The sequence below is a fragment of the Neodiprion fabricii genome, chromosome 4, assembly GCF_021155785.1.
Source record: "Neodiprion fabricii isolate iyNeoFabr1 chromosome 4, iyNeoFabr1.1, whole genome shotgun sequence".
NCBI lineage: Eukaryota > Metazoa > Arthropoda > Insecta > Hymenoptera > Diprionidae > Neodiprion > Neodiprion fabricii.
The window spans coordinates 27611537-28031723 of NC_060242.1; the positions used below are offsets into that span (position 1 = coordinate 27611537).

General features: G+C 40.5%; 24 protein-coding genes and 2 long non-coding RNA genes across 69 annotated transcripts; 14 read left to right on the forward strand and 12 right to left on the reverse strand.

The window, feature by feature from the left end:
* The first annotated feature begins 2756 nt into the window (after positions 1-2756).
* On the forward strand, positions 2757-6786 carry LOC124180837 (dnaJ homolog subfamily C member 21-like). 2 transcript variants are annotated; one of them, XM_046566685.1, is made up of 2 exons: positions 2757-3077; positions 3845-6786. In XM_046566685.1, exon 2 carries the CDS (start codon positions 4069-4071, stop codon positions 6112-6114), a length of 2046 nt encoding a protein of 681 aa, XP_046422641.1. In that variant the 5' UTR covers positions 2757-3077; positions 3845-4068; the 3' UTR covers positions 6115-6786. The 2 variants fall into 2 exon arrangements, with proteins under 2 accessions (XP_046422641.1, XP_046422642.1); XM_046566686.1 differs by lacking the exon at positions 2757-3077 and adding an exon at positions 3098-3345.
* On the forward strand, positions 6663-8881 carry LOC124180851 (methyltransferase-like 26). The gene is made up of 3 exons (XM_046566728.1): positions 6663-6734; positions 7103-7185; positions 7301-8881. Exons 2-3 carry the CDS (start codon positions 7127-7129, stop codon positions 7932-7934), a joined length of 693 nt encoding a protein of 230 aa, XP_046422684.1. The 5' UTR covers positions 6663-6734; positions 7103-7126; the 3' UTR covers positions 7935-8881.
* Positions 8882-8906: 25 nt separating this feature from the next.
* On the forward strand, positions 8907-11975 carry LOC124180841. Of its 3 annotated transcripts, none has more exons than XM_046566695.1 (9): positions 8907-8997; positions 9083-9217; positions 9327-9570; positions 9824-9959; positions 10028-10113; positions 10207-10422; positions 10601-10751; positions 11434-11519; positions 11617-11975. In XM_046566695.1, the coding sequence occupies exons 2-9, from the start codon at positions 9128-9130 to the stop codon at positions 11832-11834; spliced, it is 1227 nt and encodes a 408-aa protein (XP_046422651.1). In that variant the 5' UTR covers positions 8907-8997; positions 9083-9127; the 3' UTR covers positions 11835-11975. The 3 variants fall into 3 exon arrangements, 2 of the variants coding, with proteins under 2 accessions (XP_046422651.1, XP_046422652.1); XR_006870317.1 differs by adding an exon at positions 10828-10960 and having other exon boundaries at positions 8952-9217; positions 11617-11756; XM_046566696.1 differs by lacking the exon at positions 11434-11519 and having other exon boundaries at positions 8952-9217; positions 11617-11808.
* Positions 11976-12103: 128 nt separating this feature from the next.
* LOC124180838 (angiotensin-converting enzyme-like) lies at positions 12104-16807 on the reverse strand. 3 transcript variants are annotated; one of them, XM_046566690.1, is made up of 13 exons: positions 16622-16807; positions 15496-15633; positions 15251-15409; positions 14959-15058; positions 14676-14819; positions 14283-14586; positions 13924-14076; positions 13663-13787; positions 13297-13472; positions 12965-13125; positions 12771-12893; positions 12386-12570; positions 12104-12309 (listed from the first exon to the last, which is right to left on the reverse strand). In XM_046566690.1, exons 2-13 carry the CDS (start codon positions 15565-15567, stop codon positions 12191-12193), a joined length of 1821 nt encoding a protein of 606 aa, XP_046422646.1. In that variant the 5' UTR covers positions 15568-15633; positions 16622-16807; the 3' UTR covers positions 12104-12190. The 3 variants fall into 3 exon arrangements, with proteins under 3 accessions (XP_046422646.1, XP_046422644.1, XP_046422645.1); XM_046566688.1 differs by lacking the exon at positions 16622-16807 and adding an exon at positions 16219-16505; XM_046566689.1 differs by lacking the exon at positions 16622-16807 and adding an exon at positions 16219-16503 and having other exon boundaries at positions 12104-12288.
* A 989-nt stretch (positions 16808-17796) lies between these two features.
* LOC124180834 (dnaJ homolog subfamily C member 10-like) lies at positions 17797-24333 on the forward strand. 2 transcript variants are annotated; one of them, XM_046566682.1, is made up of 12 exons: positions 17801-17948; positions 18588-18741; positions 18919-19135; positions 19314-19525; positions 19763-19987; positions 20660-20872; positions 21047-21173; positions 21288-21506; positions 21797-22072; positions 22293-22569; positions 22654-22852; positions 23037-24333. In XM_046566682.1, coding segments are annotated over exons 1-12 (2352 nt in total). In that variant the 5' UTR covers positions 17801-17946; the 3' UTR covers positions 23268-24333. The 2 variants fall into 2 exon arrangements, with proteins under 2 accessions (XP_046422639.1, XP_046422638.1); XM_046566683.1 differs by lacking the exon at positions 23037-24333 and having other exon boundaries at positions 17797-17948; positions 22293-22531; positions 22713-22757.
* Positions 23874-34394, reverse strand: LOC124180836 (protein masquerade). Its single transcript, XM_046566684.1, has 11 exons — positions 34071-34394; positions 29055-29362; positions 28908-28944; positions 28402-28808; positions 27874-28071; positions 27564-27684; positions 27113-27301; positions 26715-26970; positions 26291-26568; positions 25942-26096; positions 23874-25859 (listed from the first exon to the last, which is right to left on the reverse strand). Exons 1-11 carry the CDS (start codon positions 34183-34185, stop codon positions 25692-25694), a joined length of 2232 nt encoding a protein of 743 aa, XP_046422640.1. The 5' UTR covers positions 34186-34394; the 3' UTR covers positions 23874-25691.
* A 6-nt stretch (positions 34395-34400) lies between these two features.
* On the forward strand, positions 34401-36517 carry LOC124180857. Its single transcript, XR_006870319.1, has 4 exons — positions 34401-34719; positions 35442-35513; positions 36034-36138; positions 36316-36517. It is a non-coding gene; the product is annotated as an uncharacterized LOC124180857 (long non-coding RNA).
* Positions 36518-39619: 3102 nt separating this feature from the next.
* Positions 39620-42072, reverse strand: LOC124180856. Its single transcript, XR_006870318.1, has 3 exons — positions 41940-42072; positions 41322-41542; positions 39620-39986 (listed from the first exon to the last, which is right to left on the reverse strand). It is a non-coding gene; the product is annotated as an uncharacterized LOC124180856 (long non-coding RNA).
* LOC124180848 (annexin B9-like) lies at positions 41467-46402 on the forward strand. Of its 5 annotated transcripts, none has more exons than XM_046566719.1 (8): positions 41467-41605; positions 43661-43705; positions 44000-44381; positions 44495-44574; positions 44678-44924; positions 45050-45231; positions 45508-45604; positions 46147-46402. In XM_046566719.1, the coding sequence occupies exons 2-7, from the start codon at positions 43679-43681 to the stop codon at positions 45556-45558; spliced, it is 969 nt and encodes a 322-aa protein (XP_046422675.1). In that variant the 5' UTR covers positions 41467-41605; positions 43661-43678; the 3' UTR covers positions 45559-45604; positions 46147-46402. The 5 variants fall into 5 exon arrangements, with proteins under 5 accessions (XP_046422675.1, XP_046422674.1, XP_046422673.1 ...); XM_046566718.1 differs by lacking the exon at positions 46147-46402 and adding an exon at positions 45896-46070; XM_046566717.1 differs by lacking the exon at positions 45508-45604.
* Positions 46269-48846, reverse strand: LOC124180853. 3 transcript variants are annotated; one of them, XM_046566734.1, is made up of 4 exons: positions 48456-48839; positions 48231-48323; positions 47700-47792; positions 46269-46669 (listed from the first exon to the last, which is right to left on the reverse strand). In XM_046566734.1, the coding sequence occupies exons 1-4, from the start codon at positions 48565-48567 to the stop codon at positions 46395-46397; spliced, it is 573 nt and encodes a 190-aa protein (XP_046422690.1). In that variant the 5' UTR covers positions 48568-48839; the 3' UTR covers positions 46269-46394. The 3 variants fall into 3 exon arrangements, with proteins under 3 accessions (XP_046422690.1, XP_046422689.1, XP_046422692.1); XM_046566733.1 differs by having other exon boundaries at positions 48450-48836; XM_046566736.1 differs by lacking the exon at positions 47700-47792 and having other exon boundaries at positions 48450-48846.
* Positions 48847-65243: 16397 nt separating this feature from the next.
* On the forward strand, positions 65244-69828 carry LOC124181690 (BRCA1-associated RING domain protein 1-like). 7 transcript variants are annotated; one of them, XR_006870543.1, is made up of 11 exons: positions 65244-65353; positions 65577-65621; positions 65946-66099; positions 66249-66437; positions 66654-66804; positions 66881-66961; positions 67045-67241; positions 67738-67962; positions 68051-68164; positions 68337-68464; positions 68567-68614. XR_006870543.1 is itself a non-coding variant. In XM_046568477.1 (11 exons), exons 1-11 carry the CDS (start codon positions 65281-65283, stop codon positions 68951-68953), a joined length of 1740 nt encoding a protein of 579 aa, XP_046424433.1. In that variant the 5' UTR covers positions 65244-65280; the 3' UTR covers positions 68954-69828. The 7 variants fall into 7 exon arrangements, 6 of the variants coding, with proteins under 6 accessions (XP_046424433.1, XP_046424434.1, XP_046424438.1 ...); XM_046568477.1 differs by having other exon boundaries at positions 68051-68160; positions 68567-69828; XM_046568478.1 differs by having other exon boundaries at positions 68051-68160; positions 68364-68464; positions 68567-69828.
* Positions 69829-69949: 121 nt separating this feature from the next.
* Positions 69950-75964, reverse strand: LOC124181688 (kinesin-like protein Klp61F). Its single transcript, XM_046568471.1, has 16 exons — positions 75774-75964; positions 75208-75355; positions 74705-74854; positions 74476-74636; positions 74053-74202; positions 73629-73865; positions 73139-73514; positions 72784-73055; positions 72531-72670; positions 72263-72381; positions 71644-71988; positions 71319-71546; positions 71059-71238; positions 70681-70903; positions 70388-70506; positions 69950-70186 (listed from the first exon to the last, which is right to left on the reverse strand). The coding sequence occupies exons 1-16, from the start codon at positions 75836-75838 to the stop codon at positions 70061-70063; spliced, it is 3039 nt and encodes a 1012-aa protein (XP_046424427.1). The 5' UTR covers positions 75839-75964; the 3' UTR covers positions 69950-70060.
* Positions 75965-76055: 91 nt separating this feature from the next.
* LOC124181691 (mannose-1-phosphate guanyltransferase beta) lies at positions 76056-81377 on the forward strand. Of its 4 annotated transcripts, none has more exons than XR_006870544.1 (8): positions 76212-76529; positions 77360-77561; positions 77730-78123; positions 78305-78466; positions 78588-78819; positions 78910-79090; positions 79758-79965; positions 80208-81377. XR_006870544.1 is itself a non-coding variant. In XM_046568484.1 (6 exons), exons 2-6 carry the CDS (start codon positions 77409-77411, stop codon positions 79076-79078), a joined length of 1110 nt encoding a protein of 369 aa, XP_046424440.1. In that variant the 5' UTR covers positions 76056-76202; positions 77360-77408; the 3' UTR covers positions 79079-79221. The 4 variants fall into 4 exon arrangements, 2 of the variants coding, with proteins under 2 accessions (XP_046424440.1, XP_046424439.1); XR_006870545.1 differs by having other exon boundaries at positions 79758-79936; XM_046568484.1 differs by lacking the exons at positions 76212-76529; positions 79758-79965; positions 80208-81377 and adding an exon at positions 76056-76202 and having other exon boundaries at positions 78910-79221.
* Positions 78888-83425, reverse strand: LOC124181689 (separin). 5 transcript variants are annotated; one of them, XM_046568473.1, is made up of 10 exons: positions 83063-83229; positions 82757-82971; positions 82355-82577; positions 81940-82229; positions 81725-81861; positions 81435-81651; positions 81027-81337; positions 80668-80835; positions 80193-80338; positions 78888-79930 (listed from the first exon to the last, which is right to left on the reverse strand). In XM_046568473.1, exons 1-10 carry the CDS (start codon positions 83064-83066, stop codon positions 79749-79751), a joined length of 1893 nt encoding a protein of 630 aa, XP_046424429.1. In that variant the 5' UTR covers positions 83067-83229; the 3' UTR covers positions 78888-79748. The 5 variants fall into 5 exon arrangements, with proteins under 5 accessions (XP_046424429.1, XP_046424431.1, XP_046424430.1 ...); XM_046568475.1 differs by lacking the exons at positions 82757-82971; positions 83063-83229 and adding an exon at positions 83384-83425; XM_046568474.1 differs by having other exon boundaries at positions 82922-83227.
* LOC124181692 (uncharacterized protein CG4449-like) lies at positions 83394-86777 on the forward strand. Its single transcript, XM_046568485.1, has 6 exons — positions 83394-83602; positions 84113-84218; positions 84491-84638; positions 84701-84856; positions 85040-85187; positions 85386-86777. The coding sequence occupies exons 1-6, from the start codon at positions 83548-83550 to the stop codon at positions 85676-85678; spliced, it is 906 nt and encodes a 301-aa protein (XP_046424441.1). The 5' UTR covers positions 83394-83547; the 3' UTR covers positions 85679-86777.
* LOC124181687 (endoribonuclease Dcr-1) lies at positions 86134-97532 on the reverse strand. Of its 3 annotated transcripts, none has more exons than XM_046568469.1 (23): positions 97066-97531; positions 96763-96878; positions 96521-96680; positions 95887-96179; positions 95431-95793; positions 95113-95273; positions 94830-95038; positions 94476-94659; positions 94280-94395; positions 93835-93986; positions 93544-93685; positions 93224-93454; positions 92931-93110; positions 92567-92780; positions 92098-92279; positions 91770-91948; positions 91415-91668; positions 90125-91224; positions 89328-89900; positions 88884-89115; positions 88438-88658; positions 88187-88352; positions 86134-87895 (listed from the first exon to the last, which is right to left on the reverse strand). In XM_046568469.1, exons 1-23 carry the CDS (start codon positions 97123-97125, stop codon positions 87648-87650), a joined length of 5736 nt encoding a protein of 1911 aa, XP_046424425.1. In that variant the 5' UTR covers positions 97126-97531; the 3' UTR covers positions 86134-87647. The 3 variants fall into 3 exon arrangements, with proteins under 3 accessions (XP_046424425.1, XP_046424424.1, XP_046424426.1); XM_046568468.1 differs by having other exon boundaries at positions 94217-94395; XM_046568470.1 differs by lacking the exons at positions 86134-87895; positions 88187-88352 and having other exon boundaries at positions 88518-88658; positions 88873-89115; positions 94217-94395; positions 97066-97532.
* A 1609-nt stretch (positions 97533-99141) lies between these two features.
* LOC124180571 (coiled-coil domain-containing protein 130 homolog) lies at positions 99142-101321 on the reverse strand. The gene is made up of 5 exons (XM_046566262.1): positions 100984-101321; positions 100502-100817; positions 100133-100393; positions 99857-100025; positions 99142-99722 (listed from the first exon to the last, which is right to left on the reverse strand). The coding sequence occupies exons 2-5, from the start codon at positions 100811-100813 to the stop codon at positions 99460-99462; spliced, it is 1005 nt and encodes a 334-aa protein (XP_046422218.1). The 5' UTR covers positions 100814-100817; positions 100984-101321; the 3' UTR covers positions 99142-99459.
* Positions 101322-104254: 2933 nt separating this feature from the next.
* LOC124180566 (trithorax group protein osa) lies at positions 104255-134382 on the reverse strand. Of its 6 annotated transcripts, none has more exons than XM_046566249.1 (21): positions 133489-134382; positions 131930-132052; positions 130414-130620; positions 128817-128876; positions 119117-119246; positions 118915-119010; positions 117621-117937; positions 116430-116835; positions 116010-116135; positions 115675-115859; positions 115509-115550; positions 113431-113628; positions 110161-110380; positions 109911-109946; positions 109293-109469; positions 108628-108802; positions 108288-108483; positions 108015-108180; positions 107490-107779; positions 107073-107312; positions 104255-106868 (listed from the first exon to the last, which is right to left on the reverse strand). In XM_046566249.1, the coding sequence occupies exons 1-21, from the start codon at positions 134248-134250 to the stop codon at positions 104919-104921; spliced, it is 6102 nt and encodes a 2033-aa protein (XP_046422205.1). In that variant the 5' UTR covers positions 134251-134382; the 3' UTR covers positions 104255-104918. The 6 variants fall into 6 exon arrangements, with proteins under 6 accessions (XP_046422205.1, XP_046422201.1, XP_046422200.1 ...); XM_046566245.1 differs by having other exon boundaries at positions 108288-108543; positions 113440-113628; positions 133489-134380; XM_046566244.1 differs by having other exon boundaries at positions 108288-108543; positions 133489-134379.
* A 1425-nt stretch (positions 134383-135807) lies between these two features.
* On the forward strand, positions 135808-140198 carry LOC124180570 (NF-kappa-B-repressing factor). The gene is made up of 7 exons (XM_046566261.1): positions 135808-135983; positions 136234-136367; positions 136615-136924; positions 137102-137228; positions 137329-137507; positions 137579-137752; positions 137839-140198. The coding sequence occupies exons 1-7, from the start codon at positions 135808-135810 to the stop codon at positions 138011-138013; spliced, it is 1275 nt and encodes a 424-aa protein (XP_046422217.1). The 3' UTR covers positions 138014-140198.
* LOC124180569 (UDP-N-acetylhexosamine pyrophosphorylase) lies at positions 138380-142991 on the reverse strand. The gene has a single exon (XM_046566260.1). The coding sequence runs from the start codon at positions 142619-142621 to the stop codon at positions 141203-141205; it is 1419 nt and encodes a 472-aa protein (XP_046422216.1). The 5' UTR covers positions 142622-142991; the 3' UTR covers positions 138380-141202.
* A 487-nt stretch (positions 142992-143478) lies between these two features.
* On the reverse strand, positions 143479-147840 carry LOC124180568 (GATOR complex protein NPRL3). Of its 6 annotated transcripts, none has more exons than XM_046566255.1 (9): positions 147351-147472; positions 146782-146912; positions 145872-146143; positions 145606-145701; positions 145301-145519; positions 144947-145121; positions 144580-144738; positions 144132-144308; positions 143479-144049 (listed from the first exon to the last, which is right to left on the reverse strand). In XM_046566255.1, coding segments are annotated over exons 1-9 (1605 nt in total). In that variant the 5' UTR covers positions 147352-147472; the 3' UTR covers positions 143479-143674. The 6 variants fall into 6 exon arrangements, with proteins under 6 accessions (XP_046422211.1, XP_046422210.1, XP_046422212.1 ...); XM_046566254.1 differs by lacking the exon at positions 147351-147472 and adding an exon at positions 147230-147350; XM_046566256.1 differs by lacking the exon at positions 147351-147472 and adding an exon at positions 146999-147222.
* Positions 147363-170258, forward strand: LOC124180564 (vacuolar protein sorting-associated protein 13A-like). Of its 6 annotated transcripts, none has more exons than XM_046566238.1 (62): positions 147363-147480; positions 148876-149051; positions 149162-149269; positions 149336-149462; positions 149536-149698; positions 150056-150267; positions 150404-150578; positions 150661-150934; positions 151179-151392; positions 151696-151917; positions 152065-152177; positions 152271-152479; positions 152593-152759; positions 153075-153192; positions 153281-153592; positions 153835-153967; positions 154091-154318; positions 154376-154515; positions 154625-154725; positions 155096-155295; positions 155380-155559; positions 155712-155901; positions 156187-156353; positions 156463-156673; positions 156799-156983; positions 157160-157329; positions 157460-157718; positions 158037-158139; positions 158263-158471; positions 158548-158676; positions 158835-158970; positions 159046-159228; positions 159630-159745; positions 159829-160009; positions 160245-160335; positions 160405-160505; positions 160608-160852; positions 160984-161114; positions 161188-161324; positions 162969-163123; positions 163248-163450; positions 163607-163727; positions 163882-164094; positions 164367-164579; positions 164668-165018; positions 165100-165225; positions 165304-165573; positions 165682-165855; positions 166073-166255; positions 166491-166670; positions 166750-166884; positions 167016-167167; positions 167268-167439; positions 167540-167733; positions 167863-168049; positions 168291-168428; positions 168493-168610; positions 168728-168851; positions 168960-169026; positions 169095-169240; positions 169440-169566; positions 169827-170258. In XM_046566238.1, the coding sequence occupies exons 2-62, from the start codon at positions 148911-148913 to the stop codon at positions 169968-169970; spliced, it is 10374 nt and encodes a 3457-aa protein (XP_046422194.1). In that variant the 5' UTR covers positions 147363-147480; positions 148876-148910; the 3' UTR covers positions 169971-170258. The 6 variants fall into 6 exon arrangements, with proteins under 6 accessions (XP_046422194.1, XP_046422198.1, XP_046422195.1 ...); XM_046566239.1 differs by lacking the exon at positions 147363-147480 and adding an exon at positions 147622-147719; XM_046566240.1 differs by lacking the exons at positions 147363-147480; positions 148876-149051; positions 149162-149269; positions 149536-149698 and having other exon boundaries at positions 149340-149462.
* A 1977-nt stretch (positions 170259-172235) lies between these two features.
* On the forward strand, positions 172236-174482 carry LOC124180572 (ATP synthase subunit s, mitochondrial). The gene is made up of 5 exons (XM_046566264.1): positions 172236-172579; positions 172848-172936; positions 173203-173411; positions 173599-173761; positions 174003-174482. The coding sequence occupies exons 1-5, from the start codon at positions 172565-172567 to the stop codon at positions 174109-174111; spliced, it is 585 nt and encodes a 194-aa protein (XP_046422220.1). The 5' UTR covers positions 172236-172564; the 3' UTR covers positions 174112-174482.
* Positions 174483-175151: 669 nt separating this feature from the next.
* Positions 175152-180023, forward strand: LOC124180567 (kanadaptin). 2 transcript variants are annotated; one of them, XM_046566251.1, is made up of 7 exons: positions 175152-175413; positions 175778-176867; positions 177133-177434; positions 177747-177889; positions 178155-178315; positions 178701-179054; positions 179240-180023. In XM_046566251.1, exons 2-7 carry the CDS (start codon positions 175899-175901, stop codon positions 179726-179728), a joined length of 2418 nt encoding a protein of 805 aa, XP_046422207.1. In that variant the 5' UTR covers positions 175152-175413; positions 175778-175898; the 3' UTR covers positions 179729-180023. The 2 variants fall into 2 exon arrangements, with proteins under 2 accessions (XP_046422207.1, XP_046422208.1); XM_046566252.1 differs by having other exon boundaries at positions 175881-176867.
* Positions 180024-180946: 923 nt separating this feature from the next.
* LOC124179708 (selenoprotein S-like) lies at positions 180947-183134 on the forward strand. The gene is made up of 5 exons (XM_046564383.1): positions 180947-181190; positions 181600-181743; positions 181914-182020; positions 182215-182344; positions 182557-183134. Exons 1-5 carry the CDS (start codon positions 181160-181162, stop codon positions 182637-182639), a joined length of 495 nt encoding a protein of 164 aa, XP_046420339.1. The 5' UTR covers positions 180947-181159; the 3' UTR covers positions 182640-183134.
* A 1042-nt stretch (positions 183135-184176) lies between these two features.
* On the reverse strand, positions 184177-397982 carry LOC124179707 (roundabout homolog 2-like). Its single transcript, XM_046564382.1, has 11 exons — positions 396905-397982; positions 297527-297835; positions 194051-194204; positions 191262-191392; positions 190901-191167; positions 190539-190819; positions 189948-190460; positions 189583-189813; positions 189149-189487; positions 187352-189047; positions 184177-187246 (listed from the first exon to the last, which is right to left on the reverse strand). The coding sequence occupies exons 1-11, from the start codon at positions 396963-396965 to the stop codon at positions 187068-187070; spliced, it is 4161 nt and encodes a 1386-aa protein (XP_046420338.1). The 5' UTR covers positions 396966-397982; the 3' UTR covers positions 184177-187067.
* Between the last annotated feature and the right edge of the window lie 22205 nt (positions 397983-420187).

Here is a 420187-nt window from a genome sequence, read left to right on the forward strand (position 1 = left end):
TTTTCACCGATACATAGATTTAGCGATGTGGTGCAGAATCGTTATGAACACAAAGTGTGGTAAAATTTATTCAGCTGTAGATTTTTATAATGGTTTTACAGTCTTTTATTGCGATCGTTTTAGTGCCAGAGTTTTCTTTCTCGAGTCGCTCATAGATCATCTTCGGTTTGTATTTCACTATAGAATTATACAGTTCTGTCGTATTTCAGTAGTTGTGCTTATTCTTCTCCGATTTGTTTCCATTTCTTCAAAGATTTCTGCATCGTCTTCCGATAGGTAAATGACAACGTCTTACAGCGACTTGTGTTGGCGATCTTGGTTTTGTTTTTCATGGTATTCTTCAGATTCTCCATGTTAGTGATCATCTCATACCTTATAGGAAAAAACCCGTGCGCGAACATCCAAAATCAATCACCGTTCGCGTATAAGATAAAAACAATAACCCTTCATTCATAATTAAACCAACCATCCTTCATCCATAATTAACACAGTCATCTTTTATCGATAATAAATAGTCAGTGGGTTATATGAACTGAAAAATTCTAACAAATTGCCAATATACGCGAGTACAAATTGAATGAGAAAAACAATTTTCCCCAATTAACGTGTGACAAAAGTCATTCGCAATTTTTTGAAGAACGTAAGATCGATCTTGCTACTATTCTCCGTGGAATAGGCCTACTGGGGATACCACGTAAAAAAAAACACGCCGGGTGCTCTACCGCTTGCGGTGGTGTGGAAACGAGCATAAGTCAAGTTATATCCACTCACAGGCAATGAAAATCATGTTTCGATAATGTGTAACGCATGTGGAATCGTAATACCTTCGAATTTTTCTAGTTTATTCCGAGTGCATTTCACGTAAATACATTTTTCTTTTTGATAAATTTCGTTTCTTAATTAAAGTCAATAAAATTCACGTAGATTTAGCAATTTAGAGTTTGGCAATTCCAACATCTTTCTCCCCCGCTTGACCTTTTGCAGTCGACACAAGTTGTTACAATAAAACACGATATTTACATACCAAATGAGCCCATCTGCCGTGATAAACGATAAAGAACAAAAAAACAAAGCTTGTTCAAAACCGGCTACTAAAAATGACAAAAAGAATGATGCCCAAATTTTGTACGTTCGAGGTAAGGGTGATCCGTCTAAAATACCCATTGTATAAGATGGAATACAGTAAGAAATTAACTCCCATCTTCGATTTTGAATCTATATTATAGAAAATTATTTTAAAATTTTTATAACAAATTTGTATACCCGCCTCATTTCTAGACTACTTAACTGACTCTACTGTTAAATACTTTTTTCAAAAAATCATTAGATTTAGATACATAAAAAGAAAGGCAACTAATATGATAACTTGCATTTTACAATATTATTAATTGATTTTAGACGCAATTAAAAATCATCGAAGCAATATTTCGTCACATTATCCATATAAATTTATTACTTTCTATAGAAAGGAAGAAATCCGTTAATAACGCAAATCACAAATCGGTTGGAATAAAAAAAAACGGACAATCAGCCCACCACGGGAACCCGATGCCGTTTCAATAAATCAGCAACGACGCATATTTCTTGGATGAGTACTAAGCAATTACATGAATTTCCAACAAGTTCCTTGTAATTTTAACATATATAATGTAACTCATTAACGTTCTACCAATGCCTCCCCTTCATTTCGTGAAATTATTCTTCTACCTAAGCGTGCAAAATTTGTAAATTCTTTTTGCGGAAATCTGTAGAAATACTTCGATAGATCAGAATCTTATCTCAGAAAAGATAAATGGATTGTTGAAAGCAGAACGATCCTGAAGCTTCCGAAAGGTCTTACAACCTTTCATCTGTATTTAGTTTTTGATATCTTATATATAGTATTATTACATAGTTGTATTCTCTGGGTAGTATTATTATTATTAGGGGTTACCGGAAAAGTGCTGAAATTCCGGATAAAATAGTATCGACTTTGTCGGGAATCCATATTCTCAAACCCGAAATTCCTAATAATCAACACGGGCACTGCCATAAGTGTATAATAAAGTGAACAGATATGAGTAATTATAATCTGGTACCACGTGATAATAAATTTCTGAACAATTTTGTGTTTGGGGGTCAGTGGACAGAGTTGCAATCTAACCAATTAATATGAGTAGAAGTTGGAAAAAGGAACCCTTATCATCTTTAAATTTTTTTTTAAAAATTACTTTTGTGGTAATGATCTTATTATCTTTAGTTGACGGTACGAGTTAAGTATTAAACATAAGTACAGAAATTACATAAGGTACATATATGAACAACTATAACCTATATCTCCATTATTTGATTAACTTCTTTGACTATGTCTACCCATCCTTTGCATCAAGCAAAGGTTTCTAACTCTGTTAACAGTAAACCAGGTGCATGTTTATTGTGCATCTATTGAGATAACATTATTTTTGTCGATCTGATGGAGTTAGGTTAATATTGCTGAATTTGACTCCAATGAATTTGTATAGTTGAAAAGTATACTGTGTCCTTGCGGGTTATATGAAAATTTCAGTCTGTTCCCGTTCGTCATTCCATAGGCATAATGTACGACTCTGCATTATCTGGGTACACGCGGTGAACGATGATAATATCAGTTGTTGTTGCCTCTTCGTACCGACCGCTTCCGGATTGAGTTGCCCCTGACGGGGAGGACACAGAGGACGCTGTTTGACGATGAATTTGTCCGCCACTTTCGAATACTAAAAGCCCCATAAAGATAGCGTTCTAGGTGGTTCTAGGATAGCGTCTGTATGCGTCTTCAGTCACGCTACATAGCTCTTCACCGATTGTAAAGGGAAATCGCGTTAACCGCTTGAATAATTATTATTAGAAATTTGCAATTTTTCTGCAAGCCTACAAATAAAAAGTAATTGGTGTAGTAACGGTGTGAAAATATAATCAAATGGATTCGACGTTGACCATGGCCTGAGTGACGGAAAAATCTTGGCAACTTGGACCATTTGTGATCTCGGCATACGCAGTTCCATAAAGCACACGAGGTTGACTTCGGCGTCAAATTTCGCACGTTACATGCGTATGTCACAGTAAGTTAGGACTTTTGGCTTACAAGCTCTAAGCAATCTCTATTAATAGACGTAACTATGCACTCTACTATTAGTGCAGCACTTTATGATATTTACTTGTGGACTTGCACCGTCTTAAATTTTAAGTATACATAACCTAAGAAACTATATGTCTAAACTGTACGACAAAACTTCTCTTTTTTTTACGCATAATAACCTGTATGTTTGGATATGTTCAGAAAGCTTCTGACAATAATCTCTCGTGAAACGAAACATCAAATCTGAAACGGTATTTGCCAACTTATCGTACAGACCATCTACTTTGAAAAATTATTTTGTGGGTTAATTGAATGAAAAATTAGTTATTAAACTTGAAGCCATGAATTACGAATAGATCGTTATTTTTCAACATGTGAAGCTATTTTTTTTGTCCAATTCGTCCAATATTTCTTCCTGCACAACTAATGTTGCATATTCGATTTTCTGGATTCTCAGGTTTATCTGGTAGCATTTTCAGTTTGCTCTGTTCCGTTCTGTTCTGCTTTGTTTTGCAGCACCAGAACAATGATATGTATATAGGACTCATGCAAAATTACTGTTCTGGTGCAGCAGAACAGAGTAGAATACAACGGAACAATGAAAGCTGAAAATGCTATTAATTTTGGAATCGACTAAATGTTGGATAATCATTAATAATTTTTGGTTCAAATTTAATTCTTTTAACTCTTGTCATGATACATGGAGAGCCATCAACTGACTACCTGATTGTGATGCATTTTACTTTTCAGGGAATTTCTAGGCCATTCCTACACCGAGGGTTTCGCTTAGTAGTCATGCCACGTTCGAAATATATACTGAATATTGAATAATTAACTTTATCTGAAAGTAAATCTTTGATATCTCAACCTTGGTGCGTTTGCTTATTGCTTTCAATAATCTCATCAAAAGAGATTTCAGTTGTTAGTAAAATATCCAATATATCTTCACATTCTTATATGAATATTCAGAAAGTATGAAGTGCCACTACGAAGTACTCGGCGTTTCGAGAGATGTGTCAGATGATGATTTAAAAAGAGCATATAGAAAACTAGCACTGAAATGGCATCCTGATAAGAATTTGGATAATACTGAAGATGCTAAAGAACAATTTCAAATCGTCCAACAAGCATGGGAGGTCTTGAGTGATCCGCAAGAACGAGCTTGGTATGACAATCACCGAGAAGCCATTTTGAAAGGAGGGATAGGAGAAAATTACAAAGATGATTCAATCGATTTGTTCCAATACTTCACTACCAGCTGTTATAAGGGCTATGGCGATGACAAAAAAGAATTTTACACGGTTTATAGAGAAGTTTTTGAACAACTGATTGCTGAAGAATCAGAGTTTTGTAAAGAAGAAGAGTTGGACGATAAAGTACCTGGTTTTGGGAATTCCACCAGCTCATATGAGGATGTTCACAAATTTTATGCATATTGGCAAAGCTATTCGACTAAGAGGTCATTTGCTTGGCTAGATCCATATGACATTCGTGATACTCCAAACAGACGAGTTTTAAGATTGGTAGAAAAAGAGAACAAGAAAATTAGAGATAAAGCTAAAAAAGAACGCAACGAACAAGTCAGGAACCTTGTGGCATTTGTTCGCAAGCGTGATAAACGAGTTCAAGCACATGCAAAAATCCTGGCAGAAAGAGCTAAAGAAAATACCAAAAAAACACAAGAACGGAAAATGCAGCAACTTATCCAGAGACAACAAGAACTGAAAAGTTATACTGAGTCAGAATGGTCAAAGTTTTCTAATATCGAAAAAGATTTAAAGGTTATCGAAGCAAATCTCGCTGCTGAGTTTGGAGAGGAATTAACTTCAAATACAGATTCTGAAGATGCTGATGATATGGATAATAACACCCTGTATTGCGTTGCTTGCAACAAAATATACAAGACACAAAAGGCATTTACCAATCATGAAAATTCCAAAAGGCACAAAGATAATGTTTCAACCATGAAAGCCTCATTCTTGGCTGCTGAAAATAAGGACTTTGAAAGCAGTAGTGGAGAGTACAATTCAGACTCGGAATCGGATTCTAAATTTGGTATCAAAACAAATATTTCTTTACTGAGTCGAAACCGGAAAGATGTTATCTTGGCAACAAGCCCAGAAATACGAGATTTGTTGACGAACCCTAGTGAGAATATTGATGTGAATGCGAAAGGCAACCAGCGAAATACATCGGATGAAGAAATGATTTCGGGTAATGAATCAAGTTCTGCAAGTAAAAAAAATACAAATAAGCTTTTGAAAGAAGAAGGTGTTAAACTAGCCACAGGCCCGGAAATGGACGGTTTTTTTGATACGGCAACTAGAGTATCTAAAATACAAGATGACGCGGATATACTGACTTCTGAAGGTGAATTGATATCAGATCAAGAGAGCGAGCTTGATAACCAAATGTTACATATGACAGAAAAATCTCGCAAAAGTAAGAAGAAAAAAGGTAAAAATGTTCAAAAAGTTATTCTTGAAAAAACAACCGATGATGAGCAAGAATTAGATGCTCATTTTGGGTTGTCCAAGAAACAGCGAAAGAAACAAAACCAAAAGAAAGCAACTTTTGAAAAAGTCTCTACTTGTGTGAAAGTTGGTGCCAACATCGTTGACGATGAAAAATCAGATGGCAGCAAAAATCACACTGTCCCAGAAACCACTAAGAATTTTACTAACGGAAACCAAGTAGATTTTGACAATTCTGACTTGAACTTTGAAGGAGATGCCAAATCATCGACTCAAAGTACAAAAAAATCTAAAGGTAAGAAAGCAAAGGAAGCAAAAAAAACTCAGAAGTCAAGCTTGGATGGGAGCAGGCCCAAGGACAAGAAGGAAAAAAATAGAGGCGGGTCATGCAGAGGAGGAATTCAAGATTTAGATCACTGTTGTGTTCTATGTGGAGCAGAATTTCCATCCAAGAATAAATTATATGACCATTTGAAGAAGAGTGGTCATTCTGTGTATATCAATCCTGTGAAGAGTAGAAAATCGTTGAGTAAAGACAGCGATTGAAACTGGAGGAAAATTAGTAATATAATTCGTTGTATGTGATATTAATATCTCGGTTAATAAAATTTTCAAATATTCTCAGTATAATTTATTTTCAATATGCAATGAGCATCGATAAATCGAAAATCAAGACAGTCAAGCATCGTAATGTTTCTTTCTTTATTATGCGTGGTTATTTTTGACATTAATGAAATTATATTATTATTTATTCACTAACTAATGCGAAGTTATCAAGATTGTCATAGTTTAGATATAAAATAGAGTAAATGATTATCACAGGGAGATATTGACAAACCAGGCATTCTCAGAATCTTAAATTGAATGGCTTTTTAAATATTCAATGTACCATTATCAGAAACTTCTGTTAATAAAAATAGACATTATAGATATGTAAATAGAGAATCTTTACAAGCTAATAAATCAAGCTGCTGACAGCTTGAAGACTTATTGATGGAGAGTGACGAGTGAGGATGTGATGAGTGATGGCTAACAAATCAGATTAATACGTGTATAATGGTTTAACAAATGAACGTTTTAAAGAATTACTTACTATTGTGAAATATGACTGGCATGAAAGTTCATAAGTTGAACCTCAAAAAGTTTACTTTTCTTATATTGGTAGAGTGAGTTGAAAATTGCATAAGTCTATATCAATAAAGATGATGTGAATTAAAATGGGGCATTATGTTATTCATGTAATTAATTGTATAGATTTTAACATGCCTATCATAAGAATGGCACAAGATTTGATTGTTCTCTAAAAAATCTCCATATTGTCACCCAGGCGGAGTTTTCTTATTGTTAGAAAGGTAAATCACAGAAATATTTTGATGAACGATTCATTACAGTTCATACTTCATAAAGGATAGCCTAGGGTTATGAATTGTGTTTTGTAATCTATTAAAAGTCAATCAAATAATTCACCTTTTTTTCTATGTTTAATTTAACAAATTCTTTATCCATATTGACGTACGAAAATATGACGTTTCAGATTCGTATATTATAGCACTGCTGAATGAAACTTGTCAGGCAAATACGAAATATGAATATTATCCAATCTGCTGCTATGCATAGGTAAGGAAGTACCTCAACGATTGTTTTTAATACTCATAAAATGTGTTTACGCAATTCACGTGATTAACAAAAAGAGCATGAAAATATACTCATATATTGACATTTATTGATACAGATCTAGCTCGGTAGCTGCTAGGAAAATTTTCTACCCAGCAGCTGAACGTAACAAGGAACCGATTCTTTCTGTCTTGAAAGAGTACATCCGCTCCGGCCCCAATCAAAATTTCCTGGAGATCGGTTCTGGTAGTGGGCAACATGTGGCTCACTTTGCTCTATATTTACCTCAAGTCACATTTTACCCCTCTGAAGTTGATATTGGCATGTTGGGTAGCATAGTTGCCTATACTAAAGAGATTTCTAATGTTCAGAGTCCAATTCTAATTGATGTAACCACAAATTCGGACTACTGGGGGGCTCAAACTTTTCGAGAAAACAGCTTTGATTATATTTATAATTCTAACATGATTCACATTGCTCCGCATGCGTGTACTGTTGGTCTTTTCGAAAATGCTGGTAAACTTTTGAAGCAGAATGGAATTTTATTTACTTATGGACCGTATAAGATTGATGGAACTATATCACCAGAAAGTAATGTCAGATTCGATGAATCATTGAAAGCAGAAAATCCGCAGTGGGGCTTGAAGGATATTAGAGATCTGGAGAAGTTAGCGAATGAAAATGGGCTCGATTTGATTGAAATTTTCGACATGCCAGCCAACAATAAAACGATTATTTGGAAAAAGGAATGATGTGATTTATATACGCAATAATTACTATGCTCAATTACTCAAGATAGAAATAATTGAAAGCTCACGTAATTGAACTTTCAATTTGAGCATCAGAATGACAGTGACTAGTCATCTTATCAATTTAATTGTGTCATCTACGGTTATAGCTTCCGTTTTTAATACTATCTTACAACTTTGCGATACTTTTCTCGATTGAATTGATCCAACTATCAGAAATTGTAATTAATTTTGGTACCTCAATTTTATTCTATTTTACGAATCGCACAGTAGATTATATTATAATTTCAATGTTAAGAATTATGGCTGGACTCGTTTTTATTGAAAAATTATTAATATCATTAAATTAAAAATTATGATGACAATAGTTTATTTGCAATTCCTGGGAAGTTGATTCTGATTGATTTACACTGGGTGGCGACTTACCAAGAAAACTAGTAACAGTCAGGGAATCACATTATTCCACTGGAAAATATGTATTTCAACGTTGGTATTTCTCTAAATTATTTAAAATCTCGCATTGTACTTCGTAAATTCAGCATAACTTGCTTTTGGAACTAATATTGTTGAATTTACATGCCCCCCTCCTATTTACATGTACAGTTTAATGCGCCATTGGTTGCAAGCTATTCACTATTTTGCAAATCAGGTTGAAACGGTCGGGAAATATTGAAATTTTAGACCGGAAAAGCCGGACAAGTCCACCACTCTGTTAAAGCTAGCGTTAAATTTTCTGTTTAATTTGATCAAAGACTATGTGCTACAGGTTTGTGCAATGGAAAATTCATCTGAGCCATGAAATTGTTTTGTGTAGTTTTTTGTATGCGTGTATGAAACTGTTTCATTATGTTTACAAAAATATCCCAATCATCAGATCTTGTAAATACCGTTTTCAATCTCTAATTTTTCATAACTGATATTCGCAACAATAAAAAAATATTGATAAACTCTTTTGTCTTTTTTAATCTGACAATACATCCTACCATCTGCCTCAAATAACTACTTAAGTCTACATACATACATCGTTGCAGTCATCGTACATACTACGTCATTATCAGCTGTACAGGTACGATTGTGGAATTGATATCAGTTATTGGTCTTATCTAATTTTTTTATCATCCAAGTTTTTTACTACGCAATTGTACACATAGACAATTCTGAAGTGGAGAAACACGTTTGGCAGCAAGCTGGCAAGCATGAAGTATGAAGTTTTCTTTCTTATTTTGGTGCTTGCACATGAAGCTTCCGCAGCCCTAGAAATTCGTTGCACAACAGCGTATTGTACGGTAGGTAAATATACACTATTCTTTACAACAAATAATATCACGGTTACTTCATTCAAAATACTATCTCCCTTGATTTAACTCTAAATTGTTTTCAATTCATTTTGAAAAGGAGTATATCACCGACACTGGATGTTCTGATTTAACTACTGGCTGCCAGGTCCTGAATTCCACAAATTATGGGACTTTTATGCTATATCCCGATGTTTGTAACTGCTGTGATTATTGTCTCACAAATCTGTATGAAGGTGACGAATGCGTTTCAGGCGCACCGGGTCAACTGCCACCCAGTGAAATTTGTGGACCAGAATTGGCATGCACTACAAAAGACGATGATCAAGCAACATGCCAGACAAGTACTGTTGATTTATGAAAATTTGTTCAGCTTTTGTAGAAATACATTTCAAACGTCATTACATATTCTTCCTATTATAATCTGTTGTGGTGAATAAATTCTTCGATGCAATAGATTCAATATGAAACTAGTGTACTATGGTGTGGGTTATACTTGTCATTATCAATATGACTTTCCTTCAATACTTCGTATCAATACAGTTTCATATTTCTTGAATCAAACTTGGTTAATGTGTTAGTGGATAACTTTTCTAGTGACTACTGATTGTGCGCTGGAGCGAGTAGCGTATGATGAGAAAAGGGACAACGGAACATTGGGAAGTAGTGAACTACGACCAGAATGTGATAACGATGGCCTTTATTCAGCAGCACATTGCATTCCAGGGTCAATGTAAATATATTTATTAATAAAGTGAGATTTATAAGATGACTACTATAAAATAAACCTATATTCTGCAGATGTTATTGCAAGGCTCCCACTGGCGAAAGAATATTCGGCGAAATACCTTACTTAAATCCATGGAACCAACGAGAAATGTCTTGCGGTAATTAGAAACGATTTGTATGTTTCATTTACATTTAACAGCTTTCCATACCGATCGAAATGTTCACGAGATTGTTTAACTGCTGATTTTCAGGATGCTCCTTAAATGCCTGGAGAGCACAAAATACTCTTGATCCTACATACCACATACCTGTTGCCCGTTGCCTAAGCAATGGTCGATTTGACCCAGTACAATGCATGAATGGTACCAATGCTACTTGTTTATGCATTGACAGTGTTACTGGAGCACCAATAACTGATATTAGCACGGTCAATGTTACCAATTTGGCAGAGGACACTCTCTCTTGCTGTAGGTATAATTGAGCTATCACACATAACATGAATATTTTCTATACCTTAGCGCTTATTACTCGATTATTGATGGACAAGAAACTTGTCAAACTCTTCAATAGAATTTTTATTATCTTGATAAAGATGTTACTTTCAAACAATTTGATAACAGATGATTGAACATATCCATTTTTCAGTTGACTCAACGATACATACGAATGGAACATATAATACAACTTGTGAAGAGGCATACGATACGTTGGTTGCTAATGGAGTCACTGATATTGAACTCTTGCCATCTTGTCAAATTGATGGAAAATACGAGCGAATTCAATACTCCGATTCTAAGTAAGTGTAACTGATTTAAATTTCTGCCTGCTTGTTATTAAAAAGTGTTACTATTTGAGATTAACCGGCCTAACAGCATAGCGCATAGCGTGCAAAACTGTGGATTGGGAGGGTCAGAGTTAAAATTCCCAGCCTGTCGAGGAGGACCTGAATGGCAACTTGTAAAAATTGTAAAACAGGTCACGCCGTTCAGGTACCGAATCAGCGAGGTGAGGTTTGAACTTAGACTGGCTGCATCCGGGGAAGTTTTTCTGCAGTTTTGTCCCTTGTGTGAATGCGGATGTTTCTATCGAACATCTTAAGTGGGCTGCAGCCAAATAATGATTTTTACTCATCCATTCCCTCCTTTGCCATGTACAAGTCAAAAAAGGCTTCTGAAGATATACCCTATCGGGCATGGCGGGTGTTGGCAGTGATTATTATTATTATTATTATTAAATACAAATGTGAAGATGGGCTCATGTGATCTGAGAATGGATTCGTAATATGACTTGATTGAAAGAAGAAATAGTTTATATGGTTAGCCTTTCATCAAATCTCTATAGTTTCATTAGTATAGATAAACTGAGAATAATATTTCATGGTGTTACCATGCACATTTTTCGTAGTACAATTCACATGGACATAAAATCAATAATGAATAGAAACCTGCACTGATAGCACTCGCAAACTTCAATTACAGAAAAATTTGTGCTGACCCCAATGGCGTACAAATAGATAGTTTCGAAGCTCTAACAAATGCAACTGAAGCTACAATAATGGATTGCAGTAAGTTGTCTTTTTCTGTAATATCATATGGATAACTGAATAGTTATATTAGATACAATTGAAACAATTTGAGCAAAAAAATCTCTTCAATTTATAGATTGTGCCAGAACACGATGGATTTTAAGCAAAGCTTCAGTGACTGAGCTCCCTACCTGTTGTGACTTTGGAAATTTCGAAGCATGGCAATGTCGTAGGAATGAGTGTTTCTGTGTTGATGAAAATGGGAATCAAATCGGACATGAAGTTGCTATCAATGACTTGAAGGAACTCACTTGTTACATTACCAATGGCGGAGATGCGTGTCTTGTATCATGAGCAGGCTCGTAAATATTTACGTGTATATAGAATTATTTATGTTATGTCATATGTTTTATTTGAATTTGTTAAATAACAATCGAGTTCGTGTATATTGGTTACAATCACTGTAGTTTATTAATAAATATATTGTATTTAAGATACTTACGATATTATGAACTAATAATAAACGAAATTTTCTATATCAAATTGAGATCTCAATACCGTATTGGAATAATGAATTTGTAATTTTCGGAATTTTTCTCTTTTTGATTCATCATTCAATCTCTCAAGTATGTAGAATTGAAATCATTAATTTCATCATAAAATAAATAATCGACGCCTCTGTATATACATTGGTGAAATAAGTCTTGCATTTATGTTATCCAATATAAAGTGTTCAATATTAATAACAAAGCTATGGATGTTGGCTTTAAACAAGTCGACTTGCTTTTGTACCAGTGTGCGAAAAGTGCTGAAACAGAAAGTAACATTTCTGCGATTACATGAATTTCGTGCCTGGTTAGAATGTACAGTCGAGTTTCTAGTAATGTTGTATCGATTGTACTGACCTGTGTCTTCCTGGCTGGTTATCCAACCTATTACTGGCTCCATTTGATTCTGTCGTCTTAGCCATTGAGCAAGTGGCTCAAAGTATCTTAGCATTGCTCCTGCGTCGAGCCGATCGGTTCGACCACGTGTCATCTCTCTGATTGTATCTTTCCAATTTCTTGATGAGCCCACTGACAAAACATCCCTAAAAAATTATAGATTTTTAAGTGTTATGTCGAAATAATTTTCTCATGAAACGAATACCATGAATAGTTTAAAATACTTACAAGTATCAAAGTGATCACATATGAGAAAGGCATATAATTTCTGTTTCATCTACCCATATCCATGTGCAGTCAATTGCTTCGCAGCATGTAATACTTTAATAAGAATTTTGTCACTTACGAAAGTAGGCGACCAGCTTCACGGGAACGATAGAAATCACAAGTGTGTAGCGCTCCTACGTGACCAGCAACGTCGCAGAGTGATTCAAATAGTTGAAACTGCAACACTATACCCACAAAGTATCTGAAGAAAAACAAAGTGCATATAAAATTTGTGACATAAAAAAATGGTCACCTTTGATATCAGTTACTAACTTTACATAAGGGATGTCAGCAGGAACGTGGTACTTTGATGCCGGATCAAAATGACTTTCTGACCTTGTTACTGGTGGCACTATACCTTGATATTGTAATCTTAGCTCCCACCATCTTGTCGTCATATCGGCATCACCGTCGCTAAATACTCTCCACCTCCACTAAGATATGGAAATTCATTTAGGAAAATCAATCTTTGCAGTGGGTACACTCAGTGCATTGTTTCAAATCTTGCAAAATCCTGATTTACAATGAGACTAATGTTGAGAGAAAAAAGTACTTCTATATATTAGAATACGGGAAAGATTTTCGTAATACATAAATTCATTTACCTGGTCAACGATGTATGCAAATGGCATGTAAGTTATTTTTTCCAAAGCGATCATTATCAGAAAATTAATGTTGGATTCATAATCATCTGTAGAGTTGTTATAGAGTCCAATTCGATGTAAATGCTGTGGCGTCATTATGGAAAGGCCTATGGCATCGCTTACAGCCTCATGAAATCCTGGAGCAATATCATTTAATTGTGACAGATATGAAAAAGGATTTTTGAATTGCAAAACGCACAAAAGAACAACAAAGACGGAACAAAGATTTACATGTCTAAGATGAGGTAAAGAGGGCCAATCATATTAATATAATTAATAGTTTATTAGTACTTGTCTTAAGATGATCAATTTTAAGTGACTGTTTACCTGGTAGTGCCTCGTTACGAAATAGTAATGGTTGATCTCTGTATTGCAGATAATATTGTAAATGTGCCATTTCATGGTGGGTTGAGAATAAATCTTCCATATTCACTCTAGTACACTGTTTTATTCTGTAATTCAGAAAAACGATTTTTCGATATTGGTAACTAAAACACGTGCAGTCTGATTGAATACTCTGTATAATCCATGTACTCAGAATTAAGGATTCTGGTCAAGAAATTTAATTTATTCTAAAAGTTTGTTTACCTAAAATCAATTCGATTACAGAAGTCCCAAGCACTTGCTGTACATTTTACTTCTCTGTTTGTTGGTTTCTCAAACATTGACATTCGCCAGAATTCAGGTGGCATTGGTATCATTCCCATGGATGTGAAAAATTCCTCGGCAATTTGAAACATTCTGAAAGCAAAATGTTCAAATCGAATGAAAAGGCAGTTCGTGCTGATATTTTCATGCAATATTCGATATTTCGAAGTCTGTACGTATATATTACTGTTGAAAACTGTAATGCAAATAAGTCTGGACCCCTATTGTGAACTTCTATAATAATTCTTTAATCTATGTGTGTTCTAGCAATACAACTGGATACACATGACTGCTTTTACCTTAGCGGTGAAATGCCTTGAAGCATCATATCCAAAGTGACATCTAGTTTCTTAGCTGCCGGAAAAGGCTGAACTATATCATAAATTCCCTGCCAGTTTTGAGCCCACATATTGCCTAAAATGTGAGCAGGTAATGGACCATCTTTTCTTATCACATCTCCGTATCTGTCAATTAATTTATGCCTGGTATAAGTGAACAAGTGCTTGTATAATGGTGTAACTGCAGAGATCACTTCGGCGATATTTTGCTGAAAAGAATCATCTTCGTAGTCTTCTCGCATCTGATCTCCCGCGTCAGCGAAACCTGTGTGCAAATGTATTGTACTAAATTTATTGATTCATATTTGTTATTTAGGTTTCAATTGAAATTAATGAGTGGTTGTACGTGTTTACCATTCAGTCTTGCAGCTTGATTGGCAAGTCTCACATATCGCATATACTTATTTTTTAATGGCGGTCCAACAGCCTCGTGCCAGGCTCTCCAATAATATGATAGTTCTTTGTAGTCTTTTGACTGAGCCATTATTTTATTAATATCTAGATACAAATATATTCATTGTAAAAGAGAAGGATTGTTTTTTAAAATAATCACGATATTGAATCCTTCAGTGCAGTCATCTGGAGTTTTATTTCAGTGAACAAATTAACATTCTTTTCTAGTTACTTATTAACATACCCGGATCCAAAACTAGATTACACTGGTGATCGTTTTCTTTGTATGGGCAGAGTCTAGTTCTGGTGTAGAGTTCTTTCATCTCAGCTATCAAATGGTAAATCTGGAATATACGGTTTGAGGTTTTTTCATTTTTGTTCTAAGAACTGTGTACATGCTCCAAATAATTAAAAAACCCAAATTTCATTAATGAAGTAAATGCAGATGTGTTGAAATATGTTTTTTTTTACATTTCTCAACGAATTGCAGACTATACTTCTTATTTTCATACATGCACTATGTTAAATTAAAATACCTCGTTAAATTTGTCATCAGTTAAGGAATTACGTCCTCGAGTTGCAAGCATTTTAAGTTGTCGTCTTGCTAAAGGATCTGGTATTCGACTCCAAGCAAAACTAACAGCTTTTCTCCAAGATGCTCTGTCAAATTTTGCCTTCAGCGTTTGTTCGTCCAGCTGATTAAGAAGATATAAGTGTCATACATATTGATCAATTCCGTAAATTCAAATAGGCCAACATTGAACTATCATTATCTGCTTACCATTTTGCGTCGGTAATTGTCGGTTATGTTTGTAACAAATTGCCATTGTGCCATAGTCACTCTGTTGCACATTGCTGTTGCTTCACGATCATATTCTCTGAGGAACTGTAAAGCCTCACCCAAATTCACATTTAACCCCTATGGAAATGAAAAGTACATTGGGCTCCATAACGCACAAACAGTAATATTAGTATTAGACTTACCTTCTACGGTTATTCAAGAAATTTTATCAAGTAATTCACGGGTATTAGGTAATAGATGCTATGTAGTCAGAATTTTTTTTTAATAATCCCCATTAAAAAAAAAGGATTTCCACTCACCGAAATAAGGATAGATAACGTTTTATAAAAATTGCCTAGTAGCCTGCATATTATAAACAAAAGGATTGTGAATAAAAGAAATTAGAAATGTAAATTCAGCTGCACCCAACCCGCCATAAAACTATGAACAGTTACTGTGACTATATACTGATCTACGAAGCATGTCGAAGGATGCTACCTATCAAACTGTATCATCTGTACTGTTTAATACACTGTTATTCTCAGTGTAAGTACGCAAAATCCTACGAAATTAAAATCGAAAGTAAAATATCTGTGGTAATAGATGAAAATACTATCTTTTTGAATCCATATATTTGAAATGTATCTGTCAAACAAAGAATATGGAATTTGAGACAGAGTTAATACTTTTGGTATATGCACATGAAAATTTACTTTTACTTACCTCTATATATCGTTCGTCACTTTCCTCAAGAGCAAATAGGAAAATTAAGAAAGTTCCAAATATTTGAAAATTTTTAAACTTATTCAACAGTATCATCCTATTATATTTCCTTGCCTTCGTCTAGTGTGTTAAATTTATCTACTTGTACGATATGTTTGATAGAAAATTTAAATGAATATGATATACTGAAACAGTACCAAATATCTGTTACTGAAAAAAATGGGACTCTTTCTAATGTGTCATTACAATTTCATGTAATTAGTGTAAATTAGTAAATCCAATCACTGATGCTCATGACAAATTATGAGGGAAAAAAAAAAATAGAAATAGAATTTTTATGTGTTGTAGAATGCAGGGAATAGTATAATGGCATAAAAATATTTTCTGTTCCACATCAACTGACGACTATTGCTTATCCTTTCATTCTTCTATTTAAACTTTATAAATGTAACTACAACAACATTTTCAAATACTGTGTTTAGTACTCGAAGAACTTATTCGATTCTCTACCAAATCCTTGCAAAGACTGAGACCTTTTAGATGTAATTTGATGGGTCTGACACTGTGCCTGTGTATGTGTAGTCAAAGGAGGAAGGGATAGGCACCGTCAGAGCGTAAAGCGTGACTGTCCAACACGCTATGGCACACGCCAAAACCTTCCGTATTACATCTATTATATATATACTGTTATATGTGACAGTAATTTTTTGAACATATTTTAACTACGAGTCACAATAACAAGTTGGTATGGCTTTGATTTATTTTAAATAGACGCCATAATTTCAACAAAGATGTTGGATCATCTCATGAACCAGCAGCATTACGTGTTTTTGTATTCCTGATATCAATAACTAATCTCATCAATGAATGATGACATAGTTGATGTTATATATATAATAATTAGGGGAACCGAGTGAAAATCGAAGGTGATTAATGATCGTTAAAGTCGATTTATGTTCATAGGATAGACATATTGGGCTTCGTTCTTAAACAATTTAAGTTCAGTATAGAGTGATGTTTCTATAACATAAATATCCAATCACTGAATAACTGTATTTGCGAAAAATCCAAGCGGTTTTCCAATTAGTACATTAGTAAAATTCAAGAATTTTCCAAATTCAGTATGTGAGAGGTATGGATACATTTATTTAATTAATTGTCAGGACCTTCATGTATGTATTCAAAAGTCAACACATATTTTGAAGATGTAAGACAGACATACATTTGAGGTCTACAAAGATAGTTATACAGAGTAACATTTATTCTAATATTCTTGCAACATTAAAATCTTAGTGACATATTAAAAATTAAGCGAAATATAACATTGACATAAAGTATTATTAATGGTTACAAAGAATCAGCATTGGTAAGACAAATATTTGATATTTGGCGCTCTTTCATTTATTGATGAACAGTTTGTTTGTTTACTTTTATAATTATATTAAGAATCATTAGTACTTTGACAGTTGAAGTAGAATTCTTGGTTATTGTCATATAATATTTGACAAATGTGAAAAACACGTGTTCGCCGAAGCGTGCCATGCGCTGTAGATTCGGCGGTCTGCCGGATAGATTCGGATAGTTAACCTAAACAAGTGTCAAATTGTAGGCAGCTAGCTGGCGGCTTGATGTCGTGGGCGGCGAATATGCTAGAAGGAGAGAGCTGATAAGATCGCAAGAAAAACTTGTGTGACTGCACGTAGTTGATGTTCAAAAATCATAGTTAATATGTAAGTACGTTTCTTAAATATACGTGTCCAAAAAAGGTTAGAATAACAGCATTTGTAACCCTAAATAATTGACAAACATACTATGTTAGGCTGAATCTACACGTCACGCGTTTAGTCCTCATTGTCTTATTGCTTCCTTTATGATTAGTCTTGTAATAATTGTTCACTCAGGAATTACATTAAAATTTTTTAGCAGTAACATCTTCATATTGTACATCAATAAACTGTGTATTACTTTGGAAAGATTTCAGTCTAATTGCCCTTACCAAAATCACTTCCATTCTTAAAACAAAGAATAGAGTGCGTGAGTTCAGTTACATAGATCAAGACGAAACATTCCTTAGATTCATTTTTTGTTCCGCTCTGATCGCAGCTGACTTCTGACAAAGTAAAGTGTGAGACAAAGTCACTTACAGACAGTCATGGTTCGCTGTATTTGATGCAAACAGAAATAAGAACAATCTTCTTTAACATTACTGAAAGTCATTCATTATTCATAACCTTGAGGAAAATAGCCTAGTAAAATACAATTTGAAGTATGTTGAACTGTGAATGACAAGTGCCCATTGGCGGGAGTTACATTTTGCTGTGTCATAACTTCATTGAGTTCTAATATTTTTCCTGTATACCCAATTTCAGGTATTGCAATATATTTGTATTGCTGATTGTAATTTCATTATCTAGTGGAGAAGATTATTATGAGTTGCTTGGAATCAAAAGAGATGCCAATGACAAAGAAATTAGAAAAGCTTTCAAAAAGCTTGCTGTCACCTTACATCCAGACAAGAATACGGTACATCAATGAATCAATAATTAAAGTTTGATTGATAAGCACATAAGCTGATTAATATAAAATTTGATATTATAGAACAAGTTGAAAAAGTTGCGGAATATGCACGGTGATAATGAAAACCTAATGCTCAACTATCTTGATAAATCATGAGGGATCTTCTCATTTTACATTTTGCAGAATGATCCCGAGGCGCATAATAAATTCGTAAAACTCACTACTGCTTATGAAATCTTGAAAGATTCTGAAACCAGAAAGAAATATGACATTTACGGTGAGGAGGGCCTTAGCAATGGATATAAAGCAAAGCAATATCAGTCTTGGAGTTACTATCAGAATCAGTTTGGCATATATGATGATGATCCTCAAGTAGAAACTCTGAATAGGCATGATTATAGTAAGTGGTAATGGTTGTAATATATGTAAATTTTAACGTGAAAACTTATTACAATTTTACAAGTTTTCACTTTGAAAGAGCTGTAAATAAAATATATCTGGCTATGTGCCAGCTAACAATAACAGTTCAACACTTGTGTTAATGTTTTAATTGATTAAAATATATTATTTTTTGACAGATGAGAAAGTTTTAAAGTCTGAGAGTATTTGGTTTATAAATTTCTATTCTCCGATGTGCAGTCATTGCCACCATTTAGCTCCTGTGTGGAGACAAGTGGCTAAAGAACTAGAAGGAGTTGTACGTATTGGTGCTGTAAATTGTGAAGATGACTGGCATCTTTGTCGTCAAATAAATATCAGGTCGTATCCCACGCTGCTTTATTATTCTAGAGTGAGTAAATATACTTATTAATTCATTACTATGCAGCATAATCATTCTTGAGAAGAGAAACTTTCATGCATGCTTGAATTATACTGATAATATACAATGAAAAAATGTTTCACAAGTCAAATTGTCCTAGTGCATTTTAAAAATTTCATAAAATTGCTCACATGCGACGTCTTTTACTTGAATGTTTTAACAAGATTTATTCAATAGCATTCGAAATGTACGTCTCATTTTTTCTAGCATTCCACGCATGGTGTGTTGTATACAGCGGAAAATACTCGTGAACACATAATCAGCTATGTTTTAAGTAGATTAGATGTTAGAGCATTGCCAATTAGTACATCACTGGGCAAACGAATTATTCAAGGTCTCGAGGCGACCGAAGGTGCAAGTTTATTATTTATTTGTGGTATAAACCGCGATTGTTTTACCACTGAAGATCATCTCAAAATAGCTGCAATTTTGGTGAGTATTCTGATTGTCATACTTATGTAAAAAAAATTTACCATACTAGATGAATTCTGATTATCAGATCCTGGTTATCAAATTACATGTTGTTATTCTACTTCTTGTGAGTCACTTCACGCCAAACCATACACTTAGAATATCGCCATTCTTAATTTGCCTGAATTATTTTTTATGTGTGCCATGAAACAAAAAAAGAGATATGTGGTTGATGTACACAATTTTGTATCCATATTTTCGATTATCGAATACAGCTTCAAAGTTCAAATTTGGAAGACACGGTCTTCTTCATTTTGAAAATTGGTGGATTAATGTGCAATTATTACATGAATACAATCACTTTTTCTCAGAATTTAAAAATTGGTAGTTGATTGCTTAAAATATGGTATAAAAATTCGACTAATGAGATTCATAATCAAATAATTACATAAAAATAAATCATATTCAATCAATTTGAAGGGTTATTTATGCCCTTTCTGAAGTCTCCTTCTTTGATCAATTATCTTTATCACTTTTGAACATACAGCCACTACAAGGAGGGCATGTATGTAGTTTTCCGTTTGTAGAATACATTAGAAATATTCCAGGTACATCAAAATTTTCGATCGATATGTTACATGTGAAGTGTTCGGTTTGATGTGGAAATATTCATGTGTATAAGTTCTTTTCCAGAACAACATGGTTACTGTACGAGTCCTCAGATGTTCGGATGATGAATGTGACGACACGATTCCACATGACATAGGTGTTGCGTTTCAACATAACAACAAGAACATGCCTTCAGACCCAGTATTTTTTGAGGATATAGATGATGTACAGATTCTCGCAAGGAAGGTTTTGGAGCAATTACCGGAGCCACAAGACCTGAGCGAGGAAGATTTTTTGGTATGTTTTTCTTACTCGAACTCTATATTTAAGGAAATGCATATTATAATTAAAAATAATCCTGAAATATTGCAAAGGCATGCGTCCTTGAAAAAACTCAATTGTAAGTTTTATCTATCTTGTCAAATATTTGAATCAACTGGTTACAAATATTATTGTTATTACTTTATTCAGGGTATAAGAACACGTCTTCGATCAGACTTGAATGCTGGTTGGCTGATATGTTTCTACATAGGGCATGCTACCCAGTTAGATGTACAGTTGAAGAAATTACCTGGTATTATACAGAGTATAAACTTGGGTGGGTATCTATTTGGAAAAAATGCATTTCATATCATTTTCCTACAAATTAAAATTGAATCAATAATTTACCATATTTATTACAAGTCATTTGTAATTTGGTAAAACATTTCAGGAAAAGTTAACTGTGGAAAATATTCAAACCTATGCAAACGGTTGAATGTAAATCACTACCCTGTGTGGGGAGTTCTTAAACCTGGTGGAGCATTTGAGTTGCACCATGGAAAAGATTCCGTTCACGATATTGCCAGTTTTGCTACTGAAAGTATTAGGGCTACAAATGTACATATGCTGTCAGTTGACGAAATATTGTCAATTATGAACAACAAAAAAGGTAATAATATTATAAGATTTTAAATTTATGTTGGGATTACGCCTATGTGTTTTAGCAACAGTGAAAACAACAATAAGAACGACAATAATAACAATAATAGTAATAATACTTTTTTTAGTTCCCTTTGATTATTTATTCAGTGATTTCTGAAAGTTCACAATATTCCAAGTTACATTCTTTACCACAGAGTACGATATGGGGTAAAAGAAAGGTTGATACACTTCCTCATAACCCACAATGTAGTAAATTTTGTTTATACATTTAATTTATCCCACTTCATTATTTTATAGATAGTGAGGCGTGGCTTGTTGACTGGTTTGCGCCATGGTGTCCCCCTTGCATAAGATTTCTGCCCGAACTCCGCAAAGCATCTTTACATTTTGAGCCATCTGTTGTCCACTTTGGGACAGTGGATTGCACTGTACATTCTACTATTTGTAGACAGTTTAACATACGCTCATATCCGACAGCAATGTTGGTAAACAACAGTAATACAAATTTATTTTCGGGGGATAAAATTGCTGCTAGTCTTGTCGAGTTTATTACTGAGATGCAGAACCCTACAGGTAATGGATGTGCAAAATTTTTTTATCTAACTTTCGCAAGCCGTTCAAATAGTGCGATTATCGATATTAATTAAATTTTCAATAGTCAATCAAAGTTTTTGCATATACTAATCGCCAAATATGGAGTTATGTAGCTATTTGATACTTTTATTGAAAACATTTTATTGAGATCATTTTGATTGAATGAATTAATATACTTACATCTTTTTTTCTCTCACAGTCATAAAGTTAACAACAGATGACTTTCATCTCAAACTTGGTAAGAAAACGGTTGATGAAATTTGGCTCGTTGATTATTTTGCACCTTGGTGTGGTCCATGTCAACAACTAGCTCCACAATGGACGTTAGTTGCCAAGACTTTGCAAGTCTTGCCACGTGTGCATGTTGCTTCGGTCAACTGTGAACTAGAACCTTCACTCTGTTCAAGTCAAGGAATACGTAGTTACCCAACGATTAGACTGTATCCTACAGGCAGTAAGGGATTGAATCGTGTTGCGTAAGTAATCCAGATAGAAATAACAATTTGAAATTGAATACATCGAAATTGGAAAGTATTGAGTAAGAATATGATTATATACAGATTATACAATGGAGCAAGGGACTCTTTGTCCATATTGAGTTGGGTAACAGAATTTCTGCCTGTAAATGTTAAAAACTTGAATCTTGATAATTTCGATGACATGATTTTACCACGCAAGGAAGCTTGGCTGGTTGACTTTTTTGCTCCTTGGTGTCATCACTGCATCAAGCTACAGCCTCATTATAACATTGCAGCGCAGGTAATTTGTACTATTATTATAAATTAGTGATGTAATCAGCAATGTAGAAAGATGATACGTGCTTATATTGAGGACAAAGTGTCATTGTTTCAAACAATTTCTTGATCATAAAAAAGACAAACACACTTTATTTAATTTCTATTAGTTGTTCAAAGAGGTACAAAATTTCGTTCACATGTTTCAGATACTGGAAGGCAAAGTTCGATTTGCAAAAGTTAACTGTGAGAATTACAGATTATTGTGTAGAAAAGCGTCAGTACGAGCATATCCGACAGTCATGCTGTACTTTCCTGGTCAAAAATACAGTAACGAATATGATGGGAGTCAAATAAATACTGCATCAGCTAGTAAAATTGTAAGGGATGTTGAAACATTATTATCAACAGCTTCAAGATCAAAACGTGATGAGCTATGATAGGTATTAATTTTCGTATGTGTTGAAGTCCCGAATTTACCTGAGAATCTCTACTTAAAAAAGCTACCTTTGAGGGGTTTTTCGCAATGTTCGCATGCGCTAGGAAATTATAAAGACAATATATTTATGTAGCTTGGTCACAAAATTTTATATATTTTGTATTAAATAAATTAGAAAAAATCTAGGCATAGAAAAATACTGCACCCGTTACTGTGAACTCTTGTCGTTAGTTCATTACCATTTATTTTCTAATGGGCTTTTTTTTTTACTGTATATTATGAAAGACCGCATCTAGGATCAATTGCAAATGTTGCCCAATTGTTAATATTTAAAAAATTATGGAAGTTATGTCCATTTTAGAATACCGAATAATGATGCTACAATGAAACGCAAGTGCCTGTAACTTGTTTATTTTTGAGCCTTTGGTAATTTTAAAGAAAATCACAATGAAGGTTACATGTTATCCATGAACTTCGATAATAAACAGAAGAATTTTAGTTTTGCCAATGATCGTATTTGATTAGACTGTCATTGACTGGAAAATATTAAAAACTGTTACTGAGTAGAATTTACGGTACCGTAATTAGCGTTTTTTGTTCAAATAGGGTAATGCTGCAGTCTCTAGGGTCGAACCAAGAATTTTTCTTTTTCTTTTCAATAGACAGCATTTACTAGTACCGTGGAAATTATTATAAAGTGAAATATTTTTTTCTCCAATTAAAATCATGTCCACACTGTCCACGTGTAAAGGTAGTTTTTTGATGTTGCCAAATATTGTTAGAATTATCGCCACTTTATTGTATGCTTTGAAAGATACTTAATCTAAAAATTATGAAATTAACCTAGGGTGTCATAAAGGAATTATAATCATTTCAACACAACAGTATATACAGAAATATATATTTATACAGAATTACTCATACAACGCTGTTATAAAGTTCATAATAAACATATTCACCCAGAGTACATACATTACTTATGTATTTATGTTCCTGTGTGAAGTTTACATAAACAGTGTTCATTAAAATAAATGACAGCTTTCTATTATTGTATTTAGAGTGTGCTGGAAAAATTTTAATTCGAACTGAACATTTCTTCACTACATGTTTTTCTCCAATAAAACGCGGTTAGACTTTTACTTTTAAGCATTTTACCATCTTCTTCAAAATTCATTTCAGGTGATGAGATGAAGTTGAGTAAAAAATGTTAATATTCACATAACAGTGAGTAACTTATTTCAATTGCTATTATATTGCATTCATCATACTCACTTGTGGTAAAAATGAAGTATGATCACGTTGTACAAGTATTTAGTAAATTTCAAATATTAGGTAAAAATTTAATTCTTCAGTTGACATCGTAATGTAAATAAGAATTGCAAATAACACTAAAAAAAAAAATTTTTTAAATAACTTAAGTGTACCAATGATATGAGCAATATTATGAATGATGCATTAATTTACAAAGCGAGTCAATAAGTATCTACTATTTGATAGCTCGATCAATATTTTGCAAAGTGAAAAAATTTTCTTATCAGAGTAATGACTTGTCTATAAAAATGTAGGTATATGTATTTAAACAGAGTATGTTTCTAATCTTTGTCCCCCTTATCCAATTTCAAATTAGAAGACAAAGTGATACACTCAGTACCAAAGGTAAATTGTCTACTAAACATTCAATTAACATCCCGTATTCTATAAATTGCCCATTATTATTCTCTGAAGTTACATTTTTCAATTTGTATCATCTTCACTACTGTACATACACACGTGATAACTTGTTATTGATTCAGTTATTTGAGATTTAACAGGAGGTTTCCGTAACATTTTCGGTAAAGAAAGAAATTTGTTTTCTATTGTATCCTCAAAGAATAGATATAGATGCGGTTTATAACAATACTTTTTCTATCAACTGATGTATCACATATATTGCCAGTGTAAGGATACACGATGTATGTAATTCAAATGAAATGCTAAAGAATTCTGATCATCGCGTCTACCACTTGAACGGTTCACTTGAAACATAGTCATATTTATTATGTCTAATTTATAGTAAACATAGAGAGATAACGATTAACATAAAATGGTTCATAACTGTCAAGTTGTTTTAACTGTTCAGATTATGAACCATTCGAAGTGATAGTAATGAAAATTCGATTATTTTGGCGATGGAAAAATGATCAAATACTTAATAAAAGTAATGAAAAAATTACTAAGCCATTTATTCTGCTAACCAATTTGCAAAGAAAGCATCGGAGGTATCTATTGACACATATCTTATAGCAAATGAAAAGAGGTTGTTGATTGTATGAAGGACTTCGATACATGTAAGTATATTGCCCAAGTATTTTCAGTCACAATAATAACTGGGTTAGCGGTAATTGTGCAAACAAATAAATAAGTCATTAAACACAGGCTTAAAACACTATAGATTATTTACGGATATAATCTGGTTTATCCATCCAATGAACGCTGAAACCTTAACGTAAACTCCAGGTACGTCTACTCTGCCACAACCGAAACCCCATGAGACCAATCCTGCCAGCTCATAGAATCCGTCATCTTGACAGACCAACGGTCCTCCACCATCACCCTGTGAATGTTGAAGAAATAACGATAATACCATGTGGATATATGATCACATCTTATTTAATACTGGATGCTGTGTTACTCACTTGACAAGCATCATTGCCCTGTTCGCCTCCAGCACAGAAACTACTCGCTGGTAATATGAATATTTTTTCGGTTACAGCATTTACTTTCCTAATGCATTCAGGATCGCTTACTATTGGTATTTCTGCTTCTCGTACTCTTAATGGAATAGGTCCAGCTGCAATGCGGTTTGTGTCAGTTTTATGACATATGTTGATGATTTTTTTTAATAATGAGGTTCACATTTTTCTTTTTGCCGAATAATATTAGTATGATATTTTACTGTGACTTTAAATTCAAGTACATCTAACATTTGTAACATTGGTAATATGTAACGTGAAATATTAAAAAAGCTTTTACGCAACGACTTACCTTCTCCCATGTAACCGTAACCAGTAACTGTACATCTTTTTCCAGCTGTGTGGCTGACACCTCTAGCTGGCAAACAGACTAAACATACACCTTCCCTCAATTCCGCCTGCCCATGTAACTTCAAGAGGGCTATATCATTGTCGAGGGTCTGGCTATTATGATTGTGATGAATGTAAGTTGTTGCAACACGCAAGGTTTGGGCACCAGGACTACCATATTTGCGTGTAAGATCATGATCACCGACCCTGACGTATATTGCATCACCGGAGCGAACAATGCTGAAATTTTTTGAAGCATTCAAATACACTTCATCCCCTCATATTATTAAAAAAAAAAAAAAGAAACAGAAGGATGTCATATAGAAAACTGAACAACTTTCTCTTATGCAGGATATAATGGCACCAATTTGTAGTATGACACTAACTTGGTTACACAATGAGCTGCAGTAAGAACCCACTGCGTCCCGATCAAGGCACCACCACAAAGGTATTGGTTCAATGAATTGATAAGTGCCACCTGCCAGCACCATTCATTAGCATCTGCGTCTTCTCCACCTACGACGCGAGCTTCCCTAATATCGTTTCTTGCTTGTAGTGGACCTCGCGAAGTTCCTTTGACACCACAGACGTATTTGCTATAGACAGGTGCACGCGTCGTGGTTACTAGTGTTGTTGTCTCATCTGCAACATGTATCATCAGATTATTTGAATTTCATTTGACACATATGTTACAGATATAATAGGTTGTTTCTACTCCTTATATACTGGTGAAATTTTGAAGTAGCTTTTCTAACACGAGTCTGCTTAAAGTTTATTTACTTACAACTTGGAGTTGGAATCATTGTTGTATATGGTCTTGGAGTTGAGTTTGGCATAAAAACGGTGTCGTTTCTATTCGTAGCTGATTGTTGGTTGGAACTGTCGCCCTGAAGTTCTCTGATAATTGATTTTGGGGCGCAGCATTGATGCCCCGATTTCTTGCACTTGAAGAGATCCGTCATTTCAGCGTTCCCTATGCACAAACACTTCTTGACATATTTTGCTACTTATAAACGGTTTCATCTGAAAATTAATTTTTTCAATATGCAATACTTATACATGAAAAATATGCTGCAAAAAGACGCATAGCAGTGTATTTTAGCCACTTCATTTGGTTTTTGACATAAATTGGAAACTTCTTTATATTTAGAAATTTCTGGTTTTCGTGAATTAAAATTTTAATGAGTTAAGGGAAATAATGAAAAAGCAATACAAAAAACACAGAGTATACTTACTGAAGCACGTAAAAGATAGGTAGGAGACTATACATGAACCAGGGCATTCTGGACGAGGATCAGGTGGTGCAGGAGCTACAGTTGTTGTTGGCCTTGGCGTTGTGGGTCTGGGTCTGGGACGCTATAAAGACCAGATGGTCAGACGCAGTCAACGATTAAAAATTACAATCATTGAATATTACTGTTGTACATAAAATTATACTCTATTCCATAATATTAATGTTATAATTCAAACTGTCACAGATGACTTTAAAAGAATCAATTGTATTACTCGTCGAACAAACACCATACAAATAAGCAGTGTGCTAACCGGAGGTGGACTTCTCGTATCGTCACAACATATGGTGCTTGCTGAACAAGTTGATGTCTTAGGTATGAGAACGTATGGCCGTTCGCAAAAGGCTGCCATAATGTTTAGTATACAAAAGCCTGGACAACGAGGTAGCTTTAATGGTGGTGGTGGTGATGGTCTTGTCGATGGACGTAAAGTTGTCGTTGTACTCGGTTCCTAAGGATTAAAAGAAAAAAGCAATTGCATTTAAATATTCAGGCCTCTGAATACTTAAAATATGGTGCGAATACTCTATGTGGTAAATATTTGACTGGAAATGGTTAGCAATTTATAATGATTTCCAAAAATATTCACATATTGGGGTTTTACTATAAAAGTAGTCAAAATGTCACTCAAGATATGTCGGGAATTCTGTTAATTTTTGTTTTAATACATTGTTTTCTTGCAATATCGTTCAAAAGTCCATGTGAAGAAATTAAATAGGTATTGAGAGTTATCATAGAAATTGTAATATGTAAACAGAGAAAACATTTCATGTAGAACTACCATCTTTTGTGGGGTGTCAGTTATACAGCAACTACCATCATTGGGACACTCTGCTTCGCTGTCAATATTGTCACAGAAAAGAGCAAATAGGCCACTGACACATTCTCCTGTGCATTGATTTGCAGGTTTTGATTTGGGAGTCGTTGTAATGCTTGTAGTTGGAGCAGGAGTTGAGCTGGATGTGGTTGAGGAGACAGTTGTAAGTTGAGTAGTCTTTACTGGTGTAGCCATAGTTTTGTGTGTTGTATTGCGATTGATGACGATCAATTCTGGTGGAGGAGTATCACCATATATATCACGAGAGACACAACATCGCAATCCTTCCTCGCACAGATCATTGACAGCTAATACTGCCTCACAATAATCAGCCATTCGATCTGGCACACATACACCGGCACATTTTTTGTCTGAAAGGAAAGCACATTTTGAAGAACGCTGCCACACACAGTTCTATCAGTTTTTATCTCAGATACTTTAGTGATGCAACCAACAATCTTTTCGCTTACCGTCTGACAACTTATCCTGTGTTTCCTTTTGCTTTGCCTAAAAAAATTCATTAAAAATATCATTCAATTGAAGGAAGGCTATATAAAATTATGTATGCCAACTGTATTGTCCATATGATTGAGATTAAATCTGTGCATCGCATTTACCGTAGTCGTTTTTACTGTGGTAGTGTACAATGGTGTGGTTGTCGTCGTAGTCGTCGATGGGGTTGTCGATGGAATTATAGTTGTGCTAGGCTTAGCCTCGGTATTTTTCGTTGTGTTTTCACTACCCTTAACATTTGATGAATCAGCAGATATGGTATTGTTAGCTGCTTCCACGCAGCATCGCATACTCGCAGATGGACACTGAATATCTTCCAGTACCTCGTAGCATATCAAAGTTGCAAATGCGTGAACACATACTCCAGGACAGTCTGCACTGTTTGCAGTACTAGTTATCGAATCCAATAGTCCTATAAATAAGGATTATGATTAAGTAGAATCCTATGAGTAGCAACAGCTCTGCGCATTTTTCATTTTCATTATTTTTCAACTACCGAAAATTCCCACTAGCGAAATTTCCATGAAAAATTCAAATTTTTCAATTTACATGAACATTAATAATACGCTGGAAAACGCAAACATATTTTCGTCTTAAGATTAAATCACCAGATTAAATAAATATTATAATTATTCGAGAAACGGAAACGAATATCTCGGTTAATTAGTATTTGAATCAACAGAGATTGCAGACCACTTAATTCCTGATATGTGGATTTTTACTTAACTCAACTTTGTTTTAAATCATGGTTAGGTGCCATTCTATTCATAGTGAAGTCAAGTCTTATTAACGACCTTCCTACTGAAAATGATCATGCCTTAAATCATAAAAGATTTTGAAAGAATTCAGTAAATAAATCCATAATTTATTACCTGATTTGTCTTGTAAATTCGACAAAATATATAAGAAATCACAAAGTAAATTACAAAAGCACGAATCATCAGACATACTAGATCAAAAATCATCTAGTCAACTATACATATAGTCACTAATTTCGATAAAATATATAAGCAATTACATAACTATAGTTATATGATTTTTGATTCAGTACATCTGCTAATTCGTGGTTTTGTAATTTATTATGCGATTTCTTATATATTTTTAATTAGCATTATATAGTCAATTATTGTATTGTGATTAAATTCCACAAAATATATAAGAAATCACATAATTATGGTTACACAGATGTGTAACTGTAGTTATGGTGTCAGGTGAAACATGGGAAACGATTTCGAAATAATTTGTATCCAATTTTTTACTTTAGATTTCTCAAAACTAAAATTATACATGTTACAGAGTCAACGTGATTCGAGATAAAATTAGTTCTTCGAGTTTCATTCATCTGCATACTGCTACTAATAATTCAAGGACCAGACTGGATAAGACGCTTTCATATTTGGGTTATTTACAAAAATATATTCGCATCCCAAATCTTGCGTAATGAGATTTGTTACACATTTAAAATAAGTATTAGAGTCAATTTACTGGCAGCGTACCATACTGCACTGTAAGATTTTCTTGCAAGAATCACGCTCGAGTTTGTAGAAAGTTATTTGAACATGTTCAACTTAGTTTCAATTTAAAAGTAGGTGATATGACGAACCATCGCTAATAAGACGATGAATCACTTTTCATATAGCTGTGAATTTACCCTAGGCTGAAACGACAATACTGTATATAATAAATATTCATTCGTAGAAAATTAAGATATGTCAGTATTTAGGTTTTCGCCTTTTCAGAAGAGGACATATTGACTTTTGAAACAATTTGATCTATTACACAACATAGGGCGTTAATTCTGATCTCTTGTATGGTAAAAAAAATATCATGTAAGGCCGCAAATGCTCGATAATATCTCATTGTGCTGATAGCACAATTTTACATTTCAAAATGGAAATCAATATTTACTATTTTTTTTTTTTACACCACGAGTTGAATATCAGTGATAATATTATTATGTGTCGTTAAGAATCGAGTATGGTATGGGGCAGCCGTTTGATACCGGCGGTTGATAATTAGCCGGAAGAATGAATGTGCACTTGAGGATCTGTGCGTGAAAGGCTGGAAAAAAACCTGGCAACAACTCGCAAGTAGGTACACAAAGTTGCAAACCCAGACAGGAACTCGTGTTCCCGTTAAAAAGAATACCAAATCAGTGAGTGCCTCCCCCCTTCCCTGATCCCACCTCCCACAGCAGGCTCGCGTCCTAGATGCCCCCCCCAAACCCGGTCTTCCTGGAGGTGCGGAACGGAAAGCTGCCACCGACTCGGATGACCCATCGAAATCCGAAGTCTTTGAGGCTTACAATCAGATAAGAACCAACGCAACGCTCGGAGAAGAGGCGGCGTGACATTTTCACATATATATTCTAGTGAAGTATATTATTATTATATACAGGATGTACACCGTATATACGACATGTTTAAAAGTTTACAACCATGCGTTATATACGTATACCTGTATAAGAGCAGAAAAAGAAATTTGAATGACGTTTTTGAATCGAATATCGTAACGGTATAAATCACTGCCAACCATCAAACGGATTCATCCGACGCTTATATTCTTTCGACATCCCTTCTGTGAAAATATTCGCATAGAATTATGCGTTGTCCCGTACGTATACCCATACTCAACGTTGTAATCCTGACGTCGGCACATCGGCAGGCATAACGGCCCAAACAAATATAACGGGAGTTAATAAGCAGCGCGCGAAGCAGAATCGCGTCCCCCTCCTTCATTCTTTCGCCTCATGTTTTCTTTTTTTCCTTCTCGCTGTATTTATTCATTCTTTGTATTTTTTTCTCTGCAACTTCTCCGTATCCCGGACTCGCGTGCACACTGCACGTGCATACGTGCTTCTAATAAGTCAATAGCTAGTTGATAATTCTAATTTATCGACAATTCTTTTCCCACAAGAGCACACGTGAATGCCCATTCAAACATCCCGCGTACCAGTTAACTTCTTTCAAATCCTTAAACTTCACCTTACTTACTGACCAATATACGCCAGTAAATCATTCTTACTAAATGGCAAAAAGACTATCACTAGCAGCCACCAGCATTTCATATTTACGCACGATGTTGCGGCCTACTATATGATCATCGCGCAACCCGGTAGATCGTATATTAATTAAAGCTCCACGTCAAGTAGTATGCATGTGAGGACATGCAAAGTAATTTTGCGTAACGGCACAACATCCTTCACAAATTGGAGCATCAATGACGAGTTTAATTTACCGCCATTATGCGTGTTCGACTGACTGTAAATGGTCCTCACAAATTCCTTAGCCTCTCATTAATATTTCGATACTTAATGCTATGCGTGTTAAGGTAGTCCTATACTCAAGACATTTATAGAGGTGGCAATAATTCTAATACAATAATAAAACTCACTGACTTATCAACTATGTAATAGAATCAAATTTTTAAACAAGGTATAACGACTAGTTTATGCTCACTCTGAAAATTAATAGTTCTCATCGCGAATACTAAGTTTATTATTTTTTTCATTATTAACTCACTATCTGCCTACCAACGTTGTATCATGATGGCAATAATTTAAGAACAATCAATTGAAACTAATACTTTTCTACTCAATGTGTACATACTTTGCGGCAAGTTTAATTATATACATCGGTACTCGAACTATTCGTTCGTGCCAACTGTAATATTGTCAAAATTTTTAGATGATTCATTTGGTAAGCAACGATCAGTATATCATTAACCCCGGCCCACACTTTATCCGTTTTAGAAGATCCTCGAATGATTGAAGAAAAAAATTAATCTGACTAACGACGTATGATTTACATGTGATGTAATACTTGCCTACAAATATACCGTAATTCTAAATTACCATTAAATTGATTTTTTTTTTCAAATGGAATCATAAAACGAACGGTGCTGTCTGTCAATTGTAGGCCACGCAGTTTAGTGTGCTTAGGTTAACCGAAGAAGTGCATTTCATGCATCATGGTATTATGGGAACGAGGGCAAACTGTCACCGTAAATTATTCAAGAAATAGACTTTCACGAATTACTCTTAAATAGAGTTAAATGAAGGTTTGAAAAATGCTGGTATAAAAGAATGATAAAATTGAATTGGATTCGATTTATAGTTAGAGAATATAAGCAAAAAATAGATGTAGATTTTTAGGCCAAAGAAATAATTTAACATTCTAATCCTCCCCCTTAGTATTGATTATTTTCAGCAAGAATATTTTATTGACTTATTAATAAATATTTTCTTTAAGTCCAAGGGATCGATCCATGACATTGAAATAATTCGAAAATACAATTTACTTGGAAGATGGAACTAACTAACGCTCACGGAGTACAATTGAACATTGATGTACATTTTTGACTCAGTAAGTTTCATTTACGCTATCATTTTATTAGGTTACTGTTACAGCATTACGCGCGCCGAGGTCGAGGAAGCGAAACAACTAGCAGTGACTTCCTTTGCTTTTTGTAGCCACTCGTCTGTCCTGATTGCGGAAAGTAGTAAAAAGAAAACGTGCTTCAATTGCAGACACAGTAGTGATATCCAGATCAGACTGCAAATTTGTCCCATGTGCGGAACAGATTAGTCCCACTTATAGGCTGATTATGCTCCGCTGTTACGGTTGAAAAAAAAACACAACATACAAGTTCATTAATTTGCCATTCACTGGATAAACCAGATAAAGCAGCGCCTTGAATTTGTTCGCATAATCACATGCTACGCACGATTAGATCGTTTTTAAGCTTCCTGGCAAGAATCTATGATGAAATTGTACAGTTATAGCAGCTGAACTTTGTAGATTTTCGATCATTCAACCAGATTTATTCACCAGGGTGGATAAGAAACTGTGAATCGAATGCCAATTGTCTAATTATTACAATAGGCATCACACCTTCATACGTATTAATACAGGGCTGAAGACATATCTAAAAAGAGTGATTATTTTTGGCACGAAAGTGATACGAGAGTATATAACGACAGTGGTATAATCATACCGTATGCGGTAGAAAATAAAGAAGACGCAAAGAAGTTTGCTAGCCGTACATGAACAGGAAAAATTGAAGAAATAATTCCTTGAATCTAGGAATGGTTAGACGGACAAATGTCTCTTTTTTTTTACCAGAAAAGAAACTCCCAGCGAGGGAATCGTCGTCCTGGGCGTTGGTAGACGCAAGGGCGAATAAGAAGTAAACGACGACGAGACGGCCCCCGCCAAATGTACCCCGTAGGTGCATCTCGCCTTGCGCTCACCAAGACAAGATTGACAGACACTTGACACTGGGTATTCACTTGTTGCACGTGGTTATATCCCTGCGCTTGGTTGTACTCAGTTTACTCGGTCAACCGGTGCTTACTGATAGATTCTCTAACCGAACGGTACGGGGCCTCATCGCCTAACTGACCGCGTCGCAACACTATACTACCGAGTGCTGGGCCAGGTTGAGGGGACCCGTGTTTCTTGACATACACCGACGACCTGGAGAAGCGCTCCCTCGTACATACGAACGTACCTGTATTACGGCTGCATTCTCTGGTTCCCGCCCAACTCAACCCCACCCTTTTCCATCCTACATAGGATACAGTACAAGTACAGCATGTGTGTAACCTGCATCCTTCGCCATCCTTGACCACGTCTTTTTCCGTCCTACCGCATTCCTATTCAACCATCGTGCCGCGGAGGAAGAAGAAGACGAAGAAGGTGAAGAGGAAGAAAAGTCGTAAAGGTGGCGGTGGTGGATCAGCGTCCACTGCACACACACCATACACAGGTATATACATTTATACGTATACACCACTACATTTGTTTACGTGTATATACTGTACGAGTAACGGTACTTTGCCGTACACGCGTGCTCGTCGGGCTATCTGTCAATAGGCGCTGATGACCTATCTCTGCCTCGAGTATCTTGGACACGATTCTCCACCACGGACTATATGATACGCCATACAACGGAAGCAATAAGAGAAACCGAGGAATCAATAATCGCGAGTGTTAATTCGTCCACACTTTTTCCTCCCCCTTGCTATGTATGCTTTAAACTTCTTTCTTTATAGCTCGTAAACAAGTTTGGTATATAAAACTTAATACAAACTATAAATCGTGACGTGTTAGACGGATTAATTCGATCATTCATATTTTTTTGGTACCTAGTTAGTTATTATATGAGTATAACGTAGATAAAAGCAATGAAATAATTTATACCTCAAAGGAAAGATTTGCGCGCATATGTGTACGCAATATAAGCATCGTGTTTCCTCTTCGACCCGAATGCATACCGATGCTGCACAGACCGATCTTACGCAACATCCTACTCGAAGCAAATCTGTGAAAAGAAATATTTTCGCAGACCGAATTTCATATGTGTGGACTATTTTCGAAAACAAATGTTGATATAAATATAACCTCCAAGTTATCTTCAGCATTATTTCAGATTTACTGAAATGTTTTCTACTTACTGCTCGTTTATACTCATTTTTCGCATATTTACAGAAACACGGAAGCGACGTGAAACCACGCAGATCTCAAGGTTGATAATGGTTGCAAACTGCTACAAATAATCTGGTAATTAGTCGAACGACCAATCAACCAATCTGTAGAATAATGATCAAAATTTCACGTAACAGCAGCACTGAAACAGGCTACTACTCTAGCCTTTTGAATATAGATGGTTCTTAGGTATGAGGAGTTTATACAGACATGCACGATGCACATGTTTATTATAATCTAAATAATGACAGTAAAATATGGGAGATGTACAAGATACGTCACTTGCACCAAATATAGAGAGACAGAATAGCATAATGCGGATTGTCGGCATTGGGATTCTTAGTTTCAACGCTTCTACGACGATCCAATGTTGAAAAGATTGGTTCCGATTGAAATCATTTTTAATTTCGGAATTCTTATTGAAGTTGATGATTAGCTACATAAAAGATTTTTTCCTTTGCTAATCGACTCCTATGATATTTATCAACCGTATTTGAGGGCCACGATGATTGACATAAACGGCATATGTAACTTCAAATTGATATTTACCAGCTGGTCGTGCAGTTTGACAAAATTTTGCTAATTTATGTTTCAGCATATGCATACCATGAGATTCACGTATTTTCTCCAGCGAAAGTAATTTGGCATAGTCTTGGGCCGCGGACGGTATAATCATTTATAAACTGACGGCCACAAAACGGTGAGATTTTATCGTATTTACTCAGCTGTTGATCTAACGATGTTGTATAGGTCTGTTTCGAATTCTTTGGAATCCAATAAGGGATTTTCCAATCAAATTGGATACACATGAATTTTAAATCGTAATATATCGGAGAAAGTAAAAATAACCCTTTTACTTTATTTCGTAATTTTTCAGAGGGCGTCAAAAAAGGTAAAATCAATTTATGCCAACGCTATATCAGAGCAATTCTTCTTACGCAAAAACGGAAAATTTCTTCGTAGTTTCGTCGTATCTCCTCAGCTGTTGGTCCTACGATCTTCAAAAGGCTTTGGTTAATTCCTTGGGGGCCCGATAGTCTGGTTTTAATCGATTTAAAGGATTATTTCCATTGAATTTGGACGTCCTAGCAAACATGATTATGAAGTTTCACTGGCGACTTAGATTTTACCAATTCACAATTATGAAACATTAAATCTGTTACACAATGATTTTCCTGAAGCTTGATATAATTAATACGAGTTTGTGAAGCCTCAACTTCCGTCTCCAGCGATAAAGGCCGGCCACAAACAGTCGTTTGAAATGAAATATATTACGAGAACACGCCGATCTATACCAAAGCGACCATTTTTGCTTCTTCATTCCCGCATCGATTGATCCACTTTCGACACATCCCTCCTCCACATACATAGTTGAATAAAGGAAGCAACCAAGAAAAGGGAGAGCCCTTCCTAGTGTTTACGTGACATACATTTGGCCACCGACGTCAATACAATCTGGGCTAGCCGAAGGTTTTGGCGCCAGCATGACGCCACCAAATGCTTTACTACTGAGGGGTGCGTCTCGGCTCGATAAATTGGTATATTTCTTACGATGGTATACGATCCGACCTTGGACTTTTCGATATCATTTCCACCAGCTCGTCGTTTCTTGGTTGCATTTTGCTGTATAGAAATGACAGATTTCAATTGGGATTTTAATTTTTGGTTAACGTTTATCTAACCATTGATACTCTCACTCATGCAGCAGATAGAAATTTGTTGACATCACGATTGTAATTATATCGGAAAGATCGAATATTATCATGTTATTACTCGTGAATTTTTATGACATTTTAAGAATACTAAATCCGGCTAATGATAAGTGATTATTTTGTTGATGTTCGGAATTGATATTCATATGAGATAAGTTATTATAAACAGTTTCTTCAACATAGGTTTATAGAATTTCGCGACTGGTTATTGTTGTAATCTGAGATTACAATATCAAAATCTAAATTCTTCCTGAAAATGCAATTGTGTAAGCAATACATCATTTACGCATGTATACACATGAAGAAAAATTCCGTTCCACAGGTTATAACTTTAAATCTTGAATCCCCAGAAATATATTTTGAACCAAAAACATGTTTAAACGATAAGATCTGCACACAGTGCAAGTGAGCGTCGTTAGACAATATTAATGATGTACCGGAAGATCATAATTCTCGCAACAATGAAAGGAATGCCTCTGTATAAAATGCATAACAAAAGAAGAAACAATTTTTCATAGTTTATTCAGTGCCCTATTGTTTTTGCGCATTAGAAAATTTTGTCTATGTCAACAATGTATCATTATAACGTACATAGTATTAAAGTTCGAAACCAAGTTTTGGATGTTCGGATGTTCAGAAAGTGACGTCACCAAAAAATTTTTCTCTTTTGATCTATACATATAGACGAAAATCAGTTGGCCGAATTCCTCAGTCCGGAAACAACCGCGCAGTAGAGCGGACGTATGAAAATCGCGCTCCGCAGATTTCGAGTTCCAGGTTCTCTACCTTCTGGATCCTGCGTTCCAGGTCCTTGACTTGGTGAAACTCGACTTCCAGGACTGGCGCTCCGTAGTTACTGCACTCGAGGTCCGCTACCTGGTGAAACTCGATTTCCCGGACTAGCGGACTAACATTTATTAGCCATTGAACAATCCTCAAGCAGCGAGGGCGTAAGGTATCTGGTGAATCTCGTATCATTTGGTAAAACACTGACAACGAGTAAGCGAGCGCAGCGAGCATACGAGCACAAAAACCAGCTACATTAGGCATCCGACCCCGAGCGAGCTTTAGCAAGCGAGGGTTTCAAAGCTAGTTCTACAATTAAAAATCAAGAATGTATGTACAGTGAATGAAATGACTGATGAATACGCAAAAGTTAATATCTGTATATTGTATACCGTCATACGTGTCGCGTCTTCCGAAGACTTCTCTTACCACCAACTCTAATTTATGACAATTTAATTTTCTCCAAAAGAGGCTCGGGGCCAAATGTTTTTAGTACCAAATTGTATCACTTATTATTCGTACAATATCGGACCCAGTTACTATATCGTTATATAGGTAATGAAAATCCGTTACAATTACAAATTTAGCTTGCACTTGATATACCAACGTGCATACAGTTGATTATACAATACACGTACATTTTACGTTCTAGTATCTGTATAGGAAATATGCTTCGCGTTTTTAAAAAAAATCTGCATTACAGTTGGACTGGGATATACGACGATATATATCCTTGAAGAGGTGGATTCCGACATATTCAAGGATACGCGTGTCCTTTACTACGCAGGTTAAGTAGACAACATCAGCGGTCTTGAATAAGTCAGAATCTATCTTTCTAGGTGTACGAGACTGACCCAGTACCTCGCTTCTACTTTGGAGTTGATCGCGATGCAAAAGCCTGTTATGCTTTTTAGCTTACAACTCGATATTATAGTACATTTGCGATCAGTTGTCGTGCTTACGATTTTTATAATTTACCCTTACAAAAATTCCGCACATTAGACGAAAAATCACTTTGAATCAGGGTTAACTGTGAATTTTGTACAACGTTAAACAGCATTTTTTTTCTAATATTTCGCTTACATAACGTGCAGAAATCTACAACGTATAAGGTGATCATGCTTGCGTTTATCAGTACACATGGTAAGTTACTGTATTGATATTCTATTCAATGAGAGTGATCTTACATCAGCACGTTACAATCTGCAGTGTTACCAAAGGTCAACTGAATGGGAAAAACACTATCGCCGTCAAAGGAGTGACGAAATTTCTGAAATGTTCGATTAAATCTCATTTACTACTCAGAATTTAAAATACTTCTTAGACACAGTCATAAGGTATAAAAAATTGAGAAACCTTATATTGTGTTCATGATGCATAACGTGTAGAAACCGAATGATTCAACGATGAATCACTCGTTGTTCTTGCGGATTGCAAGACGAATCGTAGTCTTGTAACGGTAAGACTGTACGACCTCGCTAACGCAAGTAAGACCCATTCAACGTACATCGAGTACCTAATTCATCTTCTCTTCCTTTACTATACGTTTTCAGCAAGCAGGGTACCAAAGTATAGTCCATTTACCGACGCGCGACGAATTGTAAGCATAAGTGTTCGCGGAAGGACCAAAAAGGAAGGTAACAGACCCCAAGGTTTCGACTGTATTTCTCCTCTCTGCTCATCTATTGTACAATGGTTGTAACTTGTAATTATTTCCTTTTACAATTTTGTATGAATAGGCATAATTTACTGGGACATTGTGATTGAAGAGGTGTTTTTTCCAAACAATTCGTAAATATTTAACATGTAGTTGGTATAATTACTTGAAGTATGTAGAATATACAACGAAATTAAAAACTGTACTCAACAGCGTAGGAGGGAAAAGTAGTTGACGGTTCCAGTTCGAACGTTGATATTTGAACATCTTTTAAGGCATCCCCAGGTTCGCGAAGGTCAAAGTTGAGCTGCACGAAGTGTACAAGGTGTAACGGTATGCGCAATATACCAATGTACATGCCTCAGTTGACCTCAGTACCGTTTGGTTCAACATCTGCAAAAGAAAGGAAAAACAACATCCAGGCATCGATCAACTTTGTTATACATGCACATATATATATATATATATATATATATTTAATATATGTATATCTTAGTTCGATACGCTTGTATACTTATGGATAAGAAATTATTCAACAAATATTAGCTGCTACGACATTCTGACATCAGTGTCTAACTCACTGTAGCAACGCCCCCGGACATTAGTATTATTCATTCATGATTCTTTCGACAAATTTTGATACACTTGTGCGCTTCCGGATCAATGCGATAATGGGTAGGTGTTTACATGGAAAGCAGACGTTAAATGAAAACTAACATGCGAATGAGGAAAATATAGTACAACAAGAATATCTGTATAGGCTCTGTAACACGAACATCAACTTTCAACAGGACCTTTTGTGAAAATGAACATGATCATTCAGAAATGTAAATTCTTCAACATATGAGTTTAAGTTTTTTGAAAGTTATACAGGCCGTAGGAACTTGCACATCACCCAGAACCACTATCTGTAATGAGGTGTGTAGTGTGTGTGAGTTGGAAAATATGGTACCATACCCGTAGTATCGATTCTGATTAAAATAATGAATCAGAAGCTTCTGTACTATAACAAACCAACTGCCAATTACAACTATGCCTATGATATATTATTGCGCAAATTCAAGCCTACAGTACGATAGGACAATAGTAAATGTACATAAAGTATAATACAATGCGTGAATTGTATCGAACCGCCTATTTTATTCCTATCGAAACAATTGTATGCCGCGTATTATATTATTCGGCGATAGTATTTTTACAAACTACAATTGCTTCACAGCTTCATTAGCACACTCGAGTATTATTACACATGAACGATCAATATATATTCGTATCAGAGAATTTATATAGTTTTTCGTCGGTGAAATTGTCCGTTTTAAACAATTTTATTGGGGAAAAAAACAATTTTCAAACGAAATCTTCGGAAGGACATAAAAATTTGGTATTTGAGTGTACCTTCATATATTTTGTCTCAAAATAACATGCGATAAGATAATCGGAACTCGCAGGAAACGATTATGCAGTATGAGATGAATCATACTATAATTACATCCGTGATACGTCGGTTGAAGCGTCACGATGCAAACACGAATGCGGAAGTAAAATAAATGCTCATTACCCAAAGCTATTAATACGCGGTTCACGTAGCCAGCTCTGATTAGAACCGTAGTAAATTCTTTCAAAACCTATGCAAGTACAATGCATTTACACGCACTCGCATGGGTAAAATTCAAAGCTACCTCTCGCCTAGTGAAATGAGTCAAACATTTGAAATCAGTGAACTTATACCTCCACAGGATGACGGAAGAACGAATCGCCTTGGATCTAGAGGCGATGATGACGTCTTGGATCGTAATTTTTTCCCTTCCCCAGCGTTCGCCGTCAATGTCGTCGCCGACGCCGACGCCGCCCTCCACCATCCACGTAACTCGTTCTCCACATAGCCAAGCCTAGCCAGGAAAGCCGGCAACAGCCACTCCCAAGCATTTCGTGTCTGTCATTCGAGCGGTCTTGATCGGGATCAAAGCGAAGGGGAATTCATCAGTGTTTATAAGATTTTCGACAGCTTCTTGGTAAGTGAAATTACTCTTTGTTTCAATACTTATTGTTAATATCTCTGCCCTTCATATGTGCACATGCAGCGACGCGGAAGACGTTTATTTTCAATGTACTTTCTAACAATGAGTGCTATAACAATGTTCTACCGCGTAGATCTCGCAGTGACTACTATACCGTACATACAATATTAACGCTCACCAATCTTTAGTTCCTTGGAGAATTTAATACGTATGTACAGTCGGGCGCATTACAAGTATAACTTTCATAGACGAGTAAAACTATTTAGGAATCTGTGAAGATCGGGATCGTTGAGATCTTTCGAATGCCGGGTAAAAATATAAAACTTACTGCGTAACAGCGACCACATAATTGTTTAATTATGCATCATCAGAGAAACCACACCGTTAAACCCAACTGATAACATTTACCCCGCGTTGAGTTAAAAATAAACTAGAAAATGACGTTATGCTGTGTAAATACACATTACCATTATATTCGATAGTACTGAAGTTAATCACCTGATGTGTCAGCCACTGTATCAACGCTATATGTATGTACATACACCGCGGTAATATGTAGTACAGACTACACATTTAGCTTTCTGTATCTCACGAATGACAGTGAATTAGGCTTGCAGCTTTACTAACAACTACTTTCAATGCGCGTTTGTTAAGAATTGCTCTACCGGCATCAATATTAAAGGCTTCTTTCGACTTTGACGGTAAAATATAATGGGATTAATATTCTATTCATATCTATAGTTATAAGCATCTATGGTATTTATAGCTTATACCTTTGTCTCGTAGAACTATTATATTCAAGTGAGGGGCAAGCTTCTATCCGAAGACCTTGAAGGTTCTGACGAGGTGAACAATTTAGGGATCGCAGACGTTATTATTGACGACCGATACGCTTGATCGGATTCAACTTCTCTCTACTTGATTTATTGTCTTGATTTATTTGTCTTGAGTTTTTATTCCCACTTTTAAAAAACTCTAATTGTCATCGCAAGTTACTATACAGTGTATACCTATTTGAACATCGTAGTTTTGAGAATACTACAAATAAAAAAGGAAGCGTTTTGTTTCGTGAGAAAACGGACCCGGATCGGTGTATTATTCCATTTCAAGGGTTTCATATTCAACGATATGTAATCATTGAAAAACAGGCCAGGTAGTTTATTTTTGATTAGGAAAGGTTTCGTTAACAGAACTTTCGTGCAGGCAAATTTCACCAGCTTATTTTTATTGAATCACCAGTGTGACAGAGCTATTCTCCGATCTATGTTTAAAATGTGCTGACTCCTATTTATGTATAATAGGTACATATTATGCGACTTCGTGATAATGGATTTTTAATGATACATAGAACGCGACTTTTGATTAGGAGATTAATTAACTGAGCACATATCTGTTTCGTTCAAATATTTTTATAACGCGGAACTGTCGTGTGTATGCATGTCAAAAATTTCAACACCACCCTGGTGGTATTAGGTATAACTTTACTGCAGAAGTGGATATACTGCATTGCAATCGATTCGTAAGATTTTCTTTAAAAATACGTGTGATGTGAAAAATGAGAAAAAAGCCTATAATGGAAACAGGAGACTGTAGCGATGTCTCGTAGATGTTCACGAACACTAGATAAATAATTGATGTTGCTAAAACTCGGTTAATACGAGCACGACATTGTTGAACGGAAAACAAATGAGGAAAAAGGACCAATTATTGTATAAAAATAAGGCTGAAGTTAGTAACGTTAACGTAACGAAACATCAGGGAAAAAATCATTATTGTGCAATTTTAAAATGATTTTGAAGGAGTTGGCTTTTCAAAATATACGATTTTTTGTTTATCGTCGTTTACTAAATTTCGGACATTGATAAAGGTGCGAAATAACGATTTTTCCTAAAAATGCCTCGTTACAATAACGTTACTAACTTCATTCTCATGTATAAAAAGCATACTCGTTTTGGGTCCTGATTACTTATATTTTCGGTGTTATATTACAATGACAATGTGTTTTAACCATGTTTCAAATATTAATGAAAATGCCTCATCTTGTTACAGATCAAATAAACCGCAACAATGGCACCCCAATATTACCATGTACAGGTATGTATAACGATTATTTCAAGCGTGTCGCATTAATAATTTAAAAAATATTTTTAATATGTTATCATACAAGAAATTCAATTCAATTTTAATATCATGGGCCAACCATCAAGTTACCCCGACGATCACATGTAAATGACCAATTTATAAGGAGATCCTTCATCATCATTTTGATAACTCATCTTTCAACCACAGATCGTTCTCAAGACTTTTTTGATATCCAACGATGCGCAAGTTTCACGCGATCATCGATATTAAAGTTTAGTTCTATAATGCCCAATTACAATTTTATAGTGCACCCCAACCGTGTACCCCGCCGATCCGTTTGATGCGGAGGCAGATGCGACCCTCTTGAGAACCGCGATGAAAGGATTCGGAACAGACGAGCAGGCCATAATTGATGTTCTGGGTCGCCGTGGAATAGTCCAGCGTTTAGAAATTGCCGAAAAATTCAAGACGATGTACGGAAAAGATTTGATATCCGAATTGAAGTCCGAGCTTGGAGGACATTTCGAAAAGGCCATCGTAGCCCTGATGACTCCTCTTCCAGAGTTGTACGCCCGTGAAATACACGATGCTATTTCTGGAATCGGTACGGACGAAGGTGCTCTCGTCGAGGTCCTGGCATCTCTCAGCAACTACGGCATCAAAACTATTTCTGCCGTTTACAAGGATCGTAAGTCGATGAATACTTTTTTATTCACTCAGAATTAGATATTTATCACACTGCGATACAAGCTCCTTCATTTATAACTAGTATAAAATACCAGTTACATTTTTTGATCCTAGTGTACGGCAACGAACTTGAAGATGACCTGAAGGGTGATACGTCAGGCCACTTTAAGAGGCTTCTGGTCTCCCTTAGTACAGTGAGTACCAATATGATCAATCTCGAAAATTGAACCATCTTTGCAGTCTTTTTTTTTTGAAATTTCATTGCGAACACCACCAGACTGTACATCGATGTTTCAGGCTAACAGAGACGAGTCACCCGACGTTGACGTTGATGCAGCGACCGCTGATGCAGAGAGGCTCCTCGAGGCCGGGGAGGGTCAATGGGGAACCGATGAAAGTACATTTAATGCTATCTTGATAAGCAGAAGCTATCCTCAGCTTCGTAAGATATTCCAAGAGTACGAGCGACTCTCAGGATCCGACTTGGAAGACACCATCAAGAAAGAATTTTCTGGCTCGATCGAGGATGGCTACCTTGCCGTTGGTAATGCACCGGTCCCTCATTTTCCTACTATTTAATTTTTTCCTTGATGAAGACGTAGTTATAATGGCAGTCCGCAATCACAGATCGTATAAAAATCTTTGTAAATCACTTTGCTTTATTTTTAGTCAAGTGCGCCCGAGACAAGACTGGTTATTTCGCCGAAAGATTACACAAAGCAATGGCTGGTATGGGAACAGACGACACTACCCTGATCCGTATTATCGTCTTGCGCTCTGAAATTGATCTGGGTGACATTAAGGAAGCGTATGAGCAGATATACGGCCAATCACTGGCAGGAGACATTGATGTGAGTGAAATTATTGTTGTCATGTCATACAGATCTACTCGTTTCGAGTGAAAAGCAGCTCTGACAAGTTCATCACATCCCAGAATGGGGAAATACTAATAATTGGTGTATACTGTAAATACAAAAGCAAACGCATTAGAACACTGATTAAACAGGCTAACTGCTTAAATCTTCAAACTTCATCCATTTTATCGTTTTAACAATTAAATCTTATGCCTCTGCATGTGCGCGAAAATCATTATGTTTTAACCGCAATTTATTGTCTACACATTTCAGGGTGACTGTTCGGGAGACTACAAGAGACTGTTGCTTACTCTGATCGGCTAAGAATATACTAATTTCTTGTTGCACTTTATGTTGTTTAATATACGAAGTAATAAACGCCTCTCATAATATATTACACGTACACAATAGAATTCGTGTCAAATTTTTATTGTAATAAATCGGTGGTAGTGTTGAGTTCTTAATATTTCCTGTACATATCTACGGAACGGTTATAGGATAGACAATAGCAGCTTGCATTACAGTTCGATTATGTTTTACTCATTATTGCTAACGCTTTACACAAATTGTGAAGCGTATGAATTTAGCCAACTTATTTGCCAGTAATTCGGTAAAAATTGTAAGCTCAATCATGATTTATTTCTTGTTATTCAATTTACAGAGTGACTGCAGCGATGATTTAAAAAAGCTTCTACTCGCCCTTCTCAATTAATATTAAGTGAATCAAATTTATTTGAAATTTGAATTATTGTTCAGAAAAAATTCCACTACATTTTACTATTATTATTAAACTTCATGTAATCTTCATAAGTAACAATAAACAAGTTCACCTTAAACACTTTCTTTCTTTATGCACGAAAAATACACTAACACCCGTAAATCTGTTGCTAACTATGATGTGAATTTTTTCAGAGCGATTGCGGGGGGGAGTGGAAGAAACTTCTGATTGCTATGATAAACTAAAGAGAAAATTAGTTCAATACAACTTTTCGACATACATTCTATGCTTTTCCAAAGAGAAAACGCAACTTGCATTTAAATTTAATAAATGTATTTTTTATTCGTTACAAAAATAGAAATACTTATTGTTAGTTAAATAACGTTACATTACCTTATACATGTATCTTTGAATGGAAGATTAATATATATGATCGCATTACTCATATCATATTGACTTGTGGTGCTTTGATTTTAGACCAAATTGTCCTCAAAGCATTTGATGTCATGTTTACATTGTTTGTAGCATTGTTTTTTCCAATGTTGAAGCAACCGAGGTCGTAATGGGCCAGTTTCAATTTGTAAAGCTCAACGTCTAACTTGAGGCAACCGTGGAGATGGTGCTTATTAGCATCCAAGTCATAGAACCGTATACAAATTTCAGCTTCCAACTCTTTCACATAATCTTGCCCAATGCAGATAGGTGGAGGGTTCCGAACTAAACATAAGGTAATCAGACATATAACTTTTCAGTACATTTGGATAACCTGTAGTGAAGTTTTTGGCGTGAGTACAACTTGAAAAAATCGATTACATAATTTGGGATAATCGAAGTTTCATAAAAGTTCAAATCATAATACAGAAAGGAAGCAATCAACGTAAAAACTTGGCTAGTTAGAAAACTAATTTATTGAAGGCGAAACAGTTAATCTGCATTAAAATATAACAGCCATAATGTATCAACTAAATAACGACAATTCGTAGTGAGCTGTTTCTGTAATTTTGCAGAAAGAATTAAAACAATAAATTAGAGGCTATACCCAACGTAATTTTGCATAAAATTGTAAACTTTAGATTCCCTCTAACCAAGGCACAAAGAGTTTCTCAATCACAATGATTTACAGGCATAATATGATCTCTCATGACTTTGTCAAGTCCAATCAAGTTGTTTCGATTCTGCAGTTTTTTTTTTTTTAACTTTTTAAATGCATGTAAGTATTTATCAATCAGAGTATTGATGATGGATTTACAAGTGTTATTTTTAAATACAGTTTATATTTTTAAGCCGGGTATATGTAATACAATTACAGGAATGGTAAATTGCAGCAAAGCATGTATTCCACTATAGCGTGGTTCGATGCACATGCTAAGTTGTTCATACAAATTGTTAAAAACATGAGCACTTCAAAGTATACCAAATGTATGAAGTACAATTACAATTAATTTTGACATCGGGGACTGATCGGCCATTCTTAATTAGCTTTGGCCTTTAAACTATACATCAATGGGTTGTGATTAATTGCAATCTGGAACCATAGGTGCTCAAGTTGAAACATATTTTCCAATCATCTTCATGCATATATTTTATAAGTATATTTGTGAAGAAAATTATAAAAAATATTCAGTTAACAGTCTGGTTGCATTACCTTTGGCATTTGTGTTTTAAAAGAACAAAATAACCACCCACAACATGTCAATATAGAGTCAATTTGTTTAATTCTATTGTGATTTGAAAATTGAAAATTTACCTGACACTGTTGTGTTCATAACTGCGTAAGAGTCGAATGTGATGGTTAGTGAAAGTCCGATATCTTCAGGAAGGTAAGTTACATTCGCACAGACTGAAAGTACAAGATAAATCATACATGAAACTACAATACTGTCAGAAGAATGATCATTGTTTTTAATGATAGTATTTTGTCAAGAGGGAATGGTTGATGCGTTTTAAAAACGTAATATTTTTAAAAACACTGTGATTAACTGTATCAACGGATTCTTTGTAAGGTTATCAGTAAAATTCGTGATATGTTTATTGTGAAGGTTAGTAAACGTAGGGTAGATGTTACAATTACTGACACATTACTGAAACTTGAATGGAAAAATTTACAAATGTCAACATCGAGTGATGCATGTGTGAGTGGAATCTACCTGTAGTACGTCGAAGGATGCAGGTAGCTACACGTATATAAAAATCCGACTAAAGCGACTAGATCAGTTAAAAATTTGCAAATACATCATGCGGAATACTACAGATGATCTAGCAATGATATTTTTACTACCTGTGTCGTCTAAATGAACTCGATGTACTTTAATATGTTGGCAACATCCACAGCCGTAATGTTCACATTTGCAACTGTGCGGGCCATTGCCACCTGCAATCAGAGATATTATCATGTGTACAAATGTTCATTACGATATAGTAATAAACAATAGCAATAAGAATTGAAAAAACGTTAAAAACAACAATTCATTGTCTTTGGTCGGTCAGAGCAGATTACCTGTACCATCAACGCTTTCCGATAGGAAACCAACCAGTGCAATTGCAATTCCTACAGCAATGAAAAACACCGAATAATGTGCTTTTTTACCAAGCCCGGGTACTTTACACACACACATTTTACAATATCTTCTTACCAGATCATTAACTTAAAAATTTGAACCACGTTGGAAACTGAAAATGCCAAAAATAGAATTTATCGTCCGCGTCACGCGTAATATTCAACAAGCACTCAACAATTAATGCCTGCGTGATTTGCAGTTGCACTCCGTAGCCCGTATATCTCAGTCCCGTATTCGTACTGTCTTATCGCAGTTGCCGCGTTTAGATCTAGGGACTCTACCGCGCTCTATATTCGTATGATTCGTCACGATTGAGAATTTAAAAACAATCAACAATCTTCAGTAAACCCAACAGTGTTGCCACATTTCGAAAGTAACGAGGGGACGTTGAAAATTTGAATTTGGCGCGATCGAAAAAGAATTGGACAATTTTCAATGGCTTAACAATGTACGGATCACGGTGCGGATGTTGGTAACTAGGCCGTGTTCGTAAATTGATTGACAGTACTGAAAATTCCCTAGGACAGAGTCAGAGCTATCCACGAACTTGGAAGCGCAAAAGAGATGAAAGATTGCTGACACTACCGTCAGTCAATTTTCGAAAACGGCCTAAGTTTCTCTACTTCGAGAAACGTGAGAAACCCAGAATTTTCGAGTGATTTGTTATCCATAATAGCCTTACGTGAAAAAAGCCAGAATGTCAACAATAATGGGGTCACTTTTCTGAATGCGTTGACTGAAAAATATGAAGACAGTTGTCCTAATGAGCTTTGGTGAGACAACCGAAAATCGTCGTGCGCTTGCGCCCCCTGAGATGTTCCAACGGTATAGTTGAGAGCTTATTGCAGAACATCAGAGAGTTACCGATTTCTACATGATGCTGGGCTACATTCACCTTCCGAGTAACAGAGTCTTCGCAATGGTAAGCCCAAGCCAGTACTTGGCCGTCTGTACTTATCGAATTGTCGGCGATACAAGAAATTAATAACGAGAATAAATTTCTTCCAAAATTCGGAGCAAAACAGTCATTTAATTAAAGCATAGGTACCCGAGAGAAGAAGGTATACATATTTATATCAGATGTAATAATGATGCAGAGACCAAACAGTACACATGTATATGCTGTCCTAGTATGATATTAATATATATGATCCATTTACGATTAATACATGATGCATACTATAAATTACATAATTTTCCAAGAGACAAACTAGATTATCTACAATAATCGGCTATAATGCGAAAACAGAAGAATTATTCATTTCGAAATGGAATTCTATTTGACACACGCTAGATGTATTCCATAACATTAATATTCATAATTATTCCAACAACTTTTCATTTGCTCTCTCGATCTTGAATTTTCGTAGGCATAGAACCGAAATGCTATTTTAGCTAGTCGCAAGTGAACACTCTACGTTGAGTAGAGAAGCAAAGTTGTTTTTCCAGAAGTGTTCGTATGGAAAAAAATTCAGAGTAACTGTAATACATCACGAATCCGCTAATTTTGATCGAAATGAAATGGATGCTCCGTATATGAGACAGTATTTAACACAGTGTCCTGATTTGAAGACCTAAACAGGTGATTACCGGTGATTTTTATATATTTTTTCTGATAGGGAGAGATAGAACGAAGCTTCTTAAAACTTCGAGTGTATTTTAACACACATTTGAAAGGTGGGACCAAAAATTTGTATCATCCAACTGTTGCAGAACGGCAGCGTTATTAGCTGACCCGTTAACGGAAGGATATATCTTTAGTCAATGGCTGACCATCGAAGGGCCTAGACGCTTGAGTCTAAAATCAGGCAGGAAAGATAAAGTGCGTATTTCGTGTCTGAAATGTAAAAACTAAAATCATTATACATCATATCATACAGCATAGATCATACATCGTACATAGTATTAAAATTCGAAACGAAAGTTTGAATGTTCGGATGTTCAGAAAGTGACGTCACCCAACATTTTTTTTCTCCTAACGCCATCGATCTATATAAACAGAAATCAGCTAACCGAATTCCTCAGTCTGGAAACAACCGCGCAGTAGAGCGGACGTATGAAAATCACGCTCCGGAAATTTCGAGTACGGGGTTCTGGATCCTGCGCTCCGGGCCCGCTTCCTGGTGCAACTCGAGTTCCAGGACAAGCGCTCTGTAGTTTCTACGCTACAGGTCGGCACCTGGTGAAACTCGACTTCAGGAAGAAGCACTACGTAGTTTCTGAGCTCCAGGTCCGCTACCTGATGAAATTCGACTTCCAGGACAAGCGCTCCGCAGTTTCTGCGGTCAAGGTTCACTACCTGGAGAAACTCGACTTCCGGGACAAGCGCTCCATCGTTCCTGCACTCCAGGTCCGCTACCTAGCGAAACTCGACTTCAAGGAGAGGACGAGGAGGACGAGGATTTGTGCTCAATGAGTTAAACATTTTTATATTATTCAATGGCAATTGTAATTATATTTCATCTAAAATTTTTCAAACTTGTCCTGTTTACAATAAATTGTTTCAATTCATTTTTCGCGCAAGCACAAATTGAGTAGCTATAAATGCGCTGATAAAATTTGTTATATTATTAATTAATTAATTGATTATACCAATCCTTACACAATATTTTTGATGTGTTCTTATGCTGAAAATATTATTAACTATTCAAGGTATAACTTGAAGGTAGTCGCATGGTGAGGTGATGGGGTGATGGCGTAGTGGGGTGATGGGGTGATTTACATTTTTGGCGACATTTTTGCGATTTTAAAAAAAGCTGGAATAAATTCATTCTGGCATTATTCCGACGTAATTTTGCGAGACAAATCATTTAAGCGCAGTCCCGATACGCTGCGAGCAGCAGATCAGAAATTACAGCCAAAAAACCAGAACGTGTGTTTTCGACACTTTTCAGCAGGTGCTTTTTCCTTCGTAACTTCTTTCCTGTTGATTCCACGCTCTTTTCGCTGCGTTCTCTGAGTTCCTGGGGATCCAATTAGTCAAGAAGGAGTCATACAAGTCGAATCTGAGACCACAAATTTTTGGCTCTAAAAATGAAGAAAAAAGTAAGGCTAACCCCTTTCCATTTTTGGCGAAAATTTTCGCGATTCTGAAAAGTGCTGGAATGAATTCTTTCTGGCACTAATCAGACGTAATTTTGCGAGACAAATCGATTAAGCGCAGTCCCGATACGCTGCGAGCAGCGAATCAAAAGTTACAGCCAAAAAACAAAACCTGTGATTGATATGAATCCTTACGTGATGTTTTTGATGTGTTCTTATACTGAAAATATTTATTGCTATTCCAGGTACAACCCGAGGTGGTTATCGGTGGCTATTCGAGGTGGTTGGCGATTGTTGGAGGTGGTCGGAGGTGGACGAGGAGGAGGACGAACTGAACTGAGTCTCAAAGCCCAGTTGACATAAAAGCAGCTATTCGATAGAAATTATAGTTTATAGTTTACACAGCCCATTGCATGATATTTCATTACAAATACATATGTTTCAATGTATTTAGGAATAATTTATCAAATATACAGAGGTCATGTGCAAATTATAATAAATGAATTCGACCGCAGTTTGATGTATTTATTAGAGCTTTAACAATGAATTTAAGCTTTGTTACTTCTTTTATTTTATTATGGATAATGAAAAACATTTCCGACTAATCGTGCTGTGGAAGCATGGGGATTGAACCAAAGGTAGCAAAAGATTAGAAACAATGTATGTAGAGTACGGGTATTTTTCTAATAATGCAAATAGAATAGAATACCACGCCTTGCGAATTAGCTTTCCAGTCAGAGATGAATGATGAATTTTAAGGACTGCATTATCGTTGTTGAATACTCTACGCCTCATGGGAAACGAAAATCTGTAACGATAAAATTGATGCACCGGATCATCGTCGACTTTGACTTTTGATATGTCCTACCATTTTCGAACACCTCCTACCTCCCCCTGCCGCCTCCGTCCATCAATGGCCACTTTCGACCACCCCCTATCACCTTCTGCCAGCGCCGACCACCTCCTAACATTTCCGAACACCTCCAACGATCCTATTTAGCTATATTACCAGATTAGCTCTGATATGAAAAGAGAAGAATTATTCATTTCGAAATGGGATTCTATTCGACGCGCGCTCGATGTATTCCATAACATTAGTATTCATAATTATTCCAACAACTTTTCATTTGCTCTCTCGATCTTGAATTTTCATAGGCATAGAATCGAAACGTTGTTTTAGCTGGTCGCAAGTGAAGTATCTGCGTTGGGTAGAGGAGCAGAATTGTTTTTCGAAAAGTATTCGGATGGAAAAAAATTCAGAGTAACTGTAATACATCACGGATGCGCTAATTTTGAACGAGATGAAATGGATGCTTCGTATATGAGACGGTATTTAACGCTGCGTAGTGGTTTAAAGACCTAGAAAGGTAATAGAGAGAGAAAGAACGACACTTCTTAACACTTCGAGTGTATTTTAACACACATTTGAAAGATACGAGCGAAATTTTTCATCATCCAACTGTCGCAGAACGGCAGCGTTATTAGCCGACCCGTTCACTGAAGAATATATCTTGAGTCAACGGCTGACCATCGAAGGGCCTGGCCGCTTGAGTCTGGAATCGGCAGGAGAGATAAAGTGCGTATTTCTTGTATGAAATGTGAAAGCTGAAATCATTATACATCATATCATATCATCATACCTCATACATCATACCTCATACATCGTACATCATACATCGTACATCATACATCATCATACATAGTATCAAAGTTCGAAACCATAGTTTGGATGTCGGACGTTCAGAAAGTGACGTCACCAATTCAAAATCAGCTAGCCGAATTTCTCAGTCTGGAAACAACCGCGCAGTAGAGCGGACGCATGAGAGTCGCGCTCCGCAAATTTCGAGTACCGGGTTCTCAACCTCCCGGATCCCGCGCTTCGGGTCCGCTACGTATTTCGAGTACCGGGTTCTCAACGTCCCGGATCCCGCGCTTCGGGTCCGCTACGCGGTGAAACTCGACTTCCAGGATAAGCGCTCCGTGGTTCCTGGTTCATGTTTACAATAAATTATTTCAATTCGTTTTTCACGCAACCCCAAATTCGGTAGCTGTCAGTCCGCTAATAAAATTTCTCGACTTCCAGGATAAGCGCTCGTGGTTCCTGGTTCATGTTTACAATAAATTATTTCAATTCGTTTTTCGCGCAACCCCAAATTCGGTAGCTGTCAGTCCGCTAATAAAATTTCTCGACTTCCAGGATAAGCGCTCGTGGTTCCTGGTTCATGTTTACAATAAATTATTTCAATTCGTTTTTCGCGCAACCCCAAATTCGGTAGCTGTCAGTCCGCTAATAAAATTTCTCGACTTCCAGGACAAGCGCTCCGTGGTTCCTGGTTCATGTTTACAATAAATTATTTCAATTCGTTTTTCGCGCAACCCCAAATTCGGTAGCTGTCAGTCCGCTAATAAAATATCTCGACTTCCAGGATAAGCGCTCGTGGTTCCTGGTTCATGTTTACAATAAATTATTTCAATTCGTTTTTCGCGCAACCCCAAATTCGGTAGCTGTCAGTCCGCTAATAAAATTTCTCGACTTCCAGGACAAGCGCTCCGTGGTTCCTGGTTCATGTTTACAATAAATTATTTCAATTCGTTTTTCGCGCAACCCCAAATTCGGTAGCTGTCAGTCCGCTAATAAAATTTCTCGACTTCCAGGACAAGCGCTCCGTGGTTCCTGGTTCATGTTTACAATAAATTATTTCAATTCGTTTTTCGCGCAACCCCAAATTCGGTAGCTGTCAGTCCGCTAATAAAATATCTCGACTTCCAGGATAAGCGCTCGTGGTTCCTGGTTCATGTTTACAATAAATTATTTCAATTCGTTTTTCGCGCAACCCCAAATTCGGTAGCTGTCAGTCCGCTAATAAAATTTCTCGACTTCCAGGACAAGCGCTCCGTGGTTCCTGGTTCATGTTTACAATAAATTATTTCAATTCGTTTTTCGCGCAACCCCAAATTCGGTAGCTGTCAGTCCGCTAATAAAATTTCTCGACTTCCAGGACAAGCGCTCCGTGGTTCCTGGTTCATGTTTACAATAAATTATTTCAATTCGTTTTTCGCGCAACCCCAAATTCGGTAGCTGTCAGTCCGCTAATAAAATATCTCGACTTCCAGGATAAGCGCTCGTGGTTCCTGGTTCATGTTTACAATAAATTATTTCAATTCGTTTTTCGCGCAACCCCAAATTCGGTAGCTGTCAGTCCGCTAATAAAATATCTCGACTTCCAGGACAAGCGCTCCGTGGTTCCTGGTTCATGTTTACAATAAATTATTTCAATTCGTTTTTCGCGCAACCCCAAATTCGGTAGCTGTCAGTCCGCTAATAAAATTTCTCGACTTCCAGGACAAGCGCTCCGTGGTTCCTGGTTCATGTTTACAATAAATTATTTCAATTCGTTTTTCGCGCAACCCCAAATTCGGTAGCTGTCAGTCCGCTAATAAAATATCTCGACTTCCAGGATAAGCGCTCCGTGGTTCCTGGTTCATGTTTACAATAAATTATTTCAATTCGTTTTTCGCGCAACCCCAAATTCGGTAGCTGTCAGTCCGCTAATAAAATATCTCGACTTCCAGGATAAGCGCTCCGTGGTTCCTGGTTCATGTTTACAATAAATTATTTCAATTCGTTTTTCGCGCAACCCCAAATTCGGTAGCTGTCAGTCCGCTAATAAAATTTCCCGACTTCCAGGACAAGCGCTCCGTGGTTCCTGGTTCATGTTTACAATAAATTATTTCAATTCGTTTTTCGCGCAACCCCAAATTCGGTAGCTGTCAGTCCGCTAATAAAATTTCTCGACTTCCAGGATAAGGTTGCTGGGTGAGTAAAACACTTTTATAATATTTGATGGCAATTGTAATTATATTTCATCTGAAATATTACAAACTTGTCACGTTTACAATAAATTATTTCAATTCATTTTTCGTGCAAGCACATATTCAGTAGCTATAAATAATCTTATACAATTTGTTACATTATTAATTAATTAAATAATATTCCTATAATATTTAATGGCAATTGTAATTATATTTCATCTGAAATATTACAAACTTGTCACGTTTACAATAAATTATTTCAATTCATTTTTCGTGCAAGCACATATTCAGTAGCTATGAATAATCTTGTACAATTTATTATATTATTAATTAATTGATCAATTACATTAATCCTTACACAATATTTTTGATGTGTTCTTATACTGAAAATATTTATTACTATTCAAGGTATAACCTGAGGTGGTTGAAGGTGGTCGGAGGTGGACGAGGAGGAGGACGAGGAGGACGAGGATTTGTGCTGGGTGAGTAAAACACTTTTATAATATTTGATGGCAACTGTAATTATATTTCATCTGAAATATTACAAACTTGTCACGTTTACAATAAGTTATTTCAATTCATTTTTCGTGCAAGCACATATTCAGTAGCTATGAATAATCTTGTACAATTTATTATATTATTAATTAATTGATTAATTACATTAATCCTTACACAATATTTTTGATGTATTCCTATACTAAAAATATTCATTACTATTCCAGGTATTACCCGAGGTGGTCGGAAGTGGACGAGGAGGAGGACAAGCTGGACGAGGAGGAGGACCAGGTGGACGAGGAGGAGGACGAGGTGGACGAGGAGGAGGCCGGGTGGGTCGCGGGAGAGGACCTCTCCTCTCCTCAGAGGAGGGGAGCGGGAGGGGCAGGGAAGGGGGAGAGGCGGGTGGGGGGGAAGGGACGGGAAGGGAAGGGGAGGGAAGGGAAGGGAAGGGCGGGCGGCGGGGCGGGGATGGGAGGGAGGGAGGGAGGGAGGGAGGGCGGGTGGGTGGGTGGGAGGGAGGGAGGGAGGGCGGGAGGGAGAGAGTGGAGGACGGATGTCGATGCAAGCCCGTGAAAGTTAATAGAGCAAAACACCCCCCCGCCCACCCCTTCCCTTTCCCTCCCTCCCTCCCTCCCGCCCACCCTCGCTCCCTCCCTCCCGCCCGCCCTCCCTCCCTCCCTCCCTCCACCGCCCTCCCCCGCCCCGTCGCCCGCCCCTTCCCTTCCCTTCCCCCTCCCCGCCCACCGCTCCCCCTTCCCTGCCCCTCCCCCTCCCCTCCTCTGAGGAGAGGAGAGGTCCTCTCCCACGACCCACCCGGCCTCCTCCTCGTCCACCTCGTCCTCCTCCACGTCCACCTGGTCCTCCTCCTCGTCCAGCTCGTCCTCCTCCTTGTCCACCTCCGACCACCTCGGGTAATACCTGGAATAGTAATGAATATTTTCAGTATAGGAACACATCAAAAATATTGTGTAAGGATTAATGTAATTGATCAATTAATTAATAATATAATAAATTGTACAAGATTATTCATAGCTACTGAATATGTGCTTGCACGAAAAATGAATTGAAATAATTTATTGTAAACGTGACAAGTTTGTAATATTTCAGATGAAATATAATTACAATTGCCATTAAATATTATAGGAATATTATTTAATTAATTAATAATGTAACAAATTGTATAAGATTATTTATAGCTACTGAATATGTGCTTGCACGAAAAATGAATTGAAATAATTTATTGTAAACGTGACAAGTTTGTAATATTTCAGATGAAATATAATTACAATTGCCATCAAATATTATAAAAGTGTTTTACTCACCCAGCAACCTTATCCTGGAAGTCGAGAAATTTTATTAGCGGACTGACAGCTATCGAATTTGGGGTTGCGCGAAAAACGAATTGAAATAATTTATTGTAAACATGAACCAGGAACCACGAGCGCTTATCCTGGAAGTCGAGATATTTTATTAGCGGACTGACAGCTACCGAATTTGGGGTTGCGCGAAAAACGAATTGAAATAATTTATTGTAAACATGAACCAGGAACCACGGAGCGCTTGTCCTGGAAGTCGAGAAATTTTATTAGCGGACTGACAGCTACCGAATTTGGGGTTGCGCGAAAAACGAATTGAAATAATTTATTGTAAACATGAACCAGGAACCACGGAGCGCTTGTCCTGGAAGTCGAGAAATTTTATTAGCGGACTGACAGCTACCGAATTTGGGGTTGCGCGAAAAACGAATTGAAATAATTTATTGTAAACATGAACCAGGAACCACGAGCGCTTATCCTGGAAGTCGAGATATTTTATTAGCGGACTGACAGCTACCGAATTTGGGGTTGCGCGAAAAACGAATTGAAATAATTTATTGTAAACATGAACCAGGAACCACGGAGCGCTTGTCCTGGAAGTCGAGAAATTTTATTAGCGGACTGACAGCTACCGAATTTGGGGTTGCGCGAAAAACGAATTGAAATAATTTATTGTAAACATGAACCAGGAACCACGGAGCGCTTGTCCTGGAAGTCGAGAAATTTTATTAGCGGACTGACAGCTACCGAATTTGGGGTTGCGCGAAAAACGAATTGAAATAATTTATTGTAAACATGAACCAGGAACCACGAGCGCTTATCCTGGAAGTCGAGATATTTTATTAGCGGACTGACAGCTACCGAATTTGGGGTTGCGCGAAAAACGAATTGAAATAATTTATTGTAAACATGAACCAGGAACCACGGAGCGCTTGTCCTGGAAGTCGAGAAATTTTATTAGCGGACTGACAGCTACCGAATTTGGGGTTGCGCGAAAAACGAATTGAAATAATTTATTGTAAACATGAACCAGGAACCACGAGCGCTTATCCTGGAAGTCGAGAAATTTTATTAGCGGACTGACAGCTACCGAATTTGGGGTTGCGCGAAAAACGAATTGAAATAATTTATTGTAAACATGAACCAGGAACCACGAGCGCTTATCCTGGAAGTCGAGAAATTTTATTAGCGGACTGACAGCTACCGAATTTGGGGTTGCGTGAAAAACGAATTGAAATAATTTATTGTAAACATGAACCAGGAACCACGGAGCGCTTATCCTGGAAGTCGAGTTTCACCGCGTAGCGGACCCGAAGCGCGGGATCCGGGACGTTGAGAACCCGGTACTCGAAATACGTAGCGGACCCGAAGCGCGGGATCCGGGAGGTTGAGAACCCGGTACTCGAAATTTGCGGAGCGCGACTCTCATGCGTCCGCTCTACTGCGCGGTTGTTTCCAGACTGAGAAATTCGGCTAGCTGATTTTGAATTGGTGACGTCACTTTCTGAACGTCCGACATCCAAACTATGGTTTCGAACTTTGATACTATGTATGATGATGTATGATGTACGATGTATGATGTACGATGTATGAGGTATGATGTATGAGGTATGATGATATGATATGATGTATAATGATTTCAGCTTTCACATTTCATACAAGAAATACGCACTTTATCTCTCCTGCCGATTCCAGACTCAAGCGGCCAGGCCCTTCGATGGTCAGCCGTTGACTCAAGATATATTCTTCAGTGAACGGGTCGGCTAATAACGCTGCCGTTCTGCGACAGTTGGATGATGAAAAATTTCGCTCGTATCTTTCAAATGTGTGTTAAAATACACTCGAAGTGTTAAGAAGTGTCGTTCTTTCTCTCTCTATTACCTTTCTAGGTCTTTAAACCACTACGCAGCGTTAAATACCGTCTCATATACGAAGCATCCATTTCATCTCGTTCAAAATTAGCGCATCCGTGATGTATTACAGTTACTCTGAATTTTTTTCCATCCGAATACTTTTCGAAAAACAATTCTGCTCCTCTACCCAACGCAGATACTTCACTTGCGACCAGCTAAAACAACGTTTCGATTCTATGCCTATGAAAATTCAAGATCGAGAGAGCAAATGAAAAGTTGTTGGAATAATTATGAATACTAATGTTATGGAATACATCGAGCGCGCGTCGAATAGAATCCCATTTCGAAATGAATAATTCTTCTCTTTTCATATCAGAGCTAATCTGGTAATATAGCTAAATAGGATCGTTGGAGGTGTTCGGAAATGTTAGGAGGTGGTCGGCGCTGGCAGAAGGTGATAGGGGGTGGTCGAAAGTGGCCATTGATGGACGGAGGCGGCAGGGGGAGGTAGGAGGTGTTCGAAAATGGTAGGACATATCAAAAGTCAAAGTCGACGATGATCCGGTGCATCAATTTTATCGTTACAGATTTTCGTTTCCCATGAGGCGTAGAGTATTCAACAACGATAATGCAGTCCTTAAAATTCATCATTCATCTCTGACTGGAAAGCTAATTCGCAAGGCGTGGTATTCTATTCTATTTGCATTATTAGAAAAATACCCGTACTCTACATACATTGTTTCTAATCTTTTGCTACCTTTGGTTCAATCCCCATGCTTCCACAGCACGATTAGTCGGAAATGTTTTTCATTATCCATAATAAAATAAAAGAAGTAACAAAGCTTAAATTCATTGTTAAAGCTCTAATAAATACATCAAACTGCGGTCGAATTCATTTATTATAATTTGCACATGACCTCTGTATATTTGATAAATTATTCCTAAATACATTGAAACATATGTATTTGTAATGAAATATCATGCAATGGGCTGTGTAAACTATAAACTATAATTTCTATCGAATAGCTGCTTTTATGTCAACTGGGCTTTGAGACTCAGTTCAGTTCGTCCTCCTCCTCGTCCACCTCCGACCACCTCCAACAATCGCCAACCACCTCGAATAGCCACCGATAACCACCTCGGGTTGTACCTGGAATAGCAATAAATATTTTCAGTATAAGAACACATCAAAAACATCACGTAAGGATTCATATCAATCACAGGTTTTGTTTTTTGGCTGTAACTTTTGATTCGCTGCTCGCAGCGTATCGGGACTGCGCTTAATCGATTTGTCTCGCAAAATTACGTCTGATTAGTGCCAGAAAGAATTCATTCCAGCACTTTTCAGAATCGCGAAAATTTTCGCCAAAAATGGAAAGGGGTTAGCCTTACTTTTTTCTTCATTTTTAGAGCCAAAAATTTGTGGTCTCAGATTCGACTTGTATGACTCCTTCTTGACTAATTGGATCCCCAGGAACTCAGAGAACGCAGCGAAAAGAGCGTGGAATCAACAGGAAAGAAGTTACGAAGGAAAAAGCACCTGCTGAAAAGTGTCGAAAACACACGTTCTGGTTTTTTGGCTGTAATTTCTGATCTGCTGCTCGCAGCGTATCGGGACTGCGCTTAAATGATTTGTCTCGCAAAATTACGTCGGAATAATGCCAGAATGAATTTATTCCAGCTTTTTTTAAAATCGCAAAAATGTCGCCAAAAATGTAAATCACCCCATCACCCCACTACGCCATCACCCCATCACCTCACCATGCGACTACCTTCAAGTTATACCTTGAATAGTTAATAATATTTTCAGCATAAGAACACATCAAAAATATTGTGTAAGGATTGGTATAATCAATTAATTAATTAATAATATAACAAATTTTATCAGCGCATTTATAGCTACTCAATTTGTGCTTGCGCGAAAAATGAATTGAAACAATTTATTGTAAACAGGACAAGTTTGAAAAATTTTAGATGAAATATAATTACAATTGCCATTAAATATTATAGGAATATTATTTAATTAATTAATAATGTAACAAATTGTATAAGATTATTTATAGCTACTGAATATGTGCTTGCACGAAAAATGAATTGAAATAATTTATTGTAAACGTGACAAGTTTGTAATATTTCAGATGAAATATAATTACAATTGCCATCAAATATTATAAAAGTGTTTTACTCACCCAGCAACCTTATCCTGGAAGTCGAGAAATTTTATTAGCGGACTGACAGCTACCGAATTTGGGGTTGCGCGAAAAACGAATTGAAATAATTTATTGTAAACATGAACCAGGAACCACGGAGCGCTTGTCCTGGAAGTCGGGAAATTTTATTAGCGGACTGACAGCTACCGAATTTGGGGTTGCGCGAAAAACGAATTGAAATAATTTATTGTAAACATGAACCAGGAACCACGGAGCGCTTATCCTGGAAGTCGAGATATTTTATTAGCGGACTGACAGCTACCGAATTTGGGGTTGCGCGAAAAACGAATTGAAATAATTTATTGTAAACATGAACCAGGAACCACGGAGCGCTTATCCTGGAAGTCGAGATATTTTATTAGCGGACTGACAGCTACCGAATTTGGGGTTGCGCGAAAAACGAATTGAAATAATTTATTGTAAACATGAACCAGGAACCACGGAGCGCTTGTCCTGGAAGTCGAGAAATTTTATTAGCGGACTGACAGCTACCGAATTTGGGGTTGCGCGAAAAACGAATTGAAATAATTTATTGTAAACATGAACCAGGAACCACGGAGCGCTTGTCCTGGAAGTCGAGATATTTTATTAGCGGACTGACAGCTACCGAATTTGGGGTTGCGCGAAAAACGAATTGAAATAATTTATTGTAAACATGAACCAGGAACCACGGAGCGCTTATCCTGGAAGTCGAGATATTTTATTAGCGGACTGACAGCTACCGAATTTGGAGTTGCGCGAAAAACGAATTGAAATAATTTATTGTAAACATGAACCAGGAACCACGGAGCGCTTGTCCTGGAAGTCGAGAAATTTTATTAGCGGACTGACAGCTACCGAATTTGGGGTTGCGCGAAAAACGAATTGAAATAATTTATTGTAAACATGAACCAGGAACCACGGAGCGCTTGTCCTGGAAGTCGAGATATTTTATTAGCGGACTGACAGCTACCGAATTTGGGGTTGCGCGAAAAACGAATTGAAATAATTTATTGTAAACATGAACCAGGAACCACGGAGCGCTTGTCCTGGAAGTCGAGAAATTTTATTAGCGGACTGACAGCTACCGAATTTGGGGTTGCGCGAAAAACGAATTGAAATAATTTATTGTAAACATGAACCAGGAACCACGGAGCGCTTGTCCTGGAAGTCGAGAAATTTTATTAGCGGACTGACAGCTACCGAATTTGGGGTTGCGCGAAAAACGAATTGAAATAATTTATTGTAAACATGAACCAGGAACCACGAGCGCTTGTCCTGGAAGTCGAGATATTTTATTAGCGGACTGACAGCTACCGAATTTGGGGTTGCGCGAAAAACGAATTGAAATAATTTATTGTAAACATGAACCAGGAACCACGCAGCGCTTGTCCTGGAAGTCGAGAAATTTTATTAGCGGACTGACAGCTACCGAATTTGGGGTTGCGCGAAAAACGAATTGAAATAATTTATTGTAAACATGAACCAGGAACCACGAGCGCTTGTCCTGGAAGTCGAGATATTTTATTAGCGGACTGACAGCTACCGAATTTGGGGTTGCACGAAAAACGAATTGAAATAATTTATTGTAAACATGAACCAGGAACCACGGAGCGCTTGTCCTGGAAGTCGAGAAATTTTATTAGCGGACTGACAGCTACCGAATTTGGGGTTGCGCGAAAAACGAATTGAAATAATTTATTGTAAACATGAACCAGGAACCACGAGCGCTTATCCTGGAAGTCGAGAAATTTTATTAGCGGACTGACAGCGACCGAATTTGGGGTTGCGCGAAAAACGAATTGAAATAATTTATTGTAAACATGAACCAGGAACCACGAGCGCTTATCCTGGAAGTCGAGAAATTTTATTAGCGGACTGACAGCTACCGAATTTGGGGTTGCGTGAAAAACGAATTGAAATAATTTATTATAAACATGAACCAGGAACCACGGAGCGCTTATCCTGGAAGTCGAGTTTCACCGCGTAGCGGACCCGAAGCGCGGGATCCGGGACGTTGAGAACCCGGTACTCGAAATACGTAGCGGACCCGAAGCGCGGGATCCGGGAGGTTGAGAACCCGGTACTCGAAATTTGCGGAGCGCGACTCTCATGCGTCCGCTCTACTGCGCGGTTGTTTCCAGACTGAGAAATTCGGCTAGCTGATTTTGAATTGGTGACGTCACTTTCTGAACGTCCGACATCCAAACTATGGTTTCGAACTTTGATACTATGTATGATGATGTATGATGTACGATGTATGATGTACGATGTATGAGGTATGATGTATGAGGTATGATGATATGATATGATGTATAATGATTTCAGCTTTCACATTTCATACAAGAAATACGCACTTTATCTCTCCTGCCGATTCCAGACTCAAGCGGCCAGGCCCTTCGATGGTCAGCCGTTGACTCAAGATATATTCTTCAGTGAACGGGTCGGCTAATAACGCTGCCGTTCTGCGACAGTTGGATGATGAAAAATTTCGCTCGTATCTTTCAAATGTGTGTTAAAATACACTCGAAGTGTTAAGAAGCGTCGTTCTTTCTCTCTCTATTACCTTTCTAGGTCTTTAAACCACTACGCAGCGTTAAATACCGTCTCATATACGAAGCATCCATTTCATCTCGTTCAAAATTAGCGCATCCGTGATGTATTACAGTTACTCTGAATTTTTTTCCATCCGAATACTTTTCGAAAAACAATTCTGCTCCTCTACCCAACGCAGATACTTCACTTGCGACCAGCTAAAACAACGTTTCGATTCTATGCCTATGAAAATTCAAGATCGAGAGAGCAAATGAAAAGTTGTTGGAATAATTATGAATACTAATGTTATGGAATACATCGAGCGCGCGTCGAATAGAATCCCATTTCGAAATGAATAATTCTTCTCTTTTCATATCAGAGCTAATCTGGTAATATAGCTAAATAGGATCGTTGGAGGTGTTCGGAAATGTTAGGAGGTGGTCGGCGCTGGCAGAAGGTGATAGGGGGTGGTCGAAAGTGGCCATTGATGGACGGAGGCGGCAGGGGGAGGTAGGAGGTGTTCGAAAATGGTAGGACATATCAAAAGTTAAAGTCGACGATGATCCGGTGCATCAATTTTATCGTATATTTGATAAATTATTCCTAAATACATTGAAACATATGTATTTGTAATGAAATATCATGCAATGGGCTGTGTAAACTATAAACTATAATTTCTATCGAATAGCTGCTTTTATGTCAACAGGGCTTTGAGACTCAGTTCAGTTCGTCCTCCTCCTCGTCCACCTCCGACCACCTCCAACAATCGCTAACCACCTCGAACAACCACCGATAACCACCTCGGGTTGTACCTGAAATAGCAATAAATATTTTCAGTATCAGAACATATCAAAAATATGACGTGAGGATTAATATTTAAAAAGTGCTGGAACAAATTTTTTCTGGCACTACCCCTCTGTATTTTTGGCGAAAATTTTCGCGATTTTGAAAAGTGCTGAAATAAATTCTTTCACGCACTATTCCGACGCAATTTTGCGAGAGAAATCGATTGGACGCAGTCCCAATACGCTGCGATCAACGCATCAAAAGTTACAGCCAAAAAACGAGAACCAGTGTTTTTGACACTTTTCAGCAGGTGCTTTTTCCTTCGTATTTTCTCTCCTGTTGATCCTACGCTCTTTTCGCTGCGTTTTCCGATTTCCTGGGGGTTCAATTATTCAGGAAATGGTCATTTGGATCGAATCTGAGACCAAAAATATTCGGCCCCAAAAATGAAGAAAAAGTTCCGGCTTGCTCGAAGCAGACAGTGTTTACAGCCGAGCATAGTACCCGAACGTGACACCTGGCAGCGCTAATGGAGGGGTCCAGCAAAATGGCTGCCGATTCAAATTTGCCGAGGAAATTTATAGGATAAAAAATTATTTTCTGGCGTTAATATTACTCGTAAAAAAAAACCGTCTTGGGGAATTTATTATTTTTCATTCTACTTTCGAATAAAATTAAAATTAAGAAACGCGCCAGTTCCCTGTTCCATGTAGACCACCGTGAGAGCACCCGGGAAATATGGAGTTTCACGTTGGACTGCAAGAAATTATCGCTTACTACGTTTACGCACCCCTGCTGCACACGTTCATGTGTATAACTTGTACAATTCAATAATATGTGCATTAATGTGTATAAAATTGTGTGCCATCTACTCAACGCACAGATTATTGAATTCTACAAGTTATACACATTAGTTACATCAAAAACATTACAAAAACACTATACCAACATACACTAATGTACACAAATTCATACATTATTCTTTATGCGTCATTTCGTTCGTTCGCGCCAAACCAACCAAACCCCTCGACCAGTCTGTACGAGCGTCCTTTATCATTCGTGGCGTATTCTTGTTAACGGCAGGTGTTAATTAAGTATTGTTAAGGTACAAAAGTTGATAAACATCAAAGATTTATCTTCTTTTTTAAGTTGGAACCCTAAGCGTTCTAAGAGTAAGAAATGAGCATTTCACACTAAAAAATTAAGTAAACTAACAAAAAAAAGCGACGTGTCCATGCCAGAGTAATTGTTCATATATATTTTTCATTAATGTTTCGCAAACTATTCTTAACCTCAACGTATTTCGTCGCATACGCATTATTCATTCTAATATAGTTACAATTGAAGTAAATTACTCTGAATCTAAATTAATTGATTGCAAATACTGGAATTCACATATTTAGGATTTTTAACGAAAGGGGACTCATTATTTACCCATGTTCTTTGGCGTAAGAACGCCACAAGTTACACAATGGATTTGATGAACAACGTTGATCGATGGGGTAACACACAAGCAGCGCTCAAGGACTTCATGATTAATTTCAGCTGCGACAAGTGGTAAGTCATAAATTGTCTTATATAATTTTACAACCTCTCATTTCTTATCAGAAACAAATGTATGTTTATTTAATTCACATTATTTTTATGCAGGGGACATAGTTTGGTTTCATATCCCAGTATATCTCACACAATGATTTTTTTTACAGCAACTACACAGCACGTGACCCAATTCGTTACCAGAAATGTGACCACCTATTTTGCACAACATGTATTGGGTCTAAATCCCAATGCCCAGTATGTAATACTCCAGCCGAAAGAAATGAAGTTTACCCTGACAAAATAACACAAAAGTTGATTGGTTATGGCAACACGATTTCTCAAATAGTTCATAAGTCGTAAGCATAACTAGTCAACTATTATTTCATAAGACATCTCTCGCAGAATAAAATTTAAAGATTATTCCTATTATTATATTATTATTACTTATTATATATTATAACTATTATTATATATATATATATATCATTATATTATTCCACCTTTCAAAATTTTCAAAATGAGTATTAATACGAATTAGATTCATCTGGCAACTAATTTTGTACTAATTTCAGTTATCCATCAATGAAAAACGATGACACAGCTCCGAGTAGTAATTTGTCAGTAAAAGAACATAATGTTTCAACCAAGTCACAGAGTATTCCCAAAAATATAAATAAACCAAATATGAACGGGGAAACACCACTGCACAAAGCATGTTTAAAGGTATGTAATAAATTTTTTCAAATTGATCTGGAAAGATACATATGTTTGATATTTACCTGATGTCATTATTACACAGAGAAACATTGAAAAGGTTCGTTCTCTACTAGAGGCAGGAGCAAACCCCAATACACAAGATCATGCTAAGTGGACTCCTTTGGTAAGCTATATGATGACCCAATTAATTAAAACGCTTTCCCGTCACTGTCACTACGTTTTGTATGAATTTGAATACTTCTACAGTTCGAGGCAACTAGTTATGGATATTACGAAATCTGTAAGCTTCTTCTTGAGGCAGGGGCAAATCCAGATACACCAGTTGAACAGAATCGAACAGCTTTACATGAGGCAGTTAAATACAACAATATTGAAATGATAAAGCTTCTGCAGCAATACAAAGCTGATGTCAATGCATGTGACAGTTCTGGTAAAACACCGCTGTGAGTAATCTTATGTAGGAATTTTTTACCATTAACTCAATACTTGCACAAAACTATACTTATTCATTACATTCAAATTTCATATAACAAACAAATTGAGTAATGGGTATATTTTACGTAGCGCAAGTATGGTCTACAAAAAAAAAAAATCCGAAAAAGAGCATGAGAGTATACTTGTCAATCATACTTATGTTACGTGAAGTATTATGTGCACTATGGAGGCAAAGTCTTTCTTGGCCATCTATGTTTTCAATTATCATCTTTAGCTGGCACACTTACTCGCCTCTAACTTACATTGCAAACTTACACTCGGGATAAAATGACCTACTTTGCCTTCCTGAAGCACAATTTACCATTATATTTTGTGGTACTTTAATATCACAACAGCTTTAAAAAATTTAAGGCTTTGCTTTAGCTTCCAGAATATGCGTGTATACTTGAAGCTATGAATCTGCAACATGAATTCTAATGAAATAAATACATCATTCTTCAACAGTGATTATGCATCTGAAGAGGTCCACAAAATTTTAACATCTTATAAACCTGCGGACAACAGTCTGGAAAAAAGTTTGTCAAATATTTCAAACATAACAGCATTGTACAACAACACTTTGACTAGCAATGGAACTCATGTACTTGGATTAAACTTGAGTAGCGAGAGCCAGCTCCTGCTTTCTGAACTAGCTAGTAAATACAAAATTAAAACAGTCAAAACGTTTACGTACGTGTTTCAAAAAATGTTCTTTTCATAGAAAACTATGTTGCTATTGCTATTATTATAAGTGTCTATTGAATTATTGTATTTTCAGAGCTGCTGTAACTCACGTTGTTGTGGAAACTAATATTCAGTGTGATACCCCTGTGAATTATGTAGTTTTACTTGCTATTCTTCATGGTGACTGGATCCTCGCCAGTGAATGTAGGTAACTTGTCTACTTAAATGATAAAAAAAATTAAATGTACATATTATGTAAAACATGTTTGGTATAACTATTCAAATGTTTTGGCTATCCATTTGAAAAGAAAATACGTAAATGTGAATTTTATTTTACTATTTCTTTAAGAATATTTCTAATTTTTTATACACGTTTCTAGTGCTCAGGCATTGCGCAAATTTTACAGACCTTAGCACAATAGAACTGGAATTTTTTGAAGTACAGGGTACAACAAATGCTCGAGGTAGTGGCGCTCCTACTCGAGCCAGAGAGAATATGCAGAAAAAGGTAATACCTACAAGGTTTATTGTTTTTTCCTGTTCCAATATATACATGAAGGATATTACCACGAGACGTTTGGTTTACTTTTGTTGTTTCTGTGTATTTTAGAACCCAGGGCTTTTCAATGGCTGCAATTTTTTCTTTGCAATAAACAACCAGTCTACATATACATTTGGTGATCTACAGTTTACTAAGTTGACACTTTCAAAATTAATTACTGAGGGGGAAGGAAAAGTATTAAATAGGAAACCTGATCCTGAATCAATACAAACGTACGAGGAAATTCCGTTCCATGTAGGACGGAATGTTTCTCATCCCTTACACAGGTGTTCTCATTATATAATATATGTGCCTGGCATGGATGAGCCACAGATAAAATATAATATGTCGCACATAAGATCTCTACCTTTGATTTGGCTCATTGAATCTATCGAACAATTCAAATTACTAGATCCTGCCGAAATAGGCATAATTCCCTCTGCTGATAAGGAGTGATAATTGCTTGAGACTGAGTCTCATTTTCAATTTTACCGGCCCGATCATATCAATCGTAAATACAACGATTATTTGGTTTGCTATCAGCTAATTATACATATGCCATTTTAACCAATGGACCATATTATTACTTCATGAATTTTAAATTTACCAGCATTGGAAATACACTCAGCACCAATATTACTGAGTTTTTACCTTAATTTTTATATTGTCTCATAAATGTTTAATAGAATCTCGATTATTCGAATCATTTTGGACTGGGTCGACTTCGTCTTACGTAATCTATGGTTCAGATATTAGAGGTTTCACTGTATTGTGTTAAATCTTGTGTTGTTATTTTATAAAAGTAACTGTTATGTATTATACATTTTTTATTGATTCATCACATTTAGAATGTTTGAAACCAAATAGCATTGAATTCCGATTATTCCAATATTCTCACCGATAAAAATATGCAATAGGAGAAAATTGCAATTATATTATATTGTGGTATTTATGATACCAAATTTTCACATATTTGCATGAAACTCTTTTTCTTTCTTACAAATTGGTAAAGTTGAAAAGATTTAGATTTTAGATTTTACGTTTAACATGTATCATTTTTTCTCATTTATTACATTTCGATTTTACCAAGCTTAATGTGATACGTAATTCATACAACCTAAGTTCATCTTGTTAAGTGGCATCGTACCAATAAGACACATGGAATGAATAGAGCTTGAAGTTTATATTGATACAGAATTAGAGAAGATGTTATAGATATAAAAATTGATTTTTCACTTATGTGGTATATTTGTAAATTTAATTTCTGACGAGGCCCCCCCCCCCCTCGAAGGGCCAGAACTTCAAATAAAGTGACAATTTCTTATCTACGACACCGAAAAAATTCTATCATAAAAATTGATTGCTGGTCATATCTTCCGTAACTACTTCTAACCTACGCAAATTATTTATAAAATTAGCTTTTCTATGTCTTTGTAGTAAAATATTTTAATAATAAATTTATAAAATTCGTAGCGATTGACAGCAGCTTCTTGCCAGATACTGTGCCATTTTTAGCAAGTACAATAAAATAGTCAACGCAAAATTTAAAATAATTAATTCCATTCAGTTGTGTGGTCCGAGAATACGCCGATCAGTTAGCTGAGGTGGCCTCAACTTCGGTATCATCTGTTTTGGTTGAATAATTTCGGATTTTATATATTCCCCTTCGTCGTTTTCTTTGTTGTCATGCTGTGGAAAAGTAATGTCTTTGAACTATTCCCAAATACTGCACCCTTAGATAAGATTTACCAATTTTTTCATAAAATACAAATTTACTAAGATCGATGGTGACTAGTAATTAGGTTGTCAATACAAATTAAGCATATTTACATTTTACCAAAAAAAATAGTTTGTGAAGCAATTGCATTAAAATAACATTGCAGCACCGACCTCGTTATCTGTAAGCGCCTCGTTCATTGCATCTCGAAACCGTTGAATTATACGCTCATGAGGTGATGTTGCAGCGAGCTCTCTTGGATACTGATGCTCCGTTTTCACTGGTGTACATCCTGAGTAATAAATAAGTAACAAATCAGTTCTATTATGTGTAATTAGCGAAAGCACAAATCTAATACTTTTAAACGATAAAGTAATGAACGAATAGACAAGCTGCATATCAGTACAATCTGTGAAAACTAGCCTAGTCAAGAAAGGCTATTATTAATGCATCAATCATACAATACCTGTGGGAAAATCTCTCCGGAGGTCTTCGGTGATGAATTTCTCAACCTGATGTTGTGTTGTGCGTAATTTAGCAGAGACATCAGCTGCCCACTGACTGGCACCTATGCCCTGTTCCTCTAATTTATGTTGCAACTCATGATTGAATTGCCACACTTGGCTTCGTTGGTTCTCCATGAATTCTTCGTGGTTCACACTGGCATCCATAACTATTTGTTGAAATTCCTATAAAATAGGAATTTACAGTTCGAATTTGACCATATGAAGAAATAAACTTACAGCAGTATACATAATCTTTTCAATTTTGTAATTTTGTCTGCATAAAAAAGACAATTTTTTTAAATCGTAAAGAATAGAATTTCAAACTCATGGTTGCTTACTTGGGCACTTGAAAGTATTTTTTTCTGCTCCTGCAGAATTGCTTCTTGTAATTTAGATATACTCTGTTCAGATACATCACGTTGCTTAATCCAAACTTTGCTAGTGTTTTGAAGCTGAGTTCGTAGTTCATCTACTAACTTATACCAACGAGCAGTAACAGAATCTGCTACCGGTACAATCTAAAAACATATAATACAAAGTTTACCAGATTTTATTGTAATATAAAGTACATGGCATCATCCAGCGAAGAAAGAGCTACCTCATTAACGCTGGCTTGTACTTCATTCTTGACAATTTCAATTCCTTCTTTGACTTTATCCTCGTAGCGTTTTTCACTTTTTACGATGTTTTGACATGATTCGATCGCATCAGTATTGATATTGTCATGGGTTTCGCCAATCTGCACTAAAATGTTAGCAACGTCTGTGTGATTTGCTTCATTTGATGAATACATAGTCGTGAATTGTTGATATAAATTCTCGAATTGCTGAAAACATGGTATATCATAATTGAATATATCATTATATGAAAATAACGAAACAAGCAGTAACACGTTGGAATATAATTGTAAACAGTCAACAAACCTCCTTGAATTTCTTTTTATTCACGAGTATTTCACTCTCTTTTGCTTGTACAGTCTGGATGTGTTCCTTAACTTTTGTAACGTTGTCCGAAAGCCGCTGTCTGCTTACTGTCAAACTTTGACAGATTTCATTCTTTGCACTCTCAGCGTACGTAAACATTTCTTCCAATTTTTCTGTTACACTTGCAGATAAGGTTTGCAATTCTTTTTGCATGGTAGTTTGTAGTAGCTCCTTAAGTTTTGGTGCCAACTTCAAAGATATTTCATTGAGAAGTTTACTCTCATGTTCAGATACAGTTGTAACGTTTTGCAGGTGTTCACTTATCCAGGATTCGTACTTGTTGACCTAAATAAAATCAGATTCTATGTAAATATTCGAAACCAGTAACAAAGATTTCAACTTCCTAGAAGAACAGGTTGTTTAATAATTACTAAAGTGACCTAATTAAGATTACACTACGAGTTGTGAGTATATATTGTACTTAATCCTTTATACCTGATCAAAAATTTAAAACTACTTATGTAAAATTACAAAAAATACATGATTCTTATTTGAAATGTAGATTGTCTTCATTTTAATCCGAACGTAACTATTTATATTACATGAGTAAAATACTCACTGAACAATCTGCATGTTCAATCAAAGTTGATTTCAACGCACATTGCTTGGCAACAAGATCTTTAGAGATATGTTGAATTGTGGTGTGTATACCTCTGTTCTGTACTGCCAGTTGTGATCCTATGGGTATTTGAGAATAAAGAAAGAGCTCAACACATAAAAGTCTCAAGTTAATTGCTGCCTTATTTCACACTAGAACGCATTTTGACTTTGACAAAGGTTTTTCAAATAAATGTATGAAGTATTACTTTCTTAAATTATAAACTCACCTATGTCATTTTTTGTGTTCATACAAAATTGTACCAGATTCTGGGCGTATTCCATGCAGTCCTTCTCGATTTCTTCCACTTCATTCATCATGTCCCTCTGAAATTGCTGTCCAAGTTTCTCATTCTCTTGCTCCACTTGACTGTAATGCAAGAATAAAATACAGTCTTTCATCTTCCTACTATGTAGAACATAGTTCACCCAACTTACTACACTAGGTGAACACAATGAATTATGGAAATTTTCCTAACTTACGTTTTACGAGTAATTTTATCGTGAAGCTTATGGGTGTCACTAGTGGCAATGTCAGCAACTCCTAGTAGCTGATGTGCTTGAGATAACAAAACTTTTTCTGTCGCAACGTGTTTTTGAACCAAGTATTTATGTTCATCACGTTCTTGTTTAGTCTGTATTAATCGGCTTTCAGTTACTTTCAAAATACCTTGTGTATTCGCAAGTACGTTTTGCGTTTTACACAATTCATTTGTACGAACTTCATAATTAATGTGCAACTCGTTGAAAATTTCCTAGTATATAGAATTTACATTAACGGCATATTTTAATAAGTATTTATATGTACATACAATATAGCATAAACTTTTTAACTTACGTCTTTCTTATTCATCTGCTCTTCCAGAGCCTTAATATGATTAATTTTATCAGTGATATCTTTCTCCATACATTCTATCTGAGCTTGCATATCATTGTAATTTTCTTGAGCTAAATAAACCCCATTTCGTTCCCTAGTAGCGAGAAGATCACGTCGCAATCTCTCGATTTCCTCCGTGTATTCTTTGAGGAGCGCTTTCTTTGATAATTTCTGATTGAGTTCTGGTCTGTTAGTAATGTTCTTGGCACGATGTGCATAGTCCAAGGTAGAAAGTGTCTCTTCCAGATTAATACTTGCTGGCGATACAGTAGCAATTATTGAAGTTTTGGTACGACCTCCGAGAGATTCTTGAAGTAATCTTGTCAATTTTGACTCTCTGTTCAGTGAGGAATTTATAGTATAGTTTGTTAGAAGAAAAATGATATGTTACTTGGAAAAATTTTTACCATAAATTATTTTAAATGAATGGAAATAAATGTAACAATCATACCGATAAGGAATATGTGGTGCCCGTTCAACAAGCGAAGTAATAACTCTGCCAAGGGTCAGTAAGGACTGATTAATATTTCCAGCTTCCCTTGCTCTGCGGTCCACAGCGCCAGACCTTCCTACATTCTCACTTCCAGCCAAGTCAACCAAATTCAATTTCCCAGTTTTCAATAACTCTTCCCCATCAACTGTATTTTCTTTTATGTGTACAGTAATTGAAAATACAGTGTGAGACCGACTGCAATCAGCAAATGAAACTTTAATAGTACCGACTAGATAAAATCTACCTACTACAATGGTGATTAGTACCAAAGATCTGCGGTTCAATCCAAGTTTATAGGCTTTAGAAATTCCAATGTTTTTAAGAAACCTATTTTACAGTACATGCAACGAATGCAATGTTTGGGATCCTTTAATTTACTGACCTGGATTGCGCATTCATAAGAGTTGCAGCTGTCTGTCGTTTTTCTGAACCTTTTTCGAGTATCTTGAATACTTCGCTCTTATTGTGAACCGTCACTTCTTCTAGTCCATGAATTATAACTGCTCCCTTTTTAGAAGCATCCTCATACAATCTAATAATATGTACACATGTTTGAAAATAATTAATAAATATCACAACAGTAACTCAATAAGGCATAGCCTTAAAATTACGTTATTTTTACATGAGATGAAATAAAGTCGTACAAGTAAATTTATTTTCGAATCTTCTATATGACTAGAATGTTTTCTGGAAGTGCTTCGATCTAACCTAATACAATGTTTTCTAATCAAAGTTTGAAATTTGGTTTTCTTTCACAATCAGATACTCATGACATATTTTACTTTTTAGGATGCGTGAAACGAACCTTATTTTAGATGCTTCATCACTAGGAGAAAGAAGGTCAAATAATTCCTCATTATACAATTCAAGGAAACTGACTCGTACTGTATATTCTTGAGCCTCCAACAGACGGAGTTCATCAAATAAGTGACTCAAAGAGCGAGGAATTATTCCTGCACTTGTGTCCTGTAAAAAAAAATTCAAGTACCGTTAAACTCAGACATTCAAATTAGAAATAACCTTTCTCTGCTTACACTAGTCCAATGGAGAGACGGATCATTGCTGACACCTTCCATGGTAAAAGTTTTACCCGTTCCAGTTTGTCCATATGCAAAAACTGTACAGTTGTAGCCAGCAAGAACTTCATCCAATAGAGGACTAACCACTGCTTGATAGACATCGACCTGTGATAATTGGGAAAATAAATTAATTACCTGATAAAAATTCAAATTTTTCATTTATCATGCAAATAGAATGTAGGCCAATAATGTTTTCACTGATCTTTCTAATATCTGAACAACTTTTCAAGAAAAGTTGACATTCTAATATTACTTTCTGTAGTAGAACCCTATATCCTAATCTAAAAAAGTTTCACACATGGATTTCAATATGATTCAAAATGAAATTGTTAATTATTTTTTAGCAAAAAGTTCGAAATAATTGAAAATGCAACAAACACTATTAGAACTATAGGGATATTTGTTTACCGATTTTAGAAATGATTCTGTACAATTGTAATTTAAGAAGAAAATCTTACTTGTTTGGATAAAGGTCCGAAGACCTTATCGAATGTGAATTTCTTAGAGAGCTTGTCCTGTGGTTTCTCACGCACGATAACTTCTTTGCTAGAAGGTACCTCTACCACTGTTAAAGATTTACCCAATTTTTCCACGTCATTTGCTGGCCTATAAATCAGAAATTTCTGTTGTATTAAAAATACCTCTTTGAAATGTTGTCACACTTTACCTCTAAGCGTCAAAACATTCAGTTCTTCAATGAATTTATAGTATTCTGTGCTCAATATTTCAAAAAGTTACGAACTTGGAACAATAAAAACTGAAATCTAGGATTAGTGCAACAGTGTACACAGTAGTAGCACTGATGCTTGACAGAAGTTTTGACAGGACCAAACTATCTAACAAATTACGACATACTTTGTCAAGTAGAAACTTTAAATGAAATTGATCGAAATACGAGACATACGTGTAATTTAGGAAAAATAAATGGTAAAGGCTTGCTTTAGCTTCTGTTTTGTTGAGACGCTAGGTGACAACAAACTTAATTCATGCTTGGGTTATATTTGTATTTTATTTCAGCGAATACCTGACACGAACGAAGACTTGTATGTGTTGGTTTTTATCCTTTTTGCTTATGCGCGTTTCATTCATTTTCAGTTGCACGTTTTTTTAGTACACACAGGAGTTTTCACAAGCAGTTTGGCGTGCAGCAATTACTGAAAGGTGCTGGAACGGCTCAAATATCCGTTGGCTAATCGGTGAGCAAGCTAGAGTTTGAATTCACTGTTTGCAATAACTGCCGCCAGAGGTACGGCGTCATAATATTCATCCACTAAACAAATATATTAAGATGAGTCGTTGACGTGCGTCGATTGACTTGTTAGACAGAGATTCCAGTTTTTTAACCGTGTGGTTTACACCACGGTTTGCACAGTGTCATCTGTCAACGATGATAATAATAAAAATATACAGTATAATGCCACGCCAGCGCGCGATTCCGGACTCATCTCTTTAGGTTGGAATAAACAATATTATTTATCTGCCCTATAGGAATAATGATCATATTACAATCGTGCTCGTTTATATCTGCAAAGAAAGCAATACATTCTATAAAACGAATTGAAAACATTGAGTACCCAACTGTGAAAATAAATACATCGAGCCAACGCATAAGTATTGTGACAAGTCACACGTTTGTTGTGCCACAGTGGCAATTCACAAAAATGTACCCGATTTTTGTTTGCCGAGTCATACGTGGCAATTCTTATCTGGCATTTAAATAGAGAAGATTACATTGAATCCCCTCTGAGTGTTAATTATTACATATTCGATCTCTGATAAGGTAGGTACAAATGTATCAGAATCCATCGTTTGTTTGTAACGTGCTACTTTTGATAGGAAAATTACCTGAAACGGGGTATTCAAATTACATAATTAATTAAACGAATTCACTGTCTAAAATATCGCCGCAACGTGACGCGTTAACTTGCCACAATACAACATGTACTTATTACCAGATTTTATAGCTTCTGTTGCTAAAAAATTACACTTTCAACAAATAATCCAGATGCCGTTCAAACATTTATACGTTGTACCAAATCTGTCAAAAGAAATTTTATTATAAATTACTTGCGGTCAAGTACTTGCAATATATGTACTTTTTGGGTGCTTCGAAGTACCATCTGTTTGTACCATTTGTCAAAATTTTACAGAGCATTGTGATTAACTCTATTGTATAGTAAAAGTGTTTCACAATAAAATGTACTTTCGATTAGCCTATCCTCAAACAATGCTCAATAACTGGAAATTGGAAAGAATATATTGAATTTTTTAAATCTATTGTAAGAACTTATATCAAAAACTCCTAATTAGAGAGTATTATTGCCTTTTGGCCAAGTATAAAAATATTCAGTTAAAAATACTGACAATCTTCTATTTTTGATCTGATATTAATATTTGTCATTATGATTATTCGAGCACTGACAGTAATTGTTTATTTAAAATTTTTGATACTATTTCCTTACAGCAAATAAAACAAAGCGTAGAGCACACTTATAAAAAATTCATCAGCTAAATATTTTTTTTTTGTAAAAACTTGAATATCGACTTTGTTAGAAGTGAATAAATGAATAATATTACCGTTAATTGCGATATCATATGTTTCATTTGCAGCAAGCTTGATCGTATATCGTATCCAGAAATTGGACACAGTTACTAAGTTATGCCTGAGAAGAAGAAAAAACTTGACACTATGCGAGCTTTAATTTTGGTCGGTGGTTATGGAACCAGATTACGTCCACTTACGCTAAGTCGGCCCAAACCTCTGGTTGAATTTGCTAACAAACCAATGCTCTTACATCAAATAGAAGCATTGGTAAGTGTCGCTGACTAAATAAAAATTTTTGGTGATATATTTATAGAAATTTGAACTCATAATGCCTTTCATATAAATGTTGGCTTGTCAAAAACCTTATTCACAACCAAAAGTTAATATTACTTTTAAGGCACAGTAAATTAACATTTGATGTATTCTTGAATTTAGGTTGAGGCAGGAGTAACAGAAGTAGTGCTTGCTGTCTCATACAGAGCTGAGCAAATGGAGAAAGAGCTCGGCGAAGAAGCAAAGAAGCTTGGGGTTAATTTGATATTTTCACATGAATCAGAGCCTTTAGGGACTGCCGGTCCTCTTGCGTTGGCTAGAGATGTATTGAGTTCCAGCAACGATCCATTCTTTGTCCTTAACTCTGACATAATATGTGATTTTCCATTCAAAGAGTTGGTTAATTTTCACAGAAATCATGGCAGGGAGGGTACAATTGTTGTTACTAAAGTTGAGGAACCATCTAAGTACGGCGTTGTTGTTTATGGAGAGGGTGGTAGAATTAACAGTTTCATCGAGAAACCCCAGGAATTCGTTTCCAACAAAATTAATGCTGGTAAAGTAGAGATGGTGTGCATTTTTTTAAACTCAGTGTTGCATCTTACTTGAAAAGATATATGTTAGTAAGCTTACCATATATTTGTCAATTGTCATGATTAATAACACTTCAAAATACAGAAGAGGATAACTGAACAAAAAACATTCATATTATCTATTTACGAGAAATATCTTTTCAGGAATGTACATCCTGAATCCAAGTGTGCTGAATCGGATAAAATTGCAGCCTACTAGCATAGAGAAAGAAGTGTTCCCTGGCATGGCTCAAGATGGGGAATTATATGCCATGGAACTTCAGGGTTTTTGGATGGACGTTGGACAGCCCAAAGATTTTCTCACTGGTAAGCATTTCACCTAAAATCTGGTAAGACCATTATAGTCTTCAGTATCTCTGCCAGGTATCACTAGTTTTCTTACCAGAAATATGCAATAGTTTTCTGTGAATAGTTGCATATATTTCAGGTATGTGTATGTACTTGGCATCTCTGAGACAAAAATCGCCGGGAAAGTTGTATTCAGGACCAGGAACAGTAGGTAACGTACTCGTTGACCCTACAGCGAAAATTGGGGAAGGCTGCAGGATTGGTCCAAATGTCACCGTAGGACCAGGAGTGATCCTTGAAGACGGCTGTTGCGTCAAAAAATGTACCTTGCTGAAAGGGGCAACAGTCAAGGAGCATGCTTGGCTTGAAGGGTAAGATCACTAGTAACCTAATAAATAATTGTTTTTTGGGGATGTTTTAAATAAAAACAATTAAATTGAAAATATTTGTTTGTTAAACAGATGCATTGTCGGATGGAGAAGTGTGGTTGGACGATGGGTTCGAATGGAGGGTACAACTGTGTTGGGTGAAGATGTGATAGTTAAAGATGAATTGTACATCAACGGTGGACAGGTCTTACCTCACAAAAGTATAGCCACTTCAGTGCCCGAACCTCAGATTATCATGTGATCTATCTTAAATGTGAAAATTATTTTGTAAATATTATATAGCACTAAAATTATTAACCCAAAATATTCGTATAGTATTTTGACGTATTTGTACCCTTATGCTTTCTACTTTTTGGAAAAGTAAAATATAAAGATTAATTCAAATTTTCTTGGCCTATAAATTACCTTCTTTAATATGTTTAACAGAGAATAACATGTGCATATTTGTAGTAAATCCAACACTTCATGTTAACGATAAACCATTGCATTTTTTACAACATCCGGGCACACTTACCAATTTTGATTCCTGAATGAAAGGATTTCCTGATTATATCTCATATGCGTTTTAGCACTTGCAACCATTTTTGTGTTTCATCGGACTCAAAGTTTACAAGTAAAATATTCAGTTATAGCACAGCAAAAATTTCAAATCGATTCGAGATTCAATATTTATATTCACTTTCGAGATCTTTGCTTATGATACAAATGCACTAAATTCAATAGAATAATATTTATGGAAAAGCATGAAAATATAAAAATCTTATAGAGTGATGCCATTTTTGGTATATATATGAACAACGTTTGATCAATTTAAAACCTTGATCTAATCCATTGAAGATTCGGATTTGGTGTGGTGCAGTAATTTAATTAAATATGTTTTTCAATTAGTTCCACAATTATTAAATTTATATTCACTTTAGTCTTACAGGAAGTCCACGGACCACAACTGCAGCCATTGTCATGTACTGGGAGCATGATCCTCTATACTTAGCTAAAGCCCGCAGCATCTCTGGTTCTACCGATGTTTTGCAAGGTCTTGATTCAGATAGAGACATTGTTGAAATGCCATTTTCCAAATCCATGTTCTTGAATGCTGTTGGTAAATAAAATAATATATATTTATGTCATGTGAGTACATACATCTAATTTTGTTCTTATGTTTCATGTGTGCTTGTGTTCAATTAGACAGGTTGCATAAAGAACGCAATGTACGAAAAGTATTTCAAATTTTATACAACTTATCTTCATAGTTGTGTACCTTTGAAAGATTACATATAAAACCTGCAATGTTTCGAGTGCAATATGCTCTTCGCTTTGATTTGCAAAGCTGTGTTAAAGTGTCGTATGTTACGCACCCAATATTCCATTAGACCATTCATTCATCTTGACCTCTGACCAAGGCCGTGGTGCTGGCGAAGGAATCCAATTTCCCATCAAATTTGCTGTTAGTCTATCTACATCACCGTCAGTGACTTCCCACAGCATACCCAATATACAAGGACTACAAGGACATTTTTACAAAATAAATTAGTGAGTTTTACAATTCGAAGAACTGTTACTATTGTATGTATGCTAAGTTTTACAATTCGATACAAGTCCTACAGTAAATAACTAATAATCCTTCGAACAGAATATATTAGGTGAACCCAGGAGTTCTCCAGAGTAATATTTTAGAGCAGACATAATTATTGCATCAGAGTACGTTCTTCAAAACATGCATGTTCGAGAACACTTTAAGCATGTGAATTCACAAATACTAAGTAATAAGGAAAAGAACTGGTCTTCAAAGAAAGAGCATTGTTCAATAATATGTTTAAGCAAAAACAATACCTGCATGCTATAAGATATTGGTTGGAGACTCCAATCGGTGGAAACCTTCCACCTACTGACCACAGCTTTGCACTCCCACAGCCAAATAAGAGAACAATAGCCTTTACTCGTAATTTCTCGATTCTCTCCCCTGATAAGTATTGTATTCCACTTCCATGTCCACTATACCTGCAATGTAATTGGCAGAACATCTTTTACATAATTTCTATGTTCTTAAAATATACTTATAGTAAATCTTATCAAAGTGATGTCCTAATGAGTATGATTATAGTTTTTAATATTCATTCAATGTACTAGATTAAAACGAAACTCTGTACATTGTAGTGAAATCAAAGCTATTAACAACACGTTGTACTAACATTAATATGTCATAGTTGGTTAAAGCACATTCAAAACTCTTTTCATCTGGTTGAATATTATAAGTTCCTGTCCAATGTGGTAGCCAGTACTCAATGAACAATTTCATACGTTTCTCAAGCTCGGGTAAATTTCCTGATGGATTGACCATAAAGCTACCATTGTTTTTTCCGATTTTTATAACCTTACAACCATTTTCGATCGTTTCTTCATGTTCTTTGTACAGTGCATATGCCATGTGTAGTGAGGGAAAACGTGTTACTGGATGATTTGTAAGAACATCCATGACTTCGAATGGAATGTGGTCAAGTATCTATAGAGGGTGATTAAAAATAAATCCTATTATCAAATGATTGCGTCTATTATTGACAATTGTCATATAACAATAATATTCCTTGTACTTTACATACCTCATCTATAATTAAAACCAAAGTTTTTCGCTTGACTGACATCAGTGGAGTGAGGCTGTTCAATTTACCATAGATAGACAATATTATACTATCACAAAGTTTTTCATCGAGTGGCAGAATATATTTAATTGCTAAAGCAATTTCTGTCCTTGTCAGAAAGCAAGCACCCAGTGCTATTTTATGGAGTAGCCACCTAGTACGTTCTGATATACAATTCCTGTAAAGTAGAAGATTGCTAATGCTGCTTTAGCAGCACAGAAAATGTTAGTATAATGTATGAAAATTCTTACGATGATTTATTGTCTGTAATAAGCTTGTTGATCATTTCCCGCACATCTTTTACTACACTCAAATCTTCTATAGGATCCGCAATCAAAAGAACTCTCCACTCCCTAAGCCATGTAGATTCTAATTCACAAATTGCCATCTAAAACCAAATGTGATATAAAGGAAGGAAATGTGTGATGGTAAAATTGTTCTACAATGAAAGATACAAGTCGCTTACTTTCATCCTGTTATTTTGTTTATCTCGCATTTTCCAATACAAACGGTGATTAGCATAAGTTGCCTGTAAATCCATCCTATTGCTACTTAAAATATCACGTATCTCTTTGCAAACGTCATAATTTGTGCTTAGTTTGGGCTTTGGAACAGTTATACAAAAGGGATGAATTCCATTTTGTCCCGTAGGTAGTACTGATATGTGAATAGGAACCATACCAATCATTTCAGACGTGTTATAAATTGAACTTTTACTAGATTCATATTGTGCCGTCAGCTGGACCATGTACCACTCTGTAAATGTTGAAAAACGTTGCCTTAGCATTAAATATTGACAGAAAAAAAAATCAATTGTCATTCAGAACGTCATAAATACCAAACATCTGTTGCAAATGATTATTTGAACAACGTAAATTCACCTTCTGGAAATTCTTTTAATCTGTCTGTCACAGTAGATGCACAATCTTTCACTTCTTCATCACTGTTAAATTTTATATAGGCAGGATTAAGTCCAAATGTTTGTGGTTCTTCCAGCAACATTTGTCGCTCCTGAGTTTTATTGTATCGATGCTGTACTTGGAGGTGTAGCAGAACAGCATGAGATTCGATCAAGTGATAAATGGCTTCTACTTCTCTGTCATCCTACAGAATAATAAATAATATAAAAAATACATATCCATCAATTTTTAAGGAGGTAGTTAGCATAGAGTTAAATTTTGAATCATTAAGTTAATATTAATAAGATATAAAATGGGTGTATTAGACTAAATTAACGAGAACAGTATTTCAGTAATAACGCTGGTGAATTACAGTTTCATTACCATCAGACAAGATATAGCAAGCATTTTGTTAAGACTCATATATTCAACGCAACTTGGATGCGATTGCATCCAGGAAATTAATTTTTTAATATTAATTTCCAAATTCTGATCGGTATATACTGGAGATTCGGCTGAACTTTCAAAGTCTGTAAAACTGTCTATAACCTCTTGACATTTTTTATACTTCCGCCAAACTTCGGTATAATTAAAACTACCTGCGGGCATTGTTGTGCGTAAAATAATAACGACTTTTCTAGAATTCACGTTAGAAAATCAATATACATTCAGTTATCAAATGAAATTCACCCATTATACTATATTTTTGAATCACCGCATGCGATGCCGCATGTCAAGTCGTAAAGTTGAAGGTAACAGCTAAACAGCAGCATGGCAAACAATGACCTGATGCAAACATCATGCATACAAACATAGCTGGAATTTTTTAACTTTGTAATTATGCCGGAAAAAATAGGCTTTTTGTAGAAAAATCATGTGTTAATATGACAAGAAATGTGAAAATCTTTCGAACTAACATTTTTTTTTTTATAATCAACAATCGATACCGATGCAACAACACACCTGTGTCCGAGAGAAAGTGGTTCGCGTTATTGCATTGGTAGTACTTACAACCGGTAGTAACCCAACCGCTTTCATACATGCGTACGCTTGCACAGGCTGTATCGTTGTTACCACCTAAGGTTATTGTGCGTTATTCTCGTTTAAGAATTCAAGTTGAGATCTCGGTTCGGTAAAAAAAAGTTAGTTCTAAAGGCTATATAAATAGAAAGCCAATGGATAGTTCTTCGGATGACGACTGTTACATTAATTCTGCGCAAACATTAAAAGGTCCGAAGTATATAAGTGTCTTTCAACTAGCGTAATTGTATTTCAATTCAATTTAGCTGAGATTTACGTCTTTGTAGTTTCTTTTAACAATTTATCATTTTCCCATGTTTTATATCGATGTGAAAGAATACACACACATTCTACTAATTATAGTAAACTGCCAGTTCGATATTGAATGCTTATTCTAAAACAAATTAATACGTACAGTGAAGCTAGATGAGTAACAGTTGAAAAATTGAGCAGTTGTGTCATTCTTGTAAATTACCTTTCAGTAACTATACAAACGTATCCCTAATTTTTGTAATTAAACGTAGAATTTTTAATCGATTAAATTACCCTAGTTTCGTCAAGTTTCAATTACCTCTTCCCATAATACAGTATAGATAATATCTTACATAGCATTCTTCCGTCATTGTTCTATAGCTTACTTGAATCGTAATTTGAATATTGTTACTCCAAATAACAGTAACTTGTCATAAACACTTATATTATTACTTATTTTATCCATAGCATTAAAGAAACAACTGATCGTTAATGGCAGTCCCAGCGATCAAGAAGCACCAGCAGTCCCACAGGATGGGACGCAACCCTATATGCTTGAAGATTGCTTAATTAGGTACAACTTCTATTAGCCATTAATGATGAGTTTTTTTCGTTTCATCATAAAATGTATGGGATCAATTATTTGCCGTAAAGAAATCCGGAAAAAAATTTTGATGTATTTTCAATTTTACCACTTTGTCTATAGTCTTTCCATATTTCATGACAAATTTGACATTCAAACAGAAGTTTGAATAACGAAATTGGAGAGATTTTGCTCCAGCCTAAAACAATTAATTGAATAGTATATACCTGTAAATCTCAGACAGGTTTTTTTATAATTTCTAGTGAGGTGCACTTAGCACCTAAAACTAAAAGATCTTCGCGTAGAACTCGTGGTAGAGGTCCCAGAATGAGTCGGAGAATAGCTGATCGCGAACCAGAAGAATCAGAGATCCTTCCACAACTTTTTGCCAAAAAACCACCAGTTCAATCAGTAAGCATATTTTCATATTATTGAACTTTCATCTTACTAACGCGCCTGCCGGATTGTTTCAGATTTCTTTAATAGATTCTGATCCAGAAGACATGATAGTTACAATGAATTCTGATGACGACAAAGATGCAGCAGGTGATGATGCACTTGTAAATTATGAAATGACCATAAAAATCAATTGGCAATCTGCTAGACTCGAGCGTGTACCTCTCAGACGGGTAAAAACACTTTATTATATCCATTACACCATATACATTAGTTTCTGGCGACGTCTTCATTAACTGCAACTGTAAATGTAAATTCTTAGTGTTAACAAATGTAGACAAATTTTTACGTGGCAATGGTGAATATATACTATGAACTCATCTTTCTTTGCTCAAATGATATTATTCCAATTTCAGTATCAAGAGTTCTCAAAGGTTTTTGAGTACTTCTCTACAATGGTAAACATACCTCAAGAGCGAATATGGTTAGTTTTGCGAAATGAGATCACGATAAAACCAAGTGATACACCAGATTCCTTAGGTCTCACTATTGTAGATATAATTGGTAAGTTGTTTGTAAATTATAATAATAGGTATTAAAATGTATTTAACAACTTATCGATGACTTCAGAATTTCGTAATCGAATTTTTTCGTACAATTCCAGATTGATGCAGATTAAATTAGATTGACGGTTCTTCATGTAATTCTAAAAACATAAATTACATTGACTTCAAAAATCATCATGTAATATTTTTATTTCAGAGGGTGGAATTATTGATGGTAGTACGGAGCATCGTTGTACTGATAAAACCATTGTGGACAAGGATAGTATCAACATTAAAATTCAAACTAAGGATCAAAAGAAAACACTGAATATTTCCATTAAGAAAGGTCAAAAAATTAAGGTACTCATGATGAAATGTGCAGAGCAACTGAACATTCCAGAAGACAAGATCAAATTCCAATTTGACGGTGAGCCAGTACACCCTAATGAAACTGCTGAGAGCTTGGACTTGGAAGGCGGAGAATGCTTCGATATGTATACAATACCGTAAATTTAAACAAAATATTTATTTACATTGGCTAAAATTTCAAAGTAAATATTCTCACAATTTGGTTGTGCAAGTTGGCAGTAATGCTCATTTGACAAGTAAAATAGAGTCCTACAGCAACAGTATATTGTAATTTTAGGATAGTCAACATCAAAAAAAGACTAATTAAAATAAAATTATTTCAGCTTTAATAAAGAGCTGATTGATGAATAATTCATTAATTCTTTTAGTTAGGTGAATAATTTGTAAACAGTGGTTCGATTTTTTAAAACATTCAATTTGTGAGAAGTTTCAAGAAATAAATAATATATTAAACGAAGTACGTACTTGATTTCTGTTATTAGGCTGAATTAGGCAATATATTGAAGGTACATTTGTAGCATAAATGAAAAATGTGAGGTTTGATCTCAAGAAGCTTTCATTTATGCAGTATACAATATAGATTTTTCTGAATTCAACATCGTTGGGTATTTGATCTGGTACACTTATGCAACCCATATACTCATTCAAGTCGGTATTGATCAGTTTCTGATTTAATTTAAAAAATGAATGCAAATCTACTTTGTTAGCAATTTAATTTTGACCAATTGTGCGACGTTATGTGAATGAATGTAATAGATTGAAACTGCACTGTATGTGCAATAAGTAGATGATGCTACATACTATCTTAGATTACGTACTCGACGAAAAAAAATTTGCAACATAAAGACATTCGGAACAGTAGAAAGAGTTTGTTATTCCGTACTTCCTTTTTTTCAAGTTTGAAATATGATTTCTGGTTGCTTAGAAACGTGACAAATCTGTGTCAATTAAAATTTTATTTTAAATATACTAATGTCCCTAATTGTAAATTAAAGTTAAATTATAGCCTCTCTGATATTGTACCTGAGATTCTGCTGTGCACTAGATATGTAAATTGATTAAATGTATGTTACCATTACATAGGTAATGTGATTGTATAAAGTTGATGTATTACAACTAACCATTGAACAATATGGAAATGAAAAACATCGTCACATACATACTTTTTTATTGAATAAGTATATATATAAAAAAACGAATCCAGTATCATCAGATTGTCAATAAATCGAATTACTGAATATTTTCTGTAATAGCATTGTTGAATTGGAAGACATGGAGTTGATCAACCACATTTGTTCATCGAAGTTTAAATGAATTTTTTCAATCTGCAAAATATAATGGCATGAGAGAATTAATTTAAATATACAAGCATTTCTTGTTTCTGTTGTAGGTTGTGTGTATTTTATTACCAATTTCTGAGAAAATGGTGCGAAGCTCTAACATAGATAAAAATATCACGCATAAATATGAATGTGTGAACAGAGTCTTTAAGTGTCAACTTATGTTTGAGCTTGACCCTAGATTCGAAAAGCGACTTTGTGCGTTAGTTACTGATAAAATTCAATTTCTTCATTGATCGCTACTTATGTTTGGAATGTATGAGAAATGGGAAGAAGCACATCATTTTATTCCACTTAATGACAATCTAATGTTATCTTAGAGTAGTGATTATCTTTCATTCAAATCACATTATTCAACAGATGTAACTATCGATAACACAGGAATAGTTGTAAACATACTGGGAATTACGAAAATCAGATGATCTACAGAGTGCGTGAAAGTTCATATATAGATCTTATGACACTAAGTAGAAGTTCAATCCCAATTATGAAATTCTTTGTAAATAATTGAAACTGTAATTTGGCCTCTCAAAACTTAGACTGCATTCAGTATATTCAAGTTATACATTGCTGAAATATATTCAGTTGAATAACAAATCTACCCCTTTCGTGTATGACATTTTGCACACCCCCTATGTAAAGTCTGATATAATAAGATAATTGTCAGATAAACTTTATATCTATATTTACAAAATATTCTGACTTCATCTTAATTAAAAAATAATCATTAAAATTCCCGTTACAAGGTGATATTTTATAAAATTCAATGATCACAGTTTTTCTCTTTGATGTCGTTGCATTTTTTTTAGTTTTTTAAGTGCACATTTTGCAGCTGTACATTTAGCAATGCGATAATTTCTTCCTATTCCTTTGAAAGAACCCTTCCCAAACACATCTACTGTGACTCTTACACGCCGACCATCAGCTAGTTTTTCAGGCTTCCCAAACTTTGCTGTTTCAGGTTCCAACTCTAATAATTCTCTTATTGGAGATTTTGGTACGTTTGTACTGAATTGTTCTGAAAATGAAAAATTACAAAAATTGAATGAGCAAATACAGTAACAGATATATATATCCCCTGGTAACCAAAAATTTTACTTAATTTTTTTTTAAATTTATGTGGTAAAAAGAAACGCCAAATTTCACTTCTTTGAAGGAACTGAATCAACAAGATATCAATATAGCAAAGCTCACTGTTGATGAAACGTTAAGAATTTACTTAGGTTTTACATTTCACTGGGCTAACGATTTTCAAAATAATATAACTCATGACATAGAGACCATTGTCTGGCAAAATATATTTACATACCTATTTCGGACCTCATGATTTTATAATACACCCTCCAAACAGCGTCAAGAGACATACCACTGTCTAAATAAATTGCTCCTGCCAAAGATTCAAAAACATCACCTAAAGCCTTTGGAACTTCAACGTCTTCTGCCTCTTCGCATTCATCTTCAGCAATTAAATAATACTGTCGGAGAAAAGTTAATAGACGTAATTTTTTTATATTTACAACCAACTAATTTTACAAGATACATTTTATTAATTATACCCACTTCTTCACTGATAGAGTGACCATTTTCTTCTTGTATCCTGACGAATCTGTCAATGACCACATTTAAACCTGGTGATAGATGGCGGAAATATTTATGAAATCCACATCTGACTGCCAACGAAGCAAATATTGTATTATTTACCAAAGCTGACCTCAAATCTGTTAGAGCACCAGGGGAATGTTGTCTTGTATCCTCATACAAATGTCTTGTTATCAGATAATCTAGTGGCAATCAAATAACGATTTTTAAGAATAATACAAATTTACTATACTTATGGAAAAGCTGGTGAATGAATAAATAATTACAGTTGTAAATTGAATGCTATTACAAGTTAAACACTTCGATGGTTTCCTTAATAGCAAACGGTTTTAAGCATATGTAATAATTTGCATTTTTCTAACATTCGTATGCTTGATGATAAGGTGATTTACGCACTAAGTTGTTACCTAAAACTGCATCTCCAAGAAATTCTAAGCGTTGGTAACAGTCTGTCAATTTATTTGGCTGATACGATGCATGGGTGAATGCTTGCAATAAGTAACTCGGCTCACGAAATTTGTAGCCCATACTTTCTTCAAGATCGCTATAACCATCCAGCATCAGGCTCAACTCCTTTTCAGGATCTGGTACATGCCTCAAAAGTGGGCACTGTGGCTCATCTAAGTTTCCATAGCGTATCTATAGGGGATTATATTACAATTAAATATTTTTGTGTTGATATTAAAAATGATATATACATGACTTATTAAGGTGATTATATCTATTTATATTTCAGGCAATTTTATTTGGTATTATGTTATGATGAGTACATTCAACTTCGTACCAGAACAGTACAATATACCACAAATTAAGGATGATATTTCACATGATAAACATTTTGAACTATTTACTTGTGTCCAGCATGTTTCTCCATTTTCGTTAATTTCCTTAATATAGGACGAACTACCCGGAGGTCTGTCAAGTGGTTCATTTGTGGATATGATAGAAACTTTTTGGAATGGTAAGACATGAATTCCTAGCCAGGCCATGAATAAGAAAGCTCCTCTGGGCCCACACGCTATTAAATATGCTCCTATTAAAGCTTCCACACAGTCAGCGACACTTTTATCTGGTATACTATGCTGTGTAATTAGATTATATGGTATGAAACATCGTAACTTTTCAAAATCGGTCGCAGAATCATTGCTGCTTCGAATCAGTTCAGTCCGCATAATCTCGAGTTTATGCTCCGTTTCTCGAACAAGTTCGGATATTTCATTTGGATTTACAGCTCTGAGAACTGGAATATCTGCTTGGTTCCACAAATTTGACGGCACTCCAGATTCTATTAATGCTTGTTCTATTTCACGTGGTACATAATAGCATGGTGGTAACCAATTATCGTGCGGTTCAAATTTAGTTGCTATCATACTTTCACCCAATACTTTTCGACGGCCTAATCTGTATAAATTTAAATTGCTCACCTGCAATACAGATATGAATCATGAGTTCAACTTGACTATTATGTGGGTACACTGATACTTTATTTTAAACGTCATTACTTTTTTACTGTGCTAAGCTGCAAGTTAAAAATAATAGAGTTTATAAGTCAGAGGTCGAAATGAAAAGGAAAGAATAAGGTTGATCTATATAAAAAAATATTTCGACAATTCAATTGAGATTGTATAAGTTCAAGATATTGACTTACTTGTTTTGATCTCAGGTGACTCAATTTTCCTTCATGTATATTGTCATATGTACAATACAAGTATGTGGTTATTGAATATTTTAGAAAAGAATCTCCAATAGTTTCGAGCCTCTCTAAATTAATACCATCGTTAGCATTTGACATTGTCAACGCTTGAAGAATTAAACTCGGACTTGGTCCAGGGTGACCATTTAGATTCGGTTGATAATCAAAACTAAAAAGAGAATCGTCTGCTTCTTCCAATATCTGAGAGTTGTTTGATTGTTTCTTAATGGGTTGCCTCAGAGGCTGCGTATTAATAACTTCATGTGTAAATCTTTTCGAAACCTGAGAGATGTATTCATAATACTCAGACGGCAGTAAGTCAGTTTTATTTTGTACAGCTGATGAACGCCTCTTCAAAACGATTTCTTGATCGCTACGAATAAACATTCCATTCGTCAGAATTTCTTCTTTGGTTCGACTAGTTTCAATATTTTGAGCTGTCTCATGTTGTTGAATTAATCCATTCTGAATATCATTGGAACACTGCCAAACATCCTCGTCATAACTTCTTTCCAACTCTAATAAATCCAAAATTCTTTTATTAATTTCATTTTTACGGATTCTATTTTCGTCTTCCACAGCTTCTGCAACATTATCTCCCATAAAAGCAATGCGTAGACCACCACCACCTTCATCACTTTCGTCTGAAAAATCTCCCATTGCTTCACTAGAGGTGTCATCAGTATCGTAAGCATCTAAATCAGAATCACAGGCAGGTGAGCCGTACCTAATATCATTCCAAGAAAAGGTATCTTGTAGCACCGTTAAATTTGGTGAAAAAATATTTTCATTATTCAATTCCACTGCATTTATAGCCATTTCATTAGACCACGTTCCAATTTCCATTTCATTATCTTTATCCACGGAACTGTCATGCTTTGAAGAGATATCTTTCTCAATTTCTTCTGCCACGGACATACTGTCTGTCAATTTAGGTATAACAGATTTCGTAGTTTTAGCATCACTTTTCATTTCAATCAATTTACTACTGTCCTTTGATTTATTCAAGACTTCCGATAGACTCCAACCAAAGTCTAATGGCAACCATTCAAAGTCTACAAATAATATACGGCAATATTTATTCAAACGCTTCAATTGGTAATATCCCTCTGGTTTAGAAACATTTTTTTTTATGTTACATCCATGTTACGGCATTCAAAGAAGTCAATTTGCATGTTCTACCACTTGGTCGAGTACAGATTAGGATTTATGTGAATATAAGTTCACATTTGTATACCGAATTACCTGGATCTAAATGTTGCTGCCCCAAATTTATCATTTTTGCTACCTGGCATCGTATTTGATTAGCAAGAAGAAGTGCGTTGATTCTATAAAGTATGCATGGCAGACAAACCGCTTGTCTCCATAATGAGGCAGGAAATGGATGAATAGCACAAAGCTCTGCTACCAATATTTGTTTTTGTTCCAAATTTTCTCTCTTTGCCTTCTTGGTTTCCTCACTACTAGTTGGTAATGCAACACCTTTACGATTGATGTATCTGGAAAGAGAATGAAATAAACGAGTTCAGTAATTTCTGTTCAATGTAAAATATAAAGTTCAATTGAACCGGAAAATGCGATTGATATTAAGTTACTTTACCTTGGTGTGAGAAAATTGAGCCTAGCTGAAGTATGATCTACATCAAGTAGCGGTTGATTCAGATTCTGAATCTGTATGTTATATTTTTTCAAATAATACTCCTCAAATGTACTATAGTCAGCCCCAGGAAAAGAAGATTTTGGGTTCAAGTTGGCACAAATTTCCGCTACATAAAAGTACTAAAACAAGTTACGATAAGAACAGATTCCTACTCTGTGATTTATGTTGAGAAAATCATTACGTGTACATTATTGAAAAATTATTTCACAAAAAACATTAACACAGATTTATTGTTCACAATGTTTAAAATATGTTCAAATTTATTTACTTGTGGCTGATCCTTATTTCTATACCATGGCATAATAACAGCATCATGATATTTAGTTGCATCAAATTTGAATTGATTGCGATCTCCTTCCGACACTTCATTCGGTATTGCATTCCTGTTCTCATATATACGTTCTAAGAACTCCCAATCCACATGAACATCCGGGCCATTTTCTGTGATAACTGAAATTCATTATAAGTCCGCAATATAGTGAAAAGCTAAATGATAAGTTATCACTATGGACTATACATGCGAAAGAACGATTAAATTTACCTGTAACAATTAGATAAAGATTCAAAAGAAATCTGATATTATACAATCCATTTCTGAAGAGATGGCCAAGTTGGAATGCACCAGTGCAAAAGATTATCATATATGCCATGAATGTGTCAGGGGATTGCAAAAAGTACCCCTATTGAATTAAATAACTTCCTAGGTGACATTCATATATTCCAAATTTTGTACTTACCCGTTTTTACAGGAACAATGAAGTATGAATTTTCTGAAGCATTCGGATCAAATAGCATCAGATATTTTTGAAGCCTTAGAACATTTGTGAACGTGTACTTGAGGAAGGCTGCTACTCGTTCAATTTGATCAGCATTCAATGTAACCGTCTCCTTACTTAATTCAAGTTTTACATGAACCTCTCCTGATCTCGTGTATATTGGGAATGGACATAGCTAAAGTTAAAAGAAGTTTATTTGAAAAATGCGATTCGTAAATAAATGTTGATGCTTCACTGAATAATCTGAATTTAGTCACTTCTATCATTGTTTTAAAATTAAGGGACAGAATTTCAGTTCGTTTTTTATATCAAAATTGTAAGTCACCTTTGGTATTTTTTTTAGAGTTAGAATGCCAAATCCTATAGCTGACTCTTCAGGAGGATATATTCGACGACCTCTTGTGTTTTGTTCCTCAGGTAAAGGGCAAGTGAGTACCATACTAATATGATATAAAAACGATTTCGTCATCAGTACAGGCCTGCAATCTGTTAACACTTCAGCAGTCTGAAATATAAAAGTAGATTTTTATACAACGAAAATACTGAATTGGACTGATATCACAGGCGAATACAGGTTTTGTCAGCAATAATACTTTTTCAATACAAAGCATAGTCCACCTTTTTGTAGTAGTATTGTCTTCGTTTAGTGGTACCTGGGCGCGCTTCAGAAAACTCAGCTTTTGTTTCATCTGGTAGTGGAGGGGCTTCAGCATCTTCTGGGTTTGCTTTAAAATTTTCTTTACCAATTGGCAACAAATAATCATCAATTTCATTAGCTCTATGAAGATCTATGCAGAGTTGAAGTGCAGCCAAGCGACGAGCCATTGCACTATTCGGCATTGGATATGACTACGAAGTATAAGTCAAGCTTTATGCACGGATTTCATTTATTGTAAAGGTATTTCAACATGGGCAATTTTATATATCTTGACACTCACCGTTACTGTGTATTTCACAGGCGAGTTTATTGGCAAACGTATGGAACAAACATACATGGTTTTATTATCAATAATTGTTGGTTCAATTATCCATTCTGGTGTTAATCGAGTGAATGTATCACTAGGCAGCTTGGCACAATACCTGTAACATGTATCATTTTTTAATGAAATTTGTCCAAAACACCCAAAATGAAAGAAACAGGAATATTTGTATGATTTATACGACTTGTTTGAAGTATTGATGACTTTAAAATATATAATAATGCTGCAATTGATTATTTGATACGTTACCTGTTTACCAAAGATATTGCAGAATTAAAAGTAACACTAGGTGAACCCTCAATACTCAATGGTTTGTACTGAGGTAACAAATCGCCATATTTATCCGCCAATAATTCTTCTTCTTCCGAAGGTTCCTTATTGGCACACTTTGATAATAAAGTCTGGAAATAAGTGAAAACTTTGAAAAATTATGTTGATTATAGTAAAGTAATGTTAAAATGAGTCTGCATGTGCAGTGCTTGCTCTTACTTGTTATATTGCAATTCTGGTGAATTTGGAATTGGATATACTCCACAAAATATTTGATTGTTTAACATGCAAGAAACTGGATATAGTTCAATTGTAAATCTAAGTTAGATAATTTTCCAATTATGAACTGACTGGATTTTACCTGTTCAATATAGTGATATTCAGCTAACTTTTGTATACACTCATTGGATATTTTTTCACTCACGAAAAGCACATGAAGGGCATCAGTTGCCCGAGCTCGGCCTTTGCACTGCACGTAAGACTGATAGCTCTTAGGGAAATCATACCTCATCACAAAATTGCATTTTGGTATATCTATTCCTGGAAAATGTATAGTTCAAAATGCACATTGCTTTTTAAAAAACTTTAGAAACTGGCCATTTACTTACAACAATACATACCCTCCTCCAATATCGATGTAGCAATTAATAAATTACATTCGTGTATTCGGAAGCTTTTTAAAACCTCCTCTTGTTTCCGATGTTGAACCTCCATGTCATGAGCAGAGCTTGTTCCCTCAGGATTCTTTTCAATTGTATAAAGTGGAGAGAGAAATTGTAAATCTTTGTCATACTTACAAGCGTCCTGGAGAAAAATAATCAACTCTTTGTAATTATATTTAGTTTATGACAAGTATTTGTATATCCAAATCTCACAAAAATGTAATATTAGGTTTGGAATGTTAGAATAACTTTTGTTGTGTCTTCTTTGTTTTTATGTAAAGAGTAAAGATATTAAAAGCAACAAAAACTTACATTCAATAGATAAAATAATATTTTTGCTGTAAATCCTTTATCCACAAAAATAACTCCGCACAACAGATCGGGATCAATTTGAGTACGTGGATACCGTGATTTTGGAGGTCTTTTAATACCAGTTCGTAGCTTTTTGACATTTCCAATGTATTTTGATTGTTGGAGGCCATCTTTTCCAGTATCAATCTCTTTCTTGCAGGCAGATACACCTTAATTAACAATGCATAAGGATATGGTTAATTATGAAACCACTGTTTCAACAGTGTCAAATGTTTCAACGTACTGTGTCCATTGCTCAGTTTGTTGTCTGGGATAGTGAATTCTTTTTTGCTGGATGGGGCATAACACTTGAGTATATGCAATAGTCGATGAACACATGGAGTGGAGAATTTGTATAATTTTTCTCTTTCGCTCAAATTTTCAAATTCACTTTCACAAATAGCTCTAGAAACCAAACAAACCATAATGTCTCGGTTTTTGTATTATATCAATTATAACCAAATGTATAAATTAGAATTGAGGGTAGAAGTGAAGAATCTACAGTGGCAAATCTGTGGAGGAGTTTGACTACTCAATACTTGATATTTCATGAAACACATACCTTATTTTAATAAACAAGGAAACCACAACGTTGAATAATAAGTAGTGTCGCTCATAAGGGGTTTTTACTTTCAGCTTTTCTGCTTGAATTAGCAAAGCTAGAGCAGCGTGATTGGCGCACCAAGCCCCGAATGTTTGAAGTACGTACAAAAAGTCTTCTATCATTGAGCAAGGTTCCTGTTTAGGATCAGGAATCTTCTGTATGTCCTCGAGGAACTCATCGTTGTAAATTTCAGTGGGATCATAGCGATGATCACACAAAAAGTTCATAGCATGCATAGCACAGTTCTCCAGAGTCTGGTTTAATTCTTCATATTCGCCACATTTGTATTCTACAATGTACTCTTTTGGTTTTGGACTATATCTGAATCAAAATTGAATACATTTTTATTTTACACAAAACATAGTAATTGAGTGAACAAAGTGAAACAAACATAATCAGTAAGAAGATACAAACCTTAATACTGATACAATATCACTGGCTGTTTCAATTCTACAATGAAAGGTTTTTTCCAAAAGTTCAACTTCTGCTTCCAGTCGTCCTGGCTGACGAGTTAGATTAAAAACTGGTGCAGCAAAACCAATTAGTCGAGGACCGTTAGAGACATTAAATTTTTGTAAAACAAACTTTAGCTTTTCATCATTGACTGCTTTGTGGCATTGATCTACAATTGCCAAATTTATTTGACTTGGATAAATTTTATTCTGATTCAACAGATCTGCACAAACATGTGATGTAGCGACAATCACCTTTAACAAATAAAATAAATCTGTATCAACAAATATGAACACAAATGATACAGACTTTATGTAGATTTAAATAACTTGTAAGATTTTCGTAAAAATGAGACATACATCAATCATGCTGTTGTTTTACATCACAATATTGGACTTTGATAAAATAGACTGCTATATAACACTTGTATATTTGATAATTGTGCGCTACTTTTTTGAGGAAGATTTGAACAAAGATCGAGTCTCTTAAAATAAAGACTTGTATTTTGAAAATCATACAGATATTACAGAATTACCATATTGAATAACTGGTTGAAAATTGAAATAAAATTTATATCGTTGATAACATATATCACCTGACTTTCAGCGAATTTTCTATCGAACTCTGGCCATGTCTCAGAATCACAGATAAGCACGCGTAAATCTGTTAATTGTTGTATATATACAGCTTTGGTTAAACATCGATCTGTATCCCTTAGAATGTATACTGAGCGCTTGCCTCCTTCTGACGGAGATCTGTGAACAGATGGAACTCAAGTTATTCAAAGATTTGAAGATGAAAAAACAACGATTGTAAAGAGAAACGACATAGCTTTACCTTCGGTTGTTAGTCGCCAACTCTTGAATTAGTTTGATAACAATAAATATTTGTTCAGAATTTTTTCCTAGACAAACTATTATGTTGCTCTCTAAAGCTGCGTAGAGGAGCTCCACCTAGCATAAAAAATTTTCACAAGGCACTAATTACTTCGATTTGTACAACTTGTTGAAATGAATTATGGAAGTCAAAATGTAATTTGAAAAATGTAATTTAAAAAATGTAATTTGAATAATGATAAACGAACTTTGGAAATTAGTTATCACTACATGTATGTTTTAGAATTATGTCTTATTTACTCACTTGATATTCTCTAGGAGAGAAAGACTTAGTATGAACTTGATCATTTAATGGAAATGCCATGGAGATTGTAGTAATGAAATGTTTTTATATCGTTGAACGTATAAAACCCAATTACGGGTTGTTTGCTTTATCAAAAAAACTAGCAAAACGTCAATAATAACGTAAATCAAGGTGAAACCTTATCGAAATGTGCACTCTAGACGAATAACAGTGTTGTACGGCTATTTTTATACGAAAAGATTTGACCAAATTTTAGGTTATTCTGCTTGTCAAATAATCGGCGGCACACAGATCTGTCTTCGCGATGTGAACCATAATTAATACATAGATTGGAACTCTCTAAAAACATTTGTTTATATGCTCTAAAGAGCTGGTAGTAACCAGCATCTGGTATTGACAATCGGAACTGATATTTAAAGAGGCTGTGTACTCGAATAAATTGGTACGTATGTATACAATCAAATAAAAAAGTACATACAATCGGTAACTCTTCGAATAGTAGGCATATCATGAGCCTGAAAGGTGCGTTTACATTGGAGCTTCGACGTAGACGCACCTTAAAGCCTCACGGGGGCGCCATGCTCGATTTCGACGTGACGTATAGGTATATGTCAATGCAAAAAAGGGCTCACAGCCCGTTCTACCTATATGCATTTTTGAACAGACACACACCAATCCATTTTCATTTGATGCAGAAATAAAGAAATTCCATGCATTGTAGAAATCTTTGTTTAGAATGGCGTATAGAATGGGGCTGTTGAAACCCTTGTTTGCATTTGAGATGCGTGGACTTCGATATTTAGAGATATATACGTCAACGTCGAAATCGAGCAAGGCACCCCCTTAGAATACGAAAAAAATTGCTAAAAATGGTAAGCACGACGTGACGCGAGTAGCAATAAAAAATTGTCAAGATTTGAACAAATGACAGATTATATGTACAAAAGAACGCATAACAGCACATGCCCGGTTTTTCTGCGTTGCTGGCTCGCATTCAATATATATATATATATATATTTCACTGTTCCATTCTAGACTAAAGAAGCGAGACATTGAAATCACATTAATTATATTATTTATAAATATGTTGCATACAAATAATAATAGTGCAGCTGGTTTTTGTTCTTGTGCGCTCGCTTACTCGTTGTTAGTGTTTTACCAGATGATACGAGATTAATGAGATACCTCAGGCCTTCACTGCTCACTGCACAGTGCAGGAACTACGAAGCACTGGTCCTGGAGGTCGAAATTCACTAGGTAGCGAACCTGAAGCGCAGGCACCATAGAAAATTACTCGTAACGGTCAAAAGTCAACAGGTCAAGGACCTGGACAGCCAGAACTACGGAGTGCTTGTCTCTGAAGTCCAGTTTCTCCAGGTAGAGGACTTTGAGCGCAGAAACTACGGAAAGCGAGTCCTGGAGGTCGAGTTTCACCAGGTTGCCTACCTGGAGCCTAGAAACTACGGAGCGCTTGTCCTGGAAGTTGAGTTTCACCAGGTAGCGGACCTGGAGCGCAGGAACCACGGAGAGCTTGTCCCTGAACTCCAGTTTCGCCAGGTAGAGGATCTTAAGCGTAGAAACTACGGAGCACGAGTCCCGGAGGTTGAGATCCACCAGGTGGAGGACCTGGACAGCCATAACTACAGAAAATTAGTCCTGAAGGTCAAAAGTCACCAGGTCAAGGACCTGGATCGCCAGTCCTATTGAGTGCTTGTCCCTGAAGTAGAGTTTCACCAGGTAGCGGACCTGGAGCGTAGAAACTACGGAGCGCTTGTTCCGGAACTCGAGTTGCACCAGGAAGCGGACCCGGAGCGCAGGATCCAGGAGGTGGAGAACCCGGTACTCGAAATTTGCGGAGCGCGATTCTCATCCGTCCGCTCTACTGCGCGGTTGTTTCCAGAATGATGAATTCGGTTAGCTGATTTTCGTCGTCGACGATTACTATAGATCGATGGCGTCATAGAAAAAAATTTCGGTGACGTCACTTTCTGAACATCCGAACATCCAAATTCTGGTTTTGAACTTTAATACTATGTATGATGTATAAATATGTTGCATACAAATATAATACCTATGTACATACGTATATATATATATATTTACAGTTTATTTTACATAGTTAATACATGGTCGCTTGAGTAAGATCTTTATACCTATTATCCCATAGATATTTAATTATTTCGACAAATCCTTCTTAGAAGCAGTTTCGTTAGATCATCAATAAATTACTGACGGGAAATTGTCAGAGTGAAATAAAATATATCTTCACTTATTGCAAAGAACTACATAATTGAATTATTTGCGATTTGCAGATTGTATCAAGTACTTTTGGTCATAAGGTAATTCATTTCTAAAGCAAGCTCTCTTCATGTTATTATTCGCCATCAAATATATTCATGAACGTTCCGATCCACTATCTGAACTTGAGAAATCATAATGGACTAAGGGCAGGTTTTGTTGACTAGTAGATGTAGACTTTCTATCAGACTCTGAAGAAGATTCGTTACCAAATCGTTGTTGGTCTTGTTTTTGTTTCATACATTTCACTTCAATTCCTATTGATTCACGCGATAGCTTTGTCTTTGAATGATTTGGTATCTCAACCTTTTTTTTGAGTCTTAATTTTTTTGGTAGTGATTTTATGGGATTAGTTGAAACTAGAAAAATAAAAATTAGTTAGGAACAGCCTTGTAACTTTAGGATACAACTTGAAACTACTTATGCCAATACTGAGTTATGTGAAAAAGGGCTTTAAATGAAGATCTCTTATAATGATTTGTGAACAACATACCTCGTTTAGAACTGCTAGCACTACTACTAGTGCTACTACTACCAGACGTAATAGCACGTGCTAGTTTTATGTCATCTTCATGCTCTGTTACCAATTTAATATTTAAGCTAGATTTGTCCAAGAGCTTTTTATCCAACACTTGTGTATTTAGAAGCTCTTTTTTCGTTGCCTAAAACATAATTCAATCAAGTGGAGAGTTGTGTGATATAGCTTAACATAATACGTAGGACTAAACTTGAATCAAGTTTATATTTACTTCTCAGTATTGCAACTTACTCTTAATTTAGCTCTAAGTATGCAGTTAGAACTGTAATCATCTTCCCAAGTTGGTTTTTTCATTTGGATCAGTTTGGCAAGAGCTGGGTCACGGTTCTTAGAGGTTTTGACATCTTCTGTTTGATGTTCTACTTTGAACATAGCATCGTCATATAATCTGTGCGAGACTTCTTTAGTTTCTGGCACAGTCTGTTCATTTGCTATTGGATCCCAGCGATTCTCTTGTCTCCGAGCTCCACTGACTATGACATAATCTAGATTCTAGATTATTTAAAAATAATGCACAATTATAAGTGAGTTCTTGAGGCTATACTTTAAATTGACAATGAAAGACAATGAAATTGCTAAAATTAAAAACATTTTACATACTCCTGGGTCGGTTTTTATTTCAAAATGATTATCACAAAGATGACATTTCATTCGAAACTGATACAGGGGAGTGCTATAGTACATCCCAACTTTCTTTTTCTCAGCATTATATCGAACACCCATGCCAATGTGATTTCCACAGCCCTCGCACCAGATGTTATAGGGCATTTCAAATCGAATAATCAAGATACCCATGTGTAATTTACGAGCTCGTTCTCGTAACGCATGTGTACCAAGGAATTTGTTGAGACCCCCGACCTTAGGATCATAGTCGGGGGGGTAGTAGTGATTAGTTCCTTTGCGTTCACCCATTTTTCTGCATCAAAATAAATACATGTGTATGTTCACATAGCAAATTATACAAAAAAAATATTCAAGTACGTCAATCATGTAACTTGTAAGAATGATAACTTTGTTTAAAAAATTACAAAAATTTATGTGCATTCTGTAGTTGAGTCAAAATGATTGATATTGTTAGCTACCTGTTTTAGGGTTTTAATTACGCAATAAATGAATTCAATCTCGCTTCACCATATCATTTTAGCAATATGTAGTAGTAGCCACTATTATCGATTAGATATTTAAAAATATAGGTTATGGTAAACCTGAAGCCCATAAATTATACATAAGCGTCGACTGCGCTTTTGTGCTTTCTTCGTGCTCCAACAATGTTGCAGCGTACGTCACGCCACATGTAGAGAAATCACAGGAAGTGTAAAAATCACGATGTAAGAATTAAGAAGTAATCCCACTACCCTATAATCTCCGTGTAAAGCTCTCTGATTATTTTACTAAAGTACCCTGGCTCTCCGCCAGGTATCTCATGTAATGAAAAGGCAGAATGTAAATAATGGCATCGTTTTGCCGAATGCTTTGCAAGTGTACGCGTAAGAATAACTAATTATGAAAACGCATTTTTGCTGTATCATTATTTCGTGTCTCGATTGCCCCCTTGTTACAATATAATAAACTGGGAAAGTGCTGCTGTGTACCCGACTGTTAGCACTGGTATCGGCATTCGGAAATACCAATATTCATCGATGTTGGGCGCTCCCAAAGACTGTAATTTATTTAGAAAGTTGTCTTGCCGGATTGTATGTTGACATTAACTTTTGCATAGATGCAGACTATTTCAAAAGATGCTTCAAATTTTCGTGGACAGTGGATTTTCGGTGCATGCGACACCTGGACTCAACTGGTTAACTTTAGTATACATTGCTAGTAGAAATTTCAAACAAAGTTTAATAATCTGACTCAATAATAAGTTGTCCTGTTTTTTTCAATATGTAGCCCGTCTCGTACATTCTGAGCCTAACCTTTCGAGATTACTTTACACAGAAGTGTAAGGGCTAGGCATGTAAACCATATTTAATCTTGTTAACTGACAATGAGTTGTTCAAACCCATTTCGGGCTTGATTATCCAACACTGATCTCTGTATACATATAGTAGAGATCAGTGCTCTTCAATAGATTTCTTCAATAGATTCCCTCCCGTTTGTTCACCATTCTTTTGCGAAACCTGTTCGAAATCTAAATGATCGGTATGTTTAGGCTGTTTTTTAACCGTCCGGGAGTCGCCCTACAAGGTAGGGAGCTTCGTGACGGCCGACGATGAGAAAATCCTCAGTAACCCGGTTCACGTTAATTGGCCTTCCATTTCCCCGCGAAATCCTTCCCTTGCTAATTCTACGCGTTTTCCCTCGTCACCGGTCGTATTTAAAAGCGTTGCTTCGGCGGTCATCTCAGAGGTTTTTTCGCCGCAGTGGTTGAATCAAGAGTAATTAAACGCCCGGTTTTGCGATTCCCGTTGTCAACACGGATTGTGCAGGCGCGCGCGGTATTGTCGTTATCGATCTATTGATACAATTGTGCTCGTTGCTGTACTGCTATAATAACAATTCTGACGCAAATACCTTAATCGAGTCACATCGACTGAATTTTTTACAAATTATCATGCACTTTAAGCCATTAGGAGATGGGGTTGACTGTCGTCAGTCAACGGAGACGGCAAGACGAATGTAAAACCATTTTCCGTCGGCAGTAGCAATACTAAGATTGGAATGTTTTTGTAAAAAAAACAACAGACATTAAATATATGTGTCGTATTCTTGTAAAATAAAAATACCAGTGATGGTTTCAGCAGTACTTATTAACACCGCACGGTCTTTTGTAACATCGTACAAGACTAGGATTAACATATTTTGAAATATACTGAAATTACTAGACTGTACACTAAATGAACGGTATTTATCTGTGCCACTACTGAAGTATGAATTATTTGTATTACCTGAGTAACTACAATGAGATAAAATGCAACAATAGGATACATTTATCATAGCATACCGAAAATAGAAATTAAATAAATTAGATATGAATTTTTTAAACAAAGAAATTTTTCAGTCGACATTTACTTTTAAATCTGGTAACGTTGGTGATATTAAACGTAAGTCAAAGGTCTCTTACAGCCCTGATCAACTTTCACGTTATTATGAATGTTTTCATCAATCACGATGAATCAGTGTCTGCAGTTGAATAGTAATGCAAGATGGTAAAATATTTAGATCAGTAAAGCTTAAACACCTTTCACAATCACCAGTGCAATACATCTTATTGTGTACTCAATTTCGATTGCTCAGCACATTCCATTTGAATTGGATATATTAATGTGAAGTTCCAAGAGTTACAGAATCTAGATAACATTCTCAAGTTGATCAAAGAGAAGACAGATTCTGTAATATTCAACAATTCATAATTAAAGTACGTAGTTAGGAACAATAAATGTTGAATTGCATTCATAAGCAGACTTTTGAAAAAAGTAACAGCACAATTGTACCCGTTGAGAACGGCATGAATTTTCAAATGGCAAAAATTTGCTATAAGATAAAGATAACTATGCATTATGTACTTGCAGACAGCAAAAGAAGAGTAAGAGAAATAAGCTGGTATTGGCAGAATAAATTTACTTGATATACATTATTTTAAATTATATTTTTCAAGGAAAATTTGCTAAATTCGATACAAGCTCTTTTTTTACACATGTGGCAAGTGCTCCGAAACAATGTTTCTGCTATACAGAAAATGGTAGGACAAGAGAGTCGCATGTTGCAATAGTTCTTTTGTTTTAATGTTATGCTCGTAAATGACAAGAAACTGTGAAACATAAGAACTGTTATGAAAACATTCAACTTTAAAAATATATTCGCACAGTTCCCACATGCCTATACATCGTAATGCTTATGTGTTATTAAAATAAAAGCCCATTCGTTAAAGTATAAAGAAGGTAATCTATTACAATTGAGTAAGTCGGATCAATTTGTTCCTAAATTTGTTGAATATTCGAAAATAAAACTAGAGCAATTGTGATGTCATCAAGAGATATAATGAAATACAAAATTATGTACAAAATAAAAAATAAAAATAAACTATCGACGTTGAGTATTAATAATAGCAATGTTCTCATATGATTGTAGCATTTTACGTCACATAACGTGTAAATTTGATATAACTTTTATTTAAATTAATTGCAATTTATGGAATTTTACTGTTCGTTACAATCAAAAAATTCACAAACATACTTTCCTCTAAATTATCTCCGGTATCACTAATCATCATTATAAAATAGATCGATACTTGATATTTCCTTCATTTTCGCATAAGATGCACTATAGTTTATGGCTATGTATTTATGTAGTTTATATACGAAGGATATTGGAGAGGTAACTGGGAGAGTCAAGTAATATATTGACCAGTGGTATCATCAGCGCATCGTAATGTATATTCTCAATTGTATTTCGGAATCGCTCCATTCGCATTGTCACAATATTAGTCTAAATCAATCTATAGACACCCATTCACACATCATCTCACAAATATGTTTTATAATAATTTGGACACAGTTTACTTCAAACAACCAAAATGTGAAAAATTAATTTTTATTAAGTGTGATTTTGCTTAGTTCTAACAGTTCATCAGACTGTACTAGCAGCAATGTTTCACCAGTTTCTAATATAAAGTCGAGACTCTTGTGGGTCAAAGCCACTTTATTTGCACTATGTAGAGTGCAAATTAAATAAGATTCAATGGAAGTGTTATCTACAAAATATCATTACTTGCTAATTACAGCACAAATATGCAAATATAAAAATTTGCATTATATTTATAATCACCCACATTTCGATATTGTTTACATTGCGATTGAAATGTTTATATATTATGCAGTTGTTCACGTTTTAACCACAGAATATCTTACATTATTAATGTTATCCAATTCACAACGGAAGGTATACCAGTATCAGTATACCAACGCTAACATCAATATTTAGCTTTATATAAAACTACTATCATGCTGTGTAGCATTTTTCAGTCTCCGCACGTTGCATTTAAAGTACATTTCCACATATAAGAAAGATTGAAGAGTTACGTCCCCCTTGAACACTGGAATAATACACGAGCCACTATAGCTGCGACTTGTTGATCCAGAATCTGGCTCATGACTAACGCGAGAAGTCGTGATTCGTGCTGCAAGAGCAGTGTTCTATTATCTGGGTGCCTTGCTAGATTCAACAAAGTTCCTGCCGCTCGCCTTAGCATGTCCAAACTAGTTCCCATAGACTCGGGATTGTCTCTTAAAGCTGCTAACCCATGCTGATTTGCGACACCCAGCGCGCTTGTTTCCGCTTGCTCGATAAATGCGACCAACAAAGCAATGCACGGCGTTTGCATCGCCACTGTTCGTGCCACACCACTGTCTGCCGCCGACAAAAAGTGTAATAAGTTTACTCCGAATTCTCTGAGTACTTGTTCTTCACTACGGCAGAGTAACCTAGTGAGAACTGAGCAGAGCCGCTGCAATCTCGAGTACGGCGGAGTAGCTACAACTAGGTCCACATTGCTCTCGGTAACACATAGCTTACAAAGCGCTTCCAAAGCCAACCTTTGTGGGGAAAGCGACGATGTCGGCCCTACAGTTGGAAACGGATCTTGTCCGTGGGCTGCCGGACACACGGCCCAATGTAACAAACCATCTAGTACTGGTCGTGATATTTCTTCTGGATGCTGACTGAGATCCATATGGCCTGAGATATTAGCTGCCATAACTAGTACATTTTCTCTAATGTGATGGAGAAAATCCCACCACCATTCATTTTCTCCTTGTAAACTGCTGCAGGAATCCGCAAAGTCGGCATCCTCTTCTCGATCGTAGTTTCTCGTTTTTTGTGCTCTAACTGGATGCTCGTGGTGTAGGAGTAGAAGCTTACCAAGTATGCTAAGAAAAGTAACATTCTTTGCAAATTCAATTTCGTTGCCAGGTACGAACGTCAGGTTTCTCAAAATTGTAGACAAACAAACACATCGTCGTGCTAACCCATCTTGACTCTCGGTAACAAGGTACAGGCTGGCTTCATCTCGAGAATAACTTTCATCCTCATAATCACTTATTCGCCTTCTTTTTAGTGTACCAGCTGGATCTTTAATATTTAACTTTTGCTCGTCTTTTGTACTCAGAGACTCCTCTTCCTCTTGGGTCAATTTTTCCGAATCCAAATTGCTCAAGCTATCGCTCAGGCCATTTTGATTGGGAAGTACGTTGTCGTCGGCAGATGCTCTCGATAATTCGGATAAACTTTCACCAATATTGTTATTGGCTTTGGATTCATTTTCCGAATCCTTTCGTGTTCCGTCATTCTTTTTTTCAAACAATTCTCTAGTGAGATCGTTCATCTCGACCGGTTCTTTCTTAATTCTGGATAAAACATCGCTAAGAGTTTTAATTTTCTTCTTTTTATCAAACTGTTTACGTTCACTAATAGGAGTTGTGGGCTTGTCATTACAGTCATGAGATTTTTTAAATGTTTCTACATTTTCTAACATGCTGTCTATTTTGGATTCTTCTATTTTAACATCAATACTTTCAACCTCTTTTTCAAGAAGCGGTGGTTTTTCGTCCCTCAACTGTCTCGCAAAAGGAACACTGTCCAATTCAGATTGAAAGCATGTAACGATGTATTTGGTTGTATTGGCGTCAACTTGCCAAGGTTCCGTATCGGCTTCACAATCTGGATAATGATCCCAAGGTCGGCGTGAGTCCAAAACAAATAAATCGTCGTCTCGAGGTATCATTTTCACTGGACGCCCTCGCCTTGACAAAAATGTGTAATTGGAACCAGACAAAAGTATGATACGGTCTTCAGCGTCGACAGGTCGTGACACTGCACCTAGATCAACTTCGGCCCCCTCTGATGTACGACACCATTGTTGTTCTTCCTCACCCATTGGAGATTCAAACATATCGGACAGGGAACGAGAAAAATGCTCCAACAATACATCCAGTAGTCCTGGGAGATGTGCCAACCCAAAGTAACTAACCTAAAAGCATAAGTGATCCCATATGTTTGTCAAAAATCTTCCACTTGTCCACTTTAAACATATGCAAGTTAAAGTTTCCATCAAATTAATTGGTGGTAAAGTATAACTTTCAACAAACTAGTTTCACAAAGATTTCATGTTTTGCTACCAGCTAGTCTACTTGAATAAAATCATTCATGGATAACTTCAAGTGAAAACACTTACCGAAGAATCGTCGAAAAGTAAAATATTTAGGACATCTAGCGCCCAGCAGCTTTCAGCCAATAAGCCGGACCTCAGTGCCATCATAATTCGCCACGCCTCGACAGGGGCAACTTCAGCTCGCGTTAGTTTACGCCTTTTGTACAATAATGGTGTGACAGCTTCTACACTGTCGCTAGGAAATGTCATCTCCCTTTTTGGTGCCGGTTGCTGGTTTATCATAGGGCTTATTCCTAGTTGACTCTGCAAGTGAAACCAATAAGAAAATGTTATAAAGATTTAGTTCTACATTGTAACATCCCGAATTAGAACAAAAAAAAATTCATAATTTGATATCAGAGGAAGAAAATTAAATCTTAGAGAAAACTTGTATTGAAGATATTTAAAAATTGTTTGAACTGAAATGTGAAATATCTTAACCTGATGAGTACTAGGAGGTGGATAAATAGGGGCTGGTTGATTGGCATATCTGGGATCCCACGATGGTGGTGGATGTTGTGCAACAGTATTCCCAGTTAGTTGGGTTGCAGGCCTCGGGGTTTGTTGATTTCCCCACTGTGGACTACTGATTCCACCAACACTGCTTGAAGCTGATGTGCCTGATGTCCCTTGAGGCTGTGGTGGTTGTGGTGGCTGTGCTGCTTGTGCAGAATATTGAACCCTATTGTTACTATTACCACTGCTAAACTGATTTGAATTGCCTGGCCAGCCTGTAAGATTATTTGCGTGTAAATTAGGATGCAAATTAGTTTCACAGATTTTAACGAACTGTCGTCTAAGCAGTGTCTTTGGCCGAATGAAACGTGTTCATCAGATCATTATTCATAAAAGTATAACTGAAAAGCATAATCCTTTCTCTGAGTAGTTAATGGTTTTATTCTTTGATGACGAGATGATTCTTATTTAATATCACGAAATGCATGATCAACAAAACGTTAGATTTACCAGGATAGGCCTGCCTTGGCGGATTATATGGTGGATACTGTTGGTCTTTGGCAAAATCAGGATGTCGCCGTGGTTGTGTTGGTCCTGGTGGAGGGGGTGGCATATTTTTGCTCACTGCACTCGCACTAGCATACATTTGGTTACTTCCAGATCCTGCATATCCTCCCTGATTGTTAACATTAGCAAATTAACATCTTATTTGAGTAAAACTTTGCTCGTAAATAGTTTATCGTTTTATTCCAAATTTGAGACATCGAAATGTAACGTATGTACCTGTTCTGGCCTATAGTATTCTTGTGATCCCGAATAATTAGAAGCTGCAGGTGACTGAGATGGTGGCGAAGGTTGGCTAGTAGATGGTTGCTGCGTATTAGGTGGATGACCTTGTGGACCAGGAGGATAGCTGCTATTTCGACCACTTGGTGGTGTTCCTGTAGAATAGCCAGCTGGCTGCTGTCCACTGCTGTACCTATTGTACAGATCCTGTACTCCTGTACTATTTGGTGGCATGTTTCCTCCACTATACCCTCTAAGCATTGTATTTTATAATTATCTTACAGAATCATACATCATAAAAACAAAACGATATTTGAAAGAAAAAAATAAAACAAACCTCTCAGCATCCGGCCCGCCATACGGAGGGTAGTGGGATCTTGGGGAATACGGCTGGTTGAAGTCACTCTGTTGTCCCATTGCATTTCCTTGAGGTCTAATATATTGATCCTGTGAGTAATTCTGGTAGGGTCCAGGCCCTTGATAATTTCCTTGTTGCATTCCTGCAACAAAAACTGTATTGAGAAGTTTCATAAACATCAGCAGGGTTGTTCAGAACGTTTGTCTCAATACGATTTCAATAAGGCTTATTCATTGCACGAGATAAAAATTAATAAAAGTCAGTAATATTATACAACGTGGTTTTTTGTTTTAATATATTAAATCATAAGCGAATCTTCATACGAGCTGAACGGCAAATACCACTTGAAAAAAAAAAAAAAAAAAAATGAAAAATAGTTTGTACTAGTAGAACTATTTTGCATTTGTAACTCTAGTTTTTTCCACAAATTTGTTTTAGTTTTCACTATGTAACATAAAACGACCGTAACCTCTGACAGTTCTGGAGGTTTGTATGAGTTGCGTATTTGTTTTAAATTTTGACACGTTGTATTTGCTTATTTGTAGATGGAAAAACTTTCCTGTACCTTTAATATTTACAAATAAAAAAAATAAAAAATAAAATTTATATTAATTGATGTTGAAGAGAAAATAAATGTTATCAACCTTGATGCGGCGATGGTGCACTGCTTTGACTGGGTGGCCGAGGTGGAGGTGGAGTGTAATCGGATGGAGGTCCACCCGGGGCACCACCTGCATAACCACTTTGATAGTTTCCGTAACCGTCCATTGAAGTACTACTGGAACCAGCAGCAGGAAACGAATCCTGGGAGTTTGACGATCCTACATATATAATATACATGTATATTATATCGACGACTTGTAAGAATTTCATTTTTCAAATCAATTTTTCTACAAGTCCAATGACATGCCCAGCGATGAGCTTTTATGCCTGTAGCTGATTTCAAAATAGTTATTTACTTGTTGAAATTTTCAAACGTTATTAAATCGATCAAATTCAGGCTGTTCAAAATAGTTTTTACCAGTCTAATTAGAAAATCTGTAGTTACAAATACGATTTACTGTACTTTTACAACACATAAAGTCTATGAAATGATAGTCCTGATTTGTTCGGAATTTTTTGGTATGCGCTCGAATTTATATCTTTATATTGTAATTTTAATAAATGTAAGCACCTTTTGAGACACTTAAGCATGTGTACGAATTGCATTGCTATTTTTTAATTAATATAAATTATTATAAACATTTTCCATTCTTACGAACCTTTCTCAGTAACCCAAGTTTTTTCTGAATTTTTTTCTGTTGGATATATATTTGATGTAATACAATTGATAATAAACTAATGTTGAATTGTAAAAGACTTAAGTAATGTTTATAGGAAAAAAAAACATTGTGCTCACAGTGACCAGAAATTCGCACGTTGTGCCATCGAATTTATTCTTTACACGTTCCGTGACATATCTTTTGCAATAAGATCAGATATGCACATCACATTTTTTTTTACATTTTTTACCTGGCGATGGTACAGAAGCTGTTCCTTTAGTTCCTTTTTTCTTGGATCCAGCTTCGACTTGGTTAATAATCGGTTGAGGATCAACACCACCTCGGTCAAAATGACATTCGTAAGCAAGAAGATGCTTTGTATAGTGCTTCCGCAATGTATATGCTGCACTACTGCTTGCTCCAATGCCTAGTAGACCTGCTATATCCTTCCATGTCTTGTTTTTCGTGACCTAGTGAAGCATATACCATTTTTATATACGAACAATGAAAAATTAAGGTGAAGGTATGAGAAGGCAATAATTGCGATTTCTACCGTTTTTCCATCTTTTAGTTAAAAAAAAACGGGAAATTGTTTCAATATGCAACTTAATAACATAGTTGTAAAGTTCAAGGATATAAGAACATCAACAATTTTCATGCTATTTGCTGAAAAAATGTATGTGAAGACTTCCAAGCTTATACAGACCTATCGGTAAAATGTGCTTAAAATTATGCTAATTACTTTCAGCAATTTCGGATGAGTTACTGAACGTAAAAAGGTTGCTTCATAGACCAAGGACCTCGTTAAAGTTCATTTTGATAATGATTGTTCATGTGTAACAAGCCGGAAATGATTTGAAGAAGTTGCATTTGTGCCTGCACATTTCTGTGTAATTTAATAGTTCTGTAAAACTTCACACCATATACCCAGAAAAAATTTTATGCCAAAAACAAGGATATGTCATAATTCCCTATAATTCACTGATTACAACGGAAAGAGTATAACTATTGGGAAAAATTTGATGCAGCGTCTTCTCTGAGGGCGCGAACAGAAAGAATCTAAAATTACTAGATCATTTTTCATTGCTATTCAAAATGAATCTAAAAGATGCAAGGTCTAACGTAAATACGCTGGCTGAACGACAAACGTTAAAAAAATAATAATCAGTGTCACTCACTGATAAAATAATTTTGATGTCGTACATTGAGTTTGAACTCGAAGCGCAAAATATGCGAATTCGCATTTAATCTACTATCTGTCAGATGCATAAATGTGGGTAATGAAAAATGTCCTTATCTGTAATTCAAGTCTATAGATGCTTTAGTTTTAGGATTCTTAATAGAGAAAAGATAATTCAACATTGTAAAAAATGCATGGGAAGCACGCAGAGATCTGTTGCAAAATGTGGTTTAAATATGATTATTTGGTCTTCATATCTAATAGATGATGTCTTCACATATTGGTGTAACAAAATATTAATCAAACTAATTACACTTAAAGAAACCTTTGCATTCGTATGCAATATTCATCATTTAGAGTGATTGAGCATGCATAGAAATGAATATAGAAATTACGATTAGAATGTATAGTTTGGCATGAAATTTTTTCTCCACAAGCTCCTCAGCATTATTATAATACATACCATTTCATGATCTTTCTTGATTATCTCTAGAACTTCTTGCAGTGAATTAAAAGTATTTATTAACAGGGATCATCTTACAAATAACATCAAGTCCCGCGACGTATTATGTCTTAAAACTTAGATGGCGATAAATCAATTCAATCAATTACTCAGTACCTCTTAGTTCTATTGAATCGACATCAATGCTATTATTTCAACCTTTTTTTCGGAATATATTTAAAAGATTTCATTTGCATTCATATCAATAATTTGTTTACAGCAAGAATAACAGACTATTGTTAAATAAAAATAATGAATTTAAAGATTCCAAGCCACTTGCTGAGAAAGCAAATTCATGTTAAAAATAAATTTTACTCAATGCCTCACAGAAGCAGTTTCGACAGTCATGAGATCAGTAAATTTCTCAGGTTCTCAACTTTTGTACAAACTTGCAATCATATGATAACTAATTCTAAAAAATGTAGTACAAGGGGTTTAAACAATGTATAAGCTAAATTAAAGCAACCATGGATAAAGAGCTGTAAGTAAAATATGACCAAAACGATAATGAACAATAACTATTACATATTATAATAATGACGTTATTGTTTACATGAGTCAAAGCTTTAAATTGCATAAAATGAATGATGAATAAAGTTGTACTCTTCAAATCAATGGAACTCAAGGACAATCTTGAGCAAATGATAATATGCATCGCCATCTAAGATTATGGAAACATACTCCAAATTAGCGTAGCATTGTGCGTGTCATGCATGACCAATAATAAATGTATCAAAAACATTGTGCAAGGCGTGACAGAAGACATATGTGATAATTAAATCTGCTAATCATGTAAATAATATCAAAAGCTCCAGATAAAAGTTATAGTTTTGTGACTGATCGAAAGTTTAAGCATTAATAATGGCAACTTTTGAGGATACTATTAACAATGAGAATATATCCAAATACACATGAAGCTATTATTTTCTACACTGACGAAATTCGACTTGCTGAGTTGGAACATTATATAAAGGAATGAAATGAAGGATTATACGTAATTTCACGTTGTCGAAGTGAAAATTTTTCATAATTATAATGATCAAAATAACATTATTTTTCATGATTATAGTATTGTGAATGTACAAAAGTAACGAAGTGACTGTTGCATCATTCTTTCGAATTTTCGTGTGATTCTCCGTGTTAAAATGTGCCTGTTCGATTATTGTTCATAATAACAAAGTAATTAAAATTCGTAAAATACCTTTTTGTAGAATGCACCAAATAAGTTGCGATACTTAACGATAAATTTTCTTTTGCATGACACCTGTAGAATTTAACGCACCAAAAGTGGTGCTCTTGCTTCAATAATGAATTGAAAATTATTATAAAATAAAAAATACGAAATCAATAACAAGAAAAAACAAGAAAAAAAATAAGAATTGTGAAGCGCAACATACACAAATATTATACAATAATGAAAAAGCAGGTATACGTAATTTCACATAGGAAGAAAAAATTTTACAAAACATCATGCACGAGGGGTAGAATTGATTGTGGCAATGCTTGGTAACATAAACAGTGACGAAGAAAAAAAAAACTTAACGACAAACCGACGTTAATCATGTTCAATAGATATAAATCTATTAACTATACAATAAATAAACATATGAACTAAAATATACGGAAAAGATGTGCATCTACAGATGACTATGAAAAACTTTGTTCGTAAATTTGAAATTTGTTCGATAGTTTTTCAACTATATAACTTGAATCTCTAGCTTTTCATGTTTACCTTATTATACAGATAAATCGCCTATACCTTCTGTGAACCACACCCTTTAGAATAAAAATACAAAACACACATAAGACACCGAGGGCTAGATGGAACTACACTGCACCTTGCATACCTCCATGAAGCCCCCTCTCTCCTTGACGTAGAAGTACAATCTGAATAGATCAAGGGGGTTCTTGGAGATAGTAGGACAACTGGTGATAGGTGTACGTTTTTCCTCCATAAAAGACACAAGTTTGTCTAGCCATGTCCTTCGATCCATTGAATCATCCATCTCATAGAGCTTTGCCAAGCTATCCGGTTTCTGAAAATAATATTGAGTTCAAGATTCACAATAACTCGAAGACGAAAAGTATTTTGTATTTCAATTCAAACGAACCATGCTTGATTAATAGTGCAACGTCACATTTAACTGTCTACTCTGTTCCACCACTAAACACAACATATAACAGAACTTTTTCTGCTAACAAACTGTTTTCTGTCATTAATATCCATTTCTTAATAATGTGTTATTCCTATTCCAAGACTAGCAAGACCCATAAATGAATTGTTTATTTTACTGTAACTTGATTGCCGGTAAGTAAGGAAGATACTGTAAAATAATTTGATAAAATAAGACATTCAACAGTTTGGGACGATTCATTATTTAAATTTCGAAATCTGCAGAAGTGAGAATAATTTAAGATTGATATGATAAGGGATATATTTTGAACCGCATTCATATTGCGTGCACCAATTCACCTTTGTAATTGGTTAGACTCAACTGATACTCAAAAACGAATAGTTTGTACGGTTTCTTCACAAAATTGTACTGTCCAAACGTTATCAATGTGGTGTGTTATTGGAATATATTCAGTGTGTATAATAATTTTAGTAGAAATAATAAAATTAATGCAATACAGGTTTTTATAACTGGGATGCGTAAAAGTGTGAAAATGGAGATCATGCAATAAAATTAAAGAAATAGTAGCATCTGCAGTATTGTTTTTGCCAGTATTAAACAAAATTCAGGCTTCACAGGGATACCAGGTAATTTAAGTGCAAATAGCGGGTTATTTGTGTTAAAATCAGGTGCTTTCACGGTCTTAACATTTCTGCATAGTAACATACAGGAAAAAAAAAAAAAAAAAAAAAAAAATGGGGAAAAAAAAACAGAAAACAATCCATGACGAAAGCATCCTTTACGAAAGTAAAAATTACTTTAACATGACTAAATTAAAGTTTCCTTGGACAGGCTCATTACTTCATAATTATTATTGCAATTAATAAAACTCTTCAATGGCGAAATGATCTTCTCAATTTTAACAGACACAAATGTTTGTTTCGGTTTTTCACGTTTTCATTCTAAGTGTGATATTACTTATCAGAAAGGTATAAGATAATAATGATACAATATATGAGAACCAGCCAGTTTATATAAAACAAAATCATTGTAATAATAAAAATAATTTGACCGCCGCGCAAGTTGACCCGTGAAGTTTACATTGATTGAAAATTCCGTCAAAGTTGGGCCGCAAAATAGAGAAAACGAAAGTTATATGAAAATGATAAACTGCCAAGGAATGGGTTTAAAAAGGAAATAAAAAGCTTTCAGGGAAATTTTCAATTTTAGAATGCTTATAAGGGAGGAAGGTGAAAAAATATGTATTTTTAATTGAAAAGGAGAGCCACTGTAAAACCTGAAAATCATATGGTGGCCAATTCATAATCAAACATGTGCATAAGGGTCCACCCTGACTAACTTTGATTTGATCATCGTTCGACTAGTTTAGTCGTTGACATAAAAATTTCGTATTTTGCGAAAAAAATAGACTAACTGTTAAATATTAAGGATACTGGTACAACACCGGTATTATTGCAGATTTCTTCTATTTGGTAATCGATTGCTAATAAGTGTTTCATCAATTAATTTCATGATCACTACAAAATAACAGTTGAAGCAAAATGGTTTAACACAATTTACTATATATGTTAGTTTTCCCCTTTGCCTTGAGAATATATAGTTGTTATTATAACCAAATAAAAAAGCAAGACGGATTTGTAAGAAAATTTTTTGCAAATAATGTAATGGTTAAAAACAATTAAGGACACGAAATCAATGAAATACATAGAATAATCATGGGATAGCATCTGTTCAGACATTAAGCGTAGCAGTAGCTAGTACTTGTATTGAAAAACAATAACCTTAGATCTGTATGGGTCTTGAGGCACATGACTGTTAAACACCTGTAAAATATAAAAATATTGAAAATTTAAATAATTTTGCATCTAAATTATAACAAGACACAAGTATATTATAACTATCAAATAGGTCATATTATTTACTAACGACCAAGTATAAAGTACATACAGGACTAGCTGGAGTACGTGGCCAGCTTGGACTGCTCATGTCCGGATATTCTTCATGCATTGAATTAATGCTTGCTGCACCTGGAGATGGTACTGTACTTTGAGGAGTAGCAGGATGACTATGATATCCTCCGCTAATCAATTCTTTGCGAGACTTTGGTGTTAGAGCAGGATCTTCTCCAGAGGCTACAATAAAATGTGTTACGATGTTCCGTGAAAGAATGTATTTGGCATGAAGTTTTATTCCGATTACTTCTTTTTATTTCATTTTGTTTGGGTTTTCTCGTGCAGTCAGGTGAGAAATGATCAATTCGGTAAATATTTTTTACTGCTCACCCGCTGAAGCATTTGACAGAGTCGATTGCTGCGATCCTTCGTCCAACGAAGTACCATCTGGACCAGTCGTTATAACTGAAGTTACTGTACCACTTGACGTGGAAGTAACATTAATGGCTGATGTTCCTGAGGAAGTGAATTAAATCATAGAATATACCAATTACATAAACATGCATGTCATTTTAACCACAATCCGAGGAATACTCTTACAGCACTGTTTCATCTGTTGTTAACCCCTACAGGGCCAAAAAGTCTATAAATAGACGTGAGCTTTGTCCAGAGATTTCACACTGACACTAGGCAGAAATCGCGAAACATTTTTGTTCATTTCTATTGGGAGTTTTAAATCTCTAAATGCTGGGCCTCTAAGATTTGACACATTAATTTTCGAGAATTGATTAGATAGGGGAATTTACTCACCGGACGCAGTCGTTGTAATCCCACTATCGTTAGAAGTATCTGTAGCGAGATCTGTAGAACTATGGCTGCTCGGTGTGGGCATAGAAGTAGGATGCGAATTGGGAGTTGTGCTCGGTGGAGGCATAGGGCTTCCTTCATGATTCAAAGGTGGTGTTGCTGCGGGAGGATGCGGCCCGCTGTGTGGCCCAAGTGAAGATGGAGGTCCAGACGAGGGCTGATTCCCTATGTGATTCGGTGACGGGGGTGGTGGACCCATGGAACTTGCAGGTGGTCCCATACTGCCCATACCACCCATACCACCTGGCCCCGGAGGTGCCATGCCAGGACTATTGCCGGTAACGTATACCTGCGGAGGTCCAGGACTAGGTGGCATACCTGTCTGCACACTGTTAAATCCCATTTTATGCTGGAATAAAAATAAGAGATTACAGAATTGGGTTTGTTCATTCTTTGATTAGTAATTCAGTTTGAGCAGTTGCAGGTCAAAGATCGATCATCTTAGGGTTCTTTCTGTTCAGCAAGTCAATGATGGTTAATTAATGAAAAATGAATTCGATTATTATTATCAGGCCTTTCAATAAAACTTCAAAATTTTCTTCTTTTCCTAAATTGAACTATATTCAAATGGACAGGCTTTTCACAGATCTTGATGTTAAGGGGATGCCGAACAGACCGTCAAGTTTTACTGATCATGTCAGTAAATTGTGATTCCGGCTATATTCTTCTCTTGAGCGATAAAACTACTTCAAACGTTGGGAAATTATAGAATGTATGATCGCATTTGGATGGTCACCAAGAAGAGTTCGGAAATTGAACGCAAAAATACGGAAAATATGAGGTTGACATATCACTAGCGTGCCACAACCTCCAGAATGAGTGAGAATCAGCTCCAAGTATATTCATAATGTATTCATCAATTGTTGAAACTTTTTGTGATACCGACATAAGGACAATTAAAAACATCATCATTTTCTAAAATACGAAACAATTTTATTACCCAGGAGAGAAAAAAGTGTAAAATATGATTGGCTCACTCAGGCGCCACTCCAAAATTCCCTCAGTGTCGAATGTTAGGATATTAATTGTAAATATATTTATTATTTAAATAAATATAAAATTAAAATATATTTCGTCCAGATTTCGAATACCTAAAAGATCTCAAGTGTTTTAGAAAAAGTATTATGAGTTTACCGGATAAGGCGGATACTGTGGTGCCATGTTATTTGGCCTTGGTGGCTGATACTGATTGTTTGGCGGTGCCTGGGAATTAGATGGTGGTGGATAACCCTGGGCGAACTGCATATGAGGACGTGCAAGAGGATAAGAATTCTGTGGGTAGCCAGGCTGTCCTGCAGCCCCTCCGGTTGAGTATGCCATATTTCCTCCCATTGATCCAATTCCACCTAAGCCGGTTGGTCCTGGACCTGGTTGGACAACACCAGGGCCGCTGTTGTTCATTTTGTAGCTATGCATGTGCGGTGACGGCCCCAAAGGCTGTTGGTATCCTCCTGAAACAATTGAATGCAATAATAAACAGGTGTACATTTTTTATACAAGCACCATTATTTATAGTATATCACTCAAGGCGTGAATAAACAATTGCAAACGAATTTTTTTTTCGTAAAATAATAAATAATGTAATAGAATTGTTTTTTTTTCTTGTACAAGTAAATCATGTCTTTGAGATGATAACTTTCTCCTGCAAAGAATAGATAAATTTAATGGTTTCAGGTTATTTGAGAGGTATAATTTAGCCATTGCCCTGAGGACAAATAAATAACTAGGAAAAGAAAAACAGAACCAAAATACTGTATTAGCCTGAGTATAAGTCGATTCTGAATATATGTCAACTCTCATTTCTTCGACTTCTTCCTAGGATTTTTTTTTAGGAACCAAATATAAGTCGAATTTTATGATAAGTTACTATCATTGAAGTAAGTTTATAAATTTTTAATATTGCCTTTTTACACATATTTATGAATATTTGAGTTAAAAATTAAGGTTTTTCAATAGATACAGAAAATTTTCAAACACGTCCCGAATCGTTCTCACGTATGAGTCAAGTATGAATTTTAATGGCAATATCAACGATAAAAAAAACTTCAACTTATACTCAGGCTCAAACAGTAGGTTCAAAATAAAGATCTCTTCTATTTTCATTCCAAGGAGTTACATCTGTGGTGTTGCAGAATAATAAAATTGAATAAATCAGAGATTCAAATGATGATGAGCAGGCGGTTAACCTCCACATATCATATGGATGATGATTGTCATGGGTAAAATTGGTAAGATTGAATTTTCTTTGGCATTAACTTGGTTAGTGATACGTAGACTCTTTAGATTGGGCTTAAATTTGTTCATAATTCCAAATGTTCTAAAGATTAAGAAGATAATTAATAAAAGAAACGGAACATGTGAAAACTAATTTACTTGTAATTGCTGTATCGAACAAAAAAAAAAATGTTGAAATTGGTATCGAACAAACCTTGAGTTGCCATTGGAGAATGACTCATGCGTGCTGGCCCGCTACCATCTGACTGGCTACTTGATGGACGTGGAGGCATCTGAACGTTTGGTTGACCTACAATTATAAGTTTTTTGACATATATTTGTCAGATTGAACGATTTTTAGGAATATGTCTGCACAGATTTCAAAAAATGATTTAAATGATGTAAAAACTACTAACCAACAGCTGGGGACATTGAGCGAGAACCTGTGGACCCTGTAGGTGATGGGGTAGGCCTCATTCCCTGAGAATTCGGTGTCCCCGGAGCTGGCCCATTTGAACTATCGTTGCTGTTTTGACCAGATAATTCCTAAAACAAAAAATCAGTCCTAAATTTAAATCTTGAACATTGGTTCATTCACTTTATTATAGAGCTAAGGATCGGCATGCTATCTAATCCGTATCAAGACAAATCTTATCTCGAGCAATATTTGTGTGCTATTCGTTATAAGACAGAATGATTGGGTGGACATACGATTATTGAAATGTTAAACTCATAGTGACAAGTAGCGATTATATGACAAGTCCTAATATTCTTATCGAAGCTAAGTGACATCAAATACAGAAGCAAAACCTGATACTGGACACGTGATTAAGCGAGCACATATCTCGCATGCTAGACCATATTGACCTGGTCATGACCTTCACCATTTTCAATTTCATTGTTCCGTTGGTATGTTGTAGGAGATCATAACAAACACGACTTGGGAAGATTTAGGATTCAAAAGAAATGGATTTTCTAGTAAACGTACGGTTGGCCAAATCACTGTTAGCTATAATTTGTTTTCATGAAACGTATGGATGGTGTATTTTTGGTCTGAAGTCAAATCTTGAGACTAATGCAAAAAATGGATATGCTTATAGGTTTCCGGTAAAACAGAAATAATTGAAAACAAGCAAGTTCAAGTAAAACAGAAAAAGGAGGAACAACAAAGATTGTCATGAAAAAAATTCGCTATTGGGATTGGAACATAACTTGCAAATCTCCACGGCTTTTGTTCTTTGGCAGTCTTTTTCTTGTTCTTTCAATTTGTTGAATTAAATTTCTAATCCCCCCCCCCCCCAATTAGTTTGCTTGTATTTCCATGAATAAAAGTTTGCAGCAAAATGAACTCGTATATTCCTTATTGATAATAGAAAAACAACTATAAATGAAAATCATTGATGACTTGTTAAGCATCTTGAGTCTGATAACTTTGACTCCTTAGTAAAATAAATATGAACATACTTGGATATTGACACTGCATAATAATGTATTTATTTTACTACACCAGCTTTGAAGAATAATATTTGATTATATGAACCACTACTATTAACGATTGTGTACACTACGATTGTAAGTAAACAAATACCAGGGATACCAAACATCTTGATTAATTCTGACTGAAAAGCACACAAATGTAACTTGCCATATGTCGCACAACAATGTGCAGTGTATCTTTCAATGCCAAAACTGTATCTATATCATTTATCCACACACACAGCTTCGCCTGTGATTTTTCAATCCCTGTACACACGCACACTCGCTACAACTTGAGTGAGTTGTTTTTACGACAATTACACAAGTCCTTGATAAAAACTAGCTCCTTGGTCAAAGTGATGTATTGGTACTACAGGTCCATAAATGGGCGGAAGCGTAAGAAAACCATAGCTTGGAATTCTCATTTCACATATAAATGCAAACCCCTCTGCTATAATGGCCATTGTAGGATGACACAATGTAGGAATTTGTTCGTTGAATTGATTGTATATTCATTTAAAACAGGATGATACTAGTGACAAAACAAAATAGATGTTAAAATAAATACGGATTGTTGTGTAATGTCGTAAGTTCAATGAGTCATTAAGTTTGCTAGATAATATAAAAGAAAAAAGGATTGATTAAATAAAAAAATGCGTGTTTTCTGTTTACATTTCTTTCAATCACGTCCATTAATCACCTATACCTGATAATTATTCTACTAGTGACAAAAACCCATTTCTGTGCTATAGTTCTGTGAACATCTGCTAGAAATGGCTTTTTCAAGTTTAATAATAAAAAGAACTTCAATAATGGAACCGAAAGAGAAATTCTTTTGAATGCTTGCCAACTAGAAGAGATTATTTCTAAATTTGAACTTCTTTAGGTTGTTGACTTTATTCTCGTATGTAACGTCTCAATATTACGTTAAAAGAATTTATGGTGTATAAATAGATATTCACGTTCGGAAGTCTTTTTTTATTTATATCGTACTTATTCTACTGTTGGTTTAATTAGTACAAACATCGGCCTGTGGGAGATTATCTACGTATGATATAATGCCCTGAGAGAGAATAATAAATTATGCCATCTTATGATGTATTATTTGTGTATCAGAATCTGAATTTATCACCAGAAGTGGAGAACATACTTGATGCACAAACATGCCTACACACATCTGTGTAATTATGAATGAATAACACGTGTTGGTGAAGTGACGATTGATAAAGATAGAATCTACACATGTCGTCTTGTTGTACACACGTGTAATGTGTATTATTTTGAATTGCGTTACACAAAACCCGTAGCAACATATTTCCATACATCAAATCATTTTTATCATGAAACTTGCGCTGAACTTAAGTAACGTATCTCTAGCTTTGCACTTGTATAAGATTTAATTTGACGTGCTTGCAATAATTCGTTCACCTAAATGACAAAAGCACACGTAACTGCAAAATAAATGAATGAAATAAAATTATAAGCAAGTAGGAACAGATTATATAACAGATTAAAGCAACTCGAATATTTTTTCAAAATTCAACTAGTGTATCTATTCCAAGATTTTTTTCTTATTTGACTTCCTTCAATAACATACGCATATGCACTTGTGATGAAGTAAATGAATAGAGTATAAAGCAAACTCTTTGACATTTGATAAATCAATATATCTTTGTAGTATTATTGTTCAAATTATTCATATCTAAAACGACATCTTTATATTTGACTGATTTTGATCTTCTTTGTGTCTACTCTGTTCTAGTTTGTACATTCATTTTTAAATGAATATTTTGCTGATGTATGATAAAATTCGGAATGGAAGGAAATTACAACGATTTCCTACAGCTAGAATTTGATCTGAATGAGGCAAAGCTGATACTATTTTTCTAGAGAGAAGATTATGAATGAAGTATGTTCATGTAAAAAAGTCTGCTGTGATCTCCCAAGATACTCAACAGGTGTTTAACAATACACCAGAACTCAATGTGTTTTACAAAAAACATAAACTATTCATAAGAAAATCTTGAGCGCAATAATCATCAGTGGAAATAAAAGTTAATGGTATATTCTGGCAGAATATTGATTAAAGGATTTAAACGAATGAATTGACAAGATATTGTACACAATATCGTTAGATTGGTTTATAATTTTATACATAAACATTAAATATAATTTTTAATTTTTATCAAGATACTTAACCAATTCTTTGTCTGTCTTGATTTGAATTTACATTGGCCACAACTAGGTGGACTAAATTATATTTTTGTGACATACGTTTGCAGGAATTTTTTAGTAAACAAGGTATTTTTGGTAACAATTTAATTTACGAATAAGAATTTATACAATTCTGGACAGCATTTCTTGCAACACACATTGATCCTGCTCATATAGTAGATACAAAAAGATACAGGGAAGAAGAAAATGCCAATTCTGTTATGGCACAATTTTTTTTTGTTTACCACCATTTAGTAACCGGAATTTTTCGTGTTCTCTATGCTGTTCAGGGTGTTATTCATAGTTTCAAATGAAAGATTGAAATCTGTTTTCTTTTTTCCCTGAAAAACGCTGGTTCAATAAAATGATACGACAGTATAACGCAATTTTTAAACGTCTATCTGACTTAAGAAGCGGAACAAAAATATATTTAGCAGACATATGTGTAGTATCAACTCACACTAATTTTATAAAAACTATAATAAAACGTGATAGATCGTTTTGGGGTATTAAATGTTTAAATTAATATGCGTACTTGGTAAAAATTTGAGTATTTCTGTGAAATACAATGGGACTCGCGGTGCCGCTTCCGTAGCGGAAAAGTGAAAATAGTTTTCCATTCGCGTAAGGTAGTAAAAACCTAGTAAAGAAAAAAAAAAAACAAAAATGTAATATAAAAATGACACGGGTACATATAACTTAATGTGTACAATTCAAAAGCACAGTAAAATTTCTCAATACATGTACCGTCGTGTCGCGTCACAACGTACAAAACAAGTAAGAGTACGACGATTCGTATATCATTTGAGCAACGAGAACACTGTATTATTTGATAGAACATACTTCGTCGTATTGTCTAATACGAAATTGTTAGTCAACTGCGATGTAATAAATACTCTTGGTAAATCTGATGGTGTATAAATAGTGAAAAAACTGCAATGAATTCCCTGTGCAAAACAAGTTGCTGACGAATTAAAAATGGTGTCTCGTTCCTCGATATTCTCTGAAGAGAGTTTTTGACACATCGAATGAACGTGGCTTATCGTTAATATATGCGTATATGTATGCACATGTATATTAATTTTCTCTCGCCCTTTTCTTCGTCAATTTCCTACTCACTTTTGCCCCCCGTTTTTTTCCCCGTCCGCCAATTCCTACCAACATACCGTAATTAATCAGCGGCACGAAACAGCGACGGCAGACGACGACGACCCGGTGGTTGCGGTAAATATCCAATCCTGAATAAAATATTATCCGAAGAACCAAGTCGACACATCCTTTTCCCGTCACTAAACTCTCTTTGCACACTACGTTAAGTATTTTACCACCATCATATACCGAAAAAATGTGCCGACGTAGAACGGAGGATATGGGAAAACAGGGTTTAATATTTCTCGATTAAGAAAGATTCGCGCACGGCACTAAATCCAATTGAAATGCGGTGTAAACAGTTTGATCCACACACGACACATAAGGATAAGGAATAATATATCACCGTAGTCGCCGGTATCCTCGTAGTGTAACACACATTATAAACACAAGTTATTCCAATAACAGGAGCGCCTACTACAACAACGCCCACCACCGACGATCACGTCCATTAAAATAATAAATTTAAGGTGAAACATTGTTATGAATATTCCCTTATCCTTTCGAATATGATTTATACCTCATCTAGATTTTGATATTAATGCAAGGAGTTCAACGACGAGCCTGCAATTCAGCAACTCTACCGTCGCCCCGATGTCCACCACCACGTTGAACTGCACGGTAGTAGACATACTTAATGCCCCTTTAATTCACTTATGTAAGTCCGCTTTCAAAAAATTCCCCGTTCATCCGCACCATACGAATAACACGACGATTTACACAATCCAGCATCAACGAATATGGCGAAAAATAACGCCAAAAACTGGTGAAACCGGCACTAGTCGCTAGACGAAATCAAGTCGTTCACCGATGGACACGGTTCCAGTCCTGTCGTCCCTGTTCGTACGAGGGCGGTGCGTTGATCGTGGCGCGGTTCGTTCGAAGCAGCATCACCGCTAGCTGCTAGCTCGTTGGTCGATCGTGAATACTCGGCTGCTTACGCCGTCGCTTCGGCTTTACCGCACGAAAACCCGTGTGTTCCAGAAGTTCTGAAATACGTACTGTCCGTACGCCACCTATCCGACTCATTTTTTTAAATCAGCCTATCGCCCCCCTCCCACCCCGCCCGACGCCCCACCTCGCAGCAGCATGCCGATGATCTTAGGGTAGTTACGAAGGGGGAGAAAAAAAAAAGAGGAGAGAATAATGCTATACGGCTAGGCATGTATGAGTGTACATACATCCAAAGCAAGGCATATGCGTGTAGGATTGTTCGCATTTTTCTATTTTTTTTATGGATAATATAAAAATACAACCGCGACACGCGAGTTCTGTACCTGATATTTTCGATTAAAATTTCACAGGTATATTTGGCATTTCATTTTCTGGGAAGTAACAGGACGTCATATTGTGAAGATTATTTTTATTTTTTACTTCAAATTACTTCGCCCAGTTTGAACGCTGCCAGTTGTTGCCGTTGAAATACATTTCTTGCGACATCAGCAGTATATTACTTTTTGTCTAGTATACTTATCAGCTTTCGGAGAGGCTTCGCAACATCGCGTCAAACAGCAAAGTCATTCTCGAATCTATCCATTTTATAAAATGCGCAGGTGAAAATTATTTCCCTTGCGGTGAAAAAAAATTAATTGTTGTCTGGTCATATGTGCGTGTGTGTGTGTGTATACATGTATATATATATATATATATACACATATATATATATGCGCTCGCGCGCGGGTGTGTGTTAATATGTATACACTTGGTATATTATACGAATGCATTCTAGATAGACCACGTAGACGATCGATTGAATGGCATCGAGGAATATTACAGAATTTTTAATTTGCCGTGCAGCAGCAAGGTACAATATACATCATGTATATGCATGCTGGATGTATGCACAGCGAAGTCCGACCGAGTAGGTATCAGCGAAACAAAGTTTTATTAAATTTAGTTAAATGACAAGGCAAGCATCCGCGGCTGATTTGAATTCCAAAGCAAGAAAAAAGAATATAACGAGAAAAATTGCCGATTCAGGTTTTCCGAGTCGGTCCCAGCAGAAATGTCGTACCGCGCTACATAAGACTAAAAATAAAGAATAATGAAGAAAAACAGTGTAGAAATATCAGGGGAAAAACAAAAGGAGAGTGATGAAGAGTCGGAGAAAGAGAAGGATGAGAGAGGAAAAAGTAAATCGCTCATTGGAACGAACGGCCCCGAGAATCCGAACCGTTCGCGTCCGGTACCGTGGAACACACCGAGGGGTACCATCCAACATGAAAGCTGAGAGCGCCGAGCGAGCCGAGCGAGCCAGCCAGCCACCCGAGTCCCGACCATTCGACCAACCAACCGACCGACCGACCCGTATGAGCCAGCTTGCCTGCGGTGCGGGGAGGAAGGACGGCGCAAATATCTGGGGCTCCGGCAGCCGCGCAGCACTAGCTCTGATCGAACGACTAAATGCCTATTTTCAACAAAAAGAGAAAAAAAATGTAAAATCTGGAAACCAGAACTGCCCAAAGCGTCCATGTCTTTGCCATTTATCTTTATTTTTCAAACAGTTTTTTTCCCCCCAAGTATTTAGCGTTGTAGCGGCGTATGCCCCTAGGTGTCGTACAATTGGCACGATTTGATTAATAGTATTACGTAACGATATCGCAATTGCGTGTATGCGTATATAAGTATACGCATTGCGTATGTGCGCGCGGCACATGTGTGAATACTGATAAATGCGGCAGCAAAATACAATTCTGTTATCGGGCTATCACTCTGCATAAAAGAAAGGAGAAACAAAAGAGTAAATAGAGGAAGAACAAGAAATAGGAAAGAAAAGAAAGAAGAGAGGGAGCAGTGAGAGGGGGAAGATGAAGGGATTACGTTCTCCCGAAACCATGCGCTGAAAAATCCGAGTTCTTTAATATTGCAGTGTGGCAGGTAGCGGATGACGTCCTCGCTTAGCCATAGGCACCGTAGATTAGCCAATGCTCATACACACGTTCGCGTTTATACTGCGACGAGCATGGCGAAACTTTTATACGTAGAGCACACCATTATTGAAATCACCACACACGTAATACGTTCGCGTGCACGTACATTTCAAAATGGTTAAAGGTAATTTTGGGGGAGAGGGAACTTTTTTTCTCACACAGAAAATGTGTACGGTGTGTATACATTCATGGGATTTTTTCCCATACACACGGTATATAAGCATAAATATATAAATGTATGTGTCATATATTGACGATGCGGATAGGGCATTAGGCGGGAGTTATAAGCGACCCATGTATGCGTGACGTACGCATGGCGTGCACGCGATAAAGGTGCGCTAGCGTTTGCGCTTGCGCGTGTCGCGTAATTTAAAACATGACGCGCGTATTGGAGCGTAAGTAGCGAGGAATTTATTTTTTGTCAATATATTCGTTGGGATTTGAAATCCCGCGGAAAACAGGCGAGCGCATCCGTGCAAACGCAAGTTTGAAACGACGCGAAACATTCTTCTAAAAACCAATGATTCGAAAGTTTTTTTAATCCTACCAATAACAGGTATTATTACACCGAAGAATTAACGAAATTACGTATTACTTGAAACACATTTTAAACAACACATATCAGTAATGCAAATTATTGATACGAACCAATTAAACAAAATGCAAACATTACGAGGAAATTGATTCAGTCTTTCTAAGATATTTTTTAATTATAATCAATAGTATATTCATGGGAACTTACTGTTCAAATACGACAAACAAGATACTGAGGTTAATAAAGCTGATGTAAAGTCATTGAACACTATCAAGAGAAGAATAGTTTTCAACAGAATTAATCTTATGTCAGTTGTCTATTCCCTGGACACAAACAATCTATGTTTGATATAGACTACTATAATTTGCACAACACATAAGACTAATTTTTTTTCTCAATATACCGTAGTATATGGTAAATGTGTAATTGGATATTCTTAATATACATACGTTAACATATAGGTAATACATACACCCACGTATGGTTATACCTATATTGAATTCTGGTAAACCATCAATTTTATTAAACAATGGTGCAACTGAATTTGAAGCAAATAAATCTGAAACCACTGTTACAATATGCTACTAGTATAAACTATAGGTTTTGCAACTACTTGCAGAAATTGTTATCTTCATTAGAATGATTTCAAATCTATTCTCAATGCTTCGAAATTGGAAATTATACCTGTGTATCTACGCAAGATACTCAATAAAGGTACCATAGGATCACAATATCAGCGAATAGCTAGTATCAAACCGAGAGCAATTTCTAGTCGTTTATTAGACTCGGTATCTGTAGACAGTCTATTAGACTTGCATATAGCTTAGAAATTTGAAAAGAAATCAACTGTTCCTAAAAATTCCAATGTATTAATTCTAATTGAAAATTATTTGATTTATAATTTAATGCAGTTAATGCAATTCATAGATTCCAAAATACACAAAATTGACGATTTCTTTGATTGGCTTGAAATTCAACACTGAGCAACAGTGATGGTGTCATGACTAAATAGTTATTTTTCAAGCATTATTACACTTAGTTTCTGAGTGATTTTTCGAAAAGTAGGATCCGTCTAATTGACTAAAGCACAGTAGAATATTACAATGACTTCCTGTCAGAAATAATTTCATAGCTAAAAACAACAGTGAGCAAGATGATGGCTCAATAACAAGAGGGCCGAGAACGTTTCTAGTTCTATACCAAGAATTTGTAATCACCCATGATTCTTGGTAGTTTGAATGGTCACAAAATGTTTTGCTTGAATGGGAGAATTATAATGTTGAGAATCCTTTACAGAAAAATGTCTACCCCGCAGCAAAATTTTAAGGATTTTATCGGACTCGTATTTTGCAATAATTAAATTCACTTTGACGATAATATAAAGATGGACATTCCGTGCCATTAATGTGTTAATTATGAAGAAAAGTAATATATGAAATAAGAAAGTTCATTGACTTTAGTATGTACTGGAAGGAAATTCCGAACCCAATATTTACTTGGTGCCTAATGTTACTTTGGAAAGTCATAAGTTTAGTATTGTAAATTTTGTTTTTATTTGCAGGTGGTTGATATGATACTTGTAACTAATCAATTTGTAGCAGAAATACGCTAATAAAGAAGTTGATATACCTACGTATTTCATTGTTAGATACAAAGATACGGAAAATCAAAAAATGTGCGAGTACTTTTTAATCGAGCATAGAAACCAGAGCAGAAAGTTTATGCGTATTTATGAAGTTTGATATGACAATATTAGATATCTGCAAATAAAATAGTACATTATTACAAGTCAAAAATTAAATTTTTACTCACGCTAGCATCAATCCCTTGCGCGTTTGGTGTGGTGGATCGTTGCTGCATATTATGAAAACTCTGTAACATAAATGATACATGTTAATTATAATTAAATTAATCAGAAGATATATTCGAATGTTATAGATAATGTTGCAACATTTATATTGATATTTAATTTAATTTCGTTAATGGTAAGCTAATAGTTAGGAAATAACGTTTCTGTACAAATCTTATGTTTTGCTTTTGTATCCGTGCTGTCATTTTTGTTAACGTGTGATCTGTTGAATTGTCTATTCGAATGTAACATTATTCTTTTCTGGCGAAAAATTTGTTAAATTAAGTGATAATTATAATAATGAAGAAGTTCTTAGAAACTTTGAGAAGAGAAATGACTCGGCCTACAACTTTGGATAATTGTCTTTGTTAATCTAGTTAGCAACTAAAACGATAGATTGAACATATTAGAATATTGGTGATGGATTTGTCTAGTGTTTGCACAATACATGGTTCTGTAAGAGTGTGTTCAACAATGAATTTAAACATTGGGAACCAAACTAGGTGAGCATTTACGGTACTAAATGTGTGACATAATCAGCTAGTCTATGTTGATCATAGTCGTCGTTTTATAAATGTTTTAGTTTAAAACTACACTATTTATTTTATAACAAATGACTGGGATGCATTCTGGCAAATGCCATAAAGATCATTTATTTTCTTCTTACATTTCATACAAACTCAGTAAGTCATAAGTATTAATTTTCAACTGAACTTTTTAAACCTACCAATTATTAATTTAGAGTCAGAATAAGTACCAGTATTCTCAGCTTTGAAACAAAATTATGTGAGTCTGAAGCTTGACAAGAAGAAAATTTCATGTGGTATTTAAGGTACTGACCAGGATAGTTTTTGGATGTTTTTAATCTCATTTCATTTGTAGACCATAATTTGTACAACTTCTCTCATCTTATTGAGTCCTGCTTCTTTTCAGTCAGCAAACTCGATTGTAAAAAAAGGTTGAGAACGAATATTTTATGACACCCAGTACATGTAAAAGTACTCTCTATTCTTAACAAACTAATCTATACCCTATTATGTGCAAATTTTTCACTTGATAAGCAGAAGTAAGTCATGTTTCCAACTTTCTAAATTTGGCACTATCGCGACTGGGTGGCAGCATATACATGTATTAATTAAAGTGACCGGTGAATAGTGCAGTGAATATGCCCTAACATTGAAAAATGAAATTTATGTGCCTTCAATCATAGTTTTACGACAAGTTCTGTACTAAAAAATTTATGCCAGAGTAAATAGTGTGCAATTATTTTATGGTGTTAGTATAGAGAAAAAAAAAAATTGATTATTGCTACTTGTGCATGTGTATGCAACAATTCCTATGTTCTGATAATCATGTGCAATCGGTAGGACAGCTATTCAAAAATAGATAAACATGTATGCTTAACAATGTGGAATCATTAAAGTCTCATTGCAAAGTAACACTTCAGCCAGTACAGTAGAAGATGAAATAAATGCACGCTTTGCAACTCAAGTAATAATTAATCAAAGTTGCTGTGAGGGGGAATGGCCTCTACAGTTTCTTATGGTAATGCAAACTAACCTGTGACTGATTCGGAGGTTGAGGTTGCGGTGATGCAGCTGGTGGTGGTGCTGGAGACTGTGACAATGCCCTCTGCGGAGACTGACTCGCTGGATTTACTTGGTTTGGTGGCATCTGCGGTGGATTAGTGGGTCCACCCTGATTCCATCCTCTTTGTTCTGAATACATACTAGGCGGATGTCCGCTTTGTGCTCCATACGAGTTCAACTAAAACATGATAGAACATGGAAAAATCAAACTCCTCCACGGTGTTATAATTAACTACCATTTCTACCGAAAGCTTGTGTCGCTACAATCAATAAGAAAAAGGACAAATAATCAGGTAATCAAATAAGCAGCAAGCTACATGTATCAAAAACAATGGGAAAAAGATATCTTGATAATTGACTATTGCGGTTCGTTTCTTACCATAATTTATATCTGTTACTCAATTTGCTATGGGTGTAAATGACATCCATTACTTGTATATTCTCCAAATTATAATGTTATAAATTCATTTCCAAGTTAAATATTGTAAATTCGGTCAATAAAATTGGTATGCAACAGAACAAACACAACCAACTATAGCTATATATTTGAAAAATTGAAAAAATTCGATGAATCAATTGGTTTTATTTTTGATCGCAAAAATCTTGCTACAAGCTGCGCTACAATGTAAATAATACTGAATCTTGCAACTTTAAAATCCGTATACCGATGATTTAAACAATTTTCATATTCTTTAATGTAATAAAAATGTGATTCCAAAAGTAGTATCACCCGTTCATACACTTTCCAAGTATTGAATTGTTATATCAAAATGAAAATATTGTTCAATTTGTTCTGCTACATACATAAATTATCTCAGAAAATGATCAGGAATTTTCTCCAATTTTCGAGTCTATTAACTTGTGGGGATATGAACAAACGTAATAGTATTTCATGTTAGATGTACACAAATCTTTTTTGTTAATATTCATGTTTAAGAAACATGCACAGTCAATTCTAAGATTACAACTTCAACGATCTTATCTGATTCTCTCCTAAGTTTTTTTTTTTTGCATTTCTCCTATTCTACCAGACATTTTTTGTTTCAATTAAGGTTTTATCAAGGGATTTGTGCTCAAAAATATGTTGAGAGCTACTATAAATGTAACTCCATAAAACTCACACTAATAATAGGTTTAGTCAACAGTCAGATTCTAGGACTTGTACATAGCTATGTAATTGTGCACGAGGTTGAAGTTAGTAACGTTATCGCAACGAAACATTGGGAAAAACATTAGTATTTTCTTGTTTTTACAACGACTGAAGGAACTAAGATTTCGGAATATAAGCTTATGTCTTGATTTATTATGGTTTACTGATTTCAATCATTTCCAAAGTCACAAAATAACGGTTTTTCCTCAGCATAAGTTATTATGGTAACGCTATTAACTTCAGCATGATCTTTATTCTTCTCTTTAAAGAATACATGACGGTGGTACAGCAGTTCACTTTTGCAGTACATAAAGCTTGGTAAATTATTTTTGCTTACTTGATGGTGACTGTACGGTACGTGAGGTCGGGATGTCGATGAGTAGCGTTGGGTGTAGGGTGGATATGGCATGGGTGTTGGGGACCTTGGTCCCCCCGGGCCAGGATGTAACCTTGGTGAACCCTGAAAAGATTGTCGACATTAATTTCTATCCCAAGATATATGCTGCAAGCTTTTGCGCAATCTTTCAATCACTGGGAATATTGAACAAAAATTGAAATATGATCTGTCCGGGTGGTACGATGAATGTTTAATTATTGAACTTAACCTGTGGTCAATCATATGAGATTAGATCTTACTGAGCAGAGGTTTACAAAAGACTAATTTTGTGCATTTTACGAATTACTGATGGTATTGATTTCTTGATATACGAAAAATCAATTCCCAAACCAAAAAAAGTTTCACATCAAGGATTTATAGCATTTGAAATTCATGAACTCTGACGTACAGGTTGACCTAACAATAATGTGAAACCTCAGGGAATTTGTTCTACTTGTATTACACGTACTATTTACTTGAAACATTATGCCTTATGCACATAGATATTAATTAATATTGCGTATCCCAAATTTGAAACAACAGCTGACTGAAAATAGCCTGATAAGGCCATAGATTTCCATTTTGTACGTATAATTATTCATTTACACGTAATATGATAAAGCTCAGTGAATACTACACAATTTCATATCTGTAATGTATAATATTTGATACCTCATTACTTCTAAACTGAGTTAGAATATTACCAATGCTTGCTAAATTATCGATATATGTCACAAGGAAATTCTTTGCTAAATTTATTTCATACAACTCGAAATTTTGCCACAAAGTCCACGTAGCCACAGTTTCAAAGCAACGGGTCTAATATCCCGCTATCGGAAAGCACGAACAGTCGCATACCCAAAGTCCTGAAACCTTAACCTAAGTTGCTGTCTAACATGTTTAGATAGTTATGCTTAAAAATATTAGTTATATAACTATCACAGAATATGCAATCAGAAAAAATCCTTGCTCGCTATTCGTTACGAGCAACTCCTTGATTCAGATTCAGTATTCGTGACTCTGAATCACTGATATTCTGAAGATTTTCTCATTTAACGAACAGAAAGCCCTGTATTTTTAGTCATGAAATGTGGGAAATAAACATTTTGGCTATATTTTCTCTTTATGAAAAAGCTTTCATTCATGTCGAATTGTACAGCCGTAATCTTAAGACCGTAGGCCCAAGACAAGGTTATATAAAAGATGAAATTAGTCCGAAAGATTTTAGCAAACGCAATCTTTACTTTAATGGCAAATTGCAGGATACGTTGTCACAGAATTTTGATATGGTATTCCCGTGAAAGAGGCAACAGAGCTTCTCGGGTACTCCACGTTTTTCTAGTAGCTCAACACCCTTGAGCTTGGACACGACAATTTGGAGAAATTTCACCGGTTCACGTTACCCCACAGAGCAGTGATTCCAGAGACCCGTGTAGTCGTCCCTACAAACTCGTGCGCTGAAAATACTCATTGCATGATAGCGACGAATGGAGGGAAACGCGCAGTTTCATTCTACTCACAGTTTGCGGGGGGCGTTGTCCTTGCTGCGGGTAAACCGGCGGTACGACAGGTGGACGCTGCATGGGCCACGGTTGCTGGTATGGCTCTGCCCCCATGCCTGGATAGTTGGAGTGAAACCGATGAACGGGGCTCGATGCTTGAAGCAATTGGTTAAGCGTAGGCGTAGGGCCGGTGGCTTGGGATATACTTTGACCGGATAAAAATCTTGGGGATTGCCCCGGGAATCCAGCAGACACAGGGGGATTAGAGTGAGAGAGGCGCGGTGACTCCATTTTAGAGACGAGGTAATGTTCATCAGAAGATTCACATTGACTCACTGAATGTCCTGTGCTCCCTTCACTGACAGATTGTTTACTAGAATACTCATCACTGTTATACTCCCTTCCCCCACTACCGCCCAAGGTGTTCCCAACAAAACCATGCGGATGACTTGTGTCAAGTGTTTCACCTTTCGAGGTGTGATCACCCCCAAGCGATCCCTCTTTCGTCGATTTACCACCGATATTTTGTTCACTACTATACACGGCACCAGCAGCAGTAGGGTGTCCACTAATGTCCTCGCGGTATTGACTCATCTCCGCTAAACTGGGATTATTTGGCCCACCGCGATTCACATATTTAAGCACCGCATTACAGGATACTTCATCATTGGTATTGAATTCCTTTACGCTGCTATTTACCCCAAGTTGAGAATGTTTTTGAATACATTTCACTTCACTATGCACATCGTTTTGTTGGCTTTCGGCTTGCGTTGCAGCCATGTTCTTACATCCCCACTATCATTTTGCGAGGCAATAGATCCGCCAGCCAATCAGAAGCCTCTATTTTTCGAAAGGATGTAGATTCGTCGAAGTTCACTACGCCATTGGTCGGTAAAATAGGATAACGGAAATTGGAAATCACACGCATTAACCGCATGGCCAGACGCCTACAGAGAGCACTATCGTCGCCCCAGCCAGGCTAGCTTGGTCTACGATTTTTTATATACCGTAGAGATTTCGAGTGCTTTTACAATCTGCCCGAGGCTGCCGCTTGCCCTCCGAACGTTCTCTCCGACATATACGATCGAGATATATCCTACGGGAAAGACCACGTAGCTTACAGCCACATACTCGATGACCCAATTATGTATCGTCAACGATGCCCGACTGTCGATCGCCCCAATGACGCCGATACATTTTTGTTTATCTCGTAAATTGCATTACCCCCCTTTCACGGATTTTATTTTTTTAAATAAATGAAGCCTGGTATAAATATTGTTGAAAATCCACACCGCTTTAGGCATCGCGTTTCACCCAATGGGATTCTCCGTTAGGTTTTCAGGAAGGTGAAGTTTTCTAGTTAAACGCTCTAGTCATTGGTCTACACCTCGACGCCCAAATGCGTCGTAAACTCGCGTTGACACAAAACCGAAAATTGTAAAAATCTCCTTTCCGTGCAACGAGCTTTCGGTCTTTATTTTGATATAAGAGATCGTTGAAGTCTAATTGCGATCCACCAATACTGGTTATTTTGGTCGGCGCACCATATCACCATCATATATGTATATATGTATATGTATGTGAAGAAATCATTGCATATATTATAATTCCCATTCACCAGCTATTTTCCTCACTTTTGGTTGCCTATCGTGAATGATTACAAAGAATTTTCACTCCATTTTGCCAAAATATTGAATTTAACTTGTCGTAATGCATCCGTGATATGATATATGATTACATGCCTTCAAATTGTGATGGCAAACGCCGCTGTAGCGAAAAGTGGCGGCTGCATGTCACACAATCACTGGCTGACGGAACCACCAATCAGGATTACTATCCCGAAATGAATACGCGTTTGACGTATTCGCGAGTCGTGCAAGCTTGGTGTAAACGGGGCCGAAGCCTGTTAATGCATACGATAAATCACTATTCACGAATACAATACATACAGCATACGTATGTATACGTAATCTTACTTATTCCCTTCAGAGGGTTTAACTTGTACATGTAGTAATTTTTTATTGATCTGTACTGATTTTTTATTTTCAGTTACCGTTATTTATTATTCAACAGAAAACTTTTGAAGTATGAAACGCTCGCATTTTTTGGTTATCTTTTACGATTGACGTTTCACAAAGCTTCGGTATGGTCACACATATACTGGCCGAACCACACGAGAATATACCGATTCTAAACCGGTCATAATTTATTTCGCTCGCGTCATCCAACATTTATTTTTCCTCGCATAAATTATTTTACAGTTAATGTCCGATTGCAAACACGAACGCTTCTGCATTTCAGGTTAGATTTACTTCTCAAGTTCTTCCTACAGAGCCAATGAAAATGGAATCAGAAAAGGAATGGGATGTAGAACAATACAAAATGGAGCATGAGTGTGACGAGCACTGGGAATTGAGGCGCCGCTTCCTTCTTGCCCACAAAGATAGTTTTCCTGAGGATGAGCTTGTATGTCTGGCGCAGGTTTTCACAAACATAGAATTCTTAGGGTGTCGGTACGTCTGCGAACACAAAGAAAACTTTCTAAATTAATATAGTAATTAGTAAGATCTCATGTTTTTCATATTTTAATCATCGGCATGCCTATTTTTTGTTTACACACATTGAAAGTTAAATGTTTTCATTATATTCCTCAAAATTGATTATTTGATCAGTAACAGCCAATTACATGTAGCTACCATTTTTTAAATAATATTGACAGATGTTGTATATTCCTGTTCTAAATTCAGGATTTCATGATTTTAGCTATCCCGAAGAAACAATGCAGCTTGTAGCCGAATTATCTCAAGAAATAGCTGCAGATTATCGGGAGAAGCAAAAAAGTAAATTGCAACGAACCTTTATTAAGGCATCCGATGCTGCTGGCGCAAAGGCCAAAGGTAGATCAAAAAATTGTGAGTTATTGTAAAATTGAAGTTTTATGATATTTTTATATCTATAGCTAGAGATTATTGTCACAAATTAAATCACTGAAGTATCTATGAAAATTCAGAGTGATGTACTTATCGTTCTCAAAGTACATTTCTGTCCCTACCAAATGTATGAAAGAAAAATTTTAATGTTGTTCACTTACAATGTCATGTTTTTTTGCAATGTGTTATACATTAATGTTCATCCACATTTTAGGACTAATTATAAGTAAACCGGATTATAGTGGGAATAAATCGGATAATTCATCGAAAATGGTCGGTGCCCAGGATAGGTTCTCAAATACTGATTTTCCGATGCACAAAAGAATTAAATTTGATCATATTCGTCCCACTAAAAATCATCAAAAACAGAGAGCAAATAAGCAATTTACAAATGATGGCCCATTTGGCAATATCGTTTTGGTTGAACACTCTGAAAACAAATCTACTGTAAGTATTCTGACTGATGCAGTAAATGCTAGTGGACAAAATTTGGAATGGATATTTAAAGAAGATTCAACTGGTTGGTAAGAAAATTTGTATTTCATTACAACCAGTTCATAAATATTGAAACGTTTGTCAGAATAGCTTCCCATGTAACGCTATTGTCCTGATATAATTCACTTGCAAAGAACATTAAAGTATTCAGATTCGTTTACTTTTATGTGTGCAATTTATAACCCTACTATATCTCTTTTTTTTAGCAAGTGTGAAATAAAAATAAATTCTAAGACGTTGACGGAAGCATGTGGGGGAGGGAAAAAAATAGCTAAAAAAAATGCAGCAGATATTGGTGTGGCAATACTGAAGAAATACTATCACACTATTCAGGTGCGATTAAAAAAAATGTTCTCGATTGTCAATTATGCAGTATTGGAATAACCAGATGCATGATACATTTGTCTAAATTGTTTGTGAAATTTTATTGTAGGTAAAAAAATTATTTCATGGAGAATCTGAGAAAGTAGTTCGCACTGAGTCTATAAGCAATGCCTCGCCAGTGGAAAATATATTATCTAATGATAACATAGGACGAAAACTCATGTTACTTATGGGTTGGAATGGTGGTGGTCTTGGAAAATCTCAACAAGGCATTGTCAACCCAGTAACGTAAGTTTGCCTTTGCTTGAAGATTGATTTTTATCATTTAACTGAGTTATTGCTTCAATCGACAATTGTAGGGTTACACAACGGGTTAGTAGAGAAGGGCTAGGATTGAAGTCAGAGCAATTCAACCAAAATATTATGAAGAAAAAATTCCAAACAGTATTGAGAAACTACTTAAATGGCGATACAAGAACTGATCTAGTATTTTCTTCAGAGTTTACGAACGAAGAAAGAGCTGTTATTCATCAGTACGTAACAGATTTAACAAAAGATTCGATATTTTTTTCTCACAATAAATTATTCATGTGATGTATTTTGTTATATTATATTGTAGAGTTGCAAGACAGATGGGAGTTAAATCACATAGCCACGGTCCAAAGGATGCTCGGACTTTAGTAATATCTCGTAAAATAGATTTATTCGAACTTGTAGCTGAGTTGAAAGAAATGGGAGGCTCAACGGAAAAGTATGAACTAATTATTCCAGAAGAAGGTGACAATCCTACTTAGAGAAAATCCTGAGTTATACTACAAACGTATTTCTTACTTATATGCATTGCTGATCACATCCAATAACAGACTAAGTGTTATCTTATCAAGTTTTAGTTGAAGGTTGACTCATTATTATTTTTGATTTTATCACTGAATCGTGTTATCAGTAAAAAGAAATTAGACTCAAGCCGATTTATATACAATAAATTTGATGTTATACTATCTCCAAGTTGGTGTTCATTCACTCAATTTTTCATTCAAATATCCCAATACGTATTGTAATTATTCTGTGGATCGCATGTATAAAAATGATTATACGATTATACTAGCTAAAGTGATAATCCTTTACCAAATGCAGCTTTATTTTTCAATAAAAAACGAATATTGCAGTAAAAATATATATTTATTCTGAGATGATTGGCCCGCCACCATACATTCCATCATGATTATATCTCTTTATTTTAATTTTTTAAATAATCCGTAGTTTTGGCATTCAGTAGAAAGTGATGTTCTAGTGCCCGTATCAGGAAAGATCATTCATTCTTACCGACAGCAATATATTGTTAATATACTAGTCACTCAAGCACAACTTATCTTGTTATTGCGAGGTTGTACTTGTATTTTTTTCGCGATATTTCGGCACTTTTAAAAACTGAAATTATCGTTGTGCTATAGCAGGGTTCAATTAAAATATTAATAATTATCGTTCATATAGCTCGACAATATTATTATCGAAATCACTAAATCTGATTAGTAAAATTAATCCAAGCATACCTTCTAGAATAGAAGTATAGAATAATTTACGGAAAAATTCTAATTTAACTGAAACGTTTATTGTCAGTACTTTGTATATATTTGTATAAGTGTTTAGTCAAAATTTTTCGTTAAATAATGTTCAAGTGAGTACGAGGTATAGTAAGTAGAATTATATGGATACTTTCAATGCGTGCGTTATAATTTAACTGTAGTATAATAACTGATAGCTAATTGTAAGGAACAAAAATATCAGTCGTAATCCGTTTTTGAGCAATTTCAGTAATGAGGTAAATGTAAAAAATTATTGACACACACTTACACAATCATGTTGAAACATTAAGTTACAATGGAATGTTTACCAAGAGATGAAACGATATCACAAATATCTTCTAACTATGAATCTATTTAAAAAACTTGAAATTAATTCATTTACAAATTTAGATTAAAAAATGATGTACATAAAATTGATTTACTCATTTTATTTTGATATGTACGCCTTTCCTTTAGAAAAATTTTTGATCTACATAAAATGTAAATGATAAATTAGCATTACGATGCGGAAACTTTTTTTAACCCCCAATTGTTATACAATAATTTTTTAATTGCTTGTATGCAATTCATAATTTACAGTAATTTGCTCTCCATTCTCTTTGGGTAACTTAGGAAAGAAAATGTAATGCGTTTATTGCAGTATAATTCACTTGGCAATAAATTTCTTGACATACATATTAATAATCTGATTTACAAATTCGCTATGTATAAATTAATCAGTAATACGGGGCGGCGAAAATTTTGTTCGAATAAAATTCCTTGTTTTCCCATTAAAAAATTCAGAATTCCCTGCTCTCTTCCCTTGAGCCTTTGAGTAATGTTGGGTAGCTTTTATTACTACACATCCAGAAATTGTGTGAAATTTGAGTTTGAAACCACCTAATATTGCTTCATTTCAATTCAGTTCATAGAATTTGAATAGTAATTTCCGAAAGTTAGCTTAGCTGAATTTACGAAGCATGGTTGAAGTTTGAAAATAATTTATAAAGAAAGTACGTTTTTCCCCGTAGTTCATCCTAATTCTCTGACTTTTCCCGATACACGATTTCCTAACTATTCCCGGTTTTCTTGATCTATTGCCACCCTGGTCATAATTCAGAAAATTACTGTGAAATTTATATCAGGGAGTACATTGTATACTTCGTAAGCAATACATTCAAGCTAATTTCAATAAATATAGATGCAAATTAGTAGATAAATTTTGCTTGTATCAGAATTGCTTGTATGTATTGTAATAAAAGGAAAAGAAAGGTCTGTCTACTTGAATCATCTGCAATAGTATTTGCGGATTTGTAGATACTATACATACATATGTATGTCGTGTGTATACATGAATTGTCAATTGTAAAAGAATTCAAATCGATTAGGTTCTATAAGAAATTTGCATTAGAATTAGTCCATAAATGCAAAAACTGATTCATGCGTAGTTTGATGGATGACAAAATTTAAAATACCCTGACGATCAGTAAACTCAAAATAAACATGTTGATTAATTAAACGTAAATTCAGGATGTCAAAGCTACCGAACTAATCAAAACAATGAAAATTTTGAGGATACTTTGGTTATAACTAGAAAACATATTTAATTAACTACAATACGAAAAAAATTCTATATAATCTTTCAAAATATTTTATCACATTGCAATAGTATAAAATCTTACATCATATGTAAGATTCTTATTAATTATTTCACGTTCACTTCTGATTGTATATAAATTTCATATACAATGAGTAATTGGTGCTTTGTGCTCTTTGCAACATTCTAACAATAAGGTAGGAAGTTTACGAAAATTCGCTTACTTTCCTAAAATTTTTTACTTTTTAAGAGGTAGACGAAATTTTTTTGTAAAAGCTAATTTCAAAACTGTTTGCCATTGCAAAAGAGAACGAGGGATTGGTAGTGAGAAACAATGTGCAAATAAGTGTTACTTAAATTTTGTTTGTCAATTAAAAATGAGTGGAGAGGTAAAATAAATAAAAAATAATACATTCAATCTGGTGACAGTTGAAATGAAGTTTTTGTCATGTCATTTAGGTAATGTAAATGTGTAAAATATAGTTTTTATCTATCGAATACTAATATTAGGAATACCCTATACCATATTTTTGTTTTTGAATAAAATAAAATAAAATATTCCAATTATGTTGGAATGTGAGACGAATCGCGTTAATACCGATCAATTAACAACATTCAAAATATATCAATTAAGTATTGCCATTTATAAATATTGCAGGTCTTTAGAAGACCAAAGGCCCGTTGTCTTTTTAAAAATATTCTGAATATTTGAATACAGTTTTGTGCCATCCAAGTCATCAAATTTCAAATCAATTATAATTTTTTCGATATTCTGCAGGAGTTGTCCAGCGTATAAGATATTGCAAAGTTGTATTATTCATCTTTTATTGTAAAACAACTGGCCCCTTGAGAATTTTTCCTTTCACGTCAAGGTTTTCCCCGGCATAAGATAAAAGCGGAGATATCTCAACATCACCCTCTACTAAGGTAGCCCCACTGTTCAACAACCACTTCTTGTGCAATTCAATGAGATCATTGCGTGCAGTAGAGGGACAATCCTTCTTGGCTGAGTCATTGTTCTTTAAAGCACTGAATTCTTCATCCCTAGCAACTTCCCAAACAGCAAATTGTTTAGAGAATTGAAAAACATCGAAAACAAACTTTTCTATCTTAATACCATTCGGCTTCTCAGGTACAATCCTTACTCCAGACTGATCGACATATGGAATTTTCTTTTTGGCCACATGAAGCTTTAGCTCAAACTCATGCACATCTGCTATAGACTGAAGAAAATCCTTGGTAAAATAATGATTGCATATATTTCCAGCAATGAACTTAAGCCGCCCATTCTCATCGCGCAGCGACGCAGTCTCCTCAGTTATTTCGCTGTACTCAACCACCTGATAGACACCATCCACCTGGCAAACGACTCCCACTGCTTCAGTTGGGGATGATTTTTCAACAACCTTGGCTCCGCAGTCTGCTGAACGTGACAGGCAATAACCAATGAAAATGGGATCTGCTACCTTGACTAAAATATTATCTACGGAATGCGCGTGAACAGAACGTATGCTCCGCTTATCCATGTCTTGCAGTATTCCTTGTACTTTCAAGGCCCTGTACAGTCCCCCATTTCCATCTGGCGCTCTGGCAAGCCGATGTTTTTCGTCCAAGATTATTTTACCGTCAAAATTAAAGCACGGCAGCATACCCTGCTCAAACATAAGGACATTATCTTCTTTCAGGCCGAAATAATTGTTTGCTTTGAAGTAATCTCTGGTGGTTTTGGTTGTTGCCTCGCTGGTCAGTATGTACCAAGTTATCGAACCTTTTTTCTTATGTCTTTCCTCAGCCAAATTTTCTAGCCGACGTATCCGCTCCGCTTGTAATTGAAACAAACTCTTACCAGATGGCAGACCGACGTTGAACATTCCTTTAGGATAACTCACACCCAGGCGGGTTCCTTGTCCTCCTGCCATCAAGAGTACAGCGGTACGTCCATCAGCTATTTCTCTGAGACCCAAATCGTGATATTTTTGAGTTTCCGCAAATGTAGAATTCTGCAGTGAGGCACTCACTTCGCTGGGTATCGGACGTAGTTTGGCATCTAATTTTACTTGATCGTTGCTCAAAGATGCAACGGCACTTTTAAAATAGGATGAAATCTCTTTCAGATTTTGTTCCTCGATATCCCGAATGAGTAGTAATTTTTGATCGTCACTAATTTCATCCCAAAATTGTAACAGATGGTCTTGATTAAACTCCCGTAATTTATATAATAATTTTTCAACGTCCGTTGCCATCGCGATTGATTTTATGCCTTGATTTACTTAACTGCACACAGCTGGGTATTGTCTTCAATATTCATTCGTTAATTATAGACAACCTGGGCCGGTAAAAGTCTCAAATATTACGTTAGGTGAAAGTCTACGTGTGACAAATGATACGAGTGACAGGCGTTTGAATAGCTGACATTTCAACATGCACAATACGCCGACTTAATCCTACCCAAACCCGCCTGCGCCCACCTCCCATGTGATAGGTAGTTAACATTTGATTGGACCAAGGTGCTTTCGAAATAATGTTCTCTGGTTATTTACATTCACAATTAGACCCCTCTTTCCATATCGGAGAAATGAAAGGGATGTCGAAACACCGACAGGTTATCTTACCTGCGGGAGTTGTGCGCGTGGCAGGCAATGAGACCCGGCATATCTTTGGGTAAATGACGTCACTACTACAGATCAGCGGCACAAGATTATGAATTCTGGCGCGAAACATTCCTCAAAACCTGCGCACTGTCCATATTAATATTGTAATTATCTTTATAAAATTTCGCCATTTGGATTGATTCTCAGTGAAGATAGAAGAAAAAAAAAATGTGACTGTAAGAACTGCTACTTCGATTTAGCAGTGAAAGCATTTGGCACGTTGGAATTGAACATTCGTGCTCAATTATTCGGTCAGTGGTGCATTGTTACAACTAAATTCCTACCGTTATTTTGATATCGTTATCTTCCGTTTACGTTACTTGAAGTCTAAAACGTTTGACGTAAAATGAGATATGATATGAGATGGAACTGAACTTCAAAGTTAATAATAAAGTAACTTTATGTCGTACGTTAAATCGTGAGGTATTTTAAATAGTAATTAACACGTATAATTTGAAAGTAGCACTTATATTAAAACACTCTTAGTATTTTACCTGTTCAAACTGAAGGTAAAACGCATACGGCATAAATGTGTCAAAATAAATATGAATTTTTTTACGGAAGTTACAACATTACCAGCCAGTCTCTGCAAGGTATAATAAACCTCCGCATTTTTCATCTCGATTAACAATGATCAAAATTTGATTAGCAATCGAAATGAGAATAGAAAAGTGCAATTGCAGGATCCTCTGTTTCACAAGTTATGAGAACGTCTCTGAATTTGTCCAATATTTGTAACAATTGCGATCTTCGAATATTTTCAAGATACATAATTTCCTCGAGATGATGACCGCCTTTTAGATACCCAAGTCTACATAATTTATCTAGTAAAATCATATCCTCCGAAGGAATTGAGAAACCATCTGATTGATACTCAAAAATTCCACTTGTCCCACGTAAGGCAGGAGAAGCCCCGGTATCGCTTTCTCCTGGTGTACCGGCAGATGCGTCAGTGCCTTCCCAGCTGTGTTGATTTTTCATAGACTCGTTTGGCCCAGAATCATCTTCTGTTATACTTGTCTGTAAGATAGAATCGAATACTCATCTCTTTATTTCGCAAGTGATTCAGGTGTTTATTACTTTTTCAAAGTTCATATATTACCACTTTTTGGCAACCATGCAGCGTTGGCATATATTGAATGTAAGTATGCAGCTGAAGTAACAAATGATTTCTCAATAACCAAATTATTATTTTCACTAATTGAGTCTGTTGTTGTGGTTGGCTCAGAGGATTCAATTTTTGACTAATGGATGTCGGTAAAGAAAAATCACTGATCACCTATAAACAAACAGAAATATTCAAGTTTGTAATGTATGACAGAGTAAATAACAGAAAATTATACGTGTCCAAAAGCTAGTTTAAGAAGCAAAGGTCAATGTTTTATCGCTTACATGCAGAATCTGTTTCTTTTCGTTAAATCTAACTCGTCTTAATAATGGAGATGCGAAAGGATATCTCAATAAGATTTTTAGAAACTTCGGAATCCTCTACTGTAAATACTATTTTTTGCATTACCATTACATGTTTGTAATGTATTCTGTGACAATACCTGTAGTAGACACAATCCTGGAAATTGTTCTGAAAATGCATCCAATAATTGAGCTGTGAGGACAGCATCTGGAGCTACGACATATACGTTGCTTTCACACAAGGGATAGATAATAGTAGCCTTTGCCCAATACACTAAATGTCCAGTCAGTTGGAATACCTTGGCAAAGGTGATACTTGTTAGTAATTAAAAAAACTACTATGTAAACATTATCAAACCCTGAATGTAGTGAAAAAGAAATCCCCTTGAATATGCACCTAATCCTCAATATTCATTCAATTGTTTTAGTAATTGATACAGTATTATTGAGAAAAATTTTTGAAAAAAGGCAGAAGTATTTTCAATCAAAATTATCATTATGGCTCACCTGTGCCAAGCTGAGATCTGAATCTGCAGCTAATGTTTGAAGACTTTTGAGTGGGCTGTACATTTGTATAAGACGTACTAGCGCTGGAGCCGAGTCAGCAGGAAGCGAATCTAACAAATCTAAAGGCTCTATCAAAAGTAGTAAGCCATGATACGGTCGTAAACTTTCGAGGCATCTGAAGTAAATAATTTCATTTAAAACGCGAATGATTTGATTATTAGTAGTACTGCGATGTCACAGAATTTAGTTATCATAATTTATTGTAATATGATAATAATTCACAATCATTCATTGCTGAAAATTATTTACAAATTATTTGCAGAGAATTAAATGATGATGATCATAATGAATTACCTGTCAATTATTTCTGGGTTCATAATGAATCCTTTTTTGTGAGATTGATGAACTTTTTGAGGTAGACAAAAGCTAACTTGTATCCATTTATTAACCATGATATTTATTACCCCTGATGTACTCAGGCTATTGAAAACGGACTTCAAATCTCGAGCAAGAGAACTTCTTTGCAATATAAGTTCATAAGGGGATTCATCAGATTCACTTTCCTCTTCTGATCTGGATCGTATATTCAATTATAACATCCGTGTACAAATTACATCTAAGAGTATGACAATTTATAAAAAGTGGAAGTAGAAAATTACCGAGCAGCTACTTCGTCATGAGTGGAAACCATCACTTTTATTTCGTCAGTAAGAAATCCGCATCTCTTTTCCTCATGTCTCAAAGCTATTCCCAGTCTGTATAATTGAACATCCAAAAAATATGATGGTTTTTGAAAATAAAAGAAATATATAAGCTATTAACTACTGGTGATGAATCATGTTCAAAATCGAATTTATAAGTCACTAAGGTAATTGTAGGTTTCAGTAGATGTTTGAAGATACAAATAATTTATCCTCAAAGTTACCTTTTACTGAGATCGTAATAACACTTAACAACAGAGTGATTCGCTTGAGCCTGCAAAGCGAATACTATGTTGAAGAGCATGGATGAATTGACATCTTTTAGTCCCCTAGAAGGAAGCAATGTAGGGTGTCCAACAAAGCGTACATTGTTGACTTTTAGTTCGAACTTTAATTCACAAAGCTCGGGTTTAACAGCAAAGAGGGTGGACAAAACTTCGTCAGATAAGCCAGTAAGATTGCCATTGCTTATATTGGATGTTGGAAATGGTGTCGACTGAAAATTATTTAAATAATGAAAAATAAACATGCGCCAGATAATAATTATACTCCACATTGATTACGGTCATTTTGTTAATTACTCCTACCAAATTTACAGCTTCATAAAAAATTGATCAATTGTTAAATATTTTTGCAACATCATATATAATGTGATCAAAGTAATGTGAAACGAAATAAGAATTCCACTTGCTCACTCAACAAATAAAAATGGTAAAGTTAAGGTAAAAATCAAGGCAATTAAAGAGCATGCAAACATACATTTGAGTAAGCACTGCTTAATACAGTAAAGAAGGGGCATTGGTGTTTAAACAAGAGTACAGTATGGAAGAATTTTCATCAAAAAGTAAGAAAAGTGAGAAAAAAAAGATAGAAATAAAAATATAGTAATACTTGAATTAATAGGAGGTAAATAAGGGACAATGACCAAATAAAATCTTTATAGTTTTGTATAACTCCTCTTACATTGTAGACATATCGTATAAAACATACTGTATGAAAATTGATTATAATTTACATGAAAATAAAGCAACAGAGTCGTAGTCTTATCAAAGATGATATTGGTATAAGACTTGTTTGCGATAGTTTGGGATTTTCCAGTGCAGTAATATTAAAGAATAAATATGAGGAATATACTTGTAATAAATCCTCACTGATTGTTAAAGCGTAAGGATTCTTCCTCTTTGTAAACTGTTTGGAGTCTCTCTCAAGATTAGCGGCGTGAGGATATCTGAATAACATTCGATCGCCCTTACTGTCACTCTTCACTAGAATAACGCTTAATGGATTAATCTCCATTTCCTTGTTTCTCGATGAGCTTATGAGTGAACTCAAAAAGCTCAATCCAACTAACCAATGCTCCGAGATGCCAGAGAAGTTATGAGAGATTGGTTACAGACTCTTGGTATTATCTTAAAATCATAACTTAAATCAGGAATTGGGTTACATGGCAAAAACGCGTATAGACCACTTGCAAGGTTTTTTGAATTTGAATTCGACAAATAAAAACTAACGATCCAAATTTTCTGTCATTATGTCAAACCTCGGATTGACGAGAGACTGTTACCAACCCAATAATACTTACCTAACATAACCCTAACCGTAACCTAACTTTAACTCTAATACAACGAGCTGTCATGCCTTCCACGCGCTGTTTAACGACGCACTTTCTATATCGCAGACAAGGATGAAAATAAAATCAATACTTCAAGTAACAATTCCCGAGGTCCGCTGCGCTTTACATCTTTTAAACCATCCTGGACGAGGTGTGAAATTTGTTAGGTTATGGCCTGGGGGCTGGGAAGAATTACTTTATTTCTAGTTTAATTCACGCAGGTAGGTGAAAATTACTGCATCGGGCAATTGGATAAATGCACAGTGGCCTGCGTTCGGTCGTTCAGAACTTAGAAAATGAAATCAAATAATTATATCCGCAATTCGATTCGCAAATCGTATCAACCAATGAAACGGTCTGCTTTGACAGTATTTGACAGCTTACTGAAGCAAGGTATCAGATGCTTTCTGTTTCTGCTAACACTTTGCGAATATTAACTGGAGAAGAATTCAGATAATTCGTAAGTTTGAATAATACATATGCGAATCTGATATGCTGACACTGCGATTACTCATCTTACATTCAATACTTTATCAATCCTCTTCTTCAACATTTGATTAATAATTGTAAATGAGAAACCATCATTCTGTAATTCAAGACTTCTATGTCAACTCATCACTATCTATCTTGTATCATGTTTTAAACATATTATCCAACAATTAGTATAGTATACTATGTTTAGAAGCTGGTGTCATAAACTTTCAACTCTTCTAAGATATTCATGATTAAGTATTCTTAGTAACTGACGACGCAGAACGAAAATTGCAAAATTTTATACCTTCGCAAAAATCCACCCTATACCGATGATTACAGTAAATTACAATAAAGTAATGTTATCATTCATTTTCAAATCAATAGATCTAATATTTTTATTGTTATTATACCAATTAAAAGTGTTCGTTTTTTGTTTTTAATATTTATAAGTTGTTGAAATTATTCGGTTCCTAATTGTGTTTCAAAAAACAACTAAAAGTATGGTACAAGATGGAAAAACGAAGTCACATGAATTTTTGCACGACATTATAACTAAAATAAAAGTAGATCGATATTTCGTATCAGACTTTTTCATTTTATATGTTACACGACACTGCTCAATATATTAATAACTCTATTACGCCTTACAGTTCGTTCAACATCGTTATTTGCAAGAACCATTATGAAAAATCTAAAAATATTCATTACTTCTATGCCTGCTTACCCATTTAATAAGTTGACTCAATTCTTGGAAATGTGCAAGACGATTGTTAGAAATCTATAACCGGCATTGGAATGTGAGAGAAGAAAACTTTGTATAATAGATTTCAGAACAATTGTCCCAATTGTTCATGCATTATCAACATTAAATTCAGTTTCAAAATACCATCTTTAAGAAATGACCTTTGCTGTAATAAAAGTAGGTTACTTAAAGAGTGACTTTATTTTTAAACATTCTGAACATAAACATGAATGTTGGTAATGATTTGCAAAGTGTTCATAAACCTATAACACATTATGGTGGATAGTAAAAGTGTTGAAATGGTAAAGCATTCAAGTCTGATATCGTACATGCATTTTGCTAAGGTATTCTAGAGCCCTAGAGTTTACAGATTCAAAGTAGAAAACGATTTCTATTTTAGATTAACGGGACCATATATTGAAACGAATTTTCAACATGTTTGAAGGAGCAGTTGCAGCACTTCTGAACCGTTTTCTAGGAAATTATGTCGAAGATCTAGATACCGAAAATTTCAATGTAGGCATATTTTCTGGTGATGCATACCTTACAGATTTGAAGCTGAAAACAGAAGCCCTTGTACGTAGAGACAGATATTTATACTTCAATTAAATATTCTTGTGAATATTTTAACAAACATATCTGTTTAGCTATTACTTCGTTAAAGACTCGCAAATTTTTAATTTTAGTATCAACTTGGGCTTCCAATAAAAATAAAAATCGGATTAATTGGAAAAATTAGTCTGAAGATACCTTGGACTGGTCTTACTTCACAGCCAGTTATTGTCAGCATTGAGGTATGATATACATCTATCTTCATGATGACTTTCCGAAATGTACTCACAACTGGAAAATTATTTCAGGATATATATATAATAGCAGTTCCTGCCTTAGGAGATGTATATGATCCTGAAATTGAAAAGCGTCTGATCAGGGCAGCGAAGAAAAAAATATTAGAGGACCTAGATGAGGATTACTTTCTTGGATACGGTATAACGCTGCCATTAGCTAATGATAACTTTAGATCAGAATTTCCTCATAAAAGAAATTGCATTTTTCTTAGGAATAACTTCTAGTCTGCTCGACAGCTTGGTGACATCTGTTATTAACAATTTTCAAATCACCATCAATAATGTCCACGTCAGATATGAGGACAGTTTTACACAAACAATACCCGTTGCCTGTGGCCTGTGCATTCAGAGTCTATCAGTGACTACCACTAACAAGTAATAATATAACTAAACAATCACACCACGTTTGTTTATGCATGTAATTTAATCTTTAGACCTGGAAAAATTTCACCAACCAATTCTGCTTTGTGTTTTCAAGTGCAAAACTTACTTTGCTTCAAAAACAACCACTGATGAAGATAGGAATTTTTATGCATCGAACGATACTATTTATTTTTCTAGCTAACAAAGTGAACTTTTCTCTCTGTAATGAATATATATTTCAGGCTCGTGGCTGTGTATTCGTATGCTAACGTTGCTTTTACTTATTATTTTGTATTAGATGTTCACTGTAAGTTTTCACAACTGCCTTTTTTGTATGAATTCAATTCCTAAATTTGGCACGATTTGCAGTAAATGGAAACCAGGTGTGATTGCCACAAATTCAACATCTATTTATCAACTGATGAGAGCTGAGTCGATATCAGTTTATTTAGACCCTAAAGCAGAGACTTGTTTGCCAGAATATCCAACAAAATTGGAACTTGCAAAATTGTTGTCATGGAAAAATGTGATGCATCAAGCACTTCAAACATTCAGCATCAACAATCAAGATTTTCAATTCCGTATGTAGAAAATATTTTTAAATTGGAATGCATGAGCTTCATAATTGATTGGAGATACAGTTTACACAATATTACATGGCACTCCTATAATGTGGCCTTACATTCGAAAATTTGTAAGGCATACTTTTTTTTATAGTAATGAAACCATTCACCGCGAGAATAAAAATTATAATTAATAAAAGTAATGAAGTTCGAGTGCCACGAATGCTGGTAGATTTTGTTCTGCAAGATGTCGCTTCCCAAATTACAAAACAGCAGTACATGACATTTTGCGAGATTTGTCGAACTCTGAAACGGATATCCATTAATAGGTTTGTAATATATTGGATGCGTTTGAATTGAAATTAATTTATTATCATTATTATAACAATTTTCATGATCATTCATGTTCAGGCCATACAAAAAATATCATCCTCAGTCCAGCGTTCGTGAAAATTGCACAGGCTGGTGGAAATATGCTTACAAAGCCATAGTTGATCACAGCGTTAAGCCTTACACCTGGGCACATCTTCAAGCTCACAGAAAAAATTATCATCAGTACAAAAATGTGTTCAAAATGACATTACTTCGACCCACTGACACCGAACTAAAGTTGGACTTACAGAAATATGAAGATATGCTCACCATAGTCAGCATTATAATAGCTCGAGAACATGCAAAAATTGAGGTACTAAGGACACTTCAGTATTATTAAACATAAAGCAATACGCTACACGTTTTTATTTTGATACAATGCATTTGATACCTCTGCGGAAAGTTAAAACAATTCACTGACTTACTTCGCTTTTTCTGAACCTTGTTTTTTCACGTGTTTTTTACACACAAGATACGTGTCGAGATAGTAAATCACAAAACTTGTTTGTGAGAAATACTTGTTATATACTGAAATTTTCATTTCTGTAATCTTACAGTTGAAAGAGGAGGCTCCTCAGCACGTATCGGTCGAAGTATGTAAATCCAGTCTATGGGATATGGTTGATGAGCCAGAAATGGTTAAATTTGTAGTCAATCATGAAAAAACATATGGAGTTTGTAAGCTAAGCAGTCCAGAGCGTAAATTTATTCAAACTATGGGTAATGGTGCTGAAGTACAAACAAACCCTGAGAAATTGTCACAATATATTGGTAGATATGTTTTCTATATTTCAGCTATTGCATTGTGGAACAAGTTACAGATGAATTTCTTTATTTTTGCTATAAAGAATCTATCCACTGTTTTCGAAATTCGTTCGAAAGTTTAATGATTGTTTTTATTATTTTAAATTCAAATTAATTTATGAATATATTGTTTTACTCTCAAGTCTGAAGTACAAAATATCAAAATAAATTCTGAACTTTGTCACATCTACTTACAAATAAAGAATATAAGATTGAATACAAATATTTTCTCACAGAGTATTAGATTAACACAACTTCGAATAATTTCAGATCACAAATACAATTTTACTCTAGCAAACTGTTCATTGAGTTTGTTAAACGAAGACAAAGAAGTTTTGGTAATAACTTTGACCCAGTTTCTTGCGAGTATTGAAACTCGACCATATGCGTCTGCTTTCAAAATATCTGCTCGTGCTGAAAGTTTTGTCATTGAAGGAGCATCCTCGGACAACGAACTTATACCTCTGATTACAGCTGACAATATTTTAACAGGTAATATTTGTATTTGAAATTATTAATAACCGAGTGATGCAGGTAAATTTTAACAGCATGAAATTGTCTTTCGAAAAAAATATGGTACAATTAATAACCAGTGAATTATTCGTAGGAACATAAACTTTAGAATTATTCAAATTTCAGGAAACATGGCTTCTAACTTCTTGTCTGTAGATTTTGAAAAAAATTCTTTAAACTCATACGCTAATTTTGATATCTCAGTGACATTGGAACCGATCGAAATTATGTATCACGAGGTAAGTGAATGTTTATTCGAATCAATTTCACTGAGTTCTTGTACCCAGAACTCAATTTTTAATCAACTTTTCAATTGGTTTGTATTGTTCCAGTATGCCATATCAGAGATTGTAAAATTCTTTGAAACGACAGATTTGAATATACAAAAATTGCTGCACATTATCGGATGTCAGATGAGCTCAATCAAGGATACTGCTTTAAATGTAGTCTACTCTATACCTTCCAGGCAGAAAAGAATCAATCTTAAAATGGACCTGAAAGGTCCATATATAGTCATACCGCAAAATGGTTTAGTCCAAAAGTGTGTATGATTGATCTTATTGTTTAGCACGGATTTAATTCACATATCTTTATAAATGTATTAAATGCTGTGGAGAAAAACGAAGTTTTATATAATATGGATACTACTTTTAGTGAAGGAAATTTGCTTTTATTGGATGTCGGACGTATAATAGTTAAAAGCGAACTACAAGCCGCTAATGTACAACTCGAAGATGCTACAATGATGGAATTAGAAGAATTGCTGTACGATAGACTACACATCAGTTTTATGGATGGTCAAATACTGTTTTGCCATTCAGGTAATTATATACTAGACACAAATATCAAAATATGTGTGTTATCGATTTTTTCGTAGAAGATACTACGTAATGAAACATTTACACTGATGCACTAATTCGCTTCAACCAATTATAATGAAAATTTCAATTTAGTATAAAACTCATTTACATGCTTTATCTAATTATTAATTGTCATCTTTCTACAATAGACGGTAAAGGACTAGTAAGCAGTCAAAACTACAATAGAAAAACTATTTTGAATAATCATTTATTTCTTAAGCTACCCTTAATGACTCAAAAGAGATAAATAAAATAGCGAAAATATTTTGTTCATAGGTGACGATTGGAGGGAGGCTAAGAAGTTATGTGATTCTGAGAATCATTTACTGCCTAAGATTCAATGCAATTTTACTTTATCTCACAGTGTAAAGATAGACTACAGAGTATTACCTAGGTAGGTAAATTTCCTTATAAATAAAAATGGATGGTAGGGGTGTTATAAATTCACAGATATGTATAACAAAAGGTTTTGGTATTTTCAGAACGAAGCTTAACATGTCGATTTCTAGTTTGAAGTTGAATTTATCAGAGAGAAAGCTTAATCTTTTGTCTGATTTTTTGTGTTCTACACCTTTTTCAAATCTAATCACCGATGGTGAAGTTACCAAAAGTGAAACTAAGCTTGGGAAGGAAAGTAATAAAAATAGTACCGTACAACGTGATGATGCCTTTACATTCCGAGATCTAGAACGAATACGCAGGATTATTGCTCAATCATGTCTTGTCACAAAATCGTCAAATTCTAAGCAGAAATTTCATGATACTATGGATCCAAGTGTATCTGAAATGGATAGGTGAGAGAAATTATTTTTGCCTATATCTTTCAAAAGCATAGCCCAAAATTAATACGACTGAGATCCCATTAGCTGTACAAATGGATGTTGCACTGGATGAATAAGTTGTGGCCGTGCTATGGCCCAATTTTATTTTTTTCTTATGTACATTGCTCATACTATTTATGATTAGATGACTGGGAATGAGTTTTTTCCTTGCTCCAGAATAACAATGATAAGGCTTTTTGAAATTTATTTTTTAGAAGTGTTGTATCATCGGAAATGAGTGAAGAAGATATGGAACTTTGGGCATCCACAGTGGAATTACCGGGATTTGACGATAACATTTCTCCGCATAATTCTATAAAATTACTACTAAGATTTGTTATTGGAGAGGTAAATTCCATTGCATACTTGTGCTATTATATAACTTACACAAAACTACAGGCGTATAACATGGAAAGAACTTATTACACATAACGCAGTTGCTAAAAGTTGGAAACTACTTTTTCATTCCAGTTTTACATCCATTGGGAACAATCTCTAATTGTAGACAAACCATATGTGACTTTGAGAATATCCGCACTGTGTTTGGAAGCTGCCATTATGGACTATGGCTCATCGATACATTTTAGTGTTGGTGGAATATTGCTAGCAGATAAAACGAATGCTGGAGTAACTGGTTCATATCTTGAATTAATCTCTACTAACACTGCCCCTGAAGTTATCACAATCTTGTATCGCAAGGTACCTATACCAAATAATTCATTTTCGAGTTCGTCATTAAAAATTTATTATTTGCAGGTCAGGGCCAATTGTCCAGACTTCAAATCTCATTTTAAAAGTACAGAGCAATCTTTAATAATAGATATTGCCCATATTAACATTATATTTCATCGGCACTCATTCCTGGCTCTAAAAGACTGTTTCGATAAAACTCTGAAGTGAGTAAAATATTGTGTTACTCAAAATTTTCACCGTCTGCAAAGCACTGTATAAAATGCAGTGATCTTGAAACATTACAAACATATGAATAGTTTGTTTTGAATTCAGGATCCAGCATCTCGAAGAAGTGTATAACTATTTGAAAGTTGATGTCTTTAATAATTCAACGTTCTGGACTAAAAAACCGGATGATCCACCGATTCCACCTGGTAAAAATCAATGTATAAAATGTCTGTGTATTAGGATGATACTTCTTGACAGTATGGACAATTTTTTGCCGCCAACCCCTAATCGATTATACATAATTTAAAAGAAATCCCTTTAAAATATCAACTTTTCATCTCGATCTCCAACTGTTTCACAGGAGCGAGATTTTGAATTGCATAATTTACCCTCCTGGGGCAAGAATCAAAGATTGCTGTAGAAAGCTGACATTTTGAAGAGAATACTTTTCAACTCGTAAAGTCAATTTAAGCAACAGCAAAAACATTCATATGTACTCTAAATGAAGACCACCCTAGTATGTGTGTGAAATGTCATGATTCTTTTTAGTATATAAGTCATCTGTTATTCTTCTAGGTGCGACAAAATTAAGCTACTCTGCAAGACTAAGTGTACTTCAGATAACTCTTTGTGATCTAGATACGTCATTACTGGAGATGAAAGTATCGGGTTTAGAAAGTGATTGCATTTATAAAGCTAATGAAAGAATGATTCTACGCTTGCATCTAAGAGGCCTCACTGTAATTGATCTTAGTGATATGACATTGTACTCTAAGGTAACTTGCATCTGATATTTTGGAGGTTCATATTACCTATTCTACTGTAACACAAGCTTCATAATTGTTTCCTACTATTTACAGATCGTCACAGTAGACGAAGATAAAGTGCTGGATTTTAAGTATGTTAGACACACTCCAAAGCTTTATAAGTGTTCTGATATCGATGCTAGACAAGATGACATTAAAACGGATGGAAGCTTAAAAGTGTCTCTTGGTCAAATTAATATAATATTTATTTCTAAGATGATACACGACTGCGAGGTATATTTTCTTTGTGTAGTACTCCACATATACACACATAAACATACATGTTCCGAGTGATAATATTTTGCGTATAGTTACATGGGATTCAAAGTACAGTTTCGTGGTTACTTTACGTTTGTATACATTGTGATGGGAAATTTTTGTTGCAGAATTTCTTCAAACCATTCACATATCTGATCCCTAGAACTTTATTAAGTTCATTAAGTGATTCTCTACTTCTGAATGTAAAGAAACTGAAACACAGTGCTATCAAGCTCAACTTGTCCCTTAATTTACACGGACCAACTTTTCTGTTTCCACAAAAAAAAGATGCTCCAAGTCTGTTGGTCTTTGATACAGGTGAATTAATAAAATTTTTACTGAACCTTTCATACCGCTAGTGCAATTCTATATAAAATATCTAAATTTATAAATACTCATAGCACTCTATTTTTGCTACAATCATGCACGAATTTGTCTTGGAATTACTTTGAACATAGACTTGAAAATTATTATATTTTACATCCCGGATTAAGCATAGGTGATGCAACGCTATTTGGCGTCACCTAAATATTAGCATGAAAAAGTTCCATATATTCATTTTATTCAGTAACTTATTCATATTGCTTATTTTGTCATCCATAGGCATTTTAACGATCGAAAATTTCTTCAAAACAGAAGAACTGTCCATGCAGTCCAATGTTAATGGCAGTTCTTCTGAATCCATAGTAATTGATAATACCTTGATTGAACTGAAATCAGTCACGTTATCCAGAGCAATTATGATGTTGAGTGGAAATTTAGAATCTCAAGTAAGCATTAACTACAGCCTACAGTTCCTATGTTTGGTAAACCATCATATTCTCCAGTATGAAAATAAATTGTTCTAAATCGACTGCTAATAAGAATTTCCGTAAATAGGAACCTATCTTGGAACCGGTGTTTATTCGTCTCGATTTGAACAGAAAAATTGACCATAAAACCGCAATGGCATTGGGCTCTTACAATCAGTGTATTTGTCAATGTGACCTTAAGGGAACCATTGATGTGATACTAGTAAACATTGGCCACAGAGATCTTGCATCTGCACTATCCATTTGGGAAGATAACATTTCTAAAATCATAACAATCGGTAATATTCTTATTATATCATAGGTATAAATATAACAAATTTGTAATATTTTCGAATAACGAATAGAGAATATAGAGTATAGAGAAATCTGTTCAGAAATGCTTCAAATCTGATCTTTTTTTAAGGTACAAATCCACCATTGGAGGAAAACGTCTTGCTTCAACCTATTGCACCTAATGTTACATCGGACGATACAACAGTTAGAAAGCTCGAGGCGTTTTTCTCACAAAATGAGCATCCTTTTTGTGAAATAAGTCTGAAACTGTTACTTGAGGGGCTGCAGCTCAATCTGTTTTCTGATACAGAGGAGGTAAATTTAATATTTGCCCGAAGTTAGAAATTGGTATTGGAAAATAAAATTTTCAAACTTTAAAAGACGTCTGTTCTGTTAATGTTTTCAATATCGTACCTGAAATAGTATTTCACTAATCTATACCTCATAAAAGAGTAAAGCAACATCTGCTAATCTAAGGATGATTTTTGTAGATGCTAAGTTCACCAGTACGTGATTTTAACCATGGTTTATGTAAACTGACGATAGGCGAAGTAACTTTGTCTCTGGATGTGTATAATGATGAGAGTTTGATAATGAAATTATCTGTCCGGAGCTGTTTGTTAGAAGATGTTCGTAGAGATGATAGTATCGTTATACGAAAGTAAGTAAAGTGCTTGGTAGTTATATAAATAACCACAAAGCATTAATTTTTCCGTTTCAATAATTGACCACCAATTCTTTAGATTTGGTACAAAACCTTTCTAAGTATAAAAATGTGATACATGTTTCAGAATAATTCAATCGCACTCCCAGAATATAGGGGCTGATATGTCTAACATTTCAATTTCTACTCCCCCAATATTGGACTTTACATTTGAACAGACTCAAGCTGGAGATAAGTGCATTAACATCCTTATTGAAGAAACTCGTCTCAATTTATCCATGTCATTTCTCATACACATTGGAAGATATATTATAGACTCTATACCAGGAGATCCAGTTGACAGAGGAGTTATTAATGAGGGGTATATTGGAGATGGTAATATTATGGTACGTTAGCTTGAAGCAGCGTTTATTACATTGATTGTGTATATATGTGATTGATTAGATGCGAATAACGAATACAATTTATTAATTATATTGGGCTTCAGATGAAGTTCTCTAATTTTTTTGGAGTTTATCACTTTTCGTGTCTGTATTAAATTAATACGGTGTATAAGTATAGCCATGGAGAAAAAATTTTCATAGGTTTCCACAACCCTCCGTTTAGTTTTATATAAAAATATCTTAAATAGAGTAATTTTTACCTTCTGTTACTTTTGACAAAGATCTGATTCTACAGTTTATCATTCACCGCATAATTTTTAGACAAATTTATCTGACTCAAGAGGTGCTGAATACGAATCTCAAAGAGAACCAACACTGAATAACTATGCGAACTTGCATGTAGTACAGTTGGAAGAAAAACCAGGTATTTATAACAGTCTTTTTATCCTTCGGAATCAAAGAATTATTTTATGCTGTATTTGGAGTTTTCATTTCGGGTCTAATTGGAAATTTTCGGTTTAATGTACAATTGCATGTGATAATATAGGAGTCTCAGTATCAGTACGAATCCGGAAACCAGAATTACTTTTGTTTGGAGACTTGAAAGCTAGCAACGCACATGCAGTTCTTTTTCAAGCTGAACTTATTATTGAGAGCAGTACACACGATGGGGTTTCATCAATTGTGTGCTCTTTGTCTGATGTTCAGGCTAAAAGTAAAAGCCAAGCCGAATATAGAAAGCAACCGCCACACTGGGTAAGGAATGATTTAGTACAGTATTTTCTATCAAATGTTCAAATTTGTTGGTATAAATGAAAAAAAATTTGTAAAGGTTTTACGGCCGTGTGACATTGAGATTTCAAAAACTATGAAACTACCAAATCATGATATTCATGTTATGGCTAGCGTGAGTTCAGTTGATATCCATTTATCTGCCAGCACTGTACAAACATTCACCAATGTAAGTATATTTTTCACCTCCTTTTTGTTTTAATCATATAAACATATTCTTTACGTTCTTAGAACTTTTGATTAATGGTTAGTGACAAATCCAATTTACAGAAATTAGATTTGTCGACTAGTTCAAATTTTGTTGAGATATTTCTTTTTGCCCAACAGATAATACAAGACGTCATTTATTTTTTGAAATCTAACGAAGTTGACAATAAACACGTATATCATGAATTTGTTCCCCACAACGACCTATGGTCTCAAAAAAAAGTATCTTGCATTCCATACAAAGCATATAGACAAGGTATGACAAATAAGTTTTTATCTGTTTGTATATTTTATAAATTATTTCACTTGATAGAAATGTGATTTATTGCAGACTCATTTACGCGAATACTTTTTGATGATTCCAACAAGCAATGTGAAACGTTTCAATTAAAGCCAGTTTCTATTTGTATACTACTGGAGATGGAAGATACGATCGAAAGGATTCCTGTAATGATGGCACAGCTTGAAATTGATGCTTTCCTTCAAGATTGGAACTACAAATTTCACATGGAATGTTCGTGCACAATTTATTTACTTGTATCAGGTTCTTTCGAATAATTCATGGAAAACTGTATGGGTCGCATAGAAGATGATATTAGGCTGCAGGAAACGTACCTATTTTGCCATTTACTCTGTTTGTATTTGAACAACTGGCAATTTCGTATTTCGTTCAATCTCACACGTGTAATTTTGGATTCCTTATTTGCACAAAAGCGCCTGATATATCATCTGAATGTGATAAGGCTATTAGTAAAGTATGAGCCTATTTTTTTTTTTTTTTTTCAACAAAAAATTCAAATTCCTTGGGAATCACGTAAAATATCTGTTTGGGAAAGTTTAATATTTGAAGTTGCACCTAATGTGCTTTTGTATAGTGCTAAATGTACCTTGTAACATAAGAATATTACAACGCAGCTACAATGAAGTTACAAGCCTCATGTTACAATATCAATGCTGGAGCTTGGGAACCCTTGATCGAACCTTGTATGAAAAATGACAATGTTTATAAACCCTGGGAACTGATATTCAGAGTGGGTATTTTTTCATTCAATGAATGCATCCGCGAATCTTTTCAGCTATTTATTTCTTGTTAATTACGTGTAATCCTCTTTAGGTATACCAGTCCGACTCTTATGAAATAAGCACATGTGGTAAAGAGATACGAAACCAAAAACGAGAAGCGTTCACAGAAAGTAAATCAAAAAAGAAAGGATTAGAAGAAGATGAAGCAGAGAATAACAATGGAATGTTGTTCATACATCCAGATTATTTTGCGTCTTCCAAAATGAATAAAAGTATACGAATTACAGATAAGCCCACGACTCAAATAACTTTTTAGCTCACTTATTTTTTAGCCATTTCATGAATGCCATAAACTATTTCCTGATTTTTGAAAGGTTACTTATAAGCTCGTTAGATTTAATTTATTTTACAATTTGTGTCATACCATCAGATATTCAAAAAATTCTACATATGTTACTAAGATTCTGATATTTCACGTGTATTTACCTATCATATTTATAAAATTAGATTACAGTTTTGAATACAACGATGATTCAGACTCTGATAATGAAGGATCGATGAGAACTCTCACTGGAACTTTTGGCCATTTATTTATTAGGTATGGTCAATACTTGTACAGCAAATTAATTGGCGTTACAAGTATTTATCAGCTAGGATTTTTTTTTAGGGATGAAAGTGACGAAGAAACTAGCGATTCAGATGATACAAGTGGTGATGAGGATGAAGGAGTACACATTTCAGATGAAAACATGGATGATCATATGATGAGTGAGTATCTATGTTTTTTTTAATTTGACTCCGTTTGAATTTAATGTGGTCGTTATTTATTGAAATATTTTGTAATACACGATAAACTCTCGATTATTACAGATGATTGTTCTGAACATGAAAATGGTATTAAAGAAAATCATCTAGCGACTTATATGATACTAGATGCAAAAGATAAACTGAATTTCACAATTACGCCAAATACGATCCATACATTTAGTACAATACTGTCATCGATTTTAAAAAGCAGTAGTGGAATTCCAATAATAGCTACAAATGCAGGAAAACTGACTTTACGAAATGATATCGGATATGCTAGTAAAGTGGAGTTACTTAAAATAGATGAGGTAACGCCTTTTTGACAGTATAGTAGAAACTTGGACAGTGTCTAAAACAGACTTAAGATGTCCTACGTAATTCCATACCTGAAATTCAGTTCAAAATATATGTGAATCTATGTCGTTATATATGCTTACAGGAAAATTCGAAAATTCATACTCGTTTAATTGCTGTTGCCAATTACCATACAGCAGATTCTATGGAAAACACTCCGAGTAGTCCAGAAACTGAGAAATTCCCTGAATCAACTAGTTTAACAGTTGTAGAGAGGTATATTCGCATAATTGATATTAAGAGATCGAAATTTGTGGCTTTAAAAACTAAATGCTCTAAATCATTCTAGTTTTGACGGTGGATTCAATGATTGTTCAACTTCCTATATTCAAAAAGATTTTTCCTTCGTTGCACAAACTCCGAGTGAATCCGTAACCAAAATTTACAATATGGTTACTGAAGAACGCTTACAGATTCAAATTGAAGGTGTGTTATTGTATGGCATGTTTGCTCATTACCTCAAATACCTTAAGTTAACGCATGGCAATTCATGAAGCTAAGATAGCTAAAGAAAACATCATTTCAATTGGCTCTAGCAAATGGCATTGCAGTTTAACTTTACATGTGGGCTATTCCGCGTCAACCGGATCAGTCATCTCTCAGATATTTTTTTAATTTGGCATGTGGATTGTGTGGGAGGAGTTAGATTTTTGTGCCAAAGCGCGAATCTCATAATGCAAAATTCGATTTTTTATTAACAATAACAAATTAGACTCCCATTTTTTTCAAAAATTCATAACTTCGGGAAAAAATTAGATACAATATATTTTTTTTTTTTCAAATTACGCGGAAAGCTCCATAGAATTCAAAAAAAAATACGAAATGGTAAAAACAAGTTGTTATCAATTGTTTATTTAACAATTAATTTTTCAAAGATTTTTAAAACAGTGACTGACACGATCAAAAAATTTTTTTAAAATTCTGACATGTTCCTTGAACTGTACTACAACCTGTGAATTAATTCCAGAGGGGTGTTTTTCTTCGTTTTCGAGTTAAAAATCATTAAAGGTGTCGATGCGCATGAAATTGCGGCGCGCCGAGTCTCTACGTAATGGCGGGCGGCCGGTTGCCGTCCACCGCTACCCCGCGGTGGCGTCGCAGCGTTATTTTAGAGTCATTTTCACGATGTAGGACATGATTGAAGAATCTGAAAAAAATACTGTACCTTCACAAAGCCTGCTCAAAGCGATAAGTGAAGTTTCAGGAATGTGTTTTTCACCGTTTTTTTATTACAGAGATTCAAAATAACGGTTACACACCATGAAAAGGCACATAAATGATAATAATTACATAATTTGCTACTCATTTTAAAATAAAAACACATTCCTGAAACTTCACTTATCGCTTTGAGCAGGCCTTGTGAAGGTACAGTATTTTTTTCAGATTCTTCAATCATGTCCTACATCGTGAAAATGACTCTAAAATAACGCTGCGACGCCACCGCGGGGTAGCGGTGGACGGCAACCGGCCGCCCGCCATTACGTAGAGACTCGGCGGGCCGCAATTTCATGCGCATCGACACCTTTAATGATTTTTAACTCGAAAACGAAGAAAAACACCCCTCTGGAATTAATTCACAGGTTGTAGTACAGTTCAAGGAACATGTCAGAATTTTAAAAAAATTTTTTGATCGTGTCAGTCACTGTTTTAAAAATCTTTGAAAAATTAATTGTTAAATAAACAATTGATAACAACTTGTTTTTACCATTTCGTATTTTTTTTTGAATTCTATGGAGCTTTCCGCGTAATTTGAAAAAAAAAAAATATATTGTATCTAATTTTTTCCCGAAGTTATGAATTTTTGAAAAAAATGGGAGTCTAATTTGTTATTGTTAATAAAAAATCGAATTTTGCATTATGAGATTCGCGCTTTGGCACAAAAATCTAACTCCCCCTACACAATCCACATGCCAAATTAAAAAAATATCTGAGAGATGACTGATCCGGTTGACGCGGAATAGCCCATGTATGAATGGTAATAGATTGAAAATTTTGTGTTTTAAGTAGAATATGAGCGGAATGTCACATTCGATTTCTTTAAACTAATTCTGTGTCTTCATTTTCGAACAGGATTTGAGGATACTCTTGTCTACTGTCCAAAGAGACAGGGTTTCAAACTGATCTCATTACAACCCATGCGTTATGGTGTTAGGCATCACTTGATGGTGCATGTTGAAACAAACGATCACTTTCATCGAACTATAACCATTTCCTCTCCTCTACAGGTATAAAAATTCATGATATTGGTAGAGTGAATAGTCGATTAGCGCTCATGATAAACATGACGTTAGTAACTGTTGTTAAACCTTTATAAAATTCTAGTAATTTACACAGTTCACCTCATTTCAGATTCGAAATGAAACTTCATTTGCAATCGGACTTTATTATAAGAAGAAACTAGCGGAGAAAATGAATGTATCAATTATTGGAGAAACATTAAATCCTTTTGACGATAACATCAGAATGTCAATTATCGAACCAGACGAAATTATCAATGTCCCATTGTATGCTGCTTATCACTATCAGATACATGTTCAACCTGCGTATATAGAGTGAGCGAGTTTAAATCAAATTATTTCTGAAAAGATGGCTGTTTACGTTTATAAAATTTACCAATCCCAAGTATCTTTTAATATTTTCAAAAGTAATTATTCTTGAGATTCTTAATTTTACATTTAAGTTTTATACCATGGCATCTTTGTACACAGAAAATACCAAGTAAGCGAGGCTGGAATATGCTGGAAAGAATTGAGTAATAATTTAAACACAGCAAAAGATATTTACTGCTACACAAAGGACGAGATGAATCAATCTGTATTTGCTGTAAAGGTACGAAACATCTTCATGAAATTCTGTTATGTGTATGCATACTTTAATATGTGTTGTCTAATAAATCAACAATTGGTAAATTCTGTTTGATGTAATTCCAATTTTGACTCATCATAAATCTCCTTATCATCGCTTGAACTATTTTTTGTTTCAGGTATTATGTGCTAAAAGACTTACAATTGACACGAACTCTCGCATACCAAACTATCAAATCAGAATACTACCCCCACTTGTATTTTATAGCCGAATACCAGTTGCTGTAGATATTAAGATTCCAGAAATAAAATATGATGTTAGGATTGAACCAGGCGAAAACATAACTATACACACTTTGAAGCTTAGCAATAACCCAAAGATAACTTTTGAGGTGAGTAAAATAGAATCATACTAACAACAGCAATTTTATGTCTCCAATTATTCGTCTCCTAAAAACCGAAAAAGTAAGATAATAATTAATGTTTGAAGTTTGCAATTTCATTGTTACCCCTATTTGAGCTGGATCTTATGTACATATCAATTACAGTATTAAGGATGTTTTTTATAATTGATAATGTTTATTACACGTTTTTTTTTTTTTTGGTTATTTTATTCTAATACCATAGCAGAGCTTTTAAAAAAACTAAGAATATCATTGCTTAGATTCGAAATTACATTGGCAATACATGGACTGGTATAATATCTATATCAAACGAATCAGAAACGAAGCTAGCGAAGATGGTGCCTGATAACGATCCAAAAAATTTAAATCCATTTTTATTAAGCATCCGGCAGGATTGGAAAGAAAGTTGGGCGATTACTATTTATGCACAATACTGGATTGTAAACAAAACTGGATTCCCACTAGACATACGAGTAAGAATGCCAATATTATGGATCACTGCTATTTCATTAGAATCAAATTTAAAATAACAATGGAGAAAACATCTATTTACTTTTACAGGAAACATGCTCGAATATGATATATGAGATTCAAGGAAAAGAACCAGTGCTATTCGCATATAAAAACAACCGTCATCGACTTATTCGATTGAGGGCTCAACAGTCTGGTTGGTCGCCAGCCTTTGGATTGGATTCAGTTGGTTCGACGGGGTTAGTTATCTGCAAAGATACCGAAAGAAAGAGGAAATATGAAATTCAACTTCACGTTACCATCTCTGAACTCTGTCCTGTGTTAACTAAAATAGTTACATTTTTACCCAATTTTTTGGTTGTCAACAAGACTAGACGAAGTTTAAGATTTATGGAAGATAATGAAGAAGCTGATCTTTGGAATGATTTAGCAGGTGGACAGGTAAACTTGAAAATAATTAGTAATGCTGAACATATGCAACAAAAGATCGAACGACATATCCTAAAGATGTTTCAATTTCAGGCCACTCCATTTTGGCCATATACAGATTCGATGCGAATGTGTATTAAATGGGGCAACAGTCAATTGGTTTCTCAATATTTTGACATAACGAAGATACAGAAGACAGTTCTAAGAATGGATCATGGGGTTTGTAATTTGCATGCCATGTACAAGTGTGCTAGCTGCGATGGTATAAATTTGATTTATTTTCCAATTCTTTTACAGACCGCTGTATGCGTTGATGTTTGTGGTGGAAGTAATACTCCATTTTCAATAATATTCCACAAATATCAGAATGGAGATGCTCCTCTCAGAGTTGATAATCTTTGCCAAGACTTATTCCTTAAAATCAATCAGGCTGGTATGGGTCAAGTAGCTTTACTAAACCCTTATCAAAGCTTATTATACACATGGGACGAACCAACCAAGAACAGAGAGCTTATCTGGAATGTTTACAACAACGAAGGTGATGGGTATAATGCTAAGTTCACCAAGGTAGAACTTTTATTTAAAAATACTTCAACTACATAGGCCTAGTTCTGTCGCATTCTGAACAAGTGATTGATGAGTGCGATAGTAAGACAAATCAAAATTTTTTTTCAGGATGGTTATGGACAGGAAACTGTTTCGTTTCGAACTTTGAAACAGTCTACTTCACCAACTTACTCTGTATCTTTAGCAAAAAAGTTGACCTTTGGCATGAAAGGTTCATCTTCGACTTCAGTTACTGAAGATTATGTCGATTACGAGGCTGTATCGGATAGCGAAAGATCAGAGGTACATTGTTTGATTCTGTTATGACATAAAAAAAATCAGATTCCTGTCTTTGATTTCTTCAATATTTCAAAACCTGTGCAACTAGCATCCGTCTGAATAAAAATGAGATGTTGTGTGTAAAAATCCCAATTGCCATGCGAAGTATTGTCGAATACCCAATTCTAATTAATCATTATAGCAACGGAAAATAATTTTATTCTATTCATATTATTTACAGAACGTGAACAAGATTTGTAATGACGAAGTAATAGTATACTGGGTTAGTTTTATGGAAAAACATCAAAGAGTGCTCCTCTTTACTCAAGATGAAAATATTTTTCAAAAGGCAAAAACTATCGTTGAGCCCGAATTCAGTGAGAAAGAAATATTCATCTCCTTGTCCGGAATCGGCCTGAGCATTGTAAGTTTGTCATATACTTTTAATAAATCTACTCTCTAATTACGTCTTATTTTTAATATCAAAACGCCAGATTCAAACTGGAACTGCTTGCTACTGTTTAATTTGTATTTATTCCATAAACCAACGTGTGTGATTTTGTTCAAGAAATTTGGAAATTTAGTCATAGCATGTTTATACAGCGTCACAAATTATACCAGAAAACTATAATGATGCCTAACTATTTTAATATACATAGTCAATGCAGTCAGCTATGATTGTGAAGGAATTGGCATACTTTAGTATCACGGATTCATCGGCCATATGGGAACTTTATTTTGGAAAACGTTGGAAGACACTATCTTTAGAATTGAGTGCATGGATGGAAGACAGATATCAAAATTCATATCAAAAAACACAATTAGAAGATCTAATTGATGTACGGTATATTTTTATGTACTAACTGTTGGTACTGATAAAGAACTCGCCAATCTTTATTGACATTGCATATTCAACAGGTTGATTTTGAAAAAATGCATATGACTAAACCATTTTATGCTAAATTGAGGCGAAGTTATTCACCTGGAATTTGGCTGCATTGTAGAAAATCTTTTTCCAACATATATGTAGAAGGAAAAATCCACAGAGTACAGGTATAATTTTTTATTATAAATCAGACAATTAATTCTACTTTCTGGGTTGTGGGATTAGTTGATCTGACAAATCTTGATATGAAACTCCAGTATGAGGTTGATCCGCTCAATCCTATTTACTATTTTATCAGATTGACAACCAACTCCATGACGCTGTTTTCCCTGTGGTTTTATATTTCTGGCCTTCAAGATCTCTATCAAATGGTGTTAGGAGCAAAAAGCTGAAATCTTGTTTAGAGTTTGCTTTTTTAAAACAAAAGAAAGCAACGTTTGATATATACAAGTAAGGAGACGTAATAAATTTTATGCTTGACATGGAAATTCTTCTGAAACCCCGTATTTTATAGTTAAAATGTCAATAAAATACCATTGATTTTTTTCAGGAAAATAACAGTGATAATTCAAGAGTTTGCTTTACACCTGCATAAAGACTTTATAGTCTGCTTATTGGATAATTTGATTCCTAAACAGGTTGAAGCAAAAGCTTCTATTTCTTTGCAGCTAAGAGCAGACCTATCAGCTATTCATACTTCTTTTTTGCATATTGCAAATTCGGTAATTGACGGATCATTGATAATAAAATTTTATACAGTTATAATCAGATAAAAACTGTGCGTTTTTCTGTGATAGGAATTTATTAATCATTACATTTCAGGTATTTAGTAACCAGCAACGGGATATCTTCGAGCATTTATATGTCTGTCCAGTAAAAATGCAACTCAAACTATTAGGGGGAACTGGAGGATTTATTCCCTACCCGTACAAAACTGCATTCACTTATTACAATTTTATCGAATTTATATTCAACTACAATCATGGCGCGTTGTTTAAGAAAACAGCTGATATCATGTGAGTTCTTATACAGAAAATAACTCACGTTTCACTTTACTCCCTTTTCAAGATCAGTAAATGGAGCGTATGTAAAAATTAAATTTCACTGTGCATGATTCAAATGTTACACATTGACTTGTTTTTCAGCTTGCCTCAGTATGAAAAACACCATCTCACATCTTGCACTGATAATCTGTATTTTGATATAAGGCAGAGCTATTCTTCTAAGATACTTCAGCAATTCAATGTGCTCATCTTGACTCTAACTGTGGTGGGAAATCCGTACGGATTCAACTTTAGACATAGCACAGAAGCATCGCACAGTTTGAACATGGTAAGAGCTACCTTCAATTTGATCTTTTATATTTGCTGTTGTTGGTCATTTCATGGGATGTAGATCAATCAGATCAAAGATTTTACAACCTTTTCTGAGCACCCTATGGTACTCAGAGAAATTTAGCTTTCTAGTGAAATGGTTCGACAGGATTTTCAAATTTCGTAATTTAATTTTTTTCAAATCTGTATTAATAATCTCACTCAATTTTCCTCATTACATTCTCGCATTTTTTCTGCAGATAGTACATGAAGATGAAATAGCTGACAAAATTAGTCATGGAATTGAATGTCTCCTCGGGCATATGACGACAGACACAACTCAGTCAATAGTATCATTTTTCGAAGCTTCTCTGCCCCATGTGACGACATACAGCACAGTAAGTTGTAAAGTTTTTAGTTTGAGCCCGCGGTAATATCCTAATTCGTTTATTTCTTTATCAGGACAGAAAATTTGAATTACCAAATAGTGAAATACCATTGTCAATTCTCTTGGCAAATAATTCTTTTTCTATCGGAGTTGAATTATTGATGTCCGGTATTATTGTTGAACCTACGAACAGTGAGTATAAGCATAACCATAGAGTACATATTACTGGGTTTGATGTGGAAAATTAAACATTTACCATTTCTTCACCTAACTTTAGTTTTTGTATGTAAAGTTTAATAATGTTCATAGGTATTCATAAAGAAGAGCTGAAACACTTCTTTAAAGGTCTGGGCAAAGGTATCCTAGAACTCACAACTAAAAAAAATGTAAACCTGAATCTTCGATCAGGCTTAATAACGGATGCAATTAAAAGGTACTGAAAGTTATACATGTCAAATTTCACTAAGATCTTATAGCATTACTTTCAATAGTTTCAGAGAATAAATTTACATAAATTTTGATACTGTAACTTTTCTTATAGGGCACAAGCAATTGGTTATGAATTTGTTTCGCGCATCCGCCTACCTCGTTACATTAATGCTTACTTGGTGAGTCTTGCAGTATTTCAGAACCATTAATATATTTCACAATTTCTGGTATTTATTGCTCTTGACAGGGTGCGGAGCCATATTCTGTTCATAAGGCAACAGGCATGCACTTGTTGAATACCATTAGTAAAGGTCATTATTTAGATAAGGACGTATATTGGGCTCATGCAGCGCTTTCAAAAGAGGGAAAGTATATTGCACTCGTGTCACTACAGTACGTATTTTGAAAATTTGTTGATTGCTGAGTTATTGAAGTGAAAAAATAGACTGCAAAATTATTTTCTACTCAAACTTTAGAATTATTCATATTATGTACCTTCAGTGCATTCATAATAAAATCATTTTATTTACTTTTAATGACGGATCAAGAAAGATTTGAAATTTTGCACAAAAACACATTATCTTATTTACAGGCGCATATTCCTTATTGAAAAACGATGTCTATGGGGATCATGGAATATTGAATGGGTCTTAGATATTAACACTTTAATTAAACCTCCAGTGGTAGTCGAGAAAAAGTTAATCCTACACGTTAACAAGGTAATAATATTAATATAGGTATTAGATTATTCGATTTTTGTAGTAGATTGAATTCTCCTGTTTTTTTTTATGAAATAAATCTACGAAGGTAAGTTATACCGACAATAGGTGACTTGAAGTAAGATTGTGGGATTGTTCAGAGTTTAATACACTTTGCCATTATTCATCTTTTCTTGTATCATGGAAGTATTTAAGATTTATCTACACGAACGTGAAAAAATTGTCATCAATAAGTGACAACATATTTTTTCCAATTTCAGAATGACACCATACCAAATTCACAGGCAACGGATTGGTATATTGAAAGCGAGGATCAAGTAACACTGGAATGGTTGCACTGTAAGATAGAAACTGTCATGATACTGAATATGGAAAACAGCACATGTCTCGACAGTAAAATATAAATTTATATATGTTACATACATAATAACTGTAATAAATGGATGTATATTTTAATCAATCTTACGAAAAACTAAATAAGATTGTCATTGCAGAGAGAAAAGTACATATAAACTAAAAGTATTATGATCCCATTGTAAACACGCTGAATTATTTATTATTAACTTCGGATGAATCTTGGCTTTGGCACAGTAATTAACGAGAGACATTTTCAGATCAAGGCGAATGTTGCATTTTCGAATCTCTTTAGCGATGATATATTTTCCTGGCATTGTGATAAACTTTATGTATATATATATTAGAGTGTCCCAAAAAAACCGACTATTTTTTTTTTTCAAAGAACATTGAAAAATCGTCAGAGTATCTCTAGAAAATGACCCTGTGAAAATATAAGCTCTTAATATTTAGAGGTGGCGATTTGTAATTTTCTATTTCCCATTTAAATAACATGGGAAATTTTTTTTTTGAACTTTGGAATTTTGTGATGGGATAACGAGCTACTTCATAAGTATGACAAAATCAGGTCTTATAGGAAATTTGATGCTCTACAAAAAAGATCTGATTGACATTTTGCGTAAATCCAGCCGTTTCAAAAATATCGAGCCTCAAACTTCGGACTGTTTAAAATTATGTTTTTTTTTTCGTAAATACAACAAAAATTAATTTATATGTATTATAAACCCAGAATTATCAGTTGATAATTCTGGGTTTATATAATAATATATGCATATATTTATTCTTCATTTGATAATTCTGGGTTTATAATACATATAAATTAATTTTTGTTGTATTTACGAAAAAAAAAGCATAATTTTAAACAGTCCGAAGAATAAATATATGCATATATTCATTGTTCAGTTGATAATTCTGGGTTTATAATACATATAAATTAATTTTTGTTGTATTTACGAAAAAAAAAAAAGCATAATTTTAAACAGTCCGAAGTTTGAGGCTCGATATTTTTGAAACGGCTGGATTTACGCAAAATGTCAATCAGATCTTTTTTGTAGAGCATCAAATTTCCTATAAGACCTGATTTTGTCATACTTATGAAGTAGCTCGTTATCCCATCACAAAATTTTCCCATGTTATTTAAATGGGAAATAGAAAATTACAAATCGCCACCTCTAAATATTAATATTAAGAGCTTATATTTTCACAGGGTCATTTTCTAGAGATACTCTGACGATTTTTCAATGTTCTTTGAAAAAAAAAAAATAGTCGGTTTTTTTGGGACACTCTAATATATATATATATATATATATATATATATATATATATATATATATGTGTTAAAAAAAAAAATTGAATTTTTCGTTCCCAATAAAAACGGCAAATGAGAAATACGCAGGTCACAGTGACTGTTTCAGTAAAATTATGTCCTTACAAAAAAGTTATTTTATGATGATCAAGACTACATAGTGTAACATAATGTGCTCACAATCTTTTCTCACTATTGCTATCATTTCGTTACTAATAACAATTTCCCCACTTTAAGCAGCACATCTAACGGCACTTGTATGTTTCGATGCGTTTGTCAATGTGCCTGGATTATTATTATTATTTGCATACCATATTTCAACAAATCAAAAATTAGGTGTTATTTTATCCTCAAAAATCATATTCCAATCATGTAAATTACGAACTCCTGTCCTGGTTCTAATAAAAATAAAAGCGAGATCGAACCGAGCTGCCTTGTATTCCCTGCCTCTTTGTTTTTATTGTAGACCTGAATAACGCAAAATGATCTCACTAGCGTCACTGCCTGATAAGGAATTATTTGTAAAACTTCTCTAGAATATTGTAAACGACACCGTCAGCGCTTATTTGCTTCAGTCAACGCCGTTGGAAAAATGGTAAATACATTTCCATCATTGATGAAGTATCTTGATACTTGTTAGATGAACAAAAAAGGATGCGCTTGATTCTAATTACGAACAGTTAGAATCATGGTGATTTGAATCTAATTTATCATAATCTTGGCAAAGATATTTGAGGAATAGAAAATTGAAGAAGAAATAGATTTTTTGCAACACCTGCATGGAAAGTCCATTTTTATGCACCATTTGCAAGCACCGAAAGTAGTCTTTTATACACTTGTGCGGAAAAAACTTTCGCACATTCCATTACAGGTGTAGAAAAAAATAGAGTTCGATACACGCGCGAAAGTTGGCAATGCCTATCTTGCGTGATGCGCCACACTCGCCCTTCAACTCGTCTACGGTTCGTCTTCGACTCACCTCCAACTCGTCTCCGGGCTCGTGCTGCGCCTTCACGCTTGTGCGGGCATTGCCACCTTCGCGCACTAGTATCGAAAAACACTATTGTTAGATTTATAAATCTCACAATTACTTGAATTTGAAATCCTCAAACAGATTTCCCGCCCATTCGGATCGATTATCGACAACGTTACGCTTCTCGAATACGCCGGGCATTGCAGTCAATTGTCAATCTTGCGTTCGTCTCAGTCTCTGAATTTCGTTCTATCGCATACAAAAAGCTACATTCACCGGAAAATATAATTGCGATAAATAAAAATCGACATACGTAAATATTTTGCAAATAAGATATTTAGAGTTGTCAACAACGTACGAGCACAATGGCAACACACGCGGTATGAAGCGCTTTGGTTTTTGATAAAATAAAAGACTGTCAATGTACCGGGATTTTTATCATGCTAACTGCGACAAACGATTTTTTGCGCATAATTTTACGTCCATATATATATATAATGAGTTTTCTTTTATTCCATATGTTGCATGTATTATTGTTCAAACTATATTTTAGCTTGACAAGACTACTTAATTACTGTTGGGCTTAATTTGGCACGACACATTTTATTGTTTTTTTTCTGTACTGGGTGCCATATGTGTATGTTTCAGATCATGAAGAGCTTTCGTTCATCGCTGATTCCAGCACAGTCGAAATCTCATAGATCGTTTTTTTATTGGATTACAATCATGTTCAACAGGTAGAGACATCAACAACTATTACTCAAGTCTTTAATCATTTATAAATGAATATGTTCTGAGGTAATGCGTGGAAGTATTATACAGCATATATTTGATAGATTTCAAAGAAGACATGTTAGCAATGTAAGCGTCCATCACTAACTTTTTTTATGTATCAATCGATACATTCAATTGAATTTTCTTTTATAGCCAAATTATCGTGGTGCTGAATGTTTACCTTGAGAGAATGGCATATAGTTGAGTCTCAAGAACTGGTTATTTAAAGGGTGGATGAAAATCGAGTTAAGGAAGTTGGTCCAGACCGAGCCTGTGCGGAATGGCTATTAAGAAATGGAGCTGCAGTCAAATGGAGAGAGGATGGAAGTATTCTTTCAGACTACAATGCTCTTTCTTCGTTGGAAGAACCTCAGAAACATATCGAAGCAGTTGATGCTACCAATTCTGCTATTAGCTATCATGGATTTCCACATTTCAGTAAGTTAATCAATATTTGACGATTGCTTCAATAGCAGGTTTCCAAGGCTATGACTTGGGAATTATTTTTCTTTCTGTTTCACTATGGTGAACATATTCCACTTATGCAGGAAGTAAGAGCACTTATGTTTAATTGTAATGAAATTTATCATTTTATTCGACACTATGTGATCTTATTGAAATTTAGACGGATGCAATTACATAAATGAAGTCAAGCTAGTCAACTGTGTTTACGTCGAGGATCCAGCAATTCCCCTACTTTCTATACTCAAAAATACCTTGAAGCATCTTGAGATAAGTAACTGCCTTAATATTTCCGAGAAGGCTCTATTCGATCTGAATAAACTCACGTATGTATTCACTTTACTTCAAATTATGCCAAAATTGATCTCTTGTAATCCTATTTTTTGTAGAAAACATCCCATGATTTTTTTTATTGTACCTTCATAATTGTGAATCCTATTTTCTTCACCCCAAGTATTTATCAATGCTCGTCAGTTACAAGAAAAGAAAGTATCAACCCTTATATCACATGAGTTGGATCTAATATGATCTGGAATACTGAGAATTCATTTATTTTGTCGTTTTCAGAAAGTTGAAGAAACTGGAGCTTGGAAATTTGCCGCAAGTGAAGAATAAAAGTGAAGTTATAGAAAAGCTTACCAAGTCTTTGCCAGATTGTAACATTGTCTTTACATGAGATTTGTCTGTGTAACAAAATTTACTTTACAAATGTTTATATGTAACTGTAGAATACCTAGATATAAATAAATCATCGTAATAACTATTATCCCCCAAAACAACTCAGGTGCTAAAACCTTGCGCTAAGTATGTAGATACAAACATTGGAGTGAAAACACGGACAAAAATTTACTTTGCGATTCGAGAACCACCAAAATATTAAATCACAAAGATTTATTTCGAAAAATGATGAAATAAATTCTGACAAAGATACCTTTACGTACAGAAAATATTGAAATCACTCCTTACTGTTAAGTACGCAACTTTTTAAAAATAAAAAATTACGAAAAATAATGGATTAGGGATGAAATAAAAAATTTTGGAGCTTTTGTTGTACTTTGCATTTTTTTAGAAGAATATCTAAATCGTTGGCATTGCTTTCGAAAAATAATGAGGTTTCTAACTGCAAAATGTTTACGTACATAGCTGGATTATCTGACAATGAGCTACACACGTTAATAATCATCGAATGAAGGGTATCAAAGAAGTTTCAAAAATCTAAAGTCTTAATAAATAAGAAAGGTCGTAGAAGTTTGGTGAACTCAAATATGAAGTTTGATTATTAGATTGTGTTTATTTATCAAGCAAAGTAGATTTGCAGTCTCAGTCGCGGATACGAATTTACAAAAGTAAAGTTAAGAAAAAATTTGAAACACCTACTCATTGTTGGAAATGGTGAACGGAACTGGAATATGAAATTTCAATTGTTGATATCATTTTTCAAGTCAGGTATAAGATATTCAGTCACACTGGCGAATATGAATAACTAGAGTAAAGTGAAGAACTAGAAAACTAAAAAATAAGAGTATAAAATATCTTTGAATCACGTCTTAAGAAAGTATATGTGAAAAAGCGAAAGAAGATGAAGTAAAATCCATCCGCCGACTAACAGAATTAAAAATAGAACTGACTAGAGTAAATCAGGAAGGCTCATTATCGTTAGAAATGGTAGATCAGATTGAAGTATGAAGTTTTAGTGATCTACTCGAAGGGTGAACAGCTCTTGATGTCCGATGTACACAGTGTGTGGAGCTTTGAAATCTTTGTAGTCTCGTGAAGTCCCGTAAAATAGGCATCAGAAAATTTGACTTCGCGCGGGACCGACAATCGCCGGAAAAGCCCGAAGGATTGGATTTTAAGCTGTGAGCCCTGTGAGTCAAGTGAAGTTGTGGCACGCAAATAAACGTAATACCCAAGTAAAACAACGCTTACTTATTGTTTAACTAAAAATGCCCGATGGATTTGAGCGTTAATAGTGACGGTAAATTAAAATATTAGTTTGTGTTAGATTTATTTCATTTCTGTAGCAACAATTTTTATAATATCATTTTTATACCGGACAATATAATCACAATTCATACATAACCTAAACCTTTATATATCTAACTACTTTAGTTAAATATCACGCTTATATTCAATGAATGAATTCTCGGTTCGTCACAAAAAAACAAGATTCAAGTGCTGATTGAAGCAACAAACTTTCAAAACTACTCATCGTACTGAATGAACTTATATTTTGATTGTTGATTTGAGGTTATGATTTTATGTGTTTATATATTTTCATCAAACTTCGTTTATGTTGAAAGTGAATTTCAAATATCCTGTGATAACTTTTACGGTTTTAGTACTTGTGGAATTGGATTCTGAAACCGAAACAAGATAACTTTGCACGTAAAGCCAAGTCGGCAGCAACTACATATTCAACTAAATACAATAATCTATTATCAGGTGATTTGTTTTACTGACATGGATCTAATCGAATGTGAACCGCTGAAAAATACCACGGAAGTACCAATAAATAATGTCAAGATGATCGCCATCGAAGAATGTTTACCACCAACACAGAATTTAAAAGAATCTGAGACTGAGATTGCTCTGGGCATTTCCAATGAAGCAAAAATCACTGCAGTAGAAGGGTCCGTAAAAAATCACACAACAGATCCATTGCTCGACAATTTTAGGAAAATTAATAGCATGGATATTGAAGGGGTGCAAAATATCATCAATGTTGATCAGAAAATTCCAGCCGATAGTTCGGTGGATAAAAAAAAATTGATTTTTAAAACTCCAAGTTTATTAATTGGCCCAAGGAAAGGAAAACCAGGAAAACTGTGCGACTTGGCTTCTATTTCATCTGTAATACCTGGAGTTGACAAGAGATTACCAGAAGTATCAGAGTCTATGTCTAATAATGAAGAGGAATCTGGCAATAGCATTAAAACAATTGATTTAGCTCATGATGAGTCAAAATTGAAGAAACCATTATCATCTGCTGAAATAGCAACAGAAAAACAGCCAGTTTTACCTTACAAAGAACCAATATGGGGAGGGTTGCCCGAAAAAAAATACAAATTAGAAGTATTAAAATCTGGGGTGATTTTAGAGACTATAGACTTGACGCTGAAAAGTTTCTATGTTTTGGGAAGATTACCGATCTGTGATATCCCCTTGGCTCACCCTACCATCTCTAGATTTCACGCAATCATTCAGTACAGATTAAAAGGAGATGAAAAAAATCCAATAGGCTTGTATTTGTATGATTTGGGAAGTACACATGGCAGTTTCTGGAATGGTCATCGAATGAAGCTGAACATGTATGTCAGGATACGTAGTGGTCATATGATAAGATTCGGATGTAGCCAGAGGAAATTTATTGTCCACGGACCCACGGAAGATGAGGAAGATGAAACCGAATTAACAGTTACAGAATTAAAGGTACAGTAAATTTTTTTATCCTTAACGGATCACTACTATCAGAAGTAAAAAATTGGAGTAATGCTATTCGAGCACAGGAATAATGAATTTGATACAGACACAGCAAATAATTAATGAAACACTTTTGTGCTGGTACCTCAGTTAAGATTACAACTAGGTAGGGTTGTAGTTTGTTAGTTTATTGGTTTATCGATTCTTGAAAGATGGTAATATACTTCGATAGTTCAACTGGATGGGTTGCATGCAATTTTGTTTTGTGTAACAGGAAAATAGAAGATTAGAATTAGAGGAGCGACAAAGAAAAGAGAAGGAAGAACAACTGAGAATAGAAGAAGAGGAAAGGTTGAGAAAAGTGAAAGAAGAAAATGAAGGAATAGATTGGGGGATGGGAGAGGATGCCGATGAAGAGACTGATCTATCTGAAAATCCTTATGCAGCTACAAATAACGAAGAATTGTTCTTGGATGATCCAAAAAAAACTCTTAGAGGATGGTTTGAAAGAGAGGGATTCGAACTTCAATACCAAACAGAGGAGAAAGGCATTGGGCAATTTCTTTGCTGGGTTGAGTAAGTTCAGAACCCCCTTGACTTCCTGAATTCAGAAGCAACTGTGCCGGACAATTTTGTTACGTGTCAATTGAGCTCATTATATAATTTGAAAAACAAAAATAACAGGAGTAGATATTGAAATTTATTCTTTAATCATGTCGCATAGCTTTGGAAAAATGTAAAAGAAAAAACAACTGTTGTTCAGAAAATAATTTTTATTTTCTAATCCTATTTTTTATAAAGTAGTTTATCAGGCTTTATACCGATTTTTTTCAATCGAATATCGCTATGTGTAAAAAAGTATTTCTATCATTCTCGAATTTATTCCAGCCTTCCAATTGATAGTATAACTGGCAAGTCTGTACGAGCAGAAGCTCTGGTTAAGGGAAAAAAAAAGGAGTCCGTTATTCAATGTGCCCTGGAAGCTTGCCGAATCTTGGACCGGCATGGGGTACTTAGACAAGCACACCATGGTAAGAAAAACATTACAATATATACATTCCAAAGGTTCAATTTCACAACTCCAAAGCTACAGTCAATTTGCCTAAACTACGTATTTGATTGACACTCTTGACATTCCTGGTAGTGAGAAAAACCGTCCATGCATCGTCCCAAAATTAGAAAAATAAACCAGAAAGAAAGCTGTTGCAGCTCAGAGATGTAGCTCAATTTGAGAAACTGATTCTATAAAAAATGTATCATATTAATATTACTAATTTTGACGTCCTTCATTTTTAGAGGCAAGAAAGAGAAAGGCTAAAAACTGGGAAGAAGAGGACTTCTACGATTCAGATGAAGATAATTTTCTAGATAGAACAGGAGCAATTGAAAAGAAACGCCTGCAGCGTATGCGAAGTGCAGGAAAACTGGAAGATACAGTCGAAACCTACAATTCTCTGGTAAAAAATGTTTTATACGGTATTTAGTATTTTTGATATTTATCGACTTCAACTTTTTTGCATGAATATCATAATTAAGCAGTTGACTGGCAAACAGAATTTCACTCGTCAATACGTCATACATCCCAAAGGGCGTAATAATCTTGGCATTATGAGTTTTATGTAATCAAATTATAAATAAATACAGTAACGCTGTACATCGTGAATACTGCTGAAGTTGTTGTTACCTATTAAGTCATAAAGCCTAATATCAGAACAAACAAAAAATTCCTTACTTTATTTGTGATGTTAAGCTGTTTCTGAACTTGAATTGTTATCTAGTGATATTGGGTATACTAAATACACTCTTACGAAATACTGTTACTGACTTTTCTGCCTTTTGCAGCTCGAAAAACACAAAGCAGTGGTGAAACAGATCACGAATATTGAAAATGATCTACGAAATGCACAATGGCAGAAAGCTTTGGAACCTGAAAGTTCAGATGAAGATGCACTCGACGCATTCATGTCAAATTTAAAAACCGTTGCACTCAATAAGAGTGAAATTGTAAAAATGAAAATTGAATTGCAAACACTTAGAAAGGAGGAGAACCGATTAATAAATTTAGTAAACATTGCTAAGCCTGCTAATTTACCACCACTAAAACCCCAAACATCCTTGGAATCTACTGATCCAGAGAACGTACAAAGTGCAAAATCACTACCCATGATCGGCAGTAGGAAAAAATTTAAAGTCCTGGTAAGTTTGAGTCCTCGCCTGGTCCTTTACATTCCTGATTTACTTCGAATTTTACTCATACATGAATTTTAAATCCTAAATCTGATGATTCGTAACTTTGTTTTGAAAATTATAATAATGAATGAACTGTTGATTATTTAATATCAAAAAAATTAAGTAATTGAAAAAACTTTTATTGCTTTCAGAAAAGCGGCATAAAATCTGTTGGAAGCTCACTAAGTATTACCCACAAAGCAAATGAGGCAGATGAAGATGATGATAAATCAGAGAACGAAAAAGAAGTTATTAATGCAAGATTAATAGAGGCTTATAAGTTGAATCTGACAGAAAGTTGTTCGCTTGGTGATGGCGAATCTACTGAAACTGGGAGTAGTATTTTAGAAAGTGATAATAGAAAGGAATCTGATGAAAATAATGAAGAACAAAACCGTATAGACTGCTCTTCTGAAGCCAAGTTATTAGCAAAAGAAGATAAATCGAGAGAGGAAGTTGATGTGCAAAAGCGAAAGCGGAGAAATCAGAAAAGAATACAACAAAGGTTGGAGAAGGCGGAGAAGGACAAGCAAAAAGGTTACGAACAAGATACATACAAGGAGGATTACTCAATGTGGGTACCTCCAGAAAATCAAACTGGCGATGGAAAAACTAATCTTAATGATAAGTTTGGATATTAATCATTTGAACTCTTGTATAAAATTCAATCAGCGATTAAAACTACGTAGATAATAGCTGCGTATCATTAAATTTAACTTATTTGACAGTTAGGTAGCACTTTCCATCTTACATGGAACTTGTTAATTTATGAATTTATAAACGTGTCACTACATGAGAATAATACACAATAGCTGTAAATTAGGGATAAGAGTAGCGAGTAATGCATTTACTGCGATCATCTATCACATAATCATTTTGTACATATCAACGATTTTTTTTCGTTGAATAAAGGGATTCGTTATGAAACATTTTTATGTGACTTTAATCATTGCTGCTACTATTGTCTATTTTATTGTATAATATGCTGCAACTGCATGTAAGTAAAATCAGATGAAGACTATAAATTAAAAATACCTGAGGGAAGAATCAACAGAAGATATCCGTAGCAGCTGTAGTAAGTGGTCCCGATAAGGCAGGTTCGCATTATCACAAACGTTACACTAATAAACAACCGGGATGATACAAAATAATCCATAAAACACCGAAGCCGATTGTGAAATGTTATGTAAATCTTTGAAATATCTCAGTATTTACAGGAACGAGTTTCAATTGCATTAGGTAAATGCCATTTGATTGTAAGTCGGCAAATAGTAATGTGAATATTATAACTTTTAAAGAAGCACATATTAAATTGTAAGTCGGCAAATAGTAATGTGAATATTATAACTTTTAAAGAAGCACATATTAAATAAACAATGAACAATAATTCAAGTTCAAGTACTCGTTTTATTTTTTAGACCGGACTATTGGGATATACCGAACAATATCACTCGATGCACTCACTTCACAAGTTTATTTAATTGAAGGTTTAACATATAGGTGTGATAGAAAACTAATTCAAATTTTCCCGCAATAGAATTGCAAGCATTTCAACCAGCATAATAGAGCGAGAACTCAGCGAATCAGAGCCTTCGCGACGATCGCTCTCCGGTGTCGCTGCTACACTGAACTCTATTGCTAGATTTCCACGGGCAGCATTTTGCTACCGCGGCGCCACCAAGCGGCATGCTGCAACAACTGCCCGTGCTGTTCCGTGTGGTCAGTTTTCGCACTGATATATATATACAGTGTATATATATATCAGTGGTTTTTCGCTACCGCAGCATTTTGCTGCTCGTGAAAATCTAGCCTATGGTCACTGCGCCTTGCTGATTGCTACGGCTGCGTTCAAAACTCTCCCATTCTTCGATAAAAATTACAGTAAAAGCCATAGCAACACAGCGACCATTTACGATGGAAATGCAGTATGAGATTAGCAAGCATGGCGATGTGCCAAGTTGTTGAATGTCATCATAAACGAAACTGACGCTGGTATAACGTGACTTACGTGACGGCTGTCAAAGACTCTTCAATAGCGACTGGATCCGCGAGAATACGCGAAACCTTCCAAAATGTACAACGCATATTCGTTTGTGGAAAGTGGTGCGTATTGAATAGCAGTACAGTTCTTATTACCATTTTCACAGTTAGGGCTTGAGGCTAGGTTAGGTTTGCTGACGTATTTTTACTTGTGTTTCTATAACAGTTTCATCCATAGAATCTGTAAATAAGTGCATAAACTCAAGTAAACAAAGTACGGTAATTTTTCTCGAGAGCTTTTCTTCATTGGACGTTTGTTTGTTGTTAATCTTGACTTCATTCCTGTCTTCATAACTATATGTGTACTCATTTTTATGATACTATGAAATCGTAAGTCATGACGAAATATCGTACTGGAGGCTTGTACCGAAGATAGGCAAACATAGCTTACAGTAATTTGAATTGAAACTACCTTGTTCTATGACTTTCATTGGCCATTAATTTCTATAATTTGATCTTTTCTCTTCATTAGCGTGGGAGGCGATCATTCCATTTGGGTGGTATGCAGTTGCATCTATAGTTGTTTTACTCTACCTTCATCCATATATCAAGAAAACGTATAATAGTTGGAGGCATAAAAGAGACGAATTCGAATATTCAGCAAAATACCATAAAGGTAAGTAAAAATTTAAGTCATGCAATGATTTTTAGCTAAATTATTAGTAACTGGTCTATAGCCGTTCCGTTGCATCTTTCATTTCTTAGCCTTTGAGTTTATTTTCTGTAATTTCGAACCCATATGTTGTAATTGTGAATTAATGAATACCAGTTTTCTCTTCTCCCTAGACTCTGATATGTTACAACAGAGACAAGCTGCAATAGAAGCTGCACGATTGAGAATGCAGGCTCAATATATGCAAGATGCTGAAAAAGCAAGACAGCGAGAACAAGAGGTAGTTTGTTAAAACTTCTATGGATAAATGTAGACCATGTAAAAGTGTTGTTTCATTGCTATCTTCTCAGTTTATCTTGTTTGGTATTGAAAGTGAATTGTAGAAGTAAAAACTCTTAATTCCTTGTCTAGTAGCTACATTTTCATATCCAGCGTTACGCAATTAGTTATAATTAAATTATTGGACGTTTACAGCGTATTGAAAAGAAGCGACAAGCATTGAAGGAGCTTACAGAAGGAACAGATGTCGGTAAAAAATTGGGATATGCAGATGGCAATGATTCTGCATCAGGCTCAAAGTCCAGTTCAAAGTCACTCAAATCAGGTAAATATGTAGATTCTAACTCGAAACGGTTATCCTAGATGTTAATATACATGAGTATTGAGCTTGTAATTTCTCTTCCAAACAGAAGTATACAATTAATTCAGAGTTAATATGTATGATGATCCATGATTACGAAGCATAGATATTTTTGCAACTCAACAATAATATTTTCGTGCAATTATAGGTATCTAAATATTTGTTATTTTTCATAGAATACAATCCTCTGATGGGTGAAACCAGTCGCGGTTATCGCGCACCAAAAAGAAGTTGCTGTGGAAAAGGTGGCTGCGGTTAATTTTCACACTTTTAGACATCAATCATTTATACAAACTCAATTAATAACCTAAGACTTGGATGATCTATCACGCAATCGATTCTAATTATATCAATCTAAAAGTAATATTACCTAATTGATTTGTCAGTGTATGGTGGTTATTTAACAAATCCTTAAATTCAAAACCGTATTATCAAGCATAATAAATTACAGGTAACTTGCTCTTTCTTGTTCTTTTTTTTTTTGATACGAGATGAGTTTAAGTGGTTGGGCGACTCTTTTGATAATTTATGTAAAATGTTTTGTTATTTCTTCGATTGATCTTCAGATTTTTATGAATTAGTATTAAACGAAATCACAGAAATACTCCATATTTACTTGATTTGTATTCTCGTATTTCACTACAGTTTCAGAATCTAACATATTAACTCGAGATAGAATACACTCTATTTTTTAATTTCATCAAATTACTGTACAAATGAAACATAAGTGCAATAAAGAGGTGTAAAAAATCTTCACACATGGTTATTTTTCTTCATTGCCTGTATATAATCTGTTATTTTCAACGTAGGTAATTTTTTTATGGTTTCGTTGCATTTTTGGCTGTCGAAATTTTGGAGAACTGTGCTGTTTTTCCAATAATAGTCAAAGTTTTAACGAAACTGATTGCTTGTGTTACATTGGTTTCATACATGGTAATTTTGTAGATGTACAATTATTAATAGACTCATATAATTAAATTTATATTACATACCTGTGGTAATTTACGCCCGGTACAAAAATATGTAGAAGTCGATGTCGGTTTCTTGAGCTTCGATTTAACGCGATGAACGTTTACTACGATTTTTTTCTAACATTACTTTTATTAATCATTATCGGTATAATATGCAGTGATATATATACGTAGTACTTGACAATAGCGATTGTTATAAATTATCTACAATTTTTGTATGTGTATTTGGGTGTGTAGTGTATGTATGTATGCTTGTTGTGTGTGTATTTTCATGGTTAGATGTTTTTTAGCCGTCGTAACTATAAAAGTTTGTTACCGTCAATCATTAACGAATAATTGATCACCGTTTTAATAATAAATAAATTATTATCTATATGAAACATCCACATTATTATCCTTTCGTTATATATACAGGGTGTAAGATAATAAAATAAAGGTAAGATTAAAAAAAGAAAATGAATTGTTTCAATTAAAAATAAAACACTTATCAGCCTTTGATTACACTTACGAGCTAATCCCGCAAAGTAATTAAAATAGCCCTTAAACAATTAATCATAAATTTCAGCAATCCGTACTAAATTTTCTCTCAACTTCTTATAATGATATGGATTATTTTTATGTGCCCCTAGCTTGCGAGTTGCCAGGCATAATTTATAATCATAGTTTTATAATAGTTCCATGAATTTTGAACATTCTACAGCTGTATGGAGCGCATTTGTATCAAAAATTATATTTTTATTAAATTTAATTTAAAAATAACGGTGGGTGTAGTGAAATAAAGATAATTTAATATATACTAATGTTTGTCTCATGAAACAATTTGCGCAAAATTCACAGGACTTATATTTGATGGCAAAATTTGGCTGAATAAATCTACAAATACAGATTATATTACTTAAGTTTTTTAACGTTAGGATGGTGGGCCCTGTAAGACCCACCAGTTGTGTGCGAGCTATGTTTTATCGCAAGGCTTGTTTTGACAGAACTTTTACTCTATCGAGTTTAACCGTATTTATTTAACAAAACAATAAAACCATCGCTTCAACTTTTCAAAGACAGCAAATTATAAAAATAATACGTTATTCTCTCTTATCTGCATTGAGGCGATGGTTTCTTATTTTGTGCCACAGCCACAATGTCGTTGAAGTAATTTCAAAGATTACCTCAAAAAATTTGTGGCCATGCAACCCCTTATACAAATTTACAAAGGCCGTGGATAGTTATTTAAATTTGATAACATCATGGTAGGGGCTATTCTCTTAAAGTATATTTCCTAGCTATTTCTCTTCATTGAAACACTATAATTTCGCAATCTCTGTACGGTGTTGACGTTCTCTAGCGTGAAACCTAAACTAAACGCTTCAAGAGCATTTCTAAATGTATTTTTTTTTTCTCTGATTGGATGGATTTTTACGAACGTGCACTCATTACATTTACGATTTACAAGTTACTGTACCGATACTAGATACTTACTACGTCTATTCTTCACTTCTATTCTGAAATAGATGACAGTTTTTAAAATACTTGACGTGACAGCGGAAATGAACCTTTTCTTTCTAATTTTTATTTAAATTCAAATTTATAATGGTTTTTACGAGTCATTAATTGTGTGCACTGACTCTCGGAAAGTTTGACGATCCCCGTCAACAGTTGACCTTCTATCGTTAATAAGTAAAAAATTCCAATCAATTAAAATTGCAGTATTACTGTAGGAGCACAATAAAAAATTCGGCAGTGATTATAATCTCTATCAAAGTAAAAAAATTTTAAACCTTGAATTTCTTTGATCTCTTAAGCTTTTCGTTCAATAAAGAGACCATAGTGTCTATCGGGCAGTTGATTACTTTTAACTAGTACAGTAATTAATTAGTTATGTTGAGTTTGAGCGATTACATGGCTTCAAAGTTATCTATCGCTTACCTAGTGTTCTTTTCATTAATCACTAATTATTCTTTCTTCATATGAAACCACACTGGATGTAACAGCAGAATACATCTTATACATTAGTTAAACTATATGTTTATATTCACAAAAAATTTACCAACAAAAAACACATGGTTTTTTCGTTTAATGTCTATGTGTTTTTTAATGATATATATGTGTATTATGGTCCATTTACCACAAGGTGCAGCCACATATGTATTGGTATTTAGAAAACTGTTAAAATATGAATGTATCATGTGGTAAAATGTACCACTTAACATCGTACTCACATTCTCACTTATCTGTCAGGACACGCTTATACACATTACTGATTACATAATACACCTCATATCCCTTAACAACTACGGCGCATATATTAATAATAATAATAATAATAATCATTAATGTGTTAATTATATACTAATGACTAAACTTGTTAATCAACTTTGTACAATGTATACAAAAACCATCTGATATGATTATACACTTACATCGTCATTGTTACCGTAATATTTTATAATATATTATATTATAAGTATATTCGTTTTGGAAGAGATACACGTTGATTACTTCATTTTAGTAAAATTATTTTTTAATTTCCTTACGAGTTAGGAACGTTATATCGAAAATAATATGCATTATTTTTCGTGGCAGTTGAGAATGTACACGTTTTTGAAAATAAATGCCACCTTCTCGTTACACGTATCAAAGTTTTATCCATTATTACAGTAGCTGTTCAGTTACATGAAATAATAAGGAGGCTATAGTACAATAGCTTGTATAAAAACTGCTTTGGAATTATAAATCACCTTGAAACTTGTCAAGGTACCTAAATTCCAGCAATCATAATCGTGTTGGGTGTAAAATTAAAAATATTGAATGGGAAAAAACGTCATATTTATAAAATAAAAGCTTTCAACAATACGCACGTCCTCTGTTGGAACGATATTTTCAAGTTTTATTCATGTATTGCTTAGATATTGGCATTACTCCTTTTTCTCTCGTACTTGTACCACATTCTCAACAATGGTACTTAAGTAAGTTATGCGGAAATCTATGTTTACCACGGAACATAAATTGTGGATTTCTTTCAGATCTTGATCAGTCTATGAAAATTTCTTACAACGAAGAGATTTACATGTTCTCGTGTTTCAATTATTTCGAATAATTTTTAAAGCACTCGAAGAGTTGGGCTTCATTATTGTGTGTATGTCTTCTTACTACTACGAGCGTATCTTAAATTAAACCTAAAAAGTAAATCGCCCGCTAAAGGTAATATTAGTACTTAACATTCTACTCGGAAAATAATTATAGGTTAACGTAACAAATGTAATTGCTTTGAAATGTTTGAGATATTTTCCAATGGACAATCCCATTGTGAAATACTAAAATTAAGTCGAGGCTATTTATTATTGTTCATTTTATTCTTCATAAATCAACGCTCGTTTGCCTAAGCCTTCGCAATTCTATTAGCAAGAAGAATATTAGAAGGCTTGGTTCCTCAAACGTAGAAAGGTAGAATGGAGAAAATATTTTTTAACAGTCACTTTTAAATCATGGAATCATTCGGATACAGAGACTGTTTCTACGCGAGGTATTCAACTATTGGCAATCGGCGAAATTCGTCTAATGGATTTCGCTAATTGCTCACGAGTTACTACAGTAACTGCTGAATGGTAAAAGTCCTTATCTAATTTCAAGTTGCGTTATTACGCCCAATGGTTCCGCCGATAATTGTTGTGACCTCGCAACAACCACACATTTTTAGCTCAAACTCCGGTAGTTGATTTCGTTTAGCTTTCGCGGTGATCGCTCAGTCGGTTGGACTCTGATGAAGCAATGGGATTATTCGCCCCCAAGAAAACGCTGTTCAGTTTGTTGTATCTCTGGCTACCCGAGCTGCTCATCGTGTTGGAGGCCGACGAGTTGTGCTGGGGGTAACCACTCGCTCTTGGAAAGCCAGGAACTTTGTCTGGAAAAATTAATAAAACAGTGGATTAAATTTTCAGTGCCAGGAATGATAAACGGATCTCTAATCCGAGATTATATATGATGATATATACTCCGTTGAACTTACCTTTGCTACGGTTGTGCCTGTGATGTTCCTGAGGGTTGGAGGACCCGCATTGTCTCTGAGGAATGCAGGAATAATTGCTGTCGCTGCTGTAAGTCGGCGACGGTGGTCTGTTGGTCCGTCTCCTTGGGCTCCTGTTGCTCCTGTTCCTGGACCCACCCCTGTTGTGGGCGCACCCAGGAGCAAACTGGTTGTTGTATTCCATGGTGTCGGCGTACAGACAGCTGGACTCCGAGCAGGAACAGCACATGTCAGAGTGCGTGTTTGAGTCGCACGATTTTCTGTCCCACTCGTCGTTATCCGGCTGATAAAGATTGTCGTTTCTAAACATCTCCTCGTTGTGTCGATAAACTTCATCGTTCAACGTCGTATGATCCAGATGTGAGTTCGGATGATTCGCACGGTTGAAGCTGTCGTGGGTTCTGTAATCTTCGGGGTGTCCATTCTGGTGACCGTATATTACCGAGCCGCTCTCATATTCGTTCTCTTGATTTTTGTAATCGTAGTGGTTGAAGCCTTGCGGGAAAGACGGGACGGGTGGGGGGTTCGTTTGTGGAGGTAAAGTGGTGTACCTTCCCTGCGGAAGGTTTCCGTGGTTCGCCCCCTCGATTGGTCCATGACCGTTCCACGGCGTAGGAGATGGGGAGTAACTGTTGCCCACTCTCACAGGCGGAGTTGGCGGACTCTGTGAATTCGCCGACGTCGAACCGTCCAAGTCATTCGGGACGATTCGTTTAGCCAAATGCGGACTAAAAGCACCCGCAGGCGTCTGTATCCTCGTTGAAAGAGAGGTTCCTGGGGGTGGCGGGTGCTCTGGAGGAGGCGGCAACATGTCGCACCAGTTCGGCATACCCGGCTGAGTATCGTTCAGGGGGATCCGGTACTGCGGTCTTCTCTGAATTTCCATATTCTCGTCGGTGTATACACTGCTGGCATTGTCGCTGCTTGGCGACATGGTTGACTTGTTGTGATCCTGGTTAGAATCCAAGCTCGAATAGTCTGGCTTGACGCAGGAGTCGCTAGAGTTCGATTTCTGTCCGCTATTCTCCATGGAGTCAGGACTCCGACTACCGACGCAAAGCGTTGTTGTTGCGTATGGTTCTGGCGGAGCTTGAAGCTGTTTCCTTGCGTTGTAAAACGTCGTCAGATTCACTTCAGCGTATTCCGAACCGGGAATCGCCACGACACCAGGCGCCAACATTTGCTGATTATTCAATAATTTCGTCTCGCAGTCCTTGTCGTTCGCACTTTGGAGTGTGCTAGTTGGTTTCCACCCGCGATCCAGCCATAAAGTATCTTTGTTCAACTGGCATATGTCGTTGGCTGTACCCACGGGCACGTTCAAGTGTCCGAGCTGCTTGCTCATGGCCTGTCTTCTCCTCACGTATAACGCACCCAGGAGAACAGCGAATACCGCGAACACCATCACGATCATCAGGATGAGGAACCACGTTTCCCTCACCACAGATATCCCCCCATGACTTGGATCGGTTCTCGGGGGTAATTGAGTCAGTTGTCCGGGATCCATATTGAGAAGAGTTGGTCCGGAAAAGGGACCCATGCCAGCACGCGTCAGTCCAGCAACTCGTGCCGTGTAAAGACCCCCAGTTGTCAAACTGTTTATGATTACAGACGTGGTTGAAGCATTCAACGACATCTGACCAAGAATCTTGTTGCTGCTATTGCTCTTGATTTGTATCTGTAAACCGAATGCACATGTGGTTGGAACGATGACTGCTGAAGAAAGTATTCGACGGCTAATGGCACCGAAGAGACATGGTAAAAATAAACATTTCTTACCTTGTATCCGACAAGCTGCCCGTTTTGTTCCGGTTTTGGGGGTGGCGACCATCTAACGAACGCTGACGTCATGTTGATCATCCCGACATGAACATTTTCCGGGGCTCCAGTCGGGGCGTCTTCCAACGTCGTTGCAAGCTTAACATTGCTAGGTCTTCCTTCGATTGTTTTGTAAAATGGCACCAAGAAGAATTCGTATTGCGTGTACTTTTTCAGATTTACTAGCACGTAACTGGTAGCACCAGCATTTAGGACGGTGACCATCTGATATTCGGGTTTATTAGACACCTCACGATAACGTATATAGAGGCCTTCCACTAAATCTGCAGCACCAAGAATCTAAAAGAAACGGGAGTGTGATATATCGCCATGCAAGAAGAAAAATCACAGTTTCGTTGCCATTAATGATTGGACAAAATTGTTAGTATACTCACATCCCACATGATTTTTACTGCAGTGCTAGTTAGAGGCTGGACTTCTCTTAAGTGCAGAATTTCACTGTTCAAGCGGTCCCTTGCTCGTATCAATACGATTGGAGGGACGGAATTTTGATTGATGCTGGTTGTATGAGCGCTGTCTGAAAGTGGCCCGGGCAATGAGAGACCATGGCTGTTTTCGGCACGAACCAAGAAGACGTAGCTGGTATCCGGTTTCAGGTCAGTTACCTGTGACGAAATTGTTAGTTTGTGATTCATGGTAGTCATGTATCAGTTTAACGATAGATTAGCTCCAACTAGTCATCAAGCGATGTTACGGCTGTGTCGGAGGTGGGTTTAAAAGCGAGTCGTAAAGAACTTACGGTGTACGTGTCATCAGTGATTCCCGTAGCGGCAACAACCCATCCAGTGTTCAAATTGCTGCTAAAATACTCGATGTTGTATCCGATGATCGGGCTCTGACCCTCGTGTCCAGGACTCCATGTAAGGGTAACAGAGTTGCTCGTTGTGTTAACGATTCTTGGTTTGCTTGGGTTTTGGGGCAATGCCGACATGTCGGGTGTCCGATGCAGAGACGTGGACGTGCTGACGCTCAGCGTTGCTGACCACGACGTGTTTCCCGATTCCGAGGAGGCGATGCAGGTGAAAAGACCGGCGTCGCTCGATTGCAGGTCGTTGATGAACAGAGTGCCGTTGCTGGCCATTGTTATCCGACTTCCAAGGTTCACTAAAACTCCATCTTTGTGCCAATGAATCCGAGGCGTTGGAGTGCCGACAACCCGGCATGGCAGTGAGGCGGTACTTTGAAGCTGCAGAGTTTGGTTCGCTGGTCCCAATTCTATTATTGGCGGGGGCGTTTCTTCTGCGGATGTAACCTGTTCACGGATGCAACGCGTTAGAAGCATGAAGTACACGTTGGAGATTCCGAACGTCGGGAAAAACGGAATACAAACCTCAAGGAAGACAGTGGCAGTACTGGCTCCGGCTTGACTTATCGCACTACAAACGTAGTGACCTTCGTCCTTGCGAACGGCCTTCTTTATGTTCAGACTTCCGTCCTCCGTTACCGTGTAACGTCCTTGATAAACGTTGCCGGGAAACATCAACTCTTGCGACCCTTCTCGGGTCCAAAATATCGAGGGTTTTGGTGCCCCACGAGCGGCACAGGCGAAGGAAACGTCCGAACCTGTGCTTACCGCTTCATCTTTTGGAAAGTGCGCGAAGACTGGGCGAGCTGAGGTGATAGTAAAATTTGCATTGAGAAGAAAATGCGTTTCCTGGAAACACTGTCAATCGTATGATTATGTAAACTCACAGTGAACGGTCAGAGTGGCATTAGCACTGATGGCGCCAACGCTGTTCTCAGCATCGCAGATGTAAGTTCCTTGGTCTTCGGTGGTAACGCGTTCTATTCGAAGACTCTTGTCGTCCAAAATGTTAGCCCTGCCGATTGGCATCTTGCCGTCGGTCCGACGCCAGAGAATTTCGGGAGGTGGATCTCCGCCAACATGGCATGCGAATTCCGCGGTTTGATCAGTCAGAATTGTTTGGTTGGTGGGCATGGCTAGGAAGTATGGTTTTACTGAAAGGAAAGAATTTCATTGTTCAAAATTAATTCCCTGGAGCCTTACATCAATGGAAAGGCACCCTGCCTTGATCGCTGAACGTCTGCTTACCGTGGACAGTGAGGGTAGCAACGGCGGAAACCCGAAAACCGACCATATTCTGCGCGACGCATTGGTATTTCCCTTGGTCTGTCTGTCTGACGTCGGATATCATAAGATTGCCGCCGTCGACGAGACTGACTCTGAAACAAGAGAAAAGGAGTCCATTGGTATACATATATAGTATATGTATATATATATATATATATATATATATATAACAAAAGGCATACCATGAAGTCTATTGAGAAAATTTCGAGGTGTGAAAAACCTTTCGACTCGAACGTAGACCGAAAGAGCGTATCATGAATACGGAAATATCCAAAACGGACGTATTTAAAACTGCTTTGATAAGACCAAGCTATACCGCTCCTGTCGGTCAGCTCTTTCGGGACTATGGGAAAATAAATTAGATACTGTGCACCGTGACAGAGATAATGTTTCAGAGGATGGTCAAGCGGTAGAACCAGCCCATTCTGAAACGACGTATCTCGGCTGCATATCCTAGGATTTCTCACATACGTAGGCATGTGTGGTATACAGTAGACGTTGGAATGCCAGAGTATCAGGCCCCGTAGAGTGTACAGTGTATGCGCAGTCTACACGAACCGTGGCGACGGTCGGACCGACAATGGCGTAGAATTAATAGGTTCCTGATTGTGTCCTCTAATTTATAGTATCAATTAATTCCAGTGGCGGTGTGCGAATCCCCCGAGTCGAGAGCCCACGCCAATGGAAGCGGATTTAATTTCTATTAGTGAGTCTAATTTATTACCCATTCAACCTCCGGGCGAAGGAGCGATCTATCAAAACAAAGGAAGAAACCGGTAAGAAAAGGGACTGGCGAGGAGGTAAAAAAGGGAAGTAAGGGAACCGTAACGAAAAGACGTGGAGTCAGATTAAACTTTAATTGCGTTGATCCATTGAGATTCGTGAGAGGAGATTCTGTCGCGAACAACGAAAGCCCACGGAGTTCCGTCCTTCAGGATCAGGAGGATCGTTAACGGGAGAAAAACGATAGACGGCCGAGGGGATGAGGACTGTGCTGCGAATCTTCTAGCAACTTTAAACCGATCTTCTTTTCCTTCCTTTTTTTCTCATACCTTATCTTCGATTGCCCAAGGGAGACTTCCCCGTGGATTTGAAACGCGACCTCTGCTGCTGCACTCCCTTATACCACTTTGGAATGCTTTCAAGATTAATACGTATCGCATTGAAATGAAAGATGTATTTCGGTTAATGGAAGTGCGGAACTCAGCGCTAACCGTGAGATTAAGCGTGGCAAGGAATCAAGTTGAATGATGGATAAGGGTATGATCGTTGCACTGCGAGGAACTTATTCTCCAAATCGTTGAACAGAATTCTAGCACAACGGCTTTTATAACATCGATCGAATCAACTTTCTGAGACTTCGTCTTCACAAAGCACTCCGAGCACTTACAATCAGTTTCAATTCTCATTGAACACCCACCTCTACACAGCACCGAGTAGTTTACTCAATTTCTGCTGCAGCGTTTCCTGCATCGGAGCACAAATTATGCAACGATACTGCAGACGTACCTGTACCTCGACGCAAATCGCTGAATAATGCAAAACCTACCTCTCCTTTTTCTCCCCCATCACCAAAAGACTCGGGAAAACACGGCGTCGAACACAAAGCTAGCTACACCGCGCCCTGCCGATGTCTCTTGAAAAACTGAGACTTGAGCGAAACGCGAAAATAACAGGCATGGAGTATCGACTTTTCTGCCGACCAGCTCACCGAGTGATGGATATATGCGACTTGGAACACAATCGTGAAGAACCAGCTATCCCAAATGCAGCGTTGGTTTGACGACTTGGACGTCATCCTGGTTCCACCTTGCTTAGCTATTTTCCCGGGGAGCGATGCAGCATGCAGGGAACGACGGGTTTTGTATTAATTCTCGGATTCTCGCCAGGAGGGAATCTAAGTAATGACCGTGTCTCTCCTTTACTGAACGTGGACAAAGATAACGCGCTAAGAATAATGGGACGACATCCTTTAGCGCCATTCTCATGCAAATACATGCCGGATTACGACCACGTTTCTGTCTTTGGATTATTCTCATTGGTCGCGGTTCTCTAAATCTTCGTTTCTATTGGACAAGAACCGACGGTTTTATACCTGTGTCTGTCTAGGCAGGCGGAGCTGAACCATGCAAGTCTGGATTTCTTTTGCTCGTTTCAAAAAAAGAAGCAAAATTAATCATCTGAAATTATTCAGCTGCTGTATTTAGAATATAGTCAATTATTTTGTACTTTCTTATTTTTCTTCGCGCATTGGGCTCACCCAACGCCTACAATCACTTTTTTTTCTTCTCTTGTCTGCCTTTGCAGGATTATTTCCGAGAGTAGTAATTCGTAGATTTCGTTATCTCTCCACAAAAAAGAAGCTACAAGGTCTATGGTTACCGAAATTTTAGCCGACCACTCTCGCAATCGGGATCGCGAGATGATCGTGAAGTTTTCTGTGCTCCAAGAGCCAGTGGAGTTTCTGGTAACACGGACTCTGGGCGTCTGATTTGTGTCCGCGCGGGTGTTATATCGCTTTCACACAACTGGTCGGATAAGATCTCGTGTTGCTCACTGGCTCTGGCAAAGAAAGCAACGCGAGAAAATTTCTCTCAAATTCAACTTCCCGAGCTTCGCCACAATATGTTTAGCACGCGTGTAGTTACACGGCGTAACATTTGTCCGTGACATTCGGCTTCGAGTTTCGTCTTAATTTTCAACCGCAAGCAATTACGAGGCGAGAGATCTCAGTCCGTCTTTCAACTCACCGTTTCGAAGCCTCCAAATCGACGACGTTTCCGTTCTTCTTCCACTGGAGCGAAGGTTCCGGATTTCCTCGTGGCGGACCGCATTCCAAAAGCGCTGTTTCCCCGGCAGCGACTCGGGTGTTTTGTGGTTCGGCTCGAAACTCGTCTCGTAACACTGAAACAAAGCAGGAAAAGAAAAATTAGCGACTGAGTGAGGATCAGTTGGGAAACGCGTATTTTTGGGGCAATCGAACAACGCTTTCTCTCGAGCTGTGTTCTACCAACGGGGTAGAATAACCCCGAAGGTTTGTTCTCCGATCGGAGAGAAAAGCAAGGAGGAATGTACAGGAGCTTGCAACTACTCTCTTGATTCAGAGCGCAAATCGACGGCAACACCATTTCTCAGAGTCCTTGACCGATTCCATTGAGAAGTAAATAAGGGAGCGGAGGTTGAGAGTCAACCTTTAGCCACCCCGTTCGCCTTTCCAGTCCTGCACTTGTCGGGCGCGACGTCGAATTCGCTGGTGCCGAGGAGGCAGCCAGGGGTAGAGGAGAGGTGATGCCGTTCTCGTTTATCGCCATTTCTGTCACCCCGACGTATACTATTACCATTTATCACCGGGTGGACTTGGACCATTTAGGAAATGTTCCGACGTGCGAGACGCTGCGGCAAGAGACGTGGCGAGAGGCGAGGAGAGCGGATTTGGTGGTGCGCCGAAGGGGTGGTAAGGGGGAGCGAAGAAGAGTTTGGTGGAAGTCCCTTAAGGGTCTTTCCGTCCTAGGTATTCTGCTCAAGGCGCGTGGATGCATTGTGCCATCGGCCCCTTTAATCTGGCTGCGCGGTGCATTGAAGGGTTGGTCCTGGACCCGGTTCTTCGGATGCCGGATGAGATGAGATCGAAGAAAGCCTCTGGGGGACTTCTGACTTTCGGGGTTCCTTAAATCAATGTCTTCCTTGCTGGCAGTGGGCGTGTCTGAGCCGTAGACAGATGTAGAGTGAATTCGGAGCCGAATACGGGAAGGCTGCAGCGTGTCTTTTGGGACAATGTAACCTTTCATTTGGAAATTGGACGAAAACTGTTTCACTTTCACTATTTTAGCGGAAGGTATCTTTTTAGTTTCCCGTTTCGCTGCTGTCAGAGAAAAAAGGAAGTTATTGCAATCGCCCCGAAAATAAAAAGTTGTTTTCACTATATCTCGACGCATCAAGGTCTACGCTTTTTCTCAATGGCGTAAAATTGAATAGCGTTAAAAGCGCATGAGACATTTCGTCAGTGTTGTGCGAAGGCGATACAGAATTTTTCAAGTCCTCTTACCAATATCACTGTGAAATTCCATAATGAGGCGTCAAACTTTATATACATATACATATATGTATATATGAATGGTGCAAGCCGCAACCGCACCGCGTGCGCATGATTATTGGACAAATATTTATAATATAACTGTGAGTATATCTGGCATATAAATGTACCAGTGCGAATGAAGGCTCTCATTATTCTAGTATTCAGTGCTCATAAAATAATGATCTTCGTTAATTAATTGTAAACGTTGGGACAGTTATGAGGTAAACTCTTGAAATTGAGATATTTCTCGGAAGCCTTTTGCAAAGAGGAAGGAGTAAGATTAATTCTGATCCTTTGACTCTCCGTTCGTTGAATCTTGAGCGGTTTTACGAATCTCGCTAATTGAGACGTTACGTTTTAACGAGAGTGAATATTACATTTGTTGATTCAAACGGAGGGGAAATTAGGATGACGTTACATAGCAGCTGAAATACCATACGCTATAATAATTTCTTTTGATCGTTGCAGACTCGAAAGTATTTGCTTGCCACTGGTTACAAGTAGTCAGCTGAATAAAGTACATGCAACGTAAATTTAGATGAACGTAAATCAACGTGTTACTAAACAATTTGCACGTTAATTATTTACTGTGTGGTCTGAAGCAAAATACGTATTTTGGAACCAAGTGCAATATTTTCGAATCTTTTCATTTTTCAAATTTGATTCTAAGATTGACGACGATTTTTGCCACATTTACGAGCACGAACGACTCGGTGAAAGACGACACGGTGAAACAATAATTAACGTGCACGGGAATCGTTGTACCGCCGGAATCATTATTCAGGGTGGTAACAGGCCTTTATACACCACCGTGGCGCAGTAACTTGCGGGTTATTTACTGTATCGTTAAAGCGTGTTCAAGCGCGCGCTGCAGCATCTCATAACGACTCGCGCTAAGGGTCAACACTTAAATACTTAAGCCGGTATCACGTAATTGTAAATCGCATAACAGCGGGGGGCCTGGCTAGCCCTGCAGTGAACATGCGTACACCAGCAGCTTAGAAACAGGCGTACCCGACTCGGTCTTAGGCGAGATTAGTCGGCGGTCGCGGTGCCGAGCTCAAGCTAGCTCGACCTGATCGATTGTAATTGTAAACCATTACAATTCGACTAATGCCAGGGTCGCAATTGGGGTCAAATCTGGTTAGAACTATAGGTGTAAGACTTCGGAGCGGGGGAGTTGGTTGAAACGGAAAGTTAATCCGGAGGTTATCTGATGCCTCGATGCACGGTGGTGCGGTTCAATGTGGGTCTTCCGGTGGTTCGCACCGTGATGATACTTACTCGCTTTATCATAGCTCAAGAAATGCGATATCGCTCCGCAGGTGCTTGCATTAATTTCGTGATTATGCGCGTAGTTGCGTTGCATCTCCGGCAGCCTTTATACACTAATGGCCATTTCGGCCTTCGGCGTAATCGGCTTTCGGTTACAACGGACGGAACCGTTCAGCGGAAGGATAAAGGGCTGTGAAATGAACCGCTGTAGATTCACCAGAACAAAAGGAAAGCCCTGAAGCTTTTGTTGTGACGCGGGTCAACGGCGTAGGTGTCGTTAATTCAAATTGGTCATGAGTTTGAATTTTTCCCTTGTTTTTTTCAATTCGTTTGAAATATCTTCTTTCTTTTTTTGTCTTTCCTTTTTCGTATGTTAACCAGCACCGAGGGGTGATGTGTCGGACGGGGGAGCTTTTATATATCTCGCACATACCTGCCACCCATCTAACTCGACTTGCGCACAAAGGAAAACGATGAAAATCTCCATAAAAACAGCAGTCCATTATCACGCAATAAAATTTTTTAACAAAACCTAACGACGCTCGTAAAATAATTAAGATTATACACGAGCACGCCACGTTTTATCCCCTCCCCCTATCCCCACGGCAGGGACTCTAGTTTCCCGATCGTTCTAGTGGCGCGAATTTTGAACTCACGTGAGTGTAAGCTCGGTTTTATCTATAAAACCGCGGAAGGATAACGCGCTGGTATTTTGATAACGGGTATCGCGAGTTAAACGAGTGGCGAGTTGAGGTTCGCGTTGGGCATTGCTTGCACTACCTGATGGCGTGCTTGAAGAAACGAAGCGCCGTATAACACTCGCAAGTCCGAGTGTGTTGTTCCCGTTTTATCGACCTCCGGGTTGATTTTACGCTTTGATGCTCAGCACGATATATTCGCCTCATTATACAGTCTCGAGACGCTTTCAACAAATCCGAGTAAACGCGCTCGCCGTTCCGCTCGAGTTATTTAGTGACAAATTTTTCCACACTGCCTTTGTCACCTGGATCGGAAACCTCAGCTTTTTGATCACAAGTTTCTGAAACCAGACCCCTTTGTCTCTGCCCTCCCGGAGTCTGAGAGCTGAGAGTCATCCCCCGGAGCCGATTGAAATCCCACCCTACCAAGCAGCGTGTCCAAAGCAACTACGGAAGATCCAAAATCGGCCGGATATCTGGCGCGGCTCGTAAATCAGGAGGAGATATAGCTGGACCGTACACGTGGATCTAGAATTTGAATTCGGTGCACGCGTGCCGATTGCGACGGAGGAGCGACGCGTGACCGTTTTGTCGTTGTCCGGGAGCTTTCGCGCAGCAACCGGCAACTGGTGGTGGGCATGCACATCTATGTATACTTTGCACGTATACAAGGGTGTAGGAAATCACCCTCGAAGGATATTCCGGAGGCCATCACTAGGTCACGGCCGATAGACAATTGCCCATTGTTACGAGAACGGCTCAGAGTCCCGACCGCCCGCCTCCAGCTTTTGTCAAGGGACGGTTATAGAGAATGGCGCGAAAATTGCTACGATTCAATCATTCCGGAACGTTATGGAGTGGAAACTGCTGCTGCATCATGTTATACGCGCGCTCTTAACGATCTTGCGGTGCACGCGTCACGGACTTCATTGTCGGACGATAATGACGTTAGGAAATCGGTTAATGGTCTCGGGAAATTATCTCCCGTATACCGGTATAATAATGCGAATGCGAGGAGGAGTTCGACGGTGATAACAGCGAGACTAATCGAACAATAGAACCGATACATTTGCTGGCATACATGATAATTTCGAAGTCAATCGGAAGTCGGCCGGGGATCGGAAACTCATCAGACTTTCACGTGCTCGATTCTCACGATGTGAGGGATACGATACTTGCCAAGTGATACAGAAACAGAGGCCGGTGTTATAGGTATATGTATAGTATGTATACCATTTCATTGCGATCATTCAGTGTACACCTACCTATGTATACTTGACGAGGGTGGATACCGAATGGATACCTATAAGTTTTATCAATAAGTTTGGGAACTTAACAGACGTTCAATCCTATCCGGCTTAACACCTGGAGTTTTTTCTCCGATTTATGGCTTATTATAGCGGAAGCCTGGAGCGTGTGTAAGACTCACAGGCGTGAAACTATGCAGTTGACGGCTAAAGTTTGAGCAAGCAGTTTGAGCAAGCAGAGCAAGACTGAGAATTCGCATGACGTTCGTTACGCGATGATCAGAGGATTCTGTTGCAGATTCACCACCCCAGTCATCTACGTGTACTTCATTATCGAGAGGTGTAGAGTGTTTCCTGAGTATGACGGACAGACGCGTGGAATGGTCGTGATTACTCACGTTGAACGTAATCTCGGGATGGATTGTGCGGTGTATAGATTACATTACGGGTTCACCTGGCATTTGCCGGCTTACCAAATCCTCGGCTCTCCCGCTTCTCTCGGTTCATATGCACAAACACCACGACGCGACGACTGTACGCTAAAGTCAACTGACGACTGTGAGCAAGAGAGATTTGAATATTTGGCTTTACACCGATTACGCTATGCATACAAGTCTAACCCCAGTTTGAACCGACTCCTTGGGCTGTGGATCAAGCCCCGGATCAATTTTGTGGAAAATTTGTAGTTCAACTCGCGAACTGCCATCATAAGAACAACAGATGAAGTTCGCTGCGTGCGAGGATATTGGAGAAAGAGGAGTGAAAGGGAATAGAAAATATAGATACAAAATGCCTAGCTCCGATATTACGTGGAAAAGGAAAGTGAAAAATGGGCGTCTGTGCGAGAAGTCAAGGTTATTCGTCCCCCGCATGAGAAAATAGAGAGAAAAAAGGTATAAGATGTAATTAATATATAGCAGAGGAAATGTGAGGCGAGTAAAAAGGTTGAGCCGGGGCGAGGTGGACGTTGACAAAGAGGTCGTGTCTACGAGAGCAACAATTATATCGTTTGATTGTACGAAGTGAAAAAAAATCTAGCAAGACATATTTCGCCATGTCACGCGAAATTTCACGTGCAAGCGAAAAGGCACAATAATGGAGTCGTTACAGCAAGCACGTAGGTAATTCGAGAGCTGTCCCACTGAATAATACCGCTGTCCGATAAGTTTTTGTCAACTAACTACCCTGACCACGGCATGGCAATGTGCTTGGCACAGCCAACGTGGCGCCCGAGTCGCTGCAGGGGGAGCCATGAAACGTATACTTACGAGGGCAATGTTTATATTAATAGGGATAGTGCGCTGACGCGCATGTGTTGCGGGGGTGCGTGCGGCTGGTTTGCGCTTTCAGCGCGTTATACGACGCAGGGGAATTCGTAATTTGTGACATTTGTTCGCAATTACCCAGGAACACCCTGCATGGATAGAAAGAATGCGAAATTAGATTAGATTCCCGGTGAAAAGTAGGCTACTGGATTTTATTAACGAGTACCGTACTGGATTTAGGGTGTAATTTAATTCTTACGAGAATTATGTCGACCGAAGATTCATCCCTTACGTAGGGGACAATAAAACCGCAAGCATAACTCTGGCTCAAAATTCATTTCTTCCTATAAATTTATCCAGGAATGGACGAATTTTTCGTATGCTTCCAGTTAGAGGTGGCTCTCCTGGTATCTAATCTCGATGATCCGACGTATGGGTGCAATTGAGAAAGATGGGCGCGATAAAAGTTATCAGCTGATCTTTTCAGATGAATTACATGTATATTAAACTGCGAAAAACTATGTGCAAGTCGTTAGGACTTCAATTTCCTACATCGACTTAACGTACAATAAAAAATACGACAAAGTCCAACTTTATCTTGAATATTTCACAACTAAGAGAGGCCAGCTTAATCGGAATTGTCGTACGCGGAGTCGGGCTTCATTCAAACAAGTTCAAATAATACATCCGTTTTGACCAAAACTGGTAGAGGAAAAGATAACTCGAGGGAAACAGGAAGCAAGAAAAGCGCAGCGATGCGGAAGATCCGGGAAAATCTCGGCGGCTGTTGCTTCGCGAAGAGGTTGCAGTTTCTGTTCGAAACTGCCAAGCAATTAGCAAGCTCGTCTGGAAGGATGCTCGGGTCGTGCTGAAGGAAGAAGAGAAAAAATAAGATCCGCGTAAGTCGACAAGGGCGGCTGTCTAATCTCGCGATTTTCACGTCGTTTGCGTCCGTTTTAAACCAAAGAACCGCACGCTCAACGAGTTCCTTCCTCCCTTGTAAAATACAGCTCAAGAATTCCTTGCACAGCCGCGTTCGGTAAGTGCAGGACAATAATAAGCGATTTAGCTCGCGAGAATTTTTTGCTCCGCGGTGCAACGGAGCCGTTCTGCTGCACCAGCGACGTTGCATTGGTCCACGAACCATTATTTGCGGCCTGCGAAGCAATCCGTTTAATTTAAACGAGCAGCCAACAGTAGCAGGGTTACACCGTGGCGTGTTGTTTCACCGAAGTTTACCGAGTCTATGCACAACGACTGTTGCACCATAATTCATCGTTGCGGGTGAATTAAGCTCGGTGCGCTGCTGGATGCGTCGTCTGCGCGGCGAGAGAGAGAGAGAGAGAGAGAAAGGAGAGAGTGCAACGTTTTTAGCGAATGCACGGGTAAAGAATGAATGCGCATGGATTACGATGCAGCAGAGGTCCTGTTCTCAATTAGGATAAATTAACAAGCCGTGGGGCTTTGGGAAATTAGGTCTAATATATCCATGGAGCGGTATTGTCGGCATATTTCCTCTGCGAAACGTGATACAAAGCGTATTCTCTTGTACAATCGCACGTGCGAAGGTAAAACGCGTGCGGTTCGTCAACGTGACTCCGTTTCGCAGAGTTGGTAACACGTTCGTGTTGTATACCCGAACAGAAGCCAACACCACGGATATCTGGGCATCGGTATCGCGATCGGACGGTGGGGTAATTGCGCAGGAACTGTAGACTTTGAATCCGTTCTAAAATTAACAAAGTAAATTTATCTAACCCGTCCATTCTACGCGTTGGACGAATTTACATAGGAATAGCGGCGTAACCAGCTCTTATTTATGCCCCGCGGGACAAACTCACGCGATCCTATTTTAACACGACACCCCGTGCATCGAGTGCCTTACCTATTCTACTACCTGACCGCCTATACCTGCGGCGTGTGTATTCTAAACGGGCGATAGTCCATTTTTATTCTCTCATTTCTAAATGGCGATGTTGCCGGTTCCCGGCTCGAGGAATCGCTCGATTCCCGGCCTCCTTTGCGCAGACATTGTTATATATCTTTGCATTCATTTTTTACCTGCAGCTACAAGGGTGTGGCCGTGATGTATATCAGGCTTCGGGATCTGTTTCATTATACATATTCACCCCACCTGACTTATGCGCGTTCGACAAATATTCTTATTTCAATGAAAGTCACAAGGAAGGCGAGCCACCGTTTCATAGGATCAGATAGTACCGAGAGAAAAATGATATTGGAAAACTGAGTAACTGTGCAGAATTGAAATATTTTCAGTTTTAACAACCGATAAAGAATAAAACAATTCTGACGTGTTTTTCTGCTTTTAGCGATCTAGTTTTCAGAAAACGCAGATCATGGTTCAAGTTTTGCGACATAACGGAATCGAAGTGATTTATATAATTATAAACATAATTCGTCAAATAATTGGAAATTTTTGGTCTCGTTTTGACCCTCACGATGCGAATGCTACGAGTAACGTACGTTTGGTGGGTGTGAGAGTAATTCCGTCCCTTTTAAGCTGATGAACAAGCGGGGATACAAGCTCGTTTGCAAATGCTTCCGCGAATCTATTAGGTAATAGTTTTAATTCGCGGTATGCCGAGATATACCAGCCTTGTATGAACCTGCCCACCGGAGTGATAACTGGGTCTAACTTCTGGGCGTTGAACACTTCGAGAGTCGCCCTTACTTGCGATAATGTCAGGTTGGCATTACTGAGCTACTGGGCTAATTTCAGGTCCGCGTTGTCAGGGATTCGGCCCTATTATTTCGTTGAACTTAAAACAGAATCAGATTACAAAGGTGGGAGAGGGAAACGGGGCTTTGAGGGTGGCAAAACTGGGTCAAAGACCAACCGGCTTAATAGGGGTAGGTAATTGATTTTTCTTTAGCTATGCAGATCATCGTTCACCACCGCAGGTGCTTCCATCTTCTTCTTGTCGTTGTTGTTGTTTTACTTCGGCAAAGTTCCTTTAGGCCTCAGGTGCGAATGGCCGTGTAAAATGTTGACAGATTAAACAGTTAATCCCGAGTACCCGCATCAGCAGCGCCGATATAATCACCATCGGGATTACGTCTTTATCGGGGAAAAAAGCTGTCTAAGTGCGGTATTCGCGTAGCTAGGCTTGGCACGCGATGTAAAATAGAACCGAGAAACGGAAACAGCGAAAATAAGGGACTGATAACTGAGGAGCGAGTCTCGCGAGAGGCAGGGTAAAAAAGTAAGAGGAGAAAAGCTGCACTCGCAGGGCGAGGATGAGAAGCCCTCGGAGCAACCTTTGTTGTGTCAACTTGAACGACAGCGAGTTTAAGCTCGAACACTTTCTCGCGTAACTAATCTAGCGTTACGATAATGCTAATCCTGGCTTATAGTCTGCGTTCACTGTTTAGCATCGTTTTAATTAACTGAATGTTTAGCTGACAGCACGGAATAACAACCCAACAACCGTGGGCACGTAAAAGTAACTAAGCTCACGCTATGTTGTCAAGCCCGCCTCGCCACCGCGCCACCGAGGCTCGTACGTCTTGCTGACGGCCTCTGATGATTTATTTCAACCCTCGTTCTGTTCGCAGATTAAAAATTTTTTTTTAAACGAGTCTCCTTCACGTATATATGGGTAATTCTCGCTCAAGTCGAAAGGGTTTTGAATGCTTCAAATATTCACTTTCAAGTTTGACTGAAAATATTTTTCAAAAATTAACAAAGAACAAAATAAAAGTTGAAAATTCGTCTCATACTGAACCAGGGTGAGAATTTTGTTTTTTTTTCTACCTTCTCTGAAAAAAAAAAAAATATATCAAAGTCAAACATAGAATGTACTGAAAGTTTTCAATTTATATTCAAATTCAAAAATATCCTGTCCTTGTTTGCAATGGGAGTTCGAATTATGTTTTTTTGTTAACTTTGTGTGACAATGAGTATTTTATGTTGTGGAAATTTTTCTCTTAGAGTGATTAACGTTTGAGAAAAAATAGAAATAATAAGTGTAAAATTAACACGCTGTAGGATATAGTTTTGCGTTAAAAAAAAGTACGTCCAAAGTTTTTTTTAGCAAAAACTATTAGTCGGTATTCAGAACCGCTTCGACTACAAACCTGATTACCTGATGATCCCCGATCAACGGGACTTTTGTAATATGTATGATACTCGGTCAAAGGAAAACAATTATACGCGCATAATTCATCACTCAAGAGTTGTAGACTTGCGTGCAATCAAAGGAGAGCCGGCATCGTTCAGTCAACTATTTTTTACCGAGAACCGCAGACATTTCACCCTGTTCCGAGTTTAACAATAAGTTTCCAGCTTCATAAGAGTTTCCAATTCACGCCAAGTTTATCGCGTGACAATGCCCACCGGTGCACCAGATGCGGGCAGGTATAATGTACATTGCGAAAGAGCGGAAAAGCTCGGTGAATAACTTTGACGCTACAGGTGTACAGCTATAGCCGAATGGTATCTGGGTTCGTACCTTGCGCAGCTCTTTGGCTACACGGGGTAAAATGTTGCGACTTCTCGCGAGCTTTTGAATCTCAATTCTTTACACAGTAATTCAGTCGAATATGTATAAAAAATTTTTGTCGTTTTCTATAAAAAAAAAGTATGTCGAATTTGGCGAGAAAATGGCGGTGTAATATGAATGAAAAACGGTAATTGAATTTATTAATTTTGCCAAGCTGCTGTTTACGAGCAAAACGGTGTGAATATTTAACCGAAAGTATCGGCAAGTTCAAACTGCTATTTCAACTCGTTTCCTCTCTTTCTTTTATACTCACCCACAAAAATTTATCGGAGAAGTTGGTGGGTGAAATTATGGCCAGTTTAACAGCCCACAACTTTTTCAATAAATTTCCCCGCAGATACAGGTATACACCTACTCGTGTGTATTATATGCGTTGAAAAAAAAAAGTTTTTCAGAGAGGAAAATTTTAAGCTTTTGGATTCTTCCTGTTGAATGTTTATGAGAAAGTTCGCGACTCCGACAGATCTTTTGAAAACTCTCTCTCCTTGGAACCTGATTCACATGGTCAGAAGTTCAATTCTCGAAAGTGGCATAGCAGCAAAACGCCACCCTGTATTTTTGTGCTACACGAGACATCGATTCGCACAACCAGACTGCAGCTTTTCGAGGAAAGCGTCTTTGTCAGTCGGCAGTGGACTTGGTTGGTTGATTTTGCGAACCCTCTGACATGACACATCCTTGGGTACACAAGCGATAACTTTGTTACGGTATTTGCAGGCACGAACCCCTTGATGTTTCTACTTTGCTCGTTGCCAGTTAGGCCCTAACCCAACCCCCATTTACTACCTACCCCAGCTAGTCTAAGTGGGGTCCGCACGCGGTCTTAGATGTAAGCACATCTCCTCGCCTTCCTCGGTTAGAAACATTAGCTGATTAAGATAGGCCTGCGCCGTCGGTCTCCGGCTCGGAACCTGTTTGCCCGGAGCTTGCGGTAGTTTTGCGTAATTGCCGAAGGTACGTTCTTGGATAGAAAAGTCAGCCGGGCAATATAAGTTTTAGATTCATAGCTATTATACTACGAATAAGGAGTGACAAATATGACTGTTCGAATCCTGCTGTTAGGTGAAATGAAAATACGTTTCCTGGAGGAGAAGTAAAACAGTTCCTAGCGTTCACGCCGAATCCGGTTTACGAAATCAGGCAAAATCCATAAATCCTAGAGTGCCTCGGATATATGACTTACCGTTTCCGCACAGTTAGCGATTTAATATCGCTAAGTGTTCGAGGCATGACTCTTCTTTTCATCCCATATGCCCTCTGCGCAACCGCGTGAGCACAAAGCTGGTGCAAAGCGTTTCAAAGGAATGGGTATTACACGCTGCCAATCGAAATACACGCATCGAATGTCGATACGAAGCTATTGATATTGATGAGAAAGAAATTGTTCAATCCCGATGAAACCTCGCAAGTTTGAAAATTCTCCCGTAAAGCATTAAGTATACACGTGTAACCGGTGACTGCGGTACGCTCCGATTCTTCACAGTCCATTTGGTTATTAGTGTAGCGAATTGCGAACGAAGCCGGTATTTGCACGCGTTAAGAATCCATGAATCACGTGATTCGTCGGGGGTTGCTTATCGGTTTCAGAGGCCGGGGTGAGCACAGCGGCATCGCAGGGCGAAGGGCGACGCCGAGACCTGCATGCTTGCCCTTGTATTAGGTATATCTGGTAGGAATCTTGCAGGCAGCGAGCCCAATTAACGAGCGAGCGAACGACGGATGTGGAGCGAAAGAATTGGAGAGCTCTTTGCCTTCAGTCGCGGGGTCGCGAAACTAATGAGAGTGACACGCAGCGGGCTCCGAGGGGCGAGGAGATCTTGGCGAAACAACGGGCCCTAAAACAATCCTCACTCGAGGAGCGGACGGGGGTTCGTTTCGACAAACGGGTGCCTAAGGGTCGTCGCTCGCAACAATTGCAGCGCGAGAAGTAATCTATAAAATCGCCTCCGATGCTTTAAAATATGCGCTTTGCCAATATTGCTCGCACTAAAAACGAGCTACGCGAAACTGTGTGCGCAGTTTCTGGATTATTCAAGAGTCTCTCTCTTTGTGCGATCTGAAGCACTGCGGAAGGAAGGGTGTCCGAGACTCTGTCGCCTTCAGGAATTTTTCGCGTAGGGGGATTGGGACAAGGGTTGCGGGGTTTTATTTACTCGCCGCCTCGAGATACGTAGTTTTTAATAATACCCAAGGAGGGTGCGGAGGACTCGGTTTATCCTCCTTCCTATATTATAGGGGAACTTTGAGTGTGATTGAAGATTCGAAATGATAAAAAAAAAATAAAAAGAAAAAACGCATCGCTTGTTTCTCCAAACGCTTTTACAGTGTGTAACGAAAATTTTAGATATTGCAGAGAGATGCGGTACGCGATACGATAAAGTTGGCCCAGGTTTGTCGTCTTTTTATTTTATTTTTTTATTTTCTCAACACGAAGTGAAAGTTTGTGAAAAAAAAAAAATAAAAAAAAGGACAAAAAAAAAAAACAATACGAAATTAAAATAAAATGCAGCTACAGTTTTTAATTATAACTTCTAATTAAACTGTTTCTTTAGCGACGAGGCACGTAAAACAGCCAGCCAGAGAAAATATTAAGTGAAGAAGATAACCATCGCAACCCTTTGTAAACGTTGCGGAGGAAGAATAAATTGTAAAAATTAATCTACTTCCGTACACACAATGCTAATGGTGATTAAACAACGGAAACCCTGCAGCGGGATGAGTCATTCTCAAAGAGAAGGATGGGATACGTGGCGATGTCGCGAAATAGGCTCAGGAAGCAAGAAAAATAAAAAGGGACGAACTGTAAAGTCCTCGATTGTCTTTTGTAATCTTTGGAATAACCCAAGGCTGTTTTTTCGTCCCCACTATCGACCTCCAAAATTTTTAACTAAAATCTGGACGTTGTTGATCCGACAGGAATCGGTCTCATTAATTAAACGCTTGTCAAGAATTTCTCACACAACTTAACGACGGGTACAAAGTTTTCTCTGTCACTTACCTACTATCCCCCCTTTTTACTTTTCTCGTATTTTATATTTTGCTTTCATCAACTCGTATATTCGAAATTTGAATACGCTTGAAAAACGTACATACAAGCCGTACGCGTAATACGGGATTCACACCTTTGAGGAACAGTTGTTGCCGGTGTGTTGTTTTGTACCGTTGCGTTGGGGTAAATTCACGCGATATAAATGGAGCGAACAGTCATTATCGGTCTCGTTTTACATATAATATACATATAATGTGTATATATATATATATATATGCGCTGCAGTAAACTCGGCGACAAAGGAAACCGAGGAGAGACACTTCTTCTTACGGAATAGGAAAGGCCTGGAGGCGGCGACACCGAGTGTGCGGGAACAATGATACACATTAAGATAAGGACATGGCGAAATAAAGGCTGGCCACCCCTATATGGCGTAGTGGGTGACCGGGAGAGAGAGATAGAAAGAGAGAGAGAAAAAGAGGGGGAGGGAGTCGGCGAACGAACGCCGTTTTTCCGTTTATTTATACCCTGCCTTTAAACGGCGGACGCGATGCGGTCGCCGTGCGGCGTTCCGCCGTAAAGTATCGTCGTCTTCTGTTTTAATGAGAATTAAAGGGGAGACCGTAAAACCGTGAACTTGAATTTACGCGGGTAATTGAACTTCTTCCAGGACTCGTATCACCGCGGGGATGGTGATAAAAATCCACCGGCTCTCCGAAGGGCGTAGCGCAATACCGAAAAGGACTTCCCGTTGCGACTGTCGTTTTACCACAAGATATAGGGGGCGCGGTTCTTTGAAGAATCAGCTAAGACTCTTCTGCGGGATGCCAATATGGGTGGAGGTACTTCAAGGGAACCAGAATGTTCCGGAAGCCGATAACGGTCTCATACGAATACCGATTTTTTTTCCGGAGTACTGTAAATTCGGACGGTTTCGAAAGATTCATCGATAATGTTTGTTGTCGAAACTTCAGAAACCACGTTTTATATAGTCAATTGGTACAAGTACGTTTTTCAGCATGAGAATTACTTCGTCGTCGTAAGGTTGAAGGTACACCGTTAGTCTAATTTGACTTCACAAGGCAATGTATATAAGGCATGATATGTCGGCCGAAACTGAAAAGAAAGAAAATCCCCGTACTCCAGTGGAACTGGCTCGTCTTCTGAAAAGTCGAAGTGTACCAACGGTCTACCTTAAACCTTAGAACGAGCAGTTGGTATCTACTGGAAAAAATATTCGTATTACGTTATATCACGCATTCATCGATCTCGATCATTTTTCAAGATATACTGGCCACCTTGAAGCAAATAAGAACGTCACAAAATTCCATATCGATGCATAGGTGAAAATAAAAACGAGTGAAATTGCCAGGTGAGTAGTTAAAGACCTTGAACCCGTGACCTCTCACCTCAGCAACCCTCGAGACTTCACCTTTGATCATAGCCCTTCTCCGGCTGGCCGATCCTCCTGTGAAATTACATCTACCCGAGAGAGGTCGAAGGGAGTGATAAATTTCACAAAGTCTAGTTTCACGGAGCGGCGATTTTCCACTCGACGAAGGCACGGAGAGCCCGGAACCCACGAGGATCCAGGGTGTCCTCGGCAGTTCGGTAACCGAAGCGCGAGGCGAGGAGCCATTATGCAGCACGCATGAAGCGGGCAGGGAGCTGCTGCACACACCATATTTGATATAATTAAACTGCATAAATAAACACAACGGTGCACGTACACATCGGGACCCTGGTCGTTGCCGCTTCTGCTTCTGCTGCCGCGGGTTGCTGGTCGCAAGAGCTCATTCAATGCAAATGCCGAGCGAGACCGACGCTGACCACTTCGCTGACCATTACACATGGGCAAGCTTACGTCGATATGTACACACGTGCGGAACCAGTCGCGATCATTTTTCGCGAGTATCTTTCCGCAGCGCCCTTTTTACCCGCTCGATGAAATATTTTCAACCCTCGCCCCCTTGGGGGATGATATTTTTCTCCATCGATGGAATCGCGCGAGTGCCGCAGCACGTTTCGAAGCCAGCATATACCTTGCAGACGGTCAGTGCGGAACAGTTCGTTCCGTGCCATTCCCAAATCAATTCTCGTACCGAATTGGCGAAGCGATTGAATTCTCGTTGCGGGTTTTTACCACTACCGTCTAGATTGGTACAAATTGGGCATCGAACATCGCGCGAGTTTCATTCATTCGTTGTACAATTGGGACGGATAAATGGGTCGGCAATTGACGGGTTTTATGGAGGAAAAAGACTGGCTTTGGAATGTGGTTCTAATATGAAACAGGTCCGTCCGTGATCATCTGCATTTGCTGTTCGATGTTGTTCCAGGTTCAGTGCAAAATTCATTGTTCACCCGGCAAAACCGGGCTGCTCGTTGCTCGATGGCAGGATGCGTATAGCGAAGTAGCAAATAAACGCGTTATGCGCGCATGCAAGAGATACTTAACATGGGCAAAGTATGGGAGGCAATATAGGTACATGCCTATTCGGAACGAGGCGACGTGGGGCAAGCCCATCGTTGAGATTCTATATAAGGAGCGCTCTGTGCAAATGAGACTAGGTACTGCGTATGTTCAACTACCTGGGATATTATGCGATTTATACCTTTCAGCGAGGAGCGTCTAAGCCCCCCAAGACTCATATCATGGGAGTTGGCAAAATCAAGCGCACGAAGAAGATTAAAGAGAACTGGCAATGATACCGTTTGCCGAATTTTTCTCGTTACTTACCCTCTAATGTATCGATCGAGAAGAAGAAATTTGATTCTAGCTCGCGAATTTTATTACTTCGGACGAATATTCGAATGTCCAATCAAAGTTTGCTTATACATGAGGTTTCAGCTTTCGTAGAATACGGTACAAGTTCAAAAATCATCGCTGCAAGTTTCAGAAGAAGGAATAAAAATCTCCGATAATTTTCAGCTGTAATTTCTTATTTCTCTTACACGTTTCGCCTCGATCTTCCTGACTTTCGGAGCCAATCGACATCCTGAACAGTACAGCTGTTTCGACATGCCGCATATAACTTTACCAACGAGTCGTAAATTGTTTCCTACATGTGTTGTAGGATAGTATTCGCTTTACGACGTATCAAACATTCCAGATCGCGGCATGTGAGGAGAGGAGGAAAGAGGAAAGAGATGACTGTACGGGATCTAAACGGAGAGGAAAAGAAGCTTGGCTGTAGCTCGTGTGATTCACCGTGGCACGCGTTCGTCATTTGTTCACCTATCCGATGGCGCAGCCTCAGCTCCATATAAGCTTTCCTCTCCTTGGCATGGTCGAACGAATTTTCTAACAAATCCACATTTCTTTTCACCTCCCGGCATCCATTCGTCCACGTTCCCACTTTGTCTAATATTAAAAAGTCTCTTCTTCTCGGCGGAGTAAGTTTCTCACAGATCCTCGTTCGTCTCTCCTCCGCACCGCGTTCCCCGGAGTCGATAATCCCTCCTCCTTGCTTCGGTTATTGCCCACGGAGATGGTGGATGGTATAAGGGTCTATATCTCTTCGAATATGAAGAGCTGCGCAGAGTCGTTCAACCGCGTCACGGAGACATTGGCAATTCTGCGGCTCAAGCGTTTCGCATTATATACCGATCATCCGCGATTTTCATATAATATAACCAGTTATTAAAACCGGCTCACTTATTAGCGCCGCGGATTATAACCAATATTTATCTGTCGTTAAGCGGTTTCCCTTTTGCACGTACATATAGGTACTCGCTTAAAGTTGCCACCGATCTCGGTAATAAGCTCGATAAATAAAGATCAAGCTAAGTAGACGCAGCTCGTCGAGTCGCGCAAGCTCTCGTTAAGACTTCGTCGCCTCGGCACTCAAATATAAACATAACGATTTCCGTTTCCTATTCCGACGTCTTGGCGGTATTATTTTTTGTTTTGCACGCGCTTATTCATAACCCCATGCGCATCGGTATAGGTATAAAAATCCTCAACCGGAAAGTGTTCGCCATCTTGCAGCCGAGAAGGAATGTTTAACCAGGGTTGCTGTAGACGAGGATTAAAAAAGAAAGAAAAAAGAAAATATTATGCTTAAAAACGGATAAAATGAAGTGCATCATGTGAAATATAGAATAAAAACGAGGCGGATACTCGCGGAAAGGTTTAGGTAAAGAAACTCCGCGGGCTCGTTCAAAGATTCATCAGAATTCACTACGTTCACGGCAGACGTGCCGGATGAAAAATCAAAAGTGGAAGAATGAAAGCATTTTTATGGAACGTGGAAAAGCCGGTGCGGTTTAATGAAAACTCCACTCGCGTGCGGAGAGAAGAGAAGTCGCGCCACAGACGCTCAACCCTGGCTTCGACCCTCCAGGCACGCTTCATACGGTATATCTGCATTTCGTGTCTCTGCCAGGAGTGCCAACGGCCATATTAAAATCAGTTTACACAGCATTATGAAGGGGAAACGTGAAACCTTTGTGTGTGTGTGTGTGTGTGAAAAAATAAAAAAAATAAAATTGTGTAAGTGAAAGAGGACGTTAAACCGCATTAAAAACTCGCGTCTCTTTATCTTCGCCTTCTTCCTTCCTTTTTATTATTATTGCTATTTGTTTTTTTATTCGTACATTCGGATCTTAACGCGGAATGAAATATACCTCCCCCCCCCCGCAGGCGGGGATCGAGTTGCAATGATCTGTCATACTCGCAATACAGTATATAAGTTTCCGTGCGAATCGGATGGATGACTGCGGAAATCTAGGACAACGGAAATGGGCTGAAGAATCGATGTCATAAATCATACTTGTACGGCCGCCATTTCGTTTGGCATTTTGCGTGAAAATTCTTCCTTACGGTATAATCTAGGGAGAGGAATGGTTCCTTAATGACTCTTTGCGGTCCCCGAGGTGATTCGTTGTCTCGCGGCGATCAGGAACGTCATTCGAAAATACCGTCGACGCGAGGGCTGAATGTCAGTGCAGCAGGCAACCCTTGTTGTCTTACGCAACGTGCCCCGAAAACTTTCACCGAACACACAACGCCGTTCGCGTTTCAACGGAATCGGCGAATCGCTGGGCTGCATTCCGTGAACGCAGGATGCGACTCCGAACCAACGTCGGCGACGAAGAGGCGGATCGGCCGTTCTGTGACCCCAAGCTATTAGCGCTACAACCCCTGGCGGTGGCCTCGGCGTCCCTGCACGCGTTGGCCGACAGACAACCCCGAGGACAAAAGCAACGTCGAAACATTCAGGGTGTCGTTGAATTTAATCCATACCACGGCACTCAGCCGCCGCCCCCATAGCCACGAGCAGCCTTTAATCCTCAACGTTTTCCCTCCGCACGTGTCCCTCGGAGTCGTTTTGGCCGTGAATATATTTTGACATCTCGCATCTCACCGCCCCCCGCCCCCCCCTCCTTCTATCCAACGACGTGTACCGATTTAGTCAAACATCGAATGCCTCGTAGACTTTACTACAGTGTAAACATTTGTCAGCTGCACTTTTGTACGAAGGGTGGGTGAAAAACAGCCAGTTTCTATCGCACGAGGCTGTCGATTTTGCAGAATGAAAGGAAAAGTACACGTCCAACAGATGTAATATTGTTTGAAATTGGGGATATTGTTTCTAAGGTTTCAATAACAGGTTTAACGAGTATAACGCGGCAATTAAACGGTTGAATGAATTCGCGATCAACGAGCGTGACTAATTCGATGATAGATTTTTTTTTACAATATCTCCCTTCCCCTCCCTATAAATACCGTATTGCAATCAATTCCTCCGGAAGCTTCAGACTCATTCAAACAACTCCGGCAACAAAATTCCATAGAACGTACGAAGGGGGTTGAACTCGAATAACGTCACGTAACGGAATCATTGACGTAATCCAGCACGTATAGAAAATAACGAGTGAAACACTTTACTGGGGAAATGTGAAAAATGGTGCGAGTATACATATGTCAAAATCAAAATTCTGTAGAGGATGAAATATTTTCACTGTGAAATGTTTAATAATGTAATCCTTTTATCAAATATTTCTCATCTTAGTTGATTATCTTTTTGTCGGAGAAGAAAGGAGAACTCGTCGAGAATGAACTAAGAAGCGAAGCGATGCCAAGTAGAAAGAGCAGAGAGACAATGGGAAAGAGTGTGAAAAAGAGATGAAGAAAATAGTGTCTTTTTCGCTTCTTTACATCTCTCAGCTGCACCCTCGGATGCTGTGCAAGGAGTCGAGACGAGAGACGAGCTACGAAAGAGTCCTTTTGTCGCCGCGGTTCTTTGATGTGAACCGTCACGTTTAATCCGCTCATATGAAAAATGAGTCGGATAGCAAAATGAAGAAGGATGAAGAAAGATAAAGAACCGCAACGAAAAGGGAGGGAGGACAGCCGCGAGATGGATTAAAATCGCGCGGCGTTTTTCCTCACTCTAACGGGAATATCTTTTATTACGGCATAATTGAATTGGAAAGTTGTGCAGAATAAACGATATTGCAGCTTTTATAAATTTTTGTAAAAACGAGCTGGTCTAATCGGTTTCCCAGTTATCTTCAGAAATCTAGTAGGACTCGAAGGCGTGAATAATTATAATAATTCAAGGTATGTAAGAAAAATTAAAAAAATGAATAAATAACTAGTCGGACGCAAGTGTCCGCCTGTCTTCAAGCTGTACTTGGTGAAAATGAATAGTCCAGATCCGGGGATTTATAGAGTACATTCCTGTCCCCAAGTTTCGTTAGTTGGGTGACAAAACAAGCGATCCAACGGACTGTTACTTGTAATTTGCGCGCATACAGTCCTCCAATTATTGTAAATAACGGTCACGGATAAATCACACGACTCTCGAGGTTCAAATGAATCGCGCGAGATCAAAAGAGGCGTAATTCGTTACTTTGACATATTTTAAAGCGTCCACGCTCGCGAGCTTTTCCCTCTTCCATTATCGGCGGCCCCCCGTGCAATTCCCATGCTCCTTTTTCCATATCTATATCACGCTCCGTCCCCGTAAACTCGCCTATCTCTTTTTACATCTGAAATCCTGCAGGCAACGCCGGAGCGCCTTGCCTCGCGCAAATCTTCCTATAATTGGCAGGCGACTCATCCCGCGGCGTAAGATCGTATCGAAAGAAAATCCTTCGGGGACGCCTGGCTGTCCCGCTATCGGCTTCCTCCCCTTCCTCCCCCGCCATCCCCTCTCGTCCAACGTAATCTTTGCTAATACGCGGCACGTGACTCCGTGACGTAATTGCTCGCCGATACCTTCGTCGAATGTGATTCATCATTCCAATACTTTTCGCGCGATGCACGCACACCTTCTACTGGCTCACCGCGATTTCAAAACCAGCGCCTGCCGATTCGGTCATTAACAGCTCAATCGACATTTGTCCAACTTCGTTACGCGTATTCCAATACTTCCATTCGTCGAGTACAGGTACTCAATAATCGGGCAATTAGGAACGTCGGTACAGATTGAATAATTACATTTTACACGCGATGAGTTGAAATTTTTTGGGACAACACGTCGGTTTTCACTTCTATTTTATCAGCAGGATAGATTCTTGATAACGTTTGTCCGTTTTTTGTCAAATTTGAAACTTGGTAGGTAGCTTACCATTAAAAAATCGGAACAGACTTACCGGAAAAATTGCATGACAGGTTATAGTGCAGAGTTGAATGTAAGACACAGAATAAGTCTCTCGTCGCGGCGTGAATTTGGCCGAGAATTGTCATACCTGCAACAAACGAAGAAGAAATCTGAGGTTAGAAACTATCGAATTACGGGGTAAAATCGATACGAAAACTTTTCATCTGAATAATAAGCTTTACGAGCAGGTTCAACTGGGTCGTCCTAATCTCGGCATTTATCAGGATAACGTTAATGTGATAGAATTCGTTCCAACTGCGGTGGTGGTTTTAGCTCTGATAAGGTGCGGAGCAATAAATTGGCGGGGTCCTTTTCCTCCTCCTCATCCGGGTTCTCGACCTTGGCTAGGTTGATCCGGCTTCAACGCGGCCACGGTATATGGTACAGGTACATTATACCCGATACCTTCAGCGTACGAGATCCACGAGCAGGGTGGAGGATTTGGCAAAATTCCAGTAGTTAGTTCGTTAGTTATTGTCTGGAAAATGGGTCGGGTATAATTGCGCTGTTCGTGCAGCATTTGGGATTCCAATCCGGAAGGAGGATTTCCCTCCGTTTCCCAGGAGCTGCACCGGCGGCTCGCGTTCATAGGAAAACGGGAAATACGCCGGGCGTGCCAGAACGTGGATGAAGAAAAGAGCCGGAAATATTGTGACAATGAGTCCTCCGCAGCATCCCGCCACGACTGCTGCACCAGAGACCCCGATCTGATAAGACCGCCGTGGCACTGTATTTTTCGCCAACAACAATAGCCGGCACAACGCGCGCATACACGTGCAAGCAGGTATTTACCTACAGGCTGTAATCCACCTACCTACCCACCTATCTACCTGCATGCTCTATTGAGCCGCGGCGAAGCGCGAGCTTTCGCCTATCTCGCCGATGTATCGGGGTGACGTGCGTTCCTGATCGCCGATTTGACGTCGATATACCCGTCCTACCTACGTACCGTGTCAGCGGACTCGATGTATAAATGCACTGCCCGCGACGCCCACGACATCCAGATTTCACGATCCTGAACCCCGTGTCGTCGAGGCTCGACGTTGCGGTCGAAAATTTGCAAGGATCAAGACCCGTCGCGGTTTTGTTCGTAACTGATTCGTTTCAGATGTTCTGTAATTGCTCGGCGCAATTCGAACACCGATCAAAGGCTGATCTTGATCTGAGAATGTTTTTTTCTTATCAATCGTCAAGCAGTCCTCAACGGTTTGGAGAAACTTTTCAGTAGGTATTCGCAGCGGCAGACTGTGAGAAATGGTGTCGTGACCAAATCTGGCCGTTATGTACAACGTACGAGAGATAGCGCTACAGTTTGATGCCAATTTGTAAAAAACGCTGGAAATCTAGCCTCTATTTAGAAATCGTAACAAAGTCGTTATACGCATCTTGAACCCTCGAGTTTATTAGCTGCGAATCGATGCGTGTCCCAATTGCGCGGCACGAATTAATCTTGCACTGCGTTTGATGCTTAATTTCGCAAGGTTTGTACATGGGACTGTCACACGGACGGTAGCAAAAAGCGAAGAGCAGAAAGTAAAAAAAGTAGAAACTTATTTGGTACGTTGGTTCGACGTTCATTAATTACCAGCAGGTGGACACGGCTGTTGTAGATCTAGGATCAGGGCACGGCGTCGTGAGACTCGAGGAAACGGTCTGCGGACTCTGGAGAATTTGGATCCCGGTGTGCAGAAGCGGTGAAACTCGGCGGCGACTGTCCGCGAATGAGAGAAGCAAGTAGGAGAGAGAGTGAGAGAGAGTGAGGGAAGGAGAGAAAGACTCATTAGGAAGGGAACAAGCTGTCGTCCGGGTATCATTTGTCACGTGGACTTTCTAGGCTTCAATAATTTGTCAGAGCTCAGCCACCGGTTGGACCCCCCAAATTGCTACAGATAACCAAAAGACCCGAATCAAATTCCCATGGCTAACTTAGTCTCATCTTTCTCTCGGCATCCGCCGCCCGCGCAACTTTCCAGCCTTTGCTCGCCTATCGGCGATAACTCTGCTGTCCTCCTCCCGTCGCCGTAACAAAATCGCAAAGTAACGCTGGCCGTAGGACGAGGGTCCGAGTTGTGCTCAGGATCGCTGCGTCAGCGCGTCAGGCTTTCTTCTTTCTTCATCCGACGTATCCGACGTATCCTACGTACGAGGATGCGAGAGAGTTAAGGTTCGTCCGACGGAGGTCGTAAGCTGTAAATTCACGTGTCTCCGCGCTTTGAGTCTGCGAGTGTGTGTGTGTGTGTTACATACTTTACGCGTATACCTTGAGAGTATCGTTCAAACTACTGGCTCCGCTTGATGGATGTGAACTCGTAAAACTGGCCTCGATAAAACGGCGAGGGTCTTTCGATCAGTGCCACGTTTTGAGATCTTCATTAGCAGACAAGGACCTCAAGCTGGGAGTAATTACTCCGTTGGTTTCGACCAGTTCTGCTGCTTTGTTCACCGCTGCGGCCAACGATCGGCGAACCTTCCTGTATGATAATAGCTTTGCAGGAGGTATAAGAAGACGCTCGGTGGCTTCGATCTTTCGGAATTGTATTCAGGCCTACTTGTCAAGGCACGGGAAGGATTCATTCACGAAAAATAATAGCGTCCATCACCTTTAACCTTCTTGATCTGTAATTTCTGATGCAAGATTCGTTCGAAGATACGACGTTACGGATTCGGAGTAATTTGCTAGAAAACAAGAAGACTTTGATTGCGATTTAAAGATATTCATACGTACATTACGACTTGGATACTCGATCAATTTTGCACGTTTGCTGAAGCGGTCGAACGGCGTTTAAGCCGGCTGTGATATTTTTAACGGTATTTTACGTTTCATATTTATGGTGACCCTAGGGGACCTTTAATCGCACGCGCCATAGCACGCGGATAAAATTATTACGCCCGCCTGAGGGCGGCTTTCGTTAAAGAGATTAATGACTCGTCGTTGATGAACGGTGGTCATGAAGTTAGATTGGAGTTTTATTAATTATTAATCACGATAAATCTTTACCGGGAAGTATAACAAGAAAAAAAAAAAAGAGGAAGAGAGAGATAGGAGAAAAAGAATTCCTTATATCCGTCGCACTAATCCCCTTGCACCGATTATCGTTCCCAGGTAGTGTCGACGAAGAAGGGGACCGACGTAATCTTAACGAAATCCAATACCTCCCCCCTCCCCCCCCCCCCCTCCCTCAAGCTCTCCCAGTGGGTGTTTCTCCGGCACTGATTGAATCCCACAATCAAACGATCCTGATTAATGCCGATGTGCTACTCGTATAATGTCCTTCCAGGATCTTCTACGACCAACCTGCCATCGGACGCACACTACACTGCAGCGATACAGCGGTCCGAGAGACTTGTGTGATGAATTTACGATGACGCGGTCGCATTGCGCTCGCCTCTCTGCCGGCTGCGCTGCCACTGACGACGACTTTATTGACTTGTCAACGATCAGAATCGACCTGACTCTACGGGCTTTCATAGACCGTTAATGGCTGACGACTAAATTGATAACACGATTGCAAACACGGCGCATTTATAGACCAACTCGCTGCATGTAGTGATCTATTTGCGGACTCCCACTTTTATTGATCAGGGGTTTACATACCGCTGTATAATTAGCCATAAGTTTCTGCACTGAATGATTTACGCGCACGCGAATATCACAGAGCAGCGCAATTTCTCTCACACTTGAACATATTTATAAAGCTCTATACGCGTCACTGACGATTGTTCGTTTCTTTTTTCGCACACTGATGTGATAAATGTTTATAATGCGATGGAAAATCAGTCAAAAGAATCGGTTGGGAGTATCTCTTGTCACGCGGAACAGCTGTTTTTAGAAAATCATGCGCACCATCTGTTGCATGGCGGTAATAAAATAATACAAAGTAGGTACACGCATAGGAGACGGAGAAAGAACGGAAAGCTCTGTGCGCGTGAAATATATAAAGTGTCCAGCGTTCTGCACCCTGCACTTGAGAGACGTGAAGCGAGATGTGATACGCTTGTGTATATCTAGATAATTCGTGGAAAGGATATGGCGTCGTTGTCGGGGTGTTGAAGCAAAAAGAAAAAAACAAAATATCAAAAAAAAAAATTAAAAGGAAACGTAAGAGTTTTACGACTCGCTTAGGACCGCCTGCCAAGAGAGCTAAGTGGATTATAAGAACGCATTTGCATACGATGATTGGCGATGAGTGATTACCAAAAGTTCCTTCCTCTTTTTCTCCCCCCGCTCTCTCTTTTTGTACTCAGCCGCCGCGTCGTCGGACGCAGTTTCTCAGAAATAGTTCACGATCTCGCACCGCGGATGAGCTTCCCTTCTGCGATCTATTTCGCAGCTTGCGTGCCGCGTGGATCTTTGATACAGACGCCGTAACGTTGGGGGAAAAGCTTCGTCTGGATCTTGACGAGAAGAAACGAACAAAACGCGTCGTTCCTGCAGTCAAGCTTTCCTCCCGCATCGTATGGCGGCTTAGTCAATCTTTTACAAAATTGTATCAGACGCGAACAGAAATCAGTTTTGTCAATACGACAGGAAAAAATTCGATGCATTTGAAAAATATGAGAGAAATCTGGAGACTTCAACGGACGATGAAAACCGCGCGTGAATCCTGCGGAGGTCCGACGTCGCCGAGTCGCGTCCTTGTTTTGCCAGGAGCCACCTTTATTCCGGTACATTACCCACAATCCCCCCAACGCGTCTCTGGTCTCTCAGCCACGCACTTATAAGGAGAGGATCGACTGGAAACCGGGGTTTCGCCTCGACCATCGACTGATCCGGAGACGCGGAATCCGCGAATCGTAGCGTATATTGAATTTTTGAATCCGCTAGGTAACCGTTATCAAAATTATAGGTGCGTTAGGACACCCGCCCATTTATGGGTGCCGAGTGAGAAACGCATGCGAGAGAAGGCGCGCAACGTCGCCTCGCCTTCCGGGTCTTAAGTGGGTTTATTATCGGTAACATTCGGGTTCTTTTTACACCCGCGTCACGAACGCGGCTCGTGTAAACATAGCTCCGTAATCTTTATGGTTTTTGGAACGATTTCAATCCGTATTATTACACCCGGTGAACGCTCTCTATTGTACATATATACTTTCGAATTAATTGAATCATTTATTCGGTATAGGGCAATTATCTAACGAATCTCACTAATCTTCGGCTCATGATCACCTTGAGAAATGTTTTTAATGCTACTTGAAAATGACAGGATAGAATCGAAAAAGTTGATTGTTAAGTTCTCTCGTTTCAAAATGGTATCTTTGAGAATCGAAGACGGGGATCCCTAACTTCTGAAGGTGTTGGCCACAGGTTAAATCCTTTGTCGATCTAGATGATTGAAAGGTGGTTCCAGATTTACTAGCTCCAAAGTATGCCAGAGGCCTGCTCGTCAATCGCGCGGCTAAGCCTACGCAACATAAAAGCTCCGTTCGAACCCGCGTCATCTTCTCTCGCGAAATTCGATCTGACGTGCAGGTGATCGGTCGGTGGTAATAAACCTCGTCTGAAACGTAAAGAAGTCGGATTTTGCACCCTCGACAAGAGACTTGAAATAAATGGAACGGCGCGAAGACGATATTCTTTCGAAATGAAATGTAAGACAGTTTGCGAACCGAGATGAGAAACTGCAGAGAGTAACGCAAGCCGTGATTGTAATTGAAATTTATTCGATGATCTGTAGTAGTGGCTCTCGGAATGGGGAGCCAGGCTGGCCATATACGTAACAGAGAATTGAAATTCAAGGCGAGTGAGGTGAGTTCGCACGATCGATGTTATAACGTGAATTTTTTTCCTCGATCAAACCCCGCACTGCCTGCAAACACTCGGACGTTTCAAGAACGACGACCGGTTTTAGTTTCTTTCGTCTCGCGATCCGCGAATACCAACAAAGTAATTCTGCGGATCGAAATTATTATCGGGAGCAGATATAAACCAGTGTTACACCCCACGCGTCTACCAGAGTCTGCCGATCGTACGAAACAAGCTCCGTCAACGTTCCGTTGGACAAAACGAGCGAGCCGCAATGCGAGTTTAAAAAAATAAGAACGAACGAAAAACCCCGAGGGTACAAGTAAAAAGTACAAGGTGTACAATCGACAGAAAATAAGGTTGAGAAAACCACTGGTCGATGTTCGCGTGTGTAGGTATCGGAGGGATATCGGAGGACGCTGCAGGACCTGTAACTCATAAAGGCGCTGCCGGACTCGGCAACTGCATCCATCAATGTTCGATATCCTACTTTGCATGCCGTCGGGACGCCGTCGGATTTGTAGCCTCGGTGTAGGTCGGGGAATAAAAAATATTTTACAGTATATAAATTTATGGATGTACACGCACAGCCGCTCCGATGCGCCCCTACACGCACTTTACATGCGCCTCGAACGCGAGCGGATAGGTACTCGATGTTGTTTAAACCCTGTCCACTACTGGACACGAACGTTTGACGTGCGCGCGATTGATTCGAATGGCGGGAAATCGATCGAAGGACGCGTGGAAACGCGCTCCGAACGTGTATCCATCGAACGCGTGTACCTGTTATGTACTTTCGGACGAGGGTATAAACCGCATGAGATGCGTGGAAGAGAATGAGACGGAATCGAATCGCCCGAAATTTACTTTTGGGTGTTTATATGAGAAGCAAAATTTTACTCATCTTCCACCTTCTTTGAAAATCGCGCCGTTGACTAATCCAAACTTATGGAACAGCTTGACGCCTCAAACTGTACACGGTTAGAAAAAAAATGTCCCAGCAGGTCCATTCAAGTTTTTGTGTTTATCTAACCATTTTTTAATGTATTACTAAGTGAAAAGAAAGTACAAAGTATAAATTAAATGTTGATGCGATGGTTTAAATATTAAAATTACAATAATATGTGTCATATTTAATAACCGAAACGTAACAAATAACACAGACATAAAGTGGACCTGCTGAGATATTATGTTTAGTTAAATTTTTCTAACCGTGATATGAATGTTGAAAACTCGGAAGTCGCTCGATCAACCTTTTGCCACCTAATAACCCTTTTCATCCATCGCACCTCAATCGTGTAAGACGAATAGCTCGCGGCATTTCCGCAATCGTTTGCCGTGCCAGCAGGTGCGTTATTAGACTAGGAAGTCCACGATTTAGAATTTCAGTAACAACTGACTGTGCGGTACGATTCTCACGTTCCAAGATAAGTTATTTCCATTCCTTCTCCACCAACTCGCCGATCTTATTTCCGGTTTAGAAGCCGGGGAACGCTTAGAATCTGTAAAATTAGCGAAAGAATTTTCAAAATCCAATCTAAAATTACCTGCGAAGTACCGCGACGCTTAACGAACTAGTTTGTAGCACGTTCGTTAATCGTATAAGTTAATCGGTATTAACCGAGCCATTCTGAACCCTGAAATTTATAAGATTACATACGTGGCCACGCATGATTTAGTAGCTCAATTTCGGCGGAGCTGTGAAGGCTCACGTGAAACGATTTTTTAAATTACCGACGTGTCAGATTATTACATAGTTACACACGGTTATTCCACAACGGAGATTAACGTACGTGCATATATTAACATTGCGTAAACGCTAGCGAAGAGAATTTCTTCCGGCAAGTGCAATCGGAGAACGTGAGAGTCTCCGCGGGCACTCTTGAAGAATCCGCACTTGACTCGAATTCAGCCGCCTTTCCCCCTCCGCGAGAAACCAGAACCACTTACGCACAAAAAAGCGGGGAAACCGCTCCGGAGATCTCTGGTCCAAGTTTCAAGGAAAGAGAGAAATTCGGGGCGTTGCGTCGCATCAAAACGATGCGTGGACGGAGCGAACGGTCTGTCGAGTGTCACTCGGCAAGTCTTGACGAATATAAATCTCTAATTGTAATTATATACATTTTTTCCTGGTTCGAATTCTTCCTTCGATTCGATTACGTATCGCTCATTGCTTTCATCATAATTGTATAAAGGCCCCTTTGTCGGCATTCGTCAATTACGTAATTTTACCGATGGAGTAATTACTCGCGAACGAATTAGACCGTTTCAAATGATATCAAATTGTTCTCCACGGGCTTCCCGCAATTGATTTATACTTGTAATGGCTTCGGTAATACATCGCATTGATATTATTCGATTGATTTACGCTGAGCGGCTTATCGCGTATATAACATTATATTGTAAAATATATATAACGTGAACGTGCATTACCGTTTCTACGTCGAATGGGAACCACTTTGATTTTTACAACCGCGGTATGCATACAAGCATGTACATATATAAAGCTTGAGATGACTGGAGAGAGTGAATTTTTGTCCAATTTTTATATCGGTATAAATCCATTCCTAAATATACCGACCTGCACCTGTCTGTGAGATCAACTGTTGGACGGTATATTTAAAATTGTATTGATGCAAGTTAGACAAGATAAAAAGTTGGTTTAAAAAGTGGTTCATCCGAAGAAGAAGAAAAACATATATTCGTTACATTTACATCGAGGTATAAATACATCGAAACGACTCTATCGATAGTTTTCATTTCCTTTTATTAAATTTTTTTACTTCACACGCGCGTGAACACGAAGAATGAGCTTCGCGGCGAGGTATCTTCTTTTAACATCTTTCTTTTTCTTTTTTTACCGAAAAACTTTGAAATCCTCGACGTAGAATTTTAGGGTAAAAATGTTTACACTGACCCTAAATTAGCCCGGAGACATTCCCGAGCGAAGAGTGGTGGTGGTGGTGGTGGTGGTGGTGGGTAGTAGTCGAGGAGAAGAAGAAGAAGAAGCTAAGCTTAAACTAAAAATCACGCGCCGATCTTCGGTATATTTTTTGTGACGGTCTCATGCACTGCGCTACAGATGCTCGGGTTTACGTTTCGGCATCCTGGCCTCAGAAATAGAACCTGTCCTTTTCTTATTCTCTTCGGGGGCTATCCCTCTCCGTCCAACTGACGCCTCCCCCACCTCCTGGAGAGACTAAACAGGATGAGGTTAATACGATGGGCGCGAACCTTTGATCCCTCAATTCGTGGAGAAGCGAGTGACACTGCACGCGGTGAGTCGTTCGCTCGGTAATACCACGCGGCCCGTGGCTCGTCTAATGATTCAATTTCCCAAAGGCTATTCGTCGCGTATAATAATCCCCGCGCCATCGAGACACCCTTATACCGCCGGATTATTTGCTTCGGTTACACGAAGAAAGGGAACCCGCGGATCGTCCGTTTATTTATCGTTTTCTCGGTTCCCTGTCGGCGTGCGTCGCCTTCGTCGCCGATTCTTACCCACAGCTATAGGCCTACATACCGATTTGCAAGTCAATGGGGGAAACGCGTCGAACGTTATACCTCCTCGATACCTTCGCCCTTCCTCCGGACTTTCCGTATCCGGAATATACAAACCTAGCTCTTCGCGTCGAGTCACGCGCGATTAATATAATCCCGTATAGGTACAACACCGTTCGTTCTTACCCTAGGGATTTATTTATTCATTTCTTTATCCCTTGTACACGATCACCGCGTGCAGTATTCGCTCTTCGACTCTCTCTCGCTCTCTCTCTCCCTCTCTCTCCGTGCCCACCTCTTCGGTCTTGCACTTTCAGCCAGACGACGCGAATCGCGTAGCGCCTGCACCGTTTGTCTCATTTGCGTCAATCCTCGACTGCGTCCCGCAGTCTGCCACTCGGCCAGACGAGTGATCCTCCAGCTCTAATTGGTCGAATAAACAGTTCACGAGACTCGACAAGATCAGACAAAGTCACGTACTCTCGGCAGTTTATACAGATCCCGAGACCGTGAGACTGCGTAATTGTTCGAGTGTTGTAATTTCGGCGAATGCGTTATTGTACAAACATATTGAAAGTGCAACGTAAGATCCGACCAAAGTTTTCCAACGTCGGAATTAATATTTCTCTGTATTTTCTCTTTTTTACAAACTAACTCGGCAATTATTTTTCCATTGTAATTTGTACTTTGTTCCTCAATACTTGTATTACAATACTTAGTACCGCACTCTTTCATTACGTTTGTTAAATATCTATCCAACAAAACGGTTCAGTGTCCAAGACAGGGAGCATCGAGTGAATATAACTTTAGTACCTAAATTAGTGTCGACCAGAATAATAATTATAGTTTGAAGTAATTACACCATCGCGTTATCGTTAATTGCCAATAAATAGCTTAAACGAATATAAGAATTTTAGAACCCCGTTCTTGTGTCAGTGATTCAATTTTGACCTGTCAAAAGGTCAGCAAAAAATATACGAATACAACGACACCTATACGTAAAACCAACAGGTATAATTTCTTCATTTGTCAAACTTGACTCATACCGAAGCCAAAACGATCGAGGATAATAGGAATGAGGAGAATGTGCGGCCGGTACTTTTCAGGTGTAAGCTTGCCAGGCCGAATTGAGTCTTAGTCGTAAAAGCGTGAGAGCAATAAGAAAGAGAGCAGAGAAGCAGAATAAATAAAAGACGGTGAACGAGAATGAGCGAGAAGAAGGTCCTACTTTACGAGTTTACCATTTTTTCCTCCCTGCGAAGCCTGCGTTTTCGTTTGCTTTCTTTGACGCACCGCACCATGCCGCACGCACTCACAGCGAGCTTTCCGTCTTTTTCTGCGCCCCGAAAGCTCCCTCATTGTCCGCGGCTCGTTTTCTTCGCCGCGTCCAAGTGTCGGACCGTGTGTCTTCGAGCGAGAGGAGCGTGAGCGGTTTTTATCAATTTCGGGGGCGCGGCGTGGGGTTTGAAAAACCGGGAACGGGGTCGGCGCTCAACGCTTACACGAGGAGCCGAATCGCTGCGGCTGAGTTACGGCCTCTCCGTTTCTTCTCTCTTCTTCCACCAATCCGACTGCAGGGGAAGATGCGATCGGCCCAGAAGAAGCCCCCGATAAAGAACAAGGTGTTTCCTTAGCGGTTCACTCGTATTATCGTATGCAGCCGATGTCTGTCGAAAGCACCGAAGGGTGTAACTTGTATCTTAACAACGTATTCCAAGATTAAAGTTTTTATTTTTCACCACCGCGTGGAGATGTCCGCACGTATATGCCATTCGGCTTGTATATCCCTGCCACGCTATCTCGATCGTGTATTCCGTGTATACATACATACATATACGGTAATTTATAATTGGCCATCAAAGATAATAATTTCATCCTGTCAATTGCGGCGAAATATACACAAGCGCGGAACGCCGCGTCGCTGATATCTTTCTGCCCGCTCGGATATGCACGTAATACTCAATCGACGGGCAGATATAATACCGGTATGGAAAAGTGATAATGACGGGCGTACAGGTATGGCAGGCGGGCACGGCTCGCCCTAACTCACCGGCGGATAAAGAAAACACAATATTTCGCCGACATAAATTCAGACCCCTCGAATACCGCGTTATACCGCATCGAGCTCGTAACTACGAGCATAACCCCGAATGCGAATGCTCGATTGGCGATCGTAAAATTTGTCCGAAAAGAACATCGCCGGGGATTAGCGATGAGAGATCCGAATATTCGAGAGAGGGATGGATACTTTTATACGTGTACGACGTATACAGAGGGGAAGAAAGGCGGCCCGAGTGAATAACCCTGCGTCGAAATTGTTTAATAAAGTGCATAACGTTTTTCGGACCACAAATGCAGACGCCCACCAGGATGCAGCTGCACCGTCTGCGGGATGAAAAGGTGTCCAAGAAAGTTACGAGGTCTCGGAACGTGGAAAGGTGGATTATACACGGACTTGGACTGTATACGAGCAACACGTGGCCGGAATAAAAATCAACACGATTCGCGGACCGCTCCCCACCAGGCGCCAGTGTATGTACCGAGCAAACGATTTCGCATAAATCCGCAACAACGAATTTTCGCTTCTACAGGTATCTTGTGTTAAATATTCGAAGCAACGGATTTTCGACTAATTATATTCTTACGGCATTAGCTGCTACCTTCTTTGGCCCATGCGCAAAGATTTATGAAATTATAAATTTCAAATTTTAATGACTTCGATATTCAATGGTATGTATATATCGAATATGAATATTCGGGCGAGGTTAAAAATGTATAAGGAATAGAAAATGTTAGGGTCACGATATCAAAGTTTCAATAATACGAGATGCTATATTATAGAATTTACAAAATGTAGAAATGTCAAAATATCGAGAGCCACGATATAGAATCGTCGGAATGAAGAATAATGTAGCAGGTTTGACGACGCTCTTTGTATTTTACAGTTTATTCTGTACTTTACCATTCTATACATCCTGACTTTTCTACTTGTATAAACTTTTTATATTAAAAAAAAAAATTTGTTATATAGATATTCGTGTCTTTTAAAATTCGCCATTGGGATGATTGTGATTTTCTAATTCAACTTCTGCATTTTTACGCCCACCCGATCATTCTCTGCGTATTTCTGGACCAACGATTCTCGATATTTCTCCAGTTTGAAACTCTCCGACTTCGTGTTTCTGAGACAATTTTCTTTTCAGAATAATGATTTTCTAGTAGTACTTATTTTCCTCTTTCGGGGTGACAAACGGGACAATTCCGAGATAGCGAGAGGCGCTGTAACGCCGACGCCTAGGGACTGCACCGACCGATACACGAATATCCTTTTAGCATTTCGCCGTTTTTACCGTTTTTGCGAGACCACCGTCGGAGGCATCGATGCGCAGCGCGATACCTGCGGTGAATACGAGTGTGTAAAACGGCTCGCGTGGTGTGCGAACTACATCCGCATGCAGCCGTGGATCATTCTTACCGTTCCTTTTCTTAAAAAGTGCGTAGGTGAAGTTTCGACGTATCTCGATGATTTGTGCTTGCGTCAGTAAAAAAAAAAAAAAAACAAAAAAGATAAAAGATAAAGAAAAAAACTGGAACTTCATCCCGGAGGAACTTCGCGAGCGAATATTCAAACCAATAAGCATTTTTCATCCTTATCACGCAAGCCCTGTTGATTCTGTTCTGTGTATCAGATCTTTTCCCAAATATGTATCGATTGATGAATAATTCTATACCACGCGATAATGTTATAGGTACGTATACGAGAATTGATCACGTATCAATTGCAGAGTCATTTTGCCCACTCGCTAAACGTAATAGAGTGAAAAATAATCAAAGCCATAAAGTTAAAATACGAGCGAGCGTAAAATTTGTTTCGAAGCCGGTTGTTTTACGCTGATCAAATACCGGATTTCGTTTCTATTCCGGGGTCACGGTGACAAAGTTGTGGCGTTATCCGCGGAGGCGTCGATTATATTTCACGGTACAAAGCGGTCGCCGAAGAGTTGGAGTGAGAGGGAATAAAGCGATCAAAAAAAGAATCAAAAAGAAATGAAAAAAAAAAACAAAAAAAAAGTTAAATCTCCGACAGAGAGGATAAATATCGTGGGATCAAAATGGCGCCCACGATCCGAGGTTTACGCATGGCGATGCGACGCGATGACTGCTCGGAATAATTACACGAAGCGGTTACAATGCACCGGGCATGGCGGCGTTGGACTAAAAAATGGAAATAATATATGCAGATAGCGAGAGATATAGGCGATAATTACGAGCGCTTAAGCCAACGCCACGCACGCCTTTCCTCCTGCACATCGGGTAGATATGCCTCTCACCGTTCATGCCGGGATTCGCGTGGGTCGAGACTCGATCTAATAACACGTTTCTTGCAAGCTTGATGTATGCCAGGATGTAACGCGAGTCCATCTTTATACCCTCGAATTTTATTCCCTCTTTCCCGCTTCTATAGCAGTTGTCGATTCTTCGCGCGTCTTATTCGTATACAGGGACAGTCGGTTCGGGCAATTTTTATCTTAAACTTCGGCGGGACGAGGTTTGACTCTTCGAGTGTGTGAAAGGTGAAAGAAAGCTCGATAAGGTAACGACTCGACGCAGGTAAGGCGGGATAATTAAGAGAACCAGTATATGAGTTGACTTTGACTAATGGGGAAAGTACCGAGTCAGTCTTGAGCGGTTGACGATCAATGATCCGAGAAAATGATTTCAATTAGAAAGTCCGAAGGGTCCCTCGTGTGTCACAGATTTTATTCGTTGGCCTGAAAAACGTTCTTTCTCAGAAAACATTAACTATCCCAAATTTTTACCACCGGTCCCCTGAACTAGGAAGGTGTTCGAAACGGAGTGGGAATGAAATAGTGGCGCTCCCACATCTGGTGGCAAAAAAATACATGACGGAAGCTAGGCCATATTTAATTTTCAAATACCTTCTTCGTCGTATTTTTCGCAGCGTATCGATTCCACGTGAAAAAACTGAAGTCTCACAGCTTGCACCGAGTCGACTGTACCTTTGTACTCGCATAATTGACCTAAAACCATCTGTTGATATCCCAGTCCTGGGCGCCATATTGCTCAGCCACGAAGCTACGTTTGTTTCCAATTCAACCGTCGAGAAAGCGGGGAGAAAAAAAGTTTGGAAAAGTGCATCCGCCTGAAGGAAAACAGTCAGAAGCACCGCAAGCAGAGGGGAACCGCAATGGCTGCAGGTTCGGGTTAGAGAGAACCGCGAGGCAAAGGAGAGGATAGCAAAGCGAGGTGCCGAGATACGCGCTTGAAACAAAAGGCGAGTAGAGTTCGGCTGTCGGCCATTTTGGACCTTCGCTTCGGTTCGAAACCAAAACCTCCGACCAGCTTCACTGGGCGGTCTTGCGTCCGTGGCGCGGTAGCAAAACACAAAGGAAGACAAAGCCGTGTATATTTCAACATCTAATTTAACCGGGTTTAATCTCGGGCTTATCTTCCGGCTACGCGAGTACGGCAAGACTGTACCTACTTCTCCTCTCAACCTTGTTAAGCGATCCTTACCGAGAGCCACGACGATGCTTCCCCACCGAACGAATACTCCATTCACGCTGGCGCCGGTTGTAATTGGCTCATTTTCCATTTATGTTATTCATTCCTTTCCTCCGGGTTTCTTTTTTTTTTTCAAATTCTATATTTTTTTTTTCTACACAAATCGAGTTAAAGCCAGAATTGCACCGGATAACCAATTATATGTATACGAAAACGATTAAAACGGTCTAAACCACAATATTTTGCTTACAATCGCAGTATGAAAGGGTTTTAAAAGTGGTACCTTTTTTGATTGCCTCAAAAAAAAATATATTTACACTTGTGATTTTGACACTGTTTTATTCTAAACTGGATGGAACTGAAGGAATTGCAATTCAAATCCCTGGAAAATGTCGAGTGTTCTTTTTTCTTCAGGTATCTACACCGTACCAAATTCTTTAATAAATCCAATCGATTCCGTGGATTGCAGAATTGTTGTAGCTAGTTGGTCAGTTTTTTTTTCAAACCCGAAATAATAATTCCTGAACAAGATACATTTCACGTACAACGTCAGTGCGAAATGGGACCGAGGCGATGAAAGAGAGAGGGAAAGAGTGGCTGTTTTCGCAGCAACCGGAGGCGTTGTTTCCTGTTGGCGTAAGGCGGCGAAGCCAGCTCAGCGACTCTAATTCACTCTTCCCATGGTTCCGGGCTTTACGGCGAAGGAAATAAGCGTGTTGGAAATACGATTCGCGCTTTCTTATCTTCTCTCGTTACGTATGCGGCTTCGAGCGCCACCGAGGTTTCTTCTTCACACCGGTAGGTATACAAGTACGAATCACCGAAGAGCTGCTGCATTCTCATGCTATCTAAGCTGTTCCCTGGCGTTTCAACGCCGTGCCAGGGAAATACGTGTACGTATACCGTTCGTTCACCAGAGGTAGGTATAGGTGGAATTTTTAATCGTATATAAATACAGGTTCCCATCGAGATATCCTTCTATGGAAAATTGGTCCCGCGACGCGATGCGACGCGACGTATAACGCTGCTACCTGAAGCACGAAAGACGCGTTGCGTAAGAGGCTCGTGCGTTTACACGCAACGCGACGCAAACTAGGAACGTGCCTCTCGTCGGTAAATAGTAAACGGTTCGAGGGTTCGAATCGGAGAGAGCGGAATTGCCGCACACCGCCGAGGAACGCGGCGAGGAGCTGGACACGTGTTACCTGATCACCTGTCACCTTATCTCGGGAGGAAAGATCGCCAGCGACGAGAGTCTGTTTATAAGATTCACTCCTGCCGTCCGTCGGAACGATCTCAATAACAATTAACCTACTCGGGAGTATATTTAACGCTATGATTTTATCAATCGGTCATCAATCAGCCCCGCTATCGTTTCTCCTATAAATCAGAGATGTGTATACGTACGCGCTTCCAGCCAGCTTCCGAGTCAAAGGCACGACGAGAAAAAAAAAGTACTATTAATTAGATGCGTAATTCGAACGATTAATCTGTAACGACGATTGGAGTCGAGGAAAACGGGTTTTTCAATGTATCGTCATCACAGAAACGGATCGAATTTTCGCAGTATTCGTGGTGACCAGTTTATCCGCACGCTAATTCGTTTCGCAGCAATAGCGGTTGAAGTCACTCAGCAAAAACGTTGCTTTCTGTCTGCGGTTAAGAAATGATCGGCTTGTTTGTATGTTGATTTTTTTTTTTTTTTTTTTTATAGATACGAGTGTCTCGAATCCGATGTCAATGAACTTGGAATTTAAATTGCACGGCGGGGAATTCCGGCGGCCACATTAATTCTTCTCAGAGATAAAGTCCCGTCCATGTACCTGTGTTATATACCTATACGTATATGCTGTTCGAAAATCATGTAATTAATTGCATCCGTTTCAAAGCTTTTAGTATCTCTATACTTCGGTATTAATTGCCGATAGCAACGATTGAAAACCCTGCCGCGGGAAACGCGTAATTAACTATAAGCGTAGGAGGAACTTTTTCTATGGTGACGTTTCAATTTAATTGACGACGTACGCGTATAAAGTTAATTGGAAACACAAACGCAGGACAGCTGTACTAATTTTCGGTGCACGAGTGATCGAAATTAAAATTTTACGCAGGGGTTGAGAGGTTTGGAAAAACGGTCTTGTCAATTGTAAATAAATTACGTTTCTTCCACAATCGCGTCTCCGAATCCCGTAACTGCACGAGACGCGGTATCAATACCAAGAATCTACAATTTCAATTCTCTTAGCAGATTTGCTCGAATAATTGATCCGCATTACACCGCATCTGCATCAGACAGGAATTGGCGAAGGTTTAAACTTGGAAATAACCGTTGCCAATCTATCGCGAGTCTTTCGGTGCGGCACAAGGTCGATGGCAGTGGCGCTGATAAACGTCCGTTTGTTCCATTCGACGTTGTTATAAAGATAGTCGAACGTGACGTCGGCGCAGGGTGATTGGCGTTGTAGGGAGAGGGATGGATTCCACGTACTATTTGATTGGATAATGTCGAGCGAATTAAACCAATCGTGGGATTAATTGTCTTCCGGTGATGTGTCGCACATGCGGTCTCTGCTGCAATACTCCCAATACACGTATATAAACGTGAACCGAACGCGAACCCCGCACTTCGGCGTGTTTTACATCGGTAGGATAAATTGTTCTCGTTAATTGGGAAAAAGCTTGGGACTCTTTTACGTGTCCTAGGTATTCTACGTATATAGACGCACATATGTAACGTTGTATGCATATATATACACTATACGGGCGTGATTGCCGAGAGCCGTTGTATCACAGCTTTCGGCTCTATCTAGCTGCATGCACGTATCGTCCTGAAGCCGCCGTAGTACAGGTCCGTAAATATCTGTTCACGTGATTCGGTTGTCCAAACCTTCGCGCCGATTTACCACGAGCTCCGTTTCACTGGGACAGAATAATAGACGGCTAAAACAAAAAAAGAAAAAAAAAAAAAAGTGCAAAAAGATCGAGCGTACCGGAGTTGATTGGTAACGAAAGAAAAGCAAAGAAGGAAAAAATTCAAGCGATGCTGGAATTATTCCATCGAATTGAGAGTCTGAAGCGCGAGGGAAAAAAATTTGACGGCATTGAAACGCGAGAACGAAACCGTTCTCCGGTTTTCTCGGCGAGGCTTTCGTGCACAGTGTGCCTAGTCATGAACAGCGCTGTTTGATATTCCTGAAACCACGGGGCGATAAGGTAGAAAAAATTACATGAAACCTACGTGTAACGGCTGCAAGTCCAGCTGCCGACGCGTACGGAAGGTTTTGAACCGGTAACGAAGCCTGCATGTCGTCCGCAGAGTCGTGGAAGAATTTTTTAGCTTTTGTCCGACAATAAAACGCTGATATATTTGTCTCGAGGCTCGACGGGAATCCTGGGACGTCATTTGTATCGGGTGGGTGCCACGATTTTTTTTCTTCTCTCCCTTCCTTTTCTCTCAGCACTGCTACCGGAGCCTTCACTCTGCCACCTCGTCGGATCGTCGAAAGTCGGCGGGACAAACGAGCACGGAGGTTCGATTTAACTGTCACATTTGAATTCCCAAAAGCTCGCGGCGAGTTCTCCGTGACTACTGCTACCTACATCCGTTTAACATTTAAATTGCATTGTTTCTGTCGAGGGATGTGTCCATTCGTTTGCTTCGTCTTCGACGTTCCGATCCGCAGATTTCGTCGTCGAGTAAGCCGGTCAGATTTCAAAAATCGGCAGCCTGCGGTCGCGTCTCGATACGTTTTGCGCGTAGCGCTCGACCGCATAAATCATCACCGAGTAAATTACACCCGGAAAATATTTTTCATTCCCCTCGCAATCATTCATATTCATTAAAAGGAATGAACGGCAATTACTCCGTTGGAAAGCCGACCGCTAGGTCCTGTCTGTATAATGTATAGTATATCTCGGTTAGTTACTTATGCGGATCTATTTCAAGCATTGCACCGAACTCGGTCCGTGTAATCCGAAGGAGAGATCTCCCGGATCGACCAACTTTGCCTATTTTGCATATCGACTGATCTGCACACGCCCATCTAAACTGGACTTCGTGCCGAAGGAAGAAAGGCCAAACTTGAAAGGTGGAAGAATTGAAGTGAGCTTTTCGAGATTATCGACTTCTTCGAAACGGGAACTCGAAAGCATGACGAATACCCATTTCTGGAGAACCGTCGCGGAGTGAAAAGCTTCTCGAATCCGTGCTTCGCGTGCAATAAGAAATCTTCCCATGCAATAATTCTCTGTGTACGTATAACGGCGTGCATAATATTCTTTACTGGAGGTATAAAATAAATACCCAATTTCCCCGGTAATATGACAAAACTGTCACCCACATGCGCGTCACTGTTATTCACCGGGTCCTGAACGGTACGTCGTACGTACTTGTAGGTATTATACCTACGTATGTACAGTGTAACGTACGACCTCGTAAACCTGGCAATGCCTCTGCAGGCTTCGTATATATAACTCGACACCGCACACAACCGTGCGAAGCTGTAAGCTATCTAGGTTTCCACTCTGCAGCGAATGTCGTCACCGCGTGACGCGCTGGGTTCCTCGGGGTTATTTGCAATAGGTTAAAGCTAGCCGAGATGGACTGCGATACCTTTAGCGTCGAGTCAAATTTTTATCTCAAAACAATAAATTACCCTTTGAAACAAGTATAGATTTTTCCAAGACTCACCGCGCGATCTCTCGGCCAACCCGTCAATCGTCGTTTTTTCATTGAAGAAAAAGATAAGTTTGCTTACCTGTAACGAGAAGAAAAAAAAACATGTGTTAAAATTGTGCAAGACTGAGGGAAAAGCTCAAAAACAATACCCCGGGGGTTGTTATTCTATGCTTTACAATTCATGCGAGCGTTCTTCCTGTAGAGGTATAAAAAAAAAGTATCGCTGCAGCAATATTGCTCTGAAACACGATCGGATCTGTTCGGTTCATCGGCTTCGATGTCAAAGTCGAATGGATCCCAGGCGTGCGAACTGGAACGTCCTGCTGTTACACGTCCACCCATCGAAACGAAAAGCGAGAATGAAAATGGGGATGATGAATCGACTGAATCAAACTAAAATAATTCTCCACTATCGGTGGATGGGTTCAAGCGGTTTCCCTGTTACAGTTACAATTTATACATGCCTCTGAAAAACGTTTCGATGTATTTTTCACCCTTTTTTCCCCTCAATTTCCACGATATTTCCCGTATATATGGGAAATGCCGGGGCAAATGCTGGTGGGAATTATTTTTCATCACTACCTGTCACGTTGCAGCAGCTTTTGGATCAAGGATCCACCGGACGGACCCCAAGGTCCAGGGGTGCCAACGCCACGAGGACACTCGATCACTCAATTAGTACGCGGTGTTGGTGGGCGTGGTCCGCCGGCGCACTCGAAGGCATATATCACTAGCTGAAAGCACCACCGTGCAGAGAGAGAGAGAGGGAGAGGGAGGGGGGGGGGGAGAGACAGAGAGAGAGAGAGAGAGAGAGAGAGAGAGAGAAAGAGAGAGAGAGAAAGGCCTGGACAACTGCACGGTGTGGCGAGGAACCCGGGCGAATGGTGTGCAGATGCAGCAGAGAACGCGTACATTCTGAATCACCAACAGCCGATGGGTCACACCGTGAATTTACTCCTGGTTCAACATTTGCTTAATTATACTCGATAGCCTCGACCATTTAACGTGGGGACCCGGAGCCTGACGGACTCCAATGAACGGGACTTGAATCGCGAGGCTGCGAAATTGGGGAAGGCTTTGAGCCGTCGCGGTTGTGTTCCGGCTTCATCGAATCCCGATATGTCTTTGTACGGATTGATTTATTCCCACGGATGGTTCAAGTGCCGAAATCATTTTCGAGCGCATTTGGAAGTCGCTGCGTTTAACCGTGTTTGAGAGTAGTTCGAGGTTTCGCGATGCCTGCTTTCTCTTGCTCTTTGGTCAGTAAGTAAAAGGTGTAATGTAAAATTTAAATTTTTGAGTATTTTCGGAACAACAACAATTTGGTTGACGATGTCTACTTCAAATTCTCAGCCTATCTGAGAGATCAGATTTTGTTTAGAATTTTGAACCCAGGTAAATGATCGATGATGATCTAGAGATTAATAAAATTTTTAAAGTGATATTTCTTTCCACCTACTCTGGAAGCGAGCTTGCAAAGTACGACGAAACCGCAGCGTCAAGTTTTCATCTCTTTATTCAAGGGGTTCAAGGCAGACGTTGTTTGTTAGCATCTTGAGCTGACACTGCGGGAGAGAAAAAAAGAGAGAGAGAGAGAGAGAGAGAGAGACCAAAAACAATGCTTTCTGTTTACTCTTCTGCTGTTTATTTAGAGAAAGGGAACAGAAGGGAAGAAAGAGAGAGAAAAAGATAAAATAAACAAGAAATGTCCAAGAGCTATCCTCAAGCTCCTCGGGCTTTGGTAATTAATGCAATTCTGAGGTATGCTAATTCACTCCTTCGCCACATTTACCGTCTTCACATTTCGCGCCGGTGGGTCGCGTCGTACTGAATTTACATATTTTCCTCCGACCAAAAAAGCCTACACAATACCGCGAGGAAATAGACTGTCTCGTCGTCGCTTCGTGGCAGCTGCATGAACAATTGGAATCTCGAGCTGGAAGGACGCGGATGAAGTCTTCGAAAATGACTACAACAATATTCACGGATTTCAGAGCTCAACGCGAAACAATATGTTTCCTGATTTTGTAATTACAATTTCGCATCGTTGGAAAATCTTTCTCTCTCTTAGATCACGTAATTCCTTTAGCGCATTTTTTTCGATCGATTAATCAATCCCGCATGTCGTCGTAAAGATAAGTTTAAGTCATCATAGTCAAGCCGTACGATACACGTGACTCGTTGAGTGCTTTGACAACAATGCGTGATTTAATTTTCCATTCAAGTCACGTTGGTCTCGGGTCTCCGTTTCTCTTCGCTGCGGGTCACCACCCAGGGGATGACGTCGTCACCGCAGGGAACTGCTCTCCGGATTTCCTCGTTCCCTTGGAAACGACCTATTGCGCAGTCAGGTCCTCATTTCCCCTCTTATTTTCCTTAATTATAAAAAAAAAGATCCAAATTTTATCAATGCAAATAATACCACTGGTCTAACATTTTCCCAAATTTAATCAAGGTTTTTCACTTCACTTCGCCTTCAAGACCTTCGTTTACAGTGGTTTAATTTAAAATCGATATTGAAATTTGAATATGATAACAAAAAATATCACTATGCTTGATATTATCATGCCTAATATTATTAGACAAATAGGGGAGGTTTTATTGGATGCTGCGGATTAAGAAACATCACAAGATTTGTATGAGAAGGGATTTTTTTGTTTCCCGACTGCATTTTTAGTTTAGTTTCTCGAGCCTGCTTGTCGACGTTTATCCAAATCTTTATGGATGAATACGAGCTTGACTTCGTGGCAATTCGGGCCTGAAAAATGTTTGACTATGTAAATGAACCGGAGGAATATAAGTAAATTTCGTAGCTGGTCAGCGCGGAGAGAAATTTCGTTTCGTGTGAAAAAGCATGTATATTCCAAGGTTTGAGGTGTTTAATTGAGCCGCTTAAAGCAGGCAATAAGCCCAGGTGTATAATATCCGTATAATCCAGTCCTGAACACGCGTCGCACGTAAATGTATACGTATATAAGGATATATACGTACCTATATTAGAGGTAATGAACTTTGACGCGGGTTCCGCGTGGTTGTAGTAACAGAATAGCTAATTATAATAGGAAGCTGTTCGTGCGAGGCAAAGTGGATATTGGAAATAGGAAATTGGTTCGAGTCGCAGGATCAGCTTCTCCTATACATGTACCGAGGTGAGCAAACCCCGCAACGTGATGGGAATACCGAGACACCCGTGCATCTTTCGTTTTGTAGTCGGACATTTATTTGGAAATCGGCGCTCCCTGCGAGTCGATCCGATCGCCGATTTCCGATCTTCGTCTCCGTTTTTTTTTTTTTTTTTCTTATCCGTTTCGCTCTATTATTGTTACTTTAACCACGCTATACTCACGGAGCGACTCGATTATCCAGCGAATTAAGAGCCCGGTTCGATTGAGACGTTCCTCCGAGCCTCGAGCGTCTCAATCATTGCGGCTTACCAGCTGTTGATAAAGAAACTCCTTATCCCGCCCATGCAATTACGCAACGGTGATGCACTCGTGGCAACGCGAACAAAGTTGCGTAACTGCGACCGTGATCGCACGGTCCCTTTGCTCTCTCATGAATGGCCGCACTTGTTTCCAACCCATTTAGCGAAAAATAAACGTCCCGTAAAACAGGCACGGGATTACCCGTAACCACAGGTAACGAACGTATTCAGCCAGCAGCGCGAACGCGCATGCAGTTTTTAATGTTAAAAAGGCTTGAAAAACGTTGCAATTCAGTTGTTTACCACGGGTGTTACGTTCTCCACTGCAGCAATTGGATGCCGCGAGGGTATTTTCCTCGGAATTAGTTGGATTGTAAACAATAGTTGTAAATTTTACGATTGAACTTCAAGAGTTTGGTTTTCAAGATTAGAAATCGTTGTCATCAATAGTTGCTTTTAACTTCGATCTATGACAACAGTTACTTAGGTATTGTTATAGTTTCAAATAGATTCTTTGGCTTGTTAGAGGGTTATCAGATAAGTTTGAGGATTAGACAGTCGAGGTTTGTTGGTCATAGTTGCATGTAGTTGTTATCGGTTTGAAGAATTGATTTACACGGACCTCACATTTGGTTCAATTAGTGTTTTAGAATTTCTTCGATGCATGACACGTGCAGGTATTAGTTACGCTAAATAGTAAAACAGAATTGTCGGTGCAAAAACTTCCAAAGGTTGTAGAATAATATGTCAGTACAAAAACTTGTGTCCAAGTATCACATACGAGGGAAATAACGCGGTTTTTCCATAAATAATAACATTTCGCACTGTAACACAATCGAGCGGAAGGAGTGATTACAGGGTTGAGTATCGGAATAAGAATAAGGGCAGCGGGAGGAGGAAAGGTTCTAAATCATTCAGCGATTCCTAATGATTACGTCAATCAATGGCGGAATTATTCCCCGCGTCTCCTCTCCGCTCGGTTTGCTCACTCCGGCTTCTCTGACCGGTCGCGTGTTCCGACCACATCAGGGTGCAATCGATGTCGCGGGGCGAGGCGAGGGGCGAGCTTTTCCGGAATAAGGGCGGGGGTGAGTGAATTTCTATTATATTTCCGGGCAGCTCGTGGGTATATCGCGTGACCCGGGAATTGCTCGCGATCTCTCCCCCCCCCCCCTCTTTCTTCCATGGCTTCGGCGACCCCCCGCTGCATGCAGACGATGTCTAGCAGACCCGGAGCGCACCTTCGCTTAGCGGAGCTTTTCTTCGGCGGGTAACACCCGGCCGGCTTGCAGGTGGTTGGAAGATATACACCGTGCAGCTCGGGACCCTTCTATTTTCATATACTTTTCTTAGTTACGTTATTTATGGCCCCGTTCTTATTATACACCCAGGTATCAAAACGAGCGGCAATGCGCTCCACGCCGCGGTTAACATTTACCTGGGGGAATAGGTTGCGCCGTGAATTTTCCACGAGCTTTTGATCAATCGGAAAACTTGTCGGAATTGATTGTTTCGTCGGATGGTGGGAATTGCAAATAAGAGGAGGTGATGTTGGTGGGGGTGAAGGTCTAGCGCCGGATTCTTGAAAACCTGTCTTACAGAATTTTCAAAAATCGAATTGCAGAAAAGTTAAATTATAAAGAGTCTTGCTAATTATAAAAAGTTTTCTATACCCCACTCTCTTACACCTCGACTCTTCTACATTTCGAAATTCTTACGTTACACGGATTCATCTTCTATTTATTCGGACCTTCCCACATTTTTACCCCGTGTGTTCCAAAATGAGCATATGAATTTCTATATCATCGAGACACGTCGGGATCGAACTGAGAAATTACCTCAACCTCGAACGTAAGTTGTGAAGTTATTCTTGACGCGATTTCCGAGACCGTCGTCAAGCGGACGGACAGCCAGGAAGACGACCAGGTAGCCCCCGGCGGTATCGCTGGTCTTATCGAGACCAATTCCCTCTTCTACGTTCCGGACGATAGGTTGGATCACAGCCCCGATTAACCCGTGGGTATCCGGGGCAGGGAACGATTTTCTTGCCTTTGGTTTTACTGTCGCGATGTCGGAAGATACCTCTGACGAACAACTCCGTACATCCGGCACCGCCGCATAAAGTGTCAATCGAGGATCGACGATCAGCTCGGTGTCGTCCCTGGCTCTACAGGGTCTAGATTTCGTTTCGTCCCAGTCAATTTTACGGCCCTTTCCTCACGCACACCGGGACCACGAGCCAAGGGTCGTAGAAATCACAGTCGGAACCGACCCCGACATCTTTTTTCACTTTCAATCAGACCGTCGATTCACAATACCGTTTTTATACCTGCGGGAGGAAATTGACGGAAGAGTCGGATGCGCGGATTTTTTCCATTCGTCAAGTCGGTACGATTCAGTTTATGTGATAAAATTTTTGCAGCTATACTTTCAGGTGTTAATTGACTTTGGTAGGGAGTCGTTAGTAAGGGTTCACCATAAAATCACCTCCCTTCTACGACGTGGATTTCCTTCTCCCGAGCACGATTCCACCATCAGCCATGCGCAGCCCTACTGAATCTCCCGAAGTAAATGATGGTAATTCTTCTAATTGGCAGGATACCGACGACATTAATCAGAAAATAAACACAAACACGAGATCGCGTTATCGCGACGTGCCCTTCGTCGAATCGGGAACCCTGCAGCCTCCCGTCGCCTATCAGGGTTTTCCCATGGTTTCCCACAGCAGACCAACGGCATAAAATAGGGGACGAGAGGAATCCCTCGGCCAGTAATACACGGGCGTCTTAATTAAGGGCTCCCTCGATCCGAGTCCGAGTCCAAATCGTATCCCACGTAAAAAGCGGTCGATGGGCGGATGTGAGACAACGAACGCGTCACGGACCAACTTCACTTTGTATTATCAGAAGGGGAATTGATCGCGGCTAGGCCGCAGGCAGAAAGTAAGTGCCACTTGGGTCAGGACGCGAGGTTTGTACGCACAAATGAGCGAATGCCTTACTCGAGTCTTCAATGTGCGTAATTTGAAATCATATCGGTTAATCGTTCGTCATAAAATGCGGGGAAATTGTGGCGGGAAGCGTCGCGACGCCTTGCGCCAGCTATATTGTACGCATAACGGCGGGTCGTACGAATAAGCGTATCAATAGATTTTATAGGATCTCGTAACAATGCAATAACAATTATTACGTGTGGATTGACGTCGAGACTCAGGAAACACGTATGCGTTTTTTGCGATCTTTTGCAGTTTTTTACCAAGTCGTGCAATGAACGTCTGCATGTCTAGATATTGAGAAATACATCGTCAATTCTCAATTTCAATTTTTTGAAAAGCTTGTTTGAGAGTTGAGGCTTTGTTTTTCAATTTCGGGACGTGGGATTGATTGGGCCCGAATACGGCGAAGGTAAGAAAGAGAGCGCGTTGCAATTACGGGGCCTAAAGAGCCGCGCCATACCGGTCGTCCCGTTTGGCGTTTCGTAGCGTATAAAGTGACACGATTCGCCCATTAGCGGTGGGTGCCCTTCGGTCCCTCGGGACCCCTGGAACCCTTGAAATTTTGGTCCCGTGACTGGATGAGCGACGGGCGCGTCACTCGTCGTCTGTCGCTGTTTCTGGGTGGGTGTGTTTCGGCTCCTCGATGGCGGCCGAGAAATTTTTTGTTCGTCTAATGGTTGCCGGCGTCGAAGCGACTCAACCGTTATTAGTATTTGATACGTGCGAAGCTGATTTAAGCACGCGTGTGACTCGCTTCTTTCGTCGCTCTGCGTCGAGAATTATTATAGGTATAAGCTGCGTTCACGGCGTGACGTTTAATTGGCGGAGGGTGTACTAACAAATTCGAATTATTAACGGACCCCATTACGCGATTATACGACCCGTCGTGTGCTACACGACGTGCGGTACAACGCGATGTAATAGCTAGTGCGGCCTAGCCGCGCGGAATGTCGCGCAAAAGTTGCTAGTTTCATCATCTTTTGAAGATAAGAAAGCGAAAGAAATGAAAAAGGCTAATAAGAAAGAAAAAAGCGTGGACCGAGTTTCTCCAGTCATGGCAATTAAATGACGTCATACCGGAGTAGCTCGCACACTGCAGCCTCTATATAAAAAGAGCCCCGTGCCGCATAAAAACACAAAGGCGCGTGTAATTTGTATTAATGGTTTTCCACCGTGGCCTTACGGTCAATTGACGTAATTCCAGGGTATTAAGTAACCCTCAATTTTTCGCTGCTATACGTTGACAAGTTGCTTTTACATCGGGACCGTCCCTTCGGAGTTGACTATTCTTAAAGCCTGTTCGTGGTTTTATTTTTCCTCTCCTATAAATAACAATAAGCTGCTACGTTCGTTGTTTAGAAGATGGAATTATACGCCCGGTGGTAAATTAACCAAGTAAAAAAAGTAATTCTCTCAGCAACAAAGAGACGGTCTAGAAAATTCTTCGGTCTTTGTTCCCTGCACGTTCGGAAAGCAATTAACAATCTGATATGAAATCAAATCGCAGAATCTTCGCCGTCGAAACATACCTACAGCTAAATATTGCGCCAACGCAATTAGCACTTGTGCGAAATACAATAACGCAAATTAGACGCTGACCGCGAATCGAAAGAGAATCCGCGGCGTTGATGAAGAAGTGAGTGACTGCGTGGCGAAACGACGTCTCGCAAAATGATTTCAGACCGTCTTGCAAGTATAACCGTCGGTAAATTTGCGGTGCATGGTACGAAAAAAAGAGAGGATATAACGGATTAATTTTACGCGTCTTATTTTTTTGGCAAGTGTAGCGAGCCGAGATGCGAAAACCGAGAACTGGAACCGGGGGACCGGACGGGGTCCAAGGGGACCACCCATGCGTCCCAAGGGACGGGATGGGCATCATTGGCAACGGCTTCGCGCCGTCTTCTCGGCTGTCCATTAGAGCGTAGATTACGTATGGGTATACATACAAGCACACCCACCTTTTATTTCCCTCTTCTCTCACGCCGATCTCTTGGCACTCGGTCCTTATCCGGTTTTCTGTATCCTTTTTTTTTTCTTCTACAATTCGGTTGTTTTTTCAAAGAGCTAGGCAGCTTTTCGCGCGCTTTCTCTCTCGCTCTCTCTATTTCTGCAGCAACTTCCTTTATTTCTTTCTTTCTTTCGGCTGATCGTCTTCCTTTTTTCCCCCTGCACTCATCCTCGACTCTCTGGCTGCTATCTATCTCTTTACACTCGGCGTAGGAAGCCTGCTGCAGTTGCTAACTCTTCGCGGCTCCTTCCTTTTGTTAAATTTCGCTACATAGGTAACCTACCTAGAGCTATATCCTCCCTGTACCTATACATCCTTCCGATGAATTACTCCTGTTTCTCTCGCCAGCAACTACTTAGCTAATGGCACCACTTTTTACCTTCTTCCGCACTCCTTCGCTTCATGCCGGCTGTGTTTCCTAGATCTTCCCACGTTCTTTTTCTCGCTTTCCTTCCATACGTACCCATACCTACTTAAATGTACGCGTTCCCCAAACCATTTCCCCGGTGGTTCCTCGTCAATTGCTACCTTTTTCCTTTCTTTCTTTTATCCGCGCCCGCGAAAAATCGCCAAGCTCCGTGGCCTATTCAATCGTTCCCACACGTTCCATCGCGTAAACGATCGTTGATTTCGTAACGCACCTTTTCTCTCCTTTCCACGGTCATGCAGGGAGAATAACGGGCATCCAAACCGCGGGCATATGTTGCCCCCGCCTAATGTTTTTCCAACGAGTTTTTCAGTCCCTCTAACCAACGAACGAAGATTAATCTCTCCCCCGTCCTCGGAGCCGCGCCACTTCTAACGAGATTAGAAATGCTTGTCTTTCCAGTGGCGAATCAGCGTCCCATGGCGGCGCTATCCATTGTCCAGATCTCGAGTCCGGCTATCGAAATAAGAAAAAAGGGCAGCATTCTTTGCAGCCTTCATTGGTCCTCGAAGAAAGAAGGGACTCTCGACGGCTGGGTGTCGCCAGCAGGTAGGGGGAGGGGGGCGAGTGACTTGGCGTGAAATATTTTCCAGTCACCGAAGATTCCTCTCGGGTGAACGACTGGCGATGATCAATCCTCGAGATAACCGCTCAACCAAAATAACAACACTCACGGGCGCGTGGAACCGCGAAACTTACACCGCGGATGCTTTGCGACATCGCTTCCTCGTAACGCGGAGCGATCGAATTTGAGGTGAAATCGTCCATATGCAGCTTTGCAAGCTCGGGGATGAACGCGGTTTTAGGCACATTTTTGCCCCTCGAGCATGCCGCTCCCCGCGATCGACGGATGACTTCGGGTTGTATGGCGCCGGTTGATAAGTCTGGGATGCAAGAGTTCGAAAAGTGACGGGAAAATTCCCCTCGTTCTCAGGGGTAGATCGGGGAGATATCGGCGGCCGCTCGGGTCTGTCGTTGAGAAATTGATCCTCGAAGTCAGCTCCTCGCGTTACAAATCCAAACTATATGTCCGGGTTATATCGAGACGACTGAATTTTCAATTCCGAATATCATAACAGCGCAGTTGATCTTGCTCAAAGCTGAACGCATGCGGCTGGGCTGAATGCCGGAAGAGGAATTTTCTATTTTCTTTGACTATTTGTTAGTCGGCTGATGTATCGGCGTCGTCAAAGTTTTTCTCGCAATCAGAAGCTAGGCGGCGGTGACTGCAGGAAACTTTTTAGTCATCTTTTCTTCCGGGGTGGTGCATGGCAGGAACTTTGGAGAAAGTTTGACAGTGATTGAAGGAAGCAGCGTCGCCGTTTTCTCCTGCCGTAGGTACGTTGACACCGAGGAAACTTCGCTCGACGGTTTTTCGAAGCCGAAGCAGGAATCCACGAAAATCAAAGGGAATCAACGTAAATCCGAAAATCCCTGACGCACCGGGACAGGTGACGTCGAGGCGCGATCGTCGCGACGCTATTTTTGAAACCTTCACGAGAAGCGGTTGTGGATCGGCTGTCGTTTCCCGCTCGCTTATACGTGCTCGATTATTTATTAATCAGGAGTCGGGACGCCTAATTGCGAGCGCCCTGCCTCGGGCTGCGTCGTTACAATTATAACAACAATAATAATTTACGCCAGACGCCTCGTGAATCTCTAACTCAGCTGCTCTTCGATACCCAACGAAACGATTACCGCCTTCGGCGAATGCCCGAATGAATCTCAAACGCGTTTTGCTCCTGCGTTAGAGTCGAGCCGATACTCTGACATGGCGTGGTGATTTGTGCCATTTGGTTTGCTTCACTGTATTGGCCAGAATTTCAAGAGCGAACAACCGTAGACACCGAAATCAAGGATTCTTTTAAGAAATACGTAATACTCTGGAAACAATGTGAGAATTTCACATTGGTGGAGACTGATGTGAGAATGTAGGGTAGATCAACAGGTTTTGGTCACCTTAATGAGTACCAGTGAGGACCATTGGTTGATTCAGTTGTGGCCACATTAATTACGTGCAAACGGAGGTTACAGCCGCAAATGATGCGGAGGTGCTTTGACCTACGTGAACACTAATTTTGGAACGAAAAAGTGTATCAAGTGTCAAAAACTTCCATCGAAAACTTGCTCAAAGTCGGATATTAGTCACGAAATAAGCAATTGAATCGATTAAAAATCAAATTGATAAATACAAAATTTTACAAAGGTGGCCACAAATGGTACAGCGATCAATAACATTGCATCTACCCTAGTTCTGTATGTTGGTGAAAAAGGCATAAAGTTTGAATCCATCTTCATTCAACGTGTAACTTGGTTGGAAGACAGCCAAGAATTGGTCTCATGTGATATATACGAATGCAATATTGAGGGCTCTTTTCATCAAGCCGCACTCTCAAGCGATTCGTGTTACCAGTAATTACACGTCGGTGAAGAACGAGATAGCGTTCGTGTCAAATTAATGCCGTGGAGCTACCACGTTGTTCTTGAAAAACCAAAGACAGCAGAGTGAGAAAAAAAAAAAAAAAATGAAAAAGACTTCAGTTTATCGACCGGCGCAAATATTTTGCAAGTGCAGAATACATTCGCGGGATCTTGTTGGCGTGGCTGCAAGACCGTCCTGAGACCTGAGAGACACAAGAAGCCAGGGGGTGTCGAGGGTGGTTGAAAAAGACCCGGGTGTCTCTCGACGGGCGTTAAAGTTATTCCGAGCCGAAGCAATGCGCGAATCTCCCCGGGCAGCGGATCCTCGTAAACATATTCGCTGGCCGTTTGAGCCGATAAACGTCCTAATAATGACGGAACAGTGATATTCCTGTCTCTAAATATTTACAGAGGGTCCCGCGCCGTCTAGTTCATGAAGCTATAAAAAGATGAAAGTGCAGCAGTCCTCTCTCGAGCTCCGTTGGCCCGCGTGTTAAGACATCGGGAAGTCGAAGAAGAACGTCCGCCACCCCCAACCACCTCTTTCTACCCAGACGTCTTAACTCTTCTTCAGCATTGAGAGGCGCACCAAGTGCAGTTTGCGATTCCTCGTGCCATCGTTGCTCGGAACATTTGGATTCGAAGGCTGAGTGTAAGGGGCTTGGGTCGAAATTAAGGTTGGCCATTCATAATGTCGAATCTCATCGGTATTAATGGTCGAAACTCCAAACGAATGGCTCAAACTCCATAAGCTGGTTGGATTTCCGAACGACCAAAATTCAAAATTGTCAAATTCATGAATGGCCAAACTTCGAACGAGTCGAAACTTGATTAAAGCAAATTTTTGAATGCTTAGAATTCAAAGTGGTCAAAACTTGGAACGACGTTATTTCTCAATGGTCAAAATTCCAACAAGTCGAACTTTCGATTGGTCAAAGTTCCCAATTTCCAAAGTTCAACACGGTGAGAACTCCAATAACGTAAGCTTTCGAATGCTTATAAAATAATCCTCCGAATAAAACTCCGATAGGTCAAATTCCCAAGTGATAACAGCTTTCGAAAGTTTCTGTGCAGCAAGAAAATTGTTTGACAGCCCTATATAAATATTTGGTAACCAGTTGTAACGAGAGTTGTAACAATTCGGAATTGCGACCCATCCTTCACCCATATGAAACTCCACGTAAACCATGGTCATCATCCTGCATCTCGACCATTCTGAATCCACGCCGCAACGCTACTAAAAATAAGACGAAGTAGAATGACCGATTAAGACACATTCGGCATGCCTCGAAGGACGCGACCCTCTGGGTTCAAAGGTCAGGCAAGCGGTGGCAATCCGCTACCGCGACATAATGGGCCAGCTACTTGCCGCCGTCGGTGGAATCGGAGGTGGAAGTGCGTCGCCTCCCGGAGATCCGGGGATCGAGTCGGCTGCGTGTCGGCTGTCACAGAAGCGGTTCCTCGGCGAAGAGCCTCGCGTCATCCACTGTCGTCGGGATGATCGATGCGACTCGCTTCTCGCCGCATACCGTCGCCCCGGCTTCCTCTCCCCGCCTCCTTTTCATCCTTTTTCAACCGGATGATACCAGTAGCTACCCTTACCGGGTCCTTTAACTCGTGTCCGGAAGACGAGGCAGCCTTATCCAATTGCATAATGGACACGGAAAGGGTTTTTGTCGAATTGTGTTATCCGAGTGTATCGAGATTCCTGTCGCGTCGCGGTGAGAAATTTTCCTACCGTTCAATTTTGGTAACTTTTTTCGGACGCCTTTTCAGGAATGCTATCCAATCGAGATATCGGAACGAATTATATACGTGTACGTTTCCAAAACTTTCGCCGTGCGTAACAATAATCTTTCTTTTGCAAAATTCAAGCTGAGATGTCTTCTATGCAACAATTTTTTTTTCTTGTTCTTCGTTGCGGTACCAATAGTTTTCTGAATAACGTTTCACGACATTGTAGTTAAAAATAACGCGGCAATATAAAGTAGTAAAAAAAAAAAACCCGAGATAAACAGAGAAACACAAACTTTCTACAAACATATCGGACCGTTATTTAAAAATATAAATAGCTAGAGTTTCGTATATAAAATTTGCAGTCGTCAAGCGTACTTACATGTGTACGTATATTATATATATGTATAAATATATAAAAACGTTGAGAGCGTTGAAAAGGATTAAGTGACGCTTGGGGACATCTTGAGATACTTTGGGGAGAGTACAAACCGGAAGGAGGTATATAATGCGAGACAAAAAAAATCACTCCGTAACGCGTTTTGAATTTTAAGCACTCCCTGGGCTGGAAAGCGTCGCGTCGAGAGTCAATTCGACTTCTCGCTGCATTATAACGGGGGGGAGTGAGTTGGTGAAAAAAGAGAGAAACTTTTCCCGCGATTCATACACCTGGCGTGGCGTGGCGTGGCGTGGCGGGCTTTTAAAGTTGCCTGTTTTTCCATAAAAATTACGACTAAATTTAGACAAATTGAGCGGTGGGATTCACGCGCGCTTTGCCCGCGAGTGTTTATATGTATAAAAGTTTCATCAATGTTGAAAGCTTTTTTGCGTTCTTACGTTTACCCTGGCGCCGTGGGCTGTCGTCGACTTTCTGTACCTACCTTCCTTGCTTCCTTTTTTTCATTCGCTTTCTTCAAGCTCAATTCCATTATCCGGAAACAGGCAATAAAAAATAAAAAATAAAATAAAATACAATAAAATAAAAAATAAACAACTATATATGTACAAAGTCGCGTATCGTCGCAGGCTATTGATATATTTCAGGTATACATACTGGCTAGGATTGCAAAAATTTCGAAATCGAATTATAATATATACTTTAAATTCACGATGCACGCCCGATCCTTACTGCTCGAAGGATTATCCTTGACAGCGAACACCACGATTCGACCGGATCAGCGTGCAGAGCAATTCGGCACGGTAGCCGCAACGTCGAAGTGTGTGATAAAAATTTTTAATAAATTACCGTTTGCAATTGGTGGTCAGAGGATATTTGATAACTGGCCCCGGATTTTATTGCTTCCAACGAATAAATCATCCTTTGTAGAATTCCGCGGGGAATAAGTTTCAAACTAAACGACCCGAGCGTTGTATCGAGTCTTGAACCCTGCTGCAGTTGCGTCTGAATATGCGAGAGGCCGAATATGTTGAAAAAATGTAAACCAACCAAAGCAAAACAGAAAAAAAAAAAAGGGAGAGAAAAAATTCGCACACACGCGAAAGAAAACCGGAGGATGAAAAATGTGGGAATCACGCGCAGTCTCCAGCCGGCGGCTTATCATCGCAAGCGTTGACGTTTATTCCTTCCTCCGCAGTTCATCGGGCAATGCATTTAACCGGACCAACGAGGACGATAATTTCCCATGAGGTTTACGCGGCGCGGTATGATCCCCGAGGACCAGTAATTACGATTTGCGGAAAGTGGAAAATATATTTCATTCGGTGCACACATACATATCATATACCTATACATATAGTATAGTACGGTAATTGATCTCACGGGAGAGATTCGCCGAGTTTATCCATCTTTGCAGTTGTACGTTCACCGGAATAAAAAGAAATATCGTACCTTACATATGCGGTATTTTTTGGCTAAACCACACGAATTGATTACAATTTAAACGGTATGAAAAAGCAAAGATTTCGCGGACGTTTGACACGTAACTTGCGGAAAACGTCGAGGGTAGATTTTGCCACTGAACTGCAATCAGTGTCTAGAGAAGAAGAGATTTCACATCGTGAAAAAGAAAAAGTAAGGAAAAACGAGAATGGGAGTATACCGGTAATGAGAAAGTGGTGAGAGGGCAGACTTTTCCGGGGCTGTAGGTATACAAGCTGCCCGTTTGTCTGTCTCTCTGCCACATACACACACACGTATACGTGTGTTGTATATAGCGTTTATTTCGTAGCAATATCCTCATTCGCGCGGAGCCCTCCGGGCATTCCACTGTCTCGTATTGTCGACGGTGTTATTTTTCCTTCCTTATACCACTCGTCGTTTTGTCTCTCCTCGACATATTATACCTTTTACACTTCGTTTTGAGCATCATTTTTTTTCCCCCCTAAGCCGCGGCCGCGGCGCGGAATTTGCTAATAATTCGCGATGCCGAGCCGAGCGAGTACAGCGGCAGCATCCCTCGCTTATCGCATTGCCCGAGTATTTCACCGTCTCGTATAATATATAACGTCGGTGAAAACCCGTGTAGGTGAAGTGCGACGGCGCCCATGTGCGAGCGATAAATTACGGAGAGAAGGAGAGAGAGAGAGATAAAGAAAGGAAGAAAGAAAGAATGAAAGAGAGAGAAAGAAGGCGGGAGCGAATTCACCCAGGCTTAAAACTCCAGGCTCCGACGGCGAACGAAGAAGCTCAAGAATTCAGAGAACAGACGGATAGAATGTGAAAACAACGGCTTATATTGCGTCGGGCTTAAACGCCGGTAGCATTTTACGAGGGACAACTGATCGGACATGTTGCCCATGTGGTCCGGCTCAACCCGCGGGATCTGCCGGCAAAAACTGGACAAATATTATTACGCGCCACGCGGAATTACGTGCCGCAAATCCCGGCGGGATCTTCGTTGCTCGTATCGACTCGCGACGATCGATCGGAGGTATTCGAAATTTTTGCAAAAATGTGAAATGCGATAAAAGATTATGACTGAAGTTATCTGACATTGTACACTGAAACTGGGATGATATCATTTTGGCATGCATCGAAATTAAAAATAAACTCGACGGTGTTTTGCGTATTTTGTGAAAAGGTTTTCACGACCGTGGCTTTTGCGGAATGTAACGGAAAATCATTGAAAATATGAGATGAAATTGAATGGGGTTCCGAGTCTGTATGGAAGCCGAGCAATCGAAACGATTGGAAAACGATTCAAACCAATAGAAAATCCTCGGGAGATATGATTCGAAATCGTGGAATTATTCGCCGAGTGTGGGGGGACTGCGTCATTAGAGAAAATAACTAACCCTCGAAAAATCCATTCAGCATTCAAAATTGATGACAAATTGTACGCGGAACGTGGGTAAAATATTATTTTCAAATTTCAATTCCGGATGTTACAATAAATATGTAATAAATGTTATAATTCTGGAGAAAAGTAACGTAAGTGCAGGTTATCCAGGACGTTTAAGGTGTTGAAACAAAAACGTGACAAAGAAAAGGTTCGAAAAGTCTCACTGAAAGTCATCTAGTTATATTTCACTAAAAAATTTCCTGACGATGTAGGAAATAAAATTTGAAACACTGAATTTTAATTGCAAACACGATCGTTTTATCAAAATCTCGACAAAGAAATTTCATTATTGCACAATTTTATTCACTGAAAAATTCATATCACTTGACGGATGTGTGATCGACAATAAAATCTTTTTTTATTCTGCGTAAGATTTAGTTTGACAACAATGTATTTCTTGCCGAATCATAAGTGAACCGTTTCTGAATTACAACGATTATACATTGTGTGATATTTTTACCAATTGACGAGTTCAAAAAAGAAATCTGTTTCGGTTGTTTGTAGAAAATTCATTCCCGAATCAAATGAGTTAATTTTACATTGTGATTTTTATACAAACTCTACATGTCTTTCTATGACCAATACAGAATGACGTGATTTCTCCGATGTTTCAGATAAGAAGGTGTTTGTAATTAAAATTCTTTGTCTCGCAAATCTTTTTTGCATCACAGAGACTTTTTTCGTCTTCACATTAAACTCGAAGAGCTGTAAATCCCACACAACCTGGAATTGAAGCAAGTTTGTTTTATCGAGATTTAGAGGCGAGCCCTTTTAATGTTCAAAATCGCGAAATATCAGGGCGCGTTGAGAATCGCGGTGCACGATGGCTCGCACGGTTCGTAGACATCGAAGGGTGTGCGCGGATGGTTTCGAACAAATGAATGTCGGTGGCCGCGTTGGCCGCATCCTAATGAGACGACGCCTGTCATAACGAACCAACCCAATCAATTACGGACCGACTGGTACCTGCCTATACTGCCAGTACCCATACGAATGTACGAATGTACGAACGTACGTATTACACGTGCATGCATGCAGGCGTGCAGCGTTCTGCATCCTGAATACGAGAACGACGTTCGCCGTTAGTTTAGACGAACTGCAGGCCCCGCATTACCACCTACGTGCATTAAAGCAATTATTGTAATTATCATTTTACCAATCAACCGGCTGCGGCGCATCTCGTCCTCCCCGATTCCCCGTAACTACGCAACGCGCCGATGTGTGTTTCCGAATTGTACGTACTCGTATATGCATGCCACGTATCTTCGGCAATTCTAAACGAATTCAAACGAGTACTTAGAATCCAATTCAGATTTTTCTGGCCTTTTAACCTTTCATATATAATATTTATGAAATTACTGATTCTTTTCAATTGTCGGCTAGTTTCTTCTCTCAAAGAATGTAAAAAGTTGAGCTTTCAGTAGATCTCGACGTTTCAAGGTCTAGAGAATCCATTTTCGGATGAACGAATGTGCGCGTGTGTGAACAATTTTTTAGCGAATGCTATTTGAAGAACGAATGAACGGTTTGGATGATTTTTTTCTTAATGGACGCGGCTTTTCTTAACTTATAAACTGATTAAAACTGGGATATGAGCAGTCTTGGAGTTTTCGATTTATTCGATTAAAACATCGAAATGAAAACAAAATAATTATATGTCGAGTGGAACAACAGATTCTGACGGTACTTTTCTTAACTTTTAGAACTGAATAAATTTTGGATTCTGTCGGTCATTTGTTATTCGAGTTATTTACATAACAGGATGGAAAAAATTTTTAAATTTCCTTCGTCAACATTTGAAGTTCTTAGGTCAGCCCCATCAAAGTCAGCCAAATGAATCACTTTTTTTATTAATTTTTATTGTTTTCAGTTTGACTGTCGATAATTGGCTTCATCTTTCTTCTAGAAATAGAAATTTCGTACGAGAACTAGTCGGAAACAGAATTTTTAACCCGTCCCTCAGGAATAGTCAACTCATGTTTCGATATTTGGAAAGAATGCGATAGCGACAGAAATTTCCGGAGCACGTACACCGCATCTGCAGGCGAATTATACACGCGTGCGTTCTCAGGAGCGAATTCTCCGTCTAAAGATAGGAAAACCTTCGTAACTCTGGTGCCGTGACAGAGAGACTCGCGGAGGGGAAAAAGAAAATATTTGCAGGGTAAGTTGCGCACATAGGAGCCGACGTCTCGTGTTTTTCGAATTAACGCGCTTAAGCGCGGACGCGCGGATCCTTTGACGATCTTGTTCTCGCCATCAGACTTGTCGCCGGTCCTTTTCATACACCATCTTATTATTGCCCTCATCGAGCCGAGGCGAGGCAGCGCGGAGCTCGTAATGCCGGGGCAATTTTCACGCGGTGATGAAAACGGGGGAAGAGAAGAACAACAAAAATGAAATGGAAAATAAAAGACGGGGGAAAAAAATTTTTGCAAGTACATTAATCCGAGGTGGATGATCATAATGCGAGCTTGCCAAGCCTGCAGGATCGTTGCTCGGAATTTCTTTGCCAGTTTAATATACGCCGACGTGATAATAATAATTGTCACCGCTTTCTCAGACGCGTAGGAAAGAAGTTTTTTGCGATATCCTGAAAGCGGATTCCGCATCGTTGACAGGCAAGATCAGGCGCGCGGTAAGATTAGCCGGATATTTCTCGCTTGAGGTATAATAATTCCGCACGACGTTTTGCCAATAAAGTGCAATGAGTAACTGTCGGTATCCGGGAAAAAATGCGCGAGTTAAATTTCGCGATATTTCGCGTTGCTCGCACCTGTTCGACAGCCTCTCTTATTTCCGTCACACCACGGAAAAGGCTGCACTGCATTACCGTAGCGTATATAATTTTAAACAAAGCCGAAAACAACTCGCCGCACTGTAGGATTGTCGCATAAATACCGGGGATAATTACGCCGCATAATCCGCCGCATGAAAAGCCTATTACAATCTCAATGATACAGCAGTTCCCAGGATTGCAGAAACGGCGCGCGTAGAACTGGAAGGGAAATTCGCAAACCGTAAACGATTTGGCCAGGTGCCATTCGCCGAGTGTGCGTCAAGCTGTGCAGCTACAGCCGTTTCACTTCCAACGCGCCTTGAAATTAACGACGAATTCTGAACGATGATAAGATAATTCGACGCTAATTGACGTTTTTAAATCTTGCCAATCTTTTACTCCGATGAAATAAAATAATCATGATCGGAGAAGATTTTTACCAATATGGAAGTGAATTAATTACAGCTACGATTAGTACCGATTTTATAATTCGGACAGTGAAATCCCGTCATCCACACATTGTAGGTATAGATATATTCCCGATTTAGAGAATATTCGGATCGACTAACCAGATTTCTCATCCTGGCAAAATATCCGTATTAATACATAGGTATACACATAACATAATGCCTGTAACGTGTAATCGAGTTTATTTTCCAGGGCTATAATTTCTCATTTCAAAATTGTGATTGGATTAGCTTTGTAATTACGATACTTCGAGACTGAAGGAATTTAATCGCAATGTAAAGATTAACAGCTGTAAAGTTCGAACCAGAATTACTAGCAAAAACGATAGAAATTGAGTGGGAAAAGAAAAAGAAAAATATCGACTAACGAACCGCGTTTGTCGCAGCTATTGCATCGCTCTCAGGGTTTAACGTAAGAGTTTAAAAAACATAAGAAACGAACGACGTTATCTTTGCCCGACGTACGTACTCTGCATACGAGCGTTGATCGCGGAGAAATGACACCGCGCGTATGGTTCAACTTTAATTTATATTCTTACGAGCACGCCCGCCTCCATTGTACGCCACTTTTATGACACTTTGAGGTAGGTATAAGGTATACCTCGAGGTGCGTCGAACCTCGAGTTTATTACGATACTCGTACATGTGTCAGTTCAGAGATCGCCGTGTTGCGGTGCATACGTGAAGAGAGTAGAGACCCGTTGAAAATTTCCCAGCTGGCCGGGCGTTTTTTTTTGTTCTTTTGGTTTTGTTTTTTTTTTCGAAAAATCAATTCCATCATTCGTTCCCTGGCACAGAGAGACCGCGGTGTCAACCGCGAACTTCCGCAGCGTTATTGAGAAATAAAGGCCCCGGGTGTGCAACCAATTTCGCGAACGGGTTGTGAATACACGTACACTTCGACCTTGGCGGCGGCTAATTGGCGCGTATCAATGTTTAATGAAGCATAAAATTAGCGAATTAGTTAAAGCCACCGGCTGTGTGACACGCCCTGCGGTTCCAGCATCGTCGATGCGCGTGTATTTATGTATCACATGTACGTGGCACATCGAATCGTAAACAATCGTCGCACAGAGACGCGTCGAAATATCCGCAGGTAATTTTCCAATACCGGATTTTCCGCGAACACAGCTCGATTATTCCGTTGATCTTTTTGACGGCTGGAACAAATCTACGAACGATACTTTCTGACAGTGAAATTATCAACGATTTTATGGCATCTGTCGTTCCTGAACCGAGAATTAGCTAGTTTTTTTCACATCGCGTAGCAGCTGCAGCGAATTGCGGTTTTTCAAGCGACTCAACAATATATAATAATATTATAGGCAGGTAAGTGAAATTGTTCACTCAAGTAAAATTCTTCGATCAAAAGTCAATGCTTAATGTGAAGTAAAAGACGGACAATTTTGAATTTTTTAAATTACTCGACATTCACGTGAAGCTGCGGAATAAATAATCTTTAAAATACTATTTGAAATTAGATTTCAAGGTATAAATTTTTTTTTTCTTTAATTCAATTAATGATCAAAATTTTCGAACCCCAAACGGTTCGAATCAAAATTGAAACTCAACGCTATTGAGATGTCTTGAGATTTTTTATTTATCTTTTTCAAAATACAATGTATTCCGCTATCGGTATACCCGATGTTTGAATTCAAGACGCATAATGCACCTCCTAAATCGTTGGATAAAATCGATCGTTGTCCAAGGTAAGGTGACGTTGATGCATGTTGGAATAGATGTGGGTGAGATTTGTATCTATAAAACGACCGAACCCTAGCTTTTCGGTTTATTAAAAGCCTATCTTTATTGGCTGTAGCCTGGACGTTTGATAAAGCCGACGAGGTTCTCCGTCAGTTTGGTATTAGCTACGGCCCCCTCTATAAAATAAACTCCTTGAACGTGTCGTCGCTCTCAGTTGCTCGCCTACTCGAAAGTCGAAACGCCACAACACCGTCTCGGCATTAGATATCCTTCGAGCCGGGCAAACTACGTGTCTAATCGCTTAACGATGAGAAAAGTCGGAAACGGCTGTACGACCGGATCGCATTCTCGCCCAGCTGTTATTTTCCAATTCCGAGTCTCCGAGTTCACGGACTGAAATCGCGCGAGTGTTTCTGGGAACGTTCAGCGATGCCCGCGATTCTCACGGAATATTTGAAAAAGGAGAAAAAATATATCGGCAAATAAAAAAATGGAAGAGTTACCGTTCATACTTGTAACACAGCGAAAGCTAGGCTAGAGCTAGACGGAGAGTCGAGTTAGTCGTCCGCACAGGTTTCATCAGAGTTCATTAATCATTAGAAAGTCACGCGCGAGCTTCTGTCCAACCAAAATATTTACAATGAGCTCATTTGAATCCTTATCTGATCTAACTAATGCCGGTTGTCACTATCGCCGATCGAGGCTTTAGGGTCGGGTGGACGAAGGGCGGGCATTGCCAATTAAAATCGCATATCATTATTTATCGTGGTTGTCGGTTACGAATGCACGGTGAACTGATTTGTTTGTTCTTCCACGTCACGGTTTTCAAAACATTTATCAACGCGTCATCTGACCGTCTCACAAATTAGGTACCCAATAAACGTGTCTATAGTAGGAGAGAGAGAGATCGTTTCGAAAACGGTGATTGTGAAATTCAAGAGAAATGATTTTACGCTTGATTTTAGGAGTCATTACCAGTCTTGTGAAAGTTTTTACAGTCGACTTACCCACCGCTGTATGTGGTGAGAAATAAATCTCAACAACGTACGTACCTGAAACAATTGAAACAAACAGACGTCAGTTATTGTTGAATTTCTGAATTTGTACGACTAATCGGATATTTAAGAAATGCCGTACAAAGGTCAAAAAATCTTCATTATACCTATGTAAATGATACACTTTAGCGCGCGTGCAATCGTCAAATTAAATAATTCAAACTGACTCCATAAAAATCTAGCAATTGCATCTGCGACTTTCGGAACTTGCGTATTAGCGGCTACAAACAATTAACATACGCTCGTAAAAGTAAATTGTTTCTATTAATTATAATAAAAGACTGGCAGAAGGATCGAATTAACGAAACTGACAAAGTGAAAATTTCACCCGAATAAAGAAAGACTACCTCGTTTCAACAGCTCAATTCGCACCCAGCATTATAAATAAACATCGATTGAAATTTCGTCCTCAAGAACGCGAGTCGGTAAATCGTCCATGCTTTTAATTTTGCTCGAAATTTTTGTTCTCCATTTCATGAAAAATAAGAAGACGAAAAGAAAAGATCGGAACGCGTTTAGTGGTCAAGTTTTTTCCCTCATCGAAACGGCTCAGCGCTTGTATTCACGGTCTGACGCACATAAGTAATCCCCCCCCCTTTCCCTGGTTTAGCCTGCTGCAGGGAGTATGAAAAATGAACAAGTCTGCGTTTCCTAATTTAAGAAAGTTTTCAACCGCCCGATCCCTGCCAGACTGGGCTTAATTTTGCATCAAAGAGGATCTTTATCTGTGCGAACCTAAGCTTATCTCCCTTCGTAGAAACGGTGAGACGTGCACCTTCAGAAATAGAAGCGAAAGATTCATTATCTCTCGGAGCGAAAACTACCGCAGAACTCACAGCATGGGGTGTACGCTGCGGTTTCTCGGATACGAGATAAAAATGATCAAATTTCCCAGCGCACCGCCTTCTTCGCGCGGTTCTCGAGCCGCGAGCTAATCGCAAAAAGATAATATGCGATATCTCGTTTCTGTATCCGTGCAGATTCTGCAGCGCGCGACGAAGACTGTCATCGGCTCGTCTTTCCGCACTTTCTTCCGCACCTTTGACCGTGACAGAGCGAATCGAAGCGAGAATCACTTGCGAGTGTGAGTGAGAACGAAGGCGCGATCCACGTCGTTTCCCTACGTTTCAAACGCGTCTAAAGGGGATTTCGCTGCGCAAGACGTAGTAAAAAAATAAGGTGCGGATGGCGCGTAAGATAAGATGCGTACATGCGATCCGTGCATAAAACCGAGAGTGCGGAGGAACCGGCGTCGCGTTGCGGTTTCGTCGAGGGATGAGAAGCGAGGCTTAATTATCCGCGTGTCGGTCAAAGATTGATAACGACCTCGATCCACCCGCGGCTCACCGAAGCCATGCCTGCATCAGATTATATTCCCGGTAAAAGTTCGAAACAAGTTCGCGCCGAATAAGCCAATCGTTAAATATAAATTTCCGCGGTGTAGGTATGCGGATTTCGCGTGTAATAAATTAACCCGGTGATCGTAAAAGTACCGGATTTTAAGGAGGTGCGAATTTGTTGCGCGACGTGAGGTTTATCGACCGCCTATAATAAGACTGACAACCCGGAGCGTGGGTCGTTGCTCGATGTGTAAAAGCAAGTAGGCAGCTAAGCGACTCTGCATAGCCGATCTGCATCTTTGCGACGCTGACTTCGCGTTCTACTATTTCGTCCGGGTGATGCAGATCACCGTTTTAAACCCAGAGGAACGCGTTATTCAACAATTAGACTCGTATGTGCAGCTGCGTCGCCGCGCCCTGGGACCACAGGACTGACCTCATCCATACATCCGAGGTCCACTGCAGCAGCCACTCGAGCCGCGTGCACCGCACAGGCTCATTTTTGTAGGCAACTGTACAACTAGAAGTACCAAGTGGAGGGCCGTGACCGAAGTGCAGTGCAAACAGCCGCGGCTGCGATTCTGTGGATATAACCGGGCGGCTTGTATCCCACAGTAAAAAGCTCTGCGTCGCACTTTTCTCTCTTCTCGACGATGCCGGGTTACACGCGTGACACGGACTAGTTTCCCCCGAAGACGTGAACGCGTTGAAAGCTCGACGGAGATCTCGACAATTCTGCATACGACCTGCGTCTCTGGCTGATTTCGAAGACTCTGGTTGTAGGTATCACTTTTATTCCGTCGAAGGAATCGGCTTCCGGAATCTTCCGTCACTTTGACGGTTTGCGGAAGTGTCCGAATCGATTGCAATAGGGACAGCCAGAGTCTAGACTGAATCGAGCTATTGCTTTCCCGTTGTAGCTTTGCAGAGTTTGAATCGTGCGCCTCGTCGGTATAATTCTGTGGTGCACATTTCCACTGGGTACCGGGTTATATTGTACGAATGTTAGACGCGCGCAGCAGACGCGCACATACGTATAATGGGCTGAGTGCAAACACTGCCGTAAGCATTTACGCGCAGCGTGCCTGGAAGCCTGAAAGCCTTGAAGCTGATCGGTGCGACATTCGCTTATACGTCCATATATGCGAGCCATGTTTTAGCGGTGAATAAAATATTACTCAACGGTCTTCAAGTCGCGGCAGCATTGCTATGGAAATATTCTCTTCCTGACAATTCTAGTAAGATGCTATTGTTAAACGCGGTTCCTGAACTCAATGCTCAATGTCTTATACTGTCTGTTCAATTGAATTTTAGTATACCTTCGGATAAGACCGAAGCGCAACTTTCAGAGCCTGCAAATGGGGAAGACTGTTGCTTGAATAACGATCGGTTCAAGAATCGGAGCGAATCGCGTGCGAGGAAAACAATTGAGGCAAATCGCTACCAAGGCGCGTCGGAAAGCTTCCGGTTTTCGACGACGTGACGCGATCTTGTTCGAACCTGAAAGATTTTTCGAGTCTTTCTCAGCAACTCGTTCCTGGACTTTAAAATTTGGCTGGTATACTTGAGTTAAAAGACTGACTCTTACATCACCCTGCATTAAGCAACGGGCATTCAAGTTTCTTTCAATTATGTAAAAAACACAAGATCTTCAAGTCCAGCAGGTGTCACGACTGGCGTAACAACGTGAAACCAACTTAGAGTACTTAGGAACACGTGCCTACTTGGTTATTTCGAACAGCTTACATCTCCATGCAATACGTACGTTTCATCCGTTTCAACGACCGCGGTCTATTCAAGACCGGATGATAATTTTTCGTAACTCTTTAACTGGACAGGTTGAAATGCATATAAAATTTACTCTCAGAGACAAAAATTTACCTTTCATCCAGTATTTAGAATGAAATTTTCGAAGGCGAAGCTGCAGCCCCTGCATAAAGGAGAGACCAGGCGGAGAATCTGCGGCACTCGTTCCGAGTTAAACGCAGTTCTAGTTGGCTCCCGTTGGCTCCCGTTGGCCATCTACGGTAGATTTAATGTATTTCAGTCGCGTCTTCGGGTCCGTTTGTCCGTCTGTCAGCGACACTTGAATAGCTCCCTTTCAATGGGCCTCGTCGTTTTCCCGAGGACTGTTTAGAAGTTGAGAAATGCGCGGCAGCACACGCGTTCAAAAGTATAAGACAAAGTATCGAAGGACGGCTGTACGTACGTGGAACTGCTTTTACTCGAACAGTTCCTCAGCCTTCGTGCCCGTATCGCATGGAAGCCTGTCTAAGATCCGCGAAGCCCTGATACGTTCTCCAAGGAGCAGGATCAGAGCGTTGCGCGTTATTCGCGATGAGGCCAGGGAGGACTACGAGGATTACGGTGTAACGTGGCGTGCCAGAGGAGGAACACACCCTCCCTGTGAGCACAAACAAGCGAAAACTCTCTTGCTCGAACAATAGACATCGAGGACTAAAATAATAGTTCTTACAACGTCAAGAGCCCTAAGCCCTGCGCAATCCGGGAGGCGCTCATCCGTCCGTACCAAAATTTCGAAGGACGTAATCCTCCTCTCTCCACGGGGCTCGGGGATGTAAATCCAATGATGAAAACAAACTTGTTCATTATCGAAAGGCACTACCGTTCTTGCCGCACCGACGCACGATCGACTTCCGTTACGGAGATTTGTCTCAAGTGCACTCGAGCCGATGTATACATGCATGGCGCAGAGCTCGGAATAAGAATGACTTTCTTCTTTATCCGGGGGAGAAAGGAAACCACGCGATGCAGCCACCTGCAACATCCACGACGATATCTACCCACGATGTACGATGTCGGGGATTTTTATCCCGGAATAGGCCGGGATTCAGGCGGCTCTCGAAGGGCGCCATTGTTTGCGCAAGGTGCGCTAAACCAGCCGTGCAAATAGACTCGCGTAGTTGTTAACTCTCGACCGGTTCGTAAAGAGTTCGTGCCAGCAGGCAGAAACCGTTGTTTATCCTTGTTTCCCTTCGTTATCTAGTTCCCGATCCACGATCTTTGGCGCCCGAGTTCATTGTCCCGATTCGCGCGGTGCAGCTGCGCAGATGCGTTCCGAAGCTCCGATCTCGCGAGAAGCTGTTACACGGGAAACACGGCGAGGAGCCTATTTCACTTAATTCCAAATCGAGATGTTACAACGGGGTGAGAAGAACCCTGCCGGAGGAAATTATAGCGCCAGTATACGCGCGTCGAAGAGAAGAGGTTGCGGTAACACGGGCCAAGATTAGAAGCACCCGTGAAGCTGCAGGGACCGGCGGAGGCTAGAGTTGTTTTTCCGGTGTGTGTAAGCGCCGAGGTGTGTACGGTGCGGGTTATTTCTTGATTGCCTTCCTACATAACGCGTGCAGAGTTCGCGCCTCGCGGCTGCAATGTTCAACATCAGCATATCGATATAACGAGGGTCGTTCGTTCCCGGTGTACCATCTGGAATGAATCAGTTCTATCTCTCCCGCATTTGCTCTCGAGTCTCGCTTCGTCCCGGCTTCTCTCTGCGACGAAGTAGAAGAAGAAGAAGAAGAAGAAGAAGAAGAAGTCGTATCGTCGTGCTTCGTACCTCCAGCGACAGTTGCAGCCTCATAACGTGCCCCCACTTGTATCTTTTTCTTCTTTATTTTCACATCGGTTAGATTCCATGAAAGGCGGTTGATCGCAGGACATGTGCCGTGTGACGTATGCACTCGTGTAAATCATGTCGTGCCACCTAGCCTCTCCCCTCACCCCCGCCTCCGCCCAATTCTCAATTTTCTGATTTCCGACTTATTGTTAGACATCAGCCACCGTATCGCGCAGGCACTCAGAGACACCGCGACGCGGAACCACCTCGGCAGTAACGTACGACGTACGCACGGCGGAGAGAAGTCGTTTAGATCATGGAGGTAATCTTCGAGATGGAGGTTACGTGGGCAATTTGTCACACCAGCCAGCGCGGGAAGAGTGCACGCGCGCCACGAAATATATCCTATCACCTCGTAATTAATCGCGTCATCTTCCGGCTTGCTGTATACAACGCCGACTAAATACCGGCATTACTGATTGTAAGCTTGATTACCGAGCGACGTATTAGGGCAACGCGTGATCAGCAAGAGTAATCGGAATCTACCGTGCTGAGCCGGAAATCGGGGTTCAAAGGTCTACCAATATCGAGTGTAAGGTTTAGGTGAAATTCTCGTTTTTCCCGAAGTGAAAGCTAACCCCTTATCCGGGAATCCGTGCGGTTGATGCGGAGGAAAAGGACATTTCCGCAAATTGAAAACCATTATTGATATCATTCGATAGCGGTTCAATTATCGACATAAAGAGCTCATACCGCGGTGATATTATATCGCAGGATGGAGATCTTTTTCCGGACGGGACATGTGAAGGATTCCGCGGCAGAAAACTCACAATCAATTATACGATATCGCATTGACGTCATTCAGCTGTCGATTTGGCCTACTGCATACCGTATCTCTCTTTCCGAGTATTACGATTGTCGTTACCATCAATTTCCCTTTGGCTTTGTTGCAGGTATTCTGGAATCGTATCTGTAACGTGCCGGACTGTCGTTCCACCGAGACTTCCGGTGTTCCTGTCTTCCGGTGTGTTCGTGACAAGCCTCCAAGACGGTGCGACGAGCACGGTTGTCAACGAAGATCGGCCCTTCGGGGATCGAAAATCGTTCGTGAATGCGAAGACGGTGAAACAGAAGCGGCGTTTAGATCCTGCAGACGAGATTCGACGGTTTTCTGGATAGTTCCGGATATCTTGCCCGGCCAAGTCTCTTGGAGGTGGTAAGCCAGTGTCCGTTGCCGAGAGGTCGGATCTATATAAGGCAGAGAGAACCAAGAAAGGTGGTGCTCTAGAAGGCACTCTAGCCGTGTCGTTATTTCACCGCCGCGAGGCTAGCCTGTATCTCATCTTCCCCGAGAAGAGAATAAGAGAGGCGAAGCATCCTCTCTGGCTGCTGCCAGCTGCTTGCCCCTCTCCTCCTTCTCCTCATCCTCTGTTCTCTTCTTTTCAGAACGCCTAAGCTATCTTCGAAGCGTCCGCACAGTGCAAGCGCCGAGACGACGCAGTGGTGGGCAATTGGTCCCGAGTTATACCTACCGGTGGGAATCGAGTAGATACGTAGATGTGATACAGGCTAATTGTAGAGATCGTATAATGCGGCCGAGCACCGTAAGAAGCTTTTATACTTCACGCGATTGTCGGCTGCAACCGCTGGAGCGCAAATACTGCGCCTTTCGGGCGGGATGTAAACTTATGTATTGTGCAGGTATCGATGGAAAGAGGCCGGTCCTAAAATTAACTGCCCAATTTTCCCAGCTATTCCGAACACGCTCCTTTTACGGAGTGGCATAGTTTCTGGTAATTGTTGCCAACCTCTTACCTCGGGTCGCACCATGAGAACCTCGGTGAGTTCGGCTCCACCCCGGACATAAGGCACAGGGTATACGTATACACAAAGGTACAAAGACGGGTAGTAGGTATTTTTAACAAGGCAGCAGCAAGCATGGGGAAATAAGATGGCGAGGAGTTCGAACAATAAGAAGGAGAAAAGACTCGGCGGTGGATAAAGAGACTTCGCGTCATCGGGCCGACGATCCTCTTCTTCTGGGCGTTTTCGCGACAGAAGATCGGCCGCGGCTTGTCTCGGTGAATTATGGGATACGGACCGACTGCGGGCTGACGTGGAGCGGAATTAATGCGGCTCGGTTCGGTCCTGAAACACTCTCGCGATCAGATTTGTATCTGATTCTCAGCATCACTCCGGGGGCCGAAATAGGAGGCAGGGAAAAAATTCTTGCGACTGACCGGGGCGAGATAAGAGAGGCACAAACCGCACGCACGCGCCTCCGGCGATACTTTGCTCGCAACCTGCTCAACTTCGCGAGGAGCGATTTCCGTGCGCGGGCGCTCATAATCGGAACTATCAATCTTTGGGACCGAATGTTTGTGCCTCCGATGAATCGGCCGTTTTTACTCCCATCGGCCCGCTGCAACAGGTTAGGAACCTCTTGGCAGTTGGGCTTTAATTCTCGAGAGAAAGGGAATTGGATATGTTACAGGATAGGTAAGAGGCTGCACTCCGGTAGGCGCGATGTATAAATACCGGCTTAATAGCCAAAGGCGAATAAGACTGGGAATGAGAATACGAAGACGAAGACGAAGAGTTGGATTTTCGACAACGGCGCCAGAACGGAGAAAAAGGTTCAAACCAAACAATCTTATACGAGAGAGTTAACGTCAATTGCTCACCGGCCTAGGAATAAAAAAAAAAAAAAAAAACCGAGCGGTTGCTATCGGCGGTGGAGGGAGGAGAAGGGCCTCGTCTTAATTTCCCAGTACGAACCCGAAAAGCTGGCGAAGAAGAAGTCGAAGAAGAAAAACTGGAGGTACAAGAAGAAGAGAACTCGCATATTGTCCCGGCTAAGCGTTATACTCGCCCCGAAATAGACACCGAGCACCTCTTAACTTCGACTCGACAGTTTTAAGGATATGTTTAGATTTGCTTTTTGGTTTCGGCATAATTCTGTCGTCGGTCGCCAAGAGTGCACCGCAGGCTCTCCTCGGTCCGTATCGACCGGCTCTCTTCTCTCCTCTTTATCTCTCTGTCTCTCTTCAACATCCGTACACACGAACGCGACTTCGACACGCCACGACGACTCTTCGACCATGTTCCACACACTCTCGAGGGAGTTTCAGGGTGGTCCAGGCCGCGGGATAATCCGCGTCCTTACCTCAGGCTCCGGGGTCTGAATCGACGGGAGCCGGTCGGGTCGATATAACGCATCTATAGAAGACCGCCGTTCCACCTGCGCTTACCGATAAACGTGCATTTTTGTCGTGCGGTTGAGCGGGACGTAATGCGGATATTAAAATGGGTGTACGAGGTGGTGGTGATGGTGGTGGTGGTGGTGTTGCGTTTATTTTAACAAGCACCTCATTCGCTCGCTCGAGATGCGCCGAGACGCGCGGCGGTTTCCTCGACTGTTTATCCCGGATGAAAATAGACGCTTTGTAGGAGAAGGCGATTTACCGAGGAGCGAACGCGTGTTCACGCACTCTCTTTTCTCCCATCTCGTCTCTCCCTACTCACATCAGATACACCAATTACCGAGGCGCTAATTCAGCCGAGCTTTCACTCGCCTCGACTTTGCTGCAGGCGCGCACGCGCTCACGAATTATCGGTGGAATATGCGAGGCGAGTCGTTCTATCGGGGTGGAAATGACGAGGAGATGATTTTCTCGCAAATGGGAACACCGATTGCGCGGCAGACACGCGATTAATGCATCCGTACGCCTTGCATGGAAATCCGATTGTTTCTAGTTACGCGCTGAGAACGTATAGAAGAATAGTACAGGACTCGTAGTTGACGAGGAGTTTCGAAGCTAACGAGACGCGCGGTCGATTTTAATTGCTTTTTAATTGCCACACGTCGAGCCATAAAAATTTTGGCTTCCCAAAGGCGAGCCTTGTTAATACTGCACGACATTCCTTTTCACTCGTCGCTGCGTCAATGACACGCGATCTGCACCCTTTTACTTTTACGGTTCTTTTCGGTATCATTTTTGTACCTTTTCTTTTCTCTCCCGTTCATCACTTTCTTTTGTCCCTTTTTCTCCTTTCGTCCGCAACCACCTTCCCTCCCTCCCCCCCTCGTATCACCGGTTCCCAGACATTTTTCTTGTAGTCTTCTCGTCGCTTATATATACATTCGCACACACGACTGTGCAGGGCGTGTGTCTTGTTTTTGCGGGATCTGTCCCAAGTCATGAATGTCAGAGGCTCAACTGCCAGCGATATCCCGGCACCCTCAGCGATGGGAACGAACAACGCTCGTCTGATATTCGCTGATCGTAGCGACCCAGGAAAGGATGGATTTTATACATCTCACCGTACCCAACCGCTTTTTTCGTCAATTTTTTTCTTATGTCGCAACCCTGGCGAAACAACATCCAGATTTATTTATGCAAATCGTTTTTGCGGCTCGAGTCTCTTTCCTCGCACGCGGATCTGGCCTACCCGGCATCTTGTAAATTTCTTTATTTTCCCCCGCTGCCTCAGACTTATTTTCGCGAGATTACAAGGCCCTAATTATACGCCGTCCGGGTGTCGAATTTCACGTTAGCGTCGTGCGGGATCTCCTGGACCAACGACGGGTTGATTCCTCTCTTTCCACACGCGGTTCACAGGAACAGCGCTGAGATCCTTCTGAGAAATTTTTCGCCCGATGTGAAGCAGTCGAGTTTACTTTGGCAGAGAACCGACGAAATACGCCTATATTTACACGGCTTGGGGAGGACGCGTTTCACCCCTAACGATTATCGTCGCGACGACGGATCGGTGATCGAGGCGAGAGACGATCGTTCCTAATTCTTATATCCCCGAAATACGACGAACCTCGCTATAGCCGCAGGGTTGCTAGTTTTCGATGCCCGTTGTACGCTCGTTATTTTCATCAGGGATTCCAGTTTCCGGGGGAACGAGCCTGCGGAATGAGCCGAGACACACACATACGTGGCCCTTTCGCAACCGCTGAGGAAAACACGGGGATGGTGGTCCCTCCTCGCTCGTTCTCCACTCCGACTGCTGTTGCCGCTCTTCCACTCTCCTCCGCTTCCGCATGGAAAGGAAAGGGTAATTTCGGAACGACTCCCCGTGGGCTGGTTCGGGTGGATCCCGTCCCCTCCCTCCTCCCTTCTCCATCCCCGTCGAACGAGAGCCACTTGTATTCAAATGTTCCTCGCGGCAACCCTTCCAGCCTTTCCATCCTCCCCGTCCACCCCCGGCTCTCGAGGATCCGCTAGGCCCAACATCCCCGAGTCAGTCACCCACCCTCGACCCGGCCTCTCCTCCAACCCCTGGAGCCGAGGTGCCGAGGGCGGCCCGAACCCCGCCGGCTGAACGGGCCAAGTTTTACGATTATGTCTACCCCGTTTTACCTGAACGCAATTAAAGTTGCAAATACTCGGCTTGTTGCCGGAGATTCGAGACCCGGCAGTACCTGCTCACGTTGTATGTACAACCTCCGGCTCGGTGTGGTATTCCTCTTCCCGAGGACACTTTTAGAGAGTTCAGCTGCGTGTCTTTCCTTTAAACGCTGAACAAATAACTGGGAAGAAGGAGAAGAAAACCGGGAATACCAATATCCTCGGGGAATAGGGTATAGCTGTGTTGGTATAATTGTAGGAAAGTATGCAAAGTAATGTAGACAGTCGTCTCTTTTGAAACTTTGAAAAGCATTACCAACACTTGTTAAAGGGTGGACTTCGAGTTGAAATTATTCTTCAGGGATCCGCAAGTTTTGCCTAAGATTGTCAGCGAGGGTAATAAATATCCGTATAAACAATTCGCTTTGCGAACGGAAATACGGTTGAAAGCGGACATTCGTTGATTGAAATATGTCGAAAAATAGTCACGGCGGAAGGAATTTCAACTTTAAAGAAAATAGCTATCAGCAAGCGAAAACGATTTCGGTACATCAGCGCGCAAGGAATTCCTCGCTGATGAAATGATTCGTGGTTTTATCACTTTCGAAAATTGTAAATTAGGTAAAGTTATCCATACATTACCCTGTCCGTGGCTACAGTTAGGGGGGCAGGAACGGAGAAACGGTACACCAAGTGCGATGATAAACGCGTAAAGGCAAGGAAGACTCGCTTGAAACGAGGTAGAGATCGAGATAAAATCGGTCACAGTAGTCCAGCGGGTAGCGAGAGATTCGTCCATCTCTTCACCGCGTCCCGGCCCTCGGTCGGGGTCTAATGGAATATCGGAGATTGGAAAATCCTGATACACCGGTGTATTATTCGTCGTTGTTCACGGATATGTAAATCCGTCCACTCCGGCGTCTCTGCGGGAGTAAGGTATAATATCTCTTATTGTTGCCACACGCTGCCGCTGCACGACGAAATTCATCTTGTTAAACCGAGATACGAAATTTGTCTTTCAGCCACGAGCGAACGGGCTTATTTTCTCATTTTCCTCGCCCCTGGACAGGTATAATACACGTATATATCCGTATATTTGCGGTATTGTCTGAAAAACCCGTCGACGGAGAAATCTGCGTGTATCGTTGTAGGTTGTACACATCCGCAACAGGAGAGTTTCTATGGCATTAGGTGGACGTCAAGCGGAGCGTAGCCCGCGACCAGCCCTTATATAACCGGGCACCCTCGTCCCCAGTGACGTCACGTCAGCCATAAAGAGGGTCACGCGGGCAAAGCCGACCGCAAAAAGAGATGAGCTACGGGAGATTTTCTTGAATTCCTGTTTCTTGCGAACCCGCGATTCTACGCGTCGCTATCATACCCACGTATACTTGTACACGTAAATACACGCGGCTGCGCTGCGTGACGGAGGCACAGAGGATACACAAGCTGCAATATCATGCCAACCGGCCGACTTAGCGGCTCCGAGCGATACAATTGTCTTGTATCCTTCGCGGACGGGCCTCTGGCCGAATGAACTTCGTCCCTTCCGGATTTCGAACCGACATGCGTACGCGCGTCCTGAAAGTGTGTAGCACCACCATTGAGAGAGAGAGAGAGAGTCGAGCAGGCGCCGCGGATGATACGTAACTACCACCAATCCTCCGCCCTGCACACGAGGGCGAGTGTTGAGAGGGAGAATTTACATAGACGTGGAAAGACTCGCTTGGGAATGGAGGCGAGGTGGTTGCCCCGTCGGCTTATGAATATTGTATCAGGTTAATCCGGGCAGATCGTGGATAAGTCGGCTACGCCTGGATTGCCGTAGCCTAACTACGAGCTCGGATGGTGGAGGAGTAGCGGTCGGTTCCGGAGTCGGTGGAAGGGGCGCCGACTTCCGGTGGTATCTCTGTATTACGCCCGTTGCTGCTGCAGGGGATGGGTGTAGGGATCGATCGAGTAGTAAACGCGCGGTGCGATTGTCCCGCCGGAAGCTGCGACTGACTCCGAAGGTCGAGATTGGCGCGAACGACGCGCGAGATCCGATATTGGCGTGGGAGTCGAACGCTTCTTCAACTTCGCATCGGCTGCTTGATACACGCCGATAATTGCCGGATTGCTTGTAATTGTGCGCCTCTCGAGACACGCAAGCCGAGGGGGGGGGGGGGGGGGGGGGGGGGGAGGGGTGTGTGAGGAGAACGAGAGCTGATGCGGGAGTCGTGGGGAGGAGAGGAGAGGAGAGGAGAGGAGAGGAGAGGGGAGGAGAGGTCCACGCGTCGTTGCTGCACAACAACAGGCCGAGGGGCCCTCATTAGCTACACCCAGCCAGACAATACTACGCTGAAAAGAAACCTCGAGCTATGAGGGGTTCATCAGCTAAGACAAAAAGAAGACTGGATGTCATTATTTTCTTCTCGGGAAATAAGATACATTATTTCGCCTGCGGAATTGGGGGACGCGAAGGCCTTCCTTTCAGATCGATGGCTAATTTCAACTGAGTGTATACCTATATACCTAAGTACCTACAACACTTCCCCACATTTCGCGATCGCTTACTTATTACTATACCGCAGGCCGGGCCACTGGAATTTAATTAAAAAATTCCCTCATGTAGGTGCGCCTGCAAAGAGTATTCGGGAAGCGATTCGGGACAACAGATAATAATGATAAAAAGAGAAGAAATATTGGAACGGTGTGTTGTAGACCAATGTTGTAATTTTGAAAAATTTTTTACATTGCACAATTTCTTGCAATTTGATAAAAACTTATCCCTATTAACCGAAATTCAGGATGTTTTTAGGATTTAGGTACTAAACAGATTTCCAGATCGTCTCTCGCCGTTTTTACTGTTCGAGAAAGAATTCAAACGGCATTCAAACATTCTTCTTAAACTTGCGCGTTTGATAAAAGTTTCGAATCTAATTGCGTGACCTTTCACTGGATAATCGTCAAAAACCTACTCTACTCGCTCACAATCATTATTAAGAAGCAAAATAGGGGAAGTAATCTGAACAGAATTTAATCGCGTTCACAACGACTGTTCCTCGGCGCTTGGACGTCCCTTTCGAGAATTTTAAGGATCTGTACCGAGAGAAGATAGCGACGTTTTGTCGGGGATGGTGAAACACAGGATCAACGGGACGCTGGGCCTCGGAATTCGTTCGCAAAGTCGTATTGGACGCTTCCGTATCTTGCGTTGAATGGTCTCGAAACTCCCGACGTACGTCGTCTTTGTTGACATCCAGGAGGAAAAGGAGGTCGGAGGCTGCAGTACGAGACTGCGCAATATTAGACGGCTTTACATCCGGCGAGACAGGAACGATTTACAGTGTCCTTTTCCCGTCCTTCGCGTCCAGCGATCAAGGAGCCCTCCGAAGGAGAGACTTTGGCCGGTGCGGCCGGAGGGATGAGACGAAGAAGAGGACCCACAGGGAGAGCTGGTGGAAAGCCTGTGAGCTTCCCGGGGTTTCCAAGGATTATGAAGGCAGTGATGCCCAACTCGGTTGATTAAATGCGTTGAGTTACGGTCTCTCTCGGTGAGGTAATAACGATCGGCTATAAATTGCAACCTGGAATTGCATTCTCTCGTTATATACATACCGTGCAGGATCTACCTAAGAGGATGATAATGGCTTTTATGCCGTAGCCCGGCATCAAATTAATTTGTGCAACGTTAATAATTCTAGCCGCGTATTTCTTCTTACCGCGAGATGACGTCGAGCGATAGTTACTATCATTTTCCTTGATTCAAAGCCTCGCAGCCTCTGCTCTCAATCAATTTCCACTCTCGAGTCAGTCGTGCGTAAAACTGTTACAATTACAACGATCCGTCGCGTCGCGACGCTTCGCTTCGCTCCTACGAATAATCCGACGGCAAAGCATCGTCGAGCAATAATTAACCGTGACAGATAACAAAGCGGTATTTAATGGTGTTTAGCCTTGCTCCAGAGCTGCCTTCTCGCCGATAACGTTCGCCAACAATGCCTCAAATCCTACATTGTTCCGCTCAATGCCAGTCGGCTTAATTTCGAACAAAATCGGCAACGATTGTTCAACCGAAACCAGGGCCTGAAATATATTCGTGCGCGCGTCAAGATTAGCTTTCATTCGGCACGAATTATGGGGAGTTTAACCCTTGTCGTCGTTATTAACCAGACCAACCCGGTCTCCGCGAGATACGCAACACTGAATCAAAAGTGCAGAGCGTCTCTAAGCTTAATCCGACATTTATGTAATTTTCATACATTTTCACCAAATAAAATAATGCTCTAAGCTGCATTGAATAGAATTTACTCGTTATTCTTATCCCGAGTGACGACACTCTGATCAGGAGGGTGAGCTCAGGTGTAGACACGTGTGCCGGCACGGAGGAGGGATAGTTTTACTTTATGAGATCGTAAAATACACGTATATACGGTTTTTCAGAGTAATGTTGCATCCCCGATCCTTTTCCGCACACCTTACGCCGGGGGGTGGCTTTATGACGTATGCGTATCATAAACTGGAAATGTCAGAGGTGCGGGATAAACGGAGCAGAATAAAAAGAGGTCCAATCTTGCAGCGTAAAGAAGGAAGAATAAAAAAGTAAGAAAATCTCACAGACAACTATCGACACCTATAACTCGACCGATTTTTTCAATCAGTGATGAATCGGAACAGTGAGACGATTCTTACGAGATAGCAAGATATCGCGGCAAGCGATCAAACGGCGAATAAAGCATCGTCGCGCATGAACTTCCTGGAGTCTAACCATCGGGTTTTTAGTCAGGTCTGATTCATCGTGAGGTCCATTATGATCTCGATGTATCATCTGCATTGAGCAAGCGGAACAACGCGCGTGTGCTTGCTTGATGATACTCAAGGCCGCGTGGATGTTGTCGGCTGTCCTCCACCGTCCTCGTCCTCCGTACGTCCCTCTTGAGTGAAATTGCGAGTTGCTGGTACTTCCGGGATATTAAATCACCCGCGTAATCTACCCCCTCGGCGAAGCCGAGCTGGAAGCCCCGTCCTTTTTGCATATAAACCAGTTCACCTCGTCAAGTATTCATAGAGGATTGTTTATAGTAATTATTTTAATCAACTTTCCGCCAATCCGGCGGCCGGGATTTATCAGTTGCAAAAAAAAAAAAGGAAAAAAAAAGGAGCACTCACTCTACTCCGCGTTGGCGTTCAATTACCTTGGATATGCATTGCCGATGAAATTTCTCTTCGCGCCCACTTAAACATCACATGTAACCTCCTCTTCGACGACATCTTTCCTTTTTTTTCTCTCTCCCGTTCGCTCCAATTTTCACCAACGCACTCGCATCCGGCGACGCGTCCGAGGAACTTGGAATTCCTGCGAATAAGGCAACCGGAGGGAATGATCCGGGGCTTGCAGCCTCCTTAGAGGATCATCTTTCACAACCCTCGCAGCAGCAGCAGCAGCAGTCGGGTAACCAGCCAGCCAACCCAGGAACCCTTATGACTTATGAGAAAACCGGGGTAAAGTTGCACCTCTCGCCTTCTCTCTCTCGCCCTTGTCTTTGGAGAGTCAGAGTGCACGTGAGAGATAGCAGAACGTGAACACGAGGCGTTTATATCAAGGAACTTTGTTAGTCTAATTTATCGAGGAATTTAGTTTTGAATTATTAACGTATTTCGCGACCCTTCCTCTCCCTTGACTCTCCGTTCTCCTCGCCCTCCTCCCGAGTCTCACCGCAGCATCCTCCTCCTCCTATTTCTCCCTCCTGATCCTCGAGCACGCTTGTTCCTCCGCGTCCTGGAATGTCTCGAGTAGGTGATTACGTCGCGATAGCATCCCGCTCGACACGGCGCTATACAGTTTACGATACCGCAATGCGAGTCTCGAATTCGTTACCTCCGAGCCTCATACACTCGAAACTGTGCCATTGCGGTTGTAATCATCGTTAAAAGGACCTTCCTGCGGTCCTTCATATACTCGCCGTTAATATCTCGAACGCGATCTTTTCTGCGAACGTAATTTTCAACGGACGGAATGAACCATCGCGTTTAGCGTGAAAATTAGGTTCGGGAAAAAGAGTGACAATTAACGGAATACCGAAGTTATCCCTCGTAGAAAAAGATTCGCTATTTAAGCTCATACATGTACTCCACAAGTTTCTTTCAATACCATTAAGGTATTACACGGACTATTCCGCAGTTGAAATCCGAACTCGAATCATCAAGTACTTAAGAACTTGCAGCAGTGAGTAAAGCGTTTCGAAAACTAGTAAATAACTACCAGCACTGGAAAAGTCAAGTGCTGTTGAGAAGTAAAAAAGTCTTTCATTCCGGCCCGGCGACATTGCTGGCGAAAAGAAGCGACCTAGCTTTCAGACTCGTGTTATGAAAATTCACAGGCAAAATATAATTCATTCGCTTCGTATCGATTATACTGATACGAACAGTTTCTGTACAACAGCACATGTAAGACACATGTACGTAAACCTGTTTAGAAATTTTCTCCTCATCACTTCCTACATCGTACGATACATGTTTACGTATTCTGTTACACTACCTGGTTGGTTACCCAAGAAGAAACAAGGCCTCGTTACGCATAAAAGCGAGTAAAAAAAACGGAGGGAGTAATAGTAATAATAATAATGAAACAACAACAAGAACAACGATATCCGACGATATTCCGCAATTAGCTGAATACACGGCAGAGCAGGGACGCGCGGTTGGAGTTCCTGCACGGTATGGGGAACGGTAAGATAACACCAACAGCCCCGGTGGCTCCTCCATCATCTGGGAGCCGTTCGAAAACCCCGACCCTGTTGGTCGTATCGATCAGCGACGGGGTAGCGAAGTGCTCGCCAGGGCAGCCGGAGTCAGGGGTAGGACTTTTAATCCCTCCCCCTGTGTCGGCCTCGTGCAGGGTACTTCCGGCCCTTGCTAGAACCGCGCATGTACGGCAGAGAGGTTCGTAAGTGCGTGCAGCGGCGCGTTGTCTCGTGTCTGAGAATCAGATGCCAGGTGAAGATAACCTTGACAACGATGACCGGGTCGTTTTATGGACGTGACCTCTCGCCCACGTCCCCGCGTACCGTACGTGGCGCAAGTGTAGGTACAAGGTACCCGGTATTCCCAACAACGACCAAGACATCGGACGTATTTCCCCGCTCGATAGGAGCACGGATTCATTCCCGAGAAACGACGGATACTCGACTTTCAAAGAGAGAGCCACTGTTATACCTAAGAGTGGTTTTAAAACGGGTTGCAGGCGGTTTTAAAAGACCGACTAAATTGAGTCGGCCGCACGTCGGACTTGTCAATCAGGAAGAGCGTTCCGGGCGATGATCCGTTTTCATTTAGACCGAAAACTGCGCGGTATTTAAATCCTTTGGTCTACTCGGTTGTAAGTGACTTCGAGACTAGCTTGCCAGCTGGTACGCATCTCTCATAACAGATGACGGACAGTTCCATCTCCTCCTCGGCACTACACTAAACCAGACGATCAAGATTTCTTTGATCTCGGGTCAGGTAGCGCGGGCGTGTTATTTCCCGTACTCGCCCACCCGACGACCCCTCTCAAACCGGGAAGAGGCGAGCCTCTTCGAGCACCGGATGATGCACCGTGTCCAACGATCCGAACGCATCCGAACCTCGAGCCATAATTACACCTTAAAATCACAACTCTCGAGTCGGTAGCGGCGGCTCCACTTTCGTGGATAGACGTCAGGTGCATCGTCCTAGGTGCCTACCAGCCTACTCTGGAAAAAGAAACGCCAACTCCCAACAAGAAACAGCCACCGGCAAGTACCAACCACCCTCACTTGACTCTCGCCTGCTGGGTAAGTACCTCGCTTTGAACCCGCGACTTCGTGTCGCGCACACACTTCTCGGCGTGGCAGAGAAAGAGGCACACCTGGAAACACCGCAAGCTGGTCATTGTAACGTGGTAATAAGGAAAGCACAGGGCTTTCCACGCGTGTGTCTTTAACACTCAGCTTGCACCCTGTGGTTTCCGGACATTGTCAAGCGTGACTCTAGCCGGCGGAGTCCATCTCCCTCTCATTGTGAGTATAGTTCCAAGTGGCTAAAAATGTCGATGCGGTCGATTGGACGCATTTCCCGTCTGACGGTAAGAACGAAGGTCTTCCGTCCTCTGATCACATATTTCTCTTCGGTCGGTTCTGAGGTTTTTAGAAATTTTTTCACATCGAAATCCTGAGAATGACTGTACGTTCTGTGACAGCTTGTTCGCCGTAACTGAAGGCGTAAGCTCGCGTCAGGAGTCGCGCGCACTGTCGGGTCTCTCCCGAAGCGAGAGAGGATGTTAGATTTGTCAAAGGGTTGCGGCGGCATCGATGACAAATCGGCCGTTCCTTTGGCCGAGGCGGAGCCTCATTTTTCATCCCATAAAGGTCTTGTAATTGTGGAATTTTTCCGACGGCTTTACACTCGCTGCGGTATGAGAAATATTCACCGATCATAGGCCAACAAAGGAAAGAACGTTCAACACTTTATCTATAGTGAAAACAGAAATAAATATTAAAAAACAAAAAACTCAAGCATTAAAACCCCTCGAAATAATCCCTGCTATCCGGATTAGTTCTTCTTGTAGCTTAAACGCATATACGGCCTGATCGGGAAAGCTAGACGAGCTTTTGTCACGTATCCGAAGCGCAGTCCATCCAATCGTCTGCAGATACGTGAAGGGTCGTGAAATGAAGAGTTTGCATTTCGTTTCGACCGTAAAGCTGTGTCGACAGAAGATATGGTCTAACGCTTTGTGGATAGGCACTTTCGCTCCCTTGTTCCAAGTCGTTGTACCTCGACTCTCACACGAGACGACGACTTATTTCTGCATCCCATTCGATTCTTTTCACGGGGAAACGAGGTCATTTTCACGGCTGGTAAGGGGTGCTCTGCTGCACATGAATCAATGTGTCTGCATCCGACCATAAAGGACACAAGGAGTGGTTTACACATTCGCATACACACGTACAAGGTACAGTATGAGTCGACGGCTTCGATCGACGACTGGAAATGCATTCCCTCGAGGCTTTTATTTCGTCCGCTTTGGAGGCCTTTTCTATCCTTACCAAATGTGGGTCAGATATATTCTCGAATAGTTCGAATAGACAGCTGACGTTCACGGACACCTTCACCTTTTCCATTTCGCTCTGGCGGACTGTTATTATCCAGCGTGAACTTGCAGCATCTACGTCTTTCGAATCTCTGTTAATTAAATTTTGCAAACATTCGCGAAAACGCGGTATGATGGAAAGGGGTGAGAAAATATGAGACGACGACGACGACGACGACGACGACGAGAGATTTCCGACGAGGCGGAAGAAATTCCTTGGCAACGATCGGATGGGTGGTAGGTTTACCCGAAAGCCAAAGTCATCCTGAGGGATGGACTGGCAAAGCTGACGCTTCGGATTCAACGAGCCGAATCTGAACGGGTCTACGGTGACTTACATGGATTTTCATCCTCGAATCATAGATGACGCGTGCCAGATCCGTCAAAAGTATCAATCTCCCGGAACACAGGCCTATGAAAAAGCTCGGAGGATCGATCCTGGCGGCATCAGGGTAAACGGGCGCGTCTAGATAGCGGTTTTGAAAAGTGTCGTTTATACGCGATCCGCATACATATCTATATCCCGAACGGGCGATGAAAGAAAGGCGGGGGAAAGTGTAAAAAAGAGGGTCTCGTAATGGTAGCGACAAGCCATTAATCCTTGGTTTTAATAAAAATCCCACTGTGGCGAGAATGCAGCCTGTCGTCAACCCTTTAGGTACGAGCTCGCCATTTTCCCGGAAAAATAATCAAAATACAAAATACAAAATAAAAAGAAAATGAACCGCAGATCATTTTTCAAACGAGGTAATCACACCGCGCAACGGTGTCATATTTGATTACAGGTTACGTTTGAGTCGTCTACCCGTCAACGATCCCTTAAATTCCGTCGGCTCGATATGGTCTTCGGTTTTTCACGCCTGACCGACCTCAATTTCTCGTGGTAAATGCACAACGTTTAGTTACGCTCAACAGTGGCAGGTATACAACATATAAAATAGAACAGAGTTCACGGTAAGAGGTGAAAAAAGTCCGACCAATTTAATACGATCCTTTGAAATTTCAGTCACGTTTTCAACCACATAGCGAGAAGTCAGAAAACAAAAAGTTTTCCAGCTCCTAATACGGCTTTTCGTTCCGCCTATCTTCACCTTTTTTTCTAACCTCGAATTTTCAAACGATACGAGGCAGCGATTAACGGACATAGACGCGCAGTGATCGCCGAGGTAATAACAATGTGCAAGCTAGTTCGCGGGCGGAAACAGATGAGTGACGTCATAGGGAGAATCGGAAGTACGGGATGAGCATGGCTCTCGTGGCGCGTGACATTGTAGAAACAAACAGGCGCCCCTCGCTCCCAAAAGGGCTGGGAAAACAACCCTTGGTGACGTCCCCGTAGCTGCTGCACGGCACCCGCGAACCGTGCAACGCCTTTCTAACGAACCTGTTATTTTAGGAATGCCACGCTAATGGAACCACCTAAAATCGGCTCGAACGCCGCCACCTTTCATTGTGCCTGACTACCCTGTTTTTAAATGGGTTTGACGGTCCCGTTGACCCACCATCCGACGTACAAGCAAATAAACAAACAAAGCTTTTCCCTCCGGGAATATGCCTCGCGGATGATCAGGACCGGACAAGAGCAATGGCACACGGAGTGGTCGCAAGAGAGGAAAATTAACACGGAAAAAAAGAATTCTGGGTATTCCTGATTTTCGCGATGAATCGGGATGTATTCAATATCTGGATAAATTCTCTTCCACTCACCGCGTCACAACTTATACAGCAGCAGCAGCAAAGATCAAGAAGGTTTCCTTTTCGGCTCATGGACTTACCTGTAACAAACGAATAGATAAGGTTAATAAAACGTAACACCTTGGTTGAAAAAGGTTCGTGTACAAAATGCTTTCAACGTAGACTCTTTTAAACTGGTCGCCGGGAAGACGGAAGATGCGCACAGAGGCAACGAGATTTCTCCCTCGAGGTATTTTCATTTTATTCTCTTTCCAAATCGCATTTTTATGCAAAGCAGAGTTCCCCGGTCTATCTAAAAATCAATCTTGTAATGGGATCCTTTTAATCCGTATTAGGCCCATTGTCAGGGAAACCAGTCTGGGCTTAAGTTAAGTTAGTCCGGAGGTTTTCGGCCGCGGAGTAAGATAACCCGTCGGGATCGGTCCGCCGCTCGTTGTTGGGGCTCGTCTCGGCTTTGACGATTGTTTTGAAAGGATTTTGTCAGCTGTGTACATATAAATAACTCCGCTACGCTCCGATCCGTTCACTGAAGGGTGTATATTTTTGGCTGGAAGTCAAATTTTGAGTGCACGACAAATACTGGATGGGGGTAGTAAATACACGTGTTATATATATACGTATACTGCCCGTTTACACGCGTTATAACATAACGAATGTGTTTCCATCGAGCAGTGGTGACCCACCGGATGTTTGAGATCGTTCAACCGCAAACGTATAGCTCAAAACAGGCCACACCGTAAAGCGAATGTTGTTTTTCGAATGTTGAATTTTTCTCGTATACTTTAGTCAAGTCGTGACACTGCTGTGATATAAATTTCCTGTAACTCTCGCACTGGATGCCGAAAATTTACAATTTCCTGGGGAATTATCATCGATCTGAGAAGAAATAGGCACCGTAAAAATTGTGGCCTTAGGTGTATTATGAAATTTTAGTACAACAGCACGCGGCCTTTTGGTGCGGTTGGTTCGGCTTCGGGTTTAGCTCCTCCGGTTTTGGGTGGAAACCTAATCCGGGGTTGAAATAAATTATTTCGAGGATTTGGATCGTTAAAAAAATCGCCATCTCGTAGATCAGAAACCGGACACCCTGAGGCACTATAATAAAAACCAGAAGAACCGCCGATTTAGCGAAACGTGATACAAGTGAGTGCGTCATTAACACTTGAAACGGGGTAATAAAGAAGTCGCAGGACGACGCGCGGTGCATTCCTTCTTAAAAGCGTTTTGTCTAGCTGCCAAAAACAATAGCATCAGGTCGTTTCTCTCGCGAAATTCTGAGCGCGCCGTGCGCATCCTCTCGCGTTTCGAACTGCAAGTACGTACGCATATTTCCTACGCCGGAATTCCATTTTAGCAAGCATAAACTTTCCGATCCGAGATAATACGGAGAACGAGAAGAAAGCTCCTCTAGCTCGACCGAAGGACCCCAGAGAGCCGCTCTAATCTCCTTGCGGTCGGTGTAAATTATATTTTCACCAGCGTTGTGACCAAATCCGTGGTTCAAACTTGCCTCAAAATATGGGGAAACCACCGTCCATCTACTTACGCTCTTATTTTTTACGCTAACAAAGGCCATTGTTCAACCAGATACCCAACTAACGCGATATGGAAACCAGATTCCTCCTTTTGCCTCTCATCCAATGAATCTAACAAGGAAGCCCTGCTATATCTGTACGCTGCATTCAAATTATACGTAACGTATTCGAGCGTAAAGTAAATGGTGCATTCGAAGGTGTCATACGTATGTATAGGTATGTGTACATATATATATATATATATATATAAACATACATGAGAGGAATAATTAAGTCGAGAAACGACTCCCCCTCATTTCATTATTATGCTTACTGGCCTCACTGACGCGCGTCTGGAATTACTTTGCATCATCGACACGCTTGCGTTTCTTTTATCGGTATAAAAATGATATAGGATAAGTCATTTTAACGAGCATGCGTGTACGCGTATCTTTATAGTTGTGTAAAAAATATGATAACAAAATATGAACCTTCACTTCAATTTACTTCTAACTGCCCAATTCCATGTTACAGATATCACGGTAATTTTTTAATTCAAACGCTATTTTATCGGTGCATGCAAGCTCAACAAATTTCACACGTAGTTCTGGTTCACAGGTTCTTTATATGTTTAGATAACGAGAAAGAAAGGAAAAAAAAATAAAAGTGTACGTATAATACGGTCTTCTTCTTTTCACCACTTTTAACGACTTTCAACGTTTATCTTTACAGCTTCTGTGCTGTGTGACAGTGTCACACGCCGAATACCTCGGCGATTAGAGTTAATAGCCTCAATAATATAAGAATATTATTAATGGCCGTTAAAATAGCGATGAAATGTATGAAAAATTACGGTCAAAGATCGAGTTTTTATCTATCTCCAAAACAATCGCCGAAACGGGAATCGTCCACCCTAGTTTTAGAGGGCAGCAAATTTCGAGTAACAGATGTACGGATATACCTATGATAAAAGCTGCACGACCCGATGCTCGGAGGGCATGCGGGTAAAATTCGCGTTTTCCACCATCGGCGGTTAGTTCTTTTGTTGCAACGTATCGAGCGAGTCTATTATTCGGAAGTTTCTATTCGCGCTTTGTACAAAAACTCCCTCGAATCAATAGGATTACAGGAGTAGCAGATGCGTGCAACCACCAGAGTTTTATACAGCCGGTAGATTTCGGTGGAATTTTCATCATGGGAATAAGACGAGCGGTAGTAGATGTAACAATTTTCCGTAAGCGCGTAGCGACGCGGGACTGCCGATAAGTTTGATTAATTATTTGTAATAAATGAGGCTAAATGAGAGGGAAAATTGTAGGCCTTCGGTTCAGCCGAAGCGCGGGGTAACAAAGTGTTCGCGAATACAAGGCGAAATTTCACCCGGTATTACAGTTAAAATGGAGAGAAGCAAGAAGGCGGGCACGCTCCAACGGAGATAAGTAAGCTCGATTACGGGGCTTGAGAAGGCGGGAAATTGAAACTGAAATTGAAAGCGAAAGCGATATCTACGCGGCTTGGGTGTAACAGCGGTGCTAACGAGGGTAACGAGATAGAAAAATAAAGAAGAGAAGAGAATACCGAGTCGAAAAAAGGAACAAAAATAAAAAGAAGAAATATATGAAAACGGTGTACCTAGTCGACGTCGCGCGAGTAGCTCGTTGCAATTACAAAGCCTGCATCGGGTTATAAGGAGAATGAATTATGTAGAATGAAGAGAGGAAAGGTTGCCGCATCATCAGCATCCTGCGGAGAGCAACGCGCAGCCGCGCAGAGAGGGCGAGGCGAGAGGAGGCCTACTAATCGTAGATTATGTACTTCACTTCGAGTCTGTTGCAGGGCTGGGGAGTGGGACGACGAATCTTACCTACGAGTCACCGTGCAGCTGGATATACTATAAGTTTGAAAACGAAAATAGGACACGGCGCATCTCGCGCGTCGAGATCCGGCGAGATCTCCATTACCAAATTCCTGGCCGCACAAAACGGATAATTAGTGTCTTCGCTCCGCCCCCCCCCCCCTCGCCCTCGGCCTCGCCGCTCACGCACACGCACGAGTATTCGTCTATCTCATCGTCTTCTTATTCAGAGGGTTTATTTCGGTGTGCGGCGTCGCCGTCGTGCGTACAAAGCCCCATTCATAGCCGCGAACGCGGATCTCCGTCTCTCTCTCTCTCGCTCTTTCGCTCTTTTCGGACGGCAGGGGGCGGCAAAAAGAAAGGAGAACGGAAAAGACCGGGCGTGCAACGTGTGTAAGAGTAAAAGTGGGAGGCACAGAGACAGATGTGAGCAGCCACGGCTGTCACTCAGGCGTCAAGGGATCATCGCGCTCCGCGAGGAGGAGAGGAAGGAAGGAAAAATGGAGGAGGTTCGAGATACGGAGGTGAGGCGAGGCGAACGAGGAGAGAGGGCGAAAAGCTCAATGGTAAAAATATCAGCTATTTCGATGGTAAAAACTGAGGGAGTGCCGGAGGGTGAGAGAGAGAGAGAGAGGGAAAGCGAAAGAAAAAAGGACTTTAGGGGGGATTAAATAGAGTATATCGTTCCGTGAAATTGATAAGTTCTAGTTAGGGAAGCAAGGGAGAGTCTCCTCCGACTGCGGAAAGCTCGGCTGACCTTCTGGAACCAGCTGTTACTTCTCTCTTTGTTCTTTACCGCGGATCTCATCCTACCGGAGCCGCCGCAGAACGACCGCGTGTTATTTTTAAGTGGGTAGGTATGTTAAAATACCGCGGGAAAAAAAAGATGCGGTAAGGAGAAAAGGAGGAAATTTAAAGAAGAAAAAATGAAAATTTCCGCACTTGTGTAAATAAGTTAGGTTCACCCATAACGCTTGCAGCGCGCTCTCGACCGCGCGTTTGTTTTTCTCTATTTTTATCCCCTGCACTTTCGCTTTTCCTTTTTCCACAATTTTCCATGCGAAAACTGGTGTAATCGAGAACGCGGAGGGAGTTTCGCTGAAACAATAGGGCGGTTTATTCCCCCATAAGTCGGAATGGTTCCGCCATTTGCATATCGATCACGTTACGTTTGTTCGCCAAATCCCTGGTTCCCTGGTTCCCATTTGCCGTGTTGGTACACGCGGGTTCGTATAAGGCATAGGCACGACCCTGCAACTTACCCATACAGCGCCGACTATTAATTGTGATACCTCCGCGTATAAATAAGGCTTCGTTCGATAACGCGGAAGCGCGGCGGCGTATGCATGCGGGATTTACGCACCCCAAGGGGATCAACCAATTTCCTCATTGGAAAGAAAAAATATTGCCCAAACCCATAGATTTCTCAACCATGACGGTGATAGGTAAAACAGTCGATTAATCCGATCCATACAAATGGTAATTGTAATATCGTTAAACAGAAATCATGGATGATACGCTTGGTACTTTGAGGATAATCGAAGCGGACGATTGAGTGGAAGTTTTATCTGCCGTGATTCAAGATTCATTTCAAAGCACAGATTGAGTAGCTTGATTCATCCACACTTTTCGAATTGGATTTTAATTGTCATTTGTATTTAAGTGAGGTTTTTTACTCGTCGACTTGTTTGATTCATTTTATACCGTATTACACAGTTCAATTTTACAATTTCAATTGTTTGAAATATTTGCCCACCTTTTACGCGATGAGAAGGTGGGACAGATCCTTGTACAAGACATACCGGTGAATTATCTCTGAAGTGTAGTCATAAACGAAAATTCATACTTCAGTGGCAGATATACCTTAGGTGTACGTTTCGGCCTATTTTGGGCATATTTTTATGGTTCTGGATGTTCATATATTGACATAAAATACATCGAACTGTGATCTGACTTTACGCTCCGTCGGTTATTCACGTCCAGTATTTATACGTATCGGTAAACATGATAAATAGTCAACGTTTGGCCCGACTTCCTTTGTCCTGATCTACCATGGCACAGTTAGTACGAAGCATACAAGCCCTGCAGTGTTCAATTTTATTAGGTAACCATTAGCGAACATCACGTGCGACTGTGAGATTCTAGTTCTTGCAAACAACGCGGATTTTCCATGCGGCATCTGCAGACCTGTCTCCGTGTAAAATAACCACCACACCGTGGAACATCCTGGCCGATAGCGCAAGGAATGTGCAACACTACAAAACGAGCACCAACCCGCAGCTTTTCACCGTTGGGAAGGTAAGCCGGTTTTTCTCCGACTTTAACAAGGATAAATCAGAGTTAAACAGCGTTGAGTTGGGTCCGTAACGCTCGCAGTGAACCCTGACAGTTTCCTAGGAACACGGGGAACGGTGTCGGCCTGTAATTCAACCCGTTAATGGTCGAGGTAATGAAAATCTCGCCATGGTACGTCGCGTCGTGGCAAACCCTTAGCTTTCCGCATTTGCGGGAGAAATGGGTACAGACAGTGAGTCACTGTTCCTGGCTACCGTTTCAAATCGTATACAGATTAACAAGTGCGGAATGGCCTCCGAATTGTCCGGAAGCAACTGTTGGGCAATAGGAAACGTGAAAGGCTCAAGCGCGAGGCTACGAATCAACTTTGCGATTTATTGTTCAAGTTTTGGATCGTTTGTGGTAATTAATAGTGTAGAAAAATAGTAATAATACTTCTCGACTTTTGGACTGGATTGATTTTACTCCGTATACTTCAGCCGACATTAGACCGAATCAAAAGAGTGAGTAATCACGCTTTGAAGTTTGATTGTACGTTAATTTGAAGCAAAAGCTTGAGTTGCAACTCTCGCAATTCAAACAGTGATATTTCGCGATTGTTTTGTCTAATATTGATCAAGGAGAGTCGGTTGGATTTTTCTCGGCGTCAGTCACGAAGAACGAGTTCCAAAAAATATTCCGATTTCAGGTATATACATAAAATATTTGAAATGGTGAAATATCGGTGAATTGAGAATATTGAAATAAGGGTACCTGGAAAATTTTGAATTTGTTCAGCCTGAATAAACTGGCGAACTGAATATTTCATTGGACTCTTCAATCCCCTCGATCGATCATTCGCTCATCCTCCCTTCCTTATTCGAAATAAAACGAAACTCACGCAGTGCCAACAATGATAATAATAATGAACGACAGTTCTAGAAAGTATGGATGTATAATTTCGGAGCCACCCTGTGCGGAGTGTGACGGAGGGGGTGGAGAACAGGGGCGTTTTCATCGACGATTTGGGAGTAATAGGTACAGGCACTATTCAGGGATACGTATTATAAGAGAATCGTCGTCACATCTGTGCTTGGGGAGGTTCCGTGGCGTCAAAGGCTGAGGAGCAGAGCCGAACAGCCCCAGTCGCGTGTATTAAATTCAATATCGCGATTCAATAATCTCTTGATTTTCTGATCGATTAGGTACCCTGCTTACGCCGAGCATGCTGCGGGAGTCCCTTAAAGGGTGTCAAAGATGAGAAAAAGAACGAGATAAAGAGATGAAGAGTGAGAAAAAAAAATAATAATTTCTCGGCCCGGAGTTTAATATAGGGTGTCATATTTCAGCGAGCAGCATAGCGAGGAACGGGGAGGTTAAGGGTTGCCAACCACGCGGACGACGGACGCTGGGTATAGATATACCGCACACGCAAAAGCCCAGTGGATACCGTGTATTAAAAATACGTGCAGAAAAGAAGGACCTTCATAAAAGGAGAATGCTTTTTGTCTTGTTGCGAGTGCAAGAATACACATGTACGTTAGATGTATACGTATACTGAGAATCCAATAAGAAGGAGACTAGACGTGTGAATACATTTGGGTGCGCGTGTATGTTTAGACCATGTGTGTGTAAAACATAACGTAGACCCGGGTCTGAAGGGGGTTTGACGTCATCGTAAATTGTCGGCATTTTTCAATTTCGTTCCTAAAAAAATACGACCGAGTCTCCCGTCAGTGGTGTGGATGTGTAGGGATTTTTTCAACATACCGAACACTCGAGATTTAATTTAGAGAATGGGACGATCCTGGGGGAGGAACAAAAATTTTTTCCCGACTTTTTTTCAACAGATAGCAAGAAATAATTGCGATAATCGCGAACGACTCGGTAGTCGGATTGATCTTCGATTCGAAACGAGTCGTCATATGTATACCCACGGGCACGTGTCAATTAGCGTGAGAAGCGAATGCAAAAAAGCGTTATTAAAGTTGACAGGTAAAGAAGAGAGAAAAACAAAATCACCGCAGCGGAGAAAAATCAAACGGTGATAATCCAGCGAAACCTTGAGCACGCGTCAAAGTCGACGGTGGAATAAAAAATTCAAAATTAATTCCACCGACCCTTTCGTCGTCTTTGTTATACATTTAATCCCTTTCCATCTCTCTCTCTCTCTCTCTCTCTCTCTCACCTTTCGACTTCTCTCTTACTGCCCCGCTCTGTCGCGCAATCAGCGCGAATCACGCCGAGTAGCGTTCAACGAGAGAAAGAGAGAGGGAAAAAACGAAACGGGGCCCAACATGTGCCGCGTAAAAAATCCTAGGGTTCCTCTATTAGTAGCCCGTCTCGACAATGGGGGTACAAGCGCGTAGTACGGGTGATGGTGCCAGAGGAAAAAATTAAACGGGGTGCGACAGATGTACGCACCACGTGCCACGCTATGATTCCTAGGCTCCCTCTCCAACGCCCCCCCCCCCCCCCCCTTCCCCGCCCCTCCCGCCTCTCGACACAATGTGCCCCGCGTAGTCGAAATGCATGGAAAAAATGTTAAATGGTCTAATTGAGCCGAGGGTGGAGGGGGAGGATGGATACCGGGTCGTTAGCCAGCGCACCGTGACTGGTACTTCCATGGCAGCAGATCCTGTTCTCGAAATTCGCATGTTCCCTTTAAGCCCGTGTCGTTTTTTTATTTATTTTTTTTTTGCATTTTTCGATTCAAGGGTAATTATACTTGTTTTATTTTAGGACATACTTAAGGGGCAATTTGGAAATATTTGCATAATATTCCGTTAACGATAGCGTTCTCTGAGTGGTTTATTCCAGCCTGTGATATGTGACACTTTGCCTCAATTAGCGGAGAGGTATTTTTTGAATCTTCGAGGATGTTTGGAGATTATTTTCTCCGACGATTGAACACCCTGTATATCTCAATTAGCGAACGTTGCTACATACGTACCCACGTTGCTTGGTTATAAAAGATTCTAGGACTTTTATTTACGAAGAAGTATGGTTTTCGAATAATTGTTTACTACGGATCAAAGTCAAGCAAAATTACTTTAGGTGCGAGTAAAAGCTTTGCCAAATATAATAATGATAATTTGTCATCACAAAGTACACAGATCGAAATGAATTATCAAAAATAATAAAGATAGCAGTTGTAAGAATTTTGCAGGACACAAGTAGATTCTCCGTAAATTTCGAGGACTTTTTGCAAAGGAGTCCCGAATTCTACTTTACGTCACGTCAAGTGTAGAGTAGAGGTCGATACGGTTTTGGGTCGCGGTTGGTTAACAAGTGACCCAGATATGTTACGGACTGTGGTTAATTTGAAACAATTTCCGAAAAACGGACGTTCCAAAGACGTCGGAGCTTAATCAAGCTAAGCCGCACTGCCAAGCTGGCAGAGTTGCGTTGCGCCGGGCCATAAGACGGGCTTGACTTTCCTTCTAACGAAGATTAAACAGCAGCGGCATTATACCCATTACAACTTATTTACTCCAATTTATCTTCATTTCCATGAGGTATAATCCGTCTCCTCGGGTATGTGTCCATCCGTCCGTCATTGCCGCGTTCCGCAGTCGCAATCGCGTTTATTTCAGGCCGATGCGGCATTCTTTATCCGTATTCAGATCGCTCTCCCCGCCGAGTGTTGAATATGCATCGAATCTCCGATTTAATTCCTCCCGGAATCCAGTTCTTTGTTCTTCGGGCGGAGTCGCGGACGTTTCAACGTTGTTAAAAATCCGCACGCTTATAGCGAGCCTGCATGTAGGTAATGACGAGGCCAGGGAGGGAGGATTCCAAGTGCGCGGTACGTATACCAAACGCGAGTTTGTATAATCGGGCGAAAGCTTCGCGGAGATCGGCGCCGATTGAATTGGTAAAATCAAAATCCTAAATTCAAATATCGCACTTGAAATAATCGCGACCTCCCGGGTTTCAAGGGTGCGGCAGAGGCGAGGAAGGGGCACAAATAAGAGGAACCCGGAGCTGTTTGTTGCGTAAGAGCCTCGAGCAACAATGCGAACCCTCGTGCAAGGGTGACGCCGGTGCTTCGGCCCCCTTCCCCAAAATTATTCTAATGACTCGCGAGGGGTGGAAGAGCCTCCGGGCGTCTCTAAATAGCCGACGGTATTGCCGCGAAAACATTTGTTTCAAATCTAGCGAGGGATTGAATTTGGGATAACACGATTTCCCGTTTTTTTGGCAAGCTTGCGGGCAAATTTTACGCATTAACGAATTTGCAGGTTGTTTCGGAACGTACGGCCGGTAGAATGCACCTACGTCTCGTCGTCCGTTAGTCGGGTCGAAATCAATCATGCAGGAACTTGGCGACGTTATCTACAGCATGCAGAGAAAATTTGCATAGATATCTGATACCGTCGTGTAATAATTAACCTTGGAGCTGCTTGGAGACGTAAAATAAAATGGTTCGCGTACAGAAACTGTCTCGCGTGTTTCGTTGGTATACGGAGGTGTATTATTTTTAATTGCGGCTACGACTTTGTAATTAGGAAAATCAATAACACCGTCTTGTCCCCGAGGCCTGCTGTTACCACCGTTTCAGCTCGCTCGATCAATTCGCCCAGTTTTTCCCTCCCCGAGCCTCGTTCTCTCGTATTTCTCCCTCTCCTCCGGAGCGCATTGTAAAAATCCATCACTTCGAGTATCTAATTACCCAGTTAATTGTTACTGAACAGCTCAATTGGCTTTTTGGTAAGAACCCTAACAATGCTCAATGTCTTGCAATTAATCGAGGATAAAATTCCCCGGGAATGATATTAATCATAACGAGCCACCGCTGCAGTTCCTTCCCGTCGAAACGAAACTAATGTAAGCCTTATTCGAGCAATCCTCGGCATCGTTCACGCATACAAATCAGTCCCTATGTGCATTGCAGATTTATGCCTGACGATTATATAGCTCATGAGCATTAAATCCCGCGTCTGCAACTGCTCAGATAATTTTTATGCCTCGTTAAAAAATTGTATCACCGCGCCTGCGTGGCAATTGCGTAAAATTAAATAAGCGGACAGCTGGGTTTGAAGAACGGCCAGATACTAAAGTCATTTCATTCGTCAATTAGACTCAATCAGCTTCGCCGGCTTTTTTTATCAAAATCTCAATCCAACCCACAAACCGATCTCGGTTTAGTAAATTCTTTCAAGTAAAGTTAAGATGAAGTTCATCAGTGCTAATGTGTAAATAAAGCCTCAGGTTCACAATGATCGCAACGAGCAGGGAATTTTTGCGATGAATTGATACCCGGTCCGCTTTGAGTTAATACCCCCAGCTGTATATTGCTCCGGCCGATTTTCGTCGCGTATCATCAAGTTTCATTCGATTACACGAAGCTCTTACGGCTCGCGATATACGGGCTTTATTGTCAGCTCCGAGGTCAATTGTCGGACACGATGTATACACGCGTCCATTACACGCGTATAAACGACCTAATTTCATTTACAAAGCCTTTTGATTGACGACAGACCCTGTACAATTGATGCAGTTTAAGAACCGCCGGCTATACACCGCCGTTATATCGTATAAAGCGTTGCGCAGAAGGGTACGGAGAGCTTACGCGGCTTGTTCTTGCATTACATCCACGTACGAGGTTGGGTTAGGTGACTGGCATGATATTCTCCATCAGCCTAATCTGTAATCAGTAATACCGGCCGGGGTATGATTAAAAAGAGATTTTCTACCCGTTACTCACCCCCGTAGTTCCGTTTGCCAGCGACTCGTGGTACGAGCTTCCAAAAGATCAAGTTTCGTCCTTGATGACGGTGTACGAACATCGTGCGCTGCACGATTCGATCGCGTGACAGTCGTTTTCGAATATCGTTGCGAGCAAGCGGAAAGGAGGCCCCAATTCACGGATCAAGAGGTAAAATAAAAATCCGGGTACAATCCGAGGCACCGCCGACTAGGTTCGCCAATTTCCCGGACAATCGCGGCGTCGCGGGTTCGCGTCGTATTTGAAATTTATCACTTTGCCCCGTGGAAGGACCTGATCCTCGTGAACTCCATGGGATCCGCGTACTCCTTTTACCAGCTCCAGCTACGCGGGGACAATTCACGCGGGGTTTCTGTATCTCGGTGAATTATTGCCGGAGCTTCGATTATCACGTGTGATTTCTCACAGCGATCCGGCTTTGCCGCCGTGCCGAGGGGCGAAACAATGCTGCAACCTCCAAGTTGGACGCTCGATCAGGTCGGTTTACTCGGCCAGTCCCGCAAAACGTTCACTCTCTCCGGCGTAGGAGCGCGGAAAAACCTCAAGAGGGAACTTCCACTTTTATTCACGGTCAAATCGACGCGGCGCGACGACGTCCGCGGTTCCGCAGGTCCGGTATCGGTCATCAATGCGCCATATTTCATGCCCTATCTGCTCGGCGCACCGAGCTACGCCTATGCCGGCTATCCTTCGTCCTGTAGGCGAGCACAGAGGGAGAGGGGCGCGGTATCACCTCATCCAGATGACTCTCCGATCGCGGGAAAGGAATGCGACGAAGAAATATCCCTAACGAGAATCTGAAAAATCATTTCAACGGCTGCGGCCGAGGCTCCGGCTGCGCGGTTTTAAAGTTTTTAAATTAACCGGTGGTAGCCTCGAGTCTCCGGCGACTGGATATCTTGGGTAGAATTTACTGGCTCTAAACCGTGTGCTTCGCTTCTCGGGGAAGTCGCTAATTCGATTTATTCCCCGATCCGCGTGACGCTTCCGGCTGATTTTCCGTTCGTTTCTTTATTTTTCGATTCTTTTTCGGGATTGAAAAACGACGAGGCGAAAGAAGGGGGTGACATCGCTACAACGTGCGGCGAGGGATTACGAAATAGGATAAAGCGGGCGGCAAAAGTTAGGGGCAACCCGGGTCGTTGCGTGTCTGCAGTAAGAAGAAACTTCAAAGCGTTTCCTATATCAAAAACACCTGCCGCCCCGTAGAAGCTTAATATTTCCCGACCACACCGCACGTACGTACGTGGGGATTCGGATGGGCCATACTGTAAATCAAAACTCATCTGGAAATAAACTACTGGTTTTCTACCTCCTAAAACCACGCCGTGCGCGTGGAGTCACCACGTCCCCGGGTGTTTCCGTAGAAATAACAAGAAAATAAGACACGATAATCCCCCGCGGTAACTGACATGTGTATCAAATTACTTCGCTGATGCGGTAAGTTGTCATCGCGTGTGCTTCCGACCAGCGCGCATGCGCCGTACCGATAAATCTGAACCGCTCATTTAAATTCCAAAGATGCTGGAGGCGGCGAGGAGAGGAGACTGCTACAGGCGAAAGGAGACACCAGGCATCAGCTGAGCAGGAGTCAACTACCTCACGCACCGTGAATAATACACACTTTTCAAGCGATGGACAACATTCTGAGTGCGAACATTCACAGAGTCCCGCCGTTAGGACAAACGGAATTGATACGGTCCATTTTACTCGTTATCGGTGCCTGTTGTAGGTTCACGGGTTTTTTTTTTTTTTGTTTTATGTCAGACTTTACAGTTTCTGGTAGCAATGTTCGTACTTATTTTAGTGTGTTTCGTAATTTAGCACTGAGTGCTTGAACGAGGGTCGCGAGGTTACGGTTACCGTTTCAAATGCTGGCGGCAGCTTTCGAAGAAGCCGAGTAAAAAGAGGCATAGGTAATTGGCCGTTGGAGAATTTATTCGCGGGGGCAACGGGGAAAACGAATCCTTTCTCCGGTTTTGAGTGCGCGTACGCGGGAGGGTAACTTTACCTGCTTCTGCACCCTCGGAAAGAGCTGAAAGAAGCCTCGCAACGCGACGGACGTGGACGAGGAGGGTCTCAAGGATTCTCCGATACTCGCTGCGAGAGGATAATACTATCTGGAAAAGGATCGTCACTTAAAATATTCCTTCCGTTTCATCAAACACTTACCCCAGTGCTCTGTACCTGCCGACCGGCGGTGGTGCCCTATCGCTTACTAAACAGGCCCCTTCTCTGGGTCCGTGATACAGGCGTACGGATAGCGAGAGAAGCAAGGCTTTGATCAAACGGCGACGACGGTCGAACCGTAAAAGGCAACCAACCGACCGGTTAGGAAGACATCAATTATCGTAGCATCTCTATCGAGTAAAGGCTTTCTAGATCCGCAGATAAAGCATTTTGGTGTAGGAAACTTTTAGACGCCGAGCTCCCCTTCGAAAGAGTAGTTCTCGCTGTCAAACTACACGGCGTATACGCTTCGCGTCGTACAAAGGTGACGCGTTTATCTCCTCGACTAATGAACGAAGAGGTTGTATTATACTTTGCGACAAAGCCGCTGCATCCTTAAAAAAAATGGTCGCGTGCAGCGGTGCAATGAGACAACGAGGTGTGTTGTAACGACGATGACTATTCGTCGCGAGGCTCGTGCGGCACGAAGAGTAATGATCCCCTTTTCTCGCCGGCGAATAGTTGACAAATTTTGATGCTCGGACCCGTCGTCACGCTCGGCTCTATCCTCGCTGTTTCTCCGCATCCCCGGGTCGGTATTCAATTTCCTAAATTACGGGCTGACGGAAGATCGCGTATTAAAACGGTGCTCACTTCGAACGTCTGTCCAGATTGCAGGTTGTAAGGAAGGATACGTACAAGGAGAAGCGTAGAGGCGAGATACGAGAGAGCCAAAGTGCTTCTATCAAAGTCAGACTCACCTTGCCAACCGAGGATCCCAACCTGCCCCGTCGAAACTATATCGGGCAAATTGAGCCTCATATTTTTCTCGTAAAACGTGAAACTCTTTGAAAAAGGATAATCTTCCAGGCGTCCCGATATTAAATCTTCCGTTGTTACCGAGATAGTGCGCAACTTGTTTACACTTTGCTTCACAAAATCCGGTGTTACCTCTCCGCTACTTCTTAAAAATTATTCCTAAAACAGTTTTCTCTGTTCGCTATATCGACGCCTATGGTGGAAGTAAACCAAGTTCGCCGTAAAGTATCTTGACGCAGCTCGAGATTCGAAGAGACAAGAAGCTGAGGTCGCAAGGCGGACCAGACTCCGGGTCGTTACCATTCAGTGGAGAGTTCGAAGGAGCTTAATTTTCCGCGCTCCTGAGCGCGTAATCTTAATTAGACGAACTCGTCTCTCGACTCGCCTCATCCTTGACTTGACCGCGTGCTTCGCAACTCTCGTGTATAGGTGTGCGTGCGCGTATATATCTCGACTCCGTGGTCCCTTACAGTAACTCATTAGTTGATGGACCTTTGTAGCTGGAACGGTTTACTTCGCCGAAGACGGGTATCGGTACACGAAACAAAAGCGAAACACACCGGCTGAGCCCAGCTTCGAGTGATTAGCTAATGGAGGTGAAATTCGCTTCCTCTGCATCAAGTCTAGTGCGAACAGCCCCGCTTCGACGAAATTCTCAAATTATCAGCCCCCGGCCACGGGGTGGAGAAAGGCGAGCGATGCTTTAACTCCGGCTCTTCTCTTCGCCCGGTATACCGCCGCCGTGTGGTAATGTTTAACCGTAAACCACGCTACCTCTAATTAAATTATTAAATCATCAAATTTCACGCTCCCCTCCCATACCCTTAGACACCGTCATCCAGACTTGATCATCGGTGAGGATTCGAAGGCCCGTTGCCGACGCTGGGTACACATATAGATCCATCAAAACATATACCTGTCAACGTTCGAATATATGACCTACCCTAATAAAAGCGCAAATCATCGGACCAACATGCTTTCTTTCGGCTTGAACATCATTGTTAGAGGTACCAAGACCGTTCTCTGTACATAACTATGTATATGATCGCGAGGATGTGTGTAAATATATATAATGTATATATATATATATATATGTATACGTATATGCGCAGTCACTTTAAGGTATCGATAATCACATGTCATTAATATAATCGATTGACGGACGTTGATTACAAGGTTCGAAGCTGTGTTTCGAGTACTTGTTTTTTTTTTTTTTTCATTCTCTTCTCTAGCCACGACTGTTTCGATCCTGGGTAGAAGATTAATTGGAGACTATTGAAACTGTGCCTGTTATATACTCAGTTGTAGTAACTCGGTATAATTTCGGGTCATTACGAGGATCTAGCACAGCTTCTTGCCGGGTAAATTCATCCGTTAGTCAAAACGATCAATTAATATTGTAGATCCTCCCTTCGAACACTCGCGGTCTCTGCCCGCATTCCCAGCTTATTTCGAGGAACGCAAAGCGTATAACCGGATTTTGTGCCGCCGAAACGGAGTTTGCCACCAAGTCGGAGAGTCGAACTTCGAAAGTATATTATAATGCGTGGCTTACTGTTTTAATGGGGCCGTATGTAGAGTAGGTGGCCGCTCCTATTGTCTTTAACTCACCTGAGACCGCAAAGGCAGCTCGGGGCGGACAGGCGTACAGCACAGCACAACACCGCACCATCGGTCGGACACAACGCCATTGTTTCTAAACAGGACCTTCTTTCTTGTTCCTTGGACGGCCTAACATGGCTAGCGCGTATTTTATTCAAACTTTTTACTCCGCAAGGAACTTGTAACCGTATCCGCAGCCTGCGTAGTACTTGCACGCTCATGCTGTAGCTGACCAACCGAGCTTCTGCATTTTTATAAAAATATACACTTTGGTAACTGCAGGAGTCACCTCGGGAGTTTATTCATAGCCATTCGCTATGTGACCCGGGATTTTCTCGTAGCAAGAGTAGATCTTGCGACGTTCAAAGTACGAATCGATGTTGAAGTGATTTTTTAAAAAGACCGTTCACTTGTTGCTATCGCGTTTTTTCGAATAAGCGTTTCCCGTCCAACGTGGAGTATGGCAGATTTCGAAACGTGCCGCTTTGAAAGTGTATCTTATCCGGAGGCGTTGACAGTTAAGAGTATAACGTAGCACGGAGATATCGTGTGTCTTGTAAGACAAGCGTGAGGTATTATGCCTGAAATATTGTATGCCTACGCTTGGATCTGGTAACCCAAGACACTTACTCACGCACGAGCGCACCGCGCATTCACACTGGCGCAAACACACCTTCGATATGTAATGCAAGTAGCTTCCTAGCTTCTGCTTCGGTACCTACCTTCGTCCTAAGGGTCACCGTCCTTGACGCTCGTTCAACACTCACGTAGCTCATACTCGACCTCGCAAGCGCGGCACCGCCTTTGCGAGCGGTACGTTTAACCAAAATCGCTGGATCAAGGGTCATCCTTGATCGCTGATCGGTTCAATTGTGTCTACCAAGAAATTAGCCACCATTGGAACTAACAATAAGCGCGTTCATCAGTTAAGAATTGGCTCCATCGTCAAAACTGCCGCCGACGCGGGTCGCATTGTATCCATTTCGACCTCCCGACTTTTCAAGTATCGTTCTTATCAGAAAAGTAACAATCGGAGTTCTCGGCGAACGCGTTCACGCTAAACAGAGTTCGAAATGCGAGAGTGTAGCACAGCGGTCTGTTGCTCCCCTACACCGTCCGTAAGCTAGGTACGATTCCGGGTTTGTTTGTTTGATCAGCTGAGTCGAAAGGTCCTTGTAGATGGGGTGAGGCTCGTAAATCAGAATTACGTGGATCCTCATTTGGTCTACGGACAGTTTACCGAGCTTTTGTAGTGCACGGGAAGTTATGCGATGGTCATTGTAGCAAATATGCGATGAAAATACGGAGCGGCCAAACATGCTCGTCGTCGTTCCAAAGTTTGACTATGCAAAGAGGAGAGGAAAGGGGACAGGTAGGCGTCTGTAGTTTTGAAATATGCATCGACTACACGTATTGTGACTAGTTATCACGACGACGAAACGAATGGGCGACTGTAAACAAAGTCCGTATTACGGTAGTTCAGCTGTTATAGCTGAGATACGTGTCGGTTTTACGGCAGAACTATGGGTCCATCTCGTTCGGGTAGGTCGTCTGCAGTGTTACGTGTCCTACGATTGCGAGTGATTTATAGGTCGGTTAATATCCCCGCCTAGGTGCACATAAATATCTTCTAGTTCAGAGATAGTCGATTGTTTTGTTATTGCTGTCATTGCGCGATCGCTGAGGACTATCGACAGATTTATTATCAAAGCAATTAAAACTATGCGTGCATATCTACTACCCTCGCTTGTACGCGCGTATCCGTATACCCAGACGTAACAAGTCCGCTGCCGGTGCTGCTTGATCCAGTATGAGAAATCTTTGCCAATGACAGATTAATTTATTATACAGACTGGAGAGCTTACTAAGATAAGCTGTATTCTGTTTGAAATGTAGACCAAATATTTTAGTTACCGTGCCGTTTATTTGAGTTTCAGTCAAGTACCGAGGAAGCAAGTTTCTTTCTCATACTGTCACGTGTGCAAAAGTTCTCTTGTAATTCCCTCCAAACTTCCGTACGTACATAACTTTGAGAAATTTGGACGAGGGTTATTTAATTTCCCAAATACCGCGCGTCACTTTCCCCTAGTTATTAATATTAACCGTGCGTATACCATTCCATCTTCATCCTCGCTGATGAACCAAGTCGCCGATTTTCCATCCCTCTGAATTTCTTTCGCAAAGTAATTTCAATATGCCGAACAAACCGAAAGAAATATCGCACGCTACGGGCGGATCGTGGATGCCGCATAAAGCACGTAATATGTATGTTGGTACATGGCGCTCGAATCGATACAGAAAATATTGAAATAGCTACCTTGACTAAAACGAGTCCTGTGGCCGCTGGTTGCACCGTTAGTGGCTGGTAGACACGTGGGGAAGGTAATGGAAGAGAGATAAAATGAGGAAAAAACGGGGGAAAAGAAATTGATAAATTATTGCCGACGCGCGTAAAGCATGTTGCGGGACGGTGAGCACCAGATAGGAACTCGGGGCCACGCCTAGACGAGAAACAGTTCAAACTCTCGCCATTACGGTCGACGTTCGAGAGACGAAGCTGGCCGGGCCAAAGTGGCACTTCGTACAAGAGGGTCGGTCGCGTGGGCAAAGGTGTAGCAGGTCTGAAACAAAGCCGAACGTCGCGACGTCTGTGCCGCGAGACAAAGGGACACATCACGAATGGAGTCGTAAATCCCAAACGTGTCACGATTTTTATGCTCCTGCATTCCCCCTCACGAGAAATGCCACTTAGTTGCGCAAAACTGTTCGATTTAATTATTATACGTACCAAAGGCGAGTGGAGTATTATTTTAATTGGTGTAAAAGCCGCGAGAACGAAACGACACGGTTTTAAAAGCTCTATCCGATACACCCGCAGCTTCGTGTTCCGCGTGGCGTTCGTGCGAGTTAGTTTAGCCCGGATAAGATAGCGAAGGTGTGCTGGAATTGTGCCGTTTGATAAGTAAGGGGATTGTAAACAAGCCGGTTAACCTTACGCCGTCCGCTAGGTGGTTCCAACAATTCCGTACTATCGTATCATAATTAATGCTAATTACCCTGGCGAGAGTTTTTACACCGGAATTATGCAACTTGGTGATAGCGGGACGTTCCGTTTGTTTTACTGACAATTAGATACGGTTTATGTATCTGGTTTATAAATCTGGCTAAAACGCCCCACGAAAATCACATTTGCCTCCGTTAAAAAGGATCGCGGCGATTTTATCGGTCTTATCTTAGATTTGCATTGCCAATCGAAAGCGTCAACAAGCATGTCCCAAGCCCGGACACTTTATTCGTCACTTTTTCCACATTACCGATCGGTGATCAGTGAACTGAAACCTTGGTAAAAATAACTACGACGCGACGCTGTCCTCTTAACGCAATGATGCGGCAGGGAAGGCGGACAGGATCGCGTTTTATTATGGCGATAAGTTAGGCGCCGCGAATGTCGTAATTGCATACTAAAGTAAACACACCTAGTAAATTAACCTAACCATGTACGGTACGCTATGAATCGTTTCTCTGACGAGGGTGGACCAGGCAATATCAATCTACTCGCGACCGTTAATTTCGTTATGTAACGTTGTACAGACTGGTCGCACCACGTTTCACCGGACCGCAATGTCCCTGCGATCTGGCCCGATCCATTGATCCGTTAATCCTGACTTACGATCATCGCCCGGCGTTAAATACGCCATATTTAGTGCACCGATAAAGGTTCAAGTTTTACGGTCTTACCTGCAACAGTCAGCGTGGCGTTCCTGCTGGTAACACTTCCGGCCTGGTTCTTAGCGACGCACCAATAGACGCCGCCGTCCTGTTCCTTTTTCCCGTGCATCACCTTCAGGAAGAACAGGGAACCTGCCGGTAGCAGGACCCTGTGGGACTTTGCGTCACCGGGTGACGTCCTGACGGGTTCCCCATCTTTGAACCATTCGATGACGGGTTCCGGTTTACCCTCTGCCTTGCAATTTAGGGTGACCGGCTCGTGTTTTGCCACTATTATGTCCGACGGGTGCTCCGTTATGCGGGGCGATCGATATTGCGCTGAAACAGAACGAGGAAGACGTTTACATGAGACAAAATGTTCGGACAGAGGAGGCAGTCTTGGTAGAAAACTCATTATCTCGAGTGTGGTTTTGCCTGCACGCCTCCGAGTATTACCTGCGACCATCGTCCGCGTCGAGACCTTGACTCGGAGTGATTAATCAATCTCGTCGAGTTTACGGCAGTGACTGACAACGACCCCAGTGTCTAGACTTTGGTATTTTGTGGCTACTTGGTGTAGCCTGTAGATTGGCTTCGCGTCTCATCGCTCGACTCCGAGACCGAAAGGGGGAAGAAGCCCATAATCGTAAATCTTAAAACCGCGACCCTGGCATTGTCGCGACGAGATGCAAAGCCGTCTTCACGCTATTGATTCAGAATAGTCCGACGCCTCTCGAGACTCACCGAGACTTTGTTCGTTAATTCCGACATGACAGTAGGGACAGTGTTCCTCTTTGAAGGAGGAGCTTTCAGACCGTTCGTTCGCCCGCTAATATTCAACGGTATTCAACAGGAAATAAAGTACCTACAACTTGCGTCAAGTGTTCAGGTTCCACGAAGGTCGAGGTTCTCCCCATCAACCATGAGTGCCCTTTGTCAACGTGGCAAGCCATCGAGCATCTTCATTCTCCTTGGATTCGCGAAAAGCAGTAAAGGCTGCTCAAAGTTCTAACCGACTGTTTCAAATCGGAATTCGCACTGTCAAACAAACTGACTACAGTATCCCCACACCGTGGTCGGTAATTTAACCGTGGAACTCCGACGTTTCTTAAGCGAGTCACACATTGCAAATATCAACTCGGAGATGGTACGTTGCGAATCCAACACAGAGACTCGGTAACCGGTTTCGCGGTGTCGAAAAACTGTGATATAAAGTGAATAGGCAAACTCTGTGTATCAGGTGTAACAGGCCTATCATTGCGGGCGAATCGTTCCGCTCTGGCAGACGTGTTGTACCTGCTATTAGCCACGTTCAGGCTGGAAATTTGTTATCCAGTAGCATGCTCACTCGTTGTACGTATCTAAACGATTTGTAATGAATGTTTCATTCCGTGTCTGCCAAGTTATGATTGGATCGGACAGTTGGGAGAGAACATGACGTCTGCATGCCACCTACACTTTACCAGTACGGCATGGCAGCATGAATTCTGTGTGATATCTACATAGATATAGAAAGTAACGACTGAGTGGAAAAACTTGCGCGCAATTTATGTCGTGGTGCGAGTTAAAAAAAAAAAAAAAAGAAAACAATATTTTCGCCGAAGGAAGAATCGGGCCCGATTATTCGTTTCCTATATATATCTAAGCGAATCGACGAGACGATTTGGACGTATCGGTAATTAATTGGCGAGGCTGTACGATACAGCCTGGGATACGCATCGATCCGATTAATCGATACCCGACAAGTTTTCTTCAAAGCTATTACTCGAAATTAGTTTTCTTACGTGAATGAAGAGGTGGTGGAGGAGCAGGAGGAGAATGAGGGGTTGGAGAATCTAAACAAAAACTCTCCGCGGGAACCTTTGGGAATTATGATCAAAACGAAGTGGTTTCCAACCGAAGAAACGAGAGTTCAGATTGAATGGCTGAACTCGAAGGACGAGGACAGCGACGGCGGAGTTCCCACCGCGGTACCCACCACCATTCATCATCCATTACCTCCAAAAGATGGAAGACGACGTAAAGAAAGACAATTTCTTTTTACAGCTGCCACCGGCTGCCTGCACAGTTCAGTCCGGAAGTTATACAGGGACGAGTATAAAGCCAGAGCTCGAAGCAATAACCAGATTGAAACGCGGAGCGTATATTTGTCCCGGTTGATCTTCGCTCGGTGTAAAAAAAAAAAAATCAAAGATGAGACAAAGGCGTTCGTCGAAGAATCAATTCGGACAAATGAGTTGCGGGAGCGTTTAGGTGTGTCGGTATGCCGCGGTATTACGAATGATTGAATTTGCGCAAAAACAGACTCCGCGAGTGAGCGAAGGTGCAGGATTTGCTCGGCAGCGATTCATATTTTATCATCGCGAGCGGTGCAAGTAATTTGCATACGTGCTCGAGGCGAGCGAAAAGTAATTGAAAAGAGGAACGAGGTACGCGGGGCGCGTTGCGTAATGGGATTTAAGAGGGAGCGAGGTAACTCAGACTCGACTTCCCAACAACGAGCAACCGATGCACCCGGCACCCGGATACCGGGAGCAATGGCAACATACCCCACAGGACCAGCCAACGGATGATAAAATATGCCTCCCACCCACCCTTTCAAATAAAACTGGACGCGAACGAACGCGTACCCATGTTTTATGCATATCTCTGAATAAAATATGATTACAAAGTTCTTTTGATTCAACATATGTAGCCAAGCTTCTCTCAACTCTGACCGGCAACTGTGTTTACCATACTCAGGGATGCGCGGTAAGTGATTCCTGTACCTCCCCGGAGTAATTTTCGATTCAACCGACATTTTCGTATCAGAAACATATCGTTGGGCTAGGCTAGTTGAGATTAAGATTGTTACCTTTCGTTTACAATCATTTCGCACAACCTTGAGAATCATTTGCGGAGACTTTGATGAAGTTAATTTCATACTTTCACCTTTGCTACGCATTTATGCGTCAGCTTTTATTTGAAAACAGTCTGAACTCATTTACGTAGCCTGGGTAGGTGGGTATAATTGACAGGATTCCAGTTCCCCGTGCGGGCTCGGATTGTTCTTTATTTTCCTCTCATTACATCGTTTCCGTTTGCAAGGTTATAATGAGTGTCTGCAGAGGGTGAACAACAGCAGTTGGAATGTCTATCTTTAATTTCTACAGAGCCATGGCCTGCCCGATTTATCGCCATTTCAATTCCCCGTTCCTCCTACATTCACGCGTAGTTTGCACATGGAGTTATGAAACGTCGCCTCATCGTTAGAGACTTTGCATTCAACACTAATCCTGACAATTGCTCTCAGCTTTTAGAAGGCTGATCGATGTTTGAGAACAGATCTTGTCACACAGAAAACCTGAAGGCGAGAACTTGTTAAACGAGAAAACTGGTGATAATAATTCCTCGGGCGCGAAGTTTAATCGAGAAATTTTTGTTCCGACACTTTTTAAACTGATCAGAAAGTTTAACAGAGAAATTCCTCTGCATGTAGAGAGGAGCTTGCGGGGAAAGCAGAGAGCGCTGAATCCTCCGCTGCGGAACGTTTGAAGATTGTTCGCGCGAGATGTGACGATGATTAATGAAAAGCAGATATCCGGACTACGCCGCTGACCGTGCCACACGTGATATACGAACTCATACTCAGCCTAGATCAATAAGATATTAATTAACCTAGTTAGCATAGCGGGGCGTCCGAAGGGACGAGATTCGCTTATACGGACGATAAAATTCAACCTTTCTCCTCTTCCAACAAAAGTCCTACCTGCAAATTTTCCCGTGCCCGTCGCAATCTCAACGATGAATACTAAATTTACGCTCCAAATCCGTACCGTTACATCAACGTCAAGAGTCGAAATTTTTGTCCGATAGACTCGCTAGAGCAGAAGCACACGAATATACGTATCTTTTACACAGTCGTGACCACATTGAAGTTTCTATTTCAAACGTATACTATTTTTTCCTGAATGAATTACGCGGATTTTGTTCGATACGTTTGAGAAATAATTAATGCGGAGTATTTATATTACACTTTCAACTGTTAATATTATTTATGTTGATGATAATTTATGAAATTGTGTCAAGTTTTTGTCAACAGTTAAGAATTAAAGTATTTTTAATATTGAAGAAAGTCTCTCGAGTGGCAGAATGTGACTCTGTATATCTATACGTATTTGAAAATATTTTTCATTACGTATGAAATTCTTCCACGCCTAGTCGCGACGAATGAAGATTTAGTGGTCACAGATAAATTGTACATACATATATCTGCAATAGATCATTTTTCGGGGCGTATTTCAGTAATTCTTGAGAAAAGGATTTATTACGCTTCATCGTTGATTATAGGCGTACGTAACGCAGGATTAAAATTTTCTGAAAAGTGTAATACATACTTCGATTGTAGCATATATGAACGTACATATATCGAGTTTATAAACGAAAGCTAGAAATTTACTCGACAAAGAGTGTTATCTTGAAAAATGAGATTACAATTCAGTACAAAATTTGCAAGTTGTACAGAGAAGTGGGCGTGAATAGGGGCGTATAGATTCACACGGTCCCATTATAAGCCCGGTGCATTAAGATGATAATGAGCAGCACAATGTCAGGTTAGAGCGGATATAACCTGTATTTGAAACAGCGGTGAAAGGGTTAATTATAATTAGATGAGGGGCGCTTTATGCGAGACAATAGGCCCGGCCGCGGCGTGAAATAGCGAAACACGTTTCCGAGGATCACGATGAGGAAGATTTGATACGGCGACCAGTGCAAGCAGCTCCGGGGGGAGGGAGGGCGGAGACAGGCGGAGGCGAGTGGAAGACCCGAATTGAAAGGAATTTCGTGGGAGATTTTGGGATTTCGTTGAGAATTCAACGGCCGAGCCTAGCATTGAAATGGAAATTACGAAAGGTGCGGTAACGAATGGGTATACGGAATATATGTACAGCAGTGTATACGGGAACCGGGTCGCCGGGAGCTTGCCGCCGAAGCTACTCGATGGGCCGAACAGCGAGAGAGAAAGAGAGAGAGAGAGAGAGAGAGAGGGAGAGAGATAGAGAGAGAGGGACGGAGAGTACCAGGTCGAATAAATTGAAAATTGGCCTCCGCACGATATGATTTACGAACGCGTTTCGGGGATTCCCAATTCGTGCGCGGTGCGAGAGACACGCGAGGTTAAAATCACGGGTGTCGGATGAACGTGGCGCAGAGCTCAACGCAGCAAGATCATTAGAGCCACGGTTGGTTCCCCGAACGTTTACACTCATCCTCGAGAGCATCTCGTGATAAAGACATTAGCGAGCCAACTGTACGGGGGATGAGAAACAAAGAAGGAACGATATTACGCACAATTCTTGATGGGTAAATTATTAGCCCGGAGCATTTCGCGAGTCGAGATCGGTGATAGGGGAGTGATAAAATATCCCTGCGTGGCTTTGATAATCACCCGCGGCAATTGTAAGAGAAGATTATTATACGTCTTGCGGAGGTCGTAATAATTTTTAATACCAAATTCTGAATTCTTCGGGACGCGAGTGTGGGTTTGTAGCCCGAGGAATCGAGAGCCTCGGAAAGACGCGGATTCGGACATAACATGCTTCTCCCGCTCAAGCGGTATGATCTCTTCGAAATCCCCCTAAGGACGAATTCTAAAGCACGTATGGTCCGAGAGCACGAGGCATCGCGAGGCCGCGGGATCCCTTGGCGAAAAATGAATTTCACGTTTCTTCGCTTCCAGGAGAGCCTTTTCTCCCAGCATCCGGATCCCCCGTCGTCCCGGGGAACCGAAACGGTGGAGTAGTATCTCCCCGAGGGTTTGAGGTGGGTGTACGCGGTACAGTCATACCCCCGAGCTTGCAGCTGATTGAAAAATACAACATCGCCGAGGGCGTTCGGAGCGAGAATTTGCGAGAAAGAAAGTAAAATACGGTGTAAAAATGGTGGGAGCAGGTTGTATGTGGTACACGGTGCGCGTCGGGACGAGACGAGACGACCCGGTAAGTTTGAAATAAAATTTGTAAATTCGATTCCCGGCGTATAGATGTTTGTTCGCTAAACTGCGTTGGGACCGAAAGGAAATCGAATAAAATTCGAGCGTCGAGTGTGGTTTCGGCAAACACGCGGCGGCGCGCCTTTCTTTTCGCAACGAGGAAAAACATGTAACAACATGTAAGCTTATTTGCCGATGTCGCGGGGAACGCGGGAACGAATGAGAAGATAGGCACGTACTATGCTAGATAATTCACCGAATCTCGTCTGGTCGATTCCGCGGTCAATCCAGCTTCGACATCGCGTCGAAGTTTCCCGACGCGTATACACTCGCGGATAGCGAGCAAGTTTATAGATTCCGCAAATATTTCAATATCCGAGCCCCCGGCGGAGCAGGATTGTTGGAATAGCTTCGGCGGTGGCGTACGGCTGCCGGATGGATCAGGAACTAGTTGTGGCCAATGGATTCCACTCTCGGTATATGCAACTACGCGTATGCACGCGCGTGTCTGCAGCTGGTATTCCGAATACAAGTCAACGGCATGCTGCTGGAGGAGCTTCCTTTCCCACCGCGAGAACGATTCTCCCCAAGCCATTTTGACTCCGCATCAACGAAAACGACGTAAAACTTTTCACAATCGGTCGCATCCGTCGGATCAGCAAATTTCGAGGGACGACTCTAGGATTCCTAATTCGATGTTGTTTTCTTCTGTTTTTTATTTTATACTCGACATTTTAACGACTTCGAAACTGTCTTAATGAATCGAAAATTGCTTGAAAGAAAACCCGTGGCTGTGGATCAACTTTTGTATTATTTCCATCGAATCTCTGCATTGCATCCAAATGAGCTACTGTCTCTTTCTCTATCCAGGGGGAAAAGTTAATCTGCATGCCAGCTGACCCGTCGTAGTAAACTCTGATGAAACAATTGAAGTTTAGTATGCGCAAAGGATGCTTTAGAGGCTGAGATTTGGCTTGAAAAAGTGCCCGAGTAGCAGCGGCAACGATATGTAGAAGGAATGGAATGGCTAGTCTGGATTGTGATTTTAGTACGGCGACGTCTAGCCAAGCGGAAGTATAAAGTGCAACGAACAACGAAGTGGCAGCCGTATAACGCAACGTGGAGTGAGAAACGTGCCGGTATAAAAATCTCTTATCTCTTGATTACCGTCTACTCTTTTATACCGTTACCATACAGACGTACCCTTCCCGATTTCAGTTTTCTACCACGTAGAATATACCACTCCAAAACATCCCCCGATCCCATGGCGTGCGGAAAAATATGCCAGCGCGGAGTTTAACCCACGAATCCATCATAAAACGGCGTCGTAAAGATCAATCCATTTGTAGGTACAGCCACTTTTACCCCGCATATAATATCTCGTGCCTTCGGCTCTGAATCTCCGTGCAAATGCACAAATGTGCATTGTGCAAAGATACAGGAACCTGAAAGGGATCTGATTTTTATGCCATACAACTCGGGAGCCGACGGTGCCGCTCATCCTCCTCCTCCTCCTCCTTCTCATCTCTTTTCATTCTCTCAAGCGAATTCGGATAACTTTCTGATATTCCGCTGAATAAGCATGCTCGGATAAAAATGAAATTACATTTGCAATTGGAGATGCAAAGGCGGAGTTCGTTGTTTGCACAACAGTTCGATGTCGCTGCCGGCTTGTTGGGTAAAAGTTTTTGGCACCGTTCTCTGTTCAATTTCTCCTCCGACCATAGCCCCGGATATCTGTATTACTATTCCTCCGGCTTGCACCCCCCACAACGAACCTGGCGAGAGGGTCTCCTAACTTAATCGAAATGCCCTTCTCCCCGCGTACACATAGCAAAGGCGGACACGAAATTCATCATCCAATCACCACACTTACGACAATCGAAATTACGCCAGTCTCGTTAACGAGTGGACAAACGAACAAATCCGCGTCGACGGCGTCTGTGACATTCACAAAACGTGTAACTAGCAACGAAACCTAATCACCAGACACGCGTGCCTTGCGCGTACAATTGTATCTCCTCACGATGAACAAGGTTAAGGTGTTCGCGGTGTGACCACCACGTCGCGTCCAATCACCATCAGCTGTTTGTGGATCGAGTTTGTAAACGCGCCTCAGGTTCCAAGTGTTTTCCTTACTCGATGCGCAGGTCTGTCAATCTCCAAAGGCGCCCGTCCGTTCTCTCAATCATCGAAAAACGAATCGAAGCGTCGCCGTGGTCACTACCGCAAGACTCGACCAACAGCTGGCACACCTAGGTTTTAAAAAAAAAAAGCAAGGAGAAAGTTCGTTCGTCGAAGACTCGATAGTTGCAGCAGCATCGGAAGGTTACACCCGATAAATCTAACCAGTACATACCTACGTTTTTACCCGAGGTTCTTGGGGTAAAGAAAGAAAGCGTGTCCCGTCCAAGACTTCGGGGTCTTTTGGACCCCCTGGGGCTCATCCGGAGGACGGGACGAGACTGCGGTGGGATGCAGCGTCGTTACGACGTCGCCTCGAACATCGCTTGTGGCTGAGGTCAGCCCACGACGCCCGTCGTCGACGACTCAATCCTACGGGATGAGCTGGCGCGAGGGCCAATAAAACGGAACGAGAGAGTCTCGCGTTCTATCAGGAGGTCAGAGCGGGAAGGAACGAACGACGTTTGCTTACTCGACGACGACGACGACGAAGAAGGAGGAGGAGGAGGAGGAGGAGGAGGAGGAGGAGGAGGAGGAGGAGGAGGAGGAGGAGGCACTGTGCCGCACTGCACCGTGCATCTAGAGTTACCGGCGTATGTATTCTTAGCTCTCACTCTGACACACGACGTCTCCATTTCATCCATGCGCATGAGTCTTGCCATGTGGATGGGAATAATAATGTACTTAACATACCCATCTACGTATTTATAGGTACACGTAATATAGCCCCGAGGGGTTAATATATCTACCTGCGGTATAGAGCTCCGCGGATAAATAAACAATGAGCGTTTATAACGACGCTTCGCTGAATCCAACAGATTCCGAATGCTTACGGTCGTTGTTCAAGCGTCTGAATATCGCGAGGCGATTCGTAGATACAATTTTTATTCACAGCACCGATTCAAGGATGCGTTGTTACCTATCCTGCGGTATCGCGATGCAGGAGTTTCGGGTTACCCAAGATTAATTGACGTTTATATGGGTATCCGGGAAGCATGCAGGTAATGCGATACGTGATTTATCTAGTATAGTATATTCGTGCCAGTCCAGCGTCATAGTTGCTGTTGATTAAATTTCGTGAGCATCCAGGAAGAACGCGAGTATAATATCGCTTGAAGAATTAACAGGCAGCCGGGGTAGGTAGGTGTATAATACGAGAATCTACACCTCCGTAGACATAAATCCAGGATTACAAATACACCGAGTGGTATTTCTGTATACGTATACCGCAGCTACGTATAAACACAATATTTGATTTGCCTGCAATCTATCCCCCGCAGCTATTGCCCCGGGGAAATACCTACTCTCGGAAATTCAATGCAGAATTTCACGTCTTTCAGACTTCGACTCGAGGCTGGTTCGTAAACATTTCGCATACCGGTGTATAAAATTTGAAACGCAGAGATCCTCCAAACTTTTTATTCCCGAACAAAACGATCGTTGACAAAAAAATTTCTGCCGATAATGCAGCGCGGGCATAATCCTCGGAAAGCGCTGAAGCAGGCCCCGAATCCAAATCTAAGGTTGTCGAAACAGGGGTCCGAATTTTATTATAGGTAAAACGTCGCGTCGTTTGGTCCAGGATGTTTTACGACCGCGGTATGACTCAGTCGTTGCGATTCACGGTGAACAGTAAATCCGTGGTGGCCACGTGGGACGAGGAGTAAAACGATATTGTCTCTCCGCTGTGCGTCCTGGTTTCATTTATAACCTGCGCCGGAAGATCTCTCGCTGTAGACTCGGTGATTTCAGCACGGTGACGTAGGTGCGAATTCACCTATACGCGGTTTCATTGGTTCCATTGCCTTCCAAATTTCTACCATCAGGCTTTTTCACCCGGCGTGGAAAAAGACGGTGAAAATCGACGCAATCACCTGCGAAAATTCTCCCCACGAGGGTTTGTCGGAAACGTGGAAAAAAGAAAAAGAAAACATTATCGAGGTACCAGAACTGGTTCCCGGGTAATCAAGCGTGTCTGCCTACGCATGCACGGCGGCTCGGCCACGAGATAAATACCCAAGTTTGCACGAAATAAAAGGAGTCGGCATGCAAACGACGGTATAATCACGGGTTACCAACGTCGCGAGGCTCATTCATCTCCCCGGTGACACATCAAGACATCAATCCCTGCACGCGGTGGAAATCTAGCGAGTTATTGGCGCCTCGACGCTTGGCGCACCCCGCCTTGTACTTAGTACCGGATGTCGAAGGTGTTTACGAAGAGGACTTAGAGACTTAGGCTCGCGACGTTTCATCGCCCAAAGCAATATCCATTCTAGTTGAGGATCCCGCTTCCCTCTTCAGAGGTATTCGTACTCAGCTTTCAAATTCACCGGAACACAAAATATACCCCAAATTGAATTTCAGATATACGTCAGACGTTCAGCTTGAATTCCAAAGGTTTTTAAACGAGTGTCATTAAATCAACTGTTATAAGCATTGATAGAATTTGAACGTGTCTACATTCAGTGTTTTAATTCACAGCAGCACGAGTACGAAAAAGGTAGAAATTAAGCATTGTTATACAATTGATAGTTGGCTTGAAACGGGATACCGTTTGAGAGTTTAACGTTTGTAACATATATCATGGTTTGACTCGAAACTGAGTAAACAAGTTCGTCGAACATGCTGACGACGATTTAACAAGCAACGGATCATTATCTCGCTAGAAAGTTTGCACTATGCATAATCCCCAAAAAGCACCTCGGATGAAACAACCTAGCGCGAAGTATATTAAACCGGAAATTACCGATCAGCATTTACTTTGCAACTCAGGGATAGCCGATATGACGACGTACGTTCAAACAAGTACCAGTAGAAACTACTCTTAGTTTTTGACTCGTTGAATTTTTTTACCCGGAAAACCGGGCACGTCAAATACGTTGGCGCCTCGATAAACCGGGGCAAAATAAGTAAGCTTCCGGCTCGGAGTCGGTGAAATTAACGAGAGAAACCCGGCCGATGACACGGTGTTCGATCAGCGGTCCATTCGAACGAACGAAGGAACGAACTGACGGTAAACTGATCTGCATAATCATTTTCGTCCTCATTACATCGGCACTCGCGTTCGCTCTAACCAACCGACTCGACTCGACTCGCTGCAAGACTTAATCAATTCAGGCCCGAAGCCAGCGAGGCAAGAGGCCCAAACCGAAAGAATCCCGCATTATAATCCTCATGTAGGAATGCCATTCGCGAGATATTTATGCGCTTTGGATCGTTCGCGGGAGAACGGCTATATCAACGCCGGTTCTCATCTGCACAACGAAATCACGATCCTCCTCGTCCTCCACCTCCTCCTTCTCTTCCTCCCCCTTCGCTTCGGACCGAGTTCCTTGTCCGATAGAGAAATGGCTTAATTAAACATCCAAACTATGCCCAGGTGATCTTATCTAATCCCGGCGCACTTGCCTAGGAACTAGTGCATCATGCTGCACCGCTGCACTCCTCTATACCCGGGTATATTCATAAGGCGTGCAACACGGAATAAGTGCCTCGGGTTGAGAAGGACATTAACTTCCGTCGTTCTCGTCCGCGTTAATTAATTACGAGAAGCTCGAATATCGTCGTAATTCATTCGTCGTTTCTGTCTCCTGCCTTACAGTCGCAAGGATATATATTTTGTGTTCCGAAAGTTTCGGCGACTAGCTTGACGGATCCTGTCTCATCAGGACGGCAAATAAGAGAGAATGGAAAAAAGTTATCGCAAGCTCGCGCTAACTTGCTTCGTATCTCGAATGAATTTTTTTTTTTAACGCGTTGATGTCCCGAAGAGAAATGCCGACGGACGGGTAAAACTTCTGAAAGATTATGCCAAGTAATTAGTTCAATTTATCAACTTGCTGAAAAATTAAGCAGCTTGGTCAAACTTTCCAGTCTTGTCTATCGAACAAGCCGAGCTGAATTATCGACACCGCATAGATCTATGTAATGAGAAAATTTAGACGAGGTATCCAGAGGCCATTTATTCGTTTTCAGAATCGATTAATAAACTTCTTATTGAGCCATGAATAAATTTTCATCTAATCGATCAATACACGTCGTTGTAGAAAAATTGATGCCTTCTTCAGAGTTCGTTCGTTATAAAATTAGCGTTCTAAATTTCACCACTGTGTATATTGTACGTATCGGTCGATGCTGCAGGCGGTGCAAGTAAGCGAGTCTGGAAAACTAATCACGACGGATGAATTTAGGAGAAGAGCGCATGCACGGTGAAGATACGGAGTGTGGTTTTGCAAAGAAATATCCTCAAATTATGGAGCGGAATTCTGTCAACCCGAGTTCTGCGGCAAGAGTGTTACAATTTAATTGGAAACATTTAGGTAAATATATGCGGCAGTCAGAAGAAGTCGATGAGAGGGGTTAAACGGCGTGTAAAACATGCTAATTATATACGAATCGGAATGAGAATGCGTGGAGGAAGTGGGAAAGACGTAAATCCAGGATCTTGATATCCGTCGAGGAAATACTCGCCGGGATTTTACTGCTCATAATCGGGAAGGAAGAACCGGTTTACAGCAGAATTCACGAAGTTTGTAACCTTAATTTTGGACCGAAGTACTTGAAATTGTGCTACGCATTACGACGGTTGCTGTTGGTATAAATAATTGACCTGCGTAACTCAGAACGATAGTCCCGATACCGTTCTGATAATTTGAACAAATCCAATCGCAGTTCGTGAAGAACCCTTTCTGTAAAAGAGAAAAACTAAATTCTCCAAGTCAACGACTAGTCGCTTATGGATTAGTTCGTGGCACTGATGTGAGCATTGAACCCTGATGCATACGGCGATCGACTCAGCCGGCTGGTAGTATGGCGTCGTACAGAGGCATGAGACAAGTGAGCTGTAATAAATCGATGGGGTATAAAAATTCATGAACATTGTGAGCATAAATAATTTATAACTCAGTGGCTAGCCGGGCAACGAGACGTCGGGCATCGCGTCGTGTACATACATGCATATGCGAGAGAGAGAGAGAGAGGGAGAGAGAGAGAGGATCGCTTTACGAGGTACAACACAACGGTTTATTATATCCCAATTATTTAGCAATTATCTTTTATCCGATGGTGTGTATAAGATAGTTTTGTTTATGATCGTTCATCAAACCGCCTCAAGGACTTCATTCGCTGTATTAATCAACCCGAGTCGAAAATATGTTCATGCTAACGCAGATCAATCATTCTCTACCACCTGTCCCCGAGACATTTGATACTCATGAGAAGAAACCCGTGGAATTAAAGATTGTTAGTACGTACGCATTTAAACGCAATTACACCTATACCTGAAGTCAATTTGGCCGATGTTTTAAAGAAGTCGGTGCTGCAGCCTGCAGGTACAAAAGCTCCGTGAACTCATGATATTTAATTCCATCTCGCGCATCACTCTTTCGAAATTTAAGAAAAATCTATTCCGTTGCATGAGAATATCCTCTCGAATCGTCAATTAAAGGCAAGTCTTTTAATGTACAAAGATTGTGTGATCAAATTTGTAAATAAAATTTCACACGAAAGAAGAAGGAAATTGTATAATTCGTCAAGTGAAAAAATTAATTGTGATTTGATGACTTCAAGTCGTTTTTCCGAGCACACTTCGTTTTTTTTTTTTTTTGCTGAATCAAATAAAAATCAAAAAAAAGACATTCCTGCGGGTACATTTGCTTGCTTTGGTTAAAATGTGAGTTGGAAAAAAAAATCCTATCTCCGTGAATAGCTTTACATTTATGGAAGTAAATAATCGTGACAATGTGAAAATATCAGCGCGGCTGTATTGGCATTTGGAGAATATGATTTCACACCAACGCGATGCACACACGTAGCGTATGTCAAAGAGTGGGTAAAAAATTGGGTTAACGGTCCGCGAACACATCGTTTCGAATAACCGAAGGTGGAAAGTTTTCCAATATTATCGAGGGTGTTGCTTTTTGGCACCGCGAAATACCCCGCGACTGTACATCCGGGCGAGTGCCGGACCTCGGGGATGAGGGCAACAAAAACACGCGAGAGGGGTGAGGGGAGAGAGAGACGCGACCTACCGGGTGTCCCATTTAGATAACTGAATTACGAATGAGTTACTGGTCGCCGGTGTGTGCCTACCGGCGGGATATAATTTGATAACATCGCAGCCTCCGGTGCGAGCGGCACGCAGGCGTTATATTAGCGAATGCACGCGTGTGCTTCCAGGTACGCATCCTGTAATTATGGTACTTGCACTCTCCTCCCTTAACAATATCCCGCGTTTCGCGGTTTCGCGAGCGCTGCGTACGCATGCCACCACCCGCCGCGTATAATATTTGATTAGGATAATTCAATGACGGGAAATTGATAGCGGCCGTTCCGGGGCGGTGGACACGGCTTGCGCGGGTTGATTATTATGAATTTCGAATTATCCGCAGTTGGAGAACCAGCGTTTACCGATCCGCCGCACTCCACTTAATTCGAGCAGCAATAAGAATCGGAGCGAGATTGTATTCTGTATCGTATAGATACATGCAGCACCAGATGCGAACAGATGGGAATTTTTACGGGGGCAGCAACAGCGAACGAACGCGTTTCAACCGACTAATGGGCGAACCGATCGCCATATGTTCGGTATTCCTGACTGACTCGACGCCTCGAGGAAGAGCGTGAAATGGGACCAAAAAAGATAAAGAAAGTGTAACAACACCTGCAATTCGACACTTGACGATGAAGATCGATCCAAGCTGCTGTACTAACGCGTGTTAAATCACTAAATTTGAATCGGTGAATTTTCACCGATTCCCAGTCATAAGTGTACCATAAATTGAACGCGGATTGTACTTTCCACCTTCTAGCGATTTGTTTCTTTCGCGCATGGTTAGGGTTGAGAAGAAATTTTCACTGTCTTTCTATCGACGTTTACGCAAGCTTTAAGAGCATCTAAAATTCACAGTTGCCAGTTAACAGGCGATTTCGCTCTTTCGCTTTTAAGGTCGGTCCGTTCGCCGACGATACGTAGGGTACGTAAGGTGTGTAAGGTGAGCTAGGTGCTCTGGATTGTTGAGCAGTCCGCTAGTCGTTAAAAGTGAAGAGGTATCAACTGCCTGTATCTCTTTTCCAGGAGATACAGTAATCACTTGAGTGTGATGCTGGACGGCTCGGTCGAAGCGCGATCGCTTTTTTACGAGCCGCTTCAACGCCGATGCTGATGCACGGTGCAATGCGCGTCGAAAACGATCCTGCGTTTCAATAAATTACCCTCTGCACTCGGGTCCGACGATCGTCGCAAATCACTCGATTCAGACGCCTTCCTCGCGAAAGGAACCAAATATGCGAGAAAACGAAAGAGTAAGTGCACGTATGATTTACGCTCCGTAACGAAGTTAACGCGTTTGGCGTTCGTAATTGACAGATAAGAAAATTTCAACTCAGTGGAGGTGCAAAATATTGCGAAAATAACAAATAGGCGGTTGATCGTTAGATTATTGCCTCGAGATTTTACAGCTTCGCGTCACGTCGCGATATCGATTCAGTAATCAAAAGGTACGGAACCCTCGAAATTGATCACTGCGGATCAAACTCTCATGCTCGACGAAGAATCGTTGCGAAAGATCCGGCGGTCTGATTATCGCGGTCGAAAAAAATTTCACGAACGACGTCACCTTATCCGAAAATTATTCAAACGACTCCGCGACGGTCCTGATATTTTCAGAATAACACGCGTGTGGGCCGAATTTTATTCTCTCGGATATCTGCGAACCGGACAAGCAATCGGCGACACTTCGAGCCAAGTTACGCTGCCTGTTAAACGAAAATTTGCGTGGGGAGATAATTTCTACACAACACAAGAGCGACATGGAAATAACGGGAATTGATATATCCATTATTTTTCATCAGATTTAGGTATAAAGGCTCGTCGTTCTGAAGGTTTTATTAAAACGGAGGGAGGAAAAAGGAAAAAAAAATGTAACGCTGTAAGGAGATGCGATCAAAGTTTTTACAGATAACGATCATATCTTGCAGGTTCATAAATTTTCGGAATAATTTTGCAGGATTATATGTCGACCATGCGGAGCCCCGAGGGAATTCATCGCTCAAGCCTACACGGACAGCTAAATTGGCTTTGATTCAAAATTGCACAATTTCATATTAAAACAAGATGAACTTCGCCTAAGTAGTTCAGAGCCCGAGGCTGGCTACCAGGCGGGTAAATGTCCTCCTCATCCTCTTTTCTTCGTTCTACTTTTTTCCGTTAAAGTTTAGATTCACGTTGAGGAGAGGCTCGATTAGGGGCCGATAAATCTTCCACGGAAATCAGGTATGCGGCATCCAACGTGTAATCACGGTCCGCGATATTGTATTTTCTGTAAGTGCGTTTATCGATAAATCCAGCCGAAGATCCACGTCGAGAATGTTCGTATTGCCAGCGCAAAGGCAAGGAGCAAGAAATCAATTCCTCTGCATACACTCAACGTCGAAAGAAAGTGAAACGTTCGATCAGCATAATAACATTAATCGTGTACGTCTGGCTGCAGATAACTACGAGGCAAAGTGTTTCCATATATTTAATATGCTGCAATTTCTGGTGCATTAAACGTTTTTAACACCAAGCTGCGTGGGCTGCGCACTTTGTAAACTCAGGTCGACGCCACTTGGATAAACCTACGCAATTAGTGTTGCGAAAATTATCTTACAATATAGCTCGAGTCTTAGGCGCTAATGCTTATTGAAAGGATTGAAATGTACCTTGGAAGTCATTTCGTACAAAACATGACGTGAAAAGTACAGATCAACGTTTGAAACTTCTCATAATTCGTATATAATCGGCATAATTTTTTGCGGATAGTCTGCTGGAGCCAAATTAAACGATTCCCACTGATCACGCGTCCTAACTAAAAAAACATCGTTAAATCAGCTCGTACGAGTTTTTTCAAAGTCGGGAAATGTTATTCGAGAGGCCGTTCGAGCGTCGCTCGTAGAGTGGTTACAAAATTGTGGAGATTTATCAGACATTATTCCCGTAAATGGCGGTGATTTTGTATGGTGTGTGGAAGCGGCAGTTGGCGTTATTTCACGCGTCCAAAAAAGGATCGCGCGCGTGTACGCAAAAAGGACACCCGGTTTAACAAGTACGGAAACGAACGAGGTAAATCGATCGAGAACGAAGCGTGATTGGACTGGCGATTGATAGCGCCGAGTGAAAGTCGAAATCGTGAAAAGCGTCGGGAAATAGGAGGAAATGAATCTGTTGTAATCGAGTACCGAGTGGCAATCAAATGGCCCAATAAAAATTCACCCAACTCGAATAGCGTGGGGTTCGTTGGGTTTGGAAAATAGAAAAAATACGTTCCGACAACGTTTAGCGGATACCTGTGCAGACTCGCCGCTCCTTGTTTGCCAAATTTCAACAGCATTTTTGCAAAGGTAACGATTTTGCCGTTCGATCGGCGTCGATGACGTCTTGCCGAGAGAATATCGGGGGTTCGTTCAACTTACGGGGCGTGTTTCTTTCCGTTTCTTGCCTCTCGTCTGCCTCGCGAAAAGGATTCGCGAACAACGGCATCTGTGACAAGTTGGCACGGTAAGAAACGTCGAATTCTTATTAGCGACGGAATCTTTTCGGCGAAACCGGGAGGACGAAACGACGATGACGAATAAGGACATGGTTTGACCGCGAGCACACCGATCTTTGTCAACTTCTCCTCTCGTCGAGGAAAACGTAAAACGTAACTTGGATGCTTTTTTTTTTAACCAAAGTCGCGTTTACACGCTGACCGAAACTTCCCGCCAGGTTTTCCATATTTTTTCACCTTTGCGAACAGCCGCGTTGTTCATTCTCTTTTTCACCACCGCGACAGCAAAAGCCGCCCGAAGTGTAAGGGGTTTATTTTCTGCAGTAATAAGAATTTAGGTTTTTGTTCTCTCCCCGCGTGTTAATAAACCGGCAATTAAATTAGGGTCGTGATTAATCAGGGGGTATAATGGGGTCAACGTTTCACCCCTTATTTTCTCAAGCCTTATATAGAGTATAATTAACGGACTAAACTCCGATTCGTCACACTTCTCGTGTTTATAATAATTAATTAAGTTGTTCAAAACCACGCTGCAACTTTGTAACGCTCAACAATTTAATGCATGTATAACACGCTGTCAAATTGAAATCACGAAACTGTGTATTGGAGCGGGGAATTCGGCTACATTGGTTCTCCTGCATCACAACTATGTAAACATTTATTCCAACCACCTACTTATACTGCGAGAATTGCAGGCAATTTTTTATCTCTACAGGATTCGCTAAATTCAAGCCAAGCTTAAGCTTTTATCACTGTCAAACTAATTCTCATAATATATCTGGCTCTTCGCACAGGCTGGTTGGTAATTCTCTCGCGGTGTGCCAAAAGATGAAATAACCACGTCAACGGATACTCGAGTTATGTACGGAAGTGGGTATTACGGTGTAAAGTTTCGCGTTGTACTAGCTCGGCGGAAATTCGGGTAGAAGTAAGTTACACACCCACTTTGCCGAATTTGCAAAGCGCAAAAGGGTCTCGAATCGCGTCCGAGGAGCTGCCGCGAGCCCCAAAGCGTAATGAGAAAATCAAAACGACCGGTTTCCTGTCCTGGCCATCCACTCCAGACCCGGCTAGCCGTTCTCAATGTTAGTTTTGGTCAGCGGCCTCGTGGGACTGTCCGAGGAAGACGCAGCGTTTGTTCCGGTACCAGATATCTGGCAACGAACCAACTCGGGTCGCCGGGGATTCAGAAACAAAGTATACTTCACCTTTTGCAAACTGTAAAAAATCTCACTGCGTCCCGTCAAAACTTGCGTGCAAACTCCGCGTCCGTATTGCAATGGTATCAAACACCGTGACATTCGATTCCTGTGTGGTTGGTTAATTTTGTTTCTTCTGTATTTTTTCAAATTTTCAAAGACGAAGAGTGCTCTGGCATCTATGGCGGAGAGACGAAATAGTCGAGATGTATACCTCGCGTGTAATTTCATAATGTAATCGCAGATCGCGTATACGCACCTCGAAACTCTTTCACATTTGCATAAGTACCTATTATAAGTTTGTCAGTCAGGTATACATCCAAGGAAAAGAAGAAGAACATGAAGAAGTTGCCGGTGGTCAAGCTTTAATTAATAACGTCAGATCGAGCCGCTAATTACCCGGCAAAGACGGCAAGAAGGGACAGCCAATATCTTCGATAAAATCCGAACCGGAGAGATCGTGAGTTTGATTGACGAACGACCGTCGGCCGAGGTTCGTATTAAACGAGATGCTGTCCCTGCAGCTCGCCGTGCTTGCAAATAAAACGACTACTCAACAACGATCGATCGATCGATCGATCTGTGGGAGGGTCTCCGAACAGAGTCAAGATTTTCGAACGATCATTGGGACAATTTGACGTTTCAAACTCCCCGATGAAATAGGTATGGGTACAGGTACATTATATTATACTTTTCACGGGACTCAATGCCACCTGCACGTCAGTGCTCAACTACCGATTTATTCGATTTATTCCGCATTTTAAATTTCCAAGACGTCGCGGTTTCAAATTAAATCCAACGAGTTATAGCTGCGGCGCTTCGTAATACCCCTAAATATTTATATCCAGCCTATCGAGAAAAAAAAGTCACTTTCCTCTGGTCGCGATATAAATATCGGCACGGTGGTGCAGGTCGAACGATATCCTCCCCCCTCGCGCGGTTCTTTTTTACCTCTTTTGTAAATCGAACAACTGATCACGACCTAAACAGAATCATTGAATTTTCGGCAGTACTGAATTCGCAAAGATCGAATTCTTCAAGGGGTAAAAAGATAGTCGCATCCTCGGTGTTGAGTCAATTGCCCGAACTGCGAATCGCGCTGTCATCAGAATTGCTTGATTGACGGTAAAGCGGAAACATCGAAACTAACTTCTCGGTCTTGCATGCTTCTATAAGTGATACGAGACGCTCGCGTCTATCCGCTGCTGGCTGATTTAAGCAGTCCCATTTCCTTGGGGAAGGACAGCGTCACGTATGTTGGTCCTGGGAGTGCGCGGGAGAAGGAGATGATTAATTCACGGCACAGTGGCCCCCGGGGGTCAGCCGGACAATGCCGCTCTAATTAGTCAAGACATGACGAACCCACCTGTGCTTCGGGCCGCCGCAGCGACGCGGCATGAGCTTTGGACACGGGGACACGTCGCTTGGTCCCCGACGGTTCAGCCGTCGCGACGTAACGTCAGCGATAAAAGATAGTGAAAAAGTATTTTTTTTTCCCGCAGGGTTCCTATCAAGTGACGGGGGAAAAAAAAAACGAATGACTGCAAACGTTAAATTTCTTTATTTTTTTTGAAAACAAATTTCACCACTCCTTCTTCCTTTGTCAGAAACCTTTGAAACCTAGTTGCGAATAAGTCCTGGAAGGGTGTTGAGAAGAGGGGAAAATGCGGCGAATGAAAAATATCGCGGGTATGTCTAATGACGCGTTCTTATCACGCGGTGATTTATACGACACGTGTGTGCGTCGTGGGTTTGGGATACGTGACGACGAGCCAGTCAAGTCTATCGTAACTAAGCCACGTGTTAATATGCAGATAAAGCGAACGATCAACTCCATTTAGGAGGGGATCAGGGCACCATGTGGTTATATTTACAGACACGGGGTTGAAAAGTTGACGTCGGTACCATTTTTCAATAGCAAATTATTCATCGATGCGAGAAGTTGAGAAATTTGAAATGAGAAATCTTTTTCTCGACGGACTTTTAAGCTACGCGAGGTCGTCGATCGAAAAGACGTCGTGGCGTTTTTTTATTTCTCATTCATATAACAAAACAGATTGTCATACAGACGTTAGACCGTCTGTGTAATAAATAAACTTCGTCGAAGCGGCAAGTTCGGCAGCATTATCGAAGCCTCGGTGAAAACCGGAATCGGATGAATTAATATTTCGGCGCCAGGCCGCTAATTGATGCTCGGTTCGATAACCCGAGGGGACCGAGCGATAAATCACTGTAGTCTTCGACTGACAAACGAAAACTCTTATCAAAAACCCCGCGAACGAGAGAGTAACGAAGTTTCGTGAAGGCCGGTAACCCTTTACCCGAAGAAGGTAGAGGGGTCCGGACGAGGAAGATAAAGAGAGTGGAAACGGTAGGAAAAAACTTAAATTAATGTCTCATTTCGTCAGAACGTTATAATACGATGCACACATGTCGCTGCGTTATCTCAAGACTTTTTTTCCGGTTGTATGCAACAATCTTAATCGAGCAGATATACATTCAAAGCGGTAACTCCTGCTTCTTCTTCATCTATCTTTCCATTTCTCTCCCCTTTTCCGTCTCTTCAAGTCGTCGCTGCGTTTCCTCCGCGAGGAAGCAAAGAGGTCAAAGGTAGAAAGTTGCTCTCTGGGGTTGATCTGGTTGGCGAACGAACAAGTTTCGCAAAAAATACACACTCCAGTCAGCCCGGAAATTCAATTGTCAAGTGTGCAGGGTATGTTTATACACGTATATGTATACGCACAGAAAGCCGCGATCAAGTTAAAAGCCAACTGGCTGATACCGCTGCGAGGAAAAGACAAAGAGCTTTCAAACAACCGGGAAAACCGGGCCACCGTCTAAAAAGTAAGTCGGGTTAACTTGATCCCGCGTTTGAAACCGTTCCGTCGCGGTTCGTAGGTCTTCTGATTGGTCAAAGACCCCCCCGGATATAAAGCGGAAAACTCAATCACTCAAGCTCGTTGCAGCGGGTTTCACTGCACGTGAGGTTTGCTCTGAGAGTTTCATAAACGAAAGAAGAGTGCAACTAAATCCCTTCTATACTGCAATGTCGGACAAGAAGGGGATATGTATTACATTTTTCAATATTTTTTATAATTTTGTTTAAAAATTCTGCGAACCATCCGCATCGGCGTATTTGTTATACATCGATTCAGCCGCACTCGCGCACGACGTGACGCGGGCATTTATACACACTCTGGATGAAAACCCGTCAACGGAGGAAAAATTCATCCGAATATACGCCTTGGCACGGATACTTTAGCTGCGGATCATACATGAATTATTTATTGTCTATGATAGGGTTTTATGCACCTGCCATAGCTGAGCGAGGAACTGGCAAGACTGCATGATGTACCATCTACGTGTTACTAAGGGGGTGCTTCGAATTTTTCCATGGAACGTTGACGGGTGTATTTTTCAACCCAAATACACCTTACACCAGGTGTCGTCTGCGAGCGTCACCTGACGAACGTTCTTTGTTAACAGCTAATATATCAGAGGGTTGATAAATGCGTGCCTACAGGGAAAAAAAAAAAAAACTTTCCGTGGTCTTGATATCCGGATATAATTTATATCAATTCGATATTTTATACGCTATACATATATCCATGCAGAATATGTGGTAAAGGTAATTGATGCATCGTAATTTTTTAATATATTTTTTTCTTCTTATTTTACAATCTTCACTTTCGAAGAAATTTTCAAGAAATTTTTAACGGTGAATTTATTTTTTTAGCGCAAAAGTGTTAGTTCTGTGGTATAATCAGATGCAGAAGAACATTCAGATTTGCAATTCGATTAAATTCGCGTAGACGTTGCAAAATTGCGGAGAAGCTGACGGTTTGAAAGGAGACGAAAAACTTTGATTTTCACGGTACTGTGATAAAATCGTTGTTGCAAATTCTCGGCGTGATGAATTGTTTGGAGAGAGAACTATGAGAAACGTCGTTGTTGGATGAATGCGAAAAACGGATATATCTATAATGATAATAACGTTAATGCAGAGATCGAAAAATAATACTCGGGGTTTTTCAATCCTTGGTTTTTTTTCCCACCCCTTCTCGCTTTCCGCCTGAGGGATTTCAAGAGTGAAGAAAGAGCTTTGCCTGCAGCGTGTAACCCTTCTGGAGATACAAAATTAAGTACTCGGAAGAAATCGATGACAAACGATCAGCGAGGGGTTCGCAATGAACGAGAACGACGAAAAATTACGTCCGAATGATGAAGCAGCCTGTGCATCTTGAAACGATGTTCGTAAGAATATTACTTTTTTTTTTCTCGTCAACGATTATTCTCCGAGAAATTAGCAAGCATCGAATTCACGCATTTTAACACAGAGTCAGGGAGCTTATCAATTATATAAATTGCATCGATGAGCTTGATTAGGTAAAAGAAAATACACAGAATTCGCCGCGGCGAATAACTTGTTATTCGGATTATTCATTTTTCCTAACAGCTTGTACGGCTGTATAAAATACGCATAAGAATCGCCCAAGTCGCCGGGTTTCAACGTCGAAATACATGAAAGTATGTAAAAAAGGTATTATCAGTAAGAGGGGAGTGAGTTATGAAGGTGCCAGAACCGAGCAGCGAGTCGCGGTGTAATTCCGTACAGTATTCATCGCGCCACACCCTAAGGGCATGTATTATATCCGGCTAGGAGGATTCTGTTTCTGCCAGTTTTATCTGCTCCAGATAAAATGCGAATAAAGTTGAAAATAATGGGGAACGTTACGTCAAATTATGCTTGTGTAAATATAGCATTAATGTTGCGACAGCGGTGTCGAATTTGGCCGACGATGCGACTGACCGTGACTCGACGAAACTTCTTTTCCTTCTTCTTCTTGTTCTCACGCTGAGAAAGAGAGGAGGAAGGGGAAAAAAAGTTGAATTTAAAGTTCGAGTGAACGATAAGATCCAACGACCTTAGCCTTCGGTCCGATTCCTTCGTCGCGCTCGCGCATTCGACGACGGTTTTAAGAGTCATTCGAAATAACTCGAGGGACGAATTCTCCCCGCGAGGGTGAAACCGGAAAGCTTAGATGACACCTTCGGGCCAATTAGACATTCCGAAGGCGACGTATCCCGCCGGCTTTTGCTTTATGGATATATCTATTTTCCTCCGAACGACTTCCACTTTATACTCAAACCGGCCCAACGATACGGACGACTACAAATTTTGGGGTGTTTTTAACAACTGGGATCGAAATAATTGCAGCGAGGTAAGATTTTCACGATAAAAACTTCTCTCCAAAAACATGGGCGTAATTTGAAAATAATATTTTCAAGCTTATAATTCACGATTTTATGCAGAGAAGAACGGTCTCAAACGTGACACGAAAACGACTGTACACTTTTTCTTGAAGTAGAATTTTGAAAAACATTCAAATCGCCAAACAGCTAAAATGTATCATCTGTAAGATGATACTAGAGTATGAGATAATTTTCGATTCGAAAGGGTTGAGCGATGCAGCTTCGATCCGGCTTGCATCTTGAGCCGAGGTTTAAAGTCCCGTCTCTTTCATGACCGCCCGAAGGGAAACGCTTAAATGGAGTTCCACAGGCCTAGGTAACAATCTATCCAAGGAAGATCGCGGGCGTCGTGAACGTCGTCGACGTCGTTCGCCGTGCAAGTTCCGCAACGGACTCGAGGCTCCGTGACCACCGTGAATTTTTCCCCATTTTCTGCTGTCCTTAGCGGCGCGGGTCAGTCGTAGGACCTTACTCTCCGTGTGTAATCTCGGCCGGTTATCTCGCCGGAGTTTCTCGTCCCCGGAGAATCGTCGGTTGCAGCAACGCGAGTAGGTACAAAGAAAAAGGTTGAAAATCTAAATATATCCCTTTGGTCGCACTGCAGTCTATTTCCGCTTTCATCGGGTGAATGGTGGCGATAAAATGACTCGCGAGGGACGGACGAACGGACGATGTTTCCGAGAGGAAGTCTCCTACGGCACTAAAACCAAAAGTTCTTGGATCTTTGTTGATTCTAGAGACCCGCCGGTCGATGGAATACAGATTAAAACCTCCGCCGGTGAGGCTCTTTAATCCTGCTCTCTCGTACACTTTTATATACGTACGCAAACGTATATACGTGTATACTCTTCCACAGAACTGGACTTTCCCTCATCAATTTTTCATGTCTCCTTTCATAAACGAGACGGCTGGCCTCGTATACATTACGAAAGAGAAAAATCTGGCCAAAAAATTTATCACCGGTCACTCGGGTCGTTTCATTGAGCAGAATAAAAGGAGTAAAAGTATATTGAAAATTTCGTACCACATACCCTTAAAATATTTTTAATAAAAACAAAAGGGAGTCAGTGTATGCGTGTAAAAATTAATTTTTGCGAATCAAAAACGAAATAGCTGCCTGACGCAAACTTGCGGAAATGCTGGACTGAGGATCGGCCGGTATGAGATCCGGTGAATAATTTATACCGAGGATATACAAATAGAAATATACCCGCAGAGCACCACCCTTATTATACGGTATGACGAATTATTTCTATAAATCACGGGGAATTACTCGTCCCCCGTTTTCACCCTTTCCACCCAACAGGGTGTTTTCCTCTCCCTTCCGCCCCGTTTCTCTCTCGCTCTGGGCGGCAACCCCATCGATTCAACAAATCAAGATTAACCCCCCGGAGTTTGCCAAAGGGACAACCTGACGTACATTCTATCGCTTATCACGCTCGCCGATAAAGATATTTACCCTAGATAAGAGGGAGCACTGTTTGCTCGCGTTAACATAAGGAAAGAAACACGTTGTTTGTACCGAGGATCATTGTTTGCGGTTTGAGATACGAACGTTGTTCAGGACTGATAAAACGCCGCATCTCCACCTGTTACACACGATTTTTCACATTCTTATTTCCCCTTCCTTCGCCGCGTACGCGTGCAAATTCTACGTTTTATTCTCTTCACCCGGTGTTTTGAATATATCTACAGAAATTTTCATCCTCGTCTTGTAAATTATATCTTATTTTCGGAGCCAAATATTTGGTGTAAATAACTTCACCGCGTGAGAGAAATTCTTATATACGGTGGTATTAGGAGGAGTGGTAATTAAAAACGCCGGCGTGCTTTACTCCCACGCATGTTCCGTGTGTACGGCAACTTGGCTCGCTATCATCGTTTACGCGCGGGCTATAATGAATCCGTAAAATTGAAGGCAAATATTGACACGAGCTAACTGTGCGCCCTAGGACCAATTCGACGTGGGCTGTACAGCTGGAGTTTGATAGAATGAGAGGTAAACTGAGAGAGGGTGTCTTCAAAGGGCTCGCGACGCACTACAAAGCCGCTCGCACAAATACCTGCTAATCGTTCCGACGTTGGAACGATCGTTTGCGAGGAAGCATACAACCGTAACGCGAAATTAGACACAAGCAACCTTTGCCGTTCGTTGATTAAACGCCCGACTGTCGCACGTCTTCGACAATGATCATTCGACTTCGCTCTTGCAATTATTACGCGTATCGCCGTTAGCGAAAGTTTCCTCCTTACGAATATAAGAATATAACGAAACGCGTGATAGAGCTAAATGCCGGAAAGCCCCCCAGATGAAGTTGTAATAATGCCTGCGGCCCGGAGAGAAAAGAAACTTTAATAAAAAGTTCACCCCTGACAGATATAATACACAGAACACCGAGAGCGGTGCACTTTCCGATTACATGGACCGTGATCCTGCGGTGCCGTCCGAGACGATGATGTATGTACAATATGATCTCTGTTGTGTCTTCGAACGCTGGCGTTATCCCGTGGAATAACGCGCCCACTGTCTTCTCCTTTTTTCACATTTCTTAGTTTTTTTTCTTGCATTTCGAACCTTCCTACGAGCCTGATATATTTATGATTCATGGACCGGTATCTCGTACCGAGGATTAGGCTGGGCTTAGAGTGATTCAACACACAACGGATCGGCTGGTAAACATTGAAAACAAACATATAAGGTATACATATATGTACAGCGTTCTAATACAGGGACGAATTATTTGCCCAACGATATGCGATTAGGTAGATCCGGAAACGGGAACTTTCACCGCCCTAAACTAGACCAAACTCGACGGAACCTTAAACACGTACTGTAAGAAGACCTAAACTCTGTTGAGAGTAATTTCCAAAGTTTTCGTGTCTCGTTCTCGTTCTCCTGTCCTCGAAATTTCGGTCTTCAGGGTGTCGCAAACGTTCCAAAGTCGACACTGTGCACGGCAGGCTCCAAAGAGACTCTCGTGTTAACGCGTGCTTTTCGAACTTTGAAACTTCGAGGAGAGAAAAGCCTTCTCTCCGTTTCCATTTAACCGAGGTAGTTTGGTACAAACTGGTTGGCTACTCGAAAACACGCCGTCGGAATTAATGGGAGAGGGAACGAAACGAGACTTGTACAAGGTCCTGAAACACTCCGTCATGTCGACGACGATCCCGCGAAATTTCAGGATCAGACTATCGAGAGTCAAGTTCCGTTTTCCGATCCGCGTATCTGGCTCAATGAATCGTTTCGCGGCGCACGAGGTTGTAATATATACCATTGTACGTTTCATGCGTATATGCAGTTATTCAACGATCTATGCTAATTGGACCAGGTGGCGTGACGCGTTTCACTGACTTTTGTTAATGTATGTTATCGCCGCGGTCTATCCATGTATAGAATACTGCACAGTATTCCAATTACTCGAAACGTTGAACGCGCGTTTCGCTCGGGTTGACGGTGAAAACGGAATTGAAAACGCGTCGGTGAGGTTTTTGGCGTCAAGAGTCAATTAATTGTGCAATTAATCGACGGGTATACGCGGAGGTCAGAAGTAGATACAAATATATAGAGACGAAATATTTCACCTAGCGAAATACTGTAACAACAATAACGAACTGGCACAAATACGCTCTGCGGAGATTGGAAACCGTCGACGCGTTATCGCGTTGATACAGTGACTGTATTAAATAACAAGGAATTCTAGGATGCGGAATGCATAATGCGGAGATGAAGATGAGCTTGCCAACCGCCCTCTTGCTCGGTTACGTTGTTCTGTTACGAAATTCATTCGTCATATTTGTACGAGATAGGGTAAACCAGCTACGGTGTGTTATCCGGGCGTCAGAATTATTATCGCGAGCGAAATACCTTTGGCGAGTACCTCCGGATTGCGGCTTGCAAACCCGCGGTTCTCGTTCCCTCTCGCTCTCTCTCTCTCACTCTCTCTCTCTGAGAGTGTGAGCTGAAATTCTACTCTACTACATAATATAGTAATATAGAGCGTTGTATCGCTGTATAGTGGTGTATAGAATATATAAATATAGTTATTAGAGAGCGCATTGTTTACACTGTATTACTACTATCACTATAATTAATTATCGTTGTCATTCTTCTTATGCTGCAAAACGCTGTACAGAAATGTATATCGAACTTTGTTATTTCGTTTCCTTTTAAGTTATTTTTATTGTTATTTTGTATTATTTTTTTATCATTTACTTACACTGTACACGTGTTGTATTGTATTTTTACTCTTTAGCATTGCTCGGGTTTATTAAAGCATCAATCAATCAATTAATCTCTCTCTTTCTTTCTACCTTTCTCTGCCTCTTTTTCTATCCACAGACAAACCACCATCGCCTCGATCGACTGCATTTCGTTATACGAAACACACGTGCAGCTTCAGCGGCAGAGTTTCTCTTACCTGCAACAAAAAAATAACAACGCCAATGAAATTTCAGCGAGAATGCGCGCGTGAAGTTGAATGCTTCAACTAATTAATCGACTCATAATACAACGAAATTTTTTCGTTTAACTTTCCCCCTCAGTCTTATAATATATAATCCGCCTCTGGAATTCGTCCGGACCTTTGGATTTGTGAGAAGAAAAAAAGAAATTCACTCTCTGGCCTACTTTCGTGATACTTCGTAATTGGGGGATATTAAAGCGAAGTCGCGATAGAGAAAACTTTTTCAGATATCTTTATACACGAGCTTGCAAAAACGAAACGTGAATACGGTTTCGACCAGAAATTTATTCCCATTCTGCACTCTTTCCCAAGGACTATAAAAAAAAAAAAGAAGAAGAAGAACAAAAATATATGAGAATAAAAGAGTTAGGGGAAAAAACGAGGGACCGTTTACAAAAATTGTAGGACCGGTGAGCGTACTGTGAAAATGACAAGGAGAGACTGAGCGAAAGAGGAAATCTAAATGAAAAAAATGAGAAAAAGAATGGCGCCGCATAAACGCGGACACGAAATACCCGGCAGCGAACGCGTTGAATATTTTCCGCAGATGAGAGACGAGCGATCGGACAGGCAGACACGGCGGCTTACACAGGTAGGAACGACGGACCGGCGGACCGGATACGGAAGCGATATTTCCTCGCTTAATATTCCGATGACGTAGCGAAATATTTGAACGAAGAGACGATAGGCGAGGAGAGGAGAGGAGAGGAGAGGAGAGAAGAGGAGAGGAGAGCCACTAAATGCAAAGTTGAATCAATAGACAGGGGTGCTCATTCGTTAATTTATTCAAACGCCGCCGCCGATACGTCGTATCGTTCAAAGGACTTCGCGGGACTTCAAAAATTTCCAACACTTCGCACACTTTTGTACATCGGACATCAAGAGCGGTTCGCCCGTGGAATAGATCGGTAAAACTTCATATTTCAATCCGATCTACCATTTATAACGATTATGAGCCTTCCTGATTTCCTTATTTTGCAAATAATTCATTTCGACCACTTTACTCGTGTAATTCGAATCCGAGGCTGCGACTGAAGGTCTACCTTGCTTGAAAAATGATAACAATTAAGAATTCAAAATTCATATTCCGGTTTGGTTCACCGTTTCCAACGATGAGTAGGTGTTTTAAATTGTTTCGTCACATTACACTTGTAATTCGTATCCGCGGCTAAAACTGAAAATCTACCTTGCTTGCAAAACAATATCAATTCAATAATTAAACTTCATATTTCAGTCTAATCCCCCATTTCCCACAACAATTAGCATTTCCCGATTATTTGAAAAATTTGTTTCGACTACTTTATACATGTAACTCGAATCCGCGGTTGGGGCTAAGAATCTACCTTACTTGAAAAATAATAACAATCGAACCGAGGGGTGAACTACTTCCGAGTCGAAGCGATGAGAACTACTGTTTTAAAGGTGGAAAATTACACGGTAAAGGTCGAGTTTAATTCCTCCGTTTCTCCCCCTCTCATCCCCTTTCATCCCGCTCACTTCACCGACGCGCTCGAGTTCGCTTTGACTAATGAACCCGAAGAGTCAAGTCAGCTAAAAATTTTAACCAGAAAATTTGTCCCCGCAGTAGATGTACTGAATTTTTCATCGCATACCTGCCCGCGTTTCGCTCACAATGATCGGGTTAAAAAACCTGTATTATTAATACATCGTGTGCATGGAAGTATTTTATGGACACAATACCTCAACGTCTGACCTGCAGACGACGAGCCGTTGCCGTAAGTATCGTTCGGATAATATTATCCATTCATTCGTCTCTGAAGCTCGCATTCCATGAATATCATAACTTTTTATTACTTTGCAACGATCGACGATTAATCACGTCGCACGCGTTCATCCATCCTCGGCTTCATTGTACGAGAAAACTACAATTTCAAGTATATATTGAAGATTGGAGGTGGTAAAGTGGGTGGTTTATACCAGAATTTCATATTGTGTCGAGACGTTGATAAATTTTGTCTCTTGCTTTTCATTCGTTTTAATTACGGTTGCAATAATTGCCCTACGAACATCGTGTTCGCTGGCTCTCACCGTTTCACTACCGATTACCGATACGATCTTCTACCGCTTCCTCAAGGATCAATCCCAGACTTGTGTTCACGCGTGAATGATAAACACCTGAAAAGGGCAGCTAAGACCGAGACGTCAAGAGTCGTAATTCTGGCAACCTGACATTGATGGTCTCTCTTCCCCGAATAGAAAGACCCGTACGTACGGAACAATCGTTTCTCTTTGAATCCCGTCATACATGCATCCGGACACCCGTTTTTCCATCGCTCCCGGCTGTCCTGCAGGGATGAAAAGGGGGTGGAGGGAGATCTCTGCTTAAAGGGAGGCGGGGGCGTCGAATCGTTCGCCATCAAGTCTGGGTTCGGGTATGCAGGCATGTACATACCTGTTTTGCCCGCCTTGCCCCTGCGAATGTAGGTGCATGCATACGTATACATATAAGTTATACGTATCTATATTCCTACACCGACTGCCGACATTGAGCTATTGATTTTTCGTTCAACATCGGACGGAAATTCAGGTGGGCCTTTGGCCTATAGAAATTCCATGATAAATTTACATTACGCACCTTGACCTGTGTGTACCTACGTTACAGGTACACGTGATACGTTTCCTTCGTTCCTGCACGCGCATCTTTTAATCCTTTCTCCATCCGCCCTACCGACTCTCATCCTTGATCCAAATTTTCTCTTTCCTCTTTTGTAAAGAACCCTCGAGAGAATACCGCCACCCTTAGAGGAAGTAGAATTCGACGCCGTTCATACCTTAACGCACGTGAAGAAACGTATGGAATTTCGAATGAAATTATTGGAATTTTGAATGAAATTAATTGACTAGTTCAAATTCATCGTTGAGTTTCAACGACGCCGTTTTATGAGACGCAGATTGCATACTACGTGAAATTAATTTAAATATGCGTCAGGGATTCTCTTGTGAAAATTATCAGCTATGTACATAAATTTGTCAAGGAAATTGGAGTGTTGAAATTGAAAGAACGGGAAAAGCAAAAGTACGTTATAAGCTTTGCGGTGTCAATTGATACAATAGAATTATGGCTTTTGAAATCGTATTAAATGTGTTCTCTAAATTTTACAAAAACAATTTTTCTTGTAAAGATCGAACGCATGTGCAGATTGAAAAAAAAAAAAATGAAATCAATATCACGTGACTTCGGCTTTCAGGAGTCGTAATTCACGAAAATAATTCAACAGAATCTCTTTAGAGTCGGCGGTTCATCGATCTGAATCCTAACGAGTGGGAATTCGACAAGCAAAAGATCGCAGTCCAGCCGCAACAAAAGGGAGAACCGAGAGAGGGCGGCAACAGATTTGATATGACGGTGGATAACGAAGGAGTAACTAGTAGGGATGTGAAAAATCGATGTAGGTAGGCAGCCAGGAACGAAACGCCTTCGAAGGGCGCTATAAGCGCGAGTGTAAGGTGCAGGGTATACGCATGGACATGACGAGTGGTTGGTTCGTACAGCCGGATGTCAAACGAATCGATATTCACGATGATTGATGTATCTCGGTGTGTTATTTCGGCCACGTGGCGAACAAATGATCGGTGAAAGTATACGAGGCCGGAAGCAGAAAGGGAATGATTATTTTTTAAGGATGTCGCGCAAGTCGGGCTGCGGCCGGGCAAACCGACAGACCCTTCGCAAAATCTAGATAAGACATCGTCGTCCTTTTTCTCCTCGGCTCCGCAGCGGGTAAAGCATACGGGGTACGAAACAAATGACGATTCATTCCGGGGCGCAGCCCTGAACCGATAAACATCTCAAGTCATTGAAATATTAGCGTAATTATCCTCCTCGGGTGGAGAGAAAAGGACGACAATCAATTATCGTATCCTTATATCCCGTATGAGACCCGCAGGATTCACCTCGCGGCATTTGTTTTGTTTTTCTTTTATACTCGCAAAATCTGAATGAGTTCTTTTCGAGATATGACATCCGGTATAGATAAGAATTGAAAAGGAGAATATAAAGAGAAAGGAGAAAATTAAAGGAAACAGGATACTAGAAGAATCCGTCAACTTTTTACTGCAGCAAGATTTATATAGTATTAATACGGTGAATTTTATTGTTTAGACTGTTGTGATGTAGGGAAAAAAATGTGAAAATCATTAGCAGTTTTTATACAATCGGTAAAATATCACGTAATCGACGATATGATGATCGGTATTACTGGATTGGACGGTTGAAAAACAAGTGACTTTATTTTTATAGAGAAAAGAAAAAAACAAAAATAAAATTGAGAGAATTGGAGAAACTGAGAATTTTCAATTTACGTGAGGTGCTGTACCGTTTCATAGCCTGGTATACGAACGTTGGTTGGTAAATCAAGATGTTTACCGTTCCGGGAAGCATAAATCTATTTTCAACGAGAGATACGGGGCTTGTTGACGTCTTCGACTGCCAATTAGGCAATTCCCGGGATTCTAGCCCTGTCAGACAGACTTAAATTATACGGGTGAAAGCAGTTTGGGACTATCGATTACAGAGTGGCTGAAAAATCTCACAGATTCGTTTGGATGAAGATAGAGACGGAGGACAAGGAACAGGAGGAGAAGAAGAATAAGAGGAAAGAGCGCAAATTGTCCGAGACAGGATCAATATCGAACAAATTTGCAGGGATAAGTCCTCGAAACCGAAAGCCGAGGGGCGTCGTGGAAGCCATGGTAATATCTTCGGGCGCAGCTATCTCGGCTCTATCGCCATCCTATCGTTTGCCACCACGCGTTTTTTTATGGGTTGAAAGTACACGCGTGAAGAGCGAGAGGGAGGGAGAGAGAGAGAGAGAAAGAGAAAAAAGAAATAGAGTTGCACGGAGAAAAAAATGATTCGTGATAGTCACAATAAAAAAATCGAGTGAAATAAAAACGACAAGAAAAGTTGTCGATATTAAATTTTTCGGTTATTGCAACAATAATTAAGTCTGTTTATTTGCCTAGATTAAATAAATCACAATGGTTACACGAATGTACAGTGCAAGTGGTCATAACAAAATGGAACAGTGCAGCAAACTGGATTTCCTGGTTAAGGCTAAAAAAAAAAAAAAACTTTTCACAACTAGAAATTTCTCTCGCATATTTGTGGTTGGTATGATCGTGGAACGGATAGCCAAGTGTAAGGTATGTAAGAGAAGTCGCGATAGATCCTTCCTTTATTTTTCCTTCCCCTTTCGGCACTCGCCGTTCGGCGATATTTCAAAGTCTATCGGGAAAAATCGAGGAGGATGCTTTCCGATTGGTTGGCTTGTTTCGCGCCATAAAACTCGGACATTGCGTGCTCGGCTCGGCGGCCGGTTGCAGGATGGAGTGATTTTTCATCCTGTGGGAGTCGGTAGGCCAACAAATCGCCAGCAGCGCCGCCCCGCGTCGAACCTTCCTCCACTTAATCTTTTGATCCTCGGCGTCCTTTGGCGAACGCGCGTGCGAAGAAATCCCTGAAAGGGTTGCTGGATCCGGCACAAATCTCGCCGCCGGATCGTCGGATGCCTACATAAATTCGCTCGCACCTTTCTGATCGCCTCGTCGCCTCGCTGGAATTTTTCCCAATATGCTTCCGTTCCCTATGCAGATAGTTTCTCACCGCTCTGGAAGAGCCGGACCTGATTCTCGATCTCGAGTATTCGGGCTTCTCGACGCTCTTGACTCCTTATCAACAATCCATTTGCATGCTCGCTCTCACCTTAATCGGACTGTAAGACTCGACTAAGAAAGGGTGAAAAAAAACCCTACTTTTTTCAGCGAATTTTCGTCTAAGAAACGAACAAATACAGGTTTCACTGCGGATGCGCAACCGGTTGTAAAATATCCGGCATAACTCGCGTAACCCAGTGTAAATTATGAAGTTGATATCTACACCGTGTGTGTAGCCGGGCATCCTGTTCTTTTACCCGCTGCAGTGGCACGAGCCGATTCCCAGCGATGGGTTCGGAGGAATTTGATAATTAATTGATGCGATTATCATGAATCGAGATACCGCTGACCGCAGGCTGACTGCAACACGCTATATTTTGCTCGAAATATGCATCACTGCGATCCGATGTTTCAGTCGCGATTTTAATTCATAACCGTGTGGTTAGAACGAATTCGGTGAGAATCCGCAGGCTGAGGCATGCGTGTAGAATTTCCAGTGTGATTCATCGTTTACACGTGTCGAGGCTAAAGATTTACCGTTTTTATCACCGAAAATGTTTTTATCTAAATTTTGTTTCGTTGGTTTATTTAACGATTAAAATACACACGATAAAAGGAAGTTGAGCGGATATTTTTTCCGCTTTCTTTTTCGTCGAACGTATCGTGTTGGTCGGGAATCGCGTTGAAATCGTATAATTTACGTACACGGTCGTCTGAATCAAATATGCATGAGCATTGATACTCGGAATTTATAATCTATGCGTACAGATAGCGATGATGAACGTATCGGATCGGATCCTGCCGGGGAATCGAACCTGAAGCTAAAGCCCTCGTCGGTGAAAACGAAACCCTCGCAAAGGGTCAATCGCTGGATTTGCGCGTAGATATATGCATGTATCCGGTATAGTCGACCGATAACGCGAAAAATGATTATTTTTTCGATATTACCGGGGCGTCTGTTCCGTGTAAACATAGGAATCGTGTGTAACTTATTCAAACGTGATCATATCCGGGCATTGGAAATAATTTTGACGTAATGCGCTCGCTGTTAGGCGAAGTATCGAGCGCTCTTCGAGGAGAGAACCTGAAATCGGGATCGATTGTCATTGGAGTTTGACGAGATTTTCGTTTTAATAACAGCGGAGCGCGTAATCTCCGAAAAGCAAGCTTCTATTCTGTCCTCCCTCGGTCTGAGCGAACGGAAAAGAGAGGAGTCTCTTGAGAACTTCGTGAAAATCTTCTCCGGCTCTTTTCTTTGAAAAATCGACGAGCTTGCAACGAACGTGAGGATGAGAGAATGTCAGAAGGCCAATTAGCTTTTGTTCTTTCCATCCGCTGACCCTTTTATACCCGGTTGCACCGCGTCTTATCTGGTCTGCCAGGAAATAAACGAATAAAACAAAAATGTCCGATTTTCAATCCCTATAAATCTGTTCCCGAATCAATATTTGAGAACAGTTTTTCAAACGTGTCTTTTTCGTCCGTTCTTCACCCACAAAGAGTGTAATTACAGCTGGTTACATCGTTGCAAAAATTAAAAATACCTTTCGCATCGAATATTGCTAGGTACTCAGTCGGGGAAATTTTCGCGTTTGAAGTGTAGCTTGTGATATATAAAAAGGGCTGAAATTCGAGTAAATAAAATGGTGAAAAAAAGAAGAAGAATCACCAGACAACGCGGAAAATGTGCACGGGTATATTAACCATACCGACTGCGTGTGCGGGCAATTAGCGAGCTGAAATAATTCTGAAAAAAGGGTAAAACGAAAAAATCGGAAGTGCAGAGAGGCAGCGGCGAGAGCACTGATGGACAAAGCCGTCCGAAGCCATCCCTACAACTGCACGTATATATGTATATACTACCCGATTCAAAGGCAGCTGCATCGCCGTTTACCTGCCGACGTGAAATTCTTATTTTATTTCCTTTCCTCTTCACTGTTCCATTTATTCTATTTCTTGCGTAATAAAAGTATTTTCACGTGCGTATATTCGTATACGCGTAGGCAGATGCAGTTGTGCAATAGAGACTTAATTATCCGGTAAATTTTATTGGAATGCAATGCACGTCGCGCGAGGGTGAAAAAGAAATTTGTACACATTACACTTGAAATTTTTACCTGGAAAGGATATTTCATACGAGTTGGTGACATAATTGAAAAATCTAGTGGTTACAGAAAGAAGAGTTTTAATCAAAAGTTTCCCAAATTACAGGTATCGCTGTGGAATGAATGTGTGAGAAATTATTTTCTTTCCCGAGTATACGAATCTCAATCGAATATCGAAAATTCTAATCTTGAGATAAACGAAAAAGGAAAGAAGATCAATTTTCGTTTTACAATCAGCGTATAATATATTACATCAGTTACGACAGATGAAAAGTGAATCATTGAACCGCGTGGGCGTCTCGAATAGAATTCAAGTGTTTTAGAATCCCCGAAACCCCATTTGCAGGGGATGAAACCGGCGTCTATTGGTAAACAATTAACAGTGATCGTGCCTTTGTCCGAGTTGGATTCAGCGGAGCAGAAGGTATGCCTTAATTCCGTTCCCCCATAAACGCATCGGGCATCGCGCCGGGCATTTAGCGAGCATTAACACGGGGGTCCAATCATTCCTGATAAACTCGAGCGGCTCGCTCGGGGTTCGCAAAGTCGCTGATGCAGCCGTGATTCGCGATTTGAGGTATCGCCAATTTCACAGCGGCACGGCGGCTTTCGCAATTCGCGCTAAAGCGAACAGCAAAGGTAGGTATAATACGCGGTGATAATTCACAACAATTGGCATTGTCTGCGCAGACTTTGACGGCCGGAGGGGGATTCGTTCCCCGGTTTGTACTGTTTCGCGCTATCCCGTAGGAAGGGTTGTATCCCGGTTATGCAGGCGGCACACCAACGCTCGGCGTTACACCGAATTTCCGCACCCTCTCGCTGATTCGGCAGCAAACCGATTTCGCCAGGGCGAAAATGCGTTATTCTCCTTGCAGCTCGTATTTTTTTCTATTTTCTACTTTCTATTTTCGTCGTATTCATTTCCAAGATCCGGGGATCAATTCGTGATGTTAACGCGCAAAAAATGCACGTATTTTACAGTTTGTAAATCAATACATTCCTGCTAACGTTATGACAAGATTTTTCGCACTTTCAGTTTCTGTCAAATTATTCCGCTCATAAGCTGTAAGGTAGATTACGCTGAAAACGTAGGAAATGAAAAAAAAAATCACAAATAAGATCTCATAATTAGATGACAATTTTTCGACTCAAAATAGTTTGGAACGGCAAAATATCATGTATTTACAATATTTACATATATGGACATTCGTTCGATCACACTGTCCGAAGTCATTTTATTTTTAAGAAGAAATTCGTTGCATAATGAATTTTTTAAGATTGCGATGATATTTGTCTTGATCAACAAATAGCAATGTTGTTGAATTGACTATTGAAAGAGAAAAGAAAAAAAAAAAAACAATCTGTTTCCGTGAATTTCTAAAAAAAAAAAAAAGAAAATAATTTTTCATTTAAAATTTAAAATGAAAAATTATAGATATCGAAGCTTCGGTCAGCGTAATTTCATTTTTTCTTCTTTTTCTAACATGGCAATTCCAGAAAAACCATCGTGGTTTGCGAATCTAATAATTTCATAAAAACTCGACGTGCGACGACCATCTCTTAATAAAATTAGCACAAAAGTATTGATTTTCAATTCCACAACCTTCTCAACCGCTCGGTTTTTAGGATCAGATTTCAATAGAAGTACGCGTGGTTTTCACCGCAGGGCAAGAGCCAAGACCACGCTTGCGGATATTCGCATAGAAAAAATGCCACCATTTTATAGGCTTAGGTTGTTCGTCGCTAATTGATTAATTAGCGAGTATAAGCCTGAAGTCCGTGAGGTTCGAAGTACGCGAGCATTGATAATTTCTCGTTATTTTGGCCGGAATATATCTCGAAACACTGGCTTGAAAAATCCCTTGCACGCGTACAACGGCAGCAGTTTCAGCGAAACTCGGTGCTCATTAAGCACGCAAATGGGCCGCGTAAGAAGTTCCCTGATCGACAAAACGAACCCCTTTTCTCTCCTCGCGCCCGGCTTTTACAGATTTATGGAAAAACGTAAGCGCGATAGAATATAAATGGGAACAATGATTTCGCTGCGAGCTCCATTCCCTATACCGGGATATTAAACACTTCATTCAAATTTTTCACCCGCTCCAATTTGCCGAGATCGTGGCCGGCCAATAAAATTAGTACAGCTAGGTATAATAGACTTTATTTATTTATTAAAAACCAATTCTTTCCCAACGATAATATAACGCGAACTTTTTCCCACTTCTTTATTTTCCCAGTTTTCAGAGGTGCAATTTTCTTCAGTTTTTTCACTTTCTGCTTGACTTTTTAATTTTTTTCTTTCATTTCAATTTTCACTCTTTGTTTTCAAACCAGCGGCAGAAGAAACAATAGATATTGTCGCTAAATTAAAACCGCCTCCGGAGTTTCTCACATTTCTATGTTGAACAGAGAAAGAGAGAGTGAGGAGAAGCAAAGTCCCGGAGAGCAGACAGGCACCGTTATATACATATACATATACCGATACCGACCGGCAGAGGCGTAGCTCCCGCGGGCGGTTCGCTTCATTTCTGTCCTCTTGGTCCTTTCCTCCTGACAGTGCGACCACCCTTTCGTACGTCGCAAGTATCCTGGAGGCGACGGTGTCTTCGTAAACGTGCACGAGGCGTCGGTTGGTCGTTAGATTACGTGTAACCTATATACTTATCATAACGCGAAGGCAATGGAAAAACGAGGCACCGTTGCGGGTGCAGGCGAGCCTGGAATTCAGTAGTTGCATTTAGGTCGCCGCGTGGCGAAAAGCCCATTGTGTCGGAAGCGTTTTCAAGGTGTGCATTGCCTCGGACGGGGAGGAGATTATAAGGCACATTTCAAGGCTTTTGAATTAGAGAGAAACTCCTCGCGCTTGTATATTCTCGGGAAAAGAAATTGTTCCCAATTTCAAACAGCCTCGTGTCTTCTCCCGTTTCGCCGTTTTTATAACGGAAGAAGACGAAGGTGAGAGGGAGGGAGGGAGAAAACTGGGTTAGGTATACAATCGCAGGCGTCAGCTTTTTCCCCTCCCCGACCCCTCGACACCCCCTGAAACTCCTTCTGCACCAGGGGTGAAATTTGGAACGAGCTTTGTCATTGCTCCGAAAACCCCCCACGTGGTTGTAATCAACGAGGGAGGCTTGATTACAGGGATGAAAACGAGTCATCCCCACATCACGGGCGATGTTGTTATCAGTTCTGTTTCAACAAAGGATTGTTTAACGTTTACACAAAACCGGGAGATAAGCGGACTGCCATTACTCACCGATAACTTTATTCACTCTGTTATTGCGGTAGGTAACTGCACAGCAGTTATATCTACTGCAGTTTGAATTGGTTAAATTTGTGCAGCAAACACTTTGTCAGCTCTTCGACATTGCGTGGTCGATTGTTAACCGTCGTACTCGTTAAAGCTGGCTTCATGAAAAAATGAAAAATAAACGTGTATAAACAACTACCCGTATAAATAAACCTTCAGAATTGTCATGAAAATAAATCGTCACCCTGGATATTTCTACTGCTATCACCAATAATACAGAAAGAATCTCAAATCGTTTCGCAACACTTTATCGGATCAACGGCTGCCGTGATCAGTGTTCATCGAAAGACTTCAAGGGATATACTCCAGGGATACGGGATTAGCGAAAGTTGAGGCGAATGATTCTATCGTCGGCGGCTTCGCGCGATGTCCGTTTTCCTGCAGCAGGCTGAAAGTGGAAATGTTGCGGAAACGAAGCCGTTGAAGAATCGCGGAAGAATTGACCAGAGTATCGCAGACGAACGGATATAGACTACACGCTGTAGGGGCGAATAAGACGAGGTCAACGGTTTGCCCCGGCTGTCAAGTGCGGAGACTTATAGGAAGCGAGTTTTACTGCAGTTTGTCTAGTCGAGATCAGGCGGCTCATGCTCAGATCCTTGCGCTGAATCGGGCGACCGTTAGACACTCGTGGCGTATCTCGGGCGAATTCAGATAGTAAATCAAGTCGGGAAGACACCTGAATCCCGAGCTGTGAGAAAGATAAGTGGCCATTTTGCTCCGTTATCTCACGACGCCGTTCGGTAAACTAGCGTTGTAGCGATTCGTACCTTACGATGAAAACTTTTGCATGTTTTATCGTTTGCAAAATTCTTCACCTCGGCCGTTGCGTCATGGGTGGAAGAAGGAGGAAAATTTGGGATTTACGTATCAACGATTCGCCGATTCGTGACGGGGAACAATAAACATTAATAAAGATCGCCGTAGAGGATGGGTACCTAACAAAAGTGTGTAACGAACAAGCGACTTGGGAATCTCGTAGAACATCGGTTGAACTTTGAATGGGTACTACAGCTGTAGGTGCAGTGTTATAGGTATAAGCTGTACACGTAGGTATATTCGAAAGCTGCGGAACATCGTTGCTCGACGAGAGCCTGGAAACTATTTCCATTTCCGCTTTGCGTTCTTCGCCGCTGAGCTGCTCGACTACCAACAGTCGTTGGGGTTATGTACTTCAGGTTGTATATTGATTGTATAACGTAACCAAACGAGTTTAGTTTGCTCGAACTTTGGCCCCCAGCAGGTCGGCGATGGAGAGCGGCGTGTAAGGGTTTGAGAGGAATACGTTCGTAGTTTAAAGTCGTCGTGAGTTTTCTCTCTCTCTCTTTCTCTTTCTCTCTCTCTGTCTACTCCATCGGCTTAAATTCGTCGCTTGAAAAGTCCACCGTTTGAAGACCGACGACGACGACGTCCGGCTTGATCTCGCTACTGCGTAATTCATTATACCCTGCACACGACGAAACATCGACGACTCGCAATACGGCAAGCCGAGCTGTGCACCCCCAAAGGATCAAAGGAAAAACGCGTCCGTTCCCGCGTGGATCCGAGGGGGGTGAAAAGTCATTCACATCAGATCCGTCAGATATTCGGATAGCACGTCTCAAGGTGTGTATAATACGAAAGGGCTGAATCCGCCAGTCATGCCTAGGCTCAGAACGTTGCCGGACTTTGCCTCGAAGGAGGCAGGTTGCGTTTTACTTGCGCCGTGGAAATTGCCTTCCTCCCGGCTTCCCGCACCCCTCAAAGCTGACGGTGAAACCCGAAAGGGGGTCTCAGAGGCGACGCGACGCGTCGGAAGTGATTTGCACGAACGCGGTGTCGGTGAAAAACCCCAGTCACGACCCATCAAATCGGACACCGTGCACATGGCGAAAGAATTTCGACCGTTCAAGGATGGACCTGCGGTGATGCGGTAAGCGAGAAGAATTGAGGATGCGCCAAACGATCCTCGGATCCGTGTTCCGGCGATATCAGTCAGCCAGCATCGAAGGTATGTACATACAAAGCGGGTTCCTCCACCTCTACAACCCCCCGATCACTTGCCCTCGAATACGGCTTCTTGACTCCGGCATAGTATTGATTTACAGCTGGTCTGGTCTGGTCTGGTGGTGGTGGTGGTGGTGGTGGTTGGCGCGTCGCTACTCGTCTCCCGTGCCTATCATTCTCATTCACTCTAATTCGCCATTTCCTCCCTTCGTCGTGCCGGTTGATGGCTGCGGAGGGTCGGAGAGGGAGAAAGGACAGAGAGGGAAAGCCGAAAGCCTTGCGGAGGCGGAAGAGAGACCCGAGTGTCTGTCACCCCCGATGCAGGATATTGCGAGGAGACATGTTTTTTTTATTTTATCTTATTTTTTCTTCTTCTACTTTTCTCTCCGAAATATTGTGTATATTGAGTTTATATCCACGCGTGTTTACATAGGTGTCCTTCCTCGCCTTACCTCCCTGTAGCAGTGGCGCCTTATCCCCGATTTTCCACTTTTCTAACTCAAGTATTCTTGCATTTTTTTTCCATCCCCCAATTCTGTTTTTAATCCCACTTTTGTTTTGCCTCTTTTCATTCGCAAGTCGTATATTCTTTTCCGTGCAAGACATTGCAGACGCGCGTCTGTATACATATATATATATATATATATCTATAATACAGCAATGAATTGCTCCGGGCTGTATGACAATCTAGTTAGCATAAGCGGATATACAACATGATCCCCCTCCGGCAACCCAGAGACGCCCTCTCGGTCGGACTTGAAAGATTAAAGAGTGAATTAAATCGTTGAAAGTTAGCCGTGCCGAGGAGACTTTCCCTTCTTTGGCTATCAACGGTTACGCCGATGGCTGGATGGTAAAACCCGCGGCGGATCTCCTCGGCGTAGATCCGTATAAAATAAAGCGGTTTCAGTAAATTGAGGCAGCTGGTTGCGTTAAAACTAAACTTGTTACATTGGGACGGAATATCGCGAGGGCGGTGAGGGATGTTCGGTAAAATTGAACAGGGTGCGACTGGAGGAAATATGTATCGTGGAGTGACAGACAGAGGGAAGAAGTCGGCATCTTTCCTCGAAAAGATGCTTTTCCGTAATTCAATAGACTCGAGAGAGAAAACCTCATTTCGCTTTCTCGCGAACTTCGGCAAAGATTAACCCCCTCCCCCAACTCCCATTGCTGATTTAAAAGATGTTCAATGGCGCGAGATATCCCAGCCTGCAATAACCGAAAATTTGAAGCTGACGTGGAGGTAGGTAGGTAGTTATAAAAAATTTCGTATCGTATATATTCTTCAACGAATTCTCGGCTGTAGCCAGAGTGGCTGCTGCATGCAGCATCGCAGCGACGGGCTGAAAGAATTAGCATGTAAATTTAATGAGGATTCGACTTTACGATCCCTGGGAATAGGTCCCATCGCATGTTATAGTTGTACAGAGGGCGAAACTCTTCAAGGAGGGAAAGGAGGAGTGAAGAAAGTGAGTGGAGCAGCAGCCATCCCGGCGGTGTTTGCAGTAAAGCGACTTCCTTTCCTTTCAACGCTGTCGCGTATTAGAAGGAACAAAGTTCTCCACCCCTAAGAGCCGTCGGTGGATGGGGTTGCGGAGGTTCTGGCCTATACACCGGCTACGCGAAGAAACTCGGCGAACTTTCGCGTGCGTTACGAACTTTCGACGTGCGCAAGGATGGCGGCTTATAAAGATAGAAAATTTAATAAAGCCTTAATGATATCGGTCGTTATAAACCAGATATACCGCGAGAGATTCATTTACTCTTTCAACGCTGTCGTCGGAGGTGGTAAAAACTCGCGTAATTAATCAAATACAGGCTGCCGCGGATGGAAAATAAGGAGACGACGATGAATACGGAAACGGAGGAAGGGAAGAAATTATTTACCACCGTAATGGTGGCGAGCATAACTCATTGAGCGATGACCGATGTTCAAACGGCGGATATAACGGGGCCTTTGAAGCGTGAAATTAGTCACCCAAAACTGGTATTACGATGCAAAACTTTCCGAGTCGTAACGATACTTGTCCGATTAAGCCTGGCCCATCTGCCAGTTAGGTTAGTAATTAGTAAACATGCATTAGGCAGTGAAAACGAGGGTCGAGGGGACAAGTTGGAGGGTAGGAATGAGCGAGTCCTTGACAGGCGAGCTTCCGAGCGAGGCTTATTCGCTGCCGGACGAACAACGTCGTGAGGTTTATTAACTATTTACGAGAAAGTGGCGTTGTCTGGGCGGTGCGAGTACCTGCTCGACCCTTGTTACTCTGCTAAAAATTTCACTCCCCCGCGGAGATTGCTGCTCGTAACTCGAGTAACGCTTCCGTTGCGTCCGTGTCTCTTCTCGGATACGAAAGAATTTTAAACGGAAGCTTCGAGTCGGAGGTTTGCACAAAAGAATGATCCAAGTTATGGTGCTTCATACGCGATTAAGTCAAACAATTGATGACTTATGTTTTACACAGTCCGTGGATCTTCGCGCTATTCGGCGATGTCGTATAATTAGAAACAACAGCATGATCGCGTCTGGAAACAGGGAGGACTGTTTAGAACTTAACGGACGAGTGGAATTACCGGTGTTTATATATTCAAATCTGAATTTCCGAGCAGAGAAGCGGAGGTTGCAGCAGCGACATACACGTATACAGTGATACGTGGACATTAAAGCAATCGGGGGTGGATGGGTTTAAGGGCGGCAGTGGCTATAATAACATTTTCGGGAGGCAAAGCTGCGCGTAGTAATACAAAATTCCATGGAGTCCAGAAAACAGGGCGATCCCTAAATACTTCGTTCCCTTAATTACATTTCCTCGGACAAAATCGACTTTCGCCCCCGAAGCAGAAACGGGGACCCCGTCCGACGGTTTTCCATCGAGCGAACCAGTCGCGGAGCAGAAGGTCCGAGTCATCGACCAGCGTCCACCAACCCTGCTAATAAAGCCCTACCATTAACGCTATGGGATAGTACGTCGTACGTTGGCGGACAAGCCGGGGTAAATGGTCCAGAAGAAATACGTTTATTCCCATTTCTAATTGCCTTTTCGCAGATATTCGGGATATTCGCTAATTTTACCGATACTAAAACCGTACAGAGCGATTTTATCGGCAAGAAAATTTCATCGCTAATTTTTACGCTCTCCAACCGAAATCGCTTTCGCAAATTGCACCTCGAGCTCGTTCTCGTGTGCTGTGTCAATTACGTATCTGCATGTTATACCCAAGCTTACTGTATTTGAATTCGAAAAATGGTTGTAACGGAGGTGTATAACTACTTATTGCACTACAGACTTTCCATAAGTCAGGTGAATTTTACTTATTTGTAAAGCTCGCATCACGGGATGCAACACCATGGAGGAAAGACCCTTGCACCACGGGGTTATGGCGTAGTATCGATTCAACCTTTTCCAAGGCCATTCCATATTACACGATTCGAGGACCATCGCTTTATAAGGTTATCAATGCCATTTTCCTCGACTGTCCGTCACTGCAGTTGAGATCGAGGGTCATCCGCTCAACCATTTTCTCACGACATTGAATTTCGGGTGCAGCGGTGATAGAGATACGTCGTGGGAAGTGGAGTATCGCCATTTTGTCATAGCGGAAAGAGCTTACTGCCTTCCTGGTCTTGTTCAAGGAGTATATTTGGACTTGGGCCAAGGCACGCCGCAGCTAATCGCAGCGAGAATTGCCCTTCGGAAACCATTAAACACTATAACACCCCGTGTGGGCCCCGTGTTCCTTTTACCACCCCGAAACTCAGCCGCGCGGCAGCGACTGCATAGTAGGTCCTTCTTTCTCAACGGGAGTAAGGAGAGATCCGGAGCCGCGGGAAGTCCACCAATAAATCGTCATACTCTCGGCCGGATTTTCCTCCGCTAAGTGTCTCTACATTCGATATTGTTCGAAAGCGGCGTAACTCGAGGTCCTAGATAGGGCGAATTGGCGTTCTCAAGCTTCCGACTGAACCTGATTCAGAGCACAAAGAGCGGCGATGACCGGAAATTGAAGGCGTGTTACGAGGCGGTCGAAGAGTGACTTTCAAAGAGGCAGCACGACGCTCCCAAAAGCCGAAAAATATGCGTATTCGGAGGAAAGCAATAACCGGAGGTCGTATAATTCCCAAGAATTTCCCCCCGTTTGAAGAAACTGCTCGACAACCGGCTGCAAGGAGAGAAGAAGGTCGCTTGGTCGGAGGGAACCATACGAAACCGAACCGTAAAAACGTCTAATCTGTAATTTAGCGCTATTTCTTAACGGCGCTTGGTCCACTCAAGATTATTACCGCCGCCCGGTGAATGCAGGGAGTGTAGATGCAGGCTTACCGCATATTTCGAGCCGCAGCGGCGCTACGTATCGACCTGCAACTTTTACACATTTCAGTTGGTTCAAAGGGATGGGCGGAGCTGGTGTAGGGAGCTTGATGCGGGTGGAAAATGCCTTCGGTGGTGAGCAGACGAGATAGACGTGAACGAGAAACGAGCCCGGAAGACGAAGGGCGTCGCAGCTCGACGCGTCAGCAGTTTTGTTTAACGCTTTTTTTCATCGAGAAACGCGGCGTGCGTCAACGGAAAGATAACGGATGATCTCCCGACGATTTAAACATGATCCTTGTTATTTTTCGTCGTTAAAAAAAAAAAAAAAAAAAGAAGTTTTTCATTACACTTATACGAAGATTTTTCAGAGCGCTAGACGAGGCGTGTAAAAATTTGGCATCGCAAATGCTCTGCGACATCCGTAAAGGATACGCTTCTGCAACTAGGATATGAGAGAAAGAGCAACGGAGGATGAATCGAGAGGTTTTGGCACGTGATTCGGAGTCAGGTACCGGAACGTCGGGTATCGTCCTGCAGCATGGACCGAGTCCAACCAACTGATTTCACCCTCTTCGAAACTATTTCATTCTGGCTCAGATATATTTCCATCCACACGGAGTGCCAGATAATTTTCGCGACGTATCTTCGCGCGATGTTAAATTTTTGGCAAACCCACGCAGTAATTTAATTGGAATTGGAGTTGCTGCTGCGGGTTGCGAGTATAAATCGCGTTATGGATACGACGAATTTTTAAACGAAATTCGGAAAAATCCCTGCTTTTGCCAAACGAATTGTGCGATAACTCCGTTCGCGAAAAGGGTCAATAAATTGGCATTGCTAATTAAACCTTGCGAAGGATCAGTCTGTCGACTTACACCACACACGTGTATCTCCGATCTGTTATGCCTATACTCATCTGGCATTTTCCAACCTTCCGCCACGTACGATTTTTCTCCACGATTTTCACTTTATTTTTAGTCGGTTGTAAAGCGTGTGGCGAGAACGGCACGTGATGGAAACGGAATTTCTCGATTCATTAAGCGTTTTGTTCCCTTCGAGAATGAGTTAATTCAGTGTGGATAACCGGAAGTCCCGCGGAGTCTATTTTCACCTCTTATTTTCATTCTTCTATTTTATCCTCAGGTCGTCTCTCTCTCTCTCTCTCTCTCTCTCTCTATATATATATATATGTATGTATATATATATATATATATATCTATAGGTATAGTATATGTATACATAAATTTAATTCTTCGGCTTTTTCTTCCATTCCCCGGAAGTTTTCACCCCTTTTTTTCTCTTTCATTCCTTAACACTCGGGCGATTCTTTTTCCCTAAAACAATGTGGCCTAATCGGCCGTGTTGTTCATCGCCCGCCTGCCAAAGTACTCACGAAGAATTATGATAGTAGCTTAAACGATTTATAGCCTTCGAGAAAATACTTGGGAGCCCGATTGCAGCCGTAAATACATCAATTAGATTATTTAAAGCGAGGTGTTCGAACGCGTGGATGCAGAGGCTGCAAGAATTTACACCCACACACGGATACTCTCGAGAGTGAACAGCCTATCTATCTCCAATTCTCCTCTCCAATTCCATCAATCCTCAAGAAATTCGAATCCAGCAGCAATAATTACTTCGCTTATAATTCCGTTACACGCGCGTAATGCGGCGAATATCGCTGTGTCAGTCATATCTCTTGATTAAGAAAATTAAACCGCCCTGCGGTGGCGTCGAGAACACAGGAATTGGACGAAGGATGCGGGGTAGATTGGCGTCGGAAACTGAACTCCACGACTCGAATCCCGGGGTTTGAAGCGGGCGTGTGTCGCGTTATTAAATCTCGTTTTAATCTCTCAGACGAAATGGTCCAATGTTTTTGCAATCTGTCCCGAGGTTCGCACCGTGTAGGTCAGTCCTCCTCCTCATCCTGTTCCTCTTCCTCTTCCTCTTGCTGGCAAAACTCATGTATCTACCACTCGCTTACCTACTCCGGGAAACTTTTTTGCGAACTACGCGAGTTGCCGGTAGCGGAGCTAAATTACATAGGAGTGTAGCTGCTGTAGCTGCTGTAGCGGCGGAGATCGAGCGGAGGAAAAAAAAGGCGATCGAAAGAAATTCAATCAGAAGGTCAAAAGTTATACTGGAGGACTTTTGACCGGCGCGGATATACACGACCGACCATGAAAGCAGTTTCGTTCGAACGGTTTGATCGACTCGAGATTGCTGCAATCTTTATACCCTCCAGCTATCGCAATTTCGCATGATCCGTCCATCCAACTGTGACCGTTGAAGTGGACTGGAAAAGGAAAGATGCGGCAAACGGATCTTGATCTTGATCTCGGCAAAGTGCAGATACCGAAAGGTTATAGGTACCTGCGGATTATACTGCGAGGATTTGAATTTCTCTGTAATTGGTGAAACTGCACTTGACAATGAGAGGAACGGATGCAAAGTAGGAGGAAATGAGCTTAAGCCGAGTCTTTGACATCCCCTTTCTGACCTTAACGTCAATTGAAAGGTTTGAGGATCAGATTATCCTGTTATCTCTCTTACAATTATTCTTTTCTCTTCTCCGCCTCACTCATTGACTTTGAAAACTCCCCTTTATACGTCACGGTTCGTCAAGTCCACGTTTATTCAAAATCCGTGTAACGTATACACGCACCTTAGATGTTCGGTGAATTTCAAAGAATGAAAAGAATAAGCAAAACCGAATGATGGCTCCGCGGTCGCGTTTTAATTGGGATTTTGTGAGGAGTGATCCTCTCCGTGATTGAAGTTAATTCGCGTTGTTGCGAACCCAATTTGACAAGGTGTTTCACCGGCTGTAATTACCCCCAGGGAAACATGACCCTGTCTAGTTGTTCGCCTCGGTCACGTGACCATAAGACGTTCGCCTTCGGTGAATCCTTCCTTCCTTTCATCCTTCCTGCCATTTACCGTCGCTGAACCGTGTTGAACCAACGTGCGAGCCACATGTGTGGAAGATGCGATTACGCGATCCTTCCGTCTCTCGCGGTTGGGGGGATACCTAAATAAGGGACGGAAAAATTGCGGACAAGTTTCAAGCCCTCATTCTATTTGCACGTACGAATTTAGGACCAGGATCGAGACCAGACGAAAGAAGATGCCTAATATTGATACAACTGCGGCTGCGATGATTGCGAGAAAAGTCCGCTATCCGCGGTAATTTCATTTACTTCAGCGCCGTTTCTTCGAGTCGACTAAATCGAATCGAATTCCCAAATCGGAGACGGATTGTTGAAACAATTTATCCGCAAATGAAAAACGCGTGAAATTTAGTTAAAAGATTCGGCGTGACGTGAAGCTTGAATAATTGGAATTCTGCTCCCGAATGCAATATAGCGTGTATAAGCGGATAAGAGGGAGCGCATTCGGTCATCTGGTACGGCCTGAGAAACAGTTTCATTACTTTCCATCCCCCGTACTTTTGGCGAAGAAAACCGGGCGACCACCGAAGGCAGGGTCTGAATTCCTAAAGCATGGAACAAGGCGGAAAACCTGAGACAACCGTCGACCCCGAAGGAGGGCGACGGACCCTAGCAAAGGGCAAGAAGGGCGGCTGCAGGGGTGTCCAAGGGGGATGGAAGATGCAATCGTGACTTGGTCAGCCCTGCCGGAGAGGGGAGAAATTGTCTTACGCCGGAAAGTTATCGATCTCCGGCTCCTTCCTTATACGCAATTCCAGAACGCGTTGGGCTTTTCGATTACCGAATAGTTCGCTGCAGCTTTGCGAAGAGGGTGGAAAAAGAAGAAGGTCCGTATCGTGATTTCGAGGCTGAATTTTCCTGAATATTTCCTTCCGCCCTGCAATGTTCGCCTCCCTTGACGCCGAGCTAAAGGCTCTCGCGATCTGGAAGAATCGATCCCTTGTTTTCACCCCGCTGCAGGTCCGAGGCGAGAAAAGGGTGATCTCGTCCTCTTCAGGATCCCGCGAATCCGCTCGGCTCTCTTATTGGCGTGATTAAGACGGAGGAACCCGCCAGGGTTTCCTGCATTTTCTCATTATCTCAGCGCCACTCGACGCGCGGCTGAGAGTCCTTGGCCCTGCAGAAGGAGACGGGGTAATGCGTCGAGTTCGGGAAACTAAATAAAACAGACCTTGACGCCGTTACACCTCCCGAGTATCCATCCGTTCCGGCCGCCCTTCCCACGGCAGCTTTTTCTTCGTGGCGCGTCTTCTTTTTTCTCCTCTCGTTCTTTCAAACCAAGAATATAATTTCGAAATACAGTTTTTCTTTTTTTTTTCTCGCAGTTTGACCTTTTTCCTTCCAGCTCGAATATCTGTTACACTGTTTATATAATATAAAATACATATTTTGTTTATATCGAATTGATCGTTCTACAAAAAATCTCTGATCCAAAAACATCGTAAATGGAAACGTTCGTTTGAAAATTAACGTTTAAGGTTTAATTTATATGAAATTATCATTCTGTCATGTATAGCTACGAAATAAACATCTGTATTTTCAAATATATTGCATTGTATTTTCCATTACTGTCGGTATATTCGTCAATGTCTTATTTGAGGAAAGCATACAAGTTGTCAGATGCTACCGTACAGAGTTCCGTCCATTGTACGAAACCATTGTTATCTCTCTCTCCAATCTTTAGAATTCGATTTCTGACGAATACAAAATCACCATTTTCTTTCACGAGGTTCAATTTTATATTAAAAACTGTGATTTCATGAAGCGAGAGATAAAAAAATACAGTTTTTTGAGGCAGTATGATATATACGTATACACTAGAGAAAATATTATCCTTTCAATTTTTGTATGGTTGTTGAATCTCGCGGAGGTTTGTAAGACGCGGGTATCTATTCGTTGTGTCCTTTGGTGCTTTGATCCGCGGAGTCTGCTAACCCGTCGAATTTTCTCGGCTCGCTGCCCCGGAAAGAGCGTCGAGTAGATCGCGGCTGACACGCTCCTCTCGTTTTCAGCCTTGATACAAGCTGGCTGCTGCAGTTGAAATAATATCGTCTCACCCCAGTTCCCATCCGCCTTATTGTTCTTTATTTATTTATCTTCTTTCTTTCACTCCTCTCGATTACTCCGCGCCGCTCGTTCACCGCGGCCATCTTCATTTGTCCGGAAAATTTCCGGTGCACTCATTGTCAGCGAAAATCGGTAGTCGACGAGACTCGCTCGAAATCCTTGGTGATCCTTGAATCATCAGAAGCTTTTTGCGCATTGATTTTTTACCCCAACTTGTCTTCCCATTTTTTATAGCATCGACAAGCTCGCATCGATATTTTCTCAAACTTTTCATTATTCGAGCTTGTCCGTCAATTTTTGACAGGCTTTCTACAGAATCCGGAGTTTGGAATTTTCTCACTATGACTTGCAGGACGAGATATAGTCTCTGAAATTTAGTGTAACGTTTCGGGTCCGGTGATAAAGCGTTGCAAATTGCGAAGAGAGGTTGCACCGCCCGCGCACTGCAGCTGTTCGTGGGTCATTTATGCTCGCTTCGGCTTCAGGATCATTCGATTCGGTAGCAGGACAGGAAGCGGAGGTTTGACTTTAACGACCACTCACTTGCAGCCTCGCCTCCTTCTCCTCCTCCTCCTCCTCCTCCTCATTCTTGTCCTTGGGAGTCGGAGGTAACCAATCATACGGAAACGATTACAAAATAAATCGGCTCCCAGTATTGAAAGTAAACAAAGAAACTGTATATACAATAACTAAAAAGAATTACGTGACATCAGTGCGCAGAGTGAAATCGTACAACCTATACATTCTCGTACCAAACAGCTTTCCCGAACTCCAAACCACCGCCAAATGAGAACGAGAACAGAAAGGAAAAGAAAAAGAATAAGAAGACGAAGAAGGGGAAGACGCAGCAGTTGAAGACGAAAAGAGTATGAGAAAAAGGGATTACCAATTACCGAATCGATATGCATAAATATATTCAGAGTACACGACGCGTACACGCATGCGAGTGCTCTCTGCAGCGATTTGGTACGGGCAAACAGGACCAGCAACCATCGGCAGACGGCTGCTTAACGATCGGCATTACCATCTTTATCGTCGCCTTTATCGGCTCGCTAATTGTGTCGGTAGGTATAGGTAGTCGCGGAGTCGGTGAAATTAAATAAATATAAGAAACGAAGCCATTAATTTACTTCCCGGCGAAGCACGCACGGGGATCGTAACATGCGCCGGGGCTCGTCGATGATCGATAATAACCGGTCGATAGATCGGATCGCGTCAACTCTCGCTAGGCGATATCAAGCGGCAGGAGCTACATCGAATTAGACAATCGTGATTCAGTCGGTCCGTGGAATGATCGGAATTTACGACTGGAAGAGTGCAGTTATGTCGGGTTAACTGAAACTTGCGAAGGAGTTGCAGGATAATACGACGTGATGGGGACAAGGTATATTTAACCTATGTATATATGTTTATATAGGCGACTAGAGGGGCGGAAGGAAAGAAGTTCCGAGGGGGTGAGAGCAAGAAAGAAGTTTTTAATTCACGTTATTGCGTGTGTAGTGTGGACCGTTGCAAAACTCGCGGTCTTGACTGAAAGGGCGGTCAGACGTTAGTACTACTAACGTTTTTACGACGTCTTTTACGCTCCGTCTCGCCCACGAACCGCGGCCGGCAAGAGAGGGACGTCTTATATACATTCGACGGGGATGAACCTAGGTGGCAGAGAGTTCAAACTTTTCTATTTTCAAGATACTCCCGTCTGTTTTTGCCTCAGGAAATGATGTAGTACAATTCATTTGCGAAATGTTACGTAACAAAGTCCCTCTGGAAAAACCGTGGGAAGATTAGAAAATTACGTACGGGACACGATATATGAATTTTTCAAAAACGCGACAGCCTGTGTCGGAAAATTTTTGACGATTCTAAATTTTGGGTTGCTATAAGGTAAGTTCGTTTCATAGATCAATCCTTTTTTATTCAGACGATTATATGTTCTGGTTTTTCCATTACGTACTCTGACCGACATTCTACATTTCAATATTCCGAGAGAACGATTTTCATGTTTTTGAAACTTCGATCCTATATCCCTGCCATTTTTCGATGCTGTATTCTGAGAGCAAGCGGATCCCACGGAAAAATTCCAACGATCACCGAGTACCTCAGACTTACAACGAAAAAATCGGTTTTTACCTGAAAGTGGATTCGTTATAAGTTATAAATTTATCGTCTATGAGGGCGAGAGGCAGGGATGCCGGTGTGAGGTTCTAGTTACCGATATCTAGTCACAAGAGTGTGAGTTATCTATCCGGCTGCGGCAGAGTAGGTGCACGGCTAGGGCTTAATCCGGGTTTTAATCTCCTGAAATATTAAGCCATAAAGTCGTTACCGTGTGTTAATCCTGTAAAACGGAGATGGCGGGCGGCGGGCGCGTATAAGGGTACGAAGGCAATATTAGCGGAGGAAAATTTTGTAAATTCCACTGAGACAGTGCAGCAGTGGCACCGTAAGAGCGGGGATTCGGAGGGTAGCGATACCAGGGGCAGAGGAGGACGAGGGGCTTTTCACGGAAAAGGGGAGTTTTATCGTCCAATAAACGTGTCGTCTACGGTCGTCGTTGGTTGCCGCGGCCCGAATACCCTGCAGAAACGCCGGAACACCCTGGCTCCGTGACGATGTTTAATACAAACACCCTGTAGAAGAAAGACGAGGCGCTGCTGCTGCTGCTGCTGCTCTACAAATTAAAACGCATAACCACCGTCGAGGTTTACGTTATACAGGTGTGAATTATTCCCTATTTCGCGTCTCGTGTTTCCTACGCAGAATGAAATAATTTGCACGTCCAATCCTTTCTATTCCCGCAGTCAGTTATCAACGCGTTATATTCAGCCTCTTACCGAATGTGATTAACTAATGTTTCTGTAGCAACGGCCGATATTTCAAGTTTTCAGATAATCTTCAAGACATTCGCTATGAATTTTCAATGGATTCAAATGACTTTGAGGACATCGTCGTCATCGTCAGCAGTGAGTATTACCGAATTGGACACTTTGTTTTTTTCCACGCGGATGGAAATTGAGAGAGGCAAATATCGTTAACGAGCAAGAAGCTGGGTTGAATTTTTTTGCTATCCGTTCGAACGGAGAGCTAATATTGATTTTGACCAAAGCTCATTTCGCAAGTTAATCCCTTGAAAGGAAGAAAAATAAAATAAAATTAAATAAAAACACTAATAGGTGTGCGGTAAGAGCTGTAGGATACAGCCGCGCGTTTCGCGGAATGAAGTAGAGTGGTTATACACAACAGAGAGAAATAAAATAAAAACGTGGAAAAAAGAAGCGTCTCTCGTAAAATCGTATTGGTTAAGGGCGGATTCGACACTGGTCAGACGGGCAGAAGCAGGCGGCCATTAAAAACGCAATTACAGTTAAATGCAACGCGTGCGAAGGTACTTTGGGAGTAAAACCTTACCCTGCCAAGTTTATTTTATGACAAGACGATGCGCGCAGCCATGATGCCAATCCTCACGGTGACCATTCCGATTTTTGACGCCAAGGTACCGATTTTCCGTGCAGTTACAGGTTCACCAACCCCTAAAGTGAGGCGAAAAACCACAGCTCAATGTTTTTTTTTTCCGCTCGCGTCGTCGTCTCGATGTCAAATATCGAAGGGTTCATCGATCAAGTCCGTGACGCAGTCAGCCATCGCATTTCGTTCCCGGATTCGGCAAGACGAACTGCTTAAGCCCCTTCTTCGAGTCCTGAATAGCGAGTGATCGGGGGCGGATAAAAACAGCTTTAGGGGAGGTACAAAGGTAATCTATCGAAGGAGAAGAGGAGTTCGTTTGGTTTATTGTACCTGCGAACTGGCGCGGCGGTCGCGAAACCGGAAGCATCGAACTTCCGGAAGAGTCGGAGAATTTGGTACCGAAGACTAGCGGCGATACGGCGTTCAGAGATCGGCTACTGCGAACGATGCTGCAGGGTGTGTTTCGGGGCAATTTATCAAGGGCTTACCCTCCGGCAGCCCAACCTGGAACCAGCAGCCAGGTGTCCGTTTCTCACGAGGAGCGTTCCGTGCACCCTTTAGCCGTTCTTTAAATTCTGTAATGAATATTCCATTCTCGAGTCTCTCGTCCGGTCGACGGGAGGAGGGGAGGGTGGATTCGGATATTACGAACTGCGAAGGGTGGAGGATGAAAAAGGGCGGAGGGATCGTTTACGATTTTATGTTATATTATACAGGGAAAAGAAGACGAGCCGCGGGATTCGAGCGTTTTCTTTCGGTGTATAACCTCTGCAGGGTAAAACTCGATTTTAGATGGTTCAAAGCGTTTCCTCGTGATGTTAAATGTAGGCTCGGCCCTCCTCCGGGAGTAAAAACACGAAGAAGGATGCTGACGCGGTTTAAGAAGACACCGAGGCATTTTATACACGTTCCCAACGGACTCGGTTTCAACCGACTCTCTCTCTTTGCCTCCTCTTCGTCGCAGCAACGACTTTTTGCCCGAGTTCCTCGGCATCTGAACACTCTGTTCTGGTTATAAACTGGTCACAGGTATCCCACTTGTCACGTACCACACCAACGCCAAGCAACGCGAACCAGCCGCCACTGCCAGTCCTCAAAACCCGAGTTTCACGTCGGTTTTTATGGTACGAAAACGAGGGAAGCTTACGAAGTGGAATAAAAGACAGGAAATTTAGAAAAGAGAGGAAAAAAAAGACACGGTGTTTCGAATTTAATTATAAAATAGGGAAGAAAAATCCTGCGTACATCGCACGACACTCAAAACAATATGAAAATATTTTCGGAACTAATTAATTCCGATTGAGGCTGACGGGGAAAAGGGGAGGAAAAATTCTTGAAAATTATACGAAGCGTAATGGGCAGAGAGAGTTTATGACGTGGTTTTAAAAAGAATCAGCAGGGGCCCCGTGAAATGGTGGATCGAGAAAAGTACGGTTAAATTTTTTCGGGCACGCACCGCGTGTTCTCATTAGGCGCCACGTGGCCCCGGAATTATCTACGCAGCGAAAGACAAACTGCCATTTCTCACCGAGGACTAATTAAGCATGAGAAGTCCAACGAGGTGTCGGACTTTCCCTGCAGCAGCACTGCCGCGCGTCACTTAAACTATATCTGATTTAAGTGGCGCGCATATATACGCGTTGCCGGAACATCGAAAGATTACTCATCCAACATTGTAGCGATCTGTAATTGACATATTGCCGGAAGGTGGCCCGAGGGGAACGAGGAAGACGAAGAAAAAGAGAAGGAAGAAAAATAAGATGGAGAAAAATGAAGCGACAAGAAAGAAGAGGGAAACATTCCTTCTCGCAGATGACTCGGATATGCACTCTAGAATCACGGTGCGGTAGGAAAACAGACGCCTTTCTCTCTGGGGATGTAATAAATTTTCAAAAACGTTCCACTCTGAAAGGGTGCCCGAACTTCTTAAGTATCCATCCCTGCTGTTGCACCTTTTCGCCCGATACCTAAGCAGCGGAATGCCTTCATTAGAAGGGAGGATTCTTTCGATATCTGAAAAACACGTTTCTTTCCCCCAAGAAGCTTTCCTCGCCCCCTCTCCCCACTCCACCGTCGAAGCGAGGGCGAAAAGGCTGCCGAGAGTGGCGGAAGGGAGTAGGCGACTTCTTATCTCCCTGATAAACGTAACAAGAAGGGTGTACAGGCCGCCCTCTTCTTCTGCAGACTCCCTTCGCTTCATCGCTACCGTCTTTCTTCAAGATCCCCGCGCTTCCATCAGCGGTGCTCTAATGAAAACTGCAGGGCGTGGCCGGCAGGTCTCCGTATTCTCCGTAGGGTTCAGGCCCTGCAGGGTACTCGAGGCAGAAAAATATAGAGAGAGATAGAGAGAAAGTTCGAAGGCACCGTGTCCCTCCAGCGAGGAGATTAGAATCTCGAAAATCATTACCCACGGGGGTGGAGAAATTGCGCCCATCCACTGGCAATCGACTTAGTATAGCAGAAGGACTTGCGGCTAGGGAGTCGAAGGGAGCAAAGCTGCATTATGCGAGGGTTTTGGCCTCCTCTGGCCGGTAGACGGTCCCGCTTCCCCGTTTTATAGACGAAATTGGAACCACTTGTGAGGGACTCTCGAGTCGAAATTAATAAACTTTAACCTGTGGATGATTGAGATGTTTTACCCTAATAAACTTCCGGAGGTATTTCTGTCGCGTCGAGTAATTACCTTGGGAATTTCCCGGCGCCATCCCCTCCGGGCATCGCGAGTCAGTCTAGGGAAAAAAAAACTCTCCGCGCACGCCTTGTTTTTACCCCAACCGAGACAATGGTCCGGCTTCGAATACCTAACGCGTATCGGGAAAATACTTGAGATCAATTTTGATGCAAAAATTTCATCCCAACATCGCCTCGATTCTTCCTCTGTGTTACAATGCGAACCTGAGCATATTTTTCATTCGGAAACGTGAAAAACAACCGTTAACCAAAGAATTTTTTCTCTCTCTCTCTACCGTATGATTGGATTATGTTTGTGTTTGAGTCAAAGTTTCATCAAACTTTGCTGTGTTTGATAAGAGTAAAAGAAAAAAAGAAAAATTATTTCAACTATAGTTTATTGCTTTTTTCTTCATACCGAAACGAAAGAGACTCGAGGAATCAAAATTGTGACATGCGGTAAGCTTCTTTCAGCCAAGCACGTATAATAAGGAGGAAAGAATAGGCGTCATTTCGCGTTACAAGGTAAATATAACAACAAGATAATATGTATACATAAACGTATATACTTACGTATACTACATTATACACGACTATAGAATATTTCGTGAAAATAATCAAGTAAAAGTTATTCCCAGCAATTTGAAAAGTTGTTGGAGAAAATTGCACTTCCACCCCAGTTTTAAAAAGTTACCAAAAGTTTAATTTTCTTTAGGTAAGCTTTCCCCCCCTCCCCTCTTTCTCTCTCTCTCTTTCCTTTACTTTCTCCCTTTCATTCCCGTCGCTCGCGCAACACTGTAGCTTTTGCATTCCAAGTCTATCCCTCCGCGAGTAACAACCTGCAGCAAGATCGCGTCTCGTAATTTGCAAGCGCTTTTCCTGCACTCGCCGACAATCGTTTATTCTTTTATTATGCACCAAATGCAACGCAAAATTGTTTCATCTCCGAACTAAACCAGGCGTTATTCCGAGATATGAGACAGGGCACGATCCTTACGTATTTCATTTTGGCTTTACATTGCCAGCCGCTTAAGCCCTCGCCTATCCTACTTCGTTCCGATATTAAACTTCCTCCTGGAATCTCGAGGAAGATACAAAAGCGACGACGAAACAAGTCGCGTAATATTATTTGTACCAAAATTTTCAACCTGTACATAACATTGATTTATAAACTCGACGTGAGATCGGAACTGACTCTACGTTGAATTTAGAATTAAATACGAGTACGTTACACGATTAAGTGTAAACTGTACAAGAAATCATATGTTGTAAAATTTTATACCGCATGAAAATGACCGTACAACTTACGAATTAGGATGAATTGTAAGAAGCTGCGTGACTTTGGGATCATCCGAGATCGAATACGTATTCTTACCTGGAACAAAGAGAAAAGAGAATATGAAGTTTAATACGGGTATAAAAGTAGAGCGTTCGAGCCAGGCATCGTCGTATATCTTACGAGTCAATAGATAAAATCAGGATTGAAACTGGATAAAAATATTTATGGAGCACTTGGTAAACGTTGCGGCTTGTTCTCTCATAATATTTATTGTCTCATCGCCCCGAGGCGTTTGAGGCGATGCAGCTGATTGTTAGATGCCCTGCACCAAGGACTGAGAAACCGTCGAGAATCGATGCGATCGGTGTTCCCAAGGGACGATCCGGACCCAGAGGAAGAGCTTTTCCGAACCGTGCCCGTCTCAATTATTATGATTTAAAAGGGGTTCGTTGCTCCGATCGCTCGACATGACAATTAAGACAGTCGTTTGTCTCCCTTTGCATCCAAGCTGGACTTAATCTCCAGGCGCAAGTCCCACAGGTAACCGGGACACGGCGGAAGGTCCCAAGCTAACAATTTCGTTCCGCACTTCAGTTCTCAAGATGTCAGTGGCAGATAGCGATCAATCTAAACACCATTAAATAACAGAGTATTATCTCCGTAACCCAGATGTGTATGGGGCAGCTATTCGACGACGACGACGAAGATGATGATGATGATGGTGTGGGCAAAACCGAAGCGCGGGGTCAGTTTATCCCAAGTTGGACGAGGTTGGAAGTCGAAATTCAGTGAATAAACTCCGATTGGCCTGATAAAAAGATTTGACGTCATTACAGAGAAACCCCAAGCATAAATCGCATCTCGAGGTAAGATTTATCGGTGATTTGTATGCCGTAAACGGTCAAGTTGGCACGTAAAAAAAGTACACAACTTGTCAAAGAACGAAGAAAATCGGCGTGGTAAATCTCGAGTTCCTTCCTCGTCAGTCCCGATCGATTCTCCAAGCCTGAGGATCCAGAGACGACCGCTCAATCCCTTATTAATAACCCATTATCCGAGACATTTTCCGGGCCATAAAACCGGATCATTAAAATATTGACTCAACCGTGCGGTGCCGTTTACATCCGGTTTGGAATACACAGTGCGCGTTTGTCGCGAGGCTTCAAAGACACCGATTTCACGTTCAAACGAAACCGGCAGGCTTGCAAAGGCTAATGCGCTGGCTTGCGCAAGTACCGGGCAAACGGCATCCCACGCAACCTGTGGTCATCGACGTTGTAGCTGATTACTGCGCCGCCCAGGTTCGCCAGCCGATTCCCTACCGTTTGGTCCCGCGCCACTTCTCCGAGAGAACCTTCGGTGTCTCAAACGGGACGTGAATCACGTCTTTATGGGTATTCGCGAAGAGTCGCGAAGAGAAGAATACAGCCGCGTGTATTCTGTTCTGTTTGGAGACGCGGGATCGAGGTGCGGTGATTCGATCTCAAGTTAATCTTATCCTTGCTCGGAAAGTTTTTTTTTCCTTCTTTTTACTACTTTTGTTTTTCATTTCATATAATTCATCGCACTCCGCACAGAAGCCACATTCATTCTATAGATTGTGCGGAATTTTCGAAGAAAAGGAACGCCTCTCGTTCAACCTTAAATTTTAATTATTACCTGTTACGAATTCGTTCTCACTGTTCACCCAATTAGCAGGCTGGCTCATGGAATCTTGGAGCTGAAGCTTCAGTTAGGTATAACTTAGAACTTCATGGTACCGCTTCCAACTTCTTGGTTTCTTCTGCCTGGTTCTTTGGGGGTTTCCTTTAGATTTACATGTCAATTACGAGCTTGATCTTTCGTTCGCAGTTCAAGTTACCTTTCAGGGTTAATTATACATTCAGAAATCTACGAAAACGCGGAAACTCTCGTTGTAACATTGATTTTCTCAGCTACAAAGTACGAGAATTTTCGCTCAAGTCTACCATTCGTCTACAATTAATATAGTTTGTTATTTTGTTTTTCTTGTCATGAAAAACGATCGCATTCACGTCAAACAAGTTATATTGGCAAAAAAAAAGGGGAAAAATGCGAAAAAAATTTACTCCAAACGTTTGAAGGAATAAAAAAAATTCATGACAGAGTGATTGTTTTTTTTTTAATAAAACACCCCTATGGTAACCCCATGGAATATTATGCAACACGATGATGCGGTATAGTTGCAATTGCGCTATATCTTGAGAGAAATTGAAATGACAAATGAGTCCTTGGCGTAGATGGAAATTCAAATTCCAATTGCCCGTACAGGATTTCCCGAGTACGATGAGAGAAGATCGTCTCATTCGTGATAAACCGTCGTCGTTTTTCCTCGACTTTTCTCTCCTTGTTGTTTTCCATTGGGTATAAAGTTGGGTAAAAATCCTTCCAACGACGGAGGATTATCCGTATGATGAAATGTGAAGGAATGCGTGAATTCCGGCGTTGCCGTCGCGTCGTCCCGACGTCTCGTCGCTTTGTACGGATCACGCGATTTATATACGAAGCGACGTATATCGGTCTGCATTCACATATATGTACGTACGGTGTATCTTGTGACAAGTTGAACGGTTTGAAAACCACGCGGCAAGCTGCGCTTATGCGTTCGGTGAAAATTGGAGGTCTGAAGCACTGAAACAACATTGGGAAAAGAGAACGTAATTTTGTCAAAGAATTTGATCCGCTTTTATCTCGCCCTTCGGTCCTCCCGAAAAATCGAACGGGACGTGAAATCCTTTTCGAAGTGAAAAGATATCCACGGCTTCTCTCCCCTGCATTGTCGATGATTAATAACGACGCGAACGTTTTCACTGCACCCAGTCAGCCTCAACAACTATGCCTAAGAAACTCTCACCCTGCAGGTCTGTGTTCTCCGAGAGGCGGCAGAGTTCCACTCAAGAATCCCTAAAGTGTCTTAATGAGGGCTGGTTGGAGGCTGGGGGTTGGTCCCTCCACCGATCTGCTCGCGCAGCACGGAAGAGGCAAGGCAGATAACATAAAGCCTCCTTGAGAAAGGGATCGGAGATTGGGGTTAACTCGAAAAGTAAAATTAATGATACGGAAAATAAATTTAATCGCGTATATATGCGGTATATAGGTATCGATACCACCATACACAGATAGATCTGTGAAAGTGTATATCTGCTGTAGCTTCTCCGATAATCACGCGGCCTTTTCCTCGTCGAGAACAATGATTTATTATATTAGGTGTATTGGTAAAAGCGGAGACGGGAATAATGCGATATTCTACCAAAGCCGATGAGCCACGAAAATTTTTCAAACCCCGGATCGCTTATTAACTGCAATGCATGAGAGGAGAGAAATTAGAATTATTAGGAGAATTGAGCAAACGAATCGGGGATCTTGCAACAGGGCGTGAAAATAAAGAACTGACAAAGCGAGAACCGTTCATGACTGTATCGAATCTACTCCATAGAATGTCCTCCAGTTTTCCAACGATAGGTACGGGTATATTTTTGGCATCTTACTTTCGGAAGCCGTCGAGCTGGAAGCGGCATTCTCTCGTCTTGAGTTTCAGACTTGAAACGAGAAACCGATACCTACACCTCGTAGGGGCAGCCACGGTACTTGCGACGACGAACCGTTGATGCAGTGGAACAGTACCACTTCCCAGATATATACGTTATATATATATATTTACGTTATATATATATACACGGGTGTACATACACTTTATATATTTTTCGAGAGAGTAAGCGATACGTCTTAAGTGCACTGTCGTTCCATCAGCGGCGGATATTATAATAATAACGCGGACGAGTGGTAAGTGAGTAAACGTATAATATATGCAGATAGCGAAAACTCGATGCGTCATTTTTTGATTAAGCCATTCATTTTTGATATTGTTTTCAAAAAATCTTCACGGAGTTTGATGTAGGTAACACGTAAGGCCATTCTTGGTACGCGATGACTGGCGATGGTTCTCTCTGTATACTCGAGGAATGATCCTCAGCAAAAAATTACAAGAAAACTTTTACACGCCCCGGGAGTTGCCTTGTGGCAGGAGGAACTCGCGCGTGTTTCTTTTCCCCCTTTAAAAATATTGAAACGAAACCTGCAGGCTGGGGTTTGTTAGTTTCCGCAAGTGGCCGACAGCCATTGCTAGAAAAAAAGGGCCCGATCCGAGGCTTCTTACTTGGTGGTAATTACGCGTCACAACGCGGGAGCTTTGTCAGACCGACGTGACGCGAGTGAGCGAGTTGTTACTGAATAGCACGCCAATCAACTGTTACTTCACCCTGTAATGGAGGCTAAATATTATGCGTGTATGTACACACATATGTCTACCTACCGCGGGCTGCATCACGGAGACCTTGCTCTGACAATCTAACAACCGCGTAATAGATTGGCTGTCGCTTAAACCCCGATACCGATACACCCGCCTAGGGATACCAGTTTCTTTATATCGGTGTTGTTGTTATTATTATTGTTGTTGTTGTTATTATCGTCATGGCATGCTCGCGCCTACACAGCGCGGATTTTGTGCGTACGCCGAGTGCTTTTGTTTGCTGGAAGAAGGGTTGAGTTTTAATTAGTTTTTTCCCTTTCCCCCTCTCGCAACTACTTGCGTACCTGTATAATTATAATATTTATGTATGGAGCCTGCAGACGGTATATCAGCTTAACTCTGTCTCACAGGTACTGATGCGAACAATGCCATGGTCGACAGCGTAATGAGAAGAGTGTGGTCCAACCCGTTCTCAGACCCAATGAATATCTTTGCTTGAAAAGGCGCGCCATGTTAACTTTTCATGCATACCTGTACAGTTTATATCGAATTTACTTTCATTGTTTCATTGTGTTCGGTCATTGGTTATTCTTTGCTTCACAATCGATGAATTATCAACGACTTGCCAGTAATAGAGACAAGGTTACGTGCAACGAGCGAGAAAATTGGGACCAAGGTCCCGGATCGAAGAGTTACAGGTAATTGTGATTTTTCATCTCTCCAGAATAAAAATTCATTTTCCAAATTAGTGAAGAACAATTTTCAATCACTATACGCTTGTCGGACATATCTAATAAAATGTCCCAAGTTTTCCCAAGCTTTCAAACTTTTTTCCGACACGACAATTGTACGCGCACGCGCGCATACACTCCAAATTGTAAATGTGAAACCGGTTTTTTAATTAACCTCTCAGATATGTCGATACTTATCGAAGACTGACCCCCATCGGTTTGCCGACTCATCTGCGAGTGTCTGCTCAGACTGAGCCGGGAATTGCTGAATTGATCAAGTTTCCTCGCGACACCTTCGTGATTTTTGAAGCAAGGCATGAAGAAGAAGACGAAGAAGAAGAAGGAGTTGGAGGAGCGTAAGGTATTATTTACATACGAGTGCTCGTTGTTTTCTCCACTGCAGGCAGTCAGGCAGGCGTCTAGGTTAAAAGTATTCAGGTTTTTACCTGTGGGAGAGAAATGGTAAAGTGGAGGCAGGTTTACACCTACGTGATGCCCGCGTGCCTCCAGGGTTTGGCCCGTGCTTCTTCCACGCCGGTATATCGTCTCCGAGCTCCTCGCCTCTCGCCTCTCGTCTTCTAGCTCACGACTTCACGCGCGTGCTGTCAGAAACAAGACATAAACAGAAAAATGCTAATACCCCAGGCATGCTCGGAGCTTCCTGTTGTTCGGGTTTTCGTTCTAAGAGGTTTCGACTCTCGAGTGGCGCGTATTCACGATTACGTACGAAAACAAGCTGTTACGGTTGGCTTACGATTACGAAGGTAACGCGAGAATTTCGCATAGATGCGTTGAAGCGAATTACGAGGTTGCGAAAAGATTCCTTTTCCGGCGAATCAACTCCTCCGCAAAGTGAAACGCAATTTTGGTATTAAACTGCATGGATGCACGCAAGAACCGAAATGGAAAAATAAGTCTGCACAATTATCTCACCACCGCAAGATTCCGGGTAATATGAACTGTGTAGTCTTCCTTGCTGCGGAATGGAAATTATATTTATATATACACTCTTCACGCGGTATGCTATTAGCGGCAACGATTAACCCGGATAGGTGGGGTACACTGCATAAGCTTGCAGCGGCGTTATTATATTACACATACACATATATATATATATATATATATATATATATATACGAACGAAAATTATGCAACGTATCATCACACCTGTAATTACAAGGCGATGACTCAAAACACCGTTGAGGATTCACCGGTCGACGTTGTAATTATGATGAATTAGAAACTCTCCGCATATCATCCGAGTATTATATGTATAATAATAAATATATCCGTATACCTATGGCGAATTCGAGACTCGTTCCGCAAGTAAATCGCTTGGTTTACTCTGTTCCGTTTCTCTACGATTCTTGAAACCACGACGTCGAATCGAAGCTCGAGTCCTTGTCGATCTGTAATTCGGCCGAAATCCGTCGATTACAATCGCATCTTTATCCACATTGATCAACGTCAATTAATGAAGGCAGCTTTTGCCTTTCGGAAGACCTGAAATAAGGCCTTCAGATCGGTCTGTTCGACTGGAATAGAGAAGCTGGCTCAATCAGTACAGTTCGTAAAGCTCGCGGCACTTGTGAAGCGTGTGCATGCGTTACGCATCTAACAAGTGATTAGGTATACAGTGGAATAAACTAACGCCCGATATGCCTAGCACAGCGCCCACGCGCCGCCTGCGCGACTCGAGGAGATTTTAATTTCGAGCGAACTGATTGAAAAACGAACAAGAATATAACCGCCTCCAAATATCCCTTTGAAGTTTTTTAGCCGATGGTCGCTTCAATAGACGCGTATCGCCCACGTTGGTTGTTACCGCGTCGCTATCTTCGTGGCTCACAATCAGCACGTGTCTCATTCATAAGCCGTACGACACCCTTGCGAGCCGAGTACCATCTGTACGGTCACGTGACCATTTAATTTGTCTCCTTTGCAGTTTAGTTTGTTCACCGAGAGCTACGGCATGCCACCCCAACTATCGAGTGCTTCGCACACGTTTCCGACTTATTTATTCCCTGGCCGTTATTACTTGCTGTCTTGAGGAGAAAAATCAGCGATCAGAATCAGAATCAAGCGTATCCATACTTTAGAGAAGCAAACAAGAGACTTTCTCATTTCGCCGATGTATACATTAACTTCAAGCAAACTTGTCTGAAAATTTCACAAACAATTATTGAAATAGTTCACGATTAGACTGATTAGCTGGTACGTGAATTAGTGATCAATACGTTTCGAACGATTCTGAATAAATTTTTCCCTGATATAATCATTGATTTTTTAATTCTGTTGGGCGTTCCGTGAAAAATTGAAAGAAGAATGACCAGTCAGTTCCATAAATTTATTTCCATATTGGACCGCTTCAATTACATTGTTCAGAAACACTGACACTGGAACGATTCCTCGCGACTTGTGCTCCCACCTCTTCATTTGCCAGATACGCAAAGTACGGTGCACACTCTGAAAAATGATTGAATGGAATTTAAAATTGACCATGATTGGTCCACGTGTACTACCGTACCAATTTTCATGGTCGATTGGAAAAATCGACATCAGGCAGCGTTAAATTGAAACAATATTACAACGTATCCACACAGTACCACACCTAGTTTTCGTACGGTGTCGGTGCGTTGTCGGGTTGACCAGATATTAAAAAGTAATTTCCATCGAGAATCCCATTGTTAGTCCGTGATACGAAACGGTATTTCACGTAATCGCGAGCGGGCTTTATCGTGGACGTAGGTACTCAGGGTTGTTGGAGAAGGTGCGCGCGCTCGTTTCTACGCCAACTTATCTTCGTTCGGCAGTGCGGGGTGTAGTTTCTTCCGGCCTTCATCCCCGACTTTTGTACGTATAAAGAGGGCATGCGTGCCTGGCACCGGTGTTGTTAGCACCCCTGTCATATATTTTGCATTTTTATTGCCAAGCACGGACCCTCGGCGTACGGGACACGTATAAGGTACCCCACTTCGCACCCACGCAGCTCAACCTATCCTGCACGGATATTATTAGGCGCACACCTACACCTGTGCAGTCGGTCCCTTCACCCCCTCGACTCCTCCCTTAAAGTCGCCTACGACGATCTGCCACGCCATCCCCCCCGCTGCGAGATCCTATAGCCAAACTTCTCCTGTACACTCACTCTCGTTGCTTGACTTATCGCTTCTTTTTCCAACCTACTCGTTCTTCCGTCCCGCAGACCTTTCGCCGTGGATTTTTGCTCCATATTTAGGACTCGTATAGCATAATAATATGCGGATATCAGGATATTCCACACTCACGCGAATTCATTTTTCACCCAAGTTATCGCAATAAACTTATCGCTGATTTTCCCGTCACGATTTACGAAAAACGTGACACGAGGAACAACATTACGTTTTGTTTTTCTTTATTCTTGAAGATTTTTACTGTAAAAAAATTTCGTTAAATGTCTCCTTTGGCTTGTCTGTTTTTTGTATCCGATGTTCATGTTTTAGTTCAGATCATTTTCGTTCGATCTTCTTAACCCTCGCACGCCACGACTAATATTTCAGGACGTAGACTTGCCATACCGAGAACAGTAGAATCCAGCCCGAATTTTGATCATAACTCAGAGTATAATGATCGTATTTCGATTAGTTTTTTTCTCTCGCGATGGCAATTGGTCGAAAAATCTATCTCTGCCTTGACAATTTCGTAAGAGTTGAACATTTCCGATGTACATACAGTCGATTGGGAAATGTTTTCTCTCGAAAAATGCGAGAATTTAGGGCTTCGCTTTAGAATTTTTGAAACGCGATGTACTGTGGCATGCTAGGATGAACACTTGCATACGGGCAATGCGTAATCCAGAAAAGCAACCGAAGATACTGCGCAGTGTGCATTCATGTTATACCGCGAGATTGATCTGTTACGTACAACTATATAATTCAAGATACGAACACACGGCAGTACGTGCAGGCGAAAAACGCGGGTTCCTGTGCAAAACTATTGAAGAAATTGTGCAAATATGGTATGAAAGCGTGTGAAAAAAAAACCAGCATCAGCGGTACCCCGGGTCGTGGTTCTAACGCAAACATGTGCCAATCTGCAGCAGCAGCAGCAGCAGCAGCAGCAATAGCTGCAGTAGCAAAGCGCTGTGCAAACTAACAATGGAAATCGTGAATTTACTCGCGGATTATTTCCCAAGCCGTGATCATACGCTCGTAGGAAAGCTAGGAAAAAAATGCATATTCCTACCTGCCAGGAGTCCTTATACGGAGGGAATGCGGCCTGCTGCCAGTACGGAGGCGAATCGTACGTACAACCTGTGCCAGTATGTGTATCGGTGGTTAATTACAACCGCAGTATAATCTATGAAATGCATGCCGGAGAAACGGTTACCCAGATGCGGCGGGAATATTGCGACTGTAATCTTTCGTCCCGAGGAGAGCGTTGTACGGTCTATAATAATTTGCAGCGTGACATTTTGCGAGGTATGAAATTCGTGCGCTGGAGATTCTTCGACGATGGAGAGTGCACGAATGATCGAAAAAAAAGAATCTTCTCGCTTCTCGCTTCTTGCTCATCTCACATATACACATAAAAGCGATCCGTTTCGAGAAATTCAATTTTTCGTTCGCAAGAGGTCGGCTTAAATTGCTTGCCCGTCGAGCTGTCTTCACGTTTCAAAGCGCGGACTAGTTTCGCTCGAGCTGTTAAAATACACGGGATGCAGCGCATGCGGCGAAGAAGACGCGAAATAGCTGCCTTGCGGCAGCATCGCATCGAAAGCATCGGAAGCATCAACGTTTAACCGTAAAGAAATGGCATTAACGATGGGTGCAAAAAACGCTGGTTTCACCCACGAGCAAGACGTGATGTACCGGATGCGCAGCGTCGTCCTCACCTTGCAGGGCTCGGAGAAGCTGGTATAAAAGACGCGTGACGTTCGAGAGCGTGTGCATGGCTTGTTACACCGAGTCTTGAGATCATGCATATAATATGTCCTACCAGCGAATAACGAGCGCGAAGCGTGAAGAAGAAAGACACCGTCGTGTCTCGGGATTTCGTGCAAGCTCTGAAAAATGTCGGCTAGGAAAATATTATCAAAAAATTCTTTCATCCGGGGAATAAACGAACGAAGGAAGAAACCGGCGAAATTAAGTCTCCGTGAAGGGTACGGGGTGTATAAAGTAGGTATGTTCTAGGTATTAAGTATCAGGTATTAGGTATTAGGTATAGGGTATAAGGTACGTGTTTCTATACAAATTATACACGTGAAAGCTAACGACTTGTCGGATGTACATTTACCCGCCGCGTATAATCGACGCTGCTGAAGTATAATGAATAATGCATTCCGCCGGAATGAAAACTTTTTACACGTAGCCAAGATCTTAATGGGTTTAAGAAATTTCGAGCGTGCAAGAAGATGTAAAAAGAAGAAGAAAAAAGAAAGAATTTTTTACCCTTTGTCGCCTCCGTCAAATCCTTTGATCGTAGATAAGATTTCTCTGGTCTAGGTACTCAATTTCTACTCAACGTATAATGACGGTCTTTTTATTTGTCGAACGAGATTCAAACGTTATACCTCATTATTCAAAATTCGCTCTACCTGTTCCAACGGCATGCTAACAACGCTTTTAACGGGTATTCATACTTTTGAAATGTAATAAGTTGGGTTTGACTGGGTTAAATTCTGGTTGGAGATTTTAGATCCTTTAGAGTCTTTTGCGTTTGAAATTATTTCCATTGTTTTTAAAAATTACGTTGAAGCTCGCAACAGGATAAGAATATGCAATCCTGTTATGCGAAACGTTGACGAATGAAGAAATAGTTTAAATAAAAAGAAATTCACCACTCGAATAACAAACTGTACGCGAACGTAGTTTGCAATCTGGTGATCTTCGAACGAACAAGTTAACCACCTGTCGAAACTACGTAGCTAATTTCCAACTCATTGGCGCGTGAGGTTAGAAGCAAATCGATGGCGCAGCTACTAGCGTCCCGACGTCGCGGCGTCGAGACGCCAGCGAATAACGGATTCTCTCATTTGTTCAAGTGTCGCGTAGCCTAAGCGCGGATCAACGTACGCAAAGTGCGAGAGCGAGATGTTGGGGGGATGGGATGAAAAGGAAAGCAAAAGTATAACAAAAAAAAACTCGTTAAATTCGAAAAGCTCGACTGAATGAAGTCGGTAATTATGGCTTGCATTACTTATGCGACGCCTCGACGAGAGCTTTCACCGGTGTCTCGCTCGTCGAGCAGCATGGGGTATATAGCGCGGCACGCACGCTACCCTGCCTGCAACCCGGCATCCCCTGCGCCGTGAAGAGCACAGTAGGGCGGATACGGAAGTGCGTACAGTCGCAGGAAAAAACAGCGACAGCCTATTTGCCGATGATTCGAGCTGTAGTCGCAGTAGCTACATCGGTGCCATTTCCGTCTTTTGAATAAATAAATTTAAGGATAAAGAGCGGCGTAGCGTCGAGAGAGTCGAGCGAAGAGCGAGCGCCGCTGCGGGTATCATTAATCATAAATAGAAACAGTGAAAGGATTTTAATCTGTCAACGGTGTACATTCACCGGACAAACGACACGACACGGAGGTATGTTAATGGAGGCAGACGTACAGATACGTCGAGGGCTTGATCGGAAGTTCGTTTATTCCTCTTTCTATTTTTTTTTTTCTACGTATACTGTTAGATTCTACCGCGAGTTAACGGAACGTCGAAGGAAGTTTGCAAACTTCGTTGGTTTCTACGTGCTTCACTACACCGCCTGTTCAACGCTACTCAAGATTATTCAACGAATTTAAGATAATATTTCTGATTTATAGTTAAATATTCTTTGCGAAGGTACTTCTCGAGGAGTTGCACGATCACCCGGTGCAAGTAACGACTCGAGAGAGTAAATCGCTATTGAAATACCTGCAGTAGGACAAACCGCAGGCATATAATGAGATGAGCACTAATGCTTCGAAGTTGAGTGCGAGTAGCGGACGCGGAAAAAAACTAGCACGTTAAGTAGGATATAACTTGATAAGGGTGGAGGTCGTCGGGTTTTGGAAGTATCGTTACTCAATGGAACATATATTTAGGCTATTTCCAAAGGCACTGATCTGGATAAATTATCATTCATGTAAAATAGCTTCAATGGTTATCATCGTCGTATTGCAAGTTTTCCAATGTGACAATTTTTGACAAATTTGGAATAGCTACCTTATTCCTTTCATTCAATATTCAAACGTAAGAGAAAACTTAGTCATCTTTGAATTATACTGCAGAAAATTACTAATAACGGTCCGAAAGGCGTCGCGAGACGCGGTGAGATTGACTCCTGTGGCCACGAGCACGTTCGGAGTCTTCGATGAGGTCACACAGAGAGGTCTGTGTCAAACAACCGAGTATAAGAGGAGTCTTTGTGCAGGTCGTCGTTAGAAGGAACGAAGCTTCGGTGCAAAGACCGTCGCTTCCATGCTAGCGTAGAAACTTTTCCAACACTCGACTCGAAGAGTTGACCATTTATTCCTCGATTTTATCGTCGTGTTTCGTGCTGTTAAAGGGTTCGAAAAATCCTTAGATTTCATCCACGCCCAGTGAAAGTTATCGTCAATTTCCATTCGTCTCGAGTTGATTTTTTTTCATTTCCTCGTCGCATTCCAAAGCGTGCAGATCCCGAATGACTCGGCGACATATTATACAAGCGATTCGCGAGTTACTTTACTCTCGGGACTTTGACGGCGTAGTTTGCGAAGACCGCGGTCTGTAATTATCCCGGAAGTTTGTACAACGGGTGAAAAAAATGTTTGTCAGCTTAAAGAAGAGAGATATCTTTACCTCGCAGGATCGTAGATTGGACATTTTTTTACACAGTCTTGGCCAAGCACTACGGTGGTCCGAGCAAAAGCTCGCGTTTATTAATTGACAGTCTTTAGCCATTAACACTGGCACAAGTAGTTCAGCCGTAGCCGAGAAGCGATACAAGTTGGAAATCTCGATGGCAGGAATTGCCTGTCAAACCCCTTGCGAGCGAAATCAGTGGAACCGATACATCGATGCATCGACGTTGTCGCGGTATCGGAGTAATTAAACGACGATGTCTAAGGAGACGTAGGATAATTGGAGAAAAAAAAAAGAAAAAATACGGATAAATAACAAGATACAATGAAATATAGTATAAGAAGCGGGAACTTCCGATCGAAGGGATATAAAATTCACGCGAAAAGTAAAGGATAAATCGTCCGCTTCGCATGGAATTACGAAACTCGTCTTCGAGTTAGCGTGTGTAAACTATTTCACGATCCGTCCAAGCGTTCAGGTTTGCTTGACATGTTGCGCATGTATACGCCATTCGGTTTTTGCCCTCTTCGCGAGGGCGCGCGTCGGTATTAAAAACGAAACATCCAATTAAGGGCCCCGAGACTTCGTTATATTGGAATAATACGACGGAGAAAAAGGTGCTCGTACATTTACATATATTTATATTCATACCAAGTTATGACGAGGTCGAACGTGAACCGGGGTAAGGTAAGAGGGACACCCGGCCGTCTCTCCACGGTCGCCTCGACGTCATCGTCGCGGGGCGGATATCTTGAAACGAAAAGAAAAGAAAAGAAAAAGAGAAAAACCCTCGGCCTCTTTGTCTGGCATCGATGCACGTTCGCTCTCTCAATTTTTACCTCATCGCGATCCATACTTTATCGTTACTATACGTGCGCAGAGTTATACGTAAGATTTTCGGTCAACAGCTGGTCAAATTTTGATAACCTTTGCAGAGAAAGTTGTACCGAAAACTGTAACCAGAATTTCGTGTTTATGCGTGAATTTCAAATCACTATTCGAAGTGATGGATAGGCAGATCTTAGCGTTGTAAAACTGGTGGAAGAATAGTGGTTCATCAGCGGCAATTTGTTGTACAGAGAAGAAAACAAAGAAAAAAAAAAAAGTTGGTATGCTGAATAATTCATCAAGACTTTACAGATTGGCATGTGGAATTGTAAAGAATTTTTCAACAACCGCCTACTGTGTATACCTACCCGTAATTCTTTTGTACAAAATTACGCGTACCTACAGATACTGTGAATAAATGAAGTTAAATTTGGTACTGAAATAAAATACAAGACAAGAAAGTAAAAAGAATCGAAGCCTCAGCAGCAGCCGCAGACTGGAGGAAAAATTAAGTATTCATATGTACAAAGTGTGAAGTTGAAAGTTGAATGCAGCAGCACATTGCAGCTTGATTGTTGCACTGACGAGCAATAAGAGTTTTTATAATCAAAGTATTTCAGTAGCTTCGCCCATCTATTAATCTTCGATAACGAAGGCTTCATCCTCTCTCGGTATAGTAACGAAGAGCATTCTAGAGGGAAGGCGGTAAGTGGCGGCGTATTATCCGAGTAGCTGCCACCTACCTGGCGGCTATGCCTACACGGCATTCGGACTGTCCGTGCGAGTCCGGCAATCACGAGGCATTGATTTCGACGTGGACTAATCGCGAGTAGAAGTCGACGGTTAAACGGAGGGCACCCTTAAATAAGCCCGAAACGACTCGTGGAAATAAGCCAACAAATATCACCACGATTATCACGATAGAGAAGCACGTAACGGCGATTTGAATTTCCCGCCAAAGTCCTGTGCGAAATTTTGAACCGTTCAACCACTCTCATCTATCTTTGTTCCTTGTCCATAGGGAATCAGGAGAGAAAATTCGCTTCACGCAATAGCAAATTCCAACAGTTAAATTCTGTCTTTTCAACGCAGCTTCTCCTCTCTTCTTCTTCTTCCTCCATGGAAGAAATCGCTTCAATACGGATCCGAAACTTCTGACAAAAGTATCTGCTGTTCGGAGGATTCCCCGTCCCGACGTGAAGCCTAGGCCCGAAAGTTGCCTATGAATGGGTCTCTTTCATGACCAGCTCGAAACTCCGCCAGCTGTTCGAACACCTACTGAGCCGACGGACCCATGGCGGATACGTAGGTATGCGGTACCTTCGTAGTGGTTTTTACGACTCGGGGTGTCGGGCGCAAGCAGCTTTGGGTGAAGCAATATTTTACGCAAACAAGATAGATACATCGGACTCTCGGAAATGCCGACGGTCAGCAGCAGCGTTCAACTTTCAAGTTACCAACTAGTCCGGGTACTCCAAAGTATAAATTGGCCCTTCTGTCGAGGAGCCGAGGATGCAGGAAAATAAAACTAATCAATTAAAGCTTACTTCGAGGAAAGATGCACCGGTGAAATTAATGAATTTATCGGTGAAAATCGTTTGACCATCTGCTCAAAGAACCGTGATCTAAAATAGTTGAAACTACTCTGCAAGATGGTTGAGTTCCTCTAATCAGATTTCTAGAATTTCCGAGAAAATGAACACTGCATGAGAGCAAAAAAGACAAACGCCCCCGTATGCGAGTCGAATCCGCCGCTAGATTGTGGATTTGTTGCTCGATGAAAGTTCGCGTAAAGTGGAAATACATCTAAAGATTGGTTTTAAGAGGGTGGTGGTGGCGAGGCGGTTGGTTTGGTCCGTGGGTGCCACGGCCAAAGTTCAGCATAATGGTAAAGTGCAGTAATAGGATCACTTCTGAGCTTTAGATTAATAGTTGCCTCAGCCGCGGGCGTCTCAAGGCTCGTTTATAGGGGTTGATTTCTTGGGGTTGGTCGGCGAGATGCAGACGGGGAGAGGGACGAGAAACGGAGAGCGGAAGAGCTGAAGGGGAAGCAGAAGAAGAAGAAGAAGAAGAAGGTGCGAATAATTTCTAGGCTCTGTGCAGGCTACAGCATTCGCTTGGGACAGCCAGCCGAGGGTCGTCGGGGGATAAGGGGCGATGAACGAAGGAACGAACGGGGAACCGGGCTGAAGAAAGTGAGAAAACTAAGGAGGGAGGGGGCGGGCGCAAAGGGGATTCCCAGGGTGTTTCGTGAGGGTGTGCTCCTCGAAGAAGGGACGAGTCACCGTCCCTCTCTCGCTCTCTCGCTCTCTCTTCGAGCCATATCGAGCCAAGACGTTTACTTCTTCTCGCGCGGGGGGGACGACGATATTACAGTGGTTCCCAGTCCGCTTTTCGCCATCCCCATAGGCTTAGTTTTCCCCCATGCGATAGCCTAACGCGCCCCGTGTAGTCTCGTATTGACGTTTTTGTGTTCGGCTCGCGGTCGTCGAATCGCATCCACATACTGTAAAGCAGTTTATCTGTTCGACCCGATTTCACCGAATCCTACGATCTATCACACTGTTTATTTATCCACCGTCAATCGTAACAGGGAAGAAGAATTTTCCAGGTGAAAGTCGGAGGTACTTGAGACTGAACGATGTAACATCTCCTTCGACATTATACTCTGTTAATTGACACTAACTTAACAATATCTAGCTCTAATAATTTCAAACAATGTTTAACTCACTACTGTTCCAATAATAATTACTTTTCTTTGTGTAAAACAGAATCGACTATTCGTAATGTTATTGTTGAAAAAATTATCTGTCATTGTATCAATAAATGTATTGATCTTACCATAGCTCTTGAAATTAGTTTGCGGTAGTATTAAAACCAGATGATTTCATCAGGGTGGCAATGAAATAATAGACAAATCCAGGTTGGTTCTATTTTCACGTTATGGATCGAGTTATCGATTTATTCACGAAGCCACGACGATCAGGAAGAATTCCACCCTGAACTACGTAAGCACTATAGGGTGAACTTGAAGGGGGAGAAAAACAATTTTTCCGAAAGTATCTTTCATCTTATTACAGTTGAAAGAACATCTCTGCCTGACGTCGTGCGATTCTCGGCGGAAGTCGGACTGATTCTTAATGCAAGGTAAACAGACAACGGCATGGCTCGCGGGTGGTTCGAAATCAACCGAACCGATCTCGAGAGAACCTTCGCTTAGTAGGTAGGTAGGTAGGAAGGTAGGTACGTTCAAACCATAGATACCTATAAGCCGCATGCACTGCACAGAAAGAGCCGGGTAGTCGAAAACAGGATCAGTCGCTGAACAAATCAATCTGAGATCTAGGATCTGTCCAATTTGGAAAATGTACCGGGGAAAAAGAAGGAGGGTTAGCATCGAGCCTGACAATCTATCGCAGCATCTTCTCTTCTCTCCCGTGCAGGGGCAGTGAGCAGCTTGCCCGGGATCCGTACATCACGGCCGACCAAGAGGGACCGATCTTTCATTAGACAGATCAAAGTTTGCACCAGGCGAGGAGAAACTTTTGCCTGCTGCGGATAGTGGGGATGATGCAGAGAAGCTGTAAGAGCAAGGCTCGCAGGGCGGATCGCCGCCTTTAAACAAAATTTATTACTGGATTTAAAAGAAACTTTTTTCCCATCGGATGAACGCTGAAAAGCTGGCAGTCGAAACCAGCCGGGTGGAAAATTCGAGACGCATACATAAGGTAGGTACGAGGTACGCGGTGCGGAGATGGAGGGTAGATGGAGACACTGGGCGTCTTTGAAATTTGAGAAACTCTGTCGCAAGCTTCCCAGGGGACTCATGGACTGGCAGGGTCTCGGCGAGCCGAGGTGCTTTCGGGGTTCGAACCCTCCCTTAAAGACGCTGCAGCGGAGGGAAGCTGGCGTCTTTTCTTGGGGTGCGTGCAGCGAGTCTCGTCGAAGAAGCGAGGCGAAGTAGGAAAGAATTTTCAGTCCCGAACGCGGTGACCCCGAAAACTTAAACTGTAGTCAAACTCCGGATGATGGAAAAAAGACGGGGACATATTCGGTTACGTTTAACGATTGATTAAAGCTTACTTTGATCTCAGGAAAGAGAATGGGCGAAGCGAAAAGAGATCCACCGGGATCGAGAGGTTCGTGTTTGCATTAAGAAGGTAAATCAGGGCCACCTCCACCGTATCATCGTGACAGGGTGATTTTTCCCGACTAGCGAGGAAACTTTTTGATTTAATGTCAACAACTCGACGCTTTCGAGTCTCTCGGTTTCACCTTCTTCCTCCACTTCTTCATCTTTCTCATTTTCTTTTCCCGCGACGCGGTTACCACGCGTATAATTTTTTTTCTTTTCCTCACACAACGCGTTACGACGTTGTTTTTTATTCCTTTCTTTTCTCTTTCTATTCCTCACTTTCTTCTCTTTCACCCCGTGGAGAGATCCGAACCCCCGCCGAGGAAACCTAGCCACATAAGACCGGCTGCGGCTACCATTAACGTGTATCGGTCCATTACTTACACCCACCGAGGGCGCAAACTTTCCTGATTGCCGAACTTTACTGATCCAACTGGAATGGCCACCCATTTGACCAGCCGCCGGCACAACGTGCCCGCGTTTCCACTTCTCCCCGCGGCCATACCTGTGTCCTTCTTCTCATACTTCACGTCAATTTGTACTTTATATATCGCTCGTCCATTCCTTCCTAGCTGGAGGATACGCAGACACTCGGCGCCCTCGTTCATTTTATATTATTATTATTTTTTATCCTCCATTTTACAGCAGCGCGTTATACGGTATTTTTACACGCTTCTAAAGGCCAATTGTCCGGAACCGTTATCAAAGCGAGCTGGCTCGACCGGCGTGTGAAGTTCTTTAGCTGGATACGTAGACTGTGCAGCGTGCACGCGGCGTTAATCAACGATCCGTATAGAAGCGAGAACGTTCTGTCCGCACGTCGGCTCTGTTACTCAACGCGAAGTACACAAGGGTACAAAGGGAAGGAGAAGGTTGGAGAAAAAGGTAAATGAAAAACGGAAAAACGTAGGGTAAAACAGAGAGCGAGAAGGAAAATAGTAATGACTATGACGAGTAAGAGCGAAAGGTCGGTGAATCGTAAATAAGCGGTAATTAATTAGACCGGCAGGATTACATTAACGTCCTCGGTTGGCCGTGCAAGCCTTGTTGTGCAAAGGCACGCGAGACGAATCTTGGTGGAATCGTAAAAACGTGCGGTAAATTACAGGTACGTACGACGTATACGCCGTGCATATGCAAGCATTGTCGCAAGTGTAACACGCGTACCACCTCATACCGTTGTTAGCAATTTCACCTACCTATCCACCCACACCTGCACCTTACCCTTACATTCTGTGTAGGTTGATCGTTCCTCGCGCAATTACAGTACTCGCAGTTTTACAAAGAGAGCCGCGTCGCAAGCTTACCTACTTTTTTCTAGGTGGCGTCAGAGGAACTCCGTACATTTCCGCGAGCGGTCCTTTCGGTGTGCTTTTCTTTTTTGTGTGCTTTTAATTTGCCTTAATTTTTGTACCGCAGGTACGAGCGTGTAGGTTTCCCGTCGTTCCGCAGACGCGCCGTTTACACTCGCCAAATTTACTGTCCTGTAAGCGGCACAGTGCAATCCAGATTAGTGCAGCAGTGACAATTACTCCGGGCTATGTAACCCGCAAATTTGCCCGTCGCTTGTTTGCTCTTCCTGCAGCTCGGTATTCGACCGGCGGAAAGTATACTCGAGAAAATAGAGAAACGCCCGCCTTCCTCCACGTCTGAGCTCTGGCACGTCGTAAGCTCAAGTGCATTATCCGGTATTGCTTCTCGTTTCCATACCGTAAATGCACTTGCGCTCACGATTCAACAGCAAATAGGAAAGGATCGTCACGTATGGATTTGCCGCTTCGTTTTCGATCATACATGTATTATCCTGTGCTTTGATAGTGAAATTTATTCAGAACCACACACGCGATCTGCGTATTTCCAAACATTTCCGTACATAGGCATCGACAGCATTTCAACTGATCCGTTGACTCACGATTCATCATCAGTTTTTCGTTGTTGTTTCGAGATTTGATATCCTTACCTGGAACAGAAAGAAAAAAGAAACTTCAGCATACAGTCACTAACGACTTTCACCCGCATGTATTCAATTATATATCTAAGAGTTTCCAAGCCATGAAATGAAATAGAAATGGAGGATAAAAAATTGATTGCTCGATTTGAAAAAAACAAGGCGCCAAATGTTATCGAAAGAAATGCACGCTCGGTAAATTTTCTTCGATAGGCTCGATTGGGTATCGATCTTATTCCAGATAGCGTCTCATTGCGTCCAATTGTACGGCATACGAATAGACTAATGAGAACAAAGCGTGTATAACAGGGTTCGGATTTAAGAAAGAGTTTATCATCACAGATGACTGCGATACCGGCCCGTATATATTGTTGACCATTTAATTCAATTCGTTTGTGCCGTAATCTCGTTGGCAAGTATATATGTACACATTTCATTGTCGGGGCATCAAATGATTCGCACTATACAAAGTATGTACATACCTATATACATTGCACAATATAGGTATATACTATACACAAAGGCGTTAGGAGTGCGGTAATTTAAGGGGCATAAAAAACGACCGATGATGAAACAAAATAAAATAACAGATACTTAATTATCAAGGCAACGTAGCTGCAGACAAACGACGACTGCAATGTAATGATAATATCTAAAAAAACCGATCAGAGCCTGGAGCAAATCCTGGGGAAAGACGTTTCGCAACGCCGTTAGAGGTTTTGTACGAGCAAGAAGGATACCAGGAATGGACTAGAAAAACATTTTCCAATACTCCCGAGTGACCAAATCTCGATTTTTATTGTACCGTTGCACTAGCCGCAGTGCAGGGTGAAGAATTTCCCTTGCATCGCAACGTTCGCATAAATGCAGCAGCGGTGCATTAGAGGCTAGAAGTAGGAAGATACGTACCTACGTACTTCACGCGATCCCGTGAATGCGCATAGAGAGGAAAAACTTTCAATAGAATCCCAGGTCTGTATTTTCGCTCCGCGGAACCGCGGCAGTATCAATTTTTGCGTTACCTTTCATTCGCCCACGATCTATATAATATACGGCTTGTACGTACGCGCATGCAGCCGATATTCGCCGCGTGTAGGGTAGACGGACGGACGGATGGAAACGGGACGAGCAAGGTAGATTGCACATCCATCCGGTATATCCGTTCCGAGGCTTTGACGTGACCGGAGCATCGAACCCGAGACACACAAAGTTGGTTTGTCTATGCCACCCAGCTTCGGCATCACCGGCATTGGTATTATACGCCGATCGGCTCTTTTACATCGATGCAACGAGCCTTTGATCTTCTCGATACGAACGTGAACGCGCCTTTCTAATATCGGCGAATCGAATCCGACACCACAGCGCCTTGACTATACCTACAGCGACGTATGTACGTACCTACCTAGTTTGCGCGAGAAATTAGATGAATTTTCGCACGTCACCCGAGCCGCGAATCCAGTGCAATAAGTCCGAAGCTACGATCGAGATTGATCCCCGTAATTCATTCTCTTGGGAGTGGAGAATAAGGATTCAGTGGCGGCTGCGGTTCCCGAAGCGATAGCTGTAGCTGCACGCAGGGGCGAATTGAAGCATTGATACTCGGGGCCCGGAAGCGGCCATTACACTATTTTAATGCTTAAGTATTTAAGCGTCAAGGGGACCTAGGAAGTGGGCGGGTGCCGCAGCGAGCACCGCGTCGGAAAGGGTGCTTTCAATGAACGAGAGTCGGCCTTCAACCGAACCTCGGAGAATACTTGAGCATTCCCTGGCATTGCAGGGCGTGAGCGAAGGATACCTCGACAGATGTGCCGGGGCTCCGTGGAGTCTATAGATTCGTAGAGCGCGTAACCGTAATTGCGCGCCAACGCGTTGGGGCAGCCAAAAACCAAAGCACAATGCCTAGCCTACCCGGAAGTGAGGCTACCGGCTCTCTTGCCGTTCGGTTGCAGTCGACGACGCTGCCTTGGAATTATTATTATTATTCTTGTTGGTTTTGTTGTTGTTATTATTACTATTATTATTATTGTTAATATTATTCACCCTTGTTTTGCATTATTTAGGTAATCATTTCTCCGGAAGATTCAACTTTTGAAATCATTTATTTTTGATCTATATCTAGGTATTAAGACGAAGAGAAGAAAAAATTCATTCAAACTCATGTTATCGAGTGATCAAGAAAATATATTATCTCTGCATCGTTCGCGAATGCTATGTAATAAGTCGAAGCTCTCATACCCAGTACAACAAACATTGGAGTTTAGAAAAAGACAAAGCTAGAAGTATACGTGTGTGAAATCTTTTTAACGGGTTAGAAGACATTTGACGATGTATAGATGAGGATTGCGGTGTACGAGTCTTGAAATCGTACGGGACAAGAGATTTTTTTGAAGAAAGCCCACACTGAAACAGGTTTCGCTTGAACCTCGGAAAAGAAGAGAGATTAAAAAAAAAAAAAAGAACTGTAGAAATACAGCTGAATAATACCAATACCGTAATTTACCACGAGGGTATTAATGGCTGGTAAAATGTACCATGTATCAAAATTGCGTCAGATGATTTATGGGAAATCAGGGTGTAGTTAAGGCTTCATGTCGTAAAAATAATCGATACTTTTCCAGAGCCCGTTACCGCGTCGGTGTGTAACAAATTACACGGATATGCGTTATATCGCACATCTATACGCCTGCAATAGGTACTGGTAATATAAAGAGCGGGCGGCGCCAGTAAAGGTGGTGCATTACGCCAATTTCTACAACGATAAATGTCATTTTGATATTTACGGAGTGTACGAAGCTGGTTAATTATGTTACGGAAACCGAGGCTTGGATTTAATCCAGAAAGGCGTAAATCATTTGCACTTTCTAGGCACCCGGCACTGCGGTGCAGGTTCGACTTCGATTACCGGCTACCGATTTACTCTCCGCTCTCATCCCGCGACCAGGAGGTGTAACAGTATCTCTTCCTCCACCCCGACAGCTCAACGAGACTTAACAGGACACCGCCTCGTTCGACACGGACGTCTTAAGTGAGCGGTATCGAGCAAGTACGGTGGTCACCAACCCGTGAGAGAAAACCTACTCCTAATGCGAGTTGTCGGTTTCGATTGGTGTACCTACACAGAGTCGCAGGGACGAAGGGAAAGGAGCCGCGATTTTGACATCATTCGTCGCCGACAACTCGATTTCGAGAATGACGAATGTCATCGAATTTCGTGAAACACGTAGAGTCAACAAAACTGCTTGACAAATGGTCAAACACTCATCTTTCCGAGCATGAGGAGGGTTGAAACAAGATACGAGCGATTTCGGAGGTATCAGCTGGTGTCCATCATCATCAGCGACGCACGCTCACATCCTTGGAAGGTGGAGGACCTCCTCCGTATCCTGCCCAAGCAATTTCCCAGTGATTTGTCACTTGGGGTGTATCGACGGCACATTGGCGGTGAAACGGTTTAAAAGACAAGCCAAGACCGTGGGTGTGGCCAGTTGCATTGACGCAGGCCATTTTCAGCGTGCACCTAAAGCACGGAATAATGGAACGGAAGGGAACCGAGTGAAACCTCGCAGACGAATCCATGGGGATCGGTAGGGATCTCGGTTGGACCCTAAAACTCGGGGACTGCATTAAGTACGAGGCAAAATATGGCGCTGCAGGATCACGTCACGTGAGTGCCACGTACATGGATGGATAGAAACTGTAATGCCGCGAATACGCGTGCAGAAGGCTGTTGGTCTTTCGGATCGGAACGACGACAACGTTTTTGCATGATGCAAGCTCTATGGGAACGCGGTGATTCGGTTTCGCGTGCGTGTGCGAGCCGTGACCCTGATTCAAGGCTGCCGAGCGAGACTAATCCGCGTGGCAAACGCGATAAAAATTCTCACGCGTCGGAGTGGAGAACGGGAAAAAAGGACCCTGTCGAAGGATAGTGATTTATTCGCGAAAACGCTGTTCGGGGATTAGGACCAACAACACTGCTAGATTTATACACTCGATCCGGCGTTTTTCTCTTTCTCGCAAAGAACCGTATCACGTCGGCTCGAAATGTAGGTACCTCGACACTTTGGAGAACGGTGTAATAACAACACCCTTCGCGTTCATGGAATTAAGTGGATAACGTCAAGCGGGCCTTGTGTCCACGAATTGGTCTTACCACTGTTTTATCTTGTTTGCAAATCAATCAAAATTCATCACCGTATCGTCAAGCTGCGCGATTATGTTCTACCTGATCACTTGCACGTGTGTTCGGATTAGGTTCATTCGGCATGCAAGGTGATTATTCCCTTCGATTAGGAATTTAGATACCGTACCGCAAGGTTGAAAAACATTGTTTCAGAGTAAATGTTAAGGCGTTAAATTTCGTAACTGTACGTACGATCAACCTTGTGAAACGCGTGAACGTTGAGACGTTGTTCTTTGTAGAGCGACATAAAATAAACATCGTACCCACTGCAGCGGTACCCACGTCATAAACCAACATGCGAAAGCGGCAACAAACGGTGGAATTTCGCGTATAGCAAAGTCGGGGGCCGTATAACGCGTCTAATGATAATGGGAGCAATGCATTATTTAGTGACGGCCCGGGCACAATGTGGTAATCATTATAAATCACCGGGGTTGGTGGGGCAGCCTGCTCTAACAGTCCGGGTATCTGTGCCCCGCTATCTTCTTGAGGCCCGGAAACCTACCGACATCCTCCTCCGCCACCAGGGATATCGTCCTTTTCTTCGCCGCCCCCCATTACGGACCTCATGTACGAGTACCGACGATATCGCATAATTTCATCGCTCGAAAAAAAAGAAAAAAAAAATTTGCATCACGAATAGAAAGCGCAAAAACCCCTCGATTATAATACTTCTATCCATGTAGTAATAATTTGGAAATTCTATTTATCCTTGGCGAAAATTAAAACTGAATTATGATAAATTGTTTTTCATTTATTTATTTATTTTTTTAACGAATACCTAAGTGCCGAATGAAACACCATACGCGTGCCAGACTAGCCAACAGGCGAACACGCCATACACGCATTCTCTCAGATGCGTAGCGTTGATTTGCATATATGGAAATCTGGCGGCTATCATAGCCCTTTAATTCAAACTTTGCCGAGGCTCGCGATTAGGGCTTTGGGCGTGGATTATCGCGCTGGATAGCTTCGTGCCGTTGGAGACGACCAACAGCGATTGGAGAACCAGCGCTAATAACCGCATATGAGACACCGGACACCGGAAGAAGAACTTGTTCGAGTGACTGCAGCAAGAGGCGCCAAACGTTAAAAGGGGGAAGAGAATAAAAAAACAACCCGACAGCTTCGGTATTAATGATCATCGATCGATCAGTATTCAACTTGTCAATTTTCCAATATAAAGTAATTTTCAACCCGACGTGTACGCCGTCCTGTACCCCTATTAACATGTACACGCGGTTAGACTTGTAATTTTGTCGCTATATACTATAACTAAATATTCGAAGACGCGCCGCGGCTTAATGGGAGGGAAAAAAAAACATCGATAATCCGATGCTTCAACTTATAATGTAAAGCCGCGAACGACGTGACGTTTATCGAAGAAAATATGCCGCAGGGATGCACAATAATGACCCAGTTAAATCGAAATATTTACAGTCGATAAATGTGGAGGAATATATGCTATAAGCGTGATTCTTCTGCAGGTGCAGAGAAAAAAATATTGTTTTCAGTATTTTTGCACTCTGTTAATTCTTTGGATAAAAGTTTCCACACGATTTTCCTGTTTCAGAATGATCGAATTTCAACGTGTGAACAAGCTGAAATAACGTAAAGTATACAAAAATCAAAATGTAGAAAAAAGTTAAAATATCGAAAGCCAAGATATAAAATCGTCAGAATTAATGATGATATAAGTAAGTCAAATCATGACGATTCTATACTTTGACTTTCTGTGCGTTATCTTAAAAAAATTGGTATTTTGTATAGGTTAACTGTTTGTACGCATAAGTTTAAATTTTACGGAGTACGTTTTGGTTCTTGAAGATTCGACATTATGACCGTTCTATTGTACGACCATTCAAACTTTATACCCCAACCCAAAGCTATAGCAAGAAAAAAAAACAGGAAGCGTGAACGGACGGATACTTCTTTTCACGGAAAGTTATTTTGTCCAGTAGTAACATATTCCGTAATCTGACATATTAAATCGCGAAACCTATGTATCCAACCCCATCAGAATCGTATAACGACTCGGAAGGCGCAGAGATTTCTATTATATGCGCTGCAAAAGACTCGACACACGCGATTCGACGTTCGTCAGAACGGCGGTCGACGAGAAAAGCGATAATAATAAAGACAGAAGAGTAAAAAAAGAAAGAAAGAATGAAGAGAAAAAATCAATACCAGAAGAACAATATCGATTCGAAACCGGGTAACCGGGGACCGGGAGTCGAGGGTTGTCGGGAGGGGTCCGGGGCATTGTGGGTCCCCCACGTGCGCGTCGTCGGGCCAGGCAATTCAGGCTTCCAAAACGAGCGTGTGCCGTTTTTGAGCTCCCCTCGCTGGTCTGCCGGACACGCGCGCTATTCGGGGTTAGGAAAATTATCAGCTAGTAAAGTCGAAGAGTTTTTAGAAATTTTCTTGTACACCCCATGGCTGGGCTGGAAGGGAGGCCCGGTTCATGAGCCGGGTATGAAATATGAGGAGAGGATCGAAGGGGCGAAGGGATACCGACGGCTTTTCCTTCCTGTGTGTTTTTAGGTTTTCAAGCTTTTCCAGGGGTCTCGCTGTTTCACGTTTACGGTTTGGCTCGTTTGCCCGAATTTCCTTACCGCGTGCGCGCGGTTAGACTGTCTTCTCGTTTATTTTTTTGCCCACTTTTTAGCCTCCTTTTTTCCTCCCAGAACAAATATACGACTAATTTTCGAAACCGAATGCAGTGTGTAAATTTGTTTTCCTGTTTCCCTTAAATTTTGAGCACGTAAGAGAAATATAACGATGTCTTAAATTTCCTCTGTGATTTCATTCATACGACAAAGACTGGCGATATCGAAATTATTAAGACGAATTCGAAAGTTTTAAAAAATTTCACGATAACGTTTGCAATATATTCCAAACTATTTGGGGAAGTCCGAGACTCAAGGTGATCGATACTGTTCCATGTGGTTTGAGAAAAGAGGAATAAAAGCGTAAATGGAAAAGCGATGCGAGGCATTTCCGCTGTGCATTTTCGTAATCGAAATCCAGAATAAGCGAGAAGAAGATGAAAGAGAAAAAGAAGAAAGTGTTTTCAGCGGCGTAGCCAATCGCAAAGAGAGGCCGTTGGGCCGTCGTCGAGCGTGTAAAAGCTCCTGGTGAAAAAGAAGAAGAAGAAGAAGAAGAAGAAGAAGAAGGAAGAGGAGGAGGAAAAAAGAGGGGGGGAAAAATAGTGAAACGAATCACTTCCGTTAGTCAGAAATTAATCACTACGGTTAGTTTCTAAGTCATGCGCGTTAAGCCCGAGTCAGTCGACCCTCACATGCAACCGCGCAGCATCAACGAAGACTAAAAGAGAATATTACGGAAGTTGAAACGCGTGTGCAAGGCTGTGCAGCACCTAGCGCACATGCAGTCGGCTAATCTCTAGGAAGTCGCCCGAGTAGAGTTACCTACTCCCCACGTTCACCCCCCCCCGAACCCCCGAGTCCAAACACCCCTGGAAGCAGCTGTATTTAGCCCCGTGAGCCGAAAGCACGTTTGCCCCTCCGAACCCAACCCAACCCAACCTCGTCCTCGTCCTCGTCATCCTCCTCATCCGAGTCCAGAGAGAGAGAGAGAGAGCGAGAGAGAGCGAGATAGAGTGAGTGACTGGTGCACCGAGTGCAGCGGGGTAGGAAGGGTGCGCCGTGCCGGAAGTAGGTGCCCGGAGCTTTCACGTCCCTCGTGCTAAGCCATGAAGTTGGAGCGGCGACGGCTCTGGAAACCCGCCGACGATGACGTCCGGGTGGTATCGTCACGCCGCGTTACCTTTGACGACGAGGATCTCGGTGAGAGGAGCGATGACCTGTGATGTGCTTTGCCGATGAACCGTTTGGGATTATAGAGACCGACACCCTTGGAGTAGGGAAGTTTCGCGTATTTTTATTTTTTTTTTTGTCTCCTCATTGCATATTCCAGTAATTCGGGAAGGAATAATTTACACGCGAGTTTTTGCTGGTTTTATTTGAAACAAAGCTCAAGCGGACAAAACAGTTTGTAAAAAGATAGAACGCATTCTTCTTTCACAGTCAATTATTATGTTTTAACTCGATTAATTTAAAGACGCAGAGCGTCGATTTGTTCTCGTAACAAACTTCTTAGCCGACGTAATCCCATCAAACCTTTCCCAGTCAAACCTCCCGACACTATAATCCTAGACGAAGAAGCGACGTCTCGTCTCGTCTGCATAATCCAGCCCTCAATCGTAGGACAATATAACCAACCTGTGCAATAATTCGACTAAATCGTGAAACAAGAAGACCTTCCAGAGCGACCCATTCTCTTCAGTTGAGGTATATAAGATGGCAGGGGTGGATGGTGAGATGGGCGGTTAGGGGGGGGGAGGGCTTCGCGGTTTGAAATTACGTTGATTAAATTCATAGGGTGGGAAAACCGCGAGGTGAAACTTGTGCGTGATACAATACTATGCAGGCGGTAAACGTACTTAGGCAGCAGGCAGCTAGACGACGGCGTACGACGTTTGTCGTTTCTCTGTTCGTCAGTTTCTCTCCTCTCGCGTCGACTCGTCGACGAAGTACGTTGTAAACTTCTTCCGTCTAATTAACTGCCGTCGTCGTCTTATTCTCACCGCGTGGATAGAACAGTTATTCGGGACTTTGTAGACTAATTATGCGGGCGCGATGACGATTTTTTTTAATTACGAGAAATCAAGCGGCGATGCAGGCTAGCCGACACATACTCGAGGCGCGAAATGAACGAGAGATTCATTTTAGAAGAGTGAAGAGTGAAGAGAGAAGAGCCGAGAAAGCACACTCCGAGGCGCCGTGAAAAATGTTTGCAGGTTAATTTCATGGGAATTTTTTCGGAAATAAGAAGGTCGATAAAATCGGTACTGTCTACTTGCTTCGTTACTTTGGTGATTTTCGTAATACTGGAATTACACACCTTTGGAAAAAATTGCCGTTCTCGTTATCCGCATAAGCGAAACCAATTTATGTATCGATGGGTGTAAATTACTAGCAATTTGGTCGCACAAGCGAGCGGGCAGTAGCTTAATGCACCTTGAAGACGGTTGAGAAGAAAAAGACAGAAGAGTGGAAGTCTAAAGATGGATTCACAGAAGACGGCGGGAATTCCTGCGTGCAAATGTAGGTAACTTGGTAATTTTCTGCCTTTGTGTGAAATTGTGAAATTGTAGAATTATAGCGAGGTGGATTACGTGTGTAAGGTACAACAGTTTATACCTCTGTTATAAAAGTTTCTCGCTAACGAGAAGAGATGATAAAAGTTTAATTTATCGTATTTTAAATCTTCACTTCAAGACGATATATTTCATCCTGTACTTATCGCTAGTTATTCTCAAATGTCGGAAATGTAACAGAAGTTTAATACCGATGTTTATAATCGATTGTTAAAAATTCAATAAAATCTGAACCTGCAAAGTCGTATACAATTTTCATTTCAGCGTTTAAGGACTCAACACTATAAAAACATAATACGCGGGATTCGGGCGGAAGATTTCATCATTCTGTTTCCACGCTTTTAAAAAGTGAGAAAAAAAAATCATGAAACGATCCTTCAAAACTCAAACATGTCTTTTATTATAGAGATAATAATTGAATTACCTGCAGCAGCCTGCAAGAGTTATTTCTATCTTAATGTAAGGATTCCTCTCTGAAATCCTGCCTAGTGTACATCTCTCGGACGATTTCCACACTGCAGCTTAATGCCGAGCCAAGGAATTTAATTACTCGGAGTATAGAGAGACGGGACAAGGAGCGAAAGGAAATAAAAAATATGAAAAAAAAAGAAGAAAAACAAAAATGTTTAAAAAAATTACGTTACACAGTTTAGAAAAGCAGCGGCAGCTGTATTTTTATTCCTATACACAAGCTCATTGGACAAGTCATCTAATTAGGATTGTATCGCTATATTAGTTGATTATGACAGATTGCTTGGCGTTTTTAAGCTGCTGCAGCTACACAACTTATGCTTCGGTGAAAGCTATGGTCATAGATTGCATAATTAATTAACACGTCATTCACTCATTGACATATTAATCCTTTTCAGAGTTTCACGCAAGTTCGTGGAATTCTCTCTCCATCTCTCTCCCTCTCTCTCTCTCTTTCTTCATATATCACGAACTAACTCTCGTTGAATCGAATCGGACGAAACAATTGAAAGCCAATAAAAGCACCTAACTTAATTTACAATTAATTAACTAAGTGGCCAACAGCAAGTTTCGCAGTATAATAAATCACGCCTGCAATTTCGTAAGACAGCACGTTTGTGAGCTCGAAATCAGGGTCTAAGAGATTATACTGATTTTGAAAGAAAAAGAAAAAAAAAAATACAAACGAAAGTAAGTTCAGTACAGTCAACTACAGACGATTCTAAGGGGAAAACAGTCGTTAAAATCCATTAATTTCAGACTCGGTGGATGGCATGTCTTTGAGTGGCTATATATTTTTTTGGCGCCACCACAATCAACTACATACCGAAATCTTCCGTAATTATGATCAGAATGTGAGATCGGGGCAAGTCGGGTGCCAAGTTCACATAGCTACGTTTGTATACCTAATTACATATCTTTCGAAGACAGAAGTGTTTGGATAATCGTCCAACCTGGAAATATAACGAGCAATCATAATAAGAACAAATTGAGGTAGGAAAAAAAATGTAAAAAAACAAAATAAAACGAGAAACTAAGAAGAGGAATGAAATTCACAGATACGAAAGAGTCAACGAACCTTCGTGTCGCCCCTTCGTCCCAAAGTCGTGAGTGTTCATGGCGTCTTTAATCTGACAGTTAAAATTTAGGAATTTACTCGGGAGATAATTTTTATCCTTAGTGTATATACATATATATATATATATATATATATCGTACTGTGTTATATATTTATTTGTATATATATATATAGTGGCGTAAAAGAAGAAGTAACAAATAAAATAATTAAGAGCATGGAAAAAAGAGAGAGAGAGAGAGAGAGAAACAAGCGGAAGGACGATACGCCGGGATAGAAGTATTACATGGAACACAGGTGTACGTAAAAAGAGCCGAGAAAGATGAAGAAAAAGACGATAGGTAAATGGGGGAGGACCTATATATGTATTCAGATTGCCTAATGGCTCGCGGTCATTCCAGCTGTATAATGAATTCAGAAATTTGGGTAATCTTTAAGGGCAATAAATTCGAGTATTCGAGAAGCCATTTCGGACGGACCCGAGTTGCTGGGTTGAGCGCCAACGAAATTAATTCGACGGATTACCGAGGCTCGCGGGTATCTCGGAGTCTCGTACAGAGTACCGATTTAAAATCCGGCTTGACCATCGAACCTATGCGCTTTTTATCCACATAACTGCAGTTGGTATGCATGGAAAACCACGAAGAACAAGAGAGAAAAAAAAAAACAATTCTCGATTACGGTGGAAAGGAATGTTTTGTTGATTAAAATAAATATTGTTTCACTCAATGTAATTCAATTCTTTGCTGAATCAGATGACATTTGTTTAATGCGGAAGATACATTTCTTTAGACACACGTATGTGGCAGATTCGACAAATTCTTCCACGATGCGTATACGTATATCCTCACTGATATAGATACCGAAAATAATTTTAACGGGGTGCCACAAAAATCGGGGCTCATATTCACTAGTTTAAAAGGTCTCTTTCGATACGTGAGTAGGGTTCTTTCAGCGCAGGCTGTGCGGGTCACGATGGCATTATTAAGGGGGAAGAAAAGCTGTTATAATGAAGTTTTTGCGAGCGCGTGTTAGCGATATATGTGGAAACGAGAAAGGAAAATAGAAAGCCTGAGCACCCGAGACCAGAAAAAGAGAGACGCAAAATTCACCCCTTAGTTTTCATTTTTTATTTTTTTATTTTTCGAAACCAGCAATAACAAGTCCGCTAATTCTACTTTCATTTCGTTATCCGTGTAACCATTACTTACATTTCAGTTCAAAATGTATATATATATAAGTAAATTTATTTTCCATCATACTTGTCATATATATTAATCGACATTCATCGAGTTAATAAATACTATAAGCCAATTCAATCCTCACTCTTTCATTTTCAGAATCTTGCCCCTCATTCAGCGGGAAGAGGCTGCTATCGTAATTCTATGTGTGCCGAGGGTGCCTGTGTATGTATTTACTGTATCCCGATATTAGGAGTACTTTGGGAAGCTTATATCGCTGGTCATAATGATACGTGAACCGAGAGGCTGCAGAAGTGTCCATATGTCGCCTCGCCGCGCCATATGCAGCCGAGAAAAGTTGGTAAGTCGATCACACTGTATATGATATGAATTACATTATACTAATTGAACATGACCCTGAACTCTCGTGATCACCGTGACTATTTTTATCCCGCCTGACGCGACCGCATCTGTTCGATTCGCATTAAGCCATATTATATTGGGTATATGATTTGTCGTCGGAAAATTCAAGACTGTGGGGATCAAGTATATATTAAATTATCCGCCACATCGTCTAATCATTTATGATTAAGGAAGTAGAATAATGAAAAGTAAAAAAAGTAATACGGTTGCATTCTAGGGACCGTAAATTATCTCTGAAGCATTATTCAGTTTCATTAGAACGATTCAATCTCAAAATTTTATAGAAAAATTCTAAAACATAACTCGTTTTTGTAACAGAAATGCAATCTTTATAGATAAAAAAAAATATAATCATTTCGAAATTGAATAATTCTCACACAGACATGTTTCACTTGCTTACAGAGAGAACAAATTTTCGGCAATGTTGTCATTAAAATTCATGAATAGTATGATTCTCATTACCGTATCCTGTCTCTAATTTTGATAAAATTTGCGACATTTTTCAGACCTTGAATATTAAAAAAACTGCTTATAATTAAGTATGGAAAAACGTTTGGGGTTGCGGCCCTTGAACTGAAGATTTTTTCATTACAAAATGCCAATATTGTACGGTTTGAGCTTGTGCAATGCCAAGTGATTTATCGACAAATTTTCATACGACGGAGCCTCCGTGCGCTGCAAACCTGACGTGTAAATATAAAATGTCATTCCGCGGCAAAGTTATGCGTTAATTACGTAAGGGTTTAGAATTATAGGTATATTCATTATTACCATGGAGCAGCGGGGCGATAAAATATCTTTGAACAACACGCGCGGAACATTATTGTATTAACATTCCAGATAACGAAGACTGGATGAAACCCGTAACCATGTTATATAATATACGGAATTTCTTGCGGTTACGCGAGAAATTGATAAACGCGCGTATAGGTAAAGGCAGGGGTTACACATATACATATCCCACGCATGTATGCCTACCTAAGCCGATATCGATATGTCCATCAAATTTCATTTTGTATCGCGTAAAACCGCGTGTTTAATTAGTCGAATAACGAGACAGTTAAAAAGTTAGGGGTGTTTTTCTCTTCAACTTTCACCGTCATCATATTTGCGCGTCCTGTATAACGGTAGTGTGTTGTAAAAATAAGTAGATCGAACTTCAGATATGATTTCAAATGAAAGAAACAAGGAGCAATGTTATCTTGGTGAAAATTTTAAGACAAATCCCGATATACGTCGACGAAATAAAAAAATTTGTAACTACGCGGTATGATTGTAATTTTTGAAATTGGACAACAAATAAAAATTATTTTCAAGTATATATTTGTGTTTGAATTTGAGAAAAAAAGTTTTACTCTTCATAGAATAAGTAATAAAACGTATCGATTTATATGGCAAAGCAGCCCCCTTAACCTCTGGGAATTGCGGACTTTTGAGGGAAATTTAAATTTCCAACTCCGCGACACGAGGTGATTAATTCTGCCCCGGAGACAGGACCGGCGCCTGCGGTAATCCCGCACCTATATGTTCGCTATAAATATATCAGGGCGTATTGCGTTTGTACTGTACATACACAGGTGAAACTAGAGTATGCAGGAAATTAAGTAGCAGTAGAAGGAGATATCGCAGCCAATTAACACGGAATGAAATAATTTTTGACGCTCCAGTGGCTTATTATACCTTTCAATTGTATATTATCATGCCCGGAACAATTCGGCTTTTATACGTTAAGTATCGCGTTGGAAAGAGCCACGCAACTGCCGTAGACAAATTGGTCTCGGTAATTAGCGATCAGTCAGGTGCGAAACGGGCACGCAACTACTACTGGCAACGTCAATCAAAATTTCCGTTAATAATTTTTCAACCGAGAGAGATTTAAAACAAATCTACAATTACATTTCATTCTCGCATATCCGCTCAGAGGTTTGATTGAGCTATTAATGGATTGATCCAATATCAGGGTTAATTTTTCTATCATTATTTATTTTTTCATGTTTTCACCTATATTAACGTAAAAATTTCAAAGATTTTTCATCATAATATAAACTGATGGGTGAGAATCGATCGGAGAGCTGGAGTAAATTTGCAACAGCGGAATGACTGAGAAATTTTTTTTTTACACCGCAGAGGTACTTGAATACAATATTCCAGAATTTTGCAAAAAATTTAGGATCTGGTCGTACGTAACATCTTAAATTTATTTTATTTTTACTGAATATTATTATTCAAATATCGTAACGTAATATAAATAATCATGCAGGCTAATTGCAGATTTGAAAAAAAAAATTTTTAACGATATTAATAATCTGTTGACGTATCAGGTTTCCAAATCTCTTCTGTATTCTTCTTTCAAATCCAACTGATTCACGTACATAGGTATGAATTCTACAATAAAATACGAATATCGTGGATAAATTTTCTCTGCACGTCCGCGGGAATAAAGTGCTCGCCGTGTTGTCGAAATTGAGAAGAAGATCTCGACTGCACGTTGTATGAAGTGTTTGTTAAATTGCAGGTTATAAACACACGTCATGAGTAAGAGGAGGAGGATATTACGTAAATAGACAATTTAAGCAATGCACTGCACTACGCTTCGCGTAATGCGCGCTTATACTCGTCGGCAGGCCACCGTAGCTGCTCTCGAGATTCTGAGTGTGAGATTAGGGTAAATAAATAACTCTCTCGCTCTCCGTGGCATTATCAACGCAGCGTTGTAATTATTGCAGCATTATTAAAGGCGCGAACGTAATTATTATAGCCTTCTCCACCGCCCCCAGAGCCGGACACATAATCATTGCTCGCTATCGCTTGCTTGCCTTTCAGCTCAGCTGCAGCGATCCTCGCCCTGCATTTCTGCGCATAGCATTACCTCGAACGCTGCGATACTAAAGGATACAACATTTTCAAGTATAGATTTTTAAAAACATAAGCTCAATTATCGCTGTATTCGATAATCGTTATGATTTCAAATTTTGTACGATTTTTAATGATTTCACGATAAATGTTGTGAAAATGAACGAAAGATAAATGAAATTAATTTTCTTCTCAGATGTTTCAGAGTCGGCGATAACACTAGAAAAATTGGTATCGTTTATTGCAATCTAAAGCAATTCTTTCGATAACCCCAACGAGTCGTTGTTCAACAAGAATGTTTGGCCAGTTATAAAATGTCAATAACAATAACTGACGCGTTTCTTATCGACGTATATAAATATAATACCATAACGAGTAAATATGTATCGATAGATAAATTAAGGTATGCATACGCACAGCCACAAACAAGTACATACGTACGAACATAATGACAGGGAGATATAGATGAGGGAAGAGAGAAAAGGACGTCTTCAGAGTCTTGAGTAAACGTACAAGATAATCGAATGGGATCACGTATTCTAAATATTGTCTCTTCCTCCTCAATAGCTAGAGTGAGTGTATTATACGGCGGAGTAGTAAAATGGGTTCGGCGCCGCTTCTCTCCTATCATTTCCCGGAATATAACGAATGGTTTATTTTAATAGTAAATTCATAGTTTTTTACTCGGCTTTTCTCCTCCTCTCCATCGCCTATTTATACACATGTTACACGTATACCTTACGGTACACCGCAGGTTTACACCCACAGAGACATGGAGAGAGAGAGAGAGAGAGAGAGAGAGAGAGAGAGAGAGAGAGAAAGAAATGCGTTCCTAGGTATGCAGTTCTCCTTTGTAAATTCGAATCTAAATATCCTCGCCACGTATTAGTACTCGCGTAAACAAATAGAGGGTCAAAGCGTGCATGCATGGATCCACGATGCAAGCAAGACCTGCATATGATGAGAGTCCACAATGCGTTAGAAGACGGAGGTTTGACGACGACAAATATTTACAGGGAAGGTCGTCGCGGCAGACGGCGGCTTAAAAGATTCGATACGCAACGCAGGCCTGAACGCACGCACGGCGAAGACGTCCGGTACAGATCCGTCAGTGAAGCCTAGCCGCTCTGAGAATGCTGCGCCTGCAGTAGAGAGCAGTCGTTGTTTGCTGTGCGTGGTCACGTGAGTCACGTGGGCTGCGCGAGCTGGACATCGGCGCATGCGCGCGCGCTAGCTGATCGCCGAAGGCCAAAGAGGAGAGGCAAAGGTAAACGCGAGGAGGAAAAAGGTGAGAATAAGATGAACCGGACGCTGTGACACCTCGTATGAAAACCGCCGCTGCAGAGGCAACCTCGTCGTTTGTTTTCCTATTATTTTAACGCGAGTGTGACAACGCGACGGCGAAGAGAGAGAGAGAAGAACGCAAAGATTTCATCGCCCGCGGCTAGCCACTCATCGTCAGTCAGTCAGTCAGTTTTGTTGCAGAAGAAGATGAATAAGAAGATTTTGTGTGTACACTCGGCGACACGTGCAGGGCACTTGTGCGTCTCGCTGCGGTAATATACCGTCGTAAGAAGGGAAAAGCGGCGCGTTTCCAGTGCGCTTATGTACATTTACACCGTCCGATCCGAATCAAAGGTGTGATCCGCAGGTCCCTGAACCGTGTCTGTTTCTTCTCCGTCGCCAGCTCTCATCCCGCTTTGGAAAAAACATTTTCCTTCACGTAGGTACTGGGTCACGTGCGGTACGCCGAACTCGACTCTCGACCTTTCAACTATACACTATACACGTGTTTAATGCAGGGTATTCCAGGAAAGCGTGATACTTTTTACAACCGTGCATTCTCTTTCCACGATATACGTGTACCTATACCGCTTGCCGCACCGTGTGCGGCTCTCACTTTCTCAATGTCAATTACCGCATTGACGAAACGTTGAGATATCTTTCTTCTCGAGCCTGCAGATATCCTCCATCTCAAAGCTCATCCCGACGTGCGGAACATTCCAGAACACCGTGACAAGTATTCCACGCAGGCGCCGATCCGAAAGCTGCTAGGTATAAATGCTGGCTCACTAAAAAGACCTGGCACATTGGTCGCCGAAGAAGCGTCGCCGGATGACAGAGGCGATGTTTGGTTTTTGGAACAGAGTAATTTAAAGGAACCGCGCGATCACCTCGACCAGGTTCCGAAGACCCTGTGCGACGGGGGGTCCATTGAGCAAACATCATTAAGTCGGAGGCGAACGACGGCCCGCAGCAGCTGACTGCAGAGTCAACTATTCGCCCCGAAGTTTCGCCGAGAAGACAAGAGGAGAGGAGAGAAGAGAAGAGCATTCGGCGATGCTTCTGCAGGCAGCCAAAGGGCCTTTCTCACCCGTTAGAACGAACGCTGTAGGTATGCCACTTGCCAAAACAGTGCAATTCCAACGAGCGGATACGTTTGTCTCTCGCTTCGTGCCGGTGTCGTAACGCTCATTGACGATGTACGATTATCAGCTGCGATGGTACGCGAATTGAAGCCGTGTCACGTAGCGGATACTCGAGATTTGACTTTGAGCCATGTTCCGCGACGCACGCTGTATCGACAGGACTTAAATTATCGATGCCATGCCCGTCGATTACTCGATTCTGCCGCAATTCGATAAAATATTGCCAATTCACGCGCCTTGAGTTTTGACTTCAATTTTCCTATGATTTTCAATGAAATTATTTTACCTAATTGAAGTATCATACGAGACGAGAGATTCCCAATTGAGAAAGAAAGTTTTCCCGAATTTCCTAGAAAGGAGGGAAATGACCATTTTAAGGGATGAGAAACGTTGTCTCTGGTCGTATAACGATTTCGGGAAAACGATACACTGTTTACAGTTTGTTTTCCTGTGTAAATATACACGTATGTATATATCACTCGGCAGCTGTGCTTCGCCGATATCGCGTAGAAAGCAATAAATAACAAGTATAGTCGTTTCAAAGTGCCGTAGCGTAATCGATTTACAATTTTACAACAGGACGATCGTTGCCTGCCCGACTTATTCCTGTGTTTTGCCGCGTTGCGCCTTATCTAACTAAAGTACTATTATTGGTACCTACGATGTACCTAGACAACGTTCACGGACGGTATGTATCCACAAGAATAGAAATATCACTGACAATGAGCTATGTCCCTAGAATTTCGTAGACTAAACGTATATAAACGCATGCTTACACACGGCTAGAAACTGGTCCCGCAGAATTAAACACCGAAATTCAAGACGTTAAGGGCTGACTACTGGATAATCATGGCTAAATTATTGCAGAGCATAGTTGCTGGCGTCGGCCCTTATGCCCCAACTGCTACGTACATATAATTCGAGTTACGAGTCGTGTCGAGTGGCTCTGCTGCAACGCCGCGAATTCTGCACACATTATTATTGTATACAGTAATATGCGTACGCGTGTGTAATACAGACGTAGGGACACTCGGTGAACGCGTAAATTACGATGCGATTATGACGGTACACGCAGTCACAAGAAGATCGGAGAGTCGGGGAAAACTATAAGCACGTACGTAAATTAAGAGATAGCTTAAATTATGTAGTCTGTATCAATTACCAGACGATCCCGGGCAGCAGCTTCTTCTTATTCTTATAATTCATTGGTCAGGGATTTCAAACGACGATGAAAATACTCGAGTAGGGAGATAGCATTCATACGGAATATTATATCTTGTGTATAAACGAGGCTGTCTTCGGACGATAACCACTCCGTATAGGATATACATGTGTAACGAATGCCCGAGGGAATATAATAATCCATATCGGCGTTTCGTGTGTAACGCAGCCGGTTATAATAATAATAAAGTTCGTTGAACGTTTGAAAGTTCATGGACACAAAATATATTCCTTACTCGAGAAAACGATTACCAAAAAAAATTGAGAGACGGATAAGAATTATTTGGATTTTTAGGTTAATTCAATTTTTTCACGCCTCTTTTTTCTCACCTCTTTTTCTTTCAATATATTAACGAGAGGTGTTCCGGGACAGCGACGAGATCGAATAACGGACGCGTATGGTGGTTATACGTGAGTTGTCAATTTGCCTTGCACGTTTTCGATTAGCAGCCAGATTACGGGTCTCGAACAAGTGATCGATCAAAGTATCGATCGATCCTTTCACCCTCAAGGTATAGAAATCGTCTCATCTTTCTTACCTCGGTATGCCTGTATTTGGTACACGGTGTAAAAAATTAACACTCGATGGTGACGGACGAACAACAAAAATCACGATTTAGCCGCGTTAACGTTCAACGCCCAGAAATAATCGTAGACGACACTATTATTGTAATCTATTCGTGCTCTTAATTTCTCGCAAGCCAATCGCCGATACAAGAATAAAAAAAAAAAAAAATAAAACGGATAAATCCTCAGTTTTCGACCGATTGTTACAAGAAAATCATGTGCAATTTGAGTGCAGATATATATAAATATATGTATTTGAAAAACTTTTCACCCGAGGCTGACATTGTGATAATAAATTTTCCTCGTCTGGAACTTGAAATCTTGTGAAAAAATTGTTTAGTTTTAGGATTTCGAAAATATGAAGTTCAAAAGTCTTCAGAGTTTCAGAAGTAGAGGAAAAAGGCGATTTCAAATTAAAAAAAGTATCGTAAAGCTCGTGACTGCACAATTACCAACAATGCGCGGGGGGGAAATTTTCATGTATCGAAACTTGTAATATAAATCGAGAGTAGGATGAAGAGAGATGCGATGAGAGGGAGACTGATTGTGAGACGGTATTACAGAGGATCGGAAGAACTACGTGCCTTCGAGTTAGTCTCCCGTCGCGTCGTTCGCTATTATGTGGATTATCATTCATTATTCACAACTTCGTGTCCCCCTGCAATTCACGTACGAAACAAGAAGAAGACTGAGAAAAAGTCAAAGAGGATATGGAAGAAATTGAAGAAGATTGTTCAGAACAGACTCCTATGGGTTATATGATCACAAAAAACAACGAACTAAGTGAAATTTATGGTCCCTTTTATTTATTGAAATGTATAGTAATATCCTGACGACTTGAAGTTAATGACGTGAACCTGATGAAACATTGAAACTAAAACGATAGTTTTCCAATTTCGGAATAACTATATGAAATAGTTGAATTTTTAAAGTACGAATAAAATTGCACAATAACGATTTTTCTTGAATAACGTTCAAGTTAATGCGAGACTGAAGTTAGTAACGTTACCGTATTAAAAAATTGAAACAAAAATGATTATTTAGCACCTTTAGGATAACTGTGGGATTTAAATTTACAAAATCTGAGTTTGTTCATGCTTTATTAACGGTTTCATAAATTTCAGGTAATCCTTTAAAATCGCAAAACAATGAGTTTTTCGAAGGATGCTTCATTGCAATAACGTTACAAACTTCAGCCTGAGAAGTTGGTAACGTTATTGTAACAAAAAAATTGGAGAACAATTCGTTATTTCGCAATTACTGAATTGAATTTGGGAATTAAATTTACAAGGGACGCATATGTTTACGGTTTACGAAATTCGAGGCAATCTGAATGTTGCAAAATGACTGTCTTTCATAAAATTGTACGTATACCGTTACATTAAAAGTTTGTCGAAAGAAAAGAGTGTCCGCCGGATACGAGCAACGAACCAAAAGGGTGAATGGTTCATTCGGTACAAACGATTCGATACAGTTCTAAATCGTTTCGTTCATTCAGGCCGCCGATTCTTGGAACTTCGTACCCGAGAGTTGGCGAGACAAAAAGTTTCCTCGAATTTGGGTATCGGGACGCGTTTTTACTCGACTCGCGTATCGATGGTCAAACTCCAATTCCCTGAATACGTGTGATTTTTTTTTCATTTCTTTTCATTTTTTAGGACTTGTGTAGTAGAAATTCTCACCTTTAGTCGCGACCGTCAAAAGGGTCAGAAGAATCAGACACCTGCTGTCCTCGGGCCGCATTTTCGTCGATATCCAAAGCACCACTTTATTTATAATAATTGCGTAGAAACGGGGAAATGATAATCAGTAAAACAAGGGGTTTTGATTTACTCCTAAACGCACTACATTCCGATCCTTTTTTCATTTATTATTTTTTCTTTTTCTTTTTTCTTTTCCCCCTACCACTTGATATAAATCACTTTAAATCTCTTTTCGTATGATACACACTTTTCAACTACGGTCTAGCACTTTTTTTCACCAACCACTGAATTCTGTTTTCCACGCGGTCGCGATTTCTTTCTTTCTTCTTTTTTTTTTTTACTCTTCTCTTTTTTTCTTAATCGAGGTATCGGAAAGAAAGCGAAACGACGAAAGTAATAATACACAGACACATAATAAAATCACCGTTGAAACAAGCGAGTTATTTATTCGCCCTCTGTACCTCAGGATTCATTTTCATTCGCATTTCGAAAACAGTTCAAGTTCCGGTTCTTGATTCTCTTCGACGCGGGTGAAAAAGAGAGAGGGTGAAAAAAAAGGAAACACCGATATCGACGTCTACTGAAATCGAAGGATTAAAGGAGAGCGCTAGTGCAGGAAAGAATAACCAAAGAATCCGCTCCTTCCACCCACAATTAGGTACAAGCAACCTGCGCTCCACGCGACAAACGTCACAGGGGGTAAAAACACCGTCACGCGGTTTGAGAAACGAATTTCACACAGTCAAGTTCCTCATGTTCGAAGGCGTGCAGAGTCTCTCGGAGAATCTTGGATCGATCGGGGATCGGGGAAAAGAGCGAAGCGGTTAAATTCAAATATCCGCAAAACCGCGGTGAGTGTTGGGATGGGAAAAAAAAAAAAAAAAATTCACCGCAACCGTTTCTTCTTCCCCATAGCGAGGAGGCTCGAGTCTCGATAATCGTTTCGACCGGTCGTCGAATCGCCGTTGTCACCACGCCGCGCACAACAAACAACGCTTGTCAAAAAGCTGTCGCCTCGAGCGATCTTTAACTCGCAACGAGCCAATGCTTGCAGCGCGACGGCCGAGTCGCGACTGCAGATGCTGAGATTCTTGCGCCTGGCCACGCGCCGCTTCGGCGATACTCGGCTACCTTCGGCTCCCACGAGAGCTCGTCGCGACGCCGTCCGCCTACCCGCGTCGCGACGCCTCGACTCGACGAGCCGCACACGCGCCCGTGCCACCCGCGGGGAGAGGCGCGGGATTACATCGCGGGTCCCGAGACGGAACCGAGTGGGTGGGTTATGCCTTGACAATAGAGGGAGAGAGAGAGAGAGAGAGAATCGGGACGAACCGCGCCAGCATCACAATGGATCCTTGTTTCATATTCCATTTGACTTCATCTTTTTCACCGGGCATCCCTTTAGCCTGCGCATGACTTTTGCTTCCTTCGGTTGCGCGGTTTTTCACGATTAGTGTCCGATTTTTGTTGTTTTTTTTTTTTTATCATTCTATTTATTATTACGTTCGGCTTTTTATTTCAGCGGTTTTATTTCAGCAATGAAGGGGTCAAATAAAACAATACGGAAATTTTCAGAGAAATTGTGATAAGGAATTAGGAGTGAAATTTTTTATAGCCAGAGCCAGCACAAACAGCAGCAGTTCTTAGATTAACAACCCCAATGTATCTTCTCTTATTTCCTTCTGTATATACACGAAAGTGAAGAGATGGGATTTTTTATGGAATTGCTTACGCTTGTATAAAAAATACGATAAAAAAACGAATGAGTTACTCCTAAGATTCCAACGATGCATACATATATTATTCGAGCAGGGGATGAAAAAGGTTGAATTTCAGGATTGAACGTGTCAAAAACTATCACCAAGCTATTCAGATTATCTTTTTGACGCTAGACATTATTACAGGTAGGTACAGATACTGAAATACCATTAATTGAAAATCATTAAGCCCACATCAATGATTAATCGCAAGTCTAGAGGGGCCGACTTTTCAGATCTGAGAGCGGGTTTTTTTTTTTTTTACACACTAACACACACACGCCATATTTTCTTCTTCTTCTTCTTTTTTTTTTATATCTGTGAGTTCTATCTACGGTCTGAAACGCGTTTAGGATCGGAAATTTATTACAGTTATATGTACGCGGCGGGTAGGAACGAGAGAGATTTTCTTAATGATCGAATTGGGTCCTGCGCGGTGCATTAGAGAGCATCGGGCCGAAACTCGTATATGTGATTATGTTAATCTATAGTAAATCAATTATTTGGTAATATATCATCGTTTACTTACGCGGCAAAGGCCGCGGCCGAAACATCTGCCAGGTATTAGCTGATGGCGACTGACCCGAATAGCGGCGGCGGTATCGGGAGAATCTATTGGCTCGGCAACACGCGTGATCCAGAAATCCAGGCTCTTCCACTGCGCCCGTATTCAGTTTGGTACAGTAAAAGGCCGAAGGGTGTATTGAATAATTCGCGCCGATACAGGGGAGGAGGCATATTATCAAACGGGGTGAACTTCCCTACGGAAACAACGCGCGAATCAATACCTCGATGATTAATCGGCGGATATTATACTGCAGGTACCATGTATATATATATATATATATATATTATATACATACACACCGTGTACGTATACCTGAGTTGCCCTGCTTCCGGACAAAATATTTCCCGTTATATTTAACACGCATTGTCTGTGTAGTTCGAGCGCATAGTCGCGTATAAGCGATTATTAATAGTTTAGCTAAAGGGGTGAATAAATTTTTTGCCGACCGCCCACACGGCTATTATAATACTTTCCCGATGCCGCGAACCATCGACCCAAATTTTTCAAGCAATCGGAAACATCGTCTATCGCCGAACGTCGATCAGGGGAATATTTTCATTGGTTCGATTCGAATCGGGAGGTTTCAAAGATAAACTGTACAAGTACCTTGAAGTCGGTCAATTTCACTGAGAATAAACGAATTTTCCCTGTTGTGGAAAAATGATCGAAAACCCCAAATTGGAATGAAAAAAGTTCGGATTTTTTTGTTATAGATTCAGAATAATATTCGTGTAATATTTTCGAGATTACTTCCGTCGGTAGGTAAAAAAATTGCTGCTGCAATTAGAGGATTTGAGGAAAGTTCAATTATGCATCAATGATACTTTGAATTGGATAAGTGGTATGGTTTTTGCGTGAAACAAAAAAAATATGCAACAATGTGATTGTTTTAAAATTATTAATGATCTTACGTTTTCAGATGAAAGTCGTGGATTGAAAATTTTTATCCAGCGTTGCGAAATTGTTCTTCGGTTTCGATTCAAATTTACTATCTCTTCGATCACGGCTTACTTCAACTTCTATGTAGCATATTTCATCCTTGAATTCATAGTTCTGTACGAAAAAATTTAGTATCGTTCGAAATATCGTACAGATTGTTATTTTTGGCAATTACAGAGTATCGATTATGCCGGCAAAAATTGGCAAACCTCAATTTTCTAAAAAGGAGATGAAAAGAAAAAGAAAAATGACCAACCGATATCAGTTTTGAATCGAGATTTCAGCCGCAGAATGGATAAATCGAAGCTTGCAGATGAGGGAGCGTTATAATTTTACGGAGGTCGAAGAAGCCGGCGGATCTGTGGGGTGCGGGTCACGTTTCTCTTTTCTTTTCATTTCCCTTCTGTTTATCCTCTCTTGTCCTTTCTTCTTTTCTTCTTTGTTCCTTTTTAAAGAGGGAAAAAGGAAAAGAAAGAAGTGAAAGAAAAAGAAAACTTCGCAGAGAAGTGGAAAGTTTATTTTTCAGGTTTTCATTAAGCGCGTAATCCTTGCGGACTCAAGTGCTACTAATTCATTTCGAGTTTATCGTTCGGATTCTAAGTCCCGCGGGTTTTGGCTCAAGTGCCGGTATTGCTTCAGCCGTATACTTTATGCATAATTATAAATATATTATATTATATTGTGTACATACAATACTTTGAGACGTCAAGCCTGTGGAATGGCTGGGAAAACAGTCTATTGAATGGCGTAGCAATAATTTGACAATATACGACACCGTACTGGGAAATAAACAGTTTGAAATATAGGGGTTTGTCCACATATTTTTTTCACCCTTACTTCTTTTTTTCACCTTTATTTATCGTTCCTTTTCGGGCGCCTCTGTGAAACACACACGTGTATTACATACCAGCTACGAAGGTTATAATAAACCGCATTCGAGAAAATTTCCCATAAGTTAAACCGCGGCGGGCAAGACTTTCGACGAAGTCAAAAACCCGTGACGAAATCACAATCCAAGTATATAATAGTGAAGAAAAGCTGAAATGGACGGCGAGTGGCGGGACGTCGACAACGACGACGACGACGTCTACGGGAGGGTGTTCGAAGGGCGGCGGAGGCAGGGAGGGGGGACAGGGCCGAGGAAAACATACAATAAATAAGGACTAGTGAAAAATATGGTGGTTGGAGCCTGCAGCACCCTTAAGTGCCCAACCGCCCTCCTTTTCTCCCCCCTCCCCTTATCCTCAGCTGCCTTTCAAGCAACGAACATTCCGAGTTACGTACATACGTACGAAGGAAACTTGAAGAGGACGGTTGGCCAAAAATCGATACTTTTTACCAGTTTAGTAACGAAACAATCGTACTACTGAGTACAAATCAAATTATCATATTCACAAACTTCGAGGATCTCTCAAATAAACAATAAAATAGAAAATACCAGAAGTTCAAATAAAGGCTTCGATGTCCATGCAACGTTGTTCGAAAATAATCGTTTCAAAAAATTTCCCGTGATCATTTACACGCATTAAAAGTGTACAAAATGAACTCTGGGTACGGAAAAGCGAAGAACTGATTACTCGCAGAGAAGCGGAGAATAATACCAAAATGTTTTCGCATAAAATTCCGCAGCATGATGCTTCCGCGGACTTGAATTGCATCCTCGTATGTATCCAGCCACGGTTTAGTGTTACAGTAATTTCTGAACCCCTGGGGGACGTCGACGACGTACGGAACTAACTAAGCTAAAGGGTGGCCGTACGGAAGGGTCAAGCACTCTGGCTTCGAGCCAGGCTCCCACCATCCCCCCCCCCTGCACCCTCCCTTCACGCGTGTCTCTCCCTCCTTTTCTCGCCTCCCTTATTCCCCGTTTTTCCCTCTCCTTCCCTCCGACCCTCGCCGGCACGGCGCTTTTCGCTCCCGGCTGTATCCCTCTACCTACCTTCGCTCCGGCACTAACTAAGTGTTAAATGAACCTTGTTCCCCGAACACGAAGCGAGGGATGCTCTACCTTCTATCTCGGAATGTATTCCAAGAGTTAGTCAGAGGATAACCAGATATCGATTTCCGGTTACTTTCCCTTCTTCTGTTATTACACACGTTCTCAGAGATTTTCGATTTTTCGACAGTGTACATATTATATTCAAGCCTTGGCATAATGAGGAACATCGTTTTCAATATAGCGTCTTCTGGTCAATGCAACATTAAATCTATGTGGCAAGGTAAGTATACTTTTTTTAGTTAATAATGGACTTCACATCAATTTATTGTACCGCCGACATCAAATTGTCGCAATAGTCACAAGAAAATTTAGTGCGAGTGATCGTATCAAGAAAAAATAGTGACACATGGTAGATGATCTTCTGGTTACAGTTACAAATTAATTTTCGTTTTTCATACCTTGAAATATGTTTTGCGGTTATGGTAAAAACTTTTGTGTAAGAATCCACCAATTTGAAATGTTTCTCGGTATGTCATCATTTTTTTAATTAACCCACTCTTTTTACCTAGGGTTGCAGTTACGGTTATTTTATAATATACCTTAACTCTGTCTGCGAAAGTTGATAGTAGAGGAAAAACGGTCAACAAAAAATAATTCAATAAATTATTTGATACTTGGTTCTGTGATGAGATCAAATTTTTTGGAAAGCTATAGAAGAACTTTGCCAGCTTTTGCAGTTATAAAAGTTGAATCGTCAAATAAATAGACGCTGAGATTTTTAACAATCACCACTTCCAATTGTTCGAAAGTGATCTTTGGACAAATTTGGAATTGTTTTGGTGTCATTTGAATCCTCGTATAACCATAGCAATAAATATACATTAAAATTTAAAAAAAAAATAGTCAACGTGCGATTTTTCGCAGTCGCAATAATACAACCATGACCAATAAATGATCAACAAATCTCTTCGACACTTTCATTCCAATAATTGCCATTGATAACCAAGAAGACGCATGAAGAGAAAAAATAATGTCAGCTGCAGGCACAGAGGGCTACCTATACAGTCTGGGAGACCCGCGTTTATCTACGTTGAAAATCGTAACTGGGCCGCAGAAGGCAATTCTCCGCGTTCAAGTGCAAACGGCGTAGATATAAATCCAGAAAAGGCAAAGAAGAAGCGGCACCGCTTGTATGCTAAGCATATTCTGCAGCATCCCTTGAGCGACGAACGAAGGGCAGCGTCGTCATGTCTCGGTGTCAGATTTCAGCGGCTGGATCCCTTTTACACGAGTACCTCGACCACGGGAGGAAGCGATCTACGGGGTGTGCTCGAAACTAGATAATGAGAAGCCCCCGTGCACAGGGCAAGGCTGTTAAACTCGAAACGCGTCGTCCTCGAGGGGAAAACCTGGTCGTCGACTTCTGCAATGTCTTCGGAAAAAATCGTAAGTAAAATATGTTAAAAGTTGTGAAAAAATTTTTGGAATATTTTATTGAACAAGTAAGAATTTTTCACAAATCGTCGCTTTTAAGCGTCACCAACCAGGTTCCACCCTTAAAAGGTTCGATGCCGGCTCTCTCGCATCCGCCCCTCGCAGCTCGCTGCAAGGGCACGCCCAAACCCGGGAATCTTTCATGGCCAGGTGCGCCAAGTGCATCGTCTACATATAATGCGGCGGCCTGTGTATGTTTTACCACGCGTTTGGGCCCTCGCAGCAGGGGCCCCATGGATAATTTACGGTCACGGTCATTGTGCGTGTACCTCCCTTCCCGCTTTTCCCGCATCCCCCGGGAAAGTACCGTCCAACCCCGAACCCGACACCGGAGGGATGCGAGTCTACTATCCTGCTTTTTGTCACTGTTGCTTTTTCGGAAAGGTTGACTCAAGTGAGGTTTTGTCCCTTATTCTGTTGGTTATTCCTTCTTTTTTTTTCCTCTCTTTTCTTTGAGAGAGATATCTTTTTATTCGATTTTCGAAGAAACTGCTCTCAAATGGGATGGAAAAAAAATTGAAACATGCACCTTGCCGAGAGCTAATCTCGTCGACCATGCATCTCGTGCACCTGCGCGAAAAGGTGTACTTGCTTAAGACGGGATGTTTGAAGGTGCATTCAAAGGGAAACGAGCGGATTCACGACCTGGGGTGATAAGATCTTCTCGCTGTTTGCATTGCAGGTATAATGTTAAGTTCGAGGTGTTGATACCCGGCAAAATGCGCCCGGATGGCCGGCCTGAGGAGTAACACAAAGAATTAAAAGGAACGAGCGTTTACTTCGAGGCAGCACGCGAGCGTTATGCAATAGAACAGCGTACAAAACGCTCCGCGTATAAAGGAACGCTTTGCCAGAGAAAACTATTAGGTATGACTAATTACAATACAATGATGGCAAGATGACGAGTCTCGAATCCACAATGGTACATAGGTAGTAAAATGTTAATTGTAACATCTCGCCTGTCGTGTTGCTACATGCTCCGAAGGTTTTTCCTGGCTCAACGCATCCTCCTCAAAGACCCTTGGACAAGGGGAACTTCGGCCTCGCGATTCGATCGTAATTAATTATTATTTAGCGAGAGTCGCCGTTTCGTCACGTAATATCTCAACGTGTCCTCGTAAATGTCACATCATGTCCCTCCGTTCCACCACCCCGGAGTACCTCAACGCAGTGCTGTTAACTCGATGCGAACACATTTACTGTAACCTACCGACCTCGACAAAATCATTCCCTAATTAATGCTGCCGAGAGTCACGCGGGCTCAGCCGTCGTGACGCATAGTGCATCATCATGTATTCTCGGGCTGGGAAGAGATGACGTATCTCGACCCAGAAATTCAATCTGCACCGAACTGCCGGTGCGAGAATATTTTTTCGTAACTGAATGCGCAAAATTCGATTTTGAGTGCGGAAAATAGCACATTCTCACACTAGTGCGGGAATTGAATCGTAATATCTGGTTGCGCTGTAAGAAAAGAAACTTCGATTTAATTCCCGCGCTATTGCGGGAATTTACTATTTTGCGCACTCACAATCTACTATTTCAAAGAATAAGAAAAACCTCGAAAGTATGATTTGATTTGTTATGGAAGATACCGGCGATTGGAAAAACGTCAAGAAGGTTTATACGGAAGTAAATTTTAGAATCCTCTGTCCGAGTAACGAAACCTTGGAAAAATAAATCGAGACTTGGTGGTAACTTTACGGTTTTCGGTAGAACTGAAACCGTAAATTCGATGAAACGGACAATTACGGTACCAGCGATTATAGTCTCGACTGGTTCTTTTACGCCGGAACGTCGATCGGGGAAGATTATGCTGCCAATTAAAGAGGTCGGTTAAGTTTTGTTTATATATGGGCTGAGAGATAAGGGAGGGACAGAGAAAGAGAGAGTAGCAGAAGAAACGATGTTACTTCGCTATCGCTTCTAGAATTCCCCACCGGCACTTTTATTATTCTCGTCTTATGAGATAAAATCTTCGCCTACATCGCCGCCGCCATACAACGTGAAACGAATCCGAGTGTAGTATTTTTTCCTCGCAAGTATACGCCGTTCCGCACCATAATCATGTACCACGAAGACCCTTTTGTAACGCGGTTTTTATCTGAACATGAACCCCGCTCAGAATGGTACAAACACGCATTACTCAACGACGTTACTGATCCTCCAGCCAAGGAGACACATTCAGCTCGAGTTGAACCCCGAGGAACGTTGTTCGTTATTCACGGCCCTGCGTTGCGCGATCCTTCGAGTACTGTGAGATGAAAATAGCAAAATACTGCGTGCTGTTTTCGTTTTCTATTTTACGATATAACGAGGCGAGTTGCGGTAAATTGTTGCGTATTTTCTGGACATGGAAATGAACAGCAAACAATAGGTGTTGTATACGGTAAACAAGCCTCGCGGTTGTTTATCTGCAAAATGATGGAAAATTATTTGGGCTTTGTTAATCACCGAACAATCGCTCGGGGAGCGGGAAAACCGGCGGGTAACTACTCGGCGTTATATCCAATTTCAGCGATCGTTATATTAACAATGCATCGTTATAACCCAGTTATCATAACAAATGGTAACGTCACTAACAGTATCGAATTTCAGGACGTTTATTGAACGTAGAAGCGAAAAATAATCCCGGAAAATTGACGTCCAAATTATAACCAGGACGAAATAATTTACGCTATTACGTTCAAATTACGGGACGTCGGACGTTCAATTGTTATAGACGTTTATATCAAAGTTAAAATTGATCGGGTAGAAATTTCGTAATGTCACCGAAACGCGACACCCGCGAGACGGTAATGCGAAATATTCGACGAGGGATGTCGAGTCGCGGGAACTTCCACGTTGCAAGAACAAGCTGAGGGCTTATAGGACGGATAACCAGAAGTTTTAAAAGACATTTTTTCAGCTATATTCCAGCCATTCTACACGTAGGTACTTTATTTCCATTTCTCACTGCGGGTGTCCGCGTTCGTCCCGCGGAGTCCGCACTAAAGCCTCGCGATATTATTCGCGTTCAATTTCCTCACGGTCGTACGGGAATACCTACCGACAACGTGATAGCCTCGTGAAAATGATTGTAGTCGTCAAGTTTTAACGTCTGTATCTAGAAAATGCGGATGGCTTATTGAAGCCCCGGTACGATACAGGGACGTGCAGCCGGGCGAAGGGAGTGCCGGTTGTGTTGAACACGCGAAATCGAAATTACGCGATATCCCGATTTCCCCTCATACTTTGTGCGGCAAGGCATCCGCTCGGAAACCGAAAAACCGCTTCAATTATGTTACGCACGTAACAAAAATTATTTTAGGCCTTTCCTATGCGTAAATATTGAAATACGATTTTTCAATACTTTCAATTGAAGGAATGATCATTTCAATGTAATTTCTACGCCACATAAATCGACCAAGTTCATAAAAAATCTCACAATTACGGATAGATCGTTAAAATCACTTGGTTGAGTTGTGAACAAGTATTATTTCAATCGCTTCACCAAAGCGATATCGAAATTTGCCATCTACAAGTAAATTACGTTCGTTTAAATTTTTTTGCACTCCCCGAGGAATCGGCTTCAATGATTTTGGCACTCGCAAGAGAAGGTGTACGTTCTTTCGAAAAGAATTTCTCGAAAATCTCTCTAAAAATCGATCTTTTTTAAAAAGCAAAAAATTCTCTTCAAAGAAGGCAGTCGGTTATTCATATCCGGCATACATACTAGACGGATTAACAAAGCGTCAATACTCTGGCATGCCTACCTGTACAATGCACATACCTGATGTGCCTTGAGCCTATAGCTATCACAGGGTTAGCTGGCGCATACTTCGACTCGGATTATGGTATTCGCATTAGCATTAAACATTCACATATTGTTTTCGTTCAGTCCGGCATAAACACGGGGGGCGGCGGCACTGTCGGCTCGTATAATGTGTAACTCACATATTTGCAATGCTGATAACTCGGTGATAGCGCATTCCAACCCTCTCGACGCCGCTGCTGCCGCTGTTGCAGTTTGGCCGTTATACCGTCATGCCCTGCACCGACAGAGGTATTGTTTTGTCTACCCGCAACGATACTTCCATTGTGTTTTATGCCTACCTTCATCCTTCTCGTGGACCGATTTCGCACTGAGAAAGTTAGGTATGTGCGAATATCAAATTTCATTCGATAAATTGTCGCGAGAAACGCGGATGTGATTTACTCCAGAGTTGCTTTTTAACCCAGCCTTCGATCCTGCCGAGGTGACGATCGGTCATTCACTTTCGAGGGAGATATTACAAGTGACGAAGAGGTTTGAAAAATAAGGACACTTTTACGTTAATCACAAATCCAGTGGCTGACGCGGTGTCTGGTTGAGAAAGTGGGATACTTTGCGAAAGCAAGCCAACGTCTTGATTTTAACCCTGTGAAATCAAAGATACTTCAATTTAATCGGCACGAGGTCGAGGATTATTGTCCCCATTGCTGCGGTGGATAGTATTCATTTCCGTATCTGCAGAACAACACGAGGATAATTAGCGTGATAATTAATGACCGCAGAAGAGGATCCTACGAAGCAAGATGGCGCTTTATGAATCAATTAATAACGGGACTCGTTTATTTACGTCGAGCGTAACCTGGGCTGTAAGGATATTAATCAAGCAGTAAACTGAAGCGGCGTAGGTATAAGTATACGAATATTCCGCTTTTATACACAACACTTCTTTACTTCAACGTCCCGCGACGCGGGGGTTCTATTCTCTTCCAAATAGTTCTTGGCCAAGGTAGGAGAGAGAGGGAGAGAGTGAAAATCGTTTATTAAAAAAGTAGATGGAGCGAACGAGGAAAGAAGATGACGAAAAACTGGAGAGAGAAAAGAAGGCAAGGAAGAATGAAACGACTCTCGAGCGAATGGCCAAATTGAAGATTTCAGTTTAGCCTAGTTCGTTTCACTTTAACCCATCTGTCGAAGAAGAGAGTTTTTCTTCCAAGCGTCTCACTTCTGTAGGATGAAAAATCAATCTTATCCGTAAGTTTAGTGTCGTTCTATTTGAGATGTTAAATGTGCACAAAACGGTTTAATACATCGTGAAATTCACGTAGAGGCGCGGATGCTCCATCAAGACATATATCGTATTCTCTTTCATGTACCTCGTACTTAACACGTTAATTATGCATTCTCGCTAATCAGCGATCACCTCCTCTGTCATCGTTAAGTACCCGCTTATTAGCTTTGTACTCCAACAACACGAGGCCATATCGTTGCAGCGATGTGGAGGTATTTTTAATGCACTTGGTTGATACCTGTACCGTTACTGATCCAATTTTTTTCCACGTACCGGTGAAAAATCATCCGGATGGTCGTACGCAAGGCTGAATAGGTATACTCGTTGATTGCTCAATGTGAGTAATTATCATCATTTGGAAGAATAGCTTGTGGCGCCAGCCAATCAACTATCATATAATTTATAAACAACCAACGATTGGCATGATCGGTTGAATACAAAAATAAGATTGATAGAAAATAGAGGTGAGAAGAGAAATTCCGGAGCAGCTGCGTTATCGAATAATTGTTGAGATGCGTTTACAGTTTTATACAACGATCCTGTTCATGTTTACGGGTGAGCTATTTTCGTTTGATCTCAAATTCCATGTCTACAGTTGAACTGTTAAAATTTGGTTCATCGATTGATTATAAAATGAAAACTTTCAACCACTCAAAATCCGTCTACCCAAGAATGTTTGGCGAAGATCGAAACAGTTCCAAATCAAAAGAATTATGAACTGTGTAACTACATCGCTAAACCGGTATTTCCGAGTTGAAACACGAGTTAAAGGTTCCATAAAGGCGAGGGGCTCGAGGCTCGTGACCGTGATCCCCTAGTCATAACATTTTTTGTGCCTAATCCTAGTTTCTGGTGAGCCGGCCACCGAGGATTAAAGTTCCGAATAAAATATGGACTACGCGGAGTCATCGTAAACGCGTAAACGTCGGCACAAAAACTTAACGATCTTAAGCTGCGTGACGAGTGAATATACCTACCTAAACCAGAAATTGAAAGCTGGGATCATATGCCCGTATAGTCCGGACCACGCGCAGTTATACAAGTATATAATCTCTAGGTATATACCGACTCGGTAAACAGTTTAAGTGTGGTAGTTGTGACCGGAAGTCGGCGCATCTGGTTATTCAGAAGCCCCCAGAAACACCAACGCAGTCGCATACTCACGTCAATACCTCTGACCCCCTTCGGTATCTCTTGCCACCCCTGCAGGAGTTACAAACGTATTGCTCATCGCACTTTGCACTCTTCGTAGAACACAGCTGCTAGGCTGCGTTCCAATATCTTTCCCATTCCCCGCTTTTGAAGCGTGACGGGTGCGTTGCGACATATTCTTTGATTGATAAAGACGAGGTCGTTTAGTCATCGTCGTTTGATATTTCGATCCATCCGTTGACTCACTCTCGTATATCCATGCAGCAGACCCGGAGCGTAGAAGAGAGATTGCGGATAGCTGGAAGAAAAAATGATGATGCGAAATTACTGGTAATTATAATCGATGCTGTTATTGTTCGACGCTTCGCGGTTACTGATTGTTGCACTTAATTCCGACTACGGTATGAGTCTTGCGCCAACCGGTCGTCTATCTAATCTCTCCAGGCATAGCGTACTACGTGCACCCGTCGTATCTGTGTAACCCGGAGTTCAAAAGGTTCACGAGAAATAATTATGCGCCCCTTTGTAATGTCGACGAGGTCATTTTGCCCAAGCATCGCGTGTCTTAGGCATCAAGCTTGTATGTATAGTCGTGGTATTAGAATGTACCAGACGCCTATTTGATTGAGTAGTGTAATTTACCGGCTTCATTGGTATCGGAGTATTCATGAGTCCTTTGGATCTTCCCGCAATTGAATACATCGCGACGACTCGTTTTGTCTCACATGAAACGATCCATGCGGCGGCAGGTGAGAGCAGAATTATGATGAAGAGTTAGGCACATCCTCTTGTCTTTGACCAGTGACGGATTTAGAGTTCGCACCGCCCTAGGCTTCGAAATTTTTGGTGCTTCATATTGAAGTAGCTATATTTAAAAAATGTAAGTATTTTCTCAATTATCTGAAACTGTTTGTGATATATTTATACTAACAACAACTTCTTCTAAGCCGACTTTTTGAGTAATGACAAATCAGCACACTATATGAAAAATCAGAAACAAATGTTGTGCCCTAATTAATTATTCCGATAGAATAACAAACGGAGATGTTTACAGTATGATTTTAGGCTTCCCTGCTCGAGGAATAGGGTCGACATCACAGAGAGAATAAATTTTTCTCGACCTGTGTTATTCCTTTTATTAGGGTTGCAGTAACTATAAGTGAAAACATCGGCGTTGCGTCGCGTTACGGCCACCATGCTGCTGCCAGTCGATGGCAAAGCGTCGTTTTATAAATGCGTTCTGCATCGCCTCAAACGCATTAGATATCAACTATAGATATATTCCGTCCCAGACTGTTTTGTAGAGAATTTAAGGCTCTATAAAAAAGGTCATTTCAACTCATGGTCTATTTGCCTTCGTTTAAGGAGCGTTGAAGGTAAAAGGTACAGCAGCATATTTTTTTAGAGAATTTTTCAAGTTTTTAATCTCTTATCAAAGAATAAATGAAAATTGGACGTCGCAGATGTTGTGATATATTATTTACGTTCGACGTTAGTTTGCAGTAATTTTTTTGAATGCTACCTGCCATTAGTGTCATTTAAGGTTTTAAAGTTGTGCAAAGTGAGTGGTGTGTGTACCAAAAGCAGAGTCGTTACGCAGGTATCTAAACTTCGAGGTAGTTGGTCTTGAAAATGCGTCATTTTGAGCCAATGGATCTGCACTGTTTCGTCACATTGTTACGATTCCGAGATAATAAAAAAATTTCCATTTTCCACGCGTGCTTCGATGAAACAAAATAGTAACGGTAATGTTTTAAGATACGTTCACTTGCTCTCGGCCAGAATTTGCTGCTCCAGGCTGCAGTCTACTCAGCCTATCGACAAATCCGTCAGTGTGTCTTTGACACCGTCGTTCTAGACTTTTGGAAATCAATCGCCGAGCTCATGCATGATTCACGCCTCGGCGAGACGTATGCGAAATTCCTCGAATATCGCGTGCCTCGGAACGCGTATGACCGGATCTCGGTTCAGACACGTGTGCATTCAGGTAGGCGTTCCATCCTCCTGCCTCTGGCCGTGCAGAGCGAGTGGCTCACGCGTCGGGATCAGGCCGGGATCATCTGCATCGGGGATGCTGCGGATGCCTCTGCCGACTGGTACACCGTAACGGAGGTAGAGATACGACGCATTGCTCGCCCACCAAGGAGCCGAGTTTCCGGGTACACCGAGCGCCGCATGCCTGCCCTGCCCTCCGGCACCGTAATTACCGACTTATTTACTATTATTTCAATTTTCGCGTGCCACACGGTCGCTGATGCGACGTTGATATACCCCCAGGTTTTCCGACTCCGTTCCCGTCGCTGGATATCGTGCTCGCTTTGCAACGCTTATACGCGGACTCGGTCGTATTTCAAAGCTTTGGAAACGGTATCCTCGTCTTTGCTCGAAACGAACGTTTAACACCCACCGGTTTCTACGTTGCACCCCGTATATAGGTACAAAGATTTACCCCCGGATAACGTTTGTACTCCGTATAATTGACTCTCGCGTGCTGAATCGTAGGTGTGTGGTTGATACGTCGAGATTCTTTATACACTTGCCGGGGATCGGGCGTTGGTTTTAATTCCGCACCCTTCTGTCTATGATCAGTGGGTGCGGTGGAATCGAACCACCTGAAATTGAAGGAAAAGGAAAGAGTGGCGCTTCAAATTTTAAAATTTCAAACGAGTCGATGTGTTATTCCGGTGTGAATATGGAATATGCTTGAACGATATGTGTGCCAGCGGAATTATATGCATTCAATGGAGAATAGTACAAAAGTTCCATGACTCGTACGAGCCTGAACGACTCATGTTTCCGGTTCTTTTTACTACCAACGTTCCCCGCATGCAAGCCGATTCCTCGAATTCATATTTGATTCAATATCGAACCGGAGCTGCTGTACGTACCGTCAAATAATCGGATCGAGTTATTTTGAATATCGAATCCACGGTATAGGATTTTGTGAAATAAATATTCCCAACAGATGACAAAAGGAAAAAAAAGTATTCAGTCAATCAAAAACATACGCGATCCGATATGCGTATAATAATTCCTTCTTCGCCGAATATTATACCTTCGCAATGTTGTAATATGGGTATCCACGGCCGCGTAATTACGCACGACTGTAAATTGCATTCAAGGGGCAGCGAGTTGTGGAAGCCTAATTCGCAAGGCAACACGTGTTCGGTCCAAGCAAAACTACATGATATATTCAATTTAGTCGGGTAAACCAACAGTGTAGATGGTACGTGGAGTAAGAACGAGAGAAGGAGAAAGAGAGAGAGAGGAGAGCCAGAGCAGTGAATCAAAGGAGCACCCACTCCGAGCAAACGCGAACTTTGTGCGAAGCGTGTTTTCTGTCGGTCGTTAGGTACATCTGTTGACTCGTGTACAGAATACGTACGTACGAGTAAATCCCTTGTTTGATAGGCAAGAAGCTACGCGGATGATGAATCGGAGTTTCATACCCGTAATCAAGTCATAATACACATTTTTACGGAATGAAAAATTTTGGTGGGATATCAGCTTCATTCGCGAGTTCTTTTTATACATGGAAATGTTTTCGGGAAACTTTTTCAGCGAACATGAACAGGCTCGTTCGACAGAATTGTATGCGGGCTGGTACGTGCAGTCGTGAGTTTGCGAATTTTTTTCACTACTTTACTTTGGAAATTTACTTTTCGGCGAAAAACGGCTGATGAGATATACTCGGTGCGAATAGGAGCACGGGGAAAAAAGGAATAACGGGTACGATTCGCGCGAATATACCCCGCGTGGTTATAGCAGCGAAAACTTTTCCGCGCGAAAAATAAAGGAACCCTTATTCAATTAATATTCATTTCGGATGGAAGCGGATTCCCGCTCCGACGCCCTTGCCAAGGCCGTAAACGCCGCGGTACAAGTGGCGTATAAAAAAAGGGATATTTGCTCGGCGGAATTTCGTTTCGGCGTTTTTCTATACACACCGAGTTAGCCCGAATTGGAGGAGGCGGAAACGTTCGCGTGTCCGATCGAGCAGGGTGGAAAAATTTCGTTAAACGGAAGTGGTCGGCGAATTTTGTAGCGGTGAAAGACGCCGTTATATGCATATACATTTTACACACGCTGGACGAAAACTGTATAAATAAAGTGGGCAGAAAACTGTTGAGATACTTTAACGTCGCAATTATACAACAATGCGACGCGACGTTTCTCTACAGTGTTTAAAATTTTCATGCAATTCGCCAGATATCCAGAAGTTATAAATACGAGCAGTTTTGATCACCGGAAGGGGCGGGGTTGAAGTTCCGAAAGCAACTGATTCCGAATTATTTGGTGGCGAAACTTATCGTCAGAGTAAAGAAAATAAACTTTTACGAAACGGTGAAGTTTCGAATGGTCAGAAACCCGATGGCTTAAAGGACCGAAAAGTAAAGTTACAAACGAGTGGGTGCCAAAAATCAGAAAAACCGAAAATCAGAATGATCGAGATTCCGAAAATCCAAGCAACGAAAAATCCAAGTGGGGAAATTTCACTAAGCCAGATGTTCACAGGGCTCAAAATCTTCGATCATTCAGAATTGTAATGTTTCAGATTTTCAAATTTTCTCATTTTCGCAGTTTGGGAACTTTGAGCGTCGAGTTTTGGACCATTCGAAACTTTGATGTTTCGTCAAAGTTTGATTTCTTTACTTTAAGTTTCACCATTAAAAGATTCGGAATTTCGCGGTTCCGGAACTTTTCAAATTTGGTATTTCAACCTCGTCCACATCAGAAACTACCCACTCCAGTTACAGAGCACTTCTTGCCTCTCTTTCTCTGGTGAGCAAGCCTTGAAATTTTGTTTTCATCCCCACTTTTGTCACTGTACTTTGCATTGTGATGAAATATTTTTTCTTCATTCGATTAATTTATTTCGAACACATGAGCTGTCTTGTTATTTTGAGAATCATTTTCTTATCCTCAGTCACGTATAACGGTTTACTCAGTGAGCATTTTCGGTCTCTAGAAGCTCGACGTGGAACTGGAAATTGGGAGTGGCGCCGCCTCGCGTTATTTTAATCTTAATCACTCCTGATTCGGCAATTATCTATATCGCGACTCGACGTAAAGGAAGAAAATTAGATTTTTAAGAGAAATTAACGTGGCGAACGTGCTTTAAACACGCTCCTGGTTTAGTAATCATGCTGCGGCGCTGCATGTGCTCGAGGAAACTACTCGTAGGATCAGCGAAAAGCTGAAGTCCTTGTCAGCGCGCGTAATTTCTGTGAGTGGAATCATCGACTGGAGGTGAACGAGGCACAAGGGATGATTTAAAACTGAGAACACCTCAGAATGGAGCGGAAAAAATAATCGCTGCCCGAACTTTCGCAGAGACTACCGAACCTGACGCCGCGGTGTCCGAAACACCCTGAGTCATAAGCGCGACCGTAGAGAGACAGGGTTAGTAGGCCACACCACGAGCCGAGCAGGGGTTCATATTTATGACAGAGGCGTGATCAGGAAAGAACTGAAATCGATGGCAGCACACGTGTGCCGAAGCACATGTCGCGTGTCCTTGGCATGTTTGACTCGCCTAGTCCCTCTATAAGTGTAGAAAGTTTCGCAGACATATTGGAAAATTCGTAATGATTCAAAAAGTTTTCCACGGTGAAATAAAAGGCTCGTAAAAAACAAAAGGGTGGAAGGAGGAGAGCGGAAACACCCTCGCGCAAGGGGCAGTAAACGCTCTTTCACGGACGTGCGACTAGAGTTCCACTGTAAAACTATCTTGGTCGCTATTTCAACGGACAGCACGTAGCCTCTAAACTTAAAGTATTGCTTGCGAGCTGTGGATCGATGAAATATAGCATTTATTGTTAATATTGGCTGCGTAAGAGAGTCGATTTTTCTTTCCGTGCCATTTCACTTATCGAATATCGGTTCCCGAATGAATGAGAATATGAAACATAAGGTGCACCGGGTGAAAAATATGGTGCATGCACGGTAGCTTAGAGCCTTAACCGTGATTGATGGGTTCGACTTACCCAAACTATGATAGTTTTTACCATTTTTATGGTCACGTTGACATTCTTAACGGCTTATCTTGACCCTAAAAATTTTTCCCATATTTATCACTCAGTGTGAAAGTAGGTGACTAATAATGAAAGTGGCACACACGTTTGATTGTTCGTTAATAATTTATGTCAGTGTTTTCAATCCTTCGTTCTGTTTCATTAGCGAAATTGATAACAACTCGATATTCTTCTGGGATATTATATTTATTCATTTAAGGTAGCGGTAGAAATTCGCGAAACGATATCGCTATGTTTTACTACAATATTTATTCGCGGGAAATTTCGGTAAATCTGTAACCTGAGTCGTGTAACGGGGACGTATTGGATCCGAGGCTGAGAAATGCCGGAGGGTAATTAAAGGAGGGTTACACGAGGAGGAGACAACGCACCTGGAGAGACGTAGCTGAATTAATTAAGATCATTACGACGGTCTAACAACTGTCATCAGGATTGGCTCTCCCGTATAGATATTCGTCTTATTCTTGCATTCATCCGGGAGCCGAGCCGTTACCTTACAACGGTGAGTCCGTCTCGTTATAATTTAAGCGGACGTCAAGCGGGGTCATTAAAGGGACGTAAACTCCGTCAACAATAACCGCGATGAACGTAAAATTCAATGACCCACGATTATCCCGGCGCCGCTGCAGGGCGTTGTCTAGGCGTAACGGGCTTTCCGAAGAGGGTTGATCTCCACAGGACTTTCACGAGCGAATATCTTACCATCCCAGAATCCGGCACTGATTTCCCCGGGAGCGGTAAAGAACCAAAGTGTAAATACCGCGACGTATAAACTAGTCCCGCTTCCCGTCCTTGCACCAATTGCTTCCATTCATACCGTCTGTTTTTGGAAACGGGGGAACAGCCTCGGCTCCGGAATCTAGTCTCAGTGGTGCAAGGTGGGCACGGCGTTACACAACCACTGTTGTAGGTGACACGGGACGCGAAGTGCCCATTGAAATTCCCGAGATTCAAAATGTAACGAAAGTCTTTGTGGCCTATTCGGCTCCTCCGAATCCCTTGAATCACCTGACGCACAAAGGTAACCCGACTCCTCGGCTACCGCCCACGCCGTCGACGTCGCCGAGGTTGCTGACGGTGCGGACCGTCCGCGGGGCGAAACGCGCGGTCTGCTCCAGGACGCCCCGAGGGACAATGCCTGCTGGGCTGAGCAGCACCCAATGTCACACGTTGTGAATTATTGCCGGTATTATTAACCGGGCACGGGGCTCCGCATCCTCGCTTTGTAAGCGTCCCGGCTCATTTGGTCCACTCGGGCAAAGGGTCAAACGGGCCAACCCGTTGACTGAGCTGCCCGACCCGCTGTTACACCACAGATTTTCCTCCCGGAGCTTCTTCCTTCGGGAGGAGTAGGCACGAAACGGTGGCTAATTTGTTACCGCTGATTTGATCTACCTCTCTCCTCCTCTGCTAACGGTAATTATCCCCGGCGGAAATTGGCCGCGGTGTTTTATGACGGGAGGATCTTTTCAAGATTTGGGTATGCCTTCTTTTCCCTGGAAGAAAATCGCCCAGCAAGAGCAGGTAACGCTTCAATTTTCACCCAATCTGATGTTCGGTCAGTGGCTAGTGGTTTTAGACTTCCAAATGTTTGGAATTACTCTCTTGAATTTTTACTACGCAGAGTAGCCTAGTCTCAGACATTTTTTTTTTATCACGTCATAACAAAGATAGAGACGCTTAAAAAGTTCTTTTTATGGCCCAGACCACTGAAGTCAAATACTTTTACTTTTATTCGAAACTAACTCAGAAAAACCGCTCCTCGTGAAGATATTTTTTTCCTTTATGCAGTAGAGAAACGAATGAGATGTAAGTATGTATTTTTTCAAAGAAATGACGTGGCTCTACGAATATTCGAGCCGTGACACATTGGCTGCGTCTATTCGATGCGATGTGAATCTTTTCGTGATAACGGAGTGCGTCATCAGCGTCATAAGTGATAGACTATAATTCGAATACAAGTTGATGATCTTCTTTTTCTGATCCAATTACAAGGCTTATTATTAATGGATATTGAAAACTGCTGTGTGCAAAATGATAGAACCAAGCTTTCCGCTGCTAGGAATAAATTGTAGCCAAAATTCAACGCGGTACAAATACGAGTCAGCTTTTAAAAGGCTCTCTGCTTCTGTCTATTTAGTGCAAAGAATGATTTACGTACCGAAGGAACATAAATATCGTTCCCGTTTAACGTGTAATCTGGAGTAATGCGTCCATGGAGAGCATCCCTCCGTTGCCCAGGATATATAATAACCCGGTTTCGGGTGTGGTCCAGGATCCTCCACGGGTATTCATATTCAAATGCAATATGATCCGACGAAGAGGCTTCGAGAGTTATTTAAACGATGACGGTCAGCTAGTTTAATGCTTGGATTCTCACTTCTCAGTCGGTAGCTTCGTTGGTGTTTTCTCTTACCAAATATAGTGCACGCCTTTGTCGCGATGCGATCGTGCAACACGAAGGCTCCGAGGCCAATCCTGAAGCCAGTTTTAAATCGAAGCTGGAAAACTGAATTTTCTGGGCTTTTGCCTTTCAAACAGTCTCTTTACACTTGAACGAGAGATTACGTTTCCAATTGATCACTGTTAAATGAATTTCGAATTGACGATTCATACTCTAAGAGATTGCGATGCTGATTCCTGACAGGAATTCGCAGTATTTCACTTGACAAGAGCTAATATGGGAAAACGTCACAGATATTTCGGTACTTTTGAAAGGATCGCGAACTGGCTAAGGGTTTAGCTCAGCTGGGTGTTTAGAGCGGATCACGGCTCGGCCCTAAAGTCGCGTTTGAAATTCGCAACAAAGAGGCAAAAGCGCCTGGAGAACGTTAGAATTTTATTAAAGTTCGTGCAGAGCGGGGGCTTTCAATGGCACGCCAAGACTTCGTTTAACCCAAATGTTCACTTGGATCGCTTCCAAGACGCATCGACGGGACGATGTGGGAATAAAATAGTCTAGGACTGTAACACCGAAGACGTCTCACCGACACAGGTTGTTCCATTTCGTGGAGGCCCCGTGCCTCTAGGAGACAAGGAAACGTGAGTTATACAACCGCGGTAAAACCGCCGAGGAAAACGCGATTCGCAGGAGGAATATAATCACCCCTGACGTATTTCGGAGTCAATATTCAAGACGCATATTGGCTGCGGAGGGGAAAAAGGGGGACGAGGTGCTTATTGATTTTTAGTGATCGGTATGGAATATAAACTGCCGTTTTAACCGATGTATTCCGGAAATCCAGGAGCGGGGATATCCGCCTCTCGATTTTTCGCCACGGACAACAACGTGCTTTTGAAACTTGCACACCGCGATTCGGGCGAGCTTTTTACAAGTCGTTCCGAATTCCGTCGGTCTGGATGCCGAAGCCTCGCCGTGGCTTCGCTACCTGGCTGCTCCTGTGTGTCGAGGTAAAGTAAACTATGTATATTGGCCGATGGATGGTCCCCGCTGGGGAGACGCGGAATGTAGGTTACGTTTGCAGAAGCTTTTCTGATCCACCGGTAACATACTCTCAGAGTCTCCTCTTCCGCGACGTTGTAGATCCTCGTATTCGGATGTATGGCCCGCATTGCTCGCGATGCATGCAGAAAGTAAAGGGAGCGCCGCTCGATATTGCCTCTGCTGCCTCAAGCGGTGTGTAGCTTCAGTTTTGTCATCCCAACGGATTTTACTATTAGGTTTTATGCCCCTCGCGACTCTTCGTCCCGTTCAATTTCACCCCGAAACTCTCTCGCTGGTTCTCACGGTAATTCAACCGAAAATTCTACGTTATAGGTACGTAATACATGTACGGAATAAGCGTTGCAGTAAAGAGATCCTCGACTGTGATCATCGCGATTCTCCGTTGAGGATGAGTCAGAAATTGTGTTCAAAAATTCTATACGACAAGTATCAGCTCGTAATTCATAGTATTATTTTACACAAGTGTAGTGAAAATTGCATCACACTTTTTGCCGCAAAACAATTCCAAATTGTCACTCAATCGTTCGTTGAATAAAAAATATGCACAAGTCGTTTGATCGATGAAAGGGATAGTTGTGGTTCTTAATCAGAAAAGTCATCTACATAAAATGCTATTCATGGTACCTAAATTCCCGTCTACATCAACCGAGACAATTATTTTAAAACATAGATACGATTTATATCGCCTATCGTTTATTGAAGGCAATTCTGGAAACTGAACCGTGTTGCGAAACGGGGTTGGAGCAAATGCAATTGGAAGAGTGTCGCGAAGAAGAGAGGATAAGAGATATCGTCACTGGAACTTCTTCCGAACCACCGGGCTATGTCGTGAGGCATGAGAGTACTTGCGATAACGTTCTTTTCGGTGAT

Excerpts from the sequence above, each read along its gene's own strand:
- LOC124181692 (XM_046568485.1), top strand. The coding sequence starts at position 83,548 with ATGGATAGTTCTTCGGATGACGACTGTTACATTAATTCTGCGCAAACA. Across the intron at positions 84,639-84,700 it reads AAAAACCACCAGTTCAATCA|ATTTCTTTAATAGATTCTGA; the intron begins GTAAGCATATTT and ends GGATTGTTTCAG. Across the intron at positions 84,857-85,039 it reads AGCGTGTACCTCTCAGACGG|TATCAAGAGTTCTCAAAGGT; the intron begins GTAAAAACACTT and ends TTCCAATTTCAG.
- LOC124180568 (XM_046566253.1), bottom strand. The coding sequence starts at position 146,943 with ATGGAGATTAATCCATTAAGCGTTATTCTAGTGAAGAGTGACAGTAAG. Across the intron at positions 145,520-145,605 it reads CATGACGAAGTAGCTGCTCG|ATCAGAAGAGGAAAGTGAAT; the intron begins GTAATTTTCTAC and ends TATACGATCCAG. Across the intron at positions 144,739-144,946 it reads CAGATCTCAGCTTGGCACAG|GTATTCCAACTGACTGGACA; the intron begins GTGAGCCATAAT and ends ACCTTTGCCAAG.
- LOC124179708 (XM_046564383.1), top strand. The coding sequence starts at position 181,160 with ATGTACAACGCATATTCGTTTGTGGAAAGTG. Across the intron at positions 181,744-181,913 it reads TTCAGCAAAATACCATAAAG|ACTCTGATATGTTACAACAG; the intron begins GTAAGTAAAAAT and ends TCTTCTCCCTAG. Across the intron at positions 182,021-182,214 it reads CAAGACAGCGAGAACAAGAG|CGTATTGAAAAGAAGCGACA; the intron begins GTAGTTTGTTAA and ends GGACGTTTACAG.
- LOC124180853 (XM_046566733.1), bottom strand. The coding sequence starts at position 48,567 with ATGTGTGTGTGTAAAGTACCCGGGCTTGGTAAAAAAGCACATTATTCG. Across the intron at positions 48,324-48,449 it reads GGAAAGCGTTGATGGTACAG|GTGGCAATGGCCCGCACAGT; the intron begins GTAATCTGCTCT and ends CTCTGATTGCAG. Across the intron at positions 47,793-48,230 it reads AGTTCATTTAGACGACACAG|TCTGTGCGAATGTAACTTAC; the intron begins GTAGTAAAAATA and ends TTGTACTTTCAG.
- LOC124180838 (XM_046566688.1), bottom strand. The coding sequence starts at position 16,314 with ATGATACTGTTGAATAAGTTTAAAAATTTTCAAATATTTGGAACTTTC. Across the intron at positions 14,820-14,958 it reads TAATCTAGTTTTGGATCCGG|ATATTAATAAAATAATGGCT; the intron begins GTATGTTAATAA and ends ATTTGTATCTAG. Across the intron at positions 12,310-12,385 it reads AACCAGCCAGGAAGACACAG|AAATGTTACTTTCTGTTTCA; the intron begins GTCAGTACAATC and ends ATGTAATCGCAG.
- LOC124181691 (XM_046568484.1), top strand. The coding sequence starts at position 77,409 with ATGCCTGAGAAGAAGAAAAAACTTGACACTATGCGAGCTTTAATTTTG. Across the intron at positions 78,124-78,304 it reads TTCCAACAAAATTAATGCTG|GAATGTACATCCTGAATCCA; the intron begins GTAAAGTAGAGA and ends ATATCTTTTCAG. Across the intron at positions 78,467-78,587 it reads GCCCAAAGATTTTCTCACTG|GTATGTGTATGTACTTGGCA; the intron begins GTAAGCATTTCA and ends CATATATTTCAG.
- LOC124181689 (XM_046568472.1), bottom strand. The coding sequence starts at position 82,981 with ATGCCCGCAGGTAGTTTTAATTATACCGAAGTTTGGCGGAAGTATAAA. Across the intron at positions 82,578-82,756 it reads TTGCTATATCTTGTCTGATG|GATGACAGAGAAGTAGAAGC; the intron begins GTAATGAAACTG and ends ATTATTCTGTAG. Across the intron at positions 81,862-81,939 it reads AACAAAATAACAGGATGAAA|ATGGCAATTTGTGAATTAGA; the intron begins GTAAGCGACTTG and ends ATTTGGTTTTAG.
- LOC124180836 (XM_046566684.1), bottom strand. The coding sequence starts at position 34,185 with ATGCACCTACGGGGTACATTTGGCGGGGGCCGTCTCGTCGTCGTTTAC. Across the intron at positions 27,302-27,563 it reads CCTATCTTTTACGTGCTTCA|GGAACGCTGAAATGACGGAT; the intron begins GTAAGTATACTC and ends GTTTGTGCATAG. Across the intron at positions 25,860-25,941 it reads AGGGCAATGATGCTTGTCAA|GGTGATGGTGGAGGACCGTT; the intron begins GTGAGTAACACA and ends CAACATTCACAG.
- LOC124180569 (XM_046566260.1), bottom strand. The coding sequence starts at position 142,621 with ATGGCAACGGACGTTGAAAAATTATTATATAAATTACGGGAGTTTAAT.
- LOC124181690 (XM_046568477.1), top strand. The coding sequence starts at position 65,281 with ATGGAGTTTCACGTTGGACTGCAAGAAATTATCGCTTACTACGTTTAC. Across the intron at positions 66,805-66,880 it reads TGCACAAAGCATGTTTAAAG|AGAAACATTGAAAAGGTTCG; the intron begins GTATGTAATAAA and ends ATTATTACACAG. Across the intron at positions 67,963-68,050 it reads AAAACAGTCAAAACGTTTAC|AGCTGCTGTAACTCACGTTG; the intron begins GTACGTGTTTCA and ends TTGTATTTTCAG.
- LOC124180570 (XM_046566261.1), top strand. The coding sequence starts at position 135,808 with ATGAAAATGGAATCAGAAAAGGAATGGGATGTAGAACAATACAAAATG. Across the intron at positions 136,368-136,614 it reads TGCTGGCGCAAAGGCCAAAG|GACTAATTATAAGTAAACCG; the intron begins GTAGATCAAAAA and ends TCCACATTTTAG. Across the intron at positions 137,508-137,578 it reads GGCATTGTCAACCCAGTAAC|GGTTACACAACGGGTTAGTA; the intron begins GTAAGTTTGCCT and ends CGACAATTGTAG.
- LOC124180848 (XM_046566719.1), top strand. The coding sequence starts at position 43,679 with ATGGCACCCCAATATTACCATGTACAG. Across the intron at positions 43,706-43,999 it reads CCCAATATTACCATGTACAG|TGCACCCCAACCGTGTACCC; the intron begins GTATGTATAACG and ends ACAATTTTATAG. Across the intron at positions 44,925-45,049 it reads GGATGGCTACCTTGCCGTTG|TCAAGTGCGCCCGAGACAAG; the intron begins GTAATGCACCGG and ends CTTTATTTTTAG.
- LOC124180572 (XM_046566264.1), top strand. Across the intron at positions 173,412-173,598 it reads TCATGGATTTCCACATTTCA|ACGGATGCAATTACATAAAT; the intron begins GTAAGTTAATCA and ends ATTGAAATTTAG. Across the intron at positions 173,762-174,002 it reads TTCGATCTGAATAAACTCAC|AAAGTTGAAGAAACTGGAGC; the intron begins GTATGTATTCAC and ends TGTCGTTTTCAG.
- LOC124180837 (XM_046566685.1), top strand. The coding sequence starts at position 4,069 with ATGAAGTGCCACTACGAAGTACTCGGCGTTTCGAGAGATGTGTCAGAT.
- LOC124180567 (XM_046566251.1), top strand. The coding sequence starts at position 175,899 with ATGGATCTAATCGAATGTGAACCGCTGAAAAATACCACGGAAGTACCA. Across the intron at positions 177,890-178,154 it reads ACTTAGACAAGCACACCATG|AGGCAAGAAAGAGAAAGGCT; the intron begins GTAAGAAAAACA and ends CTTCATTTTTAG. Across the intron at positions 179,055-179,239 it reads GGAAAAAATTTAAAGTCCTG|AAAAGCGGCATAAAATCTGT; the intron begins GTAAGTTTGAGT and ends TATTGCTTTCAG.
- LOC124180564 (XM_046566238.1), top strand. The coding sequence starts at position 148,911 with ATGTTTGAAGGAGCAGTTGCAGCACTTCTGAACCGTTTTCTAGGAAAT. Across the intron at positions 151,918-152,064 it reads AGCTGACAATATTTTAACAG|GAAACATGGCTTCTAACTTC; the intron begins GTAATATTTGTA and ends TTCAAATTTCAG. Across the intron at positions 152,480-152,592 it reads CAAAATGGTTTAGTCCAAAA|TGAAGGAAATTTGCTTTTAT; the intron begins GTGTGTATGATT and ends TACTACTTTTAG.
- LOC124180851 (XM_046566728.1), top strand. The coding sequence starts at position 7,127 with ATGAAACTTGTCAGGCAAATACGAAATATGAATATTATCCAATCTGCT. Across the intron at positions 7,186-7,300 it reads CAATCTGCTGCTATGCATAG|ATCTAGCTCGGTAGCTGCTA; the intron begins GTAAGGAAGTAC and ends TTATTGATACAG.
- LOC124181687 (XM_046568468.1), bottom strand. The coding sequence starts at position 97,125 with ATGGCATTTCCATTAAATGATCAAGTTCATACTAAGTCTTTCTCTCCT. Across the intron at positions 93,455-93,543 it reads CTGTGAAATACACAGTAACG|TCATATCCAATGCCGAATAG; the intron begins GTGAGTGTCAAG and ends TATACTTCGTAG. Across the intron at positions 92,280-92,566 it reads CATTGTTCCTGTAAAAACGG|TTATCACAGAAAATGGCCCG; the intron begins GTAAGTACAAAA and ends AATGAATTTCAG.
- LOC124180834 (XM_046566682.1), top strand. Across the intron at positions 20,873-21,046 it reads TGAGCGAGGAAGATTTTTTG|GGTATAAGAACACGTCTTCG; the intron begins GTATGTTTTTCT and ends TACTTTATTCAG. Across the intron at positions 21,507-21,796 it reads AATTATGAACAACAAAAAAG|ATAGTGAGGCGTGGCTTGTT; the intron begins GTAATAATATTA and ends ATTATTTTATAG.
- LOC124181688 (XM_046568471.1), bottom strand. The coding sequence starts at position 75,838 with ATGAATGAAACGCGCATAAGCAAAAAGGATAAAAACCAACACATACAA. Across the intron at positions 71,989-72,262 it reads TTGAACATGCAGATTGTTCA|GTCAACAAGTACGAATCCTG; the intron begins GTGAGTATTTTA and ends GATTTTATTTAG. Across the intron at positions 70,187-70,387 it reads AGGCGCTTACAGATAACGAG|CATGACAACAAAGAAAACGA; the intron begins GTCGGTGCTGCA and ends ACTTTTCCACAG.
- LOC124180571 (XM_046566262.1), bottom strand. The coding sequence starts at position 100,813 with ATGGGTGAACGCAAAGGAACTAATCACTACTACCCCCCCGACTATGAT. Across the intron at positions 100,394-100,501 it reads AAATAAAAACCGACCCAGGA|AATCTAGATTATGTCATAGT; the intron begins GTATGTAAAATG and ends TAAATAATCTAG. Across the intron at positions 100,026-100,132 it reads TACTTAGAGCTAAATTAAGA|GCAACGAAAAAAGAGCTTCT; the intron begins GTAAGTTGCAAT and ends ATTATGTTTTAG.
- LOC124180841 (XM_046566695.1), top strand. The coding sequence starts at position 9,128 with ATGAAGTATGAAGTTTTCTTTCTTATTTTGGTGCTTGCACATGAAGCT. Across the intron at positions 9,960-10,027 it reads CATTGCATTCCAGGGTCAAT|ATGTTATTGCAAGGCTCCCA; the intron begins GTAAATATATTT and ends TATATTCTGCAG. Across the intron at positions 11,520-11,616 it reads AGCTACAATAATGGATTGCA|ATTGTGCCAGAACACGATGG; the intron begins GTAAGTTGTCTT and ends TTCAATTTATAG.
- LOC124179707 (XM_046564382.1), bottom strand. The coding sequence starts at position 396,965 with ATGCGGCCCGAGGACAGCAGGTGTCTGATTCTTCTGACCCTTTTGACG. Across the intron at positions 297,836-396,904 it reads TTTGACGGTCGCGACTAAAG|CGCAATATCGATCGCCCCGC; the intron begins GTGAGAATTTCT and ends GTTCTGTTTCAG. Across the intron at positions 191,393-194,050 it reads GATTTGGAGGCTTCGAAACG|AGTCAGTCTCGTCGACGGCG; the intron begins GTGAGTTGAAAG and ends CTCTTGTTTCAG.
- LOC124180566 (XM_046566244.1), bottom strand. The coding sequence starts at position 134,250 with ATGGCTGCAACGCAAGCCGAAAGCCAACAAAACGATGTGCATAGTGAA. Across the intron at positions 117,938-118,914 it reads TTCTCCAATGGCAACTCAAG|GAGGATACCAACAGCCTTTG; the intron begins GTTTGTTCGATA and ends CAATTGTTTCAG. Across the intron at positions 106,869-107,072 it reads TACTTTTCGACGATTCTTCG|GTTAGTTACTTTGGGTTGGC; the intron begins GTAAGTGTTTTC and ends TTATGCTTTTAG.